This window comes from Solanum verrucosum, unplaced genomic scaffold (assembly GCF_900185275.1).
Source record: "Solanum verrucosum unplaced genomic scaffold, falcon-dt-bn FXZP01000060.1, whole genome shotgun sequence".
NCBI lineage: Eukaryota > Viridiplantae > Streptophyta > Magnoliopsida > Solanales > Solanaceae > Solanum > Solanum verrucosum.
In genome coordinates, this window is record NW_026020129.1 from 3,358,789 (window position 1) to 3,860,496 (window position 501,708).

Here is a 501,708-nt window from a genome sequence, read left to right on the forward strand (position 1 = left end):
AAAATATCCCTAAATATCTCTAAGATCCCTAAAGATCTCTATCTATAATTATGCTATGAGTAGATATGACTATGTACATTTTGTAACACTCCCCCTCAAGTTGGAGCGATATTAATCATGCACAACTTGTTACAAAGATATTCCACCCGAGTTCCATTCAAAGCCTTCGTGAATATATCACCCAATTGCTCTCCTGTCTTCACATAGCCAGTAGAAATCACGTTCTCTTCAATCTTCTCATTGACAAAGTGACAATCGACCTCAATATGTTTTGTCCGTTCATGATACACTGGATTTGAGGCAATGTGTAGAGCAGCCTGATTATCACACCAAAGTTTTGTTGGAAAAGAAGGATTCAAACCAACCTCAGCTAAAAGATGTTGTATCCATAGTATTTCACATATGGTCTGAGCCATAGCTCTATACTCGGACTCTGCACTAGATCGAGATACGACATTTTGTTTCTTACTCCTCCAAGATACTAAATTTCCACCAACAAAGACGCAATAGCCAGTAGTCGATCTTCTATCGATTCTTGATCCTGCCCAATCTGCATTTGCAAAACATTCAACACGAGTATGTCTAATACAATATGCCAAGGCCAGGGGCTCCTTTCAAATAACATAGAATTCGTTCCAAGGCAGCCCAATGTTTGATTGGTATAGACATAAATTGACTAACAATACTGACTGCATAGGCAATATCTGGACGAGTCACAGTAAGGTAGTTTAGTTTCCCAACCAACCTTCTGTATCTTTTTGGATCATCAAAAGGTTCAACATCATCATTAGTAAGATGTGCATTAGAAGCCATTGGTGTGCCATACGGTTTCGCTCCCAACTTACCAGTTTCTGCAAGTAGGTCAAGTACATACTTTCTTTGAGATAAGAAAATCTAATTCTTGCTTCTAGCTACTTTTGCACCTAAGAAGTATTTCAGCTGTCCCAAGTCTTTGGTATGAAACTTGGCATGTAAAAACTGCTTGAGAGAAGAAATTCTAGTACAATCATCTCTTGTAATCACAATATCATCAACATAGACAACTAGAAGAATAATACCAGTCATTGATTGTCGGTAAAAGACTGAGAGATCACACTTGCTCTTCTTCAACTCAAATTCTTGAACTACATCTCTAAATTTTCCAAACCATGCACGAGGACTCTGCTTTAGACCATTTAGAGATTTTCTTAGATGAAAAACTTTTCCATACTCCCCCTGAGCAACAAACCTAGGTGGTTGCTCCATTATGTAGATCACCATGAAGGAAAACATTCTTGATATCCAGTTGATATAAAGGCCAATGTTGAGAAGCAATCAAGGAAATGAACAAACGAACAGAGGTGAGCTTAGCTACGGGGGAAAAAGTGTCAGAATAATCTACCCCATAAGTCTGAGCATAACCTTTAGCCACAAGTCTAGCCTTAAGTCTTGCAATAGAACCATCAGGATTGACTTTGACGGTAAAACCCATTTGCATCCTACTGCTTTCTTTCCCTTGGGTAAATCCACCAAATCCCAATCATGATTTTCATCTAGAGCATGTATCTCTTCAAGCATTGCATTACTCCATCCAGAATGATTCAAGGCTTCTTTTACTGTTTTAGGGATAGTCACAGAGTCTAGAGAGCCAACCAAACAACTAGATGTAGGAGATAAGTGATCATAAGAAACAAAATTAACTATGGAATATGCGGCTTTGCACTGACGTGTACCTTTTCGGAGAGCAATAGGAAGGTCTAAACTTTCTGAAGGATCAAATGGAGAATGATCTGATGATGGAGTTGATGTAGGGCATGTATCGTTAATCTCTCGCCTCCTTGAGTAAACTTGAACAATTGGTGGTCTTACTGGTGCAGATTGAGTAGGTCGTGACGGCACAATGGTCGATTGGTGCTCAATAAAAGAACTAGGAGATAGAGGAACAATATTGGCTGATTGTTCTATTACAACACGAGTAACCTGATAGGCTAACCAATCATCTTCCTCCTCATGACTTGTAGAATTTGGAGGTGTATAAAAGAATGGTATAGTCTCTGAAAATACCACATCATTTGATACTAAATATTTACCAAGTTCAGTAGAATAACACCGATATCCCTTTTGAAGGCGAGAATAGCCCAAGAAAACACACTTTAATGCTTTAGGATCCAACTTGGTAATAGATGGTCGAACATCTCGAACATAACATGTGCTTCCAAACACCTTAGGTTCCACTGGAAATAATGATTTGCTTGGAAAAAGAATATTGTACGGCGTATTGCCAACCAATACAGTTGATGGCAAGCGATTGATCAAAAAACAAGCAGTAGAGATGACATCAGCCCAAAATTGCTTAGGAACCTTTATTTGGAACAACAGTGTCCGAGCTGTCTCAAGTAGATGCCTATTCTTTCTCTTGGCAACTCCATTTTGAGAGGGTGTATCAACACATGGAGATTGATGGAGAATACCATGATATCTCATGTAAGACCTAAATAATTCTGACATATATTCTTTAGCATTATCACTCCTTAGAATACGCACTTTGGCATCAAATTGAGTTTTGACTTCAGCAGAAAAGGCAGAAAAGTGAGTAAACACTTCAGATCCGCTCTTCATAAAGTATATCTAAGTCATTCGAGAAAAATCATCTACAAAGGTGACAAAATATTTATGCCTAGTTTTGGAAACAACAGGACATGGTCCCCAAACATCAGAATGAACTAACTCAAAAGCTAACTCGATTCTCTTATTAACCCTTGGACCTAATGAGATGCGATGGTGTTTTGCAAATTGGCATGACTCACATTCCAATGAGGAAATATTCTGAAATTGAGGGCAAAGCTTTTTCAACAAAGGTAACGAAGGATGTCCCAGTTGACAATGTGCCTCAAATGGAGACACGACACTAGAGCAGGCAATAGATGGAGACTCCCACTCATCAAGGATATAAAGATCATCAGAAACATTTCTTTTACCAATAACCTGATTTGTTATTGTCACGCCCCGAGCCTACACCCTGGACGTGGCCGGCACTCGAAGACCATTGCTGGTCCCCAAGCGAACCCTCATCCTGGCTGACTCCAAGCGAAATACTAACTTAAGCATACAAGAGCTTAAAACTGAATAAGAGTTTATAAACTCAACTTTACAAATCTTTAACTCAAAGAAAACTCTGTATAATAGAATATATATATACAACTCGCCATAAAAGGCAACTTTAGTCTTCAAAACATTTAACAAAATAAATGAAGAGACTTCTGAAACTCTATTGTCTATCTATGAAGCCTCTAACTGATAAAGATGGAAGCCGGGACAAGACCCACGACCTCTTAACAACTGATACAACTGAAAGGTAAATGAAATCCTCCGGAAGCAAAGAGGCTTGTCATAGCTAACTGGAACTCCTGGATGTATCAACGAATCTCCTGTTGATGATCCTGAATATCTGTGTCTGCATCATAAAAAGATGCAGGCCAAACGGCTCAGTACGTGGAATGTACGAGTATGTAAGCTGGAAAGCTAAACAACATAGGCTAGAAGAAAAACTGGAATAAACTGAACAACTTACCTCTTTTCAAACTTTCTCAACTCAAGGAATACTCAAAACTACTCAAACTTACTCAACTCAGAAGATAGATATTGGACTCAGAGACAGATACTCAATTCAAAGATATATACTCAACTCAAAGATAGATACTCAACTCAAGATAGATACTCAACTCAAGATATATACTCAACTCAAAGATACTTAACTCAAGGATACTCGACTCTTGAATAACTGAACTCAACCTGATTGACTTCTTTTAATAGAAGGCAATTTAAAACAAGTGCGATATAAAGAAAGACTGTTTAAAACATGTTATAAACTCTGTGTGTACACAAGGATACAATAAGCCTGAGATGTATATAGAAATACAATTGAACTGATGTATATAAAATACAATAATTTCTGTGTATAAAAATACAATAACTGCTGTGGGAGTTTCTCTAACCGACAACCATCACATAAGAGCTATAGTGATGATACAGCGATCGACCTCACGCTGCCAGAGCATCTTATACCCGGCCAAAGGTATAAGACCTGAACTGCCTAATGGATCCACTAGTCTAATCTGAAAAGGATTCATCTAAAAAGTATGATCCTTTTCTACCCATGGTGGCTAACATGGTTCTATGGGGGCTGTGGGTTCTTTGAACGCTCCCCCAATTCGGTGCTCGATACTACTCCCAAAATGTACTGGCTCTTATGTTTTTAAAACATATTTATTCCTGCTGATATGAGATAATTACTCAAAAACTAGCCCGAAGGCTCTTTGGAAATCTCAATTTCCAACCTTGTTTAGATGTAAAGACATTTCTTTAAAACTCCTTTGGGAATACATAGTTCCCTAATAACTTTGAGAAATGAACTCAACTTTAAACTCTTGACTCTTTACTCTTTACTTGACTTGAAACTCTTTACTTTACTTGAACTCTTGGCTTGATGTGAAACTCTTAACTTAACATGAAATTCTTAACTTTGACTTGACTTGAAACTCTTGACTCAGAACTCTTCATTCTTTACTTAACTTGAGCCTTAAAATGAAGTTAAAACGATCAATGAAGACTCTTGGAAAACCTTAAAGACTTGTTTTGACTTACCTACTTCTAAGCTTGACTTCACTTGACTTGGAAACTAACTTCACTTGATTTTGAAACTAACTTCACTTGACTTGGAAACTAACTTCACTTGAATTGGAATTATGAATTCAAGGGTAATGATTTGTGTTTGGAAAGACCCCATGATGATTAGGAATAATTTAGGACAGCTAGACTTAAGAAAAAAATTCGAAATTTAATTCTAAAAACAGAACAGATTCTGTTCACAGAGGTAAACACAGCTGCAACGCAGACTTGCTTCAGGCAAGCTGCCCAACTTTTCTCCTTCATGTTGCCAACTCTAAACCCTCTCAACCTCAAAGGTTCTTTTCCCAAACACTTGGGGTCATAAACCCCTCAACATACAGTGGATTCCACTCAAAAACGCAACCAGATCCTATCCCAAATCAGCAAGAACTTCAACAACACAACCAACAACTTCAACAACCAAAATACATCTTTTCTTGGAATTAAAAACGAGTTGGTGTGTGGGGGTATGAACCAACCAACACTAAGGATCATAAAATCCCTCAATATACAATAGATTTCAGCTTAAGAACACAACCAAATCATGTCCCACAACCAACAATAACTTCCACAACACAACTAACAACATCAACAACAACTAACAACTTCAACAACTTCAACAACAAATCCAATCTTTTCTCAAATCATAAAATGAGCTTGGTGTGTGGGGGAAAGGATCAACCCACACTAAAGAACTCACATACCTGATTAGGGATCACCCCCGACGAAAATCCACGACGATCCTTAGCTTCTTCTTCTCTTTCTCCTCTTCTTTTCCTCTTCTTTCTCTCTAAAACCCTCACTCTCACTCTTTTAAAAAGGGACAAAAATGATCCAAACATCAGTCTAACACCTTAATATAACCCAAAGAAATGATTAGGGAAAAGACCAAAATACCCTTAAAATTTTCGGACTAAACAAACTGCACTGTGCGACTGTGCGACTGTGCCAACAGCCCAACTTCCAAAGGGCATAAGTCACTCATACGAACTCGGAATCAAGAAAACTCGGTGGCGTTGGAAAGATCATTCCAAGGGCTTTCCAGACATAACTGGAAATTCACCTAAATCATTTTGAGCTAGGAGTTACAACTGCTCAAAGTTGACCAAAAACTCCTTTTTTTCCATAGCCAAATTTTCCAGATTCTTTCCAAAATGACTATTTCCAATTCAACTCTTCTTGGAACTCAATGTGCTATACCTAGGGACCTTAACTCAACACTCAAGAAATTTTATTCCTCGGTAAAATCTCACTCCACATGAAGGACGGCTCGAGTCTTAGTTCGAAAAAATTCTCTGGGGTGTTACAATATCTCCCCCTTGGAATCATTCGTCCTCGAATGACGGCTAGTCTTGGTATGGAAAGGTCTACTCTTACTAAGGTCTGCGTCTAATGGTCTGCTCTTACCATATTCAAGCTTAACCCAAATCCTTAGGTTCGGATTCTATACCTCTCTATAGGGAATCTTATCCCAAGACTATGACTCTTTAACACCACATTAAAGCTTAGTATTCTAACAACTCCATGGACTCTTACTAACCACTCCTTTAGATCCAACTAAGGGCTCTCATTTGAATATTTCTCATAGTAAAACCTCATCCTTTTCTTCCTCATTGTTAAAAAACCTTAAATGGAACTATCCCACCATCACAACACGATAAGAACATCAACCTCCTCTTTTTAACACCACTCCATTTCTAAAATGACCTCTGAAAAGATATCTCGCAAACTCTTTGAATTCATTACCATCTTAATCTAAAACACTTGACTCCACTTCTCATCTTGACATCTCCCCCTTAGGTCTAAAGTTAACACTTGAAAGCTATGGACCTATTCCACATCTTTAACTTGTTTACCTCTTCTTTTAATCTAACACTTGGGAGAAATTTATCTCATGCCTACCAAACTCTCTATAAGCGGTGCTAAGACCTCTTTCAAAGGTGTTTCTTTAACTTCTTCTGGTTACATACACTCTCGGTACACCTCTTAACGCTTTTGTTACTCTGGTGACTTAATCACACTTCATTGCCCTTATCTAAAGGTTAGGGTCTCTCACTTGTACCACTCATATTTATTGCAACTAATCACCTTAATTCCTCACCTACTCTATGTCAAGTCTACTAGATCAAATCTCAAGACTAGCATCATCACTCTCATGTTGTCATTTCTTTGGTCATGACACTCATCTCAAATTCAAGCTTAAGGTTTATGACTAAACCCGAATATTAATATGATTGCTCGCTTACTATACTAACTTACAAATACTAGGTACAAATTCAGAAACTCTCGTCCACTAGGACCGTATGGCCAATTGTCAAACCTCACCTCTTAGTATTCATACTCACAATTTACTATCACATTTCCCTTCACAACTTGAGTACTATTCACTCATTCACTATACATCAATGCCCAATAATTCTATACCACTTTGAATGTTATGGGACCTCCCTCAAAATCATAAGCCTAGCTTAGATCTAACACCTCATGAATACTCTGCTTTCTTTTTCAACACTCTCACTTGGTCATTTTCTACACAATAACACTTCATCACTAACTCCTTTCTAGCTACAACACACTCTTCCTCTTATGATGTAATCTTCACAACTCATCACTTCTTAGTCTACCCATAAGGGACAACTCCTCATTCATAACTTACTGGGTGCATGACTACAATAACATAGCTTGCCTCATCACTATCTCCCTTACTTAAATTACTAAACTTCTGTATATTTTTCTCTCTAGCTCTGGACTCTTTCTCTACTACTGCTCATGATCTCGTAACTCATGCTACTCTTTCGGGTGAAAATCATACCCAAGCTCTAAACATACCTCCTCGTAAGGATCTCAGCTGAAACAATACTTAGAGAAGAAAGTACAACTCACTTTTATCTCAAATGCACGATTCATATGAAGGCATTACTCCAAAATTGAACACTTAACTTACTCTTGGGCTTCTCTTAAGCCCCTCAGAATTCTCATGACTTTCTCAAGACACTTGCTAAGAACAACTCATCGACAAAGAACTGACTCTGCTTTTCAACCACCTCTAGTATGATGGGTAGTCGAAAGATTCTGGGAACGCACGAGTTAGAATAGATCTCTATGACTTAGCTCTATTGCACGATTAAGAGTGTGAAAGATGGGAGACTTTTCATAAATGTCTGTAGTCCCTCATTTATAGAAGTGGGTCCCTCACAACCATAAACAAGATCTTAGTGACACGGCTTCATAGACACCCTAGGACACTTGAACTCTGTGCTCTGATACCAAGTTTGTCACGCCCCGAGCCTACACCCTGGACGTGGCCGGCACTCGAAGACCATTGCTGGTCCCCAAGCGAACCCTCATCCTGGCTGACTCCAAGCGAAATACTAACTTAAGCATACAAGAGCTTAAAACTGAATAAGAGTTTATAAACTCAACTTTACAAATCTTTAACTCAAAAGAAAACTCTGTATAATAGAATATATATATACAACTCGCCATAAAAGGCAACTTTAGTCTTCAAAACATTTAACAAAATAAATGAAGAGACTTCTGAAACTCTATTGTCTATCTATGAAGCCTCTAACTGATAAAGATGGAAGCCGGGACAAGACCCACGACCTCTTAACAACTGATACAACTGAAAGGTAAATGAAATCCTCCGGAAGCAAAGAGGCTTGTCATAGCTAACTGGAACTCCTGGATGTATCAACGAATCTCCTGTTGATGATCCTGAATATCTGTGTCTGCATCATAAAAAGATGCAGGCCAAACGGCTCAGTACGTGGAATGTACGAGTATGTAAGCTGGAAAGCTAAACAACATAGGCTAGAAGAAAAACTGGAATAAACTGAACAACTTACCTCTTTTCAAACTTTCTCAACTCAAGGAATACTCAAAACTACTCAAACTTACTCAACTCAGAAGATAGATATTGGACTCAGAGACAGATACTCAATTCAAAGATATATACTCAACTCAAAGATAGATACTCAACTCAAGATAGATACTCAACTCAAGATATATACTCAACTCAAAGATACTTAACTCAAGGATACTCGACTCTTGAATAACTGAACTCAACCTGATTGACTTCTTTTAATAGAAGGCAATTTAAAACAAGTGCGATATAAAGAAAGACTGTTTAAAACATGTTATAAACTCTGTGTGTACACAAGGATACAATAAGCCTGAGATGTATATAGAAATACAATTGAACTGATGTATATAAAATACAATAATTTCTGTGTATAAAAATACAATAACTGCTGTGGGAGTTTCTCTAACCGACAACCATCACATAAGAGCTATAGTGATGATACAGCGATCGACCTCACGCTGCCAGAGCATCTTATACCCGGCCAAAGGTATAAGACCTGAACTGCCTAATGGATCCACTAGTCTAATCTGAAAAGGATTCATCTAAAAAGTATGATCCTTTTCTACCCATGGTGGCTAACATGGTTCTATGGGGGCTGTGGGTTCTTTGAACGCTCCCCCAATTCGGTGCTCGATACTACTCCCAAAATGTACTGGCTCTTATGTTTTTAAAACATATTTATTCCTGCTGATATGAGATAATTACTCAAAAACTAGCCCGAAGGCTCTTTGGAAATCTCAATTTCCAACCTTGTTTAGATGTAAAGACATTTCTTTAAAACTCCTTTGGGAATACATAGTTCCCTAATAACTTTGAGAAATGAACTCAACTTTAAACTCTTGACTCTTTACTCTTTACTTGACTTGAAACTCTTTACTTTACTTGAACTCTTGGCTTGATGTGAAACTCTTAACTTAACATGAAATTCTTAACTTTGACTTGACTTGAAACTCTTGACTCAGAACTCTTCATTCTTTACTTAACTTGAGCCTTAAAATGAAGTTAAAACGATCAATGAAGACTCTTGGAAAACCTTAAAGACTTGTTTTGACTTACCTACTTCTAAGCTTGACTTCACTTGACTTGGAAACTAACTTCACTTGATTTTGAAACTAACTTCACTTGACTTGGAAACTAACTTCACTTGAATTGGAATTATGAATTCAAGGGTAATGATTTGTGTTTGGAAAGACCCCATGATGATTAGGAATAATTTAGGACAGCTAGACTTAAGAAAAAAATTCGAAATTTAATTCTAAAAACAGAACAGATTCTGTTCACAGAGGTAAACACAGCTGCAACGCAGACTTGCTTCAGGCAAGCTGCCCAACTTTTCTCCTTCATGTTGCCAACTCTAAACCCTCTCAACCTCAAAGGTTCTTTTCCCAAACACTTGGGGTCATAAACCCCTCAACATACAGTGGATTCCACTCAAAAACGCAACCAGATCCTATCCCAAATCAGCAAGAACTTCAACAACACAACCAACAACTTCAACAACCAAAATACATCTTTTCTTGGAATTAAAAACGAGTTGGTGTGTGGGGGTATGAACCAACCAACACTAAGGATCATAAAATCCCTCAATATACAATAGATTTCAGCTTAAGAACACAACCAAATCATGTCCCACAACCAACAATAACTTCCACAACACAACTAACAACATCAACAACAACTAACAACTTCAACAACTTCAACAACAAATCCAATCTTTTCTCAAATCATAAAATGAGCTTGGTGTGTGGGGGAAAGGATCAACCCACACTAAAGAACTCACATACCTGATTAGGGATCACCCCCGACGAAAATCCACGACGATCCTTAGCTTCTTCTTCTCTTTCTCCTCTTCTTTTCCTCTTCTTTCTCTCTAAAACCCTCACTCTCACTCTTTTAAAAAGGGACAAAAATGATCCAAACATCAGTCTAACACCTTAATATAACCCAAAGAAATGATTAGGGAAAAGACCAAAATACCCTTAAAATTTTCGGACTAAACAAACTGCACTGTGCGACTGTGCGACTGTGCCAACAGCCCAACTTCCAAAGGGCATAAGTCACTCATACGAACTCGGAATCAAGAAAACTCGGTGGCGTTGGAAAGATCATTCCAAGGGCTTTCCAGACATAACTGGAAATTCACCTAAATCATTTTGAGCTAGGAGTTACAACTGCTCAAAGTTGACCAAAAACTCCTTTTTTTCCATAGCCAAATTTTCCAGATTCTTTCCAAAATGACTATTTCCAATTCAACTCTTCTTGGAACTCAATGTGCTATACCTAGGGACCTTAACTCAACACTCAAGAAATTTTATTCCTCGGTAAAATCTCACTCCACATGAAGGACGGCTCGAGTCTTAGTTCGAAAAAATTCTCTGGGGTGTTACAATATCTCCCCCTTGGAATCATTCGTCCTCGAATGACGGCTAGTCTTGGTATGGAAAGGTCTACTCTTACTAAGGTCTGCGTCTAATGGTCTGCTCTTACCATATTCAAGCTTAACCCAAATCCTTAGGTTCGGATTCTATACCTCTCTATAGGGAATCTTATCCCAAGACTATGACTCTTTAACACCACATTAAAGCTTAGTATTCTAACAACTCCATGGACTCTTACTAACCACTCCTTTAGATCCAACTAAGGGCTCTCATTTGAATATTTCTCATAGTAAAACCTCATCCTTTTCTTCCTCATTGTTAAAAAACCTTAAATGGAACTATCCCACCATCACAACACGATAAGAACATCAACCTCCTCTTTTTAACACCACTCCATTTCTAAAATGACCTCTGAAAAGATATCTCGCAAACTCTTTGAATTCATTACCATCTTAATCTAAAACACTTGACTCCACTTCTCATCTTGACATCTCCCCCTTAGGTCTAAAGTTAACACTTGAAAGCTATGGACCTATTCCACATCTTTAACTTGTTTACCTCTTCTTTTAATCTAACACTTGGGAGAAATTTATCTCATGCCTACCAAACTCTCTATAAGCGGTGCTAAGACCTCTTTCAAAGGTGTTTCTTTAACTTCTTCTGGTTACATACACTCTCGGTACACCTCTTAACGCTTTTGTTACTCTGGTGACTTAATCACACTTCATTGCCCTTATCTAAAGGTTAGGGTCTCTCACTTGTACCACTCATATTTATTGCAACTAATCACCTTAATTCCTCACCTACTCTATGTCAAGTCTACTAGATCAAATCTCAAGACTAGCATCATCACTCTCATGTTGTCATTTCTTTGGTCATGACACTCATCTCAAATTCAAGCTTAAGGTTTATGACTAAACCCGAATATTAATATGATTGCTCGCTTACTATACTAACTTACAAATACTAGGTACAAATTCAGAAACTCTCGTCCACTAGGACCGTATGGCCAATTGTCAAACCTCACCTCTTAGTATTCATACTCACAATTTACTATCACATTTCCCTTCACAACTTGAGTACTATTCACTCATTCACTATACATCAATGCCCAATAATTCTATACCACTTTGAATGTTATGGGACCTCCCTCAAAATCATAAGCCTAGCTTAGATCTAACACCTCATGAATACTCTGCTTTCTTTTTCAACACTCTCACTTGGTCATTTTCTACACAATAACACTTCATCACTAACTCCTTTCTAGCTACAACACACTCTTCCTCTTATGATGTAATCTTCACAACTCATCACTTCTTAGTCTACCCATAAGGGACAACTCCTCATTCATAACTTACTGGGTGCATGACTACAATAACATAGCTTGCCTCATCACTATCTCCCTTACTTAAATTACTAAACTTCTGTATATTTTTCTCTCTAGCTCTGGACTCTTTCTCTACTACTGCTCATGATCTCGTAACTCATGCTACTCTTTCGGGTGAAAATCATACCCAAGCTCTAAACATACCTCCTCGTAAGGATCTCAGCTGAAACAATACTTAGAGAAGAAAGTACAACTCACTTTTATCTCAAATGCACGATTCATATGAAGGCATTACTCCAAAATTGAACACTTAACTTACTCTTGGGCTTCTCTTAAGCCCCTCAGAATTCTCATGACTTTCTCAAGACACTTGCTAAGAACAACTCATCGACAAAGAACTGACTCTGCTTTTCAACCACCTCTAGTATGATGGGTAGTCGAAAGATTCTGGGAACGCACGAGTTAGAATAGATCTCTATGACTTAGCTCTATTGCACGATTAAGAGTGTGAAAGATGGGAGACTTTTCATAAATGTCTGTAGTCCCTCATTTATAGAAGTGGGTCCCTCACAACCATAAACAAGATCTTAGTGACACGGCTTCATAGACACCCTAGGACACTTGAACTCTGTGCTCTGATACCAAGTTTGTCACGCCCCGAGCCTACACCCTGGACGTGGCCGGCACTCGAAGACCATTGCTGGTCCCCAAGCGAACCCTCATCCTGGCTGACTCCAAGCGAAATACTAACTTAAGCATACAAGAGCTTAAAACTGAATAAGAGTTTATAAACTCAACTTTACAAATCTTTAACTCAAAAGAAAACTCTGTATAATAGAATATATATATACAACTCGCCATAAAAGGCAACTTTAGTCTTCAAAACATTTAACAAAATAAATGAAGAGACTTCTGAAACTCTATTGTCTATCTATGAAGCCTCTAACTGATAAAGATGGAAGCCGGGACAAGACCCACGACCTCTTAACAACTGATACAACTGAAAGGTAAATGAAATCCTCCGGAAGCAAAGAGGCTTGTCATAGCTAACTGGAACTCCTGGATGTATCAACGAATCTCCTGTTGATGATCCTGAATATCTGTGTCTGCATCATAAAAAGATGCAGGCCAAACGGCTCAGTACGTGGAATGTACGAGTATGTAAGCTGGAAAGCTAAACAACATAGGCTAGAAGAAAAACTGGAATAAACTGAACAACTTACCTCTTTTCAAACTTTCTCAACTCAAGGAATACTCAAAACTAATCAAACTTACTCAACTCAGAAGATAGATATTGGACTCAGAGACAGATACTCAATTCAAAGATATATACTCAACTCAAAGATAGATACTCAACTCAAGATAGATACTCAACTCAAGATATATACTCAACTCAAAGATACTTAACTCAAGGATACTCGACTCTTGAATAACTGAACTCAACCTGATTGACTTCTTTTAATAGAAGGCAATTTAAAACAAGTGCGATATAAAGAAAGACTGTTTAAAACATGTTATAAACTCTGTGTGTACACAAGGATACAATAAGCCTGAGATGTATATAGAAATACAATTGAACTGATGTATATAAAATACAATAATTTCTGTGTATAAAAATACAATAACTGCTGTGGGAGTTTCTCTAACCGACAACCATCACATAAGAGCTATAGTGATGATACAGCGATCGACCTCACGCTGCCAGAGCATCTTATACCCGGCCAAAGGTATAAGACCTGAACTGCCTAATGGATCCACTAGTCTAATCTGAAAAGGATTCATCTAAAAAGTATGATCCTTTTCTACCCATGGTGGCTAACATGGTTCTATGGGGGCTGTGGGTTCTTTGAACGCTCCCCCAATTCGGTGCTCGATACTACTCCCAAAATGTACTGGCTCTTATGTTTTTAAAACATATTTATTCCTGCTGATATGAGATAATTACTCAAAAACTAGCCCGAAGGCTCTTTGGAAATCTCAATTTCCAACCTTGTTTAGATGTAAAGACATTTCTTTAAAACTCCTTTGGGAATACATAGTTCCCTAATAACTTTGAGAAATGAACTCAACTTTAAACTCTTGACTCTTTACTCTTTACTTGACTTGAAACTCTTTACTTTACTTGAACTCTTGGCTTGATGTGAAACTCTTAACTTAACATGAAATTCTTAACTTTGACTTGACTTGAAACTCTTGACTCAGAACTCTTCATTCTTTACTTAACTTGAGCCTTAAAATGAAGTTAAAACGATCAATGAAGACTCTTGGAAAACCTTAAAGACTTGTTTTGACTTACCTACTTCTAAGCTTGACTTCACTTGACTTGGAAACTAACTTCACTTGATTTTGAAACTAACTTCACTTGACTTGGAAACTAACTTCACTTGAATTGGAATTATGAATTCAAGGGTAATGATTTGTGTTTGGAAAGACCCCATGATGATTAGGAATAATTTAGGACAGCTAGACTTAAGAAAAAAATTCGAAATTTAATTCTAAAAACAGAACAGATTCTGTTCACAGAGGTAAACACAGCTGCAACGCAGACTTGCTTCAGGCAAGCTGCCCAACTTTTCTCCTTCATGTTGCCAACTCTAAACCCTCTCAACCTCAAAGGTTCTTTTCCCAAACACTTGGGGTCATAAACCCCTCAACATACAGTGGATTCCACTCAAAAACGCAACCAGATCCTATCCCAAATCAGCAAGAACTTCAACAACACAACCAACAACTTCAACAACCAAAATACATCTTTTCTTGGAATTAAAAACGAGTTGGTGTGTGGGGGTATGAACCAACCAACACTAAGGATCATAAAATCCCTCAATATACAATAGATTTCAGCTTAAGAACACAACCAAATCATGTCCCACAACCAACAATAACTTCCACAACACAACTAACAACATCAACAACAACTAACAACTTCAACAACTTCAACAACAAATCCAATCTTTTCTCAAATCATAAAATGAGCTTGGTGTGTGGGGGAAAGGATAAACCCATACTAAAGAACTCACATACCTGATTAGGGATCACCCCCGACGAAAATCCACGACGATCCTTAGCTTCTTCTTCTCTTTCTCCTCTTCTTTTCCTCTTCTTTCTCTCTAAAACCCTCACTCTCACTCTTTTAAAAAGGGACAAAAATGATCCAAACATCAGTCTAACACCTTAATATAACCCAAAGAAATGATTAGGGAAAAGACCAAAATACCCTTAAAATTTTCGGACTAAACAAACTGCGACTGTGCGACTGTGCGAATGTGCGACTGTGCGACTGTGCGACTGTGCGACTGTGCCAACAGCCCAACTTCCAAAGGGCATAAGTCACTCATACGAACTCGGAATCAAGAAAACTCGGTGGCGTTGGAAAGATCATTCCAAGGGCTTTCCAGAAATAACTGGAAATTCACCTAAATCATTTTGAGCTAGGAGTTACAACTGCTCAAAGTTGACCAAAAACTCCTTTTTTTCCATAGCCAAATTTTCCAGATTCTTTCCAAAATGACTATTTCCAATTCAACTCTTCTTGGAACTCAATGTGCTATACCTAGGGACCTTAACTCAACACTCAAGAAATTTTATTCCTCGGTAAAATCTCACTCCACATGAAGGACGGCTCGAGTCTTAGTTCGAAAAAATTCTCTGGGGTGTTACAGTTATAAGATCACGAAACAAACAATAATTGGGAAAGAATGAGATATAAGAATTAAGTTCTCTCGTAACTTTACTAACAGAAATCAGATAGAATGCTAATTTTGGTAGACTTAATACAAATGACAGAGTAATAGATGAGGTTGGTTGAACAATACCAAATCCAACGCTATTACAAGTTGATCCATCAACTACAGTAACAGGAGAGGCTGCTTTGTGTTATCTAAAGCTAGAGAAAATATTAGGATTCCCTGTCATATGATTTGTAGCACCTGAATCGATTACCCATTTATTAGAAGAGCTGATAAGACATGTTTTATCTAACCAAACAAAGGAATTAACATAAGTGGATTCCTTCAAAGATTTCTGATATTGAGAAAATTTGGCAAACCCCTCAACCGAAACCAAAACCATTTTGTCGGATAATGAACGTGAAGCAACAACTTTTAAATGATCTGTCATTTTACCAACTATATTTGAAAGTGTTTCAAACAAACAAACAAACAACAGCCTAATAACACAATAAAAAAAGAAACTGACACTAGCCAAACTCGATGGCCCTCTAGAAATAATTTCCCAAATAAGATTCAAATAGCCTCCAAAACAATATCAACTCACAAGTTGGTCAAGCAACAATTCCACTGCTGCACTCATACACAATTTCCATAATCAAGTATAGTTAGCAACAAACAGAGAAGTCTCAAACCTGACCAAAGAGGGTCCATAGATTCTGTTTGGAGGGTTTTCTTCTCGGAAAATTGGTCCTATAATTAGGGAATCACCACCAATCAACCAGCAATAACAAGCCGATGCTGGAAAAGAAAGCTGAACCAAAGCTTGGTCCACTCACACGTGGCAAAAACTAAATTCAAGTTCACTAATTTCATTCACGGACGCTGACCGGATTCCGGCAAGCTCCGGTGAGTTTTCTGACTGACAAAGAACATATAATGCTCTGATACCATGTAAAATATAGAGACAATGGACCAATTTCCTTGTTCTATTATTTCAAGAATAAGAGCTATTTGTAGGTGTACATGTAAATCTAAGGAAATAAAATCAGAAAATATCCCTAAATATCTCTAAGATCCCTAAAGATCTCTACCTATAATTATTCTATGAGTAGATATGACTATGTACATTTTGTAACAACATTTTCGTCCGTACCAAAGACACCCTATGTCTGATCTGTAGCATGATAACCATATACTTATTTTCAAAATGAATTTGCAGGAGATATACCAAATGAAATCAACCTACCATCTATTCGGAAATTGAGTCTTCGAAGAAACGAGTTAGTTGGAACACTACCACCATCTCTTGGGAACTTAACAACTTTGGTAATGATAGACATTGGTGAAAATAAAATTCATGGTAACATTCCTCCACAACTGGGACATCTCTCTAGTCTTGAAGGACTATATCTTGGATCGAACACGCTATCAGGTGAAGTTCCTGTTATAATTTTCAACATTTCTTCACTAAAAGTAATAGCACTTGCAGCGAATACTCTGTCCGGTAAACTTCCTTCAAACTTAGGCTATAGTCTTCCAAATCTTGAGGGACTTTATCTTGGGATTAATAATTTTAGTGGTAAACTTCCTAGCTCTATTTCAAATGCCACTAAGCTCAAATTTCTTGATCTTGGAAGGAACATGTTTAGCGGAAACGTACCATTTGATCTAGGAATAAATCTCCAGCAGATTCAAAGCATCAACTTTCAGAGGAATATGCTTACAAATGATCCTTCTTCTACGGGCGAAATAAGTTTTCTAAGTTCCTTCTCACATTGCAAGTACTTGAAATTTTTAATGATTGGAGACAACCAATTTAATGGCATTCTTCCAAAATCATCCTTAACTAATATGTCGTTGTCTCTTGAGAGGTTCATCGCCTTTTACTGTGGAATCAGGGGGGAAATCCCAGTTGAAATTGGTAACTGGACTAACTTGTCGTGGTTAACACTGGGATCGAATGAGTTTATTGGTTCGATTCCTCAAGAATTAGGAAACTTGAAAAAGTTGCAAACTTTGAGATTGTATGAGAATTAATTAGATGGGATCATACCTGAAAGGTTATGCGAAATCAAAGAATTATACTATTTTGACTTGCGAAGAAATCAGATTACAGGGCAAGTATTAGGGTGTTTGGGAAATATTTCTTCGTTAAGATATATTTATTTTGATTCGAATAATTTAAGTTCAAGTATTCCTTTAAATTTTTGGAGTAATAAGGATATCTCAGTTGTAAGTTTGTCATTTAATCAGTTAAATGGTCCTTTGGCGCCGGAGATTGCAAACATGGGAGGTTTAAGTGAGTTATATCTATCAAGAAATGAGTTGTATGGTTCGATTCCAAGCACCATATTACAGCTTCAGAAATTGGTAATTCTTGCATTAGATATGAATAGGTTAGACGGTACTATACCTAATTCATTCGAAAAAATGGTCAGCTTGGAGTACTTGGATCTGTCACAAAACAATTTGACGGATCAAATTCCAGAGTCGTTAACAAAGCTTGAGCATCTCAACTATCTGAATGTCTCTTACAATGAGTTATCAGGTGAAATACCAGATGGAGGGCCTTTTAGTAATTTCACAGCTGAATCGTTCATTGGCAACGCAGAGTTATGTGGACCACCTAGATTCCAAGTCAAGGTGTGTGAAGTCCAGAACAATGTGACAAGAAGAAACAGGAAGAAAACAGTACTAAAATTTGTTCTTGGACCAGTTGCAGCTGGAGGTTTAGTCATAGGGGTTTTAGGCATGATATGGTTGTTAAATTATCGGAAACGAAACAACCAACTTATTCCTTTAACTGATTGGTATGATCAGTTATCACACAAGAGGTTTTCTTACTATGAACTTGTTCGAGGGACTAACAACTTTGACGAATCGAATTTGATTGGAAAGGGAAGCCTTGGTATGGTTTATAAGGGGACATTTACAAATGGGACTACAGCTGCTGTAAAGGTTTTCAATGCACAAGTGCACGATGCATTCAAGAGGTTTGATTTGGAGTGTAAGGTTTTGCGTAACATTCGACATAGGAATCTTGTTAAGGTGATAAGTAGTTGTGCAAATCTTGATTTCAAGGCATTGGTGTTAGAATACATGCCTAATGGAGATCTTGATTATTGGCTTTACTCACACAACAATTTCTTGGATTTAATCCAGAGGCTGAAAATTATGTTTGATGTGGCTTGTGCCGTAGAGTATCTACACCAAGGCCATTCACTCGTTGTGGTCCATTGCGACTTAAAACCAAGTAACATACTTTTGGATGGCGATATGGTTGCCAGGGTAAGTGATTTTGGTATATCCAAACTCTTGACGGCGTATGATCCAGTGGCATTGACAAAAACCTTAGGCACCATTGGCTACATGGCACCAGGTACTGATCAATTTTTTATTTACTAATTACTTTCTTTAACTTGTATTCTATATGAATATATGATGATGTATTTCATTTTGATGGCAGAGTACGGGTCAGAAGGGATAGTGTCAACAATGGGAGATGTTTACAGCTACGGCATTTTATTGATGGAAACCTTTACAAGAAAAAAGCCAGTAGATGACGAGTTTGTTGGAGACCTTACATTGAAGAGATGGGTCGCGGAGTCATATCCTCATAGGGTCATGGACATTGTGGATGCCAATTTATTTTCATCAGATGATAGTGAACATTTGATAGCTATTGAAAGTTGTTTGAGATCGGTATTGGAAGTAGCTCTTGAATGTACTGTGGACTTGCCCCAAGACCGAATTACCATGAATAATGTCCGCGTAAGGCTTAACAAGATCCAAACTCAATTTTTGAGCCAGTAACATTCGAATTACCATAAAATTCGATTTGTGCTTATTCTACTTTATACATGTAATATTTCTTTATGTAGATATCATTTTTCTTCTTGTTCTTTTTTCTTCTTAAGAATCAATCAAGAAACTGTCTGAACTTGGTTACATTTAGGCTTAGTCTGATACGACATTCATACAAAAAAGGTGAACTTAGAACTTTAATAAGTAAGATCACTATATAACATGATAATTATATAATCAAAATAAACTTATATGACATGATAAATAAATATTGTCATGTAGGACGTCAAGTATGATGAATGTGTCTAAATTAAACACTTTTTATTTTACCCAAACAATCCCAAAGTGCTTAACTTTTAAGCCCTTAAAATAAGTCAATCCAAACAAGTTCTTAGAATCAAAACAAAGAAGGAAAAAAGAGAAAAGAGACTCTTCAGTCAATACTAATGATATATATCATATCATCATCATCATTTTTTATATATTATATTAAAAGTGGGAAGATCCTAAGTCTAAAGTTGAATTACGAAAATGCCCTTCAAGTTTCTTAATTAAATAAAAAAATAACAGCTATGTTGACCAAATACATTGTTAAAGGCTAGAATTTATCATCTTCCACTACTTAATGAGGTTTACTCGTGAGTCCTTTTAGCTTCTGTTGTTACATTCTTTTATTAGCATTACTTTCATTTTTGGTTTATCCTTTTATAAATTGAACAAGAAAATGTTAGTCCTCTTATTTTTTGTGTTTCATCATCTTGTTTTACTCACTTAATTTTTTATTTGTTGGTTCCTTTTTTTTAATTAATATATTGTTTTGTTTAGATCTTCTCATTTTGTATCATATGATGGCAGGTATATCTACCGCTTTCTATGTGGATTGACTAGATGTTACAAAGGTATTTTCTTTAATTTTCATTCTTTATTTCAATTTTTTTAAAGACCATAATCTCTTTTAAGTTAGAGTTTTTGATAAATCAATAAAATATATATTGTTGGATGGAAATTCTTTTTTACATGCTCAAATATTCATTCATTCATTCATGTATATATAAATGATTATTGTTTTGACTTTCATCCATTACTAGCTAGCAATCTTAAATTTACTAATTGGATAGTAATGAAGAACATGCCAATTTTATTCCAAAACTCTACAACGGCAAAGCGGTATCAAATTTTTTGAATATATTTCAGTTGTATGGAATAGTTACATCGGATCGATCATAGAGGCTTCAAAAATGATTGTATTTGTGTCCATAGCGAAGCGGATAATCTGGAAATCCATAGAGTGGATTGGGGACATATCTTTACTTCTTTAGGAGTTCATTCTAACATTTTCTCTTACAATGAGAGTTTTCTGATTTATCTCTAAAATCTTGTATAAAATGGTATGATAGACAAGAAGGTCCTAAAACATTTATAAGTGTTATTATACATTGAGATGGGTCCATACTAATAAACCTGTAGACGAGTGAGTAACAATTTTCCTATCAAATCAGATAAAAAAAATCATTTCCTATTACTTTTCGTTTGAGTTTTGTTATTTTTATAGTTGTTTCTTTTATTTTAAATGAATTGATTGTCAAATCCAAATAATATCTTGGCATATTAAGAGTCTAATCAATTTTGGGATATGTTATTCATATTTTGCTTATTTCTTGATTTGTTATTGTATAAAATGATTTATTTTTTTTTGTATTTTTTACGCTATGCTACAATTCTTTATTTAATCATAATAGTCGTAGTTTTTATTTCTAAAAGAGGAAATAATTGTGATCTCTCTTTATTTTTCATGGGGTATGTTTTGGAGTAAGCTTTTTAAACTTTCAATGTATTTGTTCACTCTTTCATGGAAAGGTTGTTTTTTATATCTTTCTCTTAATGAGTAAGAAAGAAATGTCATCAACATGTTAGTAAGAACCCTTATTAATTAATTAATTTGAAATAAATTTGAAGTTTGTCCTTTTATAATATGTGCAGACCGAAAGTCATATATATTTTCATCAATAGATAAATATTCATTAAGAATAAGTACCCTCAAAGTGGAATGTCACACATGAATTCGAATTAGCCGAACATCAAATGGAAAAAAAAAAAAGTCTCATACATATTTAGTCAAATTGCTTTCATACTTAACTAATCATCACAACCATATTTTAATATTGTCTTACAATTTCAAAAATATCTATTTCATATAATTGGGATACACCTTGCAATGCACGTGTCCAGAAACTCGTATTATTATAAGTAGGAACCTCCTGACCCAAAGTTGATTTACCGTTTTAACCCTACAATATTATTTAAATATTAATTTATTAAAAATATTAGTTAAATATTAATTTATTATAAATTAAATTTGCTGTCAGCCCTAATTTAATTCTTCAGAAACGTATACCTCCTGTTCAACGTCCCTCGCCATCGCTGTAACAGTCGTGTAGTTGCTGCTCAACCTTCCCTTCTGCAACGCTTAAGTTCCATTACTTAAATTATCCCTTCTTCCAAAACCTTTTCTGATACTCCACTCATCTGTATAAATGTCTCCATTAATCTGTTTCTCTTTTCTGTGCCGGAATGAAATACATCATTATCAAGTAAATATTTTTCCTGCTCTGTTTTTGTTGCATAATAGTTACGGTCAATTGTCAACAGAACTGTGATCATGAACGAAGGAGAGGACAATCAAAGAGTCCAGTGCACAACCTGTGATGGAAAACATATATTGGAGTTTATGCAGTCTTCAGTTCCTTTTTATCTTCTTGACTGTTTTTTTTTTTATTTGTAATCATTCACTTCTGTTAAATGTTGTTTTGTGGTTTTTAAACACTGCAGGTGTTTTACTTTGCTGTAGGGGACAATAGGCGAGGGCGCTTTCGTAAGGTTAATCTACTTTCCTGACCTTGACGCTTTGCTTTTGCTCTGTTTTGCTGCTACTTGAAAATATATGTACACCCTTAGTTTCCTCGCACATTGCAATCAGTTTTACTTAATAGCTTTTAGATGGTCTTATATGAACTCGCACATGACGATCACTTTTACTTGATAGCTTTTAGTTTCGCATGCCCCACAATATCAGCAGATCATTAGAAGAGTTTTACATCTAACTAACTCTCTTGGTTGAGAAGCAAAATGATAACATTTGATTCTGGATAGACATCAAAAACCTTTAGTAGTAGCTGAACTAGGATGAAAAGGAAGTTGATATATTTTATCAAGGACACTCATAAATGGATTCGCATCCAATGTAAAAACAACATATTTATGGGCTCGGAATTGACATTTGATAGATGATTTTGGACCATGTAATGTGCACTAACAAATAAGATAGCAGATAATAAGTAACCAAACTGAGTTTACTTTGTTGCATCCTGAACGTTATTAAGCTTAAGCAACCTTTCCATGAGACTGAGGAGTCATCTCTAAGAAGCTCTTGGTAGATTTATAGAACCTACTTTCCTCTTCATTCTTCCTCCTTTTGTCTTCCTTCACTGCAACAATTCATATATTTTGTAAAAAAATTGGTAACGTCATATTCCTCAGCATTAAGGACATGCTGGCAACCTTAAGAGAGAATTACAAACTAGGAGAAAATATTACAAGGAACCTAAAAGATCTACAATCTATTCAACTTCATCTATACATTCCTCTTTACACCAAAATAAAAGGGATATAATACAATTCTATTTAACTTTATGACTGGAACTAAACCTATCCGCAGAACATCTCTAATTCCTCTATGTCCACAGTGTCCACCATATGCATGCTGGGATTACTTTCCACCATTTCTTTTGGCTCTTGCTCCCACCCCTCCTAATCCAACAACTCAATAAATCAGCAATATGTTCTGGCTTAGACCAGTTTGTTTCTGTAGGACTTAGAAATAGTGACCGATCTGTGAAGTTAATTTGCAATGCAAAAACAGGTGGTTGTTAAAAGCTACCTGAAATATGATTCCAGTTGTCCCGTTCTACTTTGGCCTGAATGGCCGACTGTATTCAATCCCGGCCATGACACATCCTATCGAAGAAAGTTTTATCCAGGATGATATGACCAACCCGTGATGGAAAACATATATTGGAGTTTACGCAGTCTTCAGTTCCTTTTATCTTCTCGACTGTTTTTTTTTTTTAACTTTTAATCATTAACTTCTGTTAAATGTTGTTGTGTGGTTTTTAAACACTGTAAGGGACAATAGGCAAGGGCGTTTTCTTAAGGTTAATCTACTTTCCTGACCTTGATGCTTTGCTTCTGCTTTGTTTTGCTGCTAATCGAAAATATATTTACACCCTTAGTTTCCTCGCACATTGCGATCCGTTTTACTTGATAGCTTTTAGACGGTCTTATATGACTGCTTTGCTTTTGCTCTGTTTTATGCTAATCGAAAATATATTTACACCCTTAGTTTTCTCAAACATTGCGATCACTTTTACTTGATACCTTTTAGATGGTCTTATATGAAAGTAGGTTGACGGGTTGTTTTCTTACTGCTACCATAGAATTTTACTATTAAACTTGGCTCTTGTCTTTCTCTTCTTGTCCGTTTTTTGCCTGTATCTCTCCTCTCTCTCCCTTTCATATATCCCTGGCCAATAAATCTCTCCCGTTAATGGCAACAGCCATGTTTCATATGGATGGTAATTGTCATCAGCAACTTCTGCCAAGTCTTAATCCATACTCTTCAACAATGTCATGTTGAAGTACTTTGCCTACATATATCCTTTTCGATACTCAACTGAGTGCTGCTCTTCCCCCGCACCTGAGTAAAGATTAATGTAAACCATCGTTTGAGTTTTGTTATTTTTATAGTTGTTTCTTTTATTTTAAATGAATTGATTGTCAAATCCAGATAATATCTTGGCATATTAAGAGTCTAAGCAATTTTGGGATATGTTATTCATATTTTTCTTATTTCTTGATTTGTTATTGTATAAAATGATTTTTTTTTGTATTTTTTACGCTATGCTACAATTCTTTATTTAATCATAATAGTCGTAGTTTTTATTTCTAAAAGAGGAAATAATTGTGATCTCTCTTTATTTTTCCAGTGGTATGTTTTGGAGTAAGCTTTTTAAACTTTCAATGTATTTGTTCACTCTTTCATGGAAAGGTTGTTTTTTATATCTTTCTCTTAATGAGTAAGAAAGAAATGTCATCAACATGTTAGTAAGAACCCTTATTAATTAATTAATTTGAAATAAATTTGAAGTTTGTCCTTTTATAATATGTGCAGACCGAAATTCATAAATATTTTCATCAAATCTATTGATTGATTGATAAATATTCATTAAGAATAAGAAGTACCCTCAAAGTGGAATGTCACACATGAATTCGAATTAGCGGAACATCAAATGGGGAAAAAAAAAAGTCTCATACATATTTAGTCAAATTGCTTTCATACTTAACTAATCATCACAACCATATTTTAATATTGTCTTACAATTTCAAAAATATCTATTTCATATAATTAGGATACACGTGCAATGCACGTGTCCAGAAACTCGTATTATTATAAGTAGGAACCTCCTAACCTCAAAGTTGATTTACCGTTTTAACCCTACAATATTATTTAAATATTAATTTATTAAAAATATTAGTTTAATATTAATTTATTATAAATTAAATTTGCTATCAGCCCTAATTTAATTCGTCAGAAACGTATACCTCCTGTTCAACGTCCCTCTCGCTGTAACAGTCGTGTAGTTGCTGCTCAACCTTCCCTTCTGCAACGCTCAAGTACCATTACTTAAATTATCCCTTCTTCCAAAACTTTCAGATACTCCACTCATCTGTATAAATGTGTCACGCCCCGAGCCTACACCCTGGGCGGGACCGGCACTCGGAGACCCTTGCTGGCCCCAAGCGAACCCTTGGCCTGGCTTTCTTAACTCAGCGGAAACCTACTCAACAGAATAACTCAATGCAATGCAATATTGCAAAACAACTTAACTTATAAAATATGGCCATAAGGCAACCCGAATCCCAAAATAGAATATTTACATATAAATATATAGATAAGAGACTCGAAACTAGCTGACTGACTGTCTGTCTGTCTGTCTGTCTGTCTATGAAGCCTCTAAAATACTGAGATGGATGTTGGGACAAACCCCGCAACATCCTAAAAAGACAAAAACTAAGAACACAAAATAATCGAATCCTCCGGAATGCAAGGAGGCTCACCGCTGACTCTGGAGTGCTCAGCTGGATCAACGACGTACAGGATGCTGATCCGGGGTACCTGAATCTGCATCATCAAACGATGCAGGCCAACTGGCATCAGTACATGGAATGTACGAGTATGCAAGATGGAAAACTAAGCAACAAAGGCTAGAAGGAAAATCTGGAAGAAACTGAACAGCTTACCTGGCTCAACTCAACTCAACCTGACTGACTTCTTTCAATATAAGGCAATTTAAAACAAGTGCGATATAAAGAAAGACTGCTTAAAACATGCTATAAACTCTGTGTGTATACAAAGATACAATAGGCCTGGAATATATATAGAAATACAATGAACTGATGTATATAAAAATACAATAACCTCTGTGTATAAAAATACAATAACTGTTGTGGGAGTTTTTCTAACCGACAACCATCACATAAGAGCTATAGTGATGATACAGCGATCGACCTCACGCTGCCAGAGCATCTTATACCCGGCCAAAGGTATAAGACCTGAACTGCCTAATGGATCCACTAGTCTAATATGAAAAGGATTCATCTAAAAAGTATGATCCTCTTCTTCCCATGGTGGCTAACATGGTTCTATGGGGGCTGTGGGTTCTTTGAACGCTCCCCCAATTCGGTGCTCGATACTACTCCCAAAAATGTACTGGCTCTTATGTTTTTAAAACATACTTATTTCTGCTGATATGAGGTAATTACTCAAAAACTAGCCCGAAGGCCCCTTTGAAATCTCAGTTTCCAACCTTATTCAAATGTAAAGACATTTCTTTAAAACTTCTTTGGGAATACATAGTTCCCTAATAACTTTGAGAAACGAACTCAACTTTAAACTCATGACTTAACTTGAAACTGAGACTCTTACTCGACTTGAAACTCTATACTCTTTTACTTGACTTCTAACTTCACTTGACTTGGAACTATCTTTCCTTGAATCGGAATTATGAATTCAAGGTGTTCGATCACATGTTATAGAGGGATTCTTGAACGCTTAGACGTACTATGGAGTGTCGGAAACAACTGTAAGACATAGATACAATACTTTGGAACATGTATGAGAAAGTGAGAAAAGAAGTGGGGAAAACTTGACTGAGACTTCAGATTTCTGGTGACACAGATGGCACCTACGGACGCCATCGACGGACCGTAGATGGACTTACGGTCCGTCCTGCAGGTCCGTAGATCGCGTCAGAAACTTCCCCCGGAATTCATTTAAAAAAAAGACTAAGTGTTGACCTACGGTCCGGACTTACGGTCCGTAGATCAGGTTACGGACCGTAGGTCGTGCCCGTAGGTCGTGCCCGTAGATCGATGCCCCAAAAACCCAACTTCTGTCCCGATTGACGGTTGACCAGTACGGACCGTCAATCGATCTACGGTCTGTAGGTCACGCCCGTAGATGGGGATCGATAGCCCAGAATTTGCTGCGAGTTTGATGGTGAATCAACTCCAAATGGTCATAACTCTTAGAATCATGATTCCCTCAACATACGATAGATTTCAACAACACAACCAACAACATCAACAACAACTAACAACTTCAACAACAATTCTAATCTTTTCTCAATCATAAAATAAGCTTGGTGTGTGTGAGGGAAAGGATCAACCCACACAAAAACTCACATACCTTGATAGGGATCACCCCCGACGAAAATCCACAACGGAAACTTGTTGATCTCCTTTCTCCTCTTTCTTCTCCTCTTCTTCTCTTCTTCTTCTCTTCTTCTCCTCTCAAGAACCCTAACTCTTTCTCTTTAAAATGGGATAAAAGAAATTATCCAAAATCAGCCTAACACACCATGTAACCTCAAGAGAAAGAATTTGGGAAAAGACCAAAATGCCCTTAAATTTCCGGACGGATTTCCCTTCCAACTGCCCATCTTCTAAAGGGCGTAATTCCCTCATACGAACTCGGAATCGAGCAAACTTGGTGGCGTTGGAAAGATCGTTCCACGAGCTTCGCAACCATAACTGGAAATACTCCTAAATCATCCTGATCTAGGAGTTACGACTACTCAAAGTTGGCCAAAAACTCTTCTCTTTTTTTCCATACTTGACCAAATTTTCCAGATTTTTAAATTTTTCCAAAAATGACTACTTTCCAATTTCAAGCTTCTTCAAAGCCACTTCAAATTGTCGGATGTTACAAAATGTCTCCATTAATCTGTTTCTCTTTTCTGTGCCGGAATGAAATACATCATTATCAGGTAAATATTTTTCCTGCTCTGTTTTTGTTGCATAATAGTTACGGTCAATTGTCAACAGAACTGTGATCATGAACGAAGGAGAGGACAATCAAAGAGTCCAGTGCACATTCTGATCATAAGGATGATAACCCTTAGACTGGCACAGTTCCATGTATTGTTTTCCATCACCATGCTGAGCCATCCCAAGCTCCCACATCATCAATAGTTTCTTGGTAGTGCTCAAGTAGAAAGTTTTATCCGGGATGATATGAACAACTTGTGATAGAAAACATATATTGGAGTTTATGCAGTCTTCAGTTCCTTTTTATCTTCTTGACTGTTTTTTTTTTTACTTGTAATCATTCACTTCTGTTAAATGTTGTTTTGTGGTTTTTAAACACTGCAGGTGTTTTACTTTGTTGTAGGGGACAATAGGCGAGGGCGCTTTCGTAAGGTTAATCTACTTTCCTGACCTTGACGCTTTGCTTTTGCTCTGTTTTGCTGCTACTTGAAAATATATGTACACCCTTAGTTTCCTCGCACATTGCAATCAGTTTTACTTAATAGCTTTTAGATGGTCTTATATGAACTCGCACATGACGATCACTTTTACTTGATAGCTTTTAGTTTCGCATGCCCCACAATATCAGCAGATCATTAGAAGAGTTTTACATCTAACTAACTCTCTTGGTTGAGAAGCAAAATGATAACATTCGATTCTGGATAGACATCAAAAACCTTTAGTAGTAACTGAACTAGGATGAAAAGGAAGTTGATATATTTTATCACGGACTCTCATAAATGGATTCACATCCTGTAAAAACAACATATTTATGGGCTCGGAATTGACATTTGATAGATGATATTGGTCCATGTAATGTGCACTAACAAATAAGATAGCAGATAATAAGTAACCAAACTGAGTTTACTTTGTTGCATCCTGAACGTTATTAAGCCTATGCAACCTTTCCATGAGACTGAGGAGTCATCTCTAAGAAGCTCTTGGTAGATTTATAGAACCTACTTTCCTCTTCATTCTTCCTCCTTTTGTCTTCCTTCACTGCAACAACTCATATATTTTGTAAAAAAAATGGTAACGTCGTATTCCTCAGCATTAAGGACATGCTGGCAACCTTAAGAGAGAATTACAAACTAGGAGAAAATATTACAAGGAACCTAAAAGATCTACAATCTATTCAACTTCATCTATACATTCCTCTTTACACCAAAATAAAAGGGATATACTACAATTCTATTTAACTTTATGAATGGAACTAAACCTATCCGCAGAACATCTCTAATTCCTCTCTGTCCACAGTGTCCACCATATGCATGCTGGGATTACTTTCCACCATTTCTTTTGGCTCTTGCTCCCACCCCTCCTAATCCAACAACTCAATAAATCAGCAATATGTTCTGGCTTAGACCAGTTTGTTTCTGTAGGACTTAGAAATAGTGACCAATCTGTGAAGTTAATTTGCAATGCAAAAACAGGTAGTTGTTAAAAGCTACCTGAAATATGATTCCAGTTGTCCCGTTCTACTTTGGCCTGAATGGCCAACTGAATTCAATCCCGGCCATGACACGTCCTATCGTAGAAAGTTTTATCCAGAATGATATGACCAACCCGTGATGGAAAACATATATTGGAGTTTACGCAGTCTTCAGTTCCTTTTATCTTCTCGACTGTTTTTTTTTTTTAACTTTTAATCATTAACTTTTGTTAAATGTTGTTGTGTGGTTTTTAAACACTGTAAGGGACAATAGGCAAGGGTGTTTTCTTAAGGTTAATCTACTTTCCTGACCTTAACGCTTTGCTTCTGCTTTGTTTTGCTGCTAATCGAAAATATATTTACACCCTTAGTTTCCTCGCACATTGCAATCCGTTTTACTTGATAGCTTTTAGACGGTCTTATATGACCGCTTTGCTTTTGCTCTGTTTTGATGCTAATCGAAAATATATTTACACCCTTAGTTTTCTCGCACATTGCGATCACTTTTACTTGATAGCTTTTAGATGGTCTTATATAAAAGTAGGTTGACGGGTTGTTTTCTTACTGCTACCATAGAATTTTACTATTAAACTTGGCTCTTGTCTTTCTCTTCTTGTCCGTTTTTTGCCTGTATATCTCCTCTCTCTCCCTTTCATATATCCCTAGTCAATAAATCTCTCCCGTTAATGGCAACAGCCATGTTTCATATGGATGGTAATTGTCATCAGCAACTTCTGCCAAGTCTTCATCCATACTCTTCAACAATGTCATGTTGAAGTACTTTGCCTACATCTATCCTTTTCGATGCTCAACTGAGTGCTGCTCTTCCCCCGCACCTGAGTAAAGATTAATGTAAACCATCTGCCGGGCACTGTCATATGCCCATACATTTACCAACAGTTCCAAAACCTGACAGTAAGAGTGCTGCTTCTGGTGGTCACAAACAATAAAAACATAAGAACTTATCCTTCTAGCCTGCATTACTTTGAAGTTTAGTGATAGCGTACGCTATTGCAGGTAACAATTTTTAAGTGTCATATACTTGAGAAACAGAAACAGAAACAGCTGCATGAATACTCAATTAAACTATTGGTTGCACTTGTCAATTGTTTCTTAGAGGCTCGTCCAAAGGTGTAGCATAGTGATCAATAAAGTGAGATAAAGTCAAGGGACGCCAAAATTCCTAACAGAGTCGGAATAGAGCACTCAATTAAAGTATTGGTTGCACTTGTCAATTGTTTCTTAGAGGCTCGTCCAAAGGTGTAGCATAGTGATCAATGAGGTGGCATAAAGTCAAGGGACACTAAAATTCCTTATAGAGTCAGAAAGAGCAAGTCATTATATACATGGCATGTTCTCTTCGAGTCTAGAAAAAATCCTAATTCAAGAAGAAAATGATCAGATTATTTTAGCACAACAATTCTATACCTTACATTAGGAAAGTTTTACACTGATTCCAGCTGCTGAAGCAATTGGAAAAAATCCTATACCTACCAATCATTTAGCTTCCTCGGAAATTTATTTGCCAGCCTGAGTTTGAGAGAAAATCAGCAACAAAGACACCTTTATTAACAGAACAATTAAACTATATAGGGAATTTAGCCTTCAGACATTCTTATCTAACCCATAAATCTGTCCAGAAAATAGAAACATATAGAATTCCAAAAAGATATTATTTTAACACAACAAATCTATACCTTACATTAAGAAATACATAATCTCCAAATGTCTAATTAAATAAACTACTATTAGCTATTCTGTTGTTGATATATGCTGTAGTAGAAAATATAACATTTGCGTCCAGTTAAGCTGTTACAAAATAAAGCTATTGCCATAACATATCAACAGATTGTCCGCCAAGGACTTTTTCGTTTTGAAGGCGATACGTTTGCAATACTTCCGTTATAATAATTTGTTACATTTTTATTGATTTACTTCTCTTTGAAATTACGTTTACTATCTCTTCATGTTCTACTACTTTTAAAGGTTTCTTGCTTTCGGCAACACCAAAATTGGTAACATTTCTCCACCTTGGATTAACTTTCTTCAATTAATGTGATATTTATACTATTGTTAGTTGAAGTTGCTCGCTTTTAAAATTAAAAAAGAAGAACTAGTTTATGCTTGGTGAATATTGTATATATAAAAATAAATAGCATTTACGTCACAAATATATATTGTATTAGTACATCCTAGCTACTACAACAATACAATGACAAGTCTGGAAAAGCTCGAGAACCAGTGACTACCAATTAGCAAGTTGAAGAAATATGCAACAAAATGGGTGATTAAAGTCTTAGTCATTCGACGGAGTTTAACAAAAGAGTATAAAAATGCAAACGGTGAGGGTATTCGTTGGCAACTGATATTAGCTGACGAAGAGGTAACCCTATTTTAATATTTAATTATATTCATTACTTAATATGTTGACTTCTTTTGCGATTCTAATGATTATGGTCCTTACCACAAGGTACAAAAACACAAACGACTACTTGCCTTTTGTGATGTAAAATCATCCATTTACCAAGGTATAAATCTCCTCAGTTGATATATTTGAGTCAAGTTTCAAACTACATAAAAGTATCACTGAATTAATTACTCCTGTCAAAATAGGGGATTTTGTCCTTTCCACGACTCCTGTTAGTAGCTAATAAATCCACAATTTGAAAAAATGAACAATCTCCAAGAATGATAAATAATACATGTTTACATAAATGGTCATTCTAACACAGATAATTAACTCTTTACAGATCGTAGATACTAACAACATTACATTGCTTCAAATCTCAGGTTTAGAAGACCCAGACACACCTATGCAAGCATGATGGATTCTTCATCGACCCATACTCTTCAATGTGTTAATGTCATATTCAGAATAGTTCTTTAAGTACTATTATGAACTTTCTTGATATCGTATTCCATTCTAATGTTTTAATATTATTATTAATAATAATTTATAGTACTTTCATACTTTTGTTTTGACACTTCATATTAACTTCATGTTGATGTTCCTACTTATTATTAAGGCATAATTCATATATTGGACCCTAAACTTGGCTTCAAATTTTAACTTTGACCTCCAACTTTCAAAGTGCACAAACAGACACTTTAACTATCCAACTTTTAAATAAATAAACACACAAATTTTGCAGCCAAAGAGCGTGAAATGCAAACGCTCCAACATGTATTAGTGTGCCACTCAATGGCTGCCAACTAATTAAATATTTTACACGTCATTTTAGAACTATAAAAAATCAAAATTAATTTTAATTTATATACAAGAATCAAAATTAATTCCTCCCAATGGTTTTTAGAGCTTGGAGTTCATTGTTTGACGGAGCTTAGAGGTTTGTTGATGGCTGGCTTCTTGGTTTAGGTGTTTGTGGTTGTTGGGTCTGTTTTCATGGGGTTTGGGGGGATTCTCACCAGAGATGGCGGATCTGATGGGTTTGGGGTCGGGTATTTGGTGGGTTTAGCGAGCTCGAAGCTCGTTCGTTTCATGGGTTGTGCTCCGGTGTGAGGAAGAAGGAGAACGGCTAGGTATTTGGTGGCATTTTGCCCGAAAAAGAAGAAAATGAACGGAGGTTTTGGGTTGCCGAAGATTGGCCGGAATCCGGGAGGTAGAGTTGTCATTTCAACATTTTTTTACTGTTGTGGGACTCGAAAATTACTCCTAACTCGCGCAGAATACGTGCACATCACGCGTTTTGCAAAGTAGGATTTGCATGTTTATTTATTAAAAGGTTGGATAGTTAAAGTGTCTGTTTGTGCACTATGAAAGTTGGAGGTCAAAATTAAAATTTGAAGCCAAGTTTAGGGTCCAATATTTGTATTATGCCTATTATTAAATGCATACGTTAAATCTTTTTCACTATAGGAGATCAATAATAGCTCATGCAATCATCAGAAGACTAATTAACACAATGTACACTTTTACTACATCAATAATAATGCCCCCACTCATGACAACATTGCTTTACAAATGTCTCTCCACAAAGAATAATACAACTTAACATGGCTCACACGTGCAACGCACGTGTTCCTGACTAGTATTATTATAAGTGAGAAGCTCCAAAGTGTAAAGTTAGATTACCATTTTACCCCTACAGTAAATAAAAAAAATATACATCATCTCATTAATTATTAATTTGATATTAAACTTTAATTACCTCTAAGCTTGCTGAATATCATAAAAAACTGGAAAAAATATGAAAAGTCACATTACATTATTTATCATAGTCAGCCATTAACATTGTTTTAAAACCTTTCCAAACTAAATCGTTGTTTTAAGAAGTCCAAAAAAATGTTTAAATACATTATCCAATTAAATGTGAAATTAAAGACATTAAAGAAAATGGAAGATAAAAAGATGTGTATCAGTTTTCAAAACCCTCTTTTCTATAAATTAATTTCTTAGAACTCTTGTCTCTTCATTTGCCTATATTGAATGAAGATGATTTTTTCAAATTTATAAATACAGATATTGAATAATATCAAACAAGCGTATGATGAAAGGTTAGTTATACAATTGCTAATTGCCAAATCCTTACTTTTATTTGATCGCTTCGTATTATTTTAATTTTAGATTTCATGATTTATATGTATATCACATTTAATTGTATTTATGTTTGTCATTTTTTCTTTCTCAGCTTTTGTGGCATCAAGATTACAAGCAGCTATAATATATGATGATAACTTCCCTATTTTGTTGTTTTCTCTGTGGGAATTTCTTAACAGAATTATCATTTTAATTTGTAAAGCATCGATATTTTGGACTTTCAAATCATTTTGGAACAAAAGTTATAGTGCTTCAAGATACTTCAGTTCATTTTTAAATGAATTTGAAGTTATATTTTTCAAGTGACAGGATAGTTTCTACATCTACAAATTAGGTATACAATTCTTTTTTATAATTTTTTTTTTTTTTTAGTTCTCATATGTTTTTTTAGTACAGTGTTGAAGTGCTGGTATTATATTTTACCTCTTCTGCGTCAACTAAATTGAGAAACTTGTTGTTGCATTTTTACAATCTCATATTTAGTAATGTCCAAATTCTTGCTTTATAAAATTATATTATTTAGGATTTATATATATTATACTTTATGTATTACACACTATAATTGCATATAATTATACATTTAATTGTTTATGAAGGTAGGTTATGAGAAAAAACAACATATGAAATTCTAATCATTTGAAGTTCACACATTAACTTCTGAGGTGAAGGCAGTGGATGGAGTTTAGTGATTTAAATGATGTTTTCTTTCTCGCTTTTATGTAAATATATTTCTTTTTTTTTAATTGTTTGAGTTAATTTTGGATATATTTGAGAATAGTATGTATATAAATATATTACAACTTTTTCTTTCTTCTGTAAACAGGAATAAGGTTTTGCCTTTTGTTTGATTTTTTATGTCCCGTGTTTCTATCGTAATGAAGGTTGTTGTGGGGAGATCTTTGTGTCACTGAAGATTGCTTTCAATGATCGCAAAATAAAAAATATAAACAAATATTGCAATACTATAATTTCTCTTCTGGAAGTCATAAAAGAAAGAATAGGTATACGTTGGTTTGATAAGCCAAAAAAAAATAACCCCCGCTTGCTTTTGTCACTCAAGCAATACCAGTTTTTCAGTTTGATTTTTTCTTTAAATTTGTTGTCATTTCTTATTCTTCATTCTACCTCTCCTCTAATTTTAAAATAAAATACACTCTTTATGTCCCCAAATGAAGTATTGAAGTTCAAAATATGATGGTCGACATTTTTAAATATTGAGTAAGAAATACTGTTACTTTCACGATACATATATATCCATTTGGAGGTTTATGTCAAATGATTTTATTCACGCTAAATATAAGTGAGATTAAAAATCCAATATAATGTTACTATAATTAATTGATAATTTTACTAGTTGTTACACAGAACAGACTTTACAGAAAGAAACAAAGTCAAATTATAACTTCTACAATTAGTTTTAAACTATAATTGTTGTCTTGCCCAATCATTTCAAGTACAATTGCGATATCCCTTTAACATATATAAATATTAATTATCAGTTTGTATTTTTTTTTCTCTTATAATTTAATTTTGAATCCCATACACATGTTTTAATAATATTTATGTTTTGAAAGTATGTATTAACTGATAGGAATACACGTGTGACGCACGTGTCCAAAACTAGTGGGAAAAAAAGAGCCAAGTATAATAGTGGGTGGTCCATAAATTTCACAAATCAATCTACAAAAGATTGAGAGATAAGAGATTGACAAGATAAAAAGTAGTGGACTGAAAAACAAAGTGTGATTCTCAAAACCAAATAATTGATAGACATGGACCCATTAAGTGATGGAATAATTGAGTTTATAATTATTAAGCTTTGTGCACTGCTCTTACTTTTAGCTGTCCATATTTCATTCCAACACTATCTTACTTTATTGCTAAGTCACAACAATTCCAGCAATCTAGACTACCTCCACATATTTCTAATTTGAGTTATAGTGAATTCAACATATATGGCTGAAGCTTTCCTTCAAATTCTGTTAGACAATTTGACTTCTTTCATACAAGGGGAACTTGGATTGTTTTTTGGTTTTAAGGACGAGTTTGAAAATCTTAAAAGCGCGTTTACTACGATCCAAGATGTGCTTGAAGATGCTCAGGAGAAGCAACTCAAGGACAAGCCACTAGAAAATTGGTTGCACAAACTCAATGTTGCTGCATATGAAGTTGATGACATCTTGGATGAATGTAAATCTAAGGCAGCAAAACTCAGCCAGACTAAATATGGGTGTTATCATCCAAAGATTGTTCCTTTCCGTTACAAGATTGGGAAAAGGATGAAAGAAATGATGGAGAAACTAGATGCACTTGCTGCAGAACGAAGTAAGTTTCATTTGGAGAAAAGGACTATAGAAAGAGAAGCTGCTAGACGAGAAACAGGTGCTCATCTTACATATATTTTAGATAGAATTAGTATTACAACAATCTAATTAGTGTATATTCATTTTTTGCCGATTGTCATTTTCATGTGTTATGGACCGAGGGGAAGTTCCAAATTATTTTTTTTCTAATCTAATGTTTGTCTCAAGTCTAAACAGAGGTGGATCCACATTCAGATTTGTAATTCTACCACTTCCATCTAATTTATTTATTTGTTGAAGTTCTTAACATATATACATGGTGTAAGCCAGCTCAGATAAATCCATAGCTTACTCATAGGAAAAATACAAAAAAAACCTGAGTTGTTTTGAACTATACTTAACTTGGGTATCATTTTTTCAAAGTCAATCATGTTCTTCAACTCCCCCTGATTCAATCCCATGTCTGCTTATCCTTGTCTCTTTATAGTGCAAAGATCTTCTCTGTTTTTTCGCTGCACTCCTACCGAGCTTGAGTTTAACAGTATTCTCGTGTGAACATATATTGCTTGCAACAGGTTTTGTTTTAACTGAACCAGAACCTTATGGAAGGGACAAAGAGAAGAATAAGATAGTAAAAATCCTTACAAACAAAGTTTGTGATGTCCAAGAGCTTTCAGTCCTCCCAATACTTGGTATGGGGGGACTAGGAAAGACGACTCTTGCCCAAATGGTCTTCAATGATCCGAGAGTGATCGAGCATTTCGATCCCAAAATATGGATTTGTGTCTCAGAAGATTTTGATGAGAAGAAGTTGATAAAGGCAATTGTAGAATCTATTGAAGGAAAGCCACTTGGTGACGACATGGATTTGGCTCCACTTCAAAAGAAGCTTCAGGATATGTTGAATGGAAAGAGATACTTTCTCGTTTTGGATGATGTTTGGAATGAAAATCAAGAAAAGTGGGATAAGATAAAAGCAGTCTTAAAGGTTGGAGCACGAGGTGCTTCTGTTCTAGCCACCACTCGTCTTAAAAGGGTTGGATCAATTATGGGAACTTTGCAACCATATGAATTGTCACTTCTGTCTCAAGAAGATTGTTGGTTGTTGTTCATGAAACGTGCATTTGAGAACCAAGAAACAATAAATCCTAACCTTGTGGCTATCGGAAAGGAGATTGTGAAAAAAAGTGGTGGTGTGCCTCTAGCCGCCAAGACTCTTGGAGGTCTTTTGCGCTTCGAGGAACAAGAAAGGGAATGGGAACATATCAGAGATAGTGAGATTTGGAATTTGCCTCAAGATGAAAGTTCTATTCTGCCTGCCCTGAGACTTAGTTATCATCATCTTCCACTTGATTTGAGACAATGCTTTGCATATTGTGCAGTATTCCCAAAGGACACTAAAATGGAAAAGGAAAATCTAATCTCTCTCTGGATGGCACACAGTTTTCTTTTATCAAAAGGAAAGGAGTTAGAGGATGAGGGTAATGACGTATGGAAAAAACTATGCTTGAGGTCTTTCTTCCAAGATATTGAAGTTAAAGATGGTAAAACTTATTTCAAGATGCATGATCTCATCCATGATTTGGCTACATCTCTGTTTACGGCAAGCACATCAAGCAACAATATCCGTGAAATAAATGTAAAAGGTTACCCACATATGATGTCAATTGGTTTCGCAGTGTCTTCTTACTCTCGTTCTCACTTGCAAAAGTTTGTCTCGTTGAGGGTGCTTAATCTAAGTGGCTTACTGTCACGCCCCGAGCCTACACCCTGGGCGGGACCGGCACCCGGAGACCATTTCTAGCCCCAAGCGAACCCTTGGCCTGGCTTTCTTAACTCAGCGGAAACCTCAACAGAATAACTCAATGCAATGCAATATTACAAAACAACTTAACTTATAAAATATGGCCATAAAGGCAACTCGAATCTCAAAATAGAATATTTACATATATATATAGATGAGAGACTCAAAACTAACTGACTGACTGTCTGTCTATGAAGCCTCTAAAATACTGAGATGGATGTTGGGACAGACCCCGCAACATCCTAATAAAACAAAAACTAAGAACACAAAATAATTGAGTCCTCCGGAATGCAAGGAGGCTCACCACTGACTCTGGAGTGCTCAGCTGGATCAACGACGTGCAGGATGCTGATCCGGGGTACCTGAATCTGCATCATCAAACGATGCAGGCCAACTGGCATCAGTACATGGAATGTACGAGTATGCAAGCTGGAAAGCTAAGCAACAAAGGCTAGAAGGAAAACTGGAAGAAACTGAATAGCTTACCTGGCTCAACTTAACTCAACCTGACTGACTTCTTTCAATATAAGGCAATTTAAAACAAGTGCGATATAAAGAAAGATTGCTTAAAACATGCTATGAACTCTGTGTGTATACAAGGATACAATAAGCCTGAAATGTGTATAAAAATACAATGAACTGATGTATATAAAAAAATACAATAATCTCTGTGTATGAAAAATACAATAACTGCTGTGGGAGTTTCTCTAACCGACAACCATCACATAAGAGCTATAGTGATGATACAGCGATCGACCTCACGCTGCCAGAGCATCTTATACCCGGCCAAAGGTATAAGACCTGAACTGCCTAATGGATCCACTAGTCTAATCTGAAAAGGATTCATCTAAAAAGTATGATCCTTTTCTACCCATGGTGGCTAACATGGTTCTATGGGGGCTGTGGGTTCTTTGAACGCTCCCCCAATTCGGTGCTCGATACTACTCCCAAAAATGTACTGGCTCTTATGTTTTTAAAACATATTTCTTCCTGCTGATATGAGATAATTACTCAAAAACTAGCCCGAAGGCTTTTTGGAAATCTCAGTTTCCAACCTTGTTTAAATGTAAAAACATTTCTTTAAAACTTCTTTGGGAATACATAGTTCCCTAATAACTTTGAGAAAAGAACTCAACTTTAAACTCTTTACTTTACTTGAACTCTTGGCTTGATGTGAAACTCTTAACTTAACATGAAACTCTTAACTTTTGACTTGACTTGAAACTCAATACTTAACTTGGAACTTGAGCCTTAGAATGAAGTTAAAACGCTCAATGAAGACTCTTGGAAAACCTTAAAGACTTGCTTTGACTTACTTACTTCTAAGCTTGACTTCACTTGACTTGGAAACTAACTTCACTTGAATTGGAAACTAACTTCACTTGACTTGGAAACTAACTTCACTTGACTTGTAGTTTTACTTGACTTTTGGAAGTACCTTGGAGTGTTGGAAACAACTAGGAAACATAGGTATAATACCTAGGAACATGTATAAAAAAAGAAATGGTGAATGAAAGGGAAGGATTGGTGTCCTTGGCACTAGGAGAGGTGCAACAGCCCAGCCCCTTTTTCCCCAAAAATCTGACTTTTTCCCCTTGTTTCTTTCCAATTCTAAACCCTCTCAACCTCAAGGTTTCAGCAGCAACACTTAGAATCATAAAGACCCTTATTATACAATAGATTCAACTCAAAAATCACAGCCAGAAATCTGTACTAAATCAGCAAGAACTTCAACACAACACCACTACAACTTCAACAACCAATAAATCTTCTCTTGGAATTAAAAACGAGTTGGTGTGTGGGGGTATGAACCAACCAACACTAAGGATCATAAAATCCCTCAATATACAATAGGTCACAACTCAAATACACAGCCCAATCCTGTCCCACAACCAACAATAACTTCAACAACACAACTAACAACATCAACAACAACTAACAACTTCAACAACTTCAACAACAAATCCAATCTCTTCTCAAATCATAAAAACGAGCTTGGTATGTGGGGGGAAAGGATAAACCCACACTAAAGACTCACATACCTTGATAGGGATCACCCCCGACGAAAATCCACAATGATCTTGACAAATCTTGTTGATCTCCTCTTTCTTCTCTTCTTCTTCTCCTTCTTCTCTTCTTCTTCTCTTGAACCCTAACTCTTTCTCTTTCAAAATGGGACAAAATGATCCAAATATCAGCCTAATACAACAATATAAGCTCAAAAGAAATTATTTGTGAAAAGACCAAAATGCCCTTAAATTTCCGGAACGGAATCCCTGCCAACTGCCCAACTTTCAAAGATCATAACTCGCTCATACGAACTCGGAATCAAGTAAACTCAGTGGCGTTGGAAAGATCGTTCCACAAGCTTCGAAACCATAACTGGAACTACTCCTAAATCATCCTGATCTAGGAGTTATGACTGCTCAAAGTTGGCCAAAAACTCACTGATTTCCACACTTAGCCAAATTTTCCAGATTTTAAATTTTTCCAAAAATGACTATTTCCAAATTTCAAGCTTCTTCATATTCATTTTTAAATTGTCGGATGTTACACTTACCACTTAAGCAGTTACCGTCTTCCATTGGAGATCTAGTACATTTAAGATACCTAAACTTGTCTGGCAATTGGAATATGCTTAGTCTTCCGAAGCAGTTATGCAAGCTTCAAAATCTGCAGACTCTTGATCTACATGATTGCGACTCACTTTGTTGTTTGCCAAAAGAAACAAGTAAACTTGGTAGTCTCCGAAATCTTTTACTTGATGGTTGCTATGGATTGACTTGTATGCCACCAAGGATAGGATCTTTGACATGCCTTAAGACTCTTGGTTGCTTTGCAGTGGGAAGGAAGAAAAGTTCTCAAATTGGTGAATTACGAAACCTGAATCTCTATGGCTCAATTGAAATCACGCATCTTGAGAGAGTGAAGAATGAAATGGATGCAAAAGAAGCCAATTTATCTGCAAAAGAAAATCTGCATTCTTTAAGCATGAAATGGGATGACGATGATAGATATGAATCAGAAGAAGTTGAAGTGCTTGAAGCCCTCAAACCACACTCCAATCTGACTTGTTTAAAAATCAATGGCTTCAGAGGAATCTGTCTCCCAGACTGGATGAATCACTCAGTTTTGAAAAATGTTGTCTCTATTGTAATTAAAGATTGCGAAAACTGCTCATGCTTACCACCCTTTGGTGAGCTGCCTTGTCTAGAAAGTCTAGAATTACGTACTGGGTCTGCGGAATTGGAGTATGTTGATTCTGGATTCCCTACAAGAAGAAGGTTTCCATCTCTAAGAAAACTTATTTTATACAGTTTTTATAATCTGAAAGGATTGCTGAAAGAGGAAGGAGAAGAGCAATTCCATGTGCTTGAAGAGATGACAATTGACGGATGCCCTATGTTTGTTATTCCGACCCTTTCTTCTGTCAAGAAATTGGTAGCTCATGGGGACAAGTTAGATGCAATAGGTTTCAGTTCCATATCTAATCTCAGGGCTCTTACTTCCCTCCACATTATCGAAGCTACTTCACTCCCAGAAGAGATGTTCAAAAACCTTGCAAATCTCAAATACTTGAAAATCTCTTACTACTACAATCGCAAAGAGTTACCCAGCAGCCTGACTAGTCTAAATGCTTTGGAGAATCTGAGAATTGAATGTTGTGGCGCACTAGAGAGTCTCCCAGAGGAAGGGCTGGAAGGTTTAACTTCACTCTCGAAATTATCTGTTTATGAGTGTGAGATGCTAAAATGTTTACCGGAGGGATTGCAGCACCTAACAGCCCTCACAAATTTATCAGTTAGGTATTGTCCAACACTGGCCAAGCGATGTGAGAAGGGAATAGGAGAAGACTGGTACAAAATTGCTCACATTCCTAATGTGTTTATCAGTTAAGTCTTATTCCTAATTAGATGTAATTTTCTGATTTTTCTTTTGGAAACAAATCAACTATTTGTATTATACTTGATTTTTCTTGGGTCTGTAACAATAAATATTTGAATTTTTTCATATAAAGATTCAGAATTAGTCTTATAGCTAACTGTATCTTCTCATAGTTTAATAACGTCAATATAATATTTATATTACATTATTACTTATGTTGTGATTTATCAACATGTTGGAGATGATTTTGACAGTTTATTAAAGAATTTCAAGTTTTTATTGTTTGCACAAGTAAACAAGCCATAAATTAAATTTTGAGATAAAAGTGATTTGTGTATCATGGCTTAAGTCGGAATTTCAAGTTTTTTTCTTAATTATAAGTTATATATATGGCATTTTGTAAAAATTGGATAGTGTGAATTTTGATTTTATTCAACAATGTCTTGTATTTATTAAGATATGAGAACGTGCGTTGCACGTTTGACCTCTACTACCATATAAAATTTATACATAAGAATTATATGATGAAAAACGCAAAACTGCAATGGATTGACCTTTTATGTTAAATTCTAAACGGTATACCTCAAAAGTTGTGAAAAAATGCAAATATAATAGAGAAAAGAAAAATATAAATACCTAATTTTATAGATGAATATTGTTGTGTTGACAAAACGGCACCAAATAATTGTTAATAAAGTTTCCTCCTAATTTTTCACTAATAGATGAAGAATGAAGAACATAAGAACCTGCTAAGAATTTATTGAAATTGAAAACTGAAAAGAAGAGTCATTATTCCATAATCAATTTAAATGAATATAGAAATGAGAGAAGTCAATTGGTTTGCCTTTTCATTTACTATGGCTTTACGTCTACCACTCTTCTATTTTTTTTATTCTAACTTTATTTATTTATTATGTTTATAGAATTTATATTTATAATTTTTCACTTAAATGTTCTTAACATAATATTTGCTTAAAAGATAAAAGAATTATTCAATACTTCATGAGCTTTAATCTATAAGGGTTAACAATTAAAACTCATTAAAAAGTGATAATGATAAGTTGTAACATCAAATCATGTATTTGGTCTAGTTTAATTGTCATTATTAATTTGATTTTAGAAATTAGTAAAATGTATTTTTTTAATTAAAAAAATTAGTGGACATATTCGTAATCCAACTTTGACTATAAAATCTTCCCACTTTTAATATAATATATAATATATGATATACAAATAATATAGAATACATGCGCTAAGCACGTACCCAGAAATTAGTATATAAAAAATCATGTCCGAAAAAATAAAATGTAATTCTTTTGTCCTTGTTGAAAGGAAATGTGTGTGTTTTTAAGCTTTCCTCTGACGGAGATGAAGACAAACCAACCCCACAAGAAAGGACATGTGAAACTGGCTAGCAGTTTCCATTAATATGCATACAAATTACCAAGATAAATCTTTTATTAATAAAAAATGGAAACAATTCATATTTAAATTATTAGGTGCGCAACTTTCCTTGAAGTATCACCAACTACCTCGACATTTTTGTTGATATATACTAACTAGTGTACTTATTTGTGCTTCGCACAGGTATAAAAAGATATTAAATATATTTTTAAATAATTAATAAATGATACAATAAAAGAGAGAAATACAAATTAAGTGATGATTCTGATATTATCTATTCAGAAAAATTGCTAAAAAAAAAAAAATCTCATGTTGCATTTTTAATTTGAAATTGTTGATAAAAAAGACGAAAACATAAAAATTGATATGAAGAGTTTCGGTTAAGTTACAATCTCACGTGTCTTTTTTTTTGTATAAATGATTCTATAATAAAAAATAAACAAATCAAAATATATGTTGCTAAATAATGGTGAGAAAAAAAGTACATGAATTATATTCGAATATATTTGTAAATGAAATTCAAAAGTTAGAGATTTCTTTTTTCGATATTCGATGCTCGTACTGGTATTCATTTACTCCATATTTGTGTCGCATAAAATTCATTAATATTAAAAAGTTATATTTAAACTTTCATTCTTATTGCATGCATTGCGAGAAGAGAGAATTAAGTTGCTATAGTGAGACAATGCCGTTGAGGTTTTACTTTACAATAAAAATAAAATTAAATTAAACACATAATTTAATAGAGATTATCAAATAGTGACGAAGAAATAATTTTTAAAAAAGAATACGTGTAAGCAACGTTGAAGATGTAGAAAAAGACCAAGAGTTGAATAATTTTTTACAACACTAATACAATTATTCCTATTATTGCAATATTATTGTGGTAATTATTATACATGTCTCAAATAGGTTTATATAAGTGTCATTTTAAGGAGTTATAAATCTGAATATTAAATTATTTGAAGGTTATGAATATGAAAGGTTTGGAGTTATTATATTACTAAATTAATTAATATTTAAATTTATGTAATTGAAGAGGTATGAATTAAGAAGATGATGTTATAAAATAAAATAATTGAAAAAAATTAGAAAAAATGTCAAAAGAAAAACCACAAAAGATAAATAGGATTCTTGGCCATTGAGAGGCATCACATCACTTCTTTTTTAATACGGGTTACACGCGCATAGCGCGTTTCCAGAAACTATATATATATATATTATTATTATTATTAAAAGTGGGAAGGTTCAAATTGCAAAAATTGAATTACCATTTTATCCTTTTATTAAATTAAAATATTATAAAATATTTAATATTTAATTAATTAAAATACTAAACAACAATCATATCAAATATAAATACAATATAATAATAAATGTGCATCTTCCAATAAGTTATAAAGTTTGTTTGGGAATTAATTAAGAAGTTATATTCTCATTTTTCAACCTTCATAAAACTTTTGAGCTTTCTACATTGATCAATGTGCAGATAAAACTTTTGAGCTTCTTACGTTGATTAATGTATTAATTATATAACTAATCATTAATCTAAGTTGGTGTGTTATATATATAAAAACTTTTTTCTTGCAAAGACATTTAATAAAAAAAAGTTTAAAAAATAATAGAAAAAGTAATATATGAATGTAATCCAATCTAAATGGATAAGAACGTGGGAAGTTCTTATCTTCAAAGTTGGATTACTATTTGCCCCTATGATATTATATATTTAATTATTTAAAATATTAAATAGTTGCACATTTGCACTACTCATCCAAATCTGCTCATATTCTCTTCACGTTAATAAATCAAGAAGACATAATTCCTCATTAAACAGTATAATATCAAATTAGTTACAAACTTTTTACTTTTTGATTTCTTTTTATTTTTCTTATTTATGTTCTATATTTAAGAATCCAAAAGAACATAATTTTACATTTAATATTTGTAATGACCCTCTTGGTCATTTCTGTGTCTTGCCTTCTGTGTGTCGTTTAGAGCGTTCCTATAACGACCCCAAGTCATTAATGACTTGCTGGGACTGACAGTTCGGTCACCTGGTCGTTCGTTTGGTCTTGGTGCGAGTTTTTGTGTTTTGGAGCTTATGAACCTTAAACGATCATTTTCGATCAAAAGTTCAAGAAGATGACATCAGAATCCAATTCTGACGATTCCATCAGCTCCAGAAGGGTCATTTTAGGCTAGTAGCATGGTCGACATGACTCCCGAGGTTTTCAGTGTGAGTCAGTGCAATTAGGCGTTTTAACTTTAAGTTTAAGCCTAAGTTTGACTTTGGTCAACATTCTGAGTAAACGCGCTCGGATGAGAATTCTGTCAGCATGGTTAGCTCCGGAATGTCGAGTTTGGTCTAGATTGACCCTTCTTTTGTGTCTGGAGGTTTTCGATATCTTTCCGAGCCCTTTTGTGGGTTTTGACTTAAAATGGCTTTTGGAAGTGGGACCCACTTTTTATCGAAATGACCTCTGATGGAAATTTCGACTACGCCGTTGAGTCTGGAATGTTGAATTTGGTATGGTTGCATATCTCGTTTGCGTGCACGGGGTTCCGAACGAGTTCGGAGCACCCCGTCGGAGTTTTTAGTTTTTGGGAAATTGCAGATTTTCTGCAATAAATACAGAAAAACCAGCAAAAATTCCAAAACTTCAAACCCTCATCTCTCAACCGATTTGGGTGATTCAAAAGGCAAAGTTGTGAGATTTTTCGAGGACAACGTGTTGGTGAGCTCGGATAGTGATTTGGAGTCCCCGTTTGAGGTAATTTTCGAAAAATACCTGCTGCCAGACCTCTTTTTGTGAGCTTGATTTTGGAAATTTTTGAGACTTGTTTTCTTAGCCATTTTAGATCCGATTTTGGTGATTTTTGAGGCTATCTTGAGTGGTTTTTCGAGGAGAACATTGTGGTGTTGTCATATTTTACTGTAGACCGCTCGTTTTTGGTAAATACACTGCTGTCCCATTTCTAATTTTTGAGAAAATTTGGGTTTTAGTTGCATGTTGATATTGTGTTGTTCCCGAGCCCCGAATGGTGTCCCATTTTGGGACATGAGCTGGGGGAACTGGTTAGGACCCACTTTTGGGGTTAATTTTGGAATTTCCTGCGCGGGTCCCACGATTCCCGTTTTGACTCCAAAATTGACCCGTCTCCGTTTGTTGTGATTTTGGTGTCTAAACGACCGTATTAACGTTGTGACTCTATTTTTGATAGCGGGGAAGCGTTTCGAGACCGTTCATAAAGGGAAAGCTCCGAAGGAGTGATTTTGGAGCGCGTGTGATCGGCCTACAGGTAGGCTACGGTTTCCCTCTCTTAGATTGAGCTCGAGAATGTGAATGCATGTTGATTAGTTGGGATTTGGGTTGGGTAGTTATTGAATCCTACATAGGTGTTAAGAAATCATGTTTTCGGCCTATTTCGGGAATTATCGGGTAACTGTGAGTATGCTTTGTGTTATCAATGGACCATTCTCGCTATGTGGAGTGCTTGCATGCTTAATTATTGTTTATTTGAAGAATGTTGGGCCTTAGTTTAGGTTTGACTAGGGCTTGCCTTAGAAATACATTATTCGGATCCAATAGGCCTTAGTTTTGCCCCGACGTCGCTCGGCCGACTTAGATCCCTGTAGACTGGTGTAGCAGACTTGAGTCTGATAGTTTGGGCCTTAGTTAGGCGATACTCTTTCTCCAACTTTACTTATCCTTATTTTTCCCCGATGTTACGGCTTCACGAGTTACATCGGTGACACTAGTTCTACTTCGCGGTTTGAATTTGATTTTCGATTTGGTTCCAAAGACTTACATTGATTGGCTAAGTATGGATGACGTTCCACGGACATTTATGAGTGTGGATCGATTAGAACTCTTTCAGCAGCTACATTGGCACCTTTATAGAGCATCCGGTTTAAGGTCCGGCCTCTATTGCCCAGATACTTATATAGAGCATCCGGTTTAAGGTCCGGCCTCTATTGTCCAGATACTTATATAGAGCATCCGGTTTAAGGTCCGGCCTCTATTGTCCAAATACTCATATAGAGCATCCGGTTAGAGTTCCGGCATCAGATACTTAATACTTGTGATTGGTTACTTGGGTACTTCTGGTGAGCATCCGGTTCGAGGTCCGGCCTCCGTACTGTCAGATTCTACTAATTAGGGTTGAGGTTCTGGTTTGATGTTCTTCGTTCTTGGGTTCTTTTATGCAATTCTCTTTAGTTATAGTTATTCTGTGTACTCGTCGGGCTTATGGGGGTCCGTTCGGGTTTTTATTTAATTTGCGCACGAGTGTACCTTCTGGGCTGATGGGGGTCCAGTTAGGTGTAGTTAGCTTATAGATTACTTTAGTTAGTTCTTTGTACACTCGTGTGCATTCCATTGTTACTTAGATTTCCGCTCTTTTGTATTATTCCTTCTTTTCATATTGCATTTACTTTTCAAGTTCAGTCGGCCTATGATGCCTATTGGGTACCTGTTTTTTTGGTACTCATGCTACGCTCTGCATCTATTTCGTGATGCAGGTCCGGGCACTAATAGCCAGCGTTGATCGAGCTTGGAGCAGACTGATCCGGAGACGGGAGTGAGCACACGACGTTTTGTACTATTTCAGTCTCCATCTGTATATATAGACTTGTCTTTTACCTTTCGAGACAGTCCAGTCTTTGTTGTCTACTTTTGGGACTTGTACTCATTTTGTTAGTAGCTCTGTACTAGTGACTTCCAGGTTCTGGGAGGGATCTTTATTTGTATATATGGTTTTGGTTTGCTTCCGCCTGTTTATATTGTTATTTGTCTACTCTTGTTTAGTTTCTACCCTCAGACCCATTACTTGTTGTTCCGGGTTACGGGTTGGCTTACCTACTAGTGGGTTATAGTAGGTGCCATCATGACTTGAGAAATCGGGTCGTGACAATATTATATTTCAAATTAGTTGCTAGAAGTCTTTTCACCTCTCCTAATATCTCCTATTTATATCTTAATCCCATATTCAGTGTGTATCTAATTTAATGAACAGTTGAAGTTGAATTTAACTATGGTAGAGTAATACTTTTCCTTTCTTTTTTTTTGATGAAAATGCTTTTGTTTTATAAAATCTTGATTTGTTAATTTGATGTTTAATTATATGAATGGTGGTAAACTTATGTACAGATAGAGTAATACTTTTGTTTTCTATTTATTTATCGATTGAGAATACTTCTGTTTCATTGAATTTTTATTTGATAATGCAATTTTTCATATACGCAATTCATTTGTGTTTTAGGTCGGCTAATAAGTATGTATATATACAAATTCAAGGTTATCTTTTTCTTTTCTTTTTTAATTTTTTATATGCACTTATTTTTTGCAATATATAATTTTTGGTTCAATAGTGAATTAGTAATAATTATATTGTTTTCTTTTCCTTCCAGCATATTCACATTTTTATTATTTTTCCTGATGTAATAGAGTGTTGTATTTTTTATGAAGTATGACAATATCATACTGCTACTATCTCACAAATGATTGTGTTGTATTTCATATTACAATTATATGTATACAACTTAACAACTTTTTTTTGTCAAAATTTACAGATGAAAAAATTAAAATTTTGAATGAGCCAAAGATGACAAAAGGTACATATACATGTAATAATGATTTACATATGTCATTTATATACTTACACGATTATGTTTGTAACAAATAAATAGTGTATATTTTTGTAGGTGTACACTATGAAATTGATAATGATTTACTAATCATCCTAAGGAAGGCATATGTTGATCGAATTTCTCTACAACTATTACAAAACACTACTCCCCTTCGACAACAACTTCTTGATATGTATGCGTCTGTTAAAAGGAGGAGGCTACTGTTCCTTAAAAAGAAAGTTGAAACCTCAAGACATTAAATATTTTGCAACCATAGTGCCGACATTTACATTATGTATTGTGACATATTAAAAAAAGAATTGTTATCAAGTTGAATACTTGATATATTATAAGAATTGAATATTTGAAGTCGTTAGAGTATTACTTTTGAAATTCACTTGATAACAATTTTTTAGTATGATGTGTCTTCCAATGATATTCAGTTGAATATGCTCACCACTCATTGATTCGAGCTTATATTTTACACATCACACACTTATATTTTAAAAAGTATTTGTACTAATTAGCACGGGTTGCACGTGTTTTAGAACTAGTATATATATAGGGTTACATGTCTCAAATAGGTAGGTTTTTATAAGTGAGTACTTGTTGTCACGGAAAGAAAGAGAAGAGAGTTTGAGGCTACTTTGGAAAAACAATTTTTAAAAACACTTTTTTATCTTACTCAACTAATTTAAAAGTGTTTGAAAGCTATTTTTATTTAAAAATACTTAAAATAAGTTAATCCGAACGGGTACATAAAGTCAAAACAAAGGAGGAAAAAAGGAAAAGATAAAAAGAGACTCTTTAGTCAAGTATTATTGCAAAAAAATATATAGTAAAAGAGACGAGAACAATAATTGCCCCCATAATTTTCGCAAATCAATATATAAAAGTTTGAGATTGACAAGATATAAAAGCGGCATAATATATAAATATGTCGTTTAACTTGACTTCATTTTATATTTATGTCTTTCAATTTTAGATGTGCAAAAATAGTCACTAAACTTGTATAAAGTTGAACAAGTAGACACATGAGTCCTATGTGACATAATGTATATAGGACACTATGTAGGATGCAAATTTTTCATGTAGGATGCCACATAGGACGCACGTGTTTATTTGTTACTTTATATAAGTTTAAGTGTCTACTTGTACACACTCAAAGTTGGAAAACATAAATATAAAATGACACCAAGTTAAAAGGACATATTTATGTATTATGCCTAAAAAAAATACTCCCTCCGTCCCTATTTACTTGTCCATATTTCCTCTTTTAGATGTCCCTATTTACTTGTCCATTTTGACAAATCAAGAAAGGACAAAAAAAAAATTCCTATTATACCCTCATTTAAACTTCTTGAAAATTTAAACTTCCCCCAACATTGATTAGTTATCTTGAATAAATTTATTTTGGAATCATAATTAATAAGGGCAAAATTGTAACTTCACTATGCTAATTATTGTTGCCTTAATATGTGTGTCATTTCTAAAGTGGACAACTAAATAGGGACGGAGGGAGTACCTTTTTTTTAATGAAAAATCTTGTAGCCAGAGCTGAAAGATTACCCCACAATAAAAGAGATGCCCTTGTGCGCCAAAAGAATGTTTGAAATCAAAACCAAATAGTTAGTTATTGGATTGAAAAACAAAACAAAAGCCCCATGCTCGAATAATTGAATTCTTGTATGAAAACTTAATCAGTGGAGAAACTTTCAACTTTAACTTTGTACTAGAATTCCCTTTCAACCCTTATATTTTCTCTATTCTAATTAATGGTTGCGAAAATTGCTCCTTCTTACCACCCTTTGGTGAGCTTCCTTGTCTAGAAGGTCTCGGAAGATTTTAATGAGAAGAGGTTGATAAAGGCAATTGGTGCTCTCCTTCTCTCTTCACCAGGTTTGTCTCATTGAAGGTGCTTAATCTAAGTCACTTAGAGTTTGAGCAGTTACCCTCTTCCATTGGAGATCTATTACATTTAAGATGCCTGGACTTGTCTGAAAATTCTAGCATTCGTAGTCTTCCAAAACAGTTATGCAAGCTTCAAAATCTGCAGACTCTTGATTCACTTTGTTGTTTGCCAAAACAAACAAGTAAACTAGGTAGTCTCCGAAATCTTTTACTTCATGGTTGCGATAAATTGAATTCTATGCCACCAAAGAAAAGGATCTTTGACATGACTTAAGACTCTAAGTGGATTTGCGGTAGGAATTCAGAAGAAAAGTTGTCAACTTGGTGAACTACGAGACGTAAATCTCTATCACACATCTTGAGAGAGTGAAGAATGATAAGGATGCAAATGAAGCCAATTTATCTGCAAAGGGGAATCTGCACTCTTTAATCATGAATTGGAGTTGGAAAGGACCGCATAGATATGAATCAGAAGAAGTTAAAGTGCTTGAAGCCCTCAAACCACACCCCAATCTGAAATCATTGGCTTCAGAGGTTGGATGAATCACTCAGTTTTGAGAAATGTCGCCTCTATTACAATTAAAGGTTGTGAAAACTGTTCATGCTTACCACTCTTTGGGGAGCTGCCTTGTCTAGAGTTAGTCTGCAGAGTATGTTGAAGAAGTGGATATTGATGTTCATTCTGGATTCCCTACAAGAAGAAGGTTAGAAGACTTTTTATAGGCGAATTTCATAATCTGAAAGGATTGCTGAAAAAGAAAGGAGAAGAACAATTCCCTGTGCTTGAACAGATGACGATTTTTTATTGCCATATGTTTGTTTCTACAACCCTTTCTTCTTATAATTTTAGGACTCTTACTTCCCTCCATATTAGCCATAACAATGAAGCAACTTCGCTCCCGGAAGAGATTTTCAAAAGCTTTGCAAATCTCAAATACTTGAAAATGTCTCTTTTACAATCTCAAAGAGCTGCCTAGCAGCCTGGCTTGTCTCAATGCTTTGAAGAGACTGGAAATTCATAACTGTAGCGCACTAGAGAGTCTCCCAGAGGAAGGCACGAAAGGTTTGACTTCACTCACAGAGTTATTTGTTTATGACTGTGAGATGCTAAAATTTATACAGCACCTAACAGCCCTCACAAGTTTAAAAGTTAGGAGATGTCCAACACTGGCAAAGCGGTGTGAGAAGGGAATAGGAGAAGACTGGCACAAAATTGCTCACATTCCTAATCTGCAAATGGACCATCTGTTTGAATTATGTGCTTTGTAAATGTAAAATCCATTCACTCTACTGTTTTATTGGATATATAATGTTGGCTAACATGATGTTGATTATCACTTTGGAAAGAAAAAAAATTAATTTATGTTTTCTTTTTCCTGCAGTCCTACTCGCAGACATACATAAAAAAGTTAAAACGGAGTTAAATGAGTTTGTTTTATTTGTTATTTTGACAAATCAATACATGAAACTTATATTTCAAATTTGAGTTCATTTGTAATAGATTTGAATATTGAAATTTGAAAAATAATTTATTTATCTATCTGATCGCAAAGCTCTTAGTAACGAAGCGTTTGTAGAGAACTCAAAAGACTAACTAATTGCCAACACTAGCCTAACAATTGCTGTTATCGGTGAACTACTTTGTTAAATCTCCATAACTGGAGCTATTCTAGAAGTTTCTATGAGGGAAAGCTAACTGAAGAAGAGAGAAAAATCAACTGAAATTTTATTGAGAGGAAAATTAGAGCCAGAGGATGTGGGTAATGAAGTATGGAAAGAATTATGCTCGAGGTCTTTTTTCCAAGAGGTTGAAGTTAAATCTGGTAAAACTTATTTCAAGATGCATGATTTGGCTACATCTCTGTTTTCGGCAAGCGCATCAAGCAGCAATATCCGCGAAACAAATGTAGGAGATTACACTGGGGGTGTGCGGAGTATGTTGAAGAAGTGGATATTGATGTTGATTCTGGATTCCCCACAAGAATAAGGTTTCTATCTCTGAGAAAACTTCAAATAGGTGGTCTTTGTAATCTGAAAGGATTGCAGAGAATGGAAGGTGAAGACCAATTCCATGTGCTTGGAAGATGGAAATTTACTGTTGCCCTCTGTTTGTTATTCCGACCCTTTCTTCTGCCAAGAAATTGGAAACTTATGCAGTAACAAAGCTACTTCGCTCCCAGAAGAGATGTTCAAAAGCTTTGCAAATCTCAAATCCTTGACAATCTCAAAAAGCTGCCTACCAGCCTGGCTAGTCTCAATGCTTTGAAGCGTCTGAAAATTGAATATTGTTATGCACTAGAGAGTCTCCCAGAGGAAGGGGTGAAAGGTTTAACTTCACTCACACAGTTATCTCTCCAGTACTGCAAGATGCTAAAATGTTTACCGGAGGGATTGCAGCATCTCAAGTTTGAGAATTATTGAATGTCCAGAAGTGTTAAAGCGGTGTGAGAAGGGAATAGGAGAAGACTGGCATAAAATTGCTCACATTCCTAATCTGGACGAGTTGTAGGGTTCAAGTCTCTCATTCCGGATGTGTTTATGCATAAGTTAAAAGTATTATGTAATTGTAATTGTTTCTTTGTTCATGAGTCTCCCATACTGCTTCCGGCCATTGAATGTAAGATCCATTTGTATTATACTTGTTAATGTTGTAATTATTGGCTAACAGTGGTTGAGTATCACTTTCTGAATGAATCTTGTGGCACATGGGAAAAACACCAAATATAGCGCGCAAAAGCTAAACATGGAAATTTTCATGAAATTTGACATACCGTGACAAATTGATGAAGGATGAAGAGGTTCATAAGCAAGGAATGGCGTTAAGATCCATATTCCAAAACGGTTATAGTTCAATGTGCTCTCTTAAGTCATTTATTCAATTCATAAGCAAATAATGTGGAAAAGTTCATATTGGATAGTCTGTCATTTCCAAATAGAACAAAAGAAGCAAACAATAGATGTCCATAGTAAAGGTGTCCAACATGGAGATAATAATTAAGAGTAAAAGCTTCTATTGCTATTAAATAGAATCTGCAATTTAAGAAAAAATTACATAGGTACACAAATCTGCCACTCCAGATAAGTTTATCTTGAATTTCTCTTGTACAATATGGAACTTCAATATGTACAACTTGGAAACCCTTTCTATGCTTAAGGTCTCAATTTTTACCACATTCAGATACAAAAATGTAGTAACAATGGCAATTGTGCGCGATTCTAAAAGGCAAAAAAATAATGCCAATTTAACTATGGTAATTATGTACAGATATAACAAACTATAAAACCTAGATCGTACACCCAAGTACAGTGGCATATAAGCAGAACTGCTATCATCAAGAAAGTTTGACTGATTCTGGCAGTTTATGGAGTACTATAAGCGTCGGTCAATTTGAACTGATCACACAGCATGTAACTGATTTAAAAAATTCAGTTTTACTCTATCAGCATCACCAACTCCTTTCTTCCCAGAAGAACTAGCAGCCACTTGTTCCTTCAAAGCTTCCTTCTCCAGTTTCTTCTTTTCAGCGTCAGCTGCTTGTTCATTCTCATCACGTGATTTTTTAAACATCTTCATGAACACCACCAAAATCTGTGTCACTGCATCCAGAAAGTAAGGAAATGAAGAGATGTCCGGTTAAAGAGCTGGTGAGTTAAAATCTGTTAAAGCAATTTTCACACCAGTTAAAACAAGATCTCAAGGACAAATGCAATTCAAGAAATCTAGCCAATGGCAATATGCACTCAACAGCAGCTACAAAGGCCATAAATGGTGCATCCCATAATCTTCACATAAAGACAGACAACTAAAAAGATTGTATCACTGATAAACGCTACCGGGAATAGCTATATTACCAAGAGTGTTTGTTAAACAACCAATGACTGTAGTTTTTTCTTTTCCAGAAATCTTACCAGATGACTGATAAGTGATAATACAGCAAGAAAAATTATAACATATGTATCTCTAACCTTGCTCAAAGGGGCATCGAGCTGGATCCTCGCCAAAATATAGGGATAGGGAGTCTGCACTCCTTCCCTGCAGATTTACAAGATAGAAAAAACAATCAGCAAACTTGGCATGGCTTAGACATCCAGGAGGATTTAAGATATGACATAATGGATGCAAGAAACTCACCACTTCAATATAAAGAGTAGTGAGAGACTTGACTTCAGCCTCAGCAGTATCAAGGAAATTCTTTAACACCTGAGAAGGAATGCTCAAGTCACTAACCGCATATTTCAGATGTTTAACAAAATTATGTGTACACCAAATCGAAGACATCGCAATCAAGTTTGACTGCATCACCAGACTCCACTCTAAAACCATGTCCAACACAAACCAAATTGGGAGTCTTCCCAGCGCAAGCCTTTTTCACTTGATTTTGTGAAGAACACAAATGTCATCCATTGGGGACACTTATCACTCTTCTAAAACAGTGGTACACTGCTTCCTTACTTTGTCTTCTCAAACTATCTAGAATAAAGCTTTTTAATAGTAAATAGGGATCCTTGTAATGTATAATGAAGGAAACCTGGGGAAAGCGGAATCCGCACAATGCCATTCATTTCATATTTGGCGTAAGAAAATCTCAAGAATTTGATAATACATTTAGGGATCGTTTAGTAGAGTGTATTAAGAAAAATAATGCATGCATTAGCCTTGTGTATTGCTAGTACCTTGTTTGGTACTCTTTTCTAAACTCTGTATAACTAATGCTAGTTATACACTCTGTTGTATTAAAGTACATTATCATATGACCTTCAAAATTTAAAACTAAAAAGAAACATTATCTTGGAAGTACAAGCAATGAGCTAACTCATTTGGTAAGTAGGAATAATTCACATGTTACCGTTCTCTTTTCTCACCTTCTGAAATCCCGAAGATATTGTACCATCATTGTCGGATGCAGTAAGTTCTTGTTCAACTTTCTCAAGACCTTTACTCACTGCTTGCATTTCTTCAGCCAAAGACTTCAGTTGAATCTAACCAAATAATATGACGTAAACAAACATTTCAGTTCACCATTATACCAGTAGTACTCCAAATGAAGACCATAATAAATAGCAAGGGTACCTTAGAAGCAGCTTCCAAGTGAAGAAGATCCTTGTCAAAATCAAGCAACTCTGGCATTTTCTCAGCAAGGAGCTGACAAAACAACGAATTTACATATTTGGCATCACATTGGAAAGTGCAAACATATATATGCAGAAGAGTAAAGACTAAAGGCTGGTCAACCCAGCTATAGTTTATTGATAGTTGGGCAAAAGAACGGCATACATGTAGTATACTGAAAGTAGAAAATATATACAAAAACATATAGTTCTCTACAAACGACACTCAACCTTCTATAATACCTCATGGGTGCACCAAAAAGCAATAAGGGACAAGATGTTATTCCTTAACTGTGCAAATTACACTCTACCCTTTCAAAAACTCTCCTAATTCTCACTCTCCACAAAACCCACATAAGTGCAAGTGGAGCATACCTTCCACGCCTTGTGTCTCCTCCTTCATCTTCCGCCATTTCGGTTGAGCATCATTACTTATACAGTGACGGGCATCACCCAAATGTACCAAACGAACACCACATTTCCCACCATAACTGAGAAGTTGTCGCACAATCTAGAAGACGATTCGCGTCTTCACCCGATGCCTTACACATAAAACACCACCCAACATAAGTAATTCTCCTCTTCATTCTATTATCACCCATCAAGATCACCCCTCTTGTTGCTAACCAAGTGGAAAAAACCCACCTTTCTCAGTACCTTAGGAATCCATATCGAAATATATGGAAGGCTATCTTCTCATTGATCAAAAATTTGTCCAAATAAAAGGACTTTAGCAAATTTATCCTTAGGCGGCCAAAATGAAACTTAGATAACAATCAAACCTTAACAAAGACAGGGACCAGACTATAGAGTCTAGCTAAAAAGAATCTGGGCTTGCTTTTTCAATTCAAATCTGTGAGCGAGGATACCTCTATCTCTTCTCTAAAACAAAAATTTGAAGTGGTTTATAACTTACGGAGTATCCGGTAATATCTCTCGCACTCTTGTATAAGCCTGTGCAGATGAAATAACTTGAACATTTCCGGCAGTCAATCTATTTGCACCAGTCGACCAGTGGGAGCGATAATTATAAGATATAAACATCATATAACCTTCCTTTTAGCCTATTCCCACTTGAGCGTACTTCACAGCTGATAGGCTCATAAATACTTGACGCCCCGAAATAATGAACAGGGATGGATTTGGAGATACAATTTAAGAAAATGAACCTTAGGCACTTCAATATAAGAGAAGAGAGAAGTAGAACAAAATAAAGAACAATGCAACTGGAAAAATGTTGAAAATAAAGTGAACGATATAAGATGGTTTAGTTTTCAGATTTTCATCTTTAAGAGCCTTTTTTTTTTTTTATAATAATCTTTAAGAGCTGACTTTCCTCTCCTCGAGTTCTCTTATTGCAATTTGGTCTCCTTAATAATGAATAAATCCTTCTCTCGAAAATCTGCTACACCGCCTTGACGCCGCCTTCTTGCTTGAGTGCTCAACAGAAGCACCTATACACATTTGGACTTTCCTTTGGGCGATTTAATAGATTTTTTGTGTGTATTTTATTTCCAATTGTTTCATTTGGCAAGATACTAAGCTTGAAATTTTTAATTTCTATTTAGATAGTCTTGTATGCCTAATTTCATGTTTGATCATCTATTTCATTTTAGAGTATTGGAGTTGATACTGGATCTAGCTATCACCGACCTACTGTCGTACTAGCGTCAAGTGCAGCACTTAGCCAACAATCCCCAATGATAGGCACTACACTTAGACAAAGTATGAATTAGATGCAGGTGTGGCATTTAGCTATGCTTAACCTCTTTTGCTGGAGTAATCTCTCCTTTGTAAATGATATGGATCAATCAACCCACCAATAGTTCTAGTAATTCCCGAACTACCAAGTGTACTACCAAGCATTCTAAAACCTCACGCATCTTCCTTGATTTTGTGTAGAACCATGCCATACTTATGTGGTGAGCCTTGCTTGTGCACTATGGCTCCCACTTGTGCTTCACCACGCCTTGTGCATGCTACATCATCAGACCATACTCTTGTGCTAACACTATCACCCATACCAGCCATGCCTCCATGAAATGGTTCCTAATTTCCTTTCCGTTACTACTAAGACAACGAATCGTTGACCTTGAATTTCAAAACCTTGAAATTCCTTGCCTCCTCTCTGTTAGCCTGGTCCATGGCTTTGTTGCGCATCATGCCACACTTATGCTTGTGAACCGTGCTTGTACACTATGGCTCCCACTAGTGCTTCTTCACCATGCCTCATGCATGCTTCATCTTCGTAGCATCCTCTTGTGCCAAAACTACCACGCCTACCAGCCATGCCTAACATGGAACGATTCCCCAATTTCTTTAACTTTCTTATTAAAACTTAAACAAAGAATCATTTGACTTTGAGTGTTGAAACCTTGAAAGCGCTCGCCTCCTCTAAAGTAGCCCCCTTCATGGCTACCTTATGGCCCTTGTATCATGAGCGGAACTGTGGCAGTTTTAGATGGGTTATGACATAGACCTCAAATAAACTTGGCACTTTTTCAATCCAATCATGAGCTACTCAACAATCATCACTGAACCAAAACTAATCTGATTCAACTTACGCTTAAGTCACCTTCGATTCTTCCCAATTCAGAGCTAATTGATCAAAACTAGTACATAAAGGTAAAAACAGAAAGGCATCATAATGCAGTAATTCTACCTTGCACAGATAATGCATCAAGGTCATTTTGTTGTTTCTAGCACGAGTGTCAGAAAGCTTAAGAAGACTGTCCAACTTGAACCCTACAGCAGATCCTGCAATGTAATTACGAAACAAAGATGTTAGTCACAGTGCCTCCACCCAACAACTGATTGTTTTCTTGTAGAGATTTAGATCTTAGAAAACTGTACCTCGTGCTGTACCCTGATTCAGTGCATTTCCCAATGTTAGAATGGTCTGCATTATCTGACGTAATTTGGCAGATTCTTTCACCTACTCGACCAGGAAATACAGTTAGAATCTAGTTAAATCGGAATGTGCCAAATCAAACTTCATAAGGTATTAAAAATACCTCTCTAGTAGCATCATTAATTGTACTCAGGTTACTTCTCAAGTCTTTCACCTGAACAAGTCAACATATTATAGTCAACAGAAAATTAATGGCAGAATCCATAGACATTAGATCACTAACAAGTACAAGAGCAAATACCTGATTAGAGAAAGTGATAGTAAATGAAAACACTCGTAACTTGGACTCAACTCGTGGGACCTTCATCAGCTCCAGGAAAAACTGAAACAGGTATTACTAATCCGGTTAATTACTTATAACTTAAAGGATAGAAATTTGTACTTCCCCACATATATGGTCAAATTGGAGAAGACCTGCTCACACTTTCCAAGCATCCCCTTGTCCCCATTATAGTTCTGGAAAATAGAACATAACCAGTAAGATCAAATTGTGAAATCAAAAATAACAATTAAATTTCAAATGGCAAGTATAGACTGTCAAGAAACTAGCACAACTAAGTTCACAAAGAAAGGGGGAAATCAAGCAGAAACAAGTATGGATCTACATACACAAAAGACTATGATATATGCCTATGTTTATACACATCCACACCCACCAGGAAAGGAAGTTGTCAGAAATAGGTATCTGCATGATTAGATATTGAAACAGACACATGAGCATGCACGCACAGCATAGATGCAAGTACATACTGTACAAGCATGAAACAGCCAAATGGGTCATCGAATTATGGGCATCAATCTGCACAGCTACTTACAACAAATGGCACATCAACAAAATTATAGGCTACTGCTGTTCCTATGACTCACTTAACTAGTATTCTAACGTTAAATACAATTGCAAAATGTGAAGGTTTTGACTCTTGTTTCCAAATACTATTGGCAAAAAACTTCAATATGGAGTATTTTCTCTAAACAAGAAAAGTTAAAAGAAGAATCGAAGCAAACTTCAGAACACATCTCTAATATTACTTGTGAACTCAAAATAAATTAGACACACATTATAAGAATATTATTGTAACTTAAACTTTGCCATGATAGGCAAGCACTGTAGGATGAGAAAGAGATTATACCCTCAGTGTTTCCATTTCTTCTTTTGTTGGGCAAAATTTTATCAGATTTTCAACCTGATCAATGTCCAGAGCTGATGAATCCAAAGCCAAAATAGCATTCTGTAAGACATGCATACAAATATAATTTGTAAGAAATCCAGGGTAAATTTTCCTTTGTAAAAAGAAATTTTATTTGCATAATACTGGCCGCGAGTATTCATATAGCGGACCCCAACTTGTTTGGAACTGAGGTGCAACTATTGTTATAATATTAGTAAAAAGAAATCCATGGCAAATATTTCATTCATTTCAATGTACCTCCATAAAACTCAAAATAAAGAAAAAAGAACTTCCAAAAAAACCATGCATGAGCATCCTAAAGAAATGCTCATTAGTCATTACACTTATTGAACACATGCATGAATCAGCATATTGATACTGTGCATTATGAAACATGATTTTGACCACAAAGCCAAAGGATAGAATATTTTATACAATTTGTATCATGATTCCTTTGAATTTCAACAGAAAAATATCCATAAGAACTTAATTTTGATCTCTTCAAGTTCGGTGAAATTACAAGATCTTTTCAACTCAATAAAATTATCAAAAATATAAAGAATAAAAATGTCTTTTGGATTAATAGTTCTACAGCTAGCTCTTTTTACAAGAACTTCTACTTCCATACAAAGCTCATTTTCTCCTTGTACAAAAGAAAGGTCTCCTTATTCATTTCATTGAACTCCGGCTAAAAAATATTTCAAATAACGATAGTGTGCGATCCTACTTGTGCACGTATCTTGACTAATTTATAGGGTACTTGACACCTCCTACCAACATAGGTACGGGGAACTATGCCCTCCAAAATGGAATCAGATGAGGAAAACCACCTAGTCTTTGTTTTGGTCGCTACTAGAAAACCCCTTGGCCACACTCTAAAGTTCTCATTAAACTCCACAAATATGAGAAAAGCATAACTAACTCGAAACTGAATTACAAGGAGAACTGTGATAGGTTAACGGCTATCATAAAGATAGTCAAACTACCAAACTCCTCTGAGTATGACCTAAATGTTATGTGTAGTTAACCGATCTATACGTTCTTCATTCCTTTGTTGAGAAATAATATAGATAGTTAATCCATATATTGTACTTTTATTAAGCAGAAATGAAGATACTTCAATTTAGAGTTCAATACATAATATAATCTTTTTGATCAAGTAAAAAGATTAAAGCATGTAGAGTTCAATACATACAAGATACAACAATCTTTTCCTTCTTTTTTTTTGTTGAGAATTGACTTTTAGTCAAACTCATTAAGCTGATTCAATAATTTTGCATATCTATTTGATTCATCAGATACATACTTCTATAGTTTTAGCAAATGTACAAAGGGATTGAAAAACCTATAATACAAATTGTAATCTTTTTGAAAATAAAGTCATACAACATATGCATTCAATTGTATATGTTATTTGTTACTTGATTTCAATTGATAAACATGTCGGAAGTTGTTAATTTTAATGGCTGTTTAGTTTGTGTTACTTTTTAAATTATAAGCAGCTCAATTTCTAAAATCTCTGATTGTCCTAAAGCCCAAGTAAAGATCACATAATCTAATAGTTTCAGCTGATAAACAATAAAAGGCTATTATCAAAAGAGCCACCTGTTGGCTAGAAGACATAAATTAGTGCAATAGATAAAAGTATTGAAGCTGATAGTAGAAACAAGAAGACACAAAAAGAACTCACAAGCATATCAGGCAGGGGAATCTTGATTTTTGTAAGCATGATTTCACAGTTGTATGCCCTGCGCAAATCAATCTGGCAAAAGCATATGTTAAGAAATCATCCCGATCTTTTAACAGTTAGACCAAAATGTAACACTTCCAGTCTTTCACTATAAATAATGGGAGTTCTGTAAAATATGCCTCCAATGCCTCAGGAAGAAAAAGAAGCCAACACCAATAGACTGTTCACCAACTATTCCATAGTGATCTCATGGTATATAGTGAAAGCTTTGAAAACTAATAGTTTCTTTCTGTAGGAGTGTTCTATATCTTTCCCAATTTAGCACTAACAGATAAATTTAGAAGCAAGTGAACTGCAATTCATTCGTGGTCAATGGCCATCCCCATGGGACACAGTGCCCATCATGAGCACAGCCTCCGCAACTCTTTCATTAGATCTAGACATGTATCGCAGCCTAATAAAATTACTCTGTTACATGAATTTACATCTCAAAGTATTAACACAACCTTTAAGAATTTTTCAAAGGCAACCATTATTTTTTTTATATGATTGACCCCATCCACTAAACCCTCTGCCTAGGAGGCCCAAGAGTGGTTTCCCCCTTTATCCCTTGGTTAATCAAACCCCCAACCTTATGGTTGGAGATGAAGGATCTTACCCTAGGATATCCCTCCAGTCAAAGATAATTATCTTAACTTACATGAAACAGAAATGGTGTTATACACAGGATGGAGAAAGTAGGACTTTTCCACCGAAAGTTTATGTAATCACCCACATCCAGGTTGAAAAAACACAAGTTCTTCTCTATATGGGCATGCTTGTTTCAAAACGTCACCTATGTTAAACCCATTTAAGCCTTTCTGTCCACTTCTTTTCTTCCACCTTGTTAGCCACAAGTTACCACAAAAAGCCCTCTTTAAAACCTATCTAATATTAATTGTTTTGTTAAACTAGTAAAGGAAGGAGATACATTCATCCTACAACACTCACTTTACTACATGAAAGACTTGCTAGATAATGCCTACTGGAGAATAACAGTTGTAGAGACTGGAAACAAGATAAAGCATATATAACTTGCCAATTGCACTTTTTCTGGTTTGTTGATTTTTGAACCACGTCGGCCTCCACCTTTGCTAGTGCCATCAGTAGCTGAAGCCACTGAAAACAAATTTTCAAGCTCCGTAATATCAATTTCAGGTGCTCTGTCATGTACATTAATAAAATCTTATCAGAACTACCCATAACAGACAGATAACAAACAAAAATTGCAGAACCCAACACAAACTAGGTTAAGCTCAAAGTGCTCAGAACTAGTATATCTGCAATCTATTAAGCATTAGAAGTTGAAACCATGAGAATGATAGTGCTTATGACAACCTGTAAAGGGGTTTCACGAGACACAAGAAATAGCAAACAACTTAGCTCTGAATATTAACTTGAAATGACACAGAAAGTTCTCATTATAATTTTTCATCCCCAAAAATAGAATATTCATACCTGGAAGTATTTTCCTTGTTTTGCGTATCAGCCCATAAACTCCCTTGCATAGCCCGTGTAACTTTTGACCAATGTAAGGGCTTCAATGAAGCTTTTTTAGGAGGAATTGAAGTACCTCCTGTACCTCGCCCTTTCCCTAGAGCAGTTGAACCTACAGAGGCTCTTACACGTCCAGTAGATGGAGGTGGTGGCGCTGGCACATTAAGGCCCTTTCCACCAGGCGGGGGAGGTGGAGTGGGTGTCAAACCCCGCCTAGGGGGTGGTGGAGCATTAGGAGCCTTTGGTGCTGGTGGAGGTGCTGGTGGAGTGGAACCTTGCCTAGGAACTCCCAAAGGAGGTGGAGGAGGTGGAGGAGGTGCAGGTGGCCTTGTAGAATTGCTTGACGGTGGAGGTGGTGGTGGTGGCGGTGCCAACGGAGTTGGCCTATTTGATGAAGAAGATGGAGGTGGAGGCGGTGGCGGTGGAGGTGCCAACGGAGTTGGCCTATTTGACGTAGAGGATGGAGGTGGAGGTGGTGGCGGTGGAGGTGCCAGCAAAGTTGGCCTTTTTGACGTAGAGGATGGAGGTGGAGGTGGAGGCGGTGGCGGTGGAGGTGCCAACGGAGTTTGCCTATTTGAAGTAGAGGACGGAGGTGGAGGTGGTGCGGGAGGTGGAGGGCCTTTGAAAAGGGCTGAAGGGGTAGGCGGGGGAGGTGGGGGAGGTGGGGGAGGCAGGGGAGTTACACAAGGCAAGGGTGAACACTTAGATGACATGAAAGGGGGAGGGGGAGGGGGAGGAGGTGGAGGAGGAGCTGATAAATTACAGCTAGATGGCCCCCGAGGAGGAGGAGGTGGTGGAGGTGGAGGCAAGGCACTTCTAGAAGTAGAAAACGTAGGGACAGGAGGTGGATGTGGAGGAGCAGAAGAGCATAAAAAGCTCTTATTAGGAAGAGGTGGAGGTGGTGGAGGTGGCGGAGGTCCTCTAGAAAAGCTATCAGGGGAAGCTGAAGAAGTAGGTTGTCTTGGCGGTGAATGTTCTCTATGGCTACCAATTGAAGGCGGTGGTGGTGGTGGTGGTGGTGGTGGAGGTGGAGGTGGAGGTGGAGGTGATCTATTAGAACTTGCAAGTGGTGGAAGTGGAGGAGTACGTGGGACAGAAGAAGGGCCACCAATTATAGGAGGAGGTGGTGGTGGTGGAGGAGGCGGAGGAGGTAATGAGACCTCCTTGCTAGGAGAACCAAACAGAGAGGGTGGTGAAGGGGGAGATGGAGCTGATGATTGAGTGACTTTTATACTAGAAATCACAGGGGCAGGTGACGGAGGTGGTGAAGGTAGCAGAGAAGAAGAGGAAGTCCTTGTATCGCAAACTCGAACTCCCTTTAAATGTTCAGGAGCAATGGCAGTATCCAATTGACAGTTACTTTCAGAAAGAGGCTGAACAGGACCAATATCTGACTTTGAAAGCTTCATTTGACCCTCAGAAATCTTGGGATCAGAAGTTCCATCAGAAGCTGAATCCTGTTCATCTAAAAAATTGACATCTGTTGTATTAGCATAAGTAAGACTACTAGCTTTCTCTGAGTCCAGAAAATCCAAACTGTCAGCAATGCTCGATGCATTATTTTCTTCTTCAGAATCAAATGGGGACGAATACCCACTCATCCTACTTTGCAAAATTGACAAATCTTTCATATCATTCAGCACCGATAGCTGTTTAAACAACCACAACGCAGCATCATCACCAGTATCAACCCAATCAGCACCACTAAAAAGTTCTTGTACCCTTGAAAAGGCTTCAATAGGAAGTCCACCAGTCTCCTCACCATTTAGAGCTGCAGTGGGAGCTTTTAGTGGAGATATGCTCTCAACATCACCAAATAAAACCTGCAAAGCAGGAAGTATAAGTTAGAGGAGAAATATGACGAGCTAAGGTGATCTAATAAAACAACACTAATCAGACAGTTTGTAAGAAAGTATTCACCTCAGCTCGAAAACCTTTTGGATAGCGTGCCTTTGAATCCCATAGAATATCCAGGTTATCGCAGTTTAACATCAAAATGTTAGACCGAATAAAAGCGGTGTTAAACACAATACGGAACATCATGACTTCCCTTTCAGGATCCAGGTCTAAGTGGACACACTCCAAAACTACATCTCCTTGCACCAAACACTGAATATCAATCTTGATGACATCACTGTCCTTCTGCAAAACGATATCAATCATATTGCCACACAGCAGAATTGAAGAAGACAATAAACAAGATGCAGTGATAGCAATTTTTCACCTGGCGATAATGTCGAAGGCTTCTACCTTTCTTCGGCATGGAGTACAACATATGAGTTGACAATCCATCCTTGCTGAGAAGGTTCCTTCCAAAAATGCGCACAATTGGCCTACACCCTTTTTGATTGTCAAATCTTGGAATGGAACGAAGAATGAGGCAATCCAAAGAAAGAGCTTGTTCAGGAGGAGGCCACTCGGGAGATATATTTCTTCTTGATATATATTGCAGGTAACGAAGCTGAGAAGGGAATGGGTTCAAAGGTGACAACAATTGCGATAAGCCTTTAGGTGCCTCACGATAAACCATCTCGAGAGTTTTTCTCTCTCCACTTTGTAACTTTCTGAAAACCAAGAAACTGGCCAAAATGAAGGCTAGAAGGGGCCAACCACCTCTCTCGCAGTGTAACAAAATTACATTGTTATGATTTTGAAGAGAAAGCCAACTCTCACAGATACATAGAAAATGGTGTATCAAAGACAATGGCAGTACAGGACAGCCTTCATATTGCCTTGGGTAATCCATTACAGTTACATCATACTCGCATAAAATCTCCGCAAACTGGCTCCTTTTCTCGCCTTCTCTGAAATTGAAAGCAAGAAAGGAGGAATCTGGAAATTCCTCATGTAGTTCATTTATGATTTCGTGCAAGTAAAGCTGATAAATTCCCTCAGGCAGTACTTCAGTCGAAAAACAAGAATCAAAAACTGCAGATATTCAACACAAGATAAAAAGATGTTGAGAAAACTACAATGCACTTCCAATGTTCAATAAAAAAACATATTATAAAGTCAAAGCTGGTTCCTTTACCATATACTCTATCATCAAGTTCCAGCAACCCATCTGGGGGCCTTCTATAGAAAAATCTACTTAACAGCGACATAATACTGAGCCAATATATCACCTAAATTTACCTGACATCAAAGAAATTCAAACCCATTTTCATTCATTTAGTGTCCCAATATAAAAGGGTCAAAGAATCAGCTCGTACAAATTCAAGAAATTCAGAAGAAGAACTCAAAATTAATCTCAAATTCAGAATACCCAGAAAGCTAAAAAGGGATTGAACTATATTTCAGGCGAAAAAATTGGAACTTAACACCAAATAAACAACAACAAGACTGAAAGATAACACACAAAACTCACATAGAAATATATGCACAAAACACCAAAAAAGGAAATCTTTGAACTGAAGCAAACCGACAGAAGCCGTTGAAGAAGGATTCGAGATGTGAGGTGAAGAACCGACAGTGTTGCCAGTAAAGTTTTCACCTGCGCTTTCCGATTTTAGTATGAATTTTTTTTTCTGATATCGGATTTGAACTCTTTGGAGTTCAAAATTTTGGGAACGGAAAAAAAGGGGGCTGATTTTTTTTATTTTAACATATGGTTGTTTTCAATTTTTGAAATTACAGAACCAACCCAATACTTGTATGGATAACTTTTACTTGTGTTCTATTTTCTTTTTCAAAAACTCAACAACCGGAGTATTTTTCGAAAATAATCTTTTCTTTCTATTCATAATTAGGGATAAGATTATAGTGTGAAATATTCAATGACGATTAATGAATAATGTTGCATTTGATTGATCACTAATAACTTGAACAATAATAAAAATATTAAATACACCAATAAAGGTTGTGATGGAGTGGTAAGTATCATTTATCCATAATCAAGAGGTCTCGATTCGAGTTTCATTGTTAGGGAGCGCTTTACCCCGTGGGACTTTTCGATTCGGATCCGAATTTAGTCGGGCTTCAATGTGGATATCAGACACCAGATGAGAAACCATATATATATATATATATATATATATCAAATATGAGCTTACACTAATACTTTAACTGTACTTTGTTATAATATAAGCTTAGGCCGCTAAGACAATAGGTAGAATTTAACTTTCTTAAAACATTTGAGTGTGATAGCTTAATGGCCAAGATGGGTTTGTTGCACTCGGTGGTCGTGTCTTCGAATCCCCTATCTAGTAGAGTTCTAGATGGGATGGATCCTGATCACGCAGGTTGGTGCATGGGCTTAAGCCAATGGTCCAATGTGCACTTTTGAGCTTTCTATGGGTGCACTAGTACTTGTATGTCAGTTTTTTAAGATATATATAGATATAATATAATTCAGTTTAAAATTAGCAGGTGCACGTGCACCCTATCTATATATGTGGGTCCGCTTCTGAAATTAGACCTATAAAGTTATATGGGGTATGTTATTTGATATTACTATGGTGGTTTGTAATCAATATTCTAATTGCACATAATCAATGTTGGAACCTATATTTAATGAATAGCTACATTATATAAATTTTATAAGTTTAGCCACTTTAAAATCAACTTTTAAAATATGTGACTAATGTTGTAAGTCTGAAATTACAAATTTTGTGTATTACTTGTGCAAGCAAACTTCAAAAAAAAAAAAGTTTTTGAAGTTTAGCATACACGTCTAAAGTTTGGCTTGTTAAAAACCTAACTTCAAACAATTTAAAAGTAAACAAACTTCAAATATTCTTGTTTGAAGTTTGGTCTAATAGTCTTAAATCTTCAAACATCTTAATCTTTAATTATTTTCATCAAAGCATTTTACAATAAACCCTTTATTGGTTCAAACTTTATAAAAATGAGTTCTCATGCTAATGAAAAAAGAAATTCATATAATTGAGTCAATCACTTTGATCATGTCCTTCAAGTTAGTAAAATCACGAGACTTCGATTTCAAATATATTGTATTGCTAAAGCATTGACGTTCACGACATCATTAAAGAAAGGGAAGGTTGTAACTTATAAGCACTTAGTGGATTTTTGAAAGAGTAGCAGTTTTATATGAAGTTTGTCAATACTGATTACTAATTAAATAATTTAGAAAATTAAATGTAGCTTAACTAATAATGTTAAAACTAATTTGCGGGTGAAATTATTACTATGCTTTTTTTTTTGTAAGTGAGAGGCAGACAAGATAATTATATGTCATTTATAATATAACTAGTGAAACGCGCGGCTATATGAAATATTTATAAGATAATAATATGAAATATGTAATATTTAGGTTAGTATCGAATATATAAATAATATTAATATTTCTCTTCATCTGCGATATCATAGGTTTTTTCATTTTTTTTAAACATATAAAATATAAAAAAATTTGTATATGTATATAGTAGAACAAAATATTAACCGCGGTAAAGTAAATGGAATAAGAGATAATATGTTGAAATAACAATTTATTGTATTACGTTGAAAATATTTTATATGTTTTAATTTTCTCTATCTTTTGTAGGAGTACTAATTTTCTATTCAAACTCTGATTTCGTCAAAACAAAATTGATTTTTTTATTATGTCCTTATTACTATAATTGCTTATTATAATTTTTTAAACATTAATTAAATATTTATAAGATTTATGAAAAATGAAACATACAAAAGTTATGAATAATATTTAATATTAAAAGTTACAAGTAAGATGAAGAGACATGAGTTATAAATTATTCAAATGTATAATTTTATTAGACATTAAATGTATTACTAATTATGCATTGATTTTATTTGTAAAATAAATAAATAAAAATAAGGGGCGAAAATACAAAAAATGAACAGAGAAAATATAAAAATTGGTGACTACATAAAAATTATAAATACATTTCAAAGCAAAAAGAAAGGTGACGAAAACAGATTGTTACATACGCAAAAAAATGCCATCATGAAAATAATATTTTATTTTTCAATTACTTTTTTATAATTATAATAAAAATGAAACTCCTAATCATCATAATTTTTTTGTTGTTGTTAAAATGAGATAATTATATTAATTTTGCTTCATAACAAAGAAAAAGTAGAATAATAAAGGATCAAATGATTAGCATTGACAATATAATACATTTAGCTAAATTATTTATACAAATCAAAATTTAGAAAATTCTAGCAAAAGTAACTAAGTTGCTAATACAATTCAAAGTAAAAAATTAATCTGTAATTATGCTTCATTTGTTTTTCCTTCTATCATCTTCCTTTGCAAGTAGATCCGTCATCATGTTTTGATCCATATGTCAAACTCTTCATTATATGCAACCAACTGAATACAAAATAAATCATATACCAATTAAAAATAATTATGTCAAAAGAAAGAACGAAATTTAAATTATATGTAATATATTTGTATATTATCTTTTCAATAGTACTAACAATACTAAATAATTATTATTTCTTGAAATCTAACAAATATTATAATCAAACTATATTATATCCGGAAAACTAACTATTAGAAAGAGCAATTGCATACAGACAAAATATTGTTAAGAATTACAGAGATTTTCTTTAATCATACTTACTTGATGAATGATAATACAAACATTAAAAAATATTAAGAAAGCATGTCTAAGTACATAAAAATAAAAAGAAAGACTTGAGAATGACTTTGTATGTGAATCTTCATGAAAATAAATACGAATATATAGACAAAATAGAGGAAATGAAAAAATAAGGACTTGAGAATGATATATTTATTAACTTCATGTACTTTTTTTTTGTTACATGTTAGTTTCATTCACAAACCAAATACGAATTTATATAGACAAAAATAGAGGGAAAAAAAATAAATTGCAATGAAATATTTCTTACTGTTATAGAATATAATAGGTGTAAATATTATATCTTCCATATATAGCTAATTTAATTATAGGAGCAGATTCTTAGTTGATTTACTTTGATTAGTTTTCCTTTCATAGAAGCATAGTATTTGTATAAGTATCTTGTCTTGATGAATAGAGAGGCACAAGTCATTCTCCATATAATATAAGTTACATGGTATCAGAGCAACTGTCTAAGCTGGGATTTGGCTTTGCCGGAAGTCACTGTGACTTCGCCGGAAGCTACTGTGGCTTCGGGGAAGTAGTTGAGAGCTCTATCTTTCACCTTTGAATCTGGACACCATTTCTGTGTTAAAGAAATTGATTGTCTAAGTGTACTGAATCCATTTTGTGGCATCTGGGTTCGGATTGAAACTCTAAAATCTGAAGCTTGATTGTCTGCCTTTCTCGAGTGAAGCTGGTGCTTCAAAATTCTGGAAATTCAAGAAGGGTGCTAAGAATATTTGTGGGAGATCTGTTTGTGAACTCAAATCTGAAGCTTGAGTCATTCTGGAGCTGTTTCGATAAGGTTATTTAGTCGGAACTCGAAACTTTCAAACGCAGTATCAAAGAAGATGACCTGTCCATCCTTCTAATTTTTGGGTTGCTGTCCAGAAAATCTGTTGGCTTCTCAGACATTGTTGTTTTTTTCGGTCAACATCCCCTTCGTTTTTTATTATTCGGCCAGATTGGTCTTGGAGCGATCAGATCTGGTTAGTCATTTTATTTTGGTGATTGTATTGTCTTTTCTTTGGGATTATAGTCTGTTTGGGACTTGTTGGTTTGTCCACCAATTCATTTTGGTACCGTGAGCGTTTTGTTGGGAATATGACTGACTGTAATCAAGGAACTCAAAGGTTTGATAAAATGATTTTGATTTCCTCAAAGGAGTTTGCTGAATTCTGTCGATATCAGAAATTATTGAAGGAATCCACCTCAGTTAATGCATTTACTAAATCAGATAAAACATGTCTAATCACCTCTTCAAATAAATGGGTGATTGATTCAAGTGCCTCAAATCACATGACCGGTAATTCTAACATTTCTACTAGTTTTCAGTCACACAAAGCTCCCTCTCCGGTTACTGTAGCTGATGGATCAACTTGTAACAATGATGGATATGGGACTGTTGAACCAACCTCCACTATTACCTTGTCATCAGTATTAAGTCTACCAAAGTTGGCCTTCAATTTGATTTCTGTTAGCAAAGTTACCAGAGACCTTAATTGTTATATTTCGTTCTTTCCGGATCATTGTTTGTTTCGTGATCTTAAGACGAATCAGGTTATTGGTAAAGGACATCTATCTGACGATCTCTATATTTTGGATGAATGGGGGCCTCAGTTTGTTGCCTGCTCTAGTGTTGTGTCTCCATTTGAAGCACATTGTCGATTGGGACATCCATCTCTACCTTTGCTAAAGAAGCTTTGTCCGCAATTCCAAAATATTTCTTCATTAGAATGTGAGTCATGTCGATTTGCAAAATATCATCGCAGCTCATTAAGTCCAAGGGTTAATAAGCGGGCTGAGTCAGCTTTTGAGTTGGTTCATTCTGATGTTTGGGGACCATGCCCTGTCATTTCCAAAACTGGGCATAAGTATTTTATTACTTTTGTGGATGATTTTTCTCGTATGACTTGGATTTATTTCATGAAGAGTCGCTCAGAAGTGTTTACTCACTTTTGTGCCTTCTATGCTGAAGTCAAAACACAATTCAATGCTTCGATACGTATTCTAAGGAGTGACAATGCTAAAGAATGTATGTCAGAATCATTTCAATCATACATGAGACAACACGGTATTCTCCACCAATCTTCATGTGTTGATACACCCTCTCAAAACAGAGTTGCTGAGAGAAAGAATAGGCATCTACTTGAGACAACTCGAGCACTTTTGTTCCAAATGAAGGTTCCTAAACAGTTTTGGGCAAATGCAGTCTCTACGGCTTGTTTTCTGATTAATCGTATGCCATCCACTATTCTTGCTGGTAATATGCCTTACAGTGTTCTGTTTCCAAACAAGTCACTATTTCCAGTAGAACCTAAGGTGTTTGGAAGCACTTGTTATGTTCGAGATGTTTGACCATCTGTCACTAAGTTGGATCCAAAGGCATTGAAGTGCGTTTTTTTGGGTTATTCTCGTCTTCAGAAGGGGTATCGATGTTATTCTGCTGAACTTGGCAAATATTTGGTATCAACTGATGTAGTATTTTCAGAGACTACACCTTTCTTTTATGCACCTCCTATTTCTACAAGTCAAGGGGAGGAAGATGAGTGGTTAGTCTATGAGGTCACCCGTGTTTTGACAGAAGAATCAAATATTGTCCCTCCATCTCTCAGATCATCTATTGAGGATCAATCGGATACTGTACCATCAGCTCCTGCACCATCTACGGTAGTAAGACCCCCGGTTGTACAAGTTTACTCGAGGAGGCGAGAAGCCATTGATACATGTTCTGCACCAGTCCCTTTGTCATCAGATCCTCATTCGTCTGATCTTCCAGAAGATTTTGATCTCCCTATTGCTATTCGCAAAGGTACACGTAGTTGCAAATCTCCATACTCCATTGCTAATTTTGTTTCCTATGGTCATTTATCCTCTATGTCTAGATCTTTGATTGTTTCTCTAGACTCTATCGTTATTCCTAAGACAGTTAAGGAAGCCTTGAGTCACACTGGATGGTATAATGCAATGCTTGAGGAGATACATGCACTAGATGAGAATCACACTTGGGACTTGGTGGATTTACCAAAAGGAAAGAAGGCAGTGGGATGCAAATGGGTCTTTGCGGTCAAAGTTAATCCAGATGGCTCTGTGGCTAGACTTAAGGCTCGACTAGTGGCTAAAGGATATGCTCAGACTTATGGGGTGGATTATTCAGACACATTTTCTCCGGTGGCTAAACTCACTTTTATTCGCTTATTTATTTCCTTAGCTGCATCTAAGAATTGGCCGTTGCACCAGCTAGATATCAAGAATGCATTTCTTCATGGTGATCTCCAAGAAGAAGTGTATATGGAGCAACCACCTGGATTTGTTGCTCAGGGGGAGTATGGTAAAGTTTGTCACCTAAAGAAATCCTTGTATGGTTTGAAACAAAGCCCTCGTGCTTGGTTTGGCAAATTCAGTGAAGTAGTTCAGGAATTTGGGCTGAAAAAGAGCATGTGTGATCACTCAGTCTTTTATAAACAATCAACAATTGGCATTATTCTTCTTGTGGTATATGTTGATGACATTGTTATTACAGGAAGTGATTATTCGGGGATCTCTTCACTCAAGTCATTCTTGCATACTAAATTCCACATAAAAGATTTGGGACAACTAAAATATTTTTTGGGAGTAGAAGTAACTAGAAGCAAGAAGGGAATCTTTCTATCTCAGAGAAAGTATATCCTTGACCTACTTGTGGAAACTGAAAAGTCCGCAGCCAAACCTTGTAGTACTCCAATGGTCCCTAATGTGCATCTGACCCGTGATGATGGCAGCCCCTTTGATGATCCAGAGAGATATAGGAGGTTAGTAGGGAAACTAAACTATCTCACTGTAACACGTCCAGATATTGCTTTTGCAGTGAGTGTTGTTAGTCAATTCATGTCTGCACCTACAGTCAAACATTGGGAAGCCTTGGAACAGATCTTATGCTACTTGAAACGATCCCCTGGACTTGGCATTTTATATGGTAACCACGGACATACTCACATTGAGTGCTTTGCTGATGCTGATTGGGCTGGATGTAAAACCAATAGACGATCTACTACTGGTTATTGTGTCTTTGTTGGTGGTAATTTGGTGTCATGGAGAAGTAAGAAACAAGGTGTTGTATCGCGATCCAGTGCAGAATCTGAATATAGAGCTATGGCGCAATCCACATGTGAGATCATGTGGATACATCACATATTGACAGAAATTGGAATGAGACATTCTACACCAGCAAAACTCTGGTGTGATAATCAAGCTGCTCTTCATATTGCCTCAAATCCTGTGTATCACGAAAGAACAAAGCATATCGAGGTAGATTGTCACTTTATTCGTGAGAAGATCCAAGATAACTTGATTTCCACCGGTTATGTAAAGACAGGAGAGCAACTAGCTGATTTGTTCACAAAGGCGTTAAATGGAGCTCGAGTTAATTATCTTTGTGACAAGCTGGGCATGATCAACATCTATGCTCCAGCTTGAGGGGGAGTGTTATAGAATATAATAGGTGTAAATATTATATCTTCCATATATAGCTAATTTAATTATAGGAGCAGATTCTTTGTTGATTTACTTTGATTAGTTTTCCTTTCATAGAAGCATAGTATTTGTATAAGTATCTTGTCTTGATGAATAGAGAGGCACAAGTCATTCTCCATATAATATAAGTTACACTTACCTTCATGTACTTCTTTTTTGTTACAAACCAAATCAATATGATGAAAAGAGAAAGGATAATTGTGAATGTGAATCTTCATGAAACTAATATGAATTTATAGGCAAAATAAAGGAATATCATAAGACATTCTAAACTTACAAATTTAAGTTTGGAGGTTATGGACATAAAAATTATGAGAGTTATGAATATTATTAAAAGAAAATTAAGAGGGGCAAGTCATGGGTAATAACAACTTGTGAATAAATTAAAAAATAAAAATAAAAATACTTAAAATGTAAAAAAAATTATTATCATTTCATGATTCATGATTTGAAGTGAGATAAAAAAATAGAAAAAAAGAATGTGGAGAGTTTTTTGTTGTAAATGTTCCTACATTAATAAAATATTTATTTGTATAAATTAAGTAATATATTTTATAATACAATAATTAATTTGAATTAAAAAAAAGTCAAAAAAAGATAAATTATGTTTCTCCTTTTATTATAAGTGAGACAAATAAATAAAAAAAGAATATGAAGAGTTTTTGTTATAAATGTTCATCCATCAATAAAATATTTATTTGTAATAAATTTAAGTAATTTATTTTTATAATATAATAATTAATTTATTTTTTAAAAAAAAGCCAAAAAAAAAAAAAAAACTAAATGCAAATGAAGACCATAGAAAGGTGCCACATCACCTTGTCTATGGTCCTCCTTTATATATAGAGACAGTTTCACAGTTTTCAACATGTCTGCTTGGGGAAAAACTTTTTGTTAGCTGAGGATATTCTGGTCATTTCAGTTTGTTGCCATACGTCCACCCTACTTCCATCTTATTCCACGTGGTTATGTGGCTAGCAGTTTTATCTCTCATCTATTGAAGAGGAAGACAGTGGTAATTTGCCTCCATAACTTTTCCTGTTCAAGCTTCTCCAAGTAGTGCTTCAATTTTAAGGTAATTCTTTGTTGTCTTCCTCTTCAATTATTTTATATTCATTCCTTAGGTTTTCTTCTCTATAGGTTTTCTAATGAGGTTCAAGAAAAACAATTGGGTTGATGAAGTTTGAAAGTTAAATCACAACGTGTTTTTTTTTTCCCTATTATTGTTTATATGTTCCTCGCTATTTCAATCTTGTTCACTATGTGTTCCCATGGCCCATGCTATTGTTATGCTTTACTGACCAAGTAGGGCTAATCTTTGGAAGGTGTTATGAAATGCCTACTACCTGTTTGGTAAAATGCATGAATGGACTGTTTGATTTAGTTGTGAAATGCCTATTATGTATTTGTTTTCTTTGGTTGGAAATTCCTAGCTAGAAATGCCTAATCAACCTTATTGCTTGGCTTTACAATTATATGTTGATGATTCTATTATTTCGCTATTTAGATAACATATTAATTCTTAAAGGTTGAGAGACGACAACATATTTGACAGAACAAAAGATAGAAAGACATAAAAGGCCTAACTTTTTCATTTGTTTTCTCAATGAGAGAAGTGAGATCAGAACTTGATTCATAGGATGTTTTCAGTTCTAATGGAGTTTTATAGGCTTCACGTGCAAAGTATGGTTGGGCAATTGACATTAGACCAGTTGTTAGATGTATTTTGCTTATTTCTGAGATGATCGTCCTTCACAAGGATAATGAATGATGAAATTTATGGAGTTAATATCTTAAAAGGTCACTCAACTTTGAGAATTTATCTAGTAAAATCATTGAACTTTGTTTTGTATCAAAAAAATCACTCAATTTGTGCATTTATATCAATGAAATCACTCAACTAAATTTATCATTAAATTATTTTTTATAACATGTAAACACAAACCCCACAATAAATAAAATTTTAAAAACTCATTACAAAAAAAGTAAGGCTATACTTAATTAGTTAAACCGATACTCTTGTGATATTACAATAAACAAATGTACACTAATACTCGAAACAAATTCACGACGAAAATTCGAAGCTCACAAATTCAACTTTATTGTTCCTCTTCTGTCTACGAGGTTTTCTTTTTCTATTTTCAGAAAGTTGCGAGGATTTGTTAAAAAAATTCTGCTCTGTTTCCGGCGAATTTCAGAATACAATTGCATCGGTAAGTATTGCCAAAAAATAAATAAAATGAGTATTGAACTTTTCTATTGTTTCGTTTTTTATGTTTTTTCTATGAAAATGTTTGCGAAACACTTTAATTTCGTGGAAAATAATAGGTGCTTAACTTTTTTCGCTAGAAATGATAATTGTCGAGCAGGAAATTTCATACGGTATGATATTATTGTATATTTATTTATTGTAATGCCATAAGAGTACTTATTTCACTAATTAAATTTGTCCATAAAATTTCTTAATGAGTTTTCTTTAATTTTATTTACTTATGGGATTTATGTTTCATGGTTTAAAGATAATTTATAATTTTGTCAAACTTAGTTGATTGATTTTATTGATACAAATGCATAAGTTGAGTGATTTTATTGATATAAAATAAAGTTCAATGACTTTATTAGATAAATTCTCAAAGTTGAATGACCTTTTGAGATATTAACTCGAAATTTATGTTTAAGACATAATTTAGGGATGTTTTTGAACAACACTCTCTTTGCAACAAAGGTCGTTCGTGCTGTTTGAGAACCCAAAATACTATAACAACATCAATTCGGCTTTAATCTTTTGTACCTTTTAGAAAAGTGAAGAAGAAGAACAATTCTAAACTTTGATCCATTGATGGTTCTTAAGGAGGTGCCTGCCAAAGAAAATACACATATTTTATTTTTAAGTTCATTTGTTAAGGATCGATTGTAATATCTTCTCCATAAGGAAACTTACTGTCATTGGTATTTCCTCTCTTCTGTTCTTCTCATTGAATATTTCTCGACAATCAGCAGTCGTTAAAATAATTGACTTGGGAAAGTCAATTCTCTGTTTTTAGCTAAGCTTATACAACTGTTTAGCTTTCTCTTCTCTGCTTGCTTTGATCTTCTCCTTGAATTTTCTATATGTATTTGAGCCCATTATATGATATGGCTTTCTTATATTTTATTTCTAACATCAAATTTTATTTTTGAAATTTTTAATATACATTTTCAAAGAGAAAGCACATGTCGTTGAACTACATCAGCCACTTTCCCCTCTATTAATTAATTAATGCATATAATATAGGCCCCACTTCTTATTTTGAATAGCAACTTTATTTCCTTCTCTTTATTTCTACCTCATAACTTCTTTCATTTTATTTTTTATGGCAAAATCATTTTTAAAAATCCTAATTACTTTATTTGTTTACCAAATATGGAAAAATTATGTCTTTTTTTTAGTTTGTTATATATCTAAAAATTGTATAAACATAAATAACACTATAAATCACAACAATTAACAACTTAAATATTTAAAAGTTATATAATAATATTTAATTGACTCTCGAAATTCCATTGGTACCAATTTATAAATCATAATAATTAACAATTTTAAAAGTATAAAATACATATAAAAAATCACTTGACTCTAAAAAAATCTTATTAGTGCTACATAAATGGGGATAGGAGAAGTGACATATATGATTTGAAAATTACATTAAATATTTAAAAGACATATAAAAAATGATTAATTTTTGAATTCTATATATGCCACGTAAATTGAAACAAAGAGAGTAATATGTATTATTTTTAAAATTATATAAAAAGTACTAACAACTTAAAATCTTTTTAAAATCATATAAAAATTAGGCTAACTTTTCAAACTCTATGACACTCCCTTCGTCCCATATTAATTGACTATTATTCTAAAAATACTTGTCTCATATTAGTTGGTCACCTTATTAAATCAACAAAACATTTTTAAAATTTTCATATATTACCCTTGCCGTTAATTCCTTTTGAAAGTGTCACATTTGTTTGTAAAATTCTCACAAAGTTTTTTAAGGGTTGAATTAGTAAAGTTATTTTCTTATTTAAAATTTTTGAGTATCGTGCAAAATGAAAAGTAATCAATTAATATGGGACGAACGAAGTATCACATAAATTAAAATAAAAAAATAATATATATTGGGCTCCATGCCAGCACGTGGTCATGTATATCATCCTTTGTCAAAATGTCTCATCAATAAATTGTTATACATTGATCTGGAGATGTTTTCTTCCTCAAAATAGTGTCTAGAAAGGAGCAAGATTTACTACGTGTTATAAAATTGTGTGTTGGTTTTATGTTAAATTATCATCTCAAAACAGTTTCTAGAAAGGAACAATATTTACTACACTTGAATGTACGTGTTATAAAATTGTGTGTTGTTGTTTTACGTTAAATTACAACATAGCTATGGAATTGAGCAAACTGTAAATAGTTTTTGAAATTATGATTATATGTAAGTAACTATTGCTATGTAGGATTCAAGTTATCTTAAAGTGAATGAAATTTCTTTCTGTAATAGAGGATAACCAGGTCAAATTATAAATCATATTGGGCCCGTGCGCACGGGCAATATTTATCTAGTATAGATTATAAGTGAGATAAATAAATAAAAAAAGAATATGAAGAGTTTTTGTTATAAATGTTCCTCCATCAATAAAATATTTATTTGTAATAAGTTTAAGTAATTTATTTTTATAACATAATAATTAATTTATTTTAAAAAAAAAGCCAAAAAAAAGAAAAGAAAAAAGCTAAATGCAAATGGAGGCCATAGAGAGGTGTCACATCACCTTGTCTATGATCCTCCTTTATATTTATTTTTATTCTTATTTAGAAATGGGAGTTTGGAGGACCAACATTGCACTAAAGAGTTGGACTAAAAACTATAGAAATTGTACATTGAGGCCCACCAAAAAGATGAACTATTCTTTTTTTCTACTTTCCATTCTCCCCTTTTACTCTCTTTAGTTTATCTTTCATCTTAAATTTTTCATAGATCTTTAAAATATTTTGAATTATTAATTATTATGAATTATAATGTTTTGATTTTTACGTAGTTTACAAATATATAAATTTCATTTTAAAAAAATTGAAGATATCATACGCAAATTTATGGTCAAACTTAAACTATTTGATTCTTGAAAAATAAAAAGTGTCACATAAAATGGGACAGACGAAGGATAACTCTCAATTAAATTTATTTCACTTTTTAGTTTCCATTTTTAACATAATTTTTGAAGTTGGATTTCTAGGAATTCTATAGTAGACCCATTTAAATTTGACTTTTTTGTTTTAAATTAGAGAACTTGGCCGCACTTCGCACGATCATTAAAATTAAATATTTTTGATTAATTTTATATTTGCTCTGTTGTTTAATCGTAATATTATTATTTGTTTTAATAATATGAAGATTGTGAAAAAAATAAAGCTTCACAAATTTTACATCTATTAAATGAGGAAGAATATATTTTTTATCAAATAAGTTAAAATATATTTGCTAATAACAAATTCTTCCATTGCATGAAGTTGATCCTTTAATATATAATATATATTCCGGTGTACCATTCTCCTTAAATGTGTAAGAAATATCTCATAATGTCAAATAACACTGTAATACTCCATCTGTCCCTAATTACTTGTCCACTTTTAAATTGACACATTTATTAAGAAATCAATTAATGACATAGTGAGTTTATCATTTTACCCCTATTAATTATGAAGTAGATGAAAAGTTCTACAATTTTCAAAGTACTCATTTAATTGAGGGTATAATAGGTAAAAAAAATGTTCTTTCTTGATTTGTCAAAATGGACAAGTAATTAGAGACAACTATAAAAGGAAAAATGAACAAGTAATTAGGGACAAAGGGAGTACTAAACAAATGCATCAGCAAATGCAATTTATATTAAAAATATATTGAATGATGACGTAATGATACCTTAATAGAATTTCCTATCCATTTAAAAATAAATAAAAAATTCACCCTTTCAATTTCGTTATATCTTCTTATTTAGTAGAAGAATCATCATTTATTATATTCTACTCCACCTTAATTGTACCATCAGAGTTTTAAGAATAAACATTAAATTTTAGATCGAAATAAAAAATCATTGAAAAATGACAGAAAAAATAATAATAGTATATGAAAATTAAAATAAGGTGCAAGAAAAGCCTTTTCATGATAATTTCTTAAAATATATTGATAACAATTAAAATGAAGCTGTTATTTTATCTTTAAAATTAAGTTTGATTGAATTGAATTAGTACAATGAGAAAAAATATTAAACTAATAACTTTTTAACGTTATTAAATGCATTTTCTTTTTAATTGATTAGTAGATTAAAAGTTCCGAATTAGGATATTAAAATAATATCTTACTCTCTCCTTAATTATTATGGTATTGCAAACATTTATTTTCCTTAAATGGTGATTCATTTTTCATTTACAATTATATCCCATTAATTTCTAATGTATTGAATGTGGTTATAGGATATTGAAATAATATCTTTATCTTTCCTTAATCATAATAAAATTATAATTTAACATTTATTTTTCTGAAATGATAATTTTGTTTTAATTCCTAGAACATATTGTTTACTATATTGAATGTAATTATAATAAAACATATTGTATTTAGTATGACAAAAGAACTCAAAAATTGGAGAAATTAGATAAATAGTAATCTTAGCTTCTCAGAAATGTCACATCATCATTTACATATCCAACTTTATATATATAAAAGAGTTAAAAAAGAAAAAATAAGTGATTTAAGAAAATTATATAAATAACATTAGTGATCAGATGAAGATTAAGAAAAAACGTCAAATAAATTAGTAGTATTGATGATGATAAAAGTTAAATAAATCATTTTTTCTATTATTTAAATTTTTCACATAAAATTTCCAATCTTTTAAAATAAAAAATAAAATAAAATTGAGGCAATAATTATTTTAAAGAAAAATATAACCAAAATTGTCAGAAAAAATTGATAAAAATAAATAAGTATCTAACTAAGAATGGTGTCACTACATTTTCTATTTTATCTTTATTGTTACATGTGGATAGAAACTTTTAGAAGAAGAAATGATTCAAAAATTTTAAAATAATGATTCCTTAAATGGTGATTCCTTTTCCATTTACAACTTTTCAATTAATTTTTAATGTATTATATATGGTTATGGATATTGGAATAATAATTTTATCTTTCCTTAATCATAATAAATTATATTTTAACCTTTGTTTTTGTGAAATGATAATTTTCTTTTCATTCGTACAACATATTCATTAATATATTAAATGTAATTATAATAAAACATGTTGTATTTAGTATGACAAAAGAATTCAAAATTTTAAAAAATTAAATAAATAATAATCCTAACTTCTAAGAAATATATATATATATATATATACTAGTAAAGAAAGCTCGGGCGCTGCCCGGGCCCAACATTAATAAAGTTATATTGTTACTCTCTCCGTCTCATATTAGATGAGAATCTTACTAAAAAAAAAAATTCATATTATTTGAGCACTTATTAAATTAGGATAGAATTAATTAATTCTTTTCCATTTTACCCCTACAATTAATATGACCATTCCTATATTGTATGTGTATTTTTTGTAACTCATTTCAATGTGCATTGATATAAACAAAGGGCAAAATGGTGAAGTCTTCCGATGTATTAATGATTTCTTAATCACCGTGTAAAGTTGGAAGTGCCCATCTAATATGGGACGGAGAGAGTATAGTTTATGTATTGTTATAAAATTAGTAAAGATTGTTATAATATATTTTGCTCATAAGTGAGCTAATATAAAAACTTATTTGTCATTTGTCTTTTTAATTTCAATTTGAAATAGCAAATAAATGTAGCGATAAGATTGAGGGTAGAAATTAAACATATCTTTCTAAATTTAAGTAAAAATAAACAGAGTAGAAGTAACATTAGGGTTATCGATAGGACGATTCATTCGGTTATTTTAAAAAAAATTATATCATTCAATTTTTCGGCTATTTTATAATGTATAACCAAAATTAAAATTTTAAAATCATCCCAATCCTAATTTATGTGACACAAGCAATACAAAAATTAGTCTTTTTTTTGTTGTCTTGTAGATATTTTAAGTTATTATTTATTGTAAATTATAGTACTTTTTATTGAAGTTTTTAATAACATATGTTACTTTTTATGTTTGAGAGTTAAACAAACATTTTTTTATATGTCTTTTAATTTTATATGTGTTTTGTCCTTTTTCATTTTCAAAAACTAATACTCTCTCCATTTCATTTTATATGTCATTTCTTTTTATAAATATATTGGTTATTCCCTCTTCTTATGTCATATATTATGAAATTTGAGAAGTTATTGAAATTTTTATATGATTCTAAAAATATTTTAAATTGTTAGCTATTGTGATTTGTAGTACCTTTTTTTTTACAGAATTTTGAAAATAATATTTATTAGTCTCTTTGTTCTAATTTATGTGGCACATGCAAAATTTCAAATATTAACCATTTTTTATATGTCTCTTTACTATATTAAGTTGTTAATTATTGTATTTTATAGTACATTTTGAACTTAATTTTTAAAGAATATATGTTATTTTCCATGTCCCAATTTATGTGGCATTAATTGATAGATTTGTTGGAGTCGAGAGAATTTTTTTGTTAATTATTGTAATTTATAATTTCTTTTTCGTCAATTTGAAACAATATATGTTCTTAATTGATAGATTTTTTGGAGCCGACAATTTTTTTTGTTAATTATTGTAATTTATAGTTTCTTTTTCGTCAATTTCAAACAATATATGTTTATCATATAATCCATTTTATGTGGTAGCAATAGAATTTAGAGAGTCAATTAAATTTTTTATATAACTTTTAAATATTTAAGCTATTAATTATTGTAATGTATAGTATTACTTATATTATTTTTGAATATAAATGTTACCTTTTTTATCCTAATTTATATGGCATTGATAGAATTGAAAGTGTCAAATAATTGTTAATTATTGTAATATGATATGTAGTACTTTTTATGTAGTTTTTACTATTTTTAAGCATACTAAGTATAGTATTACTTATATTATTTTTAAATATATTTAAATCTACTACTTATATATATATTTTTTTAGTAGATAAGTGTGAATGTGAGGGTATTTTAAAATACCCAAAATACCCTCACTTTCACACTTATCTACTACTTATATTATACATTATATATATATTTAGTAGATAAGTGTGAATGTGAGGATATTTTTAAATACCCAAAATACCCTCACATTCACACTTATGTTCAACCCTCTCCTTTTTTTTGGTGCCACGTGTCGAAAGAGAAGAGTGAATTTATTCACTCTTCTTATATAATAAAATATATATATATTTAAGAAAATGATATAAATTACATTAATGATGAAATGAAGATTAAGAAAAGAAGTAAAAGAAATTAATAATAATATTGATGATGATAGGAGTTAAATAAATCATTTTTTATTTTTTGTAAATTTTCGATATAAATTTTTCAGTCTTTTAAAATTAGAAAATGCTAAAAAAATAAAACTAAAACTTAAAATCGAGGCAACAATTATTTTAAGGAAAAAATAACAAAAAATGTCAGAAACATTGATAAGAATAAATAAGTATCTATTGCTAAGAAGGTGTCACCCCACATTTTCTATTTTAGCTTTATTATTACATATAAATAGAAACTTTAAGATGAAGAATGATCCAAAAAAATTTAAAATAACAAATCAATTATGTAAAAATACGTGTGTAATTCTTATAAAGTTATAATAACTAATTTCTTCAAATGAATAATTAAATGAAAGAAAAAAAAAGTAATTAAGAAAATAATATAAATAACACTAATTATTATATTAATAGCATTGATGAGGAAAGGAACTAAATATGATCATCTTTTTAAATTCTTTTTTAAGAAAATATATATAAACTTTAATTAAAGATAAAAAAAAAAAAAAACTTTAAAGATACAAAAAATCAAGACAAAATAAAAGAAGAAAGAAATTAGAAGAATAATGATGTTGAAAGAAATAATATCTAATTTTCTCTCTTTTCAAATCACAAAATAAATTTTTGCTTGTTCTCCTCCTAATTTGATACGAATTCCATAAATAGAATGATTTTTTCTCCAAATAATTTTTCTTACCCTTTGAAACACTAATCAACCTTCTTATAAATTTGTCAACCACAATGAATTTTCTCTCCTTGTAGGAGGAATAAACATTTTTTCAAAAGTCTTTTATTTTGAAAAGAACTTTTTATTACATAATCTCTTTCTTTACATCAATGTCTTCACAAGAATCATGAGATATTCTCTCTTTCTCTTTTGTTAAAAAAGTCACATGACCTAGAAATTTGATGGACATCTTAGCGACAGAAGTTGATACCATATATTGATCATCATCGTCAGAAGAAGAAATGCCAAAGTGAAGAAATTTGTTCTTATTTGTTACAAATGGTCAACTATTTTATTTTATTTTATAGGCTAAATAATTATAAACAGTTATGAAAAGTGAATAGTTTTTATCTTTTCATCTTCCATTTTCATTTACTTAAATCTATATTAGTGTATTGGATGTTATAAAGGGCATAATTAATCGGGTATGATATAAATACTTTTTAAAAAAAAATACAAATAAGAAATACAAAACAAAGATAAACTGACAAAAAAGATGAATAGAAATACTGGTCATAGAGAGATGCCACATCAGATTGTCTATAGTCAGCTTTATATATACATATATAGGTTCATGCCCTTAGATGTTATTTTATTACTTTAGCTGGCATCGACATTTTTGTAAATCTGATATCTACTTTGGAACATTTTATAACGTGGCATAGGCTAACAATTGAGATCTTAAATTTAAAAATAATAAAATTTAATTTATTATAATACTAATATCAATATCATAAAGATATATATATCATTTAAAAAATATATAAAAAGTATTATAAATTGTAATAATTAACCGCTTTATTTTTTAAAAATCATATAACTAATTTGATTTACACTCCAAAATTCATAGGTGTCACATAATTTAGACATTAATTCTTCATTACTTAATATATGTAATTATATCAATGACATATAAATTGAAATTAAAAAAATTACATATTTTATTTGAAAATCACGTAATAGTACTATAAGGTATAATATTTAACAACTTAGCATATTTTAAAATTTTAGTTGACTCTCCAAATTCCATATGTCTCATGTAATTGAGACAGAGAAAAACATATATTGGTTTAAAATTAATAAAAATATTATAAATTAAAATAATTAACAACTTAAAATTTATAAAAAATTCCTTTAAAAAAATTTAGTTGGCTCTCCAAATTCAATCGGTAGTACAATAATTAAAACATAGAAATTAACATAGATTGGACTCCTGCTAACATTTATGTTTCCTTTTTAAAAAAAATTTCTTTTATACTTTATATAAATAAATTTTTTATGTAAAATGTATTATAAATCATAATAATTAATAGCTTAAAATATTTGAAAACATATAAAAAGTTTTTGTTAACTTTCAAAATTTCATCTATACCACATAAATTGGGAGAAATATAGATATATAGATATTTTAAGTTGCTAATGATTGTGAGTTATAATACGTTTTATGTCATTTTCATATATATTACACGCTTTGTCCTGATTTATGTGATACAAATGAAATTTCAAAAGTCAATGAATTTTTTATAAGTTTTTAAAAAAAAATTAACTTGTTATTTATTGTGATTTATAATATATTTACGTAAAACATACTCTAAATAAAAATAATTAGCAACTTAAAATATATAAAAACATACTAAAAAATTGATTAACTTCAAAGTTCATATGTACCACATAAATTAAAACAGAAACAATAACATATATTGGGTCCCGTGTTGGCACGGGGTCCCATATCTAGTATATATATAGAGAGAGAGAGAGAGATTTCTTGTTGGTCAAAAAATAATTAATGATATTCTATGGCCGAACTCTGTTTCCTATTATACCAAAAACTTCAGGCTTGGTTGATGGGCCAATGTGACCATGTGAGCACTTTTATTGGGCTTCGAGCCCAGTCAGCAAAAGTAGTATCGTTGGTGACTTGAAAATTTTAGAATGTAATTCAACTATTTTTGGCCAACAAAAAATATATATGATATATAATATTAAAAATAAAAACTAGAAAAAATTAATATTATTCCTCAATGAATATGATTGAAAATACATAGACGAGGCTATATGCAAAAATAGAGGAAGATAATGATCGGCTATTTGAATTTGGTTTGGCGTTAAAATTTGTAGATGAATCGAGTTGAAAAAAAATATTGTGACACGTGTTTTACCTATGAGAGCCAAGCGATATGGACTTTGATCAACCTTTAAGGATGTATTTTTTCATCATATTGATATGAGAAACATTGCAATTTATAGTATTTTCCTCATAGTTTTTTAATACCAAAATTTTAAGTTTAAAATATAGAATTAATCTAATCAAATTTAGTTTTGAAAGTCAATCAAATTGACTCTCAAAAAGCAAAACATGATAATATTTTGAAACAAATTGGGGTATTTTTTATTGTTCTATCTCATTCGTTTGGAATATGTTTTTAGAAATTACGTGTACATTCTGATCATTAGTCATTGAGTGATATATATAATTATAAGATGATTAATATTGAAATTATGAGAAAAGGAAGATAATATAAATTAAGAATACTAAGGATCGTGATGGAGATTATTATTTGGATAATATAACAAGCAAATGCAACTTAAATTCATTTTTCTTTTATTCGATTACAATTAATGACATTATAATTAAAAATCATTTTAAAAGTAAAAATAATTCTATCAAAGGAAATTTTATCCTCAAAATTCGAATATAAAATTTCAAATTAATACCTTATACAAAACAAATCAACTAGGATATATACCTCTCCCAATAATTAAACTGTTGGTCAATAAATTGTACTCCATAATTATGAATTGTAGTTGGCAATAATAAATATGCATGTATGGTCCTCATCGACTAGTCAATGGAACATTTATGAATATGCCTGCACCAAAAAACATGAATCAATGTTCTCTACTTGCACCAAAGTTTTTATGAATGAGAAATAATATCAAATTTGTCTGTTAACGATGCAAAATGTTTTAAATGTTATTCTTGAGGATTAAATTTTGTAAAATTGTGCATATTTTTTTTTCCTTCTATCGTATTTCTGAATCAATCACTATTATAATAATTGTTTCTAGATCTCCATTCTCAAAAACACCACTTGAAAATAGTTGTTACTCCACACGTTCACCCCAATAACATTGCTCATAATAAAATCACAAAAACCAAATGATTTCTTTTACTTTATATTTTATCATTTTTTTCTATTACCACTTTATCAATTTTGTTATACGATTGTTGACCGTCAACCATTATAACTTTATCTTGATTGTCATAATATTATTGTAAATAGTTTATAAGCTAAAAATTATGTACCTAAGTTGATCTTAACAAAAGGAGGTCGATTTGGGACTTTGGGAACACTATTGTTGATTTGAGAAGGATTGATGATAGAGTTTCAGCTAGGTGAAAAATTAACTTGATGGTATAACTATGTATTATTTAAATTTCATTTGAGATGATTTTATATATTAATGGCAGTTAATTTAATTTTAAGGAGTAAAATAATATTGTTATAGATTTTTGAGCATTCCTAGCATCAGAATAGTGACATCTTCATGAAGTTTTAAAGACATATAAAGACCATTTAAACTAATATACAAAGTAGAAATATATTTGACCCCAACTATTAATGATTAAAACGTTCTTGTTTCATTTTGAACTTGCAATTATCTCTGGTACACTACAAATTTAAGGGATACAATATGTATTAATAAACCTAATTAGTAAGGCAATGAAACTTTAAACACAACAGACAAATGACAGGTAAGCCCTCAGATTTTGATTCTCCTTTATCACACATGATGTTGTCAGGGGTCAATACTGTCATTATATGTCCAAAATACATGAGTACTGTTTTATTTAAAAATATATGTAAAGGAAAAAATGACTTAGTTTTCGAAAAGTCGATTAAACTTATGGTTTAAGAAAAATCGAATTTCCAAAAGGACAGAGTCGCCACTTAATTTTTTAGTAAAAAATCAAGAAAAAATACTTACGGTTTTCAAAAGATTTAAACAGATAAAATCAATTGAAAACGGGTTCGAAGTTCAATATACATTCCGAGAAGGTGTTAGGCCCTCGGAATGTCCGCTAACTTGCGGTTGACCGGCGATTTGACTAAAATGACTTTGACTAATTTTAAAAAAAATTTAACACAAGAATATTTAAATAAATTACGATATTTAATTAATTTTGAGAAAAATAATTAGATAAACGACACATTTTTCTTTTTTAGAGAAAAGAATTCAAAAATGACACATTTGGCTTGTGATACAAGTAATTAGAATTTCAATAAAAGCTAGATTAATCAAAATTTATTTGATTCATTTTTAAGATAATAATTTGAACCAATTAAAGCATGAGACCATTTTAAATCAATTGATAAAAAGAGAACACACACAATTTTATTTTATTTTAGTTCATTTGAGAAAAGTGTTAACTTAAAACCATTTAAATAAGCAAAATGATTAAAGGAAGAGGCATTCAAAACATGTCCTTTTAAAAACAAAAGATTTAATTAAAATGAAATATGGCCAATATATTTTATTAGTAAGATAAAATGAATACAAAAACAAGTATAAGAATGTATTAAAGGTAAGTCAATGTAAAGAAATTAACCTATCATTTGGGGAATTTAATTAGGTTAGTTAACAATTTAAAAGTTAGAGTCGACACGCAATAAGCAATAAATAATCGTAATTAAATAATTAAAGAGTAGGGAGAAATTGAATTTGGGCCTCCTTTTGGGCCAAATTCGCTGGAATTTTGGGGTTTAATTCCAAACCCGTTTTTGTATATATCCGATGTATATCTGTGTATATCGAATGTATACATCATATTTTTCTGCTTTCCGGGACCTGTATTTTTTATAGAACTTTGTATTTTTGCCTTTTTCAACCTGTATATCACCGTTTTGCACCTGTATCGCTGCATTTTAAGCCTGTATATCATGTATACAGAATATATACTACATGTACACATCCCCCTTTGGGGCATTCGGGGCCTGTTTCAGCTTCCTATCAACGGGATTGACTCAGAAAGAAAAGGAGAGAGAGCTTTCATGGCCCATTTCGAAGATGCAAGGGAGAAACTTGAGTCCAAGTGACTCGATTTGGTGTCACATGTAACACAAAAATGACGAAAATTAGTGAGCAATAGTAGTGTCTTGAAACCAAAATATTAAATGACAATGATGATCAACCGATTCGCAACTCGACACAACAAAATGAAAAAATAAAAATAAATAAATAAATAAATAAAATAGCAAATAACTAACAATAGCCATAAGCCAAGTGAAATACACGTGAATGCCCAGAAAATTGAAAACAAACAGAATACTCAAACCTTAAAGTTTAATTCCAACATTTCCAACTAGTTTCCATTTTTTATTTATTAACAAACTTGATAAACAAAATAAATCCATGACTAATCCACGACTAATAAATCCATGACCAATCAACAAAAAAAAAAAAAAAAAAAAAAGAAGAAGCAAATTTCACAAAAAATTAAGATCACAAAATCTGAAATACCGGAATGGGTTCAACTAAGATACACAAATCATGAAAAATTTAAAAGGGTGAAAAGGAACCCAAACTCAAGAAAAATATATGTTCGGCATGGTAGTTGACTTAGAAATGGGAGCATAAGCAGCAAAATCTTCAGTTAACATATTGGACTTTTAAAGCAATTATTTTGAAACGAGACTCTAAACATTCGCAAAAGAGGAACTTACTGATTTAAGGAAAAGGAAGAGGCATCGCTAAACTAAGATTTCATTAAGCATGGCTCAAACCACCACATTTTACCTCCCAAAGTAATCACACTTCAAACCTCTATTAACCCTCAAAGGTAACTGATATTAAAGAAATGAGTCGCTCAATTTTACAAGGCGTACTCGATCTTTGGCGAGATCAAAGCGAAAATAAGAGAATTTATAAACTTAAAGTGAAACTCAAAGACCCATCTGTGAACATTTGTTTGACCAAAGGACAACACAGTGACAAATATTACAAGACTGAAAGGGGAAAAAAAAAAGTAAGTTTTATCAAAAGTGATAGGCAAACAAATAGAAGGAGACGTGGAAAACAGAACAAAATCATGGATGAAACGCACTCAACTAAACAGGCTTAGGGTGTAGAGCAACATAGACATGCCAATGATCTTGTTGGAACGAAATAAACTTAAGTTTTGAAGTGGAGAATCGACTAAAACTAACACTAAAACGACGAAGCTTTTGACTCGGTCCAAAGTCATTTAAGCTCACCAATAAAGTATAAACCAGCCATCAACAATCAATGCAAAATGATAGAAATACAACAACAAGAACAATGATCTTGCTATACTGAGAGCACTCTGTAACGGTGGGAAAAAAATATATTATAAAGGAAATATTACCTTTCAAGGCGCAGCAAACAGGGGCAGCGAGCTAGCAGCTGCGGTCCTTCCACCACGAAAGCGAAAACTATGAACAAGAACCCCAAGCAGAAGCTTCGAACTCAATACGAACGGCTATCTTTCTCAGAAACTGAAATCGAAGAACTTTCTATTTCTCTTTGATGGGATTTCGTAGTATGTTCTAGGTATTTTGCTTAAATTGCTCTCTATTCCTCAATCGAATTTTTTTTTCTTCCAACCAAAAAAAAACCTCCTCCACAGTGAGGCAGATGGAAACATATATAAGGGAAACTAGGGTTCATGTTGGAGGGAAAAGGGACGAGGGCAATTTCGGATTCAAGGCCTACAAATTTGAATTTCAAAAACCTTTCACCATTTAGGGGAGACACCTTTTTTCTGAATTTTCGCCCCATTCCGGAAGAGGAAAGGGGCGATGGATGCTCTTGATCAATTCCAATGTCCTTGGGCGCCGATGTGGCCTTATCTCGCACTATTAAGGACGAAAACGTGTGCTTTTGCTGCTGTATGTATTGTATTGTTGCTGCTACAATTGTGAACGTTGGTTTGTCATTTCTGGGAATGTTCTCGGTTCTCTTTTGTGGAAGAGAAAGAGAGTTGGGCCGGGTCGAGATAATCTGGTGGGAGTTAGCTGGAATGGGTTTATTCAAGGGAAAATGGGCTTCACGTGAGGAAGGGTCACTTTAAAACAAAAGGACTGATTGTTGGGATTGTGGGCTGCTGTAATGTGAGGGAAAATGGCCCAAATTTGGTCTTTGGATGGGTTTAAATTGAGGTTAGAAAATGGGTATGTTTGTAATAATCATAGCCAAGTGCATTACAAAATTAGCCCAAAATTGAATGTTCTGTAGTGAATTTGGCTAAATTTCAAATAAGATGAATTAATATAATTAATTTAAGAGCTTCTCAATCTTAACGAAATAATGTAATTAATTTTGAAAATAATATAATTAATTTAAACATGAACTGATCAATTCAAAATCGTAATTATGATTTAAATTAAACTAAGTTAGTAAAACACTTAACTAAAAGAAATAAAAATCTTTTGATATGATTTTCAAATATTTATAAAATATACTAATTAGACACATAATTATATAATAATTAACTTAATTATTAACTAACTAATTAACTAAAAATTGTAAACTATTAGATAACTAAACAAACTAACCAAATATCTAATTAAACAAAATCTTTTTGAGACGATTTTCCAATATTTATAAAATACACTAATTATATGCATAATTGTATAAAAGACATATTATTATTTGAAAATTATAACAAGTGACAAACTATTCGAAGCAACTTGCAAATTATTCTATTTTATATATATATATATATATATATATATTTATTTTATTTTTTTATTTTATTTTTTCGAGATTTCTAAAATTAATTACTTTAAATCATTTGAAAATTAAGAAGCTCGAGATTAATTGTTATCGGGGAGGGTCAAAATTAGATGTCAACAAGTACGATTTAGCAGCAAAAAACAATAAAAATGAGATACAGATTTTGGCAATTTATACCTTTTTGAATTGAAATGATTATACACCTTTTTCACTTTGTCAGTTTATTTTCTTTATGGGGTCTAAGATTTTTCGTTTTGAAAAAAATAAATAGTTGTTGATTTAATTTTGGAGTAATTTAAGGGGGATGTTCGGTTATGAAAATATAAAGATATTCATTTTATTAAAAAAAAAATTAAAGTTAAAGTTGAAGTTCGAGTTATGTTGGATCATATTCTTTGTGAATAATTTTTGAATTTAAATGTATATTTTTAAAAATATGAGTTGTAATTTGATTGACTAAGTTTTTGGGTGACCAAAAGTGCTTACTTTAGAAAAGAAGGTGTGGTCAAGCTTTGCGAAGAAAATAAGTGTTTCTGAAGTAGCATAAGTTAGAAAAATATAGTGTTTCTTCAAAAGAATTTTTTTGTAAAACACTTTTTTAAAAAATGCACTTAAAAACACTTTGAAAAAATCTGATCAAACACTAATTGTTGTGTAAAAGTTCTTTAAAAATTTATTGGTCAATGCAAAATGACCACAAAAGTATTATTTTTTTACACTTACTAAAATAAATTGATTTTAGAAACTTGACCAAACAGGTCATAAAAATGCAAAAATATTTAACTTTTTCTTGTTTAATGTTTGGACAATCCTGCTCTCGCCATTAACTAGTGGATTAATATTGCTTTTTTCACTAATGATGATCAACCTCAATTAATACCAATTAAAATCGTAAAATATCACTAGTAATTAATTAACTCCCTCTAGATATTTTATCGGCCACTCCCTTCCTTTTTTTTTGATATTCTAGATTGATTAATGTATATAATAATGAATATATGAATTCACTCAAACTCAAAAATTTGAAATCGGATATATACATATATTATGGATAACTAAAGGGCAAGACTAACAAAGTCATTGTCTTATGCACCCAAATAAAAGCTTCAAAATTAGTATACTCTATTATTACATGTAACATACAATTTATGTACTTTGTTATTATTAATAAGAGATTTTAAAGTTAATTTTGTAAATTGGGTTGAAGTTGTATAAATGAGTATATTTAGTTATTTGCCAACATCTTCCATACTGATTTTCTCCTAAATTTTTTATGTACATATTTTTCTTTTTCATATTTTTGACGATTTCACTTTCTAAGTTCTAAGTCAACTTTTTTAAATTAGTTCTATTTATTTTTTTATGATTGTGGTTGTGGTGGGGGGCGTAATTTGATCGATCTATTAAAAAAATAACGTATTTTAACTTTAGGCCATCAATTTTTACACATTGCCTCTCACCATAGAAGGACAAAAAATTATAAATATAATTTCAGAGAGCATGTACAATTGATATGACAATTGCATGAATGTAGAGTAAAATTATTCTAATGCACAGAAATGATGCCATGCAGAAAAGGGGTGGAAACTATATAGCACAATTCCCAATGAAATTTAATGTACTGTGTCATCTACTATATAGTATAGGCTTTCCCTAACTATACATAAAGCTATCCCTAGACTATAGGCTAGCTAGCCTTCTAGCTTTGCCCCCAATTCTAAACGGGAAAAGGGTCAAAATTGCTTTTGACTATGCGAAATAGACCACTTATACTCTCCGTTATATTTTGAGATAAAAAATACCCCCATTGTTATCCCTAGAGACCACAAATACCCCTCAAAAGTTAACAACTCAAATTGTTAATGACATGGCAAGCCATGTGGGACTGATCTCTCCACCTAAGTTGCAACTAGGATTTCCAACAATTAGAAATCCTTCTAAAATTAGAAATAAATCTTTTATTTTTAATTACGTAAATATTTACCCCTCTTTATTAATATTTATATTTATTGTCGTTAAAAGTTATTTTTTCATCGTAGTTTAACTATTAACCAAGAATATTTCCACTTGATAAATAACTAATATATAATATATCTAACTTGATGGGATGATTTTTTGTATAACATACATGTATCTTCTTTATGTATGAGGGGAAATTTATGACTCGATAATATTAACTTTGTTCTTGTTTTTTTTATTGGATTAATACAATTTTAGGAGATTTAGATTTAAAAAAAGTTAGTGGTAATCCTAATTGGCAGCTTATGTGGAATCATCAGTCACACATGGCTTGTAATGTCATTAAATATTTGGGTTGTTAACTTTTGAGGGGTATTTGTGGTCTCTAAAGATAAGAGTGAGGGTATTTTTGAGCTCAAAATGTAACGGAGGGTATAAATGGTCTATTTCACATAGTTCAGGAGCAATTTTGACCCTTTTCCGAATTCTAAATTAGAACAAAAATAATATTTCTATCTTTTTGAAGTATTTAGTCCCTCTCACTCTTTGGGGTTAATTGGTACCTCATTTGGATGTAATTTATTGATAGTAATTTAGAATTTTATATGTATAAGTTATAAAAAATTATATTTGTACGTGTAAAGTAGAAGATGGAAAAAATTAAACTTTACCGAACAAGTTTTTACGTTACTAACATATATGTATAACTTTAATCAACAATTAAAAAATCTTTAATTATTTAGTACTTGAAAGTTAAGTAGGTGTTCGAAGTTCGAACCTAAAGTGAGTGATATTTAAAAAACAGATACTCCTATTTAAAGTTTAGTAGTAGTACTTGTGTAGACCGTAGTGCAAGTTCTTAACTAGCCAGTAATCTATTTCGTACAATATATTTGGACTAACAAACACTCTATTGAACTTTTATCACATAGGCACGAGCCTCTATTTGACCCATTTCGCTTTAATATGATCTGCGACATGCTCTTTGATCTTTCTATTTACTTTAATTATAGACTCAAGATACTTGAAACTTCCTCTTTTGAGGATGACTTTTGTATCAATACTCACTTTCCTATTTACCTTGTGTGATGCGACACTGAACTTTCATTTCATGTGCTTTCTTTTAGTCCTGCTCATCCATAAGCATTTAAACTCTACAATTTGTCTCCAAATTTTTAGTCTATCATTAATTCAGCAGTGTGACTCTTCAATAAAATACTACATCATCTACAAATAACATACATTATGATACTTCCTCTTGAATATGTCATGTAAATTCATCGACCATCAAAGCAAATAAAAACAAATTGAGAGCTAGTTCCTAGTGTATCTCATCTCGATTGGAAAGTGATCAAAGTTTCTTTTTTACGATCCTCACTCAAATCTTAACTTCATTATACATGCCTTTAATTACTCTAATGTATATCGTAATTATATTTCTATACTCCAAACATCTTCATAAAACCTCCATCGTAATCACCATATAAATAAATAATAAATCAAACTGGACCCTATTAAGAGTTGATTGGTTGAAAATCCATCAATTAAATCTGAAAAAGGCCTTATATAAAAGTTGTCCTTTGTACAGACTGTTGATTCTGATTCCAAATTGTTAATGCCTAAAACAAACATGATCTAAATATTTAATTAAAATGTCACTACTTCAATCAAGATCCATTTTGTAGTCAAAATGTATACTCGTTCCGTTCCTAATTATTTGTTTATTTTTTCTTTTATAGTTGTCCGTAATTATTTGTCCATTTTGACAAATCAAGAAAGGATAATTTTTTTTACCTATTATACCCTCAATTAAATGACTAATTACTTTGAAAAATGTAGAACTTTTCATCCACTTCATAATTAATAGGGGTAAAATGATAAACTCACTATGTCATTAATTAATTTCTTAATAGATGTACTAATTCAAAAATGAACAAGTAATTAGGAACAGAGGAGTACTATTTTGGTGGAATTTTGGAAGAATTACGGAGAACATGAAAAATGACCCCTTATGTTTAGGACTGGTCAAAGGTAATTTATTAAATATAATTTTGAATAATTTTGGCTTTTTTTCGTCTATTAATATTATTTTTTAATTACCAATACAAATTAAATTTCTTCAAAGTTAAATGTAAAATCAAGAGTTATCAACAAATCACTTAGCATGTATTATTGAAATTTAAATACCAATCTCTCATACATATTTTTTTTATCGTTAAGCCACACACTTAATACTACATGCCTATTTTTTGCTAGTAATTTCGCCTAAGAATAAAAAATAAAAGGGCTAATTAATTAAGATATTAAGCTGTAAAAATATTTAAATATGCAAAGGCTAATCATTAAGGCAAAAAGCAACAGGCTCCTCAATCGCACTTCCATATATAAATTAGCAGCAAGAAGAAAATAATATGTAAAAATGGATAAAAATAAGATAACGTCTAAATACACAAAGACTATTTTATTTAAGCGTGTAAATAAATTAACACTTAAATGTATTATCTATTTTAATTATATACATTAGCCTCAATTAGTTATAAAACCTACTATTTCAATTGATGTTGAAACATATAATGAAATGCAACGACATATATGGGTAGCTTAATAACTATATATCTAATAGACACCATTAAAATAATCCCCCCCCCCTCCCTCCCCCCCAAAAAATAATAAAATTTAAACCTAAAAAAAGTCTAATTCATCGTATTAATTATCAGACCATAGTTAATAATGATGTATGTAACTAACTATTTTGATTAATAATAAAACTACTCAACTTTCTTTAAAGGTTTTGAAGAACAAAATGTTAATAGCTCAACTAATTGACTATTTACACTTCACTTTACTCATAAGAAATCGATTTTCCATCTTATAATCTCTTTTCTCTTTCTTCTTCCTTACCCTTATTTTATTTTTTTGCATAATACATAAATGTGTTCCTTAACTAAGTCTCAAATGACATCTATGATCTCTAATTTTGATTGTTGACGGTAGACTAGGGGTGCTCACGATTTGGATAAAAATCGATTCAAACTGAGAAATTGAACCAAACCGATTAAATTAATCGATAGTTGGTTTGGTTTGGTTTTAGATTTTTATAAATCGATAGTATTTGATTTGGTTATGATTTTGTTTGAAAAAAATGAAGAAATAACCGAATGAAACTTAGTGGCTAGAAGAGCTACGGTTCCTTTTGGAAGTCAACCAGTCAATTAACAAGTTTCAGGACTTTCATTGCTCATTGGTGAGCGCAAAGCAAGGCCATGCGCACTAACGCTCAGAAAGTTACCAATTGACTAAAGACATAATCCTAAGCGAGTTGAGTGCGTATCCCCTAAGTACGATGCCCTAGAGCTATTGCCAGATTTCATCTCAAATCGAGCTGCAGTTCCTCTTTCCTTTCAAACCTAGCTAGGGAACTGGATAAATTATCTACATATATTTTATTATTATGCATACATAGTATATTATTTTTATAAACAATTTTAAAGATCTTACGTATGTTTTCATCAAAATTTATTTATAATTTACTTATGAAAGCAAAAAAACCTAAGGTAATAACATTTATCTTATTGATTTCATGTATATGAGTGTTTATGACAATTCTTTATGGGGACTGAAAGTCAATATTTCTTCCTTCTAGGACAAAATAGTGAATTTTGAAGCTTTATTCATAGTAAATTCAATGATAAAAAGTTTTGTAATGTCAGTCATTCTAACTATTTTTCGTTTTGAATGGATTGTTGTCACTTTTTCACGTTTTGAATGAATTATTTCTTTTATTTTTGTGTACGGCTAATAAACCAAATCGAAACCGTTAACAACCAAATCGATAAATGTATATTATATTTGGTTTGGTTTTAATAATTTTAAAACCGATTATGTTGATTTGATTTTGGTTTTGACTAATAACCAACCCAATCCAACCTGTGAACACCCCTAAAGTAGACATTTAAATTTGTATAAAATTGAACAAATGGACACATTTGTCCTACATGACGTTCTATATTACAATTTATGTCTTACATGGCATCCTACTTATATTACACAACATAAATCGCATGTGACTGCTTGTTAAATTGTATACATATTTTAAGTCTATTATACCCCGTCAAAAAAGTATAATGCTACTTCTTTTCCCCAAAAAATAGTTTGTTGAAGAGTTCTAACTTCTAACTAGGGGTGTTCACGGATTGGTTTGGATCGGTTATTGGTCAAAACCAAAACCAAACCAACTTAATCGGTTTTAAAATTATCAAAACCAAACCAAACCAAATATAATATACATTTATCGGTTTGGTGATTATCGGTTTCGGTTTGGTTTGGTTCGGTTATTCGGTTATTAACTATACACAAAAATAAAAGAAACAATTCATTTAAAATGTGAAAAAAGTGACAACAATCCATTCAAAACGAAAAATAGTTAGAATGACTTAAATTACTGAACTTTCGATCACTAAATTTACTATCAATAAAACTTTAAAATTCACTATATTGGCCTAGAAGGAAGAGACTAACATTTTCAGTCCCACAAAGAATTGTCATAGACACTCATATACATGAAATCAATAAGATATATGTTTCGTCTTGGACATTTTTGCTTTCAATAAGTAAATTATAAAGAAATTTTAATGAAAATATGTATAAGATCTTTAAAATTGTTTATAAAAACAATATATTAAGTATGTATATTAATAAAATATATGTATATAATTCATCGGTTCGGTTCGGTTATTTCTTCGATTTTTTTCGAATAAAACCATAACCAAACCAAATACTATCAGTTTTCAAAAATCTAAAACCAAACCAAACCAAACCCAAATAAAATCGGTTTTATTTTATCGGTTTGGTTTGATTTTTCGGTTTGAATCGGTTTTTATCCAAACCGTGAACACCCCTACTTCTAACATCCACTTTCCTCTTTTTCCCCAAAAAATAGTTTGTTGAAGAGTTCTAACTTCTAACATCCACTTTCCTCTTTTCACTTCAATCCCAAAAACATTTCTTACAAATTTGCAAAAAACAATGAAAAGGACTTATTAGCAAAAGAGACCACAAGATAAAGGGTCACATGGGGTGTAGAGCTCAAGCCTAAAGATACTTGTTTTTGAATAGAATCAACTCAAAAACCCAAAAAGCAAACCAGAAAAAGGTGACCCCAAAAAGCTTCCCCACACACACTGAAGACAACTTTCCAGTAATGGCGGCACATGAAGAACAACAACAACACCATCATCAACAACAAGAACAAGAAAACCCCATTTCCTCTTTTTCCTTAAAACCCAACAATAAACACTTGGAAAAGATTTTCTCCTCATATTTGGGTCTAAGTTTTGCTATCTTTCTTGGGTCTTTACCAAGAAATGCAGTTTCTTTGGTTGGAAGACTTCAGAACCGCAACAAGGAGCTAACTTTTCAGCTTATTGACACAGAGGAGCAGTTAAAGCAGCTACTTTTCAGGAGAAAAGAGGATTCAAAGGCAAATGCAAGAGTTGTGGAAATCTTTGCAAGTCATAGACATGCCTGGCAGCAAGAAGAGAAGAGGTTGTTACAGCAGATCGATGAGTGTGATGAAGAAATTGCTGAGTTAAGAGGGAGAGCTGAACAGTTTGAGACAATGGAAAGTGAGTTAAGGGCTAATATTGAGGACTTGAAAAGGGAGATTAGTGAAAGAGATGAAATGTTGAACTTTATGAGTAGAAGGGGTTGTGAGATGGAGAATAGTACTAGTGGAGATGGTGGGAGTGATGGTGTTGGAGATTGCTATGCTGAAATGGGTTTAAGGTTTGGGAAAGTTGGGATATCTGAAGGGATGGATTTGGGGGTAGGGATGGAAGAGTGTTACTTGGCTAATGGGATTCCTAATGCTGAACAAATGACTGGTGTTTATGGACAGAGTAATGGGTTCAACTCAGAATACTTGAATTCTGCTTCTAAGTTTTGGGCTGAAAAAGCTAGTCCTTGGCAGGTATGATCCATTCATTCTTTCTTTTTGGGAACTTTTTTGTTCTTTATAGTTGTTGTTATTTGAGGTTTTATAGTGAGTGTTGTCATAATGTGGTAAAAAAAACACAAAGTCCTTTCCAGGATCTTCATATGTAGGAAGAACTTGGACTAATGTTTGTCTCTTTTATGTTTGTCTTATATTTGGTTTTCCATGGTGGAACTTATGAAAAAGTTGCTTCTTTTATTTAACCATGGGATTGTACTTTAAGTACTATCTGATATTCTAGTGTTTATCTGTTTGTTCATCTTAAGGCTGTGGAATTTGTTTTTGTATGTGATATCTGATGAAACAGATGATCCAGAGCAATTGTGGATGAACAAAATTAAAAGTAATAAAATGTTTGGCTGATAGAGTTCTTGGTGAAGTACAGACCTATATGAACTTTCTTCACATACCTGAAAATTTCACAGGAATATCCAGTTCTAATTGTTTCTGATAAAGCTGAAATGAAGGTGTTTCTCCAGGAGTAGTTCAGCGCCAAATTTAAATTGAATTGTATAATGATTACATTCTGAGATGCTTATTAATGAAATATGTAGTTTAGTGTGTACTCAGTTACCTCCTACTTGTCTTGTTATTTGTCTTTATTGTTGAGATTCCTGTCTCTATTATCTAAAATTTTGAATGGTTTGATCTTCTTGGTGGCTACTGAAAGTTCAAACTACCCAGGATATGGTTTTCTGTTTACTGAAAGATAATACTCACCTCAACTGTTCATTTTTACCCTATACTGGTGTTATGGACCACTGCTTGAAAACCAGGTCATCGTTTCGTACTTTTCTTCTTTCACCCTTTTCGTCCTATTAGTGGTTTGCAATTCTTGCTTCAAGAATGGTCCCCTTTGGTTGAATACTTTGCATGAAGGTTGGTTTCCTGGTTATGAAGGAAGCTCAAAAAAATGTATTCGGATTAACTCTAGAAATCCGAAATCCATTTAAAACGGACCGTTTTGTTGGCATAGAACTCTGACCCTCCACCAACTAATGACATCCAATTATATATCCCCTTTGGTTAGGGAAGTTCAATTCTGGTTAAAATGGATCCTTATATCAGCAAAGGATGGGCTGTTATCAGTCAACATCTAGTCAATCTGTTATATTTCTGTTTAAGATTCATCAACCTCAATGGAAAGATATCCTTTCCCTTTCTTGTTGCAAGCTGTATCTTGTCCTTGTCTGTCTATGTATCTTATTTTTCCAATTACAATGTTAGCTTTGGTAATGCGTTACATATCCTCAAATTAAAGCAAGTGCCTCCATGAAACTTGGACTCCCTAAAGCCGCCTCTAATCCAGGCACTTATCTTTCCCATTCAAAAGGATCACTGAAACATTTCCCCTATACTTGGTGGATGTGTCAAGTTTGGACTAAGTAGAGATCACACATTCAATTTGTGGCTGTGTTTTGTCTTTTGTCATTTTTCTCTTTATTATATAAAAGAGAAGATCTGGATTTTCTTAACCTTGGTACAGACACCCTTTTCATTTATTTGGAACCAGAGGAAACTGGAGCATTTCACTATGTTGTCTTCAACTTTAACAGAAAGGCTAAAGAAAACACATGACAACCTTAAAAAAAAAACCCAAGTTACCTAACTATTAGTTGATCTATGCCTTGTGAGCTGGTTAGGGATAAAGTCAGATTTACAATGGTTAGAGCAAAAAGAGAAATAAACATCTAGATCACAATGCTTGAATTCTAGTTTCAAGCTTGGATGGTAGGAGAAATGAGGTTCTTTTGACTCTTATTCAGCTTCTTCCTTCTATGTGAGATGCCATACCTATCTTAGTAAAACCAGCTTGGTAGTTAGGATGCTATTGGGTCTGAAGAAAATGTGTTTTCTTAATGCAGGATATGCAGTATGATTCTGGCGATTCACTACACCATTTAAAGCATTTTGTAGCAAGGTAAACATTCTGTGATTAGAGAAATGCTTAGACGTTTGCATTTTGATGTTGAAGCAACTAACTAGGGTGATCCCTTTTGCTTTCTCAGAAGGGAGGCCCCTTGGAAGATAGATGGTGAATCAACAGGAGTCTCCTCCAAACTAAAGTTACTTGAACAGGAGCTACTGAATTTGGAAAAAATTGGGAAGACTGATTTATCTAAGGTACCATCATCAACGCGGAAGCAAGTGAAGAGATACCAAGCTCTTGCTGGCAAGATCGATGATCTATGCAGAAGAATGGTAATTACTGCAACACTGTAAGCTTATTGATTAAAATTTTAGCATATAGATTTCAAAGCTTGTTGCATGCATGCTTAGGTTTCTCTAAGAATGGACACTGTATGTTTAAATCGAGATCAAGAAATACACATAACTCATCTTTTTTTGTGTGAAATGCATTACCTCATGCATCTACGAGGCTAGGTAATGACTACTTTATCTATTGGACTTCTTTGGAGAAGGTAATAAACTAGTCTTGATTACAACTGCTGGCTCAAATATTTAGATGTTGGGTTATACTCTTAGCTTGCACGACTATTAGCTTTTTACCTAACACAAACATACAACTGATAATGATCTCCCTCCCTCTTAGCAGCAGGCCAGTGATCCTTGTGAACCAAACCTGAGTCCTGAGTTCCGGACCCAAAGACAGACAGAGTTTTTGCTTGAAGCATTTCGACTTCAGCAGCGTGCATCTGAAACTGCACAGAAGCTGATGGTACTACAAACTGACAGCGGAAAGAGTTATTACGGGGACGAATTTGAAGGTCAAGCCCAACTAGCCACTAAACGATCCTTTGACTCCATCCGGAACAACTTAAAAGAAATCCAACGGAATTTAGAGATATGGCTTGCCAGAATTATTGGGGATCTCGAGGGAATCCTTTCTCGAGATGGTGCTTCTCGTGTAAGGGATTATTACATATCTAGATATCCTTTTGTTCAATAGTCATGTGTTAACATGCTCAGTAAAATCATGATTGAAAAATATAGTTTCTCTTTGATTAGTTTGTCCTCCCTGCACCATGCTATTGAAAAAATGATGTATAGGTCCTTTCTGTTATGTTAACAAGATAGCTCCAACCGAATGAATAATATGAGGTTGATAAGTCCATTTATGCACATAAATTTGCTTCACAGAAGCAAACTATTAATGCTAAATAGTACTAAAAAGAGTGAAGATTTTTGACAGAATTATTGCTGGATGTCACTGTTCCTGATCTGGATGCTTGTCATTTACTAGTTTTACTTGGTCCTGGTCTTTCTGGATTAAAAAGTTGAAAGGATGGTATGGTCCTTAGCAACTGGATAAATGTCATGTCTACTCAAATCTGGCAAACATTAAATATTTGTGGACCAGGCGTTACGCCCCGTTTGATTTGAAATCAAATTGAATTTATTATTCTTTTAAACATGGAAACCTCATCTTTTGTGAAAATTATCAAGACTTTTTTAACTGACAAGCTTAGCAAATGAGCAAATCATATTTCATGAATAAGATATCAAAATGTTCTAGGATGTTGAGTTAATAAATTATATAACTTCATGTTACTTTTATAAATAAATATTTGTAATTATATGTTATTACAAACTTTCAAATATATATAATTTTACAAAGATTACCTGGTTCAATAAACCAAACAATAGTAATAACTAACTATCTTTTAATAAAGTTTTTCACACGGTACGAACAATTTCTTCGCCGGACTTTTTTTTTCAGATTTTAAAATTATGGATCTTTTCTTGTAAAAATTAGATGACTTTTTTTTCTCCTCTACCTAGTCGTGGACATGAGTTCAGTAGTTAATCATCCCTAACTAAAAAGATAGTTAAGGATGTGCCACTCTCAAACGAGCCCTATAGTATATGATCCAAAGAGCTTCAATGTGGGCTTTGATGGGTAGAAAATAAAAAAATAATAATTTATCTTTAAAAAATAGCTTGGCATTGATGTTTAGTCTAGTCTTGAAAAATAAGTAATTTATATTGAAGATAAAACAGGAAACAATAATTTTTTTCTTGATATGTTAAAAAGAGAAGAGTAAAAATCTTTTTTTTTTTTTTAAATAATAGACTAAGTAAAAATGACCGGAGGGAGTAACTTTTAACCATCTCTGTTCTATTTCTGTCAAGCAGTGCAATCAGGTTTTGAACCAAGTTGTTAATCACTCAATATAAAGAAACCAAATTCAAACTTTTTTAGGGGTTTATTGATAGAAAGTCCAAACATTCTTATAGCAGTAATTTTTTTTCCTAGCCAGGAAAAGCATACACCTGCTGTTACAATAAAATCAGACAAGCCAATAAAAATTTAACAACATAGATAGATGAGCCTTATGCTGAAGCAGCAGCTTCTTCCAGCAACTGTTTCACCTTGGTGATGTAGTCGTTCATGGCTTCAACGTCGGATTTTCCTGCCATAGATGCATACAGTGCAATTAGTTGTGTTTCTCATACAACCAAGAGAAAGGAAGTCAATCTGAACACTGTTAGATCACATACCTTCAACAGCCTTCCATGCATCCCACTTTGCTCTGTCTCTCATGTTGAATAGGCCAGGACGGCCTGGACATAAGAAAGGGCGTAAGAACAAATTGTAGCTAGTTTGGACAGCAAGTACATATGCAAAAGACTTTTCAAGCATTATACTCACTTGTGTTGACATTGCCAACGGTGGCTTGCTTGTAAAGCCCGTAAAGAATAAGCTTGTTCTCATTGGTGGTATTCTCGGGCAATGTCTTAGCTTTCTCAGCGTGCGCTTCAAAATCCTCCTGAAACCCAAATAGTTCGGTAAAAAGGTGTGGTAGCAGTAGTATACAAAGTTAAATTTCCAGGTATACTTTCCTAGTGATAAAATAAGGATGAGAAGCCAACTTAATAGTGGAGATGAACAGAGTTTGTGAAACAAGAGGGGAACTAAGTTATGGAAATCTAAAATACAAATTGAGTGTTCGTTCATGGGGTTAATGAAACGTTTGGAGTTTTTGGCCAAAAACATCCTTAAACTACACCCCTAACTTTAATTACATCCTTATATTATTCTTCTTAACAAAAAACATCCTTCAAGTATTTTTAACTTACAACTTCCATCCTTCTATTGAAATTTGACAAAAGATTAACAGAATTTACACAAAATATGTGTAATTCATAGTTCATACTACTCTAAGCAGAACTCCCTAAATCACCAAAGATTAAAACAATCTCTTCATTCCGAGATACATCTAAAATATTATTGTGAATTTTTTTTTGGCAACAACACTTGGCATTATACAGATCCTTTTACTAGCACTTTTATTTTAATTTATTTTTCATTTGATTTGATATTAAAAAAATACCAGTTGAAATATTTTGTTCACATAGAAACTACAAGAAATGGTGGCGACTTGAGACTTTTACTTTTAATAATGGGGAACAATACTCAAGTGTCATATATGAAATTCAGAATCTTGATCATTTCAAATATCAAATTGCCCCGAAAAATTGTTGATCTAATTACATTTTGACCTTACAGAAGGTCTCCAGCTTTGTTAAGTTGGTGAAGGAGAAAAAGAGCAGATCATGTCTCTTTGCAACACTATCCTAACTTTATTTCTTTTCAACAAATAATGGTCTCAAAAAATTTATTTTATTTGTTTTGGGTGGAGCTTTTTCCAACAGATAATGATATGTGGGAAAAGTTTTACAGAGAGTAGTGTGACCGGCACATGTTTTTGTGTAAAATCCATTAATTATTTGACAAAAATTTTAACAAAAGGATGAAAGTGGTTAAGTTTTAAATACTTGGGGGGATGTTTTCTGTTAAGAAGGATAATTTAAGGATGTAGTTTAAGTTGAGGGTATAGTTTAGGGATGATTTTGGCCAAAAACTCAAAAGTTTGCAATTCAGGATATCAAATATGTACAAATTCATTGATGGACTGGTTTATGGTTAGTTGCAAGAGTATTTGCAAGAATGTTAGACAAGAAAAGCACAATAATACATTCCTCAACATTGTAAAAGATTCCGCTGGCCAACATTTTGCTTTGACCATGTTAAGATGCAAATTTTAGAGACACTTTTGTGTTGTCATACGGTTCTTCAACATAGCCCTGACTTGTGAAATTATTTTTGAGGAATTCCAGGTAGAGAAGTAGGGATTACTTTTTCCTTTTCCTCTTCTAGAAATGTTACTATTTACACATCACAGTGAAGCACCAAAAACATCCTCAGATAATGTATTATGACCTCTTTGGTTTGTTTACTGATTTGCCCTGTTTGTTACCCTATGATTCAACCATTACCTCTCAGTAGCCTATATACTTGTGGTAACAGGAATCCTTTTAGTGCGAGGCGACTGGCCAACCAACAATTTTTCTAGTCACTTAAAAATAGGTCAGACTAAATTACATTCACTAGGTTATGAACAGCAGAGAAATCTCAAAGCCTGGCTGAACACAAAGTGCACATTTCTTTCAATTTCTCCCCTTCCTCAATGAAAGAAACATGGAAGGGCGATGATAGGTTTTTGACCAGGAAACGTAAACTAGTCCTAGACTAGGCAATACGGGATAGGTAAGAGAAAGAAGCTGGTGCTATCTCATATTCAGTTTTTGTAAGACTATTTACACAGAAGTTGGCCAATGTAGCACCATGTAAATTCGAGAAACAGCAATTTGTTCACTACTAACATTTTGATGGCCCTAACTGCACATGAACTAATAATCAATCTGATTCTAACATCTCGTTCCCTAGATTTAGTCATCGACTTAAGCTTCAAAGTATACACCATTTATATAGCCAATAATATCAACAATCTCAAAAACCAAAAGAAGAAGACTTTCATAAGATGAAATCTTCAAAACATTGTTGAAATTGTGGACTATTTCTGGGCCATAAACAATACATTATTGAATAATATATGCCTTTTAATAAGGCCAAAAATGTCATGTACAAATTCCTATAGACCAGTGACCAAAGTACTACTAATCTGCCATTACATTCGCACTACTTTTTATCAAATTCAGTGCTTACATCGCGATCATTACTATAAATCTTTCAAGTAGACCAAAAACACACTGCACAGATTCCTAATAACAACTTATGAAAGCATGGCTCATCTGGTAACGAATCAAATGACTATTCTCAACTACCTCAGTTTTTAAATCGTAATCATTAGCATAAATCATTCAACAAGGCAAAAAATGTACTGCATCCGAACCACAGTATGAACTGCTCTTACACATCAATAACACTAAGAGATCAGATCAACCCAATAACAGAGTCCTCACACTAAATAATAACCAAACAATCCTTCCATTTGGGTCTCTTAATCTACATTCACGTAACACAGAATCCACAAAATTACAGCACAAGCTGCACAACCGACAAAGAAAACTAACAGATCCGCAAAAACCAATTGAACAACACTAATACAACACAAAACCCAGAATTAAAAACGAAAATTAATCTCAGAAAAATCCTTTTCACCGTCAAAAAGATTTAACACTCACTGAACCCACTTCAAACAAGATAAATACATACTGGAAGGAAAAAAAAAAAAACAGAAATCTAAAGGGGCTTTAGACAATTTACCTTCAAATCCATGATGGAAATCTGATCTGCTTAGCTTGATAAGAACGCGAGAAAACTGGAGAAGAAGAGGTGTGTGATTGTGATGGAGATTGAAGAAGAAGGGTGGCTATATATATAGTGGAGTATTTAGCATTTTAGCATAGGAAATAACGTAATATTCGATTATGATAATCTAAACAAGTTGGCGTGTAAAGTTGCACCACTGCATTTGGATCACTTACTAGACATTGTGGACCCAAAAATATAGTGTGGACTATGGACCTATACTATGTGAGCTCCACATGTAAATTGTTGGGCTTCTTACCTAACTATAGTCTAAAGGGATGTATGCGTACGAACATTTCTATCATATAATATACTACTACTTCGTTTTATTATATATTGTTTAACTAATTAATAACTTTATACCACATTTCAAGTCATATACATCTAGATACATATATTTTTATTATTGGATATATTCAAATAGGGAGAGAGGCAAGTGAAATCTCCAAATACATGCAAAAGGCGAGCGAGAGAAGAAAGTGGCGAACGAGAGAGAATTAGATACATGTAAATTCACTTGAATGCCGTGTGTTTAGAATAAATTACACTTATTTTTAACCTAATGTACCTGAGATACATGTATTTGAACGCGTCAAATACATGTATCCAAAGTCCAAAATTTAATAACATTTGTAACATTGCAAACTAACGTGAATCTCAGCTTTAAATTTTACATATGAAATTTTCTCGATATTTTGAGTGTATCACTCGAAATGATTCACATTTGCAAAAGATCAAAATTTAAAAGCTCTTCAAAAACAGACTAATTCATCCACTATCTCAATCTCTTCACTACCTTCCATTGCCTCAATTCGAATGCTTTGAGAATTCAAAGTTGTCGAGTCTGAACTATCCAAAATAGGAAGTGTTAATGCGAGAAAAGCGGGAACTCTGAACATTATGCTTTATCACATTTCGATAGTTTCAGAACTTAAATCAGTTGCATCAATTAGACACATAATGCTTTAAAGCATTTGTATTGTTTTATTCCATCTTATCCAAAATAACGAGATTAATCGACAGGAGTTGAATACCTAAGTATAAAAATTAACTTCATTTGTATAGTCTGTCTTCTGAACGATCCAAAATTCATGTAAACCAGAATTTCTTAAAACGGGCTAGCATGATTGACAGCATCATTCCAACTTCAAAAGGAACGTCACAGCAAAAACAAGCTACCGAGCTAGTACAAACAGTAACTTATCAATCACAATTTTAAAAAACTGACACGATCACTAAGCAAGATGTTAAAGCATGCAGAACAGGAGAGGAACAGGTATTGCGCTAATCAAAAGATTTGCATAATTTCACAAACAAAACAAAATCCTCGAATAAAATGAAAAACATTAGTTCCTCAAAATGATTGTATGATAAAACTTTCACCAAAAGCCTACCAGAAAGTTGATAATGCTTAACAGACTACAATACGACTCTTAATTGCTTATTTCTTCTCTTCCTTTTCTGCTTCAGCTGCCCTCTTCAACCTGGCTCCCATATGTCGAGCATTTGTACGCTCAATACGAAGCTTGCCATAGGCCTTGAATGATTTCATCTCATCTGTGACCTTCACAAAGTCAACAGCAGGCTGCTCCCTAGTAATAGGCAGGTATGAACCCTGGACCTGGGTGGCAGTAGCAAGTTCCTCTGCACTAGAATCACCAGCCTGGAAGAGAGTAGTTTAAGGTGAATTTATGGCAAGAAGTGTGTATATACCATAACAGGAACCCAGTGAAGCACAGTAAAGAACAACAGTTTTTGAATTTACCTTGACCTTCTTAGCACGCCTTGGGAAGATAACTAGCTTAGCCTTGTAGGTCTTAAGCCTCTGGACATTGGTTTGGAGACCTTCCAAGGATCTGTTCCTGCGGCGATGATCAACAGCAATGCCTATGGTTGGTGCTAGCTTTTTGGGAATACCAGCTGCCTGAAAACCAATGCTAATCATTAATGACAAGATCAAACGTACAAAAGAATCTAGAAAATATGGAACTTTGACAAAAGAATTTCTTCTTTTACACAATGGATTGGTTTTGGTTGATTGTGCTTTTACTAGGAGCAAATTATAGAGCAAATGACATACAAGTAACTAGAATTGTACCTTCAGTTCTTCAAGAGAGAATCCCCTGCCAGCACGGACTTTCATGTTGTATTTAAGTGTTTGTCCATGAACAATAGGTCGAAGTGAACCAGCTGTTGGTCTAGGAAAGATCTTCACAGCCTTCTGCTGTCTAGCTGTTGACAACATAATAAAAGAGAAATACGGAAATGTTAGTATTGCACAACCAAAGAATTTCAAAATGAAAATATCATGCCAGAAATTCAGTAAGCAGATAGCATACCAGCACGTCTCCTTGTTTTCCTAGCAGGTTGGTTGAACCATGTCCTTACATAGTTCTGCCAATGCTTCTTGAAGTGCCCATTGGGAATAACATTGTTGTGCTTCATGACTTACCTGCATTTGCAGTGAAATAACATGTCAAACAAGCATCCATCAGAATGCAACTGCTTATTAGCAAATTAGAATAGAACTATTCTATTCCCAGTTTGTCGTTATCTTGACTTTGATTTTGTTTTTCACACAGAAAATTCATATTCCATCAAAATATAACAATAAGCAGCAAAACAAGCCAAATAAACTAATAAAATCAATCAAATACACAAAAAGCTATAGATGAGCAAGTAGAACTATTCAAACAAATATTCTTTGTACTCACTAAATACTACCTTTCTGGCATTCCATCTCTAAAAGTTTCTTTAACAAGGATAGTGACTACATATAGTTGAGTTTTAAAGCATTTCTTTGAAGCTTTCTCCATGAAATCATCAGGCTCATTAAAAAAGTACTCCTGGCATGGTCTTTTTAATCATAGACATTGTTATTTTAACTATGAACTGAGTTTTATACAGACACAAAATCAGCTGGCCGACTTAAATAGTAACATAAACAACGACAAGATATTGTAAGATCCCAAAATGTAAAGGCCAGATTTTTACAATCTTCAGGTCACATTCAGAGCGAGCGATTTGACCAAGGTTTTCTAAGACTAAACATAAACTGAAATCCAATCCAAAACATCCAATTCCTCTTTCAATTGAAGGACACTTCCCTACACACACTGATTTAAACAAGCATCCTACATTGCAAGCTTGTCAAGATATATCAATATGCAAATCACGCACATCAAAGCTCACAAAACTGAGGCACTAAGCATAAAACGCATAAAAAATAAAAAATTATCAGTTAAGAACAAGTTTATCTACCTAAACACACATTTTCAAATCAATTATATTTGCATTATACAAATTCAATAACACGTAGCTTACAAAATCAACTGAGGATTATTACTTGAAAATTTCTAGGTGAAAGACTGACACATACCTGGGGGTTTGGGGGCTAGGGTTCTGGAGGCAATGGAAGAACAAGGCTCAGCCAGAGTATTGTACTTCGCTTTTATAGGGCTGAACAAAAAACCCTAGATTTTAAAAGGCCTAAAAATGGATTTCCGAATGGGCTGTTCATTTGGGCCGATGTACTTTTTTTTTCTTATTTTCCATGGTCAGTTTACTCTGTGGGCCACAAATTGTATCCAGTTTAGAAATCGGCCCAGTCCACTTTATTGGACAAGGACTAGCCCATAAGAGTTCAATTGGGTGCACAAATATACAATTCTTAGGATCCTTATTCAAAGATTGAAAAATTATCCGAACTAGTAATCTTGATCCATATATTTTAGACTTTATAGTGGTACTTTAGGGAAATTACATAGCATAGCAAGATTACATACATTGGATTCAATTGGTCTCACATATAATTGATGTCTTCAGTATATAAATTCAACTTTTACTTGAAAATGCATATACATAGATATACAATTGGTAGCATATACATACATACAATTACAATTAAATAATGTATCCATGTAATTTTAAATTAGGATAAGATATTGTATGTGTGTGGATGGATTGTATATTGCTACATTTTGAAATGAAAATGATGATACACTTTAAAATAGAGAAAAATCTCGCTATATGTACAAAATAGACACTAATAGTGATATCACACTAATGAAAAATTTCCTCTAAAGATATCCAAAATCTATCAAAGTTTTTAAAGTTGTGGTATCAGAATTAACTTTAAACTTTAGATATACAGATTTGAAATAAAGTTTGAAGTTCAACTTTTGATTGCAAATTTTTTAGATATATTTTTAAAATAAGGGTGTCACAAATGATTATCCCATATTATTTTTTACTTATGTTCTTTTTTTTGTTTTGGGTGTTGAATAATAGATTGGTGTGTTCTTCCTTTCAATCTTACCACTCCATTAAAATCTATACATGATAGATCTCACCTCAATAATCTAGATAGGAGACGATCACCTCAAAACACATCACAACCTATCTGCAATACCGACAAAACCTAGGAAAACAGCCTGATTAGATGTTAAAGGATCCGACATTCGGATTTAAAATGATTTGTATTGTTATTATCTGCCAAAACATTTTCAATCAGTTAATTGTTTTAATGTATAATTGTTGAGGATAGATAAATGGCTGAAATTGTATCAAATATTTCATGATAAGTAGAGGACCCATAATGGAAAATATTTGAACACATGTTTTGTTGATGGTACTATAGGTTAGATTTGTGATGTGACTAATTTGATGTGTTGCAGTATAAAATAACTTTAAATGTGAACAGAATCAAGGGAGTTGTCATTGTATGGGAAATTCAATTTGAATTGAACTTGCTAACTCCTTTTTATTTAACAAGTCCAATTCAAATTGAATTTCCTATGCAATGACAAACTGACGATCCTTAATTATCAACAAAGGTCGTGGTGGAGTGGTAAGTACTTATTCAATTTTAATCAAAGGTCTTGAGTTTGAATTCATGTGAATATGAAATCGTCTTTGTTACGGGACACTTTATCCCTTACTATGAATTCAAATTTAATCAGGCTCTAATATATGTATCGAATATCATCTGAAAAAAAGAAGAAGAGAGAAGACATTCCTTAATCAGGAAAACTCCAAATACTAATAAACTAGAGATCCAACCTATATAAAAAAAAAATTAATCATCTGAGAAAAAACAAATTATGTAAGTAAGAATAGTGATTTGCATTAACCAGACGACAATTGACAAGAGATAGTAAGATATTTATATTAGGATTGTCAAATTGTATGTAGGGTAATCATTTTTCGATTATGTTGAAAATAATCACTAGAGTTTTAAATATCATATAGATCTATATAATGTAAAAACTATTAAACGTGGTATTTAAAATTTCATGACAATAATTATTGAGTGTACAAATAAAATTTTATATAACAATAGGACAAAAAAAACATATAAGATTCAATTGATATTTTTGATGAGGTGAGACATTTTAGAAAAAAAATTGAATGAATTTGGCCTATAACGAAGAATATATCACATCATATTAAAATTATTTTTTGACTAATTTAGTTCAATATTTAAATCATAAATCTATATTTAAGTAGGGATGTATATGATTGGATTAATTCGGGTTTTTTAAATATCAAATCAAACCATTTGTGTCGGATTTTTAAATTTATGAAACAAATCAAACTAATAATTTATTTATTTTTACTCAATTTGCGATTTAATTCGATTTTCTTTTCAATTTTACACCCCTAATTTAAAGTATTTTTACATGACATGAAAAGAACAAAAGTAAAGGAGAAAGGTTGTTGATACTCGATCGGTGATTATACTAAATCGTATCAACTAATCATATTTTTATTATTTTATAAGGTAACAATATAAATAAATCACCTTAATTAAATGGTAAAAGTTTACATATTAATTTGGTATAAATATCGAGCACAAATAAATTATTTATGTCTATATATTTGAGACATATTGTAATAAGGAAATCTGTAATTACTATCCTTCTAGTACATTCTAGTTGAACCCTGCTTAAACATTGTACGTATAATAGCCCATAAATTATATAAAAGATATAAATCATATTAGATAAGCTCCGTGCAACAAGCTCGACCACAAAATACATACAAATGATATTAAATCCAAAACTTCATATTTGAAAATTTTCTTACTCAACCGACTCGTCCACCGATAAGCAAAATACAAATGCGGAAAGGCAAACTATATAATGTATAGTATAGTTCAAAAGAAGGAGCATTTAATTTAAACACTCATTATTTGAATTACTATTTAGATCTCCAAATCTTAATTTTTCTTCTTCTTCTTATGTTGTCTTCTAAATTGTCGACAAAATTTTCCTCATAACTTTTTTATCCAAAGGAGTTTGGCTTTATAGATTATGGAATGCGTGGGATCTTTAAAAAAAAAATTAATAAAGTCAAGCGTGCAATGAATGAAATAATAACTAATTCTAAAGTGAATGTCTTTGTCCTACTTCAATTTTTAATTTGGGTTACTTAAAATTTACAAATAGTTGCTTTTCAATTCTTATAATTTAGAAATAATTATTGTCATAAAATTTTAAATATAACTATAAAAGTCCACAATATTATCATAATTTTTTATCTGTTGAATTTAAATTTCATAACAATGCTTATCGATATTTCTATATTTTCTCCGGACAAACGATTGAATCGAACACAATAACTTGTTTTTAAACTAACAAGAGTTATTGTGGTATGAATAGCTTTATGTATGAAAAAAAAATCTCATTAGGACTCGCATTTTTTTTTTAAAAAAAAGATCTTTATATTGTGTGAATTTCAATTAATTAAAGCTTACCACACACCAAGTGAAAAATAATAAAAATAACTTAAGGTTTACTGAAATTTAGGAAATGTCCAACTAGTTAGCATTATCAAGAGGTTACTAAGTTACAATAAAATTTTAATGAACTCTGACCTCTTACTTATTGGATGATCTTTATTTAGATATTTATAAAAAAAATATGGTTTTAGATAATTTAACATTACTTTCCTCTATAAATTAATCTTCTTTGTACGTAATTAGACATTAGTTTAACTTGTCATTATATTCCTCCAATTTATAGGTTTTGAAGAATCGTTACGTTTCTCCTTACTTCCATTAAAAGCATAGTTATAAAGTAGGGCGCTCGGTTCAACAAATCTACTGGACTAAAATTAAAATATATAAAAAAGACTTTAGTTTTTTTCCTCATAAGTTTGCATTGTATTGTTTGATCTTTGTATAATGTATCGATATATGATAAATTGTTAATGTATGATGTGTAAGCTTGATGCACATTTATGGTATCAAACTCTCCCTTATACAAAACATGATATTTAATTAAATAGAAGAGGATATGGAGTGATAAATTAAATTCATTATACACCAAGTTTCAAACCTTGCGACACTTACCTTGACCTGGGATGACACACAACAACTTGCTTTTTTTCTTCTAATATTTAAGTTCTTTATTTAATTAGTGTCAAATAAATTGTCTCAAATTTAAAAAACACACCCCAATTGGAAACATTTGATCATGTACAAGGAAATAGAGCCAAAGTGATGAAATTTGAGAGATCTTTGATGAGGTGAGGAAAGGTGATCGTGTGACATGTTTATTTAGGTATATATAAAAAATGGATTATGAATTTATGTTTCTTTAGTGGGTAAATAGGATAAGGTCACCAACATGGCTGTGGACGTGTGATACAGTGATGGGATTGTTCCACCTTTTATCAAGAGGTTTCATGTTTAAGTCTTGGTTATAGAGAAAATTCTTTAGAGGGCGTCACTCTTGAATAAATCCTACAATTTCAAATTTAATTGGAGCTCTAATGCAGACATCGAACACCGAGTGGAAATGAAAAAAAGGATAAGGTCATCGATGAGATTTGTTTGGCAAGAAAATATTCGTCTTATAATATTATATATCATCATGATAATTTAAATAAAGTAACACAGAATGATTTGTAAGTGTCACGGGAGATTCAAAAGGTAATTTTAAAAAAATCTAACTTTGGTTGGTGAAGTGCTAATTATTTGCTCCAATACTTCCAAAGAGGAAAAAAGGGGGAAAATCACCCAAAAAAAAAAATTGTTTGACAAAGATGGCAAAACATGCTTGGCGCTTACGGGTGTTAAATGGACGGATTAAAATGAATTTTAGTGGTTGAATAAAATAGAGTAAAATAGATTAATGGATTAGATGATTCACATTCTTAACGGGTGTTAAATGGACAGATTAAATTAAATTTAAGTGGTTGAATAAAATAAATGAATGGATTATTTGATTCGCACTCTTAAAACTACTTGAACTAAAATGAGTAAGTTGAAAAGGGTTACATATTGGATAATAATTCAATTCGTCCAATTTTAATTAAATTTTAAATTAAATTTTCGTTTGTTTTCTTATTATTTATTTAAAGATCTAATATTTTTTTCCTTATATTATAAGTAACTCTATTATAACTCTATATAACATATCAAATAAATGTCTTAAAAATATTTGGAGATAAATTTTTTCATGGATCGATTTAATGTATATCAACCTAGTTTATTTAAATGAGCTAAATCAAGCGGGTTAAATAGTTGAGTTGATAAAATAAACAAGTCATTAATTCATTCAAACCTAAGCAGGTTGGACAACCATGATTTTATGGACATATTTTACTATAACTTCATTTGATTTTTTAAAATTATTTTTTTATTGGAAGTGCTTTTTGAAATAAATACAGTTGAAGAGTAATAATTTATGTTTCACTAATCAATTTATAAATACTTGTGCCTATAATAAAGTAATTTTTTTATGTCTGACTAGTATTTCAAAAATACTTTTAAAAAGAGATTTTCTTTTTTTTTTAAAAAAAAAACTATTATTTCTCAAAATACTTATTTTTCTCTAAAAACTTGATCAAGCAGACTACTTCAACAAAATCATTACTCCTTTTTATATAGCTTTAGGTCCTTGTTTATAGATTTGGTTACAAGAATTCAAAATAATACTTAGAGATTATTTTGAATAAGTGCTTATTTGAAGTTTTAGAAGTTTTTATTTTATCTTAATTTTTATTTTCATGTTAAACATAATTTTATTTTAGCTTAATGTCAAATACTACCTTTTAAGAGTAAATTGAGAATTTAGAATCAATAAATTTTTAGAATATATATAGGATTACAATTCCAAAAGGGCTATGATGATATAAAATCTATTATGAACCAAAACATGAATTTGAGTAGTTAATTGTAGTCTTGTGATTTGATGTTTGTTATTTGAGTCTTCTCTTTTAATTGATCTATCCTATTTTATATATTATATATTCAAATTATCATTGCATGGAAATATAATTATAATTATATACCTAATCATGCTCACCTTACACCCACAATTGGGGGCACAAAATAGACAAACATTCAGCTTGCTTACATGATGGGATTGGCTCAATTTCAGTTCACATATACATTATTATATTATAATATCTTATAATAAAATAAAATATATAAAAGAGATATCACATAAATTATTGGATTTTGAGTACCCTACATCAATAATTATCTTTTAAAATTTAAGTTATATATATATATATATATATATATATACTGTATAAAGATTTTTATATTGTTAAATCAAATCAACCAAATATAGTAAGTTACTTTCTATTTTCCAAATTATCATGAAAAATATATTAACTAACTTAATTGGATAGTTCTTGTTTGGATGGTTGTTACATGTTGTTAAATTCATATCTCTCTTTTGTTTTAATAAATATACATTTGGATAGATTGTATCATTTTTTGTTGTTTATTACAATATCACATATTAATAATTTAAAAGATAAACTTATATAAAAAAAAGTACATGATAGAACTATTATATATAAAATACAAGATAAAAGTCAAAATATGATTATTAGATATACAGTAAGCAGAGAGTACAAAATGTAGGAGGAAATAAAGTAATCACGCGATCACACCAAATCTTTCGTTACAAAACAATATAATACATTATACGTAACAATCATCCAAACAAGTTGAAAGATATGTTTTCTATAACAACCATCCAAACACATTGAATAATATGTTCTCTCTCCATCATTCTTATTTTGACTTGAATACGTCTACAATTAAAAATATGTCAAATGTCTTTTAATTTTGTGACACATAAATATATCAAATGAAAAGTTTAAAAGTTTAAAGAGTTGCTAAAAAGAAGAATTATTCCTTTTTAAACTAACTAAAGAAGAAAACAAACCAAACAAATTAAAACAAAGAAAATACTACTATACACCGACAACGTACATAACTTAAACTCTTTTTTAATCTTATATAATAAATAATTATAAGAAGAACAATGTCTCCCTTTGACCTTGTACACTTGGTTTCTTGCTTATCTCTCTCACTCCATTCATATATACTTAGCCACAAACTAAACTTCCCCTCTAAACTCTATTCATCAATCTTTTCTTGATGAAGTAATCACAAAATCAATTTTGTTGATTAATTAAATCTCTGTTTAATCTATAAATTAAATGGTTCAAACAACAACAACATCTTCAGAAACTCTTCAAAATTCTTCAACTTCAGTAGCAGACAAGAAAACTTCTCAACAAAATGGTGATAACAACAATCAGGTAATTAAGAATTTAAACTTCCTTAATTAATTCTTGTGTTCATTTGTTTAATTAGTTTATGAACATGGCGGCTTAATTAAAGGTGTAAAAATGGTGATTTTTTTTCTGATTAACTTAGCTAGCTAGCTGTGTTTATTAAATAATTAATAATTAATTATGGTCGGTAATCATCCTAATTTAATAAGTAATCAACAAGTAATGACGATGACGTTTTTTTGAGGAAAAAACTATGGATTTCTCTCAAACTACTTGGTGTAGGTGAAATAAACAAATGGAAAAAAAAATATTATTTACTTATCATCTAAAAAAATAAAATGTTAGAATTTTTCCATCCATTAATTAGAATTTGTTTGAATTGACTTTTCATTTTTAACCTATTAAGTTATTTAATGCAGTTAACTATACTCTGTAGTTATCCTAATTAACTCCTTCACAAATATTACATGTTTTTTTGTTTTTTGTTTGTAATTTTTATGAAATAGACATGTTAAAGCAATAAAACAGTGAAATATGTCGGCCGGTAATTCTCATAATTTTCTTTTCTATTTTTTTTCCCGTATATTACTTGTTTGCTAAAGCTTCATAAATCTTTATTATTTTTATTATAAGTGCTTTTCGAAAAAATATTTTTTTAAAAATAGTTTGTGTTTTGCTAATTAATTTTAAAAATACTTTTATTATTATTAAAGCAGTAATTTGTACTTTAACAAAATTTCAAAAAATGCATTTAGAAAGAAAAAGAACTCAATTTTAAGAATTTTTTATTAATATTAAAATAGTAATTTGTACTTGAACAAACTTTCAAAAAAGTGCATTTAGTTATCTTGTAAATATTTTTTGACTTTTCAAAACTTTGGCCGTAAATTAATTAACTCGTTTGGACAATAAGCACTTTTCCCTTGTACTATAAATACAAGTTTTATGCTAATGTTTAATTTAACAGACAATTAACTTGTTTGGAGTGCATACTTAAGAGCCAAGTCATGTAATTATAAAACAGTAAGATGTGTAAAAATATTGTCTTACATTAATTTCTTTAAGGGATCTTTTTTGTTTTCCAAGTTTATATGTTAAATTTTCGAAGTTAAAAATAAGAAAAAAATTTACGCAATTTATTTATATACTTTTAAAATTATTAATTCTTATAACTTTTTTCTGTAATTTCTAAATATATAAATTACTTTTCAAAAATATTATAAATTATATGTCCAAATATAAATGATGTCATATAAACTGAGACATAAAGAATACCGTCTTTCTACAAATTGGGTGGGAGAGGGAGATTATTGTGGGGTTTGTATGTTGGATAATGAAGAAAAAAACACTGCACGCCTACAATGAGTGCAGTATATTTGGAAAAAATTCTGAAGACTTTATTTTATTTTATTTTTAAGTTAAAAAGTAAATGGAGAAATAAAATATAATTGCCGCATGGTTGACTTGGCTTGCTTTGTTAATAATGATCATTAAATTCAATTTAAACTTTTAGCGTGTACTTTCTACAACAAAATACTCACAATTTATCATAATAACATTAGGTTCATTAAATTATAATACGACCTCGACTATTCACTAGGTACTTGTTATATTTTATACATAATACATTGTTAGATATAATTTTTTTTCATTGTGAACCAATAGAAAATGTGTGCTATAAAACCTGAATTTTTCACTGAATTAGCTTATTGAGAAAACACTCGATAGAAAATAAATTTTCATTGAAATATAAAAAAACTTTCTATTTTTTTTTGAAAATTGAATTACATCTTTTTCATTGATTCAATTATAATATCTGTAAAAATAACACTAAATTGAGAAAATTTAATGAAAAATAAGTGACTTACTAGTAATGATAGTGTGACAACCTATTTCTTAGATGGAGAGAATATTATTATCATCTTACGGGTAAATTAATTATTGTCTTGTAATCAGTAACTTAAAAACACTAGATGGTTATATTATATGATCTATTAAACATTTTAAAATATTTTGATATTTCATTTTTTTTAAATAACGTACATTCAAATTCTAAAAAATATCGTAAAGAATATGACCAAATACAATTCGAACTTCAATTTTAATTTTTTTTCATGATCAAACGCCTACTAAATTCCCGGGCCAGGTTCCCTTAGTTGGGGGCAATTGATCCAAGCCTATATGGGCCTATAATGGCCCAATTGTTCTAGTCTTCCCAAAACAAACCCGATCCAATCTTTTAGTGGCCCGCAACCTCACATGCCGTGTTTGTTTACACTGACAAGTAAGATCTCAAAACAAAGATGTATTACTTCCTTCGTTTCAATTTACGTGAGTATTTGATAAGATACGGAATTTAGAATGAATGAAAGGTAGCATTTAGCTATGGATTTAGTTGAAACTCGAAAAAATATATGAATTTTTGAAGTCTATTGAAAAATAGTTTTTAGAAGTTGTGTTCGAACATATATTTTATCAAGGAGGGACAGAAGGTGTATATGATTTTTGATATTTTGGGAATACGTTGTTCTACTCATATTATTATTACTTTTCAGATGATGTCCTTCTAGTTTAGACTTTTGATCGATGAATATAAGCCATAAAAAAAGAACAATTTAGACACGTTTTTTTAATGTAATAATATAATTTATTAAAAATAAAATATTATATTGGATTTTTTAACTTGGGAAGACTTACATGGATCACCATATCCTCATACTATTTCAGCCATTCAGATATATATCCAGCCGAAAATGACTCTAAAAATTATCATTTTTGTTTCAATTTATTTGATATTATTGATAATAAATTATTTTATCAAAAATAAAATAAATATTTAGAAATATGTTATTTTTTAGTTATAAAAACATGATACTCTTTTTAGAACAATTTTTTTTAAAAATTGCCAAATAAATTGAAACAATAGGAAACAAGCGGAGTACTTTATTTGGTCCACAACATTAAAGCCAATCAACTAGTTGTACATTTATTTATCTAAATTTGCATAATATATTTTTTTTCCCGCTATTCTTTGGGTACGCACAGGGTAAAACCCCCACTCCTATGCAATAACTCGCAAATCACATAGGAGAGGTAATCCACACTAGACAAGTCCGGTGCGACGAGCTCGACCTAGAAGACAAATCTTGCTTTCATTGGCAATGGATTTCAAACTTGAGACCTCCAACATGGAAGTCCCAAGTCCAAACCATTGGACTACCCCGAAGGGTGTATTACTTTTGCTTTCTACTATTTATTTTTAAATATATTATCATAATATTTATATTAATTGAATGTTTGTTTTAGATTTTATAAGTAATTTAAATAGAATATAAAAACAATATCTTTTCTTACAATATTAAAAATTTGTTAAATAAAAATAAAAATCTATTTTTAGTAAGCGAAGACAATATCTAATTTATCGTAAAAATTAGATCTTTGACGATGGGAATCGTGCCATTAGGTCCTTTGAAATGTCAATCTACTGTTATTCCACGCAACCGAAACTTTCTTGCCCCCACGCCACCCCCCACTCCCGCCTCCTGTAATCCCTCACTGAACTGTAAATTCTCATTTCTGCTTGAAAAATCTTAAGCTTTGCATGTGGTTTTGAGGGCTGTAAATGGTGGAACCTTCCAAATTGATTTGCCTTTTTTCATGGTCATTTTCTCTTCACTCCATTTTCTCTCTTTTTTTTAATTGATTCTTTAATTATACATGTTGACTGAGATCTGATGCATGAACAGTTGGTTGATGGGCTGTAAGTTTTGTTTCAAGATTGAGTTTTTGATTAAAAATTCGATGACCCATTATGTTATTTTATCACGATCGATTGTTTTGTTGTTGTTTTTGTAATTTAATTGCTTTCTTGAACAACCCCATGTTATAAATTGTTAAAAAAAATTTGCTTCTTTTTGATGAAAATGTTTACTGGAAAATGCAGAAATTGAGGGTTTCAGCTCAAAGAGAAGCTGCGATTCCAATGGGGGATTACAATGGTGCTGAGTACATAGGGATTAACGAGGTTCCATCTCCTAGAACAAATAATTCTAATAAAGTTTCACTTTTGCCATTAATTTTCCTTATTTTCTATGAGGTTTCTGGTGGTCCTTTTGGTGTTGAGGACACTGTGCAAGCAGCTGGTCCTCTTTTTGCTCTTCTTGGATTCTTGATTTTCCCATTAATATGGAGTGTCCCTGAGGCACTTATTACTGCTGAAATGGGCACTATGTTCCCTGAGAATGGTGGTTATGTTGTGTGGGTTTCATCTGCTTTAGGTCCATATTGGGGGTTTCAACAAGGTTGGATGAAATGGCTGAGTGGAGTCATTGACAATGCACTTTACCCTGTTATGTTCTTAGATTACCTTAAATCAGCTATTCCTGCATTAGGTGGTGGGCTTCCTAGAATTATAGCTGTTTTAGCACTTACTATGGTTCTCACTTATATGAACTATAGAGGTTTAACGATTGTCGGATGGGTAGCTGTATCGCTTGGTATATTGTCGATGCTACCTTTTGTTGTTATGGGGCTCATTTCGATTCCCAAAATTAGGCCTGAGAGATGGTTGGTGGCAGATGTACATAGTATTGATTGGAACTTGTATCTGAATACTCTTTTCTGGAATTTGAACTATTGGGATTCGATTAGTACTCTTGCTGGAGAAGTACGTAACCCGAAAAAGACTCTGCCTAAGGCTTTGTTTTATGCTGTGCTTTTAGTTGTGCTGTCTTATCTTTTCCCTTTACTGATTGGTACTGGAGCTGTTCCACTCGAACGTGAATTGTGGACTGATGGATATTTCTCAGATGTTGCGAAGATACTTGGTGGAGTTTGGCTTAGATGTTGGGTTCAAGGGGCTGCTGCAGTATCAAACATGGGGATGTTTGTAGCTGAAATGAGCAGTGACTCTTTTCAGTTACTTGGTATGGCTGAGAGGGGAATGCTCCCTGAGTTCTTCGCAAAGAGATCTCGCCATGGAACTCCAGTATTTGGGATTCTCTTCTCGGCTTCTGGTGTGGTTTTACTTTCATGGTTGAGCTTTCAGGAGATAGTAGCAGCAGAAAATTTCTTGTATTGCTTCGGAATGATCTTGGAATTTATAGCATTTGTATGGTTAAGGATTAAGTATCCGAATGCACCACGCCCGTTTAAGATACCGGGTGGAATAATTGGTGCTGTGTTGTTGTGTATACCTCCAGCCATTCTCATCGGTGTTGTATTGGCCTTCTCTACAATCAAAATTATGATTGTAAGCCTCGCTGCTGTTGCAATCGGGTTGGTGTTGCAGCCATGCATTAAGCTTATCGAGAGGAAGAGATGGTTGAAGTTCTCAACTAGTTCAGATCTTCCTGATATCACAGCACATGGTCCATTAATTCAATGATTCTCTAATGAGCTATGGCGTTATAAGGTTTCACTTACATAACATCAATGACAACTGTGTTCAGTGCAGAGTTATCGTGGGAGTCTATGGAAAACAGGCAACGCGAACAGAATTGGTTGTCGAGGTTTTGTACTGTCCCTTTTCTCTTTAAGGATCTTATGGTAGCTTCTAATCTCGTTAGCTGTATTTGCCATGGTTTTCTGCCTGTGTGCCTTAGCTACGGTTTCCAGAGCAACTCCAGCAGAAGTGGTTCGTCAAAGGTTGTTTGATCTGTTTCTCTTAAAGGACGTTATGGTAGTTTCTAATTGTCATTGTATTTGCTCTGCTCTTGAGATTATTAAAGTAAAGTAGCTACCAATGATAGTTCAGGGAACTGTGTTAGAAACAGATGACAATTGTTTTTTCCTGGATTTATCATGTTACTTGTTTGTAATGAATGCAGTGTGCTAGTAAGATTAATAACTGTAGAGGTGTAAATGAATGCATATGTTCGTAATTGAAACCAAATTCAGCTCGTTTAAGTTTGAACCAAGGAAAAATGAGTTTGATTCCAGTGCCAAGCTTGACTATAACACAAGCCTACAATAGTTTTTAAAGCTTTTCAGAAATCAAGTGTAATTCCACGAGTGGAGTTAAAGGGAGGGTAGAATGTATGCAGGGTAGAGAGGCAATGCCACACATAAACATTAGTTGTCAAATTATCTAAACACTAGAACAAGGAAAAACAATTGATCGATCTAAATAATAAATACCACTTGCAATCTCCAAGAGTGAAACGCGCAACAGGAACTGAGTTGGTTGAACTGGAAAAGTTACGAGATTTTCCAAGTGTAAACCTCATTAGAAAGATTTTTGGGATGGGGTAGAAGCTCTCCTTGCACCACACAGTAGAATTTATTCAGATGCCCACACAAAATAGAATTTGTTCAAAACAAATTGAACGTTTCTTTTCCCACACAACATACAAAATTCAATTGATACCAAAAGAAACATTTGTTCTGTTTAGCAAGAACAAATCAATTAACGTACAATCTACTGAAGCATTTATACCAGGAGACATCGACAAAAATTCTTTTCATATATAGGCAAAATCATGTACAAGAAATCCATTAGATGCATCAGTCACTGCACCACTACATTTGATAACAAAAACCTCGGCACAAACACTTGTTGCAGTTATCGAAATGGGGAATACACGTTCAGTTCAACTACAAATATGAGAAATAAATAGCACTTGATTACTCGCAAAATGAAATATCAGTGATAGTACAGCTCTTTGACAAAAACAACAACTTTCTCAGAGGTTAAGGCATCAATGAAAAATCTTGCACCAATTGTACAAAACAAGGCCGTATTTGCTGTCTGTTACTGTCAATAGTACATCAGATGTTCTCTAAATTGATAAGCAGAAGCAGCCTACGATACACAGCTGAAAGCCTCCAAACTCTAGCAAGGACTGATTATTAAACTGTCAAAAGGATTTCATTCCCTGTAACACATAAGACTAGTGACTCATTGCATTCCACCTGATTAGCAATTAGATGCGACGCTTCTTTGTGAGGCGGCATCCATTATGGGGTTTTCGTGTTGTGTCCTCAATGAATACCACAGGGTTCTTATCTCCACGAGAATGAGTGTAGCCCTCTCTGAAGCTTAGAATAGCTTGCTTCTTTTTCTTGAAGTAAGTAAACCCATTTACTTTCATGACCACGGATCCCAAGCCTCGGTCCCTGGCTTCACGTCCAACATGTTCTGCAGTTGATTCAGCAGAGTATCTTGCAACTTTCCCTCCTTTTCCTGTTAGCTTACCTGCACTAGCTCCAAACTTTTTATTCCCTTTCGAATCTGTCACAGTTACAAAGGCATTGTTGCGAAGAACCTTTATATGAACAATATCAGCATCCTGCTCAATGTGATACCTAGAAAGTGGAGCACCACTTGGGAAACGCCTTGCATTGTCCTCCGTAAGTCCTCTAACAAAGTCCATTGGCCTATAATTGTTTCCCATTTCAGCTTCCTTTGGGCTTCCAGAATGTAAGAAACACCTCCTACCAACATTACATGTTGAACAACCATTCGATCCCGAAATTGAGTTCTGATTACTGTATATTTTGCTTTCAGTCGTCCCTTGAATACCTGCACCAAAATGATCCTTTGAGCAAAAGTTCAAAAAGCTTATCTTAAGACCAGAATAAGACACAAGGGCATGTGTATTTCAGAAGCTTAGAAGAAAAAGTAGAAGAGATTCCTCGATCTCCGAGATGCTGAATTTAGATAAGACATTGTAACAGGTTTAAATACATCTAGTTAATAATAGATCACATGTTCTACCATTGATAACAACCAAATCATAAGAAACAGGGAATTGAAACAAACAATCAAAATCTATATAGAATTAACAAGATAGAGTTAGAATTAGAATATAGGGAGGATAGATTAAAAAAAGGAAAGGAGAACCAAGCCCATTTCCCTTTCTGTTACTCAAGAAGCTAGTAATGGTGAGGCTAATTATCAAATCCAAAATCTCTACTCCATCTCTTTAGAAGTCTCTCGGAGAAATTAACTATAAGGTCTCACAATACGACGTATAGTGAGCCATTTTCTTTCTCCCACACTAGGAACAACAGACTATCTTTAATTAAAACCTTAATTTATCAAGAAATGGAACAGTAGCATAATAATCCAACAGGGTGGGGAAAACAAATACAACAAAATGCCAGATAGCCAATATCAACAAGTTCCCATTATGGAAAAATTTGAAAGAACACTATATGGGATACCAACAAGAGAATTTTGATTTTGCAGTGCTTAAAGACAGGATCATTCTTAATTTTTATTTCTTGCTTACCTATTAAAGCAGCAGCATAAATAAAAGTAATCAAGGCAGGTAACCGCTAGTTTTTTTTCTGTCTTCACCTGTTGAATGCTATATGAGATGACTTCTTAATTTGGTTTTATCACATCTTTGCAAGATTTCTGTTTTTCTGTATAATATGCATATTCACAAAGTGAAAAGAAAACAGACAAAATATTAGTCCTCCACCCTTTCCATCAAAAATAGGTTATCTTCCCCCTTCATTCCCAAAAACCGTAGTCTTTAGTTGAAATTTTCCATTTACTTAGAAATTGGAATCAAATAATATCCATAAAATGCTAGGTAATTCATAAATCCGCAAGCAAGGAAAACCTCCAAGTACCATTTTCCATTTTGATAGTCCACTATTCTACATTATAATTGTGATGCAAACTCCCTTTATGCTATCTTTTGATCCTCCTCAGTCTGAAACAACTTAACAAATTCTTCGTGTACTAGAGAGAGAAATATCAATAGTTTATCTAAAATTGTGCAACTAAGGATGGATAAGCTTTCACTCTTCAAGTGAAATTCAGTAAACCAGCAAGTAGATGCATCATTCATCTTGAATATCAAGCAAAAGATTTAATCATTACATCGGACAAATATTGAATATAAATAAATAAATGTTACAAGATTGGTGTAATTGGAAAGCAAACAGTCATTTGCAACCATTGAAATAAAATTTTAGGACAATACGCTTCAAAATAAGCTCAAAACTAAATTCACACACTTTGAATAAAAATGGAAACTAGGTATGGAGCGATACACAATTTGATGAAGAGAATTGCACAGCATTTAACAAGAGGAAAATAAACAGTACCCACCAAAATTTGGAAGTGTTGAAAAGGTCCTGAAAGCTTGAGGATGATCCAAAGATCGTAATTTGAAAGCATTGGCAGCCCATAAGACACTCCGAATGAGTTTCATCTTGCCTGTAACAATGCAAATCACTTCAACTTAGCATTTATTTTGACAAAAAAAGTATGAATAATCAGAAAAACCTTTCTTACAAAAACCTCAAATCTATCATACTTTCTTTCCAACTTCTTATTGAACTCATAAAATGATATCATTTCTTTATCATCAAGTTATTTCACTGTTAGATGATTAAAGGAAAGAACATCAAACTATAATTAAGAAATGGGAAGTTCATATGTAATATCCTAGAGGTATAGAAATTCAAAGAGACCCTTCCTGTAACTACTTTAATCCAATAGTACCATATGCATTAGAAACAAATCCAACTAAATATTTTCAGGTAAATTAACTTAAATAGCAGTCCGCCCAAAAAAATAGCCCACGGATGTGTAATATATGTATAACTATTGTACTTGAGCATAATGGAGTTAGAGTCCTACAATGGTATCTGTTATGTACAAAATACAAATTGTAGTCTAAAAGATCACACAACCCAATCTCACATGTGTAATTATCGTTATAGTCGTGCACCAAGAAGATACTCAAACTTGCTCCTTTCACGCTCAAGGAACAAAAATACACAGAGTAACATGTTCTAGTCTATCATTACAAGCTGAATGAAATTTCCACAGCTCAAACACACCTTTTCTTTTAACTCAAAGTACAACTTAAAGATCCATGAAAACATAAAGCAGCAGGAAATCAAGATCTAATTTTTATACAAGGATTCATTAAAAAATTAAGAAATCGATGCTGAGGCAATTTCAATTTGGATAATCAAAGCAGAAACAAACGCAAAATTTAAAAAAAAGCAAAAAATTGTTAAGATACCGCTGAAACCGAAAAATTGATGAAAATAATAGATGGAGAAATTGTAAAGCTTGAAGTGATGGATAAATAACTTACTTTTGCCACTGAAATCTCAGAAATGGAGGAAAAAAGAAAGGAAAAGATACGGCAATGGAGGAAAGAAGAAAGGAAGAAGGAATGTAGCCTAGGGCTTTTGTTATTGAGGGTATTGTTGGAAATAGAGAAACTATAAGGCATAAAAAGGTAAATTACTGTAAAAAAATAGTAATAATTTAAGACAAAATTTATAAATCTTTTAACCACCTTTTAATTTTGTCAATAAATCAAAAGGGAAAATATACAATTAAGAGAGAAGTATATTAACTTCATCCTCAAATTATTTACCGTCTTTAAAAAACTTTATTTCTGTCATGTTCATGAGTGTTTTCAATATTTTTATTCAAAATTAAAGACAAAAAGAATCATATGAAGTTTACGTGTTTGATTTTGCAAATACAAGATAATCTTATTCAACTTATTGGATTTTCGAAGTAATGATATATTGAATTTTCTTTACGTCGGTTTTAATTGTTTAGTTTTGATTTATTTTTAAAAAAAAATAGAATCACGTTGAAGGTTGGCTTAGTATAATTTACTTTATAACAAATAATTGTGTATAATGTTATAAGTCTGTAATACCCAGGTAATCTAAATTACAATTAATAAGATTTTGGGTCTCTCTTGCTTAAACCTGATACAAAGAAGTCTTCATAAAGACACACATTTAACATTATTTCAATAACAACAAAAGTTGATGAATTCAATGCTTAAACACAAAACTTGTCAAAATATAAAACTAACAAATCATAATGGTAAAAAAAATATTCTTATATGTAGCGACTCAATTTTCTTTATTATATAAATATAAAAACAATTTTTTCCCTCATACTTAGATACTTTATTGTTCTCAATAGGAGTAATAAGGAAGAGCAATGTAAGGCCAAAATAAAAATCAAAACAAATCCATCTGTTCCTTCTACTAAAGAAAAAATAACAATGAGAACTTAAATTGTTTGACATCTTGGCCTCAAGAACTGTTCCAATCCTTTGCATTCTGTCATGTAAATCCATAACAATGAGAACTTAAATTGTTTGACATCTTGGCCTCAAGAACTGTTCCAATCCTTTGCATTCTGTCATGTAAATCCACTTATTTTCTATCAACTCTTAACGATCTAACAACAGCTCATGGCACACTGCTGTTTCCCTCTCGTCGACAAGAGAACATATTACATATTCACTTGTCTCATGTCAACCAAAAGAGAACGAAAGTAACAAGTCTTTGACCCAAGTATAAAGGTTGCAGCAATCCGATATTGACTGTTATGATCTGAACTTAGATGTCAGCGTCAAGAAAGTTTGCAGAAAGCGTTACCTGGAGAGAGAGAGAGAGAGAGAGAGTAGTGTCAGACTTTCACCTATCACATTGCAAACAAGAACATGATGATGAAATCAACCAAAGATTAGGGCTTTCAAAGAATCATCCTCAGTGAAGCACATAATCAAGTGTCATGTTTTCAAGGTTAATGTGAATACAGTATTACAGTACATATGCCATTTTTATTTCGCTCCATTCTTCTTGTATATCCAACACAATCAAATTTTGGTTAAAAAATGTTCACAACGAACACTGATGTCATTACTAAAAAATGTTGGTAATCGTTGTCTTTGTGTATACTGCAATCTTTTCCTCTGGTAAAATTATTTATTATATATATTAATGGATACTTATTCATGTATAATGCAACCTCAAGAGTAGCTTGTGCTTGACATGTACCTTTTCACCAAGTTTGAATGGAGGAAGACCCTTATAAGGGCATGTACCGCAGCGGAAAGCATCACCAAGGCCACACTGCAGACATCAAAGACATGTCCCCCAAAAATACATAGTTTAAAAAGGAAATCAATTGCAAAACTCAAAAGCAGATCAAGAAAGGTTGGGGTCAAGAAAGAATTGACTACTTGTTCAGCTGCCTGCTAATCACACTATAAACATCAATCAGTTACCAACTGACACAAATTTAGCAATAACGAACGACTGTAAAATAATTTAGAAGGTGAAGAAACAAATTAGGTAGTTGAAAAGCTCTTATACAAAACTGTGACAGTAAAAGGCAACAAGTCATGAACTTTACCATTCTCAAAAGAAGAGGGAAAAAAAAAGGCAACAAGTCATGAGGTCCCAGTTAAAAAAGACATGTATTTTTTTGGAAAACCATATTTTGTGTACTCTTTACTTTTCTACACCGCTCATTTACTAGACTAGAATTTTCCCACCAAATAAATAATTATTAAGGCATTAGTTTAGAAAAACGCAACAAATCAACATCATTTTGATTCCTCTGAAGAGAAACTTCTCATTCAAAGAGGTGAAATGTTTTGGGAGAATGAAAATTATGCCAAATAATCTTGGTGACAAGAGCGATCTACTATATGACATAAATCAATATAAAAGAAACCATACACTGCCACAGGCAGATTGAGGATTGTTCAGTTATTCAGCAGTTGGTCCAAGTTGCACTTTTGTCTCAGCTTCAGCCCGTCCGCATGTACAATTTTTGCATGCTTTCTTTGTTTTTCCAACTTCACAGTCATCAACTGCACCGGCAAGTAAGCAACAAATTGAATTAAATATACTACTGAAAGACTAATAATGTCAAGAGGTAAACAACCTTAGTGCATTAAACTTACCACTTGGCAATTGTGGTTTCTTCAGATCTTCCTCAGTGAGAAGGCTATCCTCATCAATGAGATCTGAATCATCAACAATCTGAACTTTCGGTAAACTTTTTGCGACTTTCTTGATAGAAAAGGATGAACCAACCTTCCATGAAGGTTTCTTTGCTGTTATCTGTTCACGGATTAAATTAGCCACACGACTTTTTTAAGTCAAGATCAATAACTTCAAGGCTTTTTTTTTTACAACATCTGTGTCTCAGTCCAAACTAATTGGGGTCAGCTTTGTGAATCCTCTATATCCAATCCGCTTCATTTGGGCCCGTCATTCTACTTCTTAATTTATCATTTAGGTCAAGTGGAGGTTTTGTAAAACTAGGGATTCTCAAAATTTTAAATGTATCCCTATGAAACCATCATAAAATATTTAACCAAGCCAAAAGATTCCTATTAAACACTAGATTCAATCTAAAGTGTCCCTAATAAAGACCAACTTCAAGGCTTGGGTTGCAGTTGAAAACTGAATAAACATCAAAACAGTATTATCAGTGACTAGATTAGCATCATTACCACACCAATAAAAATAAAGCCCTGAATGAATTTAATGCCATGAAATAGCTATTAAGAAACTTATGACAACTTTATTTATAAAAAAAGGAGTTATCACAATTTGAAATGAGAGAGGAATTTTTTTTTAAAAGGGGGATGATGTGGTCCTGTGGAGGAAGACAATGAGCAAAATCCAAGGCATGTGGATGAAATACTAACCACGATAGAGTGGCCAGCTTCAAATGACTGTGTATCAGAGAATCCAGCCAATAATAACTTGCGGTCATGGGTGGATTTTTCCTGCAATTCAGATAAAAGGACAACTCACACCCCCATACAATTTCTCCATGAAAAAAATACACATAAAGTGACAATTCACTCACCTTTGAGACTGATTGAGAACTTAGGCTAAGTAGGACTGTTCCACCAGGCTTCAACACTCTTGAGATGTCCCCACACAATTTATCACTAGGAAACTCAAGGGACCTACAGATGAGAGCAACAACATCCATAGATGCAGACTCCACTGGTGTCAGATCTGTAATAACGGGATGTTAACAGCAGGAAAAGGACTACATTATTACGGACCTCTAGCCAAGGGGCAAGCACATGAAGCAGAGGTAGAAGGTACTTAAGTCAAAGGGGGCGCATTAAAGGAAAAAGAAGAATATTAAGGAGACAAGTTCCCTCTCTTACCACCAACTTGAGAACTTCTTTCTTCACACAATGCTCCTCGCACCTACACCCTCTCTCTCTATGTACCAACTTCATGTTTTATGACAGAATTACGGTGAAGAACAGTTTCTTCTGTTTCTGTGCTAAGAATCTATTACATGAAGCATTCAAGGTTGTAGAAACAACTTCTAATTATTCAAACAGCTTTCTTAAGTCACCTATTTATCTCCAAAAACTACCCACTAGAAGAATCTAAGAATACTTAATCTACAGTCATATACTTCTCAAAAAAGATTCAGACATTGGATCCATGAGAAGGAAAGAATTACGTCATATAGATAAGCACAATTCTTCGAAAATATTGCAATTCTAACACTCTAATTAGTCTCTGGACAAAAGGACTTCTCAATAATTGGCTCCACATTCCATTCTAGTGTACCAGGTTGCCTTTGATATCGCATACAACAGAAACACTAGTCCTCAGACTTGTCAAGAGCCAAAAGGCTAAAAAGGCATCAAGATCCACTATGGCTTTGAGCATAAAGCATGGGTTTTTAGCAAATACAGGCAACACTGAAGATGTGTATGTGAATATCAAGAAGTATAAATAAATATAGAAATAAACACTAATTATTTGGACCAAGGCATTGAGAATAAATATAATTAACCTTAGATAGGGGTTGTGGAGGTCACGGATTAGGGTAGAAGGTTAGTTAGATAGTTAAGTGTTGTCTCGCTTATTTCTCTGTACTAGTAGTCATAGTATTCCCTTGTAATTTCTTGTCCTTTGAGTTTTGTAATTATTTGTTCCTTTTTGTACTTCGATTATTGTTTTATCTTTTAATGACTTATGTTCAAGTTGATTTGTACGGTTGTCTATAGTATCAAGTTGATTTGTACTGTTGTCTATAGTATCTTGCCATGACTTTATCATTTCCATTGTTTCTTTCTTTATGCTGCTTTGGACTGTTTTTTTCTCTTGATTTGAGGGTCTATTGGAAACAGCGTCTCTACCTAGGTAGGGCTAAGGTCCACGTACACTTTACCATCCCAGACCCCATTTTGTGGGATTACACTGGGTATGTTGTTGAGGTATACAATATCATTTCATAAATGCAAGGCCAAAAATTGATCGTATACCAATAGTATACCAAAAAGTAAAGAACCTTCAAATGATATAGCTCTCTACAAAAGATACCCAAACCTCTAAACATCCCAGAACTACATGGATGCACCAAAAGTAAACAAGGGATAGAAGACTACTACTCCACTGCCCAAAACTAAATTCTACCCCTTCAAAAGCTCTCATATTTCAATCTTTCCAAATGATCCATACTAAAGCTAGAGGAATAACATTCCATGCCCTGCTTTTCCTTTTGCTTTTTCCAGAGAAACAACAAATCCTTGACAGACTTTGGCATCACCAAAGACATACCAAACCAACTGAACATATCCCACCACAGTCTCGTAGCCTGACAGAAGTGTAGTAAAAGATGATCTACCTCTTCACCCGCCTCCTAGCATAAGTAACACCAACTGATAAAAACAACCTTCCTTTTCCAAAGGTTTTCCTCCGTCAAAATCACCCCTCTAGCAGCTAGCCATGAGAAAAAAACACCTTCCTTGGCAACTTAGGAATCCAAATCAACTTTACAAAAAACGCCTAATCCGCCTTCACCAATAGCTTCTAATAAAAGAACTTGACAGAAAAAACGTCTTTGTTCCCCAACTTCCATCTCATAGAATGGGGTCCTTAGATGGACTCACAATGCTAATGGTGTAAAGCTAACAATCTTTCAAAATCATCACCTCCCAGTCCCGGAAATCCCAAAATGTATCTCCTCCTTGTGTCCCCCTAAATCCTACCTTGTCTCTTTCATCAATAAATCCCAAAAACAAAATTTTGAATAAAACTCTTCATCTATTTAACCTAGAAAAAACATTGCAACAATCTTTCTTTTTGATAGGGCATATAGCAACAAACTTTTTCTTTGATAGGTATAACATGGCGACGGACTTAAGAAGGAAGAGGCCACGAATGTCAACAAATCCAAATAGACTAGCAAACGTATTATAATCTATAACCTCATCCCAAAATGAAGATAAAAAGATCTGAACGCTGACAATGAAGTGAGCAAAAAACTGACATAGTAAACAAAGCGAGTCACTCATGGTCAGTTGGTCACAACATAAGCATTAAGAAGACTAGAGAAGTATCAGTGCAGCACACATAAGGGAGAGAATTTACTCTGGGTTGAAGCTTGAGTAACAATCATTGGGTCCAACTTCTCAGCTCCCTCTTTCTTCAAGATATTGATTGCATTGTATACCACACTAACTGGTACCATAACATCCTCGACAAGCACCAGTATACTACCGTCTCCGTCTTGGCCGCCCTACAAAAGAATGAAAACTTGAATTTAGAGAAAAAACAATAGTACATCCTCAAAAACAACATTTGCACCTCAGAAAGGTGTGTTAGCAAGAAAACAACCCATTCCCACTCCCCCCCCTCCAAAAAAAAGAATGGGGTGAGATGGCCAAACTACGGCTCTACCTAAATGTAATAGTCGTTATACAATTTGCAGCAGTGTTATCAAAGGCGCGCTTTAAGCGCGCTTAAGCCTTAAAGCGAGGCTCAAAACGTGTTGAGCGCTTCGCCTCACTTTATGTGCGCTTCAGTGTCGTCATCAAGGTTCTAAGGCAAGTTTTTCCTTGCCAATGAGCCTTTTATGAAGAAGTGAAACTAAATAATTGATATTTCACTTAACCATAATTTTTTTTCAATTTCTTTGGTCATATATTTGTCATTCATGTTTATAATTATTAGTCTTGGACTATAACATATATATTTGTATTCTTTTCTCCCTTTGCGTCTTTTTTCATTAAAGCCTACGCTTTATTTGCGCTTAAAGCCCCCATGGACCTTAGAGATTTTTTGCGCTTTTCGCCTTTGATAACACTAATTTGCAGAAAACTCACACTCGGAAACTAATTCAATTCCCTCTACACTTTTACAATCTTATGCTAGTGTTGTCAAATGCGCACTTAAGACATACTTTTCCTTGCTAATGTGCATGATCCTGAAGAAGGGACATTAAACAATTGACATTTCACTTCTTCATGATTTTTTTCAATTTTTTTGTCTATATATTTGTTATTCATGATTATAGTTATTCGTCTTGAACTGCACATACATATTTGTATATTTTCTCCATTTGTCCCCTTCTTCATTACAGGGTGCGATTTATTTGCGCTTTGTGCCTAAAGCCCTAATGGACCTTAGAGTTTCGCATTTGATAACATTGTTTATGCTCCAAGCACATCAATGAAACGCCCAAAAAAATTAGCAAGAATTATGAAAAGGTGGTAAATTTATCTAGTGCAAACACATTAACACAGGCATGTGGAAATTAGTGATGAAGTTAGCTAAAAATATGAATGATGGTGTGGATGAGGTGAACTCCTCTTTGATAACGGTTGATTCATTATAACAAATTTTATATCCTTCTTTCTTTCTTTACATGAATGATTGTAAGGAAAGACTCCTTCACCTTTGGTGACAAGGCGATCGCCTCTCACAACACTGATTACTATACTACTACGAAAGTTTTTCATTTATATAAAACTAAGAATCTGTATTCTGTTAATCTAACTAAAAATAAAGGTAACAATGTCAAGCTCGTCGCACCAGACTTTCTTTTATAGACAATACGTTTGATTTAAACTGTTATTTAGCTTACAGCGAGTTTATTTATGCTAAAGATGCAAATATTTGATAATTTCATATCATACTTCTCTTCCTTCTCCCTTAATCCATAAATTCCCTTCAGTTATGATTAAAAAAAATGGAAGAGATATAAGCTGGAAGCATGTTACAAACAGGGGGAGCCAAGATGCTGTTACTCTGTTAGGGTTCATCCGAACCCCCTTCGGCAGAAAATATTACTATTTATGCATGGTTAAAATTATTTTTTATGTATATATAGTAGATGTCGAACCCCTTAGGTTAGTTCGTGTGTTTACTTTTTCAGATTTTGAACCCCTTATTAAAAATTCTAGCTCCGCCACTGGTTACAAACTTACACCTACTAACTGGCTAACAATGATGCAACTAAATATACTTTTGATTTACGGCGCAAGATTATGAAAATAAAGTCGAGGTCATTGAATTGAGAAATTCGGAAAGGTTAACTAATATACGTAACACACTGATAGGTGAACATTTCTTCCAACTATTGTTCAGTCCCAAACAAGCTGGTATTGGCTATATGAATCTTCATTTCTTCATTTTAAGCTCATATCACATCATCATCATCTGATCATTCTAAATAAAACAGGAGTGACAAACGAAAATTGCTTCCTATCTTCTGGAAAAAAAATGGAGAGAGAAAGGAACTTACCGTGACTGCCATGATCAACCACCGGCGGCGACAACAAATTGCAGAACTGAGCAGCTAATAATTAAAGAAGAAGAGGTTCCACTCCTTCAGGCTTTCAGCTTTTTTCACGTTCTGAAATTAGGGATTTCTTAGTTCTAATTACCAAATAACGAACGCATCTAAAAGTAAAGAAAAAAGAGCGACGCCGTTTTGACTTTGGAGTTCTTTGAAAAAGAAAAAAAAGTAAAAAGAAACAACTGAAATTGAAAACAGAAGACATAATTTAATTTGACCTCAGCTCATATCTAAACTTTCTAACTTTGATAGCATATAAATAGGGGCGGACCCACGTGGATTCCCAGGGTTCACCCGAACCTCCTTGGTAAAAAATGACATTGTATATACATAAGATAAATTTTGGTATTTATATAGATATATCAATTTTGAATCCCCTCATGAACAAGAAGCAAGGTGTAGATCTAAGTGCAGTAGATCTCCTTTTAAATTGTGAACCTTGCGTCTAGGAATCGAATTCCATTGTGAACATTTCATTTTTTTTAGCTTCTCTTCATTTAGTTTTAGGACAATCTTTCACCTTTTTTTTTAACGGAGCTAACATTTTGTACCTATAAACTATATACTACTACTTCCTTGGAATTGTGTTTTGTTGGCTTATTCAAACGTTTATACTTTTATTTTTCGAACCCCTTGAATGAAAATCTTGGATCCGTCACTCTATATAAATAGGTACTTAAACTTGTTTAAAATTGAACAGATAGACACATTCGTCCTACGTGGCATCCTACACAATAATTTTGTTTCCATGTGGCGTCCTACATGATTGTCGCAATATAATTTACCTAACTATGGATCGAGTTTGAATCTCACTAAGAACATTATTAAGGTGATTAAGAAGGTAAGGAATTATCATCGACCTTTATAATATTTTAATATTTGAGGAAATTATAACTACAATAAAACCTTTCTAAATTAATATAGGCAGGACCATGAAATAACTATTTATTAATATTTATGAAATATTATTTAGGGATGGAATCTCAAAAAAGTTGAAAGAACCCACTTGTGAAAACGTCATTCATGAACTTGAGATCATGATTAATGATCTTGGTTACCGCAATAAAATGGACTTTAATAACCTATTGGATGAGTGAAAATGATACATGTTCAAAAGTCTAGAGCTTAGAACAAATTGTGGATATCATTGAAAAAACAATGGATGATAAAGTTGAAGATGATTTGGAACCAGTTACGCGTAAGGAAACATTAGCATCTAAAACTCTTCACAATTTTATGAAACAATTAGAAAAGACAACACCGAAACTTTAGGATGCAATAAGAAAAGTTAGAGATGAACTTCAACTAGATTTAAATTTGAACAAAAAAAGAACATAATAGAATCATATTTCATTAAATTTTCTTTGATATATTTGTACTAATTATTAATTTATAATATTAATAGGCCCATATATTTATATATATAGGGCTCTTAATTCTAAAAATATATGATCTTATTATCTTATAGAAATGAGTGATTTTTTTCATTAATCCAAGTTTGAACCGAAGGAAATTATTATTCTAGAGAGATTATTAATTAACCGAGTATTAATTTAGTGAGATTTTATTGTATGTCCTAAATCAATTAAATAAAGCAGAAAATAATCATTAGATAAATATTTGATTAGGATAAAAGTTTATTATCACGAATAAACTCTATTTGTTATTGGGGCAAACCCATCGGTGGCCACCTAAAGTTGGCACTAATTTTCACTTAGACACCTTAACTAAGCTTCGTTCATTTTAGACACCTCATGTCATGTCTTGCTGTGTCAATTTGACACTTTCTGCTGAGATGGCATAGCAAGTGTGCTACACTAACCAGACGCGCGTGAGTGCCTCATTTTACCAAATTTTAATTTTTTTTTCTTCTTCTTCTTCCCCATTGTTTGGCTACCATTTTCCAAGCATAAACTCTTGCCATGGTGAAATAAATTTGACAATGCCACAAACAAAAAGTGAATTCTAGCGCCCATAAATTTTAAGCTCAAGTACTTTCACTTATTTTGTTGTCCTTCTTCCTCCTCAAAATAATTTGAGAAAATCAACATAAATTTCAAGAAGAAAAAAAACACACTAAAAAATGACAAGAAATCATATTTTCAATTATCAAATCCTACATTCACAACAAACAAATTTAGCGTTCCAATCCATTTGTATGCCTTCTCACATCATAATCACAGAAAAAGTCCAAATCAAATAGATAAGCTATATAATTTTTAGTAGAAAGTTTGGGACTCCATATTTATGTACCAAAGAACCAATTTTTGACTTGCATTGACCCAGAAATCCAAAAAAAAAGGAAGAAAAAAAAAACCCCAAAAAGGTCAAGCAAATGCATTACCACATTCACCAAATCAAGCATTCAAACATCATTCTATTAGAAGAAAGACGTTCTTATCTCACAACATTCACAAAGTGATAAAAACAAACAAAAAAAAGTTTCTTCTTTTGACACATTTGGGTGAGGGAGGGTCGGGGGTGGTGGTGGGTGGAGAAGAAAATCTGGGTGAGAGAGAGGGGTTGGGGTTTAAGGTGGGGGTGGGTAGTAGAGAAGATAATTTGGGGTGGGGTGCATATAATTTTCTTTTTATTAAAAGTGGTTTTTAAAAAAAATTATTTAGTTAAAGAAATGTCACATGTCAATGAGTCATTGGAAGTTTTTTTCCTACTCAAGATTCATCATTTAATAATTATTTTTTATATATATGCCACGTGTCTTTATTTAATTCGTCACTTTGACACGTCATCAGCGAGTGTGTTACACACACCTTACAAATTTGACAGATTGTCAAAAAAGTGTCAAAATGACACAATTGGGGATGACATGAGGTGTCTAAAATGAACAAAGCATAGTTAAGATGTCTAACTGAAAATTGATGCCAACTTTAGGTGGCCACCGATGGATTAGCCCTTGTTATTGTGTTAAACTCAAATTATAGTTAGAGTACTACTCTTATAAGGTAACCAGCTATTATTATTGAACAAATTTGAAAAAAGTGGATTTGATATTTGCATTTGATTTCTATGATAAAAGATGGAGTGATATTATTTCTAGACTTGTTAAAAATAATTGGGATAAGGCTTGTACCCTCTAGAGTCTAGACTATGATCGAAATTCTAAATATTATACCTTAACTAAACTAAGGTTCTATTACTTTTTTGAACTTTTTTAAAAAATAATAATTTTGTATATCTTTTGATTTACATGACACACTCCGTAACTCCATGTAGTCGAGGCGATGTTTGGTTGTCACATAAGCCAACAATGTCTACAAAATTACAAAAATTACAAAAAAAAAATGAGTTCAAGAGGTAATAAGACTTTGATTTAGTTAAAATGTGTCTCAAATTTTTCTCATAATCCAGGGAACACCCATGCCTTATCCTAGATTTTATCATCTAAGGGCTCGTTTGGTGTGAAGGATAAATACAAATAGTCCCGGGATAAATATTTAGTGACATTTAATTTAGTGTTTGGTTGGAAAGTTTGGAATAACTTATCTCGGGATAAGTTATCCCTCCAAAATGGTGGTATAATAATCCCATCACAATTTGTGATGGGATAAATTTATTAAATGACAAAATTACCCTTCAAACCCTTTAATCCATAACCTGCCGCTTGACCAACACAGTGGGGTGTTCGTGAGATTGAGAAACGATTGACCAACACAGTGGGGTGGAGTGCAACTTCAGGCCAAGTTGACAATTGGGTGTGTGAAGAAGCCAACACAACATTCATCAAAGATGAAGAGATGTTGAACATGCTTATGAACACGAATCCAAATTTTTGTTCATTTTTTGGATGTCTTTCTACTTCTGTAAGATAAATATTGCTTCTATATATTCAAAAGGTGCAATTGCCTTCATGTTCTAAGAGGAGGATATTTTTGTAATTAAACCACTTATTTTTAGTAAGCATGTAATGGTTATTATTTTTAGTACAACAAACCAAACAATCAATAAGAAATAATGCTAGGATAACTAATCCTACTATAACTTATCCCAACATAACTTATCCAGCATAACTTATCCAAGTATAACTTGTATTCAAATCAAACGACCCCTAAAAATATTGTATTCGACAACTATCTGATTAAGTTAACCAAAAAATAGATAAAATCAATTTCTTATAAAATTAAGAAATCTCCACAAGTAAAACACTCTTTCTTCTTTTATTTCGTATAAACTAGTACTCAAATTTGTGATGATAAAAAACACGGCTGAATTTCAGAGGTTAGATTGGTCATTTCTCATTTTGTGTGAATTATAGAATACAGTACTAGCATAAACAGTAACAGTATTTAGCTATTAATTCATATGTAGTGAACAGCACAAGAATGTATAAATATAGCACAAGAAAAGTATTGTTGTTTAAATTTTCTAAACAACACTTGACCGTCTATAAGTACAATAAGCATGGTCTAAGGATAATAGAGTAATGTAAGCAGATCTTACACTACGGAGAGAGTGCTTGTAAGTAGATCTTATCCTATAGATAAATTGTTTATGATCGATCATTAATCAAGAAAAACCAAATCAAAGCTATTCAGAAAAAGTAGAGGCATATAACAAGCATGTTGAACCTAATTACACGACAAAAAAAAAAAAACAATTGATGGTAGCAAAAATTGAAAGGACAAGAAACTAAAAACCATATAGAAGTGATTAAAAAGTACGAAATCATCACCAACTACACACTTGATAATATTTTGATTTTTGAGTAAATTATAACTAATGGTGAAAATATAAATTAATATAGAAAGCAATTAAATGATCAAGGTCACAAGCAAAGATACAAAGGAAACCACTTACACTTTTTTGTGTATTGTTTCATAATGTATCGTATTGTATTGTGTTATATTGTATCATACGACGTATTGTATTGTTTAATGTCACACATCCATAATTTGAATGATAAACCTACAAGAACAGTAGAGTATGTGGTATAGCTATTATGAAAATGTAGTTGGATAAAAAATGAAATATGATTATTAAATTATAAATAAAGACAAAATGAGAAGAAAATAAGTTGATAAAAAGATAGTGAAAAGAAAATTACTAGAAAAATTAAAAACCCTAATCTTGTGCATGAGGGTCAAGTCTAGGAAAACTCAAGCTATCTAAACACGCTTGATCAAGATACTCAAACTCAAAAAGATGATTAGCAAGTGGTCTAAAAGTTGTGACAGAACGAGCTTGTATGCTAGGGCCAAATTTGGAATAAAAGTGTTGCACTAGTTTATAAAAGATAACTTCACCATCCTTTGTGCAATATAAAACCTTATTAGATCTTACACATGGTTTATTAATCTGACCTATTTTCACTAACAATTTCCATTCATCTTGTTTTATGATCCAAAAGTTCGATTCCATGTTTCCACCATATAAACCAAGGCAACCGTTCAAAGCAGAGAGAAGATACAAATCCATTTCACCTATGAAATCCGGTGTTGGAAACACTTCCAATTCATCAGACTTTGCATTGAAGCGTATAATTGTAGAATTTATACGTACATGTTGGAAAAGACCTTTACTCTTCCAGATATGCCTATATTGAGTAGGTATAATAGTGTTATCTAAAGACCAATATACTCAACCTTTAGTGCTAATTCCATCGGTTATACTCTCACAACACTCATCATAAAACCAGCTATCTTCGATTTTCAAATCTTCTAAACTTTGCTCTAATATAGGGAGGGTTTTTTTCATCGTCCAAAAATTCGTATTTGCGTAGCAAACAAGATAAAATGATTTGTAAATCAATATAATCTTGTAATCATCAGTAGTAGAATTATAACACAACCCGCAAGTATTAGGAAGTAATGATGAGTCATTCAAATATGGACACACATATATTTTGTGTCGTCTTATTGATGGATTCTATAAAACAAATGTATCGTAGGCCTTATGCGTGTATAGTAGTACCAATCCATCGTGTGAGCATATGGCATGAGAGCTCGATAGAGGAAGCTGTTGCTTTTCTATGATAATTTGGGGATTTTTCCATTCTACAAAGTCAATTTTGTCAACGTCGTTAGTATAAACACTTCTTCGTAACAACAACTTAAAGCATCCCAAAGCTCTAGATTCATCACAATGCGCTTTCTTGAATTTATCGTCCGAGATTATTGTATTCCATAACTTAGAAACAGATTGAAAACGTACCAAAGTTTTAACAGACAGATTAATAAGAATGGAAAATAGAATATCAAATGGAACTAAGGTCATTATTGTGTGTGATGCGGAAGAGTGGAGCAACGTATATTTTATTAGGTTTAAACCTTATTTATATAAGGTTAATTAATGTAGAAAAGAGAAAAAGTTTAAACCTTATTTATATACGTTAATTAAGGTAGGAAAGAGAGAAAAAAAATCCCATGAAGGATTCTTTTTCTTTAGTGGTTTGTGCTAATAGAGTTTGCTATATTTCCCAAATCAATTAAATAAAGAAGAAAATAATCATTGAATAAATATTTGATTAGAATAAAAGTTTATTTCGCTATATTTCATCACGAATAAACTCTATTTACTATTATGTTGAACTCAAATTATAGTTAGAATACGATAAAAGTTTATTTTGTGATAATTATGGAATGATGTTATTTCTAGACTTAGTTAAAAAATAATAATTTAAAACGTCGTCTAAAATATTAAAACATTTGGTAGAAATTTGACTTTATCAATCCCATAATGCTATTTATTTTTATTAATTCAAATATTTGATCTCATGAAAAAACAAAACAATCATTGAATAAATATTTGATTAGGATAAAAGTTTATTTCGCAATATTTTATCACGAATAAACTCTATTTGTTATTGTGTTGAACTCAAATTATAGTCAAATTACGACAAAAGTTTATTTCGTGATAATTATGAAATGATGTTATTTCTAGACTTAGTTAAAAATAATTTTAAAAAGTCGTCTAAAATATTAAAACATTTGGTAGAAATTTGACTTTATCAATCCTATAATGCTAGTATTTATTTTTATTAATTCAAATCTTTGATCTCATGAAAAAACAAAACAATCACCCTCCGTGTCTATCTAGACATGGAGTAGTTCTGAACAATAATTGAAGCTAAATTAAGAAAAAATAAATTCCATCTTCATAACCACATGATATATAAAATTTTCAGAATTTTCATTGCTCTCGAATACTGTCAGAAATGATACATTACTTAATGGGAGAGATGATGTATCTGAGATAGAGAAATTAGTAGAGTTAAGAAATTTCTCTTCAAAATCTTAAAAACTTTAGTCTTCATTAAGTCTTAGAAAAGTAAAGGTATCTAAACATGTTGGCTCTCGATAGACACACTCTGAACAATAATCATGTGGTGTATAACACTTCTTAACATAAGTTTGTTCTCTAGGGTTAAAGATAGAAACGTAGTGTCGTTTTGGTCCATGAAAGATAATTTCACCATCATTCGTACAACATAAAACCTTATTAGAGCTTACACATGGCGTAATGTGAGGAAATTTCATTAATAATTTGCATTCATCTTGTTCCATGATCCAGATGTTCAATCCTATTTTTTTATTTCCACCAAATAAACTAAGGTGGCCGTTCAAACTAGACAAAAGAAAAAACTCCCTTTCCCCTATGAATTCCGGTGCTGGAAATGAATTGGACGCGTTTCATTACTCCCTTTCCTCACATTACGCCAGGTGTAAGCTCTAATAAGGTTTTATGTTGTACGAATGATGGTGAAAAAACTACAATTGTAGAATTATTAAGCTCGTGCTGATGTTTACGCACTTGCTGGGAAAGAAGTGTCCTCCAATAAATTGATGTAGCCAAGAATAGTTGATTTTCCCTTCTTTTAAACTTTGATCTAATATAGGGATAGTTTCTTTCACCATCCATAAATTCTTATTTGCATAGCAAACAAGATAATACGATACATAGATAAATATAATCTTGTAATCATCTGTGGTAGAATCGTAACACAATCCACAAGCACTAGCAACTATGGATGAGTAATTATTTATATACGGACACACAATAATTTTGTGTTGTCTTATTGATGGATTGCACAAAACAAACGTATTATAGGCGTCTGGCGAGTGTAGTAGTACCAATCCATCATGTGAGCATATGACATGAGAACTTTTCAGAGGGAGCATGTGCTTTTCTATGACAATTTGAGGATTTTTCAATTCTATAATATCGATTTCGTCAACACAGACAGTATAAATATTTCTATTTCTTCGCCTATGTAACAAGAACTTAAAGCGTCCCAAAGCTCTAGATTGATCACAATGTAATTTCTTGAATTTATTATCGGAGATTATTGTATTCCATGACTTAGAAACAAATTAAAAACGTAATAAAGATTTAACGGGCAGAGTAATAAGAATGGTAAATACGATATCACATGGAACAAAGCTCATGATTTGTGTGTGTGTGAGATGCAGAAGAGTAGGGTTTAATTTATTTTATATATTTACGTTAATGTAGAAATTGTTATTGTGTGAAAAAAAGGATTCTTTTCCTTTAGTGATTTGTACTTGCTATATTTTCCAAGTCAATTGTTATTGCGTTTGGAACTCAAATAATAGTTAGACTACCAATCTTATAGGTAACCACTTATATTATTTCTAAACTTGTTATAATAATCTAAAAAGGTTGTCTAAAATATTAAATCATTTGGTAGAGATAACTATTTAATTGTTTGTTAATTTGTGTGTACGTTTGTATAATTCATATACGTTTGTATAATTCGCGTGTATTTGTATAATTGAGTGTTATTTTCGTCCATATTTGTATAATTTGGTTAGTGTTGAAGAAGAAGGAAACTGACGATTGGAACATGTCAAAGGAAGTAGACTGACGTGTCTACATCAAGTGTTGATGAAGAAGGAAGCTGGCGATTGGAACATGTCAAAGGAATAGGTCCAACGAAGCACTGTTGCAGAATTAGAGTCGCACTAGAATTAAACTACTTCTATTAATTAGGATTAGATTACGATTAGGATTATAGTACAACTAGAATTAGATTATATATAAAGAAAAAAAGACAAATAATATACCCCCGAACTATCGTAAATGATATGAAAACAAAGTCATATTTAGGCAAGAAACTGTGAAATATATGGTTGAAATTAATAGTATTGAACCATCCACCACCAGCATCCACTCTCAATAAAAATAACAAAAAGGAGAGAAAAGGAATTATAGAAATATAGGTAACAAACTAGTCACTAAGTAGAAAGTAAAGGGTATACAAAATGTGAGTCCGAAATCAAAAGGGCAACAAATTTTTTTGAAAATTCCAAAAGGGTAACTCAATTAATTATGAAACCAAAAGGACAACAATTCTTAACATCGTTTAAATTAGGTTTTGTAAAATAAGGCTCAAATTCCAATGAGCCTTGCGGGTTGGTTTTTTTTTTTTAAATAAAAAAATTATTTTTTTATTTTGTTGTTTGTTAAAAGTCTAATAATAATAATAATACATAGTTGTTGATATGATGCATAAAGATAGTTTAGACCTTATTGCTAGCCATTACTTTGTTGCTTTTCAAACGAACTAAATCCAATAGTTTAGACCTTATTTACTACTTAGTTGATATTTTTTTTTCTTCAACTTTATTTATGTGAAATTATAATTTGGTTTATTCACTTGCAGAATGATAAAATTCAGCCTTCTTTAGTCATACTTTATTTTGGTGGAAATGACCTATTGATGAATATGTTGAAAACATGAGAAAAATTATACTTCATATCAAAGTAAAAAAACCAATATACCCTTTAAATAATTTATAGTAAACATGAACCATGCATATATATATACATATATATATATATATATATATATATATATATATATATATATATTTGTAAAAAAATGATAGAACATATAAGGGACATGATAGAAAATATAAAAGACAACACTTCTAGAGATTATCGTCTGTCTTGATGCGGTTGTTGTTGTTGTTTATGTCTACCGGTTCTACAGGTGGTGGGTATGTGTGGCCTTGTTGTTCTTCGAGGGTTGTTGATGTCCTGCCAAATTATATTTATTACTGAATTCTATTAATATTTTATAAATGTCAAAATTGAAAATTTATCGATTATAACAACATACATATTGTTGTGAAGGTCCAACTTCATCATCATTTTGATTTTGTGACATGTCATCCTGGAATAAGATGTAAATCATTAACATATAATTTAATATAAATAAAATATTCTATAAATTATTTAAAGAGTATATTGTTTACCGTCGAAAAACTCAATCTCCCAGAATGAAATGGTGAGTTTTGAAATTGACGTTGTTGTACAAAACCGTAATTTCCTTCATTGAATTCTTCAAAACCCAAGTTTGCAACATTAGGAGTTTGAAAGCCACTACCTTCTTCTTGTGTGTAGTTGGGCACACTCGTAGATACTCCAGCACAGTTAAAAACAGGGTAATACGGGGTGTCGAAAGTAGCCAATGATAAATTTGTGTTGGCCTTATATTGATTTCCCGAAAATCCCGTATGATGTTCTTCTATATGAACACCTCCCGAATTTGATGTTGTTGGTGATTGATTTTCATTTGGTGGAGTATAATGTTGTTGAAAGTTCAACCTTGTGTTCAAATGAGCAGCATTCATAGCATCTCTAGAATAAGATGTCATTTGTCTTGCAATGTCTCTCACTTGAGATGACTGAGTATTATCATTTTCTATTGTTTGATTCATTCTATACAATCTTTCATGTCTCATATATATATATATATATATATATATATATAAAGGTCAAACGAAAAAGTCAATGATATTTTAAAAATAATACATACCAATGCCTCATATCTTCCTGCGATTAGTTGATATCCATGTTGGACAACATGTTCTGCATTTGCAATGAACTTGCCTGAATGTCGTAGATACCAATTGAAATAATCAATTGGATTTGCTTGATGATTTGTTTGTACAACATGTTGATAACGTTCATTCCATGTATTTTCAGTGTTGTCTTTTATATTTTCTAGCATAAACAACAACAACAACCGCATCAAGACAAACAATAATCTCTAGAAGTGTTGTCTTTTATATTTTTTATCATGTCCCTTATATGTTCTAACAATTTTTTACAAATTATATATATATATATATATATATATATATATATATATATATATACATATATATAGAATTGAAGTTTTCGAACTCCAACATATATGCATGGTTCATGTTTACTATAAATTATTTAAAGGGTATATTGATTTTTTTACTTTGATATGAAGTATAATTTTTCTCATGTTTTCAACATATTCATCAATAGGTCATTTCTACCAAAATAAAGTATGACTAAAGAAGGCTGAAATTTATCATTCTGCAAGTGAATAAACCAAATTATAATTTCACATAAAAAAAATTGAAGAAAAAAAAATATCAACTAAGTAGTAAATAAGGTCTAAACTATTGGATTTAGTTCGTTTGAAAAGTCACAAAGTAATGGCAAGCAATAAGGTCTAAACTATCTTTATGCATCATACCAACAACTATGTATTATTATTAGACTTTTAACAAACAACAAAATAGAATGAGAATATTATTTTTTTTTAAAAAAAAACAACCTGCAAGGCTCAAAGCCTTACAAGACTCATAGGAATTTGAGCCTTGTAAGACTCATTGGAATTTGAGCCTTGTTTTACAAAATCTAATTTAAACGGTGTTAAGAATTGTTGCTTTTTTGATTTCATAATTAGGGATAAGGGTCTGAAAAATACCTCAACTTTGGTCGGATTTGCTGTTGCGATACTAAACTTTCATAAGGACCTATTACCTCCCTAGACTATTTAATACCGTATTTTTTACCCCTTGAACTATTTAATAGTGTATTTTAAAGGTATATATGTGCCCACGTGGACACATTACTATTTATAATTTTGCATTATTTTTTATGTCCACGTGGACAAATATATATGTTTAAAATACGATATTAAATAGTCTAGGGAGGTAATAGATCCTCATGAAAGTTTAGTATCGCAACAGCAAATTCGACCAAAGTTGGGGTATTTTTCAGACCTTTATCCCTCGTAATTAATTGAGTTACCTTTTTGAAATTTTTGAAAAAATTTATTGCCCTTTTGATTTCGGACTCTACGAAATGTCAATATGGTAAAAATATTCCTATTTTAAATTGTATATTTTTTTGATATGGTAGTAGAATAAATTACTCCCTAAAACTACTTCTATTTTAAATTGGACTCTCAAATATGTGTGCTTGATTTCATCATTATTTTAGAGAATTCAAAATCAAGTATAAAATCTATCCATTTTTTTTTCTATTAGTAATCGTTGTATTCATTACGAGTCATTTGTATTCAAATACTACCATTTTCTTAATCCAATTATATTCATTTATATCCTAACGATGTATGCATGTATTTCAAATTTCTTATTTTATTCACTCATGATTAGGGGTGTTCACGGTTTGGATAAAAACCGATTCAAACCGATAAACCAAACCAAACCGATAAAATAAAACCGATTTTATTTGGGTTTTTGATTTGGTTTTAGATTTTTGAAAATCGATAGTATTTGGTTTGGTTTGGTTATGGTTTTATTCGAAAAAAATCGAAGAAATAACTGAACCGAACCGATGAATTATATACATATATTTTATTAATATACATACTTAATATATTATTTTTACAAACAATTTTAAAGATCTTATACATATTTTCATTAAAATTTCTTTATAATTTACTTATTGAAAGCAAAAATACCCAAGATGAAACATTTATCTTATTGATTTCATGTATATGAGTATCTATGTCAATTCTTTGTAGAACTGAAAATGTTATTGTCTCTTCCTTCTAGGCCAATATAGTGAATTTTAAAGCTTTATTGATAGTAAATTTAGTGATTGAAAGTTTCGTAATTTAAATCATTCTAACTATTTTTCATTTTGAATGAATTGTTGTCACTTTTTTCACATTTTAAATGAATTGCTTTTTTTTTTTTTGTGTATAGTTAATAACCGAATAATCGAACCAAACCAAACCGATAAATGTATATTATATTTGATTTGGTTTGGTTTTGATAATTTTAAAACCGATTAAGTTGGTTTGATCTTGACCAATAACCAATCCAAACCAACCCGTGAACACCCCTACTCATGATCATTTGTATACAATTTTTTTTTTCTAAATTTCCTTATATTAATTGTTTTCATTTGAGTCAAGCCAGTAGTTGTAGTTATTTTTGTTAAGAAAAATTGTAAATTTTTTTTGTACCTAATGCATTAAAATCTCACGTATTTATTTATGTGTAATTTAATTGTTTTTATTTGCATCAAGTGAATTATTGTATTCATTTTGTTTCATGAATTTGTCAAGTTTCTATGTATACCTAAATACAAAAATGCATATATCAAGTTTCTTTGTATGCCTATATAAATACAAAAATGCATATATTATTATCTAGCAGTTGATTCCAAATACAAGCGAATAGAAAAATTGCAACTGTTAAAAGATAAACAAAATTGTAACTATGAAAACAAATACAAACCAAAAAAGAAGTTACTTGATTGTAAGAAATTTTTTGAAACGTTGGAGATTCACATTAAGAAGTGGGTGCACCTTAGTCAAAATTTATTTTAAGAATAGTAAGTATTTTTTTTCCTTGTATCAATTATAGATATAAGTTCTCTAACACCATATTAATTTGATTCAGTCATGAGGTGTGAATCATAGAATGCAGACCTAATTAAGATCAAGGTTAATGTATAATTTCTTTGTGAGTATCTAAGCGTTCCATTTCAATTTGTTTGGCTTGTTTCGGCTTGGAACATAAACCTTTATAACAGCGACAATATTTAGCTATTGATCCATATGTAACAAAACACAAGAAAGTATATCTCATGGCCAACCCAATTAGTAATAGCAGAGACTCTGCTCTCCCAAGGCGACCCCTTTCGGATTAAGCAGGATTCTCAGAAGAAAATCAACTGCAACTCAACAAAAGGGACTTCCTCTATGATGATTTTTTAAACTTTACAAGTAACACAAAAGAACTTGTCCCAATTCAATGAAAATCATCACATGAAATGAAAACAAAATCCAATACTGATAAAAAAAATTAGTTCTGCAATAGAATATCAGCCACAACAGGATAGTCTTCACTTGTCAAAAGCAAGAAAAGACTTGAAAGACATGGTGGCTGTAAATGTAGCTTATGTTTAATGTTAAGTACTGTTGTCAAATTGTCTAAACAGCACTTGACCGTCCATAAGCACAAAAACTTCTGAAAATCTCAGAGAATAAGCTACCAATTGGTCATCGATTTTGAAGTTGTGTTTGGACATGCATTTTACTTGGAAAAGTATGAACTTTTGCAAGTGGAAGTCCACAAAAAACTGAGCAAGATTATGAAAACTTATGCTCCCTCAACTGCATAAATTAAACCTTTTCCTTTTCTCTTCAATAATCTCAAACAATAAACTAAGCAGTATTGAAAACACAAAACTTGGCACAAATTATTAGTTTCGTTTTGACAGCCTTAAACACCCCTCTACTCCCTAAACTTATATACACCCGAAGTCACATAACATAACAAGGGGTCACAAAAACTTGTTGGAGCATGAGAATCATACTAAAAAGTAAGAGAGAATTGATGAAAACACCCCCACTTAATTTGAGAAAAATTTAGAAGAGTATTTCACTCATGTTGCAAAATCGAAATGTGTTTTAAGGCTATCATTGGTTCAAAAACAAAACTAATAATCTACGCCTAATCGGGTGTTTTCAGTACTTGTTCTCTTACACTAAGGATTAACCAAGAATTCATAATTATCAAATCTTTCAGATTCCAGAAAAGATTTAAGCTTTTTAATCAACCACACAAAGTACCTATACAAAGAAACTATTTAATCAAATAGGAAAATGGCTTCAGAATTGCAGAATAAACAGCAAGGCCTATGGGGCCATTCAGTCCCGAAAGATGGTGTTCTTTTATTACAGATTTCATCACCAGCCAATAACACAACGAAAAAGCAAAACAGATTGGTAAACAATTGGAATATATTTCTCATGGCCAGTCCCAAGATATAATTGCAGAGACTCTGCTCAACAAGGCGATAGGATATGAGAAACACCCTCTTCGGATTATAAAAATCAACAAAGAGGGTTTGTTTTTGTGATGATTTTATACATATGGGTCATACAAGCATAGCAAACAAACTCGCCCCATTTCAAAATTGAACCATCACAACAAAAAGGGAAAAAATCACAAAATTATGAGATGAAATTAGTAGACAAGTACCATTGTAAAAAGGAACCCATCTGTGGATTCATCTCAACGGTTGTCTGGCCGCCGCTGAGTTTAAACTCAGCATTCCATCTTTGCACTATCGCTCGAGGCTCCACTATTTCAATAAATTTTAGCATAGCCTTTATGCGTGTGCAGTTACAGTTACTCTCATGCATAAAGCTACAAATGATGCAGAAAAAAACTATGGAAACACTGAGAAGATAAGGAAGCCATTGATAGAAATGCCGTAGATAAAAACTATGGAAGCCATTGATGTAATTCGAAAAAAATTGATTTGAGGATGGAAAACCCTAGAATGATAAATGTGAATGAGGGGGAGAGAAGATTTAAATAGAGATTTGTTTTTATGGGCCAAATTGTTGGGTAATTCGATTTGGGCTGATATGTTAGATTGGGGAAATAATTTGCAGGCCCAAGTGTACAGATAACTGATTTGAGAACAACTATTTAAGGTAGTAATAGCTGAAATTCACAAGTTTTATAAGTTAAGTTATTTTAAAAATAATTTCAGACTCAAGGATTTGAGCTCTCAAAAAACTTAGTCCTATGGGTTTGAAGTTAGTTTTGTGATACAATGCGGTTAGACAGAGATGTTGAGATGGATGTGCGGACATAATGAGGATATCTAAGACAAGGTGAAAATGACCTCCATGGTGGTCAAGATGAACGAAGTCAGACTAAAATGGTTTGGACAAGTGAAGAGGAGAAGTGTAGATGATGTGAAAGGTTGAATATAATAGGTACGAGTACAATGAGAGGTAGAGATAGGCCAAAAAAGTATTAGGGAGATGTGTTTATACAAGACATGATACAACTTCATCTTATCTAAGACATGACCTTATATAAAAAAATGTGGAGATCACATATTAATGTAGAAGGTCACGATAGTAGAGTGTTGCTACTCATGCATGCATTTCTTTTTTATTGTTTATTGTATTTTGCTTATAGCACTATCTTTGATGTTATTGTTTTCGTTTATTAGTTACTCTATTTTCTTCATTATCCTTTTTCTTATACCTGCTTTAATTTGCACTTGTGTCGAGAGTTCTCCAAAACAACCTCTACACCTTCATGAGATAGAGGTGATAAATTCACTGTGGAATATCATTGAATATATTGTTATTGTTGATATGATGCAATAAATAAACATTAGCAGATTATCAAACTACAACAATTGAAAGCAAAAACTGAAGATAAATTTTGATTAAAATAATCAAGTATATGATTATTATTATTATATACAAATAAAATATCCATAAATTTTTCACTTTTTTTTTCTGTATAATTCTTTTATTTATTTTTAATCCGTGTATATAAAAACAAGTCTGTGTGCAATGATACCCCTTATCCGACCCGAAACAAATATACAGAGTCCTTTTTATTCACTCTTCTCAGTGAAAAAAGCGACTACCCTTTCCTCATCCCTTACACCCAAATTCTCCTCTCTACCAATGGAGTCCCTAACTCTTTCTACTTCTCTATCTCCTCACTGTTCCTCTTTCAATCTCCGCCATACCTCTCTTCCTAAGCTTTCACCCACTTTTTCACCATACCCATCTCGCAAAACCCCCTTATCCCTCAAATCTTCACTCACTTCTCACCAACCCACTTCAAAAACCCTTTCTGATTCTGCGGATGATAAATTGTCCTTGCTACTTGCATCTGCTCCTCAGAGCCCGGGGATGGCTATGCGTGGTGCTGAAGGAGACGCAATGGGGCTGTTGCTTAGGGAGAGGATAATTTTCTTGGGTAGTAGCATTGATGACTTCTTCGCTGATGCTATTATTAGTCAGTTGTTGTTGTTGGATGCTCTGGATTCCACTAAAGATATTAGGCTCTTTATTAATTGCCCTGGTGGCTCACTCAGGTATTTCTAATTATTAACATAGGATTAGAATTTATATCTGAATTTTGAAGTTGGATTTGTGACACCTTTGTCCTACAAGGTGAATTATTGAGTACCCGGAGGCAATGAGCTCAGTGACTCATGTAGTCGAGCCCAGTTAGTTTAGGATTGAAGTGTAGTGTTGCAGTAGTCTATGTTGCTCGGACTCTCCAATAACTTGTCGCACCCTCCAAAAATACACTACTTTTGAAGGATTTGATGCGCACCCATGAACATTTTGAAGAGTTTGAGCAACATTGGTAGTAGTAGTAGTAATTGTTGCTTGGAAAGGTGTTACCTTTAGGGTAGCGTGTGGTTGTTTTGAAGGTGCAAGCTACGTTTTAGTTTTTTTTTTTGTCTTAATTGAATATGCTGCTGAAATTTGCCTTATGATGTGAAGTTTATGTAGCACTTCACATGATGTCTGGTAGTTTAGAGATCAGACTGATGAAACATTTCTGTAGCTAAAATGATCATTCAGGAGGAAAGACATATGTCTACATCATAATTTGATGTAGTTGGATATTTCATACCGATTGTAAGATATGAACTCTGATGTTGAATATGCGGACCATGTGTGCTGTGTAAGACAAGTAGCACGAATGTATGGTGATTAGTTATTATTTGATAGGTAAATGTGGTGGTAAGTTATTTTCCTTCCGTAAAAACATCAATGCCAGTCTTGAGATGATACAAGAACTCTGACTTTCGTATAATGTGTTGATTTCGAGTGATCATGCAGCATGTTTAATACAAGTTGCAGAAATATGCGGCAATAAGTTATTTATTTTTTCTTGATGAAGAAGTTGTTTATTTATTTTCCTTTTTGTCTTGGGGAGAACTGGGTATATGATGCAGCGATGAGTTTAATGTATACTTTTTCAGCAACCCTTTTAGCTTGTGAGGAAAGGATAAGAAATACTTTATTGTTATAGCTTCATGTCAATTCTATTACATCTTAAAGCCATCACACATGGAACTGGGATTAGATTAAGAATTGAAGAACAAAAAACTTCAGATTAATTAGTGTAACGTAATTTGGAGACTTCATGCTAATGTGCTGAAGGAATTTATCATAAAAAAAAATGTGTGTGTTGATGGAATTCCTTTCTTGAATAGAAGTGGTGCATGCTAGAATTATACTAGATGATAATCAGTGGTGCTCAGGGTGAAAGAAATACGCAGGGATCATACTCAAAATTGGCAAAGCTGATATACTGTCTATATCAGCTCAATGTGATATGACACTTTTTTTTCTTACTTGAGGTAGAGGCATTTCCAGTCTTTATAATGTTAGTTCAGTTTGGATACAGGTTTACTGAATTGCCTGTATGTTGTATATGTTTTCCATCAAGTATCTGAATATCACAATATGATCAGAAAGAAAGAAATAGTGCCAAACTTGGAACTACAATAACAATTATACTGTTTCAATGCCAAACTAGTTGAGGTTTGTTATATGAATCCTCTATTTCCATTTTTCTTTATTTAGGCCCATTTCATTTCACTACAATAAAATTAGGGATCCTCTAAAACTAGATGTTCTCCAAATCTCATGGTTATCTTTCACTTACAAATCTCTAACCTAACTAAAATGAACCTATCAAAATCCAGACGTTTTTTTTGAAACAGGAAATCAGACGTATGTATCAATACAACGAATTCGCAGGAGATTGGGTATTATTCAAACTGTCAAAACAAGGGATTGACAAGGGATATTGTTAACTGGGTTGTCTAAAGTTAATTTGGTACGAAAGTAGGTGCATGTAAAGACCTTGCCGAGGGGGATAATTTCATAGACCTCCCACTCAAGTTTTGCTTTGTAACACTAACCTCCCTTGTGGCTTATAAAAACAATATTAACCTACCTTGTGGTTTAGGATACTGCATTTACCCCCTGTGTTTTTCTCTAAAACAACTCATTTAACCTATTTATCATTAATGTAAAAAAATTCCTCTTTTCTAATTAATGAATTTATGAATATCTTCTTTAATAATAAAAATCTAATTCCTCTTCAATTAGTTTCTCTTCTTTCCAAACAGCTTCTCTGATGTCTACAATGTGTGAAGCAAATAAGGATGAAGATGGCTCCTCTATAAGATGTGTAGTGGCGAAAATAAATTAGGTTCCCTTGAGCTTGGATATTAATATCTCAAGTTACTATCTCCATTGTAAATCTGCTATTTCGTTTTTCTCGTCATGGGTTGCAAATGACTAATAGTTGCCGTTTGTTTTCATTTAAGATACACATCAAATTTGACTGAAGGGTTTATGATCCTCTTCTGAGTAACCTTTGAATGGACAGATGACAAGTTTTGCTCTCTTATCTTAGGTTCCATTTCATATTAAGTTGATTCTCTTATGATTATTAATCTTCCTTTAATGATCATGAACCCACTCACTGAAAGGGTAGAATAGGCAGATTGTAATTTTTTTCTTACATTAGTGATAAATAGTTTAAAAGAGTGTTACAAAGAAATTAAAACAAGGGAGGTAGCGTTATATCTTAAACTACCTGGAGAAGTAGTGTTACGAAGCTAAAATGCAAAAATTGGAGGGAGGTCTTTGAAATTTCCAAAAAGATGTATGCAAAGATGGTCCGGAAGGCAGACAAGTTTGTAACGTGTAGGAGAGGAGAGCAAAATAAGTAATCCAACTTTGATTACTGGTTGAATCTTTGATTAAGAGGAAAAGGATAGCTGCCCTCTTATACTAACAAGCAGGGGTTTGATATAGAAATAATTATAGTGTCTATATGATCTACTCTTTGGTGTCTATGAAAGTTTAGTTGAGACTGTTGAGCAGAACATGCATTATCAGTTCTTTTCAATTGCATTTATTTTAGCAGTGTCAGTTTTTGAGAGCAGATCCATGGTATATAAAGGTCATTGTACACTCTTTCCCTTCTGTTTCTTTGATTTTGTCAAGAAACCGACTATCTAGTGCTTCTCTTTTTTGTTCCACTTGCACTTATCTTTAGCAGATGAGTGTAATGGTCTCTATGCTTTTCCCTTCCCCCAGTAACATCTTTGATCTGTTCATTTGAGTTGATAACTGAGTGTTTTGTAACTGCATCGTAACATTTGGTTTTCCACTCACTGAACATTATAAGGATTTCAGAGTCAGGTCCAACTTCGATCTATCCATTCTGAAGGCTGAGTGAACATGCGAGGCCCATACATCAAAATTTAGTTTTTCAATTCGCAAAAATTTCAGTTGTCAGCATTCAATTGATTATCTTAGTTTTCTTCACGCATTCATGTCAATTTGTTAATGAAAGAATGTTGAATCTTTTGTAGAAATACTTTTACCTTTTCTCTCTTTTGATCTACCTCTTCCTGTTTACCAGCGCAACAATGGCTATCTTTGACGTTGTGCAGTTGGTGAGGGCTGATGTATCCACAGTCGCACTTGGCATTTCAGCTTCCACAGCTTCAATAATCCTTGCCGGTGGCACCAAAGGAAAACGCTACGCAATGCCTAATACTCGAATTATGATACATCAACCACTTGGAGGTGCAAGTGGTCAAGCAATAGATGTAGAAATTCAAGCCCGAGAAATAATGCATAACAAGGACAATGTTATCAAAATCTTTTCTAATTGCACTGGACGATCATATGAACAAGTTCAGAAAGATATTGATAGAGATCGTTACATGTCCCCAATTGAAGCTGTAGAATTTGGGCTAATTGACGGTGTAATTGATAGAGATAGCATCATTCCACTTATGCCTGTCCCTGAAAGAGTTAAACCTACATTGAAAAATCAAGAAATGATCCAAGACCCTCTGAAATTTTTGAACCCAGATATCCCTGATGATGAGATCTATTAGCTGGTGCAACAGGTACCTCCTTTGTTTTCTGTGTATGTTCCATAATCTTGACAGCTTATGAGTGGAGTCAAAGAATATGATCAACTAGCTACATTGCACTCAACTCCAAAGTGTGTCTCTATGGTTGAGTCAGGTTACATCACAGAAATGAGGATTGAGTATGGTTCTTCTTAGGCGTCTATACTTCTTTTAAATTTATAAAGGAGTGTTCATGTTTACTTATACACGTAACTGGCTATAATAATTTGCTTGATGGGTAATATCTGTTCCTTGCAGTAAAATCCACTAAAATAGAGTGGATTTTAGGTATTTATGTTGACATGTAAAATATTCGTTAAGGGAAACCGCAGTTGGGCAAGATTTAGAAGTTCAAAGAGGCATTAACGTCGAAAAGAGGCTAAAGGGGAAAAGTTCTGTTTGTTGCTCACTTGCTCATTCTTATGGTAGGAATTTTATAAATGTTATGAATGCTAGAATCAGTCATTTGTGTTTAAATGAGCTTAAATAGAGTGACATGGTCAGTGAGGGTTCATATATCCAATCCCAACTTGCTTGGAATTGAGGCGTAGTAGTATTTGTATGAATGTTGGAATTAGCAAATAAAGTAGAATAAGAACAAAGAAGAGCCAATGCTACAAACTCTATGCAATGATCTACTCTACTATATTGTATTTTTTCAATGAGCAGTAGATTACAATTTATTTATCAAAAAAAAGGGAACATTTTACAAACATCAAAATTAGGTCATTATTGGAAAGAGGGTAATCATTGCATCAACACTTACCAAGTACATTTGAGCTAGATGGTAAAGAAATCTATGTTGCTCAGACTCTTCAGTATATGTATCTAGGCACTACGAAGGAATATCAAGATCTACCTATCAGAAAAAAGGAATATCAAAGATATAGGCCTTTTGCAGATATTCAGTTACATGTGAAAAAATTGCAAAATTTGCTTCTTCAAGTTTATGGTTGAGTTGAATTTTAATGCAGACAGTATGTGTTACATGTCTATTAGATGAACCCCCTAATGAATTGTTCAAAAAGTTATACAAAAATGTAAATAAACATCCCATGCCTTGATAATTCTGGCAGATAGTTTGTTATGAATCTGTTGTTGGAGGTAGAAGTTAATCTTGGGCTCTTGCAAGGGTCAAGTAGATGTTATTTTACAGTATGCTTTGAACTTTTAATTTAGAAGCAGCCGTTTCTGTGAAATGGTCCTCCGTGGAAGACCAAAAACAGAAATGGAAATGAAAAAAGTCAAAAAAGGGAGAGAACAATAAAAAGAAAAAGAAAAGGATTGATGTTAGTCATAGAAGGGAAGTGCTCTCAAAAGACCTACTATCTCATGGAATCCATGCAAATATATAGCATAATGGAAACAAAAGATCTATATAGGTGATACAAATTTGTCCGAAATATGCTTGTCAATTAGGACATTTACTTTAGGTCATATGCTTTCTAGAAGTGTTTTTAGCCTTGTTGCAGATTTTTATGCAAGAAGAAAAATCTAAAGTTTTTATTTTTAATTTTGTATAATGTTGGTCTGAGATAAATGGAGAAACATGGTCTGGGACTTGGGGTGGATTCATATGGTCGACCACAAAGTTGAGGTGTTCTTCTGCTTGCTCAATCCTGTAACAGCTGATCTCTGCTTGTTCAATTCCTGAGTCCCATGTCTGAACATGATTAAGTGTACGCAATGTAGGTAATGGGATTTGGAAAGTGAATGGGGGATGGGGTTACTCTGTGCATGGGATCAATTGTGGGACTGGAGTTGCATTTGATATTGCCAACTGCCAAGGGACATAATTAGTTACACAGGTTTATTAATCAAAACAAATGTGTCCATTCTTTTAATTATCAATATGCTTATTTGTTGAAATGAGTTTACTTTATGACACAAATGTGATTTATGATTTGCTTAATTACTTGAAACTGATGTTGTTATAGCTGATGCATGCCTTTTATCAGGTAGGGGTGGCTCTTGGCTCAGAAATATCGCATACCTGAACATGCAGCGTTATCCTCATCGCTATTGTTTGTTGTAGAATTTTCTAGGAGTTACAAATGCAGACCATTCATTCAGGGGAAGATTTTGGAGAATGAATTGCAATGAATTTGATATTAAAGCCATTATTGACATTTTGTATACCCTTTACTTTCTACTTAGTGACTAGTTTGTTACCTAGATTTCTATAATTCCTTTTCTCTCCCTTTTGTTATTTTTATTGAGAGTGGATACTGGTGGTGGATGGTTCAATACTATTAATTTCAACCATATATTTCACAGTTTCTTGCCTAAATTATGACTTTGTTTTCATCTGTCCACAACTTGACATTGGAGTGTGGGTCGTTAGGTTCATGAGACAAGGTGAGATGTTCCAAGATTAAATTTATACTTCAAACTTGATATTTTAATATCCCATATGAGAGGTGGGATAAATTAGTTCCAGAACTATAATCTCGAGATAACTTTGTCTACGACATAACTCACATGGAGGAGCTACTTAGTCAACACGCTTCCTATGTTGATCAAATGATGCTTGTGGAAAGGTATCATGAATTTTATTGTTAGAAAAAATGAGACCAAGTGTGGATGAAGTTAATACCTTGTACATAGTCAAATTATGCTTTCTGTTCCTAATTTTGTGTCAAGTTAGTAGTAGTTAATGCCAAAATCATATAGAATTAGTTAGTACATACATACAAGCAAGACATCTTTTAGTTGACTCAAAACTATTTATAATGCTTCTCTTTTTTTTTTCTTTTTCTAGTTTAATAATTCAATATTTGAAACTTACTGGCTCGACTAATTTAACTTTGTGTCAAGTGTGGTTTTATTGACTCGGTTAATTTGACTTTGCACTAGTGAGCCCATTACGTCAACCACCCATTATTGGCTCGTATGAGCACTACAAACTCCACTAATTCTACATTTCACAGCTCGAATTTGAGATCTTTAAGTAAAAATGGAAAGAATTTCAATCACGCGAGGTAACTGTTGAAAGGGTCAGCCCACACTCCCCCTAATAATAGCTTGCCGGCCTTCCAAAAGATACTCCACAAGAACACTAAACAATTCTATTTTGCCGGTTAAAATCTTCAAATGTATATTCAATTAAACTTTGACTCAAAATATTAAGACTCATTGATAGACACCCTATTTTATTTTATTTTCAGTTATTTATTTTCCATTAAAAATTAAAGAATTATAATCTATTAATGCACTAGGCATATTCTTCTTGATGTGAGAATAATTAGAGCAGTTTTATATGATGACGTTGTGCAACATTATATAATCAATAAAAATAAATAAATGGAGTTATACATAATATTTCTGGAGTCTAAATAAATAAATGCATATGCAAAAGTGCATTCTTGGAGTTTTCCTCCAGTGATTAATCAGAGGAAAATTAACAAACTAAATTTTATTCCTCCAGTCAAACATCTTTTATGTATTTCTTAAATTTTTCTTAAAGAACAAATTGCTAGTCAAGGGTTTTAAATTTCTATTATTGACCGATAAAAATAAATAAAATTTTATAAATACCCATAGTTTAGAGTATAGTTATGAAATGTATTTATAAGACGTAGTTACTATTGTTGTATCAGACGGGTCACAGGAGGGTTGTTGTTCATGCAATGAGGTAGCTGAAATTGCGTGAAAGAGCTATATCAATGCATATTGTATCAGTGCATACATGTATTGTATATTAGCTACAAAATCCAAATATAACTACATTTCATAATTTTTGAAACTGTAATCGATAAATACACTCTAAATATTTCTAAACGTCAAGTAAATTTTCCATAAAGATATTATCATGAGTTAATGATTAAGTTTTTTTTTATTGAGCATGTCTTAATCATGAGGTTACTGAAAGAATAATTTAAGTATACTATTAAACAATTAATGTAGTTTTCATTATGAATTGCTGATGAAAGTTATCAAGTGGCACAACATTTGTTTATTCTATTATTATTATTATTTTATTTCAACGGGCATTTCGTAAAATTTAATAAATACTCCTCAGAAGTTGGATTAGGTGAATAATTTTTAAATTCAATCAGCGGCATAATACAACTTTATTATCAACAAGGAGAGGTATAAGATTAAAAGTAAATTTTGCAATGAAAGGATAATGAGTTAATATCTCAAAATGTTATTCAACTTTAGAAATTTATTTAATAAAATTATTAAATTTTGTTTTGTATCAATAAAATCATTCAACTTAAGCATTTGTATCAATAAAATCAATCACTTTCTGTTCGCCCCCACTTCCTCTCCATCCCAACATCCAGTTGTACCTTAGATTTTGTGCAGGGCGGAGAGGAAGGGGGTGGAGGTTCGACAAAATCCAGTAACTTTAATCTAAACCCAAATAAGGCAGTTAATATGTTACAGCAAATTAAAGTACACAACAAAATGATCAATTCTTAATATAGTGAGGGTTCTATAGGAAACAGTCTCTCTAATCGAGGATTTCTACATGTAGGATTACACCGAGTATGTTACTTTAGTCAGCTTAGGAAAAAAATATTTAGTTTTCACACGGGATAGAAGACAAGTATAAGGTGATTGGCATCTAATCAATTTGGATTTATGTTAATTCCATTAATTGTTGCAATAATTTTTAATTAAGCCCACTACATGTTTGTCAAATTTTTTTGACTCAGAAAGAGAAGAGCTTGAGTGTGACGTTTGATGCTTCTATAATACACCAAGTTCTCTTTCTTTTTTAACTACAAAGTTGTTAGTATTAGTCTTAAAGTCTTTCATATTTTTTTTCTACAATATATCTACTTGTTGAGTAAAAAAAAAAAAACTTGTGACACGGATCATTTCTATATCATTTGAGTATTAATTATAGTTTTTGATAAAAAATTATCTCTTCAGTTTGTTTCTCTAGGTGGGCTTTTGTGTCGAGGCAGAGGCGGAGCTAGAATTCTGAGTTTATGAGTTTTGCATTATATGAAAGACAGTTTACTAGTTTTGGAAAAAAAAAAAGGATTTAGGGTGAAGCTAAGAACCCATAGACAGGCTTGTAGCTCCATCCATGTGTTGAGGGATTGATGAATGGTGGAAGTGTTAATTACTGTACTAGTTAATAAATCTTGGTAGAAAGTAGATTTTAGTCTACTTCCTTGTCGAGAAGTTCAGGGAAGGGAAGGGAATGGAAATGGAGGGAAGAGGATATTCAGATTTCTATAGAAACACAAGTGAAGAATTGTTCATAAGAACTATGATGGACAACTCAGTAGGAGGAGTGCCTGTTCCTACAATGGAGATGTTGGGTTTTAGAAACATCTCTCATTCTCTTCGAACCGACAGTGAGGAACTTTTCAAAAGCTGGCTCACAAGTGCAGAGGCAAGAAATCCTTCCACTCTTATACATGTTGACTTTCATCTAACTGTGTTGCATTCTCAAATCCGATATGTTGTTACAAACACCTATATGTATATAGATATAAATGAGTTCATTCTTCCGGAGTTAACTTCTTGCATCATCCTTGTGAATATGTCTCATATAGAATAGCTGATAAAGTTGTTGATCAAATGCCAAGTGTAAAACTGAGCTACTACTGTCTTCTGACTAATAATGGATGTACATTCTTCAATTATAATAAAGCATGGAAGTGCTTCTCCTTTATAAATAGACTTATGTGATAAGCTCATATTTTTTATTTGAGAAAGATATGTAGCATAATATCGCAGTTTCCTAATTTTTGGTTGAGTCAAAGCTGTCATTAATCCATAATGCGAAGGAAGGGAAAACCAGCAGGGACTAATTTTATATTTTCTTGCTGTATTATTGTTGGTTAAACACTATGGTTAAAAGACTTGGGGACTATTCCATGGATGTCTTGATTTAAAGGTCAAAAAGACAGGCATAGTTCTTTCTCCATTGTGTATCAAGTTTCTAATTTGGAAGCCTGTTGTGTTCATGTTCTATTTACCTATGAGACATTGAGATATGTTTAGTATCAGACCCGAGTAATTTCACCTTCTGGATACCATATAAAGAAATTATTCCCATATCTGAGACAGCCATTGGGTATCAATAGAAGTCACTACTAGACGAATGGCTGATTGGTTGTAGTTTCGTAATGGTATCTTGGAAGATATGCTGCTGTTTTAAGGACCTCAGGCATAAGCTCAACTGTTTAGTTATTACTTCATTATAACGTTTATCCATTTTTTGGTATTTATAAAGCATGTATAGCAGTTCTATATTTGCCTGCTTGTTTTTCGGTATCATGACTGATTCTTTACTGTTTGCTTCTCAGAATAATGGCAGTGATTCTACACCAATGGCTCGTGCTCGACAAGCATCACGAAGGTTAGTGTGTTTGGATGTTCAATAAGACAATCACTTTTATCATTTCACTTGTTGTTGCAAGAGTACTCTAAAGGTCTTTCTCTTCTTAAGTTGTATTTGTGCATGATGCAATGGTTGCAACACGTAGAACACTATAAAGTTTGTTAAGGATTAGAGAAAGTGACTACAGGGAGGAATCACTGAGAAGGGGGAAATTCATCCTTTCTTGATAGAATGCAACTCTCTGTTTCATTTCAATTCTCCGATTTTCGTGTGAATACTAAAGTATAAGACAAGAAGACAAAGGTTCAGTTCTTTCCCAGTTTTCCTCTTGTTATGCAAAGGAAGCCGACTTCTCAGAGTAGCTAATAAGCTTCTCACTCAAATTCTGAATCCAATTTTACGTGGTTCTATAAGAAGTGGGTATGATAACCTATGTCAGTGGAGAGATGCATCAGATTTATGACATCCTTTCGTTTAAAAATGCAGGATCTCCAGTGAACTTGCTGGTCTATCTAGTCAGCAAAATGAGGGGAATCAGAAAAGAAAAATGACCGATACTCAACAGCCACAGAGTACATGTATTGCCAATGAATCATCTAGCAACCTTAACCAACATTCAACCAGGTGATCTATACCTTTTGTGTGTGCTACCATTTACGTTTTTAGGCATGAATGATTTAATTTTAATCAGTGTAAGAAAATTTCAAACTGAAAATTCAAAAGAAGAAAAGAACTGCATTTTCTGCGCTATTGCAATGTGTTCTCTTGCTGTCTTAGGCTTACTCTTTTCATTTTCATTATTTGTGAGCTTGAGGTTATTGCTCAACTAATCTTGATATTTCAAGCGATTTATCTCATATGATTAGTCATTCTGAAATTTTTGGGGGTAATAACCATTTTTCTATTGTCATCAGGAACGTGACAGATAGGGAAATGCAAGCTAGTAATCTGTTTTTAGCCAAGGTTTGTTCTGTAATTGCTGATATCTTTCTTAGAATTTCTCTTTGATATCTCATACAGAGCTTTCTTGCAGACCTGGTTCCATAGTTCTCAGCCCATGACGAGAAGTCGTTCATCTGAGTTAAGGTATCCTTCATATTGCATCCTTTATTGAGATTGGGAAACAATATCCTTGGTTGCTGTACTCAGCATTATATATAAACTTGGAGTAGACCCTCAAGAATTTTTTGTTTTCTTATATAGATTGATTTTATCTAGTTTGAATTGAAGGCTTCCACATACAAGAAATTTCCAAACACTAATTGGAGAATCCTTTTTCCATCGATGTATTCCATTGATATTGTTATTGCTGGATGCTGATGATTTCTTGTGATATTTGGTTATTTCCCTAAAAATTTCTGTAGGAGGAGGTATGCAGCCATGCAAAACTCACAGTCTTCACTAGCTCGTGAAGCCTTGCAAAATATACCTGGAAATGCTGTTAATAACTTCAAAGAAGTAGTTTCTGATCCCACTGGGTACACTGACATGTCAATGTGTGAAGTTACCAACCAACCTAATACGTTTATGTCTCCATCAAATTCATCTTCATCAACTTTTGAAGCACAGCAAGTGGATGGTGCGGATAATATTTCTTCTGTTGTAAGCATGCTAAAGGGGACCTTAGAGCGGAAGAAATTAACAAACTATCATACTGCGAGGGAAGCCATTGAGGAGAATATGTTGGGGTGTTATGGTAATCAAGAAGTTTTTTATAACTCCGACATGAATCAACATCCAGGGAATCATATTTCTCTGAATCAAGGGACATATCAGGATGCATCTGTTGTTCAAGTCAGAGATACGGGGATTCCACAAACAGTTCAAGGGTCATTAGATGCCGTCTTAGAAAGTATTATGGCTCCCTCAAACCCAATCCAGATAGACATGGTATCACAGGAACCTTCTCAAAGTGGATCTTCTGTTGCAGCACCAATAATTTCAATCGATTTTGATGCCTATGATGGCCTGAGCAATGCAAGTCAAGCTTTCAATGTGTACGAGGGCTCTAGAAATCAAGTTGGATATGGAAGGAGCTCAGAAAATGGTTCAACTGCTAGAGGTAAATATAACATACATAAGCTGTCTGTATTGAATTATCTATGCTGCTTTCTATTTGCAACTTGCACGTCTTAGCAAATTTGTGTAAACAAGGTCTTTCTTCAAACAGAGAGATGATATTTAGATTTTCAAACTAAGAAATGATACTAATTGGAACTTTAGATTTCACATAGTGCACGTATTTGAGATGATTGTTCTCCAAAATCAGCGTTGTGCTTTGCTCACAAGTTTGTTAATATAGCCATTTACTGTTGAACTGCAGATATTAGAGAACGAATATATGATAATGTGAAGGACAACCAAAAGGTATTCTCTACTCATATGTCCTTGGAATTGGAAACAACATTACCTAATGTTCAACTTAGAATAGTGAGATGGTTCAGGCTGATGATAATTTCTCCTATCTGTTCATACATCGCAGAAAGAAGGTTTAGTTCGAAATGGATCTTTGACATCAGTACAATCAGGTAACTAAGACATTTGACTGCAATGAATTAATATCACATCTTTGCTTTTTCACTTTCATATCTGTTTAAATTTTTTTGTAAATGTACCGACGTTGATCATGTTCTTTTCAAACATGGTGGTGGCATGCCTGTTGCTTCCTATTGCATTAATGCAGACTCTCTCTACCTCTGTCTCCCTATGTCTTCCTATCCTGAAACTCCAAAGTAGTTTAGGTTAGATCACTTGTTAGGTGAAAATCAATAAAGCAATGAGCATATCGGAAGAACTTATGGAATATGTTGGCACTGCAATACTGCCGAAATTGGTTCAGTTGTTTGCATATATTTAGAAAGGCTACAAAATGAATCATGCAATCAAAGGAGTGGAACTGGAAAAAATAAAGTAAGAATCAAATCTATAAATATTGACCTTAGGGTTCTTTCTTGTTCCGGGAATAGAAGGAATAAGATGTTTGTTATATTCTTTCTGACATTTTATAAAGATCAAAGAGTTCTCGAAAGAGAGAGCAAAGTAAATTTGAAAGGTACATGCTTACCATGAGATTGAACTGTCTTAGTAATGAGAAAACTGAGCTTGTAAATATCTTGAGTAGCCCAACTGTGCTAGTAATCTGTTTTCATTCTTATATTGAGGTTTATGCTCCAAAGTTCAATCTATGTAATTCTGTTGACTGTTAGATCAAAAGCTTTGGGGTTTAATCACGTGCAGATGCTATATTATATGACAGCATGATGTTACTTAATTGCTTTCATGCTGTTCTCTTCTAACCGGCATGAATAAATGCAGCGGAAAATGGAGATCCCAAGAAGAAGAGAAGGGTGGAGCGGTCTCGGAAGTATGTACAACTATTCTAAGAAATTGCATGAATCTTAATTCTTTTTTTGACTACATTCCTTCTTAGTGATTAGTCCTTTTTGAACTTGCATGAATCTTATTTCAACTACATTCCTTCTTAGTAATTAGTCCTTTCTGAACTTGCATGAATCTTATTCTTTTTTTACTACATTCCTTCATAGTGAATAGTCCTTTCTCATGTGGTTGGTAAGACTATTGGATGTAGAAATTTTATGTAGATAACACCTGTTCTGCCTCCGATATGACTTATTCAGCTTTATTTTCCTGCAATGATATGAAGCAGAAATCAGAAACAAATTTCAAAAAGTATGAGATGTTAGTTAACCTTGATATTCTATAAGGCCTGGAATATGTGATATTGCCTTTCTAAATGGAACATCATATGCATGCTTTTCATCACATATACTTGCAAGTTGCAAAAGCTTTGCAATTTCTGATGCTTCAACTTCATGGCCTATTCAGATTTCAGGCTGCTCGAAACTGATGCCTCTTGTTTGCATGGCCTTCTCCTGTCATGCCAAAAGTTTGATTAGTCCAACCAGATGTTTTGTCTCTCGTCCCTTCTCTTAGTTCTCTATATTTGTTGTCTTCCATGTTCTATCTACGTTGTGTGACTAAGCTTAGGATTGTATTTCAAACCAACTTTTCTTACCTGACTCGAGCATGAATTTGAAATTTTCGTTGCTAAATTTGTCTAAACCGTGTCCCTATCCAACTCAAGTACGAGTAATGAATGCAGCTTAAAGTTGGGTATATGTCCTGATAGGCACTTTGGTTTGACAATGGATATCCTAAAACTTTATTTCTGTGTCTGATGATGGTAAATGTATTCAAGTATATGATAAAGCCAAGAGTCTTCTCTGGCTTTATAAACAAAATGTTAGAGACTGTTGAGCTTCCAGAGTAGAACCAAAGTTGATGCCAGTCTATAACTGCTTGTGACTAATACCGGGATATCCTGCCAATTTCTCTCCTTTTTTTTCACAATCATTACTGTGTGATGGCTAGATTTTGTACATCTTTGTTTTTGATATATTGAGGCAAACCTTATTCTGTAAGCGAAGGGTTATTATTTAGTTACTTGTTTGTGGTTCCTCATGTGTATGCCACTTAAAAATTTCTCATAAAATATGATACATTTCATAAGCTTATTGGTTTCAATGTTGATGCAGAATGGCAGAAGCCAAAGAGAGAAATTTAACACCAGCAATTCCTTCAGATATGCAATCCCTTATGAAACGCTGCGAGAATCTGGAGAAGGAAGTTCGTTCACTTAAACTTAATCTGGCTTTTATGAATAGGTACGTTCAAACACAACATTGAGGAATGTTAGTCCAAGAACATGCAACAACTTTGTCCATGTTTCCAAGCTTGTTTACTACTTACTATGTGACTATCAATTCTGTGAAACAATTTTGAGATTTCACTTCACGTCTGTGATATTGTGAACCATATAGTTGTAGTGACAATAAAATGGTAAAGCAATCATGATTAGTGACTAATCAGAGTTTTTGCATAATCACAGAAAGGATTCTGAACAGACTACACAAATTGAAGAGCTGCAGAAGCAGAATGAGGATTTGGTCAAGGAAAAAGAGCGCCTTCTTGGAGAAATCGAGAGGATCATTTCAGAATCTGGAAAGTTTTAGATACTGTTGCTATTTAGCAGCTTCAAACGTGCTTCTTTAAGAGGTCCTATGGGGTTGCTACAAGCATAGGAAAGTAGGCTGAATTCAACTCAATGTTTCATGTTTTCAGTTTGTAATCCAAATCTCAAGTGATAAGTACATTTAAAGTGGCAGAAATCTACAGTCTCATATAGAACAAAATCAAAAAAATTGTGATGAACTTGTAGGATGCTTCTGTATGAATTTCTTATAGTCTCATCTTCTTCTCTGCTAATATTTTGAAAATTTTCAAATTCTCCATCAGTATTCTTTGTGCTCTTTCTTTAATAATAAAATCTCCTAACTGACCAACTATTTTCCTTTCACTTCCTTGTTTTCTAAGTTCTATCGACGATTTTCTGTCTTATTATACATAAACTGCATCCTTAACAAGATAGCAATGTTCTTCAGAAAGTGTGGTAATGCATCAGTAGACTAAGAATCAGTGGAAAAATATATCAAATAGCAGCAACCAAATTTTGGCTAGTGCAATCAATTAGATAACAAAATAATACTCTAGCTATTGTTCTATCTTGTTTGAGGATTTAAACCAGTCAGTCCCAAATATAGACAAACAACTGGGGGCCGGAAAATTCAAGGGACAGTAAATTTGTGGTTTAGCTAAAGATAGAACGGCCAACTAACTCGTAACCTGATCCTGCTGTAACCAGCCAGATTAAGGTATTATCGCATCTGAAGAACACAAACTAGAAAGAAAAAGCACCAGAGAAGAACAATACTAGACTTCATTCACCTGGGCACAGAATAATGCTCTGGGATAAACTTTTACTAGTATTTATTCCTGCAGTTTGTTCTGTACACAAGGAACTAGATTACAACATATGGTAGAAACACTGTAAAAACTGTGTCTACTGGTACAAAGATATTACACAATTTCATATTTCAACTTGAACTGCCAACACGCTCTAGCACTTCTACAAAAATGAGTGCTACATGCTATAGTAAACTGCTATTTCAGGGAGACCAATCCGTCTGAAATATTGAACGGCCAACCAACTAGTAAATGACACATAAGCTAGCAGGAAACAAACTCTCCTTAAACGGACTTTATTGAATGGCAGAGTAAACCTTCTCACCACAGAAAGTTGATATATGCAAGAAAACAACTTCCGTAGGAGTGCAAAAAGAATTACTGTCATTATGGAAGTACAGAAACCAGCAATAACTCCAGCTACAGCTTCCCATCTCCAGTGCCAGTATAAAACCCCACTAACATACCAAGACTTCAATATCCTCATGAACCTGCCACAGAAATATCCAATTAAGACAAATGAATAAGGCTGGCAATGAGAAAGTAAACTTATTAAGATTTCAGTGTGACGTTCATGCCATTTTTTGGACAAACTTATAGGGTGTAGCAAGACGCTGAAAAGGTAAATTACAGCAAACTGACAACCAGGACTCAATGAATCATACTTGTTCTTGGATGGCTACTAGAAAATATGGCCTAACATTTCATTCCTGACCAATTTCAAGAAACATCAGCTGCATAGTTAGTGTTCGCAAGCTAACAGAGACCATTTCTAAGCTAACATATTAATTCCAGTTTCAAGTAATGCCAGATGCAGAGCTAGTGTTTCTAATCTAACTCCATACTTTGAGCTTATTCATGTTCAGTAATATCAGTGTAGAGGGTATCACCTCTAAACCAATTTTGTGATTAACTTGCGAAGGTAACACTTTTGATAAGTTAACTTGCGAAGGTAACACTTTTGATAAGTAACTTGCGAAGGTAACACTTTTGATAAGTTAACTTGCGAAGATAACTTTCAATCAAAATGGGATCCTGAACGAATTCCCCCGGTCAGCCAGAGTTGTGGGCGTGGAAGCATACATGGAAAGTTAGAATTCCATACAAAGTGGGATGGTTTATGTGGTTAGTAGTCAAAGAGGTCTGTTTAACTGAAAAACTCTAAAAAAGAGAGGTATTGTGTTCTAGATGTCATTGTTGTGGCAAGAAAACTGAGACCGATTGCAATCTGTTGTGATGGGGCATTAGCTGTGATGTTACAGGCTGGTGCAAAAGATCTGTGTTTTTGCTTGTATCTCAAAAAGGTATCAGATGGGCAATGCCAAAAAGCTCTTTAGATTTGCTGAAGTGCTGGAAAGGGGAGGAGGTTCACCTAGAGAGCAAAGCAGATGAAAGTTGATACCAGCTTGCATTTGGTGGACTGTTTGGGGGGAAAGAAATCTGAGATGACTTGAAGCTAAGGGTAGTCCAATGCAGAAGATTAAGATGAACTCCCTATCGTTGTTTCATTTTTGGTTTAAAGAAAAATTCCTAATGGACACTGAATCAATCCTAAAATTTTAGAATCTTTGTAAGTAGAGAAGGATGGTTTTTTGTTTTTTTTAAAAAAAATGGTAATGATGAGAAGGATGGTTTTTTGTCAGCTTCATTTCTGTATATATGGCTTTGCACAGCCTGTGGATTGGTATATAAAAATTGTTACTAATCTCAAAAGATATATGCCACAATCCAAAATGAAAATAAGTTTAATCTCAAAGAGGAGTTTGAAGATTGTGCCAAGTTTGGTATTTAAGTGGAGAAGGTAGAGCGATTGGCCCATTATCCCCGAGTTCCGAAGCTAGAACAACGAATTTCTCAGCCATTAGAAAAAGACGGAACTCATCGGTAGCCCCCTAAAGTTGGCACGCCTATTCACTTAAAGACACCTCAAGACTCAAGTAAGCCTTGTACATTGTAAACAACTAAAGTAAGGTCGGATTGTGTCATTTTGACACTTTTCGCTGACTTGGCAACTTGTGTAGTATTCACAAAATAGACGCGTGAAGAGCCTAAAAAAACCATATTTTTTGTTCTTTTATTCTTTTTATTTCCTTCTTTATTCTTTTTCTCTTTCTTCTCCAGTTAATATTCTACCATCAAAAAATCTTCTACCGTTGTTATCTGTTCACCGGAAAAAACTCCATTTTTACGAGCAACATATTAAAGGGAGGGATTGAAAGGAACAGAAAGTGGAGCAGGAGAGCTCAAATGGGTGCTTGAAATCTTGAGGCCACTCAATTGAGACGTCACGAGACTTAACTCTGAGCTCCGTTTCAACTTGGGTAACGCCCTTTTGGTCACTGAAAATGTCATGCTACCACTCACCACAGGTCCTATGATGCTTATACCCACCCGTGATTGTTGCCATTTTTGTTCCAATTCCTCAAAGAAAGAACCTTTTCACTCCTTTTCCAGTCAAGAATGTTGTTTTGGTCTAATATAGACATAAACTCAGATCTGGGTTTCAAGAAATTTCCGACAAGCACTCCATCTTTTTTTTTTTGATGACAAGGGAAACCCACAGCCACTACCCTTTGGGTGCGCACAGGGTAAAACCCCCACTCCTATGCAATAGCTCGCAAACCACATAGAGGTAACCCACACTAGGCAAGCCCGGTGCGACGAGTTCGACCCAGAAGGCAAAACCTTGCTTTCGTTGGCAAGGGGTTTCGAACTTGAGACCTCCAACATGGAAGTCCCGCCACCCCGAAGGGTCAAGCACTCCATCTTTTGCGGGAATGTTCATACAAATTTATTATTTTTTTCCAGAGAAACTCAGTTCTTCCTCCTTGTATAGAATGGGGAAGAAGATCCTTGAACCAATTGAGAAATGTGAGGTAAGAAGATGGAGAGGGGGATGACTACTGGTGAGGGAGTTTTAATGGCTGGGGAAGGAGGGGTTGGTATGTGGGGTTTAGGAAGTACGTTCTTTTTTGAAAAAATAGTTTTTCTTTTACTTTTTCTTATAATTTATTTTTTAATTATTATTCTAGACCCAAATGCCACATGTCCTCTTTTAATTAGTCATCATGCCACATCACGTGCGAGTGCAATACACACTTTATAGTTTTAATTGATTGCCAGAAAAAAGTGTTTAATAACCCAAAGTTTAAGTTGTCAAGTGTTCAAAATGTCAAGGCTTACTTAAGATGTCCAAGTGAAAAGTCGTGCCACCTTTAGGGGGCTACCAATCGGTTCAACCTTAAAAAAAGAACGATGCATCAATAATAAGGCAACATGGCATGCAATGTACGAAGGAATTGAAGAAGCAAATGACACTATTTTATGGTTTAGCGTTTGGGGAGGTGCTTGATGATGGATGAAATTCTCTAAAAGGTCATTTGGTAGACGGATCAAAGTCACAATAAAACTTACCCAGCCAAAATCCAACATTTTGGTATGTCCGCAGATTGCATAACTGTGGATTAATTGTCTGGACACCCTCAGTATCTTATCTTTTGAAAGACACTCCATATCTTCTCTTTTGTGGTTTGGCAGGACTTACTTCCCTGGATTATGGCTCATTCTGAAAGAATACAAAATGACCATTCAGAGCCTAATATAAAGCTCCTATAAGTTCCTAGTCGTCTTTATTCCTCTTGGCAGGCCACACACCACTACCCCTTCTTGTCGCACAAACACGATGCCCTTCTCATTGTGATTCCACCGTTCCCCTTCTTCTTTTTGCACTACAATTCATCTTCTTCCCTTTCTCCACCTGAAATTGAGCTGCAAAACAACATCTTCTTTTGGTTTCAGTCGTCCTGTTTGACCATTTTCCTTCTCATTGATCAACAGTCCAGACCTCCCCTTCTCCCTCTCTGCTCATTTTGTTTCCTTTTTTAGCCTATTAAAGTTAATGCTTCAGTTCTTTAATTAATCTTGTTACTGCAGTATAACTTCAAATTAGGCAAATTTGACAAGTGCTGGTAAGACTTTGGTTATTAATTCAATGATTACAACAACATCCCTAGTGTAATCCCACAAGTGGGGTTTGGGGAGGGTAGGATGTACGCAGACCTTACCCCTACCTTTGTGAGGTAGAAAGAATTAATTCAATGATTGAAACTAATAGTTTCTAACTTTGCCTTGAAAATGTGTTAAGCACGAATATTGAACAGGACTGGATGGCAATAACAATGGGACATCCCATCCAATCCTATGTACCAAATGATCTGCGTATAACATACACAAGGTAGATTATTGTTGGGAAGCATGACCAAAATTGAGGAAATGGGACAGGATGATATTTTCCACCTGTGTTATTGACCAGGGAGACTAAAGTGCAGTAGGAGGAGAGTATCCAGAACCTAACCATGCAGTATAAGAGCCGATTATGAAACTTTAACGATCATAACTGGGAAGAAGGAAATGCATTATATTCACCACTTGTTAGCAGATCAAGTCGGAAAACTTGCAAACTACATCAGAAAAATGGGCAGATCAAAGAAACTCAACCAACGCTTGATATTCATTGATCCTCAAAAGGAGGAGCAGGGGTGGTGCAAACATCATAAAAGCAGATGAGCAATTGATGTCAAGTGATATCAAAACGATAAAAGGACTCAACATCAAGAAAGAAGATCCAGGATGACAACAGATCAAACTCAAGAAATTTTGAGAACTAATGTTTGTGTGTGTGTGTGTGTGTATGTATGTATGTATATAACTGTAGACACGTATTTTTGACCGAGCTTAAAATTTTATACCATTTTTAGAGCTGAAATATTTTTATAAATATAAATTAAATATTTTGACTTTTATCTTATTTTATTAAGTTTATTTTAAAAGATTTGAAAACAACAAAGTAGAATCACTTTTTAAGGTAAGTTTTATTGTCAATTGTTTAAAAAGAAATGGAAGATTACAAAAATCTATATTTGAAATTAAGTTTTTATAAATAAGCTAGTATTATTTAATTGTTTTTTTTTATATATAGCTAGTTGACTTTTTCTTAGATTTTTATCAATTTTAAATAATTATTTTATATGTTATTATAATTTATTATTTGTAGTTAGTTATTATTCTTTTAAAAGTAGAGTAAAACTAAAATAAAAAATAACCTAAATAATCTAACAAACCTACTCCACTCCTACTCCTATCCAAAACATACTATACGTACAAAACCAAAAAGGGAAAAGGAGAACAAAAGCTTTTGACTTATCTTCCAAAAATTTAAAAAAAATAATAAGAAAAGAAAATAAAACAATCATCAAGTTATACTCCCACTTTCTCTCAACTTCCCCACACTCCCACTCCCTCACGTTTTCCTCCACAACCCACTACCCCACACAATACAACCCACTACCCCACACCTACACCTATCCTAACACCTATATACATACACCCACATACTACAAAAAAAAGGGGACACAGAAAAAAGGCATACAAAAGATATAGGCATTAAAAAAAAGCAATACATACATTGTACTTTCTCATATTGTGATTGAAGATCTGGTAATCTGTTTTTCGCGGTTTCAAGTTCGTGGCTCCTGATTATTTGTCCTTTCTTCTCGTTAACTAATTTTCACAAAAGGTAACATTTATTTGTATTTTATTTTTTGCATAATTTTATGTCATTATTGTGCAAGAATTAATTTCAATATATTGAAGTTGTTCAGATTTCGTATGTGTTTAATCTGTTAAAATTATTAATGTTGTGTACTGAAATGTATTCGAACATGCTATATGATATGTGAGTAATTTTTTTTATGCTTAAGAGTCCATTCTTCGCTCTTTTCCTTAATTAATTATCAAAGTTTTTATGTTTGTGTCTTACTAATTTGAACGAATTCTTTGTTTGATCGTATGTAGAAAAGTATTAAATCATGTTTTATGCTATAATATGCGTGTGGTCTTGATATTTAGGGTTCTAATAAAAAAATAAAATAATAAACTTGTTAGGATAAGGGGAAGAAACGAATTAAAATAGATAAAAAAAAGAAATTAAAACAAAAATGTACAGAATGTCAAAAGAGAAAAATATAAACAAAAAAAAAAGGAGGAAATAAAACGTACGAATTTTTTTTTTTATTAATTTTATTTAAAGAAAAGAGTAACAGAAACTTTTAATAGAAAGTCAAACAAACATTATAAAAAGAAAACATGAAAAACAAGAAGAAGAATTACTTAATTATAAAAATTTAAGAAGAGAGAGAAGGAAATAAAAAATAATAATTAGCAGACAACATACATACAGAGACAGAGAATGATCAAAACAAAAAAAAAAGGAAAAAAAAGAGGAAAAACGTACTACACTCAAGAAAACAAAAAGAAAAACTTTCCATTTTTATTTCGTTAGCCTCTTAAAATTCACCAACACATTCACATTCCTTTCCTTTCTCATTATTATTTTCATATAAATATCATACATATACCACCACACATACCTATAAAATTTGTGGGTATTCTAATTGAGCTTCGGTTAGGATTTTGCGGTATCCACTTTATCTTACCTTTCTATTTATTTATTTATGGAATTTGATGTAATTTTAGGACAAGTTCTTTTTATATTTTGTTTCCTTCATGAGTTCGATTGGAATGATTAATGTGTTAGTTGTTATATCTCTATTTCATGAATAAGGTAGCTTTAATCGATGATTTTTTTTATTTATTTGTTAGTTGTGATCTCTTAAAAAATAAATAAACATCTATTATAAAAAAGGTAGAAACCGAAGAAACAAAAGATGAAAGTGAATAAAAAGTAATAATAGTAAAAATTAAAGAATAGATAAAATTAAAAAAAAAGGGAAAACAAAACTTAACCAAAAATTATTTAAATAAAAAAAAAAGAAGAGAAACATTTTGTTAGACAAAAATAAAATAGAAATGAAATAAAAGTAAGAAGAAGAAGAAACAGAATGTTAAAAAATAAAAAAAATAAAAAAAAAATAAAAAAATAAAAACTACAAATAACGTGAAAAAAATAGAATAAAAAATAAAAGAAATTTCCAAGAAATTGGTCTTAACCTTTTTAACATTTTCTTTTTTCTAAAATTAATCCTAAATCCCATAGAAGTTTACCTCCTATTATAATTCAAATATCTACTCCCACTAAAATGACAATACTAAAATTTCTCGAATTTTAGAAAAATTTAAATAAGATAGTTACAATAAATCAAAGAGGGTGGGATATATATGTAAATGTATAGCTAATAAGTACTATATCCAAAAACTAAGTCAAACCAAGATATAAGTCAATGAAGCAACTGTGCTAGAAACACGGGACTCGAGGGGTGCCTTACACCTTCCCCTTGGTCAATAGAATTTCTTATCCAGATTTCTAGTTCGTAGACCATTAAATATTAGAGTCAACTTCCTTTTGATTAGGGGTAAAAATTAGGTGACTTGGAACACCAAAACTCAATTCCAAGTGGCGACTCTGAAATAAAATAATCCCTTTTCAAAATGTCACTTTAATTGGAGAAACTCTATTTTTCAAACACCTAGTTTGGGAAACTTAGGGGTGTGACAATAACCATATGGACCAACCGCAGCCTTCTAAACTCAGGGACATGGGGCCGCCCCTCTACTCTTCTCCACCTAAATACCAGGCTTAGTCCTATGCGCAGGGCTAGGTCGCAAGTCCCTCAACCTTTGCCACTTGAACTAAGCCGGGGGGGCCTATTCCTTGCTTATATTAACATTTCGGTGTATTTTTTTTTTTATCACGTCATGAACACATTAAGGATGAAAGAACAAGAACAACATTTTACTAAAGTAATAATACTCACAAGATTAAATATCGAATAAACATCTCAATAGTTGATGGATCTTTTGCGTCGCAATCAAAAAAGCCAGCTTGATATATGTGCACTTTAGATATTCCCAATGTATACCAACACTCGTAAGTTTTGTTTACCTGAAAAAAGATGGGTAGGCAACAGGATGAAGATACTTGATTTTGAAATAAAATGAACAGGATTAAACTGATTCTTCCTCAAACAACCATTAATTGGGAGCGTATGCTTCACACAATGCAACAGATATATCTATTGACTATATGATAACATAAAATTTAACAAATTCTTGGAATTTCACCATTTCAGTGAGTAGGAAGAACTTATAAGCAACTGAACGCTTAACCTCCTTACAATCTAGGATCAACTTTTTGATGTAGCAATATACATAAACATATACATCAAAATACAGGCAAAAATTACTCATGTTGATCAAGGGCTCCTTTTCAGATAAATAATCCTGTTCAGAATTCCTAGAAACTGCTATTAATTTTAGAATTCATTGCCCTTACATGATATAAAATCAGTTGTTTGACAGCTTTATCTGGAAAATAGGGCATGCAACATTTAGTTCATTTAGAAAGTGAAAAGAGAAAATTAAGGTTACGGTTCTGCTAGAGTTAAATACACTTGCAGAAGGGAACACCCCAGGTATAAATTTGATAGAGAAATCATGTCATCAATCTAGGAGTAAGGACCATCCCAGAGTAATACAAGGCATAAACAGAAGTTATCCCAATTAACCGGGATAAATTTCATGCTAAGAAGTTCGTCTATAAGTAAATCAATGTTTCTGTTGGACTCTTACACAATAGTGAGTATACAATGTCCAGTAACTACCTCGAATTTATCCTTTGTCAACCATGCACCAGAGAAGTTTGGTCTACAATCAGATGGAAGAGCCTCATTAGGTGCCTCTGCCAGTGCAGATCGTGCCTGACCTGAATGATCCATGTATTCGACCTGTTATTCCAAATGCATAAGCAAGCAATTGAGTGGTTTCTGCACAATCAGTAAGAAAGTATCCATCTCCGTATCAACCAAAAAAAAAAAGGAAACCCAAAACTAAAACAAAACAAAATAGTCAAGAAAAGGAAAAAAATAAGAAGATGCAGCAACTCTCAAAAGTATTTCTAATTCGGTTCATTCTCCAGGATACACATTCTCTTTTCAGATAACTCATTCTCCCTGATAAGTATGTAAGGATGTATTTTGTTCTTGAGAAATGCATAAGCAAGCAATTAAGTTTTTTTGTAAACAATCAATATCTCTTTGCCACCGCCGCCAACCCCACCCCAAAAAAAGAAGACAATAAATACCAAAATGATCCACAAAAATGAAATAAATAAAAAATAACAAAATGCAGCAACTTTTCGAAGTAATCCATATTCGATTCATTCTCCAAACTAAACATGCAAGAATGTATTAGAAATACTTTGTAACAAATGTCTTCATCCAAGGAAGGAACACATATAAAGGTCAGAACCAAGTGATCCATGGATAGAACCAAGCTGAAAATGTTCCACCTCCTTTTTGTTAAGTAATTTTAGCTTCAAATGCATCGACTCCTGCTGGCTGATGGAATGCCAATGGAAGAGAGAGGATGACACAGAGAAGGGAAGATCCAAAAGAGATAGGAATAATTGTCATTCAAATCGATTAATATCACAGCTTATATAAAGAAGGTGAAAAATAGGTACGGTAGGTGAAATTTAGAATATTTTTTGGAACCCCAATATAACCCGCAGCCGCTACAACCTCTGCCACAACCTCTGCCCTTCGGGTGAGTACTCTGTGGTGAGCACTTTGTGCGCACTGGGTAGACCCCCCACTATGTAATAGTCTGCAAACCACACAAGGGATGTAAACCGCACTAGGCAAGCCCTATGCGACAAACTCGACTCAAAAGGCATTGAGGGGGAATGGATCCCGGGTCATCCATGTGGATGACCACCCTCCAAACCAACTGAGCCATCCCAAAGGACAAATTTAGAATATTACACAAGTGACTAAATACACAATCCAATTCTGCTAAAAACTAGAAGTTACAGAGCCATGTATTATTTAATACATTCAATGAAAAATGTCGTCTTATGGGGAAAAGTGAAAGTTTAAATTACTAATATCTTTCCGAGCCAAAAGAAATAGATATATACCAGAGTGCTTAAATAAACATTTGTCTCCTCTGATACCAAGAAATTCTATTCTTTGTACATGGTTATTACCTCCCGTATCATTTAGGAGTTATAATCAATCTCCAATTGAACTAGTTCTCCGGCATACAACATGCATGACTTACAAAAATCATTCGCTAGCAAAATCCTTGTGAAATAGAATCTCTGTCTAAAGATGGAACTAAAACTATAATTTCAGGTCAATTGTATAAGAAATTCATCTTTTACTGACAAGTAAGAACTTTATTATATATTCATCCTGGAGACAGAACTCATATACAACTAGTATACAATGTTCCTTTTCAAGAACTTTAACCGCATCAATGGATGATTAGATACGATCAACTTATCAACATGTGCACCAAAAGAACTATAAATGGAAAATAATATCTAAAGGAACAATAAATAGTGGTAGTCACCTTAAATACAGAAGCCCAATAGTAATCATAATGACATCGAAACTTTTTCCTTTCAGAAGGGTAAAGAACATGCTTTGCTTTATAATTCAACAAGCCCAGTTCACAGACTTTAGATGACCTTAGATCCACACCTGCGAAGAAGATAAAATAATTGCTTTAAATTGAAACTTAAACCAATAACGAACTGAGATTTAAACCAATCTGTACTATGTGTCAACAAGGATATGGCATTTTGTCATTGCTCCTGGTAACAGGGCTGTAACTATTTTACAACAAATTAGTTTCAAGATGTATAAACAAGAATGCTAATGTGTATTATATCAAAAAAAAAAAAGAAAAAAAGAAGAGGGGATGCATTAGTGTATTATTGCTAATAATATTGTTTAATCAAATTAGGCAGTTCTGTCTAAGTAACTAACTAAGTTGTTAGACTAGGAGGGAATTCATCTCCTACATGGAAAAACTACAGAAAAGCTTCTAGGCTACTGCAGTTGCAACATGTAATAACAGGTAATTTGGTACTTTAGACAAAATAAGAAGGGACATACTCCCTACATAGATGTGATTATGCATGGGTCTAGCCCTCCAGCGGACATGTAGAGTATCTATCTGTTATGTTTAGTATATATGGAGACAGGTGTCAAAAGAAGTGATGACCTTTGTAAGGAACTTGTCTGATTGTATTTGAAGCAGGTTTTATTATTCTTCAATGGATTATAAGTTATAGGCACTAGTGTTAAGATTTTTAATACCATAAATGTAGTTTAACCTACTATGGCAGGTTAGTATTAATTTTATCAAGTTACCAATTATTGTTTACTTCAGATTTTCCGTAATTACCTTATTAATGACACGATTGTGTGAATAATTTTTACATCGTCACTACACAAAACTTAAACTCTTCTTCCATTAACTGAAGTTGAAGCTAATGAGTAATGACCAATACAGAACATGCTGACCCATATGATATCCTTATAGATATGATAAATGGCATGTTTTTTCTTTTGCTAAAAAGCAACAGAGCCGCTGCAATATGCAACGACACCCTTGGCAGCCACTTCACAAAGTAGCATGACACCGCATTATACAAATTGCATCACCTCCACCACTGGGAAAGCTATAAAAAAACACCACCCCAACACTCCAAACAGTGAGTGTCAGCCAATTTTGGACTAAGATACATGAAGTAACTTGTATCCAAAAGCTTTCCCTCTTGAACTCATGATCAATTTGCAATCATGATATCAAACTTTGCACTTATTCAGAAACCATAAAAAGGCAGTGTAATTTACTAGCAAATCGGACACAGAAAGTTGCCATAGCAGCCCAAGATAGAGAAGACTATATCAGTAAATATTTCCAGCTCTAAATAAATTTTCCTACAAACTTTGCTCCAAAGTCTCAACCAAATTACATCGAATGAATATGCTACTTTTACAGATTGAGATTTTAGTTGATTCCATAGCAAATTTCATCAATTATCACAACATTATTTTAGTTGAGAAATTCTTCCATATCTCCTCCCACTGTTCTTACACTTGCAACTCTCCTTTGTACATATCTTATATGGCACGTTTACATCTCATATGAATCTATTTCTTCTCTACCACTCACTAAATGACTATGACACTCTATGATATGCTTTCTCTAGATCAAATGAATATCCTGTGAAAGTCTTTCATCCTGCCTATAATTTAGATCAATCTTCCCAACAAAATTTCCTGGCAACCAAAAAAAAAAAGGAGCAAAATCCACTAATGCAACTCGAGTGCAAAGTTCAGAACCACAGGAAGGTAATGCCAGAATGAAGGTCTTCTCAACCATTTGAACTCCAAATTTTGTTCAAGTCTTTCAGAGATCCTCAATTTCAAAGCAACCACGTGTACCCAAAATCCAACTAGCGCCAATCAAATTCAATATCGAAACTTTTGAGCCATATATGATACTAAAAACATGACAAGGGTTACTGAGAAATCAGAGATTCTAATTCTCATCAAACTCTTTAACTTCATCAAGATACCCTCCATTTCTTAGCAACCACCAAGACTCCAACAGCAAAAACCCACCAACAAAATTCAGCAAGAAAAAAGTTATTAACACTCCAAAAACAAAACCCACCAGCAAAATTCATCAAGTAAAATGAATCAACTTACTGCTAGAGACAATTTTGCATTGAGACGGAAGAGATATTGGACTGGAAATCGACAGGTTCCCAAGAAAAACAGCTAAATAAAGAACTGAAAATGATATTGTAAAGAAGGCACAGAAAAAGACAAGAATCCCCAATAATCTGCGCAACCGTGCTGACCCACTAATCTCCTTTCTCTTCTCTTCTACCTCCTCCGGATTTTCCACCAAATCCATGGAAGCTGAAGGTTTCGCAGAATTGCAGTAGTGAAAAACTAGAGGGTGTGTGATTTGCGGTTAGATTGGGAAATCAAGAAGGGTTCCGGCAGCCGGAGATGTCATCGGTGATCGGATTATTAAAGGTTTTGGTTCAATTGAAGATAATTTTCAAGGATTTTGCCGTCAGTCGTTTCCGCTCAGGTTCAGTAAGTCAGCTCAGCAGTGGCGGACTCCCGTGGACATTTTCATTTTCGTTTTCTTCTAGTAACTAATTAAAGTATTTCTTTTTTTTTTTTTTGGGCAAACTCATCAATTTATAGATTTGCTAATTATAACAAAAATGTATATTTAAAAATTACAAAATCAAAATATTGTATTTATATTTAGGACACAAGGTTTGATAATATAATGTGTCGTATTGTATTGTATCATGTAGGGGTGGTAATTGGGTGGATTGGGTTAAATTTGGGCGGTCATAATGGGTTAAGACAATAATTTAGTCAAAATACAATCCAACCCAAATTTGCTTGAGTCAAAATAAGTTAGGTAACAGGTTATTTAACAAGTTAAGTCTCAACTCAACCCAATTTTTACTAAGTTTAATTGTGTTATTTGTTCTTTTAAACTATTTTAATACCTAATAAAAATTATTCTTTATTATTACTATATATAACATATCAAATTGAAAAAAAAATAAAAAAAATTGACAAGATTTGTCATGAGCCAATTCGAGTTACATATCAACCCAATTTTTAATCGGTTAAAATGGTTTAGCTAATGAATAGGCAGGTCAATAACCAACCCAAATTTAACCGGGTTGGATTTGATTTTGCCACCCCTAGTATCATACTGTATTATTTTAATGAATTTAATGTTTTGATAGATTGTATTGTTCTTTATCATTATATAATGTCACACATATACATTCATAATTTGAATGATAAACATAAGAAAGTAGGTACGAGGTAGACAAGGACAAATTTACGTATACAATATCGGATGCTCGAGCACCCATTGACCTCAATGAAAAATTTGATATTGTATTTTCGTGAGCACCCATTATCCAAAATGGTTGATGGGTACTTTGGTTCTCGAAGTTGAAGTTAAAGTTTGCGAGGATACCCTTGAGTGTGAGGACTTTCAAATCCTAGTACAACCAAAATTCTTTTTTTAATGACGAAATGGTCTGATGGACCCTTCTACTTGTATACGCTTGTATTTTGGACCCTTCTACTTGACTATTTGTCAACTGAACCCTTAAATTCAATGAAACTATATATTTTAAGCCCTTCTGACCGTTGACCAAGCTTATGTAGCAACTTAATTATTTAGTTGGCACAAATGTGTGATGTCACACATAGAAGGAGCGTGAAAGATCAAATTTTAGATTGAAAATAATTTCTTTTTCTTTTTAAAAATAGAATAAAAAGATCAAAAATAATAAAATTAACTATTTTTCAGTTCTTTCTTCTTTTCCCACCCCACCCATCCCATCCCCTTTTCTTTTTTTCTTTCTACTCTCAAATCCCAATTTCTCTTCTTTCTCCCCTTTCCGACCCTTTTCAATTTCTTGTTTCTCTCTACTTTTTTTCCATATTTTCTTCCTCCCGGGAATAGAAACGAAATTGTATTGTTGTTGTAGATCTGCATTTTTCTTTTATTTTTGGGGTAATTTATAACCCATAAAGTAATAAAGATTCAAAAGTTTTGAAAGATGAAAAGTGATTGTTGAATGTCTTTGTGAAATTAGGTGAAACATGTTATGTAAAATTGTGTACAAATATTAGAGTATATATTGATGTATTTTAATGGCTATTCGTTAACACCAATGGGGAAAAGAGATTTATGGTGGTTCAAGTGGTAGATGTAAATGTTGGTAAAATAAATACGATTAAAAGTTGTGAATGAAAGAAATTTCGGAAAAAAATCGAATGATAATTGTTAGTTATTTACGAATGTAATGATACTAGTGAGAATGAAAGGCTATGGTGGTATCTCTGATGTAAAAAAAATAAAATGGAGAGAGGTGAAGGGATGAAGGAGGAATGAAGTGAAAAACAAAGAAAAATAGATTTTTTTTATAAAAAATAATAATAAGTGATATGTCATTTAAAATGTGATGTGGATGATGATATGTCATTTTTGTCAAGTGTTTGAAGTTCACACACAGTGAAAGGAGTTTAAAATGCTTAGTTTCACTGAGTTTAAAGGTTCAATAAACAAATGATCAAGTAGAATGGTCTATAATACAAACTCATACAAGTACAAGGGTCTATCAGACCATTTCGCCTTTTTTAATTGAAAAAAAAGAGGTAAACTGAATTTTTTTTCTTACATTTTTACTCTTCTTTTTTTTACCTTTCCACTACTATTTGCTTACTCTTTTTTTTTTTTCAATTTATTATTTTTCCACTTTTCTATATTTACTAACTAAACTATAAAAATACTAGTAAGTTTTTAGAAGGAAATCTTTATTGGAAAGTAACTTTACGTTAAAGAAAGTGAGCACTCATAACATTCAAATCCTGGATCCATCACTGAGGTAGAATTACTATGAAAAAATAGGGTAAAGAAATGATAAGAAAATATTAGGTAATGACGCGGTCACACAAAATCGATTGTTATGTAACATGAGTCTTTATTGTTACCTAACGATGAATTTAAACAATACGATACAATAAAATTTAAATAACAATTGAAACAAACACTATATTTAAACTAACAATACAATACAACACAACACAATAAAATATAATACAATACATTACAACGAGTTACAACCATCCAAACAAGGTGTTAGTGTAGTAGTAGTAAGTATAGACCAAACTTGATGAAACCCATAGTATAAAGATTCACTAGAATTTTATTAATTGCACTTAAATCCATTTTTGTTTTCTAAGATAGAGCTATGATGGTGTCAAGATGTCTAACTTATTATCTTTCATTAAAAATTTATATTATATATAGGTTAAATTTTACTTTTATATTGATAATATATAATATTTTAAACACCATTAAATTCAAGGCCAAACACATACACAACCCCTCAAACTTGCCCTCATTTTTCATTTTGGCCCTCCAACTTAGCCTTGTTCTATTTTAACCCTTAAACTCCATTTTTTCTGTACCATTTAAACACTAATACTAATTTTTATGATTTTTTTATTTATTTATGTTCTTCAATTGCAATTTTTTTAAAAATAAAATAAACGTGCGTCTGTTAATTTTCGTAAAAAAAATTAAACATTCAATTAAAATTTTCAAACAATAATATTACTTTTTGAGATTTCTCTGTATTTTTGCATGAAAGTAAATTGACGAAAGTTCTTTGATTTTCTTTCTTAAACATTCAATTAAATTAAATAACACTACTTATTTATTATTTCTTGTCATCTAGGCTATCTAAATTTAACGCAAATACTCACTTTTTTATTTTTAATATAAATCAATACGAATAAAAAAACTCATATTCAATACGAGTAAAAAAGACTCTTGTTCATTTCTAATAACACTACTAAAAATGTTAAAACTCAACTGATTTTAATTTGTTAGATTGTCGGTGATTTTTAAGAAAGAAAACCAACACAAATTCGTTGGTTATTTTTCACATAAAAATACCTATAACTCTTAAAAAGAAATTATTTTTTAAAAAGAATTATTTTTTGTTAATTTTTAATTTTTTAAACTAAATTAACTGACATATGTCGATTTAAAATAAGAAGTTGCAATTGAACAATATATATAAAAATAAAGAAATCATAAAAATAGTATTTCGTGTTAAAATGGTACATAAAAAATGGAGTTTAAGGGTTAAAATGGAACAATGCTAAGTTGAAGTGCCAAAATAAAAAATGAGGGCAAGTTAGAGGGGTTGTATATGTGTTTGGCGAGTTACAACCATCCAAACAAGGTGTTAGTGTAGTAGTAGTAAGTATAGACCAAGCTTGATGAAACCCATAGTATAAAGATTCACTAGAATTTTATTAATTGCACTTAAATCCATTTTTGTTTTCTAAGACAGAGCTACAATGGTGTCAAGATGTCTAACTTATTATCTTTCATTAAAAATTTATATTATATATAGGTTAAATTTTACTTCTATATTGACAATATATAATATTTTAAATACCATTAAATTCAATGAAGACCTATAGCACAGTATCAAAGACAATATATGCATGAAATTTACACGAGGCCCAATATTAATTCCATGCTTACATGGTCACTTCTGATTGGCTAATACAGCACATCTTGTAATTCGGGCCTGAAAAAGGCCCAAAACTGAAAATTAAGAGCAAAAAATCAAAGGTGATTTCTGGGCTTCTTCAAACACAGAAAAATTCCCGACGCAGTATCGGAAACAAGAGGAACAATGGCGAGTGGCGGTGGTGCTGGTGGCGGCGGAAAAGTGTCGTTCAAAGTCACTCTAACTTCTGATCCCAAATTGCCATTCAAAGTGTACGTATCCTCTGGTTTTTTTTTCCCTTCATAAAATTGATGCTTGATTTGTGTTTTCACTTAAAATTGAATTCGCATTTATTGTTCGATCAGTTTTAGCGTTCCGGAGGCAGCTCCGTTCACCGCTGTTCTCAAATTTGCGGCTGAGGAATTCAAAGTCCCTCCCCAAACAAGCGCCATCATAACTAATGGTATCCTTTTCCTTCTCCTTTCGTTTTCAGTTATGGATTTTTCTATTTTTATTAGTTTTAGATTAGCTCGATTAGGATACGTGAGATTTTACATGAAGAACCCAGAGTTTGTTCCCGGAAAGGCAAAATAAATTATGTACCTGTTGATCCAAATTGGGATTGAGGAGGCAGAGTTGATTAATTGATCAAGTAAAATTATGAACTTTTGATTTCATTTAGGATAAATCTTGTGGAACTTCAATAATAATAATATAAGTACAGGAAGAAACGAAACTTAGTAGTTAGAATGAGGAGACCAGCAAGTCTAAGAAAATGGAAATGGGACCTAACTTTACGCCATAAATTAGCTGATGAGGTGAGGATTGCCAAAGGCCTAATGGAGACTGACTTGGTGTTTATTATCGAAACATTTTGACTTATAAAAGAAAAGGCTTTATAACAACACCCTTCTATATGTTCACGGCTGTAAATTTGGAGCGTGGACATATAACATGGGGTTCTAAGTCCTAACACTAAGTAAACCAAGAATAGGGATGGATCTGGCACTGGTATGGTTGTAAAAGAAATGGAGATGGAGCCTTATTCAATCTCAAAAGTCAACTCATATTGATCTAAGGTCCTATAAGAAGACAATAACCCATTCCTTCACCCAGTACGAGACATTCTAACAAAAAACAACATCAACTATGGAACCTATAGAATATTTGTGAAAAAGTGCCATCAACTGGACCAAATGATGGTTTATAGCATTAGCTGCCTTCAATTTTTTTTTTTTTTGAGAAGGTAACAACTTGTATTCTATTTCCACAAAAATAGAAACCTGCCACAACAAGTTACAGGTTTCCTAATTACAATTGAGGAGGAGTATCTAGAAGATCTTCAACCCTTTTAACAAAAATTTACAATGATCCTAAGACATCCATACTTGATTCTAGATCTTCCCTATACTCTTGTTTACACCAAAAATGAAACAAAACTAAGCACTTCATCTTCATCTTCTGGATATTGTTGCTCTTGTTTTGATGGCACCTGAGGTTGCTTTCTGTCCAAGCAGCCCACCAGATGCAAGCTGGTATAATTTTCCACCTATCCTTATGGTCTGACAGGTTAGCATAACTGCTCCAGATCTTCAAAGTCTGATCTATTTTCCTTGGCATTACCCAGTTCAGATCCTTCTTACTAAGAAACATTTCCCATAGTTGAAGGGTAATCCTGCAGTGTATAAAAAGGTGGGTTACAGTCTCAGCCTTTTCTTCACAGAAAAAACACCTAGGACTTAGATGTATCCCCCTTTTCATGAGGTTTTCTTGGGTTAAAACAACTTGTTTGGCCACAAGCCAAGTGAAGCAAGAAACTTTATAAGGAATTTTGACTTTCCATATAAGCTTCCAAGGCCAGTCCTCAATCTGATTATCATAAGGATTAAATTTTTTATAGGCCCCTTTCACACTGAAACTACCTTTACTGTGGCCTTTCCACTCCAATCTATCTTGGTCAGTTGAAGTTCCTTTGAATTGCTCCAATTTGCTGAAGAACTCAACTAACCTCAAAATCTCCCAGTCATTAAAAGGTCTTCTAAAGCTCAAATTCCATCCCTGATTTGACCAGACTTCGGCCACGGTGGCCCTTTGTTGTTGGTTTAGGGTGTAAATATCATTGAAGGTGTCCCTTAGGGGGGCTTGATCTAACCATTTGTCTTCCCAGAAAAGTACCTTCCTGCCATCTTCTGTTCTTATGCTGGAATTTTCTCTAAGCTTTGGCCACAGGTTTCTAATGGACCTCCAAAGGTTGATCCCATAGGTATCAGTGACCATTCTGGTGGTCCAATGATCTGCCATTTCATACTTCAACTGGATTACTTCTTTCTAGAGAGCTAACTCACTAGAAGCAAATCTCCAGAGCCATTTCATCATAAGACATTGGTTCTGAGTATTTAAGTTCCTGACCCCCATACCCCCTTTTTGTTTACTCCCAATTAGTGCATCCCATTTTACCAAGTGGAATTTCTTGGTTTCACTGTTCCCTTCCCAGAGAAAATTCCTTCTTAGAACATCCAATCTCTCAATGACCTCATCAGGGATAGGGAAAAGGGACATCATATAGGTAGGCATAGAGTCCAAAACACTATTGATTAGTGTTAATCTTCCTCCTAAGGAGAGATATTGACTTTTCCAGTTCACCAACCTCTTCTCGCACTTCTTTACCACCCCATTCCATATATCTATAGACCTATTCTGATCACCCAGAGGCATGCCCAGATATATAGTTGGTAGCTCCCCAATACTACCACCAAGGACCCTAGCCATTGAGGTTAGGTTAGGAACCTCATTAACTGGATATAGGAAGCTCTTATTCCAGTTGATGTGTAATCCTGAGATTGCTTCAAAAAGAACAAAAATGACCCTGAGAATAATGAGTTGGTTCTTACTAGCCTCACAAAAGATCAATGTATCATCAGCGTACTGCAAATGGGTAATCTCCAAGTTTGAGCCTTCCCTGTGTGAGGCTTTGAATCCCTTCAACCAGCTATTTTCTTGAGCAATTTTCAACATATCATTAAGACTTTCCATGGCAATGATGAAGAGAAAAGGAGATAATGGATCTCCTTGCCTTAGGCCTCTCTGTGAGGAGAAGAAACCGGTAGGGGAGCCATTGATAAGGACAGAGAAATTGACTGTGCTTATGCAAAACTTCATCCATCTTATCCATCTGCCTCCAAATCCTCTTTTGGAGAGGGCCTCCAGCAAAAAGTTCCAATTGAGGTGGTCATAAGCCTTTTGTATATCTAGCTTGCATAGAATCCCCGATATATTGCTTCTGACTCTAGAGTCCACTAGTTCATTTGCCATGAGGATGACATCCATTATTTGCCTTCCTTTGATGAAAGCCAGTTGTTGAGTGTCCACCAATTTGTGAATAACCTTTTTTAGCCTCTCTGTAAGCACCTTAGAGATGATCTTGTAAACACTGCTGATCAAACTGATGGGTCTGAAATGTGTGAGCTCTTTAGCACCCATCTTTTTAGGAATCAAAGCCACATAGGTAGAGTTGAAACTTTTCTCAAAAAAACATCTTTCATGAAAATTCATGATGGTACTAATTACTTCCCCCTTTATTACTTCCCAGCAATGGATATAGGAAGCCATGGTATATCCATCAGGGCCAGGAGCTTTGTCTCCAGCACAAAGTTTCACACATTCCCATATCTCCTGTTCCTCAAATTCCTTTTGAAGCATTTGATTGTCTTCAATAGAGACTCTGCGGTCTTCCCTGCATCCTCCAGCTGGCCTCCATGTCTCAGTTTCAGTATATAATCTTTGATAGAACTTCTCAATCTCCTTCGTTATAACTTCTGGATTTTTGGTTGCTTCCCCATCCACCATTAGTTCATCAATATTGTTATATCTTCTATGGGCATTTGCTGATCTGTGGAAAAACTTGGTGTTGTTGTCACCCTGTTTCTGCCAGTTGACCCTTGATCTTTGCCTCCAAGCTATTTCCTCACATTTAGCTATGGTTTCAAAATCTACAAGGAGTTCTGCCTTTGAGAGTGTCTCATCTTCTGTTAATACTCTTTGATCCTGAATTCCTCCAATTCTGCCAGCTTCGCAAGGATGTTCTGTTTCTGCATTGCTAAATTCCCATTGGAGGTCTTTGCCCATTCCTTCAATTTATCTTTTAAGGCTCTCAATTTGAAAGCTAAGATAAAATCTGGCCTCCCTTCACAGACTATAGAGTTCCACCACATCTTAACTCTATCCAGAAACCCTTTTGTTTGCAGCCACCAATTTTCAAATTTGAAATAAGATCTTCTAGGTTCCCAGTTCCCACTTTGGAGCAAAATGGGTGTGTGATCAGAGGTCACCTTGTGTAAGGTTGTCTGCTTAATGTTCTTGAATTCCTCATTCCATTCTTCAGAAAATAAGAACCTATCAAGCCTGGCAGCAACATCGTGACTCTCCCCTTTCCTCCAAGTGTATTTGCTCCCTATCAAATGTGGATCTTGAAGACTCATATCCTCAATGAAATCAGACAGATCATACATTGCTCTTGTGAATCTAGAGCAGTTTCTCTTTTCTGAAGGGAATCTGACAGTGTTAAAGTCCCCACATACTACCCAAGGCCCATCAAAAAGTCCTCTGGCTGAGCCTAACTCCCAACATACTTCTTCCCTTTCTACTCTGTTGTTAGGAGCATAGATGCCTGTAAGACACCAAGTGAAGTCGCGGTTCTTCCCTGTGAACTTACAGGTTAGGGAATAGGCCCCCAGACTACTTACTTCTCCTGTCCAAACTTTCTCATCCCATAGAATTAAAATACCTCCCCTTGTCCCACTAGCTTCCAGCTGACAAAATCTGACCCCTCTGTTTGCCCACAAATCTTTAACCAAATTCTTGATATCTCCTTGAATTTTGGTCTCTTGAAAGCAATAAACATCAGCTTTCCATTCGTGAATTAAATTTTTGATGATACACCTCTTGCTTGCCTGATTCAGGCCCCTCACATTCCATGATACTATGGAGACTGTCATTGATCAACATTAATTTTGTAACCCCCCCTGCTCCTTGTACCATTGCTTCTGAAATTACTTCCGCACTCGAGACTCTTCAATTCTTTGGCTCCCTTTGCTGCCGGGGTCATTCTCCTGTCTTTTCTTCCTTGTTCAAATTTTTTTGTCTCATGTTGTCAATTTTCATGAATAAACTTGTTGCTTCCTCTTTGCACCCCTTGATGTCGACACCAAATTCTTTGGCAAATTTGATGATGTTCTGATGGATCCATATAGGAATATCGAAATCCGGATCCTCCCCTTCCCCTGGGCTATGTTGATTCAGAGGTACTGCATCTACAATTGTTGTCAACCCGGAGATGTTATCTTCACTTCTCAACATAGCAGAAACTTGCATGGCACTGTCTTCTAGGGTTTGGGGGTTTTCAGTTACCCTCGCTTCCTCTTCTCTGCTGTCTTCATGAAAGTCATCTTCTTTTCCAGTTTCCTCTCGATCCTGTTCTGCCTCTTCCCCTTCTCCGCAGTTCAGCGTAATGTAGAGGTTGGAATTATTAGCCTCAAGTTCGGCTGAGATTGGGTCAATTAAAAAAGAGCAGGGCTTACTCACTAGCCCAGTTGAAACGAATTGGGCCAGCAAATCTGGGCCCAAATTTTTCTTTTTAACTACAACATCAGACTTATTTGATGTGGTGGGAAGTGGGACCTCAGCCACTCGTGCCTTGACACGCGCCGAGACAGCTGGCCAATTCAAAATCTCAGGATCGAAAGACGAGCCCACGTGCCCTGTCACCTCTGTAAAGCCTAAAAGGCTTTCATCTTGAATACCAACAGTCCCTTCATCAGACCGCTGGGTATTTAGGGGAATTTTGCTGCGACTATCGGCGACCACTTTCACCGGCATCTCTACCCAGATTGGAACTTTGAAGGTTAAACCTTCATGGACTAGTTCAACTGACTTCGGGACTGAGTCGCCGTCCCCTCTCACCTTCATCCTGGCCCATTTAAGATGGTTTCGCAGTTCTGTTTCTTCCTCCGTTCTGATCCAGCCACCACATAAGTTTCCGATTTCGCGGAAAACTTTTTGTGACCAAAGTTGGAGAGGCAACCCTACTACTCTGATCCAAACCTGGTCCAACCTGTTGTGAGAAGAGGTTGATGTCGGCGACCACCATTGCATGATGAATTTGTGGGATTTCCAGAACCACTCTCCTCTAACAATATGGTCCGCCGCTGTCTTGTTAGGAAACTCGAAGAGGAACCGGTTATGGCCCAAATCGTAGATGTTGATGCCATGCTTGTGTTTCCATGTGCTTGCCGCCCATCGTCTAATCTCTGAAAGAGGAGTCTCTGACACCTCCTCTGGGAGACTACCAATCACGCTTTTTGCTAGAATCTCGTTTTGGTTTGTTGTTGTAGCATCTGTAATAACGAGTTTTTTCCCTCTTTGTTGGATCTTGGCACCATTCATTTCTCTTGTAGCCCATTTATTATTTCTGACAGTATCCGAATATGAAAGACCCTCCTCAGTTTCTCTGTGCATCATCTTAACTGCCTTATGTGCTTTAACATTTATGAATCTCGTTATTTTGGTGGCTATATCCAGCCAACCAGAATTAAAAGACCACTCAGGTATAAAAATGACTGCTCTTCTTTTACCTTGCAACTTAAGGATGCTAACATAACGACCCGATTTGTTGTAATTCCTTGAGCAAAAGACCTCCGCGAACTGGTCTCGATACTTCCATCTGCTTACTGAGATTCCCTGTCCCTTCGATGCTTCCTTGAGAGCGAAAACTAACCACTCCATTGTCTTCTGGCTAATACTCATTCTGGTCATCATCTTACGACCTCGTTCTACTCAGTCGTACCAAGTTTCCGCCCTGGAAACTCCTCTGGTAATATCGAAAGATTTGAATCCTACTGCAAAATAGATGGTATCGTCCCCCATGGTTGGAGCAAAGAAAGAAAGATAGGAATGAAAAGGGTTGGAGGAAGATCCGGCGATGGAAGATCGCCGGGAAAGGGGTTCCTAGGGGTCCAGAAGGGACCACTAGTATTTTACCTTGGTAAAAGTGCCTGGGAGCATTTAATCTTAACTACTCATTTCTTACTCCATTTGCTAATTTGAATGATGTTAAATTCAAAAATTAAATTTTGTAATGTGAGAATTCATCATCAATGAGGTTTGGGGTATTGGGATTTTAGGTGGTCTTGGGTCTGCTATTTTGTCTCATGAGTCATGAATGGTGGTTTTTGTCCTGCGGGCAGATATTTTTGGTAAATTTTGCATTGCACTTCTAGGTGCTCTCTTTCTCTTAGTTATAGTTATTTAACTACAATTTTTTTTTCCTATGGATTATGTGTAGACAAACAAATTAGTCAAGGAAGGTGACACTCAAGAGAACTCTGAATTAAGTTGATGTGGTGTAATCCTTCTTATCAAACCTTTTTTCGAACTTATGAATGAAAATGACATGTAGTTGTCGTCAGTTTCTCATAGGTCAAGGTTGGTTCCGGTGAATCTTAAATTCTCAGATAATTTTTGTGGATTTTATGTCTGAAAGGAAATTGTTGTAATATTTCCTGTTAAGAAAAGTGATGTTTGGGATCGGCAATGTAAATGTGGGTTTCCTATTTGGTACCAAAAAAGTAGTATCTTCGAGTCCTTTCCAGTGCTCTTATATTCTAGGTCTTCAATTTCAATGGAAAAAAGGAGTAAAAACAATATGCTTCCTATTATTGCATGTTTCCTTTTCTAATTATAATTTTTTTCGTTCTTTTGTCTTGTTGCAGATGGTGTGGGAATTAATCCTCAACAAAGTGCAGGTAATGTCACACTTCACAGGAATATTTTGTAGTTACCTCGTGTATATTTTTTTTCCTGCTAAATTAATGGCTTATTTGTTTTGTGGATGATAATAATATCTGGAATGGAAGTTTTAAAATATATATTTCTGTGTCTGATAAAATTTTATTGCATTAAGATCCAAGAAATTTTCAAGGATTAGTGTCTTGTTTAAAGAAAATCGGGTCTATCTTTAAGCTTACCTTATTAGTTTTTGGATGAAATAAGTAAGAATGCAAATTTATATACAGGCTTTTCCTTTTTATTCTTTTTTCTGTCTTTGTGAATTTCACTGCCTATTACTGGAGAAAGAGTAGTTGCATGGAGCTCAAGGAACTGTGATAATTTTTGTCTAGAAATGGAAGAATAAAATTGTTGCGCGTCTCTCTCTATCTTTTCTTTTGGTTTGGAGCATTTTAAGAATCTGTGGAGAAACTGTTGGTGTCTTTTCATTATGGATTTATCTGTCTCTCTTCAGCCATAGTTGGGTGTGATAGTTTTTTCGTTTACACTGATGTGATTATATAACTTATTGAGTTCTGAATTTTTTCTTCCTAGATTATCTGTTTTTGAACTTGTTTCAACTTGAATGTCATTTCAGGTAACGTCTTTCTTAAACATGGGTCTGAACTGCGCCTAATTCCTCGGGATAGGGTTGGTGCTTCGTGGATCTCATTCTGAATGTTTAGCTCTATATTTCATCTACCTACGTCTTGGGGAAATATCCTTTCCCAAACGAGTAGCACATTATGTTTAGATGTCCTCATCTTTTAATGTTGTAATTCTGAGTATAGTTTGAATATCAGATTCAAATAAAATGGTTATGCTATTGCTTTTATCTAGCCTTCCTTTTCCGATTTCTGCAATTTTCTTTTGGCTAAAGAATTTGTCCAGTTTCCAAGTACTTAGTAAGTTTCTAATGCATTGTTTGGAAACTTTTTCTTCTTTTGCCATTTGGTATCTGAATGGTTGGTGAGCAAAATAATCTATATGCTGGTGATTAGATGTTATGTAATAGCAATCTTATGAGTTCAAATAAAAAGGAGAGATTAATTACATAGAGAGATTTTTGAATTACAAAATAGACTTGCATGAAGGCTTCAATTCTATTTCTTTTGACAAGTCACACTTCATCCCCATTCCAATTACCTTTCATCTTGGGACCAGTAGGCCCTTCTTCTCCATAAACTTCATTTGGCAATACTTTCACCAATTTCTCAAATGCACCTTTCAAGTTCCCTTTCAATGAGCTCTCAATTTTCTTAACTTCATCCCCAAGTGTATAACTTAACTTTGGTCCCCATTCTCTTGTATAATTTAGCCATGCTGGCGCGATTATTTCAAGATTTTCAGCAGCAACTATTGAATAATTCTTCCCACAGTCCAAAACCAAGTTACTCTTAGCTGTATCATTTCTTATCCCAATATCTCCACCCCCTTGTAAAACTAAGCCTGGTTTATGGTAAATGGCATGTCCATTTAGTGAAGAATAGACCACAACTTTGTTACTACCATTTTGAAATTCAACTTGTGGTGCATCAAGCCATGTCCCTCCACTATGTTGCGAGACGTAAACTTTGTACAACACTCCATTGAAATTGCTGATCCTAAGTGTTACATGTTCCCAATCACCTACGTGTTCGCCTATTTTACCAAAGGGTACATCAACTAGGCCAAGTTTAGCTGTACCAGGTCCATTGAATGGATAGAAAATCCACACAGCTATGTCTGTGAAAGTTGCCCCTAACGTTGGCTTAATGTGGAGATAAACCTCAGAGTTTAGTAAATCTCCTTTAATAGCTTTCTCTTTGTCCTTCTCATCAATTGGCAAGTCTAGCCAATAAGCACCATCATTTGGACCATCTTGTGGAAGATTTGAGCCATTTGGTTCAATGGTACTAGGATTTGATTCTTGACCTTTTTGGTATAGCAAAGCACCATTAGCAAAATACCAATTGACAGAGGAAGGTAGGTACTTTTCTTTAGGGTGAAAGTATATAATTGGAGAGTATTGTTCAAATAATGCTTGAATTTGGCTAAGGTTAGGCATAGAAGAAAAGGTATCAAACTTATTATTCTTTAAACAAGCAAGGGATAAGGTTTTGTTAGACTCATCATCTTTATCACTTGTGATCCTAGCTAAGAATGTGCCTACACTAACCCCTTGTGCTTTTACGCCTCTTTCTCGAGGTCTCACACTATGAACATTGATACCATTCACCTTACTGGTTGTACCTTGACCCCATACCCAACTCTCAACCTCTAAATCATCTGTTAGATCGGATCGAACACATTGGATTTTGTCTAAGGCAGGTTTTTCAGGTGAAGTTGTGACAACATGGCCTAATGCCTTGTAACCCTCAGGTGGAATTGGTTGCCAAATATAGCCATGATCATTGGTATTTGTGTTCTTGAATTTTGAGGATTCACTACTCCAAACAAGTGTGTAATCAATTGGATTCTTTAGGATTTCACCAACATTGTCTTTCCCTACAAGTACCCAACCAAAAAGGGGTTTATTGTTTGGTTGGCAATAACATCCAAACATAGAAAATCCATCTGGAATTGGTGAAGGCTCGTAAAATGTTGCTCCAAGATTCTCTAGTCCTCCTTTATCAATAGCCCAAACTTTGTTAAATGTCACAATTTGGCAAACTTTTAGCCCTCCTAAATCAATATATCCACTTCCAAAATCTCCTGTTCCTGTCATTAGACCTTTAACATCAATAAACTTATGGCGATAGACAGATTTTGTAGCTAAACAGTAAAATTTGTCACTATTCATCTAACTAGCAACGAATTAGCTACAAATTATTTTAAAAAATCGTTAGTTACTAGCAATTTAGCGATAATTAAGAAAGTGAAATTTCAAACCTGGTGGCCAATTGGGCAATGGAGATGGAAGCTTGAAAATTGTATCAATGGGCAAATATTTGATTTCTTTGTGTAGAGAAGGAATACAATTTCCCATGAGATTTTTTTTTTTTTTTTTTGGTGAATTGTAACTTAGGATAGATTAGAAACATATCCAAAACAAGTAAATATATGACAAAAAAAAAAAAAGCATATTCCAATTTTGAGGTGGTTGAGAATTGTAGACCAATGTAGGCAATTAATTTACAGGTCCCATCAAGTTATTGAGTAGAACAAGTCTTGTTTGCTTGCTTATCACTAAAGAGATTAATACTTCTATATATTATTCAAGCAACAAAATACTTTTTTTTGTTCATGTCTGAGCTTTATTTGCAAAAGTGCTAAGTTTTGAAGAATTCTATTATCTTTTCTCTTGTCTAAACTTCAATTGTTACCTAGCTCATTTTTTTTTGGGTTTGATTCAATTTCTTTCTTCAAAATTAAATATAATCAAATCAATCCTTCGATTTGATGTAACTTACTGGTTACTTTGAATAGGGGCGAAGCCAAGTGGGGACAGGAGGGTTCATCGACAAAAAAATATTATTTATGTAAGATCAAACTTATATTTCATGTAAAATTCTGACTCCACCACTGTTTAAAGTACTTACAACCAATTTCCATGTAGCAACAACATGCAAAACACATGTATGATGCATATAGGTGACCGACAAATGAAATTTGTCAAAGTTAATTAACTGTGAGTGGTGGAAAATATGCAACGTACAAAGAACAATCACTCACGTATACCCACCCTATCATCAGTAGAGGCGATTCTAGAACTTTTAGAACACGAGTATTGCACCACTAAGAAAATAAAAAGAAAAAGATGTATTAAGCGAGGATTGATTCCTAATCCTCAATAGCTAACTAAGCATCTAATCAAATGTATGATAACTTTACGAAGGACCACATGTTAACGTGACTCATTTTTAACGGGTAAATTCACCCCGAACCCCATGCAAAGGGTCTCATAACACGTGACCTCAAGGAATTGCCGCAACCCCTTAATCACTAGATCAAACCTTCAACTTGTGTCAAGAGGTGTCAATACATGTATATATATTATTAAACCAAAATTGACCTCTATATACAATGTAATTTTCCGATGAAGGAGTGTCACTTGACACCCCTTGGTAAAGGGTGGCTCCGACATGTATATATATATTAGTGAAAGGAACCTAACTCATCTGACTGTGCTCACACCCCGCTTCCCACCTCCCGCACGTCCAAGTCATCTCCACCGAGCAGTTCAATAAAATTAGTGACCTAAAATTAATAATAAGAGATTTCAAGTTTTTTTTAAAAATATTAGTGCTTGTTGTGCATGAAATAACATATACTTATATTGTTAAGAACTTATCTGTTAGAGTCAAACAAAATTAAAAGAAAAGAAAAGAGCAAGCTAAAATGATAAAAGTAATCATATTTCAGTTACTTATTAGTTAAAAACTTGAAATACTTGCTATTGTCTAATAAGTAGGACAACAATAAATATGAGTAGGTTGACTTATGTATTATAGGCTTAAGTGATTACAATTATACAGATGTAGCTAGTACAATAGTTCTAGCAGAAGAAAATAATAAGATCTTTTTGAAGTTGAACTTTGGAATAACACGTTTGGCCAAAATTTTGAAATTTAACTTGAAGTTAAATTCTAAAATTTTCAAGAATTTGAAAAATAACAATAAAGTGTTTTCACTTTTTTTCACTCTAAATAACTCACAAAAAGTAAAAAATAACTCCAATTTATTACTACCGAGTGAAGATAGAGAGATCGTTTCCAACATTCCCTCGACAATTGTTTGATTGCAACTTGCAATAGTGGTATAAAGTGGAATTTGTGTCCAGCATTTTCTAGTTTATTTGGATGAAGAGAGGTGTTATTCAAGATACATAAAGTGTGTTTCACTGAGCAAATTGCATTCTATTTATTATTTTATGCATGATAGAAAGTGAAATAGTTAATACATGAATACCTAATCACTATATAGCTAATACATGCATCTAATAATATATAGATTCACGCATAACTAATCCCACATTATTAATACCTGCATAACTCTAACCATCTACGAAACGGCCCCTAAGTACTTGGGAAAAAAATAAGGGGGCTATTTGGCCGGCAGCAAGAAAATCTCATGAAATTATTATATCTCCACCTTTTATATGAAATAAAAAGTAAGATAAAATAATTTTTAAATTAATTAATATTTCAAATTAAATATTAAAAAATTTTAATTTTTAATTTCTATCTCAAGATTGTTATCGTTATACCACATATCAAAAGACTCAAGAGTAGCATTATGCTACCTATAAACCATACACTTTGTGCCTCCAGAGAAAGTGAAGGACAAAAGTTTTAAAATTACTTCTAAAAATAATTTCAATATGCTCTATTTTAGTTTATTGTCTTTGCTTTATTTCTTCTGATTGGGCTTTTGTTGGGCTGAATCTATTTTTTTTTGTCATGGACCATGGTTTTTGTTTAAGGAAAAACTACATAATTAGACATAGTTCATGTCATATATATATATATATATATACTTCTAAAACATTACGTAACTTACTACTAATTAAGAGTTTCAACCATATATTGATCGAGGAAGATACACTTAGATACATGTAATTTGCTACCGAACACATTAAAATAGGGAGAGAAGCGAGCGAGATGAGGAGGGAAGCGAGCGAGATTCGTATGTATCTCAGATACATGCGAATCACACTAGATACATACTAGATACATGAACATGTAAGTATCTAGCGTGATTCACATGTATTTGAGATACCAGATACATGGGAGAGGGAGAGAGGCGAACGATATTTGTTGTGTCCCAGATACATGCGAATATACTTGAATACAATGTATCTAGAACAAATTACACTTAATTTTGACCCATGTATCCGGAGATACATGTATGTAGACACATCTGAATGTATCTAGACGCACCAAAATATGGTAAGATATGAAATATTACAAACTAGAGTGTATCTAAATAATTAGCTTCTATTATAAGTTCCCCTTTATTTAATAATACAACATATAATTTTAAAAAAAAACTATTTATCATTAAAAAAAATAAATTAAAATCAATTTTAAAAATTTCAATATGCATGTATTTTGCAACGACAATAGATAAAGTATGACCAAGTAAGCTCCAATGTTGGACTGCATTTGCCATAGCAAATTTTATTTGCACTTTTTAGGATAAATACTTATTGCAGTCTATGTTTATATTTAATAATTTATAATAGGTAAATAATTTAATGAAATATTACATAATTAATAATCGCTAATATTGAATGTCTATATATAAATACGTAACATACATCTAGTAGTTTGGTACAAAACATGTGTATATAATTAATTTTTATCCACTTTTTAGTAGATTAATGAAATCGACAATAAGATTTCTGATCATGATTAAGCAATTAAAACTATAGAAGGAAATGACGACAAGGATCTATCTGATAAAAAAACAAATGAAGGGTAAAACTAATTTATTTATGATAATTTATTTTAACCTTTTTTTTTCCTAATTTATTTCAACAGTCACCAACTAACTGACTTACAGACTACTGACTAACTATCAACTAAGTAATGGATCAATTAACTTATTAACTCCAATACAAGATTAATTAATTAGATATAATTAATTGTGAACTCACTGACTGACTACCAACTGCTAATGGATCAATTAATGGATAATACAAGATTAATTAGATATATATTAATTGTGATCTTCAACAACCTTCAATTTTTTTTTAAAAAAAACTTTTAAGTCAAAAACTAGTTAAAATAGTTCAACCCAAACACCTGTTATTTAATTTGTACTAACAAATACTTATAACAATAATTTTGCGGAAACACAAACAACAAAATTTTAAAGTATGTATGCAAAAACAACAATCAATAACATAAAATGATAGTGTGAACATATGCTTATTGTATATTATCAGAAAGATCACAACTCTTTGGAAAAGTTACAACCCTTCGAAAAAGGTCACAACCTTTAGTCGCAACTTTTCATAAAAGTCACAACTCTTCATAAAAATCGCAACTTTTCATTAAAGTCACAACTCTTCATAAAAGTCGCAACTTTTCATGAAAGTCACAACTCTTCATATTTCATTCACACCTTTTAAAACCCAATAACATCCTCTAATCATGTACCAGAAAAGGAAAAAAGTTAATCACAATAAATATTTTTTTTCCATCAACATAACTTAGCTACTAATTTTCCAACCATTTGACCTCTGTTCTGTTTTTTTGGATAATAAATAAATTAAATAGTTGGAACCATTAAATATTTCTCCTAATAGTAGCACTATTTATAGAACCATACTTCCTCACTTGATCTTCCAACATAAACAAATCCATCACTTATATGAAAAAAATGGAGGGTACAGTGAAATGCTCAGCAAACTTTGTGCCATTGAGTCCAATTAGCTTCTTAGAAAGATCAGCAAAAGTTTATGGTGATAGGCTCTCTATTGTTCATGGAAATGTGAGATATACCTGGAGAGAAACTCGCGAAAGGTGTATCCGACTTGTTTCTGCTCTCACACACCTAGGAATTTCTCGTGGGGACGTGGTATGTGTTTATCGTTCAATTCACTTTAATGGTTTCTTAGTTGTTAGTATGAATGTTTTATTAAATTTTTTAATGTTGTAATACACAAAATTTGTGAGCAGGTTGCTGCCTTGGCTCCAAATATTCCTGCATTGTATGAGCTACACTTTGGAGTACCAATGGCAGGGGCAGTACTCTGTGCACTTAATACGCGTTATGATTCAGATATGGTCTCTGTATTACTTAAGGAGTTAGAGGCGAAAATCATATTTGTAGATTACGAATTGCTTGATGTTGTTAAGGGTGCATTAGAAATTCTATCAAAGGAAAGGGTAAAGTTGCCGCATCTAATTCTGATTTCTGATACAGAGAGTGAGTTATCCAGCCCGAATAATAATTGGAGTTTGGTTTCGGAGTATGAGTCGTTTTTAGCTAGTGGAGAATCTGATTTTGAGATTGTATGGCCAAATGATGAATGGGATGCTATTGCTGTGAATTATACGTCAGGAACAACATCGAGGCCAAAAGGGGTTGTGTATAGTCATAGAGGGGCATATCTTAATTCTCTGGCTGCAGCTCTTCTCACTGAAATGGCTTCGATGCCTGTGTTTTTATGGACTGTTCCAATGTTTCATTGCAGTGGATGGTGTCTTACTTGGACTGTAGCAGCACAGGGTGGTACAAATATTTGTATGAGAAATGTGAACGAAAAAGGGATTTTCGACAACATAAGTCAGCACCAAGTGACTCACATGGGTGGTGCACCTACGATTCTGAACATGATAATAAACGCGCCACAAAGTGTTCAAAAACCACTCCCAAGGACAGTAAATGTTATGACAGGTGGTGCTGCGCCTCCTCCTCAAGCTCTACTTAAGATGAAAGAGCTTAATTTTAATGTTACTCATGGATATGGTCAAACAGAAGCTTATGGTCCAGCAGCTGTTTGTTTTTGGAAACCAGAGTGGAACTATCTGTCCCCTGTTGAGCAGGCTAATCTTCACGCTCGTCAAGGAGTGCACCATCTTGGCTTAGAGGACGTAGACGTAAAGGATTCTGAATCAATGAAGAATGTACCCTCAGATGCAAAAACAATAGGTGAGGTGATGATTAGAGGAAACACAGTAATGAATGGTTACTTTAAGGATATGAAAGCAACAGAAAATGCTTTTAAAGGGGGCTGGTTTCGTAGCGGGGATTTAGCAGTGAAACATCCTGATGGTTACATAGAAGTAAAGGATCGTTCAATTGACATCATTATCTCCGGTGGAGAAACCATTAGTTCAATCGAAGTGGAGTCTGTTATCTTTAGCCATCCATCTGTTTTCGAAGCTGCTGTAGTGGGAAAACCAGATGATCACTGGGGTGAAACACCTTGTGCATTTGTTAAACTGAAGAATGGATGCAATGCCAGTGCTGATGAGATCATCAAGTATTGTCGCGATCGTTTGCCACAATACATGGCTCCTAGGACGGTTATTTTTGATGATTTGCCAAAAACATCAACCGGAAAGACTCAAAAGTTCGTTCTGAGAGAGAGAGTCAAAGCCATGGGAAGCGTTTCGAAAGGTAGCTAACTATAATCAGTTGTGGTGCGGAAATGGAGCTTGCTTAGACATAAGTTTAATCATAGTACATAAATAAGACTAGTGCAGCATAACAATAGAGGAATTTAACCTTTTGAAAAAGGGTTATTATTATTTACTCTATTGGATGCTTTAATATTATAATCGTCAGATAACATATTAGTAATAATAATAAAAAAGCTCTGTTTCTCTCTAATACATCTTTGAGTTCTTTCATTTATTACTTCTCCTTTGTTTACAATTTTATACAACATTGTGTATACTATTAGGGGTGTTTATCGGGCGGTTTGGTTGGATATTGACATCTAACGATTCAACTTATTTTAATTCATTAATTTAAGATATCAGTTGATTCGGTATGAAAATGATGATTATCGATCAATTAGCCACTTCCCGTTAAAAACTTGGAGAAAATAAAAGGTAAAAGTGCAAATGTAATAACCAGGGAGAACGTTTTGAACAACAGTTATAGAAATTCCAATTACTTGGAAATAAAATATATTGGTTACAACTTACATGCATTATAACTTTGATAAGATATCCCTTAAGTTGAGTAGTGACTTTGTTAACATAAAAATAAAAATAATCTCCTTCTTCTCATTATACTAAAGGAGCACATTATGAATTTATGAGACTCGTACTATAGAGTAATAATAAAATATTTTCACAAGTTAAAGTGCCCATATAAACATATACACCAACTTTTTATCTTTAACATTTTGATTGGATGCATGAATCATTATGATATTGACACACATATAATCATAATCATAACTTATTAAAATGATATGGTAAATCAATAATTTCAAATCATGTCCAAACAGCATGTTAGTATTATAAAGAAATGGAGAGAGTACTCAATAGTATAGCTTTTGTTTAGCTATAATTATTTGTTTCCATTTGCAATGTAAGCTGTCAACTTGTTGGGGGAACTTCAAGAGTAAATTCTTAAATGGTCAATCAAATTATAGTTGATCTATTTGATTTGATATTGGATCAAAATCATATGAAAAAACAACTCAATTAGCGGCCAATATTAGCTACTATAAACTTTAAGCTAGTGTTTGACCATAGATTTTCAAATATTTTTGATAAATATTATATGAGTGAAATTTCACTATGTGTTTGGCCATAATATTTGAGAAGTATATTTTACTTTTTTTAATAAATATGATTATACCCATAAGTTTTAAAAACTATCAAAATTAACCATATGTTTGTATTACATAGCAATATAGAAACGTCGACGTAACAAGATTCATGACTTCCGCAACAAGTCCATTGTATCTTCGTTGCAACAAATAATAAGTAGTGTTCGTGACATTGGAGCAATGTTGCAGTTTGGAGTGAGTGCAACAAACATCATTCCATACATTGTAAAGTAGACAAAGCACATGACTTTATTACCCTAAGTCGATTGTTCGTCATTTTCATGAACAACCATATCATCACTTTCGTATTCATTGAATATTTCATCACTGCTTTGGTGTTCACGTGAAAAACTATGTAATACAACGCAAATAAATACTATAGAGGGTGTTTTTATAAAAAATAAAAATTTGGTGTAGAATTTGAATTTTTAAAAGTTCCCAAATAATGAGATTTGGCCCAAATACTAGTTTTTTCTAGTATTTGAGAATTTGGGTTATTTGCCAAATTTTTTTACCAAATAATGGTAAATTATATGGAACAAACACTATTTGCCAAATCCCCCCCCCCCCCCCCCCCTCCCCCCAAATATTACTTGAAAAATCTATGGCCAAACGGGTCCTAAATAAATCCATTTTAGCCAGTTAAGTAGTTAGGACTTTGGGAGGAATTACATGGAATTTGATTTTAGATTACATAATTTTAGGGTTATGATAGAATATTCTATCTAATTTTTTTTTGAAGCTGTGAGGCACGTCTGACTCTGAAAACCTGTTTGACATTGTTGTTGAGAGGTCAATGATATTTATTTTGAAAATTAAGGCGCTTGGCAAATCAGTAAAAATGCTTTTAAATGGGAGTGTAGTTTTTCTGTTGTTGGGAAGAAACTAAAAATTCTTTAAAAGGGAAGCAGTAGCAAAAAAATATTTTTTTCAAGACCAAAATATCACTTCCATATACACATATTTACCGATATATCTCTTATTAATTAATTATCATATCTCATAAGTTTGATTTAAGATTTAGTTTAATTTTATATTAAAAAAAACTATTTTATTTTACGTTTATATATTATTATTCTATATTTTATATATTATTTTATGTATTATTTTGCATGATTAGAATAAAAGAAGGTAAATTGATTGAAAAAAATTGAATATATACCTATTAATTTAATTAAAATTCTAATAATAGATATTTAAACTAATTTTTCTCTATAAAGTAATCTTAATATCAAATTTTGCAATGATAATAAATAAAGTATCACTAGAGATGACAATGGAGCGGGACAGATTCAACCTTAACCCGCAAAGACTTTAATGTAGCCCACATTATAAAATTTTCTATTTTCAAATCGCCCCACTTAAAATTTTAAGCCCACTCCGCCGCCCCGGCCCATTGTGATCCCTGCCTATAATTGAGATTCCATATGTGAAATTATAGAGTTTGTCTTTATTACAAGTCCACGCCCCCTGCATCAAGTCAAGCTTTCTATTTCATTCCATGGCTGAAGCTTTACTTCAAGTTGTGCTAGAAAATCTCACTTCTTTCCTCAAAGGGGAACTTGTATTGCTTTTTGGTTTACAAAATGAGTTCCAAAAGCTCTCAAGCATCTTCTCTACAATCCAATCCGTCCTTGAAGATGCTCAGGAGAAGCAATTCAACGACAAGCCACTTGAAAATTGGTTGCAAAAACTCAATGTTGCTACATATGAAGTCGATGACATCTTGGATGAATATAAAACTAAAGCCACACTATTCTCCCAGTCTGCATATGGCCGTTATCATCCAAAGGCTATCCCTTTCCGTCACAAGGTCGGGAAAAGGATGGACCAAGTGATGAAAACACTGGATGCAATTGCTGAGGAAAGAAGGAATTTTCATCTGCAAGAAAAGATTATAGAGAGACAAGCTGCTAGACGGGAAACAGGTGCTCATCTTAAACAGCTTAGTTTATATTCATTTTTTTTTGGCAATTATCAAATTTGGAAATGAGTCAAATATATCACTTATACTTTTAAGCTAAATATATCTCTCCCATTGTACTTTGACACAAGTTTATCCTTAATTTTGACGAATGAACACTTGTCAAGCTCAAAATCAAATTATCCACCCCCAATTTTAAATACCCGATTTCTTACTTGTTAATTTCTTTCTTTAAAAGTACCAAATTCAGAAAAACAATATCAAGTAGGATAATGGAAAATTATAACAACCATAAAAGTACGAAAACGGAACAGAAACTTATTAAGATGGAAGAGAGTGACAATATCATCTTCTAATAAAGCTACCAATTTAAATCTGATACAGAGGAGCAGCAAAAATAATTGTGGGTGAATTATTTGACTATGTGCTTATCATGTGTCTTTAATTTCCATCAAGGTTAAGGACAAATTTGAGCCAAATGGCAGAGGTATATTTGGACCAAAAGTATAATTATGGGTATATTTAAAGTATTTCTGATAATACAGGAGTATATTGTACAAAAATATTCTCTATTTTCTGCTGCCTCCTAATGAGTTTGAATGTAACAATATTCTCATGTGGACATTGCTTGCACCAGGCTCTATATTAACTGAACCACAAGTTTATGGAAGGGGCAAAGAGGAAGATGAGATAGTGAAAATCCTGATAAACAATGTTAGTAATGCCCAACAACTTTCAGTCCTCCCAATACTTGGTATGGGGGGACTAGGAAAGACCACTCTTGCCCAAATGGTCTTCAATGATCAGAGAGTTACTGAGCATTTCCATCCCAAAATATGGGTTTGTGTCTCAGATAATTTTGATGAGAAGAGGTTGATGAAAACAATTATAGGAAATATTGAAAGAAGTTCTCTTGATATCGAGGACTTGGCTTCACTTCAGGAGAAGCTTCAAGAGTTGTTGAATGGAAAAACATACTTGCTTGTCTTAGATGATGTTTGGAATGAAGATCAACAGAAGTGGGATAATTTAAGAGCAGTCTTGAAGGTTGGAGCAAGTGGTGCTTCTGTTCTAACCACTACTCGTCTTGAAAAGGTTGGATCAATTATGGGAACTTTGCAACCATATGAATTGTCAAATATGTCTCAAGAAGATTGTTGGTTGTTGTTCATGCAACGTGCATTTGGACACCAAGAAGAAATAAATCCTAACCTTGTGACTATCGGAAAGGAGATTGTGAAAAAATGTGGTGGTGTGCCTCTTGCAGCCAAGACTCTTGGAGGTATTTTGCGCTTCAAGAGAGAGGAAAGAGAATGGGAACATGTGAGAGATAGCGAGATTTGGAATTTGCCTCAAGATGAAAGTTCTATTCTGCCTGCCCTGAGACTGAGTTATCATCATCTTCCACTTGATTTGAGACAATGCTTTGTGTATTGTGCGGTGTTTCCAAAGGACACAGAAATGGTAAAGGAAAATCTAATCGCTATCTGGATGGCACATGGTTTTCTTTTATCAAAAGGAAACTTGGAGCTAGAGAATGTGGGTAATGAAGTATGGAAAGAATTATACTTGAGGTCTTTCTTCCAAGAGATTGATGTTGAATCGGGTAAAACTTATTTCAAGATGCATGATCTCATCCATGATTTGGCTACATCTCTGTTTTCGGCGAACACATCAAGCAGCAATATCCGCGAAATAAATGTAAAAAGTTATACACATATGATGTCCATTGGTTTCGCTAAAGTGGTGTCTCCTTACTCTCATTCACTCAGCTTGGAACAGTTTGTCTCGTTAAGAGTGCTTAATCTAAGTTACTCAGAACTTGAGAAGTTACCATCTTCCATTGGAGATCTGGTGCATTTAAGATACCTAAACTTGTCTGGCAATCCAATTCATAGACTTCCAAAGCAGTTATGCAAGCTTCAAAATCTGCAGACTCTTGATCTACAATATTGCACCTTACTTTGTTGTTTGCCTAAAAAAACAAGTAAACTTGGTAGTCTCCAAAATCTTTTACTTGATAACTGCTATGATTTGATTTCTATGCCACCATGGATAGGATCTTTGACATGCCTTAGGACTCTAGATTGCTTTGTCATTGGCAAGAGAAAAAGTTGTCAACTTGGTGAACTACGAAATCTGAATCTCTATGGCTCAGTTGCAATCACACATCTTGAGAGAGTGAAGAAGGATACGGAGGCAAAAGAAGCCAACTTATCTGGAAAAATGAATCTGCATTCTTTAAGCATGAGTTGGGATGATGATGAACCACATAGAGATGAATCAGAAGAAGTTAAAGTGCTTGAAGCCCTCAAACCACATCCCAATCTGAAATCTTTAGAAATCATTGGCTTCAGAGGATTCCGTCTCCCAGAGTGGATGAATCACTCAGTTTTGAGAAATGTTGTCTCTATTACAATTAGAGGATGTGAAAACTGCTCTTTCTTACCACCCTTTGGTGAGCTGCCTTGTCTAGAAAGTCTAGTGTTACACAAGGGGTCTGCGGAGGTGGAGTATGTTGAAGAAGAGGTTATTGATGTTGATTCTGGATTCCCCACAAGAATAAGGTTTCCATCTCTGAGAAAACTTACTGTAGCCAAATTCCGTAATCTGAAAGGATTGCTGAAAAAAGAAGGAGAAGAGCAATTCCCTGTGCTTGAAGAGGTGGAGATTGAGCAGTGCCCTGTGTTTGTTATCCCTACCCTTTCTTCTGTCAAAAAATTGGAAATCGCGCGAGAGGCAGATGCAACAGGTTTCAGGTCCATATCTAATCTTAGGGATCTTACTTCCCTCTACATTAGCGATAACGAAGAAGCTACTTCACTCCCAGAAGAGATGTTCAAAAACCTTGCAAATCTCAAAGACTTGACTATCTCTGAGTTCAAAAATCTCAAAAAGCTGCCTACCAGCTTGGCTACTCTCAATGCTTTGAAGAGTCTGAAAATTGAATGTTGTGGTGCACTAGAGAGTCTCCCCGAGGAAGGGCTGGAAGGTTTAACTTCACTCACAGAGTTATCTCTCCAGTACTGTGAGATGTTAAAATATTTACCCGAGGGATTGCAGCACCTAACAGCCCTCACAAGTTTAACAGTTGAGGGATGTCCAGAAGTGGAAAAGAGGTGTGAGAAGGGAATAGGAGAAGACTGGCACAAAATTTCTCACATTCCTAATCTGCATATTCGTAACTATTAGTATTTATAATAGTTTCTTGGGTTTTTTGTTTGTGATTCTCCCACACAGACCATTCCTGTTTGTATTAAGTATTACTTATGATGTGAAACCCATTTCTCTGTACTTGCTGCTGTTATATTAATATGCACTACATCTAATGTTTCCCCTGGTTTCTGTTACATTCTAACTTGATCAAAAGTGTCCTGCACCGTGTACTTTGAAAAGACTATTTCTTGAAAAGCCCTTATGAAGCAGGTATTTCTAGTGAGCTCAGAAGACATGGTCCATTAAGGACTTTTGTTGGTCCGCTAGGACTTGCAGAGCGCATTTGATGTCATGTAGGTTCACCTCCTCTCGAGTATTTACACGATCCAAAGCCCATGTTCATCGAGTCGGGTTCAATTCTGTTAACATATCGATCATGCTCGGGTTGTTGTCAGTTATAGGTGATTCCCGTGAAACAATAATATTCAAGCTAGCTAGTAAGGAAGAAGAGTTCAGTGAGTTAAACCTAAACCAACACACAATTGAAAGGTTAGGTACAAACACATGATATGCGTATATTAGTTTCATCAGCTTTTTAATAGATTAATAAATTGATATTAAAAAATTTGGTCATGACACAAAACAATTAAAGCAATAAGGGAGGATTCCCTCACCGAAAATAGTTTATTTTTGAGTATATGTTTTAATCAAATATGAAATTTGTAATTTTTTTTAGAGTATATGTTTTAATTAAACGTGAAATTTGTTACTTTTGAATTGTAAAAGTAAATTAACAAATCAACAACGAGGATCTATCCGATACAAAAAACAAAGGAAGGGTAAGACTAATTTATTTTCTGATAGTTTGAAAATAATATTAGCCTTTTTCCCCCAGTAAAATCTCATGTTTGATATGAATTAGGATATTGATAGCAAGACGGATTAATGATTAAAAATTTATTCGTAATCTTATCTCATGTTTGACTTTTTATATTCCCTCATTTCCTATTGTAACGTGTGATGGTCAATTTTTGAGTAACTTTTAAATTAAATTAATATTTTTAAATGATTAAAAATTTATTCGTAATCTTATCTCATGTTTGACTTTTTATATTCCCTCATTTCCTATTGTAACGTGTGATGGTCAATTTTTGAGTAACTTTTAAATTAAATTAATATTTTTAAAAAAATTATATATTTAAAAATTATACGAAAATAATTATATATAAATTATAGAAGAATCCATATCCATATAATAATTAATAAAAAATACATGTTAAAATATAGTCAAAGTTCATATTATTCAACAATTGAAAAGTAAACTATACAAAGGAATGGAGGAGTAACATTCTTATCACTATTAGTTTCTTTATCTTCTTTACCACCATAATTTATGAGTTAATCATAATAAATTTTGTTTCTGATCTCTGATACAGAGAGTGAGTTATCCAGCCCGAATAATAATTGGAGTTTGGTTTCGGAGAATGAGTCGTTTTTAGCTAGTGGAGAATCTGATTTTGAGATTGTATGGCCAAATGATGAATGGGATGCTATAGTGACTTTGTTAACATAAAAATAATCCCCTTCTTCTCATTATATTACAAGAGCACATTATGAGACTCGTACTATAGAGCAATAATAAAATATTTTCATAAGTTAAAGTGCCCATATAAACATATATCACACCAACTTTTTATCTTTAACATTTTGATTCGATGCATGAATCATTATGATATTGACACATATATAATCATAATCATAACTTATTGAAACGATATGGTAAATCAATCATTTCAAATCATGTCCAAACAACGTAGTAGTATTATAAAGAAATGGAGAGAGTACTCAATAGTATAGCTTTTGTTTAGCTATAATCATTTGTTTCCATTTGCAATTTAAGCTGTGGGGAACTTCAAGAGTAAATTCTTAAATGGTCAATCAAATTATAGTTGATCTATTTGATTTGATATTGGATCAAAATCATATGAAAAAACAACTCAATTAGCGGCCAATATTAGCTACTATAAACTTTAAATAAATCCATTTTAGCCAGTTAAGTAATTAGGACTTTGGGAGGAATTACATGGAACTTGATGTTAGATTACATAATTTTAGGGTTATGATAGAATATTCCATCTAAAAAAGATTTAACTATGTAAGGCACGTCTGACTCTGAGAACCTGTTTGACATTGTTGTTGGGAGGTAAAAGATATTTATTTGAAAATTAAGGCGTTTGGCAAATCAGTAAAAATACTTTTAAATGGGAGCGCAGTTTTTTTGCCGTTGGGAAGAAGCTAAAAATTCTTTAAAAGGGAAGTAGTAGCAGAAAATTACTTTTCAAGACCAAAATATCACTTCCATATACACATATTTACCGATATATCTCTTATTAATTAATTATCATAACTCATAAGTTTGGTTAAATTTGATTTAAGATTTATTTTAATTTTATATTACAAAAACTATTTTATTTCACATTTATATATTATTATTCTATATTTTATATATTATTTTATGTATTATTTTGCATGATTAGAATAAAAGAAGGAAAATTGATTGAAAAAAATTAAATATATATACCTATTAATTTAATTAAAATTCTTATAATAGATATTTAAACTAGTTTGCCTCTATAAAGTAATCTTAATATCAAATTTTGCAATGACAATAAATAAAGTATGACTAGAGATGACAATGGAGCGGGACAGATTCAACCTTAACCCACAAAGACTAAACCTACCCTACATAATAAAATTTTCTATTTTCAAATCGCCCCACCCTAAAATCTTAAGCCCACTCTGCCCTTACCCGTTGTCATCCCTGCCTATAATTGAGATTCCATAAGGATCTGTTTGGAAAGCCACCTGGTAATTGGAATTGGTGTAATTACCAGCCTAGTAATTACACTGTCTAGTAATTACATTGACCTATTTGGTTGTCACAGTGTAATTACACTGTAATTACACATGTCCTGTTTGGATGCCACAGTGTAATTACACATGTTTTGTTTGGATGCACAATTGCAATCATAAATTTTTAAAATAAAAATTAATTATTTAAAATTTATACTAGACAAATAAGAAACTTTATAAATGACATTAAATTAAATATTTAAGATATGTATTCTTTTTTGAAAATATATTAATTAATAAATATATTTTCTGTAACTAATATTATGAAAAAATAATTGATTTATATTTTTTCAAATTAATATATTTCAATTGAATCGATCGTAACAACTAAAAGTATGAAGTTTCTACGAACATCGTGAAATGCATGTTTGATAAAAAGAATAATATATAAATAAAATGTCATAAATTATTAAATGTTTGACAAAAATATAATTTATCAACTCTAATTAAAAAATGACGTGCAATGTAGATTCAATATTACTAAAACAAATGAAACTGAAAATATAACATAAGTTATAAATTCAAAACAAAAATTTTAACATAATACTCTTATAACAAATTTCAACATAGCAATAAATATGATTTGTTTTAGTTTTTCTTAATAAAGAAAACGTAAGTCTATAACTTACTTAACAATAAATTGTATTTTAATTTAAAATTAGAATATAATAAAATTATGCTAATGAGAAAATAAGCATGGCATAAAGAAATAGATAATACGAAAAAATTACATAGAATCACGTAAAGTAAGGTTGAGAATAAGAAGAAAATGAAATATAATAATATAAAATAAAAAATAAACTTTTACAAATTTTTAGAATAATAAAATTAAAAAAAAAACTTAAAATAATAGAAGTAAAAAAAATTAAAACAAAAAAATTAAAATATAAATAAAAAAAAGAAATTAAAAAATAATCAGGTGGTAATTACACCATGTAATTACCAACAATTCACAGCCTGCCTCTAAATTGTAGAGTGTAATTACCCCTGCCAATTACACCAATTATCTGCAGACCAAGTAATTACCTGTCCTTCCAAACAGGACAAAGACAATGTAATTACACCAAATCCAATTACCAGGGTGTCCTTCCAAACAGGCCCTAAGTGAAATTATTGAGTTTGTATTTATTACAAGTCGACACCCCCTACATCAAGTCAAGCTTTCTATTTCATTCCAATAGCCACCACATATCTAATATTCTTAATATTGAATTCCCACTCTAGCTAGACTCCCTCAATATGGCTGAAACTTTCCTTCAAGTTGTGCTAGACAATCTCACTTCTTTCCTCAAAGGGGAACTTGTATTGCTTTTTGGTTTTCAAAATGAGTTCCAAAAGCTTTCAAGCATCTTTTCTACAATCCAATCCGTCCTTGAAGATGCTCAGGAGAAGCAATTCAACGACAAGCCACTTGAAAATTGGTTGCAAAAACTCAACGCTGCTACATATGAAGTCGATGACATCTTGGATGAATATAAAACTAAGGCCACACGATTCTCCCAGTCTGCATATGGCCGTTATCATCCAAAGGTTATCCCTTTCCGTCACAAGGTTGGGAAAAGGATGGACCAAGTGATGCAAAGACTAAATGCAATTGCTGAGGAAAGAAAGAATTTTCATTTGCACGAAAATATTATAGCGAGACAATCTGTTAGACGGGAAACAGGTAATCATCTTAAATTAGTATTACAACCTAACAGCTTAGTTTACATTCATATTTTTGGCAATTATCAAATTTGGAGAAGGGTCAAATATACTCATGTACTATCGTAAATAGTTTAAATATACCTCTCGTATTATACTTTGGCACAAATTTGTCAAACCTAACAGCTGAATGTAAATTTTGCCTAACAAAGAAAAAAAATGATTAGGCATGTTTCTCCTTGTTAGTGATTACGCTGGATTTCTTTCAGAGTGAAATATAGGGGATAAAGTTGGAGCATGGTAATCGATCGTTCATTTCTTTCCTTAAAGTAAAAAGTTCAGCAAAATAATATCAAGGTACCATAATGGAAAATGATCAGATATGATAAAACTACAAATAGAATAGAAACTTATATTAAGCTGGAAGAGAGTGAGTGACAATATCATCCTCTAATAACACTACCAAATTCCAAATTCAAATCATGATATGGAGGAGCAACCAAAAAGCATTGGGGGTGAATTATTTGATTATGTGCTTGTCACGTCTTTCCGTCAAGATTAAGGGAAAATTTGTGCCAAAGAATAAAGAGGTGGGGTATATTTGGACTGGGAGAGATATATTTGGACCAAAAGTATAACAATAGGTATATTTAAAGTATTTCCAATAGTATATTGTGCAAATATATTCTCTATTTTCTGCTGACTCCTAATGAGAATGAATGTAACAATATTCTCATGTTGATATTGCTTGCACCAGGTTCTGTATTAATTGAACCACAAGTTTATGGAAGGGACAAAGAGGAAAATGAGATAGTGAAAATCCTCATAAACAATGTTCGTGATTCCCAAAAAATTTCAGTCCTCCCAATACTTGGTATGGGAGGACTAGGAAAGACGACTCTTGCCCAAATGGTCTTCAATGATCAGAGAGTAACTGAGCATTTCTATCCCAAAATATGGATTTGTGTCTCGGATGATTTTGATGAGAAGAGGTTGATAAAGGCAATTGTAGAATCTATTGAAGGAAAGTCACACAGTGACATGGACTTGGATCCACTTCAAAAGAAGCTTCAGGAGCTGCTGAATGGAAAACGATACTTGCTTGTCTTAGATGATGTTTGGAATGATGATCAACAGAAGTGGGATAATTTAAGAGCAGTCTTGAAGGTTGGAGCAAGTGGCGCTTCTGTTCTAATCACTACTCGTCTCGAAAAGGTTGGATCAATTATGGGAACATTGCAACCATATGAATTGTCACATCTGTCTCAAGAAGATTGTTCATTGTTGTTCATGCAACGTGCATTTGGACACCAAGAAGAAATAAATCCCAACTTCGTGTCTATGGGAAAGGAGATTGTGAAAAAATGTGGTGGTGTGCCTCTAGCAGCCAAGACTCTTGGAGGTCTTTTGCGCTTCGAGAGAAAAGAAAGAGAATGGGAACATGTAAGGGATAGTGAGATTTGGAATTTGCCTCAACATGAAAGTACTATTTTGCCTGTCCTCAGGCTGAGTTATCATCACCTTCCACTTGATTTGAGACAATGCTTTGCATATTGTGCAGTATTCCCAAAGGACACCAAAATGGAAAAAGAAAAGCTAATCTCTCTCTGGATGGCACACGGTTTTCTTTTATCAAAAGGAAAGGAGTTAGAGGATGATGGTAATGAAGTATGGAACAAATTATGCTTGAGGTCTGTCTTCCAAGAGATTGAAGTTAAATCTGGTAAAACTTATTTCAAGATGCATGATCTCACCCATGATTTGGCTACATCTCTGTTTTCTGCAAGCACATCAAGCAGCAATATCCGAGAAATAAATGTAGAAAGTTACTCACATATGATGTCCATTGGTTTCGCTGAATTGGTGTCTTCTTACTCTCCTTCTCTCTTGCAAAAGTTTGTCTCGTTGAGGGTGCTTAATCTGAGTGACTTGGGACTCAAGCAGTTACCGTCTTCCATTGGAGATCTAGTACATTTAAGATACTTGAACCTGTCTGGCAATTGGAATATGCGTAGTCTTCCAAAGGAGCTATGCAAGCTTCAAAATCTGCAGACTCTTGATCTATATAATTTCCAGTCACTTTGTTGTTTGCCAAAACAAACAAGTCAACTTGGTAGTCTCCGAAATCTTTTACTTGAGAATTGCTATAGATTGACTTTTATGCCACCAAGGTTTGGATCTTTGACATGCCTGAAGACTCTAGATTTCTTTGCTGTGGGTGAGAAGGAAGGTTCTCAACTAAGTGAACTAGGAAACCTGAATCTCTATGGCTCAATTTCAATCAAACATCTTGAGAGAGTGAAGAATGATAAGGATGCAAACGAAGCCAATTTATCTGCAAAAGGGAATCTGCACTCTTTAAGCTTGATTTGGAAACAACCGCATAGATATGAATCAGAAGAAGTTAAAGTGCTTGAAGCCCTCAAACCACACCCCAATCTAACTTCTTTAACAATCATAGGCTTTAGAGGATTCCGTTTCCCAGACTGGATAAATCAATCAGTTTTGATAAATGTTGTCTCGATTGTAATTTGAAGGTTGCGAAAACTGCTCATGCTTACCACCCTTTGGTGAGCTGCCTTGTCTAGAAAGTCTAGAGTTATGGAAGGGGTCTGCGGAGTATGTTGAAGAGGCAGATGTTCATTCAGGATTCCCCACAAGAAAATGGTTTCCATCCCTGAGAAAACTTAGTATAGGCAAATTTTGTAATCTGAAAGGATTGCTGAAAAATGAAGGAGAAGAGCATTTCCCTGTGCTTGAAGAGATGACGATTTCAGATTGCCCTATGTTTGTTTATACGACCCTTTCTTTAGTTGTGGGCGAGGAAAGGTTTTCAACTTGTTGAACTACGAAACCCGAATCTCTATGGCAAAATTAAAATTACACATCTTGAGAGAGTGAAGAAGGATACGGAGGCAAAAGAAGCCAACTTATCTGGAAAAATGAATCTGCATTCTTTAAGCATGAGTTGGGATGATGATGAACCACATAGAGATGAATCAGAAGAAGTTAAAGTGCTTGAAGCCCTCAAACCACACCCCAATCTGAAATCTTTAGAAATCATTGGCTTCAGAGGATTCCGTCTCCCAGAGTGGATGAATCACTCAGTTTTGAGAAATGTTGTCTCTATTACAATTAGAGGATGTGAAAACTGCTCTTTCTTACCACCCTTTGGTGAGCTGCCTTGTCTAGAAAGTCTAGTGTTACACAAGGGGTCTGCGGAGGTGGAGTATGTTGAAGAAGAGGATATTGATGTTGATTCTGGATTCCCCACAAGAATAAGGTTTCCATCTCTGAGAGAACTTTGTTTATTCAATTTTCGTAATCTGAAAGGATTGCTGAAAAAGGAAGGAGAAGAGCAATTTCATGTGCTTGAAGAGATATCGATTTACTGGTGCCCTGTGTTTGTTTTTCCAACCCTTTCTTCTGTCAAAGGATTGAAAGTTAATGGGGACGAGGTAGATGCAGCAAGTTTCATGTCCATATCTAATCTTAGCACACTTACTTCCCTCTGCATTAGCAGTAACAAATCTACTTCGCTCCCAGAAGAGATGTTCAAAAGCCTTGCAGATCTCAAGTACTTGACTATCTCTTTCTTTATGAATCTGAAAGAGCTGCCTACCAGCCTTGGTTGTCTCAGTGCTTTGAAGTGTCTGCAAATTCAATGTTGTGACGCACTAGAGAAATTCCCCGAGGAAGGGATGAAAGGATTAACTTCACTAACAGAGTTATCTGTTTATTGCTGTAAGACACTAAAATGTTTACCCGAGGGATTGCAGAACCTAAAAGCCCTGACAAGATTGAAAATTAGTGACTGTCCAGAAGTGGAAAAGCGGTGTGAGAAGGGTATAGGAGAAGACTGGCACAAAATTGCTCGCATTCCGTATCTGTATATTAGTTAGTCTTATATGTAATCGTAAGTGTTACTATTTTAATTGTTTCTTGGGTTCTTTGTTTGCGAGTCTCCCACACATGTTTTTTTTTTTTTTTGGTTTCTCATCCGATGTCCTGTACCCACATTGGAGTCCGACTAAATTCGGATTCGCACCAGGAAGTCCCACAGCGCTGCCTAACAAAGGTGACCTCCCTACCCAAGGGGCTCCCACACATGTTACATTCCTGCCATTGGATGTAATATTGTGATTTTTGGTCCAAATAGTAAGAAAGACAATTTTTCTGTTATATCACTTTGATCACCTTCAAAAGTGGGAATTCCATTTCTAACTTGATCAAAACTGTCGTGCACCATGTAGCTCGCATTACACTCGATGTTTATATTAAATAAAGTTTATGATGGATAAACAATTTAATGAAATGAGAATAAATATTAATTAATAATCACTAATATTGAAAGTTATGTACAAATACATGACGTGCATCTATTAATTTGGTAGAAAGACATATGCATATAAGTTAATTTTTATCCACTTTTTAGTAGATCAATAAAATTGAGTATTAAAAGTTCTGGTCATGAGAAAACAATTACACCTTGTTTGGATGGTTGTTACCCGTTGTATTGTATTGTATACCATGTTTGTTTGATTGTTACTTAAATTCTATTGTATCGTGTCGTTTAAATTCATCGTTAGGTAACGACAAAAAGACCCTTTTATGTAACGATCGGTTTGGTGTGATCGCGCCATTACATTAATATTTTCTTCTTATTTTGTCTTTATTTATTATTTAATAATTATATTTCATCGTTTACTCTACCTTTTCATAGTAACTCTACCCAGTAGTCTACTTTTTTTGTAGGTTTATTCTTCAAATTACGAATGTGTGATATTATGTAACGACGGAGAACGATACAATCTATCCAAATGTTGTATTTCTTAAAACAATACAGTACTATATACTATAACAATGTACAATACGATATGATACAATTATGAAACAATGCATAATAACTATCCAAACAAAGTGTTAAAGCAATAAGGAGGATTTCCCCCTCTTCATATGCATTTCCAACTCAACGAAACAAAAGATTATTTTGAAGTATATGGTTTAATTAGATATGAAAATGTTAGTTTTGGGAGGTAAAAATAAGTTAATGAACCAACAATAAGGATCTATCTGATAAAAAAAAAAGGGAGGGTAAAACTAATTTATTTTCCTAGTTTATAAGAATAATTAGTGAAATTGTCCACGCTACGAGCGGTCTTTTTAAATTTAATTGATGAAAAATTACAATTAGAATATAAAATTTAAGATATACTTATGCAAAATATAAAAATGAACTGATCAAACGTATAAAAAATGCATATAAAAGAAAGAATAAAAATGTCACAAAGTTATCGCGAAAAAATCATCTCATACGAAAAAAAAGCTATACCTTCATATCAGAGGAAAAATGAATATGTAACATTAGTCTCGTAGACTGTCCTTGCTACATATATTTTGTCCACAAATATTTTAATTATTAAAAATAATAACCATTATTTAGTTAATATATTTAGAGGTAATTTGTATTATTCATAAAAGAGGCAAATTTAGTCTCAAAAGAATTAGAGAATTTTAGTCGAGAAAAAGCAATCTTAAAATTAAAAGTAGCAATTGGAGGAAGGCTAGCAACGGATGAAAAGAATTAATTGTCATTTTTAAATAAAATCATAAAAAGCTAATATATTCATAGAAATATATACATTAAAAAAATGGAAGTCCAAAAATTGATATAACAACTGGTAAAGTTATGTTAATGGAAAAAAGTTGTAGATTTAGTGATCACAATAATAGCTTGTGGTTGTAGTTATTTTTATAAAATCATTTGATACTTCAAACTATCACGCATAAGCTAACTTGTATTGTGAAAGGCCCTTTAAAGAAGGAAATTGAATCCATATATCCTGCTCCCATCATATTCCATAAAGAATCATTTGGTTTGTGGACAAAGTTATTTTAAAATTATAGTCCAACCTAAATTTATACTTAAGTAAATTATACATTTAGTTTCAACCTTTGATCCTAGATATTCTACCTTATTTTTATACCAAACGAATAATTTATAACAATTGTCAAATAAAAAAGGATTGTAAGTTCCAAATTCTCCAATTTTGCACTGATAAAAAAGTCTAGTCAAGCACAAAATTTTACACATTAAAACTAATTTACACATACATGGAAACATATTAAATCTGAAAAAGGAGGGCAAAAACAAATCATAGCTAACAAAAACATTAATTACAAATTAAAGTTAAAACGATAAAATATGAAATGTATATAAATTTCTTCACCACACCAACTTCAAATTCTTTTATATCTAATGAATAGTAATAAAGAAGGCTCTTTGATTTATTAATTACAAAGTTAAAGATAAAAAATGAAATGTAAATAAAAACCGCATATGTAAAGGAAGACTATATGTGGACTTTAGTTCAACATTTATTTTTGAGGCTTTTTTTAAGACCATTTAATTAGGAGATTATGCATTGAAAAATAAAAAAGAAAAGGACATGTTATTCAAATAGAAAATCTCAAATAATTGGAGAGTTTTTATAACTCATGAGATATAATTAAATGTAATTTATGCGGTAGAATTAATTTTAATTATTTAACAAATTGTATGATGAAAAAATAAGAAAAAATCTCAAAAAAAAAAGAGATTTAAGATAAATTATTTTATATGCCACATAGATGTTACATCATGACCTTATTTGTGCTTCATACAAGATACAATTTTTCACAAACAAACAATATATATATATATATTGTACCAAGAAAGAAAATCTTACAATATTAATAAATAAAAGATAGAACTAATATGTTATTAAGCATAAGAACTACAACTATAAATTCTTGTTTTAGGTTCGAACATAAGAATAAATGCTAAACATTTAAGCATATAATATATCAATGATAAAAATCTGCGTATACTATTCTACTTTAAAAACTGTTATGAAATTACTTAAATTAAAAAAAAAAAAAATTTATCTCAAATCTTAAATCGTTTTCTTCCTTGTACATGCACGGCTATTTTGGTTCAAATTTGCTAATGTGAATTCTCTATGGTAATTGAAATTAAAAAAACAAAAAAGAATTTAAAATAAGAAGAGCTTTTATGCGAAATAGCTTTATCAAACTATCAACCATTTTTCACGTCACCTTTTGACTCTCCTTCTATCAATTCATTATGAGAAAATAGATAAAATAGGTTTCTTGGTCTTGGAGAGCGCCTCATCAACATGTCTAATATCAATTCATTATGACCTTAATTTTCAGAGATCCAAGAAAAATGAAATACTCTGAAAAATCATCTCTGAGAAAATATTGTTGTCTGATCCACTCTACTAACCTCTTATTTAGACGAAATATTCTTCATTTTCAGAGATCCAAGAAAAACTATTGGAGGTCGGATTGCATATGAACTTTTTAGTTTTTTTTTAGCAATTTGTAGAATATTGCTATGAATTTCAATTTTGAAAATTTAGTATCCAAAATGTATACAAACAATTAAATACTACTCTTAAAAAACCCGGATAATTTAGTATTACAATTAAATACAATAATCATTATTAGTCGAAGATGAAAGGGTAGACGGTTATCAAATTAATCAGCTAAATGTTTGGGTTTGAGAGAAGGCCAATTGACGTGTCATAATTGGCTGTTGCAATGAAAAAGGCAAGGGTTGTTAATTGGGAGAGGAAAATTAATGTAGTTACTGTTATCATTAGATATTTAATAAGATGGAGAAAATAATTAACTGATAGGCATAATATATAAAAAATATTCAAAATAAAATAAAATAGATAAATAGGTTTCTTGGCCTCAAATAGCGCCACGTCAACATGTCTAATGTTTGATATGAATTAGGATATTGATTAGCAAGACGGATTAATGATTAAAAAATTATTCATATTCTTTATATCACGTGTTTGACTTTTTATATTCCCACTATTCTTTTTTAGTTGTCACATCTAATAGTTAATTTTTGACTATTAAATTATATTAATATAATATTTTTAAAAAATAAATATTTAAAAATTATAAAAAATATTATAAATTATTTTTTAAAATCCATATCAATATAATAACTAATAAAAAATACCTCTTAAAATATAGTCAAATTTCATATAATTTAACTCTTGAAACTTAAACTATACAAAGGAATGGAGGAGTAACATTCTTATCATTAATTCACTACCATAATTTATGAGTTAGAGGTGATTCCCGTGAAAAAGGAATGGAGGAGTAACATTCTTATCACTAATTTACTACAATAAATTATGAGTTAGAGGTGATTTCCGTGAAACAATAAATATACGAAAAGTATTATAAATTTCAATATTTTACATATTAATATGATGAAAAATGCATTATAAAATGTTAATCAAAATTATTATCAGTTGATTTTAAGAAAAAAAAAACTATTATAATTAAAAGTGGACGGAAATAATATTAGATCTTCTTAACTACCATAATTTATGAGTTACATCATAATAGATTTTGTTTCCATTAACACAACTTAATTTTCCGAACCATTTGACTTTCACCATAAAATATTTCTCCTAATTCCTCCTCCAAACTCCGGCGACAGCGAAGACTCCTCCGCCCTTCGGCCGATCTTCCAGCCTGCAAATGGAGGGCACAGTGAAATGCTCAGCGAACTACGTGCCATTGAGTCCAATTAGCTTCTTAGAAAGATCAGCAAAGGTTTATAGTGATAGGCTCTCTATTGTTCACGGAAATGTCAAATATTCTTGGAGAGAAACTCGTCAAAGGTGTATCCGACTTGCTTCTGCTCTTACCCATCTGGGCATTTCTCGTGGCGATGTCGTATGTCTTTCTCGATCTCCTGTTTCTTAGTTGTTAGTATTACTGTTTTATTAAATTTTGAATATTTCAATTGTTATATATTTAGCTTCAAAGATTACTTAATTGTGTAAATTATAAATTGGGATGGAGGGAGTAGTTTTTCTTCATATATGGTCTTTGTTAGTGGTATGGTGTGAGTTCTCTTTACTACAGAAAGAAGTGAGTGTTGGTGACTTTGAAAAGTGAAATACCCATATAGATTATTTTTTGGATGCATTAGAAGGTCACGCGAAACAACCTCTTGTAGAAATGCAGTGCTAGGCTATGTACAATAGACCCTTGACCTCGCACATAATGGATCTATTAAGATTAGCTAATTATAATATCAGTTAGTTAACAGATTCAATTAGATAGTTAGTCCAGCCAGTCAGATCAGTTAGCTAGCTTCTAAGTTGCTCGGACTCGGGTGCAGATCTAGAAGTCGGATCCTTCATAATCTAATTTTCATGATTCGGGGATATAGATCCATGTATGGATACAGGTGCCAGGATTCGCCTAAAAATAATTAAAATATCTAAAAATAGAGTTATAAAACCTAAATTATGAGATATTATGTGGAGATTCCTAAATGAGATTAAAGGAAAATGAGTGATAGAAATTTCTATATAAAAGGTATTCCATTTTCTTCAATTTCACCTTAGCTTTGTATTGATTACAGAAAGCATTAAAACTGTCCAAATTTTCCCCATTGATTTTGGTCAAAGTACCAAAAATTGGTTGACCAAGTCGGACACAGATCCCACACCCATACCCATGTCGTGTCGACATGGGTGCGGCACCAAAAGTGAAGAGTCCGAACAACTTAGGTTAGCTTAGCCTGAATTCTATTAATATGCCAGCTGTATAGATTAGTTAGATATTTTTGTCATTAAAAAAATAGATTAGTTAGATATTTTGTCTTTCCTTTGTATAAATACATATGAGCTCATGAACGGAAATCAATTAAGAGATTTTCCCCAAATTCCTTTCTTCTTCTCTGATCTCTTCCTCGTGATCCATGGATGATGATTAACTCTCTTGTGCAGTACTCTTGACATGGTATCAGAGCCAGAGGTGTCAATCGTATTGCTTTTATGCATCTTCTTCTATTCACAACTCCTCTGTTCTTCATCCCGATTCCAGAAATTTTTGACAATTCGACTTCTGTATTGAATTTCTGCTCCTTTTGTTCCTTTATTGTTGAGTTCATCGAATCATATTTTGTATGTTTTTGATTGCTGCTGAATTGCATTTTACAATGGTGATTGAAACTGGTTCCCAATCGAATGTCACTCCTGAGAGTAACAAATGGTGTTGATGGTGAGGACACTAGTTCTCCTTGTATATGCATCCTTTATCTGGTGCATCACTGGTCCCAATTACTTTTGATGGAGTAGGTTATAGATCGTGGAAGAGAGGTGTTCTTACAGTCATCTCAGTTAAGAACAAATTAGGCTTCATAAATGGGGAATGCAAGAGGCCCGATCCAGGGACTTCACGTTTTCGTCAAATGGGAGAGGTGTGATGATATGGTCACCTCATGGATCCTCAATTCACTTGCTAGGGAAATTGCAGATAGTGTGGAATTGTGAATGACTCATTTGAATTGTGGAAAGAGTTGGAAGATCGATATGACCAGACAAACGGAGCAAAACTTTATCAAGTTCAACGAGAGATCAATGAACTGGCACAAGGAACATTAAACATTACAACTTACTACACTAGAATGAAGAGACTATGTGAGGAATTGAGTACATTGCATGTTAAAACTCCATATAGTTGCAATTGTGCCTGTGGAGCTAAGGAAGTGTGTTCAAAGCTGTGTAGGATAGGAGACTAGTTCAATTTCTTATGGGATTAAACGAAGTCTACATTGTAGTTCGAGGAAACATCCTCATGATGAATCCATTGCCATCCCTAGCACAAACTTTCTCATTGCTAGTGCAGGACGAAAAGCAGAGAGAAATTAAGCCTAGTGGTCAACTGTTCATAGAGTGCATCTCTTAATGCAAGCAGTTCAGGGAATAGAGTCGGCCTTTTTTAGTGTGAATAGTTCAGTACTTGCAAGCACTTCTCGGCCTCCACAACAAAATTACTCTCAGCAGGCAATAACAACTTTAGAACTAACTACTTTCAACTTAACACCTACACTGGGAACAAGACTCATATGGTGTGTGACTATTGTAAGAAACCAGGACATACCAAGGACAAGTGGTACAAATTACATAGATATCCACAAGGAACCACTCATCAAAACTCAAATGCAAATGCCACTAATCAAAATGGATACATGAGTAACAATCAAAATTTCAGGTTTAAATTTTAATAAAGGTAAAGGCTTTATGGTTGATGTACATGGTTTTTCATCCGATGTAATGTCAACATGAGGTGAAGATCATAGGGGAACATATGTTGAACCAGGTCCCCAACTAACAAGAGAACAATATGAGCAATTTGTGGAATTGCTGCAACAATTTCAAGCTGGGAAGCATGGGACAATGCTAAGGAGTTTGTGAATGGTAGTGTGAACCTTGCAGGTTTGATAGCTTGTACTTCCTCTGTTGATTTTGGTAAGTTATTTTGCAGGCGTTTCAACAACAAGACTGACTCTTGGATCCTAGACTCAGGAACCTCTAACCATATGACCTTTGACATAAAATCACTAACCAATATTGCCTATCTCCCTTGCCCTCTATTGATCACCTTGCCAAATGGTTATAAAGTAAAAGTCAGTCAAACTGATAGTGTAAGACTTGCATCAGACTTTGTTTTGCATAAAGTATTGTATGTGCCTTGTTTTAAGTATAACCTTGTCTCTATTCAATGCCTTTCCAAATCTATACCTGAGAGTGTTTTCTTTCACTAAATCCTCATGCATTCTGCAGGCCCTTCAATGAAGAGGCCTCTGGAGATTGGTGAAGCTAAGGATAGACTCTATTTTCTATGTACCAAGTGTCTGAAGAACAACAATCATTCTGAGACCAAGTGTGCTACTTCAACTACTTCCATTCCTAGTTACATTTCAAGTCCGACTGTCTCTACTTCTAAATCTGTTTCTTTTCATGTTTCTCTTGTAGTCACCAACTTTCCAGTGTAGATAACATCTTTACCATGAATAACTGTGCACCATCTATTGTACAGAATTGTATTTCATGCAATAAAAACCCTCATGTAACTGCTTCTTCAATGACTCATACTTGGGATGATGAGAATGTGTTATGGCATAACAGACTTGGACATATGCCTTTTGTGAAAATGAGGGAAATTTCCACCAAACAATCCTTCATCTGTAGTATTTTTCCAATGGCAAGGCAAGAAAGACTACCATTTCCCCATAGAACTAACACCTCTACCAAAATATTTCAGCTATTACACTAACCTTTGGGGCCCCTACCACATGATCACACATGATAACTATAGATATTTCATCACCCTTGTTGATGACTATAGTAGGTGTACATGGACTCAGTTACTGACCTGTAAGAGTAGCACCTTGGCTGTTATCAAAACCTTCATATCCATGATTGAAAACCAGTTTAATACAGTGTCCGGACAATCAGAACTGGACTTGAATTTGTAAACACAGAAATTTCATTCTTTTTTTAATCAAAGGAAATTATCCATGAAAAAAACCTGCCCCTACACACCACAACAAAATGGTGTAGTGGAAAGAAACACAAGTATCTACTAGAGTCTGCTAGGGCACTCCTTTTTCAATCCAAATTACCACTGAAGTACTGGGGAGAGTGTATTGTGTGCTACATACATCATCAATAGACTCCCTACCTCCCACATCAAGGGAAAGTGTCCATATGAATTGTTATACAAATCCAAACCATCCTACTCTCACATGAGAACCTTTGGTTGCCTTTGTTACCCCACTTTTCCAAAGTCTCAAAGAGACAAATTCCAAGCTAGGACCACACCCCACATCTTCATAGGATATCCCTTTGGATCAAAAGGTTACAAAGTCCTTAGTCTGGCCACAAAGAAAATACACCTCTAGAGATGTAATCTTCAAAGAAACTGTCTTTCATTTTGCTGTAGTTTCTGATGTCTCCTCTTTTCCTTCTGTTCTACATTCTATACCTTTCATGGACACTGTTAATACTGTAATTGGACCACAAATTATACAAAGTATTGAAAACAATGTAGTTGATGCAAGTGACACTCCAGTTCACACCCCACCTGATCATCTAGTTGATTCCCATACTGGCACTCAGCCTCCTAATGATATTCTCAGAGTTGAGCCTACAACTCCATGCGATCACACAAACTGCCCACATACTTACATGATTACATCCTACCTAAAACTTTAACCAATACACCTAGTCAATTGCATAATACAAATATTTGCCTCAATACTGCCTTCTCCAAACACCAGCACATACCACCCGAAGTGCTGGAGCATGAGAGTCAGACACTTGTGAGAAATATCAGTCGTGATGATGAACCCTCTTCATATGGGGAAGCTGCTATGAACCCTGTCTGCTAGTCATGACATAGGAGTTTGAGGCATTGCATGCAAACCATACTTGGGATCTAGTGGATTTGCCTAGTGACAAGAAAGCCATAGGGTGTAGGTGGGTGTACAAGGTGAAACATAAGGCTGATAGGACTATTGAAAGGTTTAAGGCAAGGCTTGTGGTGAAAGGCTACAGTCAACAAGCAGAAACCTTCTCACCGGTTTCACCTGTGATTAAGATGACAACTGTGATGGCTTTGTTAGCCACGACAATAAAGAAAGGTTGGAGCATCTTCCAACTTGGTAAACAATGCATTCCTCCATGGTGAGTTGCATGATGAGGTGTATATGGAGGTGCCCCCAGGTTTAGTAGTACTTAAACCAGGGATGGTATGCAAGTTGAAGAAATCCCTATATGGTCTAAAGCAAGCCAATAGGCAGTGCAATGCCAAGCTGGTTGAAGCCTTGTACTCCAAAGGTTATACTCATTCATTGAATGACTACTCACTTTTCCATAAGAAGTCTGAAAATTCCACTATTTTGATTGTTGTATATGTAGATGATGTTATTCTAACTAGCACAAGTGTTTCTGAAATTGAGGAGCTCAAAACTTCCTACATGATAAGTTCAGGATTAAAGACTTAGGAAAGTTGCACTACTTTCTTGAGATGGAGGTACTCAATAAAGAGAATGAACTCATCATTTCACAAAGGAAGTTTGTTCTTGACATGTTGAAAACCTACAATGTTGCAAGCATGAGTAGCTGCACATCTCCACTAGACCCTGCAGTGAAATTCCATGCCAAAGAGGGAACTCCATTGTCAGAACCTATGTTTTACGGAAAGCTCATTGGGAAAATGAACTTCCTAATCAACACTAGAATGGACATATCATACAATGTGCAACACCTTAGCCAATTCATGCAGGATCTCAGAGAACCACACTTGCAAGCAACATTCCACCTATTGAGGTATCTTAAGACAGATCCCACTTTAGGAATTTTCAAGTCACATGACCAGAAATACAATGTCAAGGCCTATTGTGAGTCTGATTGGGCTGCATGCCCTGATTCCAAGAAGTCAGTAAGTGGTTATATTGTATTGTTAGGCAATAGCCCACTTAGCTGGAAATCTAAGAAACAAGAGACTATATCCTTGTCTTCAGCAGAGGCAGAGTATAGAGCTTTGAGGAAAGTTGCAGGTGAACTAGTTTGGCTTAGTAGATTGCTGACAGAGCTTACAGTGCTACTGCCAACCCCCATTGAAGTATATTGCAACAGTCAATCAGCCCCCCACATTGCTAGAAATCCAATGTTTCATGAGCGAACCAAGCACGTTGAAGTTGATTGTCACTTTGTAAGGAATATACTCCAGGCAGGACTTATTCCACTACATCACATAAGCTCAGACAATCAACTAGCAGACATCTTGACTAAGACACTGTCTGGCATAAAACATTCTGCAAGCTTTGAACAAGTTGTCAGTGTTCTCCACACCTCCAACTTGAAGGGGGGGGGGGGGTATTAAGATTAGCTAATTATAATATCTGTTAGTTAACGGATTTGATTAGTTAGTTAGCCTAGCCAGTCAGATCAGTTTGTTAGCTTACCCTAGCTTAGCCTGAATTATGTTAGTATGCCAGTTGTATAGATTAGTTAGATATTTTGTCTTTCCCTTATATAAATACACATGAGCTCATGAATGGATATCAGTTCAGAGATTTTCCCCAAATTCCTCTCTTCTCTGATCTCTTCCTCGTGAATTACATCCATGGATGATGATTAGCTCTCTTGAGCAGTACTCTTGACAGAATCTTAGTTCACCGGGCTGGTCTCACCTTTTATAGTTGTCAATTTCTGGTGCAGGCTGAATAGTCATGTTTCTTATTTTAAGAAATTATGTTTTAGGTAATGTAACTTTGTCTTTTACACTAAACAAATCAAATTATTTGAGAACCATTTTTTTTGGTATATGATATATAGAGGAAGTGACCAGATTAATCAAAGCAGTACCAATTTTTCAGGATGGAGCATGGATAACAGGATAAGCTTATTTAAGACAATGAAAATATAAGAAGAATCTTTAGGCCTAAATTCCTTTTTACTATTTGCTTGCAATGTAGCCAACCTCGATTTCTTTCCTTAGTTGACACTGTTAACTGTTAAGCATAAAGGCCTACTTTGTGTTGATCTTTTTCCATAATGTAAGAGTGCAGTTAAGATATGAAATATGATATATGCTACTTCTTTAGAACTATTGAGAAAAAACTTCTAAAAGTAAACAAAAAAAAGATACAAGTCCCTCAATCTGATGTATGTCACTTCTTTAGAACTATTGGGAAAGGGTTTTTTGAAGGCGATGTAGCAGATGGTGAAGGACAGGGAAATCTCAGAAGGATAAATGCTAGTTATTGGCTTTAAGAGACTTACTTTTCTCACGATGAAGTTTCTCAAACAATGAAACAATTTCAAGAATTCAACTTGAAAAGTTCCGGAGTACCTCTACATTTCACAAAATTTTTGTGCTTTTTTTCTTTCTTCTTTCTCTTAGGGGGGACAAGACTTCTCTTTTTTATTTGGGAAAAAGGACAAATATACCCCCGAACTATCGTAAATGGTATGCAGATACCCTCCGTCATACTTTTGAGACATTGGTGCCCCTGCCGTCCAAAAACTAGAGCATATATACCCTTTATACTAACGGACATACACGTGTCATAATCTTATCCACCGACCGACATTTATTAAATATTGGATCGACAGATAAGATTGTGCCACGTGTCCCTATTTAGTCTTCCGTTAGAGTGAAGGGCATATATGCTCTAGTTTTTGGATGGCAAGGACACCAGTCCCAAAAGTATGACGAAGGGTATTTGCATACCATTTACGATAGTTCAGGGGCATATTTGTCATTTTTCCCTTTTTATTTTGAATACATCTATCATGAGTTGTTCTCTTTTTGTCCTGGACTATTCACCAAATAAGTTTAGATAGCTTCTCCAGTAATGAAGAAGTAATTAGCCTTTAATCCATGTGCTGCTTTAAAATCAATAACAGGACACCCTCCTCCTCCTTAATTTTGTTGGTCCAGCTTCTACTATTGAGATCTTTCAAGCAACAATGTACAACCTTAGTAATCTTTGCAGGATAAACTAGTCTTATTTTACTGTTACATAAATCCTCATTTATCAATAAGATATGACATGGGCATGGTTACTTCATGGAAATTCTTCAAAATACACTGAAAATTAAAAGAAGAAGTATATATACCAATGCCACATACATACACAGGTCCACATTGAGTCGGTACCTACACTTTCCTTTATATTAATGATGATCTGGTCAGTTATTAAATTATGCACTCAGATTAAAGACAACAAAATTTTATTTAAAAGGTTTGTTGAAAAAACATAAAAGATGTGGCATTAAGACTTAGGTGTCGGTGATGAGTCATGAAACACAAGTACGTTTGAAAGTATAACATATCGTGGAATCAATTAAGCATTTGCCTCCTCTATCACTTAGTTAGATATTTTTATATTTTTAGCAGGAAGGAAATTAGTTCTTATTCAGATCACCATCTTTTGTATTGGTACTGCTCTTATGTTTAGCTAAATTTCTGAGCAGGTTGCTGCCTTGGCTCCAAATATTCCTGCAATGTATGAGCTACACTTTGGAGTACCAATGGCTGGGGCAGTTCTTTGTGCACTTAATACACGTCATGATTCTGCAATGGTCTCTGTGTTACTTAGACACTCAGAGGCCAAAATCATATTTGTAGATCACCAGTTGCTCGATGTTGCTAAGGGTGCATTAGAAATTCTATCTAAGGCAAGCAGAAAGTTGCCGCATCTTATCTTGATCTCTGATAGAGAGAGTCCGTTATCCAGCCAGAATAATAATAATAGGAGCTTGGCTTCAAAAGATCTGAAGTATGAGTCCTTATTAGCTAATGGAGAACCTGATTTTGAGATTGTCTGGCCAAATGATGAATGGGATGCTATTGCTCTTAATTATACCTCAGGGACAACATCGAGACCAAAAGGGGTCGTTTATAGTCACAGAGGGGCATATCTTAATTCTCTGGCTGCAGCACTTCTTGCTGAAATGACTTCAATGCCTGTCTATTTATGGACCCTTCCCATGTTTCATTGCAATGGATGGTGTCTTACTTGGACTGTGGCAGCACAGGGTGGTACAAACATTTGCCTGAGAAACGTAACCGAAAAAGGGATTTTTGACAGCATAACTCAGCACCAAGTGACTCACATGGCTGGTGCACCTACGGTTTTGAACATGATAATAAATGCGCCACGAAGTGTCCAAAGACCACTCTCAAGGACAGTTAACGTTATGACAGGTGGTGCCCCACCTCCTCCTCAAGTTCTACTTAAGATGAAAGAGCTCGGTTTTAATGTTACTCACGGATATGGTCTTACGGAAACCTATGGTCCAGCAACTGTTTGCATTTGGAAACCAGAGTGGAACTCTCTATCACCTGATGAGCAGGCTAATATTCATGCTCGTCAAGGAGTGAACCATCTTGGCTTGGAGGATGTAGACGTAAAGGATTCTGAATCAATGAAGAGTGTACCCTCAGATGCAAAAACAATGGGTGAGGTGATGATTAGAGGAAGCACAGTAATGAATGGTTACTTAAAAGATCGCAAAGCTACAGAAGATGCTTTTAGAGGGGGTTGGTTTCGAAGCGGGGATTTAGCAGTGAAGCATCCTGATGGTTACATAGAATTAAAGGATCGTTCAAAGGACATCATTATTTCCGGTGGAGAAAACATTAGTACAATCGAAGTGGAGTCTGTAATCTTTAGCCATCCATCTGTTCTTGAAGCTGCTGTAGTGGGAAGACCAGATGATCACTGGGGTGAGACACCCTGCGCATTTGTCAAACTGAAGAATGGATGCAATGCAAGTGCTGATGAGATCATCAAGCATTGTCGTGATCGTTTGCCGCATTACATGGCTCCTAGGACAGTAATTTTTGATGACCTGCCAACAACTTCAACAGGAAAGATTCAAAAGTTTGTTCTGAGACAGAGAGTCCAAAGCCATGGGAAGTGTTTCGAAAGCTAGCAAACTATAATGAATTGTGGTGTTGAAATGGAGCTTGCTTAGTGAAACACGCTTTTATTGTTCTAGACATAAGTTTAATCATATTGCATTAATAAGATTAGTTCAGCAGAACAATAGATGAACTTGACCTTTTGAAAAAAGGTTATTATTATTTACTGTATTGAATTCATGATGCTTTATAATCATCAGACAACAGATTAATAATAATAAAAAAGCTCTGTTTCTCTCTAATATATCTTTGAGTTCTTTCATTTATTACTTCTCCTTTGTTTACAGTTATTTGTTGACTGCACTATTTTTGAGTTCTTTCATTTATTACATCTCCTTAGTTAGATGAGTAGGATCATGGTTATATGTATTATATCATTAAAAAATTAGATTTTAATGTGAGATGATATACTAAATATGTGCTTGGTATTTTTTGAGTTAAAATGTAATAGTTGGATGACTTTGTTGTCCTAAAAAAATCAAAATAACTTTGATAAGATATCTCATACTAAAGAAGCACATCTTTGTATGAGGCTCGTACTATAGAACAATAACAAAATATTTCCATTTAAAGTGCCCATGCAAACATCACACCAACTTTCTATCTTTAACCTTTTGATTCAACGCATGAATCATTATGATATTGACACAGGTATGATCATAGTCATTATTTATCAAAACGACATCGTAAATTAATAATTTCAAATCACGTCCAAACGGCGTCATAGTATTATAAAGAAATGGAGAGAATATTTAGTATAGATTTTGTTTCTTGTCATTAACACAGTATACTTTTTGCTTCCTTCTGCCAAAATTGACTAGACTCATATCGACACTCACTACTATGCTCTCTGTTAGTTTGCGTGCCTGTGGAAAAGCTCTCAAAAATTTCACCCAAAACAAGCAAAGCAGAAGCTAGAATTCTTTTGTAAGTCTTTTTTGCTTTTCTAAAACTTCAAAAATTATTCAGAAAATGTGGTGTTTCATGATGATTTTTTGATACTCACATTTAAGTTTTTGTGTTTATGTTTAAGTAATCTTTGTGGGTTTTCTTCATTCCTCACAACTGTTCCTGTTTGATCTTGATATATAGCTAATAATGCAGTTTGTTCTGAATATTCGTTTTGAGGTTTTTTTATTTAAAAGTTGGTGAATCAGAGAAGTGGAACTGATTTTAGCTATTTTTGGAAGTAAAAGTAAAACTTTGTTAAAAGAATGAAAAAGATCACACATCGGTGGTTAATGAGATGGATAGTCCACTTATAAGGCGGCGTGACGATGTGAGTTAGACCCAAACCTAATTTTGCAAACTTCTCCCTCATTTCTTTCATGGATGATCCACTTATAAGGCGGCGTGACGGTGTGAGTTAGACCCAAACCTTATTTTGCAAACTTCTCCCTCATTTCTTTCATGTGAGTTCTTCTGCCTCTGATCATGTTTCTGAGTTTAGAGGTGAACTAGGATTAGTGTGCTGAAATTGTTGAAAGCACTTTATGGGTTTCCTAAAAAAGTTTGTAATGTGGGTAGCTTATACATTTCATTTAATTTTTTGTTTTCTGAAATGCTGGTTAGTCTCAAATCTTCGAGATTTTTTAGTTTTTATGGCTGGATAGATCGATGTTAAGAGTGAATTCAAGTTGAGGTTGCTTTAATGTTATTCTCTGTTGGCTCTCATCATAACTCGTTCTATAAATAATTGAATATTTGTTGCCTCATACATTGTCCATTCTATAAGATTTGTTATGTTGTTTCACTTTATTCACAAATATTGGGTCATGTAACAGGTGAATTTGGAGGTTGTGTGAATAAGCGAGTCCAGAAGTACTTGTGAATCCTTAGAGAAAAAGATGGAATCAGAGGATTCTGATATGAATATCGTAGTGACTCAAATTAGTGTTGGTGGGTTCGACAATGATGTCAATGCGAAAATGCTTTCAGAATACCTGGAAGAACAAGTTGGACAAGTGTTGAGGTGTAGATTAAAGACTTCGTCCACTCCTCCTAAATCTTACCCAACTTATCACATTGATGAAGAGAGCGTGCAAAGAATGAACGATTACATAAGAGTGGAACCTCATGCATTCGTTCATTTTGCATCTTCAGGGTCTGCAAATTATGCTCTTGCTGCTGCTGGGCGTAATGAACTAATATTAGGAGGGAAGCCTTTGAAGGTTAGTTTGGGTCCTGGGAATCCCCATTGTTTGGATAAGAGGAGAATAGATGAGATGCCCTTAAAGTTTTCAGATGTTAATGTAGAAATTGGAGGACTGGTTAGTAATGATGACTTTGTGGTTGGTTGGAGGGGACCTCTTACTGGTGTGAACTTTCTTGTGGATCGATTTGATGGGACATGCAAAATACTTTTCACAAAGAATACTGTTTTCTCTTTCCAGAGTGAAGCAAGACAGGCTGTTATAAAATGCAATTTCAAGATTCAGTTTTTGACGAGGGAAATCAATGAGATAAAGGAATGTAAAGACTTTGCATCTTTGGTAATATTATTGCAGCTGGCTTCATCTCCATTGGTTTTCTATAGAACTGCAGATGATGATGTTGAAGAATCAGTAGCATTTGACTTATTAGACGATGATGATCAATGGATCCGAACTACAGACATTACATGTAGCGGAGCCATTGGTCGGTTTAATACCTATCGTATCTCAATTCGGCCTCGCAATGGTCCTAACTTTGGGAAGGCCAAGAAATTTTTTCGTGAAAGTAGGGTGCCCGTGGTAGAACCATGTAACCAAAGGCTCCGGGTGAGAAATGAACCTGATTTTGGTGTGCCCATGCCAGAACCTTTCTTCTGCATCCAAAACCATGGAGGTATAAGCTTTAAGGTCTTGTTTCTGGTAAATGCGGTTTTGCACAAAGGCATTATTAATCAGCATCAGATGACCAATGATTTCTTTACTTTGCTTAATAAGCATCCGGAGGGGATTAATGTAGCTGCACTGAAGCACATATTTTCCTTCAAAAGGCCTGTCAATGACGCTGTTAAGAAGTTAGAACACATCCAGACATGGCTGTGGAATAAACTTAACCTTCTCAAGAGAACTGAAGAGTCTGATGATGTTGTAGAGGTTAGGAGGTTGGTTATCACCCCAACCAAAGCATATTGTCTTCCACCGACCGTGGAGCTGTCGAATAGAGTCCTCAGGAACTATAAACATGTCGCAGATCGATTTTTGCGAGTTACTTTCATGGACGAGGGCATGTGGAACTTGAATAGGAATGTGCTGACGTACTATGCTTCCACCATCGTGAGAGAAATTACGTCAAAATCTAATCCCCAGAAAACTGCTATCTTCCAAAGGGTGAAAACTATGCTGAGTCAAGGATTTTACCTGTGTGGTCGCAGGTACTCTTTTCTGGCATTCTCAGCTAACCAGCTGAGGGATCGTTCTGCCTGGTTTTTTGCAGAACACCCGAAAATTAGTGTGCCCAGCATCATAAGCTGGATGGGGAGGTTCAGTAACAAGAATGTTGCAAAATATGCTGCTAGGATGGGGCAGTGCTTTTCATCAACCTATGCAACAGTGGAAATCTTTCCAAGCGAGGTTAACTCCAAGCTTCCAGATATAGAAAGAAATGGGTATATTTTCTCTGATGGAATCGGCATGATATCAGCAGATCTAGCTATAGAAGTTGCAGAGAAGTTGCAATTAAGTGTCAATCCTCCTTGTGCTTATCAGATAAGGTATGCTGGTTGTAAAGGTGTTGTTGCATGTTGGCCAGCAAAGAATGATGGCATCCGTCTTTCTGTGAGACCAAGTATGAAGATATTTGACTCAAATCACACTATCCTTGAAATTTGCTCTTGGACGAGATTACAACCTGGTTTTTTGAACCGGCAAATAATAACCCTGCTCTCATCTTTGAAGGTTAAAGAAGAAATATTTTGGGAAATGCAGAAAGAAATGTTATCAAGGTTGGATAAAATACTTGTGGATTCGGATGTGGCTTTTGATATCATTACAGGTTCATGTGCTGAGGCAGGAAATACTGCAGCTATAATGTTGAGTGTGGGGTTTAAACCTCAAAGTGAGCCTCATTTAAGAGGGATGTTGTCTAGCATTAGAGCTGCTCAACTTGGCGACCTCAGGAATAAGGCAAGGATATTTGTTCCTTCCGGAAGGTGGTTGATGGGCTGTTTGGATGAATTAGGTGAACTTGAGCAAGGCAAATGCTTTATTCAAGTGTCAAGCCCTTCTTTGGAGAATTGCTTTGTTAAGGATGGTCCAAATTTTTCTGATATCAAGAAAAATCTTCAAGTAATAAAGGGCCTTGTTATAATTGCAAAGAACCCGTGTCTTCATCCCGGGGATGTGAGGATTCTGGAGGCTGTAGATGTTCCTGGTTTACACCATCTCTATGATTGTCTGGTCTTCCCTCAGAAGGGGGATAGGCCACATCCAGATGAAGCATCAGGGAGTGACCTTGACGGTGACCTCTACTTTGTGGCTTGGGATAAAAATCTCATCCCACCCAGTAAGAAAAGCTGGATGCCAATGGACTATGCTCCTGCAGAAGTTAAACAGTTGGATCGTCATGTTGAACATGAGGTAACTACTCAACTATAATAATATTTCCTGCATGTTTGATTCATATCTTCCTATATTTGGTTAGCTTTTCCAGATCTGTATAAATTTGTTACAGCCTAATGTTCACTTGGATAGAATACTGATGAGATAATTATAGGCCTTCTTGAAACGCTACCATTACTTGTTCTTTAGCTTATATTTATCTTTTAACAACTGTCTTGAGTTTTGTTGTTTTAGTAAGATACTTGTTGCTCACTTTTCTTGTATTATGCACCCCAACTCCCAAGTTAATGCTTCTCTGATTTTGTATTTGCCTTTGTTTTGTAATAGAAGAGGGAGAGAGTCTCCATGGCTCAAAATATTTGTGACCATTTGTGGTGTCTGGGTATATCCAACAGATTTTGCACTTGTTATCTGTTGGATCATTCAACTGGTTGCCTAGCATTCTTTTGTATTTTAACTATCTTTTTCTTTATTTACAGGACATAATAGATTTTTTCTCAAAGAACATGGTTCAAGAGAGCCTAGGAGAAATCTGCAATGCGCATGTGGTTCATGCTGACCTCAGTGAACTTGGAGCTTTGGATGAGAAGTGCCTTAAATTGGCAGAGCTTGCTGCTATAGCCGTTGATTTCCCCAAAACTGGAAAACTTGTCAGCATGCCTTATAACCTCAGACCAAAACACTATCCTGACTTCATGGGGAAAGAGGAATTCCAGTCATACAACTCCGAGAAAATTTTGGGCAAATTAATGTTTTATCTCAGGGAGAATTTACTGGACTTGAGTTTGTCCCTGAAGACATCCCATATGATACTAATCTTGAGATCCCAGGATACGAAGATTTCATAGCTGAAGCATGGAATCACAAATGTTCTTATGATAGTCAGTTGAATGGACTTTTAGGACAATACCAAGTTAACGGGGGGGAAGAGGTGGTTACTGGACATATATGGTCCATGGCAAAGCACAATTCAAAGAAGCAAGGGGAATTAAAAGAGAGGCTGAAGCATGCATATAATGCGCTGAGGAAGGAGTTCAGGAATGTTTTCGAGCATATGGATCCTGATTTTGATCAACTTTCCATTGATGAGAAGAACGATATGTATGAAACAAAGGCGTCTGCATGGTATCGGGTTACCTACCATCCTCATTGGGTGACTAGAACAGTACTGGAGTTGCAAAAGACTGATGTTGTCTCAAATACTGTTATGTTAAGTTTTGCATGGATTGCAGCAGATTACCTTGCTCGAATTAAGATTAGACAAAGGGGAATGCAGCATTCCGACTCTACCAAGCGTATCGATTCTCTTGGAAGGTATCTTGTTGACAAGATATAACAACCATTTGGCTGTAAGGCCACTCTGCCATTATCAATACTTGGTTTGTGAAGATCACATTTGTGACAAAAAATCATATATGTGAAGATCAATGCTTATTACGCATGCTGTTAGTTATAAATATATTCTTATGCTATTAAAGAAGTCTTATACTAGGAGGGATGACAATAGAGCGGTGCGGGGTGGGGCGGATTTAGTCCAACCCACAAAATTTTCAACCTGCTCCAGCTCCACCCTACATTTCTTTTTTTTTTCTACTTTTAACCCGCTCTGCTCCGCCCCACTTAGGTTAGTACTGCTACATACGTAAAGTAATATTATATATCTATCATCCTCTCATATTACTTACATATCATATCCATCCTTTTTTGTTTTCTATTTCTACAAATATAAATAAAAAGATATTGTAATAATTAGCTAGAATATAGTAATGAATAATGAAAAAGAGAGAGCCTGTTTGATCTGAAATTAGCTAGTAATGAATTTGGTACATTTATTTTTTTTGGCTTAAAAAGAAGTTCTTTAATATATATACTGTAAATAAGGTAGCTAGTAATACTATTGATATTTAATAAGAAGCAGTAGAACAAGAAGGGAGGAAATCTGCACCCGCATAATTTTAAAAAAATTAAGACGTTTCCCTGCCCAACACTAGCTTAGAAACTGCCCCGCCTCACATAGTCTTAAATTCGCTCATTCATGTCTCATTGTTATCCCATTTATACACAGTAGTATTATGCTAATTATCTCCACTAGTATATTTGTTTCCTCAGTCGTTATTTATTATTTTGGTCTTTGTCATTTTAGTCATCGCTTAAACTCTTTTACGTTTATTAAGAAAATAATAAATACAAAGTATAATTTACTAAAGAGTCAAAATGTGTGAGGTATATGGTATAATAATCTCAATGATAAACTGCAAGACTATTTTATCATACGTTTGGTTGAAGGTATTAGGTAGTCCTGAAATTATTTATTCCACCATTTCCTTAGTGATAGGATAAGTTATCACATATGCATAAACATGATGGAATGACTTATTCTTTGGTAATTTATTTTGGGATAACTTGTTTCCAATCAAACGATCCCTAAGAGTTTGTTTGGATGGACTTAGAAGGTGCAAGAAGATTACAATGTGGGGAGTTGAACCTTACCAACAAGGTAGGAGTTTAGGTTACTAAGCTACTAAGATTTCCTTTTTTTTCAAAATGTATTTTAGAATACTTGTATCATTGATTTTCTTCTATTTACCAGCCTTAAACCTTGGACCTAATGGCTCAGGAGAAAAATCCTCAACCAGTCAATCACTATGATCAAGAAGGCCAATGCGACTTATAAGTATAGGTCACAATTAAGAATCCTAATCTATGACTTTAAGCCTTTTTTTGTTACAATTAGCTCAAAAACATGTGCTTAAAATCATTTCTTAATCATACTTAATTTTTTCTAAAAAATAAGTTAATTCAAACAGGTTCTACCTTACTCATGTGTATTTGATGTTTTTTTTTTAGAATTCAACAATATTAAAAAAAGAACTATTTTTTAATGTCAAAGATATAGTTAAAAATTAATTTGTGTGGTTCAATTGCTTCGTTTTAAAACTTGGTGGTCTGAATCATTCACATCAAAAAACTTTAGCGGGGCTCTTCGCAATTACTCCATTCTTTAGAACCTTCTACCAAAAAAATCCACAAAACTTCCCTTGGAATTCTCGAGAAACCGAACAAAAGGCCACTTCTGTCATTTCACACAAATCACAAAATAGTAATAAATATCTTTTTTTCCTTATTTTCGTTTTCGCGCCCGCTTAGTTTTATCCCGCTTCCTCTTTTTAGGGTTTTGAAAACCTCTTCTCCTTTCACTTTCCCCCACTCTCACTCTCGCACTTTCTCGAGAAAAAAAACCGTCGCAATTCGCCGGAAAAATGCCGCCGATTAACTTGACGGAAGGAGCAATAGAGATGCTATCGATCGGAGAAGGGCATCCCGAGGAGTTTAAACCGGTGCTACAGATCACGGATGTTCGGTTGGTGAATACTCAGAACCAGACTAACAATAATGAACGATACCGGATTTTGATATCGGACGGAACGCATATTCAGCAAGGGATGTTAGCTACGCAGAAGAACGATCTAATTCGGTCTCAACAGATTCGGAAAGGAACTATTATTCAGATGAAAGAGTTCGTTCGTAATGTCATCCAGAATCGAGTGTAATGATTCCTGATTCCCTTTCAATTACTCTTAATTTTGTTATTACGTGGACTAGTAATGGTATAATTATTGAAATCTTGGATTGCATGTGTGCACCTTGAGTGAATTTTTTCATTGAGATGCTTTGCCGTGCTGTTTTATGTTTGTGTTTTTTGAGAAAAAATCAATTGTTTAAAGTACTTTTTTTACTTGTTGATTGCTGTTGTCATTTGCACGCTCAAAGCAAATGTTATGTCTGTAAAAATTGTGAAATTCCATTACCTGGGGAGTTCTGGATTTCTTTTTTCTGGACTGTTGATGGTGATCAATTGACGCAAAGATGATAGCATGTATGTTACAGATATTATTTCATACCTCTCATCTTGTGCTCAACTTGGGTTTAAGTTTCTGTATGTATGAAAACCTTTTCCTATTATGACAGGGTTCCTTAAATGCCAGTGGTTTGCTCCTGCAGTTGGTTTTACATTTATTTTAGGTTTGTAGATAGGCTTTTTCCGAATTAGCAAACTTCTGCTTTTGCAGTCATGATTGCAACTGTGTGGGTTATTAGATAGGCGTTTATCTAAATTAACAGTTTAGTGCTATTCAGTTAGGACTTAGGACTGCAAATCTGTATGTTTCTGGATTATCATTTTGGTTTCATGAACTGCAAAGACTCTTTGATTGGGAGCACAATGTATGGTTAGACCCTAATTGCTAAGTTTCTTCCTCTTAAGGTGAGTGTCTTGACACTTTTGTATGATGAGCTTTCCCAAGACTGGTTCTTTGAAAAGATAATTAGCAAACAGCTTACCATGTCAGTAATTTCCAGCTATAATTTCCAATGAAGAACCTACATATATATGTGTTTTATGTATTTCACGTTTCGTAAATGTTTATGAATCATACTTTTAGTTTAAAAATTTATTGATATTCATTGTCTAATTCTTCAAACAGGATCATCATTATTATTGAATTAGATATTTTACTTGAGACGTGTGATCAAATTGGAGACCCAAAGCATTATGTCAGAACTGATGGTAGTGTCCCTTCGGTGCCACGACCAGCTGCCCTGCTGCAGCCTTCCACCAATCAATTAGGTGGTGTAAGTGTAAACCCCCAATCATTTGCTTCTCTTTCCGCTACTTCAGGCTCAACTCCAAGACCAAATATGTCAGGAGGAATGCAATCTCCAGAGATGAACCGTAGCAGTGTTTACAATACTGCCTCTGTTGGGAATACTGACTCTGGACGATATAGTTCAGGTGCACCTCTTTACCCCAGAGCAGAATCTGGTCCTGCAATTTCACGGGCTCCAATGAATTATGTGCGTCCACCTCAGCCTTCTTATCAACAGCCTCCTCAGTCTTCTTATCAGCAGCCATCACCAATGTACTCCAACAGAGGACCTGTAGCCAAGAATGAAGCACCTCCAAGGATTATTCCAATTGCTGCTCTCAATCCATATCAGGGTCGGTGGACTATCAAGGCCAGGGTAACCGCAAAGACGGAACTCAGACACTACAACAATCAAAGGGGTGATGGAAAAGTATTCTCTTTTGATCTTCTTGATTCTGATGGAGGAGAAATAAGGGTGACTTGTTTTAACTCTGTAGCTGACCAATTTTATGACCAGATTGAGCCAGGTAGAGTGTATCAAATTTCAAAAGGAAGCTTGAAACCAGCTCAGAAAAATTACAATCACCTTCCAAATGACCATGAAATTATGCTCGAGAGCACATCTGTAGTTCAACCTTGTTTTGAGGATGACAGGGCTATTCCTCAGCAGCAATTTCATTTTCGGCCAATCAGTGACATTGAAGCCATGGAGAACAACAATGTGATAGATGTGATTGGTGTGGTGTCTTCAATAAGTCCATCTAGTTCAATAATGAGGAAAAATGGTACAGAAACTCAGAAGAGAGTCCTCCAGCTGAAGGACATGTCTGGTAGAAGTGTTGAAGTAACTTTGTGGGCAAATTTCTGCAATGCAGAAGGTCAAACACTTCAGAGTCTCTGTGATTCTGGGGCTTTCCCTGTCTTGGCAGTTAAAGCTGGTAGAGTAAATGATTTTAATGGCAAATCTATAGGTACTATATCTACAAGCAAGTTGTTTATAGAACCAGATTTTCCTGAAGCTCTGAAAACGAAGGCATGGTTTGAAAGGGAGGGAAAGAACACGCCATCTATGTCATTGTCACGAGAAGTGAGCAGTATTGGTCGGACAGATGTGCGGAAGACTATATCTCAAATCAAAGATGAGAAGTTAGGCACTTCTGAGAAACCAGATTGGATCACTATAAGTGCCAGTGTTACATTTATAAAGGTTGATAATTTTTGCTATACTGCATGTCCCCTCATGATAGGAGATAGACAGTGCAACAAAAAAGTGACAAATAATGGGGATGGGAAATGGCGGTGTGACAGGTGTGATCAGACTGTTGATGAATGTGAATATAGGTACATTCTTCAGTTCCAGATTCAGGACCATACTGGCTTAACATGGGTTACTGCATTTCAAGAATGTGGTGACCAGATAATGGGTGTATCTGCAAAAGAATTGTATTTCTTAAAATATGAGGAGCAGGATGATGATAGGTTTGCAGAAATCATGCGTAATGTGTTATTCAACCAGTTTATATTTAAATTGAAAGTGAAAGAAGAGATGTATAGTGATGAGCAGCGTGTTAAGTCAACAATGGTCAAAGCTGAGAAGCTGAACTTCCAACCAGAGACCAGGTTTCTGTTCGACCTGATAAACAAGATTAATGGGCAGGAATCCAGCACTTTACCTCCTAAGACAGATGATGCAACTCCGAATTCAGGGTTTAATAATACTGGAGTTGGGAATAAACGCAAAGAACCAATGAGCCCTGTTGCAAGTTATGGTGGCAGCCATAGCGGTATCAGCAGAGATAGTGGACTGCAGGGAAATCGGCAAGGTCCATATGGGAATCAGCTTACTGGCTCACAGTTCGCTCCGCCTGGCTCTACTGCAGGCAGTATCAGCAGAGAAAGTGGACTGCAGGGAAATCGGCAAGGTCCATATGGAAATCAGCCTACTGGAACACAAAATGCTCCGACTGGCTCTTCTACAGGCATGTATATGAGCTGTAATAGTTGTGGTGGAACAGGTCATAGTGCTTCAAACTGTCCAAGCATGATGAGTGGTCAGAGCCAGGCATATGGAGGTGGTTTTGGCAATAGGGCAACTTCAGGGATGAGCAGTGGTGGTGGTGGTGGTGAGTGTTATAAATGCCATCAGTATGGACATTGGGCAAGAGATTGCCCAGGTGTAAGCAATGCACCTGCTGCCAATAACATGACATCAGGAAGATACGGGAATACTCCAAGGCAACACGTCGGTGGTTTTTGATGAACCTTTTTGAGCGCATAAAGTTGTCCTGTACAGAGGTTTAGATGTCTTCTCTTAGTGGCTCATCATGGCTCATGTTCTGCTTTTGAGAAAGCTTCTTGAGGGCTTGCGTTTTACCTTTCTGTACAGTGGTCGCATGGGGATTAAATTATGCGTCACTGTTCCTGGACGAGAGTGCACTACAAGTCTTGTCGTCCTTGTTTTGAGGAGTGACATTTCGTTGTTCTTTCCTTGTAAATTATAGTCTTGCATTATCATCTCTTTTCGTCTTCCTTTTTTTGAGTTCTTTTAGGTAATCTTTCTTTGTGGTTTCGACCTTTTAAGATAAAAACTCCTGTGTTACAGTTTAGACTAACATGTGTATGTTGTCACATCTTTTTAATCTGTCGCATGTCATCTTTATTATTCACTATGCACGTCTTGAATACGTAATAACCCCTCCTATTCAAAATAAATGTTGTGTTTTAGGCTTGGGTACGTGAATGAAGTACTTCTGTTATAATTTTTCATCTAGATCCCTAGACTTGAAGTTTTATCACCTGAACTCTAATCAAATTTATGTCTATTGAAACCACAATGATTTTTCTCTTTCAAAATTATGAATTCTATGTCCACACAATTTTTCATAATAATACTCCAAATAAAATAGTGAAAAATATTCATGACCAAACGGACACTTAATTTTAGGGGGATTGGGGTTGTGGGGTGTTGGATGAGGTACCAAAAACTAGTTGGTCGACTTTTGGGTTATAACAAAAAATGTTGTTCAAGAAATATTCTCAATCTTTAATTTAGGTGTCTAAATGGAAATTTTGAGCAAGCTTAGGGAGCCACATATGTAATCAACCTTCTTTTAACGCACTTCAAGTCGCATTTCTCTCAGTTGCAAAAGGTTCTCACAAAATATTTTGCTATGGGCAAGTACCAAATTACGCCAAATGGGGAAAATCTGCAATGATGTTGACCGTCAAACATGAAACAATTGAAACCTAATTTAGGATTTAGGGTTGAGAGTTCCACAAGGCACGCGATCTTCAGCAACTGCCAAAAACTTTTTAAGTATACCATAATTTTCGCGGTTAACACTATTTATCTGTTACAAAGGAGAGGTAGCAAATTCTGTTTGGTCTAAAGCCAAACAGTGTGAGTTTCTTGAATGAAATAAGTAACAACAGTGTTCTCACAAAATTGATGCATTAGGTACTAGCTTCTTCACCACATTTTCTTTAGAGATCTGGCATGCCTTTTCCTGTTTTTGGATCATATGTCCTCTCCATAACAACCTCCATTGGAGTATCCTTAGGACCAGCTGCACAATGAAACCAAAACATACGCAAGAGTGAAAAGATCAGACTCTGTCAAACACATTAAAAAGTGGACCGAGTAGAGTTTACTCAAACATCTTAAATTGGTTGAACGAACTCTATAAGCATTTCCCTTGAAGTTTACTAGAAGGAACGTGGTAAGCAACAATGTCAAACAAGCACCACTTGCTAAGCAACACCTACCATCAAACGACTACATAAGTGGCATACCTCAGCACCTATCCAGCACACATATTTCTCAAAGTTGTGCAACCCAATGCCACCACATTACCAGCTCCCCCACACCACCACCACCCCCAGAAAAAAGGAAGAATGATAAAAGGTGATAAGAAGGCTTTCATCCAAACAGTAATCCCACATATGAAACCAAGGGAAGGAATAGAAGAATAAACCATGTTCTTGAGCTCTCCAGATCGATGCTTCATCTAAATTTGACTTATAATCTGATTTCAAATTATACTTTATCAAACTGACCATAATCCATCATGTATATTTCAACAATTTGTCTTAAATGAAACTTGTCCCACATTAAGGTTGCATCATGCAGTTGACTACAATTGATCCGAAGCTCTCTAAAGTTTTAACCTTTCATTTCTTCTTCCAGTTGAAATCAGATTATACCTCTAAACCAATAAACTGTTTTTTTTTTAAGTAACCCCTTCCCGCAACAAAAAAAATAATAAAAAATACAGCATTTACTACATTTGAAATGCAACAGAATACTCATTCAGAAGAATATACTCGTATGTAAAAGGATTTGATAATTACCAACTGTAGGCCTTGGTGTGGTCCTTATTTTTAAGATCTCGGGCCGGGGAATGATAGAACCAGATGCTCCTATACCTCTTGAGACTCTTACTTTGGAGCCATCCTCCAGGTATCTAATTCCGACCTTGGTTGGTTTCCTGCGGAAGAAAACATGAGCTACCATGTGCTAAGAGCAAAAAATAAAAGGTAAAGAGAAATAATATATCCATACCCTGTGACTGGATCTACAACCTGAACATTGGAAACATGCAGCGGGGCTTCGACTGTAAATATTCCACCTTCATGACCTTGCCCTTGTTTGATATGTTTCTTGACCTGCAGAAGGGCAATCATATAATATAAGGGATCATTTTGTTACATACTAATTATTTTTGGCGTAATGACCTGAAAGACCCCTGTACTTGGCTCCGTTTATCACTTGAACCCTTCTACTCACGACTTTGCCAACTGAACACTTAAAGTTATTACTATTTTAAACCTTTTTGACCATTGACTAAGCTTATGTGATGTTTTTTTTGCTGAATCAGATCAAGAGAGTGGTTTACTCATTTAAAAGCAAGTGAAGACAATTATTTAAATTTGTTTTAAAAAAGAATTAAAAGAAAAATATAACAATTAATAAAAAATGAAAAAAAACCTCATTCCCAATATGTTGTAAGTTTCTTCTTCTTCCTCCTCATAATTTCACCCAACCTCCACCATCACCATTCTCCACACACACATCTTCTTCCATCTCTTCCAATACTCTTACACACAATTCTTCCTTTTTCTCTTCTCATATGTTACCTATCATTTGAGAGTTCTATAATGATTGGGAAAGATATTTATTTAGATTTGGGTAAAAGAGAGGGGGAAAAAGAGGTTTTAAATTGTGAAATAGATGCGGATTTTAGATGGGTTTTTGAAAAACATATGTTTGAGATTCTTTCTAAATGCAAGGCAATTTTATTGAGAATATTTTTGAAGAGTTATCTATAATGACCCATTTTTGGTCTCCTTCTCTTCTTTCTCTCATCCTCCATTTTAGTCACTTTATTTCTCACCACCATTAAAATAGCAAAATTTATAATAAAAAACATAACAAAGCTTTGCTTATCTCTAATTCCTCTTCAACGTACAAAATTCACTAGGAAAGAAAAAAAATGAATGATTAGCAGCAAAATAGATGAAAAATATGGGAAGAAAAGAAAAAATGGAAAGAAATCAAGAAAGAAAGGATTTTGGGGATTAGTTTGAGATTTCTTTTTAAAAAATATTATTTGTAATAAAAAAAATGATGTGGCAATATATTTCTGATGTGGATAGTGAGGTGTTATCCACATCAGCGCGATTGGGAGACACATGATCAGAGGGGTTTAAAATACTGTGTTTTAATAACTTTAAGTGTTCAATTGACAAAATCGTGAGTAGAAAGGTCTAGGTGACAAACGGAGTCAAGTACAAGGGTTTCCCAGGTCATTCTGCCATTATTTTTTGATAAAATGAGGTAATTCTATTCATGAATAGTACCAAGTGGGTACTGAAGATGTAACAAAGTAAGTGATTTGTCCTCCGATAAAGCTTTAGAAAGTCTAACTAAGGCCAAAATATTTATCATGTTAGATAAAGAATCTCCCTTACACCAACGGTCTAAATATATCGTCAAACTAAAAAATAGCTGGAAACGCTTCTTTGTAAATTAACAACTTTCCTCAATTCAGCTATCACTAAGGGGTCATTTGGTGTGAAGGATAACACCAAATAGTCTTGGGATTAAATTATAGAGCCACTTAATTTGTTGTTTGGTTGGCAAGTCCGGGATAACTTATCCCGGGATCAATAATTTGTACCAGGATAAATTATCCTTTCCCTTGGGTGGTATAGTTATCCTAGGATAACTTATCACGGGATAAAATAGGTCAATGACAAAAATATCCCTTTAAACCCTTTTTATACATCACTTTTTCACATTCATGAAGGGTATTTTTGTAAACATTTGTTCTTAAAATTTATATAATGTATATTATTTTGAATACAACAAACCAAACACTCAATAAAAAATAATCTCAACATAACTTATCTCATCATAACTAATCCTAGCTCAACTTATCACATCATAACTAATCTCATCATAACTTGTATTTAAACCAAACGACCCCTAAATGTTATCATAAACAAGCTACTTTCTCATATTCTTTATATTACGGTCACCAATGAGGATTTACTACATTGAAACTACTTTATGCTCTCAGATTACAATCGTATAGCGTTGGATAATTAAAACCTAGACATTCTTCAGTCGACATCCATTCTCCAACACCACCACTAAACTTAATGTTAACAACACACAGCAAAGGCTGATACTATCACAACTTGAACCCAAAGAGAATAATCCAAATTCAGAGGTACTGTGAAAACTGGCATAACAGAGTAGCGTCATGAAGGTCGCATCAAGTCTGATAGGATCATATAGGACGGCTAATTTCTCAAGATCCTAACCTCTCTATCCAGTCTGAGGTTTTCAATTTAAAGCTTCTCTTGCTAATAATTGCTACATCTACAAACCTTAACAATAGTAAATGCTGGTAACTGATTAACCAGACTTTATGATAAAAAAGTTAAGGGTTTGAGATATATCCGTCAGTATAAAATATTTTTTTAAACCATCAGGTCAATTTTACCTGGGGTAGCAGGTAATCCGACTTATATTCAAAGTTACAAATCCCACGTTTTTTTTTTTTGAACATTGGTAAAGTTGTATTCTTCAGCATTAAGGACATGCTGGCCACGTTTTAAGGATGCTTACGTATTTATATCCTTTGAGTGACCTGATAGTTTAGAAACTAAAAAGCTTGTTATGCACTTATACTGACCATGTATATAACTTAATATATTTTTCCCAACCCTTCATTTTACTTTTTGTAATATTAGCAAACTGTCTACTGTTTAGTGTTTGCACAACGGTTTTCGAATGTAGAACAATTATCATTTATGCAGAAAATTAGTACTCGTCTGCAGTAGATTTTATACCTCAAAACATCTCTTATTCTTTTCAATAGTTTGAGTAAGGCTACAATCTTTGTATATAGTGAGCCGTACCTTCAAATTGTAGCATGCCCTTTGCTTTAAAAGCAGGGATATTTTCATTTTTATGTAGGTTGTGCACGACATCATATAATACAAACCAGCTATAAGATTGTTAGAACCACTTATCAATCTTCTATGTGAAATCCACAAGCACCCTATATTATACCACAACTATTAAAATTATTTTATTCTTGTAAGACCCAAAATTTGGAAAAGGAAACTCTATCAACAAACTTGCTTATTCATTATAATCTAAGTCCTCAGTTCTATACGCAACCCCTACACTTTGAGCATATGTCCCAGCATCAGACAATCATGGTTACGATGGATCCACAATGAATATGACAAGAAATGTTTAAAGAAAGAATAAATTACGACAAGATATGCTTAGAGATATAAAGTAAGTGTCACAAAATTACTAACCAGGTTTTTCCCCTCGACAATTACACGGTTTTGAGAACGTACGACACGCTTGACAACGCCAGTCTCGCCTCTATCTTTTCCTCTGATAATCATGACCTGAGTGTTGGCGGAAAAATGGGAAACATGAAATAGAAGTATTAAGAAATTGAATCAGCCATGCAAAACAATGATGAATGAGCCTTACATTATCTCCTCTGAGAATTCTCCACTGATGAATGAGTTTCTGATAACTTTTCCACCCCATTTTGAGCTAAATCAAAGTAAAAGCTCCCTTCTTTGCAGTCAGATGTGCAAAAGAAAAACACTAATTAGATAAATACTCCAAATAAGAACCCCCCCCCCCCCCCCCCCCACCTAAAAAAAAACTAAAATGGATCAAGAATCGTGAAAAAGTCAAATCTATTGCAAACCCATCTAAGCAAAAGACTATGCATTTACAGTGTAGGCCACTACTCTAACTTATCAGGAAAAAAAATGCAACTATTACAAAAAATTGCTATCATTAAGTAAGCAACAAAATTCTCATTAACTCCAACTCAAAGCTCCACAAGTCAAAACAGTATCTCGCATTACCTTAAGATATGAAAATGCAGGCATAGTAAAGCCCAATCAGGGAAAATGGAGAAGAACTCTATTCAAAGTAAAACGAGGAAATAAACCCAATCAACATTTGTATCAAGTTACTGATCTGAACCACAGAGGAATATGACATGTGTTCAGTACAACAGAAAATGTCTTCCCTTGTTAGGTTATTTAGTCTAACACCTAGACATTGTTATGAACCTTTAATACCCAAAACTATCAATACATAATCATTATACCTAATTCACCTAAAATGATTTCTCCGGATAAAACAGTTTCCATTTCCTCAATACACATAAGAAACAGAAAAAAATCAAAACTTTATGCAAAATTTGCATCTGGGTGTCTTTAATAATGGAAAAACATACTTTCAGAAACCCAAATCAAAAGAACAATCAAATTCTCAATTGTAGTTCGATATTTCACAACAACAAAAACCATTAAAATACGAAAAAAATAGATTAATTTTACAAAAAAAATAAAAAAATCCCAATAATATTGAAGAGGAGAGAACGAAGAAAGGGTACCTGAAGCTCAAGGTGTCAAAGCTCTACAGTTTCCCACAGGGTTTTAGCCTTTGAAGGTGATGGGGTTTAATGGATTCTTTGTTATGGGCTTTTATTAGTTTGGGCTTCATAAAGTTGGCTACCGGCCCAATTACCGTTTACGAGGAAGAAAATTGAAATAAATTCAAAAAATAGCCACATTTACACTACTATTTAGACTAGATATTAGGTTCCCGCGCCAGCGCGGGCCCAATATATATTACTTCCTCCGTCTCATTTTATGTGAGGTAGTTTGATTCGCTACGGAGTTTAAAAAAGAAATGAAGACTTTTAAAACTTGTCGTCCAAAATGAATGATATAAGTTTGTATGACTATAAATTATTTCATCAAGGGTAAAATAAATATTTTATAATCAAATTGCTACTTAATATAGAAATGTGACATTCTTTTGGGACTAACTAAAAAGGAAAGTAAGTAACATAAATTGGGAGTAGTTCTTTGTTTCAATTTATGTGACATCGATGAAATTTGGAGAGTTATATAATTTTTTGTATGTGATTTTGATAAATATATTTTGAAGTTGTTAATTTATTGTGATTTATAGCACTTCTTATATCATTTTCAAATAATATATATTACTCTTTATGTTCCATTTTATGTGACGTAGGTACTTTTATGAAACTCAACTAAATTTCTTATATGATTCTTAAATATTTTTAGTTGTTATTTTACTTTAGTTTACGGTACTTTTTATGTTATTTTCAAACAAACTTCATTTGTTTCAATATGGAATTAAAGAGTCAATAAAATTTCTTTTATGATTTTTAATTATGTGTTTTTTAATATCTTATATTATTACATATTGTGATTTTAAGTACTTTTTATGTAATTTTTAAATCTAGAGCAAATTAAAAGAAAAACATGGAAAAATTTAAATGAAGAAAGTACTAAAATTTTCAAATAATCATATTTCTATATTAAAATGTTAAAAACTTTAAAACTCCACATATATGCAGAAAATCATATACGGAAGACAAAATAATTTTTTAAAATATATATTAAAGCTCTTTCTAATAATATCACATATTTATTCTATTTTTCGAATAATATATATTTCTCACTCAATCTCAATTACGCAGTACATATGAAATTTTGAGAGTTAATCAAATTTTTAGTACTATTTTAAACTATATTTTATTACTATTTATATAATTTTCAAATAATATATGTTACTCACTCTATTATATTTATGCAATACATGTGAAATTTCAAGAATTAACCAAATTTTTAATATTTTAAATTGATTTTTAGTACTATTTTATACTTGATATATAATTAGTAAGAGCTAAAATTGTGGATTCTAGGACTTTTGACGCCATTTTCAAATAATATAAGATACTACTTTTATTTTAATTAGCCAAGCAAATTTCCATATATGATTTAAAAATATTTTCAGTTGCTAATTATTGTAATGTATGTCAAAAATAAAAAGAGTAACAATAAAGTAGGCCAAACACATGTTGGTACACCTCAACTCTCACTTCTACATAAAAAAAAAGAAAAAATAAGTGATTTAAGAAAATTATATAAATAACATTAATGATGAGATGAAGATTAAGAAAAAACCTCAAATAAATTAGTAGTATTAATGATGATAAAAGTTAAATAAATCATTTTTTCTATTATTTAAATTTTTAACATAAAATTTCCAATCTTTTAAAATTAAAAATAAATGTTAAAAATAAAAAAAGTAACAATAAAGTAGGCCAAACACATGGTTAAAAAAAATAAATATATATATATATATATATATATGAGACTTTGAAAGGACCAACACTGCATTATTTGATTGTACTAAACGCACTACTGATTGTACATTTTACAAAGGACCAACACTGCATCTTTGTATTGTACTAATGGTAGTACTAATTGTACATACAAAAAAAAAACACGCTTTCTCTAGAACTTTCTTCCTACATCTGCCAAAATTCTAACCCTAATTTCTCGCCTCCTTCCTAAAGTCGCAGCATTCTCTCAACTTTGCCTTCTACTTCGCACCTCTTCAATGGCGAATCCATCTGCTCCTTAGTTTTTCCTCTTTGTCTGCGCACTTTAACTCTCTCTCTGGAGCTTTGCTGAACATCTCTGCTTGTTTCCGACGCGCCGCGCAACTACTTGTTCATCGTTTAACTTTCTATCCTCCTAGGTAAAGTGGTTCTGTTCTGTCAACTGTTTCTTCGACTTCTTACCTCTTCAATGGCCAATTCATCTGCTGCTTACTATTTTTTCTTTGTCTATATATATACAGTTATAATCTGTCTCTGAACCTTTGCTTACGATTTCGGTTTCTTTCCAACGACCTGCACAGGTATTTCTTTATGCTTTAAGTGAAATTTACATGTTTCTTCCATCATTTGCTCTTTCTCCCATTCCTAATTCGTCTGCGGTTTACCTCTTTCTTCGATTCGTAATTTCTCTTCTCTGTACCATAGTACACCATATTATTACTCTGTTTGTTCTAATTTATGTGGCACACGCAAAATTTCAAATATTAAGCATTTTTTATATGTCTCTTTAATATATTAAGTTGTTAATTATTGTATTTTACAACTTGTTAATTATTGTAATTTATAATTTGTTTTTCGTCAATTTCGTCGACTATTTTTTTTATTAATTATTGTAATTTATTGTTTTTTTTCCCGTCAATTTCAAACAATATATGTTTATCATATAATCCATTTTATGTGGTACCAATAAAATTTAGAGAGTCAATTAAATTTTGTATATAAGTTTTAAATAATTAAGCTGTTAATTATTGTAATGTATAGTATTACTTATAGTATTTTTAAATATATTTAAATATTATATGTTAGGTTTTTTATCCTAATTTATATGGCATAGATAGAATTTAAAGTGTCAAATAATTGTTAATTATTGTAATAGATAATATGGAGTATTTAAGTCATTTATAGTATAGTATAATTAATATATAATATGTAGTATTTAAGTGTTATATTATGGAATTTGAGAAGTTATTAAAAATTTTATATGATTTTAAAAATATTTTAAATTGTTAGCTATTGTGATTTGTAGTACTTTTTTTTTACATAATTTTGAAAATAATATTTATTACTCTATTTGTTCTAATTTATGTGGCACATGCAGAATTTCAAATATTAAGCATTTTTTATATGTCTCTTTAATATATTAAGTTGTTAATTATTGTATTTTATAGTACATTTTGAACCTAATTTTTTAATAATATCTGTTATTTGCCATGTCCCAATTTATGTGGCATTAATTGATAGATTTGTTGGAGTCGAGAGATTTATTTTGTTAATTATTGTAATTTATAGTTTCTTTTTCGTCAATTTCAAACAATAAATGTTGTTAATTGATAGAATACTTTTAATGTAATTTTTTAAAAAAAATATGTGTGACTGTCCATGTCCCAATTTATGTGGCACATATAAAGTTTTGACAATTAACCAAAATTTTAATACATTTTAAAAAATATTTTTAAGTCGTTAAATTTTAAGTAATTTAATCCACTTAAATAATATTTTTCAACCTTATCATGGTAAAAGTTGAATTTATTATCCTTTTCATTTAATTTTATATGATATTATTTTTTCTATAAAATCATTATATATGTTTTAATAATTTAAATTTCAAAAACATTATAATTTAACTTTAAAGATTTTATTTTATCAAAATCTTGTACATTGAAATATATAGTTATGAATTTAAAATATTTTTAAAATCATATAAAAATTTCAATAACTTCTCAAATTCCATAATATAACACTTAAATAAGAAGAGTCTAGGATTTACTACCAAAAGTGGGCCCCATCTCCTTCCACTTAAATAATATTTTTCAACCTTATCATGGTAAAAGTTGAATTTATTATCCTTTTCATTTAATTTTATATGATATTATAATGAGTAATAATAATAATTGCAATATTAGTCCTTCTAGGTAATGAGTAATAATATATAATAATAATAATTGCAATGTTAGTCCTTGGTGTTAGTCCTTCTATTAATGTACAATTCTTTTGGCACGTTGTACAACTAATTAATGCAGTCAAAAGTTAATGTACAAAATTGTATGCATGTTGTACAAAAGTATTAATGCAGTGTTGGTCCTTTCCAACTCTCACTTCTAAATAAGGTTAGATAAATAGTAATCTTAGCTTCTAAGAAATGTGACATCATCATTTACATATCCAACTTTTATATATATAAAAGAGTTAAAAAAGAAAAAATAAGTGATTTAAGAAAATTATATAAATAACATTAATGATGAGATGAAGATTAAGAAAAAACGTCAAATAAATTAGTAGTATTGATGATGATAAAAGTTAAATGAAGCATATCTTTCTAAATTTAAGTAAAAATAAACAGAGTAGAAGTAACATTAGGGTTATTCGATAGGACGATTCATTCGGTTATTTTTAAAAAAAATTATATCATTCAATTTTTCGGCTATTTTATAATGTATAACCAAAATTAAAATTTTAAAATCATCTCAATCCTAATTTATGTGACAGAAGTAGTATAAAAATTAGTCTTTTTTTTGTTGTCTTGTAGATATTTTAAGTTATTATTTACTGTAATTATAGTACTTTTTATTAAAGTTTTTAATAACATATGTTACTTTTTATGTTTGAAAGTTAAACCAACTTATTTTTATATATCTTTTAATTTCATATGTGTTTTGTCCTTTTCCATTTTCAAAAACTAATACTCTCTCTATTTTATTTTATATGTCATTTCTTTTTATAAATATATTGGTTGTGGTGCTTGGTTATTCCCTCTTCTTATATAGTAATTTAAGTTATTATTTATTGTAAATTATAGTACTTTTTATTAAAGTTTTTAATAACATATGTTACTTTTTATGTTTGAGAGTTAAACCAACTTTTCAAGAATTAACCAAATTTTTAATATTTTAAATTGATTTTTAGTACTATTTTTGTAGTAAATAGAGGAAGTTGAAGAAGAAGGGCAAATCGGTCAATTGACTGACTGACCCTAAGCTCCTAAACATTCTCAGTTCTAAATGCAAGCACGGGCACAATATCCGTTAAATTGTTAATTATTATGATTTATAATATTTTTTACATTATTTTCAAATAATATATGTTATCTATTTTTAAATACTTTAAGTTGTGATTAATAATATTCTTAACGCAATTTCAAATAATATATGTTACTCCATTTGTCCAAATTTATGTGACACATGTGAAATTTTGAGAGTTAATATGTTTTTCAAATATTGTAAGTTGTTAACTATTGTGGTTTATGGTATTCTTAATGTAATTTTTCAAATAATATATGTTATTCCCTTCGTCTTAATTAACAATTCGCGTAAAATTTCGAGAGTTGATCGAATTTGTAATAATTTAAATTTATTTTTTAGTACTATTTAAAAAGGAAAAAATTAAAATATAATGAAAGAGGAGTGTATAAAAGTAGTGTGCTTATTCACTCTTCTTATATAGTAATATATGTTTTTCCCTTCGTCTTAATTAACAATTCGCGTAAAATTTCGAGAGTTAATCGAATTTGTAATATTTTAAATTTATTTTTTAGTACTATTTAAAAAGGAAAAATTAAAATATAATGAAAGAGGAGTATATAAAAGTAGGTGGGCCATCTTTGTGATAGGCCAATGAAGAGTGTGCTTATTCACTCTTCTTATATAGTAATATTAGCTATCATTTTAAAACTAATGAATGTTTAGTGGAGTATTTCTTTTTCTTTTTTTAAAATGTATGAATAACATATGTAATTATTTTTAATCAATCGACAAAATATGATAACTTATCCATTTTTATATGTCAGTCATTACATCTTGACAAAGGAGGATAATCTTTGGTCTGATTTTTTTTCCTGAATATTATTGAGAAGTGATTAATAATTTTTAACCGTACCTCAATATTATGTTAACTTTATTGATAATCTATGATCAAATAATCATTTTGGATCTTACTTGGAATTGAGCAATCAACATTTATTACCACATTAATTTTATCAGCTTCATATAGGTGCTCAAAAACTTTTGCTCTCATAGGTCAAGTAAATTAAGTGCTTAGTGCTTTCATATTTTGTTAGCAAAGTTAAATTATTACTCCTTCTGTCTCATATTAATTTATCATCTTACTAAAAATAGTTGTCCCATTTTAGTTGATCACCTTACTTAAATCAAGAAAACATTAATTAAAATTTTCTTATACTCCATTACCCTTGCATTAATTCTTTTTTAAAGTGTTCACATTTGTTTGTAAAATTCCCAAGAAGTTTTTGAAGGGGTGAATTAATAGAATAATTTTTTTGTTTATGATTTCTTAATATGCATGTAGAAATAAAAGTGATCAACCAATTTGTGACAATGATAGTAATAGGGTTGGGTAACAATTTTTTGACAATAAGCAATAAGTAAACCCCATTTTATGGAGGCTACACGGGATAGGTTGTGGTTGTTAATCAATAATTAAGTTGTTTTAGGAGGTAATTAAAACGGTGCTCACTTGTCAACATTGATTGACTTTATCCATATTATCGATATTAAATTAGTATCAGTGGTTGATGACAATCAACAACTGAAACCAAACTAAAAAAAAAAAATTAAAATCTTTTGTTCTAATTTTGTCAATTTTTCTCACGTTGATTCTGGAAAGAAAGAAAAAATGTAGAGAAAATTTATGTTTGTGGTCATTTAGTCAATAAATTATGTTTGGGGTTGACTATTGGTTCCTAACATGAGCCTGAGTCCAAATTAGTTTAATTTCCCTTCCTGACTTTTTTCCCTTTTTCTTTTTTTGCCCCTTTGATTTTTGAAATTTCTCAGTAATGAATTTTGGTTTTCTTAATATGATTGTAAAATATATATTCCCCAACTTTTGTAATAAATCATGACTATAAAAAACTACTGAAGAGCCATTTTCTTCCCAACTTCCATGATAGTTCTTGTCAAAAAGTCCCACTTAACAGCAAATTGCTTTCTCTATCACCCTAAACATCTAGTTTCTGAAACTGATCGACCTACTGATAAAAAGCTAATGCCAAACTTACATAAGTTCTGCCCAACATCATCTACATTCAAATCGACGAAGCAAAAAAAACTCAAATAAGTAGTGCAAACGAAGAGTTAGAAAGAGCATCCAACTCAACTAAATAACCCAATGAATAGTTTAGAGAGAGCGACAAGGCCGGAGGGAGGACAGTAGGATATGGAAACATGATGGGTTGATATATTATTGATAGAGGTTCCATCCAAATAGTACACTGTATTTCAGGATTCTGCAACACTCAAGAGTCAAGACCGTATAGGTCATGGAAATATTTGTCCTTTACATAAATTTGATACAAACACTAAACATATAATAATGCATATTACTTTTAAATCTCTTGCTCTCTCTGGCAAGGGGCACACACTCTTATTTGCAGCATTATAGATCAACTGCTTAATTACCTGTTCTAAAAATGTTTAGAAACACAGACTGGCAGATGGAGATATAGTATTGGCAGATTCTTTCGAGGGTTGGTCTTTAAGCATACCCTGTGTGCCACAATGAACCCCGGGCATACCACTGACCTGGATTGAGTTGAGACCAGAAATAACACCATCTGTGCCACTCTGTGCAATAACCCCATCTGAGCCAGTCTGTGCTACCAATTTAACACTCTCGGCTTTTGCTTTCATTCGAAGTCGTTCTGCTCTTGAACCAATGACCTGTCCCAAGATAGAAGCAGCAATGGTTAATGCCATAGCTGTTTTGGGCATCACAACTGACTTCCTCAGCATAGCTATGAAGGGAACAGCAGCATGGACTGCAGTAAACCATGAAAGTGAAAATTTCTCAGTGTGCTCTCTCCATATGCCTAGTGGAATATTAGCTGCCATGCCCAAAGCTCCAATAACAAGCATCTTTGAAGATAGTGGTTGCGGCCGCACAGTCTTCACAAAAGCAGTCCTGGCGAGGGCAGCCCTGGCTGCAACAATTGCAGGTGGGCATTTGAGCTTCATACCAGGAGGCAGCTGAAAAGCTGAGGCCACAAGTGGGAGAACACCGCTAACAGCTCTATAAGATTTGGCGATAGGACAGTTGCCTGACTCCAACCACTCATTTCCCATTGCCTCGTGCTTAGAAGATTTGTCCTGGAAAACAAAACAAAGGATGAATAAAGAAGGCAAACTTTATAAGATGCCATTTTTGCAGAAAAAAATGCAGCACTCTTCATCAAGAAGAGTTATGGGCAATTTCTTTGAAAAAATTCTACACTCATATGATTTCACTTTGTTAAGGCATATTCTCAACATCTAGCAGAAACAACAAAAACTAATCAAAATAAGTTGTGAAGTGATACTACTCAAGAGGAGTCTGATCAAATTAAACCAATTACTATGAAACATTTATGATAACTATACCATTTTGTTAATGCCACTGTCTAACTTTATAGTTGACAATGGACAGCCACTCAATGAATCCCATTTGTTGCTCAGAAAAGAATACAGGAGAGCCATATACCAGAATATTTTAAAAATATTTACCTACAGTGTCTAGAAGTCATCATTTTACCCTACAGAAATTCAATTCACAACTAACAATAGACTAGAACATTTACACACAGAGATGAGCAAAAAGGCATTTTCACCAAAAATAATCAAGAGACTGAGTATTCTGTAATGAAAAATCAAAAAGTCAATATCAAGAATTTAGAATCATGATCAAAGTATTAATCACATTATACATCATTGGGTTCTTCAATACACATATTCTTGTTAATCACAACAAACAAACCTGAGAAGAAGGCTTTCTCTTTTTGGATGACTCCGGCTTCTTCTTCTGTGAATTCCATTTCCTAGAGAAAGAATCAAAGCTAAAAGGACCTCCTGCTCCGAATGAAGACAAACTTATGGTGGCAGCTTTTGCAGCTAAAGGATTAAATTGAGGGGCAGACTCTACTTCAATGTTGTCATTGGAAAATTGAGACCTTCCAGAAAGTGGGACAACCCCATCTTTTCCATGGAAGACTTTAAATGCCATATCGAAGTTGGGGCCATCTTCAAAAATTGGACCTTTACCTCCCTTTACCTGAAAGGTAATAGAATTAAAGTGTGAAACAATGAGGCATTAGAAGCAATAATTAACCATATCACTAGTATAAGAACAAAAGAAAATAATGACTAGCATGTTAATACTTTAAAAAAATTGCATGCTTATGTTTAAACAGTACAACAGCACATGGATAACCATATCACTTGAACCACCAACTATAAGATTAAGAAAAAATAACTTACAGGGCTGGGAAAGTTCAGAGCAGAAAAGAAAGAAAAGTTTGTTGGCTTGTTGATGTTACTCAAGAACGGGCATCTTTGAATGTCCTGGCCATTGAAGGAGCAATCAGATGTCTCCTCAGTCTGTGTTCTGAAGAAGAACTCCATTTCTTTTGATCCTAGACAAATATATCAGCAAAGAAGACTGTTAAAACAGGTACGAAATGTTGATACACATTTTAGAAACTGGGTGTAGCATTTATGTCCATGTTTATATGGATGTCATTGATGCAAAACAAAAGACAAACAACTACTACGCCTGAGCCCTAAACAAGTTTGGGCAATATGGGTCCTCATTAACCATGTTTTTCTCCATTTAAATTCATCCCAAGCCAACATTATACGAAGTGAAGAAAAATGAAAGTACCAGAAGTTTCTATGTTTTCTACTAACACAAAAATCTCAAATAGAGCTAAAAGCTCCTGAAAAATTTAGGACCTATAGCAAATGTACTAACATAACTAAAGCATGAGTTGGGAGATTCTATCACTTAGCAAAAAGAGTTAGAATGTCAGATGACTGAACTGGACAATCTACCTAAAACTGCAAAATACCCGCATCGTCCATATTCTACCAATTACTCAGAAAGCAATTCAGCAAACATACGCAGGTAAAAGTTCCAGCAGTCATTGATACCTAGTTTGGTATTTCGGTATGTCCTAAGCTGTTCAGCAATAGGCTCCTTCAAGATATCCCCTTAATCAAAATTATCAAAATCCATTTATCTTATGAACTCTTTTACTTGGTTTTAAAGACATCTATTCCTCAATTCTCTCTATACAATCTTCTTCCTCACAGTTGGATCAAAACTTTTATATCGAGCAATTCGATTGAATCAGTAAATCATAGCACAATCAATTAATTCCAACTTCCTCAACACATAAGACCCCATTATCCCCTTTCCACCCCAAAACCCCTCTTTACTTTCAATTTTATTAAATAACTACTATAATTTAGGTCATCTCTTTCTGCCTAACGCTATATCATCAACTACAGCAAGGTCAAACATCAAAATCCATCAATATCCCCCAAAACAAAAACCAAAAAAAAAATAAAATTATTTCAGCTAAACACATACAGAAGATCAGCATCCCTAGATTTATTCGAATTCCTACAAACACAACCCCCAAATTAAAGCAGAAAATGAACAATATTCAGCAAAATTGAAACAAAGGAATATATCTACATATATACGCAAGAGAAATAACGAGAAATCGAATCGGGAGCTACCGGAAAGAGAGGCAAAAACTTCCGAATTCCGGTAGTCGCCGGAGGAGTTGCAGAACGAGCCGGCCACAAGCAATTGAAAGCGTGTGGTTAACACAGATCGGAGCAAATAGGGAATGAAGATTGTGGTGGTGGGATTTTGTGGCTATTTTTTCTATATAGAAAAGTCAATGTTTATTAGGACCGGTTATAACCGGTTTCAGGTCACAGCAGTATTGGTTGAACCGAAATGGTGGTGCTGCACACGTAACAAACGTGACAGGGCTAAAATTGTCTTTTAGCAATTTATATATTTAGTAGTAGTAATACATACAACTACTCTCCACTACCAAATTCTTTTTATAGAAAAAGGAAGTTTACCTAATTTGATTTATATTAGGAAAAAAGAAGAAAAGGTTGATTAGAATAGGAAAAAACAATTATCTAATTTGATTTTTATATTAGGAAATGTTGATTTTAGGATAATAAGTTCCAAAAAAAACTTATGTGGATATTATTAACGGTGATCAAATCTACGGAGGAAATCTTATGATTATAAAAGGAAAAATGGACAACTAATATGAAACGGAAGAAGTGAGACTAGATAAAGATGTCGTGGGATTGAAGACTTGTGTCATATCGTGTAAGGTGTAGGGCCGTAGCTATAGCTGGACACCCTTCGTCGGAAAATTACGATATATATATATATATATATATATGTCAAACTTTACATTTAAAGGATATATATATTTAAAGTTGGACACTCTTGACAAAAGTTATATATTTGGTGTAGTGGTAATGGATGTCCATTTGAACTTGGAGAGTTTGAACCTCAAATAAGCACAATATTTTTATTTTATTTTGACAGTCACACATCATTATTTTTGGACACCCTTAATAAAATTTCTAATTCCGTCACTGATAAGGTGTGCTTACTCTAATGAACTCACTTATGAAGGGGTGAAACCATTACTTAAATTATGTTAGAGTGGTAAATATTATTTTATTCTTAATTAAATATTTTAGATTTGAATTTTGAATATGAAATTATTTTTAACGAAAAATATTTTACCCCAAATAAAATTTCTTGAAATCTAAATATCAAATCTCAAAACGAATATGAAGTACGACTGAAAACTCCAAAAATAATGATGATGAAAAGAAAGTCGCCAAAGTAGAGCAACCTTGACTAATCTTGTGTATTTTTCCAAGGCATGGACCCTTGAGGACAAATTCTAATTAATAACATAACCAACAACAATATGCTAACCCATCTCATTCTACTAGCTACAAAGAAAAAAAGTATATCTAGATGGTGGATTTTTCTCCACTTTATTAAACTCAAAGTTATTGTAAAGTTTATGTATTTAAACGAATTTAATAATAAATTTTATATTTATTTTTTAAAAAAAATTATTAGATGTTTTTTTAATCCTCATTGATTTCTAGGAAAAAGATAAAGATGATTTTATTCTTTTGCTATTTTATCTATGTATAAATTATAGTACATAAATTAGTTGTTTCATGTTAATAATGCTATAAAATAATACTAAGTTATATATGATTCGAATCATAACCAAACACTACATAAAAGTTGTATCAAATTATATATCATATCAAATGACAGTGTGAACGTTTGAATCATATCCATAATTTCTAGAGGAGTAACTCTCACTATTTCCCCTGATATTAAGAATTTGAATATAACAAAGTTATTTTATTAAAATAAATAAAAAAATTAGTTGATGAATAAAGAATTCAATTCGATTAAATTTAAATTGAAAGTATTTTAATTTTAATTCAAAAGATGGAAGGAGAATATTTTTAAGCCATTTTTAATAGATTAAGGATATTTTTGAAAAGTTTTCCCCAAAATCAAATTATACTATTAGACCTACAAGGTCGCGAAGATGGCTTAATACCAAATTAATCTGTTATAATTTATTGATTCTTCTTAATTTATAGATTATTGAAAGTACGCATGGTCTAAAAGAATAAAGTGTCTGTAAATTTTATCTCTACCTTTCCGAGGTAGAGAGGCTTAAGACTTTCTATATTTATTTAAAATTTAAGTTACAATTAAACATTATGAGCTACAAATTCACTGATATCACTAATTGGGTGACCAAAAGTACTAATTGATAAAATTCCAATTTTTATTTTTTGTGATATACCTTAATACATTTTTATTTATGCTAATTTTTGTTTTTGTGATACACCTTGACACATTTTTGTTTATTCCAACTACATACACCATTTATATTCCAAATTTTGTTTTTAGTTACATTAGGAAAATGTGATTTAGTTGGTACATCAACACTAACATTTTCTCAACAATTCAAAAAAATAAAATGTTAAAAGACAATCCTTCCATCAGAGAGTTATGATGGATCGAGGATTACTTTAAAAGATCTGTTCGAATTATAATCACACTACCATTATAGTTAATTTTAATATAATTAATTACTTTAATCTATAAAAGTGTGTAGATTTTATGTTGAGTTATTTATTGTTATTTTCTTTTATATGGTATTGTTTTGTATTTCATACCTTGATATATTTCTCTGAGATGAATGTATTTGTAATCTTTTAGCTTTTATGACTTGTTAAACTTGATCTTGGATCGTGGTTTATCTTTTGTTGTATTTCTAGAGTTATTTTCTACATTATTTTTGTTAAACTTATTTAATTACATTAAATTTATCACATTTGATTATTGTATTTTGATTTGCTTGATGACGAGCGTCATCGTGACTTTAAAACAAATTAGATAGTGACAATGTATCTAAATCCATATATTTGGTGAGATAGTTCATGTAGTCGGTGTTATCAAAATTCAAAGCTCAAAGGGAGAGGCATATATGACTTAGAAAAGATTGAAATAGTAAAGGAGTAAAGTTAGTCTTCCTCTTATGAAAGCAACAAAATCTAATCGCTTTGACATAGATCTTTTATTTGTGTTAAAAATTATTTATTATTTATAAATAATTTATTAAGAAACTAATAAGTTTCTTTTCTAGAATATATAAACTCAAAATTCTAGTATTGTATGAAACATGTTAAGTTTAAGAGGATTTCAAGGTATTCTGCCTAAACAGAAAGCAAGAATCAACGTAAATAACATAGAATTTGAATAATAATAAAATTTTAAAATTTGATAATCTATACACTATCACTATTATCTTGGTAGGTACTCAACGGGCACAAAATAGTTATGGTGTGTCATTTTTTTGGCAAATAACTCAAAACTACATGATTACTAGACTTTTTTTTTAACAAATACCATAATTTCATTTGTATTTTTGTAGCAATTAATTTAAATATACAGATTTACTAGCCTTATTGTTCTAAGCCCATTTATATTTTATAGCAAGTTATTTTAAAAATACAGATTTACTAGCCTTATATGAATTAATACCATAAGTTCATTTGTATTTTTTAGCAAGTAATTTATAAATTACAGATTTACTAGTCTTATATGAATTAATACCATAATTTCACATCTCCCTTTAGGCCCTATATAAAGTTCTAAATGGTATCAACAATTCTTACTTTCATATTATACAAAAGTTCAATAGTAAAGAAAACATGAAGAGTTTCATTATGTCCTTTTTTTTTGCTGTGACAATTTTTTTCACTTTGTTTAACCATTCACTAGGTATGTATTTTTTCTTTCAATGCATATGGAATTATTTTATCTACAATCATGTGTTAGAATATTTATTTTCATCATTCATCTTTTTAATCATATCGTTTAATATGTAGTCTTCTCATTATTTTGTATCAGGTGATCTTAAATTTTGCCCAAGAACTTTCACGGCTAATGACGTATGTGCTAATATTGATTGTGGAATTCTAGCTCTATCTCACTGGCCAGCAAGTTCGATGCCTCATAGTTGTACTTGTGCTACTTCGGGAAATAATCAAAGTCTTTGTACCTGTCAAATTGTTTGTTAAGCAAAATAATTCAATAAAAATGATTATTATTAATGTTTATTGCGTAATTATACATGTCTATTGAATGATTGAGAATAACTAAAAACATAAGTTCTCATATATATAAATCAAACCATATATGAAACGACAAATTATTACAATTTGTATGACATGATGATATTATGAACAATATGTGATAACTCTCTTATATTGCTAATGTATGTTAGATTCACATGACAAGAGAAAAAGAAAATCACTTATCAAGAGATGACAAACCTCACCAATCATAACAACACTACATAGGAGCCTTGGAACCGCAGGCTCTCATAATTCTCAACAATAATATTAAGATGGAATGTCAAATCTGAATAGTTATAAAGATATCCGTCCACATCAACTAATATCATGTGGTTAAAGCTAAAGTTATTGAAGGTAACCTACCAAAAAGTGCACATTAAATTACTTGCAAATTTGGAACGTTGAGGCAGCAAAAATAACTTGAATAACTATCATATCTCAATTGTTCGACTAAGTTTCATTTAATAATTTTATTTTTTTATAATAAATTTTATATTTTATTTTACGTTTATGTATTATTATTATTTTATGTATTATCTTTCAGAATTAGAAAAAAAAAAGGTAACAACGATATTTTTGCTAGTTTAGAAAAAAAAACAATTAAAGATTTCAACCATCCAAAAAAATGTATACTATTGATTGAAAATTTGAATATTAATATTTAAATTTTATAAAAATAAAAATTTAATTTCTTTTAAGAGATGTTTAAACTAGTTTCTCTCAATAAAATAATCTTAATATTAAAAATATATTTATATTTGCCTTTTTATCGTAATTTGACTCTAAAACCACTTTTTAGGAAAATTAGCCAAACACAATTTACTTATCAAACTAATATTTATCTACCATATCTATCCATTATTTTTTTATTTAATAACATGCCACCAACCACTCTACCTATTTAACTATAGACACGCCTCTTTGCGTAATATAATTGAAAAAATATTTGGTGCGTGAAAAAGTTGATTCAGAATACTACAACAAGTCATGAACAACTATGAATTTGACAACTCTCGCACTCGAACTCTCCTACTATGTGCTGTGTGTGCTTTCAAGCAATAAGACTGCTTGCTAAACCATTGTTGACGAAGGGCCCGCAGATGAAAATAGTAGTTGCTTGTGCCGTATTACATAATTTTTTGCGTGTAATAAAAGTAGTGATGAAATATTCAGTGAACATGAACGTGATGATATGGTTACTGATGAAGATGACGAACAATCGACTAAGAGTAACAATATAATTTCATCTTCTCAGTAATCTGATCTAGAAATGAAAGCTTGTCGGGAAGAGATTGTTCGTAGAATGTGGGCAAATTATATAAATGAATAGTCTATTACTACCTCCTCCGGAGGTTGTTATAATTATAACTGAATCAATAACAAGTTTGAATATGCATTAATGTATTGCTTTTGCCTATATTGTTATTTTGTTGTTGATGGTTGTTATCAATTATGTTATAAGGTTATTTTTAATTGAACATATTCATTATAAATAGATAATACAAACTTATGGGTAATTTTATAGAACTTATGAGTATAAATCATATTTTTTGAAATAATTTTGGAGAAACTTGAAGCCAAACACGTGATGTTAACTTGAGAAAAACTTGGCTCAAATATTATTTGGCAAAAATATTTAGAAACTTGGGGTCAAACGCTAGCTTAATAAATATAGAGAAAATTGTCAAATGCCCCCCTCCCCCCCAATCTATTACCGGATTCTCAACTACACACTTAAACTTCACGGGGGTCCTATAACCCCCTGAACTGTTTAAAACTGGAATTATCATCTCCCTAAATGCTTATGTGGCAAAGTGAATGTATTTCACTCTCCCTGAGAGAGTGAGCACCGAAAATAAATATAAATTTTTATTTTTATTTTTAGTATATATATATATATATATATATATATATCTTTTATTTTTTTCCTTATTCCTTTCTTCTTCTTAATAGAAATCTCTTTCTTCTTTGTGATCAGATCTGTCCATCTCCAGTTATTTCTACATCGTTATCGCCGTTGCTATCTTCACCGGATGTACCATATAATTTTTGTATTCCTCTTGATTCAAATTTGTGTATAGAATTAGGATTTTTTGAAAATCAACTCTTTATAGATATTATTGGAGTTGTTCATCATCCTTGTACATGGTCAAACCACTAAGTTGATTCGGTTGGCAAATTCTTATTTTGGTTCTTTGAGGGTCCAAATTTGTAATTTTAATTCAAACCAACGAAGAATTTTAAATTTTCGATGAAACCCAAATTTGATTTTAAGAATAAAAATGTTTTTGGCTATGGCGATTGAAAACAACAATGGAGTGCTTGTTTGTACCATCAAGCGGCCTAAGATCTGCATCTCGATATGTTCACATGGTCGAAAAGTTTTTCCAAGCAGGCTTGCCAAATTCAATTTTCCTTCATTGTTATGTATTCATTAACTTCGATTTGAAAATTTTGACATATGTATTCATGAAAATAATCTTAATACCAATCAAGTAATGGGCGAAATGACAAATGTGAATCAAAATCTTTGCCGACCTTTTCCTTTTCAAAATTGTAGTGATCGGTTGACCTTTAATTTGATGTTTATAGTAATGGAGAAAATGGTGAAAATATTTTTGGGTCGGAAGAGATGGTGAAAAAATTGAAGAGAAATGTTTTTTAATGGATTTTCCATGTGTCAAACGTGTGAGTTTCACCCATCAATATAAATGTGCTAGTGACTTTTTAAGGATACAATAATTTCGATTTTAAATAATTCAAGAAAATAATAGGATCCCTACGAAATTTAAATATGTAATTAAAAATCCAATAATAGATTAGGAGAACATTTGACCATTTTCTCCTAAAAATTAGAAGAAAGGTATGAATAATGTGATGGTAGAATTTGGTGAGTTTCATTTTGAGAAGGTCAAGTTGGGTTGGTGTTACCGGTTATAACCGGTTTGAACAAAATGATGCGCACGCAGATCGATGCACTTGGGGATATGGGAAGCCTTTGGTCATTTGTTAATGGGTATGCTGAATGATCAGAAAATTTGACCTGAATTTAGTCCGAAAATTTAAAAAATGTATAATATCTTTTTTATTTTAAAATAAATTGATTTTTTAAATATTTTTAGTTAAAATATATTAAAGTTAAAAGGGTAAAAATATTTTTAAAAGGTAAAATAACATAGGTAAAAATCATTCTGGCCAAATTCTTGTCACACTGATTTTTCCTTTGTCAATATTTTATTTGCTCACAAAATTACACCATTATTTAATTCTTGAATAGACAATACTTATTTATGACTTTACTGTATCAACTATCAATAATGTTGTTGATAAGAACTCCACTAATGCAAGATAAATAAATAATTTAAGGGCTAATAAACTATTATTCCCTTTATTATTTGGAAATTTAATTCTTTAAAACGTCAAACTTTTGATTCTATTGCTTACGAGCATTCAAAAAATATATTATTAACCATTTCACTATCCAATTATTATGTGTTATAGGTTAAAACTAGGTTGTTGCTCCATATTAAGAGGTAATATACTTTTAGAAATAATTTATATATATATTATTGTTTGAACCAAATTTTAAAGTGATAAAAAATAAATCAATCATAAATAAAATATGAAGAAACAAGAATATTATTAATTAATCAGCCATAGTAGCGTATTTTTCAAACTATGATGATGTAGATCTCTTTGAGATTTTATGTGAATATTTCATGAATTGCAAAATATTCGAGATGTCTCTTTAAGGAAATATAATACTCTTTATATAGACATAATAGTGTAACCTCTAAAAATCATAACTAAAATAGAACACGTCTTATAGAATTTCACAAAATTACAATATCTACATACATATTATTAAAATAAAAGACAAAACATACACGTTTTAATAAATTAATGATTAAATGTGCTAAGGTATATCATATAAACAAAAGAAATTGGAATTTATTGCTAATTGGGTGGCCAAAAGTACATATTATTGACATGCATTGTTGTTCTTGATGTTGATAATATTGTATATGTTCGGTATATGCATGTGGTTATATTGTTGTATTGACTTACTTATGTTATACTTAGTGGGATAGCCGTGTGATCCTATCAGTACATTGTGGTTGTGTACTGATACTGCACTTGCTCTCTTTTTTTGAGTATAGGGCATCTTCAAGCGGCTATTGACAAACCTCGCTTAGAAATCAGTGATCGTCGTTTGAATTCAAGGGTGAGCCAATTCTTCCGAGCTGCCATGAGTTCTCCTTTCGTCTATGTCCACACTTCGAACTTAGACTTTTCTAGTTAGTTGATTAGTTCATTAGTTTGGAGTTGTATCCCTTCTTGTTTAGACTTGTTGAACTTTAGATGTTTTGGTACATTAACTTTCAGGTTCTATGCGTATTTTCTGCATTGTTTTAGTTGTTAGATCTTTTGGAAGTTTTGGAAACTTCAGTTTTTAGCTATTTAACTTGCTTCCGTAACTTAAATGTCTTAGTTTTTAGATTAGTTGTTTGGTTTGGATTGTAGTAGTGGTTCTCTCACCGGAGGGTTAGTATGGGTGTCAATCACGATGATTTGGGTCGTGACATATAATCTATACACTATCACTATTATATTGGTAGGTACCCTCATTAAAACAATTATTTTGTGTCATTTTTTGGCAACTTAATATTACATGATTACCAGATTTATTTGAATAAATACCATAGTTTAATGTTTATTTTTATAGCAATTAATTTAAATGTACATATTTATTAGCCTTATTATTCGAAGTTCATTTATATTTTATAGCAAGTAATTTAGAAATAGAGATTTACTAACCTTATATATATATATATATATATATATTTGTATTTTTTCGCAAGTAATTTATAAATTACAGATTTACTAGTCTTATATGAATTAATACAATAATTTCACATCTTCCTTTAGGCTTTAGGCCCTATATAAGGTTCGAAATGGTATCAACAATTCAAACTTTCATATCATACAAAAGTTCAACAGTGAAGAAAACATGAAGAGTTTCATTATGTCTTTTCTTTTCGCTATGACAATTTTTTTCACTTTGTTTAACCATTTACTAGGTATGTATTTTCTCTTCAATGCATATGGAATTATTTTATCTACAATCATATGTTCAAATATTTATTTTCAGCATTCATCTTTTTAATCATATCGCTTAATACGTAGTCATCTCATTATTTTGTATTAGGCGATCCCTATTTTTGCCCAGAAACTTTCACGACTAACGGCGTATGTGCTCATATTGATTGTGGAATTCTAGCTCGAAAAATATTGGCCAAAAGTTTTCATGCCTCATAATTGTACTTGTGAGGCTTTGGGAAGTAATCAAAGTCGTTGTGCTTGTCTAATTATTTGTTTAGCAAAATAATGCAATAAAAATGATTATTATTGATGTTGATTGAGTAATTATACATGTCTATATAAGTAAAAGTATAAGTTCTTATATATATATATACCAAATCATATATTAAACGATAAATTATTACAATTTGTATGACATAATAATATTATGAACAATATGCGACAACTCTCTTATATTGCTAATCTTATAATATATGTTATATGGCATATATGAAAAAAGGAAATAAAAAATTGATTGAACAAAAATTTCTATCTTTAAATCTAGTCGATTTATCAGTGAACAAGAGAAAATATTATGAAGATGAGTGAAATTATCAAGTCTCCACCCGCATTGACTTAATGAGCATTACTACATTTATTATTTTTGAGAAATTTGAGAAGAGGTAGAGAGGAGTTATCAAGCCTGTTGAATCTGCAATAATCATAAAATTCCTTGGTATATTGTTCCTTCATAGAATTAAAAATATGATTGAGTGCAACGTAGATGAAAAATAAGAGAAAATCTCAAATAAGTCATCAACGATGCACTCAATAATGCTTTTAAGCACTCTGCAATAAAAAAATAGTTCAATGCACTAAAGCTCTCATTATATATAGATTCCCGAGAATGTTATTAAGTATACACTCTATAATATTTGTGGGAAATCTCATGTTTCACATTATTTTGCTGCACCACTTTTCACTTCCTTTTATCTTAGTCCAAAACTTGCTAATCCAATTTAATAGTAGAAAATTTCTTAGTAGTTTAGGAGAGAAACAATGTTTTATCTTGAATTTTATCGATATTGGCTACAAGTTAAATATTTTTTTAAAAACTAAATTTAGGCTATAGTTTAAATAGTAAAAGTAAATATTGACTATCAGTGAATTGTTTTACCAAATTTTATGCATTGTTCCCATAAATGAAAAGAGAAAATTTAATAAATGATATGAGCAATTAGCGATCTCGGTCCACTTTTTGTTTTATAGTGGTACTTTAAAAGAAATACATATTATTACACAATTATTTATATTTATAGCATCTATATACTTACACACATATTTTTGTATCTAAAAATCCTAGTTGTCATTGTCCGCCTTAACTTTACTCATTTGTTATCGTCGGAGTTCCTTGGTTTTTTCAGTTGGCCGCTGGAAAATCGTCGTTGCTTTGTCAAATTTTTGCCTATTACATATATATATGTACATTTTAGGCGTTGAAATCCCCATACATACAACATACACTTCACATATATTTTGTATACTCTCCATATACAGTTGGTCAATGTTGTGCATATAGAGTTTGAAAACACATACATTAGATTCACAGCCACACATATAGTAGGTATTTTGCCATATGTCCATGTATATCCAACTTCTACTTTGAAAATACATACATACATATATAGTTGGCCACACATATATCGAGTTTCTGCTTTGACCATAGACATACAAATACAATCAGATACTATATCCCTGCAAAATCAGTTATGATTAAATTTTGTATGTGCACGAATTTGATGTATTTCACTATATTTTGGAAGAAAATTATTGCTACATTTTGAAAAAAATACATCTCGTTATATTTTACAAAACGGACACTAATAGCGCTAATTATGATTATTTTTTTTCAAATTCAAATGGACCTGAAGCCTCTAAATTGTTGTGGGCAAGCACAAAATCTATTTTTGGGCCAGCTCAAATTGCAGATCTGGGCCGCCAACACAATTGGGCCTCAATTGGCAACTGAGATTGTAGATCATTTATGTCCAATGCGGGGAAATTTGGGGCCGGAAAACTTTTTCGTAGTATTTGGATTTTCCCATCTTAGTCCAAATTTGGACGAATTTCGGAGTTATTAAGGTGTAGGAAAATTTGGTATCAATCGGGTGATTTATTTATGATTTTGATTACATGAGTGGATAGATAACTTGTTAAGGAACTCGTATGACTTTACGGAATTGAATTCGGGTGAGTAGAACTCATGGAATCGATCTTAGCATGAACGGTATTTTCTGAGCGTCGTTGGTCAAAGGTGTGTTGTGAAGTGGGGGTCTTGGAATTATTAAAATAGCTCATTGTCTCGTGCAAGCCGCTTTGGCGGTAGTTTTGATCGCTCTGGCGGGGCTGCTGTAGCGGGAAGGGTGCCGCCGTGGCGGGCTAGGCGCGACTTAAAGTCGTAAATAAACCCCTAGACATTTTATTCTACACTTTTCGACTTTGAGAGTTAGGAGACGACCCCAGACTAGTTCTTGACCGTTTTTCACCGTTCTTGAGGCTAAGGGTAAGGTTTTAACTCCCTGAATCCATTTTTCGATCCGTATAACGTAATCTAGTGGGTCATTATCGATGGGAGAAGGTTTTGATCTAGAATTTATGATTGAAACAACCGTAATTTGAATACTTGGGATCATGGATATGATCTAGGGTTGTTACAATTGTTATTAATCCGGGTAATTAGTGATTGTTTGTTGATTTCCGTATTATATCGTTTGCTTGTAGACCAAGAACAAGCGGAACGAATTCGTAAAGGGAGGATCAAGTTTCTTAGGGTTTCAAGCTTGTTTCAAGGTAGGTAATGGTTGTGATTCTATGATTGTGTGATGTATGTTTGTTCTTGCTTGATTATGATACGTACATGTATGCGAATGTTGCATTGTTGATCACATTTGTTGTAAATGAGGATATAGGAATGATGAATGTCATGAAATCATGACTTGATTGTATGATTATGAGAATATATTTGTGATTGTGATTGTAGCTTGTTGAATGGATTTGTTGCCACGTTCCGGCATAACTAACTTGGATTGGTTGCCACGTTCCGGCATAACTATGGGATCGGTTGCCATGTTCCGACATAATTATTGGATCGGGTACCATGTTTCGATATGCTAACAGTTTGGGTTTGGGTTCCATGAGAAAACTAATGAGTTGATATAATTGTGTAGCTTGAGAAATGTGAAATGCGTTATTGTTCTTGATGTTAATAATATTGTAAGTGTTCGGTATATGCATGTGGTTATATTGTTGTATGGACTTACTTATGTTACACTTAGTGGGATAACCGCGTGATCATATCAGTACACTGTGGTTGTGTACTGACACTGCACTTGCTCTTTCTTTGTTGAGTACAAGGCATCTTCTAGTGGCTATTGACAGACCTCGCTTAGAAGATCAGTGATCGTCGTTCAAATTCAAGGGTGAGCCAATTCTTTCGGGCTGCCATGAGTTCTCCTTTCGTCTATGTCCACACTTCGGACTTAGAATTTTCTAGTTAGTTCATTAGTTCATTAGTTTGGGGTTGTATCACTTCTTATTTAGACTTGTTGAATGTTTTAGTTGTTAGATCTTTTGGAAGTTTATGGGAACTTTAGTTTTTAGCTATTTAACTTGCTTCCGTAACTTAAATGCCTTAATTTTTAGATTAGTTGCTTGGTTTGGATTGTAGTAATGGTTCTTCTATCGGAGGGTTCGTGTGGGTGTCAATCACGATGGTCTGGGTCGTGACAATTTATGGGAATATTTTCAAAATGTCAATATTTTGACATTTAGTAGGACCCCTTAGCCACACTTTCAATATTTATTTAAAATGTTAATATTTTAGTTTGTTATGTATCTGATTGATGTATTTTTTATTTGTTTGATTTAAAAGAATACAATTATTTAATAACAGAAAAGAGAAAATTTTATTATGTTTTCTTCGTAATAACAGAAAAGAGAAATTTTTTATTATGTTTACTTCGTAATTGTATATCAATAATTTTTACATTTCATGTGTTCACTTTATCATTCAAATTAAAATTGGTTTAATACTTTCATAATAAAAACTAAACTGTATTCCAATGAAATTGTATTGCATGACTGTCAAATATATATATTTTTATTTATATTACAAAAATATTATTGATTGTATCCCAATATAATTCAATATGAATATGATTTATGAAATGATATATAAGATTTTGGAGGAAATAGCTTACATGGTGGAAATAATACAATATGTTGAGAAGGATACAATATTTCAAAAAAAAATTATAAATTAACTATGAAACAAATAGGGATACAAGATTCTGGAAAAAAAAAAATAGCATACATAATTAAAATAATACAATCTGTTGAGGAAGAATATAATATTCTAAAAGAAATACAAATTAACTATGAAAAAAATATGATACATCTATGCTTAAGAAATACAAATTCATTTGGCATACCTATTGGAATGACTACAAACTAAATAAGAAATACAATGTTTTTAATACAAATACAAATGCTGAGTAAAAGAAAAATAATTGACAAACAAAATTAATATGAATACAATTTTTACAACATTCTTCTCTGGCTCTCTTTTTCTTCTCCTTCGTCTGCTATGTTCTTTTTTCTGATATTTTGTTCACCAAAATCAAATCCAAAAATCCATATTCACTTGTAGATAAGTAACCCTACAAGTAAAATTTGAATTATTAAATATGAATGTATAAAAAAATCAAATAATATATAATGTATGAATTTCAATGTAGATTTACAATCTACTAAATATTAGTTATGAAAACAAAATTACAAAAAATTTGAACAATAGTGCTTAAAGACGAAAAAATGGAAATACATAAAGAGGAAAATCTCATAAAATTGGTGAATATGAAAACAAACTCACAAAAAAAAATCAAGCAATACTGATTAAAAGACGGAAAATTCGAAATATAAAATACTTGGGTGAATATGAAAACAAAATCACAAAAAACTTAACAAAATACTTGTTGACTTTGGATTTACTTTATCAATGGGTGAAGAAATCTTTTGAATTAATTGTGAGATTTCTTAAACAAAGTGTAGGAAATTTGAAGATTTGATTTTCTTGAACAAAGAAAGGAGATAACAATGGTGAAAAGGGTAGAGAGAGAAAGGAGCGATTTGAGGTAAAACCTAGAAAGACGGTAAGTGGGTAATGATTTTTTTTTTACTTGAACGGATAGTGGAATAAATAATGGTCCAAGGACTGATTTGAGAAATAATAGGAAAGAAGATTAATTAAATTTATGATTCAATTTATTTTCAAAATTATTGACATATTGACATTTTTAATAATTATTTTAAAGTATAGATGTTTTTAATAATTATGTTAAGGATTGTGACTAGTTTACTTATTCGAGCAAGGGAAATATAAAATAATATTAATAACATAACTTTTGATTTTCTTGTCACGACCCAAATTGAGTCATGAGTGGCACCCACACTTAACCTCCTAAGTGGGCGGACCAAGGAATCTAAACCCCAACACATACCAATAATTCAACTACTAATAGCAACAATAACGCGGAAGCTCCAAAACTTATTAAAGTAACCAATCAAATAAACCTCTAAAGTCTATTACTCCCTCCGTCCCATTTTATGTGATGTAGTTTGACTCGGCACGGAGTTTAAGAAAGAAAGGAAGACTTTTAAAACTTGTGGTCCAAAATGAATGATAGAAATTTGTGTGGTTGTAAATCATTTCATTAAGGGTAAAATAGACATTTTATAGTTAAATTGTTACTAAATATAGAAATGTGTCATTCTTTTTGGGACTGACTAAAAAGGAAAGTGAGTCATATAAATTGGGACAGAGGGAGTACATATTATCCCCAAAATCTGAAAGTCATCACATCAAGGACATCTAATCTCTAAATACTAAGTCTAAGAGTATCAAAGACACCGAAATAAATGAAATAGAGCAATTTGTGTCCGAAAACTATGGACATCAAGTCATGACTGAGAGAATCCAACATAAGCTCGAATGCATAGCTCACCCTTAAACCCGATATTCTGAGACTGGCTAGAGCTGAGGGCTAGTCAAATTTGCTGGTACACTCGCTACACTCCATAAAAGGAAAACAAAGAAAAATACAAGTAGGGATCAGTACGGGGCAACTTGTACTGAGTAGGTATCATCGGCCAACCCAAAATAGAAACTAATATACAATGAATAATAGTATAAAGTCAACTATAGCACTGAGCAGGTGATAAGAAACAACAACATGAACAAGTGACAGTTAAAACAAGTACGTAATCAATCACAATATCAAGCACACACGAGGACTCATGCCTCCACATCACACTCGTTTGGAAAATGCGTTCATTGAGATTGAGTACATTAAGTTAATTCAATATCTTTTTCCTTTAATGTTACCGTGTCGGAACGTGACACTCCGATCCAATTATACCGTGTCGGAATGTGACACTCCGATCCAAAAATACCGTGTCGGAACGTGACACTCCGATCCAAAAATACCGTGTCAAAACGTGACACTCCGATCCAATAATATTATTAATTTATCATTTATTATCACCACTTTTCAATTCATTAATAATATTACATCATGCCTTCTTTATTCAAGGCATCACTTCGATAGAGAAGTTTTCAGATTATAATCTCACGGTCTCAGGATTTTAGACCAATCACAAACCACACAACCAAGCTACACAATCACACAATCAAGTACATAGAGAACTTCACAGTATCATTCAATGCATATCAATCGCTATTAAGAGTTTATCTATCAAATAGAATAAACCATAACCTACCTCCACTGAAGGACTGACGTCAGGCAAGTTACTTCTCCAATGCCTTTCCTTTCCTTAACACCTTCGAACGTTTCCAATCTATCAAGTATGCATAATTTGTAAGTTAACGAATCTATAGACACCACCCACGTTACTATATGTCTAGCCTAGACCCAAAATTTCACCCGATTCCATAATCAATTTTCCTCCAATTTGCATAACTTTCAATTAATATATTATGCCTTATTTTTAATTACCTATCTCAATATGTCGACTTATAATTTATAATACGAGAACACAATACTAATATTAAATGTTTGAAGCCACCGGTTACGAAACCAGTGGCAGCCAACCCTCAACCATACTCCTGCATAAATATTGCACGATGGCAATACCCAGATTCCATGATGACCTTACTCGTATAAAATATTCTCACAACCAGTACTCCAATCAGTTGCCCCAATTAGGAACTTTAGTTACTGATTATATTTTCCATTAGTCATATCAATACGCACACCCTTATAAATACAACACCTCAATTTTCTTGCCCCCAACATTATAATAATAATAATAATAATAACAATAATAATATGAATTAGCGCCTAACATTTACTAAAAATGGACAACAATAGAATTGAATATATAAGACTAATGAGTAATTAATGCATTCCAAGGATTTCCACCCAACTTTTCCTATCATTAATTACCACCCAAGTTCAAAGCAGCACCATCTATATATCTGTTTCTGATTCTTTCACCCCATTATTAAATAATTAATCATACAATCTAAGTTCATATATAAAATACACAAGAGTTATGATTTGGTTGATTCTTTACCTGATTCGCTGGTACTTCTTCGACGCCGCAGGTAAGGATTCGCTCGGTTGTAAGTCTTCTTTTCTCCTCTTTTAATTATTTAGGGTTAATAATTATCCACTAATTAATAATTACATAACTACTAAACCCTATAATTTATTTCTACAGAATATTTACTCCTTAATTATTATATAAGACCAACTATAAAAGTGTGAAAGTGACCCACTATAAATTTTAATGTTATTTTCTTTAACCACCAACTAAATAAATTATTAAAAGCACCCCATTAATTCTATAATTGTAGTTATGAATAGTCCAAAATATCCATTTAGAATCTATCGAAAAGTATTTTTTGAAATAAAAAGCTCTAGCACTCAAAACGACCAAATGGGTCGTTACAGTTTTCTAAAACGACATTTATTTTTGGATCAACAATAAATGTAACTGTATTTTTGGGTTTGTAGAAAATACACTCTATAGTCTATACCTATGCGTTATATAATTCTTTGTACTTTCACTAATGCAATTGATTTTTGCTAGATAACCGCACTACGTTCTAAAGTATGATTATTTATGAAATTTTTTCTTTATTATTAAAAAGCCTGCAAAATAAAAACGCCATTAATGATTAAGCCAACTAGAAAAATCTGTGCTTATGATGAATATAATCTTAGGACTTCATGAGTATAAAAAAGGATTTGATTCAAAGATCCACACAGTTTGCACTTTTAATTCCAAAAGCAAGCCTAATTAATAAGAGCGTAACATGTAGGATTATTTAAATTTAATTATTCACACTCCATTTTTCAAATTATGTTGCTGTCTAATTATTGTATTAAATTTGTATTTAAATTATGTACTTGTACTAATACAAATTATGTTGCTGTCTAATTATTGTATTTAAATTATGTACTTGTACTAATACAAATTATGTTGCTGTCTAATTATTTTACTAGTACTCTACTTTGCTCTCTCCCTTTGGCACAACATAATTTAGACAACAACATAATTATGTCTAATAATTTGTACTTGTACTAATACAAATTATGTTGCTGTCTAATTATTGTACTAGTACTCTACTTTTGCTCTCTCCCTTTGGCACTTTCTGCTTTTAAAAAAGCATAACGAGGACATGAAGTGAAAAAAAAACATCAAAGGATGTGATGAGGTGAATAAGATTACTCTATTCTTAATCAGAAGTTTTAAATTTGAGCTCTGAAATGAAGAAAACTGCATTTAGGTAGCGCTTTTCCTCAACATAAATCCTACACAATGCGGATCTAAAACAGTCGAATCTATAATATATTATCGGAAAAAAAATAAGCTTGAAATTACTGCATAGTCCATCAACCTAATTTTGTGTTCATTAATTTGGTGACATTGACAATACTTTGATAAGTTCATATAACCCAATTGATTATACTTAATGACTATCAAGGTTAGTCTGGTATTTGAAAACGATAATTAACAACACAAATGAGGTTGATTGAAGGGGATTTTAAAATGAGATCATGACTTATCATCACTCAATTATTATTTTCTTAAAAAAATATTTACATTTTTATTCATAATTTTTTTATATACTTCATGAATTGACGACCCGTTGCAATAGTGCATCGCATGTCTCCATATGGATATGCAAGAAACAAAATAAAGTCAAGCTCAACAAGTCACCTTTAACTTAAAATAATCTTGTAGTAATAGTTTTGTTAAAGAATATACTCCTTTGATTTCATTTTACTTGGTTCATTGACGTAGTGCAGATGAAACTATTCTTTTCTTAATTAGAGATTTTAGATTTGAGTCTTAAATATGAAAAAAAAAAATAAGAACATTTCCTCCTGAATAAAATTGTAAATCCTATACAATGTAACTTTAAAATAATTAGACTTTAATAATACAAGTGTCGATTATCGAATACCAAATCAATAAAAATTCCAACTTAGATTAGTGGAGGATTTGAAAATTGTGTCGGCACACTGTGGACAAGAATGGACCATCTAGAGGTTTGCGCTGATTGAGGAACAAATAGAGATGGCAAGATATTACTATTTTCTTAATAAGTAGTTGAATAAAAATATAATATTTGAATTTATGAGTCAAAATTATTACTTTACATGAAATATTTCAAATAAATTTTTAATTTGAAATATAATTTATAGCCAAATGGAAATGGGATTTTTTTTGGGTGTGTGCGTGCGTGCAGAGGATAGAAAAGGAGAATTATAACGTAAAAAATTGAATTCTCATGGTATCGTGAAGGTAATTATTTACGTAATCAATTAACTAAATGATTATGATTTTCATGTTGAAACGACACTTAAACGTAGTTATAAATTGAGCAAAATGAAAGAAAATACGGGACAAAATCTCCCCCGTCATCTTATATATTATCTATTTTTTTCAGCATTTTGTAAAAACAAATATTACCAATTTACAAGTTAGCCTTTCTACTCCATCATATTAAGCTTGATTCTGTTTATTTTTTCTCAATATTATATTAAATAGTACTATATATTTATTATGTACAAAAGATTTAAAAGTTTAGTATACCTCTCTCATTTAAATTGGAGGAAATTTTAAAAACAACCTAAGACTAGAAATATAAATAGGCTCTTTAGCTATAATTTGCTAGATTATAATTCCTAGCTATATGTTAGAAAGATGAGAGAAGTGAGTGATATACGAGAAAGAGAATTGAGAAACGAAAAAGATATAATTGATTTGTATATGTGATCGATAATCGTACGAAGAAGGAGAAGAGGCAGGGTCACATGGGACTTGAAGAAGAACCAAAGACGGCACATGCAATATTGGGTTCATCATCCCTAATCAAAATAAATTAATAGTGAAAGATCAAATTCTAGTGTCATAAAAGAACAACTAGATTTTTGTTCTCCAAAAAATAGCCACATCATATAATGTGACATATTAGTCCTTGGCCTAATTTCCTTTTCATGCAAAATCATATTTATTTTTTAAAAAAATTCAAAGTTTAAAGTTTATGAAAAGTTTTTATTCTGTCATTTAAAAAAAAATTGAGGGTGAGGAAAGTAGATTACAATATGTGAAATCGAACCCTTATTAACACTAACTAAACTATAACACTTTTCGATTATGTCATTGAAAAGGCAAGTAAAACACTTTATACCAAAAACATTTTCAGTTCCCAAAATTCAAACTCAACCAAGCGTGAAACTTTTTTAATAAGAAATCTGATTAAAACAAAAAAAAAAAGAAATTATCAAACATAACTACAATAACGCGTTGATCTCATCATTAGAAAGTAAGAAAAAAGAAGGTTATTGTTAGCACCGGCATTCCCATGTAGAGGCTCATGTTCTCACCATTTGGAGGGACCACCTTATCATGTGATCTCATTCATATACTCCAAATATAGCACAAAATTAATTATATGTAAAAGGTATTTAATTAGGTATATAAATATCCAAAGTTCCCATTAGAATTGATGTAAAGTCATATACTCGATGGCAGATTTAGAATTTTTAATAAAGAGGTTTAAAATTTAAAAAAATTAAAAAGGGTTTGACATCTACTATATATATCTAAAAAGTATTTTAATTATATATAAATAATATAATTTTCCGCTGAAGGGGGTTTGGAGGAACTCCCTAACTGTAAGGTAGATCCGCCACTGAGTCATATTACCTACTCCTTTTGTTCCATAATAATTGTTTTTTTTTAAAACACTTTTAATAAATTATAAATAAGAAAAGATATTCTTATTAATTTACCTTTTAATTAAAAAAAATTAAAAACCTATTTATAATTTATAAATATCAACTATTGAATTTTTCTATATTATTTTTTAATAATTTTTTTATTGAAAATCTTAATTCTACCTTACTAATAGTAAATTGGTGAATTTATCTACGTATAGAACTCGTTACCGACAGAAGAAAGCATATCATAACTCTTGAATAAGACGTAACCCCCCAATCGGTAAAAGAGGGAAAAAGACAAAAAAACAAAAAGATTATTATTATTAAAAAAGGGAGAAGAAAAGAAGACATAATTATTTGTAGTATATTAAACGTGGTCGATCAAGTGAGATTCATTTAAACCATTTATCGTTTACGTACTTGCCATGCAATAGATAAATTACACTTTAGTAAAATTTTAATTCGATTTGAACACGTTTTGTAGAAATTAATTTCATAAATTTTTTATGTGTACAAATTCCCCATGGCTTCTTCAGGGTGTAGACTTCGAGATTTTCTTTTCAAGAGAATATATAGTATCATTAATATAGACATGAACTAGGATTTAAGATAGAGTAATTACCTATAAAAAATTTATTCGAAATTGAATATTTTTTTATAAAATTTCACTCGAATTAAATATATTTTGTAAAATCCTATAAAATTTCAATGTCTACGATATTCGGATCTCTCTTCTTTCTGGTGGCCGGTGGAGGGTCACAGTATGCGTGCACATCAACATGGTCACTTAAATTCACACTGTTACATTTGTCGGGATTGCGAAACATAAAAATTGGATGCATTTTTTTCCTTTTTGCATTTATTTAGTGTGTACTTTGCTTGCAGAGAATAATAAATTATTTTCACCCTTTTCATTATATTTTGATAGAAGTGGTGGAAAAACTTTTAAACTTGACGTCATCAAATTATTGATAGCCTTAAAAAATCGTTTTTATTTCACTAACTCAACTTAAATACACTTATGATCTGTCACATGACATATATATTAGCAGACTGTCTCAAATTCTTATAGGAGTGTGATACTCTTAATAAAAAACTGAGTCTAAACTTGACGAGAATTTTGAGGTGTATTTCACTCATATGACAAGATCAGAGATGTATTTAATTTCAAATAGTCAAGTATGTGAGTGTTTTTAAGGCTATCAATAAAACTACTAATTCATGTCAAATTTCTCTCTTGTATTTTATGAGAGTCAATTTTCGATGGTATATGTGTTAGTATATTTTTTGTTGTATTTGCTTTATGAGAGTCAATTACCAATTATGTATTAGTAAATCCTTATTAGAGGCGAGGGCTGAGGCATCCAACGAGACAATTTACTTTCTGATTTTAAGAATGAGAAAAAGATAAAGCAAAGAATAAATAAAGTAAAAGAAAAACAAAAAGATATGTGTCGGTGTTGGTTGTTATTATTTATTTATTTGGAAATTTCTATGTTTATTTATAATAATAAATTACTATTTAATTTGTCACAGATCAAAGAAAAAAAAAAGTATATAAACAATGAAACGACTTCGTGGGTGACCTATCTTCCCCATAAGTCAATCGCGATCCAGTGAAGTCAGACTCTTCATTGAAGAAAGTTTTACTCCCTCCGTCTCATTTTATATGAGGTACTTTGATTCGGCACGAAATTTGTTTTAAAACTTGTGGTCTAACATGAATGATAAAAATTTGTGTGGCTGTAAATCATTTTATTAAGGGTAAAATAGATATGTTATAGTTAGATTGTTACTTTATATAAAAATGTGTCATTCTTTTTGGGACTGACTAAAAAGGAAAGTGAGTCATATAAATTGGGACAGAGGGAGTATATATGAAGACATAAAAAAAATATTCAATATTTATTATATATACAGAAATAATAATTTAATTTTGTTTATATAGTATAATCTTTTATCGAACATGATTCGAATGAATGCTTTTACTTTATTTGGCTCCGCCATGCTATACGCCTCTCAAATTGATGTTAAACAAAAATTATCGAAACAAAGAATTTAATTAAGATTGAAAGAGTATGTAAGATGGGCCACGTTCATTAATTGTGGCTTCACTTTCCTGCTTTCCCATTTAAATATTTTTTTTTAATGGCATGTTACTTGTGAAGAAGCATGTTACTCCTCCGTTCCTAATTACTTGTTCACTTTTTTTTATAGTTATCCCTAATTACTTATTTATTTTGACAAATCAAGAAAATATAAAATAATTTTACCTATTATACCCTTAATTAATTACTTTGAAAAAGATAAAATTTCTTGAAAATCTTAAATTTTTAATTCATCCACTTCATAATTAATAGGGGTAAAATGGTAAACTCACTATGTCAATAATTGTCTTCTTAATAAGTGTGTCAATTTAAAAGTGGACAAGTAATTAGGGACAGAGGGAATATTAATTACTATATTGTCATAAAAATTATATCGATTATTAGTAAAAATACTTCCTATGTCCCTAATTACTTGTCCACTTTTTCATTTATAGTTGTCCCTAATTACTTGTCCATTTTGACAAATCAAGAAAGGACATTTTTTTTATATCCTCAATTAAATGACTAATTACTTTGAAAAATACATAATTTTTCATCCACTTCATAATTAATAGGGATAAAAACTATGTCATTAATTGATTTCTTAATAGGTGTGTCAATTCAAAAGTGGACAAATAATTAGGGACAGATGGAGTAATTCTTTCGAAACAAAACCCAAAAATAACCCCAAAAAGTAAATTAAAGCGAACTAAAACAAATTAAATTGAGTTTTATTTCTCAAATCCCAATCAATAGAACTATAATTGCCTGCATTATTCTTAAGGATTAAAGCTATATATAGAATTACTTTAATTTGATGTTTTATAATTTGAATTACAAAGACATTAGTTGTATACGATTTGATAAAATGAATAACTTTAACTCAAATATTAATTGGAGCTGTAAATGACCTAAATAGGTTATTTACTTGATAAAATTCAAATAAAACCGGCATATAATATATAAAGTAGTAATTTAAAATGCCGACAATAGTTTTGGGTGAAAAATAGTGCACGAATTTGTCTACTCTTGTTATCTAGTAAGAAACAAAATATAAATTGAATAATTTATTGCGATAAAACAAAATAAAGTACCAATTTTATTGTGTGATTCTTACTCCAAAAAGAGTGTACGGATTTGAGGGTCAATGCACATTTCCCATTTTTAATTTCTACTCTTAATTTCATTAATTGGCCCTCATTGATGGTTTAATATATATTCGCGGTGGCTTAATACATTAACCATTTCTATTCAGTTTGTTTCAATTAAATATATGAACAAGTAACAAATATGCATATTAGATATTTTTGGTTCATATTTTAAAAAAAAATTGTACGTCATCTTAAATGTCCATTTTTAAATATGTTAATCACATAAAACATATTATCTCCATTAATTATATACATCATCTTTAATTAAAATACATCTAAGTTTTATGATTTGTCGAAACTAATTTTTATAATAAAAAGTTATAGTGACATATTTTAATTGATTAATTTGTTTTTCATAAAAAGAACCAATACCACATTTCGCTATGATACTGACTGGAATTGATCTCTCTATAATGACGAGAGTTCCAGCTCGATGAATCACCCATTCCCTCGATATGTCCGATGCCATCTAACTTATTTATTGGCATTTACTTTTATGTGAGAAATATATATGAAAAACTTTGTGGCGACCGACTAGGGAAGTTACAAACTTACAATTAATAAACTAACCGCCACCTTTGACCTAAAATGCCATAACTCAAAAGTCAAAATTCACGTGAACCTATTTTTACAATAAAGGAAATTAAAAATAATAATAAAATTGGATCTTAATCTTACTTTGATTATAAACATTTATCAGACACATAAATAAATGAGTCAAAAATACATATAAACAGATTTTAGATATATGCATACACAAAGGCCATCTAAACTTCATGAAAATTAGAATTTAGATTAATTTAGTTACAGACCACAAGAATATAACTTTAATATGGTGGGACTCTTATTTCTTCACGAATAATTAAATTACATGGACAATTTATTGCAAAATGTATATCTAATAACAATCACTATATATTCCGTATAGTCCATCAAATAAGGTTAGAAAAAGATAGAGGGTATCTGATCTTATTTCTATCTTAAACGTAAATAGACTATTTTTGATAAATTTTTGGTTCAAGAAAATTCATGCAAAAAATTCAATAGAGGCGAAAGCATAACAAACATTTTGAATATAAATTACAACAAAATATGTGATAATCAATTTTTTTTAAAAAAAAATCATATAATATAGAAATCGAAGGACATGAAACTACAAGAACAATACTATAACTATTAAAATGGACGAATAACAAACCAACACACTACTATCTAATAATCTCCTATCCAAATTTGTGCCTTTCACAACCTCATATTTAAAGTCATGTCCTTAACAAGTTGAAATTGTGTCTTATCATGTATATTATATACTAGTAAAGAAAGCCCGGGCGCTGCCTCGGCCTAACATTAATAAAGTTATATTGTTACTCTCTCCGTCCCATATTAGAAGAGAATCTTACTAAAAATATTTTTTTCATATTATTTGAGCACTTATTAAATTAGGATAGAATTAATTAATTTTTTTCCATTTTACCCCTACAATTAATATGACCATTCCTATATTGTGTGTGTATTTTTTGTAACTCATTTCAATGTGCATTGATATAAACAAAGGGCAAAGTGGTGAAGTCTTCCAATTTATTAATGATTTCTTAATCACCGTGTAAATTGGAAGTGCCCATCTAATATGGGACGGAGGGAGTATAGTTTATGTATTGTTATAAAATTAGTAAAGATTGTTATAATATATTTTGCTCATAAGTGAGCTAATATAGAAACTTATTTGTCATTTGTCTTTTTAATTTCAATTTTAAATAGCAAATAAATGTAGCGATAAGATTGAGGGTAGAAATGAAGTATATCTTTGTAAATTTAAGTAAAAATAAACAGAGTAGAAGTAACATTAGGGTTATCGATAGGACGATTCATTCGGTTATTTTAAAAAAAATTATATCATTCAATTTTTCGGCTATTTTATAATGTATAACCAAAATTAAAATTTTAAAATCATCCCAATCCTAATTTATGTGACACAAGCAGTACAAAAATTAGTCTTTTTTTTGTTGTCTTGTAGATATTTTAAGTTATTATTTATTGTAAATTATAGTACTTTTTATTAAAGTTTTTAATAACATATGTTACTTTTTATGTTTGAGAGTTAAGCCAACTTTTTTTTATATGTCTTTTAATCTTATATGTGTTCTGTCCTTTTCCATTTTCAAAAATCAATACTCTCTCCATTTTTTTTTATATGTCATTTTTTTTTATAAATATATTGGTTATTCCCTCTTTTTATTGGAACACATGTTAACTTGTGGTGAATAACTATTCCCTCCTCTTATATAGTAGAGTAATATAAAAGATTAACCTTGTATGGACAATATAACTCTTTGATAAATGAAATTCAGGTGAATCTTTTTGCCTCAATATGAAATGACTACACGCTAAGTTTGAGGTTGGTTGGCACCATGGAACGATCATTTCAAAATTTCCAATAATTTAACCTCATGTCACGATTCAATTCATCCTTTTCGCAAAATGCATTTCTTTTTCCCGTACAGTTAAATTTAATTTTAACTTTTCGATAAATAAAATTCAGGTGAATCTCTTTGCCTCAATATGAAATGATTATACACTAAGTTCGAGATTGGTTGACACCGAGAAACGATCATTTCAAATTTTCCAACTACGTAGCAAGCGTCTCTCCAATTCTAATTTAACCTCATATCACAACTTGATTCATCCTTTTGCAAAACACGTTTCTTTGTCCATTCAATTAAATTTTAATATTTTTAATAAGATAATTTATAATTATATAATTATTTTTAATTCTTAAATTTCATACTTAGTCAGCAAATGTATAAAAATTGAGACAGAGAAATAACAAAGTTTCTTTTCTATCAAAGAAAAAGAAGAGAAGTCACCGCTATAATAGTGCTTGGGAATCATTTCAGTGGTAGAAAATACAATTCATTTCTTTTTTTTACTGCATCAAAATTCAGAATTCAGCCAGAAAAAGAATTCACTTAAGAAAAAAACAAAAAAGAGAGAAAACAGTAAATCCTTTTTTGTTTTGTTCATAATATACAGAGACAAAGGGAACAGAGATATACAGAAAGAACCATCATGAAGAGGTAATAATTTTAATAAATTCCAATTAAAAATTTATAAAAAAAATACAGCTAGCGAAGAATAACCAGAAAGAAAGAACCAAGAACCATCATATTCATACTATTTTATTTATTTTTATATAAAAAACAATTAAACAAAATTAATGTTTTTTTTTGTTTCTACCTTTTCTCATTTTTGTATACATATATGTGAAGTTTTCAGATATATATCTCACTCCATTCTTCTCCTCCTCTGTCTATAGGTCCATATTTCTGGACCCAATAATCTTTCCTGGAGGAAAAAATCTTTCTTGAAATAAGATTTGTTTGATATATAATTGTATCATACAGTAATATTAGAGGTAATTTTGGGTCTTCAGATCTTTTTTCAGATCCTGTTATTGTGTCTTGTTTCATGTTTATAATCTTGATTTGTAGATGCTAAATGGGTGTTTTTCACTAATGGGGTTTCTACAATTTTATCATAAATGATGTTTTTTTTTTTGTTTTCATGAATCAAGATGAATGAGATTATGCAAGATTTGGTTTAAGAGGAGTGAAATGATTATAAAGATGGAATCTTTTTGTCATTTTGAGCTCTACTGCAGGGATTCTTGCATTTAATATATATTTTCTCCTTCTGTTTATGCTTTGTCGGCAAGGTTATAATGGAAATAAATAACATACCATATCTTAATGTCATTAAGTTTTTTAAACCAATGTGGTTTCAAGTTTCAACCCTATAATTTTTTATATGAGAAATATCAACTGATTGGTCCACATTTAAGTTTTGTTGGTATTATTCTTCTTGCTGGATTTTTTTGTTTCCTTCCTTTCAAGTTGGATCCACATGCATTGGTTTGGTTTCATAGTTCTTGCTATCTTGCTGATTTTAGAGGCATTGGAGAGGGCCCTCATTAGGACAGATGAATTTGATAAAAGCTATGGGGGACCCTGTGTCATGTGGGAAGTATAAAGATGATATGACTTGTAAAGTCTAAAGTGTTCCATAGTTAGTTATAAATGCCTGATTCTGACAGTAAGATCTGTAATGGTCCTATGCTTCAACAAGAACTGAGATTATTGGCCTTTTTAGAAAAGACCCTATACTTGTGTTGGCTGATGCATTATTCTTGATTTGGCTTGTGAGTTTTCCAGTTGTAAAGGTACTGTATTGTTAGTTGTAAATATCATATTTTGCTTTTTGCATATGCTTGAGTGATGTTTCGATTCTTTCGTGTTCTTGATGATCTATTGAAAGGAGCTAGGATTGATTATAAGAGGTGGAAATGATTTACGAGGTTGTTTGCTTCCTATGCAGGTAAGTAATCAATAAAAAAGATACAACATGAAGCACAAAGATGGAAAACCATATCCACCAAATAAAAATTCAAAGAAAATTCAAGTGACACTAATAGTTGTGGTGCTCTGTGGGTTTTCATTCTATCTTGGAGGAATTTTTTGTTCTGAAAAGGAGACATATGCAACTAACGAGGTTAACAGGGAGGATGAAACTCCCATAGGGAATTCAGCTGGCTCTCTACAAACCAGAGGCAATTCCTTTACTGAATGCAGTGCTGACTATCAGGACTATACCCCATGCACAGATCCGAGGGTATTTGACTATTTTCTCTTGACTAATCTAGTTCTTGTTAACTGTAATCGACCATGTGAATGATATGTTGTTGATATTGCAGAGATGGAAGAAGTACGGTCTTCATCGCCTTACTTTCATGGAACGACATTGCCCTCCTAATTTTGAAAGGAAGGAATGCTTGGTTCCCCCACCAGATGGCTATAAGGTGCCAATAAGATGGCCAAAGAGCAAAAATGAATGTTGGTACAGGTAATACTTGTGTTCTGTATCTTTGTTTGTCTATGTTTTGTTGCTGGATTTGTTCCTAGCATTGTTTTTATGCTAATTTTGCTGTTCCAATCTGGCTTCAGAAATGTTCCATATGATTGGATTAACAAACAGAAATCCAATCAACATTGGCTTGTAAAAGAAGGGGAGAAGTTTATCTTTCCTGGTGGTGGTACTATGTTCCCAAATGGTGTTGGGAAATATGTTGATCTGATGGAAGATTTGATTCCACAAATGAAAGATGGCACCGTCCGAACTGCCATTGATACTGGTTGTGGGGTGAGTGATCGTCACCCAAGATAAAGTGTTAGTAATGCTTAAATATCTAAGCTGCATCTCCTAATGGATATATGAGCACCAACTAATACTCGATCAGTTAAAATGAGGGAGGATTCCACATCCATAGCCATGTTTGCTTTCCATTATGCTTTTGTTATAAGATATTCACTTGATTTATATCGTCATGTTCAGCTATCTTTGAGCATAAGGTCAATATTGTTTTGATAATTATGTATTTGCTAAATCCTGCACCGCCACTAGCTTATCATTATTGTTTGTAATATCACATCTTCTTGTCAAATTACTTAATTACAGAATTTTATATTATCTGATGTCTCCCCTGCATAATTTTGTTGAGATATATAATCTGTAATTCGATTCTTTGAGGTACCACATGATTGATTGGTTGTTATATAACTAGAAATTCTACTTAATTTATGTTTTTTCTTCTTAATCTAGGTGGCAAGCTGGGGAGGCGATCTACTAGATCGTGGAATTCTGACAGTCTCTCTTGCTCCAAGAGATAATCATGAAGCTCAAGTTCAGTTTGCTCTGGAACGTGGAATTCCTGCAGTTCTGGGCATTATTTCGACACAGCGTCTTCCTTTCCCTTCAAACTCTTTTGACATGGCTCATTGCTCAAGATGCCTAATTCCATGGACTGAATTTGGTAAGCAGCATAGTTAGGAAAAAAGTTATTATGCTTGTCTTGATTGTATGCAGAGTGAGATCCCCAATTCTGCAATAAGACTAGAAAATGGAAATGCTTTATTAGGCTGCTTTTCTAATCAGTCCTCACTGTTGGCAGGTGGAGTTTACCTTCTTGAAGTACATCGTATACTGCGTCCTGGAGGTTTCTGGGTCCTTTCTGGCCCACCAGTGAACTATGAGAACCGTTGGAGAGGATGGAACACCACCATTGAGGAGCAGAGATCAGATTACGAGAAGTTGCAAGATTTGCTAACTTCCATGTGCTTCAAATTATTTAACAAGAAGGATGACATTGCCGTGTGGCAGAAGTTGACGGACAATAGCTGCTATAAGAAACTTGATAACGCTGATAACTACCCACCAAAATGTGATGATGGTACTGAACCTGATTCCGCGTGGTACACTCCTCTCCGACCTTGTGTAGTTGTGCCTCCAGCTACTAGGAAAGTTAAGTTGAATGCCCTAGCCAAATGGCCAGAAAGGTTGCATGTCGCCCCAGAACGTGTTTCTGATATTCGTGGAGGTAGCGAGGGTGCCTTCAAGCACGACGATAGTAAGTGGAAGGTGCGAGCAAAGCACTACAAGAAGTTGCTCCCTGCTATTGGAACTGAAAAGGTCAGGAATGTAATGGACATGAACACCTTGTATGGAGGTTTCGCTGCTGCTCTGGTTGAGGATCCACTTTGGGTCATGAATGTGGTCTCCTCTTATGCTGCCAATACACTCCCCGTGGTCTACGACAGAGGTCTTATCGGAATGTTTCATGACTGGTAATTTTGATCTACTTGCAAGATTGATACCTAAACTTCAGAGTTGATTCATTTTATAAGTTATGTGATATCCACTTTTTAGTTAACCTCTTTGTTTGTTGTTCTATAGGTGTGAGGCCTTTTCAACCTATCCTCGAACGTATGATCTCCTTCATGTTGACAATCTCTTCACTGCTGAAAGTCATAGGTAAGAACATTTTCGCCTTTAAAGCTTAACCCCACTCCATCGTTTAATAAGTACCGTTCTCATTTCTAAGCGAAACTAAAGAGACTACCCTGACATTAGTTATGTGCATCTTACAGATGTGAAATGAAGTATGTTATGCTAGAAATGGATCGTATTTTGCGACCCAATGGATATGCAATTATCCGGGAATCTAGTTACTTCATAGATGTTGTTGCCCCTATGGCTAAGGGCATGAGATGGAGCTGTCGCGAAGAAGACACAGAATATAGTGGCCAGAACGAGAAGATACTGATTTGCCAAAAGAAGCTTTGGTATTCAAAGGAGAGTTCATTATAAAGATGGTGAAACACTATACAAAGTTGTGATTATATCTCTTTGGATAAGAGGAGTCCATATATTTACAATACCACCAACCCATAGGAGAAAAACTCCAGACCTCAAAGAGAAATTTATTTGTTTCTATAGATTATGAGAAATTGAGATTTTGATTTTGAAGAAATTTAGTCCAAAAAAATAACAACAATGTCTTGTGCTAGTAGTCTCTTAGTTTCATTTCATGCTATAATATTCTTTGTAATTTTCTTTCATGTATTTTCTTAGAGTTGTTGAAAAAGTAACAAACATTACAGCCTCCTTTTTTATGTATCTAATTGATTGTCAATTTCTCATGAATGAAATGGTCAACATTCAAACATTTCTTTTATTGTTGGAGGTTTGAAGTTGAACTACAAATGGGTGGGGCTTACCTTGAAGCGGATTTCAATGTCATAGCTTTTGCCTTCCCCGCTCGCTCTGTTTTTTTTTTTATTCGGAACCCAATTTCACTCATCCTGAGCAATCTCTTCCGGTTCAGCAGTGTCCAGATTTGGCATCTTTGCCTCTTCTTGTTGGTTCGACTTTTAAGGTTATTTACACTAAACTCGTACTCTCGAAATTATGAGTTTGTATTTTATCTTCGTTTGGAATTTTAGTGACTTTTTATATCTATATTTGTTATTCAGTGTCAAACATATTGTGTTTATGAATGAAAACGTGATATTTTGACAATACAACAATTTATGAGTTATCAAACATCGATTTGTCGTGATTTGCATGCTAATATTTTGAAATGTAGTTTTTTCTCCGTTTTATTTGCAGCTTTAAAATTACGACCATCCAATATAATTTGTGAATAATTCAACAAGATAACATAATTGAATATAGAAAGTCATATCGATCTGTCATGACTTGCATGAAATAGTGGCCAATGTCGCTTTACTATCTCTATCACGCAACTTTAAAATTATTATTTCAGAATTTTTTAATTAAAATTTTAAAAAGCTATTTTTTGTACAAATACTAAATCTGAAGAACAATATTAAATAGTACTCCTAGCTCAATTGTATTCATTTTGTGCAAATGACCTTAGTTTGATGAGACTTGACTCTTGAGACCCCGAAGTAATATTACTTGTTATTCCATTTATAATATATAACTTGTGAATATTATGCACAAAAAATAAACTTATGCCTTATGAAAAATTATTTGTTATTTTGATGTTAGTAATATTTTGATCGTTTAATTATTATTTTAAATACTGAAGTACAAAATTAAAGACTACATATTTGTGAGACACCACCCCTAGTTTTGGGCCAGCTCTTTGTTTATTGGGCTAGCCCACTCAGAAAAGGCAGTTGTAGGCTAATAGACATGGACCGGATCGAACTAATTCCGTTCTTCGATTTGATTTTGGCATTTTAATTCAAACTTTTATTTTTTTTATTCGGTGTTCAGGGTAAGGTTCACGGTTCTTCAGTGCACCGAAAAACTGATTTTTTTATTTTTTACTGATTAAATTTTTAACAAAAATTAAAGTCTAAATTATATTTAACTTTGATTTAGGTCCATTTTTGTTACTCTCTTTATTCTTTAGTTGCCATAAATTAATTCATAATTTTCAACGAAAAAAACGAAATTGCATTTAATATGAAAATGGCTGCATCTAATTAATGTATGTTTGGTCTATAAACATTTTTTTTTGTAAGTGAACCATATGTAGGTTTGGTCTATAAAAAATGTTTTCTGGGAATTTTTTATTTTATTTTAAAAACAAATAAATAGTTTGGTCTTAAAGTATAAGAATTTTTCTTATACTTTGATTCTTTTAAAAAAATCGTTATAAATATATCGAATTGAAATTGAAAAAGTTTGAACCAAAAAATAAATTTAGTTCGATATTCGATGCACATTTTTTCAATATTCAAAAACTAAGTCAACATTTTGTAAAATCAATCGAAGAATCGAACGTCCACAAGTGGACCAGCTGCCCTTAATGGGATAATGCCCAGTCATTGTTGTTTTTTGCGTCAGCTTATCAACTGAAGGGTTGAAAGGGAACGCACGTGAATAAACTATACTCCCTCCATTTTAATTTATGATATGTCGTTTGATTAAACATAAAGTTAAAAAATATCGATGTATCATTATATATTTGTCAAATAAAAAAAAAATCATTCTCTTTAGAACTAACTAAAAGAAAAAATATATCACATAAATTTAAACTGAGAAAATAGTTAATTAACAACTAGTTGCATTACATATATAGTAGGTATACATACATATTGCCTTACGTTACACAATACACATCATATCCTATACTTCATTATATTATATCGATTGATCGTTGATCGATCGATCACATGATACAACATGCATTGACATTATCATCGTTAAAGAGGTTACTAACTTTGTCATCACCTCGATGAGTAACATGAAGATTGCCATGTTTGTCCGCAACATTATAACCATGGCGCCAGTAATTGTAACTATCTCTATATTCACTATTCATGTCTTTGAAGTAGTTATTTGATGATGTGAAATATAGTGGGGGATTTGGGTATGGCCAAAATTCCGCCCGCTTCCCATGCCTCCGCACTGCTTTTAGCACCCTATTTCGATCCACATATCCCACCACTGTTACTTTCTCCATCTCTAGCTCTACCGATACCGATTCTACTCCTGTATGTATATATATAGTCAGACTTCTTCGTAACAGTCATTTTTCATCTATAACAATCATGGCTTTTTTTTTTTTGTGAAATCGCGGGATCTTTTATGTTATGTTATGTTATTCTCTAGTCTTTATAATTATATTTTGCTAGAGCTGTTAAAAAGAATGTTGAGATAAATCATGTTATTTTTCTTTGTCTCAATTTATGTGATGCATTTTGCTTTTGAGTCCGTGTCAAAAAGAATGTCACACCTTTCTAATTAAAAATAACTGAACTTTGAAATTTCTCTTTTATCCTTAATAAAATGAATTATAGATAGCACACAAATGTCTACGATTGTTTTAGACCACAAATTCAAAAGTATTTCTTTATTTCTTAAACTTTATGTCAAGTCAAACGTGTTATATAAATAGGCCACCATGGAGAGAGGATTCTAGAAGGGTTTCACTATAATTAATTACCCTTTCCGTCTCAAATCGTTTATCTTTCCTTTTTAGTCCCTTTAAAAAAATGTCTCTTTCCTTTATTTGACAACTCTTTAATTTTAATTTTTTCCACGTGACATATGCTTAACACTCCAAACTTGAAGGACATTTGGTATATACTACATGTCTTTAGCTTAAGGCCATAAACTTCAATTTCTTCTTTGCTTTCTTAAATTTCATATCCAATCAAAATCAGACAATCAAATAGAAACGGAGTGAGCGTTAGTTAGCATGAGCTACATCCATCTATCCATCGATGATCATTTTTATTTAATTGTACCTCTAAGCTTGTAGACAGCATCTTTAATAACTCTCTCACATCCACTACAACACATCCTTACTTTGAGTTCCACTGTCTGTACATAACAAAATTAACAAAAATCAAGAATACATAAATAAAATATCTATATATTGTGATTTATAAGAAATTAAAGCTAAATTTTTTTAAAAATAAATTGATTTAAAACCTGTAAAGAAAGTGGTCTAGTAGCCTTAGTCATTTTGTGTTTGTTGGTGCCTTGTTGATGATGAGGATGATGATATTGAAAAACACAATAACTAGTTATGGCTGAGACAAAAGAGCCAAATATTTTCTCTAGTAAGTTAACCATTTTGTGAATATGTATATATGTAGTTTGAATATATAATATCTAGGTAGCAAAATTATACAAACTTATAAGGAGAAGGGAGAGGAAGAAAATATAGTTTTATAGTTATTAGGAAGCTTGGTTTTATCACCATTTATAATATAAAAATATTCCTCCAACACAGCAAGGCATATTTTTTTTCTTAAGTTCCAATCTCATGGCAAATAGATTCTAGTAAACCAACAAATTACACTGCTAGTTTGTAATATAATAATATTTCAAATTAATTTATTAATTGCCTCCACTTTCTCATTCACGCAGAGATTATAAATACATTATCTGTTTTTTTCCTTTTGGAAAAAAGAATAAAAATAAAATAGTAAAAGTATATATCCCATTAGGAAGGCATAATGGTATCAATTTGACTACAATCAGATCTCTCTATAACAGTATTTTACAATAACATTCATTTTTTCCTGGAAACGATCTTTCATGTTATGTTAGTATTTTGTTATAATAGTAAAAAAATTATTGAACAAACGATGTTATTACAGAAAGGTCAGATTGAATTGATGAAATATAATTAATTTTGGTGGATGAAAACCTGAAAAGTGGATTAAGCCTATATGGCTATAAGCTGCTGACAATACTAAAATAATTTTAAAGGAGATGAGGGAATATAAGGAGATGGATGGGCTTAAACAAACACAAATTGACATGTTTTGATGCAAAGCATAACCAAATATTCTCTAAATATCTCCTTTCTTAGGGGGTGAAGAAAGGAACTCTCTGTCACCATCTTCTTTTAATAAAACTCCGTACGAAACACACTGGCAAAATCATAATTTTCACTCAGAAGTTTAAAATATAAAAAAATAAACACATACAGAAGAAACGATAATTTAATGTCTATCATATATATAACGTAATTATAACCTTATATATACAATGCAATTTTCTGACTCTGCCCTTACCAAATATATTCATATACAGTATATCCATCATCAAACATGTTTTGAAGTATCACTATGGAAGCATCACCTGATATTTTCTAGTTTCTACCATTGGGCTAAGGAATTAGAATTAGCTACAAACTTAATTCGTTTCTAAATTGCTCATAATTGAAAAAAAAATTAAAAAGATAATTATTGCTAAATAAGATTAGTAAAGGAATTGTTTTGTTTAGCCACAGAATTTATCTATGTTAATATTTATATTTTAAGTAATGTTAAAAAAGTAACATGATTTTGAAAAATTAAATCATAGTATAGATTTTATGAAGATTCGACCGCATTTGTATGCCCATTTTCTGCAAAGCATCATAGAATTTCTAATTAAACTATTGCATAAATCTTTTAGACGAATATTTTAATGATCTTTAAATTTGAGGTGACAAATTTTATTTATTTATTTTAGATTTTACACCAATCTCATAGTGTTAAGAGTTAATTACATTCTTGTAATGACTGGGTTCCGTCGTTATAGAAAATCCAACGGGAAAATTTTTTGGGCCGGAAAACTTTTTCGTAGTAACTTGGAATTTCCCAACCTAGTCCAGATTTGGATGAAATCAAAGTCATTGAAGTCTAGAGAAATCCGGTAGCAATTGGGTGATCTATTTATGATTTTGATTACATGAGTAGTTAGATAAGTCGTTAAGAAATCTGTACGACTTTACGGAATTGAATTCGGGCAAGTAGAACTTCCGAAATCGATTTTAGCGTGAGCGGTATTTTTTGAGCGTCGTAGGTTAAAGGTGTTTTGTGAAATGAGAGTGTTGAAATTATTAAAATAGCTCACTGTTTCGTGCAACCCGCTTTGACGGGGCCGCTGTGGCGGGCCAGACGCGACTTAAAGTCGTAATTAAACCTCAAAAATATTTTGCTCTGCAATTTTTGACTTTGAGAGCTAGGAGACGACCCCATACGAGTTCTTGACCGTTTTCACCATTCTTGAGGCTAAAGGTAAGGTTTTGACTCTCCGAATTCATTTTTCGATCCGTAGAACGTAATCTAATGGGTAAATATCGATGAGGGAGGGTTTTGATCTATAATCTATGGTGGAAACATCCCTAAATTGGATAATTGGGATCATGTATTGATCTAGGATTTGTTAGAATTGTTAGTAATCAGGGTAATTAGTGATTGTTTATTCATTCCTGTATTATATTGATTGTTTGTAGACTAAGAACAAGCGGAACGACTTCGAAAAGGGAATGATAAAGTTTCTTAGGGTTTCAAGCTTGTTTCGAGGCATGTGATGGTTGTGATTCTATGATTGTGTGATGTATGTTTGTTCTTGTTTCATTATGATACATGTATGTATGTGAATGCTGCATTATTGATCACACTTGTTGTAAATGAGATAGATGAATAACTATATGCCATGAATCACTTCTTGATCGTATGATTAATGAGAATGTACTTGTGATTGTGATTGTGGTGTGTTGAAAGGATCGGCTGTCACATTCCGGTATACTAACTTGAATTGGTTGCCACGTTCCGGCATAATTATGAGATCGATTGCCACGTTCCGACATAAACATTGGATCGGGTACCACGTTTCGGTATGCTAACAGTTTGGGTTTGGGTTTCATGAGAGGACTAATGACTTGTTATAAATGTATATTGTTGAGCATGTGATAATTGATATTGTATATGTTCGGTATGTTGCATGTTTCTAATGTTGTATTAACTTGCTTATGTTACACTTAGTAGGATAGTCGTGTGATCCTACCAGTACATTGTAGTTGTGTACTCATACTGCACTTGCTCTTATATTTGTTGAGTACAGGGCATCTTCAGGCGGCTATTGAGAGACCTTGTTTAGAAGATTAGTGATTATCGTTCCAATTCTAGGGTGAGCCAGTTTTTCTAGGCTGCCATGAGTTCTCCTTTCGTCTATGTCCACATTTCGGACTTAGACTTTCTAGTTAATTGATTTGTTCATTAGTTTGGGGTTGTGACCCTTCTTGTTGAACTTTAGATGTTTGGTACATTGACTTTTAGGTTTTAAGTGTATTTTCCGCATTGTTAGTTGTTAGATCTTTTGGAAGTTTATGGGAACTTCAATTTTGGCTATTATTCATGTTTCCATATTCTTAAATGCTTTAGTTTTTGGTCTAGTTGCTTGGTTTGGGTTGTAGTAGTGGTTCTCCCACCGGAGGGTTAGTGTGGCGGCCAATCACGACGGTCTGGGTCGTGACAAAGTTGGTATTAGAGCCTAGGTTCGTTGATCTCGATGTATAAAAATGAGTCTAGTAGAGTCTTGCGGAACGGTACGGAGACACCTTTACTTTTTTTCAAGAGGCTATAGGACTTTAAGAAATCTTTGTGTTTTCTCTTGTCTCCTTTCGTGCTATGACCTGATTCCAATTGGTATCTGGCTATTCAAATTGGTATCTAACCTCCTTCATTCTTCTTTCCGCAGATGGTTAACACTAGATTTAACGAAGTCAGGCCCATAGCTTCCGTCAATGCTCCAGCTGAGAAATCTGCAGCGAGAGGTTGCGGTCGAGGTAGGGGTAGAGGTCGAGAAAGAGTGGAACCTGCTAGAGATGAGGTACTGGTCGAAAATGTTCCCTAAAATGAGGGGGCTCATGTGCATCATGAAGAGATAGAAAATAATATTGAGGTTGAAAATGTTAAGGAGGTTGGACAAGAGGAAGAGGTGCAGGCTGAGACTACTGATGTTCCTCCCATAGACCCAGTGTTAACTCGACAGATCATGTCATTCCTGAAAGGGTTGGTTGGTCCTGGAGTGCTTCCTTCTGCTCAAGCTCCCGCTACCCCCCTGTTGCTAGCATTGCGCCCAAGGTGGGCGGGACTGGAGGTAATGATGTTTTCTTCCGTCCTCTGTTGGGTTATGTTATGACTGGTAATAAGTAAGAAATGTTGATCAAGTTTTTGAAGCTAAAGCCTCATGTATTTCTTGGTTCTGAGAGTGAGGATGCTTATGAGTTTATCTTAGACTGCTATGAGAGGCTTCATAAGTTGGGAATTATCCATCGGCATGAGGTTGAGTTCGTGACTTTTCAACTTCAAGGTGAGGCCAAGCAGTGGTGGAAAACGTATATGGAATGCAGATCTTCTACTTTACCTCAACTTACTTGGACCCAATTTCATGCTCTGTTTCTAGAGAAGTATATGCCTAGGACTTTTAGGGATCGCAAGAAGGAAGAGCTCATGGCTTTGGAGCAAGGTGGTATGTCTGTGGCTGCTTATGAGACCAAGTTTCATGCTTTGTCTAGATATGTTACTCAATTAGTGACTACTGAAGAGGAAAAGATCCGGTTATTTATTAGGGGGCTAAATTCTGAGTTACAAGTATTATCTGTTCATATAAGTTATGCAGAGATGAGCTTTAATGAGGTAAATGACTATGTTAAGAAAGTACAGGGGGTGAGGCGAGACGATCAGGCTAAGACATTGGCTAAAAGGGCCAAGAACTCGGGTAACTTTCAAGGTTCTTATTCCAGAGGTTCAGGGAGGCCAACGCTTGCAGCCAAGCTAATTCAGTCCGCTATGCCCGCCTCTACATGTAATTACTTGAGAGCTCCACCTCATAATCTGATTTAGGATAGCCAGGGAGTCGCGCCTTCGGCGGGCAGCAGACCACTTTTTGATTGTACATGTTACAACTATGGAGAACCTGGGCATATGAGGAGAGATTGTCCCTACTCACATGTGTTTGAGTCCGCACAGCAGCAAACTAGAGCAGTGGTACCCGCGGAAAATGGTAATAATGGTCGAGGGCATCCACAAGGTGGGCGATGAGGTAATTAGCGAGATCGTGGAGGTAGATGAAATGGTAATGCAGGCAGAGGCAACGTGCAATTGGACAGGGAAGTGGTTCATCAAGATGATAGGGCTTAGTGTTATGCCTTTCTGGGAAAGAATGAGGCAGAGGTGTTTGACGCAATGATCACAGGTACTATTCTTGTCTGTGACCGGATGATTAATGTGTTATTTGAATCGGATTCTACTTATTCTTATGTAGTTGTGCGATTTGCCTCAGAGTTTGATATGATTTGTGATGTACCTGATGCTCCTATCCATGTTTTTACCCGAGATGGAGAGTCAGTCATAGTCACTCATGTCTATCATGTTTGTCCTATTTTGTTTATGGATTTTCAGACTTGGGCTAATTTGGTGATTTTGGATATGACTGACTTTGATATTATCTTAGGCTTGACTTGGTTGTCCCCCTATTATATTGTGTTAAATTGTAATACTAAGTTTGTAAATCTAGAAATTTCGGGAAGGAAAAAATTAGAGTGGGAAGGGGTGTACAAGCCTAAGCAAGTTAACATCATATCCTCCATTCAGGCTAGGAAACTGGTAGAGTAGAGTTGTTTAGCTTATTTGGCTCATATTTGGGATGTTGAGGTTGAGGCTCCATCTATTGAGTCTATTCCTGTGATGTCATAATTTAGAGTAGTGTTTCCTACTGATTTGCCTGGTATGCCTCCGGATAGAGATATAAGACAGAGCGGTTCCCTGGAAATAAACAAGGGCGCATTTAAAGTGTTCGTTGGAGGAAATGTTTATGCTAAAGTATTACAAAAAAAAAAGGGTTCTAAGGAAAAGAACTTGACCAACTTCATAAGAACGGTTATAGTTATATATAGAAATGTCATTTGCTTGCTCTTTTCACACCCGTCAACAAGATATCATAAGTTTCTTTCTATATTTCTGCATTGATTTAGAACCTGGTACTCGCCCCATTTCTATTCCTCCATATCGTATGGCTCCAGCAGAATTAAGAGAGCTTAAGACTCAAATCCAAGAGCTTCTTGATAAGGAATTTATTTGTCCTAGTGCTTCTCCATGGGGTGCTCCAGTTTTATTTGTTAAGAAAAAAGATGGTAGTATGAGAATGTGTATAGATTACCGGCAATTTAATAGGGTCACTATTCGAACAATTATCATTTGCCTTGAATAGATGATCTTTTTGACCAATTTCAAGGTGCATCAGTTTTCTCTAAGATTGATCTAAGGTCTGGCTACCATTAGTTGAAAATTAGGCCTGAGGATGTGCCTAAGACGACATTTAGGACTCGCTATGGGCACTATGAGTTTTTGGTTATGTCTTTTGGTTTGACCAATGCGCCTGCAACCTTCATGAGTTTAATGAATGGGGTGTTCAAGCCATTTCTTGATTCTTTCGTCATAGTCTTTATTGATGATATTTTGGCCTATACAAAAAGTGAGGAAGAGCATGCCGACGATCTTCGTATAGTTTTGGGTGTTCTTGGGAAACAAATGTTGTATGCTAAATTTTCTAAGTGTGAATTTTGGTTGACTTTTGTTGCATTTTTAGGACATGTAGTTTCAAAAGAATGGGTGATGGTAGATCCTCAAAAGATTGAGGTGGTTAAGAATTGGGCTCGGCCTAGCTCTGTGACTGAAGTTAGGAGTTTTGTGGAGATCGCTAGCTACTATCGTCGATTTGTGAAGAACTTTGCTTATATTTCCACTCACTTGAAAAAATTGACCAAAAAGGAGATACCATTTGAATGGACTGAAAAATGTGAGGATAACTTTCAAAAGCTCAAGACTCTTTTGACCACCGCACCCATCCTAGCATTACCGGTTGAAGGTAAACATTTTATTATTTATTGTGATACTTCACATTCTGGTTTGGGTTGTTGTGTTGATGCCGGATAAAAATGTCATAACTTATGCATCGCGTCAATTGATGGTGCATGAGATAAATTATCCAACACATAATTTAGAGTTGGCAGCGGTAGTATTTGCTCTTAGGATTTTGCGGCATTACCTCTATCGTCTTAAGTGTGAGGTGTTTACTGATGATCGTAGTTTGCAGCATGTGCTCACTCAAAAAGATTTGAATTTGAGACAACGAATGTGGATGGAGTTGCTTAAAGATTATGATGTCACCATTCAATACCATCTAGGTAAGGCTAATGTAGTGGCAAACGCTTTGATTCAGAAAACAGTGAGTATGGGTAGTTTAGCTTACTTAAGTGTAACCAAGCGACCTTTGACTAAGGAAATTCAGACCTTAGAGTTTAAGTTCATGCAGTTGGGCATTTCAGAAAGAGGTGGGGTAACTAGCATCGAGGTTAGGGCCACATTCTTTAAGGAGATCAAGGCCAAACAGTTTGAGGATGAGAATTTGAAGGAGCTTAAGAAGACTGTGATTGGTAAGGCACAAGAGACAACTCTTGATACGGAGGGTGTGCTCAATTTTAAAGGAAGAATCTGTGTTCCTAGAGTAGATTACTTGATTCAGAAATTATTGGCAGAATCTCATGGTTCACGATATTCCATTTATTCGGGTGTGACAAAGATGTACCGAGACTTGAACCGAATTTATTGGTGGCCGAACATGAAGAAGGATATAGCGGAGTTTGTGTCTAAGTGTCAAAATTGCCAACAAGTGAAGTATGAACATCAAAGGCCTGCAGGTTTGCTTCAAAGAATGTCAATTTCGGAATGGAAGTGGGAAATAATAGCCATGAATTGTGTGGTTGGTCTTCCCAAGACTTTGGGGAAGTTTGATTCTATTTTGGTAGTGGTTGATAGATTGACTAAGTCAGCCCATTTTATTCCGGTAAGAATAGATTATCATGATGAACAATTGGCTAAGGTGTATGTGAAAGAGATAGTAAGGTTGCATGGAGTGCCTTTTTCTATCATCTCAGACCGTGGTACCCAATTCACATCCAAGTTTTGGAGGAAATTACATGATGAATTGGGCACACAACTCACTTTTAGTACAACCTTTCATCCACAGACAGACGGGCAGTCAGAGAGGACTATTCAAGTGTTAGAAAACATGTTGAAGGCATGTGTGATTGATTTTGGAGGGCATTGGGATAAATTCATACCTTTGTGTGAGTTCTCCTATAATAATCGTTATCACTCCAGCATTGTTATGACACCATTTGAGGCATTATATGGGAGGGGATGTAGATCACCCATATGATGGTTTGAGGCTTAAGATGTGAAACCTTTGGGGGTTGATTTAGTGAAGGATGCTCAAGATAAGATGAGTAGTATTCAAGCTAAGTTTTTTGCAGCCCAGAGTAGACAAAAGAAGTATGCAGATTATAAGGTAAGAGACATGGCGTTTCAAATCGGTGAAAATGTTCTTCTTAAGGTATCACCCATGAAAGGAGTAATGAGATTCGGCAATAAAGGTAATTGGTCCATTTGAGGTTCTTGAATATGTAAGACCAGTAGTGTATAAATTGGTCTTACCTCCTAATTTATTGGGAGTTCATCCAGCATGTGTCCATGTTGAAGAGGTGTCATGGTGACGGGGATTATATCATTAAGTGAGACTCAATTGTGTTAGACAAAGACCTCCAATATGAGGAGAAATCGATTGCAATTCTTGATCGTGATGTGCGTAAGTTGAGGAACGGATTGCAATTCTTGATCGTGATGTGTGAAAGTTCAATGGAAGCATCCAGTTGAAGAAGCTACTTAGGAGACTGAGAGGGACATGCGAGACAAATATCCCCAATTGTTCGTCGATTTAGGTACTACTTTATTCCTTTCTTAGCATGTTTTTACTAAGTTTATCACTCGGGAACGAGTGATGGATAAATTGATATCTATTGTAACGATCGAGTTTCGTCGTTATAGAGAATCCAATGGGGAAAATTTTTGGATCGGAAAACTTTTTCGTAGTAACTTGGAATTTCTTAACCAAGTCTAGATTTGGACGAAATCAGAGTCATTAAAGTCTAGAGAAATCTGGTATCAATTGGGTGATCTATTTATGAATTTGATTACATGAGTAGTTAGATAAGTCGTTAAGGAATCCGTACGACTTTACAGAATTGAATTCGGGCGTGTAGAACTCCTGAAATCGATCTTAGCGTGAGCGGTATTTTCTGAGCGTCGTTGGTTAAAAGTGTTTTGTGAAATGAGAGTTTTGAAATTATTAAAATAGCTCATTGTTTCGTGCAACCCGCTTTGGTGGGGATTTCGGTCGCTCTGAAAGGGCCGTTGTAGCTGGGTGAGGGCCGTTGTGGCGGCCCAGACACGACTTAAAGTCGTAAATAAACCCCAAAAATATTTTATTCTGTAATTTCTGACTTTGAGAGCTAGGAGATGACATATGAGTTCTTGACCTTTTTCCACCATTTTTAACGCTAAAGGTAAGGTTTTAACTCCCTAAATCTATTTTTCGATCCGTAGAACGTAATCTAATAGGTAAATATCGATGGGGGAGGGTTTTGATCTAGAATCTATGGTGAAAACATCCCTAAATTAGATAATTGGGATCATGGGTTGATATAGGGTTTGTTAGAATTGTTAGTAATCCCGGTAATTAGTGATTGTTTATTGATTTCCGTATTATATTGATTGTTTGCAGATCAAGAACAAGCGGAACGAATCCGAAAAGGGAAGGATCAAGTTTCTTAGGGTTTCAAGCTTGTTTCGAGGCATGTGATGGTTGTGATTCTATGATTGTGTGATGTATGTTTGTTCTTGTTTCATTATTATACATATATGTATGCAAATGTTGCATTATTGATCACACTTGTTGTAAATGAGATAGATGAATAACTATATGCCATGAATCACTTCTTGATCGTATGATTAATGAGAATGTACTTGTGATTGTGATTGTGGTGTGTTGAAAGGATCGGTTGCCACGTTTCGGCATACTAACTTGGATCGATTGCCACGTTCCAACATAATTATGGGATCGGTTGCCACGTTCTGGCATAAACATTGGATCGGGTACCACGTTTCGGTATGCTAACAATTTGGGTTTGGGTTCCATGAGAGGACCAATGACTTGTTATAAATGTATATTGTTGAGCATGTGATAATCAATATTGTATATGTTCAGTATGTTGCATGTTTATAATGTTGTATTGACTTGCTTATGTTACACTTAGTGGGATAGCCGCGTGATCCTACCAATACACTGTTGTTGTGTACTGATATTGCACTTGCTCTTATTTTTGTTGAGTACAAGGCATTTTCAGGCGGCTATTGACAGACCTCATTTAAAAGATCAATGATCATCGTTCGAATTCTAGGGTGAGTCAGTTCTTCCAGGCTGCCTTGAGTTCTCCTTTCGTCTATGTCCACATTTTGGACTTAGACTTTCTAGTTAGTTGATTTGTTCATTAGTTTGGGGTTGTGACCCTTCTTCTTTAGACTTGTTGAACTTTAGATGTTTGGTACATTGACTTTTAGGTTCTAGGTGTATTTTCCGCATTGTTAGTTGTTAGATCTTTTGGAAGTTTATGGAAACTTCAGTTGTGGCTATTATTCATGTTTCTGTATCCTTAAGCGCTTTAGTTTTTGGTTTAGTTGCTTGGTTTGGGTTGTAGTAGTGGTTCTCCCACCGGAGGGTTAGTGTGGGTGTCAATCACGACGGTCTGGGTCGTGACAAGAATCCCTTATATTTGATGGAATCCGGTTACATCCCAAAACGTCCTGATACAGTCTCGGTTTTGGATACATCCCTCAATGTTCGGATACACCGCGTCTTGATTTTAGATACATCAATCGACGTCTCGATATATCACATACATCGCATAAATAATGTTCCGATACATCGCGTATGTCCCGATACATCATAAATTTATGTATCCAACCAATACATCGCGTAAAGTGATGTATCCGACTGATACATTGCGTAAAGTAAGGACTTTTGTAATTTTTTCAAATGATAGGAAATTTTAGAAAAATAAAATAAAATAAATTGTGTATTTAAGTAGTTTTTCTTTAATTGTTTCTCTAAACTCGATATATGCAAAATAAAATATTTAAAATTTTCTATCCATTGAAGCTATTACACCCTATTATAACTAGAAGAAAAAAAAAAGCAAGACAGCGAAATGCCAACTTTAACTTTTTTATTCGTTTGATAAAGGAAGACCTTAAGTACTGAATTATTAAATTACATATATCGTTAGCTAACAAAAGAATTAAGTAGGCAAAGTAGAGCCACCTCGATTCAGGATGTTGAAATATTAATCGGATCGGAAATCGAATATTGGGGCAAAAGAATCTCTAGTGATATTTTTTGTTTATTATTGAAGAATGTATATATGCTTTTGCCGTGTGTTAGCAGTGTTTTAGGATTTGGCAGTAGTAGGAATATTAAATACTGATTGAATGAATATTGTAATATATTCTCCCATTTTCTGCTTTGTATTTCAAAGACAAGATAAGATTCTTAAGTGGAGAGTTAGTCATGTTTATCCCTTTTTTATGCTCAAAACATGAAAGCACGAATAAAACCTATGAACAAACAGCAATAACAAACTAAGGGAATCAATTCTCAATTCACTCACACTTTATTAAGATATTAAGATAACGACGTGATTACATAAAAATAGATCTTTTCGTTCTTAGTGATGATTTAATGATATGATAAATTAAAATTTAAGTAACAAGCAAAACAAACATTATACTTAAACTAATAATACAATACAAGATAATGAATAACAACCATCCAAACAAGGTGTTAAAGAATATTGTCTCCGTCCAACAATAGTTGTCCACTATACTATTTTGGAATATCCAACAATACTTGTCCAATTTATGAAATCAATAGATAATTTTACACTTAGTTCCTAATATCCTCTTATCATTAATTATAGTCATTTCTCTATTATATTTTTCAAGACATTGTATTTATTATATTCAAAGGGTGATATAGGAAAATTATCATTTATAATTTTTAAGAAATGTGTAAAGTCAATAGTGGACAAGTACGGTTGGACAGAGAAAGTAGAAATAAGCGACATGCAAATTAATTTTATAGCTAAAAAATAAAATATATCGCTAGTTTTATTTAGGAACAGATTACAAACATGTTATGTTAGGTATGTGAGTAATTTAGCGACAAATTAACGATAAAAGTTTATAAAAATATTAGTGTCTTTTAGGGATTTATGTGTTGCCTCGGTCTCCCTTTTGGCCCTTCGGGAATCAGCTTCGGTTCTGTTTTTGTTTTACTGCTGGAAATTAAATAGAGGATATTTCATCGGACATTATCGATCACAAAAAATATTGTTATTATATTTATTTTTTTATGACAAGGAAATTATAGTCATTATCCATAAGTTTGTAATACCTCATAAATTGCACAAGAGAGGTGAACCATACTAGAAAGGTTCATGCGAAGATTTAAATCTGAGATTCATTATTTGAGAGATCCCTACTTAACTAACCGAGTTATATTTGTTATTTTTTTTGTTTTAATTTGTTTGCTTATTTTTCACTTAATGCAAAGTTTAAGAAAATAATTAAAAAACTTTAATATTGTGGTCTTAAATTAAAGATATATAGATATACTAATATGACATTTAATTGTATGATCTTAAACATGACATGTGAAAACTAAAAAGTTAGAATTAAAGAATTGTTATTTATTGTATTTTGGTATCAAACCCCATGACTCTACGATAGTTATTAAAATAATATTGAGTATAATTAAATACCTGTAAAATTATTAATTAATCAAGATGAAATTTATCATTTTTAATTTTGAGTGTAATCTCGATGTAATTGTCATGAACTATAATTGACTATATATTAAGACCTTGGTTAGGACTAATTAGGGCATTTTGAATGAAAGAAGAGAAGAATTGAACCGATGGAGTCAAACACTTACGAGTGTTTTGATTATTGCTAAAAGATTAATTATTTTATGATTTCGTAAATAGATACTTTTATTAGTCCATAAAAATATTATTATATTACTTTCTAAAATATAAATTAATATTATGAATAAATTGAAGTTTTCTATTTTTTTTAATATATAGAAAAGTAAACTATATCTTCCGCGTATACGTATTTTCTGGATTGAAATATATGTATGTGATATATATTTGTTAGTACTTATAATTAATAATATTTATGAAAAAAGATATTAATTGAAGTTGTTTGTGAGTCCAGTTTGGAATTGGAGATTCAAAAAGTAAAAATTACATAAATTCCATTAGTTTAGGAGCTGTTATTTAGATACACTCTACTTTGCAATATTACATATCTTACCAGACTTTAGTGTGTCCATATACGTCTAGATGAATGTATCTCGAGATGAATGGGGTAAACAATAAGTGTTATTTATTCTAGATACATTGTATCCAAATGGATTCACATGTATCTGAGATCATAACAAATCTCGCTTGTCTCCCTCGCCTCTCTCCCTTCTCATTGATCACTCTCCTATGTATATGGTATCCCAGATACATAACAAACCTCGCTCGCTTCACTCTTTATTTTAGTGTATCTAATAGTAAAAATATATGTATTTAAGTGTATCTTCCTCAATATATGATAGAAAACTCTTAATTAGTGATACAATGTGTAATATTTTAAAAGTATAAATATACTAATAGTATATGTGATAGCGAAGTATATCTAATTGTTATGTATTTTCTCCTTTCAAAAATGGAAAGTTCATAAAGGACTGGTCACGTTGGAGTCCAATTTTGGAATTGGATCAAAGATTTGAAAAGCCTATAAAAGGACTCCAGGCCCAACAAATATACCCATTCCGAATGAGACAAGTTTTTCAATGTGAAAATTTTCATAGTTTAATTATGGAGTCATAACTCATAAGTATGTCCAAATTATCTTAATCGAATATAATATTTTTTTTATAAATGATGTTATATAAAGAGTCATGAAAAATTGTCATAATATAATTTTTTTTTTAAAAAAAATATGTGAGGAAAACGCTTTATAAAGATTGTGCGACTATTTTATCAAATCAAGAGAGCATACATTGTTGATAACAAAAAATGATTTCAATATTGATATAGATAAAGTCTCAAATTTTAAACACGAATAAATTTGTTGGAATGTTATTCTCTTTACTAGATCTTGTGAACCTCTTTTATATATGTAAACAAATTTTGAACACAAATAAACTTGTTTGAAATTATTTTTGATCCTATACTACTTTAATGATAGATAATATTTCTCACTTTAATACTCCTATGAGACATGTCCTAAATATATAAGTGGGAAAAAAAAAATAAAGCATATGCAAGCATGGAAAGGACTTTATTAGTGGGGTCATTATTTATAATTTATTAGCATAAGAGAATTAATTAACAATACCACTACTTTTCTTCCTCCATATTTCATTATATAGGCGATTAAAAAAAATAAAATTTACTAGTTAATCACCAAAAATTAGTGGTGATATTATTATATTAGAAATTTTAGATTCAACACTTGAATATAAAAATAAATAAATGATAAGGAGCGTTTTCTTTTAATAAATTTTATGCAATTCGAACTTATATTAGATGAAGTTTTTGCATTGATGGGATCATATTTGAAGTGATTTTCAATTTTTGTTCTTAAACATAATAATTTATAATTTTTGTCTCTATTGCTCTTTAATGAAATAGATCAAAGTATACTTAGCCATAACCTAATTTTGCAAGACATGAATTTAGAGAACAATTATCTCGTCGACATAAGTATTGTAGTAATTAAGTAAGGTAACATAAGTTGTGTACTATTTTGATAACCTAATTTCACCATATATAAGTTTAGAAATTTTTTGCCTCTACCGACATAAGTTCTATAGAAACTAAGTTACACCTTCTACGACAAAAGTTTTGTAGCAATTAAGCAACATAATTTGTTATATATTATGATATAAAAATATCTATTTATGTTACTACATGTTAATTATTTCGATGTTAGGAGGATTTTCAGTCACTTATTTTTTACTTATGCTAGAAGACAAAAGATTAAAATCATTAAATTTGAAGAACAAAAATTATATACCACTCTAAAATAGGAATATTTGTGCAAATAAGCCAACTTAAATTAATTGAAGTCTAAATATAAATATGGAACATAAAATTAGAAATCATAGAATTTTTTTTATTTTTCATTCGATATTCGATATACACGTTGAAGCCTGACTAAAATTCAAATATAGTAATCGTAAGACTTACTAACACCTATAGGTTCAAGACCAAACTCATACACCTCACTATCCACCCAGCAATATTTGACTTTTGCAATTGGCCAACTTATTTGATACTATTATTATATTAGTGCCATAAAAAAGGAAAAATACAGAATAATTAGATAAGATTTGGCATATTCCGTTTTCCCGCCGACTTTTCATGACTAGCCTGATTACATACACCCACAACAATTTTAAATAAACCAATAAAAATATAATAATAATAATATTTATTTATTTTTTTTAAAAAACCTAATGTAATGGTTGATTAGAAAATTTTAAGACGAACAAAAATCTCAAAAACCTCAAAATTATAATGAAAATATATATATGTAATTGCCGGTTGATTAGAAATTTTTATAATTACATTAGACCGTTTGTGGATATTATTTCTTAATATTGTTTTTGTTAGCATTAATTAGTCCTGATTTGGCTAAAATAAAAATAAATACATCATCAGTAATTGACTAAGTTATAGTTTGGTAATGGTATAGTTTTTGAAACAAATTTAAATGAATTTTATATATAATTTATTCTAACGCATGAAACTATAAATAATTTAATATAAGTCACTTAATTTTTAAATATTAGAAAAAAAGTGGATGAAAATAATAATATCACTAGTTCTTTTTTCGAGGAACTTACATAAGTTCCAGTAGTTTAAGATTTAATTACTTAGATATTTTATTCAAAATTTGTTTACTTAGATACACTTTAGTTTATAATATTACGAATCTTATTAGATTCTGATGCGTTCAGATACGTCAAGATACATGTATCTTGAGATACATGTGGTTACAATTAAGTGTAATTAATTCTAGATACATTGTATCCAAGTGAATTCATATGTATTTGTGATACATAACAAATACATGTGAATCACATGTATCTGAGATACATAACGAATCTCATTCACCTCCCTCCCTATCTCGCTCTCTACTTTCCCTATTTTAGTGCATCATGTAGCAACAAATACATGTATCTTCTTAAATATATATAACAAAATTCTTAATTAGTGGTAAAATATGTAATATTTTAAAATTATAGATAATAATAGTATATATGTTAGTGAAGTACGCCTACTTATGAAGCTTTTTCTTCTTTTTCCTGCCAAGTGCCAACCCACATCCACCCTATATCTAGTTAGGGGTGTTGGTGGTTCGATTTGGATCGGTTATTGATTAAAATCAAAGCCAAATCAATCTAGTCATTTTTTTAAATTTCTAAAACCAAACCAAACCAAATGAAAAAAATAACCATCGGTTTGGTTATTGTGGGTTTGGTTCGGTTTTTCTGATTTATACGATTTGAAAGTAATAATTTTTTTGAGGACGTACGTATCTCGATAGACACAAGCACCTAGTACATGAACAATCCACAAAAATGCAATTGTCGGTTCAACTAAGCTATTAAGTAATACTAAGTGATTCAATTAAGAGAAAATGTGATTATTTTATGTGAAGTAGGGTAGGTAAAAACTAAATTGAATTTTGATGAACTCGAACTTAGGACTCTTATAGTTGGGCTTGAGAAAATGGTAAAGTTAAAGACTTAAGTTAATTAAAATTTAACAAAATATTTATATTTTATTTATGACTAATATATAAATAATTAGAAAATTTATATATCGAATTTATCGGTTCAATTTGGTTATTTTGGTGGTTGTTTTTTAGTAAAACCAAAACCAAACCAAATAGTATCGGTTTTCAAAATTTAAATCCAAACCAAAAATCAATTTTTTTTAATGGGTTTGGTTCGGATTAAGGTTCAATTTGATTTTTTAACCATAGCTAGAGTTGTCAAAAAGGGTTGGCCCAGCCCCACCAAGCCAAGCCTCGCGGGCCAATGAATTTGAAGGGATAGGACGGGTCGGCCCTTCATTTGGTAGGGCCTGAAAATGCTAAAGCCAGCCCAACGCCGAGGGCTGGGGCGGGCTAGCCCTTCTTTTTAATTTTTTTTTCCTTTTCAAACTTATAATTCTATAACATCAAGAAAATAAGTAGATTTTCAAATCAAATATGGCAAACAATGATGTTGTTTCAATAACACTACCAAAAAATCTAGTGTAATTAGCATGTATCTCGCATACCAGATACGTGAGCGAGATAAGAGAGTGACAAGCAAGATGGAAGAAAGGTAAGGGCGTGGGATTTGTCTATATATCCGAGATACATGCGAATCTTCTTGGATAGAGTGTATCTAGAACAAATTAACATAATTTTGAGTCCATATAATTTAAGATACATGTATTTGGACGTACCAAAATCTGGTAAGATTCATAATATTACAACATAGCGTGTATTTAAATAATTAGATTATATACTAGTGAGATTATTGTAAGTTACCATTAAATAAAAAGTTTTGGCCATGAGCCGACCCCGATCAAGCCTCAAGGGCTAAGGGCTTATATGAGATGGACTTATAAGCCCTAGTTTTAAATGAGATTGAAAAATCTTATCACAACCCTACCCCAATAACGGGTTGCATTGGGCCGACCCATGGACTAAGCCTATTTTGACGGCTCTAACCATAACCATGAACACCCCTATTTCTAGTTAAGTAGGCGGAGGAGATACACCCAAACCTCTTTAGCGAAAAATTACTTTATATATATACATAAGTTTTATATACACATAATTTTCTTAATTAAATATGTATATTCTTTTGATATTTTAAGCCACTATTTATTTTATTTTATTTATACTAATAGACGTAAACATTTGACCAGAATTCTATTTTAGTATTACTAATTGTATGGACATGTACCACTTGATAATTATCATTATTCAAGATTCGCCCTACTATGGTGATGAAAAATTTGGTCAAATGGTGGTAGCTTGTCCTAGGATCACTATTTTTACAAAATAAAATAATTCTGCTAACTATCTCTAATTATATGATTTACGCCATATAATATTTATTTAAAAGAAACTATTATCTATCAGAAACTTTATCCTTGTAATTCTCAAAAAATAATTTAATGTCAGCCATAACTTATAAGTAGACTCATTGGTTCGGGATTATAGTATTGAAAAATTCTTTTACAAATTAAATTAGGTATGATACCTAATTTTTGGATGTGACATTGTTTATCATGCACATTGGAGCTATTTTTAGTTTTAATTATGTTTAGGGGTAAAATTAAAATTTAAAAATTTAGTCCTATTAAATTATTGAGTTATAAATTAATAATTTATAATTATTAAATATTTTTGAAAAGGATAAATATAATATTTAAATCAAAATTACTAAACTCAATCAAATATGTAAACTCACGATTATTTTCTTAAATTTAGATAGTTTTTACTCATGAACTACATATTCGAATAATACAATTGACAAGAGTTCTGATTTTCTGATTAAATAATATGAATTTATAAGTTTCACTTCATTTAGTTTATAGTTTTAGATTCATTTATCTTACAAAATTTATAAACCTATTAATAAGTGTTATTTGATAAAAACTCATATGTTAAAAGTACTTTTTATCCCATAAATAGTTCTCCCATTTTTTTTTTCATTTTTCATTTAAAAAGAAACACTTTAAATTATTTTCTCTAAACAAAATTTGAGAAATATTGATCAAAAGACGTAATTCAAGAATAAAAGAACGACGTCTTGAATGCTATTTGTTGTGTGGTTTGGTTAAGTTTCGATGATAAATCATCATATAATTTTTTTTATTTGCTCATGAAAGAAATTTCAATTATTTTCAATTTTGTTTTAGATATTCTTTAATAACTCAATTGTTTTTTAATTTAAATCTATTATATTATTAATATTTATACCCTTAACAATTTGATGATATTTCAGAGGAAAAAATTCTATTGAAAGCGTAACCCTTAAATAAACTCTGTAGGGTGCAATCTGAATTTAATCGAAAAGATGTTAAGTATTATCCTTATTGTAACACTACCTGCACCACGTAATTCAGTACCAGTTGGGTGCTGTATAAAAATTGAAAAAAAAGAACCTTCTTATTATTTTGTGGCCAGAAAAAATCTTAATTAATTTTTCAAAAACTAATTTTTATTTTATAAAAAAATATCTTCAATTCTTGTTGGAATATTGAGAAAATCCTAACGACCACGTGAGTCATGCGTGGCACCAAATCACTACCAAAGAAAGAATCAATCTTTAGTTTCTTCTCCTCCTTTTTTTTTTTTTTTTCACAGAAGAACAAAACATGGAAATTAAATAAAAATTGTTGAAAGGAATAAATAATAATTATGTAGAAGATTTTTTTTCCCTTTTTTTTTTTCACAAATAAAGCCAAGATTTCACATCATTATCATAATAGTTATGATACCTTCATCATTATTATAGGGTGGCTCTTTTTGTGAAAGAGGAAAAGTCAGAAGAATAATAAATATACTATTTTTTTTATAGGGTTTGGTATTAAATTTCCTTTTCCTTTCTTCTTGTGGCTTTTTCTTGGTTATGCCGTTTCAATTCCAGGTAATATATTTTCCCCTTTTTCTTGTTTTTCTTTATTTTTATGTGATTTTGGTATTTGGGTGTGGATTTTCTTGATATGTTGAGGTGGGGTATTGAGTTTTTGATTAGATCTGATAAAAGATTTGTTTTTAATACTGTTTATGATTAGATATGAATGTTTAGGCTGTAAAGTTTGATTCTTTATTGATTTGAGTTTGAATCTGAGGCTAAAGTTTGATTCTTTATTGATTTGGTTTTGAGTCTGAGGCTAAAGATTGATTCTTTATTGTTTGGGGGTTTGAATCTTGGCATACTGTTGTTTTGGGTATGAGTTGGAAACCAATTTTTTCGATTTATTTGAGTGTTTGTTGTGTGTGTATATGCTGTTTGGGAATCTTTTTGTTAATTGGAACTAGTGCTAAGACTATTGGTAATAAGGGTTTGTTTTTTTATGGTAATTTTGTTAAGGAAGGTGGGAGATTGGTTTAGGCTATATAATTAGATTTTTGTGTGGCTATTCTGTGATGAATTTATGGGAATCATGGTGGTGACTGAGGATTTAGGATGAGGTTAAGTTTTGGTTTGAGCACAACTGTATGTTAGTATTCTGTTGAGGCTTGGAAAAAGTTAGTATTCTGTTTTGAAGAAAATTGATTGTTCTGAAGTTCTTTGAATTTCAGAGTTTTTTAAATGAGGAGTCTTGTAATTGTAACTAATAGTGTACGTTTGTACTTATATAATCTTGTACCACTATGTAATGAAAGAATTGTATGACAGTATGAGCTTTGAGCTATGAATTTGACATTGGTTTGTTGTTTATTCTTAATCCAACTATTTAGTGCTTGTTCCTACTCTTTGATTGCTAGATGGAATATGAGATAGTCACAATATGATTTGGAAGGCGGGTATACAGACAGATTTGTAGTAAGGGTTATTGTTACCTGCTAATGTCCTAATGATAAACTTGAAGTCTTGGACAACCATGAACAAGCTGGTTTTTGTTGTTCTTATCTAGGCAAGGATGTTGATTGGGATCCTTGATTAGTGTGTTTGCATGTTAGCATAATTGCATTACTGAACTTGTCAAAATGTTGCTCTGTCGTCGTCTTTCTCAAGCTTGATTTTTCGTTTCTATGGGTGTTCTCCTTTTATTTAGTATTGTGCCTTGGACATACTGACCTTTTTCTCTTGGTTATGATTTTTTCAGGGTCAATTAGACTTCAATCCCAACAGAATAATATTGTTTAGGACATGGAGCAAGTCTGCCTTTTCTCAGATAACTTTGGGTACCAAGCTTTCTCATTTCAGGAAGTCCTCGATTGGCGGTTCCTCATCTGTGGAGATTTCCTTGTTGTTTCCTTTGTCAATTGCACATAGTTAACATCTGCTCTTGAGTAATCAGTACAGGAGACCATATGCCATTTCCACATAAGCTAAGTGTTGGATGTTTAATGCAGTTCCACTAGTAAGCAGCACATCTTATGATGTCAATTGTGACTGTACTGTTAACTACCTCGTGCAAGTTTTTTATTTCTAGCGCATCACCGATAAGACACCCATTCAGGACCCTTTGGAAACCATCCTCTGAGGTACTGCTGTGGGCTGTACTTTACCTTGTTATAGTGCTTATATATTCTAGTAGTCTTACATTATCTCCTCTGTCTCTATTCACTACAGGGCTAAATTCAGCAGACATATGTATGATGTTTCTATGCATTGTTGAGAATTAGTTAGCTCTTTACACACTTGCTTCGGGTTTGGTAGTTTCTAGAGACCTCTTCTTCACAATTCGGTTGACTGAAGACTTGGTATCAGACAGAAGTGTTATTGGAGGCAAGGAGCTAATGTGTTTTTGAGAAAGAAAGGTTCTGTGACTTGGACGTATAATTTGATATGTTGAATTGAGCTATTTGAATCTCAGTTAGCTTTGAAGTGGTATCATGATGCACTGCAGCACTTGCCTTTGCTTGCTTTCTCTCACCTGTTACAGTTTTGGTCTTTCTTCTGCCATATATCTTACAAATAAGGCTGTGAAGCCCATCCGTCCTATCATTGCTGATTCTGCCGTCATCAGTTTTGCAGAAGGAAATTAAGGGTGATTTGCTGAATCAGCCAGGCCATAGTTCCTTTTAGTATTTTTTTTTCTTTTACAGTCATCCCGAGACAGAAATCCACTTTGTTTATGTGTGTGTCGTCCCTATACTCCATTTAATAAGAGTCCTACGTGCTATTGAAGCTGCTGAAATGGAAAGGTTGTGGTCTCATTTCGCTTATCATTTTTTGTTTTTATTGTCCCGACTCCTGTATGCTTATCTAATCCTTCTTAATGGTGCAGGTACCAGATAATTAAAGAAGTTGGTAATGGTACGTTTGGCAATGTTTGGCGTGCACTTAATAAGCAGACTGGTGAAGTGGTAGGTGTTAGGAACAACTTAGAACCTACTGATGTTGCTGAATTTTCGAAGTCTTCTAATACTATTCATTTGTCTAACACAGGTTGCGATTAAAAAGATGAAGAAGAATTATTATTCATGGGAAGAATGCATAAACTTGAGAGAGGTCAAGGTTAGATGATTTCCTTCCTTTGGCCATATTTGTTTTTTTCTCTGCTGGGAATTCAATAACCGTGAATTCTTTTGCAGTCTCTGAGAAAAATGAACCATTCAAATATTGTGAAGCTCAAGGAAGTGGTTAGGGAGAACGACATTTTGTATTTCGTGTTTGAATACATGGTATGTCATGGTTTACCTCTGTAATATATATTTGCGACCAGTCAGTTGACTGAATGTCTAAGTTTGAACGAGGTTTTGCAGGAGTGCAACTTATACCAGCTTATGAAGGACAGAGCAAAGCTTTTCTCAGAATCCGAAGTGAGAAATTGGTGCTTCCAAGTATTTCAGGGTCTTGCTTACATGCATCGACAAGGATATTTTCATCGTGACCTTAAGCCAGGTGTTTTGACCTTTCCTCGTTTTTTGTCTGTAAATGCTGTGGATGATGATGAAGAGTTGGATTTAACATAACTATCTTATTGTACTATATGTACTATACTCTTTTGTTTTCCTGTGAGAACCCTTAGTCTTGAAGAGATCAGCATTCCTGCTCCCTTCCCTCCAACAGCTTAAGCTCAAATTCTTTATTTATTCTGGCTCTTGCTTGCATATGTCATTTTAGTTTTCTTTGTTTACTGCTTTTTGAGTTGGGTTCACTGAGCTAAATATGCATTCAGGATTTATGAGATATACTACAGTCTACAAGGCACCAAGGAAATCTAGAAGAGCTTATACATTTTATTTGTGTTTGTTGTGTAATATGCATGCAGTCGTGACAATCTGCATGTTATAGTTCATTCCTTCGTGATCTGACCCATTTTAACATGTGATACTGATGGTTGTGCAGAGAACTTGTTGGTTTCGAAAGATATAATTAAAGTTGCTGATTTTGGTCTTGCTCGGGAGATCAATTCTCAGCCTCCGTATACGGAATATGTATCAACACGTTGGTTAGTATGCTTGCTCTTCTATATGTTCATTCGTCTAAATGGTTAGTTTATTTTTTCCTTATATCAATTATGTGGCACTGCAGGTATCGTGCTCCTGAAATTCTTCTCCAGTCACCCATCTATGGTCCTGCTGTCGGTATGTAAATGATGCACACTATCTGTTTCAGCTATTTCTTTCTGGATGTATATTGATTATCTTTCAATACTCTGCAGATATGTGGGCCATGGGTGCTATAATGGCTGAGTTGTTTAGTCTTCGTCCTCTGTTTCCGGGTTCAAGGTATGCATCTGTGGTTATAATATTGATTTCTCTGCGACCTGCATAGAAATGTATATAGAAGAGGAGAGGGAGGGATGGTGGATTGAAATGTCATTTGCAATCCATTTACGTTCTGATGACAGTCGGCTGTATGCTTCTTTTCTTTGGGTGCAGTGAAGCAGATGAGATCTACAAAATATGCAGTGTTATAGGGACCCCAACCAAGAGGGACTGGTCTCAGGGACTTGAACTTGCTAGTGCTATTAACTACCAATTTCCGCAGGTAACATAACTCTTCCTTGATATGAAGCTATCTGTTGTTCCGGAATTCTTTAATGGAAAAAGAATTGCTATTCTTAAAGGATTTTCAGATTAGCTCCCCCCATCCTCTTCTTTTTTGCTTTTGATTTCAGTTCTTTGCCTTTCAACTATTGAAAAGGAGGTCCTTTTAGTTCCCCTAACGGAAAAAAATGATATTAACTAGCAAAGTGATTTCTTTTGAATGTGGGTTGACACCTTCCCTGGTTTTATTTGGCAGGTTGCTGGTGTAGATCTTGCTTTGCTAGTTCCATCTGCCAGTGAAAATGCTATTAGTCTAATCACGGTAAGAGGTGGCTAAAAACATTCGTATCACTTTCTTAATTGTTCGCAACATTGACATATATGCAACCTTTCTGAATACACTTCTAAAAGGGAATGGAATATCTGATAGCTTGTCATTTCATCTTTTTCTGTTACTTGCTGCAGTCTCTTTGTTCATGGGATCCTCGTAAGAGGCCGACGGCAATCGATGCTCTTCAGCATCCTTTTTTCCAGGTGGACAACTCCTTCCATTTTTTAACTTAATGTACATAAGTCAGTGTCTGTCTTTCTATTAAATTAGATGATATCATTTGTGATGTGGCAGAGTTGCTTTTATGTACCTCCATCACTACGCACCAAGGCTGCTGTTGCTAAGACCCCTCCTTCTGGTTTGTACTGTCTTCTACATTACTAGTAAGGAAACCTGGGTTTTATGTTGTTATGGTGAACTTAAAAGGACTTTTTTATCGTAGCTGTTGTGCGGGGTGCAGTGGAGCAGAAGTACAAGTGGTCATCTGGGTTGTCACACAATCCCAAACCTAGCAACAACTTCTCAACTGTCAAGTCACAGCTGCCGTTTAACGCAGGTGACTATAAGAATTTATAGGATTTTACTGTGATCCAGCTAAATCAGAGGCCTAGTGTTCTCTGGACTAACCATCCGATGTTTTTCTTTCCGGGATTTAACTGTGAAAGAACCATCCATCCTTTTAGCTACACAAAAACTTACCTCTTTATTCTGATTCTTATTCAATTGTTTCCCACTGAAACTGTGTAACAGGTGTACAAAGGAAGCTGGATATGAATTATCAGGTATGTTTTCCTTGGAAACAACCTTTTCTTATTTTTCCCATCTGATAGACGAGACAAATGTTGTGGCTAGATGTAGGGGTATTCTACCTGAATCTAATTTGTGCAGACAATTGTTCAGGATCCAACGAGGAATGATAAATTCCTGCAAGGCTCTGTTAACCAACAACCAAAATATCGACCTCCTGGAAGGAACATTCCAAGCGATCCAAGTGAGTCATTCAAACTCCCCTCTATTGGAATACTTGTATTGTTGTGCCCTTAAAGCTAATTTTTCTTTTGAGCTTGGCAGTGGTTGGTTCCAGACTGCAGAATTTTGCCGTTTCTGATGCAGCTGACAAGCTGGGAAACATGAATATTGGCTCTGGCAGAGGACCTACAATGCAGCCAATAGTTAAGCCAATGAAGGCAGGAGGATGGCATGGGCAGCACGACTTGTTCCATGGACGGTCTAAAGAGTTTCTTCCGGGAAGAAGCTTTTCGAGGAAAGTTGCTGGATGAAGAAATGTCATAGCTGAGTGTCCTACTTTGTTCTAGTGTTCTATTCGCGATAATAGCCTTTATGTGCATGGCTAAATTTGATGTTACTTTGGTGAAGCCAGCAGTCTTTGTGCTTTCAATATTTTTGTTTAGTTTTTGGTGATACTGTTACATGTACGATGTTCAACATGTTTTGAATAATGTATTTCCTTGTTTTGCTTGAATAAATGGTTTTCCTCTACTCTCACTGATAGCATCTTTTGTACATAAATTAAGTTGCCTTGATTAAACTAGAGAGATTAGCAGATTTCTAGTTTTGATCACACCAGTAATAGAAACCATCTGTTTACTGTTGTGAGTAAACAAATTAAGTTTTCACATTGTTGATGTTTGACATTAGGTAGAAAACGATATAATACAACGCGATACATTATGGAATAATAAGTAATAATCATCAAAACAAGATAATACATTATGGAATAATAAGTAATAATCATCAAAACAAGATAACACATTATGGAATAATAAGTAATAATCATCAAAACAAGATAATACATTATGGAATAATAAGTAATAATCATCAAAACAAGATAATACATTATGGAATAACAAGTAATAATCATCAAAACAAGATAATACATTATGGAATAATAAGTAATAATCATCAAAACAAGATAATACATTATGGAATAATAAGTAATAACCATCAAAACAAGATATAAAGATCAATTCAGAACAAAGAAATAATAAGTAATAACCATCAAAGCAAGATATAAAGATCAATTCAGAACAAAGAATGATTATACAAATGAAGCAACACTAAAAAGCTCTGTTTCCATACTTACAAAATTGATCATTGAGCTAAAGCTCGAGATAACTAACTAAAAAAAATATGAAAAAAATAAACATGTTAAAGATCTACTTGATCCCTCATTTGAACTCGAAAATAAAATCTTGAATTGCTTTTCTCCCAACGAATGGAAATGGCATCTTTTTCTTTGAGATTCCTCCTTTTGACAAAATCCTTTGTCCATGCTTTGACAAGGTGAAAGCTATTAGTTGACCATTTCTTGAGAGTCAAAATATGGCTTGTTTGTGTATCCATATCAAATACAGTAACATCAACTCCGCACAATTGTTGACAAATTATGATCCGTTCTTCCTTGTTCATGAAGGGTAATATGTAATTATTCACGTCTTGTCGAGATAGTAATAGCCTCGAAGCTCCATTCACATCGCTTCTAGTTAGCTTCTTTGTTATCCAGTGACCTTCCTCTCTGTTTGATTCTTTTGTCAGCTTGGGTTTCTTGAGCGGGATGAATTCCTGTAACAAGGATCTTTTAGGAGCAGAGTTACCCAATGCATTTACCTCCCGACTTGATGAAGCAAAACTAGAAGAATGTTGACTATCAATGGAAGATTGGGCTGTCGAAGAGGTGTTGGGTAGGGATGGCTGAGGAGTATTGTTTGCAATTGGCTTTGAGTTTTCATAAACTCGTGTAAAGAGAGTCAAAAAAGATGAATTAAGATTGTCCTTGCCGCCGTCTATGGAAGAGAAATCAACAGTAGTAGTAATTGGTTTGGAAGCAGCAAGATTTTCAGAAACTTGGGGAAAGAGAGACAAAGTAGTATTAGAAGACGAGTAGTGATGAGGAAGAGAATAGCAAATTGGTTGGGCATCAATAACACTGTCTTCCGAAAATGGCAGAGACATTAGAAAATCGTCGGAAAATTGATCACCAATTTCCATAGCGTAACTAGGAGAAATAAAGGAACGAGAATAGTAGAATATTTTGGAAATCATCCTTTTATAGATTTGTATAGTTTTCCCATTTTCGATCAAACTCGGATTCTGTGTTAAAAAGGAAAGGATTCACAATTTTAGTTGGTATATTATTTGAGTTAAAAGAGTTTAAATTAATTAATTTATTATCCATTTCATATTTTAACATATACTATATGTTCAAAAATTTTGAAGTTGAAAATATTTTTTAAAAACAAACTCAATTTTTTTTTGTGGGGGGGAGTGGCCGGGGTGGGGGGTGGGTGGTCGAGGATTGGGATGAAAAAATAAAAATTTGAAGCTGAAAATATTTTTTAAAAAACAAACTTAATTTTTTTTCTTTTTGAAAGGGGTGGGGGCTGATAGGGGGGCGAGGGTAGGGGGTAAAAACATAAAAAATTGAAATTAGAAATATCTTTTAAAAACAACTTTTAATATGTTTTTGGGAGGGGTTGGGGGTGGGGTAAAAAAATTGAATTTAAAAACAAGCTTTAAATTTTTTATTTTTTTTTGGGGTGGTGGTGGTGGTTGGGGGGGGCTGGTTTGAGGGTAGGGACAAAATAAATTGATTTTTTCAACAAAAAATAATTGTAATTTGAAGTTGGAAGAGAGTTTTGGAAAATGTTTTCCTTAAGTTTTGAAGGGAAGTCATTTTCGTTAAATTTGAGAAAAATGAGTTGATTTGAAAAACATTTTCCAAAACATTTAACCCAACCAAACATGAGAAAATTGTAAAACATTTTCCGGAAAATGTTTTCCTTCATACCAAACACACCCTAAAAGTTATAATAAGCAATACTTTATGTTTCTTGATTTATAGGACTGTGTTTGACCGAACACAGTAGCAATACCATAACTAGAGAAATTAGGATTGTACATCGGTTGATTCAATTTGATTAGAAATTTATTGATTTGACTCAACAATTATCAATCTGTATCTGTAGACATGTAAAATCATTATAGTCATTAGGATATTGACTTATCGATTATTATTTTAGTGGTTATTGATCGCTATCGCTTTCATTATTGGTTTAACCGTTAAGGTTTGACACATAAATATAATTGAAGATCACTTAGAAACAAGGTGACAAACCAAATGACCGATGCAAATGAGTTGACAGATTGCATGTTACTCAAAAGCAAACAGTGACACACTGTAGAATAAATTAAATCCTACGTTAAGGAGTTTATATATTGAATAGTATAAATATAATTTATTAACCAAAATATCGACCTCCTGGAAGGAACATTCCAAGCGATCCAAGTGAGTCATTCAAACTCCCCTCTATTGGAATACTTGTATTGTTGTACTCCTAATGCTAGTTTGTCTTTTGAGGTTGGCAGTGGTTGGTTCCAGAGTGCAGAATTTTGCCGTTTGTGATGCAGCTGACAAGCTGGGAAACATGAATATTGGCTCTGGCAGAGGACCTACAATGCAGCCAGTAGTTAAGCCAATTAAGGCAGGAGGATGGCATGGGCAGCACGACTTTGTTCTAGTGTTCTATTCGCGATAATAGTCTTTTATGTGCAAGATTTTTGTTTAGTTTTTGGTGATACTGTTACATCTACGATGTTCAACATGTTTTGAATAATGTATTTCCTTATTTTGGTTGAATAAATGGTTTTCCTTAGCGTCATTAGAGTTCTTACAATAATGGCGCATATAGTATGTATACATTGCATCTTTTGTACATAAATTAAGTTTTCACATTGTTGATGTTTGACATTATGTAACCAGAGAAAACGATACAGTACAATGTGATACACTATGGAATAATAAGTAACAACCATCAAAACAGGATATAAAGATCAATTTAGAACAAAGAATGATTATATAAATAAAGCAACACTAAAACACTTTGTTTCCATATTTACAAATTTGATCATTAAGCGAAAGCTTCATATAACTAACTAAAAAAAATATGAAAACATAAAAATCTTAAAGTTCTACTTAATTCCTCATTTGAACTCGAAAATAAAATCTTGAATTGCTTTTCTCCCAACATATCGAGATTACGTCATTTTCTTTGAGATTCCTCCTTTTGACAAAATCCTTTGTCCATGCTTTGACAAGGTGAAAGCTATTAGTAGACCATTTCTTGAGGGTCAAAACATGGCTTGTTTGTGTATCCATATCAAATACAGTAACATCAACTCCGCACAATTGTTGACAAATTATGCTCTGTTCTTCCTTGTTCATAAAGGGTAGTATGTAATTATTCACTTCTTGTCGAGATAGTAATAGCCTTGAAGCTCCATTCACATCGCTTCTAGTTAACTTTTTTGTTATCCAGTGACCTTCCTCTCCATTTGATTCTTTGGTTTTCTTGCGGGGGATGAATTTCTGTTCCCCCAATGATCTTTTAGGAGCAGAGTTACCCAATGCATTTACCTCTCGACTTGATGAAGCAAAACTACAAGAATGTTGACTACTAATGGAAGATTGGGCAGTCGAAGAGGTGTTGGGTAGGGATGGTAGAGAAAGACAGAGATCAGTGGATGACGGAGGAGGAGGAGGGGGAGTAGTGTTTACATAAACTCGTGTAAAGAGAGTCAAAAAAGGTGAATTAGGATTGTCCTTGCCGCCGTCTATGGAAGAGAAATCAACCGTAGTAGTAATTGGTTTCGAAGCAGCAATATTTTCAGAAACTTGGGAAAACAGAGACAAAGTGGTATCAGAAGACGAGTACTGATGAGGAAGACAATAGCTAATTGGTTCGGCATCAATAACACTGTCTTCCGAAAATGGTAGAAAATCATCGGAAAATTGATGACTATTTTCCATAGCGTAACTAAGAGAAATAAAGGAATGAGAACAGTAGTAATATTTTGGAATGAAAGAAGAAAGGCTGGGTAATGGTCCTTTTTATAGATTTGTATAATTTCTCCCATTTTGGATCAAAGTCGGAGTCTGTGTCAAAAAAGGAAAGGATTCACAATTTTAGTTCTGTTTTTGGTATATTTATTTGAGTTAAAAGAGTTTAAAGCTTGTTCACGTGTAAATGTTACCAATTAATTAGTTTATTATCCATTTCATAGTCGGATTCTGTGTTAAAAAGGAAAGGATTGACAATTTTAGTTCTGTTTTTGGTATATTTATTTGAGTTAAAAAGAGTTTAAAGCTTGTTCCCCTGTAAATGTTACCAATTAATTAATTTATTATCCATTTCATATTAAAATCAAGAAAATTTTATTATATTTTTTCTTTTTTACCTTTAGTATTAAATAATAGGGAAAAAGGACAAATATATCCCTAAACTATCGTAAATTAAAACAAATATTTTAACATATACTATTTGTTCAAAAATCCCCGCCCCCCTTAATTAGCTAAGTAGCGTAAAAATATCTTTGCTACTAACAATTGCTCCAAAAAAAATAAAAAAATGAGCCCTATTTTAAAAAAAAGTTATTCTGAGGGGGCAGTTACGTCCTCCATTTAAAGCTCAAGACAAATGCTTCTAATTGTAAAAACTTGAGCAAACTTTAATATCGAAGATTATGAGATTATTTTGACTATTTAAAATGATAATTTTTACATAATTTCAATAATAAGTATTATTAAAGTTTAATTGTCAATATTATACCTTGTGTAATTTCACAAATTGGTATTATAGAGGATAGTGTGTATACCGATCTTGTCATATTTTAATAGTTTTATTTTCGACAGACCCTTGGTTCAAGAAAAAACACAATAAAATAGTTTAGAAAAATAAATAACAAAGATGTAGAAGCCATAACAAAATACAATAAAATTTAATTATCAACATTAAGTTTTCAATTAAAAAATTTGTTCATTTGTTTCCTTTAAAACTGCTTTGGTTCTCGACTAAAACGAACAACTAAAAGTTATGATAAGTAATACTTTATGTGTCTTAATTTATAGAAATGTGTTTGGCGGAACACAAGAGCAATACCATATCTAGAGAAATTAGGATTGTACATCGGTTGATTCAATTTGATTAGAAATTTATTGATTTGACTCAATAATTATCGATTGGTTATTGATCGTTATCGCTTTGATTATTAGTTTAACATTTAAGATTTGACACATAAATATCATTAAAGATCACTTAGAAACAAGGTGACAAACCAAATGATCGATGCACATGACTTGATAGATTGCATCTTACTCAAAAGCAAACAGTGACACACTGTAGAATAAATTAAATCCTACGTCAAAGACTTTATATATTGAATAGTATAGATATAATTTAGTGAAAATTACAACATTATATTACTTAAGACTTTAATTAACAAAATATCAATGTACTTCTATTTAATTATAAACATAGTTTTTAAATTACAGACATAACAAAATAATTAATTTTTGTATTTAAGTTTATTTATTTTTTCAGATTTTCCTCTCTCATGCCTTTTGAATTACGTGCATTTAACGTGGAGATTAATTAGGGATATTAAATTTTTCCAATATTATATCTCCTATTACAGTTCCATATTTACATGTTTCATTGATTATTATAAGGATCATATTTATTTTTTTCCTTTTTGATAACTTTTTATTTTCCAATAAAATTGGTGTTGTTTTCAATAGGAGAGTTATAGTTCCTAGGAAAGTTTTACCATTTTTCTTTTCTGCCAAACGTCTAACCCCTTCCATATTCTTCTGTTAAAATTTTTTAACCCTTCCATCTTCTTCTTTTCACATTCTTTGTTGAACAATTTTCACTACAGTTCATAGCTATACCATCCGATTCACCATAGTTTCGCCATGAATAGGACTCCGAGTTTGATTTATAATAGAATATTTCAACAGAATTTGTGTGTGATTGGTATAGATTGTATAACAATGTGTGAGATTGGTATGTAATACCAACATGTCAGACACTATATACCAGCATTATTACATATTATATCTTAAGTAGTTGTTAAAAGATTCGATGTATGCTGTTGGTATATAATACCAACATTTCATTCAAACCAAAATCTTTTACTTTAAGTAGTGGTTTTCAGATTCAATATTTTAGGTTGGTATATGTTACCAAATTATCAGTCAGTATATTTACCCATTTTTATCATTATTTGTATTTAAACAACTATACCAATTGTGTATGTTTAAACAACTATACCAATTGTGTATGTTCTGGGTATTATATAGTACAACCAATCATTATTTTTAACATTTTCAATATTTTGGTATATATTACCAGAATATCAGCCCATATATTTACCCATTTTTTTCATTATCTGTGTTTAAACAACTATACCAATTGTGTACGTTCTGGGTATTATATAGTATAACCAACCAATATTTTAAATATTTTTTAGCATTATTCAACTATCATATCAAATTATTACGTTAATGATGTCTATTATTAATCAACCACTCACTTTAACTAGCTTTAATTGTATTCAATGTTCTTTTTTCACCATAAGTACACCAATTGTGCTAGATTTATTTGTATGTTACACTAGTATTCACTCATAAGTTATATCATTTTTTTTTTAACATGTTGTCAATTATCTAAGTCACCCAGAATGCAACATTGTATGACAAACACGAGAATACCAAACATGTATGCCAAACAAGAGAATACCAAAGAAATGTCAATTCAAGAGTAACCAAAGTTGGATAGAAGTGCATTTGTCAGTTTTAAAAAATTCTGAACTGTTGGAAGAAAATATCAACAATAATAATTGAAAATAATACAACAATGTTAATTCTGATAAGCAAATTTGAGGCAAGTCTTTTTGTTATGCCCTGATGTACCACATTTACTACAAGTGACTTTACTCCTCTTGTATTTTCCTGCGTTGAATCCCTTCTTTCGATCGTTACTTGGTGGTCTACCTAGTTGTTTTCTTGCAATTGGTGGTAGCATTACCTCTTCCAAAATATGCAATGGAATATTCCAAGTGCTTTCACAAGGCAATGGTTCTATTCGAATTGCATAAGTATCTTGAAAATTCGTATTACTATAATAGGAGGAACAATAATCTTCGCGATGTTTGTTTCTGTATCTAATAGTTGCAACTGCATATGTACACCATCATTATGTACTAAAAAAACACCACTATGAATGACACCAAAAAAATCAGAATCACACCAAGTAAAAGCGATACATTACACCAAATACCTTATCAATCTAAAATATTCAACCAACATAGAATTAATTTGCAAACCATCATTATGTACCAAAAAACACCACTCTGAATGACACCAATAATATCTTAATTACACCAAACTGGCAGATCATTATGTTCACAAATTAAAAACTATCATTTTCACCAAATAACTTAACGATATTTTTTACCAATTAACTTACCAAAAACCATAATCAATAAAACTGGTTTCTACTCCTAACTTACAAACCATACAAAACAAACCAAAGGAAAAATACCCCAGAAACAAAAAAAAAACTCTGAATTGTTGAATAACAACAACAATCTATTTTGAAATTATGGTATTATATATTAGACCAATAAATACACCAACTCATACATTAGAGTATTATTTTGGTGTCGTTTACCACATCACATACCTAAACCAATTTGTGATAATTCACACAATCAGTTAAATCATACAAATTACACCAATTGACGTATCAAAAGTAATTTGACATTTAACCCAAAAATACACCAACACATTGATTAGAATATTAATTTACCACCAATTTATAGAAATAAATATACCAGATTAAGTACCTGATCACATATGACCAATTTTCAAATTATTATCTACACCAATTCGGATAAATAAAATACACCAAAAAACTAATCAATTTTTTTTTTGAAAGTTATATTTTATATACCAAATAATACAACTAAATAAACAAAAATATGTACCTGAAATTTAACTTTAAGTTGGTATGTGTACACCATATCACATACCAAAAGAAATTATTGATAAAATCTATTAATATTCGGCATGCAACATACCAATTAACCTAATTTTTTTTTATAAAAAACTTATTCGACTCATCATATTACAACCAAAATCATATGATGTTGTTGTATTACACCAAAAACGTTAATATAAAACAACAAATAAATACCAAAAAGAATTAAAACACAGATTATGTGAAAATCCTAATAATATTCCACAAACAATTGCTAAATCTTAATATCTGTTTAATAATTAAACCTTTTACAGTTGCACCATAACATTAACCAAAATCTTATGAATGTATATTCCACCAAATTCGACAAAATCAAAGGAATTACCACAAAAAAGAATACCTGATGAGTTCCAACGCCCGCTGTGATGAATTAAAATTGAAAAATTATTGGTCTGCATATTTGATCATCGATCTTAGTATGGAAGAGAAGTTTTATTTTTGTAGGAAACCTTTCTTTATGGGATATGATATATAACAAATTGGAGTAAATCAGGAAAAATAAAATAATTGGAGAAATTTAAGGGATATGGATAATTGTAGCTGAAAACGTTTTTTTATTTTCTTTTAATAAGAATTCCAATTTTGAAAAAAAAAATATTGCTATTCAATTGAAAAAAAAAAACTATTGCTATATTCGTGTAATTAAAGTTATTAAGTTGTATACTTAAGTTTTTTGCCCTATAATTTATTAATTTACTATTGGGTTATCGGTTAACCCGTTAAGGAAAAACCTCAAACCGTTAAGAATTGATAAACCCAATAATTAAAAAAATCAAATTACTAATAAACCAATAGCTTATTTTCGATTTGAGTTATCGATTTCGATTCAATTTTGAATACCCCTAAGCCTAATCACCCATAGTGGGGGCTTGAAAAGGTAGAGTGTAGGCCGTCTTTACCACTACCTCTCTAAGGTAGAGAGTCTGTTTTCAAAAGACACTTGACAAATATATTTGACTGGACACATAAATTAAAAAAGAAAGAAAACTTTTGAAGCTTGACATTAAAATATACTCTATTATTTAAATGTATATTCGCATTCCATTATACCCCAAACACAACTACATAGTAAAATTATATTCTTATATACGTGTAAAAAAAAGTGATCAACCAATATGGAACGGAGGGAGTACTCTCTTAGTTTCATATTGTCCTCCAATTAATTAGTTATTAATTATCCATTTCATATTATTGGATACCTATCGATTTGAAACTCTTTAAAAAAAAATTAATCGCAGAGATATTTTATCAAATTAATCTTATTAATGATGGTTGATGCTCTAAATTTTGCAACTAGTACTTCCTATTTTTTTTATTATCAAAAGGATAGATATATTAGAAATTACGTAATGTCAAACATATTGTTTGATGCTGCTTAATCAGAAATTTGGGCCGTGGTATGGCCAGTTACATAGTTGCTACTAGGATTGAGTTTCCTTAAATACATAGTTCCCGCAATGTCTGCCCATGTTAGTTTTTTTGTACACATTGGGGGAACTATCAAAAAGGTTGGCTTTCCAAAGGTGCTGTGCTGCAGTCCTTCCTTGCTAAGCATGTCCGCCACGGCGCCACCTTGATCTGCTCCCTGAAGATGTGCGTTGGCATTGCTGCTTTCACCTTCTCCATTAATGACCTGCATTTAGAGGTTAGATTAGTATAAGGATGATTATCATTCTCAAGTAATGATTTATAGCGGTTGGGTTTTAAACTCGACTGCCATGAGCAATCTTTGTCTTGGTGCACGCAGCTCAGCTAGGACGATGGGTTTACAAAGGCTTCCCTACTAATGAAACCAATTATCCAATGAAAGCAAGGTCCTGTTGTTATTTAATACTAAAGGTAGAAAGAGAAAAATATATTAAAGTGCTCTTGATTTCATAAATTGAACAAGTAATTTGAATAATTACTTTTAATATATGGACAAATTAATATGAAATGAAATGAGTATAAGGTAATATAAAATCAATAAACATTAATTTGAAAATCATTTTGATCTTCTAACTAGGCTTTAAAAAATGAAATTCTATTTTATCATATCCAGAACCAGAACTCGTGAACTCTTTCTGCTAATTATAAAGTTAGCACAACAAGGAGACTAATACTACAATTTACACAGGTTAGCAGATTTCTAGTTTTGATCACACCAATAATAGAAACCATCTGTTTACTGTTGCCAATGAATAAACTAAGTTTTCACACATTATGTAACCACAAAAAACAATGCAATAAAACGTGATTCATTATCATATATTATTATTATTATTATTATTATTTTATCATCATATTTTATATTAAAAATGGGAAGCCACAAAAGAAAAAGTTGAAATACTATTTTACCCCTATCTTAATTCAAAATGTTATAAAATATCTAAGCAATTAAATGTTAAATAATAATTATATCATATTATGTTAAATACTAAAAATGAAAAGGTGTTTTAAAATGTATTTTAAGAATGTCTCTCCATTCTCCAACATAGCTTTTGAGCTTTCTACAGAATTCTAGGTAAACTTTTGGCTTATAAATATCATGTGCATAAGGTAAAATTATTTTTGGCAAATACATAAGCTAATTCGCCTTTCATCGCTTATAAGAAAAAAAAACTGATTTCATCAATTACAAAAAATTCTTAAGCATGGAAATCGCAGATTAAGGTAGAAGGTTGTAATGCAGTGTTCTCTTGCTTTCCGAAGGGTTTAGACTTAGTGGTGTTTGTCGTAGTAGTACTCTTATTCTTGTACTGTTTTTCTTTTGCTTTCTACCACCAATTGTTTTTATGGTGTTTCAGTTATTGTTTTTTTTGTTGTTGTTGTGTTGTTATTGTTTTCATAATAGTTGTTATATTATATTTTGTCAGTGCAATTACTTCCCTCTCATGGTCTGTGCCTTTTGTTTTTCCTCTTTAAACTTGTAGCTTCTGAATTCCGAATACGGATACCTTATTGATTCTATATTTATTTTCAATCTATAATCTATATGAATAAAGTCTTGCGAATGATGTGTATGCTTTATTTTTCTTCTATTTTTTTGTGTGGTTTTTCTCTATTAGACTTCACAAATCTAATTTTTATGAATTTTTTTTATCACTATGTAAGTATGTATTGTTATTTGGTTCAAATTAGTCATGTGACTTTATTGGAAGTGTGTTAATTAACTACTAAACAAAGTTCAAAAAATTACCGATAATAGCTTCAACGAAATTGATTTACCGATGGTAGCTTCAAAGGAATTGATTTTAAACATTACAATGTGCCCCTCATTTGGTGTTTCTTGACGCACATTAAATATAGTACTCACTTCACATGATTTGCATAAAATTTTAATTGTTCTAACGAATCTATAAAAATTCACATGAAACACACGTGCAACGCACGTGTCAAGAGACTAGTTATATTAAAAGTGGGAAGGTTTTGAGTTCAAAGTTAAATTACGAAAATGTTCTTTTCTCATTTTTTAAAATTATTTTATTTTATAAAATCATCTCTTTATTACCTCATACCTCTTCAATTACATAAATTCTAAATTAGTTAATATTAGTAATATCCATAACTCTCAAACTTTTCATATTCGTTATAACCTCCAAATATTTATTTATCTATCTATAACTTTTCTTCTTCTTTTTCATTTTTTACTGTGATATAAAATTGGAATTATTGAAACTTGATGTCTAATTGTCTATATATACAATTCCTGATCTGTGCTACAATACTCACTGATTATTGGTTTTGTTTCATTTGCAGATTCATCTTCTTCTTTTGTTGTTGGTTTTTCATCAGCTATTTTAGGTTTGGTTATATGCTTCATGTTAATTGATCACTTTTTGTGGTTTGATTCCATTTTGTTGTTTTTTAAGTGTTGATGTATCTTATATATATATATATATATATATATATATATGTATTCTTTATTTATGTCTATTAATTGGAGTCTGCACAATGCGAAGAAGAGTGAGTCCTCTGAATTTTTCTATGTCATGTTCTTGAACTTCTTAAGGTTTACAAGGTGAGAACTCTCACCTTTTGAAAGTAATCTTTGTTTCGATTCGATTATATTCAATTTACAACATACTACTTACTTAGTACATGGTGAATTTCTTTTATATGTTCTTAGATATTTGTTTCACTTCAAATGTTACCCTATGTTTTAGTAGTAGTATTACAATGGTATAGCCCTTTTAATTTGTTCCGATTCAATTTGTTGCGTCTATTGTCATAGTTATTTCATGAACATTTAAAACTGTATTTTGCACAAATATTGCAAGAAAGTTGCTTTTATGTTTTTTCAAGTTTATTACAGAAATTATGATGTTTTTATATTGTGCGCTTTAGTTTAAAAAATATTTTTTGTAATTTCATTATTATACATTAATAATTTTTTTCATTACTATACCATACACATTATGTTCTACAGATACATAACCTACACTCCCTCCTATACCCCTCCGCCGAACTCAATTATGTTCATAATGTATCAATCCATACCTTTGAAAAATTATTTTTTTTCCGCTTAAAAGAAATCTCTTTATTGAAGAAGACAATTAAATTTCTCATTAATAAATAACTACAAATGGTTATTTTATCACGTAAAATTATACTCAATTATTTTGTAATACAAATTTAGTAAAATATAGTAATTAAGCCTAGATTCAAAAAACTATAAGTGAATTTTTCTTTAAATATAATCAACTAAATAGATTAGTCTATATAATGGATATTTTGCAAGAGAAAAGATGATGTAATTTTGAAAATTAGATATTTATAAATAAAAGAACAATTGATGATATGACATTATAACTATGCCATGAATAACACATTAATTTTTTATATTGTAAGCATTCCAAACAAGAATTAACATATATAGAAAATGGTAAAATTATTTCACATATTTTAACCATGGATAAACATTAATTCAGTTACTCTAATAATCTAATTAAAAGACTGTTTCAAAACAAATAAATAAATGACCACTCAATACCTAATTATCAATTAGAATACTTTAAAATAGATATATTTTATGTATGATACTATATTAAATTACAATATGTTTAATATATGTAAATAAATTATAACATAACTAGGATATACAATTTTTAAAAATTCACTCTTCTTTCGACACGTGGCACCAAGATGGCCCACCTACTTTTATATTTGGTTTTTGAAGATGGCCCACCTATCACAAAGATGGCCCACCTACTTTTATACACTCCTCTTTCATTATATTTTAATTTTTTCCTTTTTAAATAGTATATATATTAGAAATGAGAATGAGGGGAGCTTCGGATCAAGAGATTACTTTGGTAATTATAAAATTTTTGCGCCAATTAAATTTCTGCCGGTGGTGTTAACCTACTGCAAATTAAATTCATATTTTTGTTTTTTCCTAGATGGTCATGTGGGCTCGTATCATAAATTTCTTTAGTTGGAAATTCTGTTCATTTTGGTAACTAATTTTAATAATTGTTTTGTTTTAATTTTCTGAACTCCTATATTAAAAATAGATATTTCATCTGTTTTAAAATCTTAAAATTTGATTATTATTGTTCTATGTAGTAAAATAGAAAATGGTCTAAAGCACACATGCCAACTTCACAGGTATCCTATCACCCTGAACATTTTATTTCTCTATTTAGTGCACACGTGAGTGCTGATCAGTACTCACATAAACCAAATATATTGACTAATGTGATTTGCACGCGTGGGCCCCACTTCAACCTTTCCTTTTCCCTCCTAAAGATCGAACGGCCTCACCCCTTACCCCCAATTCTTTCTTTTCTCCTTTTAATCTCCCTCACCAAAGTCTGATTACAACATCTAAATACGGATCTCTGATGATGATCCAAGCATTATTGTGTGTATTTTCAACTTGATTACGTAGTTTATCAACTAATTCAGTAAAGGTTAGTTCTTTGTTCCTTATAAAGAGAAACAAGAATACAAGGGAAAAAACATACACCATAGCATGGGCAAGACCAAAGTCTTGTTTTCGAATTTAATTTCGACCAAAAAGGTTGCAAATTCAGCAAAATTTCATGTTTGCATCTCACTACAACATTGAGCATTGGGTATGATTCATCGATTTAAAGCTTATTTAAGTCTTCATTTGCCATTTTTAACGAATTTAGAGAAAATTCAAAATTCAAATTAGAGAACCTAAATAAGAAATTAGAGCAGATTACAAACCCTAACTTCAAGATTTAGAGTAGAAATGAACATACACAACTAAAACCTTGCCATTTTTGAAAGAAAATCGTCAATATATTGAAGAAGGAACAAGGTTTAATGGTGGGGAAGAAGGAACAAAGGTGATGAAGAGTTGGACTATCTTATTGTACGATATGTACTATACTCTCTTTTGTTTTCCTGTGAGAATCCTTAGTCTTGAAGACTAATATATCTATGTTGATCAGCATCCTTGCTCCCTTCCCTCAATTATGTGGTACTGCAGGTATCGCGCTCCTGAAATTCTTCTACAGTCACCCATCTATGGTCCTGCTGTCGGTACGTAAAAGATACACACTATCTGTTTCAGCTATTTCTTTCTGGATGTATATTGATTATCTTTCAATACTCAGCAGATATATGGGCAATGGGTGCTAGAATGGCTGAGTTGTTTAGTCTTCGTCCTCTGTTTCCGGGTTCAAGGTATGCATTTGAGGTTATTATATTGATTTCTCTGCGATCTGCATAGAAATGTATATAGAAGAGGAGAGGGAGGGATGGTGGATTGAAATTTCATTTGCAATCCCTTTACGTTCTGATGACAGTCGGCTGTATGCTTCTCTTCTTTGGGTGCAGTGAAGCAGATGAGATCTACAAAATATGCAGTGTTATAGGGACCCCAACCAAGAGGGACTGGGCTCAGGGACATGAACTTGCTAGTTCCATCTGCCAGTGAAAATGCTATTAGTCTAATCACGGTAAGAAGTGGCTAAATACATTCGTATCCCTTTCTTAATTGTTCGCAACATTGACATATATGCAACTTTTCTGAATACACTTCTAAAAGGGAATGGAATATCTGATAGCTTGTCATTTTATCTTTTTCTGTTACTTGCTGCAGTCTCTTTGTTCATGGGATCCTCGTAAGAGGCCAACGGCAATCGATGCTCTTCAGCATCCTTTTTTCCAGGTGGACAACTCCTTCCATTTTTTAACTTAATGTACATAAGTCAGTGTCTGTCTTTCTATTAAATTAGATGATATCATTTGTGATGTGGCAGAGTTGCTTTTATGTACCTCCATCTGTTAGCGGAAACGTGAAAATAAAGAACAAGGAAGAATAACAATATTTAACGTGGTTCGAATCAAAATGATCCTACGTCCACCAAAGAACAACTGCATCAATATTTATTTCAGTCTGTAAAGAATACAAGTGAAACGAGAGAAAACATCAAATGCCTTAGAAGGTGAGAAGGCAAGTGAAAGGATGTTTTGAAAATGAATTAAGAGCTATCTATTTATAAGAATGAATTCTTCCTATTGATGTCATCCATGACATCACTATGTGTCAAAATGTCAAGGTTAAACATGTGAAACCATTTAATGGTTAACCTAAATTTCACCTACCAAGATACTATCTTGACTTTTATTTTGCACTAATTATCTTCCTACCAAATCTTCGTATTAATTCATCTTTCATTGAGTTTGATTACACAAGAACCAAACCAACTCTTTCACCATCACTACGCACCAAGGCTGCTGTTGCTAAGACTCCTCCTTCTGGTTTGTATTGTCTTCTATATTACTAGTAATAAACTTGGGTTTTATGTTGTTACAATGAACTTAAAAGGACTTTTTTTATCGTAGCTGTTGTGCGGGGTGCAGTGGAGCAGAAGTACAAGTGGTCATCTGGGTTGTCGCATAATCCCAAACCTATAGCAACAACTTCTCAACTGTCAAGTCACAGCTGCCGTTTAACGCAGGTGATTATAAGAATTTAAAGGATTTTACTGTGATCCAGCTAAATCTGAGGCCTCCTATTCTCTGGACTAACTATTTAATATTCTTCCTTCCTGAATTTAACTGTGAAAGAACCATCCATCCTTTTAGCTGCGCACAAAAACTTGTCTTCTTTTTTCTGATTCTTATTCAATTGTTTCCCACTGAAATTGTGTAACAGGTGTACAAAGGAAGCTGGATATGAATTATCAGGTATGTTTTCCTTGGAAACAACCTTTTCTTATTTTTCCCATCTGATAGACGAGACAAATGTTGTGGCTAGACGTAGGGGCATTCTACCTGAATCTAATTTCTACAAACAATTGTTCAGGATCCAACGAGGAATGATAAATTCCTGCAAGGCTCTGTTAACCAACAACCAAAATATCGACCTCCCGGAAGGAACATTCCACGCGATCCAAGTGAGTCATTCAAACTCCCCTCTATTGGAATACTTGTATTGTTGTGCCCTAGTTTTTCTTTTGAGCTTGGCAGTGGTTGGTTCCAGAGTGCAGAATTTTACCGTTTCTGATGCAGCTGACAAGCTGGGAAGCATGAATATTGGCTCTGGCAGAGGACCTACAATGCAGCCAATAGTTAAGCCAATGAAGGCAGGAGGATGGCATGGGCAGCACAACTTGTTCCATGGACGGTCTAAAGAGTTTCTTCCGGGGAGAAGCTTTTCGAGGAAAGTTGCTGGAAGAATAAATGTCATAGCTGAGAGTGTCCTACTTTGTTCCAGTGTTCTATTCACGATAATAGTCTTTATGTGCGTGGCTAAATTTGATGTTACTTTGGTGAAGCCAGCAGTCTTTGTGCTTTCAATATTTTTGTTTAGTTTTTGGTGATACTGTTACATCTACGATGTTTTGAATAATGTATTTCCTTGTTTTGCTTGAATAAATGGTTTTCCTCAACACTCACTGATAGTATATATACATTGCATCTTTTGTACATAAATTAAGTTTCCCAATAGTCAGTTAGCACAACAAGGAGACTTACACTACTCAGATTTCTAGTATTGATTACACCACTAACAAAAATCATCTGTTTATGGAATAATATATCGCATTAAATAAGTAAAAACCATCAAAACAAGATATAAAGATCAATTTAGAACAAAGAATGATTATATAAATGAAACAACACTTAAGACTTTTGTTTCCACACTTACACAATTGATCATTAAGATAAAGCTCGATATAACTACCTAAAAAATATATGAAAAAATAAAGATCTTAAAGATCTAGTTGATTCCTCATGTCAACTCGAAAGCAAAATCTTGAATTGGTTTTCTCCCAACGTATCGAGATGACGTCATTTTCTTTGAGATTCCTCCTTTTGACAAAATCCTTTATCCATGCTTTGACAAGGTGAAAGCTATTAGTTGACCATTTTTTTAGAGTCAAAATATGGCTTGTTTGTGTATCCATATCATATACGGTAACATCAACTCCACACAATTGTTGGCAAATTATGCTCTGTTCTTCCTCGTTCATAAAGGGTAATATGTAATTATTCACGTCTTGTTGAGATAGTAATAGCCTTGAAGCTCCATTCACATCGCTTCTAGTTAGCTTCTTTGTTATCCAGTTACCCAATGCATTAACCTCACGACTTGATGAAGCAAAAACAGAAGAATGTTGACTATCAATGGAAGATTGGGCTGTCGAAGAGGTGTTGGGTAGGGATGGCGGAGGAGTATTGTTTGCAATTGGTTTTGAGTTTTCATGAACTTGTGTAAAGAGAGTCAAAAAGGGTGAATTAGGATGGTCCTTGCCGCCGTCTATGGAAGAGAAATCAACAGTAGTAGTAATTGGTTTGGAAGCAGCAAGATTTTCAGAAACTTGGGGAAAGAGAGACAAAGTAGTATTAGAAGACGAGTAGTGATGAGGAAGACAATGGCTAATTGGTTGGGCATCAATAACACTGTCTTCCGAAAATGGCAGAGACATTAGAAAATCGTCAGAAAATTGATCACCAATTTCCATAGCGTAACTAGAAGAAATAAAGGAATGAGAATAGTAGTAATAGCGTAACTAAGAGAAATTGATCATCCTTTTATAGATTTGTATAATTTTCCCATTTTGGATCAAAGTCGGATTCTGTGTTAAAAAGGAAAGGATTGGCAATTTTAGTTCTATTTTTGGTATATTTATTTGAGTTAAAAGAGTTAAAGTTTGTTCACGTGTAAATGTTACCAATTAATTAATTTATTATCCATTTCATATCGGATTCGGTGTTAAAAAGGGAAGGATTGACAATTTTAGTTCTATTTTTGGTATATTTATTTGAGTTAAAAGAGTTTAAAGCTTGTTCACGTGTAAATGTTACCAATTAATTAATTTATTATCCATTTCATATTAAAATCAATAAAAATTTATTATATTTTTTTCTTTTTACCTTTAGTATTAAATAATAGGGAAAAAGGATAAATATACCCCTGAACTATCGTAAATGGTATGTAAATACTCTCCGTCATACTTTTGGGACATTGGTGCCCTTGTCGTCCAAAAACTAGAGCATATATACTCTTTATACTAACAGACATACACGTGTCATAATCTTATCCACCGATTTGATATGTAACAAATATTGGATCGACGGATAAGATTGCAACACGTGTCCCTATTTATTCTTCCGTTAGAGTGAATGGCATATATGATCTAGTTTTTTAACGGCAGGGGCACCAATGTCCCAAAAGTATGACAGAGGGTATCTACATACCATTTACGATACATCAAAGATATATTTGTCCTTTTTTCCTATTATTTAATACTAAAGGTAAAAAGAAAAAATATAATAAAGGGAAAAAGGACGGATTTACCCCCGAACTTTAATAAATGGTACGTCTATGCCCTCTGTTATACTTTGCGTCCACATAAGCCCCTGCCGTCCAATTATAGGTACACAAATGCCCCTCTCACTAACGGACCCTCTCATTTTTTACACGTGTCTTAATCCTAATGAACTACCCATTTGACCTTTTTTTTAACCCATAAACCAACTATCCGCCCCATAACCCAATACCCACTCAATTTCCTCTAAAAGTCATCCTAATTAAAAGACCCAAATTAACAGGTCCCATATCTCACACACAAAACCCTAGCCTAGTTCTGTGTTCCCCTGCAGTTTCTCCCTTTCTTCTTCTGAAATCACTAAACAATTTCCAAAATTGCTAGCACACCTCCACATCTCTGTTTTTGTGTATAACTTCTAATAGAAGTCAGTGATCTTCCCCTTGATCCTTGTTGGGTCATCAGTGGTTACTCCTTGTACATGAACTGTTCTATGTTATTGTATTTTTTATGGGCAATGGCCATTTTGTGAAAGAACTTGGTGATCATATCACCCTCTTTAAGACAAAGAGATGTAGACTTTTGTTTCCATGATCACTCTTCATTTTTATTGACTTCCTCATAATCCATTAATAATGTAGCTTTCATCCTCAGTCAAAGTCGTCACAGCAAGCATTCTGTCCATATCTGTTAACTGGCTGAGGATGTTCTTTCTTTAAGAGTAAAATTTCTTTGCAAACTTCTAATTTATTCGTTGAGTTTTGCTTTGAGTGCCTTCATTTTACAAGCCAAGATGAGGGAGACGACATATAGATGAATTGACTACAAAATTATGACCAACACACGATAGATTCGACGAAGACAAGGTGGAATCGACCAACAAACTGGAATTGACGAAAGAACTAGGCTAGGGTTTTGTGTGTGAGATACGGGACCTGTTAATTTGGGTCTTTTAATTAGGATGCCTTTTAGAGGAAATTGGGTGGATATTGGGTTATGGGGGCAGATAGTTGGTTTGTGGGTTTAAAAAAAAGGTCAAACAGGTAGTTCATTAGGATTAAGACACGTGTAAAAAATGAGGGGTCCGTTAGTGAAAAGGGTAATGTGTGTACCTATAATTGGACGGCAGGGGCTTATGTGGACACAAAGTATAACAGAGGGCGTAGACGTACCATTTATTAAAGTTCGGGGGTAAATCCGTCCTTTTTCCCTATAATAAAATTTTCCTAATTCATAAATTAAACGAGTAAATTAAAACAAATATTTTAACATATACTATTTGTTCAAAAATCCCCCCCCCCCCACCCCCTTTAATTAGCTAAGTAGAGTAAAAATATCTTTGCTACTAACAATTGCTCCAAAAAGAAAAAAATGAGCACTATTTAAAAAAAAAAAAAAAAACTATTCTGAGGGGACAGATTCGTCCTCCATTTAAAGCTCAAGACAAATGCTTCTGATTGTAAAAACTTGATCAAACTTTAATATCGAAGATAATGAGATTATTTTGACTATTTAAAATGATATTTTTTTACATAATTTCAATAATAAGTATTATTAAAGTTTAATTGTCAATATTATAGAGGATAGTGTGTATACCGATCTTATCATATCTTAATAGTTTTATTTTCGATAGACCCTTGATTCAAGAAAAAATACAATAAAATAGTTTAGAAAAATAAATAACAAAGATGTAGAAGCAATGACAAAATACAATAAAATTTAATTATCAACATTAAGTTTTCAGCTAAAAAATTTGTTCAATTGTTTCCTTTAAAACTGCTTTGGTTCTCGACTAAAACGAACAACTAAAAGTTATGTGTCAAATCTTAAATGTTAAATCAATAAGCAAAGCGATAACGATCAATAACCAATCGATAATTGTTGAGTCAAATCAATAAATTTCTAATTAAATTGAATCAACTGATGTACAATCCTAATTTCTCTAGCTATGGTATTGCTACTGTGTTCGGTCAAACACATTCCTATAAATTAAAACACATAAAGTACTACGTATTATAACTTTTAGTTGTTCGTTTAGTCGAGAACCAAAGCAGTTTTAAAGGAAACAATTGAACAAATTCTTTAGTTGAAAACTTAATGTTGATAATTAAATTTTATTGTATTTTGTCATGGCTACTATATCTTTGTTATTTATTTTTCTAAACTATTTTATTGTGTTTTTTCTTGAATCAAGGGTCTATCAAAAATAAAACTATCAAGATATGATAAAATCGATACACACACTATCCTCTGTAATATCTATTTATAAAATTACACAAGGTATGATATTGACAATTAAACTTTAATAATACTTATTATTGAAATTATGTAAAAACTATCATTTTAAATAGTCAAAGTAATCTCATAATCTTGGATATTAAATTTTGCTCAAGTTTTTACAATTAGAAGCATTTGTCTTTGAGCTTTAAATGGAGGACGTAACTGCCCCCTCAGAATAATTTTTTAAAAAAATAGGGCTCATTTTTTCTTTTTTGGAGCAATTGTTAATAGCAAAGAAATTTTTACGCTACTTAGCTAATTAGGGGGGGGGGGGGGGAGGTTTTTTGAACAAATAGTATATGTTAAAATATGAAATGGATAATAAATTAATTAATTCGTAATAATTAATTTAAACTCTTTTAACTCAAATAATATACCAAAAATAGAACTAAAATTGTGAATCCTTTCCTTTTTAACACAGAATCCGACTTCAATCCAAAAAGGGAGAAGTTATACAAATCTATAAAAGGATCATTACCCAGCCTTTCCAAAATATTACTACTATTCTCATTCCTTTATTTCTCTTACGCTGTGGAAAATAGTGATCAATTTTTCGACGATTTTCTAATGTCTCTGCCATTTTCGGAAGACAAAGTTATTGATGCCGAACCAATTAGCTATTCTCTTCCTCATCACTCGTCTTCTAATACCACTTTGTCTCTGTTTCCCCAAGTTTCTGAAAATCTTGCTGCTTCCAAACCAATTACTACTACGGTTGATTTCTCTTCCATAGACGGCGGCAAGGACGATCATAATTCACCTTTTTTGACCCTCTATACACAAGTTTATGAAAACTCAAAACCAATTGCAAACAATACTCCTCCCCCATGCCTACCCAACACCTCTTCGATAACGCTATCTTCCATTGATAGTCAACATTCTTCTGTTTTTGCTTCATCAAAACGGGAGGTTAATGTATTGGGTAACTGTGCAAACAAAAGAATCAAACGGAGAGGAAGGCCACTGGATAACAAAGAAGCTAACAAGAAGCGATGTGAATGGAGCTTCGAGGTTATTACTATCTCGACAAGACGTGAATAATTACATATTACTCTTCATGAACAAGGAAGAACAGAGCATAATTTGTCAACAATTATGTGGAGTTGATGTTACCGTATTTGATACGGATACACAAACAAAGCATATTTTGACCCTCAAGAAACGGTCTACTAATAGCTTTCACCTTGTCAAAGCATGGACAAAGGATTTTGTCAAAAAGAGGAATCTAAAAGAAAATGACGTCATCTCGATATGTTGGGAGAAAACCAATTCAAGATTTTTCTTTTGAGTTGAAACGAGGAATCAACTAGATCTTTAAGATGTTTTTTTTTTCTTCATATTTTTTACTTTTTAGTTAGTTATATTGAGCTTTAGCTTGGTGATCAATTCTGCAAGAATGGAATCAAAGCTTTTTAGTGTTGCTTCATTTATATAATCATTCTTTGTTCTGAATTTATCCTTACATCTTCTTTTGTTATGGTTCTTACTTATTATTCAATAATGTATCACGTTATGTTGTATCGTTTTCTATGTTTATATAATGTCAAACATCAACAATGTTAACTTAGTTTGTTCACGGGGAGTAAACATATGGTTTATGTTATTAGTGTGATCAAAACTAGAAATCTGTAACTTGTGTAAATTGTAATGTTAGTCTCCTTGTTGTGCTAACTTTGTAATTAGCAGAGGAATATTTTGCTTGTTCCATGACAATCTTATCTCATAGTAAAAAAATAAAATCAAATTTGAACCTGACTATTGATTATCAGGTCTTTGCTTTAATCAAAGCAACTTAATTAGTGATGTACTTAATTAATTTTAGGTTGTGACAGTGACGTTTTGGCTGATGTTAAAGATTGGTTTTCTTACATGCATGAGTTCTGAGCTAACTCAATAGAATCTTTTAATGTGTGCTTTGGTAGCCTGCTTAAACAGTCTTCGACATCAATCTGAGTGTATCTTTGTCAGGGAGCGTTTTACATCTAATGAAGGTTTTCTGGTGCGAATTTGAATTAGTTGGACCCCAAAGCAGAGAATCCATCTCAGGAATCATGTTGTTGAAATTCAGCTCAATACATATTTATATTGTACAGTGTATTCGTCTTGCTTACTAATCAGTCAGTGTTGATTAAGTCGGTTACTTCGTTAATTGACAGCTTTAGAATAGCAAGTAGTTGGTTAGAATTAGTTAAGCTAGGATTAGATATTTTCCATTCATCTACTATAAAAGTACACATCCAAACGGAATGAATTAGTTTTCATATTCTCACAAACAATGCTTTGTAGTTCCTTTTTCTCACTTATTCGTTTCTAATGCAACATTAGAAGAGAAGCAGCCATGGATGAATCTTAAGCTCTCGATATAGCTTGATCTTCCAATTTCAAAGCTTGACAGAAGGTTTTCTGGTGCATGTCATGAATAGTTTCTCCCTCCTTCATTGTGAAGTTCTCATATTGGTTGGTTAGCATGTCCACCTTTGATTCTTTCACCTGCTCCGTGCCCTCATGAGCTGTATTGAGATAATCCCAAATTTATATTGCCGACTCACAAGCTGAAATATGATTGTACTCTTCAGCACCTATACCACACACCAGCAGCTTCTTAGCTTTATACCTTCTCTCGATTTTCTTTCTGTCCGCCTCGTTGTGCTATTGACGAGTCTTAGGAACGACTTTTGTTATTTCACTATCCTTCACTTCTGTTGTTGGGATGAAGGGTCCATCCAGCACAATATCCCATAGCTCGCGGTCTTCGGCCATTCAAAAGTCGTGCATCCTGTTTTCCACCAACTATAGAACTGGCCATTGAAACGAGGTGGTCTTGTTGACGATTGTCCTTCTTCCAGATTCAGTGGAGCAATCTTTCTACAGGAATCTCTCTCTTGGTGTTAACCAGCTAGAGAGCACCTGCTCTGATACCAATTGATAAAATATGTGCATCCACTATTAGTCAACGTATCATGTCCCTTGACTCAGCAAGAACAATAATGTAGAGTAAACAATGAACAGAAAAACAACACAAGCAGTTTACGTGGAAACCTCATTGCTCACACAAGATTTTCAATTGTTTTCACTAATCTCTTCAAGCAAAAGTGAAACACAGATACAACTCCAAACGAGATTAACCTCTTAATCTCAAAGCTAAGTAATAACCCTGTAACTTACTGAGCCTAAGCAGACACCACACTGCCCATTAAGCTATCAACCGTAGATAACTTAGACTTCAACTAAGCAGATACCACACTGCCCACTAAATTAGCTAGCTCCTAGATGATTTAAAATTTAACTAAGCAGATACAACACTGCCCACTAAATCAGTTAACTCTAACCGATTTAGACTTTTACAAATAGAACAAAAGATCTGAATCCTTTGTAGATTAGGAACAAATTTACAATATAAGCATTGAAGTATAATTCCTGAGACAACTATGACACTTGCAGCTTGATCAGGTCCATGTTGTCCTTTTGGAGAATACTTCACAAAGTGGGTCTTTGCTTGTGTTCTTGAGAATTTTCAAGATGCAAAAACTAAGGTTGTGTCTATTGAGCATAACCTTTATGACTAATAGACACAACCTTCGAGTCCATACCATTGGCCGAGGTTTTTGCCACGGTTGGAGACTGTGCACCAACCAATTGTACTTTTTACAGCCTGGCATTTGTGTGTAAATTGGCACAAGGATCAGGTCCCTTTACAAGGTCTCATGGTTTGTCAAATCATCAAAACTGCAAATAACAGATGACCTCCTATTGATATCGAACGTTACCATATGGTGATAGAAATTCTCGAGTGTTTGTAGTTGTCACGTTCACAAAATGTACTAGCATGCGCCTGACTTCAAACTATTTTCACGTCTCCCGTTTAAGGATATTTCTTAAATATAATTTTCTAAAAAAATCTTAGCTACCTCCAAATTCTTCCAAATCACTCCTGATTTTTAAGAGATTGTTCCATAACTGAAATATAAAATATGATAAATATAACATATGAACAGATGCAACAAAAACTAACTAAACAAAGATAATCAAGATAATTTAAAGGCAAAAGGGTCTGGTGGACCCTTCTACTTGCATGAGTTTGTATTCCAAACCCTTTTACTTAATCATTTGTCAACTGAACCCTTGAACTCCTCGAAACACTATATTTTAAACACGTTTTCTGACTTGGCATCCTATGTGGCAGACACAACAAAGGAGCATGTGATACACACACCTGAGGAGCGTGAGATCTGGTTAAATGGGTCTAATAACCACATTAGGGTTTTATAAAGTCATCTTCTTCCCCATATGCACTTAACACCATTATTAGACAAATTTGAGCTTTTTCTGGCCTCTTTTTCGATCTTCTTTCTCCAAATTTCTTCTCCATTTTTTCCATCCTTATACTCCTCTTTTATTTCTATGCATTTCCATTTAATTCTTTGCTTCATTTTGTGGTTGATCCTATTGTAGTTTTCTACATCATCATGAAAGTTACTTTTGTTAGAATCCTATAAGCTAATAGAAATCATGAAACATGTAATTGAAAGCATAACAAACAAAATCCCCAAAAAATTCCAACATAATTAGTATGAATCGACTAAAAACCTAAAAATTGAACAAAGACATAAATAGAAGATGAAATCTAGACTAAACAGCATACAAATACGAAAATAAGTTACAAAATTTACATAGATAAATTGAAAATCGAACAAAACCAATAAAAATACTCAAACAATTTTGTGGGAATGAAGAAAAAAATGAGAAAGAAAAAATGTGGGTATATATAGCCACACACAGATGTTGCGGTGAACCTCTCTTCTTCGACTTGGATGAAAACAAAGACGGATTTCCTTGATTGAGCCATGATTTCTGCTACTGGTGTTTTTTCTTCAATGAAAAGAGTAGAACAGGTTGAATTTTTTTTTTTAAGAAAGATGAAAGAGAAATGAAATGAGGGGAAAGTGGTGGGTTTGGTGGCAAAAGACAAATAAAAATCAAAAATATATTAATTAAATATAATAAAAATGTCAAGATGACATGAAGTGGTATATATACACGTGTCATTTATAATTATTTTTAAAATTACGTGTCAGGCGTTTGTAGTACATGCACAACTAAAGGGATAAAAAGTGTTTAAAATGTTGAGTTTAGATGAGTTCAGGGGTCCAGATGACAAAGAAATAAGTAAAAGGGTTCACAATACAAACTCATACAAGTAGAAGGGTCCACCAGACCCTTTTGCCTAATTTAAAAGATCAAAAATGAAGAAAACTATCTTATGATCTATTTTTTTGTCTATTTTTTTCCCTTACTCTCTGATGCACATGTATTAGGAGATTAAATACAACAACTACTACAATAATATATCTAGTGTAATCTCACAAGTGGATTTGATCATATTAGCAAGTTTGATGATCAAAGAATCTCAATAAAATTAGTGGTCTAAAGAAATTTCTTAATAAGAGACCTCAAGTATATACATAATTGAACAAACCATGTTTGATGATAAAAAAAAGTCTCAATAAAATTTATCGGCCTAAAACATAATTTTAATATAAAAGAGCTCAAATATATACATAGTTGAACAATAATAGTATACCTAGTGTAATCTCACATTTACAACATGTTTGATCACACAAGTAGTTTGATGATTAAAAAGTCTCCATAAAATTAGTGGCCTAAATCCAAATTTTAATAAAAGACCATATATCTAAGGTAAAATTTTAACTCATTAACCCGAATAATTATACCAAAAATAGAAGTAGAAATTGTCTTTCCTTTCCTTTTCTGGTACGGAATAAAAACAGAGAAAACTCGAACATTTGAATCCCATTTTGATCCTATGCAGGGGTGGCTCAATGCCTTTAAAAATGAGGCATATGCCTTAGGCCCCCAAAATCGAATGGCCTAATTTTTTAGTAATAATAAAATTATCTTAAACTTTTTAACAAAAAAAATAAAAATAAAGAATGTTTTAATTTGTTTCGAAACATTAAAGAATGTTTCTTTTTTATGGATCATTTTTAAATTTAACTTCCACATGATATGCTTAAGACCACAAGATTAAAAAATGTTTTGGTATATATATATATATATATATCTTTAGTTTAAGATCATAAAAAAAGAACTTTTTTATTAAAAAAAAAAGAAATAACTTGAATCTCGAATATAAAAAAATAATTAAAATTTAGGCGCCCAACTTATTTTTGACTTTAGGTCATTAATTAGCTTGAACCGCCATTGATCCTACGCGGGAGAAGAGAATTATACATACAAAACTATAAAAGGAAAGTGTAAATAACAAATTACTCGATTATGACAATAATATTATAGATTATCAAGAAAGCTAACATAATGGAACGAATAATAAATTAACATTATTGGAGTAATATGAAACTAAACGGTTTTAACTCAAATTATGTTACCAAAAATAGAACTAGAATTTTTTTTAGTATAATTTGCATTCCATTTCCTTACTTTCTATAAAAAGTTCGTCTTTATTTTTTATTTACTTTCTATAAAAAGTTCGTCTTTAGTTTTTACTTACTTTGTATAAAAAGTTTGTCTTTAATTTTTACTTACTTTCTCTTTTATGCCATGGAAGTCGATTTTCTTACTTTCTATAAAAAGTTGGTCTTTATTTTTTACTTACTTTCTCTTTTACACCATGGAAGATGATTTTCTAATGTTATTTCTCTCCGCCATATTCACAAGACAGCGCCGAACCAATTAGCTATTCTAAAACTACTGGTGATTTCACTTTGTCTCTGTTTCTGAAAATCTTACAATTACTACTACCGTTGATTTCTCTTCCATAGGTGGCACAGAGATAAAGTGAAATCAACAGTAGTTTTAGAAGACGACTGATGAGGCGTCAAGCGGAGGCAAGGACGATCACGATTCTAATTCACCTTTTTTGACTCTCTTTACACAAGTTTATGAAAACTTTACTGCTTTGTAGTGTTGCTTCATTCATAAATTTCTTCTTTTTCTGAATTCATCTTTTGGTTGTTACTTATTATGGAAGTGTTGTATTGTAATCTAACTTTGAACTCAAAACCTTCCTATTATGGTTTTTAAGTGATCTTCAATGATTTTTATGTGTCAAATCGTAACGGTTAAACCAATAATCAAAGCGATAACGATCAATAACAAATAAATTAATAATCAATAAGTCAATATCTTAATGACTCTATGATAATTTTACATGTCTACAGATCGATAATTGTTGAGTCAAATCAATAAATTTCTAATCAAATTGAATCAACCATTGTACAATCCTAATTTCTCTAGATATGATATTGCTACTGTGTTCGGTCAAACACATTCCTATAAATTTGACACATAAAGTATTTCTTAGTATAACGTTTAGTTGTTCGTTTTAGTCGAGAACCAAAGCAGTTTTAAAGGAAACAATTGAACAGATTTTTTAGTCGAAAACTTAATGTTGATAATTAAGTTTTGTTGTATTTTGTCATGCCTTCTACATCTTTGTTATTTATTTTTCTAAACTATTTTATTGTATTTTTTCTTGAACCAAGGGTCTATCGAAAATAAAACTATCAAGATATGATAAGATTGGTATACACACTATCCTCTATAATACCTAGTTGTGAAATTACACAAGATATGATATTGACAAATAAACTTTAATAATACTTATTATTGAAATCTTTTTTGGAACAATTATTAATAGCAACGATATTTTTACGCTACTTAGCTAATTAGGGGGGGGGGGTGGGGGGGGAATGGATTTTTGAACAAATAGTATATGTTAAAATATGAAATGGATAATAAATTGATAATAATTAATTTAAACTCTTTTAACTCAAATAATATACCAAAAATAGAACTTTCCTTTTTAACACAGAATCCGAGTTTGATCCAAAATGGGAAAATTATACGAACCTATAAAAGGGCCTTTTTCTTCATTCCAAAATATTACTACTATTCTCATTCCTTTATTTGTCTTAGTTACGCTGTGGAAATTGGTGATCAATTTTTCGACGATTTTCTAATGTCTCTGCCATTTTCAGAAGACAGTGTTATTGATGCCGAACCAATTAGCTATTCTCTTCCTCATCACTACTCGTCTTCTAATACCACTTTGTCTCTGTTTCCCCAAGTTTCTGAAAATCTTGCTGCTTCGAAACCAATTACTACTACTGTAGATTTCTCTTCCATAGATGGCGGCAAGGACCATCCTAATTCACCTTTTTTGACTCTCTTTAGACGAGTTTATGAAAACTCAAAACCAATTGCAAAGAATACTCCTCAGCCATCCCTACCCAACACCTCTTCGACAGCCCAATCTTCCATTGATAGTCAATATTGTATTGTTTTTGGTTCATCAAGTCGGGAGGTTAATGCATTGGGTAACAGGATAACAAAGAAGCTAACTAGAAGCGATGTGAATGGAGCTTCAAGGCTATTACTATCTCGACAAGACGTGAATAATTACATATTACCCTTTATGAACGAGGAAGAACAGAGCATAATTTGCCAACAATTGTGTGGAGTTGATGTTACCGTATATGATATGGATACACAAACAAGCCATATTTTGACTCTAAAAAAATGGTCAACTAATAGCTTTCACCTTGTCAAAGCATGGACAAAGGATTTTGTCAAAAGGAGGAATCTCAAAGAAAATGATGTCATCTCGATATGTTGGGAAAAAACCAATTCAAGATTTTGCTTTCGAGTTGACATGAGGAATCAACTAGATCTTTAAGATCTTTATTTTTTCATATTTTTTTTAGTTAGTTATATCGAGCTTTAGCTTAATGATCAATTGTGCAAGTGTGGAAACAAAACTCTTTAGTGTTGCTTCATTTATATAATCATTCTTTGTTCTGAATTGATCTTTATATCTTGTTTTGATGGTTGTTACTTATTATTCCATAACGAAAACTAGCTTTTGAGCTTGGCAGTGGTTGGCTCTAGAGTGCAGAATTTTGCCCTTTGTGATGCAGCTGACAAGCTGGGAAACATGAATATTGGCTCTGGCAGAGGACCTACAATGCAGCCAGTAGTTAAGCCAATGAAGGCAGGAGTGCCCTACTTTGTTCTAGTGTTCTAATCGCGATAATAGTCTTTATGCGCATGGCTAAATTTGATGTTACTTTGGTGAAGCCAGCAGTATTTGTGCTTTCAATATTTTTGTTTAGTTTTTGGAGATACTGTTACATCTACGATGTTTTGAATAATGTATTTCATTGTTTTGCTTGAATAAATGGTTTTCCTCAACTCTCACTGATAGCATCCATTAGAGTTCTTACAATAATGGCGTATACAGTATGTATACATCGCATCTTTTGTACATAAATTAAGTTGCCTTGATTAAACCAGAGACTTGATAATCAAGTGCTTCCCAATAGTCAGTTAGCACAACAAGGAGACTAACATTCTGCAGATTTCTAGTTTTGATCACACCAGTACCAGAAACCATATGTTTACTGTTGCCAGTGAACAAACTAAGTTTTCACATTATGTAACCATAGAAAATTATACAATACAACGCGATACATTATGAAATAATAAGTAACAACCATCAAAACAAGATGTAAAGATCAATTCACAAGAAAGAATGATTATATAAATGAAGCAACACTAAAAAGCTTTGTTTCCATACTCACAAAATTGATCATTGAGCTAAAGCTCGATATAACTAACTAAAAAAAATATGAAAAGCATTTGTTTACTTGTTTCCAGTGAACAAACTATGTTTGTGTAACCATAGAAAACTATACAATACAATGCGATACATTATGGAATAATAAGTAACAACCATCAAAACAAGATGTAAAGATCAATTCAGAACAAAGAATGATTATATAAATGAAGCAACACTAAAAAGCCTTGTTTCCATACTACAAAATTGATCATTGAGCTAAAACTCGAGATAACTAACTATAAATTGAAAAATATGAAGAAAAAAAGACATCTTAAGGATCTAGTTGATTCCTCGTGTCAACTCGAAAACAAAATCTTGAATTGCTTTTCTCCCAACGAATGGAAATGGCATCTTTTTCTTTGAGATTTCTCCTTTTGACAAAATCCTTTGTCCATGCTTTGACAAGGTGAAAGCTATTAGTAGACCATTTCTTGAGGGTCAAAATATGCTTTGTTTGTGTATCCATATCAAATACGGTAACATCAACTCCACATAATTGTTGACAAATTATGCTCTGTTCTTCCTTGTTCATGAAGGGTAATATGTAATTATTAACGTCTTGTCGAGATAGTAATAACCTCGAAGCTCCATTCACATCGCTTCTAGTTAGCTTCTTTGTTATCCAATGACCTTCCTCTCCGTTTGATTCTTTTGTCAGCTTGGGTTTCTTGAGCGGGATGAATTTCTGTTCCCCAAATTCCTGTAACAAGGATCTTTTAGGAGCAGAGTTACCCAATGCATTTACCTCCCGACTTGATGAAGCAAAACTACAACAATGTTGACTATCAATGGAAGATTGGGCAGTCGAAGAGGTGTTGGGTAGGAATGGTAGAGAAAGACAGAGATCAGTGGATGACGGAGGAGGAGGAGGGGTACTGTTTACAATTGGTTTCGAAGCAGCAAAGTGTTTAGAAACTCCTGTAAAGAGAGTCAAAAATGGTGAATTAGGATCGTCCTTACCGCCATCTATGGAAGAGAAATCAACAGTAGTACTACTTGACGCTGCGGATGATGGAGGAGAAACTTGGTGAAACATACAGAAAGGGAAATCAACAGTAGACGAGTGATGAGGAAGAGAAAAGCTAATTGGTTCGGCATCAATAACACTATCTTCCGAAAATGGCAGAGACATTAGAAAATCGTCGGAAAATTGATCACTATTTTTCATTGCGCAAGAGAAATTGAATAGTAAAATTTAGGAATGAAGAAGAAAGGCTGGGTAATGACCCTTTTATAGATTTGTGTAACTCTCCCATTTATGATCAAAATGGGAGCTTGCTCTATTTTTTTTTATTTTCCCTATTCGAAAAGGTAAGGAAACACCATTTCTAAATTTTGTTTTTGGTAATAATTATTTGAGTTAAAAGTCTAAATTCTGTTTTTGGTAATAATTATTTAAGTTAAAAGCTTGTTCACGTGTAAATATTACCAATTTAGTACTCCCGTCGTTTCTACTTATTCGTCTATTTTTTCTTTTTTAGTTGTTCCTAATTACTTGTTCATTTTGACAAATCAAGAAAAAGATTTATTTATTTATTTATTATACCCTCAATTAATTATTTTGAAAAATGTAGAACTTTTTGAAAATACTAAGTTTTTAATTCATCAACTTCATAATAATAGAAATAAAATGGTAAACTCACTAGGAGAGGGAGTAATTTGTTATCCATTTCATATTATTGGATATCTATGGACTTGGCATAGTCTTTAAAAAAAAATTAATTCAAGATACTAGTATTTTATTAAATTAACCTTATTAATGATGATTGAAATTTTAAATTTGTCTATTATTACTATTTTTATTGCTATTTAATACTAAAGTAAAAAAGAGAAAAATATAATAAAGTTCTCTTGCTTTTATAAATTGAATTGTTCAGAAATCCCCCTCGCCCCCCCCCCCCCCCCCCCCCCCGTAATTAGGTAAGTAGCGTAAAATTATTTTTAGGCAGTTACGTCCTCCATTTAAAGCTCAAGACAAGTGATTTTAATTGTAAAAACTTGAGCAAAATTTAATAGTGAAAATTGTGAGCTTACTTTGACTATTTAAAATGATAATTTTACATAATTCCAATAATACGTATTATTTAAAGTTTAATTGTCAATAACATACTTGTGTAATTTCAAAAATAGATGTTATAGAGGATAGTGTGTACATCGATCTTATCCTATCTTGAGAATCAGAAAATTTATTTTTGATAAACCCTTGGTTCAAGAAAAAACACAACGAAATACATAAAATTTAACTATCAACATTAATTTTACAACTAAGAAATTTATTCAATTGTTTCCTTTAAAACTGCTTTGGTTCTTGACTAGAAGTTATAATAAGTAATATTTTGTGGCTTAATTTATTGGAATGTGTTTGACTGAACATAATAACAATAACATATCTAATGAAATTAGGATTGTGTATCACTTGATTCGGTTCGTTTAAAAATTTATTGATTTGATTTATCGATTATCGATCTGTAGATATGTAAAACTATTATAGAGTCATTAAGATATTAACTTATCGATTATCAATTTATTGGTCATTGATCGTTATCGATTTTATTATCAGTTTAATCGTTAAGATTTGACATAGAAATATCATTAAAAATCACTTAAAAACAAGGTGACAAACAAAATAACCAATGCACATAATAACCCAATAATAAAAAAATCAAAACCGTTATCTAAATTGGTAAACCAATAGCTTATTTTCAATTTAAGTTATTGATTTTGATTCAATTTTAAACACCCCTAAGTGTAATCACCCATAGTGGGGGCAGGGGCGGACCCACATGGTATCCAAGGGGTTCACCTGAACCCCTTCGGCAAAAAATTACACGGTATATATAAGGTAAATTTTATGTATTTATGTAGATATATAAATGTTGAACCCTCTCATAACAAAGAGAAATTGATGGCGCAATGGCAAGTACCCCTGAAATTAAGTTGTATGTCATCGGTTTGAATCCCAGTGAAAGCATTTTATTTTTTTCTTATTCAGTTTCAGTGTTTTTAGGTTTTTTTTTTTAATCTTCAGTTCTATTTTTCAAGTTTTTTTTTTTACTTAAAAAAATGTGCTAAAAGTTTGGTTTTAAACCCAAAAGAATTCAAGGTTTCCATTTCTAAAGGCTTATTTACACGTTTATACTTTTATTTTTCGAACCTCCTAAACGAAAATCCTGGATCTGCTACTGAGTGGGGGCATGAAAAGATGAAGTATAGGCCATCTTTACCACTACCTCTCTTAAGTACTCTTTTCGAAAGACACTCAAGAAACATATTTAACTGGACACGTAACTTAAAAACGAAAGAAACTTTTGAAACTCGAGATCTAAAATATACTCAATTATTTATAGGTAATGAATTAATAAGTTAATGGAGGTGGATAAATGCAGGCAAGCACGTGCAGGCCAATGTGTATATTCCCATTCCATTATACACCAAACACAACTATATTATTATTATTTATAGTTTATAAAATTGAGTGTAAAATAATAAAATAATGATTCATCATTATTACAACACTCACTACTCAACTTCATCTTTTTGGTCTCTATCTTCCATTTCCCCTCTCTCTCTCTCTATATATGTAGCAGCTACATTGTGTGTTTTCCTTAATCTGGGTCGGTCGCCATTTTTATCAAGGGTAATCCCTTTACCCCTTTTCTTCATTCTTTTGCTTTTTGATTTCTTGTTTTTAGTACCTAGATTTGCTCTATTTGAGTTTTTTTTTTTCTGCTTTTGTGGTTCATTTAATTGGATTTTGAGCAAATGGTGATTATAAATGGTCTTTTTTCATATAGGTATCAGATTGTTAGATAGATATCTGCTTATGGATGACAAATAGTGAGTGAAATTGGAGAATTTGGATCTTTTTCGTCTAATTAGATGCAGATTTTAGCTATTTCCCTTTTCTTCTTGACCTGTGAGTTTAATTACTCCCTTCGTTCTAACATAAGTATCACTTTAACCAACATGGATTGTGGTGTAGTGGTGGGACTGCTCCACTATTAAACAGAGGTCTCTGGTTCGAGCCTGGGTATGGAGAAAATACTATTGGGAGCTCCAATGGGGATTCGGATTTTGGAGCTAATAATCCCAAAATAAGTGGTGCTTTAGGAATTCGTTTCCAATTATACCCTTATATTAAAGAATTAATCTTATTTATAGCAGTGCTCAATTCTCCAGAAACATCTAATACATGGGGTTAACTTAGTAAATTATCCATACATTTGTTGTTTTTCTTAATGGGCAGGAAATGAGCTAAAGCTAGACTTATATTGGGACGGAAGGAGTATGATTTATCTTCTTTTAGTTGTATGATCTGCCTTCAAAAGATAAAGATTTTCTTCCATTGCATTACATATTTTAAGTTTCTCTCTGTCAAGTTTATTATCATTTAATTATGGATTTGAAATGAACTTTCAATTGATTCTTACATATGTTGTCCTAAATAGAGTGGCATCTATCAAAGCTTTTATGGTTCCAATTGAATAGTAATTAATTGACGTGATGATACCTACTATTACTTGTTCAAAAATGTCTCTTTTCAAGGAGCTTAATGAGCTACAAGCTTTATGTTGTTTAGTTTTGTGTCAGACTTGTAGTTTAGAAGCGGCATAAAGTTGGGCAGAAGAGCTAGGAAGAGTAAGCATGTCAAGTGACAGTTGCAGCCACTGGTGTTATAGTTGTAGACAACCTGTGAATCTCAGGAGACAAAATGATGTTTGCCCCAATTGCGGTGGTGGATTTGTTCAAGAGCTTGAAGACATAACGAGTAGTAGTGTAGATAATCAGAGCCAGAGGCCGAGATTTATGGAATCCGTCTCAAACTTTTTAAGACGACAAATCTCAGCTACAAGTAATACTTCTGAGAGAGGGAGATCTGATGGGGGTGCTGAACGAGGAAATTTATGGAATCCATTGCTGATTTTCAGTGGTGATACGCCTGTTCAGATGCCTGGGGATGGTGGAGTTTTGGAGTTTCTTAATGAGGCTCTTGGCTTCCGACAAGAAAATGGTGGTGATTATTTTGTTGGTCCAGGAGTGGAGGAATTTTTTGAAGAAATTGTAAATAGAAATCAGCGTGGTGCACCTCCTGCCTCAAGATGTTCAATTGATTCCCTACCAACAGTCAAGATATCGAAAAAAGATGTTAGATCGGATTCTCACTGCCCTGTTTGTAAAGAGAAATTTGCTCTGGGGACTAAGGCAACAAAATTGCCTTGCAAGCACTTATATCATTCGGATTGTATCACTCCATGGCTAGAACAGAAGAATTCATGTCCTGTCTGTAGAAAGGAGCTGATACCAGAAAAATCTGGCAATGACCATTCTTCTCGAAACTCAAGGAGTGAAAGCAGAAGCAGCAGTAGGCGAGTTAGTGCTAGGGAGAACAGTTCTCAGAACCAAGAAAGGCGGAGACCATGGTCTTCCCTCTGGAACTTTGGTTCATCTCGTTCTAGTTCCCGAAGTACTCCAGCTGCTGAAACCAGCTCACAAACCAGCCATCAACACAATAATTACTCTGAGTACTCCAACTGGCCCTTTGAATAACAAGGTTTCTCTAAATGTAACCTGTTTTCTTTTTTCAAATTCTTCATGATCATAATGTTCTACCTCTGGTTGAACTTAAACGATTTCTCATGGTAGAGAACCCCCCCCCCCCCCTCCCCATGTGTTTACTTGCTTGTAATGTACATTTGAAGCTTTTCATGTGTTTCTGATGACTGAAGTGTATTTGGTTTCCAAAGTGCGATTTAACATTTGTACCTTTCGGATAAGTAGCTAGTACATATCTGGCCTTCTTTATCATTTACTTTCCATTACATTGTTACTACACCGTTTTCATATGTAGTAGTCTCGAGGAAATAACCTTTGCTTGGGGAATAGAAAAGATTCTATTATTATGACAGGCCAAGCTTGCTTGCTTAAGTTGCAGCTGCATCATGTCTTGGTAGTTTACTTTTCATCAATAAAACTTGGAATTTCAACTCTATGATGGGTCTTTGCCCCTATTGCGTAAACGTTTGATAAGTATACCAAGTCCCCCTTCACTAATGAAGTAGATCTATTATATTGCTTGGCTCTTTCCAAACATAAAGAATTCTCTCTAATATGCTAAGCTTAAACCTCAATGATCCTTACATTAGCAGTTGGGATACTTGTTTAAACCAGTGCCTTAAAAGGCAGGGCTTTCTACTCAATACAGGGCGAGGCATAAGCCTTGAGACATGGGGCTTGAATGTCCATTCTGTCCTTTAGTCTTTCTCTAGTTTGGAATTCATTGCATAAAAGATAGGCAATGGACCACATTATTATCAATTGAGGGTCGATAAATGCCAGGGAGCTATAGATATTGACAATAGTAATGAAAAAAGCAGTAAGTTTTGCATCATCTAGCATTTGGTTCAACTAAATTTTTAGAAAGATTATGTTACAAGGAAAACAACTTGAAACCTTTAAAGAAAAACAAGGAGATTCATGAGAGAATTTGCAAGGTCATGTATAACTAGAGATCAAGAAATGCCATGAAAATTGCTTAATGGCCAAAGTGATTTTGTTCTGTAGAATGGAGCCATTCTATCTGAACTAATATAAATACTTTTGATATAAGTATCTTGTAATGATCTCTGTTTCAGCTTCATCACATCCAAGAGGCAAAAAATTTCCCTTTTCCATGGAATAATTCTTCTGTTCTGTGGATAGAAATTTGTGGATTTAAAGGTATTGAGATTGTATTCTCTCTCTGTTCTGTTCCCACCACAGCTTTGCGTGCACCTCCCCGAACTTCTCCCGACTGTATGAATGTAGAGAAAGTTGTAAGAAAATGTCCAAAATGAATACAAATTTCAGCAAAATAGTGCTCAGCCTTTTCAATCATGTCTCGAGTTCATATACACAGAGTTGAGATTTTGAAATACCTGAATCTTACACGTCGTAGCTCTCTAGTTCCATCAACTAGTTGTCTGATGGTTATATACACACCAGGCTCATCTTGTTCTATCCATTCTGACTCCATTTCACTGGCATTACTAACAGAAAGTGAAGCTTCATCCCTAGAGTCTGTAGTTGTCCTTGACGCGTCCATATATGACATATCCCTCTTTGGGAAACCAGTTGATCCAGATGGTTTATGGTAATTGCTTGGTGGCCAGTCCTTATTTGTTGCAGGAGTCATCATAGGGCTCTCTATCGCGGATCCAAGCCTCGAATAATTGGAATCTCTCTGCAGAAAAACATCTCAGGTATCAATTTCCAATCTATTATTTCCTTTAGATCTTTAAGCTATTATAATTGATCCTTTATCGAACTTGATGAGTTTAGAGTCATTTTAATCAAGTAAGTTTAGTGCTGTTATTGATTTTTAGGGCACAGAAGTATACTTCTTGCCGGTAGAAAATAGAAGATGACTTGATGAGTAGAGCTAGCTAATTACTTTGATCAGGGTTACAAGCTAATGAAGGGGAAACCGGTTAGCTAAATACTAAGTATTTCAGTAAATTTAGCAGATAACTGAGTTAATGTAAATCAAAGCAGAAAGAAAATTGTGGTCAAGGCTGTGCTTAGACCAATCAAATCTAACAGACTTACTCCGTCCTCAGACCTTCCAGGCGTGTTAAGAGCTTGTTTGTTGAATCTCTGAACATTGTAGAGCTCCATAATTCGGTCATAATTCTCACCCCACCATCTTTGAGCTTGCCATTTGTTGAACATATCCCGACTTCAAAAGAACCAGGGATATTTATTGTCAGGACCATCAAAGGGCGTTTCAATAAGATACAAATAACACTGATATTTTCAATAAGGATAGGAATAATACAGATAGCAAGTGGACAATTTGACAGCTTATCGGGCCAACTAGAAAGCTACGTAACACGGATACTTTCAACTAAATAGGTCATCATTTCAGATGGCATTCAAAACACATCAACTAAGTAATAAGAATGGCACATGTAGTAAGTAAGATAATTGAAGGCTCAGTACTAAACAAGTGAAATATTTTAGCACACGACTCGTGAGGGAACAAAGAAAAGGGAAACTCAATAAGAATTCATTTCATGAATGAAAGGGACTAAACAGTGGCCTAGGATAAGATTAGGTAAAGAAGCTTTCAGTACAAAAGAGGCTGTTTCTTATAGTATTCATATGCAAGAGTTGTCATAATCATAATTCCCATGATTTCGTTGTAGACTATGACTCAATCCGAAGTAAGTGGGGATTAGTTACATGAATCCTTATTGTCCATGTCGCTCCATTCAAGCTCATCTTAGTCCAATATTATATACTATGATAAAGTTTTGCAGTAGAAATGAAAAGAGATTTTTGATAAATACCTAAATCGGATTCGTTTAAGATCATTTCCACCATTAGGGAGAGAAACAAAAGTGATCTGAACACCAGGTTCAACATGTGCAGTCCACTCTTTTTGCCCATCATCTTCCGCCACTACATCACCAGACTGAGAAATAGATTCTACACCACCACCACTAAATCCTCTAGCAAATCTTGAATCAGGCCGCGGAGTCCTTAGATTACCAGCACTTGTAAAATCCCAAGCTGGAGTAGAGCTTGAACTTGCTGGTTGAAAAGGATATGGAACTCCCTCTGATATTGTATCAAAATCAGGATAAGGTCTATGACCTTTCCTGTAAGTACCAGTTGGTGTTGATGACTTGCATTTATATGCACCAGAGACTTTTAAAGCAATATCCTTGATCTGCAAATGTTTAAAAACTATAAGTTCATAGCAACTTAGTACAACATCAAGAAGATGGATTCTTGATTAAAAGATTAACTACAGTATTAGAATAAGTTAAAACAGTTAATATGTGTAGTCCAATACTAATAAATATATGCATAAATGACAAATATACGGACAAAGAAATTACAATAGAGTGAAGAGTAAATTGTTTAGGATCCACTCATTAGGATTATGAAACGAAATGATCAACATGTTTTTGCCCCTAGCCTCGGGGCTTAAGCGCGAGTTTGACAATATTGGTTTAACAAATAAATAGCAGATTAAATGTTACTCTCATTGGCAAGGAAAAGTATGCTTCATGAAGCGAAATGCTCAACATGTTTTACCCCTAGCTTCAGGGCTTAAGCGCGCTTTTGACGACAAGTCAATACTGGTTTAACAAATTAATGACAGGTTAACTGTTCTGCCTATTTCAGACAATAGGAAGTGATTCCACCTATTACTGCTGCTAGAAATGGCATCTTTTTTGTACTATCAAACAAAGAACAGTCAAAGAAGAAGATCTTTTTATAGGTCCAAAAGCAAAACTTACTGTTTGAAAGTCACTTAATTTCAGAAGTTAACTTTCTGGGGGTAGTGATGAATTCAACAGTTGAATTGGTGAAGGATTGAGTAAATTGGAGGCTGGACTACAGTCAATGAACAGAAATATCAATGGCTGGTCATGTCAAAGATAATTCAGACAAGTCTTTACCCAGACTAGTCTACATTTTAGACTCTTCTTTTTATTGGGTTTGCAACTTCTAAGTAGACTTGACCAAATAATAATCACAACCACCTAATCACAAAGATCACTTCAGTTGAGCTCACGTAACCCGTCACATGTTTGTCTTTGCTTATGCATCTTTTAAGATGTCTGTCGGATCCTCCAAAAGTTTGCACATTTCTTAAAAAAGTTTGCACATTTCTTAAAGATCTGACTAGTGCAACAACACTTTTGACGCGTCCAAATAACATAGCTTATCATTATAGGCCTTCCTATACATTGTACTTTATTATTATTTTTCTAAGCTTCTTACTCCTATAGTGGTCCAATTGGTCAGGCTAACAAGCTTAAAATATTGTTAGTTTCAACAACTTTGGGATGGAAATGAAGAAGTAAGATAGAAAAGTGCTAAATCATAATTGCAAGATGATCTAAAATAAGGACCACAAATGAAAGCAAACTAAAGTAAAGAAAACATTATGGGACCAAGAACTTAGACACATGATCCAAGAAATAACGTGAACATGACCCAATCTACATGCTAAACATAAAAGAGTGGGGTCAAATAATTTAAAGTCATATTATAAGTACCATAGTGCCCACAAATACAAATGGACTCAATGAACTTTCATATGGGATAACTATGAGCGTTCATCTAATTTACAAAATATATACACGTTCTATAATCTCAGGTTCAAAACTCAATGGAGACAATAAAACTCTAGGTAATTCTTCCCATCTATCCTAGCCTTGGTGGTTTCAGAGTTACATGATACCTGTTGCTAGTGGAATGTGACAGGTATTTTGAAAAATTAATCAAGATGCGGGAAAGCTAGTCTGAATACCATGGTGATAAGAAAATAAAAGTCTCATTCTATGGTCCTCACTCCACCCCCGCGTGACCAACAAAAATGTTTATTTCATGTTACTCTTGTTAACCCATGTCCAAATATAGCCCAAAATCCAGTTAGGAAATGTGGGCCCAAAAGGCTGAAATGTGGGGCCCTATTAAAGATATAGGGGCTAAAGCGACAGGTCTCGTACTAAGAGTTAGCTTTGCTTTGGACAAAGAAGAAAAAAAAAGTTAAAATATTTTTGACAAAAATATATTTTATTTAATTGCAATTAAATTCAATAGAATAAACGGTATCATTAATTCAAAATAACACTAATAATAAAATAAAAAATAGGTAACGCGTTGAATTATAAGATAAATAAGCCTCTCTAAAGAGTCACTCATGTCCTCACCACCACCACCAACATATTCAGTAAAATACCTCATTAAGTGGGGTCTGAGAAAGAAAGAATTTATGCAGACCTTATTACTATCTCGTGGAGATAGAAGTCATGTCTTCAACAACGGACATCTTACTAATAATCAAATATGATATTCAAAATAGATTATTATTATTATTATAATAATGAATTTGTAGAGTGTTTGAAAATGATAAAAAGTAGAAAAATAGTACCTGTGCTGTGAGGCTTTTGATGGAATCTTTAGTATGGGGAGTAGGAGCACGGGCACGAGGTCCTTCTTCACCTCCATCATCTTCTATCTTTTGCTTACACGTTATACATGTCAACATCCTTCTCCTACACTCTCCCTTACTATATCTTTTCTCCTACAAAAAATAATAATCAACTAAATAAAAATGAGTGTAAAAAAGAAATGCACTAAACATGGAGTAGTATAACAACAATTATAAGAATTTTGAATATTATAATTTTAAATTAAAGATGTGCATAATTTAACAAAGTTGCACTTTGAATCTTATTATAACTTATATATGTTAGATGACATGTTGAGTTTTAAATTTTTTTACTAAATATAAAAAGGAAAGTTTGTTTGAAACAAATTAATATACATTGTTTGTTTTTCTTGGAAAATAATGTAAAATATTGACAATTTTTAGTCACATAAAAACCAAAAATCACAATACTATCTTTATAACAATAACATATTCAATGTAATCCCATAAAATGGAGAAGTTCAAATATATGTAGATCTTATCATTCTTTGGAGATAAAAAAAGTTGTTTTCGATAGACCCTTAATTCAAAATTTTTTTTTATCAAAAGTCTTATATATGTAAGGACACTGTTCATTTGACATAATCACATTTTCTAAATGAAGGCTAACTCAAGATAATATACTCTTTTTAAAGCGCACAAGACAAAGTAGGTAAGTAAACATTTGGACAAAATCTAAAAAACAACCATACTCTAAAAAATAAAAAAATAAAATAATAATATATATATATATATATAATTTAGACAAAACAAACAAATATTAGAAGAAAACTCAACATATACTCAATGTAGTCCTATAAAGTATGATCTAAATAGAGTAAAATATACGTGTATCTTAACTTTACCTTATAGTTAAAGAAGTTGTTTTGAAATATGAAGTTAATGAAAAAATAAATATATGAATGTTCCAATTTATCAACCAAAAGACAAAAAGAAAAGAAGTTAAAAGAGACAAAGAAAGAAAAAGAGAGACACAAAACTCTGAGGATCAGAATAAGTACTTAAACAAAAAGGGAAAAGAGTATGTGTTTATGTATTAAAGAAAACTCATTCTGTAACATTGCTTTAATGTACAGATAAATAAAGAAACTTCATAATTAAAAGAAAGACAAAAAAAAAACAGAGCTTAATTCAAAAATCATCTTTTTTTTTATTTTTAATTATGATTTTATCAATGACCATAGCCGTATTTTCTGACAGATAATTCATCATTATTAATCAATTATAACATACTTTAAAAGAGAAAAAAAGTAGAAAAGAATAGTAGTAGGAGGAGTAGGAGCAGAGTATAGAATGAATGATAAATCGCTGTAGAAATTAATACACATTGTCGAGTTTTGAAAGCGGCCACTGATTCTACATACAGACAAACCACATTTAACCAAAAACAAACACTTTTGATAGTGACCCACCCCCAAAAAAAAAACTAGTCACACGGCTCGGTTTTAATTTGTTTGTCTGGTGATATGATACGGAGTATAAGAAATTTTAAAAACAAAATATTTTTGAATCTCGTGATTTTAGATTAAGAGTCTGTTTGGATTGCCGTAATTTTTAAGTATTTTCGAGCTAAAGAGTTTCAAGCATTGTTAGAGTGTTTGAGTAATTTCAAAAAAATACTTATACACGTTTAGTTTTTAAACTAAAATCAGCCAAAAACCATAATTTTAACTGAGTTATAAGTCATAAATGAAAAGTCAATCCAAACAAGATCTAAAAATTTGTAAAATGTACTGGTGAAGCAAGAAGGTTCATTATAGGTGTTCAAGGATTAATATATACTTATGAGAAGTAATTTTGATCTATATATTTTATATAATTTTTTTATATACATAATATAATTTTTCGTGATAGGTATACGATTGACCACTTTTCATTGGCTACACCACTATTAAGACGTACGTATTTAAATAAAGAGTTTTCATAAAATTAAGAAACACATTATTTTATAATGTAACTAAAATGAAAAGTAAGATAAATAAATTGAAACGTAATTTTGTGAGGATATTCATACCTCAAAATGGACAACAAAATTTGCAGAAACTGAGCTAAACCCTTCACGTAATACTCAAAATGCCATCCACAAGACTCTTCCTTTTTGCTATTTTTGGATACCCTTTTGCAAATCTTGAAGAAATATATAATCAAATCACCAGAAAAATATTCACCGGAGCCGGCGAGTCTCCGGCGACAATTTTGAAACTGGTAAATTTTCAAAAAAAAAATTGAAACAGAAACAACAAAGAAGATGGAGAATATATATATGTAATGAAAAAGAACAAAAATAGAGTGAAGACAAAGTAAGAGAAAAAAACATTGGAAAATTTGCAGAGGTATTTATAGGAGGAACTGACGCCGTCAAATTTTGTCGTCGTTATATAACGGAAACCGTGTATTTATATAATGGATATAAAGGGGGTACAATGCATTGTTGTGTTGTACATTGTGCTTTGAGGGTTTGGACTTTTATTAAGGGTTTTGTCATTTAGACAAATGGATTAAATGTGGTCTATTGGGGAAGACATGATGGGCCCATATGTCGAGGTTTGTACACGTGGCGTTATTTGATTTGATTAGAAGTGTTATTAAGGAGTGGATCAACCTCGAAAATTTTTTAATAAATATTTTGGTTGGGAGAATTAGAAATTAATTTTATTGGATCAAAGAACAATCAAATCATTGTGTCTTTTAATTTTTGTCAAAAAATAATAATAATTTAGTATCGTGTTGTTAATTGCAATCTAATTTAACGTCAATTTTAAAATGAATTACTTTTATTACATGCTTGATTCCACTTATTTTACTGCTTTTCTGGGCATATATTTAATAGAGGAAAAAGTAAAAGTGAACTGGAAGTGATTTCTCAGTCACTTAAGATTAGTTCCGTTTAAAATTAAGTCGTAACTGATAATACAATCGTAAAATTAATCTATTAATTTTATTGAATATTAATTAATAGGGATAGTGTGGTAAAACAGTAATGTCGAATATTATTTTTCTAAGGGTGTGTGTTAAGTTCAAATTTGACAAGTAAAAGTGAACAAAAAAGATATACTAAAAAAAACGAATTGAAATTTTATAATCAACAATTTACCAATACGGAGCAGATAACTCAATTTTTTTTATCAAGTAGTAAATAATTAACCCGTTAAAAATTACAAATTTATATTTTTAACCCTAAATATATAAAGTATAATTGTAAACCCTAAACTTCACTTCTTAGCTTAGAAAATAACGAATTTGACTCCTCGTTAGTCATCGCTACAAAAACGTCATTGTAATATCTTTGCAAAAAATAATTACTTAAAATTCCTGTCTTTAAATGCCGTATAAGTTCAAAATTTATAATGAGATTTTTTTTAAGTTCTTGATATTTTCATTTTACAATATTCTTCATATTTATTTACATCCGATTCAATTGAAATCAGACTCGTCAAACTTATATTATGATTTGTAAGAATAATAATGAACGTCATCAACGAAGCTTCTACATAAATTATGATTACCAAGTATGTACATACTATTAATTAATTTTGATAGCTTTTAGAACTTGTAAGTATAAGTCATGTTTCAAAGTTTCTCAAAAAAGAAAAGTGAAATACATTTTGAAAAACTATGATCAATCTAAACTACAACTAAATCTAGCTAGTCAAACATATTTCAGAATCTATAATCAAATGCTAGCTAAGTAGTACTTTTTTCCGTTTAAAAAAGAATGATCAACTTTGATTTGGAACGGAGTTTAAGAAAATAATGAGATTTTTTAATCTTGTGGTTCTAAATTAAAGTTATGTCAAATGTATCAAAATGTCTTTTAATCTTGTGGCTTTAAACATGTCACGTGAAAAGTTAAAGTTAAAGGGTTGCCAAAAAAAAAGAGAAGGGTCATTCTTTTTAAAACAGACTAACAAGGAAATGAGATCATTCTTTCTTAAACGGATAAAGTAATTTTCTTAGAAAAATTCTCAAGCAAATGTTGGTTGGGTGGGTAGGCATAAGTGGTAGGAAAGATAAAAAGAAATACACCCGTGTAAAATGAAAGGTCAAATCAAGATACAAGATGAGAGTATCTACACTTTATCACACCCAATAGTTATAAAAAGTACACATATTTACATTTATAAAATCCTAATGAGAAGAATATAGCAAAGTTCTTTCCCATCTCGTCAAGTTCCATGCAACTACAACAACAACAAATTAAAGAAAAAAAAAGGGCAAAGAGATTCTTCTTACTTATTCTTGATTCCATCATATTTTTGTCTTACCTTACCACTAAGCAATTCCAATTCTATTTTTAATTCCACACTTTATAGGCTTTTTGAGTTTTGACAAGTTTGCCTTCTTCTATTTTTTAATGTTAGACAAGTTTGCCTAGTTAAGCAAGAACATATATACTTACCTGACTTATGAAAAAGAATCAGAGCTACACGTAAGGGGGCGTATGAGCTTAGCAGCCTATGAACTTAAAGTCTTCTGTCTGCTCTAATTTCATGTTAAAGTGTGTGACTGTCTCATCTAAAAGTTTAACGTATATATTGTTGATTGCATTTGTTTGATTAGTCAAAGTACCGTACATATTAGAGCATAAAACAAAAGGTAATTTACCGGCTGTGACCATTCACTGCAATGCCATATTTTGGGCAGAGTATACAAATTTCATTCAGACGTGTAACTGCTATTGTCGGTTGTCAGCAATACTGCTTCTATATATTTTGCTGCTTCATATTCTTCTGTTTTGGCATTTCAGGTTTAAATTTTTTAGACTAATTTGCATAAATCATAAATCCCAATTCTGCTTTATTTATTCCTATTTCTGAGGCTTAAGCAATGAATGAATAACCAGACAACTCAATGCCAGTCTCTTTCATCCTTCAACAAGCAACAACACCCTCCCGGGGCGAAGCTCGGGGCGTAAGAGGGTTCATTTAAATTTCTTCATTTGAAAATTTTGTATATAATATACAATCAGTAATTGAGTTGGGATTTTTTTACTAAGAAAAATCAAATATGAAAAGTAAATACACGAAAAAAAGTCAAAGAGCGTCAACATCGATCTATTGTATGTGTTAAAGTGGGTAAAAAGTCTTACATTGGTTGGGGAATGGACTGGTGGTTTCTTTATATGGACTTGTGTTGCTTTCAATTGCACACGCAAGTGTATGCAATCGAACAAGTAATATAATGACTCTAAAAAGAATCGAATTATCGAACCGAAAGGACTTGTCAATTAATTATTCTTACTAAATTATATTAATTCTAATTATTTATTTAAGGGGAGGATTTCAAAATATGAATATATTAACTAAGCTAAAAATAAAGATAAAATAACTAAAAAGCAATTAACTAAGAAAAGATAGATGTTTACACAATCAATGAATGAATCGATCTAGGATTATAATTTAACTAACAATCATGTTTAGCATCAATTTCATCAACTTATTTGATTATCTAGTTATTGATTCACAGGGCTAAATGTATGATCATGATCTCCCAACCTCTAATTGCCTACGATAAATGACAACCTAACTACATCGTTGAGCGAGGATAGGTTGGATCAAGTATCGAGCATTACAATTTCTTCATGTATAGTGACCAAGCATGGTTTCTAGGTATATCCCTATCCTAGATACAAATTAACCCTAATTATTAAGAGAAAATCATGCTCATTATATTTCACGTTCTATCCTCTTATTCCTCTCCCGAGTTCAATTCAAACAATATGTTTATTTCAATGGTGATCAAGTAGCAAAATAGTAATAACAAGAACATAAGAACAACTAATATGATAAACAAATCATGCCGAATCAAAATCACTAAACAATCATATTGTAAGTAAATATAATCCATGAACGAGAAGTTTAACTCCTCATAGACATAGAGCAATTACAACCCATCATTCAAAGAAAAAATGTAAAATAAATAAAACAGAAAGAAAAGATAAAACCCTAAATCAAAAGTTATTTTTTACATTTATCCTCCTCCCTAATAATTATTGTTATGGACTATTTATAGATGTAGAAAACCCTGACTAAAATAATTGAGTCCAAAATAAATACGAAATCCCAAACCAAACGAAATTGGATTCCGTTTGAAACACCGCTCGTCCGCCACTTCAAATTAGAATTCTGGAGATGCTGCCACGTGGCACAACTCCAATGTTCACTTCTTTGCCTTCTCGCCACTTTCTCCATATATATATGGATATTAATATAATATTCACTTTAATTCATTAAGTTCAATCTTTCATCTTCTTTTTAGCTCCAAACTTCTTTATTTTTTCATTAATTTAATCCTACAAATAAAATAGACTAATTAACACAATCTATAAAATTTATATATGCTCAAAAAGGACAAATATAAATAATAAATGTGAGGCAAATAATAATTAAAAATATGTATTTTGGCCTCACATCAACTTGGATAATCCTCCCCTCATGAGCTAATTTTTGGGGTTGAGTTAGGCTCAGGTGTCATATCTTTAAGTAGTATCATAGTCAGGTTCATTCATGTTTGGACTCTCGATCCACACTCCAATTGAACCCGAACATGAAGGGGGGTTGTTAGAGTGGGTAAAAAGTCCCACGTACGTTAGGGAATGGACCGTGATCTCTTTATATAGACTTGAACAATCCTCCTTTTATAAGCTAGTTTTTGAGATTGAGTTAGACCCAATATCATATCTTTATTGTATATACAAAAAGAAATAATATTACCTATGTATAAAACTATATAACTTTTTGTCCAAGAAGATTCGGCAGAAAAAGAACCTATATCTTTGATGCTATTTCGGCCCACACCTTCTTCATTATATTTTAAATATTCTTAGTTAAAATTCTCATTCCAAAACTCATCGAACTTAAATAATAGACTAAAATATAAGTATTACTGAAAAAAGAATCTTTGAAAGAGTAGACAATTGTCTTGGTGAATTGCCATCTATATAGAAACGCCAAGAAACATCCTTAGATGAGAAAAGGAACGGACCCTTCATTGGTCCCAAAAAGTACTACACTTCAGATTTAGATGTTTTTGGCATATACGTTAAATTAGAGGTGTCAAATGAACGATTTAAATTAATTTGAACCAATTATGCTAAGACAAATACAGGCAAATTTACAATGTATTTATTCATGTGAATTCGTTTGTTCAAATCTTGTTACTCATTTTAAAAATATATATAAACTTCAAATCTTAAATATGTCTGATCATAACCAACAAGTCCCCTAGACAAAAATCCATAGTTCTAAACATTCGTGCATTATATATGTGCCAATGAACTTTACTATTTTTTAGTCAGAAATCGTGCCCATAATTTTTGAATTATTTTTGGATGATGGATTAGATCCGTGAATGCTGGTAAAAGGAAAGAAAAGTAAAAGAGAGAAAATAACATTTTATAGATCATAACCCTAAGCTTTATTAATTATAAATGGATGATAATGTAGTTACAACTTACAACCATTAGACTTGAACTACAAAATTTTCTTTTCAAATTGTTCCAAAAATAGCATGTCGATTAAGTATATTTTAGGAAGCTTAAGTAAATATACTCTTCAATCATCTAATTTATCAATATCGTTGAAGTATACACTTTTATATATTCTAGCTATATATGTTGTGCTGTATGTATATTATATATGGTATAAAATATACATTAGTATATATTGTATACATATTTTATAAATTAGATTGTCCAAAAACATTGAGGCATATAATTTCCTCTCAATTTTACTCACTCGATCCATATATCCCTTTGTTAAGTGTCTAATTTTACTAAATTATGCTATGAAAAATTAGGTTTAAATATTTTATGTAGTTACTCAATAATAATAAATTTATCATGATATACTAAAATGAATAATTAAATACGAAATCTATTTTTAATATAACGAACAGAGTGAGTAACTAAATTTGACTAATGATTTTTGAAATGGAAAAAAGTTCAATTTCACATTAATATATGAGTGTGTATTTGTGGTAAGTTTTCTTTCGACAAATGAGGTTTTAACACGTGGAAGTGAATGGAAGAATGAACTTTTAATAATTGTTCTAAAGAAAAAGGGTTCTTACAAGATCTTGTTAGAGAAGAAATAAAATTTTAAAAAATAAAGCATAGTCAAAGTCTCTTCCTTTCAATTTATTCTTCAAATTCTTTAGCAGCCAAAGTTATACCCATATCTATCCATATTTCCTTCTACTATTTTCACCTTCACATTCTTCTTTATATACTGTCCTACTATAGCATTTTGCAGATTTTTTGCCTAAAGCAAAGTTAAAAACACAGTTCTCTATTATTATATTAGTTGTACAAATTAAATTGTCTTTGTCTTCTGGAAATGGGACCTAATAAATCCTGACATATATGTCTTGGCAACTTGCTATGCCTTTTAATTATGATTTAATTTGTTTAATAATTCTATTATTAAGAAGTTACTATTATCTTTCATTACCTTATCGTTACTCTCTTCAGATCCCATCCATTAGTGGAATTACACCGGGTATGTTACATATAGTTGTTGTTATTGTTGTTATAACATCTACTTACGTTTACTAGTACAAGAGTGACTAAAAATATAATGAAGATATTCATCTTTCACGACTAAAAATGTAGATATTTTCAAGTCAATTGATAAAATCATGTAATGAATATTATATCAAAAAGAAATATCATCGTGTAATAAAAATAACATGCAGTATCTAGAAACTACAAGATTTTTTAAAAGAAAAATAATAAGACACTAAAAATCACATCAAAAAGTTTAATTTGTCTAATGCAACAGCCGACTCTCCAAAAGATGTGAGATCACAATTAATACATGCATTAGAAAAGAATAAAGCAAACATAGTAAAAAATCATTGGACATCAATGGGAGGGAAACTGTTAAAAAGAAATGGATCTTGAGCTAACTCAATATTAAAATCTAATTCAAGAGGCGATGATTGTCTAAGTTATTTTAAAGAGATTATTCAACCCTTTAAAAGGACAATATGGAACTCTTCAACCCCATCTCACGCCCACGATATTTGATGTGTGCGCCTAGGCAATTTAATATGGAAGCCCATCAGAAATGAGAATTGGAATAGGTTCTACTTTGATATCATGTTTTAAAAAAATGGTATTAGAGATGACGAATGTGAAATGTCCAAGTCATACTAAAGAGACCACACATCAAAGTTAGCTCAAAAGGGTGAGGATTGTCCATGTCGTATTAAAGAGACCGTCTGTGAGAACCCCACCTCACACCCAGGACATATGATATCATGTTAAAAAGTTGGAACTAATGAATCTTACTTTGATATCAAGTTGAAAAAATGCTATCAGAGGTGAGGAATGTTCAAATCATATTAAAGAGACCACCCATCAAAAAATCGATTAAAAAAAAGGGGGGTGGGGGGTGGGGGATCATCATGAAAGAAGTGAGTGAGTTTGAACAAGAAGCTTTTTCTTGGCAATGTATACTTAGGTCACATCAAATCCAACATAACCAAATCTAAACAAGAGTCATAAAAGGTTAAAGAAAGACACATGCTTGAAAAAGCTATTGCATGTCGTCAAGACTTACTTTTAACGTTAGGAATGTTTCTTTAGTTTGCTGCAAGCAAAACACATTAAAGCAATAGTGATATAAATACCATGCAAAGTTTTAAAAAGTGATAAAAATTAAAAGCCATTAATATTCACTGATGATCATCAACCCTATAAAGTAGAATAATAAAATATTAAAAATCTGATCATTCTAATGCATTTATCTTTCAATCCCAAAGTCCTTTCCCCATTTCCAAGATTTCTTTCATTAGCTTTGGTTTTATGCTTAGCTTCTTTTATGGTTTTCTTTTTTTAAAATAATAAAGTATGCTTACTCACTGTTAAAAAGAAGAGACCCCAGGTGCCGTTAATGTTCTTTTATGTCTGATTTATTAATTATAAATTAATTGATCAATGAACAGATTTTGAGACCTTCACAGTTAAGTTTGTTTATGAATTATTCTTATAAAAAATAAGTCCTCTTGGTCGAGTAAATTAACTCTGAAGACATGAATCGAAGAAAAAAAACTCAAATTCTGGCCATCGACTCATGAGGTATCAGTATTTGTAAATCTAGTCAACGATTATATACCAATGTAATTTCATATGCAGGGTATGAGGAGGAAAAAGTATATGCGGGGTATGAGAAGGGTAAAGCATACTCATACCTTAGTCGTACCTCATGGAGTAGGTAGAAATAATGTTTTCTCGTAAGACCTCAGCTCAAGTAACGCTATTTGCAAATTGAGTGAAGTCACAATTATTCTAAGTTATAGTATTGTGTAAGATTTTCTTTTTACCCAAATTTATTGTTATTTATTGTTTGACGTAAAACAATTAATAATACTGGCTAACAATTGTCCAACTACTTTTCTTTCCTACTTAACTTTGTATATCTATTATGAATAAATAGTATACCAAATTACCAATGCTATGAAGGAAATACATCCAAATATTTTTAGTTTAACCATTCTGTGTTCGAAACCCACGCGGCATTGATAAGATAGCCAGGTTTCTTTCTAACGTAAAAGGCTTATTATGAGGGTTTTAAAGTTTCAATATAAAAGGTTCATTCCAAAAGCTCGAACCAATCTATGCAAATTTTGAAGCTCTAATCCGATGGACGACTCTAGGAACTATCCTTAACTTATTGAATAATCCAGTAACGTCTGATTTTGAAGTGTTTACACTATGATTGCAACTTCTAAAGCTTTTAAGTCAAGTTCAATTAGTTAGTACTACTAATTAATTTGGGACCTAGTTTGACGGGCTTAAACTGACCCAACAAGTTTTCTCATAATGGGCTGGATATTGCCAAATGATAGAGTCTATGTGACAACTTGTGTTTTTCTTATAATTATCTCTTCTAATCTTATTGTGGTTACATATGACGATATTTCGTTAATAAAGTTTCAGATAAGAACGGCATTAACAAACTTAACTGTGACTAATTATAAAAACTTGACCCAATAAAGGCCTTAGAAGCTATTTTCTCACCTCTAATAATAAATTGGAACTGGTATGGTACTTTTGGTGGATAAGGAAAATGAACTCTTCCAGGTTTCTTTTCTTTTCAACTATATTGCCTATATATGCACGAAAGTGATGTTCTAATAGAAAATTACCAGAAAGCTAATATAAGTGTGGATGAACAGATTACCTTCTTAGAATTCTCCAATGCATCAAGAAAATATGAAAATTTACAAGAGTAAGCACCCAAATTTGCATGTCGGGTTGCATTTATTCCTCAAGAAACTGAAATTATAAGCTGCAAACTGCCTCAGATCACCCTTCAGATTTAGTCTTCCTATTTCCAATCTATTCAATCGAAAATTATGCCTGCAAAAAGATGACACTTAAAAAGGAGTTTGAATTTTTGTGAGTTGAATTTCTAATGTAAGCAGGCCTCAAAAGATGATCACTTGAACTGTTTCAATGTGCTCCTAGCCTCCTACACCGTCTTTGTTCGATGAAATTCAGAGAAACTAGTTTCCAGAAATTATATAGCTCAAAATCAAATGGGTTACAAGTTTCGAAAAATGCTCACCCAAAGCAAAATGCAATGCTTTATAACAGGAGGACAGATGATCATTTGATCAGAAAACACACACACACACACTTGAGTAAACAATCGAAAACACAAAAACAAAATGTTTATATCAATGTAATGGAGAGGGGATCCAATGCCTTTTTCACTTATCAGCCTAGCTGCCATCTAAAGATGATTTACTATCAATCACAGTTTCAACCCTCCGGGATATGTATTACTTAATGCTAATTTCTGAATAGAAATGATATAGAGGATAAAATGAAGGAATTTTATCTGGATGCATGAAGGCTTGAAAGGTGAAAAAGTATCATTCTGCGTAGGAGCCAAGCACACAGAATGATTTTGGAAGTACTTATTTCTAATAGTTATCTCTGATATTCCATATACTCACTTTTTTTTTTTACAAGAGCTAATTCTATTTTCCATTTCTTCCTCAATGTTAAACAATTTTTCGAGGAATAAATAAAATAAATGCATGAGAAACACTATTCAAACAGAAATAATGATGATTATATTGAGCAAACTAGGATCATATCAAGTCTTTCATAAAAGGGAATTCATAGGCATTCCCCCCCAGGTAGATTTCACATGCGTCAAAATGAACATGCCACAACTTTGTATATATGCTTTTTTACTGGCTTCCATATTGTTCTAGTGATCTTGCACCATCAAAAGAAAAAATTTCCCAAATCATGTTCCATATACATTGGAAAGTAATACTACTTAACATAAGTATAGGATAGATAACTAAAACACTTTTCGCCCCATATGATTATTAGTTCAGGTTTAAAGAAACACAAGATAGATACAAGTACAACAATATTAAAGCAGCAATGAAATTACCTCAAACGCCAAAGCCTTCAACAAGCTGAAGTTGATTAATGGATCCCATAACGGTTCTTGAGAGTATCTATTGCTTTCTCGACGGATTGTGACAGCTCAGGGATGGCTTGTTTGCACACTGTAAAGTATGTGAACAAGGTTTATGAGATGTTCATCCTAATCCAGAAGGCAATACAGAAGAAACTGTTACACTTTTGGCCAAGCCAAAAGATGAACAATAAATCAATTTCTTCATCTGCTCATTCCAAGTATTTAAAGCCTAATGCCTCTAGGTAATCATAGTGTTCAGCATTTTTAAGAAACTTGTGGCAGTAGAGTTGCAGTTTCTAAAAGACATATGCTCAATTGTTGGCATAAGGCTAAGAACTTACAGCGAGCACCACTAGCTTGAAGTTCTGCCATGAACGTTGAATATGAACCCTAGAAAGGGAAAACTAAATTAAATAATGACAATGACACAGCATTTGAGATTAAATAGGATCAGACTTGTGAAAGGTAATAGCAGATAATGGAAGATTCACCTTCATTGCCTCCCTGCCTTCAGTGATTCGCTCAGACATCTTTTTGTACTCCCTCTCTGCTTCATCTGCCACTTGCTGGCATCCTTGTGTCTGAATCTGCTTAATTACCCAGAAATTAGAAGGAAAATGCAACAAAATACCAAATTTACAACAGATATGAAACAGCTCCTAGGTATGGAATAGGCTATACTAACTAGAAAACTGGTCATGGATGGTTATTCTAGATGAAGTACAACATAACGAGTACAAAGCCAATGAGAGAAAACTACTTATCACGAGCACGAAACACAACCAAACTCCATGTTCAATGGAATCATGAACAACAGAAAATCACATAGCTCAATGGATTATCATTCATCTATTTTATCCAAAGTTTGATGGGAGCTTGAAAAGCATGAGATCAACCTACAGCAGACAAGATTCTTATACTTGTTCAATTTATTTTAAGTCAATAACTCAAAACTGTTCTAAACTCATTAATAGTAAAAGAAGAAGTTTGGGCTTCAGTAACACAAAAAAAACATTATATAGATCCTCTCTATTAGTCAGATGATGTCATTGAAAACCATGACTTTGCATGTAACAAGTTCAAGTTTCTACGATAGTGTTCACAATCAAATACATCTGGTTACTTTCCATCGAACAAATGGCAGAGAAGATCATTACTTCAAAAGGAAACTCATATCTTCTGCAAGTCTGTTATATATCCTCTTTCAATAAAGTGATCAGCAAAACATTCTGGTTCATGTTAAAAGGCAGAGCACAAAGAATATAGTATTGGAATCTCACTCAAAAGAGCATAAATTAAAACTTCAGTGCTAAATTTCACCATGTCATCAGACAATTTGCTGAACTTGGCACTAAGCTTGAATATTTGTGAGCCAAATCTAACTATCCTAAAGATGGACACATTTTAGTCCATCAATTGAGGAAGTTTCCATAAGCTTATTCATCTTCAGCAAACAGAATAGCTTTACTATTCTGAAAGCCTATTTAACTGGATAAAGCAGTTCTGACTCTCCCTAGTTACTACTTGCGGCAGAGAATCTAAATTTTTCAGCAATCCAGCATTATGGAAACATCAGGGGGGAAATACTTCATAACAAATATAAAATTCTGAGTAAATCAGAATTGTAACCATCCGTCCAATTATTAAACTTCAATATTGTCACGGATGTTCTAGAACATTCGCTATTCCAGTTTTCCAGCTCGTTATTTTACAGATCTTACATCTAAGTTCTCAGATTATAAGCTTTCGCAAACGCTCAAAAAGAAGCTGCATCTCAAAGCTCAAAAGAAACATCAAAACAGAGAGAGCAATAATTTGTTTCAGATGCAGCCCATGCAAGTTCTTAAACTAGATCAACAAACCGGAAACCTATGACAGATCACCAAATTAAGAAAATTAGCTGGAAATCAACACATATCAGACAGTGTATCCGTCAGGAAACACAAACCAAAAAACTTCAATCAACTTGCGAATATGTGGAAGCATAGATGATAGAACAAAAAAAGATTTCGTACATGTCCATACACTTTGAATAAAATATAATTACCAGGATACACACATTCATATTTACTACAAACATACACACATAAAATATACCTATGGATGAGATATAATTCCACCACTGACCTCTAAGCATTAGCAAATGGATGTTGAAGGAAAGTAAAATCAACAAACGGCAAATAAAACGTCATTTTCATAATCTAATGACTACGTGTGTAAACACACACACAGACCTTGAGTCGTTTCTGAAGGCGAGACTGAGAAGCCTCGAGGTCCTTGAGAATCTCCACATGCGATCGCTCAATCTGGCCCTTAACAGAGTCCAATTGAGACGACGCAAAATCCTTCAGATCCGCAATCGTTTTCAAATTTTTAACCGACGCAGGTGAACCAGCAGGCTTCAACTGCACCGGACTTGAAATGAAGCTCTTCTTTCCACTCCTCCTCTTTGCTGATGTTGGCGAAACTGTACCAGCTTTGAATTTTTTGAAATTGAACTCGAATGGCTTCGGAGATTCACTCATCGATTGGACAGGACTTGCCGCCGCGGTAGCCGGCGGAGTTGACAGAAAATCCATCGCCGATGACTTCCTCGTTGATCTGGATGTCTTCTTCATCTCTTCTCGAAATTTCTCTGTGCAATGCGAATAGCTACTACTACTAATTTGAATTTGGGGATTTTATACACCCGGGTTTTTTCAAAATTTGAAATTGTCACGTGGAACTGAAATTTGAGAAGCCGCTAATCTAATTTATGGTGCAATAAAAAATATTTATACAATATGACGCAAAATCATAATAAAGTATACATGTAAATTTGTAATCGAGGTGCAAAATGCCAAAAACTTTAGTGAAATATTTCAATAATTCATATGAAATTGTTTTCTTACTTAGTTAATAGTGATAAAATTCTGTGATTTTTTTAAGAAGTACATCTTATAATATTTTTATTTTTTTATATAAACATTGACCATATAAAAAAGATTAAATGTGAGTATAAGTTTGCTAGACACGTTAATGTGGAGAAGAATCACTCCAATTTTTTTTTAAAAATAAATGGAAGTTATGTATAAATTATTCTCAAATTTATGTGTATTGTGATATGAAATTTTTCATGTTGATTATTTGTCAATCCATCATAGTATAGATTTTGTATATATGACTTAAACGGTGTCAAAGGGATGTTGAAACAACTAATTTTGATTTTGAATTGATCAAAAAAAAAAATTAAATTCTTGACATTTACTTTCTTGTTTGAAATTTCAACTTGAGACACGACAAATAAAAGTAAAAGTCACCTAGGAATGACAACAGGGCGAGGGCGATTGTTGTGCATGTTCAACCTCAACCTACCCTGCATAACAAAACCCCATGTTTTCAACCCGCCCAGTACAAAATTAGTATGGCACTAATGATGAGCATAGCATACTTCTTACTTGTATCACCTGTCATTACCCTTTTGCACCAAAACCAAATCCATAATAGAGGGAAGTAATGGTAAAGATAAAATTCCAATATGTCCCCTATCAAAAGGAGTCTCAACTTAAATCTATAATGCCAAATCAATTATCAGCATGTATGTTCCATCTTGATCTCGATCGATCGCTCAATAAGGCTAGATACAAGAGACAGTTTTCTTTCCCCATCAGCATTAGAGATATTTACAAATAATAATGTTTGCCATCAAAATCTGTACCAACATATTAGCATCGCTAGTATAATCTGGAAGATGAAACTTTATAAGAGAAATCAGCAAATTTCAGTATCAAACTTGAGGGATATGCCCATGCTGAAGAGCTCCTGGCACAATAACTTTGCACCATATGGCACATCAACCTTCACAATATCTTCAACTGATTCACAGAACCGGCAGAACGGACCCCTTATCTTACCACCTGGTGCAGACCTCTGGATCACATTCGCCATGTTCTTGCACTTCCCACAGATGTGCATCTGGGAGGAGTCGCTGAGTGTGAAAAGCCGTTCATGCAGATTTGCTGCAGCACCATGAGCTATAAGACAGTCCCGTTCCATCTCACCAAATTTAATTCCACCAAACCGTTTTCTGTCTGCCACAGGTTGGCGAGTAAGGGGATGGACAGGCCCAGTATTACGGAATTTCACCTTGTCTTCAGCCATATGGATGAGGCGTTGGTAGAATGTAGGGCCCATGAAAATCAGGGAATGAACCATTTCACCAGTCCGGCCGTTGTAAACTCTCTCACTTCCCCATCTTGAGAATCCTCGCCTACAGGTAATATACCATTTAATAGTCAATGACAAATCACCAGAATTCACAATTGAGCACAATAAAACAAAATCAGCTTAACTGTTTTGCACAAGAACATGTAATTACAAAAAAAGGATACAGTTTACTTATATCTTACCCATGAAGCTGCTTTAGTATGGCGTCAACTGATAAAGCGGAAAAGGGAGTGGCATATTTTTCACCACCACCTAGAGCAATGCCCTTCCCCAAAGCGGCTTCCAGCAGCTGACCAGGTGTTTGCCTTGAAGGAAATGCATGGGGATTGATTACAATATCTGGAACAATCCCCTGAACTGTAAAAGGGAAGTTCTCCTGAGACTCCAGATATCCAAGGACACCCTTTTGTCCATGCATGCTAGAGAACTTGTCTCCAAGACATGGAGAACGAACCTGCACAGAATGTACAAGAATACTGGAGTCACTTAAAGTGAATTAGGATTAGTTATATAGTGTCTTCCATGTACTCTTGAGTTTCTTTATCTTCTGGAAGGATAGGGTTGAAGAAACGTAAAGATTAGTAGGAGGCAATCAACTTTCTCACACATGTAAATTTGAATCATAACACAGAAACATGATGCTTACACCTAACAGCTTTCTTTACTAACTCTTTTTTAAAAAGGTAAAGTAACTTTATAGATAAAGTATCACAAAGGATGTGCTATAGGAACTGTACAATGTTGTCACAGCAAAACAGCAAAGTATTCCATATCTAGTCCTGTAGGGATTCTGACATCTGTAGAACTGATTCAGCCATATTTACATGCTCCATATTCACACCGTAGGCAAAACAAAAATATACAATTAGGCTTTCTTTGCTAACTCTTAAAGAGTACAAAATCTACTGAATAAATATAGCAAATAATGTACTGCAGTGAGAAAGTTCAATTCATTTCATGACTTAATATCAGCTTTTGGTACCTGGGACCTTGTCCCACATATGTCAAAGACAAGGAGCTTGGACAGCAGCTTATAAGCTCTCTCCATTCACTTTCAGCAGGCATCTATTCAGGACAAAAAATCCCTCACTGTGTTGGTGGCAGAGTAATACTTCCAAAGGATTGTTGCCGGATCTCTGTGTCAATAAGTGAGGCAAAGGGACACTTCGTTGGAGGTGGAGGGTGCTCTGTTTGGTACATTGGACATTTCCTACATTGGTTGAAAACAGGGAGCTTGGGTGATTTATTATCACCCTGTCTTACAGGGAAAAAAAACCCACATGGCATAATGCTTCCCAAGGACACGTTGATGGATCATAATACCAACATCAGATTTTATAAATCAATCAGTCCTTAAAACATAAAACTGAAGGTTTTCTACTTTGGCTATTGGTTTCTAGTTTTGAAGCTTTAGCAGAGTCTAGTTGTGCTACTTATAGACAAAACAGCTTTTATTCAGTTCAGTTGCTACTCTTTCAATGTGTTCACTGGTAAGATGGTTCAAGGCACTTCTGATCTTTATGTACATAGCATTGTCTCCTTCTATCATGAAGACAAGTACTTCAAGAAGCTTGCAAAATACCAGCAAACAGTTCTCCAAAGACATAATATGGTTTTTTAATAATGACAGGTTTCTCATAAACCTGCATCTTAAAACATATGTTCCATATAGAAATATAGAGAAGCACATAAGTAGAAGCATAGACATATAGGGCATCTTACTTGTCTGAGAGATACAACAGCAAAATTCTTCCCGTCATCATTAGCGGAGAGCAAAACCTTCTGAACCATGCCCCTTTCGGTATGCTTCATCTTGACACTGTGATCAGCGCCTGATTCAGCATATTTCCCAATTATGATATCTCCGCTCTGGAGATTTGCCCCAATGAATGGAAAACCATCATCATCTAGGCTGTCCACTCGTCCAATTTTACTCTGGGTTTTCCCAAAGTTCACAGAGTCCTCTACCTTGGACTTCTTTCCCATGGCTTCCTTATTGTCGACCTCAGCCTTGTAGCTTCTGACATGCTCCGATCGAAACATTCCACGCTCCAGTGATGCACGATTCATAACCACTGAATCTTCTTGGTTATAGCCAAGGTGAACATTCACTGCAACAATAGCACATTGACCATTGTAGTATTCAGGCCGTGAAAGCATTCCTTTCTGGTGACGAGCACATTTTGGTTTCCCAAGGGAATCTGACAACATTGTCCCAAAAAGTGGCCTCTGAGGGTAATACAATTGATGGGTATTCGTATCAACTCTAGCGTTTGGATTCACTGTTGAAAACCCAATCGCTTGCTGAGAGTGCTTCTCAGATTGATAGAGGACCCTCCTAGCATGGTCATGATTTGCAAAAGGGATTAAACCACAGCTCAAGCCTAACAGAAATGACATGTCCAACTCACAATGGGTATAATTAACAGGTGGATTCTCTTTATCTGCTTTTAAGAGATACTCAACTCCCCATGCAGTTCGACAGTCTTCTTCTTCTTCAGGTCCAATAAGCTCAATAATCCCTTTGTCCAGAAGAGTTTGGAAGCCATAATCTCCCCCTTTCATTCCGTCTTTCAAAGCTTTAATATTCTTAAGATTTGAAACAACAAGAAGAGGGCGCATAATCCTTCCAGCATCAGAAAATATGCGAACTTCATCCTGCTGCTCATCTCTCTTAACTTCAACCTAGAACAAAATTTTAGATTGTTCAGTGTATGAGTATCAAATTGACATATCTTATAGGATGCTATACAACATCTCCACAAGAGAATATACTATACTAAATTTTTAATAACTATGTACAGAGAGACTTATCACAGCAAATCCAGTGCTAATGAAAAAGGTATAGGGTCAAATTTCCTCAGTGAAGAAGCTACATAAACTTCCATGCTTTTAACTTGCATGGTATATCTGCTAGTGCTATAAGAAAACATCAAACCAACTGCCAAATTTGAGATAAAGGTTAGTATATAATAGAGGACTGTTGGTTTCAGTTTTATTGTTTTGCCAAATCTGTGATAAAGGTCATTTCATAGAGAACTTGTGGATCCTATTTTATTGTTTGAATCCTTCAAAATTTAAATATCATAAAAATTATTTAAATTAGTTTAAGTTTTTGCACATTGCAAAGAGAAATTTCCCAAAAGGTGATTTTTTCCAGCCTACCTGAGCCTCGGTGAGGGTAACCGGTACATGTGTGGGTAGGAGGTAGCAAATACCCAGTGGAATAGCCAAGGTGTGTGCAAGCTAGCTCAGAAAACCCAGACAAAAAGAGATATTTCTTAAAAGAAAAAAGATCACAGAAGTTGGATGGACAGAGTTCAAGGATTCCATCTATTCCAAACTCATCGTAACACTTTCCTTTTTAGATCCCTAAAATTGTATCTCTACTTTAGTACTTAAGTTATCCTGAAATAGCATCACAGAAGTTATTCTACATTTAATACAGTGTACTGCAGGATTCATGTCTATTTCAGTAACAATGAGAAAAGGAGGAGTCTTTCAGATCTGGTTAATAGTTTTATAATTGCCTTTTAATGAATTATGAATATATTTGTTGCTATATAACCAAAAATTCTACAGTATGTTTAATGTCCCTTGTACATAATTAAATGGAAATGATCACTACTTACCTGATGTGAACTTCATTCCTACGGTCTTATATGTTGTTTTACATCCAATGCAATATACCATAAACTAGAGGAGCAAAGAGAATAAGACGAGTGTTTTACAGTTTGTTAATCGTCCTGTTGATAGATTGATAATCATACTTATATGTAAACAAGTAGTATACTTTATCCCACCAAAAAATATAGCAAGGCTTCATGATTCTGATGTACAATAATAATGAAAATGATCGTAGCCAACCTGGTGTGGTACTTCATTCCTGCGGCGCTTACGTCTTAGTTTTGAAACGAAGAGTGCAGAATCTTCACATACTCCAACCCAATCCCCATCTAGAAGTACCTTTTGTTTTCCATGGAGTGAGGTGGCACTATCATCTACTAACTTTTGCATCCCACACCGAAACAATGTCTCAAGAAGTGGCTTCAAAACAGTTGTGCTGACAAGACCCATACTAGCCAAATTTTTTACCAGGCCACAATTTTCTCCATCTGGGGTAGATAGAAAGCATACCTTTCCCCAGTGTGAAGGATGTCTGCATAAGTTATTCAAAAATCATCAGATTATCATAATTAAGCCGAAGAAAACACATATAAAGGGCAACCAGGTGAACAAGAATCCCCCGTTCACGCAGGTCTTGGGAAGGGCTGCACACCAAGGGGTGTCATGTTGATAGCCTATCCTAATGGCAGCATTAGTGGCTGCTTCCACGGCTCGAACCCGTGACTTATAGGTCACATGGAGACAACTTTATGGTTGCTCCAGCCTCCAAGGCTCCCCTTCTTGACAAAAAGGGAAATAAAATACCAAAAAAATTATGACAGAATAAGCAAAGGATCAGGAGGCAAGTCAAATGAAGTCACTATTTTTGCTAATGGGAAACACGAAAAAAAATAGGTCGATATAAATTTAGAAACACTTACGGGTATCTAGCGTCGCCAACCTTCCCAGTGTATGTAACCTGCTGACGTGTCTTCCTTAGATCAGCAGTCATTTGCAATGGATTTGTTCGTCTGAGAGTTGCAACTACACCAGAAACCCTCTCCATTCTCTTGTAAGGGTGACACCAATGACCAGTAGAAAAAGCCCTGGAGAGACCATTGGTAATTATTGACGCATCTAAGTAGTGCTCAATTGGTTGCACTTGTCGATCTCCACAAAGATCTCTTTGCAGTGCCTTCACCATACGCCTCTCGGCATGTTTAATGTGCGCCCTGAGCTCTCGTTCAAGGAGCTCACCAGCCAGATCCAATCTTTTGTTTCGAAAATCATCTCTGTTGTCAACCTTTCTGCGGCCAATGTAAGAGAGCAAGAGGCATTTTACCATATAGCCTAAGAAGCGAGCCTTCTGCTTGAGACCACTAAGATTAGGGAACAGGTATTCTTTTATGCACTCCTCAACAGATTCTTGAGGTGGAAATTTACAGCTCTTTATAAGTCTATCAACATAAGCAAGAGCCTTTTTCCCCTTCCTGAAGTCCTCACAATTCTTGTCAGCATCGTGGATTGAAGCTACTAGTATATTGATGATATTAGTATCTTTAATATCCACATCAATCAAACCTACTATCTCCTTGTCAGAGGATACTCCTAGAGCAAAAAACAAGACCCAAATTGGCATTTCTGCAAGGAAATACACACTGAGGGATTTTGCTTCTCCCTTAATGTGCTCATGTTTCAATGTCTCAGTCAGTTTAAGGTAGACTCTATTCCTTTTTTCACCGGAGCGATATGCAACCATCCAAGTGGAATGGTTTGACACCCAGAGTCTTTTTAAACAGATCTGCTCCTGTGCAATGAAGATCTGAAATGGAAATTGCAAGCTTTCAATCTAAATTTAAACTGTGATAGGAAATTTACTTCTAAATGCCAAAAAGGTTAAACAATATTCTATATCACTATAATAATAGCATGAGGTTAGAATGCACGCCTAAAATCTTCATCAACAAGAAAAAATCTTAATCTGATCTCAGTTCCATATGCAACAGCTATAAGATTAAGATGTAATAGAATTGACATGAAAGCAGAATCAGTGACTGGTTCCTTATCCTATCCCCAGAAGTTAGAAAAGGATTCTCCTGAAAGTATATATCAAACTCAATCCTGCATCATATACCCCTTTCTTCCCAATACATCAGAAGCGGAAAAATGTTATTTGTTTAACTATTCTGAAAATGTTGGTTCACCGTCACCACCAGCCAAGCTATGCAGATGATTCCATAAAACGAACAATCAATCATGAACTGTTGTTACTACTACATTAAAATCAACAAGCACAGTGGATTTTACTTGGATCATTGTCTTCGAGCTAACAGCTTTAGGTTCATAAGTGCATCCTTTAGAGTGGGTATCACCTTATTTTCACTTCAAAATTCACAATCTAAGGAACGACGTAGAGCAGAGAAAACCATTTGAGATACTTAGAATCATGAGTCTCTTAGCTTCCTAACAATGAAATCTGATCTCCAACTGGTCTCTGTGATTTTATGGTAAGATATTTGTTGTTGACGTTGAATTGTATATAAGATACTAAGAGGGCACTCCACAAAAATTTACTGTCTAAATGGAACATAAAGTTCATACCTTGAGTTCCTGCATCAGAATTTTTAAGTTGCACGTGTAGTTTTTACAGGGTCTGTATCTAGGATCCATCATACTTCCACTATACACTATATATAGGGCATGAATAATCAAGCTCCTAATCAGTTCTTGTCTATTTGGCTTTCTATTACATTCAATTTCTCTTAGAACTGAGCATATTCATGTTCCAGGTTAAAAGATAAAAACCGAGACTAATTGATTGGTTTTCAGAAAAGTAAATAACCTATCAGCACAGATTTGTGCTACTTGTATTAAAAGGCATCCATGACACTCTGAATCAACAAATCAACAAAGTCAAAAGGTTTTTGTTTTGAGGAAAAAAATTCAATGTTCAAATAGATGCTTTAAATAAATAAGTAAATCATACACCACAAATTTGTGCAACTTGTATTAAACATGCAAAATCAACACATTATACAGAGACAGAGTTCTTATACTATCCATCTATGTTACTCGGACTCTTCAAAAATGTCGACGAGTGCGTGTCTGATCCTTCAAAGTAGTGTATTTTGAAGGCCCGACACGGATGTGGATCATTTTTGGAGAGTCTGAAAAACATGGCTATCCACAGACTGGCATTGAAGTTTTTACAGAAGAGAAATAATGTATCACCATATTATGCAACTTGTCTTACAAAATCAGAGTTCCTATCTTACTTACAATATTGTAATATCCAACTAGAAGAAATTACGATGGAGGCACGTCATCTTTCCTCCTAAAGGTTTATGCATGCTACAAAACTGTTTCATCCCCAACTCTACATTAACGGGACATTATGTAAAGTGGTACAAAAAACTTCACCTTCATAAGATCAATCTTCAATCGGTATCTTCAATAAAAACAAATAAACAAACCCCAAAAAGTAGATAGGACCTTCAGAATAACCTCACACTACCATCATTCTAATCAATCACTAAGTCAAATGTCTAACATGAAAGTTAAATTTTCTCTCCTCTTTCCTCCTCTTTTGTTACATCTTCCATTATAGGGACACAACATTGCAATTATCTGATTTTTCGAAGTTACAACATCTGTCAAATGACACAACTATTTAAGCAACAACAGCCACTAGTACAACACTATGCCTCAATTCTAAACTAGTATAGCTCGAGTAAACAAATTATTTATAAGCATTCTACTCCAATGAACTCATCTTGTTCCAATACTCAGTATATCATATTGTAGGGAAAAGGTGTCACATTCCAACTAATCTAAGAGTTTAAATTTCAAACATAAATTCTAACATTAAAAAGTGAAATTCCACTGTTTTTAGTTATGCTAGTTTGACTTTGATGTATAGAAAACGATTGGTGTGGCTGTACTTTGAATAGTATCTTTTATTTTCCCTTTACTCAGTGGGGCTTAAATAGTGTACTAGCTCCCATCAACTGTCCAGCTTTGTTTTCTATGCCCTTTTTAGATGAAGACAGCGAGGCATCAAACTAGCATTTGGCCATAGATTTCCAAATATTTTTGTCAAGTCCTTTTTGAGTGAAGTTTCACCATGTGTTTGGCCATAGACTTTGAGAGAAATATTTGACTTTTTAAAGAAATATGATTTATATCCATAAGTTCTAAAAACTATTAAAACTACTCATAAATTTGTATTATCATTTTATAATGAACATGTTCCGTGAAAAGTCATGACACCATTGATTTGTATACGAAAAACTACTATTACTACTTGTAGTTGGAAGTAACTTCGGAGAGCAAGCTCAGATAAAAACTAAAATATATGTATAATGTATATAACTGTATAAATTATGTACAACGAACTAGGACTAAATTCAGTCCAAACCAATAAATGATGGGTGTTTTTATAAAATATAAAAGTTTGCAGTAATTTTTAAATTTTTAAAAGTTAACAAAAATAAAATTTGGCACAAATACTAGTGCTTTATAGTATTTGGGAATTTGGATTGTTGGCCAAAAATATTTGCCAAATAGTGGCAAGTTATATGGCCAAACGAGATATGCCAAGTTTTTCCCCAAATATTTTTAGGAACATCTATGGCCAAACGAGTTGGAGTGAGGTGGTAGCAGAAAGATCTTACCTTTTCAGCCCCTTTGACTATGAAGTATCCCCCATGATCAAATTCACAATCAGGCCTGTCAGCACCACTCATCCAGCACAACTCTGAGTTCACCATCACAGGAATTCTCCCAATGAAGACATCCCTTTTATCTTCCATCACACACTCCTTGTCAACAAACTGTTCTACCCCAGTTTTGAACTTGTCGCTTCTAACTAGCTTTTTAGTAAACACCTGAAATCATTTTCAAGGGCAGCCAATAAAGTTAAAAGAATAAGAAACTAACAGGGAAAATAAAAGACATTTTGGATGTGTCCTCAATGCTAACCGTATTAATTTGTCAATGCACAACATGGATGAGAATGGATTAAATTTCAAATATCAGTAGTACTCCAGATAAAGGGTGAATTTTGTGAAGTTCAAAAAAATGATATCAAAATGTTAAGAATTCAAATGCATGCAGATCAGAGCTCTTGTTTCATTTGTGATGACCATTTTCTTACTTTTTTTGTCATATGGGCAATGCATTTAATAAAGAACTGTTCAAGAGAGACCAACAAGATTAACAGCTTAATCTACAGAAGAACAACATAATGCAATAATCTTAGAACATAGCTAGCTAATCCAACTTTTTTGATAAAGAAATAATTTTATTAAGGTTAGGGCAAAAAGTCACTCGTACACAAGGAGTATACCAAAAATAGTAGAAAACTTGCAAGCTGGCCAATTCAAAATTGAGAATAATAAGAAAATGAATGATTCTAAAAAAGTCTAGGTATTTCGAATTGTTTGTTGACACGGACAAAGTCAGGGAAAACTTCTGAAATTATTTCAATATTGATTATAAATAAACAGAAAGAACACAATACACGTAAAAATATAGACGGTAGATAAAAACAAAAAAGAAATTGAATATTAGACAAAAACAAGCATCTTCTTGCCTGAACATGAGTCTCAACAATAATCCTGGCAGAATAAGTCATGTTCTGAAGGCGAGCATGCCGTGGCCACAAGTCCAGGTACTCTTCTCCATTATAGGCAGAAAACTTTTCCCCTGCCCAAAACTTTGGCCGATCAAGGGTTACTTTCCCAAACTTGACAGAAGCATGCTTCCATTCACCTTCACCTTTCTTTGATGGATCATAACCTGGCTCAACATGGATCTCCCCAACCGAGTCGAACACCCTTTGGATTCCATACCTGATGAAGTCATTGTATGAATCAATCTGGTGGCTAATTACGCCATACTTCTCAAAGAAACCAGCTGATGCCTTTTTACAGAAGTTTCTCAAGAAACCTCCACCCAACTCTTTAATTGAAGCCATATCAAGATTATCATCCTCATCCTCGTCCTCATCCCAATCATAATCTTCTACTTCAAAAAGACCATCAATATCAAAGTCCATCATTGTTGATCCATTGGATGTCTTTGCTTTTCCACTACTACATCCCACATCTTCCATGATATCAGAAATTGTCATTTGAATGAAGCACCTGCATCAAAAACAAATCAAAGTGCATCAATCCACATTAATTTTATTCCAACCTGTACTGGTGCGCAAACATGATCAGATGATCTCTCCTTTCAAAAGCATAATCAATCAATGGTACAACATAAAGAAAATCGACAGCTAAAAGACTTTAGTTACCCCATCTGAAAGTAAAGTCCTTCCAGGAAGGCCAAATGAGTATTTCTCTAAAAGAAAAAAGAGGAAGGACTAAGGCTTGTTCATTTATTTCTAACTAGAAAGGAGTTCTCATTTAGAAACAGTAAAAAACAAAGCACAAAACAAAAGACTATACAAATGTCCATGGGGTGGAAATCGGGATTGCTTGGTTAAATTTTCTCTTAAATGTAAACTGTGTTTTTGACAACCCAGTTCCACTCTGGTTGACCTATTTCTAAAGAAGATAAAAGGCAAGAGAATATAGAGACAAAGAAAGGTTGTGACTTATAGTATCTTATATGTAACTTTGGAATATATATATAATGTTACTTTAAAAGATTAAGAATCACTGACTTAAATACATGAAAATTGGAATGCATTCGACTTGTACTTCTTGGGATGGCGGAGTATATGTAACTTTGTACATGCCTTCTAAAGAAATTATGAGAAATTCCAAAATCCCTATGACTTATGATGAGAGCCAACAGAGAATAACAGGAAAGCAAGCTCGACTTGAATTCACTCTAGCATTGATCCATGCAACAACATACCAAGTGTAATCCCACGAGTGGAGTTTGGGGAAGGTGGTGTTTACTCAGCCTCACCCTTACCTTGAGAAGGTAGAGATGTTGTTTTCGATAGACTATCGGTTCAAGTAAAACATATCAAAAATCAAATATGTAAAGCAAATATACCGTAGTAAAGAAGCCATACTGAAAACAATGGAGAAGAGTTGGCATTGATCCATCCAGTCATAAAAACTAACAAATCTTGAAGACTCAAGAATGTTCACCAGCATTTCAGAACACAAAAACTTTAATAAAATGTATAAGCTACCCACATTACAAACTTTTTTTAGGAAACCCTTAACTTAAGTTGCTTTCAACATTTCCTGAAATTGGCATAAGCTGCCTAATTTGTATCTCTTTTTTTCCTTCTCTTTTCACCTCTAGAATACCCGTAAGATGTCTTCAACATTTTCTGAAAAGTATAAACTATAGTAAATTTAAAAACTTTCCTGTTCTTTTGCACAAAACCCATAAAGTGCTTTCAGGGATTTCAACACCCTAATATTCCTACTTCAGTCAATTCACCTCTAAACCCTACTTGTGATGGCAAACAAGTTGTTTTGATAAACTTTCAGCTCAAGTAAAGCATATCAAAAATCAAACAAATAAAGCAAATACAATAGCAAAGAAATAGCATTTCAATCCTAATCCTTGACCTCCGTATCTTTCTATCTAGGTCATGCCATCAGTAAGCGGCAAGTATGTCATATTCTATCTAATCACTTCTCATCCCCAAGACTTTTTCCGCCTAACTCTTCCTCTCTTTATACACACTATATACAACCTCTCACACTTTCTCACTAGGTTATCTGCTCATCTTCTCTCCACATGTCTCTATCATCTAAAACCCCGGTGCTTTTCATTAAAACCCCATATAAAATTTTGCAGACCATACTGCATTATAACTATATATCAATATGAATCAAAAACAGGTGTTAAGAATGAACAAATTAAAACCTACAAAGATTACTTAAAAACAAACACAAAAACTTGAAGCGAGTATCAAAAAATCATCGTAAAACCATACATTTTCTGAATATTTGCTTAACGATTTAGAAAAAAAGCAAAAAAAAAGAACAGCTTACCAAGAATCGTAGCTTTTGCTTCTCTATTTTTTGGTTGAATTTTTTTGAGAGTTTTTTCTGCAGTCACGCCAACAAGCAGAGAGAGAAGAGAGCAGTGGCCAGTGAGTGTGAATTCTTGTCAGTTTTCTTTTATGCATTGGAAAAATGGAATCGAAAAGGTAAATGTGTACTGACTCAATGAAATGATGCCACGTGTTAATGTGAAAAGAAATAAACCAAAAGGAAAAGCTATACTAATTTTGTTTTTTCCCTAACTCGGTGTTCGATAGTCATACTAAAGCTCGACTATTTGAAATTTGTGATGCCTACGACCCCATTCGGAGGTAAGGCTACCAATCAAGGAGAATTTGAGACTTCTTGATTAAGAAAAAATAATTTCATTTACTGCACCACATCCGTTGATGATATATTAATGAGTAATTATTGCTCACTATTTTAATATTTTAAAAAGTACATTCTTTTGATAATGTCAAACCTTCGGTCTCTCGGGATCTGTTTGGTACGAGGAAATTTGTTTTATCAAAAATGTTGAGGAAATGATTTTTAATGTTTTCGTATTTTCGTTAGTTAATTTTGAAAAAAATATTTTCATTACAAAATAAGTTCTTAAAATGAGAAAAATGATTTTCCTCGTGAAAATAAAAAATCAAATTCAATAAATGGAGTATTTCAGTATTAATTTTTCTAGAAAATAGAAAAATCAAATTCAATAAATGATACTTCCTCCGTTTCTTTTTATATGTCATTTTTTTACTTTGCACTTACATTAAGAAATTATTAATTTTACCCTTCTACCCTTATTTAATTTTTTTGGAACTCAAATTTTCAATCAATGAATATGAATTAATGTATTTTAATTAATTAATTTAACCAATGAACATGAATTCATTTACTTAGCTTTTCTAAGTTGGTCAAATATATATTTTCAAGACTAATAAAAAAATAAGTCAAGAAATATTTACTGTGTCAAACATAAAGAAACGTTTACATGTAGTAATAATAAAAAGGCATTTTTATTGTCACTTAAGTAAATGTTTGATTTAACATATTTGTCGGTTGTCACTTTAAAAATCAAGATTCAAGAGTAAGATATTACATTTTTCTTTTAGTTTTGTTTTTATTACTCCACAAATATAGTCATTAATTATGCATTTAAGAAAAATAAGACTAATTTAGTCAAATAGTATCTTTTATAATTAATGCCAATAATTTCTTAAGGTAATTTGCGATCATTCGAGCATTCAGCTTTGCAATCAATCAGGCTAAAGCTTGAATTTCCCATTTCCATTCCTTCAGCATACCGCGTTAGACATTTGTCAGCACTCTTAAACTATAACCGAAATCTCAGAGACATCTTAACTAAACTAAGGTCCTATTACCCCGAACCTATTTTTTTATAAATTTTGTACACCTTTTTGGCTTACGTGGCATCACGCGCCTCAACTACGTGGAGTCACGAAGTGTGTCACGCATGCTTAAAAGGTGTACAAAATTTTTTTAAAAAAATGAGTTCAGGATAATAGAACATTAGTTCAGTGAAGATGTGTTTCTGAAATTTCAATCATAGTTTAGAGGTACTTGACGTCACCAAGTTGAAGCTATTACACAACTTTTGGATTGAAGAACCATTTGAAGTCACCTCACTCAGCATTAAAACTGCCTGATTCTTGTAGAGTAGATGTGGTGTTAAGCATAGTTTGCTGTGCAGAAAGCACAACATTGCCTCTATTTTGTTTGGTAATAAATCTACCTGAGTTGTCTATTATAAGCACACTTGAATTGTCATATATGTTGAGCATATTGGGCAGTGTCTTTGACACGCCTCAAGCTTTCAAGAATTCCTTATAGTTTTCATGATCAAGTATTTTTCGTAAGATTTCCAACAATACACAAGTTCATCTTTGTCGCCAATCCATACTGGATGTGTGACTCTGATCATAGAATTGGTATACCAAGCTGTAGTACAACAGAAAATCAAGAAGCAGAAGAAACAGAAGTAAAGGGTTCTCATAGCTGGTTTTAGTAGCTTCATCTTCTCTAATTGCAATTGTCAATAATGCATTTGACATTCTTGGGTGAGGTATTATTAAAGCAATTGAAAGAGAAGGAAAAGATATAAAACTGCAATCCAACGAGATGGAGACTGTAACAAAGTTTCTTCGAGTAAACGATATAAAATCACACCAATACACCTAAAGAAATCAAATCTACAACTTAAATCACAGAGTAATCATCTCACCCCAGCAGAATGGCTGGTAAAACACATTTATTTTCGACAATAAACATGAGCAGCATTCGAAGAAAACTAGTTTTTTTTCTTCTTAAAACATTGTTTACATTAGACAATCAACCACAAAGAAGTAGAACAACTCAATGTTCCAGGAACATAAAGGTTACATATATATATAGCTCATACAAGCAGATGTCAGGTTAGCGCTAGCCTGTCTGTTCTTCTGCATAGCACCAAACTGCTTGGAGTTTATACAGCGGCAGCTCCCTCAAGTATCTGCAGGCAAGAAAAACCACAAGTTCAATACGTTAGTTTCTGTAAAAGACTAGGTTACTACAATGGAACAAGCTATTTTCCTAAGGATGTTAATATTTCACCATTTGGGGAGCAAGCACTCCTTGAAGAGAAGTTGGAAGGAGCGACTGGAATGGATATGGAGAGCTGTGTTGTGGAGAAATTGTTTTTGTTGGATCCCTCATCGTCGAGGTTGGACCACGATTCTTTAGCAGTGGGCCATTCATTAAAGAAAGGGCGCATTGAATGCTGCTCCTCCTTTACTGTTCCAGGTGAATCAATGTCACTGCCAAAGAAGCAATGCTGGTGTCGTCGTTTTGAAATTGTTGCATCAATCATAGGCTCAAGTAGATTAGGTAGATGCATCTCTGTTGAGCTACCCAGCAGCTGAGAATCATTTTTTGATCTCGCCATGGGGCTTGAAGAAACTTGAGAAGGCAATACCCAGGTACTGTCTGTGTTGGTCCCCATCCCTAAACTTCTGACAGTAGCAGAAGCCTCTGAAGATAAATTGTGCTCATCAGCATCAGGAGTAATTCCATGGAGATACCTGTGGTACATTTTGTCATTAATGAAACTGGATGTTACAACACTTACTTCTCTGAAGGTAATACAAAACTGACAGCATATTAGACATGTTACTTTAACCAGCAGTCAAGTACGGTATTAAAAGAAGTACAAGGCAAAGTACCCTAACAATACGTAGATTTTATCAAAATCATAGGCTCAAGTAGATTAGCTTCTTCAAATTCCCAAGATTGTTGTCAACTTCTTAATTGGGAAAGGATAGAAGAAAGGGAATGTACTTGGAAACAAAAAGGAAGCAACTTGCAGGAAAACAAAAAAAGAGGAGGGGAGCCGGTGCATAGTTAGCAGGGATTATGCATTCTTCAGCACCATATGCATTAGCCAAAGACTAAAAGGCAACTTGGCGGAAGGCTATAGTCATTTAACACTACATTGTCATTATTTAGACTATCAGACATAATTCCAGTGAGAAAAACAAATTGTGGTAAGTACAGAATATTTCCAACATTCCATCACTGAGCTCTGCAAGCATGTGCCATGCTAATACCAATAAAAATGTCACGATAAAAATAAACACACTCTATATGCATAGAGGAATCTAGTTTATGACTTGATAAGTAACCGGAAAATACTTTATTCTTCTTGTTTTAACATAATAGTGGGAGCCCGTAGAGGAGAAGCCTTTCGTCTATTGCATGGAAATATTGACGCTGCTCCTCCTTGAAAGTACTACAGAGACAAATATATTCCATTTTCCTAAAAACTATTTCAAACTTGACCTGTAAATTAACAAAAGATTCCTGTGACTCGGTTGCGCAACTCTGTTCCCCTCTGGGATCAGTGCAACTCCCAAGTCCCAAATTCATTTTACAAAGATAATGCCAATTGCCATCTAGTAGCATGAAGAGCACATTCAAGGACACAACTTTGCAACCGACACCAGCAATCAGACATGCATTTTCCTGTTACACGAAATTCTGTCTGTGTCACACATACACCTAGGATATCTTTACGCACACACGATCTCACCATATATCCAGGATCTAAACACAACTCTGACCTGAAAATTGATAATCCTGAAAGGCCACTAGGTTTAAAAGAAATACTTGGAGACACAACAGCTATTTTTGCTCTCGCCCTCACTATCTTTTGTCTTTGTTAATGGTATAAGCTGCATAAGAAAATAAGCAGCCTTCCTGCATCTATTCAGGACAGGACCTTGATAGATAAACGGCTCCAAAGTGAGAAGAAAATAACACTAAGAGGTGGATCAATAATTTTTTATGAAGCTAAGAGGTGGATCAATAATAAATTATCAGGCTATCAAATTCTACAATGCTTAGGTCTGAAATTAGCAGAAGTGAAAAGATGAACTGAAGACGTAAGTGGAAAGATGAACTGAAGGTGTACAGGCTACAAAATGGGTCATAAGCGGCAAAAAGGGAAACCTTGATGTCATGACAACAGTCTCCCAAGTCCTATATAGCATCCTCCTAATGTGGCATTGAGTTCACATATCTATCTTTTACCCACCCCAAAAGAAAAATGACAAAAGACAGAATCATTTTTCAAACGAGCAGTGCCCGGGATCAAGGCTTGAAGAAACATTATTTTCTGCAATCCAAGCATAAGAACTACGGAGGACAAAACCGAGGTACCTATAGTCCTTGTTATCTATTCCATAGGAGACAGGTTCCATCTGCAGCTTTGTTGCAGTGCTTCCATAATTCAGAGTTCCCGAATTAGCAACAGAATATAGTGGCATGTTTTGGAAGCTTCCGCCTCTGCTATTTTGGTAACTTCCTCTTGTATTGCTGCTCCCAGTTGTAATTTGTGACATACTAGTCGACAAGGACTGGGAAGTAGATTGAGATTCCACAGGCTTTCTTGAACGGTTGCGGCCTCGATGCATGTGCCGCTCGCAATATTTGGAGTCAGGATATGCATCTTTCGAGCATCTCCACTTCTTTCCGTCAGTCCTTCTACACCTTCCTGGCTCAGGATCAAACTTCTTCCCATAATAGGAACAATAGCCCACTGCACATAGAGAAACAAATCATTAAGCTCCATACTGAGCTAATACCGTATAAACAAAACCACCACCCTGAAAGAAGTCCTTTTACAAGAAAAGAAAATATATGCCAAGATCTAATTAGCCACACATCAATCAGAAATCAATGAAATAGGAGCATACCACAACACAGAGTTGCAACTACTGGAACACTTTTACAAACACCAACATCGAAAGTAAGCACTTCTGTAAACTATTCATGATCAGTTGGGGATATAGCCTTAGTGCTACCAGTTAAACCAAACCCAATATTTTTGACACGGAATATTGATGTTTACGTGTGTAAGACAAAAAAATTAGATTATGAAGCCATAATTTTAAAAGTATATTGAGTTCATTACTAAGAATATAAAAGGTTGAACCCATTAAATTAAAATTCCGGATCTTCTTTCTTTCACGACATTCAACCGTATACAACTTAAATACACACCGGATAAGCTTCTAAAAGGCAAAAACAAAAGTGTTGCTACTACATTGACACAGAGAAGAGAAAGCTATAACACACTAGATTCCAACCCAATATAGACTAGATTAGTGATCTTTGCACTCAAAATGGATAAACAGATAAAGAAGTCACTAACCAAAAAAAAGTAAATCCTTTACTCTGATCCCAAACAAAGAATAGAAAATGGTAATAATTGCACATCCACAACAAGACAGAAAATTTTCAAGAATGCCAACAGAAAAAGAACCCTCTTTTCAGATCTGCATGGTTCAATTATACCATCAAAGTGAGCTAAACCTTTCAAATAGATATAGATAAAATAAGAAAGAGAAGCAAGAAGAACATACAGCTGGGATGATGAAAGAACCTAGCTGAGATGGCTTCAAAGCTACGACGAATAGGAACAACAAGATCAGGGGGCACAGGAAGACCTGCCACCAAGTACTTGTATATCATTGCTTGATGCTCCAGCTCCTGCCATTGCACCGCCGTAAATGGCGGCCGGTAACCATATCCATACCCCATTCCCCCCTCCCCTCCACCCCCACCCCCCACTACTGATGTAGAGGTGCCACTCATCTTCTCCCTTACTAAAAAACTAATCTTTCCAAATTTTACCCACCCCCCACACTTTCCCCTTTTTCACTTCACTCAAAAAGCTGCACCTAGAAATCAACACAACATCAGTTAATATACAAACATATACAGAGAGAGAGAGAGAAATGTGTTTTTGTGTGTTGTGTGTTGTGTGTTGTGTGTGAGTTATAGAGAGCAAAGTTCGTTGAGGTTACCTAAGAGGGGGACAGATCTAGGGTTTGGACAAGCATGGAAGAAAGAGCAGAGAGATAAAAGCTGAAGAAACAAAGAAAGAAAACATATAAAGTGAAGTGAGATTTAATTAGAGTGAAATCAAGAAAATAAATAACACTAGTACTTATGTACAAGACAAAATTAATGAACTAGTATACTTACATTGAACTTTATGTGAGCAAGAATAAATGACAATAACAATGTGAATGATGACATTATAGTAGAAGTTTTGTGAAAGATAATGAAGGGGTTTAAGGTTTAAAGAAGGGAGTGTTGATGTTTAAGGAAGCATTGGGGCATGGGGAGAAAAGAGGATTGAAAGAAGGGGGACCTTATGGAGTGGGGTAGAATGAATTATGTCTTGTTGTGGTCCAATGATGGAACACCTCTTTTTATATCTTTCAAATTAGTCATGTGAATGTATCATGACCCCAAAGATGTAAACTTTGTCCTTAAGGTTCAACAATAATTAAGATGACCTACAAAAGATCTTATTCTAGTTTGATATATATGCTTGTTTTTCTCTTTTTTACTTTTTGAATTTTTGTGCTTTTTGCTTGAGCAAGAATGTGAAATATCTTAAGAAATAAGCTCCAAAAACATCATCCAGAGGTATGGTGGCATAGATGAGATATTCCATCTTTAATTAGAAGTTTCATATAAGTTGTGAAAATAGAGAAATTCTTGATGAGGAGCATTTTCGTATTTATGAATTTTAAAGAATGTGAATGTGATTAATCTGAGTTATATTATATCGCGTAACTTCATTTCTATGTCACTTATATCAAGTAAGACTATAGAAGTTCAATAATCGTAAAAGACAAAACTTACATTGATCGAGAATATATAATGTTAAAGGGACTAACATATTGTTGGGGGGGAGGGGGGATGAGGCACATTAGTTTGACTAAATAAAAGGTGTTCTAATCGTATAAGGAGGGCTTGAACGTTTCTTTCACCAATATGAGATATCTTCACCAAATGACCTTAGCTAGTCACTAATGCACTATTTATTACAACAATAACAATGATAATAACATATTAAGTACAAGACATTATTATTGGTAAAAAGGAAAAAAACCAGTTAGGTAGTTTGCCATCAAGGTGTTGTATCTTTAAGTTTTAATACCGTAGAATTAACTAGTGTAGAGGTAGTAGAACATTTCATTTTTTCATTTCTTTCTTCTTAAAATGACCACAAACTCTTTCCGTCAAAGATTGATCTTCAATGGTTATTTCATTGTCATTCCTCAAATCATAAATTGGCAATATATATGTTCAAAATTTTGAAAGAAAGGTGTGTTTGGTATAGTGGAAAATGTTTTTCAGAAAAAATAAATTATTTTTTTACGTGTCCAATACATAAAATTAAAAAAAATATTTTTAAAAATATTTGTATATGTTACGGACAAAGGAAATATGATAGGTGAGGGGCTGGGAATTGGGATAGGGGTGGTGGAATGGTGGCTACAGAAATGGAGAGAAAATAAGTTGTGTTGGAGGATATATATCACTTGTAAAAATTATTGTCCCCTCCCAGAGAGTATTTTTTAAGAATTTAACTAATTGAATACGAAAAAATTAAAAATTAACAGAGTCGATAAGGAAAATGAAAAAAGACATTGTATAAAACAAAGTAGGAGAAACGTACATTTAGATAAATTTGGGCACAAGTACCAAAAGGATTATCATAATTTCCTATACCATTCATATTCTTGGTTATCCACTTTCATATTTTGTGAAATAAAATAGTATTTTATTGCCATTTCATTTTGTGCAATAAAATTATACTACGTAACTATGAAAATAGAACAGAGAAAATGAGTTAGTGTTAAAAATAATGTGAATGTTGGGGGAAAAATTCCTTAATCAAAGAATATAATATAGTGGATGAGGATGTTCGTTCTTGAATTAGAGGTTTTGAGTTTGAATTTTGGATATGAAAAAATCTTTGGTCGGAGTGTTTTCCCACGACTGTTTTACGCAGCGCAAATCAGAATTAGTCGGATTTCAATGCGGATATCAAACATCAGATGAATTTTTTTAAGAAATATGAGTGTTAAGGGAGATGAGTATGCGAATGATAGGGTTATTCAGATCAAATCGTAACCGATAATTTCATCACAAAATAAGTTTATTATTAATGGATTGTTGGATTAACGTTTGAAAAATGATTTGAAATTTTATAGTTAACGATTTAATGACACGGAATACAATTTAATCATTTTCCTTATCAATTTAGCCAGTAACCTGCTAAGAGTTACTTAAATTAGCATTTATAACCCTACATGTATTCCATACTTCTAATTTTATTTTAGTTTCTAATGAGATTTGAAATATAATAGTCCCAAATATGACTGTGTCAAAGAACCATTTGGACTGTGTAGCTTGATGTTCCATGTCTTATTGGATCAATTTGTTTGCGTCAAATTACATGGGCCAAGTCCATTTTTCACTTGTGCCTAGGCCCATTACTTGGGCCAAGTCCACTTGTCACGTGCCTAGGCCCATTGTTATTATTATAATTTGACTGTTAAGAATGTATTCATGAAGTTTGAAATATAAAATTTAAAAAATTATGAATTACCAAGATGAACATGTGAAGAGGAGGAATTTTCCTGCGGTTATTTTCCAAAAATCACAATGGGGTATGCCCAATATATTTTAGAGGAAATTTCAAAAATAACTTAGACTATAAACATAATAAAATTCTTTAGTTATAATTTGCTTAATTACGATTTGTAGTGGTATATGTTATAAGGAGGCGAAAGGAAAGCAGAGAGAGGAAAGAAGCGAATTATCTTTGTAATATCAATGATCTTATTTGTAATTTTACCCTTTTTTGTTTTTGATCCTACAGAACACACCCTCAACATTAAAAAAACCTTTTAAATTACGATTTGTAGTGGTATATGTTATAAGGAGGCGAAAGGAAAGCAGAGGGAGGAAAGAAGCGAATTATCTTTGTAATATCAATGATCTTATTTGTAATTTTACCCTTTTTTGTTTTTGATCCTACAGAACACACCCTCAACATTAAAAAAACCTTTTAAATTATGTAAATTTTTTTTTTTCAAAGATGAAGACCTCAAACCATTTTCATTTTATTTATTTTTCCTTGCTTTAACACTTTGTCTGTGTGGTTGCTACGAATTGTTTCATAATATATTGTACTGTGTTATATTGTATTATGTTGTATTATGTTGTATTGTATCGTAATGTATTATTTTAACTTTTAATGAATGCAATGATTGGATAGATTGTATCGTTCTTCATTGTTACATAATGTCACGTGCACACATCCATACTTTGAATAATAAATCTATAAGAGAAGTAGGGTACGGACTAGAGTTACTATGAAATAGTAGAATAAATAATGAAATATAATTATTAAATAATAAATAAAGACTAAATAAGATAAACATATTAAGATAACAATATAATCACACTAAAAATTGATTTTTACATAAAGTGAGTACAACACAACACAACACAACGCATAACAACCATCTTATTTATTTATTACTATTAGTAACTATTAATGAGGTGTCAGTTGTCATGTCATGAGATGCGAAGTCAGTGCGAAGCAGCATTTTTCGACACTTGCATCTGAAATTATTATACTCCTAACTCCTATATACTTTCTTTTCCAATTAACCGCTCCCTTTTCCATCTCTTGCCGCTTCGCTCATTCACCCCCACCCCCCCTTTCTCCACCCGGGCCTCTGCTTTCTTCTCCATATCTAATTCATCATGAGTCTTTTTGGTCTTGGAAGGTAAAGTTGTAATCTTTTTTTAATTTTTTGGGAATTGGGTGTTGATTTCTATGTTTTCATGATATCTGATTGATTTGTGGTGGATCTGTTGATCTGGGTTTTTCTTTCTGTGTTAATATTCTTTGGGTTGTTTCTATTTTAGCTCAACTAGTGTTTTTGTTTTAGTCTTTTAGGTGTTTCTTTTGGTACCCTTTTAGTGTTTTTGAATGCTGATAGTTTAGATGAGGTTAAAGGATTTTTTATTTGGGTGGCCAATTTGGGGTTAGCTGTGTTTTACTGTGGGGCTTTGATGATAAGCATATAAATTTAGTAGTCCTCCGTTTGAGTTTGTTTGTCTGATTTTGACTTGACAGGGAATTGACGGAAGTAAAGAAAGACTTTTGAAATTTGTAGTCTTAAACTAAAAGTTTGTAGAATGTAGTAAAATGTCTTTTGTCACGTGGAGAGTTGGAATTGAAGAATTGCTGAAAAAAAGAAGAAAAGATTCATTCTTTTTTAAACAAACTGAAAATGAAAGCAAGACAATAAACTGAAACGAAGGGAGTACTTTTAAAAGAGAAAATCCGGTTTAGCTATCAGTGTCTCTAGAAATGCATTTGATATAGCCAAATAGTACAAGTTTGTAGATAGTTGTGTGTCCAGTTTAGTTGAAGCTGAAAATGTTAATTGAATGAACTGCCATGTATTTTTTCATTCTTAAAAGGATAAATCAAACTTATCTCATTGTTTCGTTTGTATTGGAGCTGAATTTGCCAAAAGAATGAAACTTTTTAGCAAGTTTCTGGCAATTGATTAATAGTGAGGGTTTGATTTCAAGTATGCATATTTGCGTTGTGCTGTGGGGATATTGCATCATCTCCTAAATTTGACTGGTTTTAGTTTGACCTACTTAACACTGATTGTGTACTCGGCTCACACGTTTGCCTGTGGTTGCATTGAACTTTAACTTCTAGTGCACCTTGCTTTCAGATTTGACTGGATGTTGTCTGTAGCCATATACATCTGTCATCTAATGTATTGTTTGCTCTTTCTATACAGGAATCAGAGAACATTCCGGCCCAAAAAAAGTGCACCCTCAGGGAGTAAGGTTGCACTGTTTCCTAGTCCAGGAGAAGGAATTCTCCTGTAGTCTTCTGTGTTTTTGTACTTATTTTCTGTGTGTTAACTCTTCGGCTGCAACATTTTGATGTTGATACCTCCAATTTCTGGATATTTTCAGTTGCCAAAGAAAGAGCGATCTTCAAGAGTTAGGGAAAACTGACTATGCTTGTCCAATTCTCAAGGATGCTTAGGCAGCTTAGACTTTCTAACCTTCATACTAATATGCGTTTATGACTGACTGCCATGATAGTTGGGTTTCTAGAACTACAAGCGTTATTCAACTTGTTTAGAGGGTGAGACAGTGTCTATGTGATCCCTGGATGCAAAAGTTATCATTACTTTAATTTTAGGGAGCTTTCAACTTTGCGAATGAGATATATAATATATTGGACTTTAGACTGTTAAGCGAGGGAGTCATTTTGTCTTGTTGATGACAGGGAACTGCATCCTAAAATTATAACTATGTGGCTAACGAGGTACTTATTTCTGATATAATGATAAATATGTGTTTTTGGTTCACATGAGGTATGGTTTCTATTTGGAAAGGTTGGAGGCATAGATATGCAAACTTCTATTTTAGTTAGAGAAGCATCAGGATGATATGAAATCATTTGAATAGTCTCGTAACTTTGAGAACCATACTTGTATTTGGAGCTCTTAAGGCTCATCTAAGCTTCAAACTTTGACACAGTAAGATTTGGTTCACTAGGCTAGTTCCATAGTCTAGACTCTAAGAGTATTGCATGCTATGAGTTTAGACCCTTGTGTCAGACATTGACTTGTAACCAGTTCAGATATGTCTAAAGATTCACAATAGGTTGAGTAGCACTGTTCAGCAAGTCTTCTTGCTAGTTTATCAAACTTCCTGGACATTTTTAATATGGTCTTAAATGTATCAACAAGCTGTGGAGTAGAGAATAGTATTTTTTCCTCCTGCATACAGTTTTTTTTTTAAAATGTATTAATTAGGTCATCTTCCTTAATTTTCTCTCCTTTTGTGCAATAACAGGGGGCACAGTTAAGGAAGCATATTGATGCCACATTGGGTAGCGGAAACTTGAGAGAGGCTGTAAGACTCCCACCTGGAGAAGATAGTAACGAGTGGCTTGCTGTCAACAGTACTCTTTCACCCTCTCCACCTTTCTATCTTTCATGCATGTGCATATCATTAGCTAGTGCCCTAATTTTAGCCCTACTTTTTGTGGCTAATGTTTCTAAGACACAAACTGCACATATGATTGCTGTGTTCACTATCACCCTCGAGCTGCAGGTCTAATCTGTGGCTGAAGAAGAGTTTCTCTAAATTTACAAAAAGAAATAAAGTGGATGTTAAAAATGAGAAAGAAAGATTACCCATCTATCCCAAACTAACTGCTCTACTTTCTTTTGATTGTCCCAAAACTTTGTCACTTCTCTGAAAAGGCTCTCTACAATTTCTTGTACCTTTTCAATATATAATACTGCAAGAGATCACACATATGACTTTTTTTTCCTGAAATGGTAAATGTTATTGATGTCAAAACCAGCAATAAGAAAGTGTTGTGATAACATCCAAAAAGTTAGGGGAAAGAAAACCCTGGGTATCTATACAAAAGATTCAATGAATTGTAACAGGGTATCATTATCCTCTATCTGCCATTCCCTTTTATACCAAGTTATCAACAAATTTGATCTTCAGGATTGAGTTGTTCTTCCCTTCAAAGAACCTCTGGTTTCTTTCTTTCCAGACACACCACCAAATGGTTGCTGCCATTGTGTTCAAATCTAACAGAAATTCCAATTCATCTGAGGTTTATTCTCCACGGTTTAGTATCTTTTATTCGAACAGAAAGCTTCAACTCTTCTCTCGTACCCATGCCTTGTTGAATTAGGTTGGTAAATGTGATCTGGGGTGTTGCAGGAGTATTCAACATGTTGAATGGTTAGTTCTAGGTAACAGGTGTTGTAAAGAATGCGGATAGGTTGTAAGCTCATGTGAGTACTGCTATAGTACTAACAAATTTTAAATTATGTAGTAGCTTGATCTCTATTTTTCGTCATCCAAATGCCACATGAACATACCATACCTAAGAAGTTCGACCAAGTGTTAGTAATTCACATTTTGTACAACAATTTTTGATGATTTGCTTACTAACAATTAGAATTTTTAATGATGTTTAAAGGCTGGTACAAAGTAAAATGAATTGCGTAGCAGAAAGAATTCTAGATAGAAGCTTTCATGCTCTGCTTACATGTGAGTTTCCTTTGAAGTCAATTGTGAGAACAGAGTGCTTCATATACTATGTTATCATTTCTCTCATCATGCTCACACACACATTAATTTCGTTTCTTTGGTGAGTTGTTGCTATTATTCAATCTAAATTTCAAAACTGAATGGAGGCTTTATCTTGCAATATCCAGCTGTCGATTTCTTCAACCAGGTGAATCTGCTTTATGGCACGTTGACCGAGTTCTGTACACCAGAGAACTGCCCTACAATGACTGCAGGCCCTAAGTATGTTCAGTAAATGATTGTTTTGATGATACCTGTGCAAAGTACTATATGCTATGTAGTCCAGTGATGTATAAGAATAATGAGTAATCATTTAGATGCTCGCTGATTATATATCAAAATGTTGCTTTCCTGAGAAATATTTGAGAAGTATTATAATTATATTAGTCATTTCCTCATTTCTTTCTCTAGTTGGTATTTGTACTTCCATTGATGATTTCGTTACTAATTGGTGAATGTTCTACAGTTTAGCAAAGCTATCCTCTAAGTGGAGTTTAACTTATTTAGGTTCTGATTTAGATGCTAAAAAACTAGAAACATTTAAATCCTTCCACCAGGTTTGCAATTTGACCACCAATTATGTGAAATTACCTTGAATTCAGTTGAATGTGTTTCCATTAGAAAGATTTAAAGCCATGTATGTTGCTCATGAGAATGTTCTTTGTTTATTTTTCTTGGACTGACTAAACCTTGAGAACTTTCTGGATCATCTTGTTGGAAGTTAGCAGGTGTTCCTGGAGCATTGGTTATTTCATCTATTGTCCCCGTCCGTGTGTCATTCTGCTTACTTGTCTAGAAAGTTGATACAAGCATTCTAATGATTATACTCATCTTGTTGTGAATCAAACAACTCTTAAATTTTCTTCCCGTCTATAATGAGTTGTGCTTTTCTTCTTCTACCATTTGTCTAATATATGATATCTGTATAGCGTTCCATTCCACCCTTTGTGACAGAAAAAGACATACCTGAAACAGGAAAAGAAGAAAAATGTAAGGACTGGGATTGTATTGGAGCTAACAGTCTGTTCCTTTGTAATTCTGCATCTTCTTGATGAATTTTCTAATACATTTTAATTACTTCCCCAAAAATAAATATAAGGATTAGAATTTGGTAAGACAATAAAAGGTCTAGTTTCGAGACAATTTCTTACTTCTTTTCTTGTATGAAGTATAGTGAGGGAAAGAGTGGGTAATGACGTAAATGTGGTTGTTTCTTGCACTGCTTTTACGCAAAGATGTCATTTAATGGAGATGTCTGCCTGTTAAATGATCATGGGTGAGTGTGAATTCTAGGTTTCAGCCACAATACTCTGCCTTCAGCTATTTGCTGCCTTTTTGGAAGTAAACTAGTCTTCTTTGATGTTGACAAATTTGCTTCAATACCATCACGAGTGCGGCAAAATTTTTGGAAGGTCCAAGAAACATAGATCTTGTCAGAGAAATGCGGAGAGATGGAAGATGGTCCCATCATGTATATGGTGGACAGTATGGCTAGAGAGGAACCAGAGATGTCATGAAGGAAAGCAGAGCAACATACAAAGATTTAAGCTTAACTGCTTAGCTCTGTATTATTTTTGGTGTAAACAAGTAGTCTTAGATAGCTCAGAAGTAATCAGCACAACTATAGACTGGCTGTAACTTGGTAGGTATAGGAGCCTATGTAACTACAACACTTTTGGAGGGGAACTACACTTTTGAGGTAGTATACCTGTGGATAAATATAGACTAACTGTTACTTTTATAAAAAAAAAAAAAATCAGAAATGGTTAAATCTGACAAAGGGTCTAAGTAGCATACATACATAAAGGATAAACTTAGAGAAGATCGTTTAAAATGGTTTGGCCATGTCCTATGTAGACCTCCATATGCATCGGTATATAGATGCCACGATAGGACGATTGAAGATGATAAAAGGGGATGAAGTAGATTTAAAATCATATTAAAGGAAGATGTTTCAAAGACTTACTATCTCTGAGAATCAATGTGAATTTGAATAAGAAAGAACACAATGAAGATATAGGATGTATATAGGTGACACCAACTACATGAGAGTAAGATATAGGATGTATATAGGTCACTTTATTTGAAAATCGGTTTTTGAATTCCGAATCCGTCTTGAAGTTTGTATTTCAAATTTGGATCACTGCTATAACCTGTTTTCCTACTCACTTTTCACCTTAGAAAATTGTATTTAAGTACATTCAAGCAGGAACATTATTCCAAATATACTTTGCAAAAAGTATAACCAAACAGAACTTCCATCTTCAACTCCAACAACAACAACATACCCAGTGTAATTCTACAAGTGGGGTCTGGGGAGGATAGTGTGTGCGAGACCTTGCCCTACCTTGAAAGGAAGAGAGGCTTTTCCGATGGACTAAATTCCAACTCCATAAATTCCAAATAAAATAAAAGATACTTGGAATCTATGGCCAAACACCGGCGGATAGAGGTTATGGACCCTTCTTAGTTAGAAGTAAATTCTTTCCGGTAAAGAGTGATTTTTTACCATGAAGAGGGGAGAAGAATACAAATTAATGGTTTTGATGAATGGAGCAAAAAAACAAAAAGGAAGTCTTGATTTTTTTTTTCTTTTTCATGATATATTTTTTCCGCACTCTTGACTTCCATTAGTTATTGGTGAATTGCAGTTTCTGCTGCACTTTTATATGGAAATTTGACTAATTTGCTGGTTATGTTTATCCCTGTGAATTCTCATTCCTCCTTACTTAAGTCCAACTTTGATTATGATAGTCTGAACCAAATTAAAATGTTTCTTATGGTGTTATTTTGATGTTTCAAGAGAAGAAAAATTCAGACGGTATTCCTGACTTCTTCACATATTGATTTCAGATACGAGTACAGGTGGGCTGATGGAGTACAAATTAAGAAGCCTATTGAAGTTTCGGCTCCAAAATACGTTGAATATTTGATGGACTGGATTGAAACTCAATTGGATGATGAATCTCTATTTCCTCAAAGGCTTGGTAATTACTGGTCTTTAATTGGAAAGTAATAACATGCTATTTTACTGTACATTACAGGTGCGATCGATGTACACAGTTTCTACTTTTGAGTGTATTAAAATTTGACCCTCATCTAAGATATATTTCACACGTTTCAAGAGTAAAATCTCATTTTATAATTCTAAGTCAAAGTACCATCGAATTGTTCCACATCAAATCATCTCTAAAAACTACTCTATTATCATTCTTTTTTTCTACTCTGTTATCTTTCTGCGTATATTGTATCGGTCTGCTTTTTGATTAGTGGTTTTCAACTTATAAAAAAAGTTACTAATATAATATGGAAGTCTAGCTTCTTGGTCTTCAGGAGGTCTGAAGTTGTATTGGACAAAAAGATCTTAGAGAGGCCCCTTTCCTGAACAACCCCCAAGTAAAAAAAACAATTACGTTGATTTAGTCATTTACTTTTTAATTAGTCTTGTTGGGTGGGGTGTGTGGGTGGGGGATAGTGTGGTGCCAAACTCTGGGCTTGGAGATGGGTTGGTGGGATGAGGTATTCTAGCTTTATTGATATCTATTCTCTTTCCATCTTAGTTTGGAGAATGCTAATGCCTTTGTTCTTGATTCTCTGTGCTAAATTTTGTAGGTGCGCCGTTTCCATCCAACTTCAAGGATGTTGTCAAGACAATTTTTAAGCGTCTCTTTCGTGTGTATGCACATATTTATCACTCCCATTTTCAGAAAATTGTGAGTCTTAAGGAGGAGGCCCATTTGAATACGTGCTTTAAGCATTTCATACTCTTCACCCATGTGAGTTATCTGAATCTCTTCCTTGTGCACATTACTAGTATATCTTTCGTCCAAAGTTTGAAAACATGTTAATTGCATGTATCTGTCCAAATTATTGATCAAATTAATGTCGTGTTATCTTTGTTTTTTTTCTGGTTGTCTGTTAAACTTTTCAAAGGATTATGTGTAGAAAATTAAAGAATTGATATCCTAGTACACAACTGAGGGGATTTTTTTGGTCTTTCTATGGAAGTCCATCATTCACTAGTTTAGTGGATGCTTGTTTGTTGCTGAACGAAGGTACTATTGTTCACAAGGAAACAATTTTAAGCTTCAATAATGGATGGCTCCCAAATCTAGAAGGAGTAGAAGATCTTGAATATTTATTCAAAAAATGTCATTTAAAACGGAATGAGTGATCTAAGTTATATTGTTTCAAGAAGCACCCAAGGCTGGAAACTTTAAGTCAGTTTTCTCTTCAACTTCTTTCTTTTTTTACTCTTCATCAAACATGGATAAGTCTAGATTTTACTGAACATATCTTTTTGGCAAGTTAGTGAGGAATATGTATGATTAAGTTTATAGCTCTCGTCTAATATTGGTTAAGGTGTCCCTAGGGCTTAGGTCAAGTGGCAAAGGTTGAGGACTTGTGATGTAAACTAGACATTCGAGCCCCGCGCCATGTGAACTGAACTTAGTATTTAAGTGAAGCAGTGTATCGGGGGGGACCCATTATCCAGAGTTTCAAAGGTTGAGGTAGGTTGGCCCCAGATTTCTCGGTAAAAAGAAAAAGAAAAGTATTTATGAAGGCAATGCCTTTAATATAAATGCAGGTCATGTTCCAGATTAATTTGTTCTAACGATATTTTTAATGTTGAACTTGGTTAATTGCTTCTCTTTTAGGACTTCTGCTCAGTCAAATTACTAATATGTTCTCTTTCATACTGAAAAACATGAACTATGTTTGTTGTTGAGAGTAAGAACATACTACTTTGCTGTCATTATAGCATCACTGATAGTTGTTAGGCCACGTGCATGGAGGAATGATCTTACAGATTTTATTCCTAGGAAGTTGAGTAGTTAGGAGGTGTGGAAGTCTTGTTTGCATAATGACACCTTTCAAACAAAGGTTACTCAGGTGTGGACTGTGGTTTAACTCTAAATAACTCTTATGAAAAAGGCGGGCACTCTGTGAGGTGTTGGACATAGAAGCTAGGGAGGTTAATAGAAACCTGGTTTGCAAGAAGAGTAGTGGTTTTCGGGTGTATATAGGAAAAAGGGAAGACAGAAGTATTCGACCTTGAGATGTGTTGATTGACATTAGCCATTCCCTGACAGACATATTTTTCGTTTTTATTTTCAGCAGCTAAGTATTTAATTGTCGTAAGAGAGCAGAAAGTGTAAATTTTTCCACTAGATTAAGATGTGGGAGAAATGTAATTTTCCTGGTGCCTACTTCTTTTATTCTGATTTGCATCTTTTCCCCTACTAGGAGGGGTTATTATGGAGCGTAACTTTTGACTTTTGAGGGTTAGATCTTTCGTGTAGGACCTGAATCACACACCTCTAGTCCTTAATTTCGGATAGTTCTTCCTTCTTGCTATCCCCTTATAAGCAACAAAGTTTCCAGCACTACCTTATTTACAGAGAATGAAAATTGTTGCTAGGAAGGAACAAAGATACTGACTAGTCAGTATCTGATGCTGGCTGCTGGTTATTTGTTTGAAGGAGGTTATGCGAGTTGTTTTTGAGAACATAGGTTTTGTCATTGTGCAACATAAGTTGTTTACTTGTTTTGTATATGGAGTTGATTAATAATTGTATGTTTATCTTGTAGGAGTTTGGACTGATTGACAAGAAGGAACTGGCTCCACTCCAAGAGATTATAGAATCCATCATCGTCCCGTACTGAACAACGTGGTATTTCACTGTGCTGCTAAAGCTGGAACTAAATAGTGTAATGTAATGTAATAATCCAAAGTGTATAGCCTCAGCTGACAATTTGAAGTGTCTATGAATGTATAATGGTTGTAGCTTTTTCTATATTGCTTTCAAGCAAAGTCCTTTTGTGTATGACTAAACGAAGACCAAACAGATAGAACCTGGAGTTGAGAAATCGTCTTTCTATCTTACAAAGGTAGGGGTAAATTTTGTGTACATTCTATTCTCTCTAGACCCCTATGCTATGTATGCTATTGTTGGAGATATTGACCATGGTAGTAGTGTTTTGATTTTTTCCCTTTTATCACGAAAGCCATTTTAAAAAAAATATTTTTTTGGTTGACATATCATAGAAAGTTGCTTTGAGAAAATGAGATCCCCCCCCCCTATGATTAGATAAAATCGAGTGATTTGTTTATGTAAAATTGTTTAGCCATTATCTAAATGATTAGGTAAAGTTGAACGACTTATTCTTTATATTTAACGACTTTGATACAATAATGTAAAAGTTTCGTGTCACTTTGTGATATCATTTCTATTTTAGGGGTGTATCTGGTATGAAGGAATTTTTTTGTTAAAAAAAAATAATTCATGGTTGGATGGCTCAAATACTTGACTTTAATGTACCGTTCTCTTTTTAGTGGATGTGTCGAGTCAAACAGTGACAAGTAAAAAAGAATGGAGGGAATAGTCTCTTAAATAATTTTGAGGAATTTTATATTTAAGTTTATTAAAAGTGAACACTGATTTTCATCAAATAATGGTAAGTTTGATTCTTAAATTTGACAAAATTAAGAAAGAAGAAATGCTTCACCAAAACACCAGGAAAGTCCTGTCAAATCAAAGAAATTGCAACAACCAAAATAGCACTAACACTAAAAATAGATTTTAAAAAAGGCATAAACTATACCTCAAAAATCTTGGTAGACACCCAAAATAGAAAAATAGCTAAAATCGAAAATAGGATTCACCTAAATATGAGTTCTCGAAGTTTTTTTCTTTTCCCCACTAAATCAAACAACCAAAATTAGTTTAATATTTGGGAAATATTATTTTTTTGACAAACTTAAAGGATTAAAACTGTCCAAAAATAGACTTAAGGAACTATTATAAACTTACCCCAAACTTAACGAACCAGTAATTGTCATTTACTCCATCTTTTTCCTTTATTTTTTCTTTAATATAAATTGCCCATGAATAGATTTAAGTCACATCTTCATTTTCTTTTATACACAATTTGTTATTTTTTTTTTAATTATGTATGTAATACACATGTCTAAAGCTTCATACCTTTTAACATTTATATTTTAGAATAATGCTAAATGGCCAGAAATTTAAAAAGTCTATAATATTTTTTTTGTTTTAAAATAAACTTTTTTTTAAAATTAAAAGGTAATAAAGTTAAAAGGGTAAAAATGTTCAAAAAGTTAAAATAACATAATTCATAACATAGTGTAAAATATGTTATTTTATCATTCTGACGAAATTTTCTGGCCAAAAGGATTTTTCCTTTATTTTATTCCTAATCACTTTTCTAAGTTTTCTTACAAAAAATGACAAGATGTGTTGAATATTTTAATATAGACATCTACTTCCTGGTCCTTTCGAGCCCAGTCAAAATCTGGAGCATGGAATTTGAAGGATTTTATAAATGAGCTGTGACTAATATTAAATATCTCAATTTTTTTTTAGTTTCATATCTGAACTATCAAAAGTGTGAGTTTTCTACTTGAATCATCATCAAATATTTATCGAAATACCTCAAGATCCTCAACTATCAATTATTTATTTTTTCTATCTAAAATATCACCATTATTTATATAGAAAAAGTGAAACAAAAAATTGATAATAATCCAAGTATGAAACTCAAAAAATCAGAATACTGTTTTTAATATATTTCATGTGGAAAACATTTTTCTTCCTACCAAACCTACCATAGAGTATTGAATTGCCGCCAACCTAATTGTCATCAATGCTATTATCTAACTAAGTACTTCTTATTCTCCACATAAGTTAACATCTTTTTTAATTCACTTGCAATAAATGGAAATACAACAAACTAGAGTGTATTTAAAATAATATTTTTTAAATTTTTTTATTGTGCTTTGTCCATCCATAGTTACCAGAAACTACCTTAATTAAAGTAACAATACAACAATAGTCTACTTTTTAATGTCAAATTGACACTTACCAAGCTAGACAAATGAATAACTTAAGAGCAATATCCTCAAATGTTTCATTCAAGGCATTTCTCTAACCAAAGAATATGTTACAAAAATGGCTATACTATTATCAATGTTCCTAACCATCAAGAGGCACATGAGAATTCCTAGTATCTTTGTGACTAGTCTCTGAAGCTGCAAAACCATAAGCTCCAGTAGTGGCAGCAAGGACAACAAATATCATGGAGAAAAGTTGGAGGTTTGCTAGTAACTCCCCTCGAACTTCGCTATCTTCTGAACGACACATGACATCGTTCCCTTTGAGTTGGCAACCTTCTGGCATCATAGGACCATACAGAGTGAATGCAGTTTGATAGAACCAGAGGCCTTGGAGTGCTACAGAAATGCCGCTAGCCAAGTCAATGGGGAAACTGGTGGGCATAAGAGCTCCAGCGATAGTTGTCAATATGCATAGACCTATGAGGAGGACAAGGATAAGGTGATAGTACCCTTCGAGGCCTTTGTGGGTTGTGGAGTGGAAAAAGAACAAGAAATACTCTGCAGAGAATGCTGTGGCAGCGATCAAGCAGAGAGCTCCTTCAGGCAAGGGAAGAAAACTGAAGGATGAAAGCAAATTTATCCAGTTAAAGACTGATGGAATGGAAGATCCAAGACAAACAGATAGTCATATACACAAAAAATATTCAAAGTTGGGCAAGATAGTTCATAGATATTCCACACACTGAGAGATGTAGCATAGGCAACTCCTCCAGGAGATTAATACAAGTTGAAAGTAGGATAGCTCTGTGTTGGAAATGGCCCCCCAAGAAATGGTAAGGTATTAACAATATGCCTAAAGCAATGAACGCATGTAGTTGCAACATTTAGATTTTTCCTCACTCATCAAATGATTGTGAATAATGCAATGTTCCAGTTTTACTTAGTAAAGGATACACAAACTGTAATCCCACTCTGAATATTTGCTGAACTGCTGGAAATAAGTCATCACTTTAAGGAAGAGTTTCAACACATTGCATGATAGCACAACTAATTCATGAATATCTTGTCTAAACCGATTCTTATCAGGCTTTAAAAACACATGTGATAAGGTTGATGATGGTTATAGTCATCTAAATTTCTTTTTAACTTAGTTCATTTTCAGATAAAAACTGATTCCAAAACACGTTTAGGAGCATGATTTCCAAGGATTGCATAAAGAAGTAGGCAATCTAAGGAATCCAGACCTCTGTTCTGTCGGCCAGCAAGAAAGATGATAATGAATTATTGATGCGGGCGGAACAAACATCAAATATCATTAATTTAACATACACAGTATTCAGCTTACACGTTCAGTCATGTGATTGTAATGGTATGTTTTCAAGTATACGCATGTTCATTGACTTGCAGACTCGAGTCTTATTCTTCACATCGATTCTAGAACTTGTGAATGGGACTACTCAGTTCAAGAATGTATTAACCTTTTAAAGAAATAACAAAGCAGGAATTGACTTCTTTTCTTGCGCATGGCTCAATTCTGGTTCCAACTAATCAAATTTTAAAACGATATACGACTAAACTCAGACTTGCAATTCCTACAACAGCCAGTAAAAGCTCTTTAGTTCAGCCAGTTTCCAACTGCCAGCACTTGTTATACCTAACTGGTATCACACTTATCTTGCAAGAAGAATGTGTTACAGTGCCTGTTTTGACTGCTTTTCTTTAACTTTGAAGGGTTGCTATAGCTTAAGACTAGAAATGCCTAGAGATGCGGATATCTAGAAACAGGCAAAGAGAAATAAAAAGGAAAGTGGATGGAGTATCCATAGGACAAATCAAGTAAGGGCAGTTAGAAGACTGGAATTTCATCATTGTCCTTGGGAGAGGGGACGGAAACCACCTATTTTTGCTTGCAATCTGTCATTTTCCACTTTTCTCATGGGGATGGTGCAGCAGTCTTACTCAAAGAAGGACTTATATGCATATGATTATTTCAAAAGTATGGTTACTTGATTTGCAGTAATCCAACTCGACAGTATGTGAATTACTTGATAAAATTTAGACCATCGTAATTCTTGAGAAGATTGTATGAACAACTATATTGATGCCTAAAAGAGAACTATGAAGTGTGTATGAAGTTCCAATAAATTCTAACTAGGCTGAAGAACTCAATGTACTTCCCTAAATATGACGAGAACACTAAGGAAAACTAAAAACTAAAAATGATTACAACAGGATATTGGACACTCATTCAATCTTCTCATCATCTTCACATACAAAGAAAGAAGGTTCCAAATATAAGTTCTTTACAAATAGAAAAGCCAGAGCCAATGCCTCAATCAGCAAATAATTATTAGAAATCAATCAAATTTATTATTTCACTCAACCTTCTATCAAATCAAGCCCCATAGCTAGCAACCTCACAATTCACTTGTGATAATAGAGAAGGAAAAAGAGTTGGTAAGCATTAACTTTATGGTTCAGCATCACAAGTCTACAAAAGTACTATGTTGAACATGTGGAAAATTGTACCACATGATCAAACACTAATTAGGAGAACGATTGTCTGGATCATTTCACTTCTACACTACTACTACGATTCAAATTTACTTTAACATATAATCAAAAATACCCTTAGGCCAACAAGCACCAAAGTCAAGCAAGATTATGAATCAGGAAAACTAACCTGGTTTTCTCTGAAAGTAGCACAATCAAACCAAAGATGACGAACATGAGAAGCATTCCAGCATGCTCAAAGTTATTCATATGAGTAGGATTCAAAACTCCATGAACGAGAAGTTTGAGGTGTGTCGAATAGAAGAGCTCAATACAGAAATCAATAAAACCTCCAATTGCTATCACATAAAGTTCCAAATATTTCAACTTCCCATCAAAACCCGGAACAGGGCTCCAAACCCTTACCCTGAATGACTTGGGATTCGATGAATATCTAACCAGTGCAGACCATATATGCCACATACCAATCACAAGAAACAGTGTCCCAGGAAGAACATGCCCAGGAAAAGAACCCATCTTTTCTTGCAACAACCAAGAAAAGATCTACCAAACAGTTTCAACACAATTCAAGATTTACCCAATTCTTGAAACTTCTTCAACACAATATCACCAAAAAGGAAAACACACACTTTTCTAATATACCCTGTTCTATGTAATTATGCTCTGTAAAAAACTAAAATTTAGCTTATCTAAAACAGATAAGCTAGAAAGATGAGCTCCTTGTACAGTTAACTTTCTGTGAGAATATATTCTTAAACAAACTGAATCAATCCCCACTTACCCAGAAACGATACTGCACAATCTTTGAAGAAAGCAAACTCGTTAACTACAACCTGTTCCATAGAAAAACAGCTGTTAAACTTAGTTGTGAGCAAACAATATTGGTCATTCACCAAACTACTCTTCCAAAGCAAATCAGAAATAAACTTTTTCAACGAAATAATTTCACAAAAAGCTGATTTTTTTGAATTGACAAAAGAGAATTCAGAAAAGTAGGGAATTCCGTGTATTCAAGGCCCACTAACGACAACTACATAAAAGTCAAAATAGTACTACCAGTGGCGGAACCAATATTTTCAAAAAAAATACAAAGAAGTAAACACCCGAAGAAGATACAGTAAAAATAATCCTAATCATATATATTCGAATAAACCCCTTGATCCTATCTACCTCCGCCTATTAACAGGCTTGAAAATGAAAGTAAGTAAAAAAATTCCACATTTCCACGACTGTAATTATCAAGATTTGAAAAACCCAATTTCAGATCTATAATTTATTAATCAATCGCAGCCCCAGTTAAGTAAACAACCCAAAAAAAAGGGAATTGCTAAAACCAAGAAGAGTTGAACAGCAAAAGGGTAGTTGCAGGTAAATGTAACGCACCTTTGTTTTTGTGAATGCCGAAAAAAAGAGTATAGTTTATCTTCTTGTTATTTGTGATGCAAGAAAAGCGAGGATAAAACTAAAAAGTAAAAGGAATGATGAAGAAAGTGGGGATCGGAGAAAGTTGAGATTGGGTCATAGAGAAGACAGAGGTGACGGCAATTATGGACGTATTATTGAATCTATTTTCATTTTATATTTGAACGGTCCCTTAGTTTTTTTCTCTTTCCTATCTATACAGAAAAAGGCTTTTTTTTTTTTTTTTTTTTTTTTATGAAATTCGCTTTTGTTAGAAAGTTTTTTATCTCCTATGTTCTAATGTGGAATATTATGGGCAACTTTTTTAAGCCGTATAAAGTTTATAATTTAAAAAATATCAATAGTAAAGTTAGTATAGTAAATATATTTTTAATAAACATTTTCTTAAGGATGGTATTAGGTTAATTTGGATCGAGTAAAATAACTCGAGGAAGTACATGTTAGACATGGATGAATGTTTTTGATTTATTGTTAATGATTTAATCAAATAGTTTAGATAATAAGATTTATAATAAAGTCTTAATATTACTAACTAAATATTTGTTAATTAAAGTATTTTTACAAAAATAATAATTTACCATTCTATTTACTTTCATAGTTAAAAAAACTACAGCTCGTTGTCACCTATCATTATTAATTATCAATAATTTAATCAATGTTGTCAATCATCAAAGTTATTCATAATCATCGTTAGCCATTATTCATAATTGTCATTATCTTCAATTACTGTCGATATCCATAACTATTGATTGACCATTATCATCCCCATTAGCTATTAAATACAACCATTACCAATAGACAATAATCAACATCATCTCCAATGTACATTTAAAATCATCATAGCTAGCCATTACCAATGGATGTATAATTTCTTAAAATTATTTTGATATAATATTAAATTGATTTATTATGTTATTTTAGTTCTTCTTAAGATTACTAGATGAGTGCTAGTTGGAAAGTGTGTGTCTTACAAATTTCACTTTTAAAAGTTTAAAAATTTCAATTCACCATGTTAGAGTTACCTAAAGGAAATATTCGAACATTAATAGTACCTGATATAGAAATTTCACTTGTAATTTTTTTGAATTTCAATATACTATGCTAGAATCTTTTCATATTTTAGTTAAAGTCATTTTTGTACAAATTTTATTTCCTCATTAAATATTGCTAAATAAGCACAATCTTTTAAACGATACATAAATATTGATAAGCGTCACGCGATTTAAAATGTCTTTTTACCCCATTTTTTTTTTAAAAAAATTTCGTATCACTTTCTGCCCACAAACAATTAGCTTTTACAAATTCAAGATGGGGACAATAATTTCGTTTAAAAATTAAAAAAAGACTAGAAAAAAAAAGTTAAAGAAGGAAAAAGACAAAAGTTGTATCATGATATGCACGTACTGTGTTATTGCAAGGAAAAGTTAAATTTTCTGACAAGAGAGAATATAATTAACTCATAAGCCAAAAGAAAACAAATTTAGATAAGAATTTAAACCCTTTTCATTTGTAAAGTCAAAAGTGCCTACTGGGATTAGCAAACACTTTGCAGAAACATTGATACTTTGGGTCCTCGCTAAGTAAAATCATGTGTCCCATTTTAAAGTAATTTGTTACCAATTTGGCATCATGGAATTGGCCACGCCAAAATTGGGACTCCGCGTCCTATTGTTGAGTTCCATCCACAATGTGATAGCTAGAAATTCACCAGTTGAAGAATGGCTCAAAATCCCTTTATTATCATTCCTCTGTTTCAGGCAATCCACATGGTTTTTCCATGCTACAAACTCCATTGCAGCAGCACAAGCACCAGAAGTGAAGAAAGAGACAACAGGTATGTCAAATTTCATGAAAATTTCCCTCCTCGCGCTATATTTGGTGTTTTTCCCTTCTGCCAGATTCATTCCGAAACTGATACTCAACCACTGTTAGCCAATAATTACAACATTAACAAGTATAATACAAATAGTTGATTTGCTTCCAAAAGAAAATCACATCCAATGAGAGACACACAAACAAAACAATTACAAATAACTCACTGATATATACTTAGATTGTTTATGGGAGCGATTAAAATTTCACAATAATAATATAACTTATTATATATCAATAAGCTGGGCACAGGGGCAGCAGGTAAGGCTCGTAAAAATGTCCTTGGCCTTATGCCCCCAATTTTAGGGCCCCCATTTTTTAGTTAATTAGGTAGGATTAAATTTTTAAAAAAATATTAGAACTAAGACAATAAATGCAAAGGCCCCATTTTTTAGTTAATTAGGAAAGATTAATTTTTTTTAAAAAAAATTGTTAGAGCTAAGTCAATAAATGTTAACGGCTAAATGAAGTGATGACTATGACTTTTTAACTTTCCAATAAAAAGTTGTGTACTTTTTTTAAATGTACAAGTTATCTCTTTTTTTTTTACCTTATTTTTTTTTCTAATTTTATTTTTATATATTTTATCTTCCTCCCTTCTATTTCTTCTCACTTTCTCTTTTCTAATCTTACATCTCTCTCTTATTCAAAGCTAAAAAAATTTACTTGTTCTATTGATAATTTATATTTTAAATTTGGAGAAAACTATAGTGCAGCAGCCCGATTCATTTTCGGAAATCAAGTCTTCATAGCTTTTGAATTTGGTAATATCATTCTAATTTCTAATATTATTTTTGTTTTGTGTCTTATGTTTATTATATTTTTTATTTGATATTGTAAATAGTGTTTAAAATATTTGTTAGATTTTAATATGTCAACTAGAAAATAGATTTGAACAATTTGAAGTATATGAAAATATTTTTGGTTTTCTATTTAGTGGGAAAAAATTGAGATCATTAGATGATGAGAATTTTAAAAAATATTGTCTTAATCTTGAATGTTCCTTAAAACATAATACTCACTCCGAAATTGAAGGTTTAGACTTATTTTCTGAATTAAAAGTGTTAAGGGAAATCATAAAAGTAGAAGACAATACTCTAATTGAGATACTCAATCAAATAAAAAGACTTGACTCTTTTCCAAATGCTTACATTGCTTATAGAATAATGTTAACAATTCTTGTAACAGTTGTCTTAGCCGAAAGAAGTTTTCAAAATTAAAAATAATAAAATCTTATTTAAGATCGACAATGTCTCAAGAAAGATTAAGTGGTTTGACTATATTATCGATTGAAAAAGAATTATTATAAGAGATTGCCTGCACAAAAATTATTAACAACTTTGCATCTCAAAAAACTAGAAAAATAGATTTAAAATAAAAACATTTATAATTTTTTTTAAGGCCTCTAGTTTGATTTTGGCCTTAGGCCACCAATGGGTTTGAGCCGCCCCTGGGCCTGGGCACAATAATAATATAACTTATTATATATCAATAAGCTGGGCGCTGTTCTAAGAAACTATTTTAGCGGTGTGGAATTAAACCAGCATTCCCTCTCAACAAATTAATTAACGTCAACAAGTTTTCAGCGGGGAAATAAGATACCAAAGCCAAAATAATTAAATAACTTACAAGGGAGGGACAGAACGTGAGAACACAAAAAATAGTGATAGCATTGCTTTCTGATGCCCAATTCATATTGAAATAAATATTTACTTATAGAAATTAGAAATGTGAGCAATTTTGTGCCAGTCTTCTCCTATTCCCTTCTCACACCGCTTTAACACTATTGGACATTCAGTAATTGTTAAAGCTGTGAGAGCTGTTAGGTGCTGCAATCCCTCCGGTAAACATTTTAGCATCTTGCAGAACTTGACAGATAACTTTGTGAGTGAAGTTAAGCCTTTCACTCCTTCCTCGGGGATACTCTCTAGTGCGTCACAATGGTCAATTGTCAGACTCTGCAAAGCATTGAGACTAGCCAGGCTGGTAGGCAGCTCTTTGAGATTCTTAAAGCAAGAGATTTCCAAGTATTTGAGATTTGCAAGGCTTTTGAACATCTCTTCTGGGAGTGAAGCAGCTTCATAGTTACTGCGAATGTAGAGGGAAGTAAGAGCCCTGAGATTAGATATGGAACTGAAACCTATTGCATCTGACTTCTCCCCATGAACTACCAATTTCTTGACAGAAGAAAGGGTCGGAATAACAAACACAGGGCACCACAGAATTATCATATCTTCAAGCACAGGGAATTGCTCTTCTCCTTCCTTTTTCAGCAATCCTTTCAGATTATCAAATTGGACTATCATAAGTTTTCTCAGAGATGGAAACCTTCTTCTTGTAGGGAATCCAGAATCAACATACTCCACCTCTGCAGACCCGTATAACTTTAGACTTTCTAGACAAGGCAGCTCACCAAAGGGTGGTAAGCAAGAGCAGTTTTTACAACCTCTAATTGTAATAGAGACAACATTTCTCAAAACTGAGTGATTCATCCACCCAGGGAAACGGAATCCTCTGAAGCCACTGATTGTTAAAGAAATCAGATTGGGGTGTGGTTTGAGGGCTTCAAGCACTTTGACTTCTTCTGATTCATATCTATATGGTTCATCCCAACTCATGCTTAAAGAATGCAGATTCTCTTTTGCAGATAAAGTGGCTTCTTTTGCATCTTTATCATTCTTCACTCTCTCAAGATGCAAGATTTTAATCGAGCCATAAAGATTTAGGCTTCCTAGTTCACCAAGTTGATAACCTTTCCTCTCGCCCACTACAAAGCAATCTAGAGTCTTAAGACATGTCAAAGATCCTATCCTTGGTGGCATAGATTTCAATAAATAGTAATCAAGTGAAAGATTTCGGAGACTAACAAGTTTACTTGTTTGTTTTGGCAAACAACAAAGTGACAGGCAATCGTTTAGATCAAGAGTCTGCAGATTTTGAAGCTTGCATAACTGCTCTGGAAGACTACGAATTCTACCATTGTCAGACAAGTCCAGGTATCTTAAATGTACTAGATCTCCAATGGAAGACGGTAACTGCTTAAGTTCTAATTTACTTAGATTAAGCACTCTTAACGAGATAAACTTTTTCAAGGGGGAAGGAGGGTAAGAAGACACCACTTGAGCAAAACCAATGGACATCTTATGTGAGTAACCTTTGGCATTTATTTCGCGGATATTGCTGCCTGATGTGCTAGCTGTAAACAGAGATGTAGCCATATCATGGATGAGATCATGCATACTGAAATAAGTTTTACCAGATCTAACTTCAATCTCTTGGAAGAAAGACCTCAAGTATAATTCATTCCATACTTCATTACCCACATCCTCTAGCTCCATGTTTCTTTTTGATAAAAGAAAACCATGTGCCATCCAGAAAGCAATTAGCTTTTCTTTTTTCATTTTGGTGTCCTTTGGGAACACCGCACAATACACAAAGCATTGTCTCAAATCAAGTGGAAGATGATGATAACTCAGTCTCAGGGCAGACAGAATAGATCTTTCATCTTGAGGTAAATTCCAAATCTCGCTATCTCTCACATGTTCCCATTCTCTTTCTTCTCTCTTGAAGCGCAAAATACCTCCAAGAGTGTTGGCTGCTAGAGGCACACCACCACATTTTTTCACAATCTCCTTTCCGATAGCCACAAGGTTAGGATTTATTTCTTCTTGGTATCCAAATGCACGTTGCATGAGCAACAACCAACAATCTTCTTGGGACAGATTTGACAATTCATATGGTTGCAGTGTTCCCATAATTGATGCAACCTTTTCGAGACGAGTAGTGGTTAGAACAGAAGCACCACTTGCTCCAACCTTCAAGACTGCTCTTAAATTATCCCACTTCTGTTGATCTTCATTCCAAACATCATCTAAGACAAGCAAGTATCTTTTTCCATTCAGCAACTATTGAAGCTTCTTTTGAAGTGGAGCCAAGTCCATGTCATTGAGTGACTTCCCTTCAATAGATTCTATGATTGCCTTTATCAACCTCTTCTCATCAAAATCATTGGAGACACAAATCCATATTTTGGGATATAAATGCTCAGTTACTGTCTGATCATTGAAGACCATTTGGGCAAGAGTCGTCTTTCCTAGTCCCCCCATACCAACTATTGGGAGGACTGAAAGTTCTTGAGCATCACTAACATTGTTTATCAGGATTTTCACTATCTCGTCCTTTTCTTTGTCCCTTCCACAAACTTGTGGTTCAGTTAAAACAGAACCTGGTCCAAGCAATGTCCACATGAGAATATTGTTACATTCAAGTTCATTAAGGATCAAATAGAGATTATTTTTACACAATAAAGAAAAATGGATGAGCTGAGGAGCAGGTTGAAAATCTTTGAAACTTCCCCTCACCCCAAAAATACACATAAATTTGATACAGAAAATGATCAAATATACCCATCCCATCGGAAATAGTTTATATATATCCATCATTATACTTTGTTCTAATCTCATTATACTGTCAATCCAAATATACCCCTCCTTTTATGTAAAGAAAAGAACTCAAAGCGGAAGTAATGGTTTGGGTATGAGTTAAACGGTAGGTTTCTAAAGAAATCTGGTATTTAAAATTGGGTTGGATAATTTGATTCTGAGCTAGCCAAAATTGATAAATTTGTGTCAAAGTATAATGAGAGGGATATATTTAGATCGAGAGTATAATGAGAGATATATTTAAACTATTTATGATAGTACATGAGTATATTTGATCCTTTTCCAAATTTGATAAATTCCAGAAGAAAAAGAATACAATCCAAGTTATTGTAATACTAATTTAGGATGAGTACCTGTTTCCCGTCTGACAACTTGTCTCTCTATAATCTTTTCGTGCAAATGAAAATTCTTTCTTTCCTCTGCAATTGCATTTAGTTTTTTCATCACTTGATCCATCCTTTTCCCGACCTTGTGACGGAAAGGGATAACCTTTGGATGATAACGGCCATATGCAGACTGAGAGAATCGTGTGGCCTTAGTTTTATATTCATCCAAGATGTCATCGACTTCATATGTAGCAGCATTGAGTTTTTGCAACCAATTTTCTAGTGGTTTGTCATTGAGTTGCTTCTCCTGAGCATCTTCAAGGACGGCTTGGATTGTAGAAAACATGCTTGAAAGCCTTTGGAATTCATTTTCAAAACCGAAAAGCAATACAATTTCCCCTTTGAGGAAAGAAGTAAGATTGTCTATCAGAACTTTAACTACAGCTTCAGCCATATGTTGAATTCACTATTATGAATATCAGATATGTGGAGGGAGTCTAGATTACTAGAATCGTAAACAAGGAATAGCTAGAGTGGGAATTGCAAACTATGAATCTGTAAATATAGGTGGTTGTTGGAATGAAATACAAAGCTTGACCTGAAATATATATATATATAGGTGGTTGTTCGAATACTCTTTTATATGATTTTTGAGAATCAAACTCTGTTTTTAATTCGATATCTGTTGGCACAAGTTTAATGGGTATGATTTTGAAACGAAGTACATATAATAAACGTTGGGCTGATGGGCTAGGCGTTGAGGTAGTTGGTGATACTTTGGTAGGGAACTTGCACACCTAATAATTATATAAAATTTGAAAACTGCGATACTTTTGATGTATTTTTGATGTTTATATTTTTTAAAAATAAAAGATTTAACTTGGTAATTTTGTGCATATTCATGGAAACTGCTAGCTAGTTTCATATATGTCTTTCTTATGGGGTTGGTTTGTCTTTCACCTCCAAACAAAAAAAACAAACAAACTTTGTTTTCATCTCTTAAGCTGTCAACTTGTTATCAACGAACAGATACCACAGAATATCCTCAAAACAAACAAGAAGAGGAGAGCTGTAAATAATTTTATTTTATTTTGGGGAAAAAAGGGTCTCATATACGTCTCAACTTTGGTTAAACAAATGGCTCACAAATACCCTTTTCTTTTACCGGAAGTGAAAAAAATATGTTTTTTTAAATTTTTAAAGAATCCATGAAGGGATATATTTGATCCTTCTCACATGTTTTTTATGTTTTTTTTTTAATTCAACAACTAATTTGAATTTATTATTTAATGGTCAAATTTATTTTTTCTTCAATTCTTTTCTTGTGAAGTATAGATGCCCTAATTTTTATTTTTTACAAAAATAAAAACTAAATTTCATATAGCCACAAAAAAAAATAGTTTAAATTTTTTCTCTACTTTTCCTATATTTTCCCCTTCGGGAACATTACGGGGTTAAACAAACATATACTAGTTAATTAACTAATATAACTATAGTTTACATTAATTATAATTCAAAACTTACTTCTAGCTATAATTACATTCTCTCTTTCACCTCTCTCCTCTCTTCCTCTCTCGCCTCTCTCTAGAATCTCGCTCGTCACTCTCCTCTTTTTCAGTCATCTCTCCCTGCCCAGTCTCTCTCTCACTTCTCTTCTGCCAATCTCTCTCTCACTTTATACAAACACAAATGTATAATTTGTGTTTGTGATTGTATAAAACAAGAGAGATAAGATATTAAAATACAAATATATATCTCTCCGCCCTATAGACTTATAATTATACAAATACAAATCTTCCCCTGCCAGTTCTCTTTTGCCTTTCTCTCTCCCGCTTTATACAAATACAAATTATACAATCTCTTTAGCAGTGATACTATGAGCTTTTGTGGTGACTTATGTCGCCGCTAAATGTCTAGTTCTTTTATAGTGAATCCTAATTGACGAGCATAGGTGGAGCCCAAAATGTAACGAAGGGTATAAGTGGTCTATTTCGCATAGTTCAGAGGCAATTTTGACCCTTTTCCATATATGATATGATATGATATATGATGATTTCTCTTATTTTTACACTAAAGAATGAAATAAAAAATGAAATAAAAAATAAGTAACTCAAATAAGAATATTTCACAATTTAGGTTCCCTATGTCATCATCATACCAAATGAAAATAAAAATTAATCATATCTTAATTTCAACTATAAAAACAGAAGATTATCTTAATATCAAAGAAGAATTTCAAATTCATGTAAAATTGTCATGCATCACATCTGTTGTTTGCTTCTTTTTGTTCTATATGGAGAGGCAAAGGCTATCCAATATGAAATTTTCCACATTATTTGCTTATGAATTGAATAAATGACTTCATTGAACTATATGGATAACCGTTCTGGAATATGGATCTTAACGCCATTCATCGTTCATCAATTCGTCAATTCCTTGAACTATGTCTTCTTTCTTCACCATCTCTCTGGGGTCATCACTAAGTAAAATCACGTGTCCCATTTTTAAGCAATTTGCTACCTCTTCCTCTGTAAAATTTGATTGACGATTCGACCTGACTTCATGATCATGTAGTATTGAAGTTGGTGATTTCCAAAATGTTTCGGGCAACAATATAATGGTCCTACACCCCATATTTGCTTTTCAATCTGATTAATTACATAATTGATGAATGGACTCTCAAGATCATAGCAGGTTTTGGTCAACAATGCAATAGAACCTTTTATCTCATTCAAAGTGATAATCAACCACTGTTAACCAATAATTACAACATTAACAAGTATAATACAAATGGATCTTACAATTCGTTGATTTCCCAAAAGAAAATCAGAAAATTACATAACTCTATTCTATATCCAGATACGGAATGTGTGCAATTTTGTGCCAGTCTTCTCGTATTCCCTTCTCACACCGCTTGAACACTATTGGACATTGAGTTATTGTTAAAGTTGTGAGGGCTGTTAGGTGCTGCAATCCCTCCGGTAAACATTTTAGCATCTGGCAGTACTGGAGAGATAACTCGGTGAGTGAAGTTAAACCTTTCACCCCTTCCTCTGGGAGACTCTCTAGTGCGTCACAAAATTCAAATTGGAGACTCTTCAAAGCATTGAGACTAGCCAGGCTGCTAGGCAGTTCTTTAAGATTGTAGAACTCAGAGATTTTCAAGTATTGGAGATTTACAAGGCTTTTGAACATCTCTTCTGGTAGTGAAATAGCTTCTAAGTTATACCTAATGCCAAGGGATGTAAGAGCCCTAAGATTAGATATGGACCTCAAAACTGTTGCATCTGTCACATAAACATTCAATTTCTTGACAGAAGGGAGGGTCGGAATAATCAACACAGGGCACCAGTTAATCATTATCTTTTCAAGCACAGGGAATTGCTCTTCTCCTTCATTTTTCAGCAATCCTTTCAGATTATCAAAGCCCCATATAACAAGTTTCCTCAAGGATGGTAACCTTCCAGGATGAGCATCCTCTTCAACATACTCCACCTCCGCAGACCCCGTGTATAACTCTGGACTTTCTAGACAAGGCAGCTCACCAAAGGGTAATAAGGACGAGCAATTTTCACTACCTCTAATTGTAATAGAGACAACTTTTTTCAAAACTGATTGATTCATCCAGTCTGGGAGACGGATTCCTCCGAAGCCAATGATTTCTAAATATTTCAGATTGGGGTGTGATTTGAGGGCTTCAAGAACTTCTGATTCATATCTATGTGTTCCATCAAAATCCCAACTCAGTCTTAAAGAGTGCAGATTTGCTTTAGCAGATAAATTAGCTTCTTTTGCATCCCTTTCTTTCTTCACTCTCTCAAGTTTTATGATTGAAATTGAGCCATAGAGATTTAGGTTTTTTAGTTCACCAAGTTGATAACCTTTTCTCTTGCCAATAACAAAGCAATTTAGAGACTTAAGGCATGTCAACAATCCTACCCTTGGTGGCATTGACCTCAATGAACAGCCATCAAGTAAAAGATTTCGGAGACTACCAAGTTTACTTGTTTGTTTTGGCAGACAACAAAAGTTTCCGGTAGCCATGTAGATCAAGAGTCTGCAGATTTTGAAGCTTGCATAATCTCTTTGGAAGACTTTGAATTTTATTGTCAGACAAGTCCAGGTATCTTAAATGTACTAGATCTCCAATGGAAGATGGTAACTGTTTCAGGTCTGAGTTTCTTAGATTAAGAAGACACCACTTTAGCGAAACCAATCGACATCATATATCCATCATAATTAGCATTTAGTTCACGGATATTGCCTCTTGATGTGTTTGCTGAAAACAAAGATGTTGCCAAATCATGGATGAGATCATGCATCTTGAAATAAGTTTCACCATATTTAACTTCAATCTCTTGGAAGAAAGACCTCAAGTATAATTCATTCCATACTTCATTACCTACCTCTAGCTCCAAATTTCCTTTTGATAAAAGAAAACCGTGTGCCATCCAAAAAGTGATTAGATTTTCCTTTGCCATTTCGGTGTCCTTCGGGAATACCACACAATACACAAAGCGTTGTCTCAAATCAAGTGGAAGATGATGGTAACTCAGTCTCAGGGCAGGCAGAATAGAACTTTCATCTTGAGGTAAATTCCAAATCGCACTGTCTCTCACATGTTCCCATTCTCTTTCTTCTCTCTTGAAGCACAAAATACCTCCAAGAGTCTTGGCTGCTAGAGGCACACCACCACATTTTTTCACAATCTCCATTCCGATAGCCACAAGGTTTGGATTTATTTCTTCTTGGTGTCCAAATGCACGTTGTATGAACAAAAACCAACAATCCTCTGGAGACAGAGATTTGACAATTCATATGGTTGCAATGTTCCCATAATTGATCCAACCTTATCAAGATGAGTAGTAGTTAGAACAAATGCACCACTTGCTCCAACCTTCAAGACTGCTCTTAAATTAGCCCACTTCTGTTGATCTTCATTCCAAATATCATCTAAGACAAGCAAGTATCTTTTTCCATTCAGCAACTCTTGAAGCTTCTTTTGAAGTGGAGCCAAGTCCATGTCACTGAGTGACTTCCCTTCAATAGATTCTACTATTGCCTTTATCAACCTCTTCTCATCAAAATCATCCGAGACACAAATCCACAGTTTGGGATAGAAATGCTCAGTTACTCTCTGATCATTGAAGACCATTTGGGAAAGAGTCGTCTTTCCTAGTCCCCCCATACCAAGTATTGGGAGGACTGAGAGTTTTTGGGCATCACTAACATTGTTTATTAGGATTGTCACTATCTCATCATTTTCTTTGTCCCTTCCATAAACTTGTGGTTCAGTTAACATAGAACCTGGTGCAAGCAATGTCCAGATGAGAATATTGTTACATTCAAGCTCATTAGGAGTCGGCAGAAAATAGTTAAATAGAGAAGGATTTTGCACAATAAAGAGATATGGATGAGATGAGGAGCAGGTTGAAAACTTTGAAACTTCCCTTCTCCCCAGAAACCACATGAATTTGATACATAAAATGATCAAATATACTTGTCGTTATACTTTAAGTCCAAATATATCCTCCTGTTTTACTTTCAGTCCAAACATACCGCACCCTTTATACTTCGGCGCAAATTATCCTTTAATCTTGACGGGAAGACATGTGACAAGCATCAAATCAAATAATTCACCCCTAATGTTTTTGGTTGCTTCTCTGTATAATGATTTAAATTTGGTAGCTTTGTTAGAGGATGATTTAAGTTTCTATTCCATTTTTGTAGTTTAGATGTGTCTGATAATTTTCCATTAAAGTACCTTGATATCATTTTGTTGAACTTGTTACTTTAATGAAAGAAATAAACGATGGAATTCTATGCTCCAACTTTATCCCCCTATATTCCACTCTGAAAGAAATCCAGCCTAATAATTTATTTTTCTTCCTTGAGACAAAATTTACACTCAGTTCATGTCTAGAAAGACCACTGTCATCGAGAACGTAATATTAATTTGTTAAACATGCCTGTTATGTTTATTGTTTCTTATTGGATTAAGACCCCAATGCTGCCCATAGAGAAACAGAACAGAAGGAAACCTCTTTTCTCTGAGCTGCTTCGTTAAGAAAAGCAAAACGGATCGAATCTTCTATATGGGAGGAGTATGTTTGCACTGAAAGTATAACTAGAGGTATATTTAAACTATTTCCAATAGTACATGAGTATATTTGACCTTTACATAATTTGATCATTGCCCAAAACAAATGAATATAAACTAAGTTGTAATACTACTAATTTAAGATGATAACGGCCATATTCAGACTGCAAGAATCGTGTGGCCTTAGTTTTATATTCATCCAAGATGTCATCAACTTCATATGTAGCAGCATTTAGTTTTTGCAACCAATTTTCTATTGGCTTGTCGTTGAGTTGCTTCTCCTGAGCATCTTCAAGGACGGCTTGGATTGTAGAGAACATGCTTGAAAGCCTTTGGAACTCATCTTGAAAACCGAAAAGCTTCAGCCATATGTGGAATTCACTATTAAGAATATTAGATCTGTGACTATGAATGAATGTGTAATTTTGAAACCAAGATGACTAGTTGGAATGAAATAGAAAGATTGACTTGTAATAATACAAATTCAAATATTTCATGGAAACTTCACATATGGAATCTCAAAAATCCAAGGCGTTTTGGTCCTTTTAATCTCTCAAGTTGTCAACTTGTTCTTTTGTTTTGTTTTCTACTCTCTCCGGTCATTTTTATTTATCATTATATTAAATTATTTAATACTAAGGTAAAACATGGAAAAAATAATTTAGTTTTTTATGATAGGTTAAAAGTGACAAATAAAAATAAAAATCGAACATAGCGAGTATTATCTTTTTTCGTCGACAGCAACTACTCCCCTCCTCTTCCTCATTGGCAGTTTCCTCTTTCCTAATTAATTAAAGCTTAAATAAGTCGTTGGCGACTAAAATGATTCTAACCTTTTGCCTCTAAAATAAAGTTACTCTCTTTTTTTCATATTAATTGAAATTTTGGGGTGTTTTTTCATTGTTCAAAACAATTAAATTGTTTAAAATTCAAAATGAATATTTAGTTTTTTTTCTTTATATTTGCCCTTTTCTTTAGTGAAATTTACTTCTAGGAGATAAATTACACTATTTACAAAGTTATATTTATGATTTCACAAACGACAATAGTGAAAAGTATAATTTAAATTATGTCTTTAAATGTTCTTCTTAATTAGTCTGCATTGCCTCACAAATTTAATTAATATAGAATAGAGGAAGTAGTGTTTTCAAAACTCTAAAAGTAAGTGCAATGAAGTTTCTTATGCTAAATGAATCACAATTATCATTATTTAGAGGATCTTAATAGCTCAGTTTGTTGATTACTTGAACTCCCAACTTGTTGATAAGGTTCGATTCCCTACATTGTGATTACCGGCCCATTTCCCTTTCTTTATCCGCAATTTGTAAAATAATTTTTTTTTATCATTAGTTATGAAAGGATTATTTAAGAGAATTGTTTTTTATTATGTCCCCATGGACCCACCATCACATCATTTCACTTAATCATCTTCTTCTTCTCTCTATTTTTTCATCAAATTTTAAAATTAATTTTATTATATATAAATCATAATTCTTTAATATTATTTTTGGATATTGTTGTCATCTAACTTATCATCTTCTTCTTCTCTCTATTTTTTCATCAAATTTTAAAACTAATTTTATTATATATAAATCATAATTCTTAATATTATTTTTGGATATTGTTGTCATCTAATTGCTCTCTTTTTTCATCATACTAGTTTTTTGACACGTGCATTGCACGTGATTATCAATTCCAAAAATATATGCTATAGTAAATAGTTGCTTATTTAAGTGAAGACTTGAATAATAAGCTTAGCAAAAAATAATATTGCAGATTCTTTTGTGAATGTTCAATATGGATCGTCATATATATATATATATATATATATACTAGACATCGGAGCCCGTGCTAGCACGGGCCCAATATGTATCCTTTTTTGTTTCAATTTATGTGATAAAGACAAAATTAAATAGTTAATCAAACTTTAATATTAATTTAAAATAGTTTAAATTTTTAATTATTGTTAACTATGGTAAATTTTTTTTATGTCTTTTAACATTCTAAATTGCTAATTATTGTTGTATGATTTGTAATATCTTTTACGCAATTTTGAAATAATAAAGGTTATTTCTTCTTTCTCAATTTATGTGGTACTAATAAAATTTCGAGATTCAATCAATTTTTTTTGTCTTTAAAATATTCTATTGTTAATTACTGTAAATTATTGTACTTTCTAAGTAATTTTCAAATAATATATATTATTTCATTTGTCCAATTTATGTGTCATCGATAAAATTTGAAGAGTTAATCAGATCTTTTACATATTTTTATATCTTTTGAATATTTAAGTAAATAATTATTGTGATTTATAATATTTTATACAATTATTTTAAAAAAATTAAACAACAAACAAAACGAATTCATCATAGAAAAATTACCAAAGCATCCTTGAATACATCAATAATGGGTCCGACTTTTTGTTTAAAAAAATATGCATATTGAGAGGATATTTTTGTCCAAAGTGGAAATAGAATAAGTATAAAGCATTAAAGTCTTTTAAAATTTTAAATTGTTACTGTATGATTTGTAATACTTTTACGCCATTTTTCAAATAATAGATGTCATTTCTTCTTTCTCAATTTATGTAGTACTAAAAAAATTTTGAGATTCAATTAATTTTTTTTGTCTTTGAAATATTTCTAGCTGTTAATTACTGTAATTTATAGTACTTTCTAAGAAATTTTCAAATAATATATATTATTTCATTTGTCCCAATTTATGTGTCACCGGTAAAATTTGAAGAGTCAATCAGATCTTTTATATATTTTTATATCTTTTAAATATTTAAGTAATTAATTATCGTGATTCATAATATTTTATACAATTATTTAGTATAGTAAAATAAATTTAAAAGAAACAAACAAAACGAATTCATCATAGGAAATTACCAAAGCATCCTTCAATACATCAATAATGGGTCCGACTTTTTGTTTTTAAGAAATTGCACATTGAAGGATATTTTTGTCCAAAGTGGAAATATTGTGTAAAAAATGTGTATTTATTGTGATTTTGAATGTTTTGTGGGGTAATAGGACGCACGCAAAGTTAAGGTGTCTTTTTGAAAATCTGGGACAACTTCAAATATCACTTAATGTTTTTTCTGAAAATCTAATTTACTTTCGTAAACTATGTGTCAGATGAAAATAAGATTAACAAATTCAAAAGGAATGAGTAATAAATAGCTCATACAATGACATATTTATTATTTAAAAGAAGTACTCCTTTTGGTTGAAAGCTAACAAGATAGTTACAATGTAACTAAATACTATAAAAATCTTTGCATTGTGTCTTATTATATATATATAATTTGTAACTGTGTACAAAACTTGGTAATAAATACTCATTATATGATTACCTGGTTTAAATAGATCTTTTCTTTTGATCTGAAAATGTAGACTCAAGGCGTAATTAAAATCAACATCTTTGAGTGAAATACATAATTTTGGATAATATGTAAAGAGGAGTTTTGTATAGGCTAGGTTTCTCTCTACTATACCAAGATTTCCTTCTCTTGCATTGATAAATCTTTCGTCTGATAGATTTATAACTATTGGACAATTGATTCCTTCTTTAAAAGTCGATTTGACTAATATTTGGATTCCTCCTCAATGAACATAATTCATCTTTTTTCTTTTCTTTTCAGGAATTTTTCTAAGAATTTGATCTATCATAGATATATATATCTTATTCACGCAAACCTATGAAGATGGTCAATGAAATTTTTTATTAGTTAAATGCAACAATGTATATATTTATTTCAATTTGATGAGGTTCAATCATTTAGTTAGTCTTATCTCACTAATATTACCTTATAGACATTATTTGTTTTGTATTTTTCTTGTCATCTAACCAGATGTGCTTTGTATGTGTATTCCACGTCAAATTGTTTAGACGTCATATGAACATGTGAAGAGAACAACTACATTTTATATATTCACATATTTTCACATTTGTTGTGAGTTTTTTTTTTCTAAAAAGAAAAGAACCTGGAACATTTTAAAATAATATATTTTGAAGTTAAAAGATTTTGTTAATTTGATAATACATTTGTGACATATGTAATACTTTAATTTAAATACAACTACCTACCCAAATATAAATATATATTTGCATTAATAAAAATATTTATCTCATAAAATTAGCTATTAAATAAATAATAAAAATTAAAACAATACAAACTTCAATTGACGTTATTACAAGTTATATGAACTTTTTTTCATCCAAAATACTGAAATATTAAGAAATAGTAAATAAGAAAAGCAAAAGGGCAATGTTTATATTGTAATAACTATTTTGAAGCAAACTTCTAGAGAGTCTAATCACATAAGTAGCATTGATAAATAAAGTCATTCTTTTGTCTTGAACATCAAAAACAAATTGTGAGAATTCTCTAAATTTTGAAAAAAGATATTCAGAAGCATTATCTACATCACAAGAGAAATTGTTAACAAAAACAAATGAATTTAGACTACATCATGTTAGCTTCGTATATTGGAACATTACAAACAAATGTATATATTAAGCAAAAAAATAATTATTATATCATCAAAATTATTTTCCTCAAATACTTGAGGTTATGAAATATACCCTCTTAGGATAGATCGACTTACTTCATTAGAATAGTGGTACCTCATATTCCGCTAAACTTCGAACTCACTCAACGACAATAAATCACAGAAAAAATTTTAAAGTGCAAGAAGAAGAAGAGTAGAAGATTAAAAAATATTGTGGTGGAAAATTGAGAGGAGCCCCTCTATTTAAAGTCAACAAAGGGTAATATGAACAAATGTTTTTTGTGTCTTATCTGAAAAGTCATGACTTTTCCGAGAAGTCACAACCCTTTGAAACAGTCACAACTTATTGAAAAAGTCACAACTCTTTAGAAAAGTCGCAACTCATCGAAAAATCACAACCCTTTGAAAAAGTCACAACTAATCGAAAAAGGACAACCCTTTGAAAAAAGTCATAACTCATCGGAAAAGTCACAACCTAAGTTAGGGATATTATAATAATTTAACATTCAAGTTAGGACTTCATGCTTTTAAGGTAACTAGTTTTTAGGAGTGTGCGTTGCACGTTTGTCCCTTGTAATTACTACAAGATTTCTATATAATTAAAAAAAATGAATTTCATAATAGAAAATATGTGTGTATTTCACGCTACTTAGTATAAATATTTGTATATGATTTAAATATAATTACAACATGTATAAATAGTTATTCATAAAATTAAGTAATCAAAAGAGAAGGAGTTTTAACACCAAATTAAAGCTTAACATCAAATGGACAATATGACAATCATATCAAATAGTTTTAAGAAATTGTATCATTTTGATACGTAGATTTCACATTAGTTATTAGTTGTGAAAATGTTATATAATGTTCAAAGAGAATATATAAAAATTTATTAATATCCATTACATTATTATAGCATCACAATAAATTATACAACTTCAGATGTACATTATGTTCATCCCACAAATATTTGAAAATAAGATGGAATAGAGTAAACTAAAAACAATAAAATAACTAATGAATTCTAAAACTTTTAAATAACAAAAATTAAAGAGAGAAACAATTCCAGTTTAAAAGAATGGAGGAACTTCCTCAATAACTAACGAAAGCATAATTAGAGTTACCTCTTTTTCGTTGCATATGTGATGAGCAATAACATCCATCAGCAATCATCCAGCAACAATTATACATTAGAATAACTAAGTGTATGCATTAACATAAAGTGACTGTGATGAGCAATATAATTACATTCACCAATGATCATCCATCAGCAATTATACACCGGAATAACAAAGTGTATGCATTAATATAAAGTGATTTTGAAAACAACTTTTTGGTATGTATAATTATAAGTCATGAATTATAAAAGTCATTTAAAAATTGATGATATGCATAGCATCTATGAGAATTAGATTGGTTAAAGTTGGGATATGTAAAGTTTCTGACAAAAATCTAAATATGTATGCCATATTAAGATGTCTAGTAATTCAGAAGACATTTTGATGTTTAATGTTTAAGGATTTTTTAGTTTTTAAAGGATATAATTTACTGCCTTTTGTTGTTACGGAACACTTCATCTACCATCAAACTCCATTTTAGAATTCCGTGAATTAATTCTATCTAGAAATATAATGGATTAATACCATATAATTATTATTTAATATTTTATTAGTGAAGGGGTAAAATCGTAATCGAACTTTGAAGTTAAGATCCTCCCATGTACATAGTCTGATTTACCTATAATTCCCCTGTACATAGTCTGATTTACCAAGCCACCAGAATCATCAGTTCCTAATTTTGAGTTGGTCCCCATGGGGGTATCAATAGGCTTTGAATCAATCATGTGGAATTTTATCAACAATTCTTTTATATATTTTTCTTGATAGATTGAAATCCCCTTGGGAGTTTGCTTGATCTGTAGACCCAAGGAAAAAGTCAGCTCTCCCAGCATGCTCATTTCGAATTCATCACCCATCAGAGCAGTAAATTCTTCACACAGGACTTCGAATATGGCTCCAAAAATGATGTCATCCACATACACCTGAACGATAAGCAACTCTCTCCCTCTAGACTTTAGAAACAAAGTATTGTCAACCTTGCCCCTCTTGAAATCATTCTTTAGCAAAAAGCTAGACAACCTTTCATACCAGGCCTTAGGAGCCTATTTCAGTCCATAGAGAGCCTTGTCCAACTTGAACACATGATTTGGAAGATCAATGTCTTCGAACTCAGGTGGTTGTTTCACATACACTTCCTTATTCAGATCACCATTTAGTAAAGCACTTTTGACGTCCATCTGAAACAACTTGAATTCCATATAGGCTGCAAAGGCAATGAGAATTCTGATGGCCTCCATTCTGGTAACTGGAGCAAATGTTTCATCATAGTCAATGCCTTCTTCTTGATTATAGCCTTGAACCACCAACCTTGATTTGTTCCTTGTGACAGTACCATTTTCATCAAGCTTGTTTCTAAACACCCACCTAGTCCTAATAATAGTTCTGTCAACAGGTCTAGGTACTAGGTGTCATACTCTGCTCCGCTTAAACTAATGGAGTTCCTCTTGTATAGAATTTACCCAGTCAGCATTTGTCAAGGCCTCTTTGATGTTCTTTGGCTCAATGCTAGATATGAAGGCTGAAAATGTGACCAAATTTCTTACCTTGGATTTGGTTTGCATCCCAGAGTTCAAGGGAGAAATAAGGTTGTCGAGATGATGAGATGACTGGTGTTTCCACCTGGACTCAGCATTAAATGGTTGAGGCTGATCTGTTAGTTTTTCTTCTTCGTTTGAGTCTGCATTCGCAAAGGTACTAGGTCCCTCTCCAGGCTCATCATCTTCTTTTACTCTTTCTGATGACTTCTGGTCGGCATCTCCTGAATCTTGAGCATTTTTAATCAGAAATTTATTCACTTCGTCTCTCTGAGTTTGAAGGAGCTCTTCCAGTTCGTTCTCATCTCTGTGATTTAAATCTGACAATGCACAAGCTTCATCAAATATCATATGAATGCTTTCCTCAATACACTAGGTTCTTTTGTTGTAAACTCTATATGCTTTGCTGGAGGATGATTATCCTACAAACACTCCTTCATCGCTTCTAAGATCAAATTTTCCTAGATCATCCTTGCCATTGTTGAGTACAATACACTTACAACCAAAAGCCCTCAGATAGTTCAGTTTGGGCTTTTTGTTATGCAACATCTAATATGGTGTCTTGTTCAGTAAGAACCTGATCAGGCAACAGTTGGCTACATAACATGCAGTGTTGACTGCTTCTGCCCAGAAGGATTTTGGAAGATTTGAGTCGATAAGCAGAGTTCTGGCTATGTCAACCAGTGTTCTGTTCTTCCTTTCCACAACACCATTTTGTTGAGGTGTTCTGGGAGCAGAGAAGTCATGATGAATCCCATTTTCAGCACAGAAATTGTCAATCTTTGCATTTTCAAATTCAATTCCATAATCGGACCTGATCCCTGCAATCTTGCAGTTTAACTTTGCTTGAATCATTTTAATGAAAGTAATCAGTACATCATATGTTTCCTCCTTGGACCTTAGGAACATCACCCAAGTGAACCTTGAATAGTCATCGACCACTACCAAAATGTACTTCTTTCCACCCCTGCTCTGAATCCTCATAGGCCCGCATAGATCCATGTGAATAAGTTCAAGAGAGCGAGAAGAACTCACCTGCTTCTTTGACTTGAAAGTAGATCTGATTTGCTTGCCTTTGACATGCATCACACACCTTGTTTGACATGCATCACACACCTTGTTGTCACTGAATTTTAACTTTGGTAATCCACGGACCACGTCCCTGGAAGAAAGTTATTCAGAAGAGAGGAGCTCACATGTACGAGCCTTCTGTGCCATAGATTAGCATTTTCACTTTGAGCACTGAGACAGGTAAGATCATCTCTCTGAGCAGTATACAGGTCAGCAATGTACATGTTCTTTTGCCTCCTTGCTGTTAGAATTACTTCCCTTGTTACCAGATTAGTAACAATGCACTTTTCTGATAGAAACTTTACTTTATTTCCCTTGTCACATATTTGGGAAACACTGAGAAGACTATATTTCAGTCCGCTTACATAGAACACATTTTCAATAGAGTGCTCCAGCAACTCTCCAACACTCTTCCAACCCCAAGAATATATCCTTTCTTTCCATTTCCAAATGAGACACCTCCTCCTTAAAGTGTCTTGAGTGACAAAAAGTTATCAGTCCTCCCAGTCATATGCTTAGAACATCCACTGTCCATGAACCAACAATGACTGCCACTTCCTCCACTCACCTGCAAAAAGGATCACTTGTTAGACTTGGGAACCCACTTGAGTCTGAGTCCCCAGTAATCAGATAGAGGTGTGATAAGTGAACTTTTTGTCCAATGAGGTAAAACAATCTTTCTCATTTTAGACACTTTTGAAGTGGGAGCAGGTCCTTTGTTTTGTATACTTTTCTGTGTAGAGTAAGTAAAGAAACTTTCTTGAGACCTTTTAAAAGCTGGACAATCCTTCTTCAAATGGCCATTGCGACCACAATGAAGACATAACAGATTGTCAGAGACAGATACATATTTGCTGTGAGGATTATAAGGAGGATAGATGCTTGAACTACCTATCCCTTTCCCACTGTGGTGACTTTGGCTTGTGATATTGTAGAGAAGTTTAGAGGAGCTTGCCCATCTCATAGATTTTTCAAGCTCTTCCTTGAGTTGGACCAAGTCCCTGTCCAGATGATTGTTTCTCTCCGATGCCAGTGCAAGTTTAGTCTCAACATTGCTCAGGCTAGTCTCCAACTCTAGTTGCAAAGTACTAGCTTCCCCTTTTCCTTTGCCATGTTTTTCATTCACCTTTTTCATCGTTTCTTTGAGTTCTAGATTCTTAGTTTCTAGAACTACCAGTTGTTCCTCCACAACTGACATATGTTCAACTAACCCAACCTTTTCTTCAAGAAATATATCTAGGCTATTATTCATGAAATCCTTTTAGTTGTTAACGATCAGTAATAGAGTCAATCGATACATCAACTAGATTTCTCAATTTCTTAACAGAATAAGTGTGTAGATCTTGTTTAATGTCAGAAAGTGTTACCTCTTCCTCAGCATCTTTGTCATCAGAGTTTTCCTTGGGAACAAACATGGTGTTGAACACATTTTCGTTATCCTTGACAGCTAGCATTGATATGGCTTCAGGGTGCTTTGACTGATCTGACTCACTAGAGGAATCTCCCTAGATGACAAGGGCCTTCGTGACAACATAATCAACAGCCACTCTCTTTCCTTTTTTGTCAGGGATCAGGTCCCTTCTTATGTCCTTATCTCCTCCAGGTCTTGTATTTTCAGCCTTAGTCATAGGAAAATCTCGGATAAAGTGACCAGGCTTGCCATATTTGTGACACAGATCGTTGACAATTGCAGTCCTGCCTGAGATTCCACCCTTTCGAAAATCCCCATGCTTTCTCACAATTTTTTGGAATCTCCTGGTGATGTAGGCCATATCTTCTTCATCAGATGTGCTTCCTGATGTCACCTTGAGGGATAGAGATTTATCCTTCTTTACTTCCTTCTTTGATGCCTCTTGATTTACATTCATTTCATGAGTTTGAAGACTTCCAATAAGAGCATCCATAGTAAGCACTTTCAGGTCCTTGGCCTCAGTATTAGCATCAACCTTGCCCGCCGGAGAATCTTCCTGACCTGTTTGCTTGTACAAACCGGTTCACCTAAAGATCGTAACTCATTCATGATAACGACAAATCTAGTACTCATTTCATGAATGGTCTCTCCTTCTTTCATTGTAAAGTTTTCATATTGTGTAGTTAGCAGGTCTACCTTTGATTCCTTGACTTGATCTATTCCTTCATGAGCTATTCGGAGACAGTCCCAGATTTCCTTCGCTGACTCACAGGTAGAGATACAGTTATACTCTTCAGCACCAATCCCACACACCAACAACTTCTTGGCTTTGTAGTTTTTCTCTATCTTTTTTCTATCAGTTTTATCGTATTGTTGGCGTGTCTTTGGAACAACTCTTGTGATGCAACCTTCCTTAACCTCTATTGTAGGAATAGAGGGACCATCCAGTACAATGTCCCACAGTTCACTATCTTCAGCCATCATGAAATCATGCATTCTCGTCTTCCACCAACTATAGAATTGGCCATTGAAACGTGCTGGTCTTGTAGACGATTGTCCTTCCTCCAAGTTGAGTGGAGCAGCCATTTTGCATAGGAACCTCTCTTGGTGTTAGCCAATATAGAAAGGACCCGCTCTGAAACCAATTATTAGAATACAGACGTCCACTAAATGTTAATGAACCAGGTCCCTTGACACGGTAAGAACAGTAATGCAAGCTACAACAATAAGTAAAATGCATAAAGCAAAGATAACACAAGCACTTAACGTGGAAACCCCCTTGCTCTAAGGGCGGTGAAAACCACGACCTGTCATCACAATCTTTTCAACCCAAACTCCATTTCTTCCAAATACAGCAACGATTCAGATTACAACAACTTGCAACCTAGAAATTTAACTCTTAACTCCCTTCCCCCTAAATGTAGTATTCCCGCTACAAATAGAGCAACTAAGCAATATCACTATTGCCCACTAAGCTACCCGACACGAAGTAACTTAGAATTCACTAAGCAACCCACGGTTGCCCACTAACCCACCTAACACTAGATGACATAGAATTTGACTAAGCAGCCAACAATGCTGCCCACTAAACCAGTTAGACTCAACTGATTTAGGCTTTTAACTGATCAAACAAAAGATCTAAATCCTTTATAATTCAGGATTAGATTTACAATGATAAGCGCTAAAGTAAACACCTAAGACAACTAAGACACAAGTTGCTCGATCTGGTCCTTGTTGCTCTGTGGTATTTATCTTCTTGAGAGTGGTTGTGCTTTTGCCTTTGCTTTTTGGTAAATCTTGTTTTTGCAAAAGTGAGGTTGTGTCTGTGAGAGGATGTCCTTATGAGAATGGACACAACCTTCAAGGCCCTGCCATTGGTCGAGGTTTTTGATGTACTTGGAGCCCGTGCACCAACCTTGTGTACTTTCTTCTTCCAGCTGTCAATTGTACGGAGTACATGACAAGGACCAGGTCCCTTTACAAGGTCCTCTGTTTGTTAAATCATCAAAACTACATATGGAATGAAATAGAAAGCTTGACTTGTAATAATACAAATTCAATTATTTCATGGAAATTTCACATATGGAATCTCAAAATCCAAGGCGTTTTGGTCCTTCTAATCTCTCAAGTTGTCAACTTGTGTTTTTGTTTTGTTTTCTACTCTCTCCGTTCATTTTTATTTGTCATTATTTGACTAAACAAACTCATTAGGAAAACAATTAATTGATATAAATATTTTACTAGACTATCCCTATTAAATTATTTAATACTGAAGATAAAACATGAAAAAAATAATTATCATTAAAAGTGACAAACAAAAATAAAAATCGAACAGAGCGAGTATTTTTTTGTTTTTATCGTCGACAGCAACTACTCCCCTCATTGGCAGTGTCCTCTTTCCTAATCAATTAAAGCTGAAATAAGTCATTGGCGGCTAAAATGATTCTAACCTTTTGCCTCTAAAATAAAGTTACTCTCTTTTTTTCATATTAATTGAATTTTTGGGGTTTTTTTTTATTGTTCAAAATAATTAAATTTTTCAAAGTTCAAAATGAATATTTAGTTTTTCTTCATTATATTTGCCCTTTTCTTTAGTGAAATTTGCTTCTAGAAGATAAATTACACTATTTACAAAGTTATATTTATGATTTCACAAAAGACAATAGTAAAAAATATAATTTAAATTATGCCTTTAAATGTTCTTCTTAATTAGTCTGCATTGCCTCACAAATTTAATTAATATTGAATAGAGGAAGTAGTGTTTTCAAAACTCTAAAAGTAAGTGCAATGAATTTTTTTATCTAAACGAATCACAATTATCATTAATTAGAGGAATCTTAGTAGCTCAGTTGGTTGATTATTTGAACTTTCAACTTGTTGATAAAGTTTGATTCTTTACATTGTAATTACCGCACCGTTTCCTCTTTCTCTATCCGCAATTTGTAAAATAAAATATTTTTTTTTTATCATTAGTTATGAAAGGATTATTTAAGAGAATTGTTTTTTATTATGTCCCCATGGACCCACCACCACATCATTTCACTTCATCATCATCTTCTTCTCTCTATCTTTTCATCAAATTTTAAAATTAATTTTTATTATATATAAATCATAATTCTTTAATATTATTTTTGGATATTGTTGTCATCTAATTTCTTTCTCTTTTTTCATCACATAAAGGCCATTGTATTATAAAAATTATCATATATTTTTTTATTAAAAAGTCGTTCAATTTTAAATTATATAGCATAAAAGTCAAATTATTAAAAACTTTTTCACTTGAAAATCTTTCAACTTTGACCAATTTAACTTGAAAGTAAATTTCACCTAAATTTTAATATTTTATATTAAAAACATGATACAACACTGGAAAGTATATTAACTACTTTCAGGATAGTTTTAGAAATATATTTAACTTCATAACACAAAAATTATTTGGGATATACAATATTACATTGAGAGTAATTGATACCGATTACAACAACGACACCCAATTAGCAAGCATGTCAATCAATCAGAACCAAAAAGAGAGAGAGAATCAAATAAAATCAATTACGTGGAGAATGATAGAGAACCAAAAAGCAGCAACAAGTTCGAAGAAGATCTCAATTTATAATGAAGAAATGATAGTAGCTCTATGTTTTATAGGCTTTATCATATTCAGTCGGAAGAGTTTAGGTAATACTTTCAAAGTGACTCTCGACGGGAGAATCCAGGCTATATCGGTATCAATTACTCTCAATGTCATATTGTATAATTTTAAAATTTTGTTTCAATTTTATACAAATTTAGTTACAATTTTATACAAATTTAAGTGTTTAGTTGTGCACATCCAGAGTTAAAAGGTCATAGCTATCCGCTGAAACCAAGTTAAAAGTCATGTTTATATATTATAAAAAAACATGAATAGTTCTATTTGGTGTTTTTTCCATGCAACACAACATTTATTCAGAAAGTGATAATCAACAACATTACTGTTTGCCAATAATTACAACATTAACAAGTATAATACAAATGGATCTTACAAATCATTGCTTTGTTTTCAAAATAAATTCAGAAAATTACATACAATAAGATACTCACATTATACAAAGAAAGAAACAATTTACAAATAAGTAATAGATTCTGAAAGCGTATGATACAAATAGACTGTTGATTTGTTTCCAAAAGAAAATTACATCCAATGAGAGAGAGACTCACAAACAAACAACCCTACAAACAATTACATCCAATCCAATGGCAGGAGCCAAAAAGACTCACAAACAAAGAAACAAATAATACTTAGTAATATATTTCTAGATTAGGAATGTGTGCAATTTTGTGCCAGTCTTCTCCTATTCCCTTCTCACACCGCTTGAACACTTCTGGACATCCCCAAATTTTTAATCTTGTGAGGGCTGTTAGGTGCTGCAATCCCTCTGGTAAACATTTTAGCATCTTGCAGAACTTGACAATTAACTCTGTGAGTGAAGTTAAACCTTTCACTCCTTCCTCGGGGATACTCTCTAGTGCGCAACACCATTGAATTTTTAGACTCTTCAAAGCATTGAGACTAGCCAGGCTTGTAGGCAGCTCTTTGAGATTCTTGAAGTGAGAGATATTCAAGTATTTGAGATTTGCAAGGCTTTTGAACATCTCTTCTGGGAATGAAGTAGCTTCTTTATTATCGCTAATATTGAGGGAAGTAAGAGCTTTAAGATTAGAAGAAAGAGTCGGAATAGGGCAATAGCGAATCTCCATCTCTTCAAGCACAGGGAATTGCTCTCCTCCTTCCTTTTTCAGCAATCCTTTCAGATTATCAAATCCGCAGACCCCCTGTATAACTCTAGACTTTCTAGACAAGGCAGATCACCAAAGGGTGGTAAGCATGAGCAGTTTTTGCAACCGCTGATTTCAATAAGGACAACATTTTTCAAAACTGAGTGATTCATCCAGTCTGGGAGACGAATTCCTCTGAAGCCACTGATTGTTAAACAAGTCAGATTGGAGTGTGGTTTGAGGGCTTCAAGCACTTCAACTTCTTCTGATTCATATCTATGTGGATGTTCATCGTCATCCCATTTCATGCTTAAAGAATGCAGATTTTCTTTTGCAGATAAATTGGCTTCTTTTGCTTCCTTATCATTCTTCACTCTCTCAAGACGCGTTATTGAAATTTCACCAAGTTGATAACCTTTCTTCCTTTTAACAATGAATTGACCTAGAGTCTTAAGGCATGTCAAAGATCCTATCCTTGGTGGTCTCTGATCATTGAAGACCATCTGGGCAAGAGTAGTCTTTCCTAGTCCCCCCATACCAAGTATTGGGAGGACTGAAAGCTCTTGGGCATTACTAACATTGTTTATCAGGATTTTCACTATCTCATCTTCCTCTTTGTCCCTTCCATAAACTTGTGGTTCAGTTAAAACAGAACCTGTTCCAAGCAATGTCCACACGAGAATATTGTTACATTCAAGATAATTAGGAGTCAGCAGAAAATAGATAATGATATTTGCACGCCTTAAAGAGATATGGATGAGTTTGAGGAGCAGGAGACATGAGAAAATCATGCTGAGTTCCACTTGGCAAAGTGAAAAATGCTAGAGGATTTTCTCACTTATGAAATTACTTTCTATGACATAGAATTACAGTAATCATTAAGTACTCCTGTATTGAATTCACAATCTTTTCGTGGTCTGAACAACTGAGTTTGTATTTGATAGGAGTAAAGTTTTTCTACAATCTTAAGAACTTTCAGAAAATAAGCTATATATCAATCATCAAAGTTAGTGAAGAGTTAAGACACATGAGACTAAAATTTAGGGAAAATCTTTGAAAGTTTCCCTCACCCGGCCAATTACACAAATGAATTTGATAATTGCCAAAAAAATGAATATAGACAAAGTTGTTGTAATACTAATTTAAGTGAGCACCTGTTTCCGGTCTAGCAACTTGTCTTTCTATAATCTTTTCGTGCAAATGAAAATCCGTTCTTTCCTTAGCAATTGCATCTAGTTTCTCCATCATCTCTTTCATCCTTTTCCCAATCTTGTGACGGAAAACAATAGCCTTTGGATGATGACGTCCTAATCGAGACTGCTCGAGTCTTGCTGCCTTACATTCGTCCAATAGGTCATCAACTTTATACGCAGCAGCATTGAGTTTCTGTAACCAGTTTTTAATTGCCTTGTCCTTAAGTTGCTTCTCCTGAGCATCTTCAAGCACTGCTTGGATTGTAGAAAACCTGCTCGAAATATTTTGAAACTCATTTTCAAAACCGAGAAGCAATCCAAGTTCCCCTTGGATGAAAGAAGTGATATTTTCTAGCAGAATTTGAAGGAAAGCGTCAGCCATATATATATGTTGAACTTAAAATTAGATGATATATGTGTAGATTACTGGAATTGTTGTGAGTTAGCAATGAATCTAAGTAATTTGTTGGAATGAAATATGGACAATTGAAAGTAACATCCATTAACTCAATTATTCCACCATGGGCCCATCTCTCTCAATGATTCACACTTTGTTTCATCAATCCAATAACTAACTGTTGAATTTGATTTAAAACATTTTTTATGGGGGGGTAATCTTTCAACTATGTCTACAAAAAGTTCTAAGAACCTGTTAAAATTAAAATAACTTTTAAACACTTTTGAATTATTTGGGTAAAATTAAAAGGTTCTCTTAAGCTAGCATTCGTTTAGCTTAAGAGATATACGTATATTCACAATAATAAACGTTTTATTGAGGGCACTAGAATACCTTCAAGCTATATATGGCACACAAATCCAAAATGCAGGGTTCAAAGAGAGTTGTTACAGGAAGTCAGCATATGATATGATAATTTCTTTAATTTTTCGTCACGTAAAAATCAGTGAGATTAGTATTTTTTGTTTTTTTTTTTTGTTTTCCAGGTTTTAGGTAAAGTGAAATAAATGTGGCCAACTCTGGTAAAATCAACTGATATACACATTTGGAATGTTAGCAATTCATCAAAACCAAATCGTAGATGAGACCATGCATCTTGAAATAAGTATGTATCAAATTTATCTTCTTTCAGCCTATTGGAAGAAAGAACTATAAGAATATATAATTATTTGGGATAAGACACTAGTACCCCTAGACTATGACCGAAATTCCAAAAACACACCTTAACTAAACTAAGATCCTATTACCCCCTAAACTATTTTTTTAAAATAATTTTATACACCTTTTTGGCCTATGTGGCCTCCAAACATCTCCCACGCGCCTCACTTAAGTGGAGTCACGGAGCGTGCCACTTAAGCCAAAAGGTGTACAAAATTACACAAAAAATGAGTTTAGGGGTTAATAAGACCTTAGATTAGTTAAGTGTGTCTCTGAGATTTCGATCATAGTCTAGGGGTACTTGTGCCTTATCTCTAATTATTTCCATACTTCATTACCCACATTCTCTAGCTCCAAATTTTCTTATGATAAAAGAAAACCGTGTGTCATCCAGAAGTGATGCAATTTTTCTTTTCCATTTTATCAACCGCACAGAAAGCAGAACATCGCCTTAAATCAAGTAGACGGTATTAATAACATATTCAATCTCAAAGCATACAATATATCAAACAGTCAAGTCCCAATCAATCATGGAGGTGTAATAATTTCAAACTCAATTATTCCACTATGTCTCTCAATTATTTGATTCTGTTTTTCAATCCAATAACTAACTGTTGCTTTTGATTTCAAACATTTTTTTGGCATCTCTTTTATTTTGGGGTAATCTTTCCACAAAAAAGTTTTTCAAAAAAAAAAAACACTGCTTTTTTATCTTGTCAATCTTTCACTCTCAATCTTTTATAGATTGATTTGTGAAATTTATTTGGGCCACTATTATTCTTGTCTTTTTCTTTGGCAATAATACTTGACGAAAGAGTCTCTTTACTCTTTTCTTATTTTCCTTCTTTGTTTTGATTTTACAAACCTGTTTTGGTCGACTTATTTTAAATGTTTTTAAACACTTTTGAATTGTTTGGGTAAAACAAAAAAGTGCTCTTAAGCACTTGTTTTGCAATATTAGGCTCGAACTCTCTTTTCTTTCTTCCGTGACAACAAGTACTCACTCGGTCACTCCCCTCTTCTTCCTCATTGATGGTTTATCCTTCCAGTTCCGCAATTAATTAAAGCTGGATAAGATATATATGCATATTCACAATAAACATTTCTTTTAATATATATAGCTTGAAGCTATATATAGCATACCAAATTTGAGATAACAGAACTGAAAAGATTGGAACTGAGGCGTAGTTAATTACTATCGTGATTTATTTAAGGAAAATGAGTAAGTGTAGATTAATACCAATGGAAACACTAAGCCAGGAGGACAATTATAACACAAAACCTAGCACATTTGCTCAACTGATATACACATTTGGAATGGACCCACATTAGATAATCGTATATTTATTTACGTACCAAAAAAAATCGTAAATTAACCCAAAATGGATTGAACTGGATGAGTATACACCCAAATTCGATGTCCATCACTAAGTCTATATTAAGTGTAGTGGCACCCGCAACCTTAAAATTCCGGATCCGTTTCTGTAAATATACACTTAAACTTGCATAAAATTGAACAAATAATACATGTGTCCTATGTGGAGTTCCTTAATTTGTTGTTTATAGAAAAGAAAATGAACTTCTCATTATCTATAAGGTTATACAAGGATCTGAAAAGAACTTCAACAACCAAGATAAAAAGATCCTAATTTTCCTTTCAATGTGACAAAATAGGAAAAAAGCAATGAGAGACTCACAAACAAAAAACCCTATAAAAAATTACAAATACTAATTGTTACGAATATCCAGATACGGAATGAGAGCAATTTTGTGCCAGTCTTCTCCTATTCCCTTCTCACAATGCTTGATCAGTGTTGGACACATCCCAATTGTTAAACTTGTGAGGGCTGTTAGGTGCTGCAATCCATCCGGTAAACATTTTAGCATATTACAAGCATAAACAGATAACTCTGTGAGTGAGGTTAAACCTTTCACCCCTTCCGCTGGGAGACTCTCTAGTGTGTTACAAAATCTAATTTCCAGACGCTCTAAAGCATTGAGACCAGCCAGACAGCTAGGCAGATCTTTGAGATTGTAGAAGTGGGAGATTTTGCAAAGCTTTCGAAAATCTCTTCTGGGAGCAAAGTAGCTTCATTGTTATGGCTAATGCAGAGGGAAGTAAGAGCCGTAAGATTAGATATGGACCTGAAAACTGTTGCATATACCCTATAAACTTTCAATTTTTTGATAGAAGAAAGGGCCAGAAAAACAAACACAGGGCAAGATAGAATCTCCATCTCTTCAAGCACAGGGAATTGCTCTTCTCCTTCCTTTTTCAGGAACGCTTTCAGATTATCAAATCTGCCTATATGAAGTTTTCTGAGAGATGGAAATCTTCCAGAATGAACATCATCCTCTTCAACATACTCCACCTTCCTAGACCCATTCCATAACCTTAGACTTTCTAGACAAGGCAGCTCACCCATTCCATAACATCATCCATTCAACAACTCCTGAAGTTTCTTTTGAAGCCATGTCACCGAGTAGTGGCCTTCCTTTAATAGATTCTACAATTGCCTTTATCAACCTTTTTTCGTCAAAATCATCCGAGGCACAAATCCATATTTTGGGATAGAAATGCTCAGTAACTCTCTGATCATTGAAGACCATTTAGGAAAGAGTCGTCTTTCCTAGTCCCCCATACCAAGTATTGGGAGGACTGAAAGTTGTTGGGCATCACTAACATTGTTTATCAGGATTTTCACTATCTCATCCTTCTATTTGTCCCTTCCATAAACTTGTTGTTCGGTTAATACAGAACCTGGTGCAAAGAATGTCAACATTAGAATATTGTTACACTCAAGCTCTGTAGGAGTCAGCAAAAACCAGAGAAGAATTTTGCACAATTAAAGAGATAAACATAAGCATTGGGGGTTCCAACTTATGACACTTTTTTTTTTGTGCGCTTTAAAAAATGTTTAAAAACAATTTTTGTGTTATTCAAACACTTCCAAAACTAAAAAAGAAAGTGCTTAAAAGTCAAAAATCAAAATTTACTAAAAATAAGTCAATTCAAACCACCACTAAGTACACTCTTGAATTCACATTATTTTCATGGTAAATTTGTTATTGGATTAAGGACCCAAGTGCAGCACATAGAGAAACAGAACAGAAAAAAACCTCTTTTTCCTGAGCTGCTTTGTTAATAAAAGCAAAATGGATCGACGGTGTTTGGTACGAAGGAAAATGTTTTCCTAGAAATGTTTTCTTGGAAAACGAGTTGATTTCTAACTTATTTTCTGTTTGGTTGGTGAGTAGAAAATATTTTATGGAAAATATTTTTTAATGTTTTGTTGGTGAATGAAAAATAATTTCAGAAAATATCTGTTATTTTTGGCTTGAGACTAAAAGATTCTCTTTAGGAAAATAATTTTTATTCTGAAAATCAACCACGATAATTGATCTAGCTAGGACTTGACTCCGACACCCAAACTAGGATAAGACCCTGATAACCATTCAAAAATCCAACCCTGAGATTTGATTCAGGACCTGACCAGATTTTCGACCTAGGAATTTTTTTAATTGGGGGGAGGGGTGGGATTGGCATAAAAAATGATTTATATTTTCCAAAAACAGTTTTTCTTAAAAAAAAATTGTCGGGAATGGACCGAGTGGGGGTGGGGGTGACATAAAAATGAAGTTTTTTAAAATTTGAAAAATTCTTCAAGAACAACTTTTTTTTGATTTTTTTCTTTTTGATGGGGTGGGGGTAGGGGTGAGGTGAGGTGGTGTAAAAATGATTTTTTTTTAAATTTGGGAGCCGGAGGGGGGGGGGGGGATAAAAAATTAAATTTGAAATATTTTCCAAAATTAACTTTTTTTAAAAAAAGAATTTGATGGGGGTGATGGGGAGGGGTTGGCCTTGTTGAGGGGGTGGGTGTAAAATATTAACTTTAAAATATTTTTCAAATGTAATTTTTTTGGGAGGGGGGGGGGGGGCAGGGAGTAGAGTTGGTAGGGGTTGGGTGAGGTAAAAAAATAGGGATAAAAATATATTTGAAATTTAAAAAATAAAAAAAATTATTTATTTTTTTGAATAGGGAGGGTCGGGTATGGGGTATGAGTAGGGTAAGAAAAAACAATTAAAGAATGAAGTAGAATTTTGGAAAATATTTTCCTTAATTTTGGAAAGGGAGTCATTTTTCTTAAATTTGAGAAAAATGAGTTGATTTGGATGTTTTCCTCTATACCAAACACACCCTGAATGTTCCAAGTTTATAGGTTAAGAAAAGAATTCAAAGCAAAGGGAATAGGTAGTGGATGAGTTAAACGGGTTAATTTCTAAAAAAATTGGGTATTTAAAAGTTGGGGTGGATAGGGGCGGATCTACTAAGGCTCGTGGCAGTGCGTATAGGTGTATATATGTACAATCATATCATATCATATCATATATTACTAAAAGTGAGAACAAAAAAATTGAAAGTTGAAATATTATTTTGCCCTTACATTAGATTAAAATATTATAAATATTTAGTTAATTACATGTTTAAATATTAGTGATAATCAATTATTACATTGAGTAAATGGAGAGTTCATGTGTTTAAAGAAGGATTGTTTACTCTTCCAAATTTTAATGGAAGTTCATTGCATATATTTAATATTCTTAAAGTTGTTCTCTTTTATCTATTTTGGCCCCGTGAAACCTTCAAATAGTATTTAATTTAAAACTTTAAGATATCTTTTGGTATTCATCTATTTTTATCTATATAAATTCATCTTTTTTTGTTTCATGAGACTCACATTCAAAATTATCCTTTTCATTTTATAGTTAAAGTAGTGAAGCCATCAACATCTAAAGTATATGATATATCTACCATAGTCTGATTATATATCACTTTACGAGAATAAAGTGATTTTTCTATTTGATTCATGTTTTAGTTTGACTCGATGGAGAAGACTTTTGAATTTTGATTGGATATGAGAGAAGGTATCGACTAAAATTTGGAAAATTATGTACTGATTTTGTATTTCTTTTTTTCCTTTATATAATGTTATGATTAAAGTTTTAAGAAGGATGCGTATGTTATTTTTTTCTTCTATGTTTATTTTTTTTTATATTTCTCTATTAGTCTTCTTTAGTTTAATTTTCTATAAATTATTATCATAACATTTATTTGAGATTGTTGCATTTTAGTACTCATTACACGCGTGTTTTCATTGAATTTTAATCATCATAACGAATTTATAACATATTGCATGAGACACACGTGCATTGCACGTGTCCAGAAACTATTGTGTATAAATAAACAAATGGCACCCACAAAACCAAAAGGTGATGTGGTCCCACTGGTAAAGGGCGAGACTCTCCCCCGGCTAGACGCGGGATCGCGTCTGGGAAACGATTTTTTTTAAAAAAAAAAAAGAAAAAAAAAACCTTGCAGCCTCGAATAGATGAGGAATTCAGTTTCAACAATGCATATTTTAAAGATTATATTTCCTTTTTTTCTTTTTAATTCTAGTTGGCTTAGTTTTAATTAGTATTTATTGTTGATTAATTTAATTTACTAATCTTTGATTTTTTTATAATTTGTTATTAGTTATTTGTTTGATGGAGAAGTGTTAAAAATAGCTTGAAACTATGTCACATTGAGTAAAGATATTCTCTATTAATAGTTTGATTAAAAAATGTCCTTACCGTTAATAATTTGTTCTAAAAATGTCTCCACTATTAATAATTTGACCCTAAAAATGTCTCCGTTGTTACTTTATTGTGTCAAAAATACACTTTTTCTAATGAACCATAATATTTTTTTATTTTTCTAATAAAATTATTATTTTTAAAGAATCCCTTTCTTGTTTCTTTTCTTTTGAAATCCTTTTAACTATTTTTTTTTTAAAAAATAGTAATATTTTTCTTAATCTCGTTCTATAATTTAAATAGAATAATGTCATGTACTTTTTAAATAATATCATTGTAACTTCATCTTTAATTTTTATTTAGATATGATAAATTCCTTTTTTTCTAATAAAATAAAAAATATTTTTATTTCTTAATCTTTTTGAAATTGATTAAGTGAATATTTTTCTTGTAGCTATCGCAACTGTGGAAATATCATTTTCTTCCATGAAGTAGATAAAAAATGAAATATGAAATAAGAGTGGCGATTAATATTCAAATGATTTGTTTAGTTTGTTACATAGTAAGTGATATATTTACAAATATAAGTAATGATGCTCTAATTGACCATTTTCAAAATATGTAAACTCGTCGAGAACTATTATAAATGAAAAATATATATTTATAATATTAGTAAAAAAATTTTTGTTAAAATTATGCTTTATGGATTTTGTGCGGAATCAAAACCTAAGGTTAATTTAGTGATCTATGCAATGTGTCTACTTGGCACCCAGGAAGTTCAAATCCTGGATCCGCCTCTGGGTGGGTAATATGATTCTAAGCTTGCCAGATTTGATAAATTTGTGTCAAAGTATAATAAGATGGGTATATTTAGATTGAAAGTATAACGAGAAGTATATTTAAACTAGGAAAAAACTCAAATATGTGACCGAACTTTAAGAAAAGGTTCATTTATGTCATCCATTAAATGTTTGGATCATCTGTGCCATAGCGTTTAAAATAAGGCTCAGCTATGTCATTGTCGTTTTAAAAAAGGCTCATTTATGTCAGTATTTTTTACTCCGATTTTGCAAACTCATTTTTTACCTCAACAAGACCCCAAACAAGTTTTAACACTTTTCAATTGGGGTTTTAGATCAAGGGTTGTGTTTGGTATGAAGGAAAATGTTTTCCTAGAAAATGTATTCTTGGAAAACAAGTGGATTTGTAACTTATTTTCTCATGTTTGGTTGGTTGGTGAGTAGACTATATTTTCTAAAAAATATTTTTTTAATGTTTGGTTGGTGAATGAAAAATATTTCCAGAAAATAACTTTTATTTTTGGCTTGAAACTAGAAAATACTCTTTAAAAAAATAATTCTGACCTGGTGGAGTAAAAAATAAAATTTAATAAAATTTGAATTACTTTTCAAAAATAATTTTTTTCTAAAATAATTGACGGGAGGGTAGTTGGGGGATGGATAGGGATGGTGTAAAAATCGAAATTTTTTGAAACTTGAAATATTTTTCAAAATTATTTTTTAAAATTTTTTTTTGAAGGGGGAGGGGGGTGGTGGCAGGGAGGTAGGGGTTGGGGTGGCATAAAAATGAAAAATTTTAAAATATATTTCAAAAACAATTTTTTTTTTAAAAAAATTGACGAGGTGGCTTGGGTGGGGGTGATCCGGGAGGGGCGGGGGGCAGGGGTAGCGTAAAAAATGATTTTTTTTTCAAAAAATTTGAAATATTTTTCAAAAACAATATTTTTTTAAAAAAATAAATAAATTTGATAGAGGGTGACCTAGGTGGGGGTCGAGAGGGGTGGCCGGGTAGGGTAAATTTGAAATATTATTCAAAAAAAAAATTTGAAAAGAAAATCGACGGAGGGTGGCTTAGGTGGGGGGGGGGGGGTGGCGTAAAAAATGATTTTTTTTTTTTTTAAAATTGAAATATTTAACCATTTTTTTTGTTGGGGGAGGGGATTTGGTTTGGGGGTAAGGGTAAAAAAAAAATTGAAATTTAAAAAATAAGAAAATAAATGAACCAAACTTTTAACGGATGACACAAATGAGTATTATCTAAAAGTTTGATGACATATTTAAGTCTTTTCCCTCTAAACTAATACTCCCTCCGTCCTATTTTATATGCCACATTTTTACTTTGTACTTGCATTAAGAAAAGATATAACTTTACCCCTCTACCCTTATTTAATGTTTTCTTAAGTTAACTTTATTAATAAATGACAAGATTAATTAACTATTCTATCAAGGATATAATAGGCAAAATATGGTAATTTATGCATAAAGTTTACAAAATGACAAGTATTGTGATCCAGCTATTTATAGAAAGAGATCACATATAAAATGGGTTGGAGGGTAGTACATGAGTATATTTGACTTTTTTTTTGAATTTGATACTCCCTTTGTCTCTATCTACTTGTCCACTTTTCCTTTTATAGTTATCCCTAATTACTTGTCCATTTTGACAAATCAAGAAATGACAAAAAAAAAATCTATTATACCCTCAATTAATTACAGGTATAACTTTTTGAAAATATTAAATTTTTAATTCATCCACTTCATAATTAATATGGGTAAAATGGTAAACTCACTATGTCAATAATTATTTTTTTTAATTGGTGTGTCAATTCAAACGTGAACAAGTAATTAGGGACAGAGGTAGTATTTGCCAAAAAAAATGAATATAAACTAAGTTGTTGTAATACTAATTTAAAATGTGTACCTGTTTCATGTCTAACAACTTGTCTCTCTCTAATCTTTTCGTGCAAATGGAAATTCTTTCTTTCCTCAGCAATTGCATTTAATTTTTTCATCACTCGGTCTATCCTTTTCCCGACCTTGTGACGGAAAGGGATAACCTTTAGATGATAAAGGCCATATGCAGACTGGGAGAATAGTGTGGCCTTAGTTTTATATTCATCCAAAATGTAGTTTTTTGCAACCAATTTTCAAGTGGCTTGTCGTTGAGTTGCTTCTCCTGAGCATCTTCAAGGACGGCTTGAATTGTAGAGAAGATGCTTGAAAGCCTTTGGAATTCATTTTCAAAACCGAAAGGCAATACAAGTTCCCCTTTGAGGAAAGAAGTAAGATTGTCTATCAGAACTTTGACGAAAGCTTCAGCCATATGTTGAATTCACTATTACGAATATCAGATATGTGGAGTGAGTGTAGAATTGTAAACAATGAATGTGTAAATTTAATATATAGTGGTTGTTGGAATGAAATACAAAGCTTCCTATGGGCTGGTTTTGGTTTGTCAATAAAAGTAAGAATCACAGTTTGTTTTTTTCAATTCAATATTCAATCTTTTAGCTTTATCTGCAGAATTTTTTTCAAAAGAACACCACTTTTTTGTCTTTGCCACTTTCTCAATTAGTCCAACTTATTGAATGTGTAAATTTCGTGGTGGTACCTAAATGAATGTTTTGCTGTATAGAAATGTTTCCAATGCTTAAGAGCGCAAAGTGTATTGAATGTGAATTAAGGTCATGATAAAAGAACTCTAGCACAAATTCAAGTTTCCGTATAAGTTTATACAAGTGCCAAATTCAAACAAGCATATCTCTTAGACTATGAAGAATTACGTGGACCATAATCTATCAAATTAAAGCCCTTGTTAACCATGCAACTATTACTCAAATCCAGATCAAGAAGTTATGGTCATTTTAGTGAAGCACTATCAAACAATTAAGTCCCGATCGAATCACTTACGTCCGTAAGTGGATTTTACAGACAACAGAAAGTAAGAAGCACAAAGCTTAAGTTGATGAAGTTGTAATAATTACAAACTCAATTATTCGTCCACGGCTCCGCCATGTCTCTCCCTTATATTAGTTTTCTTTTTCAATCCAATAATCAACTGTTGCTTTTGTTTTTTTTTATCTTGTGTGTTCTTTGATGCTTGAGTTCTTGAAAGGACTTGCTAGCTCTCTATCTTTTTGAATGAATAATGTTGTTGTTTATTGTTATATATTTCAATCACCAATAAGAGTTTTGACCAGTGAAACAAACAACCTCGTCTGTCCTTCCTATTGGTAAAGTACGCTGCACTTTTCACCAACCAACCTGACAAGACAGCTTTACACCATTTCAAACCTGGACAAGAACACTCTGCCAGGGATCGATCCCTGCAGTTATGAAGATCATCAAAACACCTAGAATACAACACATTCCTTTGAGTATATGCTTTTGAAAAATGAAAAAAAAATCTTTCTTGAAAAAAAATTATGAGGATTAGTTAAAAGGAATTTGACTCCTCACCCTTGCACTTTTTCTCAATTTCTTCAAGTGCATATTTAGATGAGTGACACCAATAGTGGTAAGAAAAATATCAATCTTCCACAAATTTTGTCTGCTCATTAATATCATCTTTTTAATTATATTTCCTAAATAACTTTAATCTATAACATTATTTTCTTAATATCGGTTAAAGCAGATTTTATTGAAATTTACAAAACAGAGCACCTAATATTTTAGTAATTTAATGTTATCTTTGCAAAAAAAAAATTAATTCTTTCCTGTAGGAAACTAATTTTAAGTTCCTTTAACAAAGATTTTTATTAGAAGTCAGATCATAAACCAACGTTATAGTAAGCAAGTAGAGTGAATGGATTTTACATTTACAAGTAGAGTATAATACACATAGTGTTGCAAAAATATCACTTCTAGAAACATACTGCTTACATAAGACAAGAAATTCAAACAATGCAAAGTATGTTGAAAATTACATCCAATGAGAGACTTACAAACAAGAAAACAATTACTAATACATATTCAGATACGGAATGTGAGCAATTTTGTGCCAGTCTTCTCCTATCCCCTTCTCACACCGCATGAACACTATTGGACATTGAGGGCTGTTAGGTGCTGCAATCCCTCCGGTAAACATTTTAACATCTAAACAACCATTGAACGAATTCAATTCAGTCTTCTTACATGGATTTGTATAATTTCATAACCCAAATGCATATTTTGGATCTTGTTATCTGCTTTTACTAAAGTGTTTTAGGAGGTTAAAAAGTAATCTTCAATTGATAATGGTGAGAAAAGAACCAAACAAATGAATTTCGTAGTTTAATTTGCTCAATTGAATTTCCTTAATGAAAAAATCCTCTAAAGAGAGGAAGGTTGTTTCCTGCAAAAAAGAAGAAAAGATTGAAGAGAGAGAACTGCTAACTAGAGTTCATATTATTTAACCATGGTTTAAAGGTTGCTTTATTTAAATAAATATGAATCATTAGATTTTAAAATTGACAGATCTCATTAAATTAAATATGCACTAGATCAACTAGAGAGATTAGTGTACCGGAGAGAAGCCTCCTCCCACGTACTGTGTTATTGCAAGGAAAAGTAAATTTGCTGACAAGACAGATTGACTCATAAGCCAAAAGAAAACAAATTTAGATAAATAATTTAAACGAAAAATCATTTTGGCCCGAAAATTTGGCCAGAATGGTAGAATAACTTATTTCACATTATGTTATTTTATCTTTATTAACATATTTTACCCTTTTAACTTTAATACATTTTAATTAAAAAATAAAAAAAAGTTTAGTTTATTTTAAAAGAAAAAGGATATTATAGACTTTTTAAATTGGAAAAATTACTTGGGTGGGTACTTTTAATAAATAATTACTGATTTTAACGATACTTTTTTATTTATTACCATTTATAGCAACACATATCAATATTATGTTAAATATGCAATATGTATTAAAAGTGAATTATGTATGCAATATATATGTATTATAATTGTTTTTTAGAATATGTTATGTTTGTTTGGTAAGAATTTGACACATTGTATTATAAAGGGTCGTTTGGTTATTGGTTAGAGTTATGCAGGTATTAGTTATGCAGGGTTTAGTTATGCAGGTATTAGTTATGCAGGGTTTAGTTATGCATGTATTAGTTATGCAGGGTTTAGTTATGCATGTATTAGTTATGCAAGGTTTAGTTATGCATGTATTAGTTATGCATGGTTTAATTATGCAGGTATTAGTTCTACAGGGTTTTTAGTTATGCAGGGTTTAATTATGCGGATATTAGCTATGCGAATATAAGTTATGTAGGTATTATTTAGTTATGTAGAGATTACAATACATGAATTATTAACTATTGAATATTAAACTTGTTGTAAATTATTAATATATATTATTTACAAAATAATAATACATGCTAATAAAATGTGGAATATATTGAATAATATATAATGCTAATATTTGATTAGCATATGTACCGTAAAAAATATACAATCAAATTTCTAATATTAAAAAAATATTTATATTTATTTAAATAAATAAAAACTGTAAGTATATTAGAAAAAATGAAAATGGTCTATATATAAAAAACACAACAAACGTAGATAGAAAAAAATAAAAGAAATTAAAAGAAATGAAAATGATCTATATATAAAAAGAAATAAAAACAACAAACCTATATAGGAAAACAGTAAAGTTTCCAATTAAAAAAAATAAAATAAATTAATAGGGTTATTATGTAATTTATCATTTTAATACATGTATAACTAATACCACATAACTTATTTCACCTTCTACCCTGCATAACTTTATACATAGATCCTCATAAGTTATGTTGGTATTAATTATGTAGGACTACAAAAAATGCAATCAAACACCGTATAAATTAATAAATGAATAACTTTTATACAACATTTAAATTTTTACCAACCAAACATGGTATAAGTTATGTTGACTTTTATACCTAATACAAAACTCCTACCAAACATAGTAAAGCTAGTGCAACTGAATAATATGTCTCTTATACAGTAACCAAACGACCCCTAAGTGTATTAAAATGTGTGATACATGTATTATTCATCAATAAATTATATGTGAATAATAAATTGTTCTTCGTAATATGTATTAAACATGTATTAAAAGTGATCAAGTGAAAAAAATATATTGCTATAAATGGTTTTTTTTTTCTATTATAGTATATTTATGTAAGTTTTCCATTTAAATTTATGACCAAATTCTGACCAAATTTTCTGATAATTTAGCATTACCCAAATTAAACATTTTTCATTTGTAAAGTCAAAAGTGCCTACTGGGATTAGCAAACACTTTGCAGAAACATTATTACTTTAATGACAATGGGTATTTCTTTTATTATTAATCTTCACCCTAGTTAGATAGATAAGAAGTTTTGAAAATAGGTGATTAGATAAAAAAATAATTCATTAAGGGATCGTTTGGTAGAGTGTATAAAAATAATGTTAAATGGAGTGTATTAGCAATGTTTGCATTAGCAATGCATGTATTAGTTATGCCTGCATTGGTTATACATAGATTATTATAGTTTACTAAGGATATAATTGTTGATAAAAAAATGTGGAGATTGATGATTAGGTTAGAAAATTAGTAGGTCGATCATTGTCTAATTTTATTTTCACTATTGTTAAATTACTCTTGTACTATCTAATTATTCTTTTTTAGTATTACGTGATGTTTCGTGTTATTTTATTATTGTTATTATTACTATTACTAGTTCTGGAAACGTGCGCTGCACGTTTATCTTCTATTACGATCTAAGATTTATGTAAGTCTAATCTCATGTAGATATAAATATTTATCAAATTATATTTTTATAAATATGATAAAGCTTGTATTGATTAATATGTTTATATATACGGAGTCACCTTTGTTAGGGAGCGCTTTACCCCCCCCCCCCCCCCCCCCCCCCCCCAATGTAGGATTTCCCAGCGCGAATCCGAATTTAGTCGGGCTCCAATGTGGGTACCAGACACCGGGTGGAAAACCCAAAAAAAATAAAAATGTTTCTATATAAAGCTTACTTTTGCATCCAAAAATAAATGAAAAGAAGGATTTCCAATATAATCTTCTAGACTAAAATATCTAAATATATATATATATATATATATATATATATATATATGTTTCTCTATACAAAATACAAGGGTGATATCTAATTCTTTTTATTCAACTTTTTGTTATTTATTTGGAAAATAAAATATGTTGAATTATGTAAAACTAATTAAGATAATATAACATCTGATGATATGTAACATATCAAGGAACTCTTGCTCTAAATTTAAGAAGTGCACGTAAACATCACTAACGTGGATGCCTTTTTTGTACACTTTGAGACGGTACTTAGTTGAATGCAATAAAAAATTAGGTAATCAACATAATACTTAGATGGCCATCATTATTATCTATAATAATTTTCTTCCAAAGATTGTAGCTAGCTATGTATGTTATGAAATAGGAAAATCTAAGCTCTTATAAAATTATAAAGGGAATAAATTTAATGAAAGAAAGATAAATGTAGCACTTTTTTGATGATCAATTTAAATAACATAATTAAGTGAAATGACAAAGAAAGGAAGAAGAGAGTTTCCATCTCACTTACCCAAAATATGTAAATCAGTGAAAACACACGGAATTCCTTCAATAATTGCCTAAAAATTAAATATTAAAAGAGAAGTTTTCAAAACATGAAAATGTATTAATTAGTTACTTACTATGCTTGTTAGAAGGCCAACTTTGTGAAAAGATGATTATCAACCTCCGCAAAGATTTTCAACATCCATTCCCATCACATTGCAAGCTTCGTATGAAGTTTTAGAATGTACATGTATATTTTTCTCCTGTAAAAAATAAAAGAATATAATGAAAGTAACAAAAGTGCATGTATAATCATATATAATATTTTAATTTTATATATACAATTAATGCTAACAAAATTTTACCCTAATGTATGTGCAATGAGTATATGTTCTTCAAACACTAAACGTTATTCTAACTTCTTTTTCTCTAGTATAATGAAGATTAATAGCGCATGTGGCGTGTGTTCATTTGCTTATGAATTGAATAAATGACTTCAGAGAGCACATTGAACTATCTGGATAACCATTCTGAAATATGGATCTTAAAGCCATTCGTTGTTTATGAACCTCTTCATCGTTCATCAATTCGTCAATTTCTTGAACTATGTCTTCTTTCTTCACCATCTCTCTTGGGTCATCACTAAGTAAAATCATGTGTCCCATTTTCAAGTAATTTGTTACCAATTTGGCATCATGGAATTGGTCACCCCTATTTGGCCACGCCAAAATTGGGACTCCGCGTCCATTGTTGAGTTCCATCAACAATGTGATAGAAATCCACCAGTTGAAGAATGGCTCAAAATCCACCAGTTCCATCCCTTTATTATCATTCCTCTGTTTCAGGCAATCCAGGAAGAATTCGAATCTCACCATGGTTTTTCCATGCTACAAACTCCATTGCAGCAGCACAAGCACCAGAATACAGGTATGTCAAATTTCATGAAAATTTCCCTCCTCGCGCTATATTTGGTGTTTTTCCCATGTGCCACAAGATTCATTCAGAAACTGACACTCAACCACTGTTAGCCAATAATTACAACATTAAAAAGTATAATACAAATGGATCTTACAAATTGTTAATTTGCTTCCAAAAGAAAATCAGAAAATTACAAATAACTCACACATATATAGTCAAATGTGGAATGTGAGCAATTTTGTGCCAGTCTTCTCCTATTCCCCTCTCACACCGCTTGAACACTATTGGACATTGAGTAATTATTAAAGTTGTTAGGGCTGTTAGGTGCTGCAATCCCTCCGGTAAACATTTTAGCGTCATACAGTTACTGACAGACAACTCGGTGAGTGAAGTTAAACTTTTCACCCCTTCCTCTGGGAGACTCTCTAGTGCGTCACAATATTCAATTTGCAGACTATTCAAAGCATTGAGACTAGCCAGGCAGGTAGGCAGCTCTTTGAGATTCTTGAAGTCAGAGATAGTCAAGTCTTTGAGATTTGCAAGGTTTTTGAACATCTCTTCTGGGAGTGAAGTAGCTTCATAGTTACTGCTAATGTCGAGCGAAGTAAGAGCCCTAAGATTAGATATGGACCTCAAAACTGTTGCATCTGTCACATCAACTTTCAATGTCTTGACAGAAGAAAGGGTCGGAATAACAAACATAGGGCACCCGTGAATTGTCATCTCTTCAAGCACAGGAAATTGCTCTTCTCCTTCCTTTTTCAGCAATCCTTTCAGATTACCAAAGTCGCATATAACAAGTTTCCTCAAGGATGGAAACCTTCCAGGATGAGCATTCTCTTCAACATACTCCACCTCCGCAGACCCCGTGTGTAACTCTAGACTTTCTAGACTAGGCAGCTCACCAAAGGGTGGTAAGCACGAGCAGTTTTCACAACCTCTAATTGTAATAGAGACAACATTTTTCAAAACTGATTGATTCATCCAGTCTGGGAGATGGATTCCTCTGAAGCCAATGATTTCTAAATATTTCAGATTGGAGTGTGGTTTGAGGGCTTCAAGAACTTCTGATTCATATCTATGTGTTCCATCAAAATCCCAACTCAGGCTTAAAGAGTGCAGATTTGCTTTAACAGATATATTAGCTTCTTTTGCATCCCTTCCTTTCTTCACTCTCTCAAGTTTTGTGATTGAAATTGAGCCATAGAGATTTAGGTTTCTTAGTTCACCAAGTAGATAACCTTTTCTCTTGCCAATAACAAAGCAACTTAGAGACTTACGGCATGTCAACAATCCTATCCTTGGTGGCGTTGACGTCAATGAACAGCCATCAAGTAAAAGATTTCGGAGACTACCAAGTTTACTTGTTTGTTTTGGCAAACAAGAAAGAGAGTAGCAATTACGTAGATCAAGAGTCTGCAGATTTTGAAGCTTGCATAATCTCTTTGGAAGACTACGAATTCTAATATTGTCAGACAAGTCCAGGTATCTTAAATGTACTACATCTCCAATGGAAGATGGTAATTGATTTAGGTCCGAGTTTCTTAGATTAAGCACCCTTAATGAGACAAACTTTTGTAAGAGTGAAGGAGAGTAAGAAGACACCACTTCAGCGTAACCAATCGACATCATATATCCATCATAATTAGCATATATTTCACGAATGTTGCTGCTTGACGTGTTTGCTGAAAACAGAGATGTTGCCAAATCATGGATGAGATCATGCATCTTGAAATAAGTTTTACCAGATTTAACTTCAATCTCTTGGAAGAAAGACCTCAAGTATAATTCATTCCATACTTCATTACCTACATCCTCTAGCTCCAAATTTCCTTTCGATAAAATAAAACCGTGTGCCATCCAGAAAGCGATTAGATTTTCCTTTGCCATTTTGGTGTCCTTCGGGAATACTGCACAATACACAAAGCATTGTCTCAAATCAAGTGGAAGATGATGGTAACTAAGCCTCAGGGCAGGCAGAATAGAACTTTCATCTTGAGGCAAATTCCAAATCGGACTGTCTCTCACATGTTCCCATTCTCTTTCTTCTCTCTTGAAGCGCAAAATACCTCCAAGAGTCTTGGCTGCTAGAGGCACACCACCACTTTTTTTCACAATCTCCTTTCCACAAGGTTTGGATTTATTTCTTCTTGGTGTCCAAATGCACGTTGTATGAACAAAAACCAACAATCCTCTGGAGACAGATTTGACAATTCATATGGTTGCAATGTTCCCATAATTGATCCAACCTTTTCAAGACGAGTAGTAGTTAGAACAGAAGCACCACTTGCTCCAACCTTCAAGACTGCTCTTAAATTAGCCCACTTCTGTTGATCTTCATTCCAAACATCATCTAAGACAAGCAAGTATCTTTTTCCATTCAGCAACTCTTGAAGCTTCTTTTGAAGTGGAGCCAAGTCCATGTCACTGAGTGACTTCCCTTCAATAGATTCTACTATTGCCTTTATCAACCTCTTCTCATCAAAATCATTGGAGACACAAATCCACAGTTTGGGATAGAAATGCTCAGTTACTCTCTGATCATTGAAGACCATTTGGGCAAGAGTCGTCTTTCCTAGTCCCCCCATACCACGTATTGGGAGGACTGAGAGTTTTTGGGCATCACTAACATTGTTTATTAGGATTTTCACTATCTCATCATTTTCTTTGTCCCTTCCATAAACTTGTGGTTCAGTTAACACAGAACCTGATGCAAGCAATGTCCAGATGAGAATATTGTTACATTCAAGCTCATTAGGAGTTGGCAGAAAATAGTTAAATAGAAAAGGGTTTTGCACAATAAAGAGATATGGATGAGATGAGGAGCAGGTTGAAAACTTTGAAACTTCCCTTCTCCCCAAAAACCACATGAATTTGATACATAAAATGATCAAATATACTTGTCGTTATACTTTTAGTCCAAATATATCCTCCTGTTTTACTTTCAGTCCAAATATACTGCACCCTTTATACTTAGGCGCAAATTTTCCTTTAATCTTGACGGGAAGACATGTGACAAGCATCAAATCAAATAATTCACCCATAATGTTTTTGGTTGCTTCTCTGTATCATGATTTAAATTTGGTAGCTTTGTTAGAGGATGATTTAAGTTTCTATTCCATTTTTGTAGTTTAGACGTGTCTGATAATTTTCCATTAAAGTACCTTGATATCATTTTGTTGAACTTGTTACTTTTATGTAAGAAATAATCGATGGAACTCTATGCTCCAACTTTATCCCCCTATATTCCACTCTGAAAGAAATCCAGCCTAATCATTTCTTTTTCTTCCTTGAGACAAAATTTACACTCAGTTCATGTCTAGAAAGACGACCGTCATCGAGAACGTAATATTAATTTGTTAAATATGCCTGTTATGTTTATTGTTTCTTATTGGATTAAGACCCCAATGCAGCCCATAGAGAAACAAAACAGAAGAAAACCTCTTTTCTCTGAGCTGCTACGTTAAGAAAAGCAAAACGGATCGAGTCTTCTATATGGGAGGAGTATGTTTGCACTGAAAGTATAACTAGAGGTATATTTAAACTATTTCCAATAGTACATGAGTATATTTGACCTTTACATAATTTGATCATTGCCCAAAACAAATGAATACGAACTAAGTTGTAATACTACTAATTTAAGATGATTACCTGTTTCCCGTGTAGCAGCTTGTCTCTCTATAACCTTTTCTTGCAAATGAAAATTTTTTCTTTCCTCAGCAATTGCATTCAGTTTTTTCATCACTTGGTCCATCCTTTTCCCAACCTTGTGACGGAAAGGGATTGCCTTTGGATGATAACGGCCATATTTAGACTGCAAGAATCGTGTGGCCTTAGTTTTATATTCATCCAAGATGTCATCAACTTCATATGTAGCAGCATTTAGTTTTTGCAACCAATTTTCTCGTGGCTTGTCGTTGAGTTGCTTCTCCTGAGCATCTTCAAGGACGGCTTGGATTGTAGAGAAGATGCTTGAAAGCCTTTGGAACTCATCTTGAAAACCGAAAAGCAATACAAGTTCTCCTTTGAGGAAAGAAGTGAGATTGTCTAGCACAACTTGAATGAAAGCTTCAGCCATATGTGGAATTCACTATTAAGAATATTAGATCTGTGACTATGAATGAATGTGTAATTTTGAAACCAAGATGGGCTAGCTAGTTGGAATGAAATAGAAAGTTTGACTTATAATAATACAAATTCAATTATTTCATGGAAATTTCACATATGGAATCTCAAAATCCAAGGCGTTTTGGTCCTTTTTTTAATCTCTCAAGTTGTCAACTTGTTCTTTTGTTTTGTTTTCTATTTTCTTCGTTCATTTTTATTTGTCATTATTTGATTTGACAAATTCATTAAGAAAATAATTATTAATATAAATATTTTACTAAACTATCCCTATTTAAATTATTTAATACTAAGGATAAAATATAAAAAAATTTTTTGTCATAGATTAAGAATGACAAATAAAAATAAAAATAGAACCGAGCAAGTATTATCTTTTTTCGTCGACAACAACTACTCCCCTCATTGGCAGTTTCCTCTTTCCTAATTAATTAAAGCTGAAATAAGTCATTGGCGGCTAAAATGATTCTAACCTTTTGCCTCTAAAATAAAGTTACTCTCTATTTCATATTAATTGAAACTTTTGAGATTTTTTTCATGGTTCGTACAAAATTCAAAATGAACATTTAGTTTTTTTTTTTTCATTATATTTGCCCTTTTCTTTAGTGAAATTTGCTTCTAGGAGATAAATTACTATAAAATTATATTTATGATTTCACAAAAAATAATAGTGAAAAAATATAATTTAAATTATATCTTTAAATGTTCTTCTTAATTAGTCTGCATTGCCTCACAAATTTAATTAATATAAAATAGAGAAAGTAGTGTTTTCAAAACTCTAAAAGTAAGTGCAATGAAACTTTTTAAGCTAAATGAATCACAGTTATCATTAATTAGAGGGATCTTAGTAGCTCAATTGGTTGATTACTTGAACTCCTAATTTGTTGATAAGGTTCGATTCCCTATATTGTAATTACCGCTCCATTTCCTCTTTCTCTATCCGCAATTTGTAAATTTTTTTTGTTTCATTAGTTATGAAAGGATTATTTAAGAGAATTGTTTTTTATTATGTCCCCATGGACCCACCACCACCACATCATTTCACTTCATCATCTTCTTCTTCTCTCTATTTTTTCATCAAATTTTAAAATTAATTTTATTATATATAAATAATTCTTTAATATTATTTTTGGATATTGTTGTCATCTAATTTCTCTCTTTTTCCATCATACTAGTTTTTTTGACACGTGTGTTGCACGATTACCAATTCCAAGAATATATGTTATAGTAAATAGTTGCTTTATTTAAGCGAAGATTTGAATAATAAGCTTAGCAAAAAATAATATTGCAGATTCTTTTGTGAATGTTCAATATGGATCGTCATATATATATCTTATTCACGCAAACCTATGAAGATGGTTAATGAAAAAGTTTATTAGTTAAATGCAATAATGTATATATTTATTTCAATTTGATGATGTTCAATCATGTAGTTAATCTTATCTCACTAATATTACCTTATAGATATTATTTGTTTTGTATTTCTCTTGTCATCTATTAGATGTGTTTTGCATGTGTACTCACGTCAAATTATTTAGATGTCATATGAACATGTGAAGAGAACAACTACATTTTATATATTCACATATTTTCACATTTGTTGTGAGTTTTTTTTTTTTTTTTAAAGAAAAGAACCCGGAACATTTTAAAATAATATATTTTGAAGTTAAAAGATCTTGTTAACTTGATAATACATTTGTGACATATATAATACTTTTAATTTAAAATTTTAAATACAACTACCTACCCAAATAAAAATATATATTTGCATTAATGAAAATATTTATCTCATAAAATTAGCTATTAAATAAATAATAAAAATTAAACTAATACAAACTTCAATTGGCGTTATTACAAGTCATATGAACTTTTCTTCGTCCAAAATATTGAAATATTAAGAAATAGTAAATAAGTAAACAAAAGGGCAATGTTTATATTGTAATAACTATTTTGAAGCAAACTTCTTGAGAGTCTAAATCACACAAGTAACATTGATAAATAAAGTCATTATTTTGTCTTGACTCTTGAGCATCAAAAATAAATCGTGAGAATTCTCTAAATTTTGGAAAAAGATATTCATAAGCATATATCTACATCACAAGAGAAATTGTTAACAAAAACAAATGAATTTAGATTACATCATGTTAACTTTGTATATTGGAACATTACATACTAATGTATATATTAAGCGAAAAAATAATTATTATATCATCAAAATTATTTTCCTGATCAAGTACTTGAGGTTATGAAATATACCCTCTTAGGATAGATCGACTTACTTCATCAGAATAGTGGTACCTCATATTCCACAAAACTTCGAACTCACTCAACGACAATAAATCACAGACAAAATTTTAAAGTGCAAGAAGAAGAAGAGTAGAAGATTAAAAGAAATTGTGGTGGAAAATTGAGAGGAAACCCCTCTATTTAAAGTCAAAAAAGGGTAATATGAACAAATGTTTTTTTGTGTCTTATCTGAAAAGTCATGACTTTTCGTAGAAGTCACAACCCTTTGAAAAAGTCGCAACTCTTTAGAAAAGTCACAACTTATTAATAAAGTCACAACTCTTTGGAAAAGTCACAACTCATCGAAAAATCACAACACTTTGAAAAAATCACAACTCATCGAAAAAGGACTTAACCCTTTGAAAAAAGTCACAACTCATTGGAAAAGTCACAACCTAAGTTAGGGATATTATAGTAATTTAACATTCAAGTTAAGAGTTCATGTTTTTAAGGTAATATAGATAGATATAGATAGATAAAAGCCATTGTATTAATCATATATTTTATTATTATTTTTTTATTAAAAAGTTGTTCAACTTTAAATTATATAGCATAAAAGTCAAATTATTAAAAACTTTTTCACTTGAAAATCTTTCACCTTAGACCAATTTAACTAGAAAGTAAATTTCACCTAAATTTTAATATTTTATATTAAAAACATGATACAACACTGAAAAGTATATTAACTACTTTCAGGATAGTTTTAGAAATATATTTAACTTCATAACACAATATTTGTTTGGGATATACAATATTACAACAGACACCCAATTAGCAAGCATGTCAATCAACCAGAACCAAAAAGAGAGGGAGAATCAAATAAAATCAATTGGAGAATGACAGAGAATCGAAAAGCAACAACGACTGTAATCGGTATCAATTACTTTCAGTGTCATATTGTATGATTTTATAAAATTTGTTCAATTTTATACAAGTTTAAGTGTCTATTTGTGCACATCCAGAGTTAAAATCATGATTGTCTGCGGAAATCAAGTTAAATGTCATGTTTATATATAATAAAAAAAACATGAATAGTTCTATTTGGTGTTTTTTCCACGTGACACAACATTTATTCAGAAAGTGATAATCAACAACATTATTGTTCGCCAATAATTACAACATTAACAAGTACTCCATCTGTCTCAATTTATGTGACACTTTTCATTTTTCGAGAGTCAAACAATTTAAGTTTGACCGGAAATTCGCGCATGAAATCTTCAATTTTTTAAAAATAAATTTTATATATTTTTAAACTACGTAAAAAGTACTAAGAGTCACAATAATTGATAATTCAAAATGTTTAAAAGATCTATGAAAAATTTACGGTAAAAAATAGACTTGTTTGAATCTCGAAATTTGAAAAGTGTCACATAAAATGAGACGGAGGAGTATAATACAGATGGATCTTACAAATCATTGATTTGTTTTCAAAATAAAATCAGAAAATTACATACAATAAGATACTCATAATTTACAAAGAAAGAAACAATTACAAATAAGTAATAGATTCTCAAAGCGTATAATACAAATAGATTGTTGATTTGTTTCCAAAAGAAAATTACATCCAATGAGAGAGAGACTCACAAAGAAACAACCGTAGAAAAAATTACATACAATCACAATGGCAGGAACCAAAAAGACTCGCAAACAAAGAAACAATTACAAATAATACTTAGGAATATATTTCCACATTAGGAATGTGTGCAATTTTGTGCCAGTCTTCTCCTATTCCCTCCTCACACCGCTTGGCCAGTGTTGGACATCTCCTAATTGTTAAAGTTGTGAGGGCTGTTAGGTGCTGCAATCCCTCCGGTAAACATTTTAGCATCTTACAGGATGTAACAAATAACTCGGTGAGTGAAGTTAAACCTTTCACCCCTTCCTCTGGGAGACTCTCTAGTGCGTCACAAAATTCAAATTGGAGACTCTTCAAAGCATTGAGACTAGCCAGGCTGGTAGGCAGCTCTTTGAGATTATTGAAGTCAGAGATATTCAAGTATTTGAGATTTGCAAGGCTATTGAACATCTCTTCTGGTAATGAAGTATCTTCTTCATTATCGCTAATGTTGAGGGAAGTAAGAGCCCTAAGATTAGAAGAAAGGGTCAGAATAGGGCAATAGCGAATCTCCATCTCTTCAAGCACAGGGAATTGCTCTCCTCCTTCCTTTTTCACCAATCCTTTCAGATTACCAAAATATGTTATACAAAGTTTTCTCAGGGATGGAAACCTTATTCTTCTGGGGAATCCAGAATCAACATCAACATCAACATACTCCACACACCCATATTGTAACTCTAGACTTTCTAGACAAGGCAGATCACCAAAGGGTGGTAAGCACGAGCAGTTTCTGCAGTCGGTAATTACAATAGAGACAATATTTTTCAATACTGAGTGATTCATCCACTCTGGGAGACGGAATCCTCTGAAGCCATTGATTGTTAAAGAAGTCAAATTGGGGTGTGGTTTGAGGGCTTCAAGCACTTTAACATCTTCTGATTCATATCTATGTGGTCCGCTGTCCCAACTCATGATTAAAGAATGCAGATTCCCTTTTGCAGATAAATTGGCTTCTTTTGCGTCCTTATCATTCTTCACTCTCTCAAGATGCGAGATTTTAATTGAGCCATAGAGATTTAGGCTTCCTAGTTCACCAAGTTGATAACCTTTCTTCTTTCCAACAACAAAGCAATCTAGAGTCTTAAGGCATGTCAAAGATCCTATCCTTGGTGGCATACAAGTCAATTTATTGCAACCATCAAGAAAAAGAGTTCGGAGACTACCAAGTTTACTTGTTTCTTTTGGCAAACGATAAATTCTGGTGCAATATTGTAGATCAAGAGTTTGCAGATTTTGAAGCTTGCATAACTGCTTTGGAAAACTACATATGTTATTGCTAGAGAGGTTCAAGTATCTTAAATGTACTAGATCTCCAATGGAAGATGGTAACTTCTTAAATTTTGAGTAACCTAGATTAAGCACTCTTAATGAGACAAACTTTTGCCAGAGAGAAGGAGAGTAAAAAGACACCAGTTCAGCGAAACCAATGGACATCATCCTATGTGGGTAACCTTTTACATTTATTTCGCGGATATTGCTGCTTGATGCGCTTGCTGAAAACAGAGATGTAGCCAAATCATGGATGAGATCATGCATCTTGAAATAAGTTTTACCATCTTTAACTTCAATATCTTGGAAAAGAGACCTCAAGCATAATTCTTTCCATACTTCATTGCCCACATCCTCTAGCTCCATGTTTCCTTTTGATAAAAGAAAACCGTGAGCCATCCAGAGAGAGATTAGCTTTTCTTTTTCCATTTCAGTGTCCTTTAGGAAAACTGCACAATACACAAAGCATTGTCTCAAATCAAGTGGAAGATGATGATAACTAAGCCTTAGGGCAGGCATAATAGACCTTTCATCTTGAGGTAAATTCCAAATCTCGCTATCTCTCACATGTTCCCATTCTCTTTCTTCTCTCTTGAAGCGCAAAAGACCTCCAAGAGTCTTGGCTGCTAGAGGCACACCACCACTTTTTTTCACAATCTCCTTTCCGATAGCCACAAAGTTAGGACTTATTTCTTCTTGATGTCTAAATGCACGTTGTATGAACAACAACCAACAGTCTTCTTGAGACAGATTTGACAATTCATATGGTTGCAAAGTTCCCATAATTGATCCAACCTTTTCAAGACGAGTAGTAGTTAGAACAGAAGCACCACTTGCTCCAACCTTCAACACTGCTCTTAAATTATCCCACTTATCTTGATCTTCATTCCAAACATCATCTAAGACAAGCAAGTATCTTTTTCCATTCAACAACTCCTGAAGCTTCTTCTGAAATGAAGCCAAGTCCTCGACATCAAGAGAACTTCTTTCAATATTACCTATAATTGTCTTTATCAATCTCTTCTCATCAAAATCATCTGAGACACAAATCCATATTTTGGGATGGAAATGGTCAGTTACTCTCTGATCATTGAAGACCATTTGGGCAAGAGTTGTCTTTCCTAGTCCCCCCATACCAAGTATTGGGAGGACTGAAAGCTCTTGGGCATTACTAACGTTTTTTATCAGGATTTTCACTATCTCATCTTCCTCTTTGTCCCTTCCATAAACTTGTGGTTCAGTTAAAACAGAACCTGGTCCAAGCAATGTCCACATGAGAATATTGTTACATTCAAGATAATTAGGAGTCAGCAGAAAATAGATAATGATATTTGCACGCCTTAAAGAGATATGGATGAGTTTGAGGAGCAGGAGACATGAGAAAATCATGCTGAGTTCCACTTGGAAAAGTGAAAAATGCTAGAGGATTTCCTAGCTTTTCTCACTTATGAAATTACTTTCTATGACATAGACTTAGAGTAATCATTAAGTACTGCTGTATTGAATTCACAATCTGTTCATGGTCTAAACAACTGAGTTTGTGTTTGATAGGAGTAAAGTTCTTCTACAATCTTAAGAACTTATAGAAAATAAGCTATATATCAATCATCAAAGTTAGTGAAGAGTTAAGACACTTGAGACTAACATATAGGGAAAGTCTTTGTAACTTTCCCTCACCCCAAACACACAAATGAATTTGATAATTACCAAAAAAATGAATATAGACAAAGTTGTTGTAATACTAATTTAAGATGAGCACCTGTTTCCGGTCTAGCAACTTGTCTTTCTATAATCTTTTCGTGCAAATGAAAATCCATTCTTTCCTTAGCAATTGTATCTAGTTTCTCCATCATCTCTTTTATCCTTTTCCCAATCTTGTGACGGAAAGCAATAGTCTTTGGATGATAACGTTTTAATCGAGACTGCTTGAGTCTTGCTACCTCATATTTACATTCGTCCAATAGGTCATCAACTTTATACGCAGCAGCATTGAGTTTCTGTAACCAGTTTTTAATTGCCTTGTCCTTTAGTTGCTTCTCCTGAGCATCTTCAAGCACGGCTTGAATTGTAGAAAACCTGCTCGAAATATTTTCAAACTCATTTTCAAAACCGAGAAGCAATCCAAGTTCCCCTTGGATGAAAGAAGTGATATTTTCTAGCAGAATTTGAAGGAAAGCTTCAGCCATATATATATGTTGAACTTAAAATCAGAACTTAAGATTACTGGAATTGTTGAGTTAGCGATGAATCTAAGTAAGATGTTGGAATGAAATATGGAAAGCTGAAACTCAATTATTCCACCATTGGGCCCATCTCTCTCAATTATTCACACTTTGTTTCTTCAATCCAATAATTAACTGTTGAATTTGATTTAAAACATTTTTTTATAGTGGGGTAATCTTTCAACTATGTCTACAAAAAGTTTCTAAGAACCTGTTAAAATTAAATTAACTTTTAAACACTTTTGAATTACTTGGGTAAAAATAAAAGGTTCTCTTAAGCTAGCATTCGTTTAGCTTAAGAGATAAACGTATATTCACAATAAACGGTTTATTGAGGGCACTAGAATACCTTCAAGCTATATATAGCACACCAATCCAAAATGCCTGGTTCAAGAGAGTTGTTGTTACAGGAAGTCAGCATACAATATGATCATTTCTTTAATTTTTTTGTCACTTAAAAATCAGTGAGATTAATATCTTTTTTTTGTGTTTTCCAGGTTTTAGCTTGTTTTAGGTAAAGTGAAATAAATTGGCCAACTCTGGTAAAATCAACTGATATACACATTTGGAATGTGAGCAATTCATCAAAACCAAAAGAACATCACTTTTTTTTCAATTCAATATTCAATCTTTTAGCTTTATCTGCAGAATTTTTTTCAAAAGAACATCACTTTTTGTCTTTCCAATTTCTCAATTAGTCCAACTTATTGAATGTGTAAATTTCGTGGTGGTACCTAAATTAATGTTTTGCTGTATTAAAATGTTTACAATGCTTAAGAGTGCAGAGTGTATTGAATGTGAATTAAGGTCATGATAAAAGAACTCTAGCACAAATTCAAGTTTTCGTATAAGTTTATACAAGTGTCAAATTCAAACAAGCATATCTCTTAGGCTATGAAGAATTACGTGTCTATCAACCTATAGCCCTTGTCAACCATCTAGTTGTTATTCAATTCGAATCCATATCAAGAAGTTATGGTCATTTTAGTGAAGTACTATCAAACAGTCAAGTCCCGACAAATCACTTACCGAGCATAAGTGGATTTTAAGGACAACTGGAAGGAAGAAGCACAAAGCTTAAGTTGATGGAGTTGTAATAATTACAAACTTTTAAAACTGTTTTTCAAATTATTTTTTTTGGCATCTCTTTTATTTTGGGGTAATCTTTCTAAAAAAAAAATTCTTTTAAATCTTTGTTGATACGTAGTACGCCAAATGTGAACAAGGGGAGTATTTATCAGTCAAAGGGAATTTGGTTCCTCTCCATAGCACCTTTTCTCAATTTTCTAAATGACACTTGTCATATTAAAAAATCTAGATTAAATTAATTTAACAATCCTCTTAATCATAGTTAAAGATTAAGTTAGGTAAATACACTCCAATATTGCTAAGAAAAATTTCAATCTTCAACAAATTTTGACTGCTCATTAATATTATCATTTTAGGTATACTTTCTATATTACTTTATTCTATGACATTATTTTCTTAATACCGGTGAAAGCAGCTTTTAATGAAATTTACTTCCTCTATCCCTAATCACTTGTTCACTTTTTTTTTAGTTGTCCCTAATTATTTGTCCATTTTGACAAATCAAGAAAGGACAAAAAAAATTATCTGTTATACCCTCAATTAATTCACTTCATAACTAATATGGGTAAAATGGTAAACTCGTTATGTCAATAATTGTTTTCTTAGTAGGTGTGTCAATTCAAAAGTGGATAAGTAATTAGTGACATAAGAAGTATTGAATTAGGAGTTATGATTATCAAAAGTCATTAGGAGTTATGATTATCAAAAGTCATAAGAGTTATGGAAATAAAGACAATTAATTTTTTATATTAAAGAATATGAATAAATAGAGTAATAATTGACATGTTCATTTTTATACAATAATAAAATAGAAATATTGTCAACAAAAAACAAAAAAAAAACATGGGATTCTAGGTCAAAGAAAAGTGTTGCATCACTTTTCTTTTATCTAGCTTTATATGAAGTATATAAATATAGATATTGATAGTTATAGATTTGTTTCCTTTATAGTTTTTATTTTTGATTTTTAGTTTTATTTGCTAGTTTATTTATCTAAATTAGTTGGAATGAAATATGGACAGCTGAAAGTAAGAACCACAAAGAACTCAATTATTCCACCATGGCCCATCTCTCTCAATTGTTCACACTTTGTTTTTTCAATCCAATAACTGACCGTTGGATTGATTTAAAACATTTTTTTTGGCATCTCTTTTATGATTGGGTAATCTTTCAACTATGTCTACAAAAAAGAGTTTATAAGAATAGCACTTTTTTTTAATCTTTTTCTATTGGAAGAAAGATTTCAAGTATATATAATTACTAGTATACGTGCCCACGCGTTGCGTGAATATTTTAAAATATAATATTTTTTAGATTTAAAATAATTAATATAAATTATTATTGAGTAACAAAAGTGCATGTATAATAATATATAATGTTTTCATTTCATATATACAGTTATGCTAACAAAAAATCACCATAATTATGTGCAATGAGGGTATTTTCTTCAAAGACACTAAAGAATTATACTAACAATTCTTCTTCTTCTTCTTCTAGTATAATGAAAATTGATAACATATGTGGCGTGTACTGAATTGATACATGTGCTAATTAATTAAATCTTAAATAAATAGATCAATTTAAAATCTAGTATTAAAAATATTTATGATAGTTTTAGCTAAATCTATATAATTTGCAACGCATGTTGCAACCTCTTTAGCACACTCCTCTCTCGTTCAATCTAGCAAAATAAAATATTTTTTATTTAATCAAATACAATTTCATAAAATAAGAATGTATGAAAAAAATGGTGCTCACTTATCAATTAAAACAAAAGATACTATACTAAAATTATTTTTAAAAAATATTTTTCGATATAATTTAATTTGAAGATTACTAAGAATAGTTGCAAATCATTTATCTTTGAAAAAGAATGTAGTTGAGATTAAGGATGTAAATCACCTTATCTCTAAAAAAGAGTTGAAATTATATTATTTAATGATAAGCTTAAAAGGTTTGATAAATCTACAATTTAAGTAATATAAGTAAAGTTTATACGAAGTGGGAGAGAAATAGAAGAGAACACTACATGATATAGGTGTTTTGTAATTTGTTAGTAATTTTTAACTAAGAATTATTTTTTTGAGAAAATCTCGAAATTGTTAAAATAATATAACTATCCATTTTTGTTTTTGGCAATTTTATTTGACAAATTTTTACATAATTATTTATCAATTAAAATTATGTTTTTTTTTAGAGAATTCTTTTAAATAAATATTCAAACTAAAAATTTTAGAATTATTCTGATGATGAATGCTGCAATATTTTGCAAAATACGAATTTACAATATTTTAAATTTATTCTCTTAAAAAAATTATAATTTAAATTTTTTTATGTTGATGCTATTTTCTTACTACAAAATATTGATTTGAAATACTAAATTCATTTTATATAAACTCAAAATTTGAATTGAATTATTTTGTGATGTGTTTCACTTTTGTCTTTCCTATTATATAGGTAGAAGATTAAAGTATATAATTGAGTTTTGAGAGATAAGGATAGCTAGGTAAGTGGTGAGGAATTTTCGAGATGCTTTAGATTAATTTTTGTTTTCTATCATTATTTTTTTTGTTGGAAAAATTTATCTACGTATTTATAGCTATGTCTTTGTTAATGTTTTTCTTTTTCTTATTTTTTCGTTAATTATTTTATTTTTTCTTTATTTTGTCATGAGATTTTTTAAAAATTTCCAAATAGTTGTTGTTTATTAATTTTTTCTTTTGTTTTAGTTTTGTTCTAAAACTACCAAATGACTTGATATTAGACAGCCACTTAGGTGAAAATAATCATTTTAAAAGTTTTTTTCTCTAAATTCATCATTACTAATTATTATAATATTTTTGTTTAATATCATGCTCATTACTTTTGAATAAACTAAAAAAAAGAATCGATTTTTGCACATTATTGTTGTATTATCTAATTATTTCAATTTTTAAAATATTATTTATTAACCTTGATCTCATTGGTCATTTCTTCAAATGTAAATATTACCTTATACAAAGAAAACTAATAGTAAGTTTTAAGCTCTAAATAATATACGATTTGTATTATTTTTTGTAATGATTTTTTTTATCAAAAAAATCAGAAAAAGTGAGTGAAATTTTACTTGAATACTAAGTGTTATTATATCTGCACAATAATCATGTCAAAGTATTTCTTGGAGGATTGATATCGTAAACCTCTTATCAATATAAGTCTTGAACCCTTATCTATAATCAAAAGAAAATCAAGCATGACACGATTTCAATTTGTACATATAATAATTGCTTTTAATTTTCACAAAAATCAAATTTTTATCTATTTTATTTACTCAAAACACATTAAATAAATTTTGTTACATTTCATAATATATCTTTTAACTTCTGCGAAGTAACACAAAATCTTAGATATAACTTTAACAAAAAAACTGAGAACATTTCATGGAAAAAAACAATTAATCAACTAAATCATATTTGATAAATTTTATATTATCTTAAACCTCTTGTTGATATGAGCCTTGAAAACATACTTGTAAATAAAAAAAAATCAAGCATTTCATGAAATTTAAAATTATAATTTTTTAAATTCATTTATTCTATGTCATGTGCATAACATTTGATTAATAAACCCCAAAAAATAATTGATTTTTGCACATTATTGTTGTATCATCTAATTACTTACATTTTAAAAATATTATTTATTAACTTTGATCTCATTGGTCATTCCTTCAAATGTAAATATTACCTTATACAAAGAAAACTAATAGTAATTTTGAAGCTCTAAATAACATACAATTTGTATTATTTTTGTGATAATTTTTTTAATTTTTTTTTTACAGAAAAATCAAGTAAAATGCTTCTTAATACAAAGTGTTGTATCTGCACAATAATCACACCAAAGTTTTTCGTGCAGGATTGCTATCATATACCTCTTACTGGTGTAAGCCTCGAACATCTATATATAATCAAAATTTGTGATAACATTGCTGCAACAAAGTTAAATGTAGCACTAATAATTAAATTACAATGAATATGAAATATTCAAAAGTCTTAATTGATTTTAGACAAATTTACAAATCAATGTAAAATGTTAGTATATTTTACTCATAATTCGATGCCTTCATTGCATTGGATTAATTGCAAGTATATTAAAAAATAGAAAATACTGATTAGAGTAACAATAATCTACAATCAATTTCTACATTGATTTCACCAATGCAAATGTTCATTTGCGTTCATTCAATCTACTCAAGTGTATGATGAAGAAATGAATATTGTTATCCAAGTGACTTGATCTATTCATGAGTCCGAGTAAGAGGGATGTTCTAACCTGTGTAAGAATACTCAAATTTGAGAACTCATAATACATAAAAATAGCATAAGATGATAGAATAATTATATGGATTATTATGAATAAACAAAAAATGTATAAGATCTATCACTTAAATTAGTACAAACTAATTTTAATAATTGAAATCCCTATTATACTACTCAGTCAAATTTACAAATACCTTCTCAGACTTATGGTCTATGTAAAGAGATTGAGAATCAAAACAAACTTGAATAAATCTTATTCAAATGTAACATCATCTTAAATACACGTAAGATGTAACTAACTTGACTAATTCTAAGAAACTATTGTAACAACTTAATATGTAACTAAGTAGACTAAAACTACGGAACTACTTTAACAACTTAATCTAAATCTACTCTAACAACTTGATAAGAATTAATAACAAACTAACAAACTAGTGAGTATGTCAACACACCCCCTCAAGTTAGGTGTGGTGCAACAACACCTAACTTTGATGAACACCGAAGGAAGGCATGCTTGGGCAGCGACTTTGTGAGAGTGTCTGCAATTTGATCCCCGGCAGAAGGATATTTGACTACCACTCTACCTAAGTTCACACTGTTGCGGAGGTAGTGAAAGTCTATTGCAATGTGCTTCATCTTAGTGTGGAAGACTGGGTTTTTGCTGAGATATGAAACACCAATATTATTACAAAAAATGCTTGGCGTTTGCGAGACTTGATATTATAATTCAGTCAATAGATTGTGTACCCAAGTAAGTTCAGAGAGTGCATTGGCTACCGATTTGTATTCTGCTTCAGTAGAGGACCGAGCAACTGATTGTTGCTTTTTAGAGGAGTAACATATCAGATTTGGTCCCAAGAAAAGTATGTAAACAGATGTAGAGTTTCAGTCATAAGGATCACCTGCCCAATCAACATCGGCATACATATACAAATTACTATCAGAGTGGCTAGAGATTTTCAGGCACGACGTTGATGATGCCTTGAGGTATCGAAGCACCGATTTTACTGCTTTCCAATGCTCCAGATTTGGGGATTGTATAAACTGTGATAGTTTGTTAACTGCAAAGGCAATATAAGGACGCGTGAATGATAAGTATTGCAATTTACCAATGGTGCGTTCATACAAGGTTGCATGGGCAGGAGGTGAACCATCGCTTGCTTTGGGTGGAAAACTTGAGCACATAGGTGTCGTAACTCCTTTACAGTCGGCCATATCCACATCTGAGAGAATCTCAAGTATGATTCTGGATTGTGATAAGACAATCCCATTTGGAACATGTTTGACTTCGATCCCCAAAAAATAGTTGAGTTCAACAAGGTTCTTTAGGGAGAACTTGTAAGCCAGAGAGTTGATTACATGTGTGACCAAGTTTGGGTAGTTCCCAGTAATGAGGATATCATCAACATACACTAGATATTATATCGTGACAACTTCAAATGTAAAAATAAACAGAGAAGCATTTGATTCAGACTTAACAAACTCAATTTTAGTCAAGTGAGATTTGAGAGCTTCATACCATGCACGTTAGGTCATAAATGGCCTTTTTGAGACGGCAGACATGATTGGGAAAATCAGGGTTGACATTGCCTTTCGGCTGCGCCATGAATACTTGCTCTTGTAAGTTACCTTGCAAAAATGCATTATTCACGTCAAGCTACTGCATTTTTCAGTTATTTTGAATTGCAATAGAAAGTACAATTCTGATGGTGGTTGGTTTGACAACCGGACTGAAAGTTTCATGAAAGTCCAATCCTAGACATTGTGTGAAACCTTTTGCGACTAATCGCGCCTTGTACCTGTCAATAGAACCATCATCTTTCCTTTTAATGCTAAATAACTATTTACAATCAACAACATTATTTATTGGGTCCCTAGGTACTAGTTCCCAAATTTGGTTTTTCAATAAGGCTTTGTATTCCAGATCCATTGCATTCTTCCATTCAATGTGCTTAACTGCTTGTTTAAAGGTATTTGGAGTGAGAGAAAGGTGAGCCAAAAAGCTGGATTTTTTTTTTGGTGTGAGGATATTATTTTTGGACCTTGTGACCACACCAGATGGTGGAGGGACATCGACTGGTGACATAATTGCTGGCTGTTTCGGTGGCTGCTGGTTGATTGGTGGCTAATGGGAATAGTATAATGGTTGAGAGGTGTTGTGGGCTGCTTCATTAAATAGTGAAGGAGGTTGGGAAGAGATATGAATCATACCTGATGAAGTGGAGACTGCTGGTAGTTGCCTTTCAATTATTGACTCTGGAGTGTTTGAATGAGAGGGAAATGTTAGGGTGATATGAATAGGAGGCGGAAGAGTTGGAACAAGATTGGAGTCCAAATTTAATTGGACTTTCGAATGAGTATCCTTACCGACTTGGGACTCTATGATTTCCCATTGTAACGTGGAAAACTTATTTTTCAAGTGTGAGAACATTTGAGTGAAAGGAAAAATATCTTCACAAAATTGAACATCACAACTGACGAAAATTTTTGAGTGCACAGGATTAAAGTAGAGGTGTGCATGATGAACAATAGAAACTCCTAAGTAGACACACGGTGTAGATCTAGGCTGAATTTTTTTTTTGTATATGGCTTAAGCTACGGATAACAGAGACAACCAAAAATTTTCAGCGAAGAGTATTTTGGCGGTTCGCCAAACAATTTTTTATAAGGAGAATCATTATTCAGGCCAGGTGTAGGTAGTCTATTTATGAGATAGACAATATGGTGACAGGCAAATGACCATATTTCAGATGGTAGTGAGACTTCATTGAGAAGAGTTCGAGTTGTTTCGACAATGTGACGATGTCGTCGTTCAGTGATTGCAACTCGTTGGGGCGTGTAGGATGGAGAGATCAAATGTTCAATGCCATGGCATTGTAGGTACTGTTTAAGACTTGTGTATTCACACCCCCCCCTCCATCAGTATGAAGTGAGACAATTTTGTGTTTGAAAATTTTTTCCACTAAAGGATGAAAGTTGGCAAAAATTAAAGCGACTTCACTTTTGTTTTTGATTGTATACAACCAAGTGTATTTGGTGTAATGATCAACAAAAATGCAGTAATACAACTTTTTATCAATGGATAAAATGGGTGATGGACCCCATAAATCACTAAACAAAGTTTGAAGTGGTGCATTACTATTTAAAGTGAGTCGTTGAAATGGCACACGATGACCTTTATTTGATGAGCACAAATTACAAAAATGAAACTTTTCTTTGGTGAAAAAGGGAAGTGAAAATTTATTCAGTATTAAATCTAGGATTTTCAGATGAGGGTGACCCAACCAACGATGCCACAGTTGATGGGAAACTTTGGTGGAGGTGAAGTTGGCGGAAGGTGAAACTTGATCTCTCTGTGGCCACTCATAGAGTCCGTGTTTACTCCGGCCTTGTACCAATAATCTCCGAGTTTTGAGATCCTTCACAAGAAAAGAGTGTGGAAAAAATTTGATTGAGGTCAGATTGTCAGTGCAAAACTTAGCAACAGAAATAAGGTTTTTTTTTTATAGCTGGAGCACAAAGAGTGTTAGAGAGCATGGAATTGGAGTTAGAAGCCTTAATTTGAGTTAAACCGGTATGAGTAATGGGAATAGTTTTACCGTCACCCATGGACACTTCCTCATTGCCAGTGTATTCTTCAAGATTATCTGACTCGGTTGTGACATGATGGGTTGCTCCAAAGTCAAGGATCCAAGGATTTTCATTCGAGTGATAATTTGACACAAAGTTGACCTTAGCTTTAAAGTGGTTGTGCGATTTGAGCTACACACATCAGTTGTGTGACCGATCTTTTGGCAAAGTTGGCATTTTACCTCTTGCTTGGGTAGTCTCCCATTCTGTTGATTTCCAGGGACCGCCTGTCGTAGAGCTTGTGGTCTTGAAGATTGATTTGGGAAGCGAAGATTATTTTTCTGATGTTGGGGCTGGAAGTTGGTCCTTTATGCAACTGCAGCCGTGATGATGGAGGATGACCTGTCAATATCTTGATGTTTGAGAAAGAGTTCATGGTCCGTGAGTTTCTGGAATAGCTCCTCAAAGCTTAGGGTTGTGTCACGTGCTCTTATAGCGGCAATGATTTCACGGTACTCATGACCTAGGCCACTCAAGATCTTGACTGCTAGTTCATCAACCACCAGAGAGCCCGCTACTTTGAGAGCATCAACAATTGATCTAATCTCCTGTAGATAAGTAGCAACTGTCTTGGAGGCCTTTTTCTTGTTTTGCAACTGATCTCGTAAGCTGAAGATGCGAGTGTGACTCCTATTGGCATAAGTTATATGAAGGAGATCCAAAGCTATTTTTACCGAATTGGCAGTTGCAACAGTGTGAGCAATGGTGGGGTCAACAGATGCCATCATTGCCTGTTGAATTAGTTGGTCTTGGCAAAACCACAACTCATATTCAGGATTGGAGATGGTACTATCAGTTTGTGTGATAGGGTCGGCGGAGCAGATTTGGCACCAGTGAGATGCCCAAGGAGCTTGTGTCCATTGAGTAGCATCACTAGTTGCGCCTTCCAGGTGACAAAGTTGAGGTTACCTTGCAGTTTGATAGGTAATTGGGCAGTTGGATTGAACTGTACCACATGAGTGGTAGTCGGAACTACAGTAGCATTGTCACTGGTGGTAGCAGGAACAACTATGTTTGGACGCAAAGAGAGGAAAATTTTTTTGGATCGGACTCGTGAAAGTTTTAGAGGGGCTCTAATACCATAAAGAGATTGAGAATCAAAGCAAACTTGAATAAATCTTATTCAAATGTAACATCAACTTAAATACATGTAAGATGCAACTAACTTGACTAATGCTAAGGAACTATTCTAACAATTTAATATGTAACTAAGTTGACTAAAACTAAGGAACTACTTAACAACTTAATCTAAATCTACTCTAACAACTTGATAAGAATTAATAACAAACTAACAAACTAACAAACTATTGAATATGTCAACACTATGTACCCTTTGACACTAAGGCCTTGCATATTGCAGAGTCAACAAAGCCATTGCCTCTGATCCTATGAGGCTATGGCTACAATCCGTTAAAAAAAGAAAAATAAAGATAGATAAAGGAGGAATCAAACAAATAAATAAAATAAAAAAACAAATATGAAAGAGATATACAACCTAAATTGTCATAAATAATAAAAGTCTAATTACTATTTTTGAACATCTCACATGAAGTCCTATTAACTATTAAACATCGTAAATTTGCAAAACTACATATATCATAAATGCATTATAATATACTCCATAACTATTGTTTTATTAGGAAAATATATTTTAAGACTGGTTTAGAGTCGCCACTTAATTTTTAAGAAAAAATCAAGAAAAACTATTATTTTCAAAAGACTAAAACAGTAGATCTATTGAAAACTATTTAGGGGGTTCGAGGTTCCTATTAATATTCTACGAAGGTTTTTAAGGCACCTAAAATATCCGCTAATGCGGTTATCCGATAATTAATTTATTGGCTAAAACATTTTAACTCATCTTGAATTGTAGAAGTGAACTACTTTATAGTTGAGACCATTTTAGAAAAATAATGAAATATTATCTAAGTGAAGTATTTCATAAACTTATTTATTTATTCATTTTTTAAATCAAGCGAAAAAGGAGTAATTTGGTTAAGCGGTTAATTCAAAATGGGTGTCTTTTGGGGATTTGAAGTTTCGAGACCTTAATATTAATTTTTAACAAATAAGCACATAATAGCAGTTAAATAGATAAAGGAAGAGAATTTGGGCCCAAATCTGGTTTTCCTGTCTGCCTGGACCAGTATTTGGGCCTATTTTCACTTTTTAGGCCTTCGGCCCAATTCTTGCCCATTCTTTGCACCTGTCCTAAACTAACGAGGAAAAATATATTATTTCCTTTGGGCCGAAGGCCCAATTTTCCCACCTGTCCTAAATTCTAACAAGAATACTAACAAATAAAATGACGAGGGCTTAGGCCCAAAATAACAAAATACATCTCTTTGAAATTAAGAGTGGGCCTTTGGCCCAATTTTTTCACTTTCTCGATCTATCGCGTATTCCTTCAACTTCGGGACCTGTTCGTCGACTTTAATATCTGGCTGACTCGGATAAAAGGAGATATGGGCCTTCGTGGCCCAAAGGAAAATGCGAGGATAGAGCCCGTGAGGGCCCGGACAAATTTCACATGCAATAAAATAGCAAGAGATTAGCATACATCAGAAGAAAAAATGAATAAAGAGAGGACTGCACTGTATTTTGCAAAGGAAAGTAAATGAGATATACACATAGCTATCATATGATCCGAATTCAAAAGAAACCAACACAGACAAGTAAGAAGCTTCAATCACCAAAGTTTACGATGGACCACATTTTTATAACGATCACTAAATAAAGGCTTAGGAAACCTATAGATATTACTAATACATAGTTACCAGAGAGGGCAATGTAGAAAAGCTAAAGGATAAAGTAAGATAAGCCAACCTCACATGCGGCTACGAAAAGAAAATGGCCCATTTTGACTTTAACAAAATTTGGCACAGGGACCATTCACAAAAAAATAATAATTCTAGGAATAAACCCACATTGGACAGAATAAAAACAAGGCTCACAACAAAGACACATATTTGAAGATTCCGCCTAGAAAACTAACTAATATTAAAGCTACCTACTCAATTTAGTTAAATAAGGCAAGGAGCATAACCAAGAAGAATAGACAAATGAGCTTAAACCCACTTCTAACGAAACCTAAAACAAATTCCAATAAAGCAAGAAAATATCAACTTTTAGGCAGCAAATCCCTTCAAACGTCAACAACTAATCCAAAGAGGGCAGAGGTGAGCGAAAGGTTAGTCTAGGCGGTGAGAAAACAAACCCCCAAAACATCACAGAAAGAGGAAATGAAGCAGGCAGATACTATTTCAACATAGATGACTTGAATACAAATTAACATCCTTTTAGCATGCTTCACAGTTAAAAAAAATGAAATAAAAAATATGTAGCAAAACCCAATGAGAACAACATTAAAAGAAGGAGAAGAAGGCTAAGCAGGTGGCATTCGGGTGAACCTTTAATCAGTTTGAAATAATTAGTTCGTTTGCCCATCCTACTCATTTTCGAACAGATCGAACTCATTGCGAGTAATTAGACATGAAGACTAACAAGGGATAAATAACTATCACGATTTACAGCCCACGCTTCAGGAATAAAGGTGACACAAACATACACTAACAAGGAGAAGAAGGCTCGGCACAGAGAGGAAAAATGAACAGGGCAACGACATTCAACGCTAAATGAATTCTTTCACTAACCCATAGTTGACACTAAGTTGAAAACAATAAGAAAAATAGAGTTCCATCAGGGAAACCACCAACACACTGAAGAAACGGAAATGTTGAGATGACACGAGATTTACCTTTCACGGGGCAGCGACCTGGGCAAGGAAGAGCAGGGGAATGACGACGAGTTCCACCACACAATCACGAACGGAACAACAATCGAAAGGCCTGGTTTACCCTTTTCGAATATATTTTTGGTATGGTTTTTGTGACTAACTGTTTACTATTCTCTCTGCCTTCGTTCAAAAATTTTCAACCCAAAAAAATCCCCCCTTTTCGTAGTGGACAACAGACAACATATATAGAAGGGAGTCCGGTCCGGAGAAAAGTGGGGAAAACCGGACTAAAAATCCCAATAGAAAAGGCTCATTTCGAAATTCAAATTCAAAAAACCTTTCACCATTTTGGTTAAACACCCTTTCTCACAATTTTCGCCCCATTCCAAAAGAGGAAAGGGGGAATAGACGAGCTCGATCGACTCCATCGTCCTTGGGGCGAGACGTGTCCTGATCTCAAGGCCCCAAGGACAAAAGCGTTGCTGGAAATATACTGGATTCAGGGGGCAAAGGAAGAAGACGACAAAGGTGTAGCGTACTGCCCCTGCGATTTCCTTCTAGTTCACGCCATCTATGTTGCTGCTTTTGGTCTCTGCGTTGCCAACGTTAAAGAGGTGAAGGAAACTGCTGGGTTCCTTTAGTGGATAGCAAAGTGGGCCGGGTTAGGGGTATTAAAAGTGGGCTGGGCAGCGATATTTGCTGGTGGGCTGCTGCTGATGGGATATGGAATTGAAGAAATTGGGTTGAGTTTCTTTTATTATGGAACGACCGAAGGAAATAAATAAAAATCAAAAAGGGCCAACACTTTGGTCTTTTGTATGGGTTAGGGGTACAATTAGATCGGTTAGATTTCGGAATTTTAAGAAATAGCTAAATTGAATTAATACTTTTAACCGAAATGAATTTAGTGGGTAACTCGGCTAAAAATTAAATAAGGTGAATCAATAACAAATTAATTAGCGAGCTTCTTAATCCTAACGGAATAAAATAATTAACTTAATAAAAATAACTAATTCAACAACATAGCTACAATTCAAACTGAACTAGATTAATAAAGCGTTTAACGTTAAAATAATAATCGTAATAATAATAAAATATTCTTCAAGATAGTTTTCAAGTGTTTATAAAATATATTAGTTACATACGTAAAAATATAAAACATATTTATTATTAAAATATTATAAAAGTGAATAAAATTCTTGAAATATCTTGAAACATATTTCAATTTTTTTTTATAAGATTAGTTATTTCAAATCGTTTGGAATTAAGGAAGCTTGCAAATTAATTCTTATCGTGGGGGGTCAAAATTAGGTTTCAACAACTGTCCCTCATTTTACTTGAATTGATGCAAGAAATTCGAGGAAAATGAATTTGACAAATCCAATTTTGACCGACCACATATTCATCCTTCTGAAAAAAGGGTTTTTGGTACGGTCTTTAGGAATTATGGCCGAACCCCAGAAGTGGGTTTCCTACATATCTCAGGCTATATGAGAATTCAGGCTACTTGTAGTTTGACTCAATTGGTTGAAAAGGGAATCTATTATGCTAGATCACCTTTGGTTCTGGAAAAGTGACAAAGTAAGTTGAGTATGAAAATGAGGCTTGCAACCTCTTAGACATGAATGTGGCGCTCTTCACACCCATAATTAAGAATTTACATGGACATAATTTCCAGACCTCTTGGTGCATTGTCACTCGGATTGGAAAGCTACTTCCGGTAGAGACCAAAAATTTCCGGATGCGAAACTGAAACCAGGAAACCTAAAGAAAAACCCACATGCCTTCTGATAGGGGTGTGGTTTGATTATGGTGGAAGTCGCTCCTCTGTTCGCGTCCTAAGAGTTTGACACTCCTCTTTGGACTATGTCCCAGCTCGCTGCTAAGAAAAAGTTCCACGTCGTGCTGCATCTTTTTTTATGTCATTCGCACCTGTGGTTTGTTTTGGAGGTTCATCCTTTCGGATGCTCTCGACAAAGACTGAGATAAAACTCATTAGCATAAAAATGCAATTCAAATGGGAGACGATGTCTTTTACCGTGTTGACACTTAATTGTTCTCCTTGAACATTTGACGTCAACTCTATTAGGTTTGACGTGAAGCAAATAAAGCTTGTATCTCATATTTGCAATATAATCTTCAATGTACTATTCCTTTGATGTCAAAGTAATAAACTAGGCTGATGTAATATGTTGGTAGTTCTCTTGATGTCGTTGTGTAAAGAAAAAATGATGCAGTCGATGTTGATCTCCTTGTGATGGGTAAATCTTTCTCTTGCAATGCCTAACTTCTTTTCCGCGATGCATGAATCATTATCTTGCTATGCATGAATCTATTTCCCGTGATGCATGACATTTTCTCTTGCTATGCATGGTTTCTCCTTTTTGCTATGCATAAATCTCTTTCCCGCGATGCATGACCTCTTTATCTTGCAATGCATGTTTTTTTCCTCGATGCATGGATCTTCTCCTGCAATGCATGAATCTTTTTCTCGCAATGCATGAATCTTTTTCCGCGATGCATGGATCTTCTCTTGCAATGCATGATTCTTTTCCCGCGATGCATGAATCTTCTCTTGCAATGCATGAATCTTCTCCTGCAATGCATGAATCTCTTCTTTCGCGATGCATGAATCTTTTTCCTGCGATGCGTGAATATTTTCTTGCGATGCATGAATCTTTTTCCTCTTGCAATGCATGAATCTCTTTTCTCGCGATGCATGAATCTTATTCCTCTTGCAATGCACGAATCTTTTTCCTCGCAATGCATGAATCTTTTTCCTTGATGCCTCCTTGGTACCAAACGAAGATAATGCTTCACCGAGCAATATATGTGATCTTCTGGGTATCTTCTGGGACGGCGGTATCGTCTCAATAGACAATATAAATAAAAATGACCCTCGGAGTAGTGGTATCATCTCATTTGACAATACGATATAAATGACTTTCCAGGTAGTGGTATCGTCTCATTCGACAATACAATCTAAATAACCTTCAGGGTAAGAATATTATCATATCTGATAATATAATGTAGATAAATATCTTCCAGGTATCTTTAGTTGCTGGAAAATAATAATATTTCTCTCTTCAAGGTTTTCATTTGTCCCATCTCCGAACATAATTGCATGTTCGTTATGAACCTTGCCTTGCTGAGAATTTGAATAAATTAATGCTACTCATATTCCCAATTCTTGGTATAAGAAGCATGAAATATTTCCTGCATCCACAGAAAAATTGTTAATTTGGGGAGCTTTTCGCCCTTTTGACTTCTCCATATTCATTGAATGGAAGAATATGCCGATCTTGAGGCAAACTTATAGACCTGCATCCACAGAAAAATTGTTAGGTTTTTACAAAATGAACTGATCTGTGTTGATCTCTTCGGTTGTCTGCTCCTTGTCTTGCTATCTCCGGTTGATTTCTCCGATCTCCCGCTTCTTGATAGATAAGACAAAACATTTTTATGCAAAAGTAATTGAAACATGCAGGAAAAGTTTTAAGAAAAAAATAGATTTTCAAAAAGTAGTATTTGGAAAATGTCACTGCCAAGTGTCATGTCACGCCAAACTTAGTGGGCACCATTTGGAGTTGATGTTTTGGGATCTATCTGATTACTTGTTGGAAAATATTCAAAGTTGCTCTAAACTCTCGCTGAACCTTATTGAAATTTCTGAGGTCATCCTCAAAATTAATGTCTCAGTTAACTGTCTTGGCTTATCTTCAATCTTTGATGAGCAAATCACGGAATTTTTGAGATATTCTCAAAAATTCTGTTCCAGTTGCAAATCTCAAAGTGATTTCAGTCTTGACTTTGTTGGAAAGATCTTCTTCTCGAGAATTTTTGAGTCCCTCTCAAAAATTCTGTCCCAGTTTCTATTATAAAGAGAAATAGAAATCTTTATGGGAAATATGACCGAGCCCTTGTGGCGCCTACGTATCCCGTTGAGGCAGGAATCAGATCAAACGTAGTTCCCCTTTTCGAGGATTAACAAAAATAAGAAATTACAAAGAAACCCGATCGAAACCGACATAGGCCGCCTACGTATCTCATTTTTGAGAATTCAGGTCGAACGTAGTTCAAATACAAAGAAATATTAAAAAGGGATAAAGGGGTGACCGAGGCCGACATAGGCCGCCTACGTATCTCATTCTTGAGAATTCAGGTCAGACGTAGTTCATTACAAAAGGATAGATTCTAAATAATGCGATTACAAGCAAGTAGAACGATTACAAGGAAATGATAGAAATACAAACTGAAGCTTCACACATAATATCTCTTGACAGCATCTGAGTTGATCGGTTTTGGCCATTCGGTGCCATCCATCTCCGACAGGACCAAGGCACCTCCAGATAATACTTTGCGAACCATGTAGGGTCCTTGCCAATTCGGTGCGAATTTCCCTTTGTACTCTTCCTGATGAGGGAAAATGTGTTTGAAGACCAACTGACCAACCTCAAACATTCTGGCTCTTACCTTCTTGTGGAAAGCACGAATCATTCTCTGTCGATATAGTTGTCCATGACAAACAGCAACCATTCTCTTCTCATCAATCAATGTTAACTGATCGATCCACTTGCGAACCCATTCAGCATCACTCAACTCAGCTTCTTGGATGATCCTTAATGAAGGTATTTCAACTTCTACAGGTATAACTGCTTCTGTTCCATATACTAGCAAATATGGAGTAGCTCCGACTGATGTTCTGATAGTCGTTCGGTAACCCAACAAAGCATATGGCAACATCTCGTGCCAACCTCTGCGATTATCAATCATTTTCCTCAAAATCTTCTTTATGTTCTTGTTGGCAGCTTCTACAGCTCCGTTCATTTGGGGATGATAAGTGGTTGAGTTCCGGTGAGTAATCTTGAATTGTTCACATATTTCTCTCATCAAGTGACTGTTGAGGTTCGCTCCATTATCGGTGATGATGGATTCTGGCACTCCAAACCTACATATCAAATTGTTGCGAACAAAATCAGCTACAACCTTCTTGGTCACCGACTTATACGAAGCTGCTTCCACCCACTTGGTGAAGTAGTCAATGGCAACCAAAATGAATCTGTGTCCGTTAGATCCGGCTGGCTCTATCGGACCAATGACATCCATGCCCCAAGCTACAAAAGGCCAAGGTGAACTCATAGCGTTAAGTTCATGAGGCGGCACTCGAATCAAATCACCATGCACTTGACATTTATGACATTTCTGCACAAACTTGCAACAATCATGTTCCATAGTCATCCAAAAATAGCCGGCTCGAAGGACCTTTCTCGACAAAGTGAGTCCATTCATATGAGTACCACAAACTCCGGCATGTATCTGTTCAAGCAGCTTTGCAGCTTCACTAGCATCCACGCATCTGAGAAGACCTAAATCTGGAGTTCTCCTATAAAGGATTTCCCCACTTGTAAAGAAATTGAGGGCCATACGGCGTATCGACTTCCTCTGATTGAACGTTGTATTTTCAGGATAAGTCCCGTCCTCTAAATACTTCTTGATGTCAAAATACCACGGCAAACCATCTGGTTCCGCTTCGACGTGTGAACAATGAACATGCTATTCTTTTACCTCTATATCCACTGGATCAATGTAACTTGTATCCGGATGCTTAATCATTGATGCAATGGTGGCGAGAGCATCGGCCAACTCATTCTGTGTCCTGGGAGTGTGTCTGAACTCAATCTTGCGAAATCTCTTGCATAACCTCTGTATATACCGCACATACGGTGTGATTTTGGATTTTTCACGGCCCATTCTCCTTGAACCTGATGAATCAGCAAATCTGAATCTCCAATAACCAGCAACTCGTGAACATTCATATCAATTGTCATCTTCAGACCGAGGATGCAAGCTTCATTCTCAGCCATGTTGTTCGTGCATTCGAATCGGAGTTTAGCCGCCATAGGATAATGCTGACCGCTTTCTGACACTAAGACCGCTCCGATTCCTTTCCCTTGATGATTCGCCGCTCCATCAAAAAACAGTTTCCAACCAGGGTACGCTTCAGAAATGTCCTCACCAACAAACGAAACTTCCTTATCGGGAAAATAAGTCTTGAGCGGTTCATACTCTTCATCAACTGGATTCTCTGCAAGATGATCAGCCAAGGCTTGCGCCTTTATCGCCTTCTGAGTCACATACACGATGTCAAATTCACTCAAAAGCATTTGCCATTTAGCCAACTTCCCGGTCGGCATTGCTTTCTGGAAAATATACTTCAACGGGTCCATCCTAGAAATAAGGTATGTGGTATAAGAAGACAAGTAATGTCTTAATTTCTGAGCAATCCAGGTCAAAGCACAACATGTTCTTTCCAAAAGAGTGTAACGAGCCTCATATGGAGTGAACTTTTTGCTCAAGTAATAAATGGCTCGCTCTTTCTTCCCAGTTCGTCATGTTGACCAAGCACGCATCCCAATGCATTATCTGAGACAGACAAATATAACAATAACGGACTCCCTTCTCGCGGAGGGACCAACACCGGTGGATTGGACAAATAGTTCTTGATGACATCAAAAGCCGTTTGACATTCTCCGGTCCACTTGGTCGATGCATCTTTTTTCAATAACTTAAAGATAGGCTCACACACCACTGTGGATTGAGCTATGAACCGACTGATGTAGTTCAACCTTCCCAAAAAACTCATCACCTCTTTCTTGGTCTTTGGAAGAGGTACTTCTTAGATCGCCTTGATCTTGGAAGGGTCAAGCTCAATGCCCCTCCTGCTGACTATAAATCCCAACAACTTGCCAACTGGCACTCCAAAAGCACATTTGGCGGGATTTAACTTTAAATTATATCGGCGTAGACAATCAAAGAATTTCCTCAAGTGAGTCAAGTGATCCGAACTCTCGCGAGACTTGATTATGACATCATCTACATACACCTCGATCTCCCTGTGAATCATATCGTGAAAAATGGTCGTCATAGCCCTCATGTAAGTAACACCAGCATTTTTGAGACCAAACGGCATCACCCGATAATGATATACACCCCAAGGCGTGATGAAAGCTGTCTTTTCTGCATCTTCTTCGTCCATCAGGATCTGGTGATAGCCCGTATAACAATCCACAAATGACTGCATCTCATGCTTAGCACAGTTATCAATGAGAATATGAATATTTGGTAATGGAAAATTATCTTTTGGGCTAGCTTTGTTGAGATCTCTGTAATCGACACAAATTCTTATTTTTCCGTCTTTCTTGGCAACCGGAACAACATTAGCTAACCAAGTCGGATACTGCGTCACTTCCACCACTTGGGACTCGATCTGCTTTGTAATCTCCTCTTTGATCTTCAAACTTAACTCAGGCTTGAACTTCCGAGTCTTTTGTTTTACTGGACTGAAATTTGGATTGATCGGCAACTTATGGGACACCATATTCGTGCTCAGCCCGGCATATCTTTATAAGACCAGGCAAATACATCAACATACTCTCCGAGCAAACAAATCAAGTCTCTTCTTTGAGCTTCCGTCAGATGGACACTGATTCTTACTTCTTTAACACATTCCTCATCTCCGAGATTCACAGTTTCGGTTTCTTCCAAATTTGGCTTGTGTTGATTCTCGAATTGTAGAAACTCTTCAGCAACATGTTCGGGAACCTCATTTTCTTCTCCGTATTCCTCGCACTCATCATAACCTGCCTCTTTTGTTCACTGGTTCATGACATGACATGACATTGACAGGTTTTAAATTATTATTACTGAAATCATAAACAAACAAAATAGGAAAGTAAAATATAAACAGACAAGTAAATAAATTTCGATAAAAGAGGCTTTCATTTAAATTGAAAAGCAAGAACGAACTTTGGCCATGGCCAAGGGCCATTTTGCCTTTTTGAACATCACAAGGAAATTTAAAAACTTCAAACAAATAACACTGCATAAAGGGTGGGTCTCGGGCCTCTTCCGGACTACCACCGATTTTTAAAAAACAACAAAGACACATGTCTTTTCTACCAAGCTGCACGGGAAATCAGGAGCGGTGTGGAGGTCCAATTCTGCAATTGCTCCTCAGGTTCTGCATCACGGATGCCTGATGTCCCAGCTCTTCTTCGATGACCGCATCAATCTCCTCAAAAAGGCCCAAGATTCCTTCCCCGAGACCATCATCATTGACATATCCTCGCACCGGGAATGACTGGTAAAGATGAGGAATTGGCCTGGCCAATGCTTGATCAACATTTTGTTATTCGTCTCTGTTCGTCATCTGTGGGGACATATCCCAAACCAAACTTTGCTCCTTTGGCCGGAATTTGGACAGGCTCGATGATTCCTTGAAAGTGCTTCCCCAATCCGAAACCTGGTTCGAAACCATTCTGGAGCATGACAGTAGCAATCATTTGTACACGGCAGGCATAGGAGGCTGCGGAGCCAAGTCATCACCGGTGGCATTTACCAGCTCCACCGTGTAGAAATCACAACCTCGAGAGACATCGTCAACGATCGGTGCATACCCATTGGAATGACTCCCTTCACCATAAATGACAATTCCTTGTCCTTCCAAACAAACTTCATTAGTTGGTGAAGGGTAGAAGACACACCCCAGCCATATGAATAAACGGTCTTCCCAGAAGCAAGTTGTAACTGGTGTTGATATCCAACACCTGGAACTCCACATTAAAATCCGCAGGACCCACTTGAATATCCAAGTTTACTGCACCCAATGTGTCTCTTTGCACTCCGTCAAAGGCCCTCACATTGACTTGGTTCTGGTGAAGCTTTCCCAAGTCGAATTTCAGCTGCCTCAAAGTCGAAAGTGGGCAAATATTAAGACCGGATCCATCATCGACCAAGACGCGATTAATTATCTTATCTCGACACATACAGGTGACATGCAGAGCTTTGTTGTGCATCTTCCCTTCAAAGGGAACTCTTCGTCACAGAAACTGATTCGGTGTCCTCGGATGGCCTGGTTTATCATGGCTGCTAAATTTCACTGTTAGTACCCACAGGCACATAAGTATCATCCAAAGCCCTCATCAGAGCCTGCCTATGTAACTGCGAACTCATCAACAAAGCCCATACAGAATCTGAGCTGGCGTCTTCTCCAAGTGCTTCACAATCGAATAATCTTTCGGCTGCATTTTTCTCCAGAACTCCTCGGCCTCGGCTTCACTGATCGGCCTTTTTGTTGGTCCTTCTTCTGCCCTCCTTGGGCCAATTCTTTCGGTGTGTAGCACCTGCCAGATCTGGTCATGCCTTGAGTAACAGCCGTTTCAATCACAAATTTTGGTCGGGTAAGAGTTTCTCGCGGCACCAAGGCAACAGCCTTCTCGGGTGTCAGAATCACAAACTCTTTCTTTTCTCTGATGCTCAACGAAGCTACAGCCTTTTCCAATTCATCAGGAGCAATCGAAACTATTGCTTTGTCACGCACCAATCATCATCTGTTCTATCATATTGATAGTGGCGCCTCCATGATTTGGCAAAGGATTACTATTGACATTGGGCGCAACTGTCTGAAGAGAGACCACATTCTGGTCAATTAGGTCTTGAATCTTATGCTTCAGGTTGATACAGTCTTCAGTATCATGTCCAACACTGTTGGAGTGATACGCGCACCTCTGATCAGGTCTATAAACTTTGAGCTAGTGTCAACTGGCTTGGGACCCACTGGATGAATATATCCTGCCGCAGTTAATCGCTCGAACAATTTTGTTCGGCTTTCAATAAGCGGAGTAAAATTTTAGCAGGCTTCTTCTCAAATCTAGGACGGGAGGATCATAATTGCCCTGTTGAGGGGGAGGCATTTGGCGATAATTTGGAGCATTCGGACGGGGGCTTGATATCTGGGATATGAGTTGGTTTGGTAGTTTGGTTGTGGAGCTTGGTAGTTCGAGGGGGTATTTTGGTAAAGTGGAGCTGGGGTTTGTACATTGGGGGAGGCGTTTGGTAATTCGTCTGAACGTTGGCACAGTTGGGGGCGACATTTCGGTAATGATGAGATGGAGTCTGGTAAACTGGAGGGGAGTTTGGTAGATAGTAGGGGGATTTGGTAATTAGGAGGGGGTATTTTGATAGTGGGAAGAGGGGTTTTTGGTAACTGTGGGAGGGGTATTTTGGTAATCAGCTGTGCATAACAAGCCGGGTACAAACTCTGTGAAGGTCGAGAACGACCTTGGTATGATGATGACTTCTTGGGGTCTTCCTCCCCTCATAAGAGATAGAGGACACATCCTCTCTTTTCTTCTTCAACAAGCCCGAAGATCGGGCGAGGCAGCAACACGGGCAATCTTCCCGGTTCTCAATCCATCCTCGATAGTCTCACCTACCTTGACTATCTCAGCAAATTTTGCTCCAACGAGCAACATGATTCTGTCATAATATTCGGGCTCCTGCACCCGCACAAACACTTCAACAATTTCCTTTTCTGACATAGAGGTCTAACTCTAGCCCTCCTTTCGCCATCTATATGCGAATTCTCGTAACTTTCAGTCGGCTTCTGCTTCATCTTCTCCAAGGAGTAACGATCAGGAACGATCTCCACATTGTAGGCGAATCGTTCGATGAAGTCCTTAGCCAGAGCGTTCCAGCTAGACCACTGTTTCGTTTCATGAGACGTAAACCATTCTAGAGCCTCTCCGCTCAAACTTCGGCTAAAAAGCCGCATTAACAAAGCTTCGTCTCTCCCAACTCCCACGAGTTGGTCACAGTAGGCCCTCAAGTGTGCTAAGGGGTTCCCCGTTCCTCCAAAGATGTCGAATTTTGGCACCTTGAACCCTTTCGGAGGTCCAAATTCGGATGAATGCATAGGTCTTCGTAACTCAACCCGGCAACCTCAGGAATGCAGTTCAACTCCTTCATGGCTTTTCTAATTTCCTCCTTCATATCTATCTTGTGGTCTCTTCCTTTGACCTCCACTCTCTCTCCCTCTCCTCATAGTGGTCGAGCTCCGAACCATGGGCATCATGCTCGTTGGGGACTGGTATTTGGAAAATGGGTTTTTGCGGTAGTGGTGGAGCGATAGAGGGACTCTGGCCATTTAAAGGGGCGTGATAGTTTTGGGGATAAGTCTGGGGGTTGGTGTACAGGTTTTGGTGAGGAGGGAAGTGCGTGGGTTTTAGCGTTTTGGCTGTGGGGTAGGCCAGTTTGGTGGTTTGCATTAGGGAGGGAGTGGTGCTTGGAGGTTGGTTTTTAGAGGGGGTGGTGTTGATAGAGGCTGAGGCGTAGTGGGGGTTTTGGGTGGTAAGGTCAATGAGGAGGGATTACGAGCAGACTTGAAGGAGGTTTTGAGCTTGTTCCACGTTAGGAAGGGGAATTTGAGCTGGAGGTCTTCCGTCTGGTTGAGTGTTGACAGAAAAAATCGGAGGAGGCAAATCTTGTTTTCTCTGCATCTCGACCCTCATCTCAGCAATTTGTTGCATCAACTGCAGGATCAGTTCATTCTGATCAGCAAGGGCGGGCTGAGCCACCACGACATCAGTAAGGCTGGTTTCTTCGTTGTTATCACCCATTGCTGCTTTTCCCTTTTGTGAACTTTGACTGGGAAAGGAATCTGTAGGCCCTTTTGATCTGGTAAAATAAGGATGATCGGCCAGTGTATCAACACAGATCAGTTCTAACTACCTGTAGAGAAAAACAACTCAAAGGCAAATCTGTCAGTATTAGTTCTGGATGAATAATGCAAGATATCACATAGAAAGCAGATAAACACATAAAAGTTGCTTTGTTGAGAACAGTTAACCCACGAGTAATGGGACTGACTTTTGAACAAGCAGGAATTTGCTCGTTTTATTTTGGGGCTAATGACTCAGAAAGGCTAAATTGCGTTGAGCTAAGGTCTTCTTGCTGCATCTTCTGGCATTTGTTAATCTGAACTCAATGTTTCCTTGCAGAATGAAAGAGGGGGAAAAGAAAATTTGTAAAGATAGGGGCCGGGCCTTGAAAGGCTGCCTACGTATCTCCGAAGGAGAATTCAGGCCCTACGTAGTTCGAATACAAAGGGAATTTCATTTTCATTCATTCATTTCTGGTGATTACAAGGAAAGTGAAAAACAGATAATAAAGCGTCCTAAAAGATAGATGGTGCCTTCACCGAAGCTTCTTCTCTGACTGTCGTATTAGCCACGGGGACAAACTCAACTTGAATCTTTCCCATGTTGACGAGGGATTCCACGTCATAGCGAAACTTGAGGCACCTCCCAATGTTGTGATCGATGGCATCATGATAAGGGCAGGGCTTCCAGATCTCAATTCCAACGGGATCGATTGCTTCGTCATCCTTTCTGATAGAGGCCAAGACTCCTTTTTGAACTAACAGACTGTAGATGTCCAGCAAAGTTTTCTTGAAAGGCGTGAAGTAGTGACAATAAAACAAAGTGTGCTCAGTGACCGACATACTAGGCTCCTGTTGGTCACAGGTAAGGACGGTGTTCCTACCCCACATATACGGGATCTCCCCAATGTTGATCAGGTTGTGGATCGCTGCCTTAAGCTCCACACATTCCTCTATAGTGTGTCCTCTTTGGTTCGGGTGGTAGGCACATGTCTTTTGAGAGCTTTCATGCCCAAACCCAAAAGTGGTTCCTTCGAGAGGCTTCAGCATACCTGACGCCTTAAGGTGCTCGTAAATGAGAGCACACGCACGACTCTTGCCCCCACGCTATGTGTCCGCTCATAAGCCGGGAGAGTGATCTTTTGGTCCCCTCCTTTCAGACGTCCCAGGAAGGGAGGCATATAGATGATTTCCTCATCGACATCTTCTTCAGTAGCTCCAGGGTGAGTGTCTTTTGGACCACTATTGGCTTCTTGATTGAAGAAAGAGCATTTCCCGCGTATCTTCTGAAGTCTCATAGTTATGTCTTTTTTGAAGACATCATGTTCCTTCCGCACAACAACTGTCCTTTCACTTATAACATCACATTTCGTCCTCTTTGCTGCCAATTCCGGTCTAGTGCCGCATTTGCTGCTTGGGCGACCGCGGTGGCAAACTCCACTTCTATTCTCCTTTCTCTGGTTTTTGGATCTCTCGCCTGAGCCGCTGCAACTCCATCCTCAAATCCTCCTCGGTTAGCTCTATGTCGATACCCTTGCCTTTTTCCATCTTAGCGGCAATTTCACCTTTCCTGAGATGATAGAGTAATATTTTAGGATTTGGGTGGTAGGATTTTATTTCTGGCTGAGAAACTCAAGACTCATGGAATTTTGGTCGGACATTTTGATAGTGACTTGTATTTGGTATTGTAGAGATTTTTGGAAATTTTTTGAAAAGGAGTGGGCTAAAATATCATCATTCAAAGCAACAATATCACATAAACAGTTAAAGCACACAAGCATATATCGCGCGTCCTAAACAAGTAGGGGACCCTTTTGTGCCAAGGGTAGGCCTAGCGTATTTGAAAGATGTATGTGTAGAATTGAACCATTTTGTTACCCCAAAGCAAATTTCGCATATAAAATGATGTTCAAGAAGCGAAAATAAGCAAGGGAAGTAGGGAATAAACGAAAATCACAAAGGAAAGGCCCACGCAGGGGTCATTTGAAAAGAGTACCAAAATACAAGAAAGGCAAGCCCACGTAGGGGCAAATAACAATAAGTACATATAGAAAAACCCACGCAGGGGCGAAATCTGCTAAGATGTTCCCGTCGGCTCCGCCTCTGATCTGCTCCTCTTTTTCTGCGCCATGAGATGTTGAAGCCTATATTGAATCATTAGCAAGTATCCTTCGCTCCGGCGACCTTTCTCTTCCCAGTCTTCGAGGCACATTCCGCTTTTCTTATCTCCAATCCATAAGTTAAGCTCTCCCAAATCGCTTCTCAAGCTTTCTAGTTCTTGAGTTACGCTCTCGAGGGCGTACTTATCCTCTTCTTGCTTTCGGAGAAATTCCTCGTGCATTTCCTGGGCTTCTCTTCTTACCTCTCTCAGTTCTATCAAAGCTTTGGACTCTTTGTCCTCTACACTGCGGTAAATGTTCGGAACTGAGAAGAGATACCCTGTATATTGCGCTTCAACCAAGCTTTGTAAGTTTCATCATACCCGCATTAAATCGATCTATGGCAATAGTGTCCTTGTTCATTCGCACTGCTCTTTTCCATTCTCTCAGCATCTCTGAAGCCTCAGGCACTCTATCATCCCCGATGTCGAACACATAGATACGGTAGTATGCTTCTGGAGGTGTAGTCTGTCTTCTTCCAAACTGTCTCAGGACCCGAATGGGTGCATATGGGCGAATACCTCGAATACCTGGCAGAGGAAGCACAAGTTGTCTGTCGCCCCGTACTATGGCATCTTTCGAGATGAAACGGTCGAACATCCATTGGATGTTTTCTTCTCTCAACTCAGAGAAAATTTGAGCCCATCTTTCTCTAGTTCTTCTTTTTTCCAAGTCTGCCCAGAACAACATGTCATTCAAACTCTTAAGAGCATTATGTTCATCGAGGGTATGGAGTTCTTGAGTTCCATGTCTCTTCACCAAGTGACTCATTATCCACCATTGAAGAAGAAGGTTGCAACCCTGAAAGTAACGATGCCCCTCCTTGCATTTCCCCAAAGCACGGTACATGTCGGAAAGGATGACAGGTGCAATAGGATAATACTTTATTTGCCCTTGGTTCAGATGCCCGTGGAAGAGAGTGTGTGCAAGCATTATTACCCGGGTGTTGATACTGAGGCTCGGGCCGTGTGGGAAAACCATGGTGCCTAATAGTGCGATGGTAAATGCCAAAGGTCTGATCCGTCCCATTCTCTGAAAGTGACCCTGAACTCTTGGTTGTAATTCACATAAAAGCTCGCATCCCCGAATCTAATATAGAGATCCATGAAAGAAACGCTAGAACCTTCGGCCCAGTAAGACAATCATTTCTTAATCCGAGCCAGTTTACAATATCCTCGAGGGTAGGCTTGTTAGGGATTAAGATGTTTTCCCGTTTTCTCACTCTTTCTTCAAGCCCTGTACCAACTGTGTCTATTCCGTCCCGAATTTCCTCAATTGTCGGGGTGATTTCCGTGGTTCCAAATCGAAACACCATTTTCTCGTTGTCCCAATAACCTGTGAGGACTTCAATCAGTTCGGGCCACCCAACCATGTTGATGAGTTCTGTTAGGGCTCCTATATATTTGTTGAGGACCCTTTTGTGGACCACAGTGAGGTCGTTGTACCACATCTTGAGCAAAACTGGGGCTTCCACTACCATGTCGAATTTGGGGAATCGATCCATACCTACAAAACAAAGCACGGTTAAGATTCCCTCCCCCAAATAGACAACAATCAGGTTTCCACACATACATCTTTCAAATGTCAAATAATATGATATGTCGTTAGGTCGTGGACCTTGAACATGATTTTGGCGGTTTTACTAATGGACTTAATACACCTTGGGTATTAAGCCGTCTTAGGCTAATGCTTAGATTTGGATTTGGTTTCGCTCTACTCTAGGTTGACTAGAATTGGTTTAAAAATGACGGTTACCCGAGTCGGACAAACAATGGGGTGAAGTCTAATAAATGACGTTGGATGACCACAAGCCAACTATTCGTTTATCACTTCCAAAGAGTACAACTTGTGTTTTTTCTGAAGGACAGCCGTGGTAAGCCACGTAACCGCCTTTTTTCTAATGCAATCTATTTGCCGTTTGGCGGAATCGGGTGCCATGAATGCCACAGTTCAATAAGATACGATAATTTAAACAAGTAAATAGTTTAAACACATAGCCAAATAAGTTAATCTTAAGGTTAAAACCATTCAAATACCAGTTCCCAGCAGAGTCGCCATTCTGTTTTATTAGAAAAATATATTTTAAGACTGGTTTAGAGTCGCCACTTAATTTTTAAGAAAAAATCAAGAAAAACTATTATTTTCCAAAAAACTAAAACAGTAGATCTATTGAAAACTATTAAGGGGGTTCGAAGTTCCTATTAAATATTCTAGGAAGGTTTTTAAGGCACCTAAAACATCCGCTAATGCGGTTATCCGATAATTAATTTATTGACTAGAAACATTTTTATATGAATGAACTACTTTATAGTTTCCATTTTAGAAAATAATGAAAT

At 33.4% G+C, this 501,708-nt stretch overlaps 38 protein-coding genes, 2 non-coding genes and 2 pseudogenes across 52 annotated transcripts in view; 19 read left to right on the forward strand and 23 right to left on the reverse strand.

The window, feature by feature from the left end:
• Window positions 1–17,217: 17,217 nt before the first annotated feature.
• Window positions 17,218–17,925, forward strand: LOC125826358 (receptor kinase-like protein Xa21). Its single transcript, XM_049505664.1, has one exon. The coding sequence runs from the start codon at window positions 17,218–17,220 to the stop codon at window positions 17,923–17,925; it is 708 nt and encodes a 235-aa protein (XP_049361621.1).
• Window positions 17,926–18,174: 249 nt separating this feature from the next.
• LOC125826359 (probable LRR receptor-like serine/threonine-protein kinase At3g47570) lies at window positions 18,175–19,701 on the forward strand. Its single transcript, XM_049505665.1, has 2 exons — window positions 18,175–19,267; window positions 19,355–19,701. Exons 1-2 carry the CDS (start codon window positions 18,175–18,177, stop codon window positions 19,699–19,701), a joined length of 1,440 nt encoding a protein of 479 aa, XP_049361622.1.
• Window positions 19,702–36,061: 16,360 nt separating this feature from the next.
• Window positions 36,062–42,230, forward strand: LOC125826445 (putative disease resistance protein RGA1). The gene is made up of 5 exons (XM_049505774.1): window positions 36,062–36,488; window positions 36,985–37,898; window positions 37,971–38,158; window positions 38,603–38,627; window positions 40,782–42,230. Exons 1-5 carry the CDS (start codon window positions 36,062–36,064, stop codon window positions 42,108–42,110), a joined length of 2,883 nt encoding a protein of 960 aa, XP_049361731.1. The 3' UTR covers window positions 42,111–42,230.
• An 11,915-nt stretch (window positions 42,231–54,145) lies between these two features.
• Window positions 54,146–66,626, reverse strand: LOC125826361 (formin-like protein 14). The gene is made up of 17 exons (XM_049505666.1): window positions 66,489–66,626; window positions 65,682–66,385; window positions 65,378–65,599; window positions 63,419–65,280; window positions 63,000–63,123; window positions 61,922–61,993; window positions 60,193–60,291; window positions 59,477–59,518; window positions 59,304–59,384; window positions 59,166–59,216; window positions 59,005–59,086; window positions 58,814–58,908; window positions 56,114–56,185; window positions 55,906–56,022; window positions 55,175–55,243; window positions 55,009–55,075; window positions 54,146–54,639 (listed from the first exon to the last, which is right to left on the reverse strand). The coding sequence occupies exons 1-17, from the start codon at window positions 66,559–66,561 to the stop codon at window positions 54,440–54,442; spliced, it is 4,032 nt and encodes a 1,343-aa protein (XP_049361623.1). The 5' UTR covers window positions 66,562–66,626; the 3' UTR covers window positions 54,146–54,439.
• Window positions 66,627–99,596: 32,970 nt separating this feature from the next.
• On the forward strand, window positions 99,597–103,621 carry LOC125826454 (uncharacterized). 2 transcript variants are annotated; one of them, XM_049505785.1, is made up of 4 exons: window positions 99,597–100,438; window positions 102,328–102,383; window positions 102,472–102,664; window positions 103,017–103,621. In XM_049505785.1, exons 1-4 carry the CDS (start codon window positions 99,671–99,673, stop codon window positions 103,371–103,373), a joined length of 1,374 nt encoding a protein of 457 aa, XP_049361742.1. In that variant the 5' UTR covers window positions 99,597–99,670; the 3' UTR covers window positions 103,374–103,621. The 2 variants fall into 2 exon arrangements, with proteins under 2 accessions (XP_049361742.1, XP_049361743.1); XM_049505786.1 differs by having other exon boundaries at window positions 103,020–103,621.
• Window positions 103,622–104,522: 901 nt separating this feature from the next.
• Window positions 104,523–108,094, reverse strand: LOC125826466 (acyl-CoA-binding protein). The gene is made up of 4 exons (XM_049505803.1): window positions 107,997–108,094; window positions 105,078–105,195; window positions 104,927–104,989; window positions 104,523–104,838 (listed from the first exon to the last, which is right to left on the reverse strand). The coding sequence occupies exons 1-4, from the start codon at window positions 108,006–108,008 to the stop codon at window positions 104,759–104,761; spliced, it is 273 nt and encodes a 90-aa protein (XP_049361760.1). The 5' UTR covers window positions 108,009–108,094; the 3' UTR covers window positions 104,523–104,758.
• Window positions 108,095–109,320: 1,226 nt separating this feature from the next.
• Window positions 109,321–306,021, reverse strand: LOC125826461 (60S ribosomal protein L13-1). Of its 4 annotated transcripts, none has more exons than XM_049505798.1 (5): window positions 306,011–306,021; window positions 110,381–110,494; window positions 110,140–110,273; window positions 109,807–109,965; window positions 109,321–109,704 (listed from the first exon to the last, which is right to left on the reverse strand). In XM_049505798.1, the coding sequence occupies exons 2-5, from the start codon at window positions 110,484–110,486 to the stop codon at window positions 109,483–109,485; spliced, it is 621 nt and encodes a 206-aa protein (XP_049361755.1). In that variant the 5' UTR covers window positions 110,487–110,494; window positions 306,011–306,021; the 3' UTR covers window positions 109,321–109,482. The 4 variants fall into 4 exon arrangements, with proteins under 4 accessions (XP_049361755.1, XP_049361754.1, XP_049361753.1 ...); XM_049505797.1 differs by lacking the exon at window positions 306,011–306,021 and adding an exon at window positions 298,839–298,849; XM_049505796.1 differs by lacking the exon at window positions 306,011–306,021 and adding an exon at window positions 273,962–273,972.
• On the forward strand, window positions 118,349–124,409 carry LOC125826452 (probable polyamine transporter At1g31830). 2 transcript variants are annotated; one of them, XM_049505783.1, is made up of 2 exons: window positions 118,349–118,610; window positions 122,530–124,409. In XM_049505783.1, exons 1-2 carry the CDS (start codon window positions 118,509–118,511, stop codon window positions 123,970–123,972), a joined length of 1,545 nt encoding a protein of 514 aa, XP_049361740.1. In that variant the 5' UTR covers window positions 118,349–118,508; the 3' UTR covers window positions 123,973–124,409. The 2 variants fall into 2 exon arrangements, with proteins under 2 accessions (XP_049361740.1, XP_049361741.1); XM_049505784.1 differs by lacking the exon at window positions 118,349–118,610 and adding an exon at window positions 122,168–122,346.
• Window positions 125,263–128,735, reverse strand: LOC125826459 (probable ribosomal protein S11, mitochondrial). The gene is made up of 3 exons (XM_049505793.1): window positions 128,654–128,735; window positions 127,654–127,761; window positions 125,263–126,108 (listed from the first exon to the last, which is right to left on the reverse strand). The coding sequence occupies exons 2-3, from the start codon at window positions 127,754–127,756 to the stop codon at window positions 125,510–125,512; spliced, it is 702 nt and encodes a 233-aa protein (XP_049361750.1). The 5' UTR covers window positions 127,757–127,761; window positions 128,654–128,735; the 3' UTR covers window positions 125,263–125,509.
• Window positions 129,682–137,059, reverse strand: LOC125826460 (anamorsin homolog). Its single transcript, XM_049505794.1, has 8 exons — window positions 136,900–137,059; window positions 134,745–134,892; window positions 132,205–132,359; window positions 132,041–132,121; window positions 131,288–131,447; window positions 131,061–131,194; window positions 130,374–130,448; window positions 129,682–129,971 (listed from the first exon to the last, which is right to left on the reverse strand). The coding sequence occupies exons 1-6, from the start codon at window positions 136,909–136,911 to the stop codon at window positions 131,091–131,093; spliced, it is 660 nt and encodes a 219-aa protein (XP_049361751.1). The 5' UTR covers window positions 136,912–137,059; the 3' UTR covers window positions 129,682–129,971; window positions 130,374–130,448; window positions 131,061–131,090.
• Window positions 151,845–151,937, reverse strand: LOC125827231 (small nucleolar RNA SNORD96 family). The gene has a single exon (XR_007442981.1). It is a non-coding gene; the product is annotated as a small nucleolar RNA SNORD96 family (small nucleolar RNA).
• Window positions 152,193–152,366, reverse strand: LOC125827238 (small nucleolar RNA snoR143). The gene has a single exon (XR_007442988.1). It is a non-coding gene; the product is annotated as a small nucleolar RNA snoR143 (small nucleolar RNA).
• LOC125826458 (ATP-dependent Clp protease proteolytic subunit 4, chloroplastic) lies at window positions 153,634–160,172 on the forward strand. Of its 2 annotated transcripts, none has more exons than XM_049505792.1 (3): window positions 153,634–154,098; window positions 157,467–157,962; window positions 159,927–160,172. In XM_049505792.1, exons 1-2 carry the CDS (start codon window positions 153,683–153,685, stop codon window positions 157,948–157,950), a joined length of 900 nt encoding a protein of 299 aa, XP_049361749.1. In that variant the 5' UTR covers window positions 153,634–153,682; the 3' UTR covers window positions 157,951–157,962; window positions 159,927–160,172. The 2 variants fall into 2 exon arrangements, with proteins under 2 accessions (XP_049361749.1, XP_049361748.1); XM_049505791.1 differs by having other exon boundaries at window positions 159,931–160,172.
• LOC125826451 (protein CYCLOPS-like) lies at window positions 163,066–169,450 on the forward strand. The gene is made up of 11 exons (XM_049505782.1): window positions 163,066–163,324; window positions 164,244–164,296; window positions 164,765–164,902; window positions 165,193–165,241; window positions 165,312–165,364; window positions 165,643–166,340; window positions 166,602–166,645; window positions 166,761–166,806; window positions 167,594–167,642; window positions 168,835–168,963; window positions 169,188–169,450. The coding sequence occupies exons 1-11, from the start codon at window positions 163,130–163,132 to the stop codon at window positions 169,309–169,311; spliced, it is 1,578 nt and encodes a 525-aa protein (XP_049361739.1). The 5' UTR covers window positions 163,066–163,129; the 3' UTR covers window positions 169,312–169,450.
• On the reverse strand, window positions 170,079–183,055 carry LOC125826457 (uncharacterized). Its single transcript, XM_049505790.1, has 5 exons — window positions 182,626–183,055; window positions 180,473–180,603; window positions 178,720–178,842; window positions 177,874–178,001; window positions 170,079–170,592 (listed from the first exon to the last, which is right to left on the reverse strand). The coding sequence occupies exons 1-5, from the start codon at window positions 182,834–182,836 to the stop codon at window positions 170,280–170,282; spliced, it is 906 nt and encodes a 301-aa protein (XP_049361747.1). The 5' UTR covers window positions 182,837–183,055; the 3' UTR covers window positions 170,079–170,279.
• On the forward strand, window positions 187,121–195,660 carry LOC125826465 (ubiquitin-fold modifier 1). The gene is made up of 4 exons (XM_049505802.1): window positions 187,121–187,276; window positions 187,370–187,467; window positions 194,771–194,803; window positions 195,424–195,660. Exons 1-4 carry the CDS (start codon window positions 187,191–187,193, stop codon window positions 195,501–195,503), a joined length of 297 nt encoding a protein of 98 aa, XP_049361759.1. The 5' UTR covers window positions 187,121–187,190; the 3' UTR covers window positions 195,504–195,660.
• LOC125826455 (uncharacterized) lies at window positions 195,873–197,825 on the reverse strand. Its single transcript, XM_049505788.1, has 2 exons — window positions 197,697–197,825; window positions 195,873–197,525 (listed from the first exon to the last, which is right to left on the reverse strand). The coding sequence occupies exons 1-2, from the start codon at window positions 197,791–197,793 to the stop codon at window positions 195,946–195,948; spliced, it is 1,677 nt and encodes a 558-aa protein (XP_049361745.1). The 5' UTR covers window positions 197,794–197,825; the 3' UTR covers window positions 195,873–195,945.
• LOC125826450 (butanoate--CoA ligase AAE1-like) lies at window positions 202,125–203,887 on the forward strand. Its single transcript, XM_049505781.1, has 2 exons — window positions 202,125–202,331; window positions 202,433–203,887. The coding sequence occupies exons 1-2, from the start codon at window positions 202,125–202,127 to the stop codon at window positions 203,885–203,887; spliced, it is 1,662 nt and encodes a 553-aa protein (XP_049361738.1).
• On the forward strand, window positions 206,549–210,163 carry LOC125826362 (putative disease resistance protein RGA1). Its single transcript, XM_049505667.1, has 3 exons — window positions 206,549–206,975; window positions 207,609–208,522; window positions 208,595–210,163. Exons 1-3 carry the CDS (start codon window positions 206,549–206,551, stop codon window positions 210,161–210,163), a joined length of 2,910 nt encoding a protein of 969 aa, XP_049361624.1.
• LOC125826363 (putative disease resistance protein RGA1) lies at window positions 214,280–218,586 on the forward strand. The gene is made up of 3 exons (XM_049505669.1): window positions 214,280–214,706; window positions 215,442–216,914; window positions 217,514–218,586. Exons 1-3 carry the CDS (start codon window positions 214,280–214,282, stop codon window positions 218,584–218,586), a joined length of 2,973 nt encoding a protein of 990 aa, XP_049361626.1.
• On the forward strand, window positions 223,187–233,251 carry LOC125826449 (butanoate--CoA ligase AAE1-like). The gene is given in 3 exon segments (XM_049505780.1): window positions 223,187–223,453; window positions 231,562–232,992; window positions 232,994–233,251. Coding segments are annotated over 3 exon segments (1,671 nt in total). The 5' UTR covers window positions 223,187–223,255; the 3' UTR covers window positions 233,036–233,251.
• LOC125826444 (RNA-dependent RNA polymerase 6-like) lies at window positions 233,078–238,964 on the forward strand. The gene is given in 5 exon segments (XM_049505773.1): window positions 233,078–233,166; window positions 233,892–233,941; window positions 234,799–237,579; window positions 238,041–238,311; window positions 238,314–238,964. Coding segments are annotated over 3 exon segments (3,573 nt in total). The 5' UTR covers window positions 233,078–233,166; window positions 233,892–233,941; window positions 234,799–234,861; the 3' UTR covers window positions 238,898–238,964.
• Window positions 240,697–244,792, forward strand: LOC125826446 (replication protein A 70 kDa DNA-binding subunit A). The gene is made up of 2 exons (XM_049505776.1): window positions 240,697–241,108; window positions 242,046–244,792. Exons 1-2 carry the CDS (start codon window positions 240,822–240,824, stop codon window positions 244,462–244,464), a joined length of 2,706 nt encoding a protein of 901 aa, XP_049361733.1. The 5' UTR covers window positions 240,697–240,821; the 3' UTR covers window positions 244,465–244,792.
• On the reverse strand, window positions 245,518–250,365 carry LOC125826464 (uncharacterized). The gene is made up of 5 exons (XM_049505801.1): window positions 250,231–250,365; window positions 250,047–250,142; window positions 246,769–246,872; window positions 246,558–246,694; window positions 245,518–245,773 (listed from the first exon to the last, which is right to left on the reverse strand). Exons 1-5 carry the CDS (start codon window positions 250,288–250,290, stop codon window positions 245,691–245,693), a joined length of 480 nt encoding a protein of 159 aa, XP_049361758.1. The 5' UTR covers window positions 250,291–250,365; the 3' UTR covers window positions 245,518–245,690.
• Window positions 258,373–261,877, reverse strand: LOC125826456 (uncharacterized). Its single transcript, XM_049505789.1, has 4 exons — window positions 261,712–261,877; window positions 260,446–260,600; window positions 259,946–260,239; window positions 258,373–259,302 (listed from the first exon to the last, which is right to left on the reverse strand). The coding sequence occupies exons 2-4, from the start codon at window positions 260,587–260,589 to the stop codon at window positions 258,631–258,633; spliced, it is 1,110 nt and encodes a 369-aa protein (XP_049361746.1). The 5' UTR covers window positions 260,590–260,600; window positions 261,712–261,877; the 3' UTR covers window positions 258,373–258,630.
• Window positions 288,388–292,891, forward strand: LOC125826447 (probable methyltransferase PMT21). Of its 3 annotated transcripts, none has more exons than XM_049505779.1 (8): window positions 288,388–288,410; window positions 289,708–290,001; window positions 290,084–290,232; window positions 290,334–290,529; window positions 290,989–291,199; window positions 291,338–292,010; window positions 292,120–292,197; window positions 292,314–292,891. In XM_049505779.1, exons 2-8 carry the CDS (start codon window positions 289,735–289,737, stop codon window positions 292,531–292,533), a joined length of 1,794 nt encoding a protein of 597 aa, XP_049361736.1. In that variant the 5' UTR covers window positions 288,388–288,410; window positions 289,708–289,734; the 3' UTR covers window positions 292,534–292,891. The 3 variants fall into 3 exon arrangements, with proteins under 3 accessions (XP_049361736.1, XP_049361735.1, XP_049361734.1); XM_049505778.1 differs by lacking the exon at window positions 288,388–288,410 and adding an exon at window positions 288,617–288,748; XM_049505777.1 differs by lacking the exon at window positions 288,388–288,410 and adding an exon at window positions 289,377–289,552.
• On the reverse strand, window positions 294,862–296,383 carry LOC125826463 (heavy metal-associated isoprenylated plant protein 30-like). Its single transcript, XM_049505799.1, has 3 exons — window positions 296,140–296,383; window positions 295,953–296,028; window positions 294,862–295,194 (listed from the first exon to the last, which is right to left on the reverse strand). The coding sequence occupies exons 1-3, from the start codon at window positions 296,281–296,283 to the stop codon at window positions 294,872–294,874; spliced, it is 543 nt and encodes a 180-aa protein (XP_049361756.1). The 5' UTR covers window positions 296,284–296,383; the 3' UTR covers window positions 294,862–294,871.
• Window positions 306,022–315,365: 9,344 nt separating the features above from the next.
• Window positions 315,366–352,052, forward strand: LOC125827216 (cyclin-dependent kinase F-4-like). 4 transcript variants are annotated; one of them, XR_007442973.1, is made up of 19 exons: window positions 315,366–315,663; window positions 316,850–317,231; window positions 317,320–317,894; window positions 317,978–318,056; window positions 318,139–318,207; window positions 318,285–318,374; window positions 318,456–318,594; window positions 319,042–319,144; window positions 319,228–319,280; window positions 319,358–319,424; window positions 319,578–319,686; window positions 319,942–320,007; window positions 320,151–320,219; window positions 320,311–320,374; window positions 320,459–320,572; window positions 320,767–320,798; window positions 320,917–321,007; window positions 321,088–321,377; window positions 338,646–338,729. XR_007442973.1 is itself a non-coding variant. In XM_049506578.1 (19 exons), the coding sequence occupies exons 3-18, from the start codon at window positions 317,887–317,889 to the stop codon at window positions 321,294–321,296; spliced, it is 1,362 nt and encodes a 453-aa protein (XP_049362535.1). In that variant the 5' UTR covers window positions 315,366–315,663; window positions 316,850–317,231; window positions 317,320–317,886; the 3' UTR covers window positions 321,297–321,313; window positions 351,964–352,052. The 4 variants fall into 4 exon arrangements, 3 of the variants coding, with proteins under 3 accessions (XP_049362535.1, XP_049362534.1, XP_049362536.1); XM_049506578.1 differs by lacking the exon at window positions 338,646–338,729 and adding an exon at window positions 351,964–352,052 and having other exon boundaries at window positions 321,088–321,313; XM_049506577.1 differs by lacking the exon at window positions 338,646–338,729 and having other exon boundaries at window positions 321,088–321,522.
• LOC125826364 (putative B3 domain-containing protein At1g78640) lies at window positions 322,186–323,025 on the reverse strand. The gene has a single exon (XM_049505670.1). It carries the CDS (start codon window positions 323,023–323,025, stop codon window positions 322,186–322,188), a length of 840 nt encoding a protein of 279 aa, XP_049361627.1.
• On the reverse strand, window positions 325,010–325,843 carry LOC125826365 (B3 domain-containing protein At2g33720-like). The gene has a single exon (XM_049505671.1). It carries the CDS (start codon window positions 325,841–325,843, stop codon window positions 325,010–325,012), a length of 834 nt encoding a protein of 277 aa, XP_049361628.1.
• On the forward strand, window positions 336,192–352,031 carry LOC125826366 (cyclin-dependent kinase F-4-like; annotated as a pseudogene).
• Window positions 352,053–356,113: 4,061 nt separating the features above from the next.
• On the forward strand, window positions 356,114–358,306 carry LOC125826559 (probable E3 ubiquitin-protein ligase RHC1A). Of its 2 annotated transcripts, none has more exons than XM_049505911.1 (2): window positions 356,114–356,223; window positions 357,177–358,306. In XM_049505911.1, the coding sequence occupies exon 2, from the start codon at window positions 357,231–357,233 to the stop codon at window positions 358,131–358,133; it is 903 nt and encodes a 300-aa protein (XP_049361868.1). In that variant the 5' UTR covers window positions 356,114–356,223; window positions 357,177–357,230; the 3' UTR covers window positions 358,134–358,306. The 2 variants fall into 2 exon arrangements, with proteins under 2 accessions (XP_049361868.1, XP_049361867.1); XM_049505910.1 differs by having other exon boundaries at window positions 356,165–356,223; window positions 357,166–358,306.
• Window positions 358,307–358,901: 595 nt separating this feature from the next.
• LOC125826558 (protein BREVIS RADIX-like) lies at window positions 358,902–365,623 on the reverse strand. The gene is made up of 6 exons (XM_049505909.1): window positions 365,591–365,623; window positions 363,517–363,669; window positions 360,914–361,296; window positions 360,171–360,300; window positions 359,501–359,805; window positions 358,902–359,376 (listed from the first exon to the last, which is right to left on the reverse strand). Exons 2-6 carry the CDS (start codon window positions 363,631–363,633, stop codon window positions 359,298–359,300), a joined length of 1,014 nt encoding a protein of 337 aa, XP_049361866.1. The 5' UTR covers window positions 363,634–363,669; window positions 365,591–365,623; the 3' UTR covers window positions 358,902–359,297.
• A 9,079-nt stretch (window positions 365,624–374,702) lies between these two features.
• On the reverse strand, window positions 374,703–378,656 carry LOC125826590 (uncharacterized). The gene is made up of 5 exons (XM_049505942.1): window positions 378,260–378,656; window positions 376,517–376,612; window positions 376,367–376,415; window positions 375,996–376,113; window positions 374,703–374,957 (listed from the first exon to the last, which is right to left on the reverse strand). The coding sequence occupies exons 1-4, from the start codon at window positions 378,641–378,643 to the stop codon at window positions 376,031–376,033; spliced, it is 612 nt and encodes a 203-aa protein (XP_049361899.1). The 5' UTR covers window positions 378,644–378,656; the 3' UTR covers window positions 374,703–374,957; window positions 375,996–376,030.
• Window positions 378,657–379,658: 1,002 nt separating this feature from the next.
• On the reverse strand, window positions 379,659–390,259 carry LOC125826966 (DNA-directed RNA polymerases IV and V subunit 2-like). Its single transcript, XM_049506319.1, has 8 exons — window positions 390,139–390,259; window positions 389,431–389,983; window positions 388,511–388,723; window positions 384,779–385,659; window positions 384,099–384,390; window positions 381,954–382,916; window positions 380,414–380,685; window positions 379,659–380,274 (listed from the first exon to the last, which is right to left on the reverse strand). The coding sequence occupies exons 1-8, from the start codon at window positions 390,141–390,143 to the stop codon at window positions 379,776–379,778; spliced, it is 3,678 nt and encodes a 1,225-aa protein (XP_049362276.1). The 5' UTR covers window positions 390,144–390,259; the 3' UTR covers window positions 379,659–379,775.
• Window positions 390,260–394,043: 3,784 nt separating this feature from the next.
• LOC125827042 (growth-regulating factor 4-like) lies at window positions 394,044–398,436 on the reverse strand. Its single transcript, XM_049506400.1, has 6 exons — window positions 398,351–398,436; window positions 398,170–398,230; window positions 397,726–398,043; window positions 396,521–396,899; window positions 394,418–394,884; window positions 394,044–394,316 (listed from the first exon to the last, which is right to left on the reverse strand). The coding sequence occupies exons 3-6, from the start codon at window positions 397,955–397,957 to the stop codon at window positions 394,309–394,311; spliced, it is 1,086 nt and encodes a 361-aa protein (XP_049362357.1). The 5' UTR covers window positions 397,958–398,043; window positions 398,170–398,230; window positions 398,351–398,436; the 3' UTR covers window positions 394,044–394,308.
• A 3,312-nt stretch (window positions 398,437–401,748) lies between these two features.
• LOC125826603 (MOB kinase activator-like 1A) lies at window positions 401,749–411,249 on the forward strand. The gene is made up of 7 exons (XM_049505953.1): window positions 401,749–401,964; window positions 403,003–403,051; window positions 404,075–404,183; window positions 405,466–405,559; window positions 408,191–408,324; window positions 408,950–409,113; window positions 410,930–411,249. The coding sequence occupies exons 1-7, from the start codon at window positions 401,942–401,944 to the stop codon at window positions 411,002–411,004; spliced, it is 648 nt and encodes a 215-aa protein (XP_049361910.1). The 5' UTR covers window positions 401,749–401,941; the 3' UTR covers window positions 411,005–411,249.
• A 1,898-nt stretch (window positions 411,250–413,147) lies between these two features.
• LOC125826963 (uncharacterized) lies at window positions 413,148–416,623 on the reverse strand. Its single transcript, XM_049506316.1, has 2 exons — window positions 415,879–416,623; window positions 413,148–413,812 (listed from the first exon to the last, which is right to left on the reverse strand). The coding sequence occupies exons 1-2, from the start codon at window positions 416,223–416,225 to the stop codon at window positions 413,335–413,337; spliced, it is 825 nt and encodes a 274-aa protein (XP_049362273.1). The 5' UTR covers window positions 416,226–416,623; the 3' UTR covers window positions 413,148–413,334.
• A 4,089-nt stretch (window positions 416,624–420,712) lies between these two features.
• Window positions 420,713–501,708, reverse strand: part of LOC125826369 (putative disease resistance protein RGA1) — a 188,488-nt gene continuing 107,492 nt past the window's right edge. Inside the window, exon 3 of the mRNA XM_049505675.1 lies at window positions 420,713–422,818. Within this exon, the coding sequence (XP_049361632.1) occupies window positions 420,713–422,818 (2,106 nt within the window). The remainder of the gene's footprint in view (window positions 422,819–501,708) is intronic.
• On the reverse strand, window positions 449,147–455,321 carry LOC125827000 (disease resistance protein RGA2-like; annotated as a pseudogene).
• Window positions 461,651–465,556, reverse strand: LOC125826985 (putative disease resistance protein RGA1). Its single transcript, XM_049506341.1, is given in 3 exon segments — window positions 461,651–463,578; window positions 463,581–464,156; window positions 465,101–465,556. Coding segments are annotated over 3 exon segments (2,931 nt in total). The 5' UTR covers window positions 465,528–465,556.
• LOC125826989 (disease resistance protein RGA2-like) lies at window positions 469,370–472,930 on the reverse strand. The gene is made up of 2 exons (XM_049506344.1): window positions 472,504–472,930; window positions 469,370–471,997 (listed from the first exon to the last, which is right to left on the reverse strand). Exons 1-2 carry the CDS (start codon window positions 472,928–472,930, stop codon window positions 469,530–469,532), a joined length of 2,895 nt encoding a protein of 964 aa, XP_049362301.1. The 3' UTR covers window positions 469,370–469,529.

Coding starts and splice junctions, on each gene's coding strand:
- LOC125826963 (XM_049506316.1), bottom strand. CDS start 416,225: ATGGGTTCTTTTCCTGGGCATGTTCTTCCTGGGACACTGTTTCTTGTG. Junction 413,813..415,878: donor CTACTTTCAGAGAAAACCAG/GTTAGTTTTCCT, acceptor TTCATCCTTCAG/TTTTCTTCCCTTGCCTGAAG.
- LOC125826363 (XM_049505669.1), top strand. CDS start 214,280: ATGGCTGAAACTTTCCTTCAAGTTGTGCTAGACAATCTCACTTCTTTC. Junction 214,707..215,441: donor ATCTGTTAGACGGGAAACAG/GTAATCATCTTA, acceptor TGCTTGCACCAG/GTTCTGTATTAATTGAACCA. Junction 216,915..217,513: donor TGCTGTGGGTGAGAAGGAAG/GTTCTCAACTAA, acceptor GGGCGAGGAAAG/GTTTTCAACTTGTTGAACTA.
- LOC125827216 (XM_049506578.1), top strand. Junction 318,057..318,138: donor ATAAGCAGACTGGTGAAGTG/GTAGGTGTTAGG, acceptor TGTCTAACACAG/GTTGCGATTAAAAAGATGAA. Junction 320,799..320,916: donor AGCTGGATATGAATTATCAG/GTATGTTTTCCT, acceptor ACAATTGTTCAG/GATCCAACGAGGAATGATAA.
- LOC125826456 (XM_049505789.1), bottom strand. CDS start 260,589: ATGGAGTTCTTCTTCAGAACACAGACTGAGGAGACATCTGATTGCTCC. Junction 260,240..260,445: donor CTCTGAACTTTCCCAGCCCT/GTAAGTTATTTT, acceptor ATTACCTTTCAG/GTAAAGGGAGGTAAAGGTCC. Junction 259,303..259,945: donor AGAGAAAGCCTTCTTCTCAG/GTTTGTTTGTTG, acceptor TTTGTTTTCCAG/GACAAATCTTCTAAGCACGA.
- LOC125826457 (XM_049505790.1), bottom strand. CDS start 182,836: ATGGATTTGGTGGAAAATCCGGAGGAGGTAGAAGAGAAGAGAAAGGAG. Junction 178,843..180,472: donor ATTGGGCTTCTGTATTTAAG/GTGACTACCACT, acceptor TTGGAATAACAG/GTCGAATACATGGATCATTC. Junction 170,593..177,873: donor TTTATTCGATATTTAATCTT/GTGAGTATTATT, acceptor TTTCTGTGGCAG/GTTCATGAGGATATTGAAGT.
- LOC125826452 (XM_049505783.1), top strand. CDS start 118,509: ATGGTTCAAACAACAACAACATCTTCAGAAACTCTTCAAAATTCTTCA. Junction 118,611..122,529: donor ATGGTGATAACAACAATCAG/GTAATTAAGAAT, acceptor TGGAAAATGCAG/AAATTGAGGGTTTCAGCTCA.
- LOC125826463 (XM_049505799.1), bottom strand. CDS start 296,283: ATGGTTAACTTACTAGAGAAAATATTTGGCTCTTTTGTCTCAGCCATA. Junction 296,029..296,139: donor CTAGACCACTTTCTTTACAG/GTTTTAAATCAA, acceptor TGTTATGTACAG/ACAGTGGAACTCAAAGTAAG. Junction 295,195..295,952: donor TGCTGTCTACAAGCTTAGAG/GTACAATTAAAT, acceptor ATATACATACAG/GAGTAGAATCGGTATCGGTA.
- LOC125826455 (XM_049505788.1), bottom strand. CDS start 197,793: ATGGGAAATTGTATTCCTTCTCTACACAAAGAAATCAAATATTTGCCC. Junction 197,526..197,696: donor ATTGCCCAATTGGCCACCAG/GTTTGAAATTTC, acceptor GTCTAATGACAG/GAACAGGAGATTTTGGAAGT.
- LOC125826603 (XM_049505953.1), top strand. CDS start 401,942: ATGAGTCTTTTTGGTCTTGGAAG. Junction 403,052..404,074: donor GTGCACCCTCAGGGAGTAAG/GTTGCACTGTTT, acceptor GTGCAATAACAG/GGGGCACAGTTAAGGAAGCA. Junction 409,114..410,929: donor ATTTCATACTCTTCACCCAT/GTGAGTTATCTG, acceptor TTTATCTTGTAG/GAGTTTGGACTGATTGACAA.
- LOC125826447 (XM_049505779.1), top strand. CDS start 289,735: ATGAAGCACAAAGATGGAAAACCATATCCACCAAATAAAAATTCAAAG. Junction 290,233..290,333: donor AAAAATGAATGTTGGTACAG/GTAATACTTGTG, acceptor ATCTGGCTTCAG/AAATGTTCCATATGATTGGA. Junction 291,200..291,337: donor AATTCCATGGACTGAATTTG/GTAAGCAGCATA, acceptor CACTGTTGGCAG/GTGGAGTTTACCTTCTTGAA.
- LOC125826458 (XM_049505792.1), top strand. CDS start 153,683: ATGGAGTCCCTAACTCTTTCTACTTCTCTATCTCCTCACTGTTCCTCT. Junction 154,099..157,466: donor TGCCCTGGTGGCTCACTCAG/GTATTTCTAATT, acceptor CCTGTTTACCAG/CGCAACAATGGCTATCTTTG.
- LOC125826446 (XM_049505776.1), top strand. CDS start 240,822: ATGCCGCCGATTAACTTGACGGAAGGAGCAATAGAGATGCTATCGATC. Junction 241,109..242,045: donor AATGTCATCCAGAATCGAGT/GTAATGATTCCT, acceptor TTCTTCAAACAG/GATCATCATTATTATTGAAT.
- LOC125826445 (XM_049505774.1), top strand. CDS start 36,062: ATGGCTGAAGCTTTCCTTCAAATTCTGTTAGACAATTTGACTTCTTTC. Junction 37,899..37,970: donor TAGAGGATGAGGGTAATGAC/GTATGGAAAAAA, acceptor ACTTATTTCAAG/ATGCATGATCTCATCCATGA. Junction 38,159..38,602: donor CTTAATCTAAGTGGCTTACT/GTCACGCCCCGA, acceptor CAAACGATGCAG/GCCAACTGGCATCAGTACAT.
- LOC125826966 (XM_049506319.1), bottom strand. Junction 384,391..384,778: donor GTTGGCGACGCTAGATACCC/GTAAGTGTTTCT, acceptor TAACTTATGCAG/ACATCCTTCACACTGGGGAA. Junction 380,275..380,413: donor ATACTAAAGCAGCTTCATGG/GTAAGATATAAG, acceptor TATTACCTGTAG/GCGAGGATTCTCAAGATGGG.
- LOC125827042 (XM_049506400.1), bottom strand. CDS start 397,957: ATGAGTGGCACCTCTACATCAGTAGTGGGGGGTGGGGGTGGAGGGGAG. Junction 396,900..397,725: donor GTTCTTTCATCATCCCAGCT/GTATGTTCTTCT, acceptor CTCTATGTGCAG/TGGGCTATTGTTCCTATTAT. Junction 394,885..396,520: donor ATAGATAACAAGGACTATAG/GTACCTCGGTTT, acceptor AATGTACCACAG/GTATCTCCATGGAATTACTC.
- LOC125826451 (XM_049505782.1), top strand. CDS start 163,130: ATGGAAATGGAGGGAAGAGGATATTCAGATTTCTATAGAAACACAAGT. Junction 164,297..164,764: donor GCTCGACAAGCATCACGAAG/GTTAGTGTGTTT, acceptor TTAAAAATGCAG/GATCTCCAGTGAACTTGCTG. Junction 166,807..167,593: donor TTTGACATCAGTACAATCAG/GTAACTAAGACA, acceptor GAATAAATGCAG/CGGAAAATGGAGATCCCAAG.
- LOC125826361 (XM_049505666.1), bottom strand. CDS start 66,561: ATGTCGCTGTTAAGTAGATTTTTCTATAGAAGGCCCCCAGATGGGTTG. Junction 59,519..60,192: donor AAGAAATGGAAACACTGAGG/GTATAATCTCTT, acceptor TCTATTTTCCAG/AACTATAATGGGGACAAGGG. Junction 58,909..59,004: donor GAATCAGGGTACAGCACGAG/GTACAGTTTTCT, acceptor ATTACATTGCAG/GATCTGCTGTAGGGTTCAAG.
- LOC125826365 (XM_049505671.1), bottom strand. CDS start 325,843: ATGGAAAATAGTCATCAATTTTCCGATGATTTTCTACCATTTTCGGAA.
- LOC125826359 (XM_049505665.1), top strand. CDS start 18,175: ATGGGAGGTTTAAGTGAGTTATATCTATCAAGAAATGAGTTGTATGGT. Junction 19,268..19,354: donor CATTGGCTACATGGCACCAG/GTACTGATCAAT, acceptor TTTTGATGGCAG/AGTACGGGTCAGAAGGGATA.
- LOC125826450 (XM_049505781.1), top strand. CDS start 202,125: ATGAAAAAAATGGAGGGTACAGTGAAATGCTCAGCAAACTTTGTGCCA. Junction 202,332..202,432: donor GAATTTCTCGTGGGGACGTG/GTATGTGTTTAT, acceptor ATTTGTGAGCAG/GTTGCTGCCTTGGCTCCAAA.
- LOC125826558 (XM_049505909.1), bottom strand. CDS start 363,633: ATGTTGACATGTATAACGTGTAAGCAAAAGATAGAAGATGATGGAGGT. Junction 359,806..360,170: donor CTGGAAGGTCTGAGGACGGA/GTAAGTCTGTTA, acceptor GTTTTTCTGCAG/AGAGATTCCAATTATTCGAG. Junction 359,377..359,500: donor CTACGACGTGTAAGATTCAG/GTATTTCAAAAT, acceptor ACATTCATACAG/TCGGGAGAAGTTCGGGGAGG.
- LOC125826459 (XM_049505793.1), bottom strand. CDS start 127,756: ATGAAACTCATTCGGAGTGTCTTATGGGCTGCCAATGCTTTCAAATTA. Junction 126,109..127,653: donor TTCAACACTTCCAAATTTTG/GTGGGTACTGTT, acceptor ATTTTGGTGCAG/GTATTCAAGGGACGACTGAA.
- LOC125826461 (XM_049505798.1), bottom strand. CDS start 110,486: ATGAAGCACAACAATGTTATTCCCAATGGGCACTTCAAGAAGCATTGG. Junction 110,274..110,380: donor GAAAACAAGGAGACGTGCTG/GTATGCTATCTG, acceptor TGTTGTCAACAG/CTAGACAGCAGAAGGCTGTG. Junction 109,966..110,139: donor TCTCTCTTGAAGAACTGAAG/GTACAATTCTAG, acceptor ATTGGTTTTCAG/GCAGCTGGTATTCCCAAAAA.
- LOC125826364 (XM_049505670.1), bottom strand. CDS start 323,025: ATGGAAATTGGTGATCAATTTTCCGACGATTTTCTAATGTCTCTGCCA.
- LOC125826559 (XM_049505911.1), top strand. CDS start 357,231: ATGTCAAGTGACAGTTGCAGCCACTGGTGTTATAGTTGTAGACAACCT.
- LOC125826460 (XM_049505794.1), bottom strand. Junction 132,122..132,204: donor GTTCTCAATCAGTCTCAAAG/GTGAGTGAATTG, acceptor TCTGAATTGCAG/GAAAAATCCACCCATGACCG. Junction 131,448..132,040: donor AAGCTGGCCACTCTATCGTG/GTTAGTATTTCA, acceptor ATCCGTGAACAG/ATAACAGCAAAGAAACCTTC.
- LOC125826454 (XM_049505785.1), top strand. CDS start 99,671: ATGGCGGCACATGAAGAACAACAACAACACCATCATCAACAACAAGAA. Junction 100,439..102,327: donor AAAAAGCTAGTCCTTGGCAG/GTATGATCCATT, acceptor TTCTTAATGCAG/GATATGCAGTATGATTCTGG. Junction 102,384..102,471: donor TTAAAGCATTTTGTAGCAAG/GTAAACATTCTG, acceptor TTGCTTTCTCAG/AAGGGAGGCCCCTTGGAAGA.
- LOC125826590 (XM_049505942.1), bottom strand. CDS start 378,643: ATGAAGAAGACATCCAGATCAACGAGGAAGTCATCGGCGATGGATTTT. Junction 376,613..378,259: donor GCCTTCAGAAACGACTCAAG/GTCTGTGTGTGT, acceptor GTAATTAAGCAG/ATTCAGACACAAGGATGCCA. Junction 376,416..376,516: donor AAGGCAGGGAGGCAATGAAG/GTGAATCTTCCA, acceptor TTCCCTTTCTAG/GGTTCATATTCAACGTTCAT.
- LOC125826362 (XM_049505667.1), top strand. CDS start 206,549: ATGGCTGAAGCTTTACTTCAAGTTGTGCTAGAAAATCTCACTTCTTTC. Junction 206,976..207,608: donor AGCTGCTAGACGGGAAACAG/GTGCTCATCTTA, acceptor TGCTTGCACCAG/GCTCTATATTAACTGAACCA. Junction 208,523..208,594: donor TAGAGAATGTGGGTAATGAA/GTATGGAAAGAA, acceptor ACTTATTTCAAG/ATGCATGATCTCATCCATGA.
- LOC125826466 (XM_049505803.1), bottom strand. Junction 104,990..105,077: donor CGTTGGCAATGTCAACACAA/GTGAGTATAATG, acceptor TCTTATGTCCAG/GCCGTCCTGGCCTATTCAAC. Junction 104,839..104,926: donor TGCATGGAAGGCTGTTGAAG/GTATGTGATCTA, acceptor CATCTATGGCAG/GAAAATCCGACGTTGAAGCC.
- LOC125826989 (XM_049506344.1), bottom strand. CDS start 472,930: ATGGCTGAAGCTTTCCTTCAAATTCTGCTAGAAAATATCACTTCTTTC. Junction 471,998..472,503: donor AGTTGCTAGACCGGAAACAG/GTGCTCATCTTA, acceptor TGCTTGGACCAG/GTTCTGTTTTAACTGAACCA.
- LOC125826464 (XM_049505801.1), bottom strand. CDS start 250,290: ATGGGGTGGAAAAGTTATCAGAAACTCATTCATCAGTGGAGAATTCTC. Junction 250,143..250,230: donor GAATTCTCAGAGGAGATAAT/GTAAGGCTCATT, acceptor GCCAACACTCAG/GTCATGATTATCAGAGGAAA. Junction 246,873..250,046: donor TTGTCGAGGGGAAAAACCTG/GTTAGTAATTTT, acceptor GCCCTTCTGCAG/GTCAAGAAACATATCAAACA.
- LOC125826465 (XM_049505802.1), top strand. CDS start 187,191: ATGGCGAGTGGCGGTGGTGCTGGTGGCGGCGGAAAAGTGTCGTTCAAA. Junction 187,277..187,369: donor CCCAAATTGCCATTCAAAGT/GTACGTATCCTC, acceptor TTGTTCGATCAG/TTTTAGCGTTCCGGAGGCAG. Junction 187,468..194,770: donor AAGCGCCATCATAACTAATG/GTATCCTTTTCC, acceptor GTCTTGTTGCAG/ATGGTGTGGGAATTAATCCT.
- LOC125826358 (XM_049505664.1), top strand. CDS start 17,218: ATGATAGACATTGGTGAAAATAAAATTCATGGTAACATTCCTCCACAA.